This window comes from Buteo buteo, chromosome 5 (genome assembly GCF_964188355.1).
Source record: "Buteo buteo chromosome 5, bButBut1.hap1.1, whole genome shotgun sequence".
In the NCBI taxonomy this organism is placed as follows: Eukaryota; Metazoa; Chordata; class Aves; order Accipitriformes; family Accipitridae; genus Buteo; species Buteo buteo.
In genome coordinates, this window is record NC_134175.1 from 32,518,032 (window position 1) to 33,094,747 (window position 576,716).

The following is a 576,716-nucleotide window of genomic DNA, read 5'->3' on the forward strand; positions in this document are numbered from 1 at the left end:
TACCTATATGCTTCTTGAGTGGTAGCTTGTAAGAATCAAATTATTTGGTCTTCATAAGAGCTTAAGTATTGAACAACACCCCATATCCCATCTCTCAAGTTAGCACTGGATTTCTGGAAAATAGAGCAAGAAGGTGGTAATACCTGCCCCCTCTCCCAGCATACTCCCAGGCCTTTCACAGTTTATAGCTCGTGACCCAGCAATGGAAGCTTTGTCTCTAGTAGCCCTCAGTAATAAAAGTGGCTATAGCCAAAAGTTGGTTGTTTTTTTTTTTTTTTTTGAAAGCATTGTTTATTAAAGTACTGTGTAAATGTGTATTTTGAGGGCTTTAAAATACCAATGTGTGAAGTCTATGAAACTGGATGGGAAAAGATTGGCTGGCAAGTGAACCATTTACTAATGTGAGCAGCTTTGTCTTCTGTTTTGAGTTCAAGACTTTTTAAGTAGTTCGTAAATTTTACAGACTTGAATTTTAATAAGGTACTTAAATATTTATTTATTCACTTGATTATACCCTACAGTTATCTTCACTTTGCATAGCACTTTGGGCAACTGCTGAGATTCTAGGTCTGTGTTGTTCAAGTATTTTTTAGATCTTCTCATACTGTAAAGGAGTGGATGTCCAGATAACCAACTTTAATTTAAAATAATAATAACTAAAAAGTTGAAAGATAAAGTCTTATGAGCCATCTCAAATAAAGCTGTTGACTTTAGATTATTGCTTTCACACATAATGAAATCTATTCTCCCAGTAATCTGATAACATTCAAACAACAGCTTCATTTATCCCTTTCTAATTCAACATCAGGGCTTGGTTTCTTGACCTTTTCCTCCCTTTTGCTGTAGGCATCTTAATGAGTAAGGCTTTTAACTGTGCTGCTAGGGCATTCAGTGCTTGTGGGACTGAAGAAGTTCAGTGGCTGGACAGATATGTGGAATGTGTTTTTCTATGATGCGTTATTTCAATACCAGGTTATTTCCGATCTTCAGGTGAAAAGTGTGGCAGTGTCAAACTTGTTTCTTTGTTGGTGTGGGACTGTTCTGTTTGGGACAGCTGAACATTGCACATTAACTGAAAGACAATTTTGAATGTCAAAGAGGCTGAAATTCATCCTTTTTACATCTTTTTGCCTTGACAAAGTAAAGTCTCCTTTCATCTTCGGAGAACAGATACCTGATAATTTTCCTTCTTTTTATTTGCTAGAACTTAGATTCTTTTGACTGCTCGTTCTCCTGCACACCAAACTTCTATAATGAAAAGATGTATCCAAAGCACACACTGCTAATATATATGAGGTGTAATATTTGAAGACGCAGTTGTCCATTAGCATTTCTGGGTTCTAAGGGGCTATGGCTCACAATGAAGCTCAGGCCAATGTTCCTCTGACAAAAGATTTTGTGCAGATATAGAAGAGCATAGACTCTTCAAAGAATTGGGATAGCTCTACAGAGACCCCTGATTATGGACCTTGGAGCTTATGCATGGAGAATCTGTTCAGTCTTTGGTGGGAAAGAGGAAAATACACATCTTTTTGTTTTGTTTAAATTGGTAAGACTTATTTTTAAAGTACGAAATTTCTCTGTACAGAGCAGAGAACTTCTGACTGATTCACAAATACAACGTTAAATAGTCACTGCAGTTCCTCAGCTCCAACATTCTGCTTAAAACTATTGGGATTGTAACATAGAAACATAGAATAGAATCATAGAATCATTTAGGTTGGAAAAGACCTTCAAGATCGAGTCCAACCATCAACCATGCCCACTAAACCATGTTCTGGAGTGCCTTGTCTATGCGCTTTTTGAATACCTCCAGGGATGCTGACTCAACCACTTCCCTGGGCAGCCTGATCCAATACCTGACAACCCTTTCAGTAAAGAAATATTTCCTAATATCCAATCTAAATCTCCCCTGGCACAACTTGAGGCCATTTTCTCTCGTCCTATCACTAGTTACTTGATAGAAGAGACCAGTACCCACCTCACTGCAACCTCCTTTCAGGTAGTTGTAGGGAGCGATAAGGTCTCCCCTCAGCCTCCCTTTCTCCAGACTAAACAACCCCAGTTCCCTCAGCTGCTCCTCATCAGACTTGTGCTCCAGGCCCCTCACCAACTTGGTTGCCCTTCTCTGGACACACTCCAGCACCTCAATGTCTTTCCTGTAGTGAGGGGCCCAAAACTGAACACAGTACTCGAGGTGCGGCCTCACCAGTGTCGAGTACAGGGGAACAATCCCTTCCCTGCTCCTGCTGGCCACACTATTTCTGACACAGGCCAGGATGCCGTTGGCCTTCTTGGCCACCTGGGCACACTGCTGGCTCATATTCAGCCGGCTGTCAACCAGCACCCCCAGGTCCTTTTCTGCCAGGCAGCTTTCCAGCCACTCTTCCCCAAGCCTGTAGCTCTGCATGGGGTTGCTGTGACCCAAGTGCAGGACCCAGCACTTGGCCTTGTTGAACCTCATACGATTGGCCTCAGCCCATCGATCCAGCCTGTCCAGATCTCTCTGTAGGGCCTCCCTACCCTCAAGCAGATCGACCCTGCCTCCCAGCTTGGTGTCATCCACAAACTTACTGAGGGTGCACTTGATCCCCTCATCCAGATCATTGATAAAGATATTAAAGACAACTGGCCCCAATACTGAGCCCTGGGGAACACCATTTGTGACCTGCCGCCAACTGGATTTAACTCCATTCACCACAACCCTCTGGGCTCGTCCATCCAGCCAGTTTTTCACCCAGCAAAGAGCACACTTGTCTAAGCCATGAGACGCCAGCTTCTCAAGGAGTATGCCATGAGAGACAGTGTCAAAGGCCTTGCTGAAGTCCAGGTAGACAACATGCACAGCCTTTCCCTCATCCGCTAGGTGGGTCACCTGGTCATAGAAGGAGATCAGGTTGGTCAAGCAGTGTAGCGTTCGCTACATATCAAGGTGCCATGCTTAGATCGCTGGTCGGCCTGGACCAGGGAAAGAGACAGATAACACACACAGTGTGAGTGCCAACTTCCGCCTTTTATTGCGCAGTTAATTGCTTTTATACTAACAAAGGGAGGCGGGATTGCAGGTACATCACAAGGCTGCGACTAACCCTCTAACTTTCTGTGACATCGCGAGATCTTCCGAACGCCGAACCCTACAAAGCAGGACCTGCCTTTTGTAAACCCTATCTGACTGGGCCTGATCCCCTGTTTGCCCTGCACGTGCCATGTGAGCGCACTCAAGATGAACCGTTCCATAATCTTCCCCAGTACCGAGTTCAAGCTGACAGGCCTGTAGTTCCCCGGATCCTCCCTCCAACCCTTCTTGTAAATGGGCGTCACATTGGCAAGCCTCTAGTCCTCTGGGACAATCTGGTGCTTTGGGCAAACAGGGTGATTGGTATTTCAGACTTCTAAGTCTGAATTGCCTGGCAAAGGTGAGGTAAAGAGCATATAGCAAAGAGCAATAATACACAGAGTTTGGTGGAAGCATAGAAGGTATGGGCCGTATGATGTTTTTAGTCCATACGAGAAATGACAGTTTCAATAAAACTTGTCAGAAGAAGAATGTGTGTTTTGAGGCATCTAAGCAGAGGTCCTGCTCTTCATTTTTGTGCGTAGGTGGCTGTGTGAACTTACTCATTGCACCAGTGGTTCTCAGGGTGTTCGCTCCTGTGGTAATCTATACCTACAGAAACATTTGGAAAAGATCGGATTAAAAATAGGCAGAGCCTATGTCTTGGATACTCAAGCCAAATGGAAGAGAAAGATTTATCAGGGACAATTGTTTGGCAGCCCAAGCTTTCCTTGGCCAGCCCTGTTCTTACAGGAGCTTGATGCTTTATTTCTTTCCCAGGCTTAACTGTAATCCTACACATGGCCTTGGCTGAGCCCTAGGCTAAAGTCCACAGTCACTGTCAAGGTGAGAAAATTAGGGGAGAAATATTTTTGCAGCCTGTGCCTTCCTGCAGCAGCTGCTTTGCAGCTCTGCTGCCATGGAAGCAGTGGCTTTGTCTTCCTCCCAAGGCCGATCCTGACCCTGGAGCTTGGTTTTGGCTGAGGCTTGGCCAAGTGTCCAGCCCTGGCTGAGGTGAAAAAGCTGTCAGGTACAAAATGTTTTTGCAGCCTGTACTTTCCCTTAGTGGGCTTCTTGGAGGCCACAGGCTTCATCCCTCTCCCAACCTTACGCCTAACACTAACTCAGGATGTTGGCCTTGGCCAAGGCTTGGCCAAGTGCCCAGCCCTGACTGAGGTAAAAAAGATGTTAGGGAATAAAGGATTTGTAGGCTATGCTTATTTGGGCAGCTCTGTTTCCTTTAATTTCAGAATGCTTTACTAATACTGTTAAATCAGGGCTCTTCATTAAATTTGTTTTTTCTTTGGTATTAGCTGTGACTTTTAGCCTAACACTGTTGAATTGTTCAGCTCTTTCCTTGTAATATATTTCCTTTTCCTCTTCATGTAACTTGTTCTCAATAATACTTTGTCTCCTATGTGACAGGAAGCTTACCACTGTAGGTCATGTCTTTTCTTAAGTAACCTGTATTTGTGAAAGCTATGTCTGGAATGGGAAATTAAAGTCTTGTTTTTATTGAGTAGCTATCAAAGCATTCTTTCTGTCTGTAAACATACAAGTGTTTGACTAGTATACTAAAATGTTCACTTGACTTAATTAAATAATCATCACATCTTTCTCAGTGAGGTGTTGCAATATTTCATTTTGAAGCTTATGCAAGAAGAGATTTTACCTAGTTTTTGGGTTGGTTTTTTTTTTTCATTGTCCTCCCTCACCCATTTATATTTGTTGTATGTTGTCCTTTTCAAAATCAATGTTATATTAATAGGGAAAAACAGCAGTAGGGGAACAAAGGTTAAGTCAGGATTTTAGCTGTGTATCTCTGTTCCTGAAAGGACCTGTAAACAATTGTCCAATACAAACTATTTATCTTTGGTACTGAAATGACATCAGTTTTTTTTCTATATCTCTCCTTTATTTATACATTTATTTATTTTTGATTTCTGCCTATTTTACTTTTCCTTATATGCAGTAGTTCCTCTTCAGAAAACTGTCACTAATACCAGCATTGATATTTAGGGCATTAAAAACTTAAAGCAGGTGTTTCTAAGGCTGTTCATGCTTCTCAGAAATACAAACAAAACCTGTCTATTCTATAACTTACAGATTTGAGGGAGGAGGGGAAGGGTTTTTTTGTTCATCAGGCAAGCTGCAGGGAAGATAAAGAATATTGCTTGAAGCTTGCTTCTTGCTTGTCTACGGTATTTTTGTGTGTTTCAGTGGTGTAGAAGTGGTCTAGAATTTGAGTCTGTGATGGTTAACAGTTGTTTAGTGGAAAGTAATGATAAAACTACATTTTCTGTAGTTACTGATTTTTATTTTTTTATCCAACCTTAAAATCAGGGAACAATAGGAAAACAAAAATTGGTGTAGTCTATAGTAAACTACTTGATTTCAGTATAACTGGATTGTAAATAGCACAGTCTAAAATACTCTTCATATACCTCCGTTCAAAATGACACTATTTCTCCGTACATTGGCAACCTGTTCTTCTTTCCTCTATTTATCTCCTACCTCTCCCATATAGCTGTCACTGACACTGGATGGGGGGCAGTGAGTGAGCGGCTGCGTGGTGCTTAGTTGCTGGCTGGGGTTAAACCACGACAGTCGTAACAGCTTAACAGAACACAAAGGGTTTTTGCTATTTTGGGATTTGGAAAAAACTATTCATGGCATGGTCTACTGTTAAACATATGTTGTTGATTACTTTGCTGATTTTGTCAAATTTCCATAAGTATTTAAATTATGTGTAGTACTCCCTCTTGTTCAAATTGTATTCAAATTTAATGGCTATACAGAAGTACTGCCTTATCTTTGAACAATAGCAGATGCAAACCTTTCAAACCTTGGCTCAAAGTGCACATTTGAAAACCTTAAGTGACAGAGGTACTGGAGTCCTTTGTAAGCTTATTCAGGAAGACACATACTAGGAGGTTGAACTAGTGCAGATTTCCCACATAAAACTATACCATCCATTCTGTAGCATTTCAAGAACAGTGTGTCATGAAATAAAGGTAAGCTCTGCAATGGAGAGTTTCTGTAACTAGACGTTTATGAATTGACTTAATTTCTAAAGTGTAAAACTTTTGCTTTGTTACTGTAGTTTAACAGATTTTTACTTTTTTCCCCCTTTCCAGATTTTGGCGTTAGTGCATTTTTAGCAACAGGAGGTGATGTTACTCGTAACAAAGTAAGGAAAACATTTGTTGGTACTCCATGTTGGATGGCCCCTGAAGTAATGGAGCAGGTATTCCTAATGTTAAAAAAAGAAAAAAAAAAGAAAAAAAATTTTCAGTCTTCAGTTTTTGGAATTTAGACATCGCTACCCTGTTTTTCCTTTCTGGTTCTATTCCAGGTGCGAGGTTATGACTTCAAGGCTGATATGTGGAGTTTTGGGATAACAGCCATTGAGTTAGCAACAGGAGCAGCACCTTATCACAAATACCCTCCTATGAAAGTAACAATCACTTTGTATTACTTAATGCTGTTAGCTATATTGTTAATGCTGCTACATAGTTAGCACTACTTCATTTTTAATAGCAACTCAAGATATCTAAATATATGTATTCTGTTGGAATATTTATTCTCTTTTAATTTCTATGTGTTTTGAATTGATTTTGCTTACAGTACCTCTTTTTTGGGTTTACTGTAGGTGTTAATGCTGACGCTTCAAAATGACCCTCCCACTTTAGAGACAGGTGTAGAGGACAAGGAGATGATGAAAAAGTATGGCAAATCCTTTAGAAAACTAATTTCATTATGCCTTCAAAAAGATCCTTCCAAAAGGTAGGTCATTATTGCCACGTGCAGTGGAATTATTTTTCCTAATATACAGACTACTTAAAGTTCCAGTGTTTAAACATCATCTTTAAGTGTATGATTTGAATTTTGTAAATAGCAGCCTACAGTCATCTTCATCTGGGGAGAAGAAATTGCCTCTTAATTGTTGCTTAAGTTTTCTTCTTCTGAGTTGTTAACCTGATTTATTTATACTTAAACATACTGTTGGATTAAACTCTGATCAAACAAAAGTCCTTGCTCTACAGCTTAGTTTCTCATCTGAGGCAAGATACAAATCTTGATATTGTGCATAAGTCTAGCAAGACTGTTCAGATTATTAGATAGAACTGTTGGTAACCAAACATATCAGTCTCTTGGCCTTTAAATTAAATTAAAAATAATAATTTTATGTAGATTTTTCTCATTTTGTGCCATAACCTTAGTATTGCCTTTAACTTGGAAGAGGTATTTATTTTTTACTGTAAATTTAGGGGCTCCAAGCTCGTTTAGAGTTTTCCTCATGTTTATGTAGGCAATTGCATGTCATAGTATCTTAGTGATTTGTTCTTTCTTGCTATATTTTGTGAATGGGATAGCCAAGATGATGAAAATATTAAACATCTATTCCAAAACCATTGCTGAGGTCCTAAGTTCCCAGAATGATTAATCAATTTATCCTTTATTCATATTTATGCAGACCCATTTTTGTAGGTTTCTTTTGCTGAAGAGTTAGAGGAAGCACATTTGAATTAACATTATTTCCTAAGGGTATTTTATATATCACTTCTTTGAGATTCAGAGCTGATATTTCTGGGAAAAAAGATTGTTCTGTAAGAGCAATCCTGATTGAGTACTGTGTGGGTCTTTTATGGTGTGTACTTCTCTTCAGTGATGTTACGGTAGCTTAAGTCCAGGATATTGTTGTAGGGAGTCAAGTCAAAAAGGTGACAGCAGCAATACTAGAGAACAAGTATAATTAATAAAAAAGATTACGTGGCAACATTTTTATTCTTGAAATCCTTCAAATTCTTCTTTTCACTGAAGGATTATTTGTGTACTGTTTTCAGATTCCCAAATCCCTTACAATTGGTAGTCTTAGCACTGCAGTTCGGCTGCTTCCAAATAAGAATGAAATGTGTTCCGGATAATCAAGCTTTTTTTTAGTTTCCAGTGTCCAGCAATTTTCAGGGCAAGATTAAATTGGTATGAAAATATGAGAAGTAAATAATTAAAATGGTTTTCCTTCTGTCCTTGAATACATAATGCCGAGTAACCTGATCTGTAGTTATGACATCAGTGTTGAAACATGAGTGTTTAAACTAAATATGCTAATTTATTACACTGATATTTAAACATGTGCAATATCTTCATACTGGCAATTGCCTTGAATTGAACAATTAAACCAGCAGATAGGTGATTAGATCTGTGTGCTAGTTACTCTAACCAAGGAGCGAGTGTCCCTATATTGAGGGGTCATTGCTAGTTTTTGTTTCTCCCAAGCCAGGATTTAATTTTCCACAGAGATACCTCCATAGTCTTGTCAATTGTGGGAGAAGTGCCTCCTCTTTGTGGCAAATTCTAAGACTGGCACTGCACTGTTGTTGTCTCTGACCATGATGTTTTTCTTTTGGGGATCTGTGTGTGGGTGTTTCTCTCTCTCCCCAGTGCCAAGGATGGTGCTTACAGTCCTCAGCTGCAGTTCACTGCCACGGCCTGTGTGGAAAACAGGCCCAGAAAGCATGGTCAGACCAGTTCAGAAGTGTCTGGCATAGTTAATGGTAGAGGAATGGAGAACAGTAGTTTGGATAAAACTTTACTAAGAATCTAACTTTTAACTGTGCATATCCCTGTTATGAGATGCGATGGTACTGAATCACTGAAACTTGTCTTAAAGTTAAGAGTTCATCTGAGATAGAACTTTAAAACTTTGACACTAAAACTGATTTTTTTTTTTTTTAAAGTTCCCCTTCCTTTTTGCTCATTCAAGGTTTATGTGTGAATTACTGCCAAGCCTGGTGGTCTCCACAGTGCCACTAATAAGAACCTCTTTATTGTAGAGTTTGGTGCTTTGGAGGGGAAGAAAAATAAGTGCTCTATGCAACTACTGTCTGTGTCTAAATTGGATGCTTTTTGTTGATGTCAGGAGCTGTTTCATTATTTCTAGCACGAGTGAACTGATGTGTACATACGTACTACTTACTACTCCTCTTTTCTTCACTTACTCTTCAGATGTGTCCTCAGAGAAATAAACTAGTTCAGATTTTGGTTTTTTTTCTGAGACTGAAATTTTCCAAATGGAATCTTTCCATTGTCTTATCTAGTTTGTGCTATATCCAATCTCTTGCTTTAATTCAAATGGAAAACTATAGTAGATGCTGTTTCTGTTCATTTAGAAAAGATGAATCTTGGAGATTTTGGCTTCCCTAAATTTAACTGTGTCAAAATTAGTCTTGGATAGTGATATGGGCTCCTAATGGAAAGGATGGAAAGAACCTAGAGGATTTTATTTCATCCCAAGAGATACTTTGCTTTCTCTCCAGAGTCTGCTTCAGTACCAGAGTCTGGCTTAGGCTAGATAAGTAGCTTTTTAGATCCCTAAAGCTAGGGGAGACAAATCCTGCTGTTGGAATCACTTCAGTAGCTGTGAGATTGTGATTATCTGTTGAAAATGTCAAAAATATAAACTTGACAATGATGGGAGGAAAGAGACTTGAACAAAACTGCAAGTAAAGGTGAAATGTCTAGGTTTTGACCTTAGAACTGTTGCTTTGATTTTTATTTGTCAATTTCGTTGGAAGATGCCCCTGATGACTCTTTTTGGTTTATGCATCATGTTAATAGTGTCAGTGTAGTTTCTTGTGAATATGTGCTGACATCAATGAAGTAAAAGAATACTGGTAGCAGGTATTGATGCTACTGTTTGGAAAATGTAATTATTCTTTTATTGCTGTGGAGCAAAGTTCAATTGTGTTCATAGTTTCACTTGGGGAAGAACATGATAGCTAACTTTGTTTGTTTTAAGAGTAAAATGCATTTGTGTTGAAAGAAAAAGAGGGAAAATTTGGCAACTTAGAGACTGATTTTTTTTTTTTTTGTATTTTTGCCATAGAAGCTTAATTTTTTCATGTGTGGTAAGTGAGTACGTGTGAATTAATTCAGTAGCTATTATCATTCATTCCCCATTCATACAGTACTAATTCAAAAGTATTAGAGACGTACCATTTAACTAACGTCTTGTACTGTATTCACTGAGAGGGGTCTTTGTTTTCTGTTCTAATTTATTATTGATCTTTCAGGCCCACAGCAGCAGAACTTTTAAAATGCAAATTTTTCCAGAAAGCCAAGGTAAAACGTTTAACCCTATGAGTAAATTTTGCTCTGCCTTAAAATCTACATGAAATTTCTTCTTTCCTTGTATTGATTTTTAACTTACAAATGTTGGTTTTGCAGAATAGAGAATACCTGATTGAAAAACTTCTCACTAGAACGCCTAATATAGCACAAAGAGCGAAAAAGGTGAGTGTATTCATATCTTTTTCTTGACTGGTATGCAAGAGAAAGCAGGGATTGTTCAGTTGCCTTACATTTTAGTTGACTGACTGAGCCATTCTCTTGTGCAATCCTTCAAGGATAGTGACTGTTGAATGAATGTTTTCTGCAGCCTAGCTTTCTCCAGGAAGCCCTGGGGCATTTTGACTTCCTTTCTGGCCTTGACAAAATGATATATGGTATTTGTCATCATACATGATAACGATTTTTTTCCCACTCCCTTTTAGAAAGCTACAGGTGAAATGGTTGTGCAAATAAAAAGTGACTGCAAACGTGTAGGTTCATAAACTGTGGAATTCATATCTTCATTGATCACCTAGAAAAAGGGTGGAGATACTGTAAATGACATTCATTGAGGACTACCTGGTTCTTTGGATTGTTTCAAATGTGAGGCCCAAATGTATGGAAGTCAGGTTCAAACTCTGCAAGTGTGCTGCTAAGTTATTCAGACCAGTGGAGTCTTATCCCACAGGTGATGGAGTGTAAACCACAGCTATGGCATATGCTGGTATTTCTGTCATGCCTTTGGCACTTGTGTAAATGAGCGTACCAGGTCATGTGCAGCAGAACTAAAAAAAAATATAAATTCTTAACAGGTAAGTATTTTAAAACTTAAGTATGAAGCAAGCTACTGTTCATAAGAGCTAATAAACATGAATGAATGTAGACTCCTGCTTGGTGTGTGTGAGAAATTATGGAATTCCCTTTCTGTGGTGACTTAAGTCACCATGTCTCCTCATTATGAGGAACCTACTTGGAGATTGCTGAGCCTCTGCAGGTGACAGCGTAGTGTGCTGAGTCCAGCTTTCTGGGAGGATGTTTCACGGAGGGTGCTTCAGGAAAGGAACTATTTCAGCCTTTGTTGGTGCATCAGTTAGGCTTCAGTTACCTGGACTGGCACTTGCAAGGTTTTCTTTTGTCTTTGCGAATATCAGTTTGGTGTAATTCTTCAACACTGAAATGTTCCCACAGCCGGTGGCTCGTACTTGAAAGAGACTGTCAGCAAGATCTGAATGCTTTAAGTTCCTTCTAACTATCTTTTAGGTGGAAGTAATTTGGGAATTCAGTGGCAATGATGGGGCTTTGTGAGAGGCTGGAGTAGAAAGCTGGAATGAGAGGCGTGTAGAAGGGGGTAGTGTGCTGAGCAGGTTAGCATCTGCAAGGTGCAGAGGAAGGGTAGGCGTAGTTCTGCTGTTTGGCCATGTGGTGGCAGCAATGCCCACATAAAACATTACCTAACGGGGAAAAATAGTCGTTTGTTTTTCATTTTACATCTTGAGCCATACAGGAGTAATTTAGACATGTTCTAGTACCAGCTAGGTTTCTGATAGAGCATGTGCCTTGTGAGATTCGTCTCCCAGATGTGATCTCAGGTCAACTTTAGAGACTGCATATTAACTCATACATACATGCATGTATACTTACTTAGTTTAAATAATTTAGCATCTGGAATTGCAAAATGAATGCAGGGTAGCCTCCCATACACCACCAGAAATAGTTTCCTGAATGACTTTTTTGACAATTCTTTCTAATTTGGAAGAGGTGTGATTCTTAAGAACTCAAAGCTGTACAGTGCTAGAGACAAATTAATAGGTCTTTTAATTACAGCATAAATGGAAAAAATATTTAGGTTTTAGCTAGTGAAAATACTAAATTATTTATATTTTAAAAGGACACAATATTAAAATTCATCAGGGATTTAAAATTTAATTCACTTGTTACAACTTTGCATGTAGCTACTGTTTTAAGATACCATAAAATATAAATGTATTTTAATATTAAAACTGTGGGTTTTTATTTAAAAAAGCTTGTGTAAGTAGAGATTGATTGCTCAAACATTAACATGTAAAACGTCTAAGAGGTCACTCTTGGAAGAAGTAATCCCTGTAATGGAAAAAAGAATGTCACTAGGGCAAGAGATGGGAAGGAGCTGGTGTCAGCACTGCTTAAATTATCTTCTGTAGCTCTTGGTGTGAAATGCCTATAACTAATGATCTGTAGCACCGCTGCTAGCACAGGTGTCAGGTCTGCCCTGCAGTAATTTAATTTTTCTTGTATTTTCCACATGTATAGTTACTTTGCCTTGTTGGCCAGAACTCCAGCCTCAGTTTAGTTTTAACTTTAAATTCTTTTCTCGTGACATAGTGTTTTCATGTTTTGCTTCTGCCTTTAGAGGTTATACTTGGCAACTGTTTTGACTAAATATGAGTTCAGGTCTGTTTGTGAAATCCTGAAGACAGGTACTCATGCTCTTGTACGTGTGAGGAAAACATTTGATGCTGTAAAGATGTGTCTGGTTTTTGAAACCCAATTTGATAATTAAAACACCACCTATATTATGTGTTTTAAAATACTGTTTAACACCTTTGTGCACATATTCCCCCTGTCCCAGTGTTTCTTTATCTGCTTTTAATTCTGCTGATTTTGAAATGATGCCCTTCTTCCTGGCCCTATCCTAGTAATTAAGGATAACACTGAACCACTTCTGGAATTGACTTGCCTAGGAGGAAAGGAGGAACATGTCTTGCCTCCTTCCTGTGCAGAACCTGCATAAGTATATACTGGTACTGATCCAGAGAAATGAGTGTCACACCATGCACCCTCTTACTGGCAGTTCTGGGTTTCATTAATGTGACTACTCACTTGTGAGAGCATTGCTGGTGTCAAGAAGAACTGGAGGAAAGGTGGTGGTGAATGGTCTGAGCTGAGTGCGGTATGGTAAGTGGGGCCGTGCTCTGAGGCTGCACTTTTGTCATTGACAGAAATGTGGGAGCCCTGATTGCAACCTCTGCCTTGTTAGGTGGTGTGATGGTAGAGCAGCCCGCCCAGTCCTGCTTGGATCAGAGCTGTGCACATCCCTGTTATACAACAGCTTAGCAAGAGTTTAGATATGCTATTTATTAACACATGTTGAAGTAGTTTTAATTTTGAACTGAATGCTAAGTCGTTTCATTTGTGATTAGAATTGCTATATTGGAATAGTGGAAACTTTGAAACAGCTTCCAGAATTCCACAGTCATTTTTGAAATCTTGTCACACTAAAGAATTAATTATAACTGTTAGTACTCTGTATGCCCAAGGGCCCTGGGTCAATTTTGTGGTTTTATGATCCTGTTTCTTTAATTTTGAAAATCTCCTGCATGACTGCCACTTTTACAAAATGAAGAGGGAAAAACATATATCTGCATTTCATTTTATTGCTGTCTGAAGTGCTTCTAGCAAAAAAAAAAAATCTAAGTAATAATTGGGCTTGAATTCTATTTTTGGGAAGGTGGTATTGCTCTGCACTGTTAATAGAAACTCTTTAGAGCTCAGAGTTGTAAGTTACTGGGAAAAACCTGCGACAGCATAAAGAAATGATTAGTGTGAGTGATACCAGTTTTTATTAAAACTTCAGTAGCAATACCCTTACTGATGGGTTGGAATTCTAGCTCTGCAGTACAACTAATTTAGGGAAATGATCATATTACCTTATAGAAGAAATTAACAATCCTCTGCATTTAATGAGGAAAATATCATTAGATACCAGATTTCTTGGACAGCTCTAACAGCATGATTGCACCTCAGCAAGACATACGTATGCAACGTTTCATTGTTTCAGTAATGGATTCAATCTGATAGATACACCTCACCAATGATGGGTGTTAGTACAGCTGGACTCCAGACCTTTTGAAAAGCAGAGAGCAACATTAGTTTGAGCTTAGATTATTAATACACATGTATATTCATTGCTATGATTATTTACATTTTAAGAAATGCTTATTTCATTACTACTGATGTATAAAGAGAAGGCGCATGTGCTATACTGGAATACTTTTTCTGGAAAACAGCAGCTGAACTATAAGTATGTATTTGGCAAGGCTTTGTGTGGGGGAGGCCCCTCCACTGGAGAGGTTTAATTGTTCAGTTTACCCAGAACACTGCTACAAATGAAAAAAATAGTGCAACTGTTTTTATATTGTTAGATATGACTATTAAAAATAGAGGAGAAATTGGCATTCAGACTATATTGGGTTTTTTGTTTATTTTCAAGAAGTTGTTGGAAGTAAAACTTAATGGAAGCACTTTTCTCGTAAAATGCAAATTTGACAAAAATTCACATAATCAGAAAGCAGTGCCTTTGTTAGTGGGTAGTAGAAGTGGAAAGTGTTTTAAGGGGCAGACACATGCAGTTGCATCAGCTTTGTTTTAACAATTCAGATAAAGGAAAAAGACTGCTGTCAGTGTTTCTGCCAGGTATACTTAAATGCAGTTGTGCCATAAGATACAAGGAACTTCATACAGTATGTGGGTTTATCCATGCTTTCTTTCATCAGTGCTTTTACCATCTGTATAGAGTTTGTGAGATTGGATTTTGTGCCATTTCAAATGGAGCTAATCTAGTACAAAATAGACAAGCTTTAAAACAAACTATGGAATAGTTGGCTCAACTGAGTGCCTTTTGTACTTCAGATAACGGAAAGCATTTCTACAGTAACTTTTATTACTTGTTATGGCAGGGTTTAAAAGCTCAGCTCACACATGATTCATCTTAATCATTAAAAAGTAACCCTCTTTGGTATTGGATAGTATTTTCCAGTTCATGGGCTATCATGGTTCAACTTCAGAATGCATTCGTGTGGTGAGTCACTGTCTCTTGTGTAACAGCATTGATCTGCTCATTAGCTAATATTGTGTTCATGACCTGTTGACTTGTTCAAAAATGTCTAGAACATGGACTAACATGAGGCTGGTATATAATGAGAAGTTTTCTGATTAGACCAGTAGCTTTAAATATTTGGCATTTATCTAAGCTGTTGAAACTTTCAGTACTGGAGGGGGGTTTCATTACTGTGACATGCAAGTGTAGTGTATTCTTAAAGGTGCTGTTGACAGACTCCTGGTTAAAGAATCAAGACAGGATAAAGAAGTCCAGGTGTGCACGATGCTGGTGGTAGGTTCTTTGATCAGGAAGTAAGTCTTGTAACTAGCTAGAAGATAATCCTATTTTATTGTCCTGTTTTTTTAATGATTTGGTTTTCTGTCTGTTGCTGAGAATGTGGAGGAGGGTGCTGGTTTTACCTGTTTGCCTTCTGAGAAATGCAGCCTCAAACACTTCACTCGCATGACATCCAAAACCAGATTGCCTCTCTTGGATTTGAAACAGTGTCCTAAGTGAAAAGTGACTCAATGGAATTAGTTGCTGTTATATCTATTCCTAGTCTATAGGCCAAATCAGTATTTTGTCAGTGCAGGCAGCCACAGCTGGCTTGCTAGGGTCGCCTTAGTGTCATGAGGTTCCCCACTGTGCTGTCTTCAGCAAGGTGGTAAAAGAAGCCTTTCTGCCTGTCTTTGCTCATAAAAGTAATGAGGAGTTTTGGGAGGGTGTGGAAGTGTGTGTTACGTGTGATTTTGTATATTTTGGGGAAGTTTGTCAGGAAGGTCATGCAGGGAGATGAATTACAAAGAGGATTCTGTAAATGCAAGGTGGCTCAGAAGCAGCATTGCCATCTGTTACCATTTGCTGAAAGACTAATGGAATAGCTATGTGAGAATTTTTGCTTTCATATGGAGAAGTTAAATCTTTAGCCTTCCTAGTTTAAAAAAAAATGAATGGGGGGGGGGGGGGAGAGGAGCCCAGACCCAACACTCTGAAGAAAGTGAAAAGTAAATAAGTTTTCCTGGTTAGACCTTGTAAAGCTTTTAGAAGTACAGCACAAAAAAATAACATGCCATTTGTTTTGACACTCGCCCCCCCGTGCTTGTGCCTGATACTAGTGATATTCTTGAAGTTCCTGGGGAGAACTGCAAGGGAAGTACAGGTGAAGCAGGATATCCTTGAGATTGTGCTACCCAGTGGTATTGTGGGGGACTTAATTTAGCTGAAAAGTGCTCTTTGCTCAAGAAGTTAAAATTATGGCTGGAGCTGAAAACTTCAAGGTTTTAATCAGAACAGGTAGTTTAAGGCTAGCAGAGCAGAAAGATGGGCTGGAATAGTAATAGTTCGTATGCAGAGTCCAGTTTCTGTTTAGCACTGAAAAGCAGTTCCACAAGAAGATTATTCAAACTGTGCGTCTGCAGGTAAACGTAAAGTTATATGAAGCAAAAGGGGAAAAATGTCAACTGGGTGAACAAAGATGTGTGCATCCTAGCTGTGCTGTGTGGGAGTCACAGACAGCAGAGGGCAGCCACATATAAAGTGCAGCGCAGCGAGCAGGGTTCAGTCCTTCCTGAAAAGTCATGCAGGCTTGGGAGAACTCTGCTCAGTTAGGAGCGGCTCTGTGTCTGTTTCTGATTTGAAATGCTATAGCCTGGTTGAATGCATGCTGCTGCTTGATAGCTAACTAAAATATAAACGCTGGTGTTTTATAAAATTGGATTTTATAAAAATTGCACATTTATGTTCATTATTTTCATGTTCATTTATAACTTCTTGGAGAACTATACTCAAATTTTCATTTTGATTGCCTTATTTTTTTTTTAAAAATGTCTTGAATAAGTTTAGGTCTCTTTAAAATCTGTGTGGAATGTAGAATGTATGTTACAGTAATTTCTCTTACGTGCATAAGTAAATGGAAACCTTGTAGAAAATAGAAAAGGGAAGAAATCAGAATTTCACCTTGAAATGGTATTTTCAAGCCTTTGAGCTTGAAAGTAAGTGAAAATCATAGTAAATTCTTCTTTGAATTCTACAGTAGTAGACTATTTTCCTAAATATTCTTTAATGTGACCATACTGCTGGCAGTGAAACCCACCTTATAATGAGTCTACTACTACTGAGTAATGAAAGCTCTACGTGAGGCTGTATTTGTCTTCTTTCTTTTCGCCTCTGGTCATTTTAAGAAAGTAAACAGCTTGGATGATAGAAAAGGATGGTGGAACTGGAAAATGCTGATTATAAAAGGAGGATCCAGTGATCCCTTTAACAGAAAGCCTTATAGTAGTGATTCACCATCGTGATGCCCATTCATCTGAGCAGCCAGGAAGGATAACCACAAGCTCTAAAGATCTGGATCTTTATCTTTATACTTCATCCTTCAGAGTATCAAGTTACTTTGCCAATTTGCTGTATTTTTTTATTGGCTTCCTTTGATACCTTCAGGTACCTTCGTGGCCTTAACACCTTAATTTGATTGTGGGGGAGGAGCGGGGCAGACAGAGAAAAGAGAGGATATAAAAGAGCCTCTCTCTGCATGTATGAATTAGCCATCAGTTCATGCCTGAAAGCCCATTTGGGATTCCTTGTTTTTGAGGTGAAGTGTTACTTTTGAGAAACAATGCAACTCCTCTGCACAATTAACTGAAAACATCAGCTTCAGCACAGGTACACATTCATGCCTGAAAGGACTATTGCTGAAATGTGAATTAAAGAGTAATTTGCAGTTAATAACATTCAGTAATGAAATTTATGTAGTGGAACTAATAAATGGAGAAATAATGTCTGAAAACCAAAAATCATACTGAATTGCTAAAGTTGCACATTTGCTGTGTTACTGGGATTTCTGCAAAACACTGCAATTTCTCAAAAAAAAAAATCAGGTTCAAATTTTGGACTCAGGCTGAAACAGAGATAATAAGTATGTTGCAGTATTTATGTAAAACCTTATGGTTTTGGAAGGCAGAATTAGGAGTGCAGAAAATTACCTGCACTTGTTTACAAGATGTTTAGGTGACAAAATAGTGTTTCTAGTTCGATCTGCCACATTTTGCTGTCTCTAAGCAGCATTATCCCAGCAAGAGAAGACACAGTGAAAGAGTGAAAGCAGGAGGGCTTTGGACAGGGAATTAATCCCCCAGAGTGGGTAAGGAGTTGGTACAGTGAGCATCTGTACCCATTTTTCAGCATTTCCTCTAGAGATGCAGGAATGTGCTCCCTCCTCCCTTCTCCCTTCAGCTTTTAATGGCTTTGTTTCCCTCTCACTGATAGCTCCACTGTATTCCATTTCTAAACTGAGTGAGGTAAGATTTCAAGCCAGCCTTAATTGATGGCCCTGCGCTTGGGTGTCACACTTGTCATCATGTGAGCATGACGCTATTTGTGTTTGGCTATAAAAACAAACCAGCTTCAGATATATTTAAAGCAAATGGTCTTTTCTTTAAAAAACAAAACAAAAAACAGATTTCTGCTCTTTGTTGACTTGTCCTGTATTATCCCTTAAAGGGGTGCTCTTCAAGAACCAGTAGAGAGCGCTGAAGAAGTTCTATTCAATGTGGAATTATCAATCTCCTTTATGCAGTACTCTTTCATGAAAGAAACTGTAATGATCTTACATTTCTTGACTTTCAGTTGCCACTGTAATTGATTCCAGTAGTGAGTAGTAGTGGTAATTTACACAAAAATGGTGAATTCCTGTATTTCCAATTCTTACATGACTTAGGTGCCTTTTCAGTTTTTGCAATACTTCATGCTGCATTAAGGAAGAAACAAATATTTGCACAAATCAGTGACTCAGATTTTCCATATTGACTTATTTCATTGAAGGTAATTATAAATGTTCCATAAACATGACATTGTGCACTGTAGGGCAAACAACAAATAACTCCTTTGGAAGGGTGTGCTAGATAGCCGTGAATATATATTTTAATTCCAGCAGAGGTACAGTTTAAATTTTTGAAGAAAATGATTGTGAGATCAAAACATGATTTATGAAAGCTTGACCCGAAAGTAAATGAAATATTTTTGGCCATTATTATAGTGCGAAATTTTAAATTGATAACAGTTTCTCTCGGTGTTGACATGTTTTGTGGACACCAGTTGCATTTGACGTGGAATTGAAGGATTTGATGTTTCTATATCTTTCTAGTGAGATAACGTACATATGTGAGAATATTCTCTGCTCTTGCTTTTACTGACTCAGGACATACCACCTGCAGTGCTAATGGCACCTCATCTCCTCCCACGGTAAGGTCACCTTGGAATACTGAAATTCAAACCCTTCAGACTGAGACTTTAAGACATGGGAGATACGTACACCAAATAACATTGTCTTTTCCCAAGAGCTTCCCTATATTCTTGAGTCAAAAAGTTCTGTTGTTTTACATAGGGAATTATACATACCAGAAATGTCTAAAGCCATGTCTAAAGGAACTGCAAAGCCTTTAATCATCTGTGTCCTTTCAGTCAGCAGTTTGAACAAAACCTAAGCGTGGTTGTACAATGTAGAGAAGTAATAACAATTAATTTGATGTGGAGTATGAATGGTAACTTTGCAGATTTTCAGGGTTCATGACCAGCCTTACCTATCGTTTTCTGCATACATGATTTTTTTCCCCCAGGAAAGTTTCAGTGGCATGTGGTTGTGGGCAGTGAAGTAGAGGACTTGAATCTCATCATACCACAAAAGGTGTAATGCAACAAACCTCCATAGTTCTTGCAAAGGGAAGGGTCTTATGTAGTCTTGAGTCATGGCTTGCGCATCTCGATTTTTATTCTGAGACTTTAAGATTAGTGTCTGGTCCTGATAGGCTGGTTGCAGTTATCCCAGAACTAGTTTCTATGCCAGATTAAATTCTTGCTGTCAAAGCAGTGTCTTAGGCCTGTGTGCACTTCAAAAAAAACCAAACCAAAATCCAACCAAAAAACCAACCAACCAACCAAAAAACCCCCCTCAAAAAGCCAACACCACCCCCCCACCCCCCACCCTGGCTTCCTGCATATGAATATGAAACACTTAAAGTTCTGTCTAACTTCTTCAAGTAGGAGAAAAACAAAGAAAGACTAAGAGGAAGGGTTTTTTTCCCATGATTATATTTGCAGTATGCAGAGTGGCTTAAGAGGAGGGGACGCTGACACCAAATTACTGTGATATCTTAACACCTTTTGAGTACTACAAAGCAGAAGTGCCAGGGCATTGTTTCAGAAAGGTAGTGGTACATCCATTAATAACAATAGTCTGTGTTAAGTCCTGGTGAGAAAAACAAGGTTCCCGATTGCATAAAGCAAATGCAGGTTTGCAGAATTTTTGTGGCTTGAGCATCAGAATAAAAATGAGACCTCACATTATGATGAACTCAGGGGAATTTAAGAATAGCCAGTAGTGAAGGGATTAGGATGTTCTCATGACCTGTGAGACTGAGTTGGATGGGGACTAGCCTTCTCTTGAGGAAGTGGCTCAACTCTTGAACAAATGATGATGTGTACCTGTGGGAATTCATGCTTTGTCTTCGACCTCGGATCATGATATCTTTTTTTTTTTTTTTTTCTAAAATGTGGTTACAGTGTGAGTGTTCTTACTCAAAAAACCTGATGTTCTTTTGCATGAATATATATTGTAGAAAGTGACTTTTCCATGGTCTGCCTTTTACCTCCAAGTGCTAAGCTGTGATTAAATGTGTAACTGTTTCAAGCAGAAGGCTTGTGCCATGATTGGATAAATGTGATGTTATGTTGATTTCCTCCGTTGCATTGGAATGCAAATAAATGCATAGGGGTGGGGATTGAAATTTGCTTTTGTATCTTAGGAAACATTCAGGAAAGGTTTGCAAGATGGCTAAGGGTAAAAATTATAAAATCTGATTGCTCTACAGGTTTAAGAAGTGTATGGAAGGAACTGGTCTCAATTTTTTTTTTTTTTTTTTTTTTGAGAAAAATACACAGAGCACAATTTTGTGCTAGAACCAAAACTGTGTTCAGTAATGTCCTGTTTCTCATCATTGTTCTTCCTATAAAATAACTGCCATGGTAACTGGCATTGTAAATACTTCTCATGAAGTTGTATGAGAAGTGACACTCTGGGAACTTCTGATTTAAAAAAAAATAAATAAAGCGGGGGGGTGGGGGTGGCTTGGTTATGCAAAAAACTTCACCTTATCAATTACCAAGTAATATTGGCATTTTAAAGAGTAATTCAGCGTATCTTCCATGGGATCTGTGTAACACGGGAGTCCTGTCCTCTGTAAGAACCATTACTACAGTCTAAGGGAAAGGTGAAGATATACAGCATCAGTTGACTTGTCTTTCTCTTTTCTGCCTGAAAGTCAAATCTGGGCTTTTACTAGGATGGACTGCAGAAAATGGAAAACATGAGGTGTTTAAATAACCACCTTGTCATTCCTCCTCTCAGGGGCATGTGGGATTGTGTGTATCTTGAATACTGTACTAGCAGATGTAGCTGAAGGGCATCAGTGGTAAAATAAAAGACAATTTTATCTTCAGAAAAAGCTAAGCTAGTTGATTTGTTGGACTGCAGTACTTCCAGAAGGATGTGTGTTTAGAAAAAAAAAAAAAAAAAGAAAAAGAAAAAAAAGGTATGGGTTGCCTTCTGTAGATATCCAAGTACAAAAATTGGAGAACAGCACTGACTAGTCTCTAGTTAAAAATTAATAGGAAACAGTGTCAGGGTTCCACAAAGACTTTTGCAGATGTGTTTTAAATGGGTGGGGTCTACACATTTGCCTCTCTCCAGGAATGCAGGAACAAATTACATTTGGGCTCTAAGTTACCTATACATAGAGGGCGGCAAGGCACCTTCCTTGTTACTGAATTGTTTAATGCTTATTAATGCCATCAATTTTTCTTACACAAATGCATCTTATTTACCATACTTTCAGGTCACTGTACTCTTTTGTGGAGCAGAGTTAAAAATGTTTTCAATCTACCCAGGACTGCATCCCAAATACTCAGCTGCCAGAGACTTTTAATAGGAATAGCTTAAATAATTGAGGTAGTGGGAAAATCAAGATTACTAGTTCAGTCATCTTCTTGTAGAATGAGGACAAAGACAATAGATGCATAATATTACTCTTACTGAGAGAATGGATTTTTAATGTGGTCTAGATCATGGGCTGTACCATGTATGAATTGCAGTAATGTTTTATGCGTGTATGTGTTGGTATCCCGCAGTGTGTCCTTTTTATGTTTTTTTAAAATTAGACACTGAAATAAAATAGTAAATCTGTAAGTGGGCCCAGTTCTTTGCAGTTTTGAGTATTTGTCAATAAGGAGGATCTTAATATTCAGGAAATGTTCATTCCCTTCCTTGTCACCCTACAAAAATAAACTTGTAAAGAGATTGCAGAAGCAAAAGAATCCGTGATGAATAATAGATTCTTCTTTCCCCAGTCTCTAACATCTACATATAGCAAGCACGTCAGTGCCTAGAAGACAACAATTTATGTTTTTCTTCCTTGTGCTGTAGCCTGCTTTTCATCAAGCTTTGGGAAATGTGGGCAGCTTCTGCATTCTGATGCTGGAGTTCTCTGTCAGGCTGATTTGGGCTAACCTTCGATGGATGGGATTTACAGTTGCCCTGTTCATCTGGTTAAGCAGACATTCTCCTGGAAAGCTGATGCATGCTATTGTTGGCTGGGAATGTTATATTATCTGTATCCTAGTTTATAAAGGGTAAGGACAAATAGTTCTGTGAGCAACTTAATTTATTTGTAAATCTTTGTGACTGGTGTATACTAGAATGAGCTTTAACCAGCAACAACATATACAACAACAATAATAATATGATGCTTAATATTTTTGTGGTAGTCATGATTTTTTTCACTTGCTAAACTCTCCAAGCATTCTCTATTGTAGCTGATGTTCGTAATGTCTTTCTTCCACAGCTGCGGAAGAATGTTGGCAGTGGCTTGTTAAGTTTTAACTCATAAACTGCTTTTGGTTGTAGATTACAATGTTCTGACCTGCTTTTGTGTTGGGTGCAGTTTAAATTCCAGTCATTCAAATTCATTTTTTATTCCCTGGTGCTCTTCTGATTTATGTGAAATATGTTTTCTAATATGTGTTAATTTGTCTTTGTAAGGCTGCAGGCTTTCATTGTTTTCTTTATTAGCCAAAGTTATGATTCAATTTAGTTCCTTTTTTGGAAGGAGCATTTAGATATTTAAAACAATAAAACCCAAATTAGAATTGAGCATGTTTTAACTTGTTTCCCTTTCCCTTTGAAATACTTACAGAGAGAGATATAATCCTAGCATAAAGAACTATCGATGCTGTGTATTTTGACTAAAGCTGGTGGAAAAATTGCACTTGTATAGCTACTGCATGCAATGTAAAAGAACTTCCTCCTTATTTTTGTAGAGATGCAAGAAGTTTGTTTCAATTCCATGCTCTGTCTTGGATTTGCTTTGTGGCCTTGGATAAATCACTTCATTTGTCTGCTTCTTTATTTCCTTCTGTAAAATTTGAGGTCTGTAGCAGGGTATCAGGAGAAATCTATAGAATATTCTCAACTGCTGTGATGCTGTAATCATTGGGGTGAAGTGCAAGCATGCTGCCTTTGATATCAGTCTTCTAGTGGTATCTCAAATGATAACCAGTAATGAAATTCCAGGTATTCACAAAATTCCAAATACAACCCCTGTTGTATATTCTTGCTAGGAACAGCGTTAAACTGTTGTTCTTACCTTCCATTTGCCTTTTCTTCCCTGTTCATCCAGCACTTCAGAAATTAATTTTGGTCCTAGGCTAGAACTGCTCAAGATAACCCATCTTACGCTAGCTTGTAAGGAGACTAATGAAAGGTCCTTTACCATGTGGTCAGAACAAATTAATCTGGAGCAAACTGGATCTGAATGAGCATTGGGAATTCAAGCTACCTGTAGCACTAATTGCTAATGTCATTTGAGGATGAGCATCCGTTATGTTGCTGGACTTTTCTGCCAATTTCAGCATTGACACAAGAGAGATTGGGAAGTTGGACTGAAGTTCACTGGCAATTTTAGGCTTGCATATGAAGGTCTGCAGAGATGTCTTCTCTCCAGCAGGCTGAATTGTGAATTTGCAATCAATATGTCATTATGATAGAAAACATGGATACAGTTGCCAAATAATGTTTACGGTCTGTATTGGGTTTGTGTGGCAAGGTTTTGGTAGTGCAGGGGACTACAGGTGTGGCTTCTGTGAGAAGTTGCTAGAAGCTTCCCCTCTGTCCAATAAAGCCAATGCTAGCCAGCTCCAAGATGGACCTGCAGCTGGCCAAGGCTGAGCCCATCAGTGACAGTGGTAGCACTTCTGGGATAACATATTTAAGAAGGGGAAAAAGTTTCTGTGCAACTGCAGCTGGGAGAAAGGAGTGAGAATATGTAAAAGAAACAATCCTGCAGACCCCCAGGTCAGTGAAGAAGGAGGGGGAGGAGGTGCTCCAGGCGCCGGAGCAGAGATTCCCCTGCAGCCTGTGATGAAGACCATGGTGGGGCAGGCTGTCGCCCTGCAGTCCATGGAGGTCCACGGTGGAGCAGATATCCACCTGTATCTTGTAGAGGACCCCATGCCGGAGCAGGTGGATGCCCAAAGGAGGCTGTAACCCCGTGGGAAGCCCACGCTAGAGCAGGCTCCTGGCAGGACCTGTGGACCTCTGGAGAGAGAGGAGCCCATGCTGCAGCAGATTTTCTGGCAGGACTTGTGCCCTGTGGGAAGCCCACTCTGGAGCAGTGTACTCCTGAAGGACTGCACGCCATGGAAGGGACCCATGCTGGAACAGTTCATGAAGAACTGCAGCCTGTGGGAGGGACCCCGCACTGTAGCAGGGGAAGAGTGTGAGGAGTCCTCCCTGTGAGGAGGAAGGAGCAGCAGAGACAGCATGTGTATACGAACTGATTGCAACCCCCATTCACCATCCCCCTGCACTGCTGGTGGGGGAGGAGGTAGAGAACTCAGGAGTAAAGTTTAAGCCCAGGAAGGGGGGAAGGGTGGGGGGAGACTGTTTTAAGATTTAGGTCTTATTTCTTGTTATCCTACTCTGATTTGATTGGTAATAAAATAATAAAAAAAAGCAGCTGATTTCCCCAAGTCGAGTCTGTTTTGCCTGTGACAGTAATTGGTAAATGATCTCTCCCTGTCCTCCTCTCAACCCATGAGCCTTTCATTGTATTTTTCTTTCCCCTGTCCAGCTGAGGAGGGGGGAGTGATAGAGCAGCTTTGGTGGGCACCTGGTATCTAGCCAGGGTCAACCCATGACACAGTCTTAAAAATCCCCCCCTTGAAAGAAAAAGGGGACATAAAAAGATGATACTTTAAACTGTCTACATAAACAACAGGAGTTTGAGATAGCATGAATCAGGAAGAACATAGTGCATTCTTTGAAGGACAGGTCATATGAGGGAAATGCCATACTTGATTGTAAAATAAAATAAGAAAAGAGAGGTTTATCTGTTCTCTCAAGGGTAAAGTGTCATTGAATCTCATCGAACATTGATAAACAGGGCATGAAGTCTGGGCTTTCTTTGTTTCTTGATCACTGTATGGTGTCCTTTGAGAGCTATGCAGTACTCATTCCTAAGTTATGTCTTCAAATCTCCAAGATAAGCATGGTTTGAATTTCCTTCCTTCTTGTCTTCAGGTAATTCTTTTCCCTCCCAGAGTAATAGTAGAAGTTGGGATGAACAGTCTGTCTTGTGTACACTTGACATTGTTCATTCACATTAGTTTCCTTTAGCACTTTATTTTGAGGGTAGAAAAACTCTTAATGTCCATATTTGTGAAGTGTATCTTCAACTTACATTTCAAAAACACTTTTGTTGAGCAGAGCTGGGAGTCAGATTCTGTCAGAAATACAAGAGATTCTTTAAGTGGGACTTGAGATGCCCTCTGAGGCATTCCTCGTGTTGCATTGTCTCTCTGAACTTGGGTAGGAATATCTTTGCTGTTTGAAAGTATCTTGATGATGTTATTGCTGTCTGTGTGATCTCTTCAGATCTGCTGCTGTTTCTATCAGTTTTTCCATGGGTTCCTGCAGTGAGCCAGTGAGGCTGAGATTATTGGCAAAGCACAGATGAATACTTTGTGCAGTGGTGAACACAGCTTTCTATAGCCTTCCATCAGTAGCCTTCTAGTTTATTTTTTAGGTAACAGTTGAGTGTTATGTAAGCCATCAAGTCCCCATGAACTCTCCTCATCATTTCTATGTAGTGATTTTTGTGTTGGCCCATTTTGTGTTGGCATTTTCATTAACTTTTACAAGCTGCAGCATTTCAAAAAGTAGCTTAAGCTGCCCACCACCAAAGGAGAGAATTTTTAAGCTTTGCCATAGGAGACTATGATTTGATGGGAGAAAATGGGTTAATCATTTCCACCCCCCACCCCCCGCCCATGGACATACCTCATGTTTTGCTACAAATGCTTGATACCTGAGGCACAGATTCCTGTTGTTGTATTGTGCAATATGAGTGCTTAACAGGCTACAGTTCAGTACATGTATGTATGTAACTATTCTTCCGCAAAATACTTCCGTGTATTGCACACCTGTTCTTGTAAATTGAAAGGAAACAATCAAAACAGTAAAGTATGCGAGAATGTCATCTAGAGAAACACACTTTGTTTCCACCCTGATGAAGATGCATTTCTAACAGAACAACTTGCACCAGTGGTGCCGCTCAGTGATTGCTTATCTTTGTTTCTTTTTCTCCTTTTTTTTTTCCTTCATCTCCTCACAGGCCTGTTACAGTGGCTTTAGTATACTTGCTGGAAAAGGTTTTTCCTGTGTTGAAGGTTGTTTAGGCCTGTAAGGACAAAAGGGATATAGAACGTTGTCACACTCTGTGACGAACACTTCAAGAGTAATCCAAAAGGTCGGAAAGACCTGACTGTGGTTAAGTGAAAATCTTCTGAAGATTTTAGTATAGCAACTTGGCATACCTTTATAAAAATGAGCTCACTTTAATTCTGCGCTGTTTTGTGGGACAGGGAAAAAAAAAGTTAGAGCAGAAGATATATTGCATCCTAGCAAACTAGGACTTGGGGTAGCACAAAAGACAAGTGTTTGGTGGCCAAAGAAAAGTGTTTAAGAAGATTCTGTTTCTTTAAGGGACAGAATGGCTTTAATTTTATCCTATGGTTGTCAAAAGGTCTTAGGACTTTTAACATTATTTAGTGTCTTTGTCTTGATAAAGCAAACATAATATGAAAAAAAGAATTACTAGAAGTTGGGGGAATACATAAAGTGCTGAAGGCCTGCCTTCATGCTTACTTTTTCTTTTCTAAGCAAAGATACAAATGGTCAATGCTGGAACTTATTGGTTGGATTGATTATGACCATTCTTAAACTCTTACAGATGATCATAGTCAAATAAACTGTATGAACATTGCAGTGGGTGGTGACCCCTACAGCTGATTCATACCTAATGTGGTGCTACTGTGTGACTACTCTGCAGTTGTCATTACAATGCTTAAATGCTTATCCTAGATGCATCCCTTCTGAAAGTACAAATAATATGTTGATATGAGAAAATACCAATTAGTCTTTCCTGAAGTAAAATTGTCCTTTTTAGTGAAATATTTGATACCACTGAAGTTTGTATCCAAACTACAAAATGTTTTTCTATGCTACTGTTTCTGTTTCGGAAAATAAAATAACAGCATTATGCTATTCGTGGTTTTTTTTTTTTTTCATGAAGACGTATTTATATGAGAAAGTAGCATATGTAAAAAGGTACTGGAAGCAGGTTTTTTTACTTTGTCGTTCCCCCCCCAAGTGTGCTGGTGTGTAATGTTGATTGTATAAATTAATTCATGATGAAAAAGCTGCAAAGATATTTATGAAAAGGTTTTTTTAATACTGAAAAGCCAACGGTATGTTTATAGTGTTTGCACGTAGGAAGGGAAGAAAAAATACGGCGCCTAATACTGAAAGCCTAATATTTAGGCTGAATAAAACAAGAAGGAATGACAAAAGATTGTGTGACAGATTTAAAGAACTTAAGCTAGCATGCTCACAAAAGGGAATGGAGACAAATGTATGCTGTGTCTGGATATATTTGCTCCCTGTTCGTATTTATGTCTGTATCACTTCTTGGGCATTTATAATGCTTTCCTACCACAGATGATTGGGGCAACTACTGAAGATGATATTCCAGCTCTTCCTCTTGTGCAGGCTGTAGCAATTGTGCTAGCTCATGATCAGCTAAATTAAAAAGCTGATTTGGCTGCAAGCTAACTATGTTCCATGTTAATTTTTCAACTGGGTCATCTGCACAAGAGTAGGAACACAAATAAAAGCTTGAGGAGACTTGGTATGGCAGATTGTGCACTCCAGTCACGATGCTGCATTGTAAGGGTTTCAGAGTATGTGATTTTGAGGATCCTGAGGGATTGCTGCTGCCAAAACGAGATGATCCAACTTCCCATTCAGTGCCCCTTTTACTTCTGCCTCTTTGCTTACAGTCTTTGCTATTTGACATCAAGATGTGCTGATTTAACCTACAAATCCTGTAAAAAAAACTTGTTTAGAAAAGAAAAGAATAGACTAGTTTTTTCCCCAGGCTGGTGCGTTGAATCTGCTCACTGTACCACCAGGTAGGTCCCAGTGCAGCCCTGGTGGACATCTTGGGATTGTCTCTTCCCACAGTAGTAAACTAGTAGATTGTCCCAGTTTTCTTACCTTAGCCATTTAAAGTGGTTCTCTGGCTGTGCCAAACTCAAAGCCTAAAAAGCTTTAGCTGTATAATGTAGGTTTTATTAATTTACTTCTTCTGGTGTATTTTTACTTTTTATTAATATGAGCTGAATATGGTAAAATGCTAGCTGTCTCCTAAAGTACTTCACATGCGTTACTACCTATATGCATTTTAATGAATGTGCTCTGGAAAAGACTAGAAATCTGAAGAGAAGCAGTGCTATACTACTATCAAGTCTGTTATGATAAGTTGATAAGTTTCTATTAGAACAGAAATTTAAGCTAATATATTTCCATTTAATATGTGATATTAGAGTTATATAGGTTTATGATAACTGAAGAGACAATTAATTTATTTGCAGACATGGTACGCTGCTCTTGCTCTGTCCTGCACCCAGGGTACATGCCCTCCCTATGTGACTTGAGTCTTTGTGGCTTTAAGCAGAACTGAGCCTGAGCAAAGCCACTGTTAATCAAAAATTGTGTGAACTAATTTGTGAAGTAATGCAAGTGTTAAGCACACCCACCAATAAAAAAATGTCATAGACAACAACTTCACATTTTTGAAAGTTGAATAGGTTGGGTACTTTGCTCTAGCTGAAATTATTATTTCTTTCCTGTGATTATGTGTGCTGGTGGGAATCAGTCTGATTGAAACAGAGTACAAGTCTAAACTTTTGTTTTTCTGCCTTCAGACACCTTTCAAGAAAATCATTTAATTTAACAGGATGTTTTATTTTGCAGTAACTTGTTTTTTTTTCCTTGAGCCGTTTGTTTATTGCTTATTAAAAGGCAATCTACTTAAAAACTTGAAATGCACTCCATCTTCATCAGTAAAGCTTTCTCCCATAACTCTCTGCCAGCATCATTAAGCTTCATTAAAATCATTCTAGTTAGAATAAGTCTTCAGAACAACTGAAAATGGATGCAGAAGAGATTTTGATTAGTGCATGATGTAGTGTGTGAATGTGTCCATAAACCAGTCTATTCTATTCTGTTTGAAAAGTGTGCTTTTGGTTGTGGTTGATGTCTTCTCATAGGTTCATGTATAGCTGTTGGGAAAATGCTCGTGCTGTTAAACTAAAGCCTACATCAGGACTGTTCCTTGAAGGATAATAAATTATATCCACAAGCACCAGGCAAATTGGCTGCTAGATTACCGTGTATCTGTGCTAATCCCTGATGATGTATACAGTAAGAGCCCACTGATTGTGCCTGAGCTGATTGCAGCCGAGTAACAAATTGCTGTGCTACTGCTTCTGTTGGCTTTTGCTTGGTCCTCCCTCCCAAACACACACAAACTTCTTGTACCAAGCTTTTTGAGGCAGCTAGAGCTAAAATTGGTACATTAGGAGCCTAGTATGGGAAACAGGGAAAATAGTGCAGAATTTGTCCTTCAAGTGATGCAGTAGAATATTCCCCTGGTGTCCTGCATAGGTTTCCCCTCAGTTATAAAGGAGTACAAAATATGGAGAAACTGAGCAGGGCACTCTTACTTGGCTGTGCAGAGAAGAAATGTAAGGGAGGAATATCATAAGGACTAAAGAAAGTACAGAAATGTGCTGAGGTTCTGGAAACTTCACCCTTTCCTCTAGTTTAGTCTTATATATGCAAAAGGGAAGGGAGAGGAGCAGATGAGTGTTTGGGGAGTGAAGGAGGGAAGAGAGGTAAAGAGTGCAGACAGACACTGAGATACCTGCTTGTGTATGCCCAAGGTTTTGAAAGAAGGCTCCTAAATTCATACTCACTCTTGCTGTTCTGGTGTCAGGCTAGCCAGCTCCAAATTGTGGTTGGTCCAAATCCAGTAGAGAAATAGCATAAGTGCCTAGCTCTCTATGAAAAGCTGCTTTGGAAAAATTGTATTAATATCTGCATCACACAGTTCTCTAGAAGCTCATGAGCTCAGACTGCTAGTGTCCTATACTGTTTTCATGCCACACATCTTTTGCTGAAGTACTACCTGATGAGATTTAGAAGCAGCTGGAAGCTGTCACATGCTGCATCTCTCCTCACATTGTGGTTTGCAGCAACTGGAGGAGTTTAGAGCAAGGTTAATATCAGTTTAGACTTTAAGTAAGTTTCATTGTGTTGAAAAAAAAAGTTTTTCTAGTCAGAAATCAGATTTTATATTTCTTTAATTTTTGTTGTTGTTTTACTTCTTCCTGTTTTGTGAGGTAGGTGTGCTGGCAGAAGGGGTTTTCATCACCGCCACCAACCATCAGGATGGTAGAACCAATTTAATCAGTGCTCAGTATACTTCAGTACAAGACATCAAAACACCAGACAGGAATCTGTGAAACCAAAGTTGAACCAGGCTGTTGTATGTTACTGTGGATACTGCCAAACAGGATACACAATTTTGAGCTAACAACATCTAGTTCACATTTTTTTTTAAAGTTATTTTTATTAGATGTCTTCTTCAGCAGTTGTTCTTGGCCTGAAACTGCTTTTCTGCCAAGTTATTTCCCCCTTTTGTGTGCTGTGGACACTTAATGCTTTGTTCCTTTTGTTCTTTTACCAATGTATAGGCTGTTTTCCTGAATAACTTTTTTCCTTTTTTATAATTCAAAAGGATATGCTTTAAGCTTTAGAAATTTATAGTGCTGGGGAGCTTACCTGTATGAACATTTGAAGTTGTGCAGTGGGAACTGTGTGTTCAGTAATGTGAAATAATTAGAGAAACTGATTCTAATCCAAACACCAGTGGGGCTGCTACTTATTGTGCTGTGCTTCCAGCCATCTCATGGGTCTCATAAATGCATACCAAGGTGTGGGAAAAATTGTTGGATGTTCTTTTGTTTTGCTCAAATAGGCTAAACATGATCCAGGGGAAAACAAGTGTGTTGTCAGGCTCTGAAAAAGAGCAAGATGGCATCAGAAGAGTATTTGACTTTCAGATTTAGCTGCTGGATACTCCTATTAAGCCTTGTTAGACTGTTTGATCTACAGGAGTGATGCATGCCTGCCTACCTTCTCAGTCTGCATACAGCTTTCTTTTTTTTTTTTTGTAAACAAGGTTAACTTTACTTTTAAAGTATCCTTAATGCCTTTACACATTTTAAAGCTTTATAGCAGAACAATTAAAGTTTTTAAGACTTGTGTCCCAAGAACAACCTTGTCTGTAACTTCTTCCTTGAATAACATCCTTTCATTTCAAGGGTTTATTCATAGTAAGCAGTTGTCATCTACTTGAGCTTGTTCCTAAGCAGTTGTAAAATATATCCAAACCCCATTTCCCTATATGAATTTTGCATAGCTTAGCTGTTCCCACTGGCTCAAGGATTACCCCTGAGGTCAGATATTATTCCAGTATGCCAGTGAATCCTCCAGCAAACTAATGAAAGCATATAGAATAAAAATAATGAAGAATTACTGATTAACCAGAACTCGGATAAAGACTGAAGATGTTTGTGTAATGATGAACACTTAACATTTTGGTAGGTCAGACGAGTACCAGGTTCCAGTGGTCACCTCCATAAAACAGAAGATGGGGACTGGGAATGGAGTGATGATGAAATGGATGAGAAGAGCGAGGAAGGCAAAGCTGCTGTTTCTCAGGAAAAGGTAACTTTTGTGCCAAGACATTTACACTCTGCAAGATATTATGTCTTAATGTTAATTGTTAGTATTTCTGGATCTTTAATGCATAAAGCTGTATAGCTCATATCTCACTGCATTTGTTTTCCAGTCACGAAGAGTAAAAGAGGAGGAGAACATAGAGGTAAAAATGTCTTTATCAACTTTTTTTTTTTTTCTTCCAAGTGTTTGAGTGAAGGGATTTCTTTTTCATTTCTGTTGTTAAAAATGTGAGTTGAGGTGGGAGAGTTTTCTGCAGCCTTGTGTGGCAAGTACTTATGAGGAGAGAGCTGTATGCAGCTGGGCCTGTAACAATTAACTTGAGCACACAGTGGATAAAATGGATAGGAAATTTAAAGTCATGTTATGTTCATGCCTAGGAGAATTGGTTAAGATAGGTAATTTGGCTGTTTTTAATGAATATTCATAACTGGATCACACTAATTGCTGTCTTTTTGTCAGAGTCATGATGGCTGTTTCAGAGTAGCCAGAAGATCTCCAAATAATTTTTCTTTCTTAGGATTTGTATCATGACACGTAGCTTATAATTAAAATGCTTCATCCCATATACAGTAAAATAGTTCAGTACTGTGGCATAGTAGATTAATTCAGGGGAATAAAATACCATATTGAGTTTCATGGCCCTGTGCTGAGTGTGGGAAGCGTTGCTGCTATAAATAATTGCTAAATAGGATTACTGACTTACAGCCAAAATGCTCTTAAAGATGTTCCTTGGGTGGGTGACCCTTGCTACTTTACCTGCAATTTTAGATTCTCTGATTTTCATTGGTGCCATAGAAATCTTCTGAAAGACTAACAGCTTCCTGCCAGGTTTGGTCCTGTTAGCTCCTGTGATGACCCCAGTCTTTCCGTTGCAAAGCTAGTTTACATAATGCTTCAGCATCTGAGGTGTTTTATATAAGCTGAGTACGAAAAAAAAACCCAGGACTTTCACCAGACAGTCTTTTTATGTCTTAGAAATTGAGAGTTCTGCAGTTTGTGATTCAGTTTATACAGGTAACACTTTTATTATCAGTTGTTTAGTTTGAAGGAGAAAAAAGCCTCTGCTTGAAGTCTTTTGTTGATTTTGTTTTCCTAAATGCTCCAGAAGATGACTTGGATCAGAGACTAGTGCAGCTTGTCACTGTTGGTGTGCACCTGTTGGTCTTTGGGCTGCACATTCCTATACACTGAAATAACAGGTCTATTAAAGATGCAGAAATAATAGCAGTAGTTTATATGAATGGAAGGAACTTAATTGAGGTAGAAAAAAAATCAACTCCCCTTTTAGTGATTAAATAATTTTTCAAATATTCATTAACTTTTGTTTAAAATACACAGATAATAAAATACAGATCTTGTGTAACACTTTTTTTTTTTTTTTTTTTAAAGTAGCTTTAAGGTGGGAAACTGTTGGAAAACAATCAAATGAGATTTGTGATACAAGTCGTTATTTTGGGAGGACTTGACTGTAACCTTTGAATAGGCTTCTGTGAGTGGTGACAATATGCCAAGTTGGGTATGAAATCATAGTAGGGTAGAGGACCCTGAGGTACTCTGTAGGATACACTTTTTTGCTTGAGACTTCATATAGATGTTAGTTGAGGGCTGGGGAGGGTATCATAGTGTGATGGAGGAGTGATAGTGTGAAAGATATCTGTATTCCTGATTTTCCTCTGTGAAAGACATTCTCTGAGCTGTGATGCCTGCTTTGATATGCTACTAGTTCTTTGCAGATGGGTAGATGCAAGACTTCCTTAACAACCAAAACTGTTACACAAAAATAATGAGTAGTAACTTGGTATTCTCACTCTGTACATATTATTTAATAGGTAATTGGAGCTTTGATGCAACATGGATTAAAAGCTCTTACACTCAGTGCTTTAATACAGGCCTTATCATTTGTATCTCTGTAATTGAAATATAGCAGTTTTACTGGTATCAGCTATATTTTAGACTGTGTTACTGAAAGTGTTTAAAAGGTTTTTGAGAGTTAGAGGATGTGTAAAATGTTCTGTGCCGTCTTCAAACTGTTAGCATGGCAAGTATTTCAGGATTTTTTTTTTCCTTTGGCATCCTTTATAAGACTTTTTGATTTTTTTCTTCAATAGTCTCAGCCTGCTGTTAGTGACGAATATAGTGAAGTTCCATGTGCAGTGAATCTTGTCTTAAGATTAAGGTAAGAGATTCTTCTATTTATTTTAGCATTCCTTTTTAGTTGGCTGTATTATTCTTGATCTCCCTCATTACTTTCATAATATTAACATAAAATAAGTGTTAACCTCTTTAATCTCCCAGTATGACCAGTATGAATAGTGTTTCTGTGACTAATTGCTGTCTTTTAATTGCTTACTGAAATAGTGTAAAATGAAAAGCAGAATATGAATGTGGCTTCAGGCTAAGTGTACCCTTCATTAAGTATTTTCTTTCTTTTTTTTCCTTGCAATGCAGGATCACAGTGAGAGATTTTTAATGAGTTTCTTTCACACTTCAGCAGTCAGCCTCTGACAGAAATAAACCATAGCTGTATTACAAGTTGCCTACTCAAAACGTTTTTTACTCGCAAGTTGGATCAGCCACTGTGAAGTGACAGATATTTTAGAAAATGGATACAAATTTGTTGTCTGACTTTAAATTTATACATAGTTAAAATGAGTCAGATTACCTTGAATTAAAATCAGTTTGTAACTAAGATTTGAATTGTTTAATTATGTGGTCTAGTTCTTGGATAAAAGTGTTTTTTCATAAGAAGCTTTGATAGCTTTTTATGTATTTATGGTCATTTTCCTTAAATTGTTAACTTAGTTAAACTTATTGCCACTCATTTTAAAACTTATTTACGTCCAGTTTGTATTGACAGGATATCTTTGAGAGGTTGTAAACTCTTAGTTATTGCTATGGGGAAAAGTTAAATGTTATGGGTTTTTTATGCTAACGAAAAGGTAAAAAGTCAAATAGAGAAATATTTACAAAATTTCAATCAGTATGTTAGAAACAAATAGCAGATTTATGCATAACAAGTAGCTTTAAAACAGTAATATCAAAACCTGTTAATAATCAGAAGAAAAAATCTACACAGGATGAATGCCAAATTCCGAAATCTATTGTATTCCCTTTGACTACTTTTCTAGTGACAGCTGCAAAAAATTGCATGGCTGCCAAAGGTTGTTTACTGAAGGAAGGAGTAATAAATTTTATTGTGGGGAGAGAAAAGACTTAGAGATTATTTGGAATTGGTTTAGTTGTCCAATTTACATAACTGCCCAGTTATGCTATCAATATTCTTTTTTGTCTCTCTACTGACAGACAGGTAGATGAAACAATTTACAAAACAGACCAATTTATACTATGTGGATGTACTAGTGAGGTGCTTCGGGTATTTTTAAAATTATGATGAAACCTGTAGAATGATTAGCTTCTACCCAGTTACTTGCAGTGATGGCATATCCACAGGGCAAACATTTTAGTCCTGCAAGTACAGTGAAATGTCAGGGATTATGCTTTCAGTTTTCTGCAGCTCTTAAGCCAGAAGCGAATGAAGATTGATCTAGGAGACTTGAGTTTCCAAACTCTTATTTGCATGATGACCTTTTGTTCTTGTTAAGGATGCTTTTAATTAATGGGTGAAAAATTTCCCTCCCCCTCCCCTCCCTAAAAGCAAGTCTGTAATAACTAGATTAATGTGTTACAGTTATGAAGGTTTAGATGGTTATTGGTAGAGAAGGAAGAAACAAGAATTTCAATTTTAGGGACCAGAAAGTTTCATTTAAACAAAACAAAATAGCCTTGAACAACAGATATACTCTGGGGCCTGGGAGCACTGTTGGTACATTTGGGGGAAAAAAAAAATAATCTGATGCATAATTTTGCAGAGTGAATTATGTTAATTTAAGATGACCTACTTTCAGTGGAAGAATGCTTTGCGCTGCAAATTCCTGGCCCCGCCTGAGCTCTGGCTGTGTCCTGCCTTGGTGGTAGGAGGTGGGTTCAGTTATGCATCTTTGCACTGTGTGTCTGTGTTTCCTTCTGATGGAAACCTGAGCACGTGAGTAGAGTCAGAGCTAGCACATAATCAATGTGTGTGTGTGTATGGTTGGTGGGAATACAGGAGCACAGGGTATACCAAGCAGCACTCTTCTCCTTTAATTGGGACTTTGCAAAGTGCCTATGTGAGAATGAGGGCTACAGGCTCCCTATACCTCTGCCCAGTGGTGTAGATTCACAGTTAGTACTTGAGTATTTCTTTATATTTGCTACTTTAAAGGCAAGAGTTATTTTGTTTATGGAACATTCACAGAAATTCAGAGTAGCCACTGACTGGCTGCTATATATGTTGTGTTTAGCAAGGTACCTCTGGTGGTATTTGAATAGTTGTGCTTCCTCTTCACTGTTGACCCCAGGAAGGGAACAGCTGAGGCTGCTGTGAGCATGGCAGCGCTGTGCAGTTTGCTGAATACTAGTCACAAATAATATTAGAACGTCTTGTTCTTCAGTAAATTAACAGAAACCTTATCTGAGGAAAGGAGCTGATGATTATTTGTTAACTTTTAACAAAATACTTATGTTTCTTCCATTATTGGATTACCTGTAGGGCTTATCTCAGCTTATTTACCTGTCAGTGTCAAGTATCTGTCAGTATATTCTGTTAAAAGCTTTTAATCTTTGACCTTACTGTACTGTAGGCACACTAATAGTGGCCCTGGCCTTGGCAGTGAGTGGTTGCACCCGAGAGTAGAGGAGTCCTGGGTTCTGCATTTGTGGGTCTAGGTCTAGTTGCAGTAAGCAAATTCAGAAAAGCCAGCTCTGGGGAAATAGTGACTGTGGTAACAATATAGTGCTGCTTTATGGGCATAGGATTAGGAGTCTTCCTCCCTAGCCCCAAAGAGTCTCAATACTTGGACCTCACCACTCTGCTAAACAAAGGCCAGAGTAGGTTTGAGACTGGCATTCCAGTGAAGTATTGTACCACGCCAGATAATGTAAGCGACAAGCTACAGAGATGCTGTTTTGGGAAGACAGTACTGTTCAGAATATTAAAGTGTTAGTGCTTGAACTATTGCTGTAATCGGTTTTGCAGTAATTCAACTGTTCTTTCTGTTTTGTTAGCAGAAGGGCAGTTGTATGGGGTTCCTTCATAAAAGTCTGAAAAATAAATTTCCTGTATCATGGGATGTAAACCTGGAGGCTCGCAGTCACTCAGTCAGTCCTGGTTACAGAGGAAGCCACCCTCTGCATTCCAGTGGTATGCAGCTGTCCTTATGCTGGGATTGTTGCAGGGTGAATGAGCTTACATTTAGGGCAGCTGTATATGGAGAAAGATGCTCTGGCACCTAACTGCTTTGTTTTGTTGTAATTAACTTACTGAGTAAACATTTTTTGAGCATCTGAAAGTTAAAATACTACTAGTTTTGGCATTTGTAGTGAATAAAAGCGGTGTAGATGACTTGCTTTGTGTCACGCAGCATTCCCTTGGGATTGTGAGGTAGTAAACAGCTAATATCCTCACAGGGATTTCTGCATTTATCCACCTCCACTGCAGATTTTAAACTATTCTGTTGATGTCTTTCGGTGAATTGATCATTAAGTCATATAGCTGATAGAGACTTGAGCACATCAGAGGATTTTTATGGGATTTGTTAAAACGAACCACAAGTTGTGAACCATATTATTATGGAGCAAGTTAGCTACAGTATGAGTATAGAAACAATTTCCTGTGATGCTTCATCTACTACTATTATATAGCTTTTAAAGTACGGCTTGATACTCAGATAAACATTGTGAACATTAGATGCCAGACTTGAAGGCTCAAAGCTCAGTATATCATCCAAAATGCTGGAAGCTTTTTCTTTTAAAATAATTCACTTGAGGCAATCAAATTATATAAACTGCAGTAGCTTGATGAGTTCAGAGCACACTGGTTTTAGATGCTGACAATTACTGTTTAAAAAAATAAGTTCAGTACTGATGTGGGTAAAAATGTAAATACCGGCAAAATACAAGAGGAATGACTTGACTGATGGAGAGCATGAGAGGGAAAGGGAAGTAAACATGTCAAGACAAGGCTCAGGAAGGTCTCATCTCTTCATTGCTTTCTTTTGCTTCCCCAGAGATAGGCCAGGGGGTAAGGGGACAGCAAAAGGTGAGCATCTCAGATGGAAAGGAGCCCCTCCTGTGTGATGGAGGCTGCTGAGCTAGGACCTGAGGGAAGAAGGCATTTCCCCAGGGCCCTCAGGCAAGAAGGGACAGTGGAGAGAAAACCCTGATGGCACTTGCAGTACTGCTGAGTCTTTGGCCAGGGAACTACCTTGGTTGCAGACTTTGTCATGGAAGTTGATGCAAACATTTAGAGCCTGATGGGCTGAAACAACTTAACGTGAGGCTTGGGAGCGTGGGTGTCCTGGGTTCAGCTGGGATAGAGTTAATTTTTACAGGAACCTGGGAGGTGGGGGGGGCATAGCCGAGGCAGCTGACCTGAACTAGCCAAGGAGCTATTCCATACCATGTGCCATCATGCTCACTATATAAATGGGGAGCGGGCTGGGGGGAGCTCTCTTGGCTTTCGGTGGGGGAAGTGGCGGAGCGTCAGGTTCCGGGTGGTGAGCAGTGGCACTGTGCATCACTCCTTTTGTATACTCTTTCATTACTACCGTTGTTCTTGTTGTAACTTCTCTTTTTTGTTGTTGTTGTCCCAGTAAACTGCCCTTATCTCAACCCAAGAGGTTCCGGTTTTTGGGTTTTTTTTTTCCTTTTCTCTCATCCGGTTCTCCTCCCTATCCCACCGGAGGGGGGTGGGAGGAGTAAGCAAGTGGCTGCGTGGTCCTTTGTTACTGGCTGGGCTGAAACCACGACAGTGGGCCAAAGGGTTTGAAGAGTAGTCCCTGGAGAGGTAGGACAGGGCAAAGCACAGGGAGATGGGCAACCTTCAACAGGAGTGAGAGAACCACCCCCCCCCAGCCCCCCCCAAAAAAAACAAACCCAAAACAAACAAACCAGTAAGTGCTTCTCTGGCCTGTTTTTTTTTCCTTCCTCTTTTACAATGAGGCTATGCTACACCAAAATCCATCAAGTTTTAGGTGATAGTTTTGCATTTTTTTCCTAGTAGTATGTTCCAAAAAAGGTTAATAGTACCCATAAAAATTAAAAATTACCTTCCCAAAGGAGGAGTTCTGGTAGAAGAATCAATACATTTCAGTAATTCTTTTACTGGATGGTCAGGTTCTGTTATTTTTTCCCAAGCAGAGCGGGGTTGGACTCATTCTGTAGTTGAGCAGGGAATGCCAAATTAACACCAGCCTCTGTTTAGTGCAAATGCCTTGTTGTGGATGAGAAGCACAATTCACTTTCTGAAATAACCTTTAAAGAATCCCATGGCACTCTTTATACAAGTGCTGGTATTTAACTCTGCTAGTCTGGATGGTTTTCAACTTGAGTATCTGATTTTTCATCCTTAACTTATATTTAATACCTTTTTGTTTTAGTAGTTTTCTCAGTGGGACTAACTTGCAAAAATATTGTCAACTGTCAGAGTTGCTTCTTCAGTTGGAGACTGCAATTTTCAATTTATTTTCTAGCTTTTGCACTGTTGTGTCTTGGAGTATGTTGCTGCAGAAGTGAAATTAACACCAGTGTGTTTTAGAAAGGCTCAAGTATTAAATACTTAATACAGACCATTAGTATTTTAAAGCTCAAGTTTAATTGAGAGACTGTGCTTGAATTTTGCAACGAACTAAAAATACTGGTTCTCAGTTGTTGCTTGATCTGTTGCCATGGCATGGAACTATGACCCAGACTGAGCAATCGCTAGGTTGAAATGCTGATGCTTCTGTATCCTCAGCCTCACAGAAGAGGAGGAATTTTAGAGTGGGGAGGAATGAAATCTGTAATCCAAATTTTCTCCAGTGAGGCTGTGCACACTGTGTGTCTTGGCAGCAGACCCTGGCAGGAACTCTGCAAAGAGAGGTTTAAGGCAATTGTCTGGGATTTAGTCCTCTGACAGGACTGTTCATACCACTGGGGAAAGGGGTGGGGAGAATTATGGCCCTTGATTTGAAATTTCCAGTCTAACCACCAAGTTGTTACAGTTACAGATTTAGGAAGGTCACTGTGAGAGGGTTTGACTATTTAGATTAATAACAGAGATGTTTCAAGTTAAATTAGGAGACTTGTTAATGGTTAATAGTTAAGAATTGCAAATTATCTGAAGCAATCTAAGATGGTTAAATTAGCTCCTATGACAGGAAGATAATATACTGACGGTAATTTGGAATGTCCCAGGACCTAATTTAATACAATTCCTGCGCACTAGATTAATTAAGCCTGTGGAAGAACAAAAGGGGCGAATGGAAAATTTTTACTTGATGCACTGGCAAATGGTGTACTTCCGTTACATTATTGCGCATCTTATTTAAAATAGTGTGTAGAGAAAATGCTAAGGCAGAATTGTATGTAATGGCACTCTGATAGCATTATTTACAGATAAACATTTGTGCATGTCTTACAAAAACATTTCTTCAGCTAATATAGCTGGTTTATCACACTTTGAAACTGTGTGTCATTTGATCCTTTCTGAGGAATATATCTTCTGGGGAGCTGGACAGACAGATAGATACAATTCAGAATGACGGATCCAAGTGGTAGCTAGTAGGAGGCAGCTGCCTATGCTGCACTACAGCAGAAGAGTTGTTAGGACTTAAGTGAAATGTGATTTCCACTGCATGTCAGAACATAGATGATGAGATATCACTCAGTAGTCTGAGCTGAAGCTCAAGTGCTAATCTTCCAGTTTTCACGTAGGCCTGAGTTTTTTGACCTCTTTCTTACAAAATTCATTACATGTAAAGTTACAGAAAAAACATACTTGGCTGGAGGTATCTAGTAGAACTACTTTTATGTGTTAATGTTTAAGTTTGAGGCTTAGATTCTAGAAGAAAAAAAAACCCCAACCTATAAACAAGCAAACCCCCAAATAAATCTGTTCTGGCTAGAGATGCAATGAGTTTGATAATTGGCTGAGTACCATAACCCAGAATTCTCAGTTCTCTTTCTTTCTTTTTTTTTTCATAGTTATTTTTAATATCTTAGAAAACTTGTAGCATTCCAGTCTCTTTTGTAAGAAGTGGCGCTGATGTGTGTCCTTCACCCAGGGCAGTTATTTCTCATCATTTTTGCTATTTAGAATGGCTTCTGTTCTCCAGTGTATTTAATGACAAAATCCACAAACAAACTCCCAGCTGTGTGGTAGACTTACAACTGCAAAGTAACAGGCTTCTCGATAGGCTGGGAATTGATCCAGTAACAAACATCATAAACTAAACCATTTGTAGAACTCCTGAAATAAATGTACCTGTGATTACAGTACTGAGCACTGTCCTATATTTTATTTTGCCATCACCTCTAAGGTTTTGCCCTGGCAATTGGGGAGGTGTGGGGGCATGCTTACTGAACTGAATTTTATTTTCACAGCATGGAGACTTTGTTTAAATAACCTGTTTAATCATGATTAAATCATGACTGAAATCAGTAAGCAGGAACCCTTGATTAAACTATTGATTTTAATCCTGCTTTCCATTTGTACCTCTATTATTTCCTTCAAAGCTTACTCTTTAAAAATGGTAATTATGTATTTCTTATTCACTACTTAAGGATGTTTTTATGCCTTTCTGTATTTTTATTGAAAATAAATTAAATATTTAAAAATTTATTTTAATTATGACCTAAATAATCCTGTGTGCAATTGCTATACTATCACTTATTTAATAGATAACTGGTATATTTGTTTATCAAAACAACTTTTGTATGTAAAATTGATAATTATTGAACCAAGGAGTCAATATATTATTTCTGCTAATTAAATTTAGGTTATCAAGAAGATTTGCATGTCTAAATATTTAGATGACAAGGAATTAGGCATTTAACCTGCACAGCTGTGGGTATAAATTATGCAGGCAATTGCATTTGGGGATGTTGCTGATACTGAAATTTTAAAATCATTAGAGCTTTTTTTATTCCTTTCTGAATTTTTCTTGTATTATTTACAAAAGAAATAAAAGAAGGGGAACAAAAACCAACAAAGAAACCCAAACACCAGCCCCAACCTCCTTTATGTTAAAGGAAATAGTTTAAAGCTTGAATTAACCTCAGTGTTAAAAGTAATTTTATTTGTATTATTAATGGTATGTATGTTTATTGTCAACCGTAATATTGCTTACATTTTGATAATTCAAAATTTAATTCTAATTAGATATTTTTCTAATAGTTTTAAAGACATCACATTTACCTTGAGAGGCCACACTGTTTCATGTTCATCCATCTGCTCTAGAGTTGCCTGTGAATGTGGTGATGTAGTACATTTGGCGGGTTGAAACAATTCTAAAGAATTTTGTCTGTTTTGGCTGCTTGTTCCCACTTAGTATTGTGGTTCTCTGTCTTTCCACTTTGCGCTGGTAGGGGTGTTTCTGGGACTCTATTGGGTCACTATAAAGCAGTCAGATTTTGGTTGGCTGGTTTGTGACTTCTGATATTTTTGAGGGGAAGGCAAAATTTTAACTGAACTCATTTCATTGATCCTGTTTTGCTCTGCAAAGCAATTGTCATTGCTGCTGTAGTGGGGCCAGCGAATGGCCACAAGAAGTGCATTGGGACAGAGGTGGGACAAGAACTTAATGTCTGAGCAGGCTTTGCTGGTGAAGTCTATTTATTGTAAAGCTACTTTTGAGAAAGTTTGGCCCGTGACAGGAAAACTAGATGAAACCTTTGAATATTTTAAAACAAAGCTTAGACTTTTTGCCATGCTTCCCACTCTTCTTGATAAGCTAGTTGGGATCCATGAATTTTAGATGGATGATATGCAGATTGAAATAATTTTATGGTGGCTCAGATGTCTTTCTGGTTTACCTACAAGTCTCCTTTGACTGCGATGGTAATGTACTGGTAGATCATCAGGAGTGAAAAACTCTGAGCCAGTGGCATTGAAAGGATGCACCCATCCAGGGAGTTGTTGATTCAACATATTTAAAACATTCTTTGGTTTGGATAAGGCAGAAGGTTTCTCTGAGTCTTCCCTCAAAGCCTGTTTTGTGCACTGGGGACTTAAAAAAAAATTACATAAAAAAAAATAAAAATACATAATCCTGTAGAACTTGCTGCAAGTCTTTTGTCTTCATTTCATAAATGAAATCATTTTTCTAGAGCTCTATTCTGAAGTACCCCTAGCCTCCTGGCAATGATCTGCCTTTCACACTTTCTTGATTTAAAGAACTGAAATTTTGCTTCAAGCATTGTGGCCATTTTACAACGCTGTACTTGGAGAATTTGTTACTGGACTAACAGGTTATAATCTCTCTTCTTGTGCACCAGGCATGCAGAAGCATACAAAGTAAGCTTTTGTGTGTTTAGTCTGTTAGTTGCTCTGGTATCTCTTATCAGTCAGGCAGATGGTGTATCACTTCAGTCATGCAGCTAATACAGGTTTGACTTCCTTAAACTGCACTGATCAACAATGTTTGGTATCAAGAAATACAGAGATCTTTCAGAGATATACTTGGTGGGGCTAAGTTAAACTGTTGGCAAATCCAAGAAAGGCAGCTATAACCACAATGTGCTGTAATCTTTAACAAAGCGATCAAAGTATGTGCATGGCAGTTGTCCTCTCTGTTATTGAAATGTTCCTACTTGAATACTTCGGGTGATTGTTTTTTAACATTATTGATGTAATCTGTACTTAACTCAAGTTCTTTCTAGGAACAAGTCAGTTTTAGATCACTTCTGGTTTTGACCAAGCATTGAGATTTTACCACATTAATAAATTCTCAGTAGAACTGTGTGCTGCCCTTCATTGTATTTCAAGTACTTGTTAAAAATATTGATGCTTTTCACAAGTTAAATCTTTACCACTGCATTTTAAAAAACTTCTGTGCTAATTCAGGAGTAATTTTATGGAAAAAACTTATGATTAATATTGCCCTCTCTGCAGCAACAAAACTGATAGCTCTTTGCCTAAGTTGTTTCTGTGTGCTGATATATGAGAGCATGTTGGAAGTGTGAGCCTCAAAAAAGATGATGCAAGTGAATACTGCTTTTCACTGCCTATGTGGAGAGATGGGTCACTGAGAATTGAGGTAAAAAAAATATTGTTTGTTCCAGAGTTTGCTGTTTGACTTAGCTGGAATGAATATAAAAAGGAAAAAAATTGAAGGGCTTATAACATTATTTTAATTTAGCTTCTGGCATCAGCAGCTGCAGAAAGAGGGAAGACCGTATTTAAAAGCATGCTTAGGTATAGATACATCTAAAATATCTCTAGTTCTAACACTTCCATGTCAAGGAATGAGGAGAGGAAGGACTTAATGTTTGTATGTCACTTCTAAAATGATAAACACAGTTTTGCAGACTTGCCTGGTGGTACTTGTGTGTTTCAGCTAGTTTTCTTGTGTTTCTTTTATTGCGCAACTTGTTCATTTTCTTAGTTTTGTTATCATATCCTGTCCATTTTTTTTAGATTGAAAGCACTCTAATTCCTTTTAAGTCTTAAGCAACTTGAGACTGGTCTGTGGATACAACTGTTGTAAAGTCCTTTCTTGCTGGAGGAGCTGTCGACTACCCTGGAGCTGTGGACAGTGTTCTTAGCTGATGTAATTGTGACCAAAACAGTTCGCTTGGTGGCTGCTTTTTGTAATATACACTTGCCTTTTCTGTATGGTAGATGGCATACAGATGGTAAATCTTTAAGAGGTAACTGCTTTCTCATTCCAACAGCTTAACGGCCAAATGACAATGTTTCATTGTGTGACATCGGCTGTTTTCAGACGTGAAGGCATAATTTGGCTGCATTTTGCCATTAATATTGTTGCATCTTCTTGAAGTATAGTGATTAACAAGCGTGTTGCATCATTTCAGGGATCTGCTTTTTACTGAAGAACACGTGAAGATTAAATGGTAGTGGCAGTGTTTTGTATACTTAATTTTTGAGTCTTATAACTTGATCTTGAAGCATCATATGCTAAACATATTTCCTTTTTCCAGTAATGTATATGGAGGGGGATAAGTTGTAAATCCATGGAGTTTTTGCAGAACCACTGAAGTAAATGGTAAAGTTTTAATGAACTGTGTATTTCAGGACTACATTTTACTAATACAGAGAGATTTTACTCCCATTCTACTTGGTGGCAATCTGGAAGCAGGGCAGACTTCAAACATCTATTTTGCTCCTACCAAAAATTAACAGAAATGCCCTTCCATTTAATCTAGAATTGACCTGAAGTCATTAAAAATAAGTTGAGAAGAACCATTTCTCTCCACAATGCTGAACAGACATGATCTGCTCTTGATAGTACGGTAATGTGTAATGGATGAGCCTGGATATTGATTAGTAAATGACAACTGAGCATGGAAGTGTTGGAGAGAAAGGGATTTACATAAATTTGTGGTGAATCTTCAGGAGGCTAATGCTTTTTTACAGTAAATGCTCTCTTCTGTTGTGTTTATGTGATCCCACAGGAGCTTTAAAGTTCTGATTCACAAAATTACCTTAATAAACAGACTTCCTCTTATTACTGCTTTGGTTCTGCTGTGTGCAGGGTACCATGGCTTCAGAAGAAAAAGAAAAGGGCAGGGGTTGTGATTTTTGTAGGGGTAGGAGAGTGTTCTTGCTTTCTCTGCCCTAGCTGAATGGATAAATTCCCACAGCTCAAGCGTAAGAAAATTGCAAGGCAAGGAAAATAAAAGGGATAGAATACTTGGATGCCAGGCCAAACCTTGAATTTGGGACCAATGGATACATTCTCTTTCAAAGATTCTATTCCCGCATCCTCTTTGCAATGGTGAAAGTAAAGTGCCAGTTTGCATTTCACTGTTTTGTGTATATTAACTGTGTTCTATAAATACAGTTGAAGCAAAGTTGTAATTAATCAAAACTGAGATTAGAAACAGGTACTACATATCTTCAGTACAGGTATTTAATAGAGAATACTTAAAAAGGGGTACTGCATCACTTAATCAGGATTTTTCTTGAATCAAGCTCTATAGCTTGCCACAAAGTAAATTCTGCTGTTGAATTTTTTTTTTTCCTTAATAAGTTATTGCCCACTGAGAAAGTAAACTCATAGTTATTTTCATGGAGTGGTGCTGTCTCCATCTCTTTCGTTGCTACTGTGACCAGTTTTCTCCATGTGTAATACAGGACACTGACTGAAAAATACAACACTTGTGGAATAAACTAATGCTATAAAAGCTAGGTTACAAAAGGTACCATGTTTAACTTGCCCTAAGCATGTGAAAGTGAGAAATGGGTGACAAGTTATTGTGAGCAGGAAGATGACCATTTGAATTTCAATAACATTTGGTGTGGCCAAATAGCATTTGTGTCTCCAACATTTGAATAGCAAGGAAAAAAATGTAAGCAAAATTTCTTTAAATAAACCTACAAACCCTAGTCTTCTGTGTTTTTCCCTCAATTATATTTCTTGCATTCTACACAGAAAGATCTTGCCCCAGAGATGTAGAATGAAAATTGGATGAGTACAGCTCTAGGATGTACAATGTACCTATCGCTCTGATTAGTCCGCTCTATTTTGATGTGATCTTCTTTCTCTGCAGTCTAAATGAGCAAGTCATTTTAATGCTTTTGTGGTTTTAATTACACCAGCAACTGCAGTGAGGCAGTGCAAATACTGTACTGCTTGCCCTTGCTTCTTAAGCTATGCTGTCTTGTTTTCTAAATTCGTTTGCTTCTGTGGTAGTTTCAATGCAGTTCAGATTTTGGAGGGGAGGAGCATCTGTGAGACCTAAATTTTGTACAAATGTGATAAGTGTGATGTTTATTTTCAGTGTGTGTTTTTTGTTAAAGCACACTGACTTAGGCTTGGCCAGTGTCACTAGTCCCTGATGGTGGGGGGAAATTCTGTTCTGGTGGGAATAGCGCTTGTTAGGAGTATGGGAAGAGGAAAGGCTGGTTGGTGAAGGTGCCACTTGTAATAAAGTTTCTACAGTTGCAGTTGAAGACTAATTTACTTCTGGTTCCAGAGGAGAATATGCATTCTGCTCTTGTCTCTTCCACTAGCCAGACTTGTTAGAGTTTGACGAAACTAGCCATGGACAAACTTTTCAATTTTAGGGAGCACACACTTTATGCAGGGTTTTTTTTTTAACATGTAGTTCAGTTCTGTTGCTGAGTTATAACTAGTCATGACCTGAAAAGTGGGTGGAAGAAATAAGTGCTCTTCTGACTTTCTTCTGAGAATGCTTTCTTGCTTATGATCTGGCTAATTGGACCATGGCCCTCCTCAATGCTGGTCAGGCCCTGAAAGTGCACGGAGCGTCCCTTTTACAGGCAACAAATGGTGCAGGCGCTCTGGCCTCTTAACTACTTCCCACATGGGCAAACCAAGGACCCTTGCCTGGGCAAAGCTTGTATTTTGTTGACCATACCATAAAATATAGCTTTTGTTTTTTAATTGTGTTTTGTTTGTTTGTTTGAAATGTTTTCAGTTCTCCTTGACTGGTAATGTCCTCCGTGTTCAACTAGAGCTCAGGAAAAAGAGGATAGAAATAAGATATATATAGAGAGATATGGATATAGATATATAACTCTTCTTTCATATATATATGCACATATATAAAAATACATATATTTAATTGTAATCATGCAGAAATATGGGAAAATAAGTGAAAGAGAAGATAGAATGTGCCCCAGGCCAGAGCTGCAGCATCTGTATGTTGGAGTCTGTTAAAATAGGTTCAGTGGTGAGGAAATAGGCTAATAAGAGTGAATACTCGTTGCTCTAAGAGAGCACTGTCTTTCGCTGCTTCCACTCGTCAGTTCATAGAAATAGTAGAGAATATTTCTGTGCCTTGTTAAGACTGAATAGCCATAATACAGAAAAGTTATATACTAATGAAAAGGATGGTTAGCATCCAAGATGGATAATGTTGGTGTAGAGCAATGTACTTTTACATATGCAGGTGGACAAGAATGGGGATGATGAGAACTAAGATTTTGGATTGATTTTTCATTGGCGGGATGGGAAAGGATGATTAAACAGTTGAATTAAAAAGTAGTATTTGATTAAGAAAATAAATGAAGTTTCATGGAAGGGGATTTGTTTGTGAAATGCCAGCAGAAGTAAGTGACCATTGATTGAAAGCATGGATGTCTACAGTGCCTGTAGTGTAGTCTAGACAGTGCTTGCTGTCTGCGTGATGTAGTGATGGAACAGGTGGTGATGGGGAAGTGCCTGTGATTTATAGTTTCTAAATCCATCTGAATGAAGAGAATGAAAAAAATCAGGGAATCTTGCTTCTGCTGTAACTAATCAAAAGCCATAAATGATGTAGTTTCCATGTGATGTATATGTACTCCATACTGTTTCACAAGTCAGCTTTGTTGATTACCATTCTGTTATCACCTGTGTTCTTGGACATTCAGCTCCGTATATCAGTCTTTGTAAACCACGTGTGATGATTGACTATCTGAAGTCTGAAAATTCAGCAAGTGATGCAGAGACAAAACCTGTGTGTTCTTACACACGTGCACACACCCTTCTTTTGGCTTACCTTATTTGAGAATTTTTTTATTGTTTTGGGAAGGAAGTATATACAGTTACTTAGCTATGGTAAGATGCATCTCATCCAGGAATACAGACTCTCCCTAAGGGCTATATGGAGCTGAAGCTTGTGGGAAATAGAAGTTGATGTTTTGGATAACTCTGCATAAGAACTGGTGGATAAATCTGGGGGAGGCAGAGGGGGGGAAGTAGTAGTAAAAAAGAATTAAAATCTGCTGCTATCAAGCTATCCCAGCATGACTTAGACTTTAAGTTTCATTCTAAGATATCTAATTTTCTTGAGTCTCACTTACATGATAGACATTCTGTGTTTAAGGACAAAAGAAATAATGACATTTAATGTCTCCAATTTACGGTTGCGTCATTACATAAACATAATTTCCTATTTTAATTCAACAATGTAGATCTTTTGTCAAGTGTGTGGAACACAGTTAATTGACTCTAGCAGGAATTACGCTATCATTATGTAATTATTGGAAAGGCTGTGTCTTTAAATGCGAATGCCTGAAATCTCTTTCGTGTCTTAGGATTTTTTCAGTAGAACCATGTCAATCTGAACAGCTGCATAATTTGTTTATTCTCTAATCCTAATTTTTGTACATATCAGCATTGTTCTGCAAATCATTTCCTTCAAAACAGAGCATCTTTGTTTCATATTGTAATGACAGGCTGGTCTAAGTTTATAGGTGGGGGACTAAGTGATGAAGTTGGCCAATGTGCTTTTTCTGGTTCTTTGAGGAAGCATTATTCCCTAGAAAATCAGACCTAGCAATCTGAGTGTACACATCAAGTGGTCCTGATGAAAACAAAATAATAATGAAGATTTGCAAGATATGCCTTCATAAAGTGTAAAGTTTAAAATTCTGAAATTACTTTGCAAGAAAGATGGCTGCCAAAATGCATTAGCATGGTGTGCTTTGGTGTCACCCTTATTCAAAGCAGTTCTGTGGAATTCCTCCTGCTGGAGGTGACTGCATAATGAAAAGCAACCTGCAGCAAATTAATAAACTGCAGTGTGCTAGAATGCACAAAAGTATTTAAAATTTACTACTTTTTAAAAGATATAGGCTGTTTTTATCCATGATAATCAAGGTATATTAGTCTGTAATGGCACAGAGCAAGAAGCAAGTAAGAGGTATTATAAGAGATGGCAAAAAGGTCTGTGTTTGCATTTTAAAACAGAAATAACTTTTTCACAAATGCATTAGAGAAACTAGGGACCATTAAGAAATGATGAAGAAGATAAAATTATTAATCACAAAGATACTAAGTGCCTTTCTTCAAATCCTATTTCTATTTAGCAGAAATAAAGTCTGTGTGTGCTGCTGCATGATAAGAGTGTAATGGATGTAAGTAAAAAGAGAACTCCAATGGAACAAATGAAACGCTGCTTGGAAACTCTGCCTACAAATAAATCAACAAATCCAAACAGTTGTCACCAAAGTGTATCAAGGGAACTATCAAACTAATTTGCAGTAACAGTGACACTAACTAGAACCAGAGAAGTGTCTGAAGACTGGAGAAGAGCATGAGCAGCTTTTAGGGGAGAACTCGAGTGCATCTTCTGTTTGGTGGAATATATAATGGAATAAATAATTTATGGAAATCAATAAATGTCTGGAAGGTAATGGAACCGTAAGCAAAAGCACTTACAGGCTTCTAGCAAATTAATCTTGCCAAACTTCCTTTGTTTTGCTTTCCTGAATAGTAGTGTACCATTAAAAAGAAAGCAGCAGCATCCTAAGCTCTCAATAGTTCAGAGTGTAACAAGTCCAGAGAGCAAAGTTGGATCACTGAATACATATCACCCTTCCTTGAATTTTCACCTTCACTTAAATAAACAGATTTGACTCCTTAACTTTCCATTTGGGTCATTCTGCAATTTGGAGACAAACTAGAATACACTCCATTTGCATCCTGCTTGAGGAAAGAGTCTGTATTGGGAGCAGCTGGTCTTTCACATAGCTGTATCAGTCTGTTAGAAAGCTGGTAATTTTCATGAGAGTTCATAATTACTTAGTGCCTTTTTATATGGTGGATGCTCTACTTATGGGAGGTCTGTGGGAAGATATAATCTGAGAGCCTAATATATTAGTTTCTAGATAGATAACTGTAAGAGTGCAAAACCTTCAGAATTACTTCTCACCTGGTTTTAGTGTTTGACTCTATGTGGGAAAAGATATGCAGGCTGGAGCAATTAGCTATAGCTGCTAATAAGAAGCAAAACTTTCTGGTTTACCTCTGCAAAGGTGTGAGGGAAGGTTTTTATTCCCTTGATTTGCTTCTTCAAAAGCGTGTGCAGGAAATGAGTATCCAAGTCTGAGCTGCATCCCACATTCAGTCAAAACGTATCTTATTCAAGAAGAATGCTAAATTTCTATGCAAGTTCCCGTTGTTGGAAAGCAACAGTTTTAACAAGTTCATTGGATATAATAGATTTCAGCAAAGGGAAGTGGATTGTCAAAAGGGAGCCCAGAGATGGATCATGTGTTGATATATATATATATTTTTTTTTTAAAAAACCAGAAATCCATCCAGGATTTTCTAGGAGGGGGGAGAAAAAGAAAGAACTGAGATTCATACCAATTTTCTGTTTAATAAAAATTGACAGTGCAATATTCCATATAATGGCAGCAGATTTCTACAACAGAAGTAAATCAGCCTCATAACTGTACCTGGCTAGCTGCATTATCTGCAGCTTTGTATTGGTGATCTTAAATTCCCATAGTTCTTTATTTAGAGTAGAATTTTGGGAACCTGAAACTCCTTCAGCTTTGAAGTATTCAGTATATTCAGTAAATGAGTACTTTTCATTTTAAGCACTGCATGTGGCATACTTATTTTTCAAGATTTGCTATCTTGCTTTTGTCTGCGTTGCCAATCATTTTGGTTTTTGTATTCCTGCATGTTGCTGGTTTTTTGATTCTGTAATATTTTTGTAAGTATTTAGCAAGTGATAATAGCTATAAGTCACAGCTGACTATGCCTGCCTATATGAGCTTGCATAGTTTCCTTGCTGAGGAGAAGAATAATGGACTGCAAAACACATTTTGTTGCTATTAGCTTTTTCAAGTGGATTGAGCTATTCATTGGAAAAAGAGTGTGCTACAGCAATTAAGTTCATCCCCATGCTCGGTCAGCTTGCCATTTCCAAAAATGAGATGGACGTCTATTTTGCAAAGAGGCTGATGTTTTATTGATGGTAGAAATTATTAACTAAAACTGAAGCTGGAAACATGCAAGGAATGGAGGTTTGGAGCATACTATAAGACTGTAAAGGAATTCTTTAACATAGGTATTAAGTCTCTTATGACTGTGTCATCCACCAAACTGATTAAAGCACTGTTTATCGCAAATGGGAAGGCAGAAAACCTTTGGCTTTCACACTCTGCTGCTTATTTTATGTGTAGATAGAGCCTCACTGCTGAGACAGTGGTGGTCAGTGAAAGTTACTCATTTCAAAACAGCTTTATAAACACAGTGCATCAAACACTGCTTTTCAGCATTTAACCTTTGCTAGATACTTTGTCTCTTAAACAAGCATCTGTATACATGTGTTCTCAAATAGGGGGCTTTAAGTCCAAGTGAATATTTTGTTACTCTTGGAGGAGAAGAGGTAATGCATAGGATTCAGGCTTTGTTGAACTAGGAGAGCCAGTATGGCAGAATGTCTTTTGAAGATGAAAAGGAAAATATTTATCAGAGGACCTTATTTTATCCTTTAGGTTACTGAAGGCATTTTTCAGCTTAAGCATATCTTTCTGCTAGTTTTTCCCCAAATACTGACATGAAAATGCGGTGGAGTGTCTCCAGTCTGGGTGCTTTGGGAGAGCAGTCTCTTTCAAGTTGAGGAAATTCATGCTACAAAAATACGGTTGTCAATGCCATAGGTATTCTTTGGGTATAGGAACTGAATAGTTGTTCTGTTGTTCATTACATTTTAATGTATACACTGAATGTTTTTCAGGAACTCCAGGAAAGAACTTAATGACATACGATTTGAGTTTACTCCAGGCAGAGGTAAGGCTCCTTCAATTGAATTATTACCTTTTTGAGCAATAAGAGATTTCAGAAATTGATTACTGCTTATGGTTAATACAAATTACCTCTCTGGAATGTTTCCTACTGTGCAGAGCTTTATATTGAACTTCACTTGAACAAGAATAGCAGATATGTGTAATTCTAGTGGCAAGGTTGCATAGTATATAGTATATACTGGAAGACTTGATCCACAGTATACTTTACCAATTTCATGTCTTATTGAAATGATCTATGTGGTATATAAGATCTTGCATAGTAATATTCACAGCTTTGGAATTTCCTTTTTCACGTTTGGAAAACATTGTAGGAAATGGAATGTAGTAGCCATAAAAGCATATATGGTGATGGTGGTAATATTTGAGTTTCTTTCCCCTTTGTAATAAAAGAAGTTCTGTTAACAAGTATGAAGGACACACCATTTTTCTAATGCTGTCTTCAGCTGAAAGTTGAGTTGCACCTCTAGATTTGGTATTATCACCAGAAAAAAAATTCTGGCATTGAAACTCTAAACTCTACTGCATGCTTGTAGAACTGTATTGGCTTTCCAGTGCTAAGAGTTGTAAGAACTTTTAAAGTTACTTTTGTTTGAAGAAAACCAAGTATTACTGGGATAAAATACACAGGAGGCTGATATGTTGACTAAGAAGGTATTCTCCTTGTTAACTAGCAACCCTTTGAACTGTGAACGTGTTTCATATTTCTTAGAAGTCAGTATTTACTGTATTTAGAATAGCCTTCAAAGAGCTTCTGCTAAAAATGAATCCAGATTGGAAGAGGTGTCTCTCTTCCTATAAATCATACTATCTTTCATGTGCAGTAGTTCTGTGCATGGATATACTCTCTGTTGTGTACCTCCATTTCTCATTGATTTTGGCAATGGGTAATAATGAAAGAGATCTCTTACTTAACTGGGCACAGAGCATCCTGGTTTACTCACTTGTTGAAAGAATTACTCTAAGCACTTACATAAGCCCTTTCAGAATTCTTACTTGGTCAAAAAATAGAGGATACGACATACCAGGACTGTTCCCGTAGTCAGTCACTGAGGCAGCCAGAAGGCAGCTATGATTCTTATCTCCAGAGCTCTCCAGAAACTGCAGCTAGCTCAGCTATATTGTTTTTCACCTGTGCGTGTTTCTTGAGGAAATGATGCAATTTTGTGTAACTGCCTCAAAGCATGTGCTCCATGCAGATATTTGGTGTTGAGGCGATAGTACAGTTGAGACTTAGCTGGAATTTGGGCTTGTTCCTGCTATTTCTTCCTACTTACCTCTAAGCCTTCTAAAGACTTTATCCCGAAGCAAGTACTAGTTACATGAACTTAAGAATTAACACACTCGGGTACACCAATTGATGGAATATCGATCCAAAGCTCTTAATTTCCTGGGTCACAGTACTTAAAAGCTATTTTAAGCCTAAAGCTCAAAATAATGACTGTTCATGTAACTCCTTTGCCCCACTGGTAACAAACAAGAAAGCCTATATAGCATATCGCTGTCTAGATATGCAGGACAATGGAGGGGATAAAGAAAACAGTGAAAACCACACCAAAACATAGTTTATTTTCTTGGTTGTGAAGATACTGAACTTGTAAACTGTAGGAGTATGTAGTTAGATAATAGAGGAGAAATGCTAGTGGCCAGGAAAGGTCTGTAGGGGATTTGCAGTGAATCAAATCATCAGCTCATGTGATTTGCTGTGCAGAGGCCGATAAGATAATTATCTTTTTTCCTCCTAATTAAAGATAATTTTGAATTCAAGCCTGCCTCCATGGGTGTTTTGGAACTAAAATATATTTTTGTTAAATTGCATTGGATGACTGATACTTTTTGTTGTTTTTGTGGGCTCTCATACTTATTCATTTCACCTTTTGGACAGACACAGCAGATGGCGTTTCTCAGGAGCTGTTCTCTGCAGGCCTGGTTGATGGCCATGATGTAGTTATAGGTAAATTACATTTTTGTTTGCAATTACGCTCTTGTGACAAGTTTGTGTTAAATGGATGTGAAAAATGTTTTCTCTAATGCTGGTTTTCACAAAATCCTTTTTGTTCTAATTTTGCTTTCATATATGCATAGTTCAATCAACAAGCCAATTTTGATACCAGTCCAAGGATTGCTTTTGGAAGTCAGAACTCTTTAGTGGTTTGAGAGGGATGATATAATATAGATCTCCTTGAAGGATTATTTACAGTTCAAAGATTGATTATTTTTATGCTAACTTAATTTTTTTGTTTAACAATAAAATTATTTTTTTGGTAGGATTTTGCAAAGTGTGCTTTGGCAGCTCTGAAGTTAGTGTAAGTATTCTGCTCCTGTTCATGGAAGCAGAAGCAAGCCAGAGTTCAGGATCTATGGAAAGTGCACCTAGAGATATTATTTCTATGGCTGCTAAGAGGAAAGATGCTCCTCTATTTTTCTATTCTGTGCTTCAGTAATTATTTTTTTTTAATAAGAAATTCAGTGATTGGCAAAAATAATTAATTTGGAAGTGCTTATTTCCCTGCAGTTCCTTCTCTTCTTCTGGTTGCTCAAGACCAGTAGATACATAGTTACCAAAATCAGAGGGGAGCTAGTAGATGCTAAATGTGTGAGAACTGAAACCAGGAATACTAGCAAATCAATCTTTGTATTGCAGTCAAAGAAGTTCATATCAATTGGTTCAGATATCATTACCAAACTCCTCAATGATATGGACAGTGTTTTACAAATCCAAAAGTTCATGTGACTGGCCTGGAAGATTATCTAAGTACATTCTCAGTGCATTTGTAGGCTAGCTAAAGTGTTTCAGAGAGAACCCAGTACTTTTGCTTTCGTATGTTGAGAAGACAGGTTCATTCTAGCTGATCTAAGAAACAAAAGGCCTACCTATGCTTTTATTTTAATTTCTGAAGAAAAAGTATTTAGGGGAGGTTCTCAGATGGTACATACTACCAGGCACTCTTCTCTTAACAGCCCAGTAGAAGTGACTTTACTATATGGGTTCAGGGGAGAGGGATAGCTTGGTCTTAGTTTGCTGCCTTTTAAACATCCAGTATGAAAAATGTCATTACCGTACTGATGATGATGTTTTTGTTAGAATTTTCATTGTCAAAAGATACCTTACTTCATTTAGAAATAATAAATAGATAGGTTTGTTCTGGCTAAGAGAAGAGTTGTTATCTGTTGGCTATCCCACCTGCCTGGACAGTCAGCTGGCAGTCTGTGTTGCACAGAAGTCAGAGTCATGGCTGACGATGCTGCAGTGCAAGTCCTGCTGGGACCCAGTGAGTCCCCTTTTCCATTCTTCGCTCTTCCCTTTTCCCTTTGCTGCAAAGTCCTCTTCCAATGCAAATTGCCAGTACTTCTGTGGGAATGGCACCGTGAATGGGATTTGTTATCATCTTTCAGGGAGAGTGATGGGGGAAAGGCAAATGAAGATAGGTATCCCTCATGGCTTTAGTGATGTGACTTTGGTCCTTGAAGCAGCACAGATATTTAAATAAGTAAGGTTTTCCCTAGCAGGCTTGGTTAGAGACACTGTCTAGTTAACAATAAAAGTTTATTTCCTTGCTTAGTTCCTGCTTTGAATTGCATCAGACTTTGATTTTTAGCCCTATGATGATGGTCCTTTCTGTTCTTTCCTGTTTATCTTTTTATTGTAGTATTAAAAAAAAAAGTAAGGAAATCATATTTCTTGTATATAACGAAAGCATTCAACTTAAATTTAATTTTATTCATTATAATGAGTTTATATGTTCATTTTTCTGTGATGTTGTAACTTACCTCAAGTTCCACAGGCACAAATTCTTGCATGACTTTGTACTATAAGTTTCACTTGTGTCTGCTTCACCCGTGAAGTTGTTCAAGTTCTCAGATATGTTTGGACATGGTTATCTGCCTAGAAAATTACTTTAGATTTCATGTTTTACTGAAAGACAAGTCCTGCGAAATGCGATTTTACTTTTTATTAAAAAAATTTAAAGTTGGACTTAAGTTAGAATATGTTTGTGATTTGCTTTGGGAAAACTAGCTAAATGTTCTACAGGCATGGAATTAAACAACTTGCACGCAAGCAGATTATTGCAAATTTCAGAATTTCACTGTAGCAGTGCAGTCCCTAAGAAATATTACAGTCCCTTAGTTTAAAGCAGTAGGTCATATAAGAGAGCACATGGTGCTGAAAATGTAATCTGCTTACAAAACTAATTTTCTGTGTAAAATGATTTTGCCACCTTGTTCACTTGAAATTAAAGGGTTTAAAATCTTCCTATATAGGAAGAGGGGAATAGTATAGAAGAGCTTGGTTAACCTTCTTCACCAGAAGAACTGAATGCATTAGCTTCCAGATTGAAAGCAGCTGATAAATTACCTTTCACTTTTCAGCTGAAGCATGCAGAAATTCAGCCTCTATAACATGAATGAAAACAAAGTTCTGAGATAGTCTCATAAAAGTTGTTCTGTAGTTTCTTTTAATGGATATTGGAACATGTAGAGGCTGGGAGAGAAAAGAAAGGTGAAAATACCTGTGCTTATCTTGAACTCAACAATTTGTTGGCGTAACAGCTGATTTTCTGAAAGGACACTTGAATAGGAGTCAGTAAAAGCTGTTGCAGAACGTATGGCCATGGCATATGTGAGCTGAAGCTGTTAGTGGGGACTGGCTGACATGCAAGTTCTATAGAATTTGCTGCTAAGCATCAACACGCTTCACCTTTTGAGTGTTGCTGGATTTGCTTCACTTAACACAGGCTTCCCAGGAAGATTTCCATTCTGATAAGCAATAAGTTCAGCTACCTGTTCTGCAGAGAAGCAAAAATCCCATCTTGCATGTTCAGTTCTGGCTACGATTGACTGCTTTCTGTTCTTATTGAAAGTAACATTGTTTCACAGGAGTCCCTAGATCAAGGGAATCAGTGCAGAGAATTTTGTTTAAAAGCAGACTAGAGTTTGCATTTGCAGAGGGGAATGAATCTTGGAGCTTATATGTAGGTATCTAGCTGATGAGGTATTTTTATGCAGTACTGAAATAGCTATGTTAAATCATGTGAAAGATCTGGAGTATTTTTAAAATACATTTTGAGATGAAATATGTCTCTGTGTGTATATGCAATATATGTATATTAACTAGTAAACATTCACCTAGTAATGCTTTATTATATTTTTGGTACCATAAAGGAAACTCAAATCATATCAACAGTCAGTTCTGTTGAAAATCACATAGTTGCAATCTACTTCACCGGTGTATACAATGTGCGTATAATTCCAGCAAAGCCTTAGGCTGTAGTTAATCTTCTAGAGGTCTTGCTTAAATTTCAGAACCTAAAGGTGTATTTACAGTTACTAAATTGCAGTATATATGAATAAATACTTCCCTTCCTGGATACTGCTTAAATAAAAGCCTTGATATCCATGCCATCAAGAAATGTGCAGGTGCCCTTCACTATATTAATGTACCTTTGGTTTAGGTGTTTTTGTCAAAAAGTATCTTTGAATATCTTGAGCATCATGGAAGATGTATCTTCACTTTTAAATACACCAGACATTAACTACTGGTAAATGGGTATCTGTCTTTGGTGTTGGAGCCAGACCCAGGTATCCATTTAGTAACCAGAGGAACAGCTTTTAGTCAGTCAAAACAAAAGCTTCCTGCTGAAATGCCTAATGGGTTTAGAAGAACCAGCTGAAAACCCAATAGATCATATTTTGAAATGAGATCATATTTTGAAAGTAGCAAGCTTTTTCATCAACACTTTGAATATTTTCTTAGAAGTGTGACTACAATAGATGCCATAATAGTTTGACTAAGGGTTTGGGGGTTGTTGGTTTGGGGTTTTGGGGGTGGGGGGGGAGTGGCAGGTGCATGGGCAGAATAGCGTTTTTATTTGGTGCCGTTACTGTGGTAAGTAGACAGGAATTAAATTGGCATCTAGAATAAAAACAAACAAACAAAAAATCATGGCTGTGGATGGGTTATTTGGCCATGAGTGCAGAGAACATGTATCTGACCAAGTCCAGAATGACATTACTTCAAGGGATGTTAAACCGTAAGTAATATGTATGGTTCCCAATTAATCACAGTATTAAAGTATTTGAAATTGAAACAGCTGATTTACAATACCTAGTCTGCTGATGCTGAAGGTACTTTCATGCTAAAATGGAAAGATGAAAAAGCAGAAGCCCTGTTTGTTAGTATTACTATCTGTAACAACATCTTAACTCATAGTGTCACTGACAATCCAATTTATAGAAAAGCCTCAGAGTTACCCAGTGAATATCCTTTTGCTTTCCTCGGTTTTGCTCTGCATTTGCTTATATGTAGTTTTCTTTGCTGTCTTGTTAGATTAATCATGTTTGAAACTGAATGAAGTGATGCCTTTTGTTCAACTAGTTCCGGCTTATCTTACTGTAATCAGAAAATGGAATAGTGCTGCACAAGTAGAAAGCATATTCCATTCATTTATGTCCTCAAAGAGTGGTAGTGTTGCTGTGGGTAGGTGACTTGGATAGCACTTCCATTTGAAGGCAGCATAGGTTTGTCATTTGACATCAGTAATGTTTTGAGATGCACTGATTTTTGTAATCTTTGAGGGAATTTGTTAGGAGTTTTGTTTTTTTCTTGTGTCTGTTTATTCCTGTGGTTCAAACTGAGTGAAATAACTGAATTTTTAGTTAAGTGTATCATGTTTTTATTATTTCCAAAGCTCCCTGTACCCATAACTTTCTAGTGAAAAAATGCCTTTATAGACCCTAACAATTAATTTCAAGTGATAGACTAAATACTTTGTGTTTCCTTTCTGGATAATACATTAAAAAGTAAACTTAAGAGATTTAATGAAAACCTGACTGTATTTTAAGGCATTTTGTAGAAACTCTTGTGCCTTCAACGTGTGCACATAACTCTGTATCTCTTTAGCAAGATATGCAAATGCATTACAGCTAGGAGAATATCTCTGAAATCCCCAGGGTTTAACTAAGGACTTAAATATTTCAACACATCTGGCTCGTTTAGAGCTAATGCATTGAAGGGTGACTCATAATGACTAGACTGCTGGGAGTTCTGGAAGCTCGAGGTACACCCGCAGGTAATCAAGCTTTGCATCTAATTGCACCTTCAAAGTTATTTTAGGTATATGTTTTGTATGTAAAAGGTGCACTTGAGAAAGTATATTGTGTGAAACCAGCAGGTTTCACGCAGGTTCCCACCTTGCTGAATTTTCAGTGTGATGGAAACTTAGAGGTTCAAGGTGAAAAAACCAATATTGTGTTAGGTGAATAATCACCACCGCTGTAATGGCAGTTGTGGCAGAACTATAAATATGTGATGTAAGAAATTCTTCAAGTGCGTAAGTTGTTCTCTACACATATATGTGTTATTCATGTATCGTAGTAAATGTGCTTCTCTTATAGCCATGATCAAGTAAATAATTTTGAGTTAGTTTAAGAAGAAAAAAAAAAGGTGGAATTGGCAGTTGCCTTCAAAGAAAGTTCCTTTTTTCAGCATGCAGTCCACCAGTTCCTACTTAATTGTGTAACTGAAGAATAAATCCATCTGTTTGTTAGTGGGATTAATTTGGGGTTTGCCTGATACGGTAGGTGATAAACTCGTAGACCTGCAGTGTGTTCTCTGCCCTCATAGGTCTGAATTATGGTTTTGAGGTCTTTCCTTTCTAGTTTAAAAAAAATACCACTGTGAATTTGAATCAGAAATTGCAAAGACAGCAATGTAAGTAATGTTCTTCTTTTCAACAGTAATTTAGTTGCTGTTATTTGTTTCCTTGGCATTCACTTCTCTGCAAGTGGTTAGTATGTCAAAATAAGGATTTATTGAGGTTCTTCAAACTAGAGGTAGTCTATTTCAGAACCTAACTCCTGCACATCGGGGAGTCTTTTCTAAATATATTTTTCCTTGTTTCAAGTTTCAGATATAAAGTATTGAAGTAGCCTGGCTGCTATTTCATCTTCTTAATAGTTTTGTCAGAACAATATCTATAATTCATAGCAGAACTTGGGACAGGAGATGTGAAGATCTGATGAGGAGAGGAGATTACCATGTAATAATATGCATAGCAGAATGTGACCTCCTTATTTCTGCATAGACCTACATTTCAACTCTAATCCAGCATGATGAAGGTATTTGTTAGAGTGGTCTTCAATATCTTGATGACAATCAAACTGTTGTCAAAACCTTTGTCTGAAAGCTGGCACTGGCTTTCTACATTCAGTCACTGGCAAATGATTTTTTCAACCTTGTACTCTGACTCATTCTTTTGTGTAGAGAGTTTATGAGCACAATTTACTGTAATATCTCAGGCTTGTTAAATATCCCTACTAGCAATGTTGGGCAGCAGGTCTAAATTTTCATTTTTAATGTTCATTTGAGACTAGACTGAGGTTTAGAATGGCCAGGATCATAAAAATGCTTTTCTCAAAATGAAAGGGAAATTGTGAAATCTGTATACTCCTCCCTCATCTTCCTGGATAATCTACCCCATTAGACACATGCAGAATCAAGGTCTGAAATAGATAAGCATTTAAGTATCCAAATATATTCTACTTACCTTTTTATAACACTTTGTTTTAAATGTGCAGTGGTTTGCCTAAGTGCTTTTCACACACTCTGGGAGGGGGCCGGAAATCAATCTGAAATATCAACCTTCTATTTTTTTCAGAAGTTTCTGGGAAAAGGTACAATTTGCCAGTTATATTAATATTGTAATTCAATCAATAAAAACAGTTATCACAATTTCAGTCTTTTTTTTTCTCTCTCTCTCAGATTGTAGAATGTAAAACATTACCTTAAGATCGGATATCCATACTAAATAATTGAGAATTTCAGAGTTTAATAATGTGTTATTGGAATTGAAATAGGTAGATTTCTAGCACTAAGTTATTTCATTTTCCATTTTGAGACAGTGCTTCTGTTTCATAAAATATACTGCTTCTGTTAGCTGATGGAAAAATTCCCACCTACCCAAAGAAAAATGAAATCTTGTATATTAGTTTATCAATCCTCGGTTTTCCAATTTTTGTCTGGGACCCCTCATATTAATACCCCATGTTAATGGATCTTAATGTGAAGACATTTGAGGCCTACTTTTATTCCATAAACCCTTTTATTTTTTTCAGTTTGAGCAAGGATAAATATTTAAAGTCTTTATTTGTCTGTAGTTCAATCAGGAATATATGTCTCTGATGTGTCTTCCATGCCTTTGCCTGTTCCACTCTTGAATAACATAGCATAACTGGTTAGTTGTTAAAGCTTTGGTCCGACTTTTTTTCCCCTCCCTCTTTTTCTGGAACAAGATACCTTGATGCCAAACTACTAGTTAATGTCCTTAAAAATGTCTAAAAAGATGTGAACTAGGCTAAACCTTGGTTGTCTGTATAGAATAAATTAATTAATACCTAAGTTAAATCAGCACAGATTTTGGTATTCACTAGGGGTAGCACAACCTGCGCCTATGAGTGTTCTGTGCATAATTTGAGGTATTGCTTGCCCCCTTTCTTTACTATTGCTGTATGTTGGGCCATTCTTCGGGATGTGAGGATAGTTTTATTTGGTACAGTTCTTCCTCATGCCTGGTACTTTATACACACATGAAACAGCATACATTCCTGGGTTTACCATGTTTGCAGTATTGGGGCTCAGAACCCATATGAACCACAGAGCTCAAGTGGTTTTAATAATACTTTAAGCTGTGGGAATTGCCCTGTGAAATTGTAGTTCTGTTCATAAGGATGCCGTAGGAGACCTTTTTTGGTCTCTGTGTTCCTTTCAAGGGAGAACTCGCCTTCTGTTGTCCTGTAGCTGTCCTCTTTAAGCTGTGTTTTCTGATTGTGAGGCTGCAAATCAAGCTGTTAGATATTAAAGTATCAAATGTTGAAATGAAGATAGTTTCCACTGTCTTTATATCTACTGATTCAGCAATGTACTTTGAGAATTCAGACAGATTTGTGAGCCTTAATCTCCCTTTGATAAATTCCTAATGACAGCCTCTTCATAAATAATACATTTCTAAATGTTTTTAATGTTTCTGCCTTATCAATGTCCAATAACTTCTTCAGAAGAGAAGCCAGGCTTGCCGTTGATATTTCTATTTTCTTTTATTTCTTTCTTGTAAGAATCATGTCTAGCTCCTTGCAGTCCTGTAGCAATAAACACTTGCTAGTTAGCTGTCACAGATCTCAAAATGCTTTAATATTTCCCTTGCTACTGTTCTCAAGCAACATAAACAAAAGGGATTTTATGACTAGCATCCTGAATGGGTGAACTAATGGAATCACGCTGCACTTGAAAGACCTTTTTGACCTCTCTTTGAAAGTCTTTTAATCTTTTGTGCAGACAGTTCGTGAGCTATTAGATAATAATAAGAAAGTCAGAGATTGAGAGGAATTGTTACCAAAAGTACTAAAGGTTGATTGCTTTGATTGTTTGCATAATATACTATAATCCAGTGCTAGCTAGGCTTTAAAACTTAGTTTTGATTTTGTTATGAACTTGCAAATGCATGAAAACCATTGTATAGTATGAAATATAAATGAATGTATATATTGCAATGAACCTCTTGCAATATGTGAAACTGCCTCAAGAGCATGCATAATAAATTCAGCCCTTTGGAGGAAAGCCCTACCAGCAGCTGAATTTTCAGGAGTGGTAATTCCATTGAAAAGTACTCCCTGTCACTCAGGCATCTTGCTTCCTAAGACCCATACAGGAGAATACAGCATTAATCCTCAAATCAGCAGACTCCCAAGGCAGTTAATTATCTAGAATTCCATGTATCAGATGAAAATGGCAAAATAACTGCCTACAGTTGAGGAAGAGGTAATATTTGAAACAATCGGCAGGAAAGCCAGTAAATCTGTGGAGCTTTGAGTTTGGCCTCTAACAGCAATACCATTGATGAAGTAGGGAGCAGTTGAAGGTGGCTATTTCTTATAGACTGAGTTTTGGACTACATAACAATTATTCCACTTTTCACTTATTAAAAATATTTTTCATTTTCTCAGAGCTTATAATTTTTCAGGGTTTTTTTGTGACAATAATTTTGTGCCTGAATAAAGTTTTCCCTTTCCTCATATCTGATTTTCAGGATTACAATATGCAATAGCTTTGCAAACTGTTGAACCTAAGCATACTGTCGGAGGTTCCCCATCCACTCTTTTCAAAATGGAAAAGCAGATGAATCATTATTCTTTTGAGAGCACCCCAGAAATATCATCTCAAGCTTTAGATCCTGCTTGTGTCTGTGTTTATGCCAGATGGCTCCAGCTCAGTTGGCTGGGTCGGCATTGTACTGGAAATAGTTCTACTGTACTACTTATAGCTTTATTTACTGTCTCATTAATTTTAACTTTTCCAGAAGTTTTCCCTATTCAGAAGCCATTAGGGTTAGGTTTCATGCCATGTTAAGAATTTTAAATAACCAGGCAGAGTCCTATCACATTACAGGAGCAAAACAGCTATTTCAGTCTGCCCAAAGTATGGTTATTCTCGTATATTTATTTGTGATCTTAAAGACGTCCTTTTTTGTTCTGTTACCTCAGCTTATATTGATCACTAATTTTAAAAATTGTAACTGATATGGTTGGCCAAAATTGTCATATAGCAAAGAGTGATTTGTAGAATATTCTGTATAAATATCATGCTAGAGGACTATGTGGGTTTTTTTTGTTTATTCCATCTGCAATTAGCAGCCTGTGTTGTGTATATTTATATGCTGGGTTTGACCTTTTATCCTATTGCATGTTCTGCAAGTGCAGACACTTATTTTGACAGTCGCACAACCATTTGTCACTGAGCAAAACCTGCAAAAGAACCTGGAATGATTTGTGGAACATAGGTTGCTTATATGTCCCTCAGAAGCCTTCTGATGAAAGCAGAATGGCACCTCATTTATTGTTGTAAACAACAAAAGGCCTATTGTGCTAACTGCTGCTAACATTTGAAGAGGGCTTTTGCTCCAAGACATGATTTGAAGTATACTCTGTTTACTTGAGGTTACTCCTGGCAAAGGTTTTTCCATCACCACTTAATTTTTTCCTGCGGTTATCTTGTTCATGTTTCTTCTTCTGACTTTTATAGGAGCATGGCCATAACATCTTGACAAAACACTCTGCAAAATAAAGTTGAGCCTCGTATATCCAGGCCTTGTAGAAACAGTGAATTCCCAACAGGATTTGAAATTGTCAATTAGTGCTCCTTGCAGGCAAACTAATCTACTATGAATTTCAGAAGTTGAATGTCCGAGGCGTGACTTCAGAGTACTTCAAAGAAAAATGGCTTTGCCAATAGGAACTGTAGTATACTTAACTTAGACATAAGGTGTAAAGTAGAATCCAGAGACATATATTTTACAACGCTCTCCACTTTTCCAAATAATTTAAGTATCAGTGGAGAGAACGATTCCTACCTCTCTAGAAACTCCTAATGTGAAACTCCTTTTCACTTGAGGGAGAGCATTACTGTATGAAATTGACTTTCTTCACTGACATGCAGTAGAAGAATTGTTGGGAGTGTGGGGGCGGGAGAGGTGGTGAGAGTGGGCTGGTTATTTTCCTTGCTAGTGTTTGCAGATGTGCTTGGGTTCATCTGCATTTAGAAACTTCGGGCTCATTTTTTGTATTTAAGCCAAATTAAAACTTTGTACATGAACTGTACTAGGAGGGTTAGTGAGTCTTGACCTCGTAAATCATTTTTCTTGATAAAAAGAGGCTAAATTTAGTAGCTGGCGGAGATGTTCATCAGTAAAGCCTAATAGCAGTTCCACTTAATAGTAATTGTTCTTCTTTCTTGCCTGATATGATCAGTAATTCTGAATAGGGCTGAAAAATAGCAGCAACTGCTTGTCCAGGAGAACATTGTTTACTGTTGTGAGTATATGTCTGGCATGAATTTCTTGGTGTCTTTTGGGAGACTTTGCATACTTAGTGGTCCAAACTGTGTAGGTGTAATAATAGTCCTAAATTTTTAGGCATATATTTGTAAGAGTGGTAAATCAGTTATATTTAATGCAACTGATAGCTTAATTTAATTGCATTTAAAGTAGGGTGAGTATTCCATAATTTTGAGGATGTCTTTACTGTAGTTAAGATGGGATCCTGAAACTTTGTGGAGAAATAATTGGAAGGCACTACAGGCTGCCTTTCAGAACGGACTTTCGACTGCTTGTATGGCTTCTACTGCCTGTGCTGCAGGCCCTGTTTCTAAAGGAAGTTAACTAAAGTAGAGATGCCATGGACACCTGCAGTTCGTGGGTTACTGCTGTTTTTCCTAGCTGACTATATCAGGCCCCAAAAGATTCCAGTTACCAGCTGAACCCAGAACTTCAAGGTGTTCAGGTGCAGAGAGACATGCCCAGTGCTATGTACTTATTGAGGTCCTAGAACCTTTGGCTTGCACTAAAGTGGAAAGGATAATGATTGTCTCATCCCTAAAAAAAATTAACCATACTTCAAGTAGTTCCCTGAAATGCAGACGTAGGTATCCAAATTCAGAGTTGCCTCTAATTGTTGGTCTTGCAGTCTAAACAAGGACAAGACCTAGCAAAACAAAAGCAAGGAGTTAGAAAAATGAAATGGATACCGACAGGACTCTATGGTTTTGCTAGGTAATTACACGCACATATTTTTTCTTGTTGGATGTTAATTACATGTGTTTTCAAATACTGCAGAAAGAGCAGACCTTTCGGGGGATTTGCATTCATGGTGGCTTGACTGAATGGGATTAATGACATTATTTTGGCAAAATCATTTTTATTGCCATTCTGTGAAGACCAGAAAATGTAAAACACAGTACCAAAAGTCACAGGTGAAATGCTAGTTTTACTTGAAAAATGATGAATGCGTATAATTGAAATTGAAAAGATCTCTCTGTAGGAAACCAGGGCTGTGACTTTTTTATGTAAACTTGTATTCTAAAACTCTTTGCAGGTCTGCTTTCTCATTTTCAAGAGTAGCCTGAAAACATCTGGCATTACTCCCTTAAATCCTCCTAATTTTGTGTTTGATTAAACATGTCCCATTCTAGTTAAGGCCCATCAGAGAGGCAAAAATAAAGCGTATTTCATATGCTTGCTTCAGATGTTTCTCTAGCATTTTATATGTAAAAGTTTTTGGCTTGTGTTCATATTAAAAGTAAAGACAAGTGAACAAATAAAACTGTGTCCCTGTAGCATTTTAATGAGGACTGTTCTTTGAAAAGCAGTTTTCTTGAAGAATGATATCCACCTAAAATATCACTCCTTTCTTTTATGGTAGTTCATTAAAACACTTGCTGATAATGAGCTGCTGTTTGCAAGTCCAGTAATAATAACTTTGCCACTAAGTTTGCCTAAGGGCAGCTGGAAATTTTTGCATTCAGGCGAAATAGCCAAGCAGCATGCTGACTTGCCTTAGTTGTCTACTCAACATTAAATGAAAGGCCACCCCTCCTGAAGATGAGCGTGCATTTGAAGCTCATATTTTTGTAACATTTTATAATAGCTGAAGTTAAGAATCTTTGGATTTAGGACCCAACTCCTATCTGGTTTTGTAGCACTGTGTCTCCATTTCAGTGAAGCCAGCTAACACTAGCTGGAGAATTTGTTCTTTCTTTTTAATTTTTTTTTTAAGACATGTTTTATGGCAATTTGGATAAGCCAGAGCTGCTCTTGAGTGCATGATCCTATTTTATAGATTTTTTAAGACATAAAAAATTGAAGCTATTCTACCCTGGCTTCAGGAGCTGTGAGGCTGAACGCTCCTTTTTGCCTATGTATGAGGTTCTAAGTATTAATTGTAATGAAATGCATTATCTGTATTTGCGTGTATTTTATCAGGTAGGAGGTCTTGCAATAAAATTGACTTATTGATTGTGGAAGTGAATTGTGTGATTAAAATAAAAATTGTTTGTAATGACTAGAATAAAGAATATTATGAATAATGATGCTTTAAAAATGGAAAGACTTTCTGTTGTAGTGCCTGTAGTTGAGTTCATTTAACTGTGAAGATTAGGTTTTTTCTTTCCAAAAACTGTTCTCTACAAAATGTACCTTATTCTTGCTTTTAAGGCTTGTTTTTAGTTTCAGACACCCTTTCATCCCTGGTCAAACTTGTTACAGGTGTATAAACAATCCTTGGTGCCATTTCAGTGGTATAAAGAAAATAAGACCCCCCAAAATTTAATTTGCATTTAACAGTGGTAGATTGGCCTAATTGTTTACTTCTCTAAATTCCCTTGCCAATTACTATACTTCCCACTGAGGCCAATTTCTGCTACTACACAGTGAATCATATATGATCAGGCACAGTAGGAGTGAAAATTTTATCTTTGTGATGTTAGAAAATGGAGGAAGTAGGAACCTGAGTTTGTAGCAGTAGGACATTCAACATGCAAATGTTTGCTGTATGTCTTCCATGTTATGAAGTCTGTGGAAAGTATTATTTATGGAGAACATCTGGTTTCTTGCTTCTCTGCTTTATGGTACTTACCTACTCAGTGTACTAAGAAATGTCTACTACCATTTATTTCCTTTTCAAAATCTTGTCTAATCAGCTCTGCCAAGTGTGGATTCTTTATCTCATGCTGATGTCCTGTTGATGACACCTTGTGCTCATAAGTCAGTCTTGAACAAAGGCTCTCAATGGTTTGGTCTTGAGTTAGCTCAGGATCTATGACTGTGCAAAGCTGCGGAGCAAGTTTAGTAAATGTACAAAGCTGAAAGCAGCCAATTTTTTGGTCAAGATTAATGGTGGCAATATTGTAAAAAAATAAAAAGTGTGACTTAGGTGTTTTGATACAAAAAGGGTTTTTATCTTCCTGCCTCCTCCTCTGTTTTCAATTATTCCCTTCCTGCTACTTCTGTTACAGCATGTAACATCTTCTCTGGACACTCGGGCTCTGTAGATGTAGTTAAACTGTTTATTGCTGTTAAATCACAAGTCTTGGTCATGCTTGCTGAGAGAGTAGTTTGAAGATCAGCTCCGTTTGTACCACTCTCTTATTTTTATTCATTTTTCTTTTGGTACTGAGCTGTAACAGATCACCAAGAGTCTGTGTGGGTACTAATGCCAGCTCAAAGAAGGGACAGAAGCACACACATCAAGCCAGGAGAAATGGAAGTTAGAGGGGACAGTGAGCTCAGCCTTCTCCTAGAAACTTGTGCTGATGGTGGCCCTGGCTATAGTAGAAACATGATGTAAATCATGACAGCCATCAGCTTAGCCTTGGCTGCGTGATTCTCCCATTTTCCTTGCACTTGCATTTGTGTGATTGTTAATTGTTTTTGGAATAGACTAAGATGAAAATTAGTAGGTTTTTTTTCCTGTCATTTTGTTTTCAGGCAGATTTTTTCCCCTGAATCAGTTCACAGTCACAAAGTATCAGTGACTGCAAAAGAAAAGAGGCAGGTTTTATGGCAGCCTAACTGCCCTCTGACTTTCAAATGACAGCTAGAGTGTGATTAAATGATTCAAGTGGTAATTTACAGATATGTATGTGTGTAGAATTAAGTAGAAGATTCAATATGAGGCTTGATGTCGTGTTGCATGCAATTTTCTGTAAATCATATTTTTTTTAATACTTTATTTTACAGTTGCTGCTAACTTACAGAAGATAGTAGATGATCCAAAGGCCTTGAAAACATTGACTTTTAAGTTGGTAAGTAAAAGCATATAGGGAAGAAACAAACTAATTATCACAGTATTCATACAGAGTCTGGATTTTACCTTTTTTACAGCTATTTTGCTGAATAAATGTGTTGACAGGTAAGATGATTGAAATTGCCATGTGTGAGAGAAAAAACCTAAACCCTATTTTGACAGGACATTAGGGATATGTACAGTCATACAGCTCCATAACTGTTCAGGGGGAAGGAGGTTTATTCACATGAGTTCTGAGGAAGTCTGAGGTTTAGGTGAGAAACTGCAGGGAGAAAACCCCTGGAAAGAATTGCAGAAACAAGTAAAGCAGAGAAAACGGTAGTTGTTAGGTTAAGTCCTCTCCACTCCCACTCTCTCAGCTCTGACCTGGCTCTGGTAATGGACAATTTGTTCCAATCCCATTTTTCCAACATCTGCCCCCCTTTTTCTTGCATGCAGGTCTCTCTCTCCACTGCTTGCTTCTCTTTAGTTCTTCCCTTCAACCTTCTTCCAATTGACCATCCACACTTGCAAGTTGATCTTGCTCCTACTGTATTTCATTACTATTTCTCCCTTCCCACCTCTTTCTGTCTAGTCTATATACAACATTAGACCCTGGTTTTTGGCCTGGGACTGTTTTCTGTGCTGCATTTTGTGTCCTGGACCATGGGTCCTAATTTTGGTTGATTTTGATGCTATCATGATAGATCTAATTTAATATTAATAAATTTACATTGCAAAAACTCAATTAATAATTGATGTGCTGTGTTTTTACTTCTTGCTAAAATTAAGTTGAAAAATTTACATACCTAAAGCTATTGAATGATTAGCTACGTAAATACCAAACTCTTACCAATCAGCTTTCAGCACCCCTTGCTGAGAGTGACTCAGCCGCCTATGAAAGACTAGATTGAATGTCTGTTAGATAAGCAGGTCTCCAGAATCGGAGCTTTGTTTATAAAGGCAGCTGCTTCAGATGGGCTGTAGAGTGCCATTTTTAGAGAGTGACCTAGTTGATGATAATGTATTAGTTCAGGATTGTTCTTCCCTTGTCATTTTTTAAATACAGATTTGAGTAGTTTTAACTGACCAAATCATTTGGACTTATTTTTTTTCTACAGTCCAGTAAAATCTCCAGAACTCTACACATTTGTTTTGAGAAAGGGTTGGAGTGGGGGAATAAGGACATGTGACTCAAATTGTTTTGTTTCTGTGGCCCTTACTATCTAAATATAGCTTAAAGGCTGATGCTTCTCTTTTTGCAGCTGATCTGTGTTCTCGCTGTCTAAACATCTGACTTAGCTTTATTGTGTAGTCAATGGCATCTCACCATGAGCATTTAGATACATAGATACTCCAGAGGGTCTATAGAAATCTGAATTTCTAGGTCACACACTTAAAATAGAGGCTTGAGATTCCAAAATGTAATATCCCATAGTATCCAGTTAATGTTTATATATGTTGAAAACAAATCCACTTGAAAATTTAGGTTTGGGTATTTCTGTGATTCAGCTGGATTTATTGCTGAGGTGCAGTCAATGTCACGTGGTATTTCAGATTCTGGTGAGTGAATGCTTCTATAATACTACTCCTTACCATAATGAGAATTAATAGACAATCCAAAATCAAGGTCTTTGTCCCTTTTCAAGGTAAGTTCCATTGGCTAGGTAACAATTCCTGAGGTTAATCTTTAACCTAGGTTTCCTGCATTAGTTTCCTACTTCCCAGGTAAAGAACATAACCACAAGAAGTATCCTAACTTATTCTTACCCTTGAATTAATTTAATATATGTTCCGTTCCTGCCTGTTTCTATATTGTGTAGCGGAGTTGCTAAATGAATCGTTGCCTACGATAACTCTGTCATTTGTTTGTATGCCCTACTGCATCTTTGTTACTTCTTAGCAAGGTCTCACTGAATTTGAGAGCACTTGTATGCAACTTGATTAAAACATACTTTGTTGCTAAATATTTCATGGGGATTCAAAGTCTAAATGTAGTTAATCCAATATCCATTCAGAGAAATCAATTGAAATGTGCTCTTTAGTCTAGGATTAGTTACTACTATTTGTGGGTGAGGAATCTGGTTAGTATCTCACTGCTTGCAGATTGCTTTTGCTGGTATTTTGCTGGTATATAATATTTCTATTCAAACAGCAAGCATTTTCATCTCTGGGGAAAAAAGAAGAACTTGTGTCTTAACCGTTTTTGTCTTTAATTATTGCCAAAATGGTAAAGAAAGTTATTAAAGTGAGCTGCCTGGATGAATCTGTCTTTAAGGTTGTGTGGTGGATTAACCCTGGCTGAACGCCAGGTGCCCACCAAAGCCGTTCTATCACTCCCCCTCCTCAGCTGGACAGGGGAGAGAAAATATAACAAAGAGCTTGTGGGTCGAGATAAGGACAGGAGAGATCACTCACCAATTACCGTCATGGGCAAAACAGACTCAAATTGGGGAAAATTAACTCAATTTATTACAAATCAACCAGAGTAGGGTAATGAGAAATAAACCCAAATCTCAGAACACCTTCCCTCCACCCCTCTCTTCTTCCCAGGCACAACTTCACTCCCAGATTCTCTACCAAGCCCCCACAGCGGCACAGGGGGACGGGGAGTGGTGTTTACGGTCAGTTCATCACATTTTATTTTCTGCCGCTTCATCCTCCTCAGGGGGAGGACTCATCACACTCTTGCCCTGCTCCAGCGTGGGGTCCCTCCCATGGGAGACAGTCCTCCACAAACTTCTCCAATGTGGGTCCTTCCCATGGGCTGCAGTTCTTCATGACCTGCTCCAGCGTGGGTCCCTTCCACAGGCTGCAGTCCTTCAGGAGCAACTGCTCCAGCGTGGGTCCCCCACGGGGTCACAAGTCCTGCCAGAAAACCTGCTCCGTGGGCTCCTCTCTCCACAGATCCACAGGTCCTGCCAGGAGCCTGCTCCAGCACGGGCTTCCCATGGGGTCACAGCCTCCTTCGGAAACTCACCTGCTCCGGCGTGGGGTCCTCCCCAGGCTGCAGGTGGAGATCTGCTCCACCGCGGACCTCCATGGGCTGCAGGAGGACAGCCTGCCTCACCAGGGTCTTCCCCACGGGCTGCCGGGGAATCTCCTCCCCCTCCTTCTTCACTGACCTTGGGGTCCGCAGGGTTGTTTCTCTTACATGTTCTCACTCCTCTCTCCGGCAGCTGTTTTTGTCTATCCCAACTTCTTTTCCTTCTTGAAAATGTTATCACAGAGGCATTACCACTATCGCTGATGGGCTCAGCCTTGGCCAGCGGTGGGTCCGTCTTAGAGCCGGCTGGTATGGGCTCTCTCGAACACGGGAAGCTTCCAGCAGCTTCTTACAGAAGCCACCCCTGTAAACCCCCCCGCTACCAAAACCTTGCCACACAAAGCCAGTACAGGTTGGATCTCCCTCTTGCATATTTTTTTAACAATGCATCTTTGATCTTATAATGATGTCATTCTACAGAACATATAGAGTATTAAACCTCCCTTAGCTGACTTGGCTAACACAAAATGATGACTTCTCTGCAGTTATCCAGCTGTCCACACTTTGGGAAGCAGGCTGCTTTAATACACAAGTAATCTTGGCAACACTCAAGGAAACACAAAATTATTGCGCAGCATAATTTGCATTTTATGTAAGTTTTTTTCATATGAAAAAGGGAGGAAAAAAACATTAATGAAAGAATGCATTCAGTCACTGAACAGTGAATTGCAAATACTAAGAGCTTTTCTTGTATGTTGCAATTTGAGTATAGTAGTTGTACTTATGCTAAGCACAAAATATAAGCTAATAGGTTCCAGGTACATTAGATATTAGACAATATTTATTGAGAAGGAAGGCATTTAAAAATCTATATGCATCTAGATATGTTACTTAGCATAGCTTTGAGGAGATTGATAGCTAGCTAGAGTGTAGAATAATGTTAATAGTATTAGCTCTTTTTATCATGGTACTTTAAGTGCAAAATTCAAACTCTATTTATTTAGTAAATTCCTAATCCAAAAAACATTGAGATATCTTAATAGTAACTGATGGTGATGATCTCAGACCTTTAACTTGCAGCTTCAGTGGAATAAGACCTGTGAAATACTCTCTGAAGAGAGAACTGCTTTCTGTCTGATCAAAGTAAATTTGAAGGAGTAGCCTGACGTAATGCTTCCACAAGTACTGAGTGAGTTTATTTTTGGTCATGAAAGCTCAATGGATAATGTCAGTCAGTGCACTCGAAGCCTGAGAGCTCTTTTCCTTACATTGCATATACACAAACCAGTTCTACTAAAGGATTCAACTGCTACTAATGCATAAAAGGATCAAGAGCATTTTTTAGGGTGAACCCATTGTTCTGATGTTTTTTTGGGGGATATGCCAAAGGGTCTGAAGGCATCTGTCATAAATAATGTACCATTACATACTATTCATCCAATTGTATTACTATTTGATTTATCTATGACATAGGTGAAGAATGCGTAAAAAACTTTATTTAAAATGTAGTCACTTCTGTCCTACAGAAGCAAATTTTGTCTTTAAAAATCAAAATATAAAAATGTTTTGCCTAGAGCGTGTGTAATTTTTTAAAAGCAGACCTAGAGTAACAGTTCAGTCCCTGAGCAGGGTGGGTTTATATTCTTACTGTTATTTGTGAAAAATGAACTGATTACTTGTGCCAGTTTGTACCATGCCAGACTTTACTGAAGAAACTCAACTACACAATTTTAAGTACTAGATTGTACTGTCAGAAAGGAGCTGTCCTTTTGCAAATATTAGTATTTACTCTTCATAGACTGCTTCAATCTTTTGTTTAAAAATTCAGTAGATTGATATTCCAAACAGACTGGATAACTGGACTCATGAGACATTTGGTGTCTACAGCACAACGGTAAAAGTATATTCTATACATGTAGGTTATTTGTTCTTCATGAGTGAGAACCGTGTGCTTATATGAAAAAGCAAATTTGGCTCCAATGTGGAAAGGTTGGGTTAAAGAATTTGGGTCTTTAAGTGTTCATTTCCCAGTTTTTTTTTTCACAATTTTTAATATTGATTAAAAGTTTGCTAAAATTAAGGATGCAGTTGGCTAACACCAACAGAGGATACACCAAGCAGTCTGAAAGCTTTCCTTCAAGTAAGCTGTTTGCTGACTAGGTAATATGGGGAGAATTTATAGCCTGGCTGTCAAATCCTCCTTTGTAGCGTGATTACTAAACTTTTCTGTTTGTACTTGCAGGCCTCTGGCTGTGATGGCACTGAGATTCCTGATGAAGTGAAACTGATTGGGTTTGCTCAGTTAAGTGTCAGCTGATGTCTGTCGCTTGACCCCAAGCCGAATTGTGAGATTGCGAAGAGGCCAGCTTAGATGCAAAGGAAAATTAATGCACCATACACTGAGTTCTGCTTCATTCTCTAGCAATTCACAAATTCAGAACAAGCAAAGCCCACAGCTACACCGCTGCTGCTAACATTCAAAATGCTACTAAATGTCTCTTAGCAGTTGATTTGGATTCCCCCTAAAAAAGCCTGTGGAAATGCACTCAGGTGGCTGTATTTATTGGTTACAAAAGGAATTTTCTATCAAGCTTACTTCTTTCATAAACTTTGAGTGATACTATTTTACCTGTACTTGTGGTTGATAATACTGCCTCTGTTCTGTTACATTTAGAAATTAACATAAATATAAAAGTTAAGAATTATTAGCCAAACTTGAATTCTGGTTTTAAAACTTGACTGTGAATTTTATTTTTCATATATTTATGCATTACACATCCTAGTAATAAGAAAATGATTTGACTTGATCATGTGCTATTTGCAGTTAATCTCCCATTATTTAAAAAAGTTTCAGGTATATCTTTGAAGTATTTGGTAACTTCTAGGGGGTTTTTGAAATTAATTAATTAGGCATTAGCAAGCTTTTGTTGGTTGTGTGTCTGAAAATGAGTCCACAAACTGATTGTTAAGGGAGTAGGAGGTGCCTTGCAGACATTGTTTTAAGACTGTGCCTGAGGCTGCTTAAATAAATAATCTCCATTTTCTAGAAGTACCATACATATGGTACAATATATAAAAAATATATATAGTTATCTGAACAAGGAGGGGATATATGGTAGTAAAGGTGTTAGAGTATTTTGACTATGCTTTATCGGGGGGTCTATGAGCTAGAACTACTTTGAACTGTTGTCATTAAGGTAGACTGCTTACTGTCTCCATCTCTGATCCAACTTATCCTTAATGATAGAAACCGGTTTCATACATGTGATAAAAACTTGAAGAATGGAACTGAAGCTTTACTTGATGTTCTGCAAAATACCAAGGTGGAGTGAAAATAATAGGGCTTTGTGCAATGATCAAGTAAAACTCTGTTACAAAGAAAACACTTCTGACCTAAGTAGTCTTATGCTTAACCTGTGACATAGATGTTATGGAGCTAGTGAACCTTAGACAGACTTTCAAATTTGGAGACGTGTTTCTCAGAGGTTGCAATTTAAACTACTTCCTAGCTAATCCTAGATAAGCGGCAGCTCTTTAATGTACTGAAAATGGCAAATATATATTATTAAGAGAAGTTATTTATAATGCCTTGTCATAATCGTTGAGGTGTTCTTAGAGCCATTTGCATATGACTCAATGTAATCCCATCCCATCCTACTGTTTACATGATGATTACTCCAAGATGACTGCAAAGGTTAAAAAAATAAAATGAAAATAAAAGTGTATTGCACAGACATACTTGTATTTTGAATTTCCGTGCTCTGTGTGCATTTTGATGGCTGTGGGGCAGGGTGATGTTATAAATGTCTGCTACCCTTATTTAGTTTACGAGCAGCACCTGGGGGAGGAGGAGGGGAGAAAACAGTGCTTGCTTGCTCATGGCAGAGGGCTGCTCTTGACTTGCTTGCTATCCAGTTCTTTGCAAAAGCCATTTTTAAGACTCCTGAGGTGTTTGTACTTCAGGAAGTCATTCGGTTGTTCAGGGCAGGACCTGTGTGCCTGTGGGATAGTGCTTTGTGTGGGGAAGAGGGCGAGAGAGGCCCAGGGCAGGGCCAGGGCGGACACCTGCTGCCCCCAGCCCAGCTGCGGGGCTGGTGGCCACAGCTGAGGCTGGTTGGGGCAGTTCCGTCCCTCCTCGGGCCATGGGTGCCCTCGGGTCCCTCAGTGCGGGGAGCCCCAGCCCTCGGGGGGAGGGTTTTGCAGTGGGTGAGGGGCTGGGGGCTGGGGGCTGCACCGTGTGGTGAAAGGGCGCTGTGCTGCGGTGGGGCCGGGCACGGCCTGCAGCCAGCTGAAGGCAGCGAACAAAAATGGTAAGTGTGCCTTTCCTCGGTGACAGAAGTGGCGTGTCTTTCCTTAGCTTCGGGGTGTCTTTGCAGGCGCGGGTGTGGTATTATTGATAATGTGCTCTGTATCTCTTCCACGTCGAGGGTATCTTACCTCAGTGCCCTATAATGGGCTGTTTATCTCTTGCCTGACTTTGGTTAATGCTTTGTCTTGGCCAGCTTGCGCGTGCTTTGCTGCGGGCTCCCTGGGGCTGGCCGGCGAGGAGCCGGGCAGGGGACTTGTGGCAGCCACCAGCAGCAGCGCGGCGAGGCCGGGGAGCCTCTGGCTTGGCTGTGCTGGGCGAGAACAGAAGGCACTGCATCGCGTCTGATCTGGGGAGCGGGTTGCCATTTGGCGGCTAATTATTCCTTGGCAACCTTTGTGTTGGAGTAAGAGTAAATGAAAAGGTACCTTAAGCGTGCGTCTACCAGTGAAACAGTTGACAACCTGCAACAATGTGATGGCTACTTGAGCAGGACCTGAAGGAGTTAAGTTCAGAGCATTGCTGTAAGATTATTTTTGTTGCATACATTATGTATGCTTCTCAAAATGTTGCACCAGTATTGACTAATCCACCTGCAAAGTAGTTAGCTGGTTAGCTTTCTTTTCCAGGCGAAGAAATGAACGTTCGGGAAAGCTTGTTGTTTTCGCAGATCTATAAAAGAAGTGGGAATACATAGTTGGATGAAAATTGTGTTCCACTCGCTGTACGCCTCCCTGAAGGCTGGGGAAAAGGTGTCGGGGTATGAGTAGCAACTGTCAAAAGCACTCATCTGCTGTACTGGTTGGGGCTGCAGGAGGTACCTAAATAAGGAAGAACGTAATGCTTTAATTGAAGCAGTCTGCAGTATTGTACCAAGATAAAGCTGTAACAGTTGTTGCTCACTTACAGTCTGATGCAGAAACATGCCAATGCTTCATAGAGCTTCCATGGTTCAGTGAGACAGCAAATTCATACAGCAATGTTATCGCAGCTGTGTTGGTGCTGCTTTTTTAAATTTTTTTTGCTGCTGTTAAGGTATTGTGAATAAATACAATGTGAGCAAAATTAGTTCAGAAGGGCAATGACCTGAAAGAAAAGGTAGTTGCAGCTTTAGTGTCTGTTAAAATGAAGTTCATAAGTAGTTTATTGTCACAGCTATATACGGGTGAAAAAGAGGTAAAAATATACAGTAGGTTGCAGTAGAAAGCAGTGTGCAAGTGATGATAGAGTAGAAATAGCCACCAAATGTAATAGGCATTTGCTTCCTGAATACTATATTCACATCCTCTGTTGAATAACAAGGGAAAAGAGAAAACCAGCAAATATTCATTTATTTGTGTTTACATGAAAAGCATTTGGGAGATGGGTATTAAAGAAGTGGGGTTCGATCTGGGCGTGTGGTGTTAGTCACACCACAGTTCAAGCCCTAGGTTTCCTGAAGCAGAGTCTCAGGCATCGAGTCTCATAAAAATAAATAATTTAATAGAGTGGTACAGCGGCAGGATTTGCTCGAGCTGGGTGCCTCCAGGGCAGGACCCCAAACAAGGAAATCCCTGGGCAGCTATACCCTTACAGACTATACATCTGCCCTTCATGCGATCTCCACACGTCTTTCAAGCACCCTTTGGTCCAATAGCGATTCTGGTCTGAGATCTTCTGGCACCTTCTGTCTCCTTATTGGATTCCTTCACTGTCTCCAGACAAGCTGTTATCTTGACTAGTTGCAGCTGCTGTTGACCTTCCTTATCTTCTGGTTTGTGCTGGCTCTGAAGGCCTTGTCTTGCTTGAATAAGGTACAAGTTCAGTACAAGTTCAGCAAGTCTAGGGGAAAGTTTACAGCTTGCAGCCTAAGGCGTCAGCAAATCTAGCTACTCATGCTAAGTCAGTCAACAGCATACTAAATCACACAACATTACAGGTCTAAGCGATTCACTTATTTAAGCCGAACAACTAATATTACTTAACAATGGGTACAGTTCTCGCGTATGACATGACTTGTCCCAAAGCAGTTGTGGTGCTGCTGTTAGAAAGGTGTTGCTGGACAATACCCTGGGCCTGTTGCTGGCTGGAGCACCTGGCTGCGTTTGAAGGAAGAGGTCTCTAATTAACAAGGTGAAGCTGGAACTGGTGAGCTACCATATAGCTGTCTCTGAGGCCAGGAAAATAGGACTGAATTAGATGGTTCTAAAAATACAATCATCTGTAGTGATGATTATATGCCAGTGCTTGCAGCTGGGCACTTGCAGGCTCTGTGGGCTGATGAATGTCAATGTCCGTGGAGCCAGCCCTGCCAGTGTGCTCCTCTTTAGCGTGCCGAAAGTAGCTCTGTGCTGTGGACTGAGATGGAAGTCAGTCGGTGAAACACGGTTCTGTATTTATTATTTTCAAAGTGTTAAAAAGGCTGAATATAAACATAGAATTTAGCTCAGCACAAAACCAGGTCTGGAGAATAACTGGTTTGTGCATGTGTAAAGGAGTGGGAGAGGAGGGACATTTCTAGCCTTTTATCTCCTGGGGCTCCAGCGTGGGCTTCAGGTCGGGAAAGCTGCCTCCCACTCTGGCAACATACGCTTTGCATGCCAAGAGAACAGGAGTGCGTGTCTCCTTCCTCTGACAAGCGCTGACCTCGGATATTCCCACTGACACATAGAGAGAGTTGCATTCAAACTGCAATGCAGCTAGCTAGTTGTGATAAATATTTTTGCTTTCTAGAAATATTATCATATGTGCTACCAGAATTTCCTCTATAGACCTCCCTGCCCTAGAGCACAATTCTGCCTTGTGTGTGGAGGTGGAAGGGGGAGCAGGGAAATAAGCCAGGAAACATCATTGAATTTTCTCTCCCCCACATTCTCTCCTGAGATAAATATGAATGTGTGCCTTTTCAGCCAGCTTGGTCTAATTTAAAATCTGCAATTTGGGGGCTTCCAGAGCAGTCCTATAAAATTTGATTGTGGGGCATCCCTTCAGAATGTTTTTAAACACGATTATTTCTCTGCGAGGGAATGCTGTGTGCAGCTTGTAAATGGTGTGCCTCCCCCTCATGCTTTTCTTAATCAGAGATTTGTTTTCCTTTTCACCACCTACCTCTGCATAATGATGTTGGATGGTGAGATTGGCCTGTGCCTGAAATCAATTAGCTCTGATGATGAATCTGACACAGACCTAAAACACTGCTAATTGAGTGCATGGAAAATGCTGATTTCTATTTAGCAGGGAGCAGAGGATGCCCCCCCCCCCCAGTGCTTTTTCAAAGTAGAAAAAAAAAATGAGACCTTGTTGATAAAAAATAGCAGTTGGTATTTTCTTTCCTCTGGATCAATCATGATATAATTTTATTCAGTCAATTGCTGTGGGTTTTTCCCCTGCATCAAGTGGGCAGCCTTTCCACCCTCTTGCAATTTACTCATGCATGTGCATGCACTAAGAATGCTAATTACTTTAAAATGAGAAGTTGGGAAAGCAGCACAAGCCTACATCTTTGAGTTCCCTGTGCATGTGCTCTGCTAATGAGCTGATGGAGCAGCTGGATTTACTCAAACCACAAAAAACCCAACAAAGTCTGCTTTACTTGTGTTTTATTACATAATGGTCCAAATGATGGAATACCCAGCCATATTAGTTGAGCATTTGACATTTTAGTTATTCATTTTCCCTCGATGACTAAGAGTAACATTACAGTGCACATAAAAATGTGTTTTTATAGCTGCTTTATGATTGTTAGACTGATGCTCGTCAAACTGCTTGCATAGTCACTGTAGTCTGAGATTGAACCAAACTCTAGTTGCAAAGTTGTCTGCTTCTAATAATATTCAGAATATGGGCAATGGTGGATCAATGAGTGATTACAGGGACTTGGAAGAGTGTATGGTAAGAAGGAGAAATATTTAATTTTCACTGCATAAGCCAATAGGGAGGCAATCTTGTCCTTCTCAGGACATGAATATTTTGCCATCTAATTTTCAAATATGAATTTGAAAGGCTGTGCTTGTTTATTGTCTCAGTAGGGTGTAGAAAATCACTTACGCAAGTGGATGCATTTATGCAAAGGAAAAGCTATGAGAAATAGAATTGGATTAGATGGAAAATACATGCCTCTCCTTTTTTATTTTTTACCCATAAGTAAAAATTTTAAGAATTAATGAAAAACAGCTACCTTTCAACTATGGAACATGTATTTATTTATTTGTTCATTTATTCTGGAAAGAAACTAAATGGTTATTTGGTTCTTTTTCATCCATGTAATAATTCAGATTCATTAAGGAAAGATGCTGCTTATGCATAGGAGTGCTGGGTTTCTTTAGATTTACTTTGAGCAAAAGGCTTTTCTAGTTTTGTCATGTTTACTCTGCATCTGTAGACCCTATAGATCTACTTTGTTTCCTTTGAGGACAATTGAGGTGTGACATCTCAACATGTAAAGGAATTTAAGGTTATTTTGCTAACACAGCTGTCCCTTCACATAAAGGTAGTGTGTGTGGCTGTCATCAACAGGCAATTATAAATAATGAACCAGAACTACCAGAGTGTGTCTTATTGGTTTTGAGGAGGTGGACTCTGTGCGACTCATGTCATATAAAACCACATAAACAGGGAAAAAGATTATATATTTCCCAGTAGCGAAAATTCTGTGTTCTGGGAGATGGACTGTGTTGGATAGAGTGCTAAACTGGAAAGCCTCTTTAAGGGAGAGGCTTACGTTTCTGCCTGCATCTCTGTTTTTGAAAGCTTAGAATTGGTTTTATGAAGCATTCTGGGAAAAAAAAAGGGGGGGGGCAAAAAAACCCTGCTGAGGCTGATGTACTTTGATGTTAGAACCTGTACCTGTGCTTTTTCTTAATGTAAAGGGTAAGGAAAGTTTTTGAAGACTGTTACCAGGAAAGCTCCTTACGTCTCTAACAGTTACTATTCTTTCCAATACATCAAAGAAGGTAGAGGGACCCAAGTATGCCATTATTACGTTAACCTTAACCTGTTAGTATTTGTATTACTAAGGTTGCTGAAAGTTTGGTGGTTCTGTTCTGGCAAATGAGTATCTTTTGCTAATGCCCTGCGTTACGCTAGTATTCTATTATTGACCAAGAAAGAACAAAATGCTAAATTAAAGAACCAAGTATAAAATGGTCAGCAAACAAGAGCTTGTTCAGAACCAGAGAGGTGTGGATGACAATGCTCCCTCTTCTCCCAAGCTTCCCCACGGTTTAACCAGTCCCTTCCTAGGCTGTCCGGTGGGACGAGGCTCCCGTCTGATAGTGCAGCAGAGCGTCCTGGCCTCCGTGAGGCTGCTCATGGCTCTTGCAGCGAGCAGTGAGCTGTGCTTTTGGCCCTGAATATGCCCAAGCAAGAAGTTAGCAGTGCTCTATTCTGATGCAAAAGAGTGCCTTCTTAAAGGTAAACTTTCTCTGTCTCTCTTTGCAATAGAGATAAAGGACTTTGTACTTAAACCAAGAAATACATTTGATGGTTTTCTAGGTTGCTTTGTTGCAGTTTTTAGCCTAAGCTCAAAGCTGTATCTTTCTGACAGTGCAAGATGTGCAATTTGTGAAACTAAATAAAATTCCTAACTGTTTTTTTTCAGCTCTGTGGAAAGGTTGTTGTGGTTGTGGTATTGAGGAAAAGTGCAATAGATATGTGATGGGGGTTGTTAAACCTGGAACTATTCCCAGCATCTCAGAGACTCAGCTGAGAATCCTGTTGAATTTGGGATCTTTTTTGTTGTTGTTGTTGTTCTTGAAGCACCTATGATTAAAACAAACTTTAACTTCACTGGAGCATTTACTCTATATTATGAGAAATAAGAAGAGGGTGGAGAAAAACACCTTAAATTAGAACAGAGAATCCAGAGGGAAGGACCATTATTGAAATCTCGGCCCCATGAATTAATAACACTTTACAATAGCTTCAGTGGGACTAAAATTTCACTCCCTATCTGTGTTGATTATGAGCTCCTCGGTTTACTCCTGGGGCTATAAAATGGAAAAGGATCCAATCGTGATTAAAGAGTAGGTGTGATTTGAATGGAAGGTGATTACTAAAATCTCCCTGAAGTCTTCCGCCCTGCTTGTGCTGCAAGCTTTTCCTATTTATAATAGCATAGCAGAGCCATCCAAGCAGAAAATGACACCAGAGGGAAAGAGTTTTCTGATTGTTTCTGATTAGGTTCAGTGCTAACCTTGTAAATCTGTCTGTCAGATGGGGCACAGTCAAGTCATCTGTAAACCTGATGCTTCACAAAAGATTGAAAGGGTGAGGAAACTCCTGCACTTGTGTGTTGCTTGGTTTTGTTTTTTTTTTCCTCCAGAAGGATTTTCGCAAAGATAAATCTAGACTCTCAGATGAGAGCTATTGAGCTACATTTTAGCATTATATAAATTAGTATACTTACTTAAAACTACTTTGTATTCATGATTTATATGTATTGTATAACAGTGATTCCTTGTTGGATTTATAAGGCCAACAAAGGTCTGAATCTGAGGTCTGTCCTGTTTGAAGGCGGCATAGCTTGGATCGCTCTGCGGAAATCAAAGCAGGGCTGTGTCCAAGCAAGCGTTACCCTTTACCCTTTTTTTATCATTGTATTCCATTGTCAGCATAGTTGAGCAGGGTCTTTTTCATAGGCAAAGATTTTAATTTTTAATAAAGTAATTGCAGATAATATCTTATAGTAAGGCAACTGGGGCTGTTACATCTGCATGTGCCCTCTAAACTGTTTTAGGCAACATAAGAGTTTATGTAAGACTAATAGTACTGAAGTAAATTTAATATTCTCCCCCTTTTCTGGTATAAGCCAAAGGCCTAAAAATACCTTTTGGAAGAGTACTCCAGTGACCTTGTGGCAAGTCAGATTGATGTCAGTTTAAATGGAAGACAGCTGTTGGATGCAAAAAATTACTACAAAGTGAATTAAACATTCAGTTTCAGTCCAGGAGAGTAAACAGATTTGTTTTTCAATTTACAGTGTGTTAGATGTACGCTTTCAGTGTTACAGAAAAGTGACAGTGTTTTACTTGCTGTAAAATTGGCACCCTGAAACTGTTTAGTACTGTTTTGGTTTAATGAGGGATATACGTTGAAATACTGGAACATGCAGATGATACATTCTCAAATTCAGTTCAGGCACAAAGCATTCTTTTGCCTAAGATAAAATTTTGACTGGTTAATAATTGCAAAAGGCCTGTTTTGTTGCATATGCCAGGTATCTGTGGGGCTACCACTTATCAAATATACCTTTTTATGTATTTATTTATGCTAATTACTGCCAAGGCAATACATAGAAAAAATTATTTATACCATAACATTTTGTAACTCTGCATGTCCCCATATGTTTATCTTTCATAGTTGGCTTTTTGGTGGTGTTTTTTTTGTTTTGTTTTGTTTTGTTTTTTATGCTGAACCTTCATCATCGTTCATGTTCACCTGGAAGTAAACTTCTTTTAACCAGGTATTATGTTAACTTATATTAACTTGTATTTCCCAGAAAAATCTCATCTAAAACAGAGGCTCTAAATGCTATTAGAAGTCAGCATGGTTTTGTAGAAGCTTTATAGAGAATCAGCTTAGGATAGTGCTGTGATCCTTGCAAATGTGAAGCAGCTGTAACCCAGCTAGGTGGCTGGGATACGGACAAAGCTTCACAGAGCTCCTCCTGGTCTGGGGAGCTGACTGCTGGCGATGGCTGGGGACAGTCCCATGCTTCTCCCATGTTCAGCTCATGCTGCTGGAGCTGGAATTATGATGGTCCCCGTGCTGGCACGTTCCCCTTAGGTGTCACTGGAAGAATGAAGCAACTTCTGCAAAAAATAGTCTATGAAAACGATTTTTTTTTCCAAATATATATATTTTTTTAAGCCATACTGGAAGTTGGGAAGTGATGCTTCCCCTGCCTCGCTGTGTTTGGGATACAGTGCACTTTGCAGATTCCCCTTCCAAGGCAGCGTGCAGGCTACAGCCCTCGGACAGCAGGGTTGTTAGAGCAGGTGCCTGGAAATCACTACAGAGTGGTGCATAAAAGCCACGGACTAAGAGAGCAGTGATGTGAGAAGCAGTTCTCCTGCGGTGACACGTTGTCCTTGTGGCTGGAAATGTCTCTTCCAGTGGAGACTAGGTTGGTATTTGGTCACTGCACAGCACAGAGGGAGCGAGCCTGTGTGTACGTGGAGCGCAAGCAGGATGAGCACACGGACCTCCAGAACACTGCCTGTATATAGTCTCAGTGGTTAGTCTGTGCTTATTATTTATACTTACCACACAGTCAAAGAGAAGAGGAGAAAATTCTGTTGAGCAAGATGCTGAGTGCAGAATTGCCAGTACATACAGTGTATTTTATTATATCGTAGTGTATATGTAGATTGTAAGCGCCTGAAAGTAAGTACCTCAGCTCTGGTTCTCTTGCCCAGCACCAGTACGTATCTTTAGTAAATTCAGTTATTTTCACATGGTGATTTTAGTGCTCACTTTGTGCTGAGCTACATAACTATAAAAAAATCAGGATGAGGACAGAGTTCCTGATAAAGTATTTAATCGCTCCTGGAGGTGTACACATGCTTTTGTGCTGCTCTTCTTTGTTTATTTTCTGCCCTTGCTTTCCATCTGGAAAGTACATGGTAGCAATTTCTTAAACAAAACTCCACTACTGCACATACCACTTTAATTTTACTTGTGGCATTTGATTTTTTCCCAAAAATTGCATCAATAACTGTTTGGGTCTCCAAAGTATTTATTTTTCATTCCCAATTTATATACCCACACACATATATTTATATAAAACAGTCGTGAACCTTGCAGGAAATCTCTGGGACCCACAGATGTTGTGTTGTGGTTTGTGCAGATGTGTGCGCTGTTTGTGCGGACTCTGTTCAGAAGTTATAACTGCTGTTACTTGGGAGCTGCCCCTTCCAGGAAAGCATTTCAGAGCTTGCTCACAGCTTTCCGTGATTTAGTTCTTGACAGTCAGCACTGGAGACCGAGATGCAGCCGCACTAACTGTGGAGCAATTTCTAAATGTTCTGTAATATGAACTCCCCCAGGTTTGATTTACTCCGGCAGTCATTTGTGGTTTTAAAAGCTACCACTATAACTGCAGACAAAACCAAACCAGAGCCTTGATGTCTATGCAGTTGTGTGTAATGTGGGGGGGGAAAATCCAAACCTGTTTTGTAGCTGGTGCTTCAGATGTATACATACAACTGGTCATTTCTTACAACATTTGAGCTCTTGGTATGTACATACCATATTTTTCTTCGACTGTCACCTGTGAACTTGCGTTTTTCTGACTAGTCCTGGGTTCTGTTTGTATGTCAACACAAATTAAGCTAATGGAGCATTACTAATGCTTGATAAAATAAATCTGCGCACTTAAAAAAATTTGTTACTACTTTTAAAGGCATTTGAAAAAAAACCCAAACCAAAACCATTTCAACTGCTTACGTGCTCAGATTGTTGTCCCACAAGTGGGGTTCATTTACCCGGTGTGCAAGCCAACAGCATACAGAGTCAAGGTATTTTCAAACTAATTTCATTGATGCACATGAAATGGGTGCCTGTCTCAAGACAGCACACCCTTGTGTCAAAAATTCTCACATTTATACACTTAACTGATACATATTCATTGTTACTTTTCTTAATGATTGGTGCTTTCTTCTTCACCTCTTCAGGTAAATTAGTGTGCAGACTCTTCTTCCTTCATTGTCTTCTTTTGAGTAGGTGGTATCATTTGAGTAGGTGGCCAATGAGTTGGTGGTCCTGATCTCCCCTGTAGGAATTACCTTTTACCTATTTCTTCCCTAATCTTGGCAGTGCCAAGTGGTTCTTCAAGGTTTATTTACCAGACCACAATCTATTACCTTTTCTGACATAAACGTAAAACCCCATTGTCTAGTAGTTAGTTCCTAGAGCCTAAATCATGTCTAGTTATTGTTTCCCTATTTTAAATATTAACTGATGGGGCTGTACACAGGATTTTAGCAGCTCCCTGGTTATTTCAGTCATATTATACATATTAATTGATAACGAGATCTCAGTGAGAACCCTTTGAAAGCTTCTGTTGGAGAAAAATATGCATGCATGTTAACTCTATCTAATATAAATACATTACAAACAATGGAAATTTAATGCTTCTACTGCTTATCTAACAAAGATCGTAATCCTTGTCTTGGTCACAAAAGAAATCTTATCTGTGAAAATAATTTTTATAATTAAAGGCAAAATTATTGCCTTCTGGAAAGGATTTCAAAGATTAGCCGTTCTTGTAGAACTGAACTATATTAATGTCTGAATTTATGGTAAGTTAATATAAAGAAAGATTACTTGTATATAATGTTCTCTTAGTGCAGATATTGGCACATTTGGGAACAAGGATATAAATGCACTTACTTTGCAAGATACCAAATGATACCTATATAAATTCCATTTTAACAGTCAGGCAGGTGAAGCTAAGTTCTTGGTGTATATACCATTTAAGTTTGTATTATCAACTTCTTTCTGTTTTAGATATTCTTTCAAACTAGCATGGAAGAAATTTTTCCAGAAAAAAAAAATTTTAAGTTGAAGTAATTTTATCTATTGGTGACATATGTTAAGGAAATGGATTATGTGGTTTATAGTTAAATTAAGTCTATGTTGTAATTCAAATTTGATGTATCTAATACGTATTTTTGGCTTAAATGCACTGTTAGAACTGAATTTATTGGAAGGCGTGTTAGAATGAGTTGTGGGAAGACGACAGAGTATGTACTGCTGCTTTTCATCGTCATGTGGGTACTGATAGGATTAAAAGTGCAGTTTCACAAATATGTACTTTAAGAGCTGTTAAGATAAGTCTGTTGCCAATTGTCTGATGTGTTCCAGGCAGCTGCAAAAGCCACAGATGATGTTGCCTCACCCATTGTGAATTACTGATTAGAGGAAATATATGTTTTGGCATCACAGCAAACTGAGAATAAACTTGTGGATCAGAGACAGTGGTCTACATAAATTTCAGAACATGTATGTTTTTCTAAAGCTTTGTTATTATCTGACATAGGCTTCAAAGATACAAATAGTTTTGTCGCCTGTAGTGTATCACTTCCACTAAAATTTCTGCAGGTCCCAAGTTTTTTGTCTCCAGTCCTTACATGTAAGGCTCCTTTGTTCGTTCTCCTGTGCGGAGTTTCTTCACCTATGGGCAGTGATGTTGTTTTCGCATCCTTTCATAGAATCATAGAATGGTTTGGGTTGGAAGGGACCTTTAAAAGATCATCTAGTCCAACCCCCAATCTTCAGCTGGATTGGGTTTTCTTGCTCTCAAACAATAGCATGATTAGTAAAAGTAAAACCTGGGAAAGGACAGTCCTGTTTGCTCAAATCTCTCCTCCTGAGCTGTCACCCATCCTCAGGGCACCTGTCAAGGAACAACAAAGTGTTTCTCATTTCATTTCTGTTTCATGTGCATGTTGCCAGCCAGTGTGCACATGCAAGTACAACTTTCCAGGTGTAATTTTTTCTATTTTTCTTTAAAAATGTTTGCATTACATCAAGCATTTTTTTTTTCCTTAAACAAAATGCAGCCTTACTGAAATTGATGCATTAAAAAAAAAACACAAACCAAATCCCCAACCTGCTAGGTACTTTTGAAATGAAAGGCATGGAAAAGAAGAGAATGAAATATGATTGATGATCAGAGCTGGAAAGGGAAAACATGGGCAGGTGGTAGTATTAACACTGACAATCCATATGGTTTTTAGTTTACTTACTGATGTGGCTGTCCCAGCATTCAAATGAAATGTAATATACTCCTCTGAAGTGATATTTCTCTTGGGTTTAGCAGAAGATAAAAGTGCAAGCTTGTTTTCGATGACATTTCCAGCACAGCAATTTAAAAACCATAAAAAAAGTTAAAGCATTTCATCATCTAAAATGTCCAGGAAATAGATGATCTGTCACAAATGAGACAACTTTATCTGCTAAGGGTTCACTCTCCTTACAGACTAGAAATCCTAAAATGCAGTATTTGGGGGCACCATGATTTATTCTCCAAGGTAAAATGTGCTATTCCCCAGTGGAAGCTGTGCCAAGGTGTAACCAAGGATCCTGCAAGGTTTCTGGCTGGTGATGCTAGAAAGCACCCAAACTTGGGGCTGATGTGAGTCTTCAGGATGTAGGATCTGTAGGATCTCAATGGGTCAGGATACACTTCATTTGTGCTCTTTAGTAGCCATGCTATGCGGGCAGCCCTTTTTCTTAGAGGTGGGAAGGACCTGCCAGCCTCCTCAGTCAGGAAGGACCTTCCTTGCTAACCTCTGCTTTCCTAATATTGCAACCAAGGAGTTTATTAAACATTCTTGCCCTACAGATTTTGGTTATCTAATTGGAGTGTAGTCCTCTATGGTACTTAGTGTGTGAGACATTTTTCTATTTGTCTACTTAGACTTATTATTGGATGCATTCTTTTTGTTTGTAGTTTATTTTCATAGAGTTGGTGCTTCTTGGGCATGAAGGTTTTTGCTATAGGACGTCCCTAGAGTTCAAGACAAGAAGTAACATCTGAAGCTTAAACCTTCAAGTGAATAGAGTAGAGGTCTAGATATTTCATAGGCTAATACATGTTTAGATTAACCTGTGGACCTTCTTCCCTTGACTTACGTTTTAGGAAATGACTTTGCCCTGAACAAGGACAAGCAGTAGTAACCCCACACTCGCTACCTCAATTGCACACCTAACTACTGGTTTTTTGGGGGAGAATAAGAGTAGTGAGTTTACATTTACTTAGTCTGATCATTCTTCTAAGCATATGGATGGATATATTGTCTACATGATATCCCTGACATTCAACTATCTCTGACGTGCAAATGTACAGCAATATCTGTCATGTTAGGCACGTTTTTGTCTTGTGTGAATGGTGGGGGTTTTTGATCTTGTTTCTGTATTGATAAAACAAATGGCCAATAACTCTTTGTCAAGTACTGGCTTGCAAGGTTCAGTTTGTTTTCATGTAGATACTACATGTTCAAAACCCCTTTTAAAGGCATCTGTGAACCATTGTGTAATTTATTGCACCTAATTAACACAAGCAAATACTTTTACAAGTAATTAAATGAGTTTAAAAATGTTGCACGACTCACCCATCTGTTTGAAGTAACAGCTAAATTGCAGTATAATACAAATTAAAATATATACTTCCATAACCTGTACTTCTAAGTATATGCCAGCACTTGCATTGTGTGCATGTATGTTCGTCTATTAAAAAATGTAATTTTAATTACATGCTGTATATACTCTTTATTCTAGCCCATTAGTTTTATACCCATGTGTAGAAATGCTGAATCCAAGCAACAAGGCAGTAAATAATGCTAGCTTTTAATGACCAATTAAAGCAGCCTGTCATCAACCTTGGCATCAGCTGAGTTTGCAGTTCAATGTACTGATATGCTGTAATTTGTTAGAATAAAATGGTACTCGGGAAGTACCAAGTCAGCCTCATCAGTACAGGATACCACTCCCCAGAGGCAGCAATACTTCGTTTCATAAACCGTCCTGCAACCAAAACTTGGTAAAACTGGCAGGTAAAGGATTGGTTCCAAAGTGATGGCAAACATAATACAAAGCTTCAGTGCACCTCGATGACTTCATCCTGAATGATCTGAACCTTTCTGTGGCCTTCATGAGGGGAAATGGTGTTCTATATAAAGAAAGTTCATTAACTAGATACTTTTAAAAATAGCCTGGATATCTTGACACCTGCCATGTCTATAGCTACTCTAGCTCTGTAGACTTGCTGTCTGTTCCAGATGCTAGCACAAGTTAATTTTCTGCTTTAAATGTGATAATATAAGACAAGCTGTCCTATCTGGTGAAACTAATCCAATAACGCAGTCGTTGATACCTCAAAAACAGGGACAGAGAAAAGTACTGCTGTGCTCAGCCTTCATGCAAATACTCTTGTAATAGATTCAGTGCCAGATGTCTGACTATTAGAAAGATAGGAGGAAAGTGGAGGCAACACAGGGAGCAGAAGCAGATAAAAAGATTAAAACATTGAAATTATGGAATAAGGTATACTTGATTAAATGGAAGTTAAAATTAAATGTGAAAAAATGCTGGTTTGAGTTCTGGTGAACTATTCAAGGTTATGTGAGTGAAGGTAAAAGGAACAAGGAAAAAACATACAAACAAAGTGTGTGATACCAAGATCTGTTAGGCACGTTTTTGTTTTGTGTGAATTGTGCAATAATCTCTGCAGGCAGGGGCAAGATGAAAGATGATGGGCCTGTTTTTTCCATATACCTAAAACTAGACTAGGCAATACAAAGGAAAAGGTTCTTGAAGAAACTACTTCAAGGGCTGCTTGTCCTCTGAAACTCACTGAATTCACTTTACCAGGTATTGGACAGTGTAGGACTGTAAACCCTTCAAGTAGGGACCATCTCTTCATAAAACCCTGTGTTCTTATTTCTGTGGCTGGCTCGATTGGGTACATTGGATGGGAGGATGTTGAGCTACGTAAAAGCACGTTAGGAAAATGGAAAGAGTGATGGAAACAACAGGGAAACGTACCAGATTGAAGCAGATTAAAAGTGCAGAAGAATGCAGCGAGGTTAAAGAGATTTTTGCAAATCAAGCAAAAAGCTGAAGTGCAGAAAAGAGAGGGAGGAGAAGGATGTGGTGGAAAGTCAAGGTGTCCGTCCTATCTTATGGTAATGGCTTTAAGTTGAGACTGGCAAACCATGTGCAAGTCTCAGTTTTGTAAGAAACTAATAATGGAGAGAAGTAAACAGTCCTGCAAGGAGAAGAAAGAATAGGAGGAAAGCAGGCAGGTGACAGCTTTCCAGGGCTTGTTGGCAGAAGGAGAAGAGATAGGGAATAGAAATGTGTTGAGGGCTAAGCCACAGCTGAAGGACCTGCTGATGGCTGGAGTCCGCTGTGAGATGGGGCAGCTGTGGTGATGGCAAGGGCATGGGAATGGGGAGGGGGAGCTCTTTGGGTTTCATTTCACTAAATGAAGAGCTAGCTGAGCACAGGGAAAAGGCAGGAGGTTTAGTGTTGCTTAAAGATAAGAGACTAGAGCCAGAAGGGGTCCTCACCAAAGGTTTTTGAGCATAGTGGCTGGTCTGATGAATGGAGGAGAGGACTTGCCGTGACTGCAAAAATAAAAGCTGTGTAGGGAATGAAAAAGGAGCAATTGCAAGAAGTAGGTATGGCCCTGTGGGGCTGTTGCTCTCACCAGTGGCATGTATTTGTTAGCGCTGCCAAACAGACTTTTTATGAGCAGAATGTAACATGTTTGTGAACTGGCAGAGAGCCAGGTGATAGATAACTCAGCACAGAGCCCTCTCCTGTCAAGAGTTAGTGTTATATGCCTGCTTTCATTGCACACGTTACAAACCCGCAGGTCTCATGTTCTACTTTTTCTTCATAAGGAGTAGGCTTAATGGGAAATTGGAGAGATTGCTACTTGCTTTGTCTTCCTGCTTGCATTTGAGAAGAGTTGCAGTTTCTGGTGAGTGAAGTACTGCCTGGAATACAGTGTTCTTCCCCAGAAACCTTGATGATATCCCAGTTGATTTCACTGTGAGTAGGAGTAGGACCCAAGTTGGACACAGAGAATGAAATTCAGCCCTTTGTAAACAGGCATAAATCCCATTGAAACCGATGGGGCTTGTGACTTGAATCAAATCTGACTTGCCTCACACAGCTCAATTTAAATGCAGTCTGCAGTACAGCAGTTAATGGAGACCAGTGTTTTACTTCATTGTCCTTGAATATGTATGAGGATAAGATCTGATGGATAATGGATAACTGTTGAAACTTCTTGCAATAGAAGATTCTTTTTGAGGAAGGATTTTAATGAAGTTGAATAAATAATAAAAAATTTTAGAATGTTTCAAAATGTTTTATCCCTTTCTGCTCTTGCTACGCTTTGGCACTGCTTTTCTTTTAAGATGTTCCTATAAATGTCTCATGCTAAGCAAGAATTGATGCGTGATCTGAGCATGATGCACTTGGAGTCCAATGGCTGCTGTAGCAAGATGGATGAGTCCAGGCGCTGGTTGTGGCTTATCTTACTTACGTGGCTGCTATCTTTATTGCCAAAAGAGGGTGGATGTCGTGCTACATAATTTTGTACTCTGGAGCCGGTAGCACTTCCCTAATGATACTGTAGGGAGCTCTCTGCTTCCCCCTTGCTTTTACTGCTATACTAAGGTGTTTGAGACATCTGCTTTCTCTTTGAGGAAAGAGGTCATGCTAGAAAATAGGCCGGAGAAAGGAACTCCTAAAGAAAAAAGGGATGTAGGGATTGGAATTATTCTTGATAGTCTTGACTTAGGTTCAGATATAGTAGGCGTTACCCTGCACACCTCAAGTTTGCGATATTTGCTTCCTCCAAGTAAAAGTTGTCTGCATTACAAAACCATTGCACGTAATTCTACACAGCTTGATATGTAAGACTGCCTTTGCAGAATAAATGCTCAAAGATAAATCTTGCATGACGAATAAATCGCCTCTTGCTCTCCTTAGCTCTTTGAGGTGAGGCAGAGATATAATGTGGAGTCAGCTAACATGCAGACCTAGCAGAAAAATGGATCTTTTTTCCTGTGTTAGGCATGCCATCAGAGGAGATACTTGAGACAACTCTATTACAGGTGCAGTTGAATCAATAAGGCATATTCTCTCTTTTTTTCCCAGATGACTCCTTCCATTTCATAAGTTCCTATTTTTAACAAGAGAAAAGTAAGCAGATATTATTCAGTACAATGTTTCATGTCATATGGATCTCCTTTTCTGGCACATTGCTGCTTGAATAGGCCTGCTTCAGCAGTTTTAAGTTTTTTTTACATACTTTTTTCACTTAGGGCAGTGCAAATTTCTTTGGAAATCTATGACAATCAATTAAGTAAATGAGAAAATAGAATGCTTGTAATTAAGATAATCAAGCTACATGAAATCCACCCTACTAGTGCTAATATCTGTATATCTCCAAGCTGTATATTAATTAAACACCATGTAAGTGTTGCAATTAGACTCAGGCTGCTATGGTGAAAACAAGAGAAAAATGAAAATGATTGGAGGGGTTTTTACTATATGTGAAACTCTTAATTGTTTTAAAGCATCTTGTTACGATTTGTAAGGTTGCTGCATCACTGCAGATGCTCCTGGGATTCCTGAGGACTCTGCAGCAGGCTTCAGCTGCTTCTGAAATAGGTGACACAAAGAAAATACACTTTGGTTTGCAAAAGCTATGTTTCTTCTCAGGAGTGTGTGTTATTTTCCCCTGAATTTTATGAATGAGTTTGGGTTACTGAGCTCTGAAACCAGTAGTTGAAGAGATTAGATGTTTCGTTCTACGTAGGGAACTGCAAAGGGGAGAATGGAGAGAGAGGAATTATTCTGGCTACTTCTTACAATAAAAGGGACTTTGTCCTGCTTTTATGGTCTTTTGTTTTGTGGGTTTTTTTTTGATGTGAAGACCCTAAGGTCACCAAGGCCTTCCTACTGGACAAAACATCATCTTAATATATTTGTACTGGGAGACAAACACTACATGAGACTAACGGGATAATCTGGATGTATTCAGATTGTGCTGCTTCATTTATTTCCTGGTGCTTTTTGGTAGGCTTGGGGAAGCAAAAGCTCTGTCAGAGTCAGCATGTGGCTCTAAGAGGCCAGGAGAGGACCCCTTCCCTCTATATGGGCACCCTCCCAGCGGTCACACACCAACTTCAGGGTGAGTTTATTGTGGTTTTATGAGATGTGCGGTTTGGGACATTAGTGCTTTCTCTTTTTTTCCCTGTGTGTACCTTTTGATGGCTGCAACCATACTCATCAAGGTATCATGGAGGTAGCCGTAGAATCATGTTGCAGGCCAAGGGAGTCAAAGAGCTTCACCACCTTAGAACTGCCAGACTTCGGTCTTGTTAGCTGGGGAGGCCAAAGCAGCTGAATAGGGCAAAGCAGCTCATGAACCCATCTGCCAATTTGCCAGATATTGCTATGGCTGTTTTAAGATTAAGTCTTTGGTGTCAAATGTAGTAGTACACCTGATCAGTGTGGACAGCAGCTTGATGAAGTTGTTGCACAAATAATGAATAAAAGTAATATTTTTGTTGTGTTTATTTTTTCCGATTATTTTTTAAAATCTGCTTTTACAGCACAATATTCTTCCTTATGAGAAATGAGCCTATTCACTGGTATTGTATTTTCAGATAATACCATTTACATTTCTAGAAAGAAGTGAAGAAGAGAACTTACAGGACACCTTCAATTTTTCATATGATTTTGTTCTTGATTTTTTTTTATTATTTGACATTGATACAAAAAAATAGTATCTTGATTAGCAGCTTTGCTGGCAATCCCACAAAACTGTAAATAATACTTTAATCTAAAAGAATGCACTCCTACAGACACTATAGATAAAACAATATATACAATTTAGACAAATAAATACATAAGTACAGCCAGTCATATATAATGATACACCTAAAGTTCGGTTACTGTTGACAAGTTTTTCTAGTTAATTACACTCTTCATTTACAAATTGCCATTGCCATCTACATTATAAAGAAAAAAAAAAATTCCAATAAAGAGTCAAAACTGATACTTAACGTTATTATTAGGAAAGATGGAAGATGAACCTTGAGACTTCCATTTAAATACTCTTACAGTTTCAGCAAAAAAAAATACTTTCGTGAAAAACTCCTCCTAAAGAGAGGCATTTCCCCCCTAGCTTCTTCCCTCAATGTGCTGTGTTCATGTACATATTGGAATCAGAATGTGACTATAGTCACACTTTTGAAGCGACTAGAAGCCAGCACGTCTTAACCAAGTTGTCATTTGTCCCATGCCCAGTGAAACAAAATGACCTGTAAGTACCAGAAATATTTCTTTTGATTAAAGGAAGCTTAATGCAAACACTTTTTTGTTAACAGTACCCCATGTGGCACAAACACTACTGAGTGGAAAGGGCAGTAAGCTGTCCCTATGAGTAGACATATTGCTCCCTTTCTATCTCCAGGGTGCAATACGGCAATTACTGAGCAAAGAGAAAATAATAAATCTGTTACCTAGGTGTAACAAGCTAGTGAAGTCCAGTATCAGAAAATTAATAGAAGTAGAAAACTAGGCTTTTGTTGTGTTCTTTTAAATTTGCTTGACAGTAAAAGAAAAAAAGATCTTGTACATTCAAAAGTTAGGGCACACATGCTTAAGGCTCTTGAAACACTGAACAAATATAATGCCTAACTCAGCTCCATGCATAACAGAATACTACATAGCAAGCAGACTACACATATATACAGCTGAATACAGAAGAAAATGCCTTAGAAATATGTACATCAGTTTCAAGATGAACATTTACATTTCTGTTGAAGATCTATCTCTTTATAAATGGCAGGAAATATATTTTTTTCAGATACTATTTTCAAGGTGTACCTTCCAATCATTAATGCAGTCTACTTGTACTAGGAGAAATTCAAGGCTGCCATGCTACTTAAGCCCTGAGGTATCTGGATTGGGAGCCCTGCTGTCCTCTTGGTTACTAACCAAAGGCCCCAGAAGCATCAGCAGGAGAAGTAAGGCCACCAAATCCATTAGGCTGTGGATTCAGAAACCCCAAATTACTGCACAGTGTAGAGGGATAGTAGAGGTGATTGCAGCCTGTGGGTTGAAATTACTGCAAAGTGTGTTCCCAGTAGGATGGCATCCATGCTGCCTGATTTACCTGAGGGCTGGGGATGAACTTCACCCTTGTTTCCCTTCCTAAACAAGCATATTCTGGGGCTTGGGTAAGGAAAGCTGAACTTATCCCAGTCGGTGTGTTCGTGTTATATATTCATCTATGCAATTAGTTGGACCTTGTTTAGCTAGAGTTCTGAGTTTGGTAGGAAGCAAAAGTAATTTAATAAGGACTAGATCAACTAGGGAAGGATAAATCTTAATTATGCTGCAAGAGATTCTGTATTTTTATATAAAATTACTGTTTTTCATTTATGAAGGGTGCACAAGCTCCTGTTGATTAGCAGTAGCTCCTGGGCTATCTGTTGTGTAGCTTCACCTTTAGATCTGAAGTAGATTTGTTTCCGACAGCTACTGCTTGTGGCTTGAAGGCCAGGTACGCTTTACCTTACAAGTAGCTCCTTTCGAAACAGTAGCGCTACATCTGTGAATAAGACTAAAAATTTGTCATGAAACTACAAACCTTTTGGGGTAGCATCTTCATTCCTCTGTTAGCATCTGTAAAGTGCTCTGTACACCTATGGCAAAATCAGGTCAGAGTTTTCCTTTAAATTCTTATTCAGTAAATTTCTGATAACTTTAGACAACCTGAATAATGTACAGACTAAACAGTTTTTCATATGTTATACGTAACGCTGACTGAAATGAATGAGACTTTTGTGTGTGCTGTGGATGGTGTGAGTAATCTACGACCAATAATATATTTGGTGAGATTTGTGTCTTTGTAACTTGACTGTGAATTCTTCGTTCCAAGTTATTTGCTGAGCAACGTCATATTTTAGCGCTTTTTTAGAAGATGGTGCTGAATAGACATGGCTTGAATTTATCAAAGAATTTTCCAGGAAATAATTCTCTTGATATTTCATTAACATTCATATTCAAAACACATAAGCACATTATGAAACTTGAATAAAATCTTGTGTATTTGATTTCTGTCACGTGCTCTGGGGATCTCTTGAGTGGGACCTTAGTGAGTGTTGGCTCTGTGATGAGTAACCTGGGAGCTGCAGATCTGTAACAAAGGCTAGAATTTGTTTTTCTGTAATAGGTGATTCTTAAAAGCCCTCTATTTTGCTGTGAAAGTTGTACGTAACTGTTATGTACTCTGTTGCCCAATCAACAGAAAATTGATTGCATTCTTTTATTGGACAAAATTCTACTTTTCTACACCATTAAAAATCTGCTAGACTCTCATTCGTATATGTACTGTAGCAAAAACTAGAGCTTACCCTTAAAAAGCTGCTTCTGTGTTACTTTTTTTGTAGGTAAATAGTGCACTGATTGATGTTGAAGAAATATACTGCTTATTGACACTTTTATTATTCAATGTAATTATATATTGCTATGCAAGATGCTTAATGGAGAGATCCACTGATACTAATGAGAAACATTGTACTTGCTTTGAAATTAAAAGATATTAATACTTTTCTCATGTATTTTTAAGACAGTTTTTCATACATCTTCCCTGTCTTATTTCACCTACACATTCTACTTAATTATAAAATTGTGTTACATCTTTTAGGGGCTACTTTAGGCAGTGGAAAGAAATGGGGTATCTTCTGAAATAATTTAAAGGAATACCGTTTGGTAAATAAAACTATACTTCAGCGTGTTGGTTTGTTTCCTAAGGCCTGTGAGACTTTGATGTTCTTACCTGTCTAAATTCCGATATACCATCAGTAAGCTGTTTGGGAATAGCACACATTGTACTATAAAATATACATGTCAAGATAGGTGTAAGGTCAGTGCAAATGTATATTGCTCCATTTATTAACAAAGCTCTAAATAGAGATGGTTGTAGGGTGTCAAAAAAGGAATAAAAGTATGTTTGTAATTCTTCATTCTTAGGGCCCGAGTCTTATCTCAGAGGCTGGGGAATGAACTGTTAAGCAGCTCAAAATAGTTTATTACTGTCCTTTTACATACAGATGCAGGAGCTGATATGTGTGATAGAGGATAATATACAAAATCTGAGATTTGACTCTAGATCCTTTCGGTTGGTGTAATGTCCTTATGAAAAGAGCCTGAAGTCTGTAAACCAGTAGTCAAAATGAGAATGAAAAATCAGTCATTAAAAATCCTTTCACAGTTAATATCTCACAGTTTAACCTGTAAATCAGCAGATCGCTTTGTCAAAAAAATAACCAGACTAAACCAAAATTACTAAAAAAGGTATTTACATCTGTAAAAATCTTAACATCTAAGATGTTTCTTGCTGGACATGTCATTCCAAATTCTGTGCATTTCTTCTGGTGTTATCTGGTGCACTGTGATGACCCTGCGGTACCTGCACAAGCTGTAGGCCATTTTCCAGTGATTGAAGCCACTGTTTTGGAAGGGGTGAATGCCCAGCTTCCGAAGACAGAGTCCAACATACACGTCTTCAAGATGAAGAAGTCTGGTATGAAGGGAGGTTTTGTAAATCAGTTCCGCTACGTCAGCTGAAAAAATGTAGCCGGTGCCTGAACAGAAGGGTGGGTAATTGCTGTCGGGATACAAATCTCTTGGCATGTACCACTTACTGCGAACATCTCTTATTGGTCCTCCGTTTATAACGTAACCAGTGAAGTACCTTCTCCTTGGCTTGGTGTTAGGTTTGAGCAGCTTATAAATAAGATTATCCATATTTACAAAAATATCACTGTCTGTCTTCATAACATACTTTGCTTTTGAACAAAATGTTGCTACCCACCTCATCCCCATCAATGTTTTCAGAGTGAGGTTATGATAAGAGTCAATAAAATCTTCTACAATAATGTCATGAAAAATTTGGCTTTCTTGCTCTACCATTTGATTTAACACAGGATCTGCATTTTTGCCAAGAAGAAATAGCGTGGTGATTTTAATTCCTTTAAAGTTGTTTTCGTCGCCCCACGTTTCTCGAATGGCTTGCCTTGCATCAAACTCTTTGTGAGTTGTGCTGATAAGAATGACCAAAAAAGGGACGCTTTTCTCACATTTGTTGGGTTCATTGATAAGAAAGTCAAAGGAATGTGGATTTATAGGTCGAGTTCTTATGTTGCCAAAGGAAACATTTTTTCTGGCTATGGATATGCTACTGAGCTGTCTGTGGCCGGTGTAGGAAGAAGTAGGACGAGTTATACTTAAGTACCAAAGAGCGCTTGCCCAACAAACTACTGTCAAAATGTATAAGCATGAGACCTTTGAAGCCATTGTTCCTCTAGCTCTTCTATTCCATGTGATGAATAAATAGCCTTTGTACCATGAGCGCACCTATGTCCCAAAGAGGCAGCATATTATTAATGAAACGTGAAAGTTCGATATATAAAAGTAACTCTGTAATCATTCATGGATCTCACATAGGAGCTATTAACCCTGATGATACTCAGCTTTTCTTCTTTTACTAGCAGTGGCTTCCATTTCTTGGAATTTTCTGTTATTTCTGAAAAATATGAAGAAAAATTTTCCATTGCTTGATCATAAAAGCCTAGGGCAATAAAAACAAGCTTAAATATGACTGGCCTTTAATAAGCTAAGTGTCTTAATGCATTTCTCGGATATCCTTTTTTTTCTTATGAGATACCACAATGCAAGATAGTGTACTAGAATATCGCAGTATAACTGAAGTAATGCTTTTATGATTGATAATTTCTCATAGATGATAATATATAAAAAAAGTTAAGCATGCATAGCATGTTGGCTACTTAGGTAATTTTAAAGGTATATGAAAATAATTTTCTCATTTCTAGCATTTTCTTGCTTCCTAGCATTTTTTTTTCTGGTCAATCTTTCAAAATATGCTATGGAGCATTTGAAAATTATTTAAAGAATGAAAAATAATTTATCTTAGGATGAATAGCATTGGTGGCAGCTATGTACATGAATACCTACAAATCTCATTTGATCTAAATGTTGTTAATATCTGTCCTGCTACCAAGAGCATTCTTTGGTGGAAATCAGACAGAATGGCACTGATTGGTAAAGGTACAGGAGAGAGAGATACGTATGCTGTCTTACCCATGTAAAGATCAGCGCCTGAGTAGACTCCATAAAAGTCTAGAAATAAATTAACACAGTTCAGTTATTTTTGTTGGCTTCCTTCTCTTCTTCCCCCAACCAGTATTTACTTTTCATGAGCAAACATCATTTGTATACTATGTAAGATAAATCACGATGGCAGCCTATTAACGGTGTCACTTTGCTGGCCGGCATGCAGAGCGCTTGCCTACCCGGCTGCGGTTCCTGCACCGGCAGCCCTTCCCTGCTGTTGTGCCAGTCCTGCCTCTGGCACCGGGGAGCTTTGAGGCTTCCCTCGATCCGGGGAATGCGCCAGTCCTGAAGCTTCCTTTGCTTTTAGCACCTTTCCTGGGAATGCGTTCTGTTTATCATCATTTCATGGAAATGAGACAAGCTGCATTAAGCCTGCCAGATCCATGCTGACTCCTCCAAGGCACACCAGTAGCTGGAGAGTGCCTGCAGGCTCCGCGTTCCTGGGTTTTGTCATTGCATTGCTTCAGAGCTAAAGGATAGTAGAAGCATGCAACAAATGAGCTTTACACAAGAGTCCTCGAAATAGTTAATATTTACTTTGGGTAGAAAAAACCATATATGGATTCAGATAACAAGACAGAAGCCCTGTCTTAGAAATGTCCTTTCTGTTTCCACACTGCTTAATGCGTTGCTTGGATTACATCAAAATGCTTTTTAAGGAGCCCATGCCTCCCCTGCGTTGGGTATGTATGGTCTCCTTTTACTTTCTCCGAAAGCAGATGAGAGTGTGGCCCTGGAGGTGGCCCCGTGGCAGGGTCTCCTGCCAGATGATCTGTTGCTTAGGGTTTGTGCAGACAGAGTCCCCCTCTAGGCAGGCTATCGGAGTTAAAGGACTGTTATCCTGTGTCACTACTTCACACTGAGCTGTAAAAACAGCAGAGAAACAATCTGAACGTTTGCTAAATATGTACAGATCATAATCTCCTTGCACGTTCTTATAGGTAGTGCTGTCCTGCTTGTCTTCATTACGTGCACTTTTAGTTATTTAATGACCAGAACCCACATACCCCTCTCCCCTTCCACAAAACAGGAGAATGTGAATTTGTGACCTGTTTCAGAGCATCATCAGTTTCAATCGATTTTGCCCTATAGCTGGGGCAAGTTAATGAGGTAGAGGTTGACTCTGATCTCCTTCACTACTTATCACAAGGCTTGGGGTTTGTGATCTTTTCCCACCAAACAGTAGCAGTAAATGCTTGGGAGCATTATATTTAAGCGAGGCCTTTAATTGCACCATAGGGCTGCAGAACACAATGATCTTGGCACACACACATACATCCTTGTAAATAAATACATTTGTGATAAATCTATAGACAAATGTTACTGTAATGTCTGAAGAGGGGATCTGGCCTGCTGTAACAACCCACTGGGGTCACTGGGACGCAGTTCTGAGAAAGGCAAAACACATCCCTGATCTGTTAGGTTGGTTTTCTTTCTGGCTTTGTTGTGAATCTCTAATAACCGCCCCCACTGGAAATCCCAGTGGGGAAAAACACCAGGTGTGAAACACCATAGCGTAATGAAAACATAAGAGCGTAAAGTCTAGAAGACTGTGTTAATAAAGAAATACAGCAGTCATGGATTGGAGATGTAGAGTAAGAGCTATGTACGTCAGTGTATTTAATGGACTCCAGCATTAAGGTCTCACAAATACATCTAATATGCTGCATATGATGAGTTATTTTTAGGAAACTATGTATTGCATTCTCTAAACATGTATATTCTTCTACATCTTTTGTTTAATAAAGGCAGGTGCATTAGTTCCCATGAATACTGTGCAGATATCTGAGGGAAAGGAAAATTGTAACCAGTGCTTCTTACAAACTGCAAAATTACATGAAATAGCTTTTCAGTCCAGCAATGTCACAGCTGTGATGTCCAATCTTGTGTGCTCTGAAAGGATTAGAAGCAACAAAAGCCTTACACCATTTTGAAGAAAGATTCTAAGCTATGGTAGGGATTTTTTTTCTCAGTTATGAAATCTACAGATAACTGTCCAGGATGAATATTTCTTATATTGGCCCTTGGATTGCTGTCTCTTGAAATAAGTTTATGTTTTTCCTGTTGTGTGTTTGGTTTTTTTAGTTTGTTTGTTTTGCCTTTTTTTAAAGAAAAATAAGAGTTTAGATGGTGTTCTTTGGTTTGGAGTGTCTTACACCATCCCTGTGGTAATTTTTTAGCAAAGTGCAGGGGAAGTGGTTAAGAGTGAACTGGCTGTAGTTTTCTTGACAAATGAAATTTTAGATTGAATTAGTTTTGAGGAAGTTTGAGGGGAAAAACAAAAAGGGAGCTCCCTGCTTTCCTGTGATGGGGTCTCTGCTATTCCTAGTCTGCTGTGAGGTGAAGGTGTGAAGATTTAAGTTCATGTTCCTGTTTTACCTGAGCTTTTTGCTATATATGGGGAACAGATTTGAAATAAAATAGCACAAACAAAATTGGCAAATAGTGCAAATACAAAACAAAATTTGCTGAGTAGTCTTGGTCTGCTATTTTAGCTGATGATATTGTCACTTTCAGGAATGATCTCTCATTCTTTGTAGGATCGCAGAAGGGGTTAGATAAGTAGCTATGTCGTGTATTTTTTTGGCCATAGAGCAAATGCTCCTACAAGAAAAATTTTTTTCTTGTAATATTGTTCCTGCACAGTAATTCCAATAATGTTTAGCTTGCACAAGCAAGATAATACATAGCTTGATTAGGCAGGGAAACATGAACTAAGCAGCGAAATACATATTTTGTGATGATTTAGCAGTCAGGTATTTCAGAGGTTGCCAAATTCTGTTATAAAAGATGATGCTAATTCATCAAGGACCTAAACAAGTGCCTAGCTCAGGCTTTCCTAGAATTACTCCTGTGTTGAAGGTATCTTGCAAAATTATTCACAGTATCAAAGTCTGTGACAGCAAACCTTTTCCTTGTCATGTGTTGTGACCTGAAACTAAACTCTGCAGCCATGCAATATTTGGGAATTGTATATCAAAGATGTGAATTACAAGGAAGGAAATCAGAGTGTAAAATGAATGTGCTCAAATTATAGTGCATTAAAACTTTTGTGTTAGTTACTTATTTGGAAAAGGGGAGGAATGAAGCGTGTGAACTAAGGTCACTACTTTCATCTAAAGAGCAACTGAAAGCACTTCAATGCCCACATATTATCATGGTTCCTTTAGCAGTTTGCCCAGAACTTCTTCAGAACATTTTTAACTTAGTCAATAATACATATATCAAAAGCTGCCTTAAATATTAAAATGTGTGGCAAAATTATTACTTTATTCTGTTTCTAGTCCTGACGCTGGATTCACTATATCATCACTATAAGGATGACTTTTTTTTTTTTTTTTAGTTTTGCCATGATGTTCTTGAATTTGATGTTGAAATTTGAAGACCTTCTAACAGCAGGATATGGGTTGTCACAAGGAGAGCGGAAAGCTTTTATCAACTTTAGATTTTGTCTGTTGGGATAGGGTATGTCGCATTGGGGAACATTGGCACAGGCAAAGGGAAGTGTCACCTCCTTTCCTTTGTTCTGTGGGGCAAAAGAAAGCTTTTTAGCAGGGCAGCAGCAACGTTAAGCACTTGGATCCTTGACTTTAAACATGTTTTAATTCAATCTGTCCCTTATCCCAACCTGGCTGGCTTACTCAAAGGCTCAAGCTTTGCTAGGGTAGAAGATGGTAAAAAGCAAGTATTTAGCACTGTGTTTCCATATTGTGACTTGAAGTTGTGCATTTAATTGTGCTATTCACAGCTCATGCTGTGCAAGCCAGAGAAACCACCCAGTCGGAGCATGGAAAGCAGTACTGTGTAACTTCTCTAAGTAATTGACCTGAAGGAGACTGTATTTGCAGCACACACTTTACAAGCTGACTGCACATCAAGAATAATCCTCCAGATAATGAGCACATTTGAGAATCTTGCTAACTGTTCATGGGCAATTTTCAGGCAGACGTCAAATGAGTTCAGCAAATGTTACTTGCCAACTGCAATATTTTGCTAATATTTTGGAACGCTGCTGTCTCTGCTGAGAGGTTGTTGGTCTTTTTCTTTCAAGAAAGCCCATCCTATGTCAGTGCAGTTGCATTAATGTAACTAGATCATGGTGGATGCACATGATAGAAACCACAGCTTTTGAAGCCTGGCGTGTTGCCATAATTGCAATCCATACCATGTCGCTACCTACTGCTGAGGCATAACGTAGGTGCTGAGTGGAGGCAGTCAGGATGCTGAGCCCTGGGGATGACCCCGAGTGAGAAGCTGAGGGAGGCCGCAGCTGCTCATCCTGACACCCAGGAGCCTGTTAGGCAGAGCACCACCGAATCAAATTAACACTGTGCATCTCTGCCAAAATGTACCTTTTCCTTTCCCTGAAAAAAAAAGAGGGAATGCAGCTGCTCAATTATTTAGTAAATGTAGCAAACTCTTCTCATTTCCCCTGAAGAGAGATTTTTTTGTAAGAGTTTTCTATGATCGTGGCTTTCATCTGCATATAGACCAAGACATTGAAATGTCTTCATTGTTTATGAAGTCCTTAAATTACCTAAGGAAAAGTCTGTGATTATTACCAAATCTTGTTGAGAAGATAATTATCCTGAACATTAAGAACACATCTACAAAGAAATTTGGAGAGGATGTTATGTTCTTGGCTGTATGTTTTCATAGTAATTTCTTGAGGAAATTCTGGACAGATGGCATAGGTGATTTAACAGGAGATTGCAAGCTCCTCTCTGGCAACTTCATTTGAAGGTTTCTTAAATATTCCAAATGCTTTTGCTGTGCTTGGGTGTAATGGACCTGAAACCAAATCAGTGCTTCAAAGGAAGACCTTCCCCTCTAGAATATAAGTGGTAAGGGACTGTAACAGATGTAGGAGCCACAGTCTTGGGTTGAGGGGAGGAAAGTACAAGCATTCATTTCAGGTCTGTGTTTTTTAGAAAAATCAGTTCTTCCACTTCGGGGGGTCCCAGCTGTCATATGTTAACAGAGGCTGGCTTCCCTTCTCTTCCTTCAAAAGCAATAAGAACAAATATTTTCTGAAAATCAGGCTATGTTTTAAGATATGCTGTCTGTACATAGAGAGTCATTCCTTGTTCACAGAAATATTGATGATGGGCTTTACCCTAGGCAGTAACAGAATGTGAAAGCAAGTATTTGCACAAGTGATTCTTTCATACTAACTGTTCTCTTTTTATGAATGGTGATTTGCAGATGGTTTATGCTGTATTTTATCACTGAATTGAAGAACTGAATTCTGGAAATAAATTTGGGATTTATAAATTATTTTTCAATATTTACTACCTGCTTTTCATGTGAACAAAAGGTAAGAATGACTGTTCATTAGGGAATTTTATGAAAAGCTTTTAAGGCTTATATAGGGAAAATGCAAGTTTTAGAATTTCTTGTAAATGTGCCCATCCTGGCGAAACTTCCCTAAGCTTTAAAGAGCTACTGTGTAGTCTTGTAAGAGTTAATAGTTAACTCTACATGAAAGCAGATCTGCATATGAGTGACTTTTCTGTATTTTCGACTTTATATTTTTTCAGTGAATGTACCTCTATAAAAAAGGATTTTCTGTTCTTTTTCAAGAAGTGCCGAGACAGCCTACATAAAACAATTAAACTGTGTTTTCATTGCTTTTTTTCTCATGCCTAAGAATGAATTATGCACCTATTTTTTCTCAACAAAATAATTTGCAAGTTAAAAAGTAAACAGTTTCCACCGTGACTAAGCTGTGAAGTGCAATTTTCAATTGCAGAAGATCAAACAGTTGAAAGAAATATTTAGGAATATTTTGATCAACAAATGTCAGATTTACCATGACTGAGGGGAGTGGGATAAATTACTGGTTAGGAAACGTGAGCTTGGCATGAAGGACCATTCCTTGGCTGGCAACATATGGAGGTGGGATCTCAGTGTTGGTTTTAGCAGCTTTTCTCTCTGGCTTGGTTTGTACATCAGGAGCTTTGTAGCTATAAACTCCCATCCAAGTTTTGCAGCTCAGGATGTATTTTCTATGCAGAAAATAGTTCCCTGCTTTCTCTGAGCAGAGACTTGAGAGCTGCTAGGTTGGCCACACACTGTTCAGTGTTTTTCATACACACAGAGCACTCCTCAGGGAGTCAGCTGATAGCCATCAGCTTCAGAATGACTGGGGAGAAGCTGCTTTCTCCGGTGGTGACTAGGAGCCTGGTCTGCACTAGATGTGGCTGCATGGGGCTTCTGTAGCTCTATTTTCTTCATGGTAAATCTGCCTTTGAATAAAACTGGCCTTGGAGAATGCCCTGCAATGGTGGTGGAAGACAACATGGTGATAGATCAAGATTCAAGCTTGTCCAAACTAGACACTGTGCCTGTCTGGGTTTGGGTATTTCATAAAAGCAGAACATGCACAGTTGGTTTGCTAACCAGAAAAAAAGTACAATTTAATAAAATCTGCTATTTGTAGGAAATGGAAATTTTTTTTTTTCTCCCATCTGGCATGTCTCAACATTACATTTTCAGTAGCCCATTTAGTGTTTTGGTTGTTTTTTAAAAATGAGCCTCTTTGTCATAGTCATTGCATGTTTGTGACAACCTAGTCTTCTCCAAAGTCTCCAACAGTGGTATCACACAGCTGACTCCATGTGGAAAGAGATGATAGCACAGACTAGACCCTGAGGACCGTCTGTGCAATGGATGGGTTTCTAAAGTTTTAGCAAACCAGCTGTGCTTGGTCAGATACTAATCTAGAATGGTTAATAGCTAGATTTTACTCAACTCAAAATAATGTTAGAACTTGTGACATGCCAATCAGCAGTTCTGTCTTGCTATATTGCTGATTGCAAGTGATTTACCTGGAGCCAGTGCATGCTGCTGTTAATGGGAGTTTTGCTGCTGACTTTAGTAGCAGGCATTTTAGGTGTATAGCCTTTGCACTAACTAAAGGGGAGAGAAAAGAAATGAAGAACAAAATGAAAGAGTGGAATAATTTTAAGCAGAAATATTTTTCTTTTCATTTTCTTTTCTTTTTCTTTTTTTTTTTTCCTTTTAAAGTTGCCCAGGAGATGTCAAGTGTCAGATCTGTGCATTTTTTCCCATGAATGCTTTTCAGAAACAATTTTAAAAAACACTTTGTGACTTCATGTTGTGATAGGTCATTTGTGATTACATCAATCATGTCTTGTTATAGCAGCAACGTGTAAATTGCATCTCAGTATGGTTATAAACAGATGCAAATAACATATTTCACTTTGGGTTACCATAGCCACAACCATTATTTTCTTTAGCTATTGTGCTGCACTCTATTGTGAAATCTCACAGCAAGGTTCCTTAGCTCATGTCACCACCAAATTGGTTACAATATTTTGCATCGAATGAAAGTTTAGGACAAAAAAAAGAGGCTTTGAGTTCTTAAAAAAAAAAAAAAAATTCAAGGGGAAAACCTTTAGAACTGCTTTAACAAAATCTTTATTACTCATAAAACAATTTTACATAATTTATTACCAGAGCCAAAAGGTTAAATTACCTTCAAGTAATAGTGTTTGAAATCAAATATACTGCTGTTCTTGCCTTAACCTTCTTAAATTTCACTATTTCATTTCCTTTGTATTCACAGCGATGCCTGTGAAACGGTGGTCTGGGTTATGACACCAAGAATAGATGACAGTGGCCTTGATTCTATAGATGCCTACCTTAGCAGCACTGCCGTTCTCAATTAATCTTTGTCACAAAAAGGATAAGTAACAATTATGTGAAGACTGGAACACCTGAAATCACACTTACAGTCTCTGTGGTGATGATAACTCATTGAACTGGATAATGAATCTACTTCCCATAATTTACATGCTATCAGGGGCATTGGAGGAAAAGTACAAACAATTAAAACTTTTGGATTTACTGGGAAAAGTTCTAAAATAATTTTGAACCTGCCCATTAAGGTGTCAGTCATGATGCTTGGGGAACTTTGCTTATAACCACATCAAAACTGGGGGCACTTCAGGCCGGAAACATTGATTATTGCTATGTATAAATACATTTTTACAACCTTGGAGCACACCTTTTATAGACAGTTACTGGAGGGATTCCTCCATATCTCAGGTGTATCTGTATGATGCCTATATTTATTGTAATTGTTATATTTCTTTTACCTGTGAATGATGGAGAGATATTTTTTTAAAGGCTGAAAAATGCCTAGAGTTCACATTATTTTCTCATTTTCTTCCACAGCAAGGAGGCTAGAAAATTTTGTAAACAGTCAGTTTAGGTGATCATATAATAGCATAGCTCCAACATTTTGTGATTAAGAAAAAACATTAGATATCATTAGATGTCCAAGGAAATTGTTGGATGTTGTGACGCTGTGGCTACATGGGCTTTTTTTTTTTTCTTTTCCCTGGAAATAATCCCTGTGTTGAAGAGGTCCCAGAGCCTTGCTCTGTCCATCCAGGAATAGGTTGCAGTTCAGTTTTTTTCACGTTTGCATTACAGTAATTAATGTGAAGCTGTGTTGTGAAGCATTTGTCACCGTGAGCTATTTATATGTCAAGCTTCAAGTTTCTAATTCCCTTTGTGAAGTAGTTGTGATACGTTTAATGCAAGCTGTTGCTTTCAAAATTGCACCTGCCTCTTGCAGAACTGTAACATAAAAAAACCCCCAACCAAACAAATTACTTTTGTCTTCAACTTGGAAAACATGGCCCATACTTCAGCCAGATGACTTATTCTCAAATATACGGAAAACATTTCCTAGACATGCTTTTTTTTTTTTTGGCAAGTGGTTAGTCACGATTGAGGTTCCCCGGTTTGCAGGAACCTTTCTGGGCATGGTTTTCTGATAGCATGACCTTAAATCTGGCAGAGACAAACAACTGCAGCTCTAAGGCAGCCAGGCGGTGGCTGCCTGCAGCTGGCTGTGCCCCTGCCCTCCAGCGGGGAGGTGTTCCTGGGGTGCTCCCCCAGCACCTCTCCAGCTGCAGCACCGAGTGCCTGCAGTGCCGGCCCGGCTTTCCAAACAAGTTACTTTGCAGAGAAGGGGTAGTCCTCTTGGAAAAGTGGGATTTGCCTCCCCTTTGCACTGAAAGGAGCTGGAAAGACATTTTATTGGCTTGGCCGTTAGCCTTAAATACACGGAGTGGTGCTTTCCTGCTTAGGAGCTGGTGTAAGCATCAGCTGGTGTATGTGCTCACAGGCCCACTGACCTCAAGGCAGCTTAGTCCAGCTGAGGACCAGCGCTTCTGGCTGTCAGCTATTTATGATTGCCTTTGCAATGAAGACTGGAAACGTGTTTCTTTTTACTTTATCGTAACTAAATGGTAGATGGGGTTTTGCTCGAACTTAAGTGAAAACCTACTTTTACTGGGGATTGAACAAGAAAAATTTCAGCTGCAGAACAGGGCATTTTTTGCAAAGCTATTAACATTTGAGAGCAAGGTAATGTCAGGCCCTTTCAAATAGCACGTATGGAGCATTTCACAGACATGACCCCAGACAATTTGTCAGCATTTAGTTTTCTCAAGCTTGTGGTTGAAAGGACCGTTGCACTTACGCATTCATAGAACATGCACTCAACACGAGAGGCCGTATCTCTTGTGGCAAGGATTTAAAAATGGGCTCAGAGTAACTGGAGTTTTCTGGATGAATCCAATAAAGGAGTGCATGCTGCAGTATATTGGTAAATATATATCCTTGTGAATCCACAGGAGTAAATTTGTCCTCGTTCTTCTACAGTCTTTCAAAAGTGCAGCAAATTGTGTCCTCAGCTGGGACACAAGTTTGAAAAATACAGTTTGGGATCATAAATGGTCGCTGCCTCCTTAGCTAAACTGTAAATCCATTCTGGGTTATCAGCTATGCTGACATAGTCCACCCTCTTTCCCAAAAGAATGTTTCTTTATTTTTCCACTTTATTCCCTTTACAAAAATTGTGAACATTGTCTATCAGTCTCAGTGAAAGAAACCTGGGTGTCTCTGGAGAAAGCAGTCAGTTAACAGCTTTTCCATTTGTGCTCAGATTAGAGTTTAACTTGAGCCCTATGAGAGTTGTTGTAGGCAAAAACTGAGGAAGTTTTCCCCCAAACGGTTATTGATGAACAAGTCATGAGAATTTCTCAGTTAATAACTCTTATCTCCCAGGTGGGCAGAATATGGCGGATAATCTTGGGTATCTAATAAAGCTGCAGGAAGAACTGCATTCTGGTAAAGAGTAAATCTGAATTCCTGTTTCAACTCACTTTTATCACTTATGTCGTTAGAGATGTCCTTCATGTGTACTTTTAAAGTTTTCACTAGGGAGCATAAATTTCAAATCCTGAAGAACTGTGTGAGTAGTCAGGAATACTAACTCTGATTTCTCACATATTTTGTCTGTGAGCCTTCCTAATTAGGGGTATTTGCAGTGACTGGTAAGTAGGAAAATAGCTAAGCAAACTTCTTCCTAACGTGCGTGTGTGTTTGACGTTCTTTCCCTAAACATAACAGGGCCCATTTCTGTGGACTCATTATGCTGCCAGCACATTTTGCTTTCTCTTTTTCCTATTGTGACTAGGGAAGCGTAACCATTGCAATTGCAACTTCTCAGAATAATTGGAAACTCTCCAGCTGGCTTCTCCACCTGTAATTGTGTTGTCCCTAGTGGGTTGATGTAGGTGTAAATGTAGACTCATTGTCTATACTGAAGGATTTCTCCAAACATAGGCAAAGTAGTGTTATGTAAAGGATGGCCTCAAGTATATTCGGAGTTGAAAAGCAATGAAAGCAGTCTTTCTCCTCCTCCCAGCTTGACTTTTACTGAGACTCTACTGTGGCATGGGTAAAGCATGCGATTACAGTGCTGCTCCAGAGAAGATTATGCACCAACTTGTACACAGTGTTGCTCAGTGCTTTCTGTTGCTCTGCTTTGGTGCGTTGTGCCATTAGCCATCTTCGGTGTCAGTGATGCTGTCTGCCTTGATTCTGATGCAGCTCGACAGACAAAATTCTCTTTTTACCACCCACTTTTCTTTGGGATGTGTTGGCTTCTGCTCGGGTAGGAATATAATGCAATACTGATAGAAATCAACTTTGTGAAGCAATAAACAGTAAATATGTTCTGTCACTGTGCCCAAGGGGAATCATATCATACCTTAGTTATCCATGTATTCAAGGCCAAGCCTTAAGGAGAAAGAGGGTACGTGAATCTACAGTGTAAAAATATAGATTGCGTCTCTTAGCTCTCCATCTGGGAACCTTCAAGAGCTTTATAAACACAAGCTCACTGAGCAGCTGTATACCCCAAGGAAGCAGGTAATATGGTAATAAAATATGCCAAGCAAGTTAAGGGTCCAAATCTTAATACATACTTCAGGGTTGTAAGAATTAGAGCGGTTTCCCAGAGAGACATTCTTCTGGGAGACTCTTTCTCTTATAGAAGCAACATGAGATCAACCCCCTTTTTTGATCATTTTCCAAACTCTGGGGCTGCTTAGTCTTTGTGTAGAATGAGAAGAGATTGCTATATAAATAACATGAACTTAGACCTTCTCTGGAGGAAGGTGTTTGGCTCAGCGTGGCTGGAAACAACAGGGATTCTCCTGAGCATGTTTAAACTCTGTGCAGGTCTCCCTCAACATCCTAAATCCTTCTCTTGCTTTTGACGGTCTCCTTTCAACATTATTTTAATCTGAGAGATCTCTTGAACAAAAGAGATTTCAAAGCAGTCTGCAATCTGTTGTTCCGTTTATTTCCCAGCTATTCTGATATCAAAGGCAGTGCGAAGCAAAAACGGTATGAAATGCAGTAAAGCAGCTGCCGGGCCAACTGTTGTGGGATCACAGAGGCCATGGGAGGAACACTGCTTTGCTGTGTGACCGAATGCCTGACGTGGGAGTCCGTTAGATGACACAGCCAGTGTCTCCTCTGGCACTTTCTATCTAGGCAGGAAGAATGTGTACTCTGACTCACCCTCCTCATATAAAAAAAGCCAGAAAACATGAAGGTGGTGCAAACATCAGTAATGCTTTGTCCTGCAGCTTGGGAGAAAATAATTGATTTCCTGGCACTCTCATGCAAAGCAAGGGCAAGAGCTGCTGGAGAGGCGGGGGGTCTGGCTAAACCCTGCCGGTGCACAAAGGAGGACAGGCAATCCTGCCTGGGGCGTGTGGAGTGAAGCCTCCCCATGCTGTGTGGTTCAAGGTGAGGGGAAGACAATCTAAATGCAGAAAATTTCAAATTATTCTCTAAAAGTCTTTCTTGCTACTGATACAATGAAGAGTAATGCCCCAAAGGAAAGGGATGTAAATAATTTCTTGATCGTTTCTTTTGGCTACATGGTAACAACATAACTAAGAGTGGCCTCGGTTCTTTTAAAGAGAACTTCAACATCTTATTATTCTTTCTTGTGCAAAGAAAAGCTCTCTCTTTCTCTGTCTTTTTCTTTGAACAAATTAATTTGCCAGTCTGTATAGCTCAGAGTGCACATACTTTGCAAAGATGCTGCCATCTGCCATTTAATTCCCTTTCTAAGCTGTGATCTTAGACATATATTTCAGGGAAAAGGAAGGCAAGTGGTTGAGTTTATTTTCCTTTTGTGTGAACAACAATGGGAATAATTCCAGAGCCAGGCAGTAAGGCTGCCTGAAATGCCAACTGCAAATCACCTTTTCAGCGAGGCATTAATTCATTCTGTGAAAAATATGCACAAACTGGGTAAAAGAGCTCCATTCCAATTCCTCCCCCTATCTGCTGGCTGGATCAATTAAACTCCAAATAGCAAGTTTTTGAGATGATTTATGTCAAATTATTTTTTTACTTTTCCTAACCCTTATTCCTGATCGTCTTCCCTCCCTCTCAACTGCTTGCTACGCGTGCCTCCTGCAGAAGATGGGGGAGCAGTGGAGGGTGCTGCTGGGTGCATGGCAAGGCCAAAGCCGCCTGTCCACAGCCCTCCCAGCAGTCAGGAACCCCTTAACGGCTGAGGGAGATCAACAGTCCCTGCCCGAGGAGGAGGAGGAGAAAGGGGGTCTCTTTGCCCCTCCTCGTCTGTTTTGTGCCTTGTCTTTGAAGATGGGGGCTTCAGGAGCTGAGAAATACTATGTGAGATCAAGATGGAAAATGTTTCTTTGCATCTGCGCCTGGGAAATTAGAGCCACTGTGTGTGTAAGCCAGCACCGCCACAAAAAATATCCATGTGTTCATTAATACTTTATGATTATTTTTAGCCAGATCAGTTCCCTAATCAGATTTGCCTCATGGTCACACAAAAGCGTGGATCAGAACAGCTAAGGGACATCACCAGCCTGAAGTGAGAGGACGGGGCAAAACAGGGCAAACCTTTTTTCATGGCCCCACTCCTGCCTTAAAGGATGATGAGAGAGCTGAGGGCTCCCCTTTTTCCTCTGGGGACTGTAGCAGTAGCCCCAAGGTTTCCTTGTACAAGAATAAGACCAAGCAAACAGCTCCTTTCTTCCTCTTGCATTGATTGCAAACAAGTAATAAACCAAAAAGCCTTTGCTTGCCTATTAAATATTTAGGTTTAAATTTCAGTGATGACTGGAATGTTTGGAAATCAATTCAAGCACTTCTTGAGAATTAAAAAAATAACTCCCTTTTTTCATTTTTTTCATTTGTTTTCACACTACCTAATGATCCTTTGTATCCTTTGACTCTCCTGAGATCACTCTGAACTTAAACTAGAAACCTAATTGGATTTTAACAGAAAACTTGTTCGTGCATATAGCAGCTTAAAGGGCATGAATAGTATAGTGTTTGAGAAGATTGATGTGATTTTCTGATTTTGACGTAAAATGAAAACATAGTAAGGGGCTGTCACAAGCCTCTGAATCAGCCAGATTCTTTTTAGAAGCCAAAGACAGCTCTTGGCTCAGGTAGGCTATTCTCCCACACATGCCTTTGCCAAAACAGAGTGTGTGTGTCAGGGTTTTTTTGCTGTTGTTTTTTTCTCCAGATGGTGTAACGAGGGATAGACTGCTCATTGCTTGCCAAGGGTTGTATAATATTGTAGCAAAATGCAATCCCAAGCTGCAGTTTTGAAGATAGTGTATCAATCACTTATTCATCAGGTTCCTACACTTCTTGCGTGTAGGGTCAAACCTCTGTCATCAGGCCAAACCTATTAACAACTTTCATCCAAATGTTTTGAGAGTGATGAAATTTGGTATGTTTTTACTCCAAATACTGGTTAAAGTGTCCACCGTTAGGATGGTAAGAGCCAATATGCAGCTGATCCTTTTTTTCTTCTGTACCTCCAACCTAAGTCACTAAATCCCACAGGTCAGCTAAAAATAATGCTGCTTTGGGTTTGTCTGTGATTTTTCTGTATAGTTTATCTAAAATAAAAGCAATAAGTACTTGCTGTCACAAATTACTTACTTCCATGATTGTGATTAAGTCATTTATTAGCTTTTGAAACACACTTTGAGTTTGGGATTTCCCAGGAAACTTTAAAAAATAACTTCTTGCATCTAAATGAAATTATAATTATAAATATAGATAGAAATGAGATAGAATAGTTTTCCAACTAAAGGGTGCGTACTTTTTCACTGGATTGATATCTGAGTCTTCCTCCTGTTGACACTCATCTTCAAAATAAACCTGATATGAGTTGCACCTTCACTAGGTAACAAAATGGCAGAATGATCCACCTTCTGGCTCTCAAGTGTTTGGGAGAGATTAAACATATCTAGGAAAAAAGTCACCTCCTGAGAGTGGCACATACACAGAATTTAGTCACTGTAATCTAGAAAGCTTCCAATATAAAGAGGTTTAGAGACAAAAACAGTTGGGGAAGGCAATCATATCTGTCATCTTTCAGCTTTAACTTCTTTATTTGTCATAAACACTTTGTGTTATAAGGACTGTGTTCGTTCAATCTCACGGCAATCCAAGATAGCCAAAGTGGTGGTGACTTAAAATTAGTGCACTGACATTTATGGTAATAAAAGCAATTTTAATATGGTGATACACTGCCTTTCCAATAAACTACTGCAAATAGGCTCTGCCATGGAGCAGGAGGGAGCAGGATATTTTTTAAATACTTCAGAATGACAGCTTGTATGAAAAACACATGTAACAAGATTGCTTTGCCATGAGCTATAAAACATACGAAAAATCCTCCAAAAACAAAGAACTGTTTTTAAGAGTGATCTGACAAGCTAAATAAGAGTAGGCTTGCTAATTTAGGCTGTCTGGAAGGAGTGTAGATGAGATTGTCAACATCTTAGTGATACGACAACAGACAAAATCTACAAACATTCTTTAGCTGCCCCATACGCTGTATTTGGACGACCAGAAGGATTTTCTGCCTCACGTGATACCAGATTATTATCCTGGCTGGCAGGAAACAACCTGTAAATTATAGCTATATCTGGCACATATGGAAGAAAAGCCATCAGACAGTATCATACATGAAAGATGGTTTCTCAGTTGCCTTGGTCAAGTAACTAAAAGTTTAGATGTACCATCTTTTAATTTGAGGAATGATGAAACCAGCAGTGACAAGAACAAAACTGCAAGTTTCTAAAAGTAGATATATTGAATTGAGAGGTAGGTCATTTGTCAGCCACCCCTGTAGATAAAATAAAATGGAAGACAAAAAAGTTTGCTTTGTATCACAAAGCCAGAGACTGCAGCACAAGATTATGTATTCTAAGGCATCTACCTCTCTCTGTGTACACCTCTAGAGACACTGAAGAGGGTCTTAAATTTCAACATGTTCCAGCATCTCAAGTTCTGGAGGGAGAGAGAGACTGCGGAGAGTTGTCTTTATACAGCCGACATCTGTAGCCTCGAATGCCATCCAGAAATTAGGCACCTATCAAATAACAGCGCCCCTAGGCATCTGCCGTTTAAAAACTGCCCTTCAGAGGGAATGTGCAATCTTCTGTAGAATGGATTTTGCATTTTACAGTCCTCATAAGAAACCAATCTGAAAAATAGGTACCAAAACAATTAAATCATCTCTGTTGGCGGATCTCCTTTAAGTCTCTGAAAACCTGCTGAGAGAAGTGAAGTTATTTTTGCAGTACTTTTAAGACGTTGTTTAGCTGTAACTTTACCTGATACATGCAGAAAAGGAATATAGCAGGGCATTTCAATTCTGCCTTTCTTCTCCATTTGGCAGTTGATCTTGAGTGCCCACATAGCCTATTAAAGTCATTTCGCTATAGCGTTACTATTGACATTTGAGATTAAATGCCAGGGAATGAAAGAAATTTTTTTAAGGACTATGACTTTTCGTTTCAATACAACTTTGTCAGGACCACAAGACCATAACAGCCTGCTGTAGTATGTTATTTCAATCATTTCTTTCTACCTAGGAAAAATACCTCTGATTAGCACAGCTACTATCCCTTTGTTACAATGTTTATACAGAATTTGGCAGTGTTAATACAGCTGAACTTAATGGGAGTTGTGAATGCTTGGCATTATCTTGTTCCTGTTTGCAGTGCTCGCTTATCTCCTTTCATCCTATAAGCTACAAAGCAGGAAAATTCCTTTACGAAAGCAGTGGTGGATCTTGGCGCTACAGCACTACAGTAAAGGAATTTTTCAGTACTAAACCGATGCTTTATACGTGGCATTCTCACCCACCCTATCCTCATTCAGTCTCAAAAAGATGGAGGTCAGAGAGCTGGGATGCCTTAGAGGCTGGCCTGAGAGCACCCACCTGGACTGCCCTCCGCGTGGCCAGCAGTGGTGGGGAGCACAAACCCCTTGCGTGGGGAGGTCTGCTTCAGAGCCAGTGCCTAGGATTTTTGCTTCTCGTGTTGGCTCTGGGGCAGCATCCCAGCAGATCTGTGTTAAGGCCTGGGAACTTAGTTCCGTAACTTTCGACCAAAAATGCAGGATAGTCCGTGGAAAGCTCATACTGGATTTGGTAGCTATTTGCAAACTCGAGATGTCCCACACGGATCACTATTTTTCAATATTTTCAGCTGGCAGAAATGTAAAACCCTGTAAACTATTTTTAACTCTCTGTAGGCAGATTATTCTGATCCAGTGCATCCCAGAATTGCCTTTAAATACTTGGTACTTTCTCTGAAATTATGATAGTAAAGGACAGAGCTGAAGTAATTTACAGATATTATGGATTAAGTGAAGACTACAGAGTGATTTGCATGCCTAGTGTTATTCTAACTAATTTAGAGCTCATTTCATCTAGATGAAAGAATTTTCATCAGAACTATTCTGGAGAAGACAAGAATCACTTAATTTTGTATCTTAAAACTGCTGCTGCGTGATCAGATGCTTTTGCAGACTTAATCAAACAAAGCATTTACAGAAAACAGCTTCTTTCTATCATTATCCTCAGTGCTATCACATTTCTAATTGGACTTGAACGATTCTTACTTCAGAATAAACTACACCTTTTACTGTTACCTGCTGCATAATAGACCACTGCAACTTGCATCAGTTTCACAGAATATGTCAGTCTGCTTTGTTAGACTGAAGATATCAGAGAACAACATACATGGCACTATTTGTTTCAGGTGTGTCACTGCAATTCTTTCCTCCTTGCTCTTTTTTACCGTAACTTCTCCATTACTTCCAGACTGGTCATGTGAAACTATTCCTGATTGGTATCTTTAAAGGTCCCCGTGAATGGCCATGTGCTTAATCTGAGTGGTGGATGAAGTGTTTAAATAATGATGGAAGCAGTTGTAGCACAGTAATTGTGCTAAGATTTCAGAAGTCAATAATGATTTTAGTTGCTGCAAGTTTAGGGTAGGATGAATGTGAATACAGATAGCATTACATTTTGGTGTGCTTCATGAAATAAAATCTTCCAGTTCTATGTCTCACTTTTAGAAGTGCTAGGGCACACATATGTGTAAGTTTTCAGTAACTTTTTCAGTATTTTTTCATGGTCTGAAACAAACCCAAACTTTCAAGGGCAATGAGCAGTAGACGAGGTGCTTGTGAGGTGTTTATATTAATTGTGATTGTGTGCAGCCTAATAATACGCTTTCTGCTCTCCTGCTTGATGGAAACTTTTCCTTGATGTCCACTGGATATTAAGCAATTTAATGACTTGATGAGCAAGAGCAAGGTGATTGCAGAAGTACTCTCAGCCAGCTAAAACTGAGCATGCAGCTCATTTTGCTGCTCTGCATTCTGTCTAAATGGGGCATTCAATTATAGGCATCACATTTGGGAGGAGTTCTTTGGTTTATAGTGGATGCCTGATAATGTCATCTGCAGTTTTCTTCTTCCGCCCTGAACTGATGCATCTTGTATTGAATGTTATAGCAAAGACTTTGCCTGAGGGTTTGCCTGAACAATGTAGTTGGTTGTATCCCACTGCATAAGACAAGACCTTCAGGGAGCAAAGCTAGCCCAGGGATCTATTGCTGAAGTCAGCCAGAAGGACCCACAACCTGCACGCAACTTGGGAGTGCAGTGCTTTCTCAGTGGCTAATGAAAGGGGTTTTGGCCAAGGCTGTGGCTCTCTTTCCTCTTGCTTTTGTGAGGGTTATTACAGTCTGCCTGGGCCTCCCAGTGTAAATAGCATTTACACAACCAGTATAGTCAGAGGTTACTTGAGGAGAGATTCTTCCTTTCTGCTGCTCATACTTCTCTCCGCTCCAAGATGACGTGCACATGCGGATACAGTTTCCAGTTACAGTTTTGACATTTAAATTCTATAAATGAGTCTCAAGCGGCTTCTTGTGCTACTGTCATTGCTGTCATCTCTCCTCTACTGAGTTGGGTCTTGCGATGTTTGCAAGCTTTTTGCTGCTTAGTCCCTTCTTGAAGGGGACCCAAAATCATATGAAATACTTCTGAAATGGCTCCACAGTATGTTTCTAGTATGTTTTCAGGCCTGTTGTGATTTGTTTTTTTAAAGTATTTTGAATAGAGGCTAGACTGGTACACCAGATACAGTTCTAAGAAGTAGAGCTCTTTACTATGACCCCTGTGTTGCCTCATGGAAGGCTAGTTAACTCCTGAACATCTGCAGCTTCCTACCAGGGATGTATAGTAGCATCCGATCAGCAGCAACTGCACTGCTGTAGACTCCAAACATGAGAAATCCAGTATGTCTTCTGAGGAAAGGCTAATGTACCGAGGTCATTTGAAAGTCCTGCTGACGCCTGGTTTTCTGTCTCCTGTGCCTATGGTTGTCCTGGGCAATGCATGCCTGTTTATATCTCACAACATACAATGCTTGCTTTCTCTGCTAAAGGTTATGCTGTTTAACTGATTAATTGTTCAATGCTGACAGACTAGATTTAGTAGGGGCATCTCTTGGATTTTAAGAAAAAGCAGCACATTGACTTTGTAAATGTAACATCTGGCTTTTCCTATTTTAACATGTGATAACATTTAAAGAGCCAGTCAGGCTTCTGGGATTTTAAATACCAGATGGTAATTTTATATTCCCTGTATACCATATCATATCTAGTAAATACTGCAAGAAGCAGTGGCTAACTCAAAGAAGACCTGCACTTTTCAACTCACAACTGATTGTGCATTCATTTCTGTTGCTACTTTTAGAATTCTTGTTATCACCTCTGTCCTGTCACCACCCTAAGCCTCGACCATGTCCAGCATGTCTGCTTATCTATAATGCTTTTTTTAGGAGCAAGATGCTTCATTCTTCTTTTGTTGGCACTATCATAGGTGCTAAGCTTAACAGCAAATGGCAGTAAGGAACTGGGCTATGCCCAGATCAAGATTTTCGTGGCTCAAGCATTTTAATATAAACACCATTATTTTCAAAATAAATAAGGCCTTTGGAGTCTTTACTCTGCATTAGAAAAACAATATAAAAAACAAGCAGACTACAAGCCAAACAAAATTTTTTAAAATCCTGATGATGGACTTCTGATGCTCTCGCATACAAGTCCACTCTGTTTTGTGTTCTGTTATCTGTTATGCTTTACAAGCAGAACAGAAATGAACCTAAAGTAGTCAAGATAAAGTAACTCTCATATCCTCCTAAATGACAACTAAGCTGCAGCAGCCACTGCACATAGAGCTCCTATGTGTCAACTGCTATATCTAGCCTGCCGTGGGAAGAGAAATAATCTGTTTCTGATGAAACAACTCTTTAAGATGGATGGTGTCAGTAGCAGAGATGCTGAGACATGCGTAAAAGTAAACATGTACAGTCCAATATAGCAGTGCATGAGATAGTTGCAATAGTTGTTGATCAGTGCAACTTTCATATTTTCAGGCTTTAGCTAAAGATCTGCATCTCCTTTAATGAGGATATTGCTTAAAGTGGTGGGAAAATTAATGATAAGAATTTTGATATGGATGGAACCCCAAAAGTCATATTAATTTAGATTTGAACAGGGTTAGATGTGAAAATATTGTTTTAATTTTTAAAATCAAGCACTTTAAAAGCTCTGAAATACTTAAATATATCTTATTTTTGATTTCTTATCATGATTAGAAATGTAAACACTGAATGGCTGGAGAAAGAGTGCCTGTTCACTTGAGATTTGCAGCTCACTATTGCAGTCTCAGAAATTAAGATGCTCATCTGAGCTCCAAACCTTTAAATATTTGCTTTTGTCTTCTAATGTATAAGGACATTCCTTTGAAAATACCAGATCACATAAACTGCATAATTAGCATGGGATTCCCTGTATAAAGAACAGTAATCTAGAACTGGCAGACTATAATCTCTGTTCCTCATGATAAATCTGCTGCATAGCCGTTAAGTTATTATAGTTTCATACAGTTAAGTGATTAAAATAAAAAGGAAACTCGTGTTATCTGACATTTTCACATTGTGGTTTTGATGGACAATATGAAAACAGGAATAGTGAAATAAAAGTTTTATATTCCTCCCATTTCACTGACCTTCATCCTTATTTCTAGCTTTTCCGCTCAAATATCAAAAGATCTAGTGTAATAAAGGATGACAGGAAGTACATCTGACAAAACTATCTCTTAAGTCTTGTTGAATAAAACATTTGGTGGAAATGCTTTTTAGCACCAGCAGGTTAGCATTAAAAGTGTAATGGTTTTAAAGGAAGCCTAAACACCCCTCTGACAAACGACAGCTCCAGATTTTAAAATTAAGATTTGAGATAAAGATGCTGCTGAAGTTATCAAAAGAAACATACCCAGCAGTTGCCTAATGCACATGCTCATGATAATACTATTTGTCTGTCAAAAAATTGCCCGCATCGGTGATCTAATGCTGATGATGCTGGCACACATTGTGTAAAGTGGAAGCCCTGATCATATTGTCAGTCACACAGCCAGGGTTCTTGGCTTTCTCTTTTATACAAAAAGTTCCCCTTTCAAATTTCTCTAGCATAGTTGGAGGGACCAGTTTGTCTAAGCTCTGAATTAACAGTTGTTTCTATTTGCTTGAAAAATAAATCAGAAAAAACCAGCCTACAATAGCTGTTTTATTTTGCTTATTTGTTTTCAGTAATAACCATGCTAAATACTAAAAATACTGAAGGCTTATATTTTAGCTAAGCTATTCTGTACAAAATTCTCAAAACTACACATACATGCTGAAGCCTAATCTAAGAGTGTAAATTCCAGGCAATTATTTAGACATATCTGCACATGCTTCCCACACGGGGTTTTTGCATACCAGGTTTGAAAAACCACAGACAAGGTACAAGCTGAACTTGACTTTTGCTGTGAAATAGTCAGTGTGTTTGCACAACTTTTCTAGCATTTTCCAGCATCCCCAAAGCCACACCACCAGGGAACATTGTCTCCTTCAACCTCTGATGCCATCAGAAGAGCTTGTTCTTTATGGGCAATTATGAATGCAGAATCCTTTTTCTGTGTTTTATTTAATATGTTCAATTACTTTGGATTGGTATTAGTGTTTTTTTCCAAACTGAAATGAGGAATACAAACATTTTTGTGCTATATCTAGATACTTAAAATGCAAGACTACTAATATGGGCTCCTTGCCATTATTTATTGCTCAGGCAGCATTCAAGGAGGGTCAGGGTCACCGGAATGAGAATGAAGTTCTCATCACTTCACTCATTTTACATTTCTCTTGGAAAAGGTATCTTTCTGGGAATCATTTTTCCTCCACTTTTCAGAAAGGGATATCAGTAAAACTTGGAAATTTGAATGTAGAATTCAAAGATCTATGTTTAAAAATGTGAAATCAAGTTCAGTCATCAGGCAATGCTGACCAAAAGTGTCTTTTATTTGGTTTCTTGATAACAAAGCTTCAAGATAAAATAAACAGAACATTGCTTAAGTTGATAGGTACAGTTTTAGATTTAGAATTCTTTTAAGACTTCAGAAGAAAATGCCTCTTTTTACTCTTAAAAGCTCTGGTATCGGGTAATTATCTAAAAGTTGGGCTATTTCTTATTCAAAGACATTTCTGGTCTCATTATTGTTATGCAGACACAACTCCCATTGGAATCATCCTGAACTTTGCTTCTGTGACTAGTATGGGTTTGAATGAGACACTGAGATTTCCAGGAGGCTCACTGTTACACTTTTTATGCTTTGCTGTATCTTCCATTTCGCTCCTCCTTTATTGTGGCAAAACTACTGCCCAGTTTTCTTTTGTTCCAAAAATCTATTCATTCTTTTTTAAGAGGACAAAAATAGAGGTGGGGGAAAAAAAAAAATAATCTCTGTATCAAAGGAAATGAGTATTTGTGTCACAGGAAATACTTTCTTTTAAAAGTTCCTTGAAAAACTGCAATAACATAAAACCTGAGATATATTCTGGGTGGACTGCAGTATATAAATATCTGTATTTTGACCCAATCTGTTTTAAGCAAGTCCATTAACAAGAATGTAATTTGTTTGACTTTTACATTGGTATAAAACAGCAGGCAAATTAACTAGATGCTGAGTATATTTAAATTATAATTTCTCCTGGCAGTAGATCATATGGTGAAATAATTTTTCCAGAGATCCCTCTCCCTGCCTTCTAACAACCTGCTGTTTCTTGCTACTGTTGTCATCAGAAAGTTCTTACAGACTAAAATATACTAAATTAAGCAGACATTAGCCAAGAAATAGATGCAAAAGCTGCTACAATAAATGCTCCCTATCATGGAATGGCCCATACACATAGGATTTCCAAGGTTCAACAAACTTCATCCAGTGCATCGGGTGTCCCTGGGAAAACTCTTTAGAGAAAATGAAACAACCCCTATGCACTGAGTGAATTCATTCAAATATGTGAGAACAGAAAAAAGTGTATAGTTGGGAGAATACAGCTTCATCTGTAATGTCACCCTTTGCACAGAAGATGAACTTGGAAAAGAAATTTCTTAAGACTTTTGTGTACAAACCGTGTATTCAAAAGATATTGGTTTTTATAGCACATTGCAGTTTTCTGTGTAAGACACCCTTGGTGTTCCAAGGACAATAATTAATTGGTTATCTGTCGAGCTTATCCCCTAGGACCTAATCACCTCCCTTTTGCTAACATTCACTTCTTCTCTAAAGGTGCTTTTTCTTTCAAATTTTATAAATGATTACCATAATTAATTTAAACATGGAGATTTGTTTGCAAGCTGCCCTTAGGCTGAAGTCTGTGGTTTCTTTTTCAGGCCTTGCTGGTGTTGCATACTTAAAATCATGTCTGTTCTTTTGTCTGCTATATAATATTGTCTCACAAAAAGTGCTACTTCTCCCTACAAACTGAGTCTTACTTAGAAAATTCATTAATTAGTTCCCATTGTCCTTCCTATGTTGCATATTTTCCTCTCTACTTATAGTTTTATGTAATTTGCTTTGCTTGGCTTTGGGTTTTTTTATTAGACTGTGAGCTTTTAAGTTCAGGGATATAGCTTGATTTAATAGGATCTCATTTGATAAGATGCCGGCAGGTAGTACAGGACATAAATAGTAGAAGTAATTGTCCATAAATGCTTATTAATGCAAATAGAGCTCCAGTACTTATTTAGAGCATTTTATTTCAAGTTTTGTTTTGATCTAAAAGTTCTCTTTGTATTAGACTCTTGCTCATCCAGCCTGTGATGTTAAGCCCTGAAAGTTCTGCTGCTGCCAGGGGGTCAAGGGGAGATGTGTCACCAGCTAAAAGTCAAGCTGAGTGGTTTCAGTTGCTACGAGCTACTAATTTGATGAACCTCCATATAGGACAGGTGTAATACGATGCTTGTTTAATGTTCCCTAGCTTCCAGATGTCCTTGCCATTTCTGAACAGAACACTGACACTTCTGTCATCAAGTTTTAGTTTAAAATCTCAAAATTGAGGTAGTTTGAAAGAAATGATTTTGTGAACTTTATGACAACAATTAAAGAGAAAAGAAGTTCTACCCTCTCCAGAACAATAACGAGAGACCAGATGACACATCTTCCATACAAGAAATAAGATCAAGCACTTTGAAAGCCAAGGCATTTCAATAGAAGCTTTTCAGAGCAGACTATCCAATCACCTCACATAGCAAGAAAATCATAGAAGCATAGAATGGTTTGATTTGCAAAGGACCTTAAAGATCATCTAGTTCCCACCCTCCTGCCATGGGCAGGGACACCTCCCACTAGACCAGGTTGCTCAAAGCCCCATCCAACCTGGCCTTGAACACTTCCAGGGATGGGGCATCCACAACCTCTCTGGGCAACCTGTTCCAGTGCCTCACCACCTGCACAGTGAAGAACTGCTTCCTTACATCTGATCTAAATCTACCCTCTTTCAGTTTAAAGCCGTTACCCCTTGTCCTATCACTACATGCCCTTGTAAAAAGTCCCTTCCCATCTTTCCTGTAGGCCCCCTTCAGGTACTGGAAGGCTGCTATAGGGTGTCCCCAAAGCCTTCTCTTCTCCAGGGTGAATAACCCCAACTCTCTCAGCCTGTCTTCATAGGAGAGGTGCTCCAGCACTTGCTATAGAAATGACCCCATTAGGGACAGCTGTACAAGTGACAAATCTGCATATAGATTGCCAAATAAAGTAGTACAAATTCTGTGCAGTAGCTGTGCTTTTTAAACCTTTCAATTTTGTGAAATACACTTCTCTAATGATGCTTGTGTTGTTATTCCAATAATAGATTACATCCAATCACTTCAGGATTTTAAAGCTAGTCTGGAAAAACATCAGAAAATGTAATTTATCATGCAGTTGTACTCAGCTATAGTGAGTTGACAGACATTTCCTCCTACAATCTTTGGGATGACTTTTACCATTTGGTTATGAATTTGGGAAGAGAGATGCCAGGCCATTCTATACTCTTCCCATAGCTGTGCTGGCAATGTTTGCTATCTCTGTCAAAATGGGATAGAACAAGATTCATTTTCTCAATAATCAAAATTGGAGTCCTACTTTATCAAACTGCAACCTGTTTTCACACCTCAAACCCATCAGAACTGTGCTGGAGCAAAATTCAGTGAGTAACTCGTACCAAGTGTTCTTTCCAAGCCACTAAGCCACTGGGTACCTGTTTCTTTTAAAATTTCTGATAAGTAATGACATTTCAGCATACAACATTATTTAAAGTCTAGGCTTGAGATGTAACTTTTCATATTTTTAAAGTTTTCATATTTTTTAAATCTTTGTCTTCCTCTTCAGGGCCAGGCAATTCTGCAGGATGGAGAGAAAGGAGGGTATAGCGATGTAGTTAATTGTTTTTACTTTCTAACTTGCTAGTAAGAAAGTGTCATCACTTTTCAGAATATAAAACTATGCTTGTTTTTTGGTGAAGGCTGCAAAGTTGGAGACTTGTGGAAGCTGTGGAGTATGTTTATTTAGTGTTTCTCAGACAGACCTGGACTTCCTCTGTTTCCTTGTCATGGCCGGCCACAACCCTGTGGCTCCAACACAGAGGGTGGGCAGGGAAAGCTTAACATCTGCCAGCAAAATGCTCTTTTGCCCTAACCAGTTGATGTTGTGTCTGCCAGTTGTCTTGCATTTACTGTGACCTGCTTTATTCCTCTGATTCTGTCTGAGAAAAATGGGTCTAAATTCTGCATGTATAATCTAAAGCACTTTGAATGTTTGTTTCATGTTATCACTGGAGCCTTGCTTATCAGTTGTTTTTAATCCTCTGCAAACATGGTTTAACAGAAAGCATAGGGAAGAGAATGAAGTAATCTAAATCTCCATGTGGATTTGCATCGGTGATGTAGTATAGGCAAAGAACAAATCCCCCAAAGCTGTGGATTCCCAATTACAGGTCTTGCTTTGTGCATGCTGGAAGAGTAGGAGCTGTCAAGTCTGCAACTGTCCTCTGCACTGCTGCCATTGACTCACACAGCAGAAATTACCTTTGCTTTGAGCCCTTCCTAAAGTTTGGTTCCCAAAGTGGTTTTCACCCTGCAGTGACTGAGAAGCATGGTGGGTGGAACAGCTCGTTCCTTGCTTCTCCTCACTCTCAGGCTGTGCTCTCCTGTGCCATTGTTGGAAAGCACTAGCTGAGTAGATGTCTGCGTGGGGAAGGGAGAGGGATGTTCCCTGTGAGTGGCTTTTTTCAGATTTCTCATCACTGAAGCCTGACAGAGACTCCATTATTTACAATTACTGTAATTTTGTGTTGCCAAGTTGTGATGCAAAATGCCTATGCAGATATTTTTATATGTTTACAGTATTGTCTGGCAGTCAGGGACTTTGTAAAGATGGAACTTGTGAATTCTGGGTGATCTTATGAAACTGTTGTATCATGAATGCTTTGATATGGATGCGATCCATGATATGCTGTTAAGGCAGTGTCGTGCCTCTCTCAGAACAGGACTGAGGGCTGGGTGAGAAGGAGGTGAAATGGCTGCTGGGCATGCCCTTTAAAACATGGGTGCAGGGATGTGAAAATTTAACCTCTAAAGATTGCCTGAAGAGCTTGAAGCAGTTATATCCTTTCACTGGAGTCGCAGCAAGCCTAAATTTCACTCAATATTTAGTATTCTAACATTTGCTTTGAAATGCTGCTTTATTGGTTAATTATATAGCATGCCTTTATACGTTCTCTCTCTATAGAAAGTGTTTCCAAAAAAAGTTGTAAGATTTCCTTTTATATTACCTGATTTAAATTAAAAAGCAGAACAATAATATATTGTAGCCATCTTTTAACCTAAAGCACAGCCCTATGGTAGCATATTATTATTTTTCATTAACTTGATAATTTGGTAAGTACTGAATGGAAATGTTAACAAATTAAATACACTAAAGTAGAACTCAGATACCTGCAATATATTATTCCTGCTCCTTTGACTAAATTTATCTTTATGCTCTAATGTAATAGGATCAGCCTTGACCTCTCACTTCAAAATGTTGTCATTGTATCATAAATAGCAAATATAGTGTTCTATATACATACTATAATTGCAGTTAAGACTTGACTTTGTCTCATGCTGCCTTGTTTCACTGAAGTCAATGAGGTTACATAGTTAAGCGAGAGCAAAATGTACTCCTTCCATTTAGACTAAAATGGCACATTACAGCTCTGAGTGCTTCTGGGAACATAGTGAAAGTCGCAATAAAATTAAATTCTAATTTATGCATTGATCTGAAATAGGAAGCTTCGAGCGTTCAGGAATTTTACAGAAAATTGCAGCTACTAGTATTGAAATTTTGGTCTTGTTTCTTCATTGCATCTTCATCACCTTATTACAGCTCACTACAGAACTTGAGATCTGGTACTGCTTCTCACACAAAGGGAAAGCAGTTTTTGTCTAATGAACAAAGTAAAAGAGTGTCGGACTCATTTTTATCAGAGACAATTAAAAAAGAATAGTTGAAAGGAGCAAAATTATTTTGTAAGATTGTTTCTTTTTAAACATTTCATAATAAAATGCCAGAACAGTGACATTATCACCACCATCATCACCATCATTTTAACTCAGAGTGAAGAGGGTTGTGATTTACACAAGTCAGTGCATGTTCATCTGCATTAGATGAGCACACAAAACTTGTTTTTTTTCCCATCTCAGCTTTTTCTGTTCATACTATGGTACTCTCTGATGTCACACATTGAAAAAAATGAAAGATTATATCCTCAGATTCTAACACCCTATCCAAGTGTGAAAAATCACCCACATGTACATATTAAAGACCAGCTTCTAGGGTATTTACTAGCTTTTATTCCCAGAAGTACAGAACACCAGCAGCAGTTGTGATTTATCAGGCACTCCAAAGAAGGGACTAGTTTCTTAAACCCACTAGACCACTGTCCTGGGTCAGAACTGGATCTCGGCTATTGCTGAAGTTTTAATTTAGCGTGGTAGATGCTGCATCCTGCACTGCGGCAGTGAAGACTATATCCTTATGATAAAGTGAAGAAGGCTTAGACAGCTTCTACAAGGTGGTGCTTGGCAGTAGTATGGAGCTGGCAGCCTCCAAGGGACAGATAATGCTCTGGGGCATGCGTGAGGTATAGCAAGTGATCTCAGAAACTTGGAGAATTTGGTCTAAGGTATTACTTACAGTAAAATAAACTGAGATATGAAGATGGATTGGTGGCATGCCAAAAGTTACTGGCATAAATGTTAGTTCTTAATAGAAAGGCATGATTATCTCTTCTTCTTCATGAATTTATTTTTATGTAGGAAAAAAATTTCTAGTTTTAAATATCAGTGTAATATTTCTGCAGAAATGAATATTATGCATAGAAAGAACTTGGGCAGATCATCTGCACTGACTCACCCCTCCATAAGCAACTGCTACTAGTACCACACTGTGGGACCTTTTAAGTGAGCGGGTGGGTGTGTGGCATTGCCCCAGGTTTGGCATATACAAAAAGCGGAACATGGCGCCCTTTGGCTCCAATCATTTTCTCCTGCACTCTCAGAAGCTGCGTGGGCCTTTCTGAATGTATGCTAGAAAAATACAGTTTTATGCTGGCAACTTATTTTCTTTCAGAGACTCATAGAGCAAATAAATGCTCCCAGCTACGGCTCTGCTTTTCACCTCACGGAGAGCAAATGTAGGCTGGTTAAATGGATCAAAGGAAAAAAGTAGCTTGGCCGCAAGAAAAATAAGTTCTATAATTGATTGGGTCAAGAGGAGTGCAGGGACACCTGCTTGGATGAAAATGGAATGGCATTTACAGCAGAGACAGGAAATCTGACCTAACACAGCTAAAACAACTCGGGAGCCTCAGAGATGCAAGTTGAAACTAAAGCGAGAGGCAAATGTGAATAGCTTAAGCTGTGGAGGGCCAACCTTTGTATGTTTGGGGGCCATGTTCATTCCCAGGCAGGTAGATAGGCCAAACCACTATAGTTACATTTCCCATGAATAGCAGCTTTCCTAGGAAACCCTGCTCAATGCAACCAAATTCTCTGTTTCTCTGGCTGGCTTTCTTACCTGACCCCTCCACCCAGTAGCCAAATCTGGCAGGCTCATACGTCAGATCAGGCTCCTGGACTGATTTGTTGGCCATCATTAGTTGAAATGAATGTGAATTTGTGAGGACATGTGAAGCAACAACAGTAAAACCAGCCACATCCTCCTATACATTAGAAATGCAGAAAATCATGGGTTAAAGTTGCAGTTTTCAGGGAAAGCTCTTAATTCTTTTGGCTGCATTCTGCAAAGGTAACTGAACAATATATTCTTTACACACTAAGAGCAGCCCAGAGCGCTGTTGACAATATAAGGAAAAATCTAAACTCAGTTACTATGCCTATAATAACAAGCATGTCCTTCATGTCCCTCCTCCCCATAGTAATGTTTATATCTTTTCCTACAAGTGGTCAGATTCAAGTCCCCGGTAGAATTCGCCTGGCAGGCAGAAGTCAACGCAGCTGCCTCTTGCAGTTGCTAGTAAACCAGTTGTTTTGGTCATGGGACACCAGCAGGTGAGCAGGATAGTTATGTGTGTGGTCAGTTATAGTCCCTATTTCTGACCTTGTGGGAGGACCACAGCCACCTGGAACAAATTAGAGCAAATGGCTTTAATGTGTTCAAGAGATGGGTCAGAAAATGGGGGTCCACCCAATACTGGTGCAGCTGCAGGGAAACAGCAGTGATGTCAGCCGCCTCAGATTCCATCTAACAGGTAGCTGCTTTGCACAGCAATAAATTAGTAACGCAATGGAGGGAAGCTATGCCGACCCCAGCTTGTAAGTTGCACAAGTATAAAAGAGAGTAAAGGATTAGCCCATGCATGTTAATTACCTACATGTATGTGTGGGAGGACAACATGAGTCACTAAACCTATAGTTAATTACTTGTATAATGTATTTAAGTGTGAATGTGTACCTATGTACCTATATAGAGAACTTTGTACGTAAGTATATAAATATATATGGTTAGCTATGGCTCAATGTAACACTTTATTTTCAACTTTGAAATATTTTTTTTTTCCTAACTAGGATTTTAATGAGTCCGCAGAAAATGCTCACTTTTCTGAAAGTCTATGATTATTATAACAGTTTTCTCTGAATTAATCTGCAGAAATTGATCTTGACCTCATTTTCTAGACCTTGGACAAAATGAAACTGAGGCGGTTGATAGCTACATATTAAATGACAACTTTGCACAATAATTTGTTAGTTAATTTTGCCTACTTGGTGGCGGTTGTCCTTATACCTTAGGGTTATTTGTTTTTCTGTTATCTGCATTTTCCATATAATTGTTATAAACATGCTAATAGTGTTCTATACACTGCTCTAGTCATATAAAATTTAGACTTCATTTTATTTTTGTGAAGCTGTTAATTATTTTTCTATCCAGGTTTTTAGTGGGCCTTCAGGAAAGAATGGTTCTGATTTTGATTTATTTTGAAGTAAGATTCCTGAGGGCTGGATTCAAGAATACAATCCATTTGTCTTAAGCACTGCAAAGGCTCATGGCAAAGCCTTGAAAATCAATTTTTTGAGAGACAGAGAGAAGTTGTGTAGCTGTACTCAGGTTTTAGCAGTCCAGAACAGTGAGGATTTTTTTTTTCTTCAACCAGTCTTTAAATGATTATAGATTTGTTTGTTTTAACAGCATGATAATCAAGTATTTAAGGCTCTAAATATAGACCCTGTAGGTAGAAAAAAGGGGAAGATGTTTATAAGACCAAATAAGAATATACTCCTGAATTAAAAATAAAACCCCATCAAAGCAGATTGATTAGAATTTAAGGTCTCTCCGACAGAGCTGGAAATAAAACCAGAACTAGGCTGTGACATTAACTAGAAATCATTTAATGCTGTGCTTCTCTGCTGACTAAATGCAAAATATGAGTGGCACTGCTGTCAAAAAGTGAATCTGGAACTGAATTGAAGGATAATTTGAAAGGCTGATAGCACAGCACACACGCAAAGATGGGAGAGAAAAGAAAAAAGAAGATATTTGAGTCTTGATGGCATTGCCTTGAATTCAGGCAGCTCCCCAGTGGCCAGCTGCTCTCTGGAAAAGCTCAGCTAATGTTCCTCCGCAGGGGCCCTGCCGGGCGCGACCCTGCCAGCCGATCTGGTGGGAGCTTTGCCTCTACCCGTCAGCTGAAGAGCCAGTGGGAGTGCACCACTCGCCTCTCCGGGGGTCTGCATCAGGCCGTTGGCCCGTGAGGAGGAAGGCGCGCCCTGACGGGTGCTAGTGGCGGCAGCCATCTTGGGAGCCCAGCAAAGCGCTGATGCCTTGTGGTGTTGGGGCCGGGGCAGCCCTTGGTGCACAAGTGGCCTCGCTCGGTCCGACTCCCATCTCAACAGGTTTAATCAAATTACAAAGGTTTATAAAATTACTCCTGTGTGAAATTGTTTCCAGATTTGTAAGGCAAGTTTAGGAATGAAAATGAGGCTTGTGATCCTTTGAGTTATTCAGCCCTTTCCATCGCCAGGGAAATTGGTGTCCTGTGAGACACGTTGATTCTAGATTTGAGTGAGGCCTGACTGTAATAATATGAAAAGTAAACAGGGAAAGTGTTATGGATAATATTATGCAAAACACAATGAAGGCACTGAAGTATGTTTCTGATTTGCAATACAATGGGGAATATATCAAAGGATCCTGTTTCATTTTGCTTCTGTGGAACAAAGTCTGGGTGTTCAGTATGTGTGCTGTTTATATTCTAAATAAGTCCTTAAAATGTTAACATTGAAGTGGATTTGTTTGAACAGAATGGAGATACGTTCAGTTCATTGGAAGATTTCACAATATTCAGTGATAACAAAGCTGAAAAAGAATTTAAGTAGACTTTTATTAAACACGAGAGAACTAATCTGTGTTTTAAAATATATTAGTATGGGTTTGAGGGAACTTCTGTGATTGAAAGAACGTGAAAAAGAGGCTTAAAAGTAAAGAATTATACAGCAGTGAGACTTTAAAGAGACACTACGAATTTAATCTTGTAGGAGTTACAGGGCAGGACTTCAGCTGATAAAAAGTTTTTGTTTCCCTATTGAAGTAATTATCTTGTATTTACAGTGGAGGTCTGAAGATCTGTATTTTCAAATTGCATTCCTATATCAAAAAAATCATCTCTGAATGGAAGTCTGTGATCAGGGCCTCACATAAATGTAGGTTATATGACACTGCTGCCTCCCCCTACCCACCCAGTTCTTTGGTGTATCGCCCAGTGCCGAAGACAGGTGCTGTACAGAGCCAGTACTCGGGAGCAGGTGAGGTGATAGACCACAGTGCCATTTTAAGGCAAGGAAAACTTAGACTGCTCAGAAGAAATGGTGAAACACTTTCAAACCATAAATTTACATGCAAGAAAGCATGCTTCCCTATTTTCATCCCCCTGCTCAGCTTGTCAGCCCCGGCACAGCGAATCTGTTGCTGGACATGTGAGATGGAGGGAGAGATGTGAGCTGTGCCACCCTGCACATGGCGGTGTGCAGGGAGATCTGCCTGGCAGGTGTAGAAAGCCCTTTGTTGCCCACGCCCTCGCCCCCAACAATGATATATTGGACTTCCTACATACGTGTGTGTGTGGTGTGCACTTGCCTAAGGCCTCATAAAGCCTATGACAACCCTTCAGCTTGTTGAAAACTTAGTATTGTTGTGGCCTGTTTTTTCAAATGGATCTCTGTGACTGCCTTTCTTTTGTGAACCTGCTGACTGATATATATGAAACAACTTAAATGAACATTTAAGATCAAAAGTAAACCTATTTATTTAAACCTCTCTTGCTGCGAGGACTTTGTAACTAAGGTGAGACACTTCTTTTGCTTCCATGACACTTTTTTTAAGTGAGGTGGATAACATGTAAAAGTTGACATTTAGCAATATATTATTTGCTAAATTATAAGTTGGTTTCCTCCCTGTTCTCTTAATTTTGGGGTGCTAAATGCTAACAAATTCTCCTTTTTTAGTAGTGGTGACTGTACTTCTAATGTTATAAAGAGATGCGAGTTGTAGCATTACATGGAATTACACATAAATACTAAAACCTGACATTTTAGCTTGCCTAAAAAGTAGGCAAATTTAGAAAGTAAAATTCATCAATATATATCATCCTAGTTGTGCCTATAGCTTGTAGAATGAATAATTTATATGATTAATGTAGTCTTTTTCTGTTTGTGCAATATCAATAATTAGATCATGATTTCTTAACAGTGTTCATGTTTATTTGCCAAAATGTCTTCTGAGCTTTTATCTCAAAGAAGGACTGTGAAGTTTAAAAAATTATGCTGTGCTACTTGGTTGTTCCTGTTCAGATAAGAAAAACAGTAGAGCTTTACTTTCTTTATTCATTGGATAAGTTTGCAAGTGTTTCTAGAACAGGTTTGTGTGTGTGAATTTACTGTTTTATTTCTATGAATTCTCATACATTTGGTTTTGAAATTTGTTTTCTGCTTATGCCAACAAAACTCAAGTACCTGAGTATTCTAAAAAGAAAATGCTAACAAATTTGGAGAAAATCAAGTAGGTCATTTAGGATCTAAAACAAAGAACTGGTACTTTTTTGTGAAATTATGTCCAAAAAAGGCAGGGGGGGGCAATAAACATAATACTGGAGACTGAGCATTTATTTAGTCATCTCATAATTAGTATTAAAAGTAAAGACATTCTGGAGACATAATACATAAAATGTGAATTGAAAAAAGAATGAATTACTGTAACCCTTACAAATTTGACAGTGTACTGAATGCATTTTATAAATTGATTATAAATTCTCTGTTGGGTACAAGGGTGATTCTACTGCTCTTTCTTCCTTGTCTGGTGATTTTTCTTCTTTTTAGGAGAGGATGGTTTTGTCTTCTTCTTGTGTAATTTAGCAGTTGGGTGTCTGACACAACCCTGATAAACTTGAAGAACTTCACAATATGCTACCAATAATAATATATTTAAAAGTTGCAGAAATAGAATGAGGTTGGTGTTTGGTTTCGTTGTTGTTGTCGTTTGTTTTTTCTTGGTTTTGTTGTTGTTGTTCATTTTTTGTTTGTTTGTTTTTAATTAGGAATCCTTAACTAAATTAGAGATTAAAAGAAAAAAAAAGTCTATTACAACCTAGGCCCTGCAATACCTGTTATTACAGATAACAAGGTTAGGGGTTTTTTGCAGAGGGTCCACATTACAGTGAATCTTGCAGTGATGCTTGACAACAACTTAAAAATGGATCTGCTGGGACATTTTTGATCTGGAACTGTGCTGACTTATGGGTAAACCTACAGGTGGCTCTGCTTGTGGGATTTTACCCTGTGGTTTTAAGCCAAAACTCTTCTATCCATTTTAGAAATTTCTGATGCTTCTTGCATAAATATGTCATTAAAAATTTATTTGCCATGCAAAAATTCAAGGAATTTAACATTTTATTTTTCATTATCCACTCAGGTGTAATATGGATCAGCAATTCTGCATGTCCCGCATGGTGTCATGAGACACAATGATCATTGACCTCCTACTTTTCCTGTGAATGTCACTTAAAGGACATAGTGAAGGACACTTCACAGACAGGATGCCTTTAATTTCCTCAGGCCCTGCTTCATATGGGAAAATCTTAAGTATCAGGTGAGTCTGATTGACTATTATACTATCAGAGATATATATCACAATTAGGAAGCCCGGAACAAATGCAACTGTTCCCTGGTCAATGAAGCATGAGATTAAAGGCTGATGTCCAAATGTGCAAATCCAATTAGCAAGTGACTTATGTCTATGCTACAAAAGTAAAATACTGCTATTTATGTTATATAATCTACCACAGCCTGGTTCCTATCCATGTTCAATATGGAATAATTTATTATGAGTAATTAAATATGTATATGGAATAACAATATATGGTGTCATAAAGAAATGGCATATGAGAGATGCAGTATAGAAGTGGTGCTTTTTCTTCTGCTTCATGTTGTTTTCCACACTGAACAATATACACCAAGGCCTTTAGTGGTATAAGTTACTATGGATACTGACTGCAGTTTCCTAACTTCTGATAAGTTTGGGGATAAGCTGACTCAGTAGTTACACAATGAAAAAAGACAGAGAATAGAAAAGTCAATTTATGTAAAGAATATAGGGTAGGAGAAGTATGTTCTTGAGAATATGTTGGCAGTATCAGACTGCTGCATTTTGCAATGGTAACCAAGTGTCCACAGTCTAACGGTGCTTTGGACATTCCTGTGATATATTTTCTAGAACTAAGGCAAATAAAAGGGAAATTGTACCGTTTCTTTGTGATATGTTCCTTGAGGAATAAACCTATGAAGCTTAAAGGTTGCTTTATAAGTGAGATGTGGTCCTGTTAAACACTCAATAGATTTTGGTGGGGGAAAGACTTGAAGGTTATGGACTAATTTAGATTGAGGTTTATTTCACGGGTCATTTATTTGGATGACTGGGATTTTATAAGATGAGTCAGGGGAAATGCATTAATTTCATTAAAGTGACTAAATGTGTATGTTTTTACGATTGTTCTCACATTATTGGGTAATGCACCTTTCTGATTTCCTCTTGATGACTTCCCAGAATGTGTTTATAACTCATTAGGATCATGTCTAAGCTGCGCCGGTCAGTATCTGAACATGTGTGTCCATTGCCTGCATGTAATAATAAATGATAATGGAAGAAGAGGACTGTGCTGTTAGTTGTAGGGACTAGAGACCCCTTTTTGGCTGACCATGAAGAAATACAGCTGATGGAAAATAGTTGGATTCACTCATCTATCCATCTTAATAGAAACATGGGGCATACATTATGAGATGCACTTATGTGTAAAGAGGGGAGAATTGAGGGCCTATGCTGGCCTTTCAAACAATGTAGAGAAGGTGCATTTATATGTACTTATCTTTAGGTCTACAAAGTTGACCTAGACACCAAAAAAAAAAAAAATCAACCAGATGTGACCCAGAAGTCCTGTATGCCTAGTAAACCCTGCTGAATAATTGCTCTTATTATTTGGAACACAACGCCTTGCTAAATGTGATTACAGAGATCTTAAATCCACGTTGGTTCAGGGTAATGTGAAAAGAGGTCTGTCTAAAATGAGCAAGTAAAAATATCCTATGTTAGTAGTATCTACATCATCTAAGCTTGGCCTTGTAATTCCTTTTATCATGGTTGCCTTCATCTTACAATCATATAATTAAAATGTTCCTAATTACTAGCTTATTAGAAGGGCCTTTGAATGAAGCTGTTGAGAAATTTGGAAGAGGAAAGCATATAATTCTATGGTTTCATTGTTCTTTGTTCTTAGCAATGCTTGCTTCATCCTCACAATCTATCACTGTGCGGTCACTTCGCTTTGTTGCAAGACATTGTTCTCAGCTTGTCATGACATCTGCTCACAGTCTGTGTTATGGATGTCACTGCAGTGTCATTCTTCCAGATGCTGCCAAAGGCTATTATTCTGGGGGAAAAATCTCTCTTTAAAAATTCAATTCAGAAGGTGTAAATATGAAAGTGAGAGTTAGTGATCATAGTCTTTTTTTGTGAGTTCTGCTTTGCTAGACTCCCTGGTTTTATAGCATGAAACAAAACTTCATCAGAGAGCATGTGGTTACTGTTGACCTCTCCTCATTTGCTGTTTTCCAGTATTGCTGCAAAATTTTACAGTGAATGAGAACTTCCTGAAAGTATTCATAATGTCAGTACCAGTTGCCACAGTACTGTTGGCTCTATAAAGCTGGCAGAGACCAAGTTCCATTTCTTTCTCTTCTGTTCCTTTCCTGCTGCAATTGCATTTCTTGCAATTAAAAAGACAAAATGTTCTAGGGAAAATTTAAGATTTCATTTTAAGTTTTACACTACTTCCACTTTTCCTGTCATAACTTAGGAAAATATGCTCAAGGGAAGAGATTGAGAAAGTGATTCAGATAAGGTGTCGGATGGGAATAAAATACAAAAATTTTGGCTCCGAAGCCATCCATGGAGGAGAATGTCAACCTTTATAGATGGTCCCTTTTATATTGCTGGTACTACTTGTACTATTCACTATGGCTTATGAAAAAGCATAATACAGAGAATGACCTGATTTTTTTTTTTAACCCTGTCTGTCTTTCACTTCTTTATGCCTGGTACTTCATACTTTCAAAACCCGCCTGCTTAAAATTCAACTTCAGCTTTTAAAATTCCCTGTAGATATTTTTTTCTGCCAATTAATGCACCAAAAGCAGGTTGGTTTATGTCTTTGGATATAAGTTACATGGATACATGTCTATACAGAAAATTTCAGAAACTTCTTAAGACAAATTAAAAAAAAGACTGTGAAGGGAGTGCAAAACCACAGGGGACACAGAGGACAGACTTTCTTGAGTTAACCACCCAAAGTGTAGAAGTCTTTGCAATATAGATATTTTTTTTTTCCCCCGAGATTCAGTTTGTTGTTCCAAAATGCCTAGTGTTGTAATATCTATGGTGGCGTCCATTTTCTTAATTTCCTAAGATTGCTGCTATTTCTTGAGATGCAGAAAAAAATAGGTGCATTTTAAAATTTATATTCTCTCTTTTTATTGAATAAATCATCCTGACAGGAGAGGAAATAGCTGTCTCCCTGCTGTGGATATAAAAGATATACTCATCTTTGTGCTGAACCTTTAGATCTCATGCATGTTATTGTAATAGACTTTGTTACAACTGAGACATTGAATAAAGCTTTCAGCAAAGGTTTATTTTAAATGCAGTGGTTTTTGAAGCCTAAAGTGAGTGTTAAAGTAATGAAATGTTTTATATTCAGCTTTAACACTGGGCAATAATAACATAAAGGAATTATTGCTACATTCAACCAGGTATTTCGTATTTAGTATTATTTATGCTAGGCAGGGAGAACAAGAGATACAGAGGTAGCTTAGAGATAGCTATGATTTTTAGAATTTTGCTTTTTGGGGTTGTTTATAGAAGCTAATGTGATTTTAAGATTATTTTTTTTAAATATTTCAAACTGTCATTGTTCTGTAAAATATAAATTGTGAAGGTTCAACTCATTCCAGCTTCATTGTAACTTAGGGCCAGATTCCAAGCTCTGCATAAACTGAACATCCTTCTATCAGACCAGACCATATCAGCCTTGAAAAGTCCTTAACATAAAAGTAGCTTCTATAAATAGTAGCATAAGTACTTTGAACTGACAGAAAATGTCTGCTATTCCCTGGAAGTTCACAGTAATTTCTTTCATTTATTGAGATGTTTTACCACTTCTCTGTCCTCTAGGAAAAGTGTGCCTCTGTTCAGTCCACTTGACATCTAAAGGGTGTGATATTGGACAGCCATAAATGAACCTTTGGCTTAAGGGGAGACATTAGGCAGACTGAGAAGGTCAGTCCCATTGAACCATCTGCTACATAAAAACAGAGCTGAATTAATGTAGATTTGAGTAGCTGGACTTGTGGAAAGCATGATTTATGAAAACTAAAATATGAACATTTCATTTTATGGGGTTTTTACCCCTGGAAGCATGCAGAATACCAGGAAATGACAGTGCCCAGAGGGACTGGTACCCAGTAAGGGTTGGAGATTCAATGCATCTATCACTTGTGTAACTTAGATTTTATTAAAATCAACAGCCATTTTACCACTCATATCCACTACACTGATATCCACTGTTCTGTAAAAGCACTCAGACAAGTACAGAGCACTTGCAAATCTCACCATAAATTGCATATTTCTGTGAGCTTGTTGGGGTATGCAGTTTCTTCAAAATTTCAGTCATTCATAGCAAACCAAAGCATGTTATCAAGCTTGTTGTCAAATGAGTATGCAGTGATGCACAAAGTATGTATTTTAGATCCTGGATTGTTAGGAGATTATGTAGGCTTACATGGACTAATATGAAAGTAAGCTCTTTCGCATCTGTTCAGAAACTAATGTAATTTTAAAGTGACACTTCAGTATTCTTTTATGTTTTTTTGCCTAAGAACACGATAGCAGAGCCTTTCCTACTCTGGCAGGTATTTATAATGCGTTGTTTAGATGACTGCAGTCACGAACTACTGGAAAATCTGAAAAGAGATGTGTAAAAGAAATTAGGGTGTTTAGCTACAGTATAAAACCAGCACAGGTTAGAATATTCTAAGTGTTATATAAAAGGAAATAGAAGTTTAAAATTTCACGTGCCATTTTCCCTGAAAATGTTGCATTATAGACATAAATTGAAACGACATAAAAAGATCAGAAGTCCAGCAACAAAGCCAAGAAAGAGGAGTCCTAAATGTTTAGATCCTGTAAGAGGAAAGTTGATTTTTATGTTGCAGACTATGTCAAAATAGATTTTAAAATTCCTTGCTAAATTCTCCTTTTGTAAGAAGCTCAAGGGCTTCTTCAGACTCAGCTTTAGCTGCAGTCCTAACATTGACAAACAGGTAGATTCAGTGAAGGGGTTTAGGCAGCTACAAATAAAGAATGTCTCAGTCTATTGCTGTGCGGTCTGGCACCCCAAATCGCCATCACCTCCAGGCACATGCACTGAATTCAGTGCTTCCCAGTGGTGGTCAGGGGCCTGTCTCAAACTGGTGAAGTAGGAGACACTCACAACAGGAAAGCTGCAGATCTCATATCTGTTCTATGCTTGAGCCCTTCCAACTTAAGTTACTCATCTGATCCCTGCTATGCTGAATACAAAAGAAAGAAATGGTCCTGAGAGCAAAATTTAGAGCTCCCCATTCTTAGATGAGAGAGCTATTAGGCTGCAAAACTCCTCCTTGCCTTTTTCCAGATCCATAAATCTCTCCGGAGAGTGCAAGAGCTTTAACTGTCCAGATGGAGCTTAGTGCACCATGACCATGGGATATTGGGTACAGGTCTGGATTTAGGGTCCCTCCAACACATTTCACTATGGAAAATCACACTTCTGGACTTAATTCCCAGGCTGGTGGGCTGGAGAGAGCCATGGGGCCAGGGCAGAGCACTGATCAGGGAGTTCAGGAGGGCAGGCCCAGCAGCATGTGTGCCTGACAGATGCTGGCCGCACTGTGCTGGTGTGCCTACCTCTCTTCTGGCTTCTCTCAGGCACAGCACCTGGCCTTTCTCTGCTCTGAGGAGCGTGATCCTCACACTGCTAGTTAAGGTGAAAAACCTTAAAGCTGCATTTGTGATGTGATGAGCAATGAAGGTGCGGGAGTAGGAAGAGAAGAGACGAACTTGTGAGTCCCATTAAAGCTGAGCTGTCTGCCAGCCGGGTACCGGGTTCTTGGGCTCTGGGCTCAGTATCTGAAATGCCGTGTTGTTACTAGCCTGTTGTTACTAGCTATTGAAGATTTTCTCTTAGTGGTTGAACCAGAACCCTGCTCGTTAGCACACACCTGTACTGTGCGTTCTCGGGGCAGACACAGCTTTATTTACAGAGTCCAGATAGATATTGCTCCAGCTAGTCTCATCAAAGCTCTTATTAAATAGTAAAATGAACCCTTGGTAACCAGAGGTGCCAGTGTCTGTCAGAAATAAGGTTCACTTAAATTATTTAGAAAAAGGGAGGTAGTCGCTGCTTTAACAAATATTCTCCCCTGGTGAAACATTTCCTAGAAGTTAAAACAGGACTATATTTTAGGAGATATTAATTGTGCTGTAAGGTTTCCTGCTGATTTGGTCTATGATCTCTGCTGTTTAGCTGTTCTCTATCTACAAAACTTAGGTGATCCTATATCATTCAATGTTTCAGTGATGCTTATGTTATTAATAATTCTCAGATGCTCTTCTGGAAAGTTGCGCAGTGGGATAAATCTTGAATGTATTACTGTACAGTTTGTCAATAGATAAAGAATTTCAGGCTTTTAAAAAAAGTATTTCTCTATTAAAATGAAGTTTTAATCCATGCTGTGTCAGGAACACTGATTTTATGATGATGGATGCTGAATGAAAGTTTTAGAATAGATAAAAAAGAATGTAAGTTATGGGTTATTATCAGTTTTCGCTTGAGTTTTTTTTCCTCATAATTTCTGGATGGATCTCTTTCTTTGGCAGGCTCCCAGAACGGCAAGTAACCATACTAGGCTGTCGGACATATGCTATTAAAACTGATTGTCCGTGGCAGTGTTCAGACAATTTATACATTCCCTAAAACTTATTTTAAAAGGTCTTTTTTGTTCACCTTCTATCTTGAAAGCCAGTTTCAACAAGCAGTACTGAGAGATTTTGATTTACTGTTATGAGTGATGGTTTTAAATGTGCTGGCACTTTCAAAGGAGGATGAAAAATATACTCGTGTTATGTTTTTTTTGACCCTGCCTGGGATTTCAGGTACATAAGGCATATTGTGCTTTTGCTGTTCAAAGGCTTCTCTGACATTCCCAATGACATTTAGATATGGATTAATATTTTGTTGATTATTTTTGGGCTAAGCATTACTAAATACAAAGTCTGCGTATGTTGCAAATCTCTTAATAAGAATGAATAATTCTCTGAACATCTGTAAAAAAATCTGTCATTCCGTGATTTTATTACAATCAAGTAATCAGCAGTTATATACCTGACTGGGAGTATAAAATACTAAGAACCTATGAATGCTACAGCTTTGTTAGGAATAGGATTACTAAGATTTTGAGGATCCTGTCCATCAATTGTCCTACAGAAAACAGAAGAGGTGACAAATTTGGGGAATGATGAATCAGTGCTGAAATATTAGCACTAGGAAAATGGCAAACTAAGTGTACAAATATTCTGTATTCATTAAGACTAAGGATATGTGGGTATATATTAATACTGGATATATAGAAAGATAATACCATTAACTGGTCACCATGCAATACTACCTCTCCATCCTTTTATTCAGGAAGGACCATTGTATATGTCTCCCACAGATTTAATCACTTTTATCTCGCTGAAAATACTACAATCTGAAATAGATTTTTTTCTGAATAAATATTTCATTAAGAAGTTCTGTTTTATTTATGTATGGAACATGTATTTTTCTTAGAATGATTTGGCTTTGATTTAAAATTCTTCATATGTGATATTCTGGCTCCCAGGTTCAAAGTTGGATCTTTCTGGTAAAAAATGAGCTTTTTATTGATCTTTAAAATTCAGTCCTCAGCATGAAAAGAGTAAATGCTCAAACTAAATATGTGGAATAACTTGAATTTTGACTTTTTTGTTAGTAGAAATATGCTAGGTTGAATTTTACTTAGGACAAATTTTTCAATTTCTCAAAAATAAACAATAGTTTCCTACCCAGCTTTGTGCAAGTTCTATTTTACACTGAGCTGCTCCCAGCTATTCACAACCATTAGTGACATAGGCTTCTAGAAAATTAGAGTCTGACTTTTGGATGGCCTCATTTTGTGGTCACTATTATGAAAAACTTTAGAACAGCTTAATTGCAGAGTACCATGATTGTTACTATCTTCAGTTGAGTGAATGGTGCTCCAGGCATCTAAAAATTAGAACCTCAGTTTTGCTTTTTATTATCATCAGTGGTATTCTAAAATCTGAGTTTAATCATGCAATGAGTACTCTAGTTGCTCGAAGACTGGGATGTCGCAGAGGACATCTTTTTCTGGTTCAGTGATCCCAACAGATGTCCTTTACCTCTTCTTTTTCTACAAGTTGAAGTGAACTGAAAGATGCATTTGCTTTATTTCAAGCCTTAGTGCTGCTTATGTTTAAGGAGTAGCATTGGTTACAGAAGTATCTGCTTGTCAAATTTTACTTTGTGTATAGTTTGACTGATATGAGCTGTCTTTTCTTTCCACCCTACTAACATATATATGGTTATGTCACATGACAGAATTTCCCAGTTCCTTTTTAACTATATAGTGATTGTTTCAGATTACTGTCATAGGTGTGCTTGTGAGGTTTTTGGTGCTCTAGGATGGGGAGTTCTCTGCAGGAAGTAAAAAAATCTATTTCCATACCTTTTACCAGAGTCTTTCTATCTTTGCTGCAATTAGATGTTTATTAGCTTTTGAATGCTATGGTTACAGACAAATAGCTTCATACTTACGTGAACTATCAGGCAACCATTAACTTGGAACTACTCTAATATCTAACAGACCTTTCTACTTATCGAAGTTTTTCTGAGGTACTCATAATCTTCTACAAAATTGGACAGTTGGGTTACATTATGGTGATGTCCAGAAAACTCCATGTTTATCAGTTTCAGCATAGATATTTATATAAACATCTACCACATCTCTTATCTTGGCATGCATAATTCTTCATGGTACACTCTTCAGACCAGTGAGAAAAATTCTCATAGATGGAAAAGCACAATTTTAATGAAGCCATTTTATTCTTTGTGTGTTGTTAGAAACTTCCTGATGTTTTATTCTGTGAAGATTGAAGTCTGTATATACGTATTTGCAAGGATCTGAGAAATGTTTAGCCATACATTTTGAGCAGGAGAGAATAGATGAGTAGTGTTTGGGTTTTTTATTTTTAAATTCCAGGTAAATAAACAATTGTGTTTGTAAATATAGCAACAGTAGCACTCCAGTATCTTATGAGTGATGTCATAAAGACCATTTAAATGCTTGGACTTAATTAAGTAAATGGCTTTAAGTAAAAACCAAGAAGAGAAACAATAAAGGTAATTCAACATCTTACAGTGGATTGTAAAATGCTACAAAATTCCAGAAAGAATGTGGCCCAAACTGAAACCATTGAAGTCAGTAGGAATCTTGTACAATCTAGCGTGGCTTGGCAGTAGGAGGAAAAAGGAGGAAGCTGGGATACTTCTCGCTGTGTATACACTGACTATGTATGCTGTCACAGAAATCAGAATTTAGAAGAATAATCTGCTCTGTTGCTTGAGGTCTCTCAATGCTTCCTTGAAAAAGCAACATGCATCCTGGATGATCACCTACTACGGGTATGAAAGCCACACATGAAGAAAAGAAAGTGTGATGATAGTTTCATATTTCTTCTTGTACCCCAGAGTGTCCCAATATGCGTTTTTATTATGTTTATAGAGTGTCTTTTGGCTATGCAGTGTTAAAAATTGTCCATAGCCTTTTACTCCTCCTTCCTTTCTTATTTATGCACTATAAATCACATATGCCACTCATTCCTCTTGACAGTCTCAATTTATAGTTGAGCTGGAGTTTCCCAGATACAGCTAGTCATGGTTCTCAACTACAGCATGTGTGAGGCCAAATTGTACTTTTCATGGACTTCTTAAGGAGGTTAGACGCACCATTACTTTGTATTATGATCCATCCTGTTACATGGAGTTAAGACTGTCTTGACCAGCTACTGTGCAACCTCACTTTGCCTTTGCCATGTCTGCTAAGTCAACTAAAAGTCTCTTTCAAATACCTTCTGCGTTCTTTGACAATGAAGCAAGTGTCCTTGTGGTGCATTAGAGCAGATTTTTGTGTAATGAAATTTATAATCTGTGTGCATTTAGACAATCTTTATGATCTATAAGAGTAGAAAATACTACAAAATAAAAGCACATTGAATAGCCTAAACATCCAGTCACTTACATGTGGGTACCTCTTATCGTATTGTGTAATACTTTTGAACACTATGATCCTCCTGAAATATACACAGAACTCTGAAGTTCTGTGGTTTGCATTTTAATAGAATAGATGTATAATGACTGGTTCTTAGCACCCTGATTGACATAATCCTGACATGTAATGGGTGAAGTTTGATCGTTGGAATGATCTATCTGATTTGCATGACCTACTTATGCACAAATATGCAGCTAGAGGTATAATAAATGGGCTTTGTGATGACAATATAATACAGAGCTCCAGGTGGCCTCTTTAGACAAACGGAGCTTTCATATTAATACCTTGATGTTACATATGGAATGAAAAGAAAGACCTTTTCTCTAATAATATGTACAAAGACTTTCATGGATATTTTGTTATTTTAAATTGCACATGTGTGCAGTAAAATTGAAAACTAGTATTGACATAGCTCTGAAGTAAATGAAAAGATGATTATTATCACCAGAAGTATTGGCTAGTGTGTGTTTAAGTAACTTGCAGATTACACTGCTCCAAACATATAATTCTAGTTGGTTTATGTTCCTTTAGATTTATAAAGAATTTTCCCTCACCTCTTTTCCTAGTCTGTTTGTAAAAATCTAAATATATCTAAATATAAAAATTATAGGTTTTCCAATAAGCATGACCAAGTGTATGTCAGAAGCTACTTGCCCTGAGGTAGAGCATATAAATTATGGTTAACCACATCAAGCTATTTTTAATCAATACTTTCATTCTGAGTCACTTTTCCATTAGTGACTTGTGTAATACTAACCCAACTTTTTGGGTTAAGGAGCTTGTGCAGACCTTAAAGTTCCAAATACCTTTCTGAACAATTAATAATCTGTGCAAAACAGGAATAGTGGCTCTATGGAGACATGAAGTACCATTGCAAGTTTAAAATTACTAGAAAATACCGAACCAAAAAAAGAAATTATAACAAGGTAATCAGGCAGACCTTGGTGAATCCTTGTTAAAGTAGAGCATTAAAATACCTTTTGGTTAGTTTGGTTTTTCTTTTCATTCTTGTTCCACTAATCAGCAGTAGGACAGCTATTGCTTTTTCTGTCCGAAACATACTGGGCAAGGTGTACAGCTGGAATGCCAAGTGGAAATGAATTACAGCAGAACATGGAGGGGATAAAAAGAAAAATGTTCCTAACAGAAGTATGGCACCTTATATATGTGCAGTGTACGCTTTCTTGCAGTGACTGGCTGTTACTGGGGAAGAAAGATGAGAGATGTGTAATGCTTCCCATACCTAATCTCCCTCCTCACAAAGGTCAGTGTCTCAGCTGCACCCTCAGCATGCTCAGTCACTATAGTGGGAAATGTTTCCCTTCTTTGCCTGTCCTGCCCTGATGGAATTTTAATTCTACAGTTGTAGTCTGTCCCTTTAAAACTAATATGTCAGATTCTGTTTTCTTCTTCAGAAATATTCAGAACTGGGATATGAGCTTAAACCCTTTCCATATTTTGGCAAGAAGGGCTCATATGGTCCAATATATCTGCTTGGTAGCTTCAGTGCTTTGAATAGTGATTGCAACAACATAACTCTCATAGCAAACTGGGAATAGGCAAGGTTTGTGCTTTGAATGTTACTTAATCATTAATTAAAGGTAGCTTGAAACTGAGGGTATAATCGGTGAATGGTAGTACCCATCCTTGGCCACTGTATATATCAACTTCTTGCCTGGGTGGGAGTTTGAAGCAGGATTCTGCTTTGGCTGTTCAGTGAGTTTGTCATTGTTCTGCCCTTTGGTTAGTTCATCTAGAGATGCTATATATAGGTTATGCATTCAGAACGACACCAGATGCACAGAGCAGAAAAACAGAATTGCTAAACACTTTTCTTTTACAAGACACTTTTCATTTCCCAGAGCGTTTGATGATATTCTGGGGGAGGGGATATCTTTTTGTGGTATTTCACAGAGATTGTTGTGTAATTGGGCAGGTATTAATCCAAACTCAGTTTATTTTTATGTTTCAGGATCACTGTCTTGCACTGTCCAAAAAACTTAGGGTTCAGACTTCAGCTTTGAACTTACATAGTAGGAGACATTCAGAACACTGTGATTAAGGTTCATTCCATACCTTTCACCAGAATTCATAAGCAATGGTTTCACCCATTTACAATGCATAGAAAATTATAGAATAAACCAGAACATACTAGTGATAGTTTAGACCCTTTTTGTGCTAGCTTTGCAAGAATAAAAATAACCAACTGCATAGAATTAAAAATATTAAATTGCACTCTTGTCTATAAAACTGAAAAGCTTGAAGGGCATGCACTTATTACTGCATTTAAAATGTGCCTTTGTTTGTCAATGTTGAATTGGTTTAAATTTCCACTCTTTTTTCCTAGAATTTTTCTGTAAATAGGATTTTTGTCATGTATGTTAGGAAATAGTTGGTTTTTATGCAAAGTCCCTGTGTTTGGATTTGAGACTATTTAATGGCGGTCGTAGAAATGCTCACGCTTTGCTGAAAATTAATAGCAGAAGTAGTCCTATGCAATTTATTTCACCATAGTACTTTGTCCAAGATAAAGCTAAAGAAAAATTAGTCATGTGTCCAACTCTTCCTTCAATTACTTTTCTTCAGAGGCTTTTATCAGCTATTTCTGATGTATATTCTTCTAAGTGAAAACATTTAATAGGTCAACATATCTCAGCCTGAAAATATTCTACACGGAATGACAGATACACAAGACACCTGCAAGGAATGTCAGCTATTTTATATCTGAGCTGATGCATAGCTGATTTTAATTTTGGACCAGAATCTTTCTTTTGTGTCACTTTACTCTGGCCAAAATCACTTCTGTATGGAAATTGTTTTGCAGCTTGTGTGGAATGAGGTTGTGGTTTTCATTTGTTTCCTAATAAGATGGTCTAGCATAGTAACTGTGAAAACTGACTTTACCGGATGCCTTTTATGGTCCTTTTGTGAAGGTTAAAGAAATAAGAACAGCAAATCCTCAGGCAACTAAACATGTGGTGGTTTTTAGATTGCCTGTGAGAGAGAAAGTGGGTAAGTTTGATCCTCATGATGTAGTGTCTGTTCTGTGAGCAAATACAAAACCCTCATTCACAGATGTTTGTTTGGACACTTTCCCCAAAAGCTGTTTTCATATATGAAAACCCCAAAAGTCTGAATGTATTTTGTAGCTTGGCAACCAGAAGACATGCAGACACTGTCAGAGAAATGCTGATCCTACATTTCATTAACCTGTGTGTCCTCTTTAATGTAGAGGACACAGTTATGCTATGTAGTATCTTTTATAGAGATATAAGGATGCCCGTTATTACAATGTAGAAAGAAGAAATGGAAGATTCAGCAGGATAGGAACATTTCTATATTATAGCCAAAACAATAAAATCTGCCTTACAATTACTGCTTTCCAGCAGTGGTAATTCCAGCAAAGACATAAAAGTACTGTTGAGCAGCTTATACATGAATAGAAAGGAATAATCACTGGTACGTTACTAGGATTTTTTTTTTATTTCATCTGCTTCGTTAAGTTTGGTCTAAATGTGGAACTTTTTGAAAGCCACATATAAGTGGTGTATACACTAATCCTATTATTCATTAATAGGATTAATGAGTCTACCTCCTGTATAGAGCTTTGAAAATTTACCCTCTAGGTCCCAACCTTCCTTTTTTTTTTTCTTTTTTTTTTTTTTTTGTGTGTGTGTGTGTGAATTGATTGTCAAGATAATCCACACATATGCAAGAACTTTCTAACATATGAATTATATATCTCTTCATGGGTCTGAATTTTGGTCTGTGTTTATCACTACTAAGCATTGTTACTATACCTAGGGGCATTCTAGCAAAACAGTGAAAGTGAGTAATATGTTATACTGATGCTTTTAATGGTTATCAGTTCTGTTTAGGCAAGACATCTTAGATGAAAGAATTAAAGTTTTTTTTTAAAAAAAAAAATCATAAATTCATTCATCTGTAATTTCAAAAGCAAATAGACAAATTAATGTATTATAAAGTTCAAAGAAACTGGAATAGAAGTACTTGTGCATTATTAAAGATGCAAACAACTTTTGTAGCTCATGATGTCCTGGCTGCTGTTTTTTCCTAAGCTGAGTAGACACTGATCTGAAAGACAGACATCATGTGTCTCAGTTTAAAGATCCAAAGTTGTCTTGTAGGCAGGTACGTTTTCAGAAATATCACTGGTGTTCCTATAGAACTAAAGTTTTACAAAGGCAGGTTTTTCTGTCTATTTGAACACAAAAATCTGCTAGAATTGCTTATTAACAAAACTCAAGAGCTCTCTTATCAATTAAAAAACCCCAAGACGCTCCCTAGTATTATCATATGCTTTTCTTGTTGATATGTATTTGAAGCCACTTCATCATCTTCAGAGGCAAGGTGCTTATGTCTGCCATTCTGTGACTGAAAGCAGTTTTCAAGCTGGGATATAGCTTAATTGGTGAGTTTGAGTTGTTTTGGTTTTTTTTTTTTATTTCTTTTTCCCCAGAATGACTCTTGAGTCTTATCCACATCCCTATGCTATGATCAGTGAACAAAAAAAAGAGAAAGACAGTAAATGAAGTTCTTAGCTGATATGTGGTCTAGTAAGAAATTATAATAGCAGTATTATATATAGTGAGACCAAAAGCATACTGCTTTTGAACTCAGGAGCACCTTTTTTTCTTTGATACAAGAGATTCTGTTTTTGAATCTGATATCCTATCTATTGATCTGACATGACAACCTTAATTTGGCACAACTGAACCCCTTCTTAAATGTCTTTCATAAAAAAATTCTGAAGAGGAAGAACCTAAAGATGATTCAAGCTTCATCGTGAGATAACTTTGGTTCATCCCTATTTTGTAAAAAACCAACTTGACTGATTTTTGTCATTCTAAAAGCAATTATGAGCAAAACTTCTGCTAAATACCTGTTGGAGAATGAATTTAATGATTCTTTCTCATCCATATGCTGGAGGAAAGGGCTTTGTTTCAAATATTTTTGTTACACAATTTTTGTTTCTGTAAACAGACTTTTTTCCTACACAGAATTTAGTAAATTCAAATTCATCTGCATGATCATGTTAGAATTGTATTCAAGGTGGAAATGGAAATTTAAACTTCCTAAATATTGTTCTTCCCAAGATTTCCTTCAGGCTTTTCCACCCCTGGGTACTAAAATGTGCAGACATCTAGCTTGTTTTATATTGCTTAAAGCTGGAGCTGCTGCAAACTTTTTTCATCAAGAGCACAATGCTATAAGCTCTGCTTTATGAAAACTCATCAAATTCCTTGGGCTCTGGGTATACAAACATGTACAATGCTTAGTCCTGGTCCTTTGTTCAGACTAGTGTTAGAAAGAGGGTTAGAAGTTGTATACCACAAAAGACTTTTCTTATGTTTTGTTTTGTGTCTTCTAGCTGCGACAAGTATATTTGTATGCTTTAGCTTTCTATTTCTAAAACAAAAACCAGTGTAATCAATGCTCTTCAACAGAGTTATCCAGATGGAGAAAGTAGGAAACCAGATGTTTTTGAAGATATGAGATGGAATTCGGGGTGCTGTGTTTTAGTCCGTACTCTCTGGAATATATGCTTAAATATGACTAAGGGTAAGATTCCAAAACAATCTATTTTTGGGTGACAAGTGTAATGCTATGCTAGCCCTGTCTTGCAACACCCTGGGTAACTTGTCTGGGTACAAGTCAAAAATACTTCTTACAGAAGTCTCTGATGAAGAAGCTAGAGTTTTCAAGTGGAGATTTAAAGCCTGGAAGCTTACCAACTTTTGTCTTGTTAAGAAGAATATATTAATTAGTTACAAGATTAGTCCCATTAAAATCAGTGACAAAACTCATTCTGCTCACTGTGATATTCAGCACAATATGGAAATTAAAGGTTAAAATTTGTTATTGGCTGTTACTTTTTGAAGTACTTGGTGGAAAAAATGAGTTATGCTCCTATGACTACAAGTTCTCGGTTAAGACAATGATTATTCAGTAGCTGAAAATTTTTAGAGTTTACTACTAATTGGGAAGTTAGATAATAACAAGATGACTAGAGGTTAAGCAACAGGATTTGGAAAGATTTATGGACATATAAAAAATGGAGTTTAGAATGTCATGTTAAGGCAAATGGTGAGGATATGAGACTATCAGTGTGTGTGTATTAGTAGCAGAAAAATCATGGCGGTGAGAGAAACATCACTGGTATGTTGAATTTCCAGCATTAAAAATGTTCATTCTTGTTTTGGTGTTTATGAATGTTCAAACTGTTACCATGTGATGAGGAAAAGCAGCACTTTGTGTGTACAATGATGCCTCATAATATCATTGCTACCCAAATTCAATTAATGTTATAGGAACCCCGCAGTGCTTTCAGTGCAGAAGAACAACTAAGAGCCTGCTGAAGCAGAGAGTATGTTTTCATATCTGTCTGATGACCGGCCCTCTGGGCTCAGATAAGAGGAGGCTGAGAGAATGTTTTTTTGGTCCATAATAATATCTGAGTAGCAATGTCCACGTAGCTTTTAAATCAGCTATGATTACTAACTAAGAAAAGTTATATTCAGGCTGTGTGCTCTTTATAGGTAGCAGAAAGATGCATTTCCCAAATTGTTTTTGAAGGAGGGGCAAATGTTATTTTTGGCTGATAAATGGGATTAGTGTTCTTTGAGAGACAGTGGTATCAGGTAAAATCCACATCTGCTTTGCTGTAATAGTAATATATTTTCAAAATGTAACTTTGCTTTCTCTTACTTCTTTCCCCTGATATTCTATACTGACATTGTGCCAGATGTGTTATCCAGTCAGCTTGCCTGCTTTGCCTCTGAAGAAGTCATGGGTATATAATATTATTTTACATAGGGGAGATTGTTTTTACTAGCATATTTTACTCTTCAAAGATTTAAATTCCTTTTGTGAAGAGCTTTTTACTCCTGGAGGAGAATAAATTGACAGAAGCATAAAACATTTGCTACCTCTTTCTCAACCTCTCTTTGCTTCAGTATTTTAATCATTCATCAAATGATTCTTTTCTGCAAAATTATGTCATTATAGAAGACAGTCAGACCATCTACAAGATACATTCCGGAGTTCTTACATTGACTTAATGAAAATTCCAGTAGTAGACATATCTGTTAACTTTTTTTAATTTTGCAATCAATAATCTATTATTGATCTTTCCCTGAGCTTAACTCTTGATGTATGAGCAAAGTCTAAGATTACATCTCTAATGCATTTCTAACAGAAAAATGGTTTTCAGTCTACCTGAAATGTTTGTTATTCACTAATATGGCAGTTATTGCTAACAGAATAAGTTCAAGAACAGAATATATTTGGGTTTGCATGTATTTTCCTGATGTTCTAGAACAGTCTTTTAGAAAGAAAATTAGTATGATCTTATGTTAATAAAGTTAGGGAATCAAAAAACATTTTGCAAAATACTTTATTTCACAGATGTGTATTTTCAGAGAGAAGGCAAGTACAAAAACCCCACAACTTCATATGGAAGTCAGTGGGAGTTCTGACCTACTTAGGCTTATGCAATTTTAACCATTGTATTTCTGTGTCAAACTATGTAATGTAATTTATTTTTTTATTTGGGCTTGGTCTGCTTACGAAACACTATTCAAGAGGATTTTTATCGTATATGTGAATCTAAACCAATCTTGTTTTATCAGTGCAGTGGATTAGCTTACGTCTCTTGGGATAGGATTTAAAGTAAGAGTCATCTGCTTCTGTGCATGTCTTTTGTTAGTAACAGCTAAAATAAGCACGACTAATACTCCTGGCTACAGAACTGAATTTCAAACTTTTAAAACAAAGACTAATTAGATGACATGGTCTGTAGGAATCAAATAGAAGCAGAAGTGTAAATGAAATACTGATAAAATTAGACAATGCACTCTAGACCTCTTCCATTCATGGTACTTTTTCTCTACACAAACTTGCCAGTTAAACACAAGTATTTTGTGACCTTGTAAAAGCCTGACATTTGTATTCTTTTTGTTCTAGCTCTTAGTAAATGCATTCAGTTTTCTGTTAATAACTGAAGAAAAAAGAGGTGCAAAGAGGACAATTGAGGGATACATTGCTATTTTGCTACTAATTAAAATAACTGGGTATTTTGTGTCTATTGTGCGTTAACCCCAGTAGGCTGCTATTTATCCATTTCCAGGAAAGTAGGGCATCATTGTGCATAACAGTTACTTGGGAAGACAAATGCCATAACTCTGAATGTCCCCCCTTCCTCTTTCTTTCCCCCCAGCTTTGTGGCTGAGCATGACATAATATGGTATGGGATATCCCTCTGATCCTTTGGGGTCAGCTGTCTTGGCTGTGTCCCCTCCCAACTTCTTGTGCACCGCCAGCCTCCTTGCTGGTGGAGCAGCATGCGAAACAGAGAATGCCTTGATGCTGTGCAAGCACTGTTCAGCAATAGCTCAAACATTGGTGTGTTATCAACACTGTTCTGGTCACAAGTCCAAACATGGCACCATACGAACTGCTATGAAGAAAACTAGCTCTATCCCAGCCAAAACCTGTACAGTGTCTGAAAAGAAGGGACAAAGTGAACAGGCAAAGGATTAATGTGAGAAATAGAAAATAGGTGGAGGCAATAGCCTGACCAGTAGAGATCAAAAGTTCCTGTGTGAGCTACCAAGCAGTTGTGACCTGCCTATAAATGCTTGGCACAATAAAGCAAGTAATAGACTGGCCACTAGCATGGTGTGTTTTGGCATACCTTCAATGGTTATCATGGACAAATATGCAACCTTGATGTTATTGAGGACTGGGCCTATGTATAGTTGTGTCACACATTTCTTCTGCAGTTCTCCTGTAGCGCATAAAAGAACTACACTTGGTGCCCCTTCTTGTATGTATGTATGTATGTCAGTGTCCTCTAAACTTGTATAAATAAACCAAGCAAATGCTATTTTTTTCTATGAGATATGATGCTTGGTTCACCTCTTTGCTTTGCAACATAGATACCACCATTATGTTGAGCTGAACATCAGTGCAGTTTGTTCTTGTCTGCCTATCAAGATGACGAGCAATTTCATGCCAAGCCTAGGGCCCTCTACAGAGGACTAAACCCAGCATTATGCATACATAATTAACGGTAATTTTAGTATAGCTCATCAGGTTGCCATCATGACAACTGTTTTGGGTTTATTCTTTAATACATTGATTAGTGTAGATTATTCAGTAGCAGAGAGAACCAGGCACAACTTTTGCCATGCTCGTGGCATCAGGACTGCTGTTCATAACTTTATTTGAGAAGGTAAAAAATGTTGCACTGGTAATGCTAAACTTCATGATGCAGCACGTGGGAGGGGAGAAAAGAAAAAGCCATACCCCTCCAACGGTTGATAAATCCTATTTAATCTTTCCAATTTATTTCCCCCTTTCAAAAGGCTATGTGAACACATTGTCAACATTTTCCCTTTTTTTCTTTAAGTGAATGCAGATAGTTATTTTGTTGTATCTCTTGCCTTGAGGATTCTCTGCCTTTTTTTTTTTTTTTGCCAGGTTCGTCCAGTTACCATTCGCACAACTTGCTTTATGTCATCTGTGCTCTTTCTCACCTCCAAGATCCTATTCAGTTTGAGTTTGTGCAGGAAATTTTGCTTTCAGTAATACAAGCTAAGGTTGTTCCAGTGTGTTTCCTTCGCCGCCCCCCTTCTCCCCCTCCAAAGTTTGTATGTTTTTGAAGTCAGCCTTCTGGAAGGACATGAAAGACTACAGGCAATCATAATTTTGTGATGAAGTTATTTGTCAGTGAATTAAAATTCAGAAGTGAAGTTTTCAGTTAATTAAATATGAAAAATTACTAAAAAGTGCAACAGGCCCTGTTAGTTTGATAATAAATTCCATTTATTTGACACTGCACTGTCAGCTTTCAGTATTATGCAGATTTTCTGCATTAACAATAAAGTCTAAAAACCAAGAATGAATGAAAAGCATGTTCTGATCAGTTAACCATGGAAAGCTAAAATCCTGTAGTTTAGCACTTGTCTACAAACCAGAAGTCATTGACTAAATTTTCAGGTTATGGTCTCGTGGTCTCAAGTAGCTGGAAATGGAATAATTGCTGCTGTAAGTATTTAAATGCATTCCCTGTGATCTAATTGCTTTTGCTTTAAATGATTATGCCCGTTCCTCATTTAGCATGCCCATTGCATCCACTTAGACTTACATGATTCATTTTGTCCTCACTTTAGCATAGATTAAAATGTTGTTGCATTCTGAAACAGGAAGTTAGGACTAAGAATGTGTAATTTATTTGAAACTCAAGTAAATGCTGTTTAGATTAATGTCCAGCTGGTTTGAAATAAGTCTCTGAAGGCACAGACTAGGACTGGTCTAGGCTACATGTGCTGCCTCCTGCTGCTGTTGCGCGTTCCTTACATTTGTGCAAATATTCTGCACTTCAGGGTAGCAGTATAGAGCAAATAGAGAGCATGTGCACTGGGCTGTGTATTCCACCCTAGACTGTGCTTTTTTGCACACTGATACATATCCAGTTGCGTTGGTTTATTTCTTCACAGAAAATGCATATGCCACGACTGAAGGGATACAGAATAGTCCCTTTTAAGGTGAAGGGTGAGAGAAAGGAATAATGCTTAATGGCTGCTACAGGCTGGCAAAATGTTGTATGTAAATTAATGCATTTTGACTTTTTGTGTAGACAGATGGTAGGTTAAGGCAAACCTAAAGATATTTCCTCCCATGATGATTTTGTAAAGAGGCATAGCAGATTGCCAGTTTGTTCTAATGGGACAAATTTTTTGACTGCTGGGCTGTTGCGTGGCGCTAGAACTATGTGAATTGTAGCTCAGTGCTGTATCCTGGTGAATCAATGTTTGCAAGTATCTGCAATCATACAGATAGGATTCCTGAGTGACTCTGCCTGTGAAGGATAATAATTTCTGGCATCTTAATCTCCCTTCTCTTAGTGCAAATGTCTAAAGGCCATGGTTGTATTTAATTTTGTGAAATCCAGCATGCAACTTTTAACTTGGCTGAGGTCTGAGGCTCCATCCAGCCACCTCCTCCCCCCAGCTCCCAAGGAAGATAACTTTCCCCACTTGGTTCTATTTCAGTCCCTCTAATGGTGCCCTCTGAGTGGCTGAAGTGCCTTCTGTTTTGTCCTTTGCCAGCTTCCTTTTGCCAATATGTAAACAGGTTGCTATTTTGTCTAAGAAACAGCTTGATATGCAGTTCTGCAGTGAGTCTGGGAAATATTACTGTCCAAAGACAGCAGCTGAGGTACTCTTTCAAACTGAGAAGCCCTAACACCCACCTTGACAAGATTGACTCAGCATATTAATCTGAATTTCAACCTCACTGCTGACCCACATATTGTGTCAGCTTTTGGGTTTGGAATTTAGCCTTGGATCATACTTGTTTCTGAGGTTATATTTATAATCAGAGCAGGAGAATAAAGTTATTTTAAAAAAAATTATATCAAATTTCTGGGAAGGAATGGATTATTTTTACTAAGCACTCACCAAGCCTCTGGTTTTTGATTATGAGTAAGAAAGCAATATGAACAGCAGCTGACCTGCTGATCTCTGCCTTCACTTAAAAGTCAGAGCTCAGCCATTCAGAGGACTGAACACGTTTTTCACTAGAGCCTGTACAGTTCTTCTGACATTCACAGTTAATATTGATACTCTGTAGGCCAGAAAATATTACTAGAGAAAGAATGCATCAAGGCTGATTCTGCTTTGAATGGAGTTAGTGGAAGTTTAACCATTGCTTGTAAAAGGAGGAAGACTAGACTGAAAAAGATTTATAATTCAAGTGTGTTTAATGGTTGTGTATCTGTATGATACAGATTTACTCACACTATTTTGAGTCCATTTAAAACAGACAGTCTCTTTTATTTTCTAGGGCATTGTCTTGTTTTTAGTTTCTCCATAATTAGTTTCTATTTATAGAGCAGATCAAGAGAAGTAGCTCGCAGATGTCAAAAAGATGCATGTTTTCTCACATATAAGTGTTTACTTGCTTTAACTTTATGCAAATACTTTGTTATTAATGCTTTTTAAAAGACCAGAGGAGGTATATAGACTTTAATTTTTTTTCTGTATGATTAATACCAGCAATTTGTTTTTTGCTTTCATTTGTAAGTACTTCAAACTCTGCCATAGAAAGGAAAAATCGGCTATATGTATTTAAATGTACACATAAAGATAAAAAGAATTGTAATCCTCATTTTTTTTTTTTAGTCACCTACATCACTGTAATGGATCTCTAACGTGAAAGTTCTATTTTACAAAGTGTTATTACCAGCACTGGTTTCCATTTTTCATCTTGGAAAAACATGTAATTTCCAACTAAAGTTCTCACTACATATTTTTAAATACCCTTATATTATAAACTCTCCTTTTATGTCTCAAGAGGTTAGGTAATTTACTGCTTTTGACTCAATAAAATTCTTACAGGCAGTTATGCTACTGAAATTTTGGTAAAATAACATGTGGGATTAAAAAAAAAAGAAATGGTGAGTAGAGTTACTATCACCCTATTCACAGTTGTGTGTTTAAATGCATGTTCCTGTGAACTGTATGCTGGTATTCTTGTATGTTGTATTCTGTATAAATTCAGTATCAGTCAAAAGCCCTTTGTAGCTGCAAATAAAATGTAACTATCCCCTTTTAATATGATGTTAATAATGAAGTAGTAAATGCATAAAATAAAGTATTTAGGGCATGTAGGTATTCTAGATACTGTGTTAGTATAGAAAAGTAAGACACCATGAGTACTGAGAACCTTACATTTAAAGTGTGAGCCCTTTTATAGAGCAACAGCAACTCCCCCCTTCTTGACCTTCGAATGACCTCACTTACCACACTGCCTTAAAGATGAGTTAATAATGGAAGTATCCTTTGTTTATAGTATCCCATTGAACAAGTGTTTTTAGTAGTGGCTTTTGTACTATGCAAAATTTCTAAAAATCTAATTTCAGCCTTTATATTGTATCTTCCATCGTGGATTATAAAGGGGGGGGGGGCTTTCATAGGTTTTCTTTTCCTGTTAAACACATTGAGCGTCAAGAGTCAAATCAAAATCTTTAATGGTTAACAGGCCAAAGAACTGTTAAAGAATAAAAAAAGTCAGTCAACACAGTTTAATAAAAGCTATACTATCCAATGAAATCATATAATATTGTGCATTTATACTGTTGTATTAGCTATAAAAATCTAAACCAGTTTATAATATCATACAGTTATGTAGGTACTTACCACTTTAAAAGCAGCATCAAGTGGAATTGGTGGAAAGTCCCCAAAGGATAATCGGTAATTGATTAAAATGAGGAGCCTTTATGGTATTATTTTGAAGTGCACAATCTGAAATTAGAGGAAATTTACTGACAGTTGTATATTTTGTTGAAAGAAGGATTGCTCAGACATATTAACAACAAAATCAATGTCTGTTGCCTTCTACAGAGTACAAGGAGAGTGATTTATTTTGAAAATATCTTTCAGCTGGGTAACTAGGTAACTTACACTGTGCTACACGAAAGAGTTTGGATTCCATTTTGTGAAGCAGGATTCCAGTGCAATGAGTGAAAGAAACAGATGGAGTAAGAGGAGGACAGATGAGTACCAAAAAATTACAGCCACTGTTTTCAATACCTGTGCATTAACTGCCATAAATCAATATATGTTCATTTACTGAAACAGGAAAATCATAGATTATGAAGCCAAAGCATTACAGGGCCCAAAACCACTCCATGTTGAAAGCATATATTTGTAGTGGTTAATGAGAGTTCTAATGGGCTATATCTGGGAGTAAAATTTTCTGTGGGCAAGAACCTCGCCCCCAGTCCAGTGATTTCATTCTGTTAGGGAGATTTAAATATATCTCCTGTACAGTGGGGGGGAAGGTTAATTGGTTATCCTGCCATATTGGACAGCTGTAAAGCTTTCCTTGCAGACCAGAGGGGGGCTACTGGAGTGATGCAGTGAGTGCTAGGGGACTGCTCCACCAAGAAGGCTTCAAGCAGCGTGGGAAAGAGCTGAACCTGGAGAGCCCAAAATAAAGGTTGAGAGGGCAGGAGGGCACTTTCTCTCCTGCAGTATCCTTGAATTGCAAGACATGAATGGTGGATTAGAAAATCAAAACACATTTACTACATATATACCAGCAACCCTTATCTACTGCATGGCACAGCTGCTCTGTCACATACTTGACCTTGACTTAATTTGATCATTGCTGTGGTTAAATCAGAAGTTCAGCTGTGAGCCAAATAATTTCTTAACACCCCTCACCCCACCAATAACTGCCAGTTTGTTGCTGATACTGTTGAATTTTTATATGAACACCTGTCCATTAGAAACTGGATGGTGCCCATCCAGACAATCTACATTTATTTTAGAATGTCTTGCAGTTAGTGGATTTTTAAAATTATAGAATACAAATAGAAATCACCCTTGTATCAAAATATTTGAGAAATGAAGCAATATAGGTCAGAATATGTAAGTGCTCTTATTGTTGAATTTATATCAGGAAGTTTTCTTGCATAGAGGCACTGCATGAATAGCCACTATATTTTGGTGCAGCAAAGGCAAAAGTATGAAAAAGTCTGTAACTCAAGTATTTTGGAATTGGCTTTCTGTCAGATTTTATCCCAGTTTCTTTTAAATTTTCCTATGAATAGTTTGAATTAAAAATTCACAATTTTATTGAATTTTTCAAAGTAATTTTCTAATTAAAAATATTCATTTTAGTGGTTAGGCTCACTACTTTTGTAATAAAACATAAATTAAATAAGATGTTTTGTCTTCATATGAAGAAAGATTGGTTAGACTTTTTTACCTCAATCTATTAAATGCAATTTAGAGCTCAGTGTGGCAAAATCTGAATTTTTTAACTTTGTTAGCTGATTGTAGATTACCTTCCCTATGTTATCTCATTCAAGGTAAGCATTGCAGTACTGGCTATCATGAGTGCTAGAGGCTGGGTCACAATCTTCAGCCATAAACAAGTTCCGTTCAAAACTCATGATCTTCTCCCACCTTTAAACAAACCTCTGTTGGATTGGGATGTAGCCTGTGAATCAGGCAAATAGTTCAGAAGGGGTGTGGTGGGATAAATAGGAAGGAAGATGGTTTGACTTGGTTTCATAACTGAAGTGGAAAAAAAATCATTGTTGGGTTTCCTTCAATTAGAAAACATTAGCGATTTGAATCTGGTTTCAGAATGGGTCTATTTATGCAGATGCAAATATACTACTTTTTTTTTTTTAATAAATTTTTTGAGTTGCAGAAACCATTAATACAATTGCCATTTTTTTTTCTTCACTGGGACTTCTTACAAAATTCGATATCTTCATAGTCATTGAGCTTCTTCCCCTCCCCCACTAATTGTTCTTTTTCTAGTCTGAGTTTGGAATAAAATAGACAAGAAATAATGTTTTCTTTAAGCAGGTAGGAGATAAACTATGCTGCTTTCTTAAGCCATCTATCTGAAAGAGTTTAAAATCTTAACCAGGGTCAAAACCAATGAGGAACTCCATCAAATTTTGTAGTTTAAAGATGGAAAGGAATTATAACTTAATCATTTTGAAAGCATAGAATTGCTGTGGAAATTAAAATTAGACTGGAATTTACTATTTACTACTACAATTCTTTTGAAAACAAACAAGCTTGCAACACACAAAGTAGGCTCTTTTAAATCCTTATTAAAAGTAATCACCCCTAATTAGTCTGCCCTAAGAGATAACCCTTCAGCCCATTGAAATCTGGCAGCATGTAGTGTTGGGAACATCTTGATACTAGTATTAAAAAGCAGTATTGTCCTGGTTTCAGCTGGGATAGAGTTAACTGTCTTCCTAGTAGCTGGTACAGTGCTATGTTTTGAGTTCAGTATGTGAAGAATGTTGATAACTCAGTAGTGTTTAGACTATAGTCAAGGATTTTTCAGCTTCTCATGCCCAGCCAGGGCACAAGAAGTTGGCACAGGACACAACCAGGGCACCTGACCCAAACTGGCCAACAGGGTATTCCATACCATGGGACGTCCCATCCAGTTTAGGAACTGGGGAGTGGGGGCAGGGAATTGCCACTCGGGGACTGGCGGGGTGTCGGTCGGCGGGTGGTGAGCAATTGCCCTGCGCATCATTTGTACGTTCCAATCCTTTTATTACTACTGTTGTCATTTTATTAGTGTTATCATTATCATTATTAGTCTCTTCTTTTCTGTTCTATTAAACCGTTCTTATCTCAACCCAGGAGTTTTACTTCTTTTTTCCTGATTTTCTCCCCCATCCCACTGGATGGGAGGGAGTGAGTGAGCGGCTGCGTGGTGCTTAGTTGCTGGCTGGGGTTAAACCACGACAAGTATAATTATTCTAATTATATAAGCTAGACTTGAAGAGAAGATGGTCCAAGGAAAGAGAAAAGGCCATGCTGCTGTCAATACTTACTAGCAGTAAGTCTAAGCGATGTGCAACTTTGTATATTTGATTTGTATTCAGCCCAGACTGAGATTGCCCTTTCTCAAATTGCTTGATCACTTTTAAATCCCTAGAGGAGTGCTTTTAGGAAAGAGAGCAATGTTGTACAAGGCTCTTGCTGATCACTAAATTTGGGGCTTCTTGCCCCTATGTGGAGAGAGAAAGAACATGTGTGCACTGCAGAGAAGAGGGCTCTTTGTTAAAAATCAGTCCTCAGCTATTACACACTGAAGACTGTTACCCAAGTGCTAAGGCTAATCTTAAGTTGCAGCAAAGAGGAAATCTCTCCAAAGTGGTCAAAACTCAAGTGCTTGGTCTTGTTTCTACCCACTACAAAAGATGGTATACTAGTTTAAATGCTTCCTTGAGCTATCTTCCCTGTGGTTTTGGTTGACTGTTCTGCTTGGGGAAAGAGTCCCTACATATTCGCTTATTAAGGTAATATAAGATGACTGTGAAACAGCTGCGGGGCATACATGTCAAAAGAAAGGTCACAATCTTCTACACAAGAACAAATAGGAATAAATGCCCAGTATATTTGCTGCTTTTGGAGCCTCTGTTGAGAATTGAGTATCCAGCAAGATTCCCATATAGGAGATTACTCTTACCAAGGAATTGTTTCTTTCTGTATTTTTGTCAGCCAATCATTTGCAAATGAGTTGAGCTTCACTATCTAAGCTGCAAGCTGAAACAAGTGCATTCTGTTCTCCGTGTATATGCAATATGTATGAAATAGTCTAACAGATTAGTTCAGTTACTAAGATCAACCAAACAGCAGATTCCATTCTGTATATGAAATTAGAATCTTAAATTTAAGCTGTAGGTTTCATTATTTCAGGCAATGAAAAACTTTTCAATTAGTTACTTCAGTCTAGTTTCACTTCAACAATGTAGATTACTACAAATGAGAGAGTGGACTATGAAGACAATGGTATAAACTGTATAACTGGTAAAAGAATATGCCAGGAAGAGTTTGGGGGGCCTGGAAGTTCAGAATCCCCACCTCAACTTTGTGTGCCTCAATCCAGGTGTGTCTGGCTACAGGGAGAGCACTGTGTGTGTGTTTCAGCCATGCTCCCCACCAGAACCATGTTAGCCAGCAGTCAGAAAGCCCTAAAACTTTTACTGGTGAAAGTAATTACAGAATACTAGGTATTGTAGTACAAAAAAATGTTGTTATTTTTCTTTCCAGCACTGATGAATTGAATGGTCTGTAAATAACGCTTTCTTTTCACCTCACATGTGTCCTTGCACAAAAACGCTGCTACTGAATTGTTCTGAGTATGTCTTTGCTTGATTTCAAACCTCAAATTGTGATTAGTAAGAACCCTGGTCTCTGCTTTGCTTTTTCTTGGTTAAGTAGTAGATTAAAAAATGAAACTTACAGCTCAGTGTAACTGATAGTGGTTAACAGCATTTCTGCTTGTATCTCTGGGGATTCTCACCTACTATTCTTAGTTACTTATTCCAAAATCTTTTAAAAAAATAAAAAAGGCCCTGGGCAAGCACTTTTTCTACTGACACCGATTGTTCACATTGAAATTGCAACGTCTTCTTTGTGAGGGGGAAGAAGGAAGTATAAAGGCTTGAGGCAGGTTTTAACATTTTTAAGCCATGACTAAAGCCAGTTTAGATGAGTTGGCAAGGGCTTGAGCAAATGTAAGGATAAACTGAGAGGAGGTGGTTAGGACCATACAAAGAAAAATAAACAGACAAACAGGAAAAATATAGCAAGGAATATGATGAATAAAAGAGTGAATGAAGGTATGAAGGAACTTAAAGATTGAAGAAATAAAACTGCTTTTAGGATAGCAAAAAAACCAGAGGAGCACATAGCAAGAAAACAGAGAAAGTGCAAGTGTAAAAGGATTAGGACTAAGAAAGAGAAAGTTTTCTGAAGATAACACCTATCAGTTAATCTGTCTGACTTCTTTTGTTCCAGATTGATTGCATGATCTCCCACACCTCATATATCCTGTTGAGTTGTAGGCTTCTTTTCCCAAGCAAACCAGCTAGATGCCTTCAGGAGAAATTGTGGTAAAATCAATAAGATTACATGTTTTAAATTGCTATATGAGATGCAGAGGGTTTTGATCCATATGTCTGTGCAGTAAGAACATGGCAAATCTATTCCTGCTAGGTCTGAGCACTGTGGGTATGAGTGCTTGCTCACTAACTGCCATAGGTATCCATGCTGGTTTTTTCCATAGATCCCGAAACCAGTATTTATGTGGCTTTAGTTCTTCTAGTAGAGAGTTTATGTTACTGCATGTGTAACAAACTATGTATAGATGTCTGTAAAATGTTTAGACATGAACACAAATCTCATCTTCTATAAAGAAAATGGATGTTTTCAATATACTCGAAGGTCCTTATTTGCCCTTAATATTTAACTGTTCTTTCCACACTGGTAAATAAGCCTTTTTTTTTTTTTTTTTTTTTAACTAAAGTTGCATGAAAAATTGCTGTGATTAATCAGGAAACTTTCAGTAAAGTATGCCATGTCAAGCTTTTTAGGGGGAGAGGGGAAAGTGGGGGCAGCATCCAAAATGATTTCTAGAACACTGAAGAAGAAATAGGCTGGGGAGTCTGGAGACATTTTTTAGAATATTTAGCTCTAACAGTTGAGTATTAATAAATTCAGGTGATAGAAACAGGAATCAAAGCACGATAATACTTTCTTCTGACTCTTGACAGCCATTTTAGCACTATAATAATTATGTTGGTTTTCCTTGGATACTTTTAAAATTTTTATATATAAAACTTCCTCAGACAGGTACAAATACAAAATACAGGGTACATGCACAAATAAGAAGGTGTTAAGCAGGCAAGCTTGTGTAAGGAACCTGATTTTATGATGATGAATGTTCTGCAGAATGGCTATAATGATATATTCTCCTACTTAGCAATAGGAGGGGGATGTGTAACTAAACTCACTAAAATGATGAAGATTATGTTTAAGGCATGTTCATTTTCTTAGCACTCTTTTTTCTCTCAGACATCTAGCTCGCTAAAGAATTTATCACTGCAGAGGGTGATGTCTGGTGACTTTTTTCATGCCAGCTGTCTTTTACAGGCATTTGTGCTACCTTATTCCTCTGACTTGATCTGAAAGGAAAGGTGTAGGATCATATGTCATTGTATGCCCTTGCGTGGGAAAACAGGCATTCCAATGCTTGACTTTTGCCATACCATCAAGCCAGAGTAGTTCAGTAAGCTTCACTACTAATATTTTTAAGCAAACAGAAAACAATTATGACCACTATCATGCTTGCTGTACTTTAAGCTAAATACTGGTGAATTGTTGATGAAGAACTAGAAACCCTTGGCTATTCTCAAAACTTTCAATTTTTAGAATAAAATGTTTTGTCATTCCTATTTCCTACGCTGCTTTTGTAAACCTAGAATTGGGTCTTAAGAGTTGATTTGTTCTGATGGTATTTCCATTTGGAAATGTCAGATATTTCAGGAGAAATTTTATTCATGGAAGATCTTGAATTGCAGCTCTATTATGCAAATTTTATCCTTGCAAAGCTGAATGGAATTTACCCAATCGTAAACCTTAAACTTTTTGTGAAATGCCTCTATTAAAATATGGCCTCAGAGTTAGGGGAAAAAAATACCTGAAGCTAATCTAAACTAATCTAATAAAGAGTATTGTGTCTGTCTGTGTGTATACAACAATGTAAAGATGATAAATTCAATTATAATTATCCATTTCTTTTGTAATGACTGCTATATATTGTAAGTAGGGCATCTGTATGCTGCCTGAGACTAAGTGGTTGCTTCTTTAGTTAGTAGCAGCAGCAGCATTTTGACCTCATTGTTAAATAGCTGTTCATTGCAAAGTTCGTGCTACCCTGACAAAACTGAAGCTCTACTGTGTTTAGATTAAATAATGACCAAGGTCCAGTACTGCAGCCTACAATTATTTGAGTTATTTTTTCTTAGTGCTGAAGTCAGCAGCACTTCTCATCGCAGGCCAGGTGCTCAGAACTGGCTCCTTGTGGTTGTTGAGCACCATAATTCCACGCCAGTTTGACTTCTAATTATGTTCCCTGACATCTTGCTAAGTTTTTATCTGCTTTATACCGCAGTGACAAAGGCCGAGTATATTTTAAACACAGGCTTATCATAATATTTTACAGTCTCATTAAAACTTCCGGCCAGTCCAGTCTAGAATTTCATCTTTTTTAATGCATTTCCATTTTCTCTATATTGCTTACACATACTGAATCTAGAGGAGACTTTACTTCATAAAGCATCTGCTTTGGTTACAGTCATTTTACTTATTTCATCATTATTGCATGAGATTTGTATCGAGTATATAATTTAGCTTGCTGCTTGGTCTGTGTTCAACAAAAACATGAATACTCTGCCATAGCTCTTTCATTAAAAGAAAAAAAGAAAGCACTTAAACATAAGAAGAAAGGTAAAAATAATGCCTTGTCCTTTAGGAAAATGCTTTTTATTCTTTCTCTCAGCTGAAACAGTTCCTATTAGAACTATTCTCAAGTTGTCTGTTTTCCAGCAAGTTCTCATTCTCTCATGCATCCAATCTAAAATATTTTGCTGCTTTGTGAAATTGAATCAAAAATTTTCAAAATTCAAAATCATTTAGCATTGTAAATAACACTCATCCTCTTATCAAGTACTAAGTAATAAACCATTACTGTTTCATAGTGCTGGAAATAAAAATAAGTACTGCTATGTGTTACAAAAAAGAAAGTTCTTAAGTCTCCATTTAAAAAAATTTAGAAAAGTAATTAAAAACAGTTTGGGGAGTTTTTGAAGAGTTAGTGTTTGCTGTCTATCTTTATACATCTCAGATATATGAAAACAAATCACTGTTGCTGCTTCTGCAGTACCAGAAATTAAACTCAGAAGTTTACATGACTGATAGTTCATTCATTTCATATTAAAGGTAGAAACACAGTATTTTTATCTGTAATGAACTGAGAGAGCTCGTTAACTTCAAAGCATTGCAACAGTGACTTATCTCATATGAATGGGAGTTTATACATACAATACAATACATGTATCCATTACCCTTATACAAGCCTTTTGCTCTTTTTACAGAAAAACAAAGTAAACAAGTAATGGTGCTATAATTAACTTTACAGAAAACTAATCAGATTCCTTCTGGTGCTTCAACCTTCACAGAACTCACTTTCTCCAAAGATCATAGGTGGTGGCACCCCAAATGGCCCTTGCTGGTGGGTAATAATAACTATTACAATGCACTCGCATTTTTGGGTCTGAATGTAAGAAACTGGTGCTAGCTAAGCATTATTCTAGATTTAGCTCTCAATCAGTCCCTTCAATTGCTCTTGAATCTTTGAATCCTCCCATTCACTTCCCTTCTAGAATTCAGGTATTAATGAAGTAAATAAGAAAGTCTTGCATCAAACAGAACAATTAAGTGTGTACAAATATGAAAGATGTATCCTGAGACTATATTTATGGACTCTAATACCTTTATTGTGTATTTTGGGAGCAGAAATTAACTGGTGCTTCTTCTGGACTTCACAAGCAGTTCTGTTTGTGTTGTATCTTTTCTGTAGTTTGTAGAAAAGGTTGGTCTTTGAGGGGTTATTCAGGAATTATTCAGGAAAGAATTTCTGCTTAGGATATCAGACCTCTTTGGATATGTCTGTGTGTGGTGCTTTTGCTATTATGTATTTTGTAGTCCTACACCTTTTTTTTACCAAAGGCTTACCTGCTTATCACTAGTTCCTGTCTGAGCACCCAACATTCTATGAAGACACCCTAGGCCTCATTAGCAAGATAGTTACTATTTCTTCAGAATAATTCATTGTGTATTTATTGCAATGACCAGAGGATAAAGTGGTTCCTATTCCCCGATAATTTAGTTCATTCTAATATTCTCTTCATACCAGTTCTGATTTCACATCTCTATTCCTGAGCTATCTGCATCAATTTAATTTTGGTATGACAAAGCACTATACACATCTGTGCAGGTCTATAAATAAAAAGCAATAAACTGACATCTTTCACCTGTATCAAATGTATTTCATACCTTTTCTTCTGGTATACTTGCTATTAAACTTCTGTCTCTTTATGTCTATTGTCTGTCTGTATTCCCATGTCCCTCTTCCCCTTTTCTGGCAATTGACACGAGTTTTCAGCCGCACATGAACCGTAATACACCATTACTCTTTTCACTATGTCTATCTCTGTACTGATGGGTTCACAGAGGCATTGCAGATACTTTTTCTACTGTGGCATATAAAAAAACTGTCTACAGCCCTGTACATTTGCTTTCACACATATAAAGTACTGCTTATTTCCAGCTATATATCTACCTATAAGGAGAAAGTTGTGGATCTCATTAAAATCTGTCTCTGAAATGAAGGCAAGGCTGAAAAACAGAAAGCAGCAATGGGCTGAGATTATTGGCAACTCAAAGCTCTCAATGGTCTAATCAGGCCACTTATGACATACTGTCTGTAGCAGTATCTAACATATTTTAAGTGTTCGTGTTATACCTGTGCATGGAAATTGTTCTGTTTATAAAATTCAGCTAGAAATCTCTGTTGTCTTTTTTTCAAGACTCAACTGTAGCCAGCCACCTGGCTGTAACTGGCCTACCAGGATTGAAGACTGGTCTCTTAGCCTGACCCATAGCTGCCTAACCATCTGGCATGGGAGCGAATTGCACTAATTGCTCTAGGACACTCAGCAGGTTGCTTTTGTTTTTACTCATGCTGCATATTACTGTACCTCATCCTCGTCTTGTGGCTTGCTCATCAGCCCTGCTCTTTAGCCTTTGATTCCTGCTCTTATTCCTGGATCTCCCACTTGCAGTATAATCCCCCTTTGGGTTTTGTTTACTTAGCTTCCTTACTGGCAATACTTGCATTTCTCAAGCTCTTGCATTCCATGATTTCTCCAGTTCTTGACTTAGGATCATCTTAACTAGATCTTTCATCTATTAAACAAAATGGGAAGTTGAGCAGAGACTTTGATGACAACTTCAATATGAGGCTAGACTTAACACTTAGGTTACTTTTGTCAAGTAGATTGTCAATCTCTGATGCTCCCTGTTAATGTTGTTTATTCATGCAGGGTTTTTTTGTAATTTTAGGTATTTGAGGCTTTAAAAAAATAATCTTTAAGGCCTGTAACACCTAAAAGTGCAGTCTTAATTGACAACAAAAAGAAATTAAGACTTCCTTGTAAACACTTTTGATTGAAGGACCTGAAAACCTAAGAAAAATACCTCATAAAATATTGTGAGATTTTTAAAAGAATCCCAAATTATGGTGACAACACAGTCTGTTACACGAAACAAACTATATGATTTATAAATCCAAGTAAAGAGTTATGGAGAAGTCAGGGAAAGGAATAGATAGATACCTTGGGTGTCAGCAGAAATAGTTGATGCGTTTCAGTTTGAATTTTGTTCACATTTAGCAAGATATACAAGTAAAGCTGGGTCTCTGGGTTATCTTAAAATGTAAATGCACCAACATTAAAAATAGATGGTGTCATATGAGAGGATGGAGAAAAAGCCAACAAACAAATCCCCATGAGCAAGGTAAATCAGCATGTCCTTAAGTGGTGACAATCAGATCTTTAGGGGCGCTAGATCACTTCTTGCGTATTCATCCTTTATAATTTCCTTTTCTGGAATATTAGGCAAAATCCTATGGAATTTTGTCTTACAACAATATCACTGATATATCTTGTAGTTATGATCTGTTCACAGAACCAATGAAATGACACAGGGCTTTTAATTGAACTGCAGTGCTCACTGATTTTCTGGATGTAAATTAATAAAATAGTCAATGGATAACTAAATTAAAACCCAAAATTCTGACTCAGAAGCCCTGAATAGGAAAATGTCCTATGTAAAGAACAGCTCAGTCTAATCTCGTATTCACTTCTAACACACAGGAGCATAATCCTGTCAGCAAAGGGAGTTATTTAGATAGATGAAAATAAAAGGCCTTTGTATACATAGGCTAAGTCAAGATTTTCGTATTACTGAGCTGTGCTGTGATTTTAGTGCTAGAGTTGCATGTGAAGAGGTTAGCTTTTGGCTGTTTAAGTCCATAAGCTGAACTAATTTTCCACCTTTGTTTAATCTTCCCACCTGTCCCTATAAATCCTTTTCACATTGTTCCATATATGCAGCAGTAACCTTAGTCCCATTAAAAAGCTGAAACCTGTCTGGAACATATAATTTCACATATATTTTACTCCAGAACATGGTTTAGTGGGCATGGATGATGGTTGGACTCGATGATCTTGAAGGTCTTTTCCAACCTACATGATTCTATGATTTCAGTATAAGGCTTTCGTACTCATGTGCATTTGTCACTTACCTTTTTACACTCGCTTTTGAAACTACACCAGGTTTAGCAGCTGATGCTTTTAGAACTAGGAAGTGCTGGTCAACAGAAGGACCCTTGCCAATGTGTTTATTTCTGTGCATTATGATTGTTTATAATACACTTTAATAAGTTAATATAACATCCTTCCCTACCAAACTGCCATTTGGCAACCTGTACCTCTGTCTCACTCTATAATTGTTTTTGTTGCTTACAGAACTGATCCCATAGTTTTTCCTCAAATTCCTTCACAATGATTATGCACAACAGCAGAATTCAGCCTTCAGTTTTTATATAACCTTTCAAAGAAATGAGTCTTACCCAATCACGTCACCTATCTCTTTTTAACTTTTAATTGCATGCTTAAAAAATATTTAACCATGGTTTTTGGCTAGTAAATTCAGCCAAACTTGAAAGAATGATATATTTCCTAAAGATGCCCTGCACACTTTGTGAAAATCATCAGCATGAATAGAGGAGAGAGACCAAAATTACTTTCCCTGCTAAGAGAATGAGAAGAACAACTCAGTGTCAGTTTGTTAGCAGCTAGCTGGTCAATTTTAATATATATACTGAACACTGCAGTGGCATAGATGGGGAGAGTCTCTTGGGGCAGTGGGACAGCTAAGGATGTTGCTTTTGAAGATATTTCTGTGATATTCCTGTGGGGTGCAGGAGCACTACCTATTATATCGGTGTATCTCTGGGGATGTTGGCCTTTCTTTTTAGTTATCTTTACTACAATGTGGTTCAAGTTATTATTTCAGTTAACAAACTATATTTCAAAAGAAATTTAGCTTAAAGCAGAATTTTAAATGAGAAGAAATCGAGCAGGCTTTACTATGCATTATTCATACTTCTTTTTTTTTTTTTTTTCTTTTACTGGTCCTTGTGTGGACAAAACAAACTATTTGGAGGAACTGGGGAAAGATTTTTGAAATCTGGAAAAATATATGTTTGTTATGTTGGAGGTAGGAATAACTCAACTGCAGTATTGCTTTTTAATTGCAAACATCACTGTCCCTGTCTTTAATACCAGTTGAATCCATGGTATTCTTCAATTTTACAAATGGAGGCAATAACACCATAGTATCACAAAGCCTGACAACGTACAGTATAGTGTATAGCAGTATATAGCGTACAGCATCAGTATGGATGCAGTGCTCAGTTTATCCTTAGGATATATATCCAAAGGTTCTGATTCTTTCGATTTATTTGTGATATTAGGGTCTCCACCTAATTAGGGCACCACCACACAAGTTTGTAATCTATATGACTGAAATGTAAGATCGGAATCTAAACAAAGAGAAAACACAAAACACCACTGGAGAAAGAAGAGAAAACCTTAGTTTAGGGCCTTCTTTTGCTTTAATACTTCGATAATGATTTGGTGATTAATTTTTTTTTTTTTTGTATGTGATCTAGGATTTATTGTTTTGTGTAACAGGATGCTGTATTGCTGTTTGTTATTCATATTAGGTTTTTCACTTCCTATTTTTTGGAAGCTGTTTGAATCCCAAATAGTAGCAATCATCAGTCAGATAATAGATAGGAATCTGGGATTATAATTAAATGTAGCTACAGCACATGTACTTAAATACTAATTAAATGGTACTAACTCTTGAGATCATAATCTGAGTGATTATAACTAGACTCAATCCATGAACAGATTCTGTCCAAATAAGATTTTGTTGCATTCCTAATTCTTGTCTTGCATAAAAATAGCTAAGAAACTCATTCCTTCCAAAGAGAATTTCTGTCTTAAAGTTCTTAAAACAAAACCTTTTGAAAGATTTGATCTTCCAGCATTGGAATGCTATTCCAAATTGTTCTTGTGTTAGTTTGCCAAGTGTTTCATTAGTTTCATGAGGACTTTGCTAATAAGTGTATGTCAGATGTGACACAAGAAACAGGACTATATTTAAGCTTCCCAGAACTTCTCATTATAACAGTTTGCATTCAGTTGCTAGGATCTTAGCCAAACTTCTAAAGTATTTGGGCTGAAATGTGGGTTCGCATTATGATAGAGCCTTTAATTACGTGAGAGCACACTATTCTCCAACTCATTCCCTGCCTGCCTCATTCAGGTCACAAGATGGATAGTACTTGTAACGGGCAGTATTCCAATACGTCATTTTAAAACGTGCTTCATTCAGTTTGCGGCCCCCTTGCCTGCTGCAACATTCAAATCTTTCTTTGAATACAACACTATTGATTTCCTCATAAGAGTGATGGGCTCCATTGAAACTACAATATCTCAGAGTTCCCAAACGTTAGTGTTTCCATTTTATAATACTCTTGTGAAACGAGTGGTTATTATTATCTCCATTTTACAAAGTGGTACTATGGCACACTAATATACTCTCAAAGCACAGACCAGTTTGGGTGTCTAAAGTGAAATGATTGTTACCTTATTTCTCAAAGTACATTTTTTTAAATATTTGTCCACAGCTGGAGTTTTTAAAACTAGCAAGTCAATTTATTTCACTTGTAGCTATGAATTCTTAAAACTTCTGCAAGTTTAATCCTTTGTGTGTCAGACTGAGTGCTCAGAATACACAGCAGCTGCTTGTGAAAGTTTTGACTGAAGCAATTTGCCTGGGATCACGCAGGAATCAGTGGCAGAACTAAGAAGAAAATTCAGTTCTCCACTCTACTTTCTTTAGTATAAGACCTGGGCCTCCTTTCAATTTCTGTAACAAAGGAAAGTGGGTTTACAAACATCAAGGTCATTCTCTACACAGCTGTCTCATCCTCTGAATGTCATCTTTCCTGCACACTGCAGTGACAAGATTTTCTTTTTAAATTAAAAAAAATGCTGATGCTTAATATTTCACAGATAAGTAGGAGTTAGCAGGACATATGTTAAATTATGTTTCATTTTCCCTCTTGTGCCCATAAAAGAAGTCATCTTATTTAAGTAATATTTAAATCTCTCTCACAATCTTTGTTCTTGAGCTTAGCTTAAAACCCCCATTGGCATTTTTACTCCTGTCACTTGCAAAATGCACATGCTTGGGATCTACATGATGCAGCCCATGCCATTGTTTATTTTAAAATTATATCAGTATTTCAGGTTCACAGTGAGATACACTGGATTGACCTAATGACACATTTCAGAATTCTTCTCCGGCAATATCTTCAACACATCTTTTCTGAAAAAGTGGTTTGATAGTAGAAGCTGGGGATTCCTGAGTAAATTGACCTTTTTGTGCTATTCTTTTAAGGCCAGATTTTCAAATGCACATCTTCTTTAATGTCATTATATTAGAAGTTGTTTTCAGAGATAACAACCTACAGAGATAGCTGGGAAGAGGGTGGAGATTGTAAATAGATCTGTTGTGAAAAAAAAAAAAACAACTAATGAGAGAAGCCCACTTTTGAAAATTTGGAAATACAGAGCCAAGAGCTTCTCTTGCAAGGTAGACAAGCCTGCTCTGGGGGCTGAAAGTCAGGACAAAGGTGGCTTGGGTGCTGTGGCTAGTTTAACCACCCCTAACCATGTGGTCTCGCCCTCATGTGGTGAAAGATAGCTCTCTCAACTGTATTGGTTGAAGTATATATTATTATGGCATAGGCATACTAACTTGGGAAAAGTCTTTCCTGGAGAGTTATTTTTAACCCATATCAGTTCATGGCATTTATAGCAGAATTTCACAAGAAGTAATGGTGCTAGAAAGGAAAGTAAGGAACTTCTTAAGCCTGCTTTTCACTGAAGTCCATTGATTGTGGAATTTTGAGTTAAAGCATTGCAGTATGACACCTAATTAACATCCTAAATCCTGTCTACCTGTGTGGTTAGTGATAAATGCTGTCAGTTCAGGTAAGGATTAACACTTTGTCTTATCCAAATCCACTTAGATGGAATCTGTGTTTATGGCAGAAAAACTGAGCTATCTTGCTCAACTTTTATGTATAGAATGGAAGAAGATGGAGATCAGGCATTGAATAAATTCACAGGCAGTATGCTGCTGGTTTGTTTTTGGTTTTGGTTTTTTTTTTTTCCAGCTGAACAGTGTATTAGATTAAGGACATGTAAATTTAGGGACATAAAACCATATACCCAAGATATTACATTAACCTAAACTAAGCTCCAGAAGAATGAGTGTGAAGATCAGAATGAAGAATTTTTTATATACTGTCATCGAGACCATATAGAGATGTGGTCAGCTGTGATCAAACTGAAGAGAAATCTCATCTAGGAGATAGAAGTGAGCAAACTAGTTTGTGCATGCTTTGTTTTTTTAGAAATCTCCGTAATGTACATCTAATTCATCTTTGAAAGTGCCCCATAAGAGTCAGGAATATAAGGCTGCATCCTACACTTGCTTCATTATGAACCACAATACCACAGGGAGGCACGACCATGGTCATGAACAGATTGTTCATTCAGTACTCTGGATAAATTGAGCCATATCTCCTTAGAACCTGACATTTCATTATTAATAGGTGGGCACAGTGGATGGATGGAAACACTTCAGAGTTACCTTTTTTTTTAGAAAAAAAAAAAATCAATTATTTTGGGGAATCTCAGCAGGTAATTTGTTTTGTTCATTTGTACCTCATGTGGCCTTTCCCATCTTCTAGGCCTGATTCATTCACCTCTAGGTTACTGGGGGAAGGGAGCACATGAAATAAATACAAAGAATGTTCTAAACATTAATATCAGTAGGAAGCAATGATTGGAGAAACCTCAACTGCTAGGCAGAATTAACAGTTTTCCCTTATTCTTTAAACTGCAGAATTATAATTTGTGGTTTATTACAGCTAAATGGAGACAGTGCTATAGAAAATAAATCAGAAGATCATATCAAATTGCACCCTCAAGCAACTATTTTACTAACATTGTCTTTCAGTCCATCATTCAAAATTTCTACTATTTTTCAATTTTATGCAACTCCTTAGTTTTGTAAAACTTTGCCTTTTTGTTTTGTATTCATCCTTAGTTAGCTTTTACATGAATATAACCACACTCTCAATAAATATATATGTAAATTAAAAAAAAAATAAAAGGAAATCTACTTGCACATTTAGATATACCCATAACTGAAGGTGAAAAAGAGGAAGAACTCTAATGACTTTCTCAGTAACAACCTTCATGAGAGTGCCTCAAGAGTCTAATCAAATGAAGAGATTTTGTCCTGCTGAGCAGCTGTCAGAAAGAGGGTTCTAAATTAATATTAAATGTCTTTCAGCAAATGTTGTCTACATCTGAATAAGATATTTTATTTTCTGTATGATATTTCAATAAGAAATATTTGTGTAGAAGTAATCCTTCATCAGCAGTGTTTGGAATTATTCAGTAGATTGCCGAAAGGAAAAAGAAATAATTTAGACAATGTACTGTTGCAAGGTGACATGCAATCACAGACCTGCAGCAATGTCAGCTAGCTAGATATTATTAAATTTTGTTAAGTTCATGGAAGCTTGTTTTAATGTTGAGGAAAGAAGACTGCAAAATTGAAAACATATAACCGGTTGCAAAATTATTCTGTATTTTGATAACCCAAGGAAAAATAACTCTGGTAAGATTAAAATCCCAAATTGTCTTTGAGATTCTTAATAAATAAAATATAATTCTTCTTTCTTCCAGTGAAGCATGCACATGCATTCTGTGTGTATTCTTCACCAGCAATTAGAAGTAAGCTCAGTAGAATTTTCTTTCTATAATCAGTGTCACTTATCTACGTCTCTATGGCAGTGTTATTGTAGGCTTGTTAAACGGTTTTTGAAGGACTACTGACAGATTTAGATTGTCTTGAACCTATCCTGGCAACACAAAGAAAAAGGCACCTCAAGGAGGTTCAATTCACAGGACCTCTAGAATTTATTTTGAAGATATTAGTGTCAGTTTTCACACTAAATCCTATATTTCTAAAGGGAACCATAAATGGAAACAAAGGGAAGAATCCCAGAGTATGTATTTAGTTTTTAGTATGCTTTTATCTCCAGTGCCTGATGACATGAAGTGGCCAGCAAATGCACCTGAAGAAATCTGGGGTAGTAGGCCATCAGGTACACATAGTGTATAATTTATTTGGGAAGGAGATGCAAATTCTGACATCTTGTGACCAAACAACTATATTTACCCTAGAAGTCTGGTTTTGTTTTTTTTTTTTTCTTTTACTTTAAAGGGTAACCACACTAGAGTACTTTAAGAAAAAATTTCTTGACCTTACACAGGAACTCACTAAACCTTTTTTTTGCTTAAATAATGAAACAGTGATGTGCCTCTTCAAAGCATTTCAGAAATTTCTTCCAGAATTCATTAGCATTCAGTGTCTTAAAAAATATGGTACGAACACTAAAACCGATGGCGGTAGAATCTAGAGCTCATTTGCTGTGGCCAGTTCTAGCTGTGGTACCTTGCTATGACTTGGGAGCTAACATTAAAGCTGAGGTAAACACACTCATGTTAGACAAGCAAGCTTCCTTGATGGGGCTGTAAAAATTTTGAATTTTCAGAAAATGCAGCAACTAATGCCTGGAATGGTTTATAATGTAGCTGGTAGCATATAGTTTAACTGTGGCTGGTCCTGAGACCTGAAATGTATTACACTTCCCTATAGGGAGTGCTGTATGTGGTATTGTCTGTGGATCCATTCACACCAAGACACTTCGTAATAAAGGGAAAATCTCAGCTCCTAACCTGGAAGGAGAAAGACCCACAATTGTCTACATGCAGTATACCTCCGAAGAGATAATCGGCAATGTAACAGTGAAAAGATTTCCAGCTGGAAAAAGGCATTAACCTTTAGGAGACTGGTGAGGAGTGATGATCCTAGAATAATTATCCATATTATTGGGGGCAATAAATTGGAGAGATAATAGCTAAAGAATATGTAAAATTTCTAAAAAGAATATAAAAAGATCTAAAAAAAGTTTTGACAAGTCAAGAAAAAAAATCCAACCCTTCCCTTCTGATATTTTTTCTGATTAAAATACATCCTAATTACTGTATTATTCTACTATTCTGGATCAGTCTTGTGCTCCAAATGCTTTCCCATTCTAAAGCACTCTTCCCATTGCACCATACCCATTTTGTAAACAAAAGCGGCATCATCACAAAGATCAAAGCACACTGGTAAGAGAATGTAAGTAGCAATTCCACGAATTAAATGTGAGATCTTTCTTTGAAAGAAAGATATGCCTGAGTTGTCTTAATATCTACTAGTGGAAATGGAGCAGAATTTTTAAAATTGTTTTGCAGTTGTACCATTTTCTAGAGTTGTTTCCCAAAGAGTCAAATTCTAAATGATTTAATTAGAATCCAGTGGAACTATTAATTCTAGCAATCACTGAATGTTGAATCAAATCGTTGCTAGTATTAATAGTATTAAAGCCTCTGAGTTCAGATGAAATGAATAACTATTGATGAGTAAGTTAGTGTAAAATTCATCCCTCTGCAGAAAGGCCTTTGTGAATTTGTGTGTCATTTAAATTTTATTTCAGTTCTAATTCTTAATGCTACCGTGTTGAGCAGTAGTTTGATATGTGTTACTGAGTAGCTGTGTGAATTCGGGCAAGTATTTTATCTCTCTAAAATTTGTAAAGGTGCTCTGCAATGCTAGTGCCTTTCAACAATGCCAGGTCTCTCAGATTTATTATGTATCTTACAATAGTTGGTGTTTTCCTTAAAGTCCCAGCTGTTAAATCAGAGTCTCAAAAAACTGTTTGGGTCCTAATGGTTATTGAAAGAAGTCTGACAACATGAGCAAATGTATGCCAAGTCTCAAAAATCTGAAATCAAATAAAACCAGAAAAACAAAGCAAAACAAGCTTTAAGTTCTTGGTATGTGAGGGGGATCTCTACAAACACTTGGAGGTCAGTTATGTGAATTTTTGGGGGCTACAGGAGAGGTGTGTGCACTTTCATTTTGTGTATTTCCCTTTTACTCTTCTCCTTCCCAGTAAAACCCTAGCAGTTTTAGATTTGCCCTGCAATGATGTAGCTCTTAGATCATTACTATATTGCTTTAAGTAATGCTTGGAATACTTGGAAAAACTAGGTACAAGAAACGTGCAAACAAAAAGGGATCTACTTTTGATGCTAAAATGTTCCTTGTTTTCATTATGAGGAGAAGAATGGGATCTTCATGTTTGGTCATTTGAGTAACAGCTCAATAACTGAGATTGTACTATCTTTTATTGGTAGACTTAGTTGGTCCTGAAGAAAAAATGTTCCCCAATATTTGTACAGATTTTAAAATTCAATTGTTTCATGGTGTTTGCTTTTTATGAACATCCTGGCAAATAAACTTTACAGAAGGAGTGTTCACAGAAGAATAGAATTTAAGTTTATACTGGAGGAGAGGGTATTTGGAAAACACATACTGGTTATAAGAACAATGTTCAGGCAAACACTGAACTAAATCTAATATATGGCTTAGATAATTAGTTTCACAGACTAAATTTGAATAATAAACATTCACAATGGGAGTGAGCTACAAAAGAGGAACTGTTTGCAGAAATTATTCAGCAAATAGTTGTAATGAATAATAAATATGAGAAAATTGTGATCCACTCATAGGCATTTCATTAGTAAGTAAAAAAGGCAAAAATTGTCAACTAAATTATGAATGGCAAGTAAATTATTAATAATTTCCACTGCTGAGAGATCATGTGCTGACTTTGAAAAGACTCAGAGTAGGTATGTGATTTCTTCTCACTGGTTTTGTGTTATTTTAACATGACAGGTTCTGAGTTCAAAATACAGATACCACTCACAAGAGTAATAAACTCTAGTAAATCATAAATCCTAAACACCATATTGCTCTACTAAAGGCAACTATATGTAAAGGCATTTATCTAATATAAATGAATGGGCATATTTGCCTTCAAGTCTATAAAAGTGCTGGTTGACTGTGCTGGACTATTTATGTATCTGAAGGTAAGCATATCACCATGTGTTTGCTGGATCCTAAGTTAGACCATAGATATGTAGTTGGGACAGGCTGGCTAGTCACAGCTAATGAATGGGAAGAGCATGCCCTGAGTGCTTATTTTTGAACTACCACATAGCATGATATATTAATTTCTGGTAATAATAGTCTGTGTAGCTGCATATTTCAGTGTGCTTTAACAACATGGGCTTACAGCTCCCATTTTCACAAAGTCACAGAATGGTTGAGGTTGGAAGGGACCTCTGGAGGTCATCTGGTCCAACCTACTTTCTCAAGCAGGGCCAGCTAGAGCTGCTTGCCCAGGACCATATCCAGATGGTTTTTAGGTATCTCCAAGGATGGAGATTCTACTTCAAAAGCAGTTGGGCTTTCATGCTAGAGGGATAAATGCTGCTGCTGGATCATCATGCTGATAATAGGGATCCTTGGTGGATCCCTAACCATCCTAGGTGGTTATATCCTATTTACATGCTACAGACTAAATATGGTGATATTTATTGGTTGAAGGTCATGAGCAATCAGAACTTTTGTGTTATAAGGAAATTGCTTTAGGCCTTCTGGGCTTTTACTTAGATATCTGTAAATGCAGTGAGTACGTATCTGTGTTGTAATGATTTCTCGTTGTTTATAAAGTTTTTGTGAGAAATCATTCTGGAAATTAGGAAGATATGTATTAGTATTTATTACACAAAACCACACTTTTATTATTTGAGTCACACATAATGAATGTAAGCTTACTGAGGCAGAAATCCCGTCTACCTGATTGCAATTTTTCCAGTATCTTACATAGCATCCTGATCAGGGTACCAGACCCAAGTTAGGGTTTGAAAACCACTGCACATACATAACTAAAAATGCTGGTTTTTCCATTACCATGTTTATCAGTAGAAAATTTTTGCAAAATTTCTTATTGGAATAAACTATCCAGGAACTGGAGCTTTAAAAAAATGAGTAAATAGTAAAATAACATACCTTTGGAAAATTACAGAATATTTAGTTTGTACAAGAGTGCATAAATTTGTCCATGCTTATCAACAACTGGCAGATTTTAGGGGTTTTCTCACAGTCTTATATCCAATAAAGCAAAAATGCAGTTTTGAGAGGATATTCCTTCCCGCATATCACAAGAACATATGCTGGTTTTACAAATTACTATATTACTTTCAGACCTTAGTTCATACACTATTGAGAGTAAAATGTGAGCATCATTAACGGTACATCTGTATCACACATTTAGAGAGAGTGATAAATGATAGTTTACCACATGTCCTTGAGAACTATTTTTTTCTCAACTTCCAGAAGCATTTATTATATTTCAGTCCCCAAAAGGCTTTTTGGAAAGGTTTCCTTTCTTATGCTTTTTATTTTTATATCTTCCCATTTTTAAGATACAAATACTTTTGCTTCCTAGATGAATGTGTTCCATGCCTAATGCTTTAGGTTTCATGTCTCTACACTGTTTAAGAAGGAAATAGCAGTATTCCTTGAGATCTTACTGTACATTCTTCCTGTGGTTATGCCAGGGAGTGTTAGATTAGGGCTGGTAGAATTTGGTGTTTAATAGGAAGGATACATGTTATTATTAGCAAACTAAAATTCTATCCCTGAAAAACTGTTCAATTATTTTTCACCTGTTGCAACAGACTGTGATCAAAATTCCTTTCTTCTAATGGAAAAGCTTGTGCATGAGAACATAGTACATGTAATTTTCATTACAAGCACAGTTTCTGCAATATACATAGAATATATGAATGGGCAACTCTAAACTCTTTGCTTTTAAATATGTATGGCCAGGAAAAAAAGGGCTTCAATTTAATGTATTTTTAACTAATTCCTGGAGCCACTGCAAAGTTAGTGAACAAGAGAAGCAACCACCTCTTTGACTGCAACACAGAATGAGATAAAACTTTGCAGCTCTGTGTAACAGCAACTGATGTCTGGAGTACCTGGCAAGTTTTCACTTCTTATCTGATAATTCCCAAATGCTGATCTTTTCATTGTTGAACCATAACATTCCTACACCGAACAGAAAGAAGGCAGTTGAACTTTGCACCTTTTTTGCCTCAGTCACCAAACAAACATTAGATGTAGTTAAATACATATCTGTTGGTGGTTTGTCAGAAAATCTTGAGACAACATCTTACATTTCTGGTACTGATCTTGGCAGTTAGAGAACTGTTTCAATTCCTGCTTTGAGACAGTCATCCTTGCTTTTGAATAAATTGAACAGTTTACCCACCTTTGCAGATAATAGTAAGCATCATTTTAGACCAGGAGTAACACAATTTCCAATATGGAAGCTCAAAATGCCAGGTTACATTGAATTGTAAAGTTATAGAAAACTATATGATCTCTTCATTCTGGATATTGGTAATTACCTAGTTTCCATTATTATGTCTCTGTACATAAGGCCCAGCTACCTAATTAGCAGTTACTTGCCAAGTGATGCCACCCCCAATGTTACCACTGACGTTTAGCCGTTGTACCCAATGAAACTGTAAGAATGTATGATGATTTTAATTTTGGAAATGGGTTTCTAGTAGCCTAACTCAACTTAAATCTAGCCTGATGAACAATGTGAGAAATCTGACGAACTTCTTTCATTTTGGAAATATTATACTTTGGGCATTTTTAATCGCAATACTGTGAGAATTAAGTTATTTGGGCTTATGCTTGATAAACTGTGTGAAGAGATGGTAAATGTAACACCTGCATGTTTCAGACTGTGCTAGTTTCTACATTTTAGCCCTCAGCAAGTTGCCGGCTAAGTAGATAAATGTGCTGACAGAAAACCAGGCAGACTTCCTTTTGAGAGGCTGGTTTTCTTAGCTTCCACTGGAGATCTTTTGAAAGCATTCAGTTCTCTAAATAATGGTTTGATTTTGACAAATTGGCAAATTCTTATGAAAAAAATTATTAAAATTATTTTCAGTGCTCTTTCTCTTTGCTTTCTTCGATGCACTTTTATGGGACAGCATGGTTGTGGCATTCTGCAGTTGTGCATCCCACTGCCTCTACTGTATGCAGGAGTAAATATACAGGTGGTACTTGTTTTCATCAGTGCACAATTGACAAGACCTTTTTTTTTTTTAAAAAAAAAAATTATCAGAAATGGGTTATGAATATTTCCAGGTTTACAGTTTCTGTCTGAAAAGTATAAAATCACCAGCCAGCCAAGGTGTCAATTGGATGAATAAGATATGGGGATATAATTGACACGTTTTCAAGATTCCATTAAGAGGAAAATGCTGTGACTTGACTTTATAGGATGTGGTATTTAATGTTATAGCTATGTCCTTATATATTTAATCTAATAATTTAATAACATATCTAATGGAAGTCCTCATGAATGTTTTTCTATTCTAACATAATCACTTTCCAGTCTAGCTCTTCATGTTCATAAATGACTGCATTAGATTCCTGCCGTTCAGACTATGAGAACAGCCAGAGAAGGGATTGTCTCAATATCTAGCCTTTAATTCTGAATGCTGTACACAGGACGAGACAGGAGGATGAGGGTTTACTTATCCTTTGTGAATAGTTTTGCAATGCAGACATGATCTCAAAAGGTTAGTGTTATGAGATCTCACTGTTGCATCTCTCTGTTTTAATTTAAGGCATTTCCACTGGGAATGCAGCAGTCAGCTTTTCTCTTTTGATATTTACTTTATTTCCTCTGTGATTTAAACCTGCTAATATGTCATTTTCCTCACCTCTTTAGAAACTTCAGTGATGGCTTTTCCCCTTCCACTAAAACTTCTTGTTTCTAGGATTTTTTTTTTCTCTTGTATAAGTTGGCATGTTTCTAGTGAACTTCTTGGAAGATTCATTGCTTCTTTACTCATTAAAATCTCCTCAAAGTTTAAGTGCAAGACTGACTTGTCACAGTTCTTGTGTGCTGAAAGAATCATCAATGCTGGAACGATATTCACTCTCAACTCCCAGATTTCTTTGTTAATACATGTCTTGAGAATGTTAGATGAATGAGAGACATTATTGTTGCAGTACATAATACAGCAGCAACAAAATAACTTAAAATGACATATAGCCCTCTTCTGTACGGGAAGGTCAGGCTACAATATTATCCTTCCGGCTTGCTGTAAGAGACATTATGAGCTATTCTAAGCTTCCTATAAAACGGTTAAAATAATAATGTTGTTAATCAAAAGGTGTATTTTGAATACTGTACTTTCTTAAACAGAGCTACATGCACTGGTTGTGGTTTTAAATGAGTTTTGCTGTTGCCTTCAGGGTTGCTGCATTGCAGTTGCTGACAGTTACTCAATGTCTAGGAGATGGCTTATGATACTTTTTTTTTTCTTGCTTTGCTTAAGTTGTCTAATTTGCATTCTTTTCAAACTGACATCTCTCCATTTTGCTGTTTCAAATGGCATAAAAAATTTCCAGTTGATAAAGAAGTGCTGAAAGAAGTGTAGGTAACCAAACTGCTGAGTTCTGGATGCTTTTGCCTTCTGGCCTTTACATTTATCAATGCACCTAAGTGACTTTTAAGACCTTAGGTTGATTGCACACTGGTTGGTATTGAGAAGGAAAATAGGTTAAAAAGTACTGCCATGGCTAGTGGAGCTTAATATAAGTACTAGTTTTGTTTTGCTGCTGCTGTTATGCTCTTCAACTGGCAGCACGTGATAATTTCACATCCGATTTTTATATTTCCTTCCTCTCCCATTATGGGTATGTTTCATACATGGGATTTGGGCAGATCTGTGTTCTGACTTTCTCAACCTTCTGGACTGGACATTTTCTCTCTGAAATGGTGTTATGAACTTAGAACCTCTGCACTCAGAGAGAAGGGCATGTAGGAAAACCATTCTGGACATGCACAACTGCCCAAGAGATCACTTGGGCTGTAAAGTCACTTTGCTGACCAAAATGTACTGTTACCAATGCTTTAACTAGTAGGCTGCTGATCAAGTTCAACAGGTTAATTATTATCAGTGGAAGAGACAGGTTACTGGTAAGCCTTATCAGTAACCAAACTTGGAAGGAGTTTGGGGATATGATGCTGTAACATGACTGTTGATAACATTTTACTTTTAGGCAATGCAAGTACCCTTTTATTATGAATAGTATCGAGGTGAGTATCCCTCTTCTACCTTAGACCTGTGGGATTTAACGGGATGCAGACCATTCCCCTCCTGTCACAGCTGAAGTGAAGGCTCCAAGGCTGTGGAGATGAGGCTTTCTTCTCTGCTTCTTGCCAAAGGATAAGCCATAACAAGCATCAGGGGTTTTTTAGGGGCGAGGGTTTGTTTTTGGTTTTGTTTGTTTGTTTGTTTGTTTTTGTTTTGTTTTTTTTTTGTTAACCTCAACACCTGTCTATCCATCAAAACAGTTTTATGTATTAAGATGGTCATAAAAAAAATTCATGCCAATTCTCTGTGGGCTTCTGCCCTCCTGTAGTTTTTGCCTCCCCCACATCTAGGTCCTTGCCTTATTTATTATTGCCTAAATAATTAAAACTACCTTTACTTCAGTTGTACATCAATACTTCATTGTTGCAAACTGCTACGTCATAGTGATGGATTGGCAAACAAATGTTTTCAATCATGTAGCAATAATTTAAAAAAATACAAATGGGCATTAAATGAATACCTAGCAAAGTTAAAGGATCGTACAGTCAAAGGTCAGAATAATTGTGGTGCTGTTGAGTACTTCTCAAAAGGTTAACTCATCCATTTTAACTTCAGTGGCATTTTGGTGGCCTTTTAGAGAAGCAAGCAAGTCATACTGGTGCAACATTAAAATACACTTGACTTGGATTTTAGAATACTTTGGAAGAAGGTGATGAAGGAGTTTGTATATTCAGACTTTCATGTAATTTAACAGCAGCGTCTCTACATATTTCTGAAATTCATTGGACTTTTTTGGCAAGCTTTTTGTAGAAAAAGGAGAAATTATAATTTTCATGATTGCAACTTGAGATTTATTTTCCAGTCAGGGTCAGGCCTTATGTTCTTTGGGAAACAGGTTTTGGTCCAGCAGACACTAAATCCTTTAAAACTATGAAAAATCATTAACTGGTTACTCAACCAGGCCCCAAGATCCTTAAGAAAACTACTGAAATTTATTTTTTAAAATAAAGTCACATGCATAACTGTAGGTCATTTCAAGCTGGATCATTGTAAGTGATTGTAGATGCTTCTGTTTTGGGCTTTTCAGAAGAAAAGCATCAATTAAATTATAAGCAAATGATCCTATTAAAAAATTTATTCATCCTAAGAGATCTTAAAAAGTGTACATGTATAACTGTTTATAAAGAACAAATGAAGCAACAGGACCAAGAAAGGTCAAAAAGTCCTTTAAAAATATTTATGTTCTCCTTTCTGGCAGAACAATTGAATTAGGTTTTTACAGTCACACAAGTCCTGGTCTGGACTGTAGGCAGGGATAAAGAATCTTTATTGTTAAGATTTGAAGAATTATAGAAGTTGTGTTGACACAAATTTCCCCATATTGACATTTTGTTAAAAGAAACATATACTGCACCAAGCTGCAGAGATCTCAATTAGGCCTGAAGGAGAACAAGACAGAAAAGAAGTAAGACTGACAGTTTTCTGAGGTCACAGAATTTCTTGTAATCTTACTGTTGTCTTGAATGATATTTAGAGGACCTTTCTAAACTCTTTTTCTGAGCTGTCCTCATTATTTGTGTAATTCCAGTTGTGGTCTGCCTTAAATGTTGCTGATATTGCAAGGCTTGGAATGGATTAGCACTGATTACACATTAAATCCAGTATGCATGTCATAATACCAGTGGCAAACAAATTTCAATGCTTGCTGAGACATTTTAATTAGAATTTTGTGTATCATTAAGACCATCTTTGCTTTTGCTCCTTTTTTTTCCTAGCTGATATTATCTCTGCCTCACATGTCACTAGGGACCCAAAATTTGAATCATTTTCCTGGATAAATGTTGCACGTATATTTTTTTTTTTATGGCACTTTTTGAAAGGCTGTTGATTCTCATTCCTTGGATGAATGCTGTAGCTACACTCACTGCATGACAGAAAAAGGCAGTGAGTACCTGCAGCCTGTATAAATCTGCAGTGTTAGGTGCTCTCTGATCTTATTGGGCCCCCTTCCCAGCCTGATGATGGGTGCGGTTACAGACCACTGGGAAGCTGAGAATGATATAAGCTCTTCTATGTGTCTGATGGCCTCCCCCCACATTTAGCTAGGGTTTCAGGGAGTTGAGTTTGCCTGGGGTAGAAGCACGAGTGCAGCATACGGAGGCACAGAAGCCTGCGTGCAACCTCAGCGAACAGAAAAAAGTAAATTTTCCTGCTAAACTAACAGATAAATGAAAAGCCTGTATAAGCACCAGGGAAAAGAAGTGGGAGAAGCCTCTTGACTTAGGGTGTCTTGGTCTTCCTAGCTGGGAGGGATCTCTTCTATCTAAGTAGCTGTAGTTTACCAAGTTCATTCACATGAGATTATGCTGATGGTGTCCAAATCAGCAAATGGAGAGGCAAGTCTGTTTATCCTGCGCAGGAACAAACTGCAAGAAATCTAATTCTTGAATTTCATATGGTAATGGGGAACCCTCTCTGCACTTGTCAGCAAGCAAAGTCTAGTTTGAATGTGAAGCTTATTTGCTGTCTTTTCTGTCTTGTACTTCATATTCAATTAGTGTGTTCCTGAGTTTAACCTAATGTTGAACTCAGATCATCCATTAAAATGCATGTCCAAATAGACATGGCTACCTATAGCGTAATTCAGCTTTCCTGTGAATCGCAGTTATGGTAACAGAACAAGAGATGACTTGTTGAAGGACACCAGTTGACTGAGAAACGGGATTTGAGAGGGGGGACTATCAGAAGTGACTAGGATTACAAGAACAGTTCCTTCAGTAAATGAAAGATATTAATTGCATGGCGTGCAGTAGGTTCTATTTGTGTGGTGTACAGTGCAAAGCATCCGCACAACCCTGGCAGGATATCATGTCCAGCTCAGCTTTAGAAAACACTGCCTCATCCCACATGAGATTGACATCTTAGTTACAATGTTGCAATGAAGAGTGATAACATTGGGCTCCCCAACTCTTCATCATTCATCCCTCACTTAGGTTCAGTATCCAGTTATTTTCCCTGCACGTTTTTCCTCGATGTCCTACCATCATCACAAAACCAGCATATTGCAAAGCAAACTTCATTTTCCCTTCCTCATGCTTCACTGCCAGTTCTTATTTCCAGGTCTGCTGCTGGCTGTCCTGTCCTTTCTTCTGACCTGTCATGACAGGGCAGTTTCCATAATGTTTACTTTTTTTTTTCCTATTACTGAAACTTCCTTTTCTTATTGTTCCCACTTATGTCCTCTCTGACTTCTTGAAGACCAAGCTGTATTCTAACTCCCTCCTGTCACCACGTCATACCTGTGTTGAACAGTTTTATTTGCCTTAGTTTTCCTCTCCTGCCCTTCTCACTGCTTGTCAGTCCTCCCTCCTTCCTGCTTCCTTGATTTTTCTATTTTCTTTCACTTTAGACTAGACTAGACTATTTCAGTTGGAAGGGACCTACAACAATCATCTAGTCCAACTGCCTGACCAATTCAGGGCTGACCAAAAGTTAAAGCATGTTATGAAGGGCATTGTACAAATGCCTCTTAAACATTGACAGGCTTGGGGCATCAACCACCTCTCTAGGAAGCCTGTTCCAGTGTTTGACCACCCTCTCGGTAAAGAAATGCTTCCTAATGTCCAGTCTAAACCTCCCCCGGCACAGCTGTGAACCATTCCCACGTGTCCTATCACTGGATACCAGGGAGAAGAGAACAGCATCTCCCTCTCCACTTCCCCTCCTCAGTTAGCTGTAGAGAGCAATGAGGTCACCCCTCAGCTTCCTTTTCTCCAAACCAGACAAATTATGTCTTCATTAATGCTTCTCCTTACAATTTGTCAGAATTAAATTTCCTGTCTACTAACTACACATACTTATCTCTTGTGCCCCTTTTTTCTTTCTATCCTAAAATATTCTTCTGTGAGTTCTTCCTCTGTTCCCCTCTCAATATTTTCTTTTTTTGCCTTGTTCTTTTTCTATTTCATTAGACTGTGAGATATTGTTTCTCTTACATTTTTTAAAGTCTTTGTTACTCAACACCAGAATATACAAAAAACTTTTGCTATTACAATTAAATAAAAATGCCTTGTAGTAGTTAGTATCAACACAGAAATGCAACATTTTGGTGATAAAGCTGTATTTCTCATGTATGTAGCTACTATTTATTTAGAAAACACTTGCAAAAAGGTTGCTGGATAATAGATTTTTTTTTTTTTCTTCTCCAAGAGTACAATTTTGGAACCCTCAATATTATCATAAAAGCATATTTATATAAAATATTTTAGATTTTGTTTATCCTGCATCATTTTAGAATCTAAATGTAGAATTTATATACTACACCTTTAAATACTATTAAAATGTCTTCCCATCAGCTAAAATAAATCATGTTTTAAAAGTATCGCCGCAAAAGAAGACAACATAAGTATTCCTCTTTACATTTCTGGGGGAAATTTAGATATCGCTGTGTGCTGTTTGCACTCCATTTGTATATGCATCGTAAAGTACTGTATAGCAAGTGCTAACATAACCCACAGAGGCCTGTAATTAATATTTTAGTCGGGACAGTAAAATTTGCCTCTCGTGAGGTACAACAATGCATTATAACACCCCAGTCCAGTGCAACAAAAACCAACACAATACCAAGAAAAGACGCTGGAGATGGTGGGATGCAGTGCCTTGCACAACCTGTTGCAGTGTAGCTTGGACTAAGCCTCATGGTAGCATGGCTAATTTACCCTGTTACTCTTGTATTTGCTCAGAAAAGGCTGGCTCATGGAACAGCCACAACTTTCAAAGTGTTCCTCAATATAGGGCAAAAAAATTTTCCATGCATTCAAATGACTTTTCAGTCTCTTAAAACAGACATTCCTGGATCACGGGGGGAGTGGAATTAGTTGATGCTAACCTGAAGGGCCTGTGCTCAAGCTAATAGCAAGGTGTGGCAAGAGCAGAGTGTTGCCTAAGCAAGGTAGACTTACATCCAGCTAGCTTAGAGCACAGGCAGAATGAGCCCAAGGCTGCCTGTGGGAGACCCAGCCATCTGATTCTGTGTATTACCTTCACTTCATAACTATACCTCAGGTCAGATGGGCCTCAGCAGGAGGGAGAAAAGGGAAAAGCAAGTTTCTTAATTAGTGTCTTGGATGCATGGCCACACTGATACAACTGTAATGCTTCTGGTCTCTGGCAGTGACAATTACTTTGCATCTTTCTGCAACAGCACTATGCTATATAAAGACACCCGCATTCCACACAGCATTCAGCCTGATTTGGTACTTGGCGTACTAGGTACCTGCTAGCTCAAGGTAGTGACCAGCTGTGACACATCTATTTTGTATCTTGTTAGGGGTCATGGGTTATCATATTGGAACATAATTTCACCTCACAGTGCAAATTAGTCTGTGATAGAAGTAGTAGTGTCATTGCCCTTTCTCAAATGGCAGTTATGAACATTTTCTATGTCATTCTAGTACAAGTCACTTTTTACATTAGCGGTCTCAGCTACCTCACAGTAGTACTTTTCTATTTGATAATTTTTCATTTTTTTCAAAGAGATAATGGAAAGGGTGGTTCTGTGACAATGTGATTCTTGACATGCTTTGAAGGGAGGAATGGAAATGTTAATGTTTACTGTAGGTGAAGATGTGCCTGAGTCTTAGTCTCTTAGTGCAAGACAAAGAGTTTTGTGTTTGCCACAGAATACTTGGATATAGCATGCCCTGGCAATTGCTTCATTGAAAGATCATCTCTAAAGAAACTAATATAAAACAAAGAATGGGTCAGGTTCTTTACCTGATAAACTTATGCCTCATTCTGTGTATTTGAAATGCAGAGGACAAATGGATACACCCTTTTTTGTTGTGAGCTAAAAAAACCCACCCAGTGAAATATTTGAAAACTAAAGCTATGTGAAAAATTAATTTTTCACAGCTGTAAGTGGAGATCTGAAGGAGAGAACAACTTGGTTTAGATTAAATGCTTTTATTCCCAACAAAATAGAAAGCAAAACTTTTGATACAAAACTGGTATTTATTAGAAAATTGTAGACATGACAGACTGCATTTTAATGATACTTGCAATAAGATTTTGGAAGGGAGGGAGCAGCAGAGATCATTTCAACCCCTCTTTTACCATTTTACTTTGTTTGAAATACTTGCACAGTCACAGAGGGCAGGAGACAGGATGACTGCCAAACCTGGGAACTGGAATAGGGAGTGGGCATGAAATTACCTGTTCAAAGTGAAATGAGTATTAACAGACAAAAAAGAGAGATACTGCTTTAAAATAGCCAGTAGCATGGTGGCTAAGGTGATGTCTGGGAGGGAAAGAGAGGAGGTCAAATTAAGGTAGTGGAGAGAACTGAACATTTTTTTCTATAGTTTGGCTGACATCTAACTAATGAGTTGCCTAGTTCAAAGACATACAGGTGTTTCTTCGGGGGAGGCTGGGCCAGCAGGTTGACAATCATGAAGCTGACATGTCAGTAGTTCTGTTTTCCTTGCAGAAACAATGAGATGATTTTTAGGTTGCAATTCAGATGTGGTCAGAGAGACTAGAATGAAGTTTCTAATTTGTCTGAAACTTCTTACCCAGCTTTACTGAGGATCATGGAATATGCATCACGTCAGTGTTTTTTATAGCTTGTCTGTATAGATCCTTTCAAAATTTTCCTCTTCACATTGATGTGGTTTTTTTTGACTTTTTTTTTAATGAACTAATCCATCAGCTATATGCCATGTTTTTCCTTTCTGAATGTAAATATTCTTCCCCCATATTAATAATGTGTTTCAGCCTTGGCTCCCTGGTTAAATCTGTTTGTTGAAAAAGCACTAGCATTAAATCTTATTAGAGCATATTATTAAACTGGAGATTAGCAAAGTTAGACAGTGTTTTGAATGTGTTAACATCTTTTCAGAAATCCTTTCTAGTTGGCCTAACAGCATATGTTATGCTACCGATTAATTATAGTCATGGAACTGACGCCACAGTTATCATTGAGAAGGTATTTTGTGTTAAAAGATCTTCTCCTTTCAGGCACTTAAAATCTTTCTCTCTCTAAAATGTCACTCTGAAATTTTTAATTTTACCTCTTTCAGATCACAAGCAGGGTTCTTTATGTTTTTGGGTGGCTTAAGGCTTCTGAACTCCATCTCTTCCCCTCAGATAGCATAGGAATAGCCCAAATCCATTTCTCCTCATTCTGTTCACTACATACACTTCCGGATATTTTAATTGGTATTCAGATAAAAGAAAACAGATTTTACAGAAGAACAAGGGTTTTTTTTATGAGTCTGAAGAAATGTATTTTAGAATAAAACCTGCAAAATTCAGCATGGCACTTGGAGAGGTAAGTTAGGCCAATTACTCAATGGATAGACAGTCATAGTGACAGAATGGGCTTTCTGTAATCTTGTGGCTCTGTTAAATTGAATGTTTGGAATATAGCTTCACATAAATATGTACCTGCTACAGGCTGATTTAGGAGATGTAAAAAGTCATACATCTTGAGCTTAATGCAGGTTTCCAGGAAATGAGCAAATGGAGATGATTTATAGAGACAAATTATTTCTCCAGCTCCCAACTCCTAACTGTCTGGTTAGAAAAGCCAAGATATTGCTACAGCTGCATCCTGAAAAAGGTTTATTCTTGAGATATTCTGCAGGGCCAGCCTGTTCAGTCTTTCCTCTGGAGGACGCTTGAGTGCAAAGGAATCCTAAGATAGTTATTTTTAGTCAGTACAAGGTCTTACTTACTCTGCTGGAGCACATAAAGGAGGCCAACATGTCATTAGCTACTGACTTATTTATGATCTACAAAGTAGCTTCTATAGGTGTACTGCTACATTTCTCTAAAGTCTTATTGATTTAGTTCTCGTCAAGTTCTGTCAGGATCTTCCAGCTGACTGAGTTGTTGGATTTTTAGGAGTTGGAGTTGTTAATTGTATCTTTGTAGAGACAAAAATTTAATCCTTTTCTAAAGTATAGAACTGCTCGATGATTACCATTTTCATACTGAAGTAGTTAGCCTGCATCTCTTGCCTCCCTTCTTCCCAGATCCAGCTAATCAGTCCCATACAACTTACAGTTCACTGGTCCTTCCATTCCTCTACCCATTAAGCACAAGAAACTCTTGTAAAGATGAAGAGTCCTTGTGCTTCATTTGCACAAATTACCTGCAGTGATGTTAAACGGACAATGTGGGCATTTAGGAGCTCAGCAGAGTCAGCCCCTCTGGGCTGAAGGATGTACATGCCTGTTGAGAGACCCTCTCATCACATGAGAGGCTGCTGGGAGGGATATGATTCACCCTCAGAAGTGGTGGCAGTTTTTGAGGTTAATTGTGTTTAATTGAATCTGACTCTGCATTTTCAGATAAACCATGTAGTATGCTCATTTGAATTTGCTATCAAACTTATAATTCTAGGTTTTAAAAAGCCAGAGAAATTGCATGAGAGAAAGTCCTGCATTGTTATTACTGCTGGCATTTAAATAGAGTAAGGAAATTCAAATCCTATTTCAAAGATAAGGGGTTTTTTTTAACAGAAACTTGCCCATAATGTATATATATAAATTTAACCCATAGCAGAAATAGAAGAGCTTGAAGATATTATTACTAGTGTGTTTTTAGACATAAAAGAAAGCTTATGGGAAACATCAAGACACAATACTAAAATATATCATAAGAATGTAAGAACATAAAATTAGACAAGGGACAGAGCTGAGGGTTTTTTTTCCAAGTACCTTGACTTTGAAAAAGAGGAATGTACTGAGCTATAATATCTGTATGCATATGTATAAGTATTCATGCAGTCATACTTATGAATTACTTCTGCCTTCCCCAGTAAATGCATTTTTATGAACTGCTACCATGGAAGCTAGGGGTAAAATTCCCATCAATTTTAATGGCAGTGGAATCAGACCTTCCTGTACTTTGTCATAAATACTTTCCAACTTCAGGCATTAAGATCAGGGATTTATGTTTATAGTGAATTATTTCTGCATTGTCATAGGCTCAGAACTCTGTTTAGCATTATCTTGAAGCATTTGATAATTATTATCACTGTTGCTTCTTTTGAAGCTTTAAGGAACATGTTTTCAAAGGATAGTCAGTGTGATTCCAAACACTTGCAGCTGCCTGCCTGTTCCACACCAACAGGTCCTCCTGCATGTGACAAATAACTGTTTGCTTGCACAGCTGAAGGCTATTGAAAAGGAATCACTTGCACTTTCCTTTGTATATGAAAAGAAAACACTTATCAATGGAAGCAGTAAGCCTATGGCAAGTTCTACTGATGTAGGAAGGGAGACGGTAAACCTACAGGAAAGGGCTATGGAAAGTTGTACTGCAGTACTTTCGGGAGTGTATCTTACTGTCTAGGAAATAAAGCTACTCAAAGGAAACTATCAATTAAAATAAAGGCTCAAAATGTATACCCTTTCTATTATTCTAGTTGCTATATACTAGTCTAGCCATTTAAAGTCCATTTCCTTGTATTCTTCACATCACCTCCACAGAGGGAAGTCTCATACTATGTTCATCACCTAGGACTAGAGTAGTTCAATGGGGGCAAAGTGGGTTTGTTTTCTATAAGCACTTGACAGCACTTAGTGTACCTTGTTTCCTAATTTTCCTGTATGCTGAATAAAATCTAATTTTCCTTGTGTTAAACAAGAGAGAGAACTTCAATTAAAATTTTTAAATATAAAATTATAAAATTTTAAAAGGGGGGGACTTGAGCAGGGGACTAGTATTTGCAGGAACTGTTTTTCTTGTGGAATACTCTCTCTTAACCCTCCCAGTAGATGTATGTTGCCTCAATACAGGCAAAAAATAATATTTATGCATGTTACCATGGCATCATCATTACTTGAAAATGTTTGTAGTAGTTGTGTTTTATCTGTGACAATCCAACAAGGCAAGGTTGTGGGAAGAGAGAGTGTATTTTGCTAAAACCAGCTGATATTGGCTGGGTAAAATAGATGTGCTTTTGGGAACAGAAAATTTTCTAGGTTTGTTGATTTTTTTTTTTTTTCCCCCCAGCTATGTCAGTTGGTGCAATAAAATAAATTCTCTCCACCTACAAACTTTGCCTTACTTGTAACAATTATGTCACTCGCAACTCAGTGTTTGATAAGGGGAAGTCCCAGCGGTGTACATTAATTTATAGCAAAGGGTAGTGTTTTGACTCTCCGAGCACGCCTTATGTCATGTTATTAGATTGATAATAATAGGGATATATTAAAAGGTACTGTGCTAGATATCAAGAGGAAAATTTTCTAGGGATTAGAATTTAAATGAAAGCTGACAAGCTGCCATAGACTTTGTAAGAAGCAAAATCAGACCCATAATGTCCATTAAAGTAATTCAGCTACAATGAGGAGAAAATGGACTTACTTCAAGTTATTTATCAGTAATTAGGTTTTAGTGAACAGAAGAGTAATGCAAGGCTACTCAAAATAATTACAATTATTTTCTTATCAAGACCTGTAATTTTACTTTACAATATGCACACCAGAATTATGGGGGTTTTTTGAGTTTTTATGGCACCCACCTCAAAGGTACCATTCTTCAGCTCCAGCACAAACTACAAAAAAATTTACATTTGCAGTTTGGTGCATGGTAGAGATGGAATTTCTTTTTTATCCACAGGTAATCATCATCCCCTTCAAAAATTGCATTGTTGATGGTGACATATTGAGAAAGTTTTATTACTATCTCCCAGTCATGTTCATAGTTAAAGCAATTCATTAACACTGTGTTTATTCACTCTTTCAAATTAAAAAATCTGTTACATTAATTTCCATGCAGAACAGGAAAAATGACAGATTTTATTTTCTGGATTTGCAAATGATTCTATAATGCTGGTGTAAAAAACATTTATGATCACAGTGGAAGAATAGCTTTTCAAAAGAAAGCAGAATTTAACAAAATGCTGCATCTGGAGAGTTCTGTTATAATTCTGGAATATAATTCATGAACCAGTTTGGACATGTAGAAGCCAAAATAGAAATCAGAGCTATATTTGCAAAACATAAAAATTGTAGGGAAATTTCCCAGGGGCTTGTGTAAAGGTAGAATCAAATCTTGAATTCTCATCTTAATTGAATACTTGCTCAATACGCATTCAAAAATCAAAATATTTTTCTGCCCTTGTTCAAAGGCCACAGCAACAACAGCCCACAAACTGAAGCCCTTCGATGTGAGCACTGGTATTTCTCAAAAAAGGTTGCTGTTATCTGGCAGAGACTCAAATATGCTATGCCAAGGCTCCAAACTATTTCTACTTATTTTCTGAATTGAAATGATAAAAAACTTTTCAGGGTGGAGATTCTGTTGCACCTCTAGATGCATAAACAAGAAGTAGCTAATCCTTATGCCCTATGTAACCGGAGAAAGGTTGGTGATGAAAAGTGGTGTCTACATGATTTTTTTATCATCTCTAACTTCTAGTGTAATTACTGAAGGAGCAACAGTGCACAAGAAGAAAAAAAAAAAACCAAACCAAAACCAACTGGTCTTCATTTGTAGCTGATGCAGTTCTAAGAATAGTTTTCTAATGTGCACATATGGTTAGAAAATGATGGAGAAATACAGCTAAAACCAACCTGAGGCCCTTCAGCAATGGAGAAAAACAGTCTGCTGTCTTGGAATGGCAAAGGTCAGTTTTGCAACACTGCAAGTCAGTCAGTGAGGAGAGAGGGGGAGGCTTGGAAGGGACGCAAAGATTTGGGGAATTGGCTAGAAGAGGTCAGTGCATGTCAGGACAAGTGAAAGGGGCTCATCGGTATGGCTTCCCCTTCTCCCTTTCTCTATACAGGGACTGCAGCCTGCCCAGTTTCTGAGAACCTCTTCTTCCTTCGTCCCAGGCAGGCTGGATCTCACCCTGCAGCAGTTAGCATGAGTCAGGCTTAGTAACTGCAACTGTTAGCATGAACCCAAGAACTTTAATCAGCTTTCTGCTGTAGCAGAAGATGATGAAATGCCAAGATGAAATCCATTGCTATGGACTCCATTTTCTGTGTCCAGGCTGCCCCTGTGGGGTGCAGGGATGAAAGGACCACAGAACATGGTGAGAAGGCCCCAGGAAGCTGGGCTTTCTGCTTCCGCCACCAACCCCAAAAGGAGAGGGAGGTAGGGACAGTACCTGTGTGCCACCACCACGGGTGACTCTGGCTCCTCCTTGCTGAAAGCACACAAGGGCCCAGAATGTCAGTAGAGGAGGGTGGTGGAAGTAGGGAGCAAGTGTTCAAAGTCAGCATCCATTTCACCCAGTACATGCAAAGGCAACAGGCTTTCCAGCGAGCAGCTGACTGCTCTGTGCCAACAGCTAGCCCAGTCCCTGTGGCTTTTTTACACTGGGAAAGTTTGTAAATCTATTCATCCTGCCATTAAATGCTCACAAGTGTTAGCTATGTATTCGGTTTCTAAAGAAATTAGAGCTGTGCCAAAGAAATTTTGGTGGCATTTAGCTTCAGTACTCTACGTGCAGTAAAATCTGACTCTTCCTATAAACATAAATTTATCTCGAAGAAATGGAAATGAAAAGAGAAAAATGGGCTTGGGGTTTGGAATATTTCTCTTTCTTCTTTCTTGTCCTTAGAACTACCACAATTAAGAAGCAGACCTTAGTTTAATTGTTTTGGTCCTGTGTCGTGTCCGTCCGTCCCCCCCCCCCCCCCCCCCCCCGTTTTTATTTGGTTAGTGTGTTTTGCTGGCTGTATCTACTCCTGCCACAAATGTAAACACTTTGGCTTCTTTGCATTAGGTGTGAATGCTTCATGGAGATACTACGTGAAAAGGTGCATGAAATCTGATACTGGCATGAAGTCCTTGCCAGGGGCATCTTCAGTGAAAGCACTGTGTTTTCTGTAATGCATATTTTCAGAGGATTTTGTACAGTGCTTACTCCTGCACAGGCATTTTCTAAAAAACCAAAACGAAACCAACAAACTTTTTATAACTTTGTACCAAAAATAACTATGATTTTCAAAGAAGGATGAATATCATGGCTCAATGATTCATTCATTTACCCATCCTGCACAGCAGTTTGTGGCATGCCCCGAAGTTGGAGCAGCTGGATTAACTTTTGCCAATAACATGAAAGCACACACTGTTCTCTCCACCCACAAATGTGTAAAAACATGTTATTTTCATAGTACAGAGTAGTTAAAATTTAGCTGCTCTTTTGTTATCCTTTGAAAAGATCGACAAGATTAAGTTTTTAATTTTGCTGTTTGTTATTTGATTTTCCTATACTTTATGTTGTCGTAACATCACAGAAAAACTGCAAAATAGCTATTGCTGGGCAGAATAGAGCCACAGAAAAAAAATAACATTTCCACCATGAGCATGAACCTGAATTAGTTTACCCAGTCTTAATCAAGCAGGATGCAATCCTTTAGTCCTTGTGACTTTCACAGAGGTTTTACCTGCAGCAAACAGCCTGCTCTTCAGTGCTTGGATATTTGATTTGAAACACCTGTCCTACCTAAACAATAGACCAGATGTCCCATGTCACCATAGAATTCTATTTCATAATGGAGTAAAATAAATTGCTGTCAGTACTCGGATTCTTTTTGAAAGCCAAGCCATTTACGGAAGTGTGTGACTCCATAGTTATCTGAAAAGATGAAAATGATGGTCTTAAATATATCTGACTTAATATACTTGTAACTTTTAGAGATAGAAGTTAGTTGAAATGGTTTGATCATTGTTTTACACCACCACACAGTGCGACTTGCTGCAAAAATCCTCAAGATAACTACAGAGCCAGCTGATCCACTCATATATTGTTGCTTGGTGCTGCATGGAGATTCAGCTCAAATCCTGAAGCCAGTTGCCTATCAGCAAGGCTAGTTATTTCAGATGCAGACCAAGCTATACATCTTCTGGTTTTGGAGCCAGATGAGTAGCTAGCTGAGATTTCTTTGCTTGTAATCTATGATAAGGGGTGTGTATGCTTGTTGTCCTGGAAAGAATCTTGAGCTGGTCCTAAAGGTTGTCACTCAGTTCTGCCTTGAGGAAGACAACACTACGTTTACTCCAGTGGCTTATTTAATGGTGTCATTAAAAGTTTTGTTTAACAGCAGTTTTTTAATAAAAAATTGAAGTTATTTAAATTGGTGAATTCATATTCACAAATGTGAAACACTTTAAAGAAATGAGAGATATCCACATGTAAATACTTTGTTATTTTGTACCCTTGTTCGTTCTTATTTTAGTCCATCAATACTACTGCAATTGCAAAAAGAATTTATGCCAGCGTGGTTAATTCCTCTTTCTGTAATCAAAGGCATCAGGTAATTGAAAGACGAACAGTTATATATTTTGCTGCATCCTATTTAATTTACGTGGGCAGTTAGACATATCAGCATGTGAGAAAGCTGCCTTCTTTTAGAATAGTTTCTTAGAAGGGAACACTGTTGCATAAATTGTCAGCAGTTGAGGCAGCCATGGGTGAAATGGCCTTTCTTATTAAATGTCACAAGAGTTAATGTCACAGTATAATTGGGATGGAAGGATAATTGAGCTAAGCTCAACATGTCTTTTTCTGCTAACACATTATTAATCTACAGGAGTGTTAAAATACGTTTTATAAAGGCCCTATTCACTTGAAAATTGTTGGCTCGTACAAACCCCCCCCTATTTTATTGTAGAGCTCATGAACAACAATTTTGGATTTCCTTCACAGAGAATTTAACTTGTAAGTACAGTATACAGCAGAATGGAGCACAAGAAGGAATTCGTGAAACACAGCTTTAAAGATTTATTTTTTTTAAATTGGCAAAACCCTACATATATAGCACCCAAACAGCATGACATTGGTAGTAACTGAGAACTAATTTCTGTTTGAAGGCCCAGCATTTAGCCTTCATTTGAAAATTTTCTTTCATTAATTTGATTTAATTTAACAAATAATTTATTGATATACTAATTTCATATAGAGTTACTAAATACAACTAACCAAGTTGTTGAAGAAGGCCTTTCTGTCTTAGTAAAAGACCAGTGTAGGACATTAAATATACTGTTGTATCTTGAATTTTTAGATTTTTTCCATTACATTTCAAGTAAAATACAATAGCAGTAGAGAAGCCTTTTGCAGACATCATCACATTTCTGACGGTTTCTTTTTGAAATATGAAAGCATTTTTTTATGGCAAAGGTTATATCGTAGAATCATAGAATCATTTAGGTTGGAAAAGCTGAGTCCAACTGTAAACTGAACACTGCCAAGTCCACCATTAAAACCATGTCCTGAAGTGCTGCATCTGCACGTTTTTTGAACACCTCCAGGGATGGTGACTCTACTGCTTCCCTGGGCAGCCTGTTTCAATGCTTGACAGCCCTTTCAGTAAAGAAATTTTTCCTAATATCCAATCTAAACCTCCCCTGGTGCAACTGAGGCCATTTCCTCTCATCCTATTGCTTGTTACTTGGGAGAAGAGACTGACACCCACCTCACTACCACCTCCCTTCAGGTAGTTGTAGGGAGCGATAAGGTCTCCCCTCGGCCTCCTTTTCTCCAGGCTAAACAACCCCAGTTCCTTCAGCCACTCCTCACAGGACTTGTTCTCTAGACCCTTCACCAGCTTCGTTGCCCTTCTCTGGACATGCTCCAGCACCTCAATGACTTTCCTGTAGTGAGAGGCCCAAAACTGAACACAGGACTCGAGGTGCAGCCTCACCAGTGCCGAGTACAGGGGGACAATCACCTCCCTGCTCCTGCTGGCCATGAATCTCATACAATTGGCCTTGGCCCATTGATCCAGACTGTCCAGATCCTTCTGCAGAGCCTTTCTACCCCCAAGCAGATCAACACTCCTGCCCAGCTTGGGGTCATCTGCAATATATTCATGTCATTTTTGGTAAGGAGGGGATTCACATGAGAAGGGTGACCAGAAGTCTGAATTAGTGTTCCAAATGTATCTATTTTGAAATTATATTTTTCATTGGTTTTTTTTCCAAATATTTTTAACTGTTTTTCCAGCTGGAAGATGTAAAATGAGTAAGTGAGGCTATAATACACACACACACAAAATATACTCTAAGCATTCAGCTCCACCTTGACATTTTCTGTGGAAGCATTCTGTCTTTCATCACACAGGTTGTCTACCAGCTTTTGCCAGTAAGAATCAATTAGAAAGAAAGGTGAAAAAAAATACCCATAGCTCTTTGTTACTGTTTCTCTTTTGAAAAAAATGTTGGGAAACAGTTAAAACACATTTTTCTTGTACTTTATGTCAGCTTACTTATTTCCAAATGGAAAACAATTACTGTATTTGTCATCTTTTAAAGTGATGGTGTCTTTTTGCTCAGGAAGCATTCTTACCAAAGAATGACTTCCAACACAAATGCTACAGCTTCTACACTTAAAAAGTCAGAAATATTTCTAACCAGAAGTATTTTCTAATGAAATTATACTCTCAAAACAAAAACCCTACTTTCACTGAAAATTTAAGATGAGTGCCACTTTGCTGTGATTCACAGGGTTACAAAGTCTGCATGAGTTGGGCCCCAGAGTTGTGACTGTTTTCTTCATCAGTATGAATATATGAAGTTTTTTATAGCAAATAACTTGAAGTACTTAGGAAGATAAATCTTTATAAATGTTCTAGAAAATGAAGTCTTACAATTTAAGAGTACTGACTTTAAATGTAAAATAAGGTTATCCAAGCAATATATGCTCTGTCTTCTTCCCTCTTAAAGAAACAAAATAAACAAAAGGTGCTTATCTAATTAATCAAAATAACAATAGACAGCGGAAATGTTTAGAATGTGGTGCAAAATCACTCAGTTTCCAGATCTTCTTGCCCATTTAACCATTCCTTCATCAATTGTGTTCTGCATAATTTATCACATTACCTTAATCTATATTCAAGCTCTGAGTTTACAAAATATCTTAGTAGTGCAGAATGGCTGAAATAAATTGCAAAGAACTTCAGAATACTGCCCCTTCTAAAGCCGCCACAGTAGAAAAATATGAAAAAATATGTCTATCTGATAGTATTTGCAGGAGAGGTTTTGCATGAAGAAATTCGTCTTTCAAAGTAAAAAGTTAGTATTAAGGTTAAAGGGTTTATTTTCTGATTCTTGCTTCCAAGAAGAGGTAATCAAAGACAATCAGCCAGTTTGACAGCACTTAATTCTACGCTTTTTTTATACAGTATCAGTTCAAATGCGTTCAGGCCCCCAAGGAAGTGGGATGCCACTCTGAGCAGGTAGTTAGGAGAATTGTACAACAAAAAGCCAAGTGTTATTCTGTTGAACTGTAGTGCAGCCTCCCCATCTGTCAGCGGAGTAAGCTCAGCTCAGTTGTTTATAGGCTGAAAGAACTGAATGCAGCCAACCTTATTCTCAAATTACTAATTTAAGGGTGATGATTCTGAGAAATGCACATTTAAGAGGAATTTGCTCTTTCTTGTTGAGCTGCCAGACCATAGCCCAAAGTTTACACATACTTTGTCTAGGATGCCTAGTGCTACTAAAATGAGCTGAGGGTAAATCTCAGATAGCACTGTAATGTAAATTGATGTAGTTCACTCTGAAATGTTGCATAGCTGAAACTCAGAACTGTAACTGTCTACAGAAGAACCATATGGCAAACTCAGGTCTTTCCAGGCACTGATAAATTACTATGTAGTTCTCTTCCTGGTACTTGCAACCTAGCATTAGAGAACATAAAGAACTTTGCTTCAAAGAAATGGAAAAATATTAGAAGTCAGCTCCTTTACTACAGCTGGCTAAAAAATTCCTTTAAAAATTTCAGAACTTGTCTATTTCCCTCAAACATATTCCTCTTCTTAATTGGAAAAAAAAAAAAAAGTCCTTTGATTCCCACCCCCATCTTTGAGGGTTGCTGTTTGCTTGCTTTTATAAGGGAAGTAAGTTTTGGGCCAGCTTGTATCCTTGTGAATTCAAGAGGAAGAGCTCTCATCAAAGTCAAATCCAAATGAATTATAGACAAGGGATTTTGATTTGGTTTTTTTGTTTTGTTTTGTTTTTAACCTCAGAATTATATAAATACTTCATTCAAATTATTTGTACTGAAAAAGAGAGGAGGAAGAGGTCAAGGTGCATTTGTCCTATAGGAAGGAAAAAGATGGCAAAATATCTCAGCAATAGCTCTTCTATGAAATAAGGGAGACGAAGTGAGAGTTGCTCTCAGAATTAAATTAATGCTAATTAAGCTCCCTATCTAGCATGAGAAAAAAAGCCTTTTATTCTGCTGGTTTTTATCATTACTGATAGTCATACAAATCATAAGATAAAGCCCACTCTCTAGTAGAAACAATTTGTAACTGACATAGGCATATCAGGTAAACTTACCAAAGCAGACAAAAAACTGGCAAAAATTATTTCTTGAAACTCACACTAGTTCTGTATCTGAAAAAGCATCTGGGACTTCTTTTGTTTGGGGTTTGGGGTTTTTTTTGTTTGGTTTTTTTTGGGGGGGGGCTGTATGCTGACATAACTGCAGTTGCCTGCAGTATTATAAAGGCTTTAAGTAGCCATCATCAGTTTCCGAAATGTAAAGTACCTCTTAGGGGTCATTCTCTAAGTTACTTTGGGAACCAGATATGAAAAGAGAAGACAATATGCCTTAAAAAGCTTATTAAAAGAGGATTTCCATTTCGCAAGAATTGATGCCAGTTTTTCCCAGAACATTATATTTGCTCAGAACTAAAAAAATCCAAAACATTTCTGGATCTCTTGGGACAACTTGTCAGGAGTCCAGACAAGGGGATCCTATGAATCTGATTTCCATTCAGTGATAATTCAGAAAATCCAAAATGCTGCAGGAAAATACTTCTGGTTTATGAAAACAGATCTTCTTGAGAAAACTGTTTCACTGGAATATTTCCAAACAGTTCTGTTAATCATGTTTTCCAAGATATCTGGGCATAATTTACACAATGCATATAGGGATCAGCAATATTTCTAGTAAAAATGGGCAAACCGCAATTGTTCTCTTCAGTGCATGCACTTAAATACTAGCTATCCAATTAAGTTTGGGCAAAAGATGACAATGCACTCCTTAAATTCCCAGGATGAATGAATTCAAGTGTTACATTCCTAGCACTGACAGTGCTCCAAGGCTGGTTAGTTGTCTCTTGCCAAGACCATTAGTTTCCGGCAAATGTAAGCAAAATTCAGATAGAATGAATATTTCTTGAGTTACCAAATCATTTAGTTACAGTGGTATGTACAGCCTCTTGCAGGAGTGGATAAAAACAGTCTTTCATTGAGAGAAAAGGGTGTCCTCATCAGTGGTATGTGCAAAGAAGTAGTTCTGGCCATTGGAGCGATCAATGAACATCAAGTCAAGTGCCACCTGGAATAAAAGTCAGGCCTGCAACTTCCTGTCCTGTGTGCCAAGGAACTGCTTTGACTAGTGTTCAGAAAAACTTTTAAGTGTGTGTGTTTTGAGTCTATGTTCTCCTAGGCTAAAACCACAAAATTTAATTTCACTCCTCAGGAGACTGAACTGCAAGTGCACAAAGTAATTAACCATTAGCAACTGATGTATGTTATAGTGTTGGAGAGGAAACTGCAGAGAGTATAGAACAATTATCTCCTGCTAGTAAAGCTCAGAGGAGCTTTTGCCTGCTTATTAAACATAAGTTATAGAAGGTAAGAAGGACGAGTCAGAGAAGGCAAATGCCTGAAATCCATGCACCTGATAAGCATAACAATGACACGAATATAGAAGCTGATATAGACCTCTGTAGGAAACTTCTTAGTATAATTGTGTGGTCTTTCCTGATGTGAAATTATAGCAAATACTGATAAGCCTCCTATTGAAAATTGTAGCCAAATTCTTCTCTGAGTTTATTTTTTTGTGTATAAGGCAGGAGTAGAAGAGAGAGAATTTTTAACAAAGGCAGTGTAGACTAAAACAATTCTGCTTCTCCTGAAGTTCAGGAATGAAGTCACAAAGTGCAAGAGTAAACACAGCAGTAGTAAAATGTTAAGGTTTTTATTTCCTCTATTAATCAGATTAAAGTCTCCAGCACTACAGTCATAACATACACATATAGTTAGTAAATAAGCAGAAAATCCCCAAACTCTGAAAAGCCATAGCTTTTAGAGTAAAGGTAAAAGATGATCTTCATCTCTGATGTTAAATATAGTCTTCCTGACCACAGTACAGCATGTTGGGGGAGATTATTCCCACATCACTCTGTAATAATACAAGTAGTTTTCTGGACAGAGATACTGGAATACATAACATCCCCTGAAAAGATGGAGTAGCTAATGCTTCAGTGAGAGCTTGTCCGGCAGAAGTTTTGGCTGAGTTTAGAAAACATACTCAGACAACCTCAGTTTCATTCTAACAAAAGAGTATTTGTGTCGCCTATTCCTCCTCTCTGCTTATAGCTTATGATCTGCTTGGCTTTGCTGTTCTCAATACTTGCAGGTGCTACTCATAGTAAAAAGAGAAGAAACAATTCTTCAAAGCAATAAACAGCTGGGTCTCGGCTTCTAAATTTTTGCATGCGTGTTCTGATGAGTTTTATGCTATTGAATGTATGGATATTTTAATTATCTGATGAACCATGGCACACTAAAACTGCTGGGTACTTGAGAACTAGAAAGGCATGCAGAAGCTGGAATCTGCACCCAAAAGACAGGTAATGAGGCTCTGACATTCCCTGTTCTGCCAGATGTACTGGCTTTCCCATTCCCTTGGAGTTTTCTTACAGGAAATGTCTAGTTCCCCTAAGTGTTTTGTAAAATACTGTATTTTGAAAACAGTAACTGAATTACCAATGTGGATTTTGCAGCACACTGTTAAAAAACATTTGTACCTAAAACATATGAACTAATTAAGAAAGTGTTCCTATGCATCATCATTCAGAAACTCTAAGTCTTTGAAATGGCTCTGTATCCAACATTTGAGGCTCTATGAGAAAAGGATGACAATGAAAAAGTAACTTCTGCTCACAACAATTTTAAGACTATCAGAAGGTGAGGATGGAGTATTTCAAAAGACTCCTGTCCAACAACAGAATTATTTAACAATAATTTAAAACTTTGATGACTCACTAACATAGGTTTTCCAGTATTTCCCCCTGCACCCCAAACACATACATTAAATACCATAATTGCAGCTAGGAGAAAAAGTCCAAATTTAATATGGAAGATGAAATATAATCCCAGTTTCACATCACACCACCACATGCACAACCTTACTATGGTTAACAGCTAGACAGAATACAAAGTCTGAACTTCAGTCCATATATACTGATTTTAAATGAGCACGCAAAACTGAATTTTCAAGGTGAAACTTTCACTAGTAATGAAAAGTACCCTTCTAATGCACCAAGTTGTAGTAATAACATCTCTTTTAAAGAGACGCCTTTAAATTCACACAACTATAAGGGTGTCTTCCATGCCACTGAATACCCATTAACATACTGTCTCAGACACTGAAAGCAAACTGACATTGTCATTTGGAAACCAAGGTGTGCTCAGGTGGAGATCACAGCTCTGAAGCAGTATTAAGCAAGAAGATCTGCAGTTATATGTTTCCAGAAAACTCTGGATAAATTTCTTTACCAGTTGCATTTAACCGCAAATGATTGCAATGAATGTAGTTGAAATAACACTGCACAAAACTGCGATACTAAACTCTAGTAAAATTATTATTGCAGGTTTATCATGTATAAAAGTAGGGGGTTGGTAAGGAATCCTCAACTGAAATAGGCTGCACTTCTTAAGGAAGAACAGTTTTAGGACCATGGCAGAAGTTCCGGCCTCATTTACATCAATGGGAAAATTTCAGTTGACTTCAAGGCACTGGATTTTACTCAGGATACTTATTTCAAGTCCCTCTTTACTGTGTGGGTTCATTATCAGATGCACTGAATGGCTGGAAGAAGCATAAAATAAGAGGAAGTACCATTTAATAAAATCACCTGGATTTCTACCCAGCGGCCAGGAGACTATAGTGTGTGTGATATGGAAGCATGCATGTGTGTGCTGGGAGGCCAGCTTCCTCACTGGAACAACTCAGGGAGGTGGTGTATGGCCCAAACCATTCCTTAAGCATGGCTTCATATCCATCCTTTTGACATGGGATGGGTAGAAGGACCAGAGACCTGGAGGTAGGATGGCATGCAATCATAGAGCACGCCTAGCTATCCTGCAGCAATTGCTTATCTAGTGGCACTACTCATTGTTCATCACTTTGTAAAAGAGAAGGAATGCACCTTTCATTTATGGTGGGGCAGTTACCAGGGAGGAGAGGTTCCCTCTGGTCCTTGTTTGCGTCCCTGTCCTACATAGCACACTGCTGTGGCACCAAAGCAGAGCAGACTCTGCATGTCCACTGCATTTCTCTTTCTGTGCAGGTGGCCATGAGGATGTAGGAAGCAGCAAGAACAAGACTACCAGCATCAGGTTTGTGGAAATTGTGAATGAATCACTTCCTCCACAAAACAATATGCTGCCCCTTGCTGATTGCAGAGCATAAATTTTACAGTCTACCTTCATCTATTAAGGAAGAACACTGTAATGAAAGGTTATTCATGTTGCTCTTTTTTGGGCCAAACACTTACAAGTTTAGTCAGAGCCCTGAAGTGGCTATGGCCGGTGTGTGCGTCGCATAAGAAATATCCCTTTGTTTATCACTCAGAATTGACTGAGTTAAGAAACATGCTTGTATAACCTGAAGCAAATAGAATATAAGCTTTCTCCCATTAGAGAAACTCAAAGCTGACATTTTTGTTCTTGGAGCTCTTTCTTGCTATACATTTTTTGAGGGTCGCCATTCAGAAGTGACTGAACTTATTAAGAAGCTTATAAATACTTCATACACTCATAATGGTAATACTATGCTGAGAAAATGAGGATACAGCCATTTCTTAGGACCTTAACTTATATTTAACTGACCTTGAGATCTTTGGCTGGAGAATCTTGGCAATATCTAGTCTTCTCAGGTGCCAAGTAACCACTGCCCTTACTGAATTCAAGTAATGTTACCTTTACATACATATAGAAAGAGAAGCCTATTCTTGACTTTATGGTTTATTGCTTAATTGTCCTGTACTGTAGCTGAACAGAATTAAAAACAGAGTGAAAGTGAAAAGGTCTCTCTTCCAGGGAAGCCTGAATATCATTGTGGCTTCAAGACACTGAGCAGCATAATGTATTTTACCACTGCTTTTAAAAAATTACTAAGAATGTCACAGAAGGAATCAGAAGTATATATTTTTGGGAAAAGGAATAAAAGTTCAATGTTTAAGCATTCAGAAAATAAAGAAGAAAATTTTTCATTTTTCTTTTGCAAAAGAAATTCTTCAATCATAAAATAAGTAACCCCCAACCGATGAATTCAGTGCTGGATATGGAACATACATTGTGGGACTCTTTTTGTTGGTATCATCAAACCTGAGAGTTACTGAGGAGTGAAGAGGATTTGTCTGAATAAGAGATTAGAACTGGATCTACAGGCATTGCAATGCCTGAATTTGTGTTCGACAATAGAAGGATTAAAGGTTTATTAGATTAGATCAAAGAATAGAACTGAATTCATTTTTGAACTCTGTTGTCCTTTTGTATCAGATTCCTGACACACATACTGTATACTTTGTTCTCTTTAATCATGATGTTTTACAACATAATTGTGAATTTATTCAATGGCTTTTTTTGGGTGGTGTTGGTTTTTTTTTTATTTTCCAAATAAACATTGGGAATTGAAAAGAAATTATAAGAAAAATAATTGTTCTAAAATAACACCTAACCCAGTCTTAGTCAAAATTTACTTTGGGAATTGCAAAGCTAGTTATTTTTTGTACTTAGTCCCATTTTATTCTGCATGTGGTTTCACCATGGTCTATACAGCACCTGCCACAGTAGAACAAATACTAATTAGGGCCATTAGGTGCTAATATACAACAAATAACTAATAGTAGTATCATGAAACTGCAAGAAAAAATATTTCTGAACAGATGGTCTGGAGGACAGGATTAAAATAAATCAAAAAGGTTTACATATCTCTGTATAATCATCCAAACTTCCGCATTATGATTTTTCCAATGAAATGAACAAGTACATCTTTTGAGGTTCCCCTATCACCAGCAGTAATTTTCTGCTTTTGCAAACTTGCAGAAACTAATCAAATGGTAATAAGAAAGGTCCTGTTCCTGTTCTCACTGACTTCAATCAGAGTTTGGCATTAACTTGGAAATTATCATTACTGGGTGGAGAATTATTATATTAAATAGAATGTGCAATGGGCTGCAGTTTTCACTTGGAATTTCATTAGAATTATCAGTCATTTTTATTGTTGACTTTTTCCTTAACGTAGTTTTCTAAAATAATTCAGTGCTTCACAGGACATATTCTTATCTTACCTTGTTTTACACTAGGATAACTTCATTGTCTGGAAGGATATCACAATATCATTAGATAATTTGTGTAAGCAAGATTAAATTAGAACAATAATCAAAATTATGAGTAAATTTTAAGAGCATATTAAAATGAAAGACAAAGCAGAAGAAGCATTTATTTAGAGTATTCTCATAGAAATTGTATTCTCTGCATCAAAAAACTGAAGTCAGGGAGAGTCCCAGGCAAAAGCACTTATGCAAGTGAAATTAGCATGTGCCTTGCTAATTAAGAAGTTAACTTTATAAAGCTTTCTTCACATTGTTCCCTTTTCCACTTTGTTGAACTTTATTAAATGTTCTATGACTCAGATTCTGATAATATAGATGTCAATGTTAGAAATGCACTGAATTCCTGAGAGCCAGAATTTTTATTAGTATACTTAGATTTTGAAGATTTATCTTACAAGCATGTTAAACTTCAGAGCCTGCTGGTTTCTTAGTTAAGAAACTTAAAAATTTGCTCTAAGTTTAATGCTGTCACAGAAAAGAACTATACCCTTTCCAGGCTCTCACATCAAACTATGCACTGTTTTGTCCTGATTCAGATTATGTTTTCAATCAGCTTCTTTCCTGTGTTTTTTTGTTAGTTTGTTTGTTTTTTTTTTTTTCCTTCTGACTGCAGGAGATTATTTACTGGAGAAAATGCTAAAGGTGAGGATGCTTCTCAGTGACTCTTCAAAATCAGTATCTTTCCCTTTATTGAATATTTCCCCTCATCTCTTCCTACAGTTCTGGAAATGATCAGATGAGACAGTTACTGTCTTATATCTACAGCCCAGCCAACTGTAGGCAGGAGACTTGCAACTGGGTGGCTGTGCCACATGCCATACCAGCTGTGCTTGATGCTGAGGAACTTACACTTTTTTTGCATCCCTTAACCATTGCATCTTCCCTATCAAATACTGGGACAAAACCTATGTAACTGACATTCAAAATCAGCTTTACTGATAAAGACCAAAACACTTTATACTTTTAAAGAAACAGTAACATGCAATTGACTTTTTTTAATACGACAACTATAAAAATTGTAATTCTCCAGATAAACATACGTGTAATGAGAGTGATTACCATACAACAATAAACCATCACTGCTATTATAAAACCATAAACTGTTATTCAATATACTATATAATTCAAAATCTAATTGAAAGTGCTAGTTTATCATAATTCCCACAAGCCATCATTCTTTAATATTGTGAAATGAATGGGGTTTTTGTGGAGCTATTAATTGTTACTGACAAGCAATAACCACTGGAATGAAACTCCAATTACCCACAGCCATTAATCACATTTACTGTCATCTGTAATGTCAAAAAAAAATTCAATAATATTCTAAACAGCAAAAAGGAATTTACACCTCTTATGTTTTAACTCACTTCATAGAAATCAGATGGTCCTTTGGTGGGGTAACCAAGGAATTACAAAAGGCTGTTTTCATTCTAAGCACAATGTTCAGTCTTGTATTTTCCAGCTTTTAAAAGGCTCTCCCACTTTATTCAGTTTTGATGGAGACTTATATACCTTGCAGTTTTATTTCTATACAGTTACATACAATTCATAATGTAATTTGTTGCTAGCATGATGTTATTGCAGTCATATGGCTTTAAAAATAAGAAATTATAGAGATCGTCTGAGCATGTAGTTCACTAGTCAGTTCCAGGAAAGCACTTAATGTTACTTTTAGGATGCAGGCTTGAGCAGGAGATTAAGTGTTCTTGGAGATGAGGGTGTAAATAAGGGTGGCAGAGCTTTTACTGTGGTACCTGAGCATTCAAATAAAATGAACTCACTTGGAACATGTTCTTCTATACTTTTAATCTTGTTAATTTTTCAGATTCTGTTGTTCACTTGAAATAATTAGTTTGTTGGGGTTTTTTTGTGAACCTACACAGTGTTTAAAAAACATACATGTACATCTTTGGGAACAAAAGGATAGGAAACTGTTCAGTACTTTACTAGTGACTGACTGGATTGGCCAAAAGTGCAATGAGGGCATCACAGTTAAAAAGCCATGCTTGCAAAATGGGATCTGCTTACTATACCCCTGAAAATTCCTGATATTACAAATAACATTGTTGGACTATTACGGACTGTGGTGGGTTGATCCTGGCTGGGCGCCCGGTGCCCACCAAAGCCACTCTATCACTCGCCCTCGTCAGCTGGACGGGGGGAGAAAATATACAAAAGGCTCATGGGTCAAGATAAGGACAGTTTAATAAAGTGAAAGCAAAGAAAAAACAAATGATGTTATTCTCTAATTCCCATCAGCAGGCGACGTCTAGCCACTTCCTGGGAAGCAGGGCTTTAGTACGTGGAGTGGTTGCTCTGGAAGATGAAAATGCCCCCCCTTCCGTCTCCCTTTACTTAGCTTTTATATCCGAGCTGATGTCATATGGTATGGAATATCTGTTTGGTTAGTTTAGGTCAGCTGTCCTGGTTATGTCCCCTCCCAAGATCTTGCCCAGCCCCAGCCTGCTGTTGAGGGGGGTGAAAATGTTGGAGAGACAGCCTCGATGCTGTGCCAGCACTGCTCAGCAGTAGCCAAAACACCGGTGTGTTATCAACAGGTTTCTAGCTACCGATGCAGCGCACAGCACTACGAGGGCTGCTATGGGGAGAATTAACTCCATCTCAGCCAGACCCAATACGCGGACATGTTGTGGTCCTTACTCTCAAATGATGTTGATGTTTCTTCTGGACTACAGCAAACACAGATCATGCTGGGTGATCAGGATGTGAGACTTTGCCATTCGTTTACCTTGAGAGTCTGTCAGCTTTTGATGGCATAACAAGACTTAGATTTAGAACAGTGTGGAAGCACTGGTCTATAATCTGCTGTGAATAACTTCATTTAAAAAAAGCAGTGAAATCCTAAATATTTTGTTTACTATACTGTGTTGTTCACTTATGGTTTCATCCACTCTTCATAATCCATCAAAGATACAAGCCCTCTAACGTGAATCAGCAGAGCAGGAATAACATCTGTTCTTCATATACTGCAAATATACAGCAGAGTATCTTTTTGGAAGAAGCATATGAGAATTGACAGTTGAATACATACCAAAAGAAGCCTTAAAATAGATACAGAAATTGTATTTAGCTAAGTCTTAGGCACCTCTAAAGCACAGGGCAGTTGCTTGTTTTTCAAGTTTTCAAGTAGAGGTGTATTTATAAAATTGAATATATTAGTGCCTCTGGAAGTGAAATTCAGAGGTTGACCATACTAACAATTTTATTTTTCCAGTTTATATAACCAGTGTTCCAGATTTTTAAATACTGCATTTTGACTAAAATCGGGGTACGTAGCTGACAGTATGGTTTTATATTGAACAATGTACTACTTAAATAGATCATGTCTTTAAGATTCTGTCCCCTCTGAAATTCTTTTAAGATATTGTCACCGTTCACCACTTGGTTACTTAAAAACTGCATTTAGACAAAAAAACTTTACTTGTGATTTTCCTGCAAAATGTAATTGAACATTCTTCCTCTGAAGCACAGAAAATTTTTGGCCTATCTGCTTTTTCTTAAACTAATTGAAGACTTTGAAAGTGTACACATCTAATATAGTCAATATTATGCTATAATGCTGTCATGATCAATTAATCAAAAAAATTAACTGCCTAAATGAATTGAACTAGCAGAAAAAACTTTGTCTGTCATGAGAAAACTTTGGAACATGATTCTTTCCTGGAGTTCAATTCCTGAACTCTTCCATGTGTTATTTTCTTGGTGTTTTTCTGAGTTGTTCAATGTGAAACTTGAATAGTTTGTAAATTTATTAAAAAATAATAGTAGTAATAATTACCATGTTATGATAAGATTTTAGGTTGAAAAATTCATACTGACACTCCATTTCTGAGATGTAGTTAAACATTTTTATCTTTTCAGAAGAAATTATTAAGTATTTAAAAAAAGGTAATTTCCATTACCCATTTAAAACTGCTGCACTGAAAATTTATCATGAAATAATGCATTCTTTATTCTTGTTGTCAAGGTAACAGAGTTTATCAGAATAACAGAAATCAAAGTATTTAAAAGTGTCCTGGTTTCAGCTGGGATAGAGTTCATTTTCTTCCTAATATAGCTGGTATAGTGTTATGTTTTGGATTCGGTTGTTGATAACACACTGATGTTTTCAGTTCAGTTGTTGCTAAGTAGTGTTTATACTAAGTCAAGGATTTTTCAGCATCTCATGCCCAGCCAGCGAGAAAGCTGGAGAGGCACAAGAAGTTGGGAGGGGACACAGCCGGGACAGCTGACCCAAACTGGCCAAAGAAATATTCCATACCATGTGACGTCATGCCCAGTATATAAACTGGGGGGAATTGGGCAGGGAGGGATCCCTGCTCGGGAACCAACTGAGCATTGGTCACTGAGTGGTGAGCAATTGCATTGTACATCACTTGTTTTGTATATTCCAATCCTTTTTTTATTATTGTCATTTTATTATTGTTATTATTATCATTATTAGCTGCTTCTTTTCTGTTCTATTAAACTGTTCTTATCTCGACCCACGAATTTTACTTTTTTTTCCTGATTCTCTCCCCCATCCCACTGGGTGGCGGGGGGGAGTGAGAGAGTGGCTGCATGGTGCTTAGTGGCCAGCTGGGGTTAAACCATGACAAAAACATAGTTGTAAATTCTCAATTTATTCGGGTAAGGTAAACACTAATTCTGTCAGACACTAGTTATCTTTCATTAGTATGGAACTGAATACATTCTTAGAAGGAAAAAATAATCAAATATTACTCTCTTGTAATAATACATAGCTTTCCTTTGAAGAAGATAATAATAGACAAATATTTGCTAATTCAGCAAGTATGTTTACAACATGGAGTCTTTAAACTTGAGCTGTCAGTTAACACATACTCAAGATTCCCACTAACTTTAAAGGGAAGAACACCCTTGAGTACAATAGCGAGAACTGGCTTTTTCCCTCCCTCCCTGCCTGTTCTTATCTCTCGCTGAATAATAACCCTCATTTAGTGACATCAGTCATTTTTGCATCAGCCTTTTTTATGGCTGGAACAGAAGATTACGTGTGGAATAAGCATGAGCAGCATTCAGACTGAAATGTGTGAAAACTTCGTAGATTTTGATAATACAGGAGAAAACTTGTCATGAGTTGGTGTTAACATTAGCTGAGAAATGGAAATAGATGCAGTAATTTGCACAGCAATTGCAGTTAAGCCCCTCCTGCTGTCACTGGGCTGCAAGTATTTACAAATGCAAACCAGTGCAGTGTCAAAACTTGAGACTGGTAAACTGTACCCAGTGGGTTTTGGTAGTGAGTGCAAGGAGAGCAAAGCTTACAAGGGCCATACAGCCATGATCCTCTATTCATTTTACTGTGAGGTTCTGTTATCTTTAATTGGCATTGAGTCACTTGGATGACTTACAAAAAAAAAAAAATTATCTTCCTAATAGCTGGTAAAAACTAACAGGAAAGCAAAATGCATAACCCATAATAGGAAATATTGAGAGTTACTAGAATTTCTCTGATTTATTCCTGGTACAGATCTGGCTAAAGGGAACTTTTTGGCTGCTCAAACTGAACACTTGAATAGATGATAGTTTTGAAGATGTCATCTGAAGTATTGCACAATTAGCATGAATAATTTTAAAATATTCTGTTCCTGTAACAGATCTTGAAATGCTTCATCTAATGGACTATGGTGTTTAGAGCCAAACTATTCCAAAAACTAGCAAGCCTGTACATTTCCATTATTTAGTATCACAAAATTTGTCATTTAAAATTTAAGTGGTGACTGAATAATAGCTCCCAAAGAATGATCTAACCTTGGCTGGATTTTGCTTCAGAGTCAGACTACACCTCCAAAGATGACACTGCAGAATAGGAGGGGTGAAGCTCAATTTACTGGCATGGGAAGAATTTCATTTGCAGGCAGAAACTGCCACATGAAATATAAAGTATTTTTTCATTGCACCTACTTTCCCGAAATCTTGGCTAACTTTCAGCCACATTAATAGCAATCTGCTTGTGAATTCTGATACATTGTAAAAGGGAAGCCTTTTTAAATTTGGAGATGTTGATTTGTTGTTGATTAATTTAGGATTCTTTCATTTTAATTGCTTTCAGCAAATAATCCCCCCCCGCTTTATTGTTTTAATCATTCATTTGATGATTTTATTATAGCTGTGCATATGGACTCTCATTTTTAGAGACTACTGGTTTAATATTTTCTCCAGACTGCCCCATGTAAAACTCTATTTTTGATGTAAAACCATACTATGGTAATGTGTGTAGTATTGCACATAGCATTTGCTGAGTTTTGAGTCAACCTGCCTTGAGGTTGTCTGTAGGCTTTTGCATATGGTGGCTGGCAATTTCTTCCAGTTTAAATATTCCTGATAGGAGTTTATTACTTTTCAGTAGCTGGAGAGTAGTATACCAGACATTCGACTCTCATATTTAGTTCCATCTCCATTTCAGTTATAGATCTTATTGCTATAATTAAGAACTATATAATTTGTGCTTATTATTCTATATACCTTGAGTGTGTTCTATTCTCCTTTTGCTTTTAGCACGCTCCCCAAAGTAATACAAAATAATAACATGCCATATGGCAAATGGAATCAGCTGTAACACCACACAGCATCTTTTATCACATAGCTTTTACAATATGACATTCCCAAGTTTGTAACTGATGAATATTGCATGTCCTAGAGAAACTCTAGCTGTATTATGCTGCTTCTCCCATTAGAGGCATCCTTGCTGATAATTGTGAGCCTTTTTTTAACATAAATGCAGCAGCTGTCATTTTACAAGAATCAAAAATGTACAAAGTAACAGGCAGAATGTCTCAATGTGTGGTAATCTTACCAGGTTGCAAAAAGTTAGCATGAATTGCATGCATAATATTGCATTATCACAAATTGTGCAACATATAATTGATATGATGTAATAGTAATAATGAGTTTTACATAGTTTGGGAGGCTTGACTGGGGATTTTGGTTTGTTTTTAATGTCTGCAGAGCTCCTGGGAATTCACAGAATGTGCTTTTTCGATACTGAATTTCCATAGGTATGTAGTCAGTCATCTGAAACATGCTGTCTGGAAGACTTAGATGCCATTCTATGAAAGTTAAATATAAGCATAACATAGGCATTTTGTTGAAGGATTAAAGCACTTCTACAAGGCCAAACTTTAAGGGGAATTCTATTTTGTGGATATATTAAATGGATGCAATAAGCTGATGAAGTTACTCAGGAATGCAAAACCCTGTAAGTAACCATTTCTTAATAGTTGATGTGTGTTGGTATACCAGCATCTCACGTTAGCTTTAGTTTTGTGAGTGGAAGGGAGAGGTGAGGATTAAGCAGATATATAAGCAAATGATGGATATGTAAAGTTGAGTTATGAGTATTTCTTTGCATCTTCTGCTTGTGGCAAAAATGTAATTCCAATCTATTCTAAAAGTAAGTATATCTAAGAAATTAAAAGAATGTTTCTGTCACAAACAATTGCATCATGTAACATACAGTTAGCTTAGCTTCCCAGCTTGTTTTAGGCTGTAGAGAGCGTACAGTCTCCACCACATTTACTGCTCCCACTGTGATACTACGAGTAGCACAGCAACTTTTCTCCAAAGCAGGCAACCAGAGGAGCAAAGGATGAATTGTTGCTCACTGTTCCTCCAGCTTTGCTCTCTGGTAAATATATTTTTACTCCTCTCTAGTCAGGTTTAGGAAATAGAAGTGTGTTCAAGCTCTAAATGAACTTCCCACCTGTCACCAGTGTAAGAAGGGAGAGGTAGGTCATAACATGTTGCTTTTCTGCAGTGCGAATGTAATGGCCCAAGAGATCAGTACTAGGATAGGATAATGTAAGGTTTGAGAACTTTGAATTGATTTGTTGAGAAAGAACAGTAACACACATAGCACAACTCTTGTTTACTCCTTTGTAAAAATATTACTATTTTGGCTTTCTGTAGGAAATAGTACAATGTTTTATTTAAACAAAATGAAATATAGAAAATGGATTTCATTAAAAGAAATGTCAAATACCAGTATAGTAAATATTTGCACTGAGGGTAATGGCAATTTTGCTCAAAAAGGAAACTTGTTGTGTGAGTGGGTGTAAGTAGGGTGTATGTGTGTGTGGGTACATATGTCCATAGACACATATAGCAGTAATTCTCAGAAATACTAGGAAGGGCAAGATAAGCACAAACTATTTTATATGATTCCTTGTACAATTTACACTTTATACAGAATCACCTGAATTCCTTACCTGAGTTTTTAGAAACTGCACTGTCTTTTTGTCCTTAATTTTTCATTCCTGCTTATCTGCATCGTATCTACTGCCGTTCTCCACTGTTTGCTTGCTTCCTTGTCACATATGGAACGAGAGTGGACTGTATATTGATAAACCTGCATTGACAAATATCCATGAGTTACATATGGTAAATGAAAGACTTTTTTTTATTACTCTCTTTTTCTGTCTTTCATGAAAACAGAGATAGAATGATGAGAGACTTGAGGTCAAGTTCTGATCTAGTAAGGTTGCACATGTGAATACTGCCATATTTTTATATTGCTAACCACTTAAATCCACGCACAAAACCTACTTATATAATTATTTTTGTCTGAAAAAAAAATGTGGCAATACAAACACATAGAAATAATATAAGTGTCTTACAGCACGAAACGTGTGGACATATGAGAAACAGAATCTACTACTGTTTGGCAAGTTGCCCTTTGGGAGCCTAAGCAACACCTTCAGAGTGACCATCGTATTTCGAAGTGCCACAGACAAGTTTAGTTGCACCATTCTTCTGTTTTCTTTTAGGCCTTGAAGTTCACAACAAGGTGTCTATCCCAGACACCTCTGCAGGGTTCAGTGATTTTCACAGAATTCTGATCAGGCTTGCAAGAATTATCCTTATATTGTAAATGGCAATTTTCTAAATTGCAATTCAAAGGAGGTTTGTCTGTTTCCTTTTCTGTTTTATCACTCTCTGGTGGGTTTTTTTTGCCAGAACTTATTTCCTGGCTTTCTCCCAATTCCTAACAACCCCTCCTCCATGTCTTCTGCCTCTTTTCCCCACCTTTGCTTTTGAGCAGTCATGCCTTTAGGCAAGAGTTTGTAAATTAAAATTGTATTGTCCTGTTTTATGAACTTAGCTATTCCCAGCATTCTCATTTCTAATCTTCTGACTTCCTTAATTTAGTGCAAGATAGTTATAAATGCTTGTGTGGGGAATTTGATCATGATTATTTGAAATGACATATTTTTGTCATACAAGCAGGTATGAAAAATAATTAAAGTTTGGGAACACATAATGGTGCAAAGGAATTTTAATCGAATTAAACTGTAGACTCTTGGGACATCTTTTCTAAAATAAAAAGCCTATCTTTAAAATATTTTCTACATTCATGGGGAACTTATTTTCTTGAGGACAACAGCCATATTTGTTGGCCCTTTTCCAGTAGGATTTATGTCAGAATGAAGACAAAAAGCATAGAAATACTTTAAATGGCTTCTTTTAAATGACAAAAATGGTTCAACCCTTTAATGCATGGAGTCCTTGTGTGTTCAGTCTCAAGGACTGCACAAGCCTCTGCATAAGTCTGCCTGTCACTGAGCCTAGACTGGCAGCCTTCTGTGGCTCACAGACACACAACTACAATACGGTGGACAGAGCCCTAAATCAAAGATGAACTTAGCCTAAAAAGAGCAGAATTTGGCTCCATGTTTCCCCTTTTCTCACTGCCAAAAAGCTTTACATATAATAAACACAGTCATCAAAATTCACTTATGACAAGTAACAGCTTGCGCATCATTTATCGCAGAGTTTTGATACTTTAACATATAATACGTGTATCCTTAGAGCATGCCACATTTTATTAAGGTGTCCAGCTTTTCACAGGGAAGATATTAAATGAAAAGCAATCTTATTTGCCTGGAAATTCATGCCATACACCAAATACCATGTTTTCTGTGATTAGTTAGCAGAAACCATCTGTCATGTCCCCACCCCCACAGTGCTGAGGAAGGCAGAGACTGAAGGTGAGAAGTGTATTTACTTTTGACAACAAAACCAGCTGTTGCCATTACTTTTAGCTGTAAGGCAAACATGCTGGAAAAGGTGACTATCTATTGTGATTCTAGTGCACTGGGACCAACTACGACTGTTGATGACAGCTAACCTCTTAAAATCTGGATGAAAATTGCTTTATGGCTTATGTCAGGAGGGCATGTACAAACACACCTCCAGCTGAGAGCTGGAACCAAGAAGCAGAAACTTCAGGCTAGAAAAGTAAGAATCTCCCGCTTCTCACGCCTTTCTTTTGGTAGAAAATTATATTGGAAAAGAGAACTATTTTTCTCTAATGATAATACAAGATCTGAAATTAAGCACAGCAGGTAGAAACATCCGGCACAGATTTAAAAAGGTATTGCATATTCATATGCTGAAATGTTTTCCAGTGCTGACAGCTAACTATTCCAAGTGGAAAAGGTACATGCTCTGCTGTTGTTCATTCTCTGCCAATTTCGCTTCTTAAAACTCTGGCACCGTATTTTGGTGGCTGTGTACTCTAATCCCTGTTATTCTTACCATCATCCATCAGACTAAGAAGGATATTTTGAGAGCCAAATCCTTTTTACTTTGAATATGATTGCAGCAAATAGGTATATTTTTAAAAATTTTGAGAAAGGGAAAAGGGGTATTTCTTCACTAAGAACACTTTATTCCCTTGTTACCTTCTTTCATATTGTACAAGGAGAGCACTGTGCTATGGTGTGAACGTACCTAGAGCATATTTCAGGAGCAAAACATAAACATTGGCAGCAAAGGGCACTTTATGCAAATGCATTTCCTGAGTGATGCCTCTTCCTCCCTGATGATTCTGGCAAGACATAATAATTTGGGAAAATAAGTGGAGTGCCCTGCCCTTCAGCTCTTTTCTCCAGAGCACGTACATCCCCTTGCAAATAGGATTATGACAAAATAAAAGGTTCATTTGGGTGGGAGCTTCTTTTAAAATATGTTCAATATATCACTGTAGAAAATAGTAGAGATAAAGCAGAGCTATAAAAGACACACTTTTAGGAAGAGAAAACAGACCATCATGCCTAACTCTATATTGCACTCATTTTCCTTTTACAGCCCACCTGTCAGTCCTGTTATCCTTGTCTAGAAAAAAATTTGCAGTAAGTCTCTGCTTCAATCAGTTTCCATGGTAACTTGGTTCTGTTTTAAAACCTTTATATAAAAATGGCTTGGTTAAAATGATAATGAGCTGGAGTGCTTGCCCATACCTGAACTACACCCTTCCCATTGCTCAGAAATAATCAGATAGGGGCGTCACTCAGGGGTGTCACTCCATCTGCTCTAGTGCCTTTAGCTTCCACAACACTGTCTCACTAACCAAGTCACATCAGTTTCTCTGCCATCTGGAAATCTCATTTTTCAAAGACATATAGGGTTCAGGATACTGACTAGTGTTTACATATTATGTGCTGTGGAGTAAAGCATGTTAGGGTCTGGAGTCTTGAGTTCACTGGGGAAGGATCCTTCTGTGTGTACAGTACCTACAGTGGGGCTGAAAGCTCCCAGGACATTAGCATATTTTAAGAAATGAACCAGAAGAGGCAGACTGTCTCCCTTCTAGAAAACCCTTTTCACAAAGGTAGGAAAAAAATTTCCTTTCAGGCTAGATCAAGGGGAAATAAAAGTTCAGAAAAAAACAAATGCAAGTTTTAATTGATTCTAAGGATCTTGTGATACTGTCCCATCACAGTGTATATGTATGTTTTATCCAACCGTTAGTTACCCTTTATGCTAGTTTCAAGCTCACCTCTTGCACTCCTAATTTCTGATTCTCTGGCCCAGTTTGACTTTGTCTTTGACAGTCTTTTTCATAATTCTGATTAATTCTTTATACTGTCTGAAATCTCTTCTAGGAAAAAATCAATATTCTTTTTTATGTAACTTAAATACTTCAGTGATAACACAAGTTTCAGTTACAGGGAAATCTTAAAAGAACTTCTAATGTGGATCTGATAGAGCTCTTCAATTACTCTGAAAACTTGCTGCATTTTATAGAAGATGACACCTTCCCTGTGATATCAAAAACTCTTAAAATTCTGTACTGGATCTGCTCTTCTTAGTTGTATTGGGTAGGTTAATATTTGTATAGGAAGTTTTTTGTTCCATAGAAGGCACTAATAGAATTTATGAAAAATAATTTTACAGTGCTAAATCTTCCAAAAGCTGCTGAATGTAGGTATATACCAGTTAATTTACAACTATGTTTGTCCAAACAAAGACTTGGTAAAGATCTCATGTTTCGGCGTGGGAGAAAGCAATATTATTTTCCCATGATAAGTGGTTGCCCAGCTGGTCTCTATTACGTGTCTAAAATATCAGAAACAAGTCCATGTTTGCATTGTGTTTCATAGTTTGGATAGTATGAGATACTTAGCAATAGAAAGAAGGGCACTGCTCAGGGATTTTTCACACCACCTCATTTCTGAATGGCACTACTATGTAAGGTATATGCATGCTATATCCTTTATATGGATTTACTTTTGTGTAGGCTAAACTTTTGTCATCTACTGATTCATCTAGATAATATGTTCACCTTGAAATTCAGTTGCAATTTAAAAGGAAAGAATCAGTATCCTTGTCCCAAACCAAATAATATGGGTGTACCAGAAGTTCAGTTTAGACCCACATAATTCCTCCCAAAACCACATGAAAAAACAAGCTTTCAAATGCATTTTTTCCACCTCTTATTTTTAACTAGCAGTTTCATTTACCCCCTATGTCCTAACACTGTCCTATAGACATTAATTTCTGAGGACAGGGCGTTGTCAAATCAGGGTATCATAAATCTACTGAATTCCTTTCATCAGTCACAGCAATAACATCTTCACAGTACTCCTGCATGTCAGTAAAGTATGACCTTCTCTGACTGATCTGTGCAGACTATGCTTAATTGAACTATGCTTTTCCAGTGGGCATTTTAACTTTCACACAATGATTTTTTCAATAGCTGACGTCCAACCAACTGGTCTCAAGTTTCCAGATGAAAGAATAAATAACATCTGATGCTTTGTTGATTGAAAAAAGATAGTTATTTATTTTTAATCCTTTTAACCTCTTTTAACCAAATTGAACAGTTAAATATGCTTACACTTTCCATGGTTTTTTATTCCTTTCATAATACTTTATATAAAAAGGGCGACTGATTCTGTGCCTCTTTTTACCATTGTAGCATTATTGATTCCATCCTGATGCTAATCTGCTCTCCAGAAATCTGTGCTCCAGTAGTTTGATGTGAAAACTTATCATACCAGTTGTCCGCTTGAGATAGGAAATTTCTTGTTAAGTACGGTCTTTAATACAGTTCTTCTTGTATTTAATCAATCTGCTAATTACAGTGTAGTGCCAACAGACTATTGTTCATATGTACGGCAGATCAATTGTTAGCTGCAAAACTCTCTCAAATGTATCATTTGATATTTCTGCCTCTTTTAAAGTAGATTAAAAATTACTGCTAAATTAAGAGGGTCTTATTTCTTAATTTTTAGCTCATTATGCTAACTTACACTTTTTTAAAAAGTACTTTCTTGATTCCTTTTTATTTTGAAATGTCTTTTATCATTTTCTATTAATTATTATCAAGTATTTGAGAAACACCAGTATCTATTACCAATTTAGTTGCTTGCTGGTAGGAATTCCAAATAGTTGATTTCTGTGCCTTAAATCATTTTGTGGGGTTTTTTCCCCTTTATAACTATGACTACCCTCACGTGCTGCTCTATATGAATTTTTTTCATTTTGCATACAATTAATAAGATTTTATTTAGTACCTATTTTACTCCCTCACTGTGCTTGCTGAAGACAAATATATTTTGAAAGCTAGTTATATTGTGATTAAAGTAGAACAAACCTGTTTGGATAAAATAATAAAAGCTCCAATGTTCATGCATCCGTGAACCTTCACATTGCAAAACTCAGACACCTCTGCTGATGAAGGCTGAATGGGCAATGTATAAACAAGTATGTAAAATGAGAATCAATAGCTTGTAAGAAGTTAACTGTGCCTGCATTACCAGTGTGCTGCCATCTGTGGTATACGTTTTTGAGTTGGATAAACTTTGCAACGGTAACCTCAACTTCAACCTCCCTCTTTCCTGGTCCCTCTGGTCCTGGTATCTCCTACATGATGCATCCTCCAAATTTCACATTATGTCCTAAACTTACTTTCAAGATATCTCTCTCTTTATGCAAAGTATTCCCTTACCCTGGTTACATGCAATAAACCATGTTTCGAAGTGTGCTACATAGAAAGAGATTAACAGAGGGATACCATTGTGGAAATTACAGGAGAGGAACTGAAGCTGCAAACAGAGAGAGTCTGGAAAGTGGGGAGGAAGGAAAGAGCAGTGCTTTGTTTCTTCTCTCTGCCTGCTCCTCCTGTGAGTAGCACAGCCAAGATAGGAGTTTGAAAGCAAGTTTATCAGGATCATTAAGTTGCCTGCTGACCAAATTAACAAGGTAGAAAGGCTCAGAAAACTGAATCAGACATTTTTTCTCTGGCATATGTGGTTTGTTTGAGTCAGAACCACAGCACGTGAATAGTGAATAGCCTTACACTCTTTCACTTCTGATGTTCTTTTGCCTCCAGCCCTCCTCCTGACAGGGGCACTGGCCTATCTGGCAGTAAAACGTCGCACTAAACATTCCCGATCTTTATTGTGGTGAGTAGTAAATGAGAATTATTTTATAATGGTGCAGGATAGGAAAGAGCAAAGAGATGCAACGGGCAGCAGAGTTAAGAGCTCAAACCAAGCCTTCAGGCACGCTTCAGAGACCACCAAACTCTGTTCTGTTATCGAAGGCCAAAAGGTTGTGAAGCAGTTAATTTCAAACTAAGGTCATACCCACTCAATTTAATTAAGAGATTATTTTCTCTAGAAACTCTTGTGATCACATTTGACACATGGGACTAATCTGATCAATAAAGTTTTTTTAGCAGAACTGTTTTTAAAAACACACACATTCAGGTCACACTGAAATGAATTTTAAAAGTTCCACCTTACTGGGAAGATAACCAGTATCAGTGAAAATAATAAGCAGAAACATAATGTTTTCATGTCACCTAGTAGCACTGAATAAGTAGGTACGTGTATTTTCAAAATGAGTTTGCTGTTTCAAAGTGACAAAGACATGGTTAGCCATTAGGTCTGGATTATAACAGAGTTAGGCTAGTGAGTAGGACTCAAAGAAATTCAGGTTCCTTGCATGGCTTCTGGGCCATGGAGACCAGGAGACTTACTTAATTTGTGCAATATTAAGAAATACATTCCAGGCTCTGTGATTTCCAACTATTATAAGGAAGAATGAGAGAGTTGCAATGTATGTAAGTACCTAAACAGAAAACAGAAAATAAATCATGTCTATTTTCTGGTTAACAGTCATAATTTTACCTTGATTTACTCAAAGATTTGCATCTTCCAATGTGAAGCTTTTCAATGACATTATATAAATGAATCTAGCTCAATGTATAATTCTTAGAAAATTTATATCAGTTCCCTGATCACTCCATTTCTAGAAAGAAATGGAAGCTTCCTGTATTACTTTTAGAAGTATTGTATAAACAATTCATCTTTATCTGTGTGCTTAGAATCTGGGGTTTGAGCATTTATTCATAAAATCCAAACTAGCTTGTTTGATTTTTCCACCTTACTTTCCTTCTTTAAAAAAAGTACAATTTGAAGGAAGCATAAAATCAGATGGAAGAACTCAATTTGAGCTCTTGAGAATATATGGCAATTACATTTCCTTTTACAAAGGGAAAAGAGTTAATCTTTTCTAAATTACAGGTGTAAAAAGAATCAGCTATGGAGGTGTATGTCTTAAATAAGCTTTATATATACATCTGCTTTTGATTTCTAAAGATAATGCAAGGAATAGGGTATTTATAACAACAAAAAGTAGGGTCAATCAACAAGGTAACATCATCAGTCTGGGTCTGGCATTGTTCTATAAAATGGGGCAAATATTAATCTAACATAGACAATATTGTGAATTCCAAGATTACGCATGCCACAAATACGCGGCTGATTCACCAGCTTTGAAGTCCAGAATGCCTTATATATTAATGTGCTTTTAAACTAGAACTAAAGCTGAATGGGAAATGGGTTGGTTAATTTGTGCCAAGATGTCAGTTTAGTCAGTCAGAACATTTCTTAGAAAAACAGTATTAGGATGAAACACAAAGATTTTCACAAATCTTCCAAGAAAAACTTGCAAGCTTCCCTAGTCACCTGTATTTCCTCCCGCCACCCCAAATGCACAAGTGTAAAATCAAGACATATTTAAGACCGTGTAACCTGTAACATTTAAAGCTGTCCAGCTTTAAAAAGTAGAAAAAGAAAAAAATGAAATAAATGCCTGTAAGGAAGTTATGGTAAGGCTCTCCAGAAAACACATGCTGAAGAGGCTGATCTGATCTGAGTCTAGTAAAAACACTAAAAAAAGGGGAAAAACCTCTAAAGCAAATAACAGTCATTTGTATAGGTGATGTTCTCATCTTCGTGATGTTCAGGTGTTTTCCTATCAGAATTTTTCAACCCTCCCCGCCCCAAATCTCAAACACTGCCTTTAGTATGTATAATAGTATCTTTCTAGCATCTCTTTTATACTGTTAAGCTGCCCAGTCCTTTATTCTCCATATTCAGAAGCTTCAACAGCTAAGTAACTTCTTTATGTGTGATTTTCATTAGGAAGACACTCTAGTTAGTAGATCAAAAGCCCCCTGAATTTCTACCCCAACTTAATTGTTTTGATGGAGCAATTTAAGTCTGTGGCTTTTTTTATTTATTTTTTTTAGCAAATTTCTTTCAATATTGGCATAGTAGTGGGACTCTTTGTTCAATTATGATTCCATTTTTTTGTCATTTTTGTTGAGTTTGATTTTGAGGAACAGAAGTTGCAAGACATGTTTTGGCTCAAGGAGCTTAGTCACTCATGTGAATTCAGTACATTCTTTACTACTATAAAATTTATAAAACCAGTCATTTTTGAAGCCATGAAAATTAAGCAAAATCAGCCATGCTGGACTTACAAGCAACTAAAACAATATTTTTTTTATAAATAGGCTCTTTTTCCTTTCGAAATGAAGGATGTAACATTCTCAGCAATGCAAAAGTTAAATTTTTAAACTAAAGAGTGCTGGGGAGGGGGAGTTGAGAGAGAACATTCACCCATCCTACAAATGTAATGCAAAGGCTCAGTATTTTTAAGGTCACTTCTCATTGTTATGAATATCCCTGATGGCTGCCTAATATCAATTAGATTTAATGTAGTCTATTATTCCTCACTAAACTTCAGCTCCTCAGTCCTACAATACTACATCTTATGAACAATTGTGAGAGGAAAAACTGAGGTTTGGAATTTTTAAAATCTAGAAGCAAAAAGAAAAAACATGAAAACAAACACTGCTATTCTAGACACATGGTCATGGGTTGAATTACAGGGGTTTTTTCTTCTTAGGTTTGCTTTTCATGTCTATGAATATTACATTGGGAAGTAATTTGTAGCTCTTTTTGTGTCAGATGCCCAGATGGTATAAATTAGCTACATTGTAGTATGGATTTGTATCCCCATGGAATGGAGAGCATATATATCTGTAACATAGCATAACATAAAAGCTTTCTCATTTAGCAAAGGTTGTCTATCTGCATAAGAATTTCAAAGTACTTAGTATCTTGGACCAAGGACTCAGAATTTGGTGGCACTTTTCCATTGCCTTCTCTGGAGCTAATGGGGAATATTCACACTAACCAGTTTTAGGCTACTAGCTCAGATCAGATGATTACACAGAAATTTAGAAAAGGTAAAGTTGATTTCTTTATGGTCCAAATCCTTATTTAACAGAAAAGAAAGAACTATGTTCTGTTAAGCTCTTTTTTGAAATTCAAATTGTGTTTATACCTTAGGGAAAAGACTAACTGAGGCTAACATGGCTTGCATGAGCTTCAGATGATTAACCTACTTTCTATTGCTCTCACCACACTGCATTGCTTAATCATTATTTTTTAGCAGTGTCTTTAACAATTAGATAAAACAGCATTTATCTCTTTTCTATATTTAGAAGACCTTACACAAACTAATCTTATTTTTTCTTTATTTTCCATTATACTTGCCATATGGAAAGTGTATAGTAGAATTAACGTAAGAAAAAATGCAATCTCTATCCTTTACTAGATTCAGATGAGTTAATTCTTTCTTATCTTTATTCTCCCTCTAGGCTCAGTGTCCATTACTGTTGATGAGCTACTATGGGGTTCTCACTGGCAATGAACAGACTTTAACATTCAGTCAGGCGTTTTCCCACTCAGAATCTGTTTTCCTGAAGCATTAGACAACTGAATGGGAAGTCCAGTAAAGAGAAGACACTCTTGAATATTCTGTCCAGAATGAAACAGTTATTATGGTAGTTTTGTGAGACAATCCTGAGTACGTATGTACGATGATTGTGTTTCAGCTCATAAAACTATTATACTAAGGTGGGAGAACTACTGGTTCATCGGTTATTATACATTGGCTTTCTAATGGTGGATATTTTGGGGGAAAAAAATAAGAGTGTTTCAGGTTCATTTCCAGGCCTACAAGCTGCAACCCTGCAGCCACAGCACAATTAGAAGTATTTAACCTATCTACTCTTCCCTTCATGTATTTCAGGGACATAAACTTTAGTCTTCAGCTTTTCAAGATAATATTTCAGAGATGTTTTTAATAACTGGTGTTAGAACGATTTTTCAAATGACATGGGAATTTGCAATGGCCGGTTCTGCTATATGGGCAATATATCTGCAATTAACAGAGTAATCTCACAGAGGGACTTTTAGTGTTTCCCTATAAGGTCTTCTTTCGTATCCTCAAATTGTCTTATAAAGCTTCTAGTATATTTCTAAGAAAAATACACTAGCTGATTCTCACAACACAGTGCACACTTGAACTGTAATGTCGTAAGTGCTATTTTTCTTTTTTTATTTTATAAGATGCTAAACTAAGAGAGAATTCAAAAGTCTGTTCTTCAATACTTATGCAAAAAGGCTATATGCAAGAAAGGAACATACAGCTGTGCTTATTAGTATGTCTCACTGTACCAAGTTTTTCTGGTAGAAACCTAAGTTGACTTATTATTAAGTAAAAAATATTATTAAGTGGAAATACATTTAGACATCCCTGAGAAAACATTTTGGAGCAAAATAAATATAAGCAACTTATAAAATTGTTTATATATAACTCAAAAATTGCAAAGAAGTTTTTTTCTCAAGGAATGCCATCACAATACCAGTCCATGTCATTTCCTTTGAGAGAAGGTACTTATCTATGCACAATATTGGGGCAGAGTCAGCCTTTAGTGCCTCAGATTAAGGAACCAATGATAACTGAATACAAAAAATGGAATAGCAAAGAAAAAAATTAGGTTTAGGCCCATGTACAATGCTAGTTCAAACAGTAGCTCTGACTTCCATTCAACTGTGTGCTGAATTCTACAAGAATACCTAATTATTGTAATTCATGGGACCATCAGGGTAAAGAAAATAATTTTCCCTGGACTTCAGGCAATTACCTAATGACATTGTCAAGAGTAATCCACAGGAATAGTTGCTCTTTGTTTAGCATCTTCCTGTACACCATTACACAAAATTTTCTCTCTCTCCCTAGAGAGACTTAGTTACTCACAAACTTAAATACTTACTGAAAACACGCAAATCCTTGAAAACTGTTATGTGGCACAGGAAGAGAGCAAAAGGCATTGTGCGACATCAACATGTCCTACATCTAGAATAGAAGGAAGGTTACCTGGTAAAAGTGCTCAAGTGACTAAGAGACTGTACCACATGCTATATAAGGAGGGACATGAAAATCAAGAGCTCCTGCCTGTCTGATTCTGTGGCAACAACTTCTTCACTTAACTGATTATTGATTAACCTTGAGCATGTAACCACGATGCTCTCATTGCAGGCCATAAGGTGCCTCTTAACCACTCCAAGCATCACTACACTGCACTCAGCTTCCTGCCTGTGCATTTCAGCCATGCACATAGGCCAATCAGACCTATCTGTGCTTGAATATCTGCTTTATTTACACTGCCTCTAGATGTCCAGTGCTAGAAGAAGTAGAAATATCAACTGAATAACTAAGACAAGGACATATCTGTGATGGCAAAGACTGGCTAGTTTTGGAGAGCTTTTTGCTTATGAGAATCCCACCGCATCTAAGAAATGAATTATATCTTGGGAGCATTTAGGAAAAAAAAAAAAATCCCACATGCAGAATTCATATGTAATATTCTTTTTTAATACTGCTTCTCCAAATTCAAAGAATTCAGTGCCACCTTTTTAACATTTCCCAAGGCCATACATTTCAGAAACTTTGTATTTAAATATCTCTTTCCCAGAACTGTAATAATAGAGGATTTCATTAGCAACATTTAGGAGTTTTAAATTACTGCTGCAGAAACAGATATATTATCGTGCACAAAGGAAAAGTGAGAATAGTTTTCCCCCCCAGCAGATTCTCAGCGTATATTATATGATTCATAGGGAGAACGGTCATGTAAATGCACTGTGTTTTTCTGTTTGAAAAGATTTAAAGCTAGATTTATTTCCAAATTAAGAAAGTGTTATCAAAGAAAAAATTCTCACCAGCAAAACCCCTACATGAATACTAAGCACATACTGTATATTATGCAGGTAAGCAACTTGCATTTGAAAAGGTAAAAAAGTGGGTTTTTTTAGAAAGAAATTGTGAGGAGTTGCTGTAAATTCTTGAAGAGACAAGAATGGTCTTCTAATGTGACATAATAAATACCTAATGATCCTATGGGGTTTTTTTTATTATTTCTACACAAACTATGTACTAAGAAAAACTATCTATCAACTTTCTTTTTAATCCATCCATTCTACTCCATTTTACTTTGATTCAATTTCACATGCCTGCTAGGTCTCATTCATTTAGTACAGACTCACTCTTCCACCTCCCACCCAGTTTCATGCTCTTTGGCCATGGTGGTAGCATGTCATGTATTTGCTGGGCAGCTCCTCTCCTGATCCTAGACCACACGTGCTGGAGGTAGCAGATCAGCAGATGTGTCAACTAGTTTTGCCTGCAGTGTATCCTCCTGGAACAGGAGAGAGGCACCAACATTGCGTTTCAATGGGAAAAATGTTGCTAGCTGTGGAGAGGTTTGTTTGTGCCACCTCCCATCTAGCTGTGGATCTTCTCCACGCAGAGGGATGTTACTCCCCTGCCGTCACTAACTTCACTGGTCAGATTTGTGAAACAAAGGAGATCGCTGTGCTGGATTTGAGTCTAGGCTTTTAAGCTGTGCCAATATTACTTTAAAATTACGAGCTTACTATTTAACAGTGAAAATAATGTAAAGCAATCCACTCACTAGCTACTCCGTTTTTATCCTGCCCATGATCTCTCATGTCCTCCTGTGTACTGTGATTGCAGCTGGAGTAACTTTGTTTGACAACTCAAACACTGACTGTGCATCTGCTGCAGAAAAGAACTTTATGTGGGATGCACAGTTGATGTGGGAGGCCATAATGCAGGTGGTCAGCTCACACTGAACTCTGTGTGACCTTGCCTAAACTACTGCCTATGCCTTGGCAAACTGATGCTTTGCTTGGGTATGTTTATGCAAGCTGCAAGCCTACTTTTAACCACCTGGTAGACATGGCCTCAATAGTAAACCTTTCATAACAAAACAACTCAAAATTTCAAAATCTGAATAGTAATGTTTCTGTTGTGCCTCAGATGCTACCATGACTTTATCCTATAGGGATAAAAAGTACATTCACTGGTAAAGTAGTTTTCAGCTGTAAAATGTGGTAGTAATGCCTTTTGGAAGAAACTACATTTCAGGTCAGTACTAGTCCACAGAATCCTGCATATTTTTTTGTCTTTACATACAGTGTGTAATGTAGCTTGCTCTCTCAGTACTTTTGATGTATTTATCATATGTGATTGATGACTAGAAAAGTTTCCAGCTCAGTTTCTCAGGTGGAAGAGACAACCCAAATGAGCATACTCTAAAGCTGGAAGTGGCCACAGTATAAATCTCTATTGGCAAAAGTGAAGTATTTTTAGCTAGCTAAGATGGTGTACTGAAGTTGCAATTATGTTTGGTTTAGTCCTCCTTGTTGAAGAACAGTCAGAAATTCTCTCTTCCATTGAGAAGCATCTAGTTTCTGTGTCCCACTGCCAGGCGCCTGTTGATCAGATCCAGTGGAAAGTACATGTTGACTTTTTGATACTTCATTCCTTTCTATGAAACAAAGATACCATTTTACAAAGGTAAGAGATTTTAGCAGTGAATCCAGAGTATGCTGTATGGGTTCTGTAGGCATTATGTGTAAAAAGCCAAAGGTTAGTAAATGCTCGTTGTAATTATCAGTTAGTGTAGTATGTGACCCAATACTCTAGGTGTGATCTGTTGAGAGTAACCAGTCCTTCAAGCCAAAGAAGTTAAAAAGAAGTTAATATCACATTTGGGAGACCTAACTCTTGGCTTGGCCATACCCTTATACTCTCTAATCATACAGTAGTTTTCCCACCATTTCAAGCCAAAAGACAAGTTCTATAGGGAATTTTCAATCTCTTAATATTTTTCTTTTGAATTTTATGACAATATAATATCATCATGGTGAAATTGAGCTGTGACATTCCCCAGAATGGCCTGACTCTGTCAAACCTTGCCCTCCCTGAACTTGTCTGTACTGAGAATGAGACACAAGGTATATATTGCCAGAATCTGAGAACTGCTTGTACGGCATCTGCTTCCACCTGATATCATTTCATCTCTTGCAAGTATTTGGGTATCACCATGCTACAATCGCGGAATTTAAGCTTACATGGTCTGGGAAGGCTTCTGCATGCTCTTTTTCCCCTAACTTCCCCGGCACAGTTCTCTGCTGGTGTGTATCTTTATGTTCTCCCAAGTGCAAGTTTATTAGTGAACTTCAAGATTTCACATCCTGTCCATAAAATTATTGCAGCAGCAAGGTAACAACAGTGTATACAGCTTGTCAGCTCTTTGTTACTACAAATGTTTAATTGGCTTGATATAAAAATATTTTTAAAACAAATAGAAAAAGCAAAGCAAGAATTTGACTTAAAACATAAACTTATTATTGGACTGATTCTGACATGGTTTAGTATTGAGAAAGAAATGTAAACAGACATATTTACTCTGTATTACTAAATATTCAAATAGAGAACATGCTGTAGCATCATTCTTAATGTACTGCATAATGAGTGGAAGGAGTAATTGGCACTGGCTCTGACTTCAGTTCATTGCTAGCCTCAGCCGTTACTGTCTGAAGTTGCATTTTAGGCTGAAAGGCGAGTCTTCTGTCTGTGGAGAAACTTTCTGTTCATTCTAATTAAACTGGATAATGCAATTCATGAACTGTTTCTGGATCAGTGCTCTTCTTACTTTAATGGAAATCAATGAAAAATAAGTAGGCTTCCACAGGAGGAAATAAAAGTACAAACTCAATCTCAGAAAAACAGCCCATGAAGATTTGTCAAAAGTAGAGCACGCTGGTGACCTGCAGCCTTTCCTGGGACTAATGCACAATACTTGCCTTGGAAATGCTAATGGCCAGATGGTACTATTTCATGCTTCTCTGAAATGAGTTACCAAATCCTGCTGCTAGTACACAGCCAAATAAGCCAGAGTTTTAAAAGAAGTTATCAAATCTTAGCACCAGCGTACCGCCCAACAACCAGAGGTTTTACGATAGAGCACTGTGGAATGACCAAAACAAATGTCAGTAGAAAGGGAAACCAGAACAGTTCCATGACTGCAATTACAACAAAAAAGGCTGCAGCTTGCCCACTGCAACAAATTCACTGTCTCTAGCAACCTCTTTTCCGATGTGTTTTGCTATTTAAACTTCCCTTGCAAACTGGAAGATAAAAAAGTCCCTACTGAGACACAGAAATGCAGCACCAACTTACAGTTCTCCTAGCCCTTCTCCAGTGTCTTTGCCTTTACCTGTGCAGAGGGACCTTTAAATGATTTGTGTTTCTTCTGTGGCCTAAAGCATTCTTCCTTTAACACTGTGAATAGCTCCCTGTATTAATCTGGAGAAGCATCACTTGGGTAGTAGTGCATGATGTGTTGCTGCTAGAGGAAACCAAGTGGGATTTTGGACCATAAAGCAGAAATTGGGTTGCTTTCCTAGTTTTAATTATGTTCCTGTTTAGACGTAAGGCCATTTCTTATTTGGTGGCCGAGGGTCTGTACATTTTTTTAACTATTGTTATATGATGCAATAAAGGTCGTTTCCACTTTCCAACATGTGATGTAATTTGGAGTAAAATATTAATAGGTTTTATTTGAACTAACATTTCCACAACCCTGTAGTTGCTATGATAAGACAATTTTGTTGTCTGGAAAGCTAGTAGAGCCCAAACTTTGTGACTGCATTCCAAATCTGTACTGAAAAAACTCTGTCCAAATTCTAGTCTTAAAATTCTGCAAGAATCTTTCATAAACAGACTCTGAGTATTTCTATCTCTGTGACTCATTTAATGTGTGCACTTCGTAACTCTCTAGAATGTTTAATGATAATGCTTAGGTTTATATGGAGACCAGCAAATTGTAGACCAGCAGCAAAATCCTTTCAGTCCTGCAGGGGCAGCAAGGTGGATAATGACAACAGTCGTGTCAACTGCACAAGAACTATATGCATCATTGTAAGAGGCTGGCAGGGAAGAAGGGCAGGCCCCTATCTTTAGCTGCAAAGCTCAAGCAGAAGACATCTTTAAAAAAACTACTAATCACCAGGTCTCAGATTCTCAATTCAAACTCTCCCTTGCTGCCTTTGTCAGTTCCAACTGTTTTCCCCAAACTATTTCTCCTCTGTGCACTTCTTCCTGCCTCCAAAGTCTCAATGAAATTAAAATGTTTCAAGCCATTAATTGCAAAGGCATCATTGGTCTTCCATGATGTGAAATGAATTCTACAAAAACATGAAATGTTTAGAGGACAAAAAAACCAGTCAAAATTACCTGTTAAGACATTAAAAACAGTAAGTTGATCTTAATATTTTATAACACATGCTTCCTCAATAGTTTTGAAATTTTCATTTCTTAATAACTGAGATTTCATCAGCTTGAGTTAGCTCGTATCTCTTCTGATGGTAGTATTATTTATTGCCATCTTAGACCCCCCCCGACAAGAGGAAGGAACTACTGTTTAGTATTGAGTAATGGGGAATTAATAGTGGGGAATTCAGAAATTCCCATGAAAAGCTTTTTTAATTATGATGACAGCATGCAGGTGAAACAATGACAAAAGAATTTATTTTATGAGGATAAGACTTGCCTTGCATGAAGAACTGCATTGGAGTATGCCCAAAATAGATGTCTATGATTCTGTATCTGCCTGAGGTTACCAGCAGTTCACCTGAAATAAGAGGCTTCCTGGCATTTCTTTTAGCATGTATCTAACAATTTAGTCAGTCTCTACTTTAGTTGTGTCACCTACAAATGATCCTTTAAATATTTATAACGTAAAACGTTTTAACATGACAAATGCAAGCAAAATCCTGTGAAATTAAAAAAAAAAAAAAAAAAAAGATGTTAGAGCTAGACTACAGATTCCTTAACCATGTGTTACTGATTTTCCCAAGATGAAGTGTGGGAGTACTTAGTATACCTAAACATCAGACTCGAGATAAAGTTTCCTTTAGTTATTCACCTTTGAGTGGAAAAAAAATGGCATTTGAATTCTGAAGTAGCTGCTCCTTAAAAATTTGACTTTAATCCATTGCAATAAATTCCATAAGTCATGCAGAATATAGATCCCTGAACTCTTACGTATCTCTGTCCTTATATTTGTCACCTTCCTACCACAAATAATTAGAGCAATCTCAAATTCTGCATCTTAATCTGACTAAATAATTTCCATGTAGGTTTTACCTCCCAGAATTCTGTTTATGATCTTCAAAGCTATTTCAGCTTGTCTTAAGAAATCCTGTATCATTGACCATATTGTTTCAAAATATATCCTATTGTAGCAGTAAAAGGAAAATAACATTTAGAGGACACATTCAGATAATTCAGAATCCTAAAACAATATAAGCATAATTACTTGGAGAAATACAGATCAAAACAGGGAGCCAGACCTCTCGTTTCTCTATCAAGGGAAGATTTGCAAAGGAAAGAGCCCTTTGTGACATTTCACTTGTATCAATTAACCATGTGGTGTCATCTTTCTGTGCTGCCACACAGAGACTGTAGATTTTGGAGAATCAGAGATAAATCAAGGACACTCTTGCAGAGATTCTAAGCTCAAGTTTCAGAAGTTTCTAAGTTTCTAAATTCAAGTCCCAGAATATCTTGAGTTTGGTCTAGAAGTCATCCTGCCAAAGGCTATTTCTTCTTTGTGCAATATCAGTAACTGATTCCTCTGGTACCTTCTAACATTAAAAATATGAGACACTTCTGAAATATATTCAAACTTGATGCCTAAGTGATTTATGCAATTATTCTGATATAAGCAAGTACTAAAAAAAGCTCTGGTTTGCAATGTTGATTCCTGGGGATGCTAAAAAGTTCCATCTCTTTCTAAACTCAGTTAATCAAAATTATACTATCTATATATACATCTAGATAGGAATGAAAGGAATGGGAGGAATACCTTGTCTCTTCACTCCTTTACTGCTGGACAGTACGAATTCTACAGTTCTACATTGATGCTAGCAAAGGCAAAGAGACTTGAAGTACTCTTTTGCAAATCAAATTTATTTCTCCCTACCTTAACATTTGAACCTGTACATTTTTATCTCAACTATTCATTTTGTTTCTATGATACGCTGAAAACAAAGACTCAATTTTAACCAGTAACAAAGTTTTTGTGTGAACTAAAACCAAATGCTACAACTATTTTTACAAAATCAGGTGATAGGAAAGGACATCAACATGTAGAAAGGAGTAGTGGAAGGTCTTTCAGATAAGATTCTAAATTGAAATGACTCCCGATGGAATGACTATTCATAGATAAATAATGAGTATCCACATAGTTCTTTGTAGGATTTCAAAAATATTTCATGCCTTTTGGTGAGTAAAAAATAATTCAAAGAAAACAAACAGTCAGATAGCTTGTTTTTCATGCATACTTTTTGGATAAGGAATTCTAAGGATACTACTTTTTAAAATACTATATGCATGTGCCAAAGAATCCATTTGACAGCACGGCTCCTAGTGATTTTACACCTCCAGTAAGACAGCAATTTAAACTCTCTCACTCTGTTAAATATGCCAGTTGTCTCACAGAGATTACACAGCACTGCCTTTTAAGCCTGTTAGTACTAAGTATCTTTCAGCAGCTTGGGGATGGTATTTAGCACTTTCCCTTTTACCATGAATGAAAACCAATGGGGATTCTTTCATCACCAGCAAACCTCCACCACTGCCTGAAAAGGGAATCACTTTGTCACAGATAATTCATAATAGGTCCACATACCTTAATTTAAAAATATGGTAATTTGCAGCACAGAATAATCAGTACCATCAAATTTTTCCTGGAAGGATAACTATGATGTTTGACTTAAGATTGTATATTTGCTAACAACTCAACAAACTTATATTTGGAAGTAAAGATTAATTAGAAGAAGCTATCCTTTTATCATGGTTCAATGAGAAGAATAAGAAATTTCCTTTAATGTACAATAAGAAATGAAAATCAAATGTGAAAGTGCAACTGTGAAGTCTGTAAACAAGCACTGCTAGAAAGGTATTTCTAGATTATTTCCAGCAACTCATCTCATCTCCTTTCCCAAACTTGGCAATGAATCGCTTTGATAGACATTATTTTTTAATTTTTTCTTTGTCAAAGACTCCCAAAATCTACTTTGAATTTTCTCTTAAAATGAAAGAAAAAACCCCCACTTCCTTTTCCTGATACAAACAGTACAAAAAAAAGTATACTTGACAAATATTATAAGTTTTAGACTTAGAATTTCTTCAGCTTTGTCACTTGACAGTGAATCCTACCCTTAGAAGCAGCTGCTGAGCAGAACACAGTTGCATGCGCAAGGAGTAGAGTCTGAGAAATAAAGTGCCTCCCAAAAAACTGGCTAAGAGTTGTCCATCTCAGCACATATACTAGTGTTGCACAGATACTCACCGAGTATTTATTAACAGACAATAGCTAATTTATTGCAGTCTTTTGAATAGGGTCCTAGGTGACCATTTCAGCCTACCCATATGTTTCCATCAATTATCTTAAACTGTGTACAAACCATCTCCTAATAGCTTAATTACATGCAAAAGACTGTCTTATGTTACCATTCCTGCAGCTGCAGGAAAATGCTGCAGAAATTGTTTTGGGGACTCCTTCGGACTGACAGATTCTCTATCCAGGGTGTTAATTAGCAAATTTAAGCATTAATACAGTGTCTATCAAGTGCCTTATGCACAGCAGAGGCTGCTTTTGGTAGTCTCCAGGACAATCTGAAATTCCCACCTGTAGGCCTCCTGCAACAATTAGTCAAATGCTTTACTGTGAAGACTGTCAGATGTTCAGTCAATTACCTTGTCTTTCACTGGGCTCATCTCTACAGAGACTAGCTGGGAAGTTCCTGGACCAATGCTGGAATTTGGTGACTGTGTGCTAAGTTGTCATGCAGGCATGGCCCTGATACACAGCTACACAACTATAACCACAGTACAAACTTTAATTTCACTCTTGTACCACAATTATAACTTAAATTCTATATATCTTGCCCTACAAGACAGTATGCAAAAAAACTTTTGGAAAAAAGTTTTGGCAAATACACACAGTGAGAAAAACATATGATAGATACTCCATCAAACAGTCAGAATTCTAATTCAGGTGTCTGACCTGGACATACTTACTGAACATTAGGGATGATAGGGTTGCATGTACACTAGGATTTTGGTAATATAAATCAAGTACAGGGCTTAAAAAGGGCCAGAATGTTTGCTGCCCCTATAGGAAAGAAAGGCAAACAGAGAACTGATGTTTTCTACTGAGAGGCTGCCATGAAACTGGCCAAGAATTTGTCCATGGTAGTTATTTCAGGTATCTAAGTCATCTTGCTGTGGCTTTCCTGATTCATGTGGTAGCACAGTTTAATACCCTTTGAAAGCCTTACCTCTGTATTCTGTCTTGGGAGCACACAGTACAGTCTGCAGTTAATGCTGATAAGGATTCTATTAGAGGGGTCTGCCAGTTCACAAAACTAATAATATAGCAAGGAAGACAATGAACTCTTTTTTTTCCCCCCAGCACATTTGGTAGCTTATACTCCACAGAACACACACAGAGAATATTTTTATTCCCCATCTCATGTTGATAAATGTAGGAAAAAACTTAAGAGCTTGATTCAGTATCAGATGAAATCGAGGGTGTCCTTTGTGGTCTTCCTTTTTATTTTACTCTGTATTCTCAAATAGGCAAAATGCTTGCAACCAAAAATCAAATTGGAACTGTGAAATGTAGCTTTATAGTGAATCATATTAGAAAGATAAAGGTTATGAACAGGTCATTGTAATTTTGTTATCCAGGCACTTATTTCCTTACTCTTTGGTCCCAAGTATTTGATGTAGCTATCTTGTCTACTTTTTTCACAGTTTTTCCTTTTGTCTGTTTACCTGCAATAGTGAGAATAATCATTGTCTTTTGTTCAGAATGCATTTTTGGTGAGGTAATTCTGTTTAGTCTTGCTAGATATGAGTTGTTTTTCTTCATGCCTTTGATGGGCAAATGTTTCTGTTTGACATTCTTATTAATTCAACACTGTCTTCTCGAGATGAAATGATGCCTATCAACAGTAGCTTGCCTGCTCGTCCTGTACTGCAGTATACCCTTCAGGCATATTAGCAGCCTAGTACATGCTAGGTTCTCTTATGTGCTCTCCTTACCAGTTTGCTCCTCTGCTACATTGGTACATTAACTTATGAGTAAGTCTTGGTCTTTAGTTGTCTCTACCCATTTTTTTTTAATGCATACTACTGCTTTAAGGGCTGCAGGTCTGTTAGAATACTAACTTGAGCCCCCGTCAAAATGAAATGGGCCAAAAATTTCTCTAAAATATCTTCCTGTTGGTGAAAGTTAAAGGCATTATCTTTTAAACCTAGCAAGGAAAATTGGCTCTTTCTGGGAACAAACCATAGCTTTCTATAATGCACTGACTGAATCAATTTTCACAGGCCTTAGCAGAGCATTATCTTTTCTAAGATTTCTTGCATCTCAGCATGTTTTTCTATTAAGAAAAAACCCATCACCAAAGCAACTAAATTCCAAATACTAACATTTTAGCTAAGAGGTTTTTTATTGCTCTGAGTTCCAATTGTGTTGTATTCTATTTTTATTGGACAGGAAGGAGAATGACTAGATGATAATTACATCCTTCTCTTTTGACACACCATCCCTATTGTTTTCAAAATTTGCGGGCAAGTTAAATAGCAGAGAAGTGGACATATCCTATGGAAGAAAAAAATTAAAAGGTTGAAGGGACACCCCCCCCCCCCCAATTAAAAAAGGAGTGAAAGAATAAAGAAAATCAAGTACAGGAAAATAGCAGTACTGCTCTTTTCTTGAGACTTTTATATGAAATCTCATAGACTGAGCATGAGCATCTCCCCTTCCCATATCACACCTTCTGCAGTGAGTTACGAATACCATACATTTGTAGCACAGCTTGAGTCCTGCATCAGGAGCCCATATGCCTGAGCCAGCAGTTTTACCTGTGATCTGTCAACCACACCAGCTTCCAGGCTGAAAGAGCCAGTGCAACTCTGCAGCCACGGATACTCCTCCAAACATTGCCCTGCTGAAAGGCACACTCCTAATGATGCTAGCACTTCTTCCTCACATGACAAGGCAGATTCACAGTACTTCTGATTCACATGATCGAATGCCTGCATCCAACATGTGGTGAAAGCTAACAGATAACCCACTCTGTTGTGAGAGCCAGTGTTGAAGGTCAATGCATTGAAGAAAGCTGAGAATTTCTTTAACTTTTTTGTAAGGTCACAAAATCCCCAAGTAGGGATTTTGCCTCGCTGCATGTTTGGGGCAGGAGTTTCACAGGCACTATTGGTTCAATGTCATTACCATATGGGGTCAGCCTCCTCCTGCTTTCATTTGCAGCAGAACATGTCTGATATCGAACATTTTAGGAATCTGACTGGAAAAAATGTCCTCATATTCATTCTAACATATGAAATGAAATGCAGGCAGCATTGCATGCTTCTAAAGATGACTGTGCTGGCTGAAATGCAGAGCATTTCACCTCCTGGTAATTAGACTTCGAGTGCATTGAGAAGAGAAGAATAGCTAGGCAGCTAATAGTACTTTTTTTCACTGCGTTGCTTATCTTTGCCACATTCCTAGCTCAGCAAGGACTTCAGTATTCAGGAAAACCGAACTACCCTTATTTGCATTAGAACCGATTCCTCCAGCTCAAGATTTTAGGCATGCTGGTAGAGTGTGAGGGTGCATTCAGTGTATAAACAGCATAATGCTATCAGATTAGTGCCTTCTCAAGAACATAAAATTCACTAAGGAGAAAAAGAAAACATTGATGTTTTTAAGTTTCCACAGACACTCAGCTCATAATTCCCATAGATTTGGGGGACTTTTAAAATTACAAAATACAGTAATTTCTGTGTTCTGCAAATGGCCATGGGAGACATGTTATGGAATGCTTGAAACTTCTTCAAACGATACGAACAAATTCTGAGGCTTTGCTTCTGTAGTGAAGTCAAACCTGTTTGTATATTCCAGCATTTTGAATCTTTCTGCAGATTCTTTGCATAATTTGTTTTCCGCCATTATACTGGTGTGATACTTAGCTCTCTGTTCACTTTCATTTCTTCAGTTGTACATGTAGCTCAGCGTGCTGCCTCTCTTTTCTTTGGTATTTCGTATTTATTTTCTGTCTTGTGATTTATGTTGCACAGTATTCTGGTAGAGATATGAATTTCCATTTGTTCTGTCATGTGAAGACTGACTGTACTACCTTTCTTTGTTCAGTCCTCCTACTGATTCATCCCCAAATTGCAGAAACAGTGGGTTTGATATGTATTCAGATATCTTCTTGTCTAAAGTATCAATACAAATGCATTATATTTAGCTGATAAAGACAGTAATTAATTCTAGTTTGAACTGCAACTTAACTACATTTAACACTGAGCTAAATTTTAAATAAAGAGCAACCAGATTTTCTGTTTCATTAGAAATCCTCCTACTTCAGTTTTTCAGGTACAAAATGGAAAACAAAGCATTCTGAAATTTTTGATGGAATGAATCCTTATCCCTACCAAAATCAGTTGGGTTTAATCAAAGCATTTTCTATCAGTAAAGTCAAAAGGATTTTTGACTCTCTTTATGACTTATTTAATTTACAAATTTCATTCTAAAAAGAATACACAGTATTTTTTTTGTCCTTTTTTAAAATGTCAAACTAGGACATATTCCTAACTGAAGTAGTTAAATCCTAAACTGAAATTTCAAGAAGCATCAGGGTTTTTTAATAAACAATATTTGCAAGTATTATTATTTGAGATTTTGATAATGATGAGCATATAATTTCTTCCTGAAAGAACATTTTGACAAAAAGCTTTAATCAGCTCTGTTGAAAGCCCAAATGATTAAGATGTTGCTTAACACACAGCTAAAGCTAGACGAGCACTCACAGGTTCATAGTCTGTATCAAGAGGACAGAAAACATCCTTACTGAGACAAGGACAATTTCTTTAGCACTCTCATTTATTTTTCTCTAGCATTCAGGCTATGCAAGTAACTGTGCCAAAAAGAAACTTCAGAAATATTTTTTGGAATTACACTGTAGAAGAGGTGATAGTCACACCGTGCCACGACCTTGTAACCAGGTTGCCTTTCTGGCTGCTCACATCAGGCTGTCAGCTGACAGAAGCTGTTTTTCTCCTGTTGCCTCCAGGAAACAAAAATTGGAACAGGTTTTTTTTCTTTCCTAATTAATAATTTTACAAAAAATGAAGGCTCTTGAATCCCATGCAGAGATATATATATATATAGTTTTTAAGTTATTACTTGATAGTTTTCCTTTTATGATGTTTTTCAATTTTATACTGTAAATAAATCCACCTCTATCATGATTAAGTAAATTATAGTGTTCGGGTACTTTTGGAACAAGTTATAAATTGTGTAAGAGCTGTGTATACTGTTGATGCTTATTTCAAGTACTGAATTGGCAGAAGGGTTGTGTTTTACCATTGGACTTATATTTTCAGGAGACGCTACCATAGCAAGAAATGTCACCATAGTCTTAATGTTATGGTACTCTTATTTACTTAGTAGTATTGTGAACTCTGTAAAGGAATTGAGTATGTATGTGACTTTACAATGCCAGGTCATGGCTTCACCAAGACAATGTAGCATTGAACTGTATTCTCAGCTACCTCTTCAAAATTTGACATTTCCTTCAACAGAGTATAGCTCAGCTAAGGGGAAAAGAAGCTCATCCGTAGTATATCAGGAAGCTTAGACACAATCATAATGATGCCAGCAGAGATATTTGTATCTGCCCATTTTCTGTCCTTACAGTCATAGTTTAAATCTAGTTTGAATCAAACCATAACAGCACACTACTGTGACTAGTGCCTTGAAATTATTTTGATATGAAGACAGAATAAGCCACCTATTAGAATTTACTCTTCCTTAAAAAAGTAGGAAGTATTTTCATGTTGGACTGCTTGGCAAGCGAGGACCCATGTTTCAGTGAATGGCTGTACCCTCTACAGCCTCTCATCACAGAATCATAAAAAAATGATGACAATTGTGTTCCAAGTTATAAGCTCACAGTATTTTAAACTCCGCACAGCATGTTTTAAAGTTTTCTCTTTCATCCAGTCCTCCAGGTTTTGATATATTATTTATTGAGAAAATTCTCATTTCAGTAATGTTGGAATTCAGAGTGTGTTTTCTACCCGGTTCTTGCAGCTGCAGCATCATAATAAAAGAGGGACTCAAGCTTTTAAGGAAGTTGAACTGAAATTGTAGAGTTAATAGACATAAGTTCTGCACAAGTAGCAAATAGTCTCCCATAAATAAAAGGATTCTGCTACTGCTTCAGATTTTGTCTCTCACCTCCAAGTGGTCAGGTTATGGAAAAAATGGAAGTTTGTATGTCACAGCCAAGTTTTGCAACTTTTCTAAATATTAATAGCCTTACTCTTTTGGTCGTGTTATTCATCTACCAATCTTGCGAACGTTGTCTCCATTTGTGGACGGGTTAAGAAACGTCACCCTAGTATTTATCTGTAGTATGGGGAAAGGCCAACAGCAGGAGTTCTGCAAAGGCATACTGGGTCACAGGTGTGAAGAAGAGCACCAGGGTTAGGAGTTGGCTAAAAAAGGAACAAAAGCAGGAGGCTTATTGGTGTCTCACTTTTGCTCATCTCTACTGGAGTACTCTATCAAGTTACATAGGCTGTGTTCACAAGCACCTGTACCTTACAAAAGATAAATGTTACCAAAACAATGACAAAAGGCCAGCACTTCTGCAAATCATGTTGGATATATGCTGTACATATGAAATCAATTACTGAAACACTCATATTACAAAACAGTCATAGAATCCTAGAATGGGTTGAGTTGGAAGGGACCTTAAAGATCATCTAGGTCCAAGCCACCTGCCATGGGCAGGGACACCTTCCACTAGACCAGGCTGCTCAAAGCCCCATCCAACCTGGCCTTGAACACTGCCAGGGATGGGGCATCCACAACTTCTCTGGGCAACCTGTTCCAGTGCCGCACCACCCTCACAGTGAAGAACTTCTTCCTTACATCTTATCTAAATCTACCCATTTTTCAGTTTAAAGCCATTACCCCTTGTGCTATCATATTTATGTATTATCTACCTTTAAAATATCATTTACTCTAGCATTTTTCTAATGCTCTGAATATTTTTAAGGCCTTTTGGAATAGTTAATAGATAACAGAAATAGATGATACAATCGTGGTGGATTTAAAACATAGATGCTTGCAGAATGTAATAAGTCATTAGTTTAAAAAAATAAATTGACAAACGTTCGTATCTTTGTCTCAGTGGCTGCTACAGTAGTATTTTTAATGTGCCCTGTTTGTTCTTTAGCTTTTAGTAGTGGCATTATACTCTATAACTTACTCTAGTAATTTACAACAGAGATTAACCCACAACAATACATATTATGGATTTACTTTGGGACTATTCCCCATGTGATTACTTTAATGCTCTTTTGCCCATGCCTGATTGTATTCTTTTTTTTCTCAGTTTGTTGTTCTTTTCCACCATCCCTTTTGATTTCTGTATTCCTTTTGATGCTTTTTTTGTGCACTTAAAAAGTTCATAAAGAGACAGATTATAAGAACTCTATCACCTGCAGTTTACTAGAAAGCCTGACCTGAAATACTGAGTATCTGTTAGCTGAGTACTTGTTCTGCCTAGAGGATACATTAGGACCTCTGAATGAATAAAAATGTTTTCATCTGATCCATATACCGCATACTCATTTGGAAGTTATTTATAGACATGCTGTGCTGTTTCCATTTTCTACCCCTTTATATATATTTCCCTCTCTCTCAATATTAGAATTGCTTTCTGACTCTTTCTGAATGTGAGCATTTCTGTCATTGTAATCCTTTGTTCTACCTCCTTCATTTAACAAAAGTCATTAATTAAACTTCACACATTTGGGCAAAAGGGAAAAACGTGACACAAATGGATTCAGTTGCTGTCACATCAGAAACAGGACAGATAGCGTGTTACAGTTCTACCCAGGCCAGTAAGAAGTTGAATTTGTTGCACACTTCCCATGTGTTTGGTGAAAATGTGGGATAGCTTTCAGGGTCAGTTAACAGCAGATCATCACATCCTCCCTTCTTCCTTTTCTTTGTCAAGACAAGATGCTGTAATTCAGCTGTAGCTGTACAATCACCTTTATATCATTTGAGGGCAGCCCCTCACTGGAGGTGTGCTTCCCATTGCTCCTTCCACTCACGGCCAACCCTGCATCACCAGGCTAGTGCTTGCACAGCCAGGCAATGAATTGGATCATGGGCTAATCTGGCTAAAAACTAATCTAGCAAAAAAAAAAAAGATTAGTTTTCAGTTGGCTCAGTCAGACTCACTGCACTGCCATGCAAATCGGGGAAGAGAAGGTGCAATCACCCTTTCCGCAGCTGCCCGTACAAATCTTGCATTAAAGCAGCCATGGAGTTGTTGTGTCAATCAGGCAGTAGCCCTGCTCAACCTGGAAGCCAATGGGAGGAAAAAAAAAAAAACTGTTGAGTGTTTGAACTAGAGGATCAGGGCCCCCCCTTTTCTCAAGTTGAGGTGTCTCCATGTTAACTCAGGATGGCACCAAGAAACATGTGACTTGCATGAAAGATATTTGGATTACACTCATCAAAAACCAATTTCCAACACAACACTGCAAAGATCCCAATTTTTTTTCACTTAGGGAAAAGTCATCAGTACCCCTTACTCAGGTCAACAGGGAAATAAATACCAGCATAAGATAAAAGAAAATCTGTCCCAAAGGATTTAATATGTAAGAGAAAGGGGAGAGACATACTACTAAGTTCATCTTAGTTTACAATAACACAAATGGTTTCAGCAATACTACATGGGGGAAGGAATTTGGTTCCGAGTTCTTGAAACAGTGGGAGGGGAAATGAGCTGCTGGAGGTTGAAACAAATTGGGTTCTGGAGCTCTCGAGATGTCATGCCAGCCCTGTGAGCAGTACGCTGTGCATTGCTTTTGATACTAGATAGTCTGTTTTTAAAGTGAATAAAACACCCACTGACTGCATCTACTCATTTCCTTCCTAACAATAAATAATCCTTGCTAGACCCCAAATTTTCCATAGGGCTTGAAAGTGATGACAATATGCAGTGCATTAGTTTAATCAAATAATCATAAATAAAACATTTTATGATTTGCAGCTGTATGCTTTCAAAAAAAGCTGTACACAACTTTTCCAATACTCTGTTTTCAGAAATAAAAAGAAACTCACTTGAACTTGGCCAGTTCAAAAAGTACTGTTGGCAATGGAAACTTTGAAAGATGCGGCATACTTGGCATCATTTGTATCTGTTGGCTTATGGAACGTTTATGTAGGTATAACATAAGCATTTCAAACAAAGACAGTATGTTTTCTTAGCTCTCTTGGAATGTTGATGTTAAATCATCCGTACTACAAGGATCCTTGCCTAAGGATTGCACAGCCTGTTATGCACTTCTTTTGGAGAAAGAACAAAGACAACACTAAATCTCGTGGTAAAACAGTGTAACTTAGGAGCAGCAGCACCAGACTAATTCTCTTCTTTGGAACCAAGAAGCAATTGGTAGTCAGAACAAAAGATTAATATCTAGGTAACTAGAAGGGAAAAAGGACCTGGACAAATAAGGAATATTAAGGAATGGTAATGCATTATTACCCTTGCGGGAATGACTTCCGAATGGGATTCTATGGAATATTTCTGGATATCAATCTGATTAGCAGGAATAGAAACATGCAAATTTTTAACCTTGTGAAATATTTGAGCATTTTAGTTCATTATTTACATTTTATAGTATTATTTTCTAGTTATGTATATAAGCCAAGCCCATACCATGAATCTTAAAAACTTTGATTAATAATGTTTTTATTTGATTAATAGTATTTTTTAAATTCTTGTGTGCATTGAAATGCTTCATTAATTACACTAATGTTCACAGAAGCACAAGTGCCAGATTTTGCTATCAGTCATGCTGGAATCGTGCAGTTCACTTGATGGAGTTATTCTAGTTGCAACAGGGTTGCTAAAAGTAAAGCTACATCATGCTTTCTTACCATATTAAAAATTAATTCAAATATTACATAGACAGTGTGGATTCTTTTTCACCACAACAAAGATTAAGATTTCATGCAAGTACTTAGGTTCCAGGGCAGAAAAACATTCAAAATCATGTAAAATTTTCATTAAGGAGAAAAATTACATAAACATTCCCTACCATAGATAACTTTTTTTTCCCCACTATTTATACATTATTCATCAATAACTTAGCCATGCTAGAATTCTACAATTAAAGAAATTTCAGGATTTGCTCATACATGTTTTGAAATTAATTAGTTATTCTATTCTTTTTAGCACACGTTGTCAAAATTATTTACAGAAACTGCATTAACAAGAACTATGTATCAAAATTCACAGGAGCGACTAAAGGATTTCCCAGGCTAGTGTCTTAAATACCATATTAGCACGTTATTTATAAATAAAAATTATTTTTTCTTTAATACTGGAATATATGCAGTTTGTATCAATTAGAGGGCTGATTCAGTCCCAAATTACTGACTATTCTGAAGCACAGAAAAATTAACTGTTGTAGCCCTTTTCACGATGTTGCATTCTTCAGCTTGGATTCCTAAGACGTCCTACAAGGATTTCTTCATGGATTTCCTGGCCCAATGAACGTTAATAGGTGTTGTCATTTTGGGGGGAGAAGAGGGGAAAAAAGCCTTGATAGCATAGAAATTGTAGGAAGATTTATAGTAGAAAATTTAAGACTCTGTCATCTACCCCATTGAAAAGAGGAAGAGACAAATGCAGACAATGACAACCAGCAGAAACCCACACTGATATTCTAAGCTGCTATATACTAATAAGCTTTTTACACGAGCAGATGTAGACATGCCAGCTAGACACAGATGGCAGGCTACCTTAATTTGCATAATATCTAGCTAAAATATATAGATAGAGAGGAAGGAAGACAGGGTAAAGCTGAACCATAACAAGCCAGAGGTCAGGACAGTGAGAATAACAGACTTAAAAGGAAACAAAAATCCACAATATCTTAATTAGCGAATGCAGTTGTGTGGGGCTTAGGTGAATTTTGTAGCCTTGAAACTGTCTATGATTCTTCACACTCAAACCTAAAACCAGGTTATGAAATGTGCTCAGCTGCAGCTGCCCAGAAGAATGTATGACATCATATGAGACTTAGACCTACATTTATCCAGACAGACTTGGATAATTCCCCTTGCAACATGGAATAAAGCAATCTGGAAAAAAAAAAAGCTATCACAAAATGTAGCATCATTTAAAAACACTGAAGGATTTGTGCAAGATACAGGCATTTGAAAAAAGTCCCACCTCTGTTCTTGGTGTGATTTACTTAGATTGAAATGTCAGGTTAAAACTTCACAAAAGAAAAAACAAGCAACGGCTATATAAGCAGGAAGAGGCAGGGCCTGCTTCACACCTCTAGCTAGCAGCCTCATTCTCAAGATAAATGGGGAGAAAGTAACCTAAAGCTAACACTTCCACAGGAATCTCCTACATTTTTTGCTCTACATGCTTTTGCACAGGTTTTCATACTCAGAAATGCAAATTTCTGTTCAGAGTATGTTTAAGCACCTTTAATGATGGTACTTTTGGTTTTGATCCATGCACAGTTTCCATTATTGAAATAATTTGAAATGGTTTTCAAATTACAAGCTTGTAGTGTTATATATTTCTTAACAACATAACTGGAAGATTATAGAACTGTAGAGGGCTCTTTCCAGTGTGACAGAATATGGGTGGACTTCTTCAGTTAATGTTTACAAGAATCCCTTGTTTCCTAATACATTTATGCATATATTTATATTTTTAAAATTATTACTGTATTTTGTTTTGACATAATGAATAATTTTCTCTATAAACACATTACTTAGGATGAAACAGTGCATCCAACTCATTTTTGCTCTTTGTCTTTTTTCAGTATTTTGGTAACATGTCTAGGATTGTTCTCACAGTTTTCCTAGAAGTATTGCATTCTGGTCATTTTAATAATGATTTAAGAGGAGCCTTGAGTGAAATCCATAGAGTAAGAATGTTTTGAGAGTAGGCAATATTCTGTCTTCCTGTGTGAAGAGTTTTGGGATTCCTTGTCTTATCATTTATCTCCCAAACCTAAAATATTAGTTTTCATGGGCTAAGACTTGTTGTTTCCTCAGCTTTGTCAATAATATCCTGTGAAAAACACAATTTTACTTCTAACTGTTGCTTTCCATTCACCAAAGGAAAAAATATTCCCTACCTTTATACAGTGGCACAACAATTACAGTAATTTCCAGTAGCTTGCATACTAACAAGATTGTCCATAAACGGCACAAAACCACATTTCTGTAATATCTGGAAAAATGGAGTAGTAGTAGACTTTATCCCTAAGTTTACTTCCTCCGGTGTTTCTGCGTTTGCTCTGTAAAGCTGATTTACTGATCTGTTTTCTGCTGATGATGCTAATGTTTCAAGATGTCTAGCAAAAGGAGCAAAAGAGAAAACTTAGAAAGACAGAGAATCTACAACCAAACTTCGATAAATCCGCTAGTCTGACCCTAAATATAAGGGGGTTTACACATTGAGCCTATGTAGAAAAGTTAAATTGTGTTACAGCACCTTGATTTTGTAAGTCATCCTGTGTTGTGTCTGTGCACTTGCATTTAAATTTGAGAACCTTTGCATAACTTACTGCAATAATTTGCTGCCTATTAAAAAAAAAAGCTCCATCTGTAAATGTTTCCCAAGTAACACTACCCTTCCCAGCCTCTATATGTATGGAACTGGCATAAACTTTTCCAGAAAGAAAGTAGTCATGACATGAAAAATTAACATTTGTCTTAAAAAAATCATATTGGAATGTCTGTTCACTTAAAATGTTCCTCTGTGAGTTCATCCTGTGAGTTCATCATCCTCCTTTTCCTTTTTCTTCTTTTCTCTAAAATCTCTCTATTGAAACTGAAAGCAGTGCATTTATCATTTTGAAAGATCAGTAGCATGAATGAGTTTTCAAAAAGATATTTTTTCATACACCTTATACCTGTAAGCTTTCCTGTATAACTTTGAACAGACCGGCATAATCTGGGATTACTGTTGTCCAGAAAACATCCTTGTGGCTTTCCATTTTAGTTTTGCCTGGAGTGGCCTTGGCCACAGATTTGATCAGACTTAACATACAATTTGCTTCACACTAACACACTGCCTTTACAGTCACAGAAATATTGTAACTGTAGTTTTAATCTCCTTCCACTTGAAGTTAATTTTAAAAAAGAAAATATAAATAATTCAATGTATGATGGAGTTAGTAATTTCCTTAAGAGACCTTAATGTTGTCATTGTTTTCTGAAAGTGGCACCTCATTTGTTCATAGACACCTATAAGAAAACAAATGTTTTAGTACTAAATATGGGTTTAGACACACTTTGCATATTAAAAGAATTTTTTTTCCAAAGTGTGGCTATTATTCTTCTCTATTTTTTATCCTTATTTTAATATCAAGCTATCATGCAAACATCATTAAATCTATCATTGCACCACCCTTCAGAGGATATTTGCTGCATCAGGTCTTTGCTATTCAGGATGTCTCTGGCAAAGCAAATCTGAAATCTATTCAGTTTTTCTCTATACTTGGGTTCCTTCAGTAATAACTGATCAAATACAGAATGAAGTTTGCAGGTGCATCATTGCCTTCTCCTAATGGTAAATGAATAGATGCTGTGTTTGCCTTAGCTATTGCAGATGATTTCTAGTATCCCATTTCCCTCTTGAAAATATGTTGCCTCATGCTTCACCTTTTTTATCATCATTTACATTACAAAAGCTATAGTGGTTGAAGATCTTGCTGCCAATACAGGACCTCTGTCCCTCATCTGAGCAAGCCTGGAGATACCTGAACAGCAGCTCAGGCACCCAAAAGTACTCTGTGCCAGTTTCTGTTTCCGTGTAAAGATATAGAAGCCTGGAAAGCTAAAATCTTCTGGTTTTCCCTTACTGTCTACATCCTAATGAATGGGGGGAGCAGATTCTAGAATTCATTCTAAACATAACATCTCAAAGAACAATTACTGTTGGGAGGAAATATCTTTTATCTCCTCTTTTCCCACATGCTACTGAACCCTCCTGCAAGTAACTGATGAGCAGAGAACTTACTTGCTCGTCAGAGAGTGTGTTCTGGCTGTATCTGTCAAACTGTGATTATAGGACTGCTCTCCAAAACGTGTCATCAAAATTGACTTTGGAGTCCAAGGCATCTTTGTGTACAAAAATTGTTCTCCTTCTGGATTCCTCACATATTCTGATCAAACCTTCTGCTTTTACTGGGTCTTGCAGTGTCACCTGGTAGAAAAGACTACACAAAGTCACCCCAAAGCTTACGAGGCCTCTTCTAACAGAGTGTACTCTAGATATCACATCTGCTAGACAGCTGACATTTAAATGACTGCAGTATTACCATAGAGTCTTAGGGGAGTAAAGTTCTCTTTTCAGTTGCTAATAATTCAATATTCGTGCTATTTTTTACTTCTTTTGGAATGTCAGGTGCTTGAAGCGACACAACAGGCCTCCAGTGCTAATACAGGATACGAGGCTGCTCCCTCCTTCAGAGGTTCTGCTGTCCATGCGTCCTGCCTCCTGATGCAAGGGAGGACCCAAATGTTTTTTCTCTGGAGACTTGCTGTTAGCTCCTTCCTTTCAAGAATTATCTGGAATTATGTTTGGAGATGTGTCTATATTCTGTGTAGTTCTTTTTCTTAGTATTGATCTTCAGGATCAAACTTGTCAGTGCTGGGGTCAGTGTGAGGTGGCTGCTGCTGCCTTTTTCCATCGTCTTTTCACTCTTGGGTCCTGGCTGTGTATGTTTACCTGAGAAAACTTTGTCCAAATGTCATCACACAGAGCGATGGCACAGTACAATTTGAGAGATCTCTGGACATAGGATTGAGAAAAAATTGAGCATCTATATGAAAGGAGTCTATTCCAACCTGAATAAGTGACAAAAATAACTGTTTGTTTACAAGATAGGCATAGATCAAATCTAAACTGTTCAGCATTACTTGCAGCAGTCAGAGCATACTAACTGCTTTATTGTATTTCACGTCTTCTGTTAGTGCAGGTCATTTTATAACTAGTATTACTGCATAAGTTTTAATTGTCAGCAAGATTAGACACGCATTCAGTGGAGTTGTGGGTTACATATTAGAATCATAGAATCATTTAGGTTGGAAAAGACCTTCAAGATCATCGAGTCCAACCATCAACCATGCCCACTAAACCATGTTCTGGAGTGCCTTGTCTACATGCTTTTTGAATACCTCCAGGGATGGTGACTCCACCACTTCCCTGGGCAGCCTGTTCCAATACCTGACAACCCTTTCAGTAAAGAAATTTTTCCTAATGTCCAATCTAAACCTCCCCTGCCGCAACTTGAGGCCATTTCCTCTTGTCCTCTCTCCAGCCTCCTGACAGAAGAGACCAGCACCCACCTCGTTACAACCTCCTTTCAGGTAGTTGTAGGGAGCAATAAGGTCTCCCCTCAGCCTCCCTTTCTCCAGACTAACAAACCCAGTTCCCTCAGCCGCTCCTCATCAGACTTGTGCTCCAGGCCCCTCACCAACTTGGTTGCCCTTCTCTGGACACGCTCCAGCACCTCAATGTCTTTCCTGTAGTGAGGGGCCCAAAACTGAACACAGGACTCGAGGTGCGGCCTCACCAGTGCCGAGTACAGGGGAACGATCACCTCCCTGCTCCTGCTGGCCACACTATTTCTGACACAGGCCAGGATGCCGTTGGCCTTCTTGGCCACCTGGGCACACTGCTGGCTCATATTCAGCCGGCTGTCAACCAGCACCCCCAGGTCCTTTTCTGCCAGGCAGCTTTCCAGCCACTCTTCCCCAAGCCTGTAGCTCTGCATGGGGTTGTTGTGACCCAAGTGCAGGACCCGGCACTTGGCCTTGTTGAACCTCATACGATTGGCCTCAGATCATCGATCCAGCCTGTCCAGATCCCTCTGTAGAGCCTTCCCACCCTTGACCAGATCAACCCTGCCTCCCAGCTTGGTGTCATCCGCAGACTTACTGAGGGTGCACTTGATCGCCTCATCCAGATCATTGATAAAGATATTATATATTACTGGGTTCCATCAAACTACGTTTGGTGGTAGACAATTTACTTAAAATATTGTGACCTTGTATTCATGAAAACCACTAACATCATCATCGCCAGACTGATGCATGACCTCGGAGCTAATTTTATTTGGTATTAGATGTGCCCTGAATGACCAAAAAATGTGTATGTACAAATATCTCAGCTCTTGTATTTCTGGCATTTGTAACTGCTAAACCCTGTTCTGATTCTAGTCAATCGACCACAATAATCTCTGATTTTATCCTCAACTAGCACCTCAGATGAACAGGCGTATAGGAAAAATATGCTTCCAGAGATCATAGATCCTTGGTATATCATATGACTAGTTTATATTCTATTTCTCTATCCCAGAAATGATTCCTTCAGCCACAAAAAAAATGTACGTCCATACATCTGTCATATTTGATTCTCAGTTTTGAGCTGCATTGATCTGATAACTCAGTTTTGTGCAACTGATGTTTTCATATTTCTTACTGGCATGTTTCAAATACACACTTTGAATCTGATATATAGCAGCTGTAAACCTTTTCATGTTTTACTTCATTGTTTTAGCACTCTAGTAATTTTCAGGTTTAGAAATCACCCCTGCCAAAGCTATGCCATATTGCTGTATTTGGCACAGGTCAAAACTACAGTTTGTGTCACTTCTGAAGATTTCTTCCCCACACCCAAAGCTATCCTATTAAGTGGGCAAGAAAATAGTAAGGATTAAGGTGAAGACTTAACAGAAGACTGTAAATCTTAAACCACCCGCCTTTCTTTAATTCCCACCCTCTGTTGCCCTGACATTACTGATATGCTCTGTGGAACACTGCCCTCTTCCTGGGTCTTCCGATGAGCCACAGCATTGCAGTGGGAATGTGAATGTCCCTTAGTGGGAGCAGCAAATGGAAATGGATGGTGGAGCTTAAGCCTCTTCGCACCAAAATCCTTGTACCTACAGACTATGCCCTGCCTATGTGAGGGTGTAGGAAACCATATGTGCGTGCCCATTAGCTTGGGTAAACAAAGCCATTTGTTTACCATCCTGATGTATGCCAGGAATTGTGGGACAGCTGACCCCCATCTTGCTTCTCTCTAAAGCCAACTTTGCCCAATCCAGCAGTCGATAAGTAACAAACTGATTCAGTGTGTAGGAGCATGTAAACTTAAAGATATGCCATTGCCAGTGACTATCAGGCTCCTTTTGTTTGACAGCTTTCTTCATCAAGGTTCCAGGCATTTTGAAGAAGGCTAGGCCTCATTATATTAAATACTGTGCTAATGTACTTAAATTTGCATTAATAATCTGAAGCTAATGGTATGCTGGGCCAGCAACTTAATTCTACAAGATAAAGACTTCACTATTCTAAAACACTGAAGTCATTCACTGGATATGGAACTAATCTAATTCTCTTAGATCAGAATTTACATGATATTAAATATATTCTGACAGCACGATGATAAAGAAGATTAAAGGAAAATAGCGGACAGAACTGTACAGGTTGCATCCATCTTCATACTACTTCGGGAGGGTTTTTTCTTTCCCCACTGAAGCCTTGAGTTTAAAGACCCTCCCACAAAATCCAAGTGGAGGACAGGGGTTCAAATCTAATAGCTGATGTTTGTTACTATTAAGAAGGCCCTGATGTCATCAGTCATAACAAATGGGTTGGATCTGTTAATGCATCATCAGTTAAGAATGTGGGCAGATTATATCAAAGAAACAGCCGCTAAATTAGTAGCTGGAATGATATTAACCACAATATGGTTTTAAATTTTTTTGGTACAGTAGATCTCCATACAGCATAATCTTGGCTCATTAATATGAATAAAATACCTGCTATGATCCCAAAAATGTACAGCAAGTTTAGCCAAGTGCCCTTACGAACAGCAGAGATGTCAAATGCTAGTGTAAATAGCACTGCCCAGTCCCTGGGTTTCTTGTATCTTTGACTGGTTTTTGACTGTGCGCTGTTATTGCACAGGCCAAGGACAGATAGCTGTGATTTGTGCTTCTTCACAGCTACCCACAGCTTCCTGGACTGGAAAACTGCTGACTGGACGGCATCCAGCAGCTGCCCAGGGCAGTGTTAGAATGGCCAGAAACTGGACAAGGTAATCATTAATCTGTGCCCGTGCTGCTTGGGCAGCTATCAGACTCGCTCATGACCTGCCTAGGGCATTGAAGAAGCAGGATTTCTGACAGAGAGGCTCAGTGTTGCTCCCTCACAGGTTTGGATGTGCTGGCAGGGCTTATGCCAAGCACTCAGCCATCAGTAAGGAGCATGGTAAGGAAACCTGAATAGAAGTGAATATACGAACACAAGAAAAAAGTTGGCAGGAGTCATTGTTTAGGCCTGATAGGTTTGTTTCTCTGCCCCAGCTGCCGACGTACAATACTTTCTTTTAACCCGTAGCATGGTTCTGAATGCTTTTACTGTGTATATTGTCAGTGTTACAAGGGTTCCTTTTATGTATTGTTGTTCCTGTTCCAGCCTACTACAGGGAACACTGAGATTTCTTCCTAAAGTCTTTGGGCTAGAGAAGGCTGCAGATGCCTCAAATGCAGTGTCCTCAGCCCTCCTAGTAAGTACACTCTTGTGCTTCTCTGTAGCAGCCAGGTAAGAGCAGATCAAGGGATTTAGGCCAAGTGAAAAGGCACAGTGAGCTGAAACTCAAAGATATCTTTTGAGGCTGAACCACTGTCACCTCATCAACTTGTACTGAGGCTTGTATTATACCTTGAAACATGTACGAGCATGCACTAGTATGCTGCATCTGACCAACTGATTAAATGGATTCCAAAGAGAAAATCTGGAGATTCAGGCGCTCTGTGCTTGAAGCAATCTTATGTGTACAGCAAGAATTGTAATTCCTTTTCTTGGGTCAAAGTTTTGAAAATAACTTTTCACAAAATGGAGCATACAAAGGGGAACTCAGGCTTTTTTTTCTTGAATGAATTAAATTTTTTTTTTAAAAGCAGCTGTAGTAATAAAGGATCTCCGGAGACATTCACTGTCTCTAAATGTTTGTCTTTAGGAAACTGTTCAGCTGATCTTTTAAAATATTAATGATTACTTGTGATCATTGATCACTATTTTTTAATAAAGCAGCTCAACCCTTCTTTCCTCTCTCCCCCACTCCCCCGCCCCTGGAATTGTTTCTTAGTTCACCTTCTCTTCTAGTAATACATTCTTTATATAAATAATTTACATTGTCCAAGTTCATGGAGTTTTGTCATCCAGTTTGACTTTCTCAGGAAATTACATTCCATAATGTAATTTGGAATAAACTATGGAATAAACTCGGAATAAACTTTATATGTTTATATGGAATAAAGTCGGTTCATTCAACAATCTCAATATGGCAGAATATGTAAAAGTGCAGCCAGGCTAAAGTCTTCCTGATATTATCTCTCCAAGTAAAGTTGTACTTTACAACTGAGTTGCAGTGTTTGATTCTTAACACATGGGTCCTTGCCTGCACACAGACCCTCACAGTAAGGACTAAGCTTTCCCTAGAAAACTTGGGTTAATATAAAACCTATATGTGTTTGACCATGAGATAAACGTGAGTTCAAACTCAAGTAAAATTTTTTTTCACAATCCTCTAATAAACAATTTAAATTGATTTAAATCAAATTTAATTAGATTAATTTTTAACTGTAAACTCTGATTCCTGTTCCTGACTTTTCCCCTTGCAAAAAGGTATACACATGAACAAATCTGGCAGATTTTTTCCGTTCTATCAATTCAGAAATTAGGCTTTACTTTCAAGATTTATACACTGAGCATTACTAGCAATAAGATACAGTTCCTTATTTATACAAAAAAATTACTGCAAAAAATTTGCTTTTTATAAATTTTATTTTAGCTTTCCTAGTGTAGTTAATTGTGAGTAAATTTATCTTTAAAAGTATCATTTGAGCTGATACTGTTATATTCATACGGTGTAGCAGTAGTGTTTAGACAATTGTATGATACAAACCAGTATAATAAAGTAAACCCTGTAGGGTAGATTATTCTATTGGAAGTACTCAGAACCCTGAGTTCAACATGCATGAAAAGATGAACGCCTCCATTTTTAAAAATTATCTTATTGCTTCAGAAAAAGTATTGCATTAAGTCACAGTTAAGGCTTCTGAGGCAAGTCCCGTGAAAAATAATGTTTAAAAACAAACACAGCCCCAAACTTACAAGCATCAGTAAATCTATGTTAAAAAAAAGCACTTATATACACTATCCTGACAATGGCATGGAGTACTTTCAGAATCCTTTAATACATGAAGACCAGTAAGTGGAAAATTTAATTATATGATTACGTATATTTAATCACTTTATGCAGCAAAATGACAGAAGTTTACTGAACTATTATTACAGCTTTTAATTTTAAATTGCTTATTGAACGGACTAATTTTGACCTTTAGCCAAAGATAAAATTATCCATAAAAGCAAAGGGATAAGATCTTCAGGTACAGCAATTTGTGATAGCTACTACAAGGTCAGCAGAGCTTTGAAAGTTTATCACTCCTGTCCACTCAAATTAATTCAAGATATCTGTTTGGATTCTAGATGCTCCAAGAGACATAGTGTAAATAAAGTAATAATTTTACAGATTTATCTGTAAAATTTATCATTTTTCTAAACACTGAAGTTAATCCTGAGTTTTGTGTTACAAATACATTATCTGCTATTCTTAAATTTTGTCTATACAGTAAACCAATTATAAGCTAAATTTTTTATTATATTTTGCATATATCACTTCACTAGAAACAATGTACAGAGAACTGCAAAATATTCTTACTTTATCATTTTAAAATATCCTGCCAGAACGGCCAATAGGCCATTTTGTTTCTGTTTTTTTTGTTTTAGAAAAGCTATCTCAGGACTCAGTTTTGTGGGGGTTCAGTATCATTCAGTAAATGCAGTTAATAAAGGTAATAGTGCTATGAAACTATAGATATTATTAGCCATAACAAGTCAGTTATGTTGGTGATAGTGTCCTTTAGATGTGCATGTTAATCCTTTGAGATTTACAGCTGAGACTTAGTACAGAAGAGGACCAGTTCTTTGTTAATCAGCAAATTTAAGAGCATGTAACACACAAACATGAGAAGCATACTCTGTCTCTTCTAAGTGGAGGTGCACCCAATTTGATTTACGCTTGCTACCCAAGAGAATGACTTAACATAACATTTCTCTTCATGCTTTAATTTTGTAGTGACTTTGTGATGATACCAGGTACCTGTGATGGCTATTTTTCTCAATTTATTCACACAATAAACACAAAATAGCCACAGCACAGCGGTTTTCACTAAATGATCTAAACTCCATGCCTAATCTCTAGGATTAAAACCTGTTCCATTCCCTGTAATTTCCAAAGTCTGCTGTTGAGGCTGAAACTCCCAATGATGGTCCCAGTCTGTGCAAATCCAGATAATTTTCCTGAAGGACTGCCCAGCTGATGATTACATATTCCTGCCTTTTATAGTTTATAAGAAACTATTAGATAAACCCATAGATGCCATTTTCTTTATAATTTTTCATACAGTGAAGAACAGCCTGCTTGGTTCTGTCCATTTGTTCTTCAGAATTATGGTTCTTTAATCATATCTGTGCTTCTAATGAAGCACGTTTCACTACAAAGACGAAAAACTGTGTTCCATGTATGGAATAACACAATTAATTTCATTTTTACAATTTCTACTTAATAGTTATTTTGTATACAGAAAAACTTGACAAAATGCCTACCTATAAATGCTTAGTTAGGCAGGTGATACCTGCTTATAAAACAGTATTACTTGCGCATAATATCTCTATATTTAGTCCTATGAAGTCTTTCATCAATGCTAACCTAATCAGTTTAAAAATGAATAGCTGTGTCTCACTGCAGACCATAATGAATTTCATATCTAAGCACCATTTCTGTATTTCAAAGAAAGGTCAAAAATACATAGGTATTCTTAACTATATCAAACTCTCATCTATATATAATGAGTCTCAAAAAGTTACATCTTTACATTTATTATGCTGTCATTACAATCTGTATATTCTTCCTCTAGCTCCCAAGACCTATACATTCTCCTGAGGCAGTCAGTATACATTTATTAGTTAGAAAATAATTTAAATTCCTCCCATGTTTAACAAATAATACAACCCATAGGGGTTAAAAACCCACTGTCTTTTGCCTCTCAGTTACATTTGTCTGTAGTATACAGGCAGTATGCACAGGTACTCTGTTCATAGTAGAGGAAAACATTCCTAGATTTAGAAACCATCAATATGAAATTCTGAGATGAGGATGCACCTTTATGCTCCTATTCATTTATCACCTTTGTCACCTAAATAATATTCAATGGCAAATTCAGATTTATTTCTAGTTCTAAACATAACTTCTGTCATAGTTCAGAGACAAGCTGCACTTGTGATCTCTTTACCTTTCAAGCTTCCCTCTCCAGTAAAATTTACACTCTCTGATCCAGCTGAAATTCATAATTTGTGAGGTATCCTATCCTCGCTGTACTGTTGTGCTGACAGAGACTTCTTATTGCAATCTCGTTGGAGTGCATATCATTCTTGTAATAGTACTTTTTACCTTCCCTCTATATGCTAAGATAGACTGTATTGACCAGCCTACGTACCTGAGCTAGATCTTCTGTGTTACCTAGCTCTCACAAGAGACAGATCTTGTAGCTTGCTCTAGGACATTTGTTTTCCCTGTGTTTATGTGAATCCTGCATTACCGTGCAACCTCTGTACAATTAGGATAGCTCTTTTCACATGTACTATTTTTTGCCCTGCCAACTCAAGTATCTGCATGCTGGCTAGTCAGGCTGTAAGTAGATGTTCACTAAAATTAATGTTTATTTCCAATTCTTGATATTTTCCTTCTACCTGCCCAGTCATTATTTTCTTAATATCACAAAGTCACAAAACATTTTCCTGCCTCCCAACCACTGATTTGTTTCCAGATTACTTTTCCTAACACCCTCTTTTTTAATTTAGCTCTGCATAGTCAAACAGAGTAATGTCAAGCAGATAAATCAATGTAAATATACTTTAGTTACATCTTATACTACATTGTATAGCTGTATCTTTGCACGAAAAATGAATAAAAACTGTATTTTGAGGAAAGTAATATATTCACAGACAATTGTGAGCAAAGAGATTAAAAGCTATTAAATTATTCACTTTTGTGAAGTATTTGCTCAGCTGTGCTAAACGTCTACAAGAAATATTTCTAGTTTTGTACTTAGCAATTTCACATAACGGATATTAGAAGGTGACGAACAGACACAAGGAAAATCTGGCAAGCAAAATATCCTTTGAAAAATGCAGAGAAATTAAATATAGACTTTTTTTGGTATTACTAAAACATAAACTGAATTGCAAGGAGCACATATTCATTAGTTCCCTGATCCCTAGTGGAAATCACAGTCCTGAAATAGGTACCAAATTTTTTCTGTGGTATCCACAGAGATTGCAAGATATGCTTACTTGCTACAGTAACCAGTCTGTAGGTAGTCACTTGCATTAACAGGATGGAAATGGAGGCCTAAACCCATCCTGTCTTAGACATGTTGATACTTAATTCTGGGCTGAAGAAAGGTACTCATTTTCACAGAGGATTCAGTGATAAGCATTCACCCCAAGCTGAGTCTAAGCCAGATATTGTACGCACTCATAAAACACCTGAGAAGCTTCATATCGATTAATCCAATGATCAGAACCATTAAAGAGTTAGCAAAAAATAAGTCCAAGTTTAGGATTTAGCTCCCTGTCTAATCTTGAGGAGGCTTGAAATGTGTATTTTGTATCTACCAGAATATCAGATTGTTACCAGGGTACTGCAGCATTAGTATTCTGAAACAGACCTGCGGAAGCTGGTGGACTATGCGTTAATAATGAAATATCAACTGAAGCCAGAGTTAGAACTTGGTTGTTTCCATGTGAATCCCCCAAACTTCAGGGTATTTAGTATTCTCATCTTCCCTCTGAAAAATACTCAAGCACTTAAGGATTTTATTAGTAGACAGTAGGGCAGAGAAACATTTTAAATGTCAGCCTAGCAGGGACACTAGTGAATCCAACACCTCTCTGAGTCCAATGCTGAGGCTGTGATATGTACCCACAACTGCAGACTTCAGTACTATTCGGAACTGTCATTTGCTCTCGAATAGCTTCCTCTGCCATTGAAAAGCCACCTTGTATCAAACTGCCTTGGTGATGCATATTCAAGCAATGTACAACTGTGGATGATTTTGGTACTTAAACAAACCTGACACACAATTTACATCCATGGACCCCATCATGAAATTGTAGCCTAAATCGGTAACATTTTTGGTGTCTCTTGTAACACATCTCTAAACATGAAAATCCACTGAACTTTGCTTATTTTAAAAGAACATCAAAATTTGGGTTTAGAATTAGGACTGGTGCAATGGTTAAAGTAACAGTTAAAACTCAGGGTGGAAGCAATGAAGACTTTGGATAATTTCTCTTGAGAGGTAAAAGTACAATAACGGCTAGTAAAAAGAAACAGGAGAAGGCATATAGTTATAAAGACAGAGCTTAACAGGTAGATGTTTGGGGATTTTGGTCTTGTTTTTCAGCTAGCACCATGGAGTATTTCTATATGGGAAATACACTGCAGTCTATTTTTTGGATGGAAGATGTTGAAAGTAGACTAGTAGCAAAGCTGCCAGTATTATTTCTGCAGGTGAATCTTGAGGTTGCAGGCTTTCTAAAGTGACATTTGCTCATTCTTTTTCATTCCAAAGACAAAGCATCCCTGTGCTAAATGAAATAAGGTATAATTACATGAAAAATTAAAATGTATCAGGATACTCTGACATACACATGCTACAAAATGTGGGTATTATCAGAAAATTACCACTTAACTAAAGAAAACCTTTATGGATTCTGTGCATGAGTTCTTATTTTACTGGCAAAGATTCTTTTGGCATTCTCACTACTTTTAAATCTAATGCTTATTACAAAATATGTAGTCACCAGGTTAATATAAGGGATTACAGTAATCAGTTATATTTAACTAGCACATTAGTGTTCTAAGTAGCAGTTTATCGTGAATTACTTTTAGAAAATGTGATTTAAATAAGTAATCTCTCTCTTTTATGTCAAAAAGGAATTCAGACTGATTCCATTTTTGCCATTTATATTCTTCTGATTACTAATTTTGTGAAGAAAACCTCAGCCCCCTACAACCCAGTTATCAAAAGCCAGCATTTATTGTTTAGATCTTCATGTACATTGTCTAATACTTGAGCGTTAGCAAAATGTCTAAAAATAGTAGATTTTATCTCCTATATCCCAAGATGAATAAAACAGGCAAATATTTCAGACTTTAGACTGGCCAGTAAGAAGTTACTTGCAACTATTACTAACTCTTCTGCCTGAGGTTAATCTTCCCTCTATGGCCTTATTGAACTGTTCTGTTCCAAAATGCTCCAGCTTATTTCCTAATAATACTCTTGTTACGCATTTATTGAATGAAATCATGACACACTGATGCCTGCAACGGTTTTGCTAGATGAGCCAAGTTTAAATCAAGACATCTGGGCAACTACCATGATTTTTTCTTCACTGCTATCTTGAAATCCACGTATCAGAGTTCTCAAACCAGTTTTCATTTTTCAAGCAACTAAATTCATACCACACTACGTAGCTTATCATCTAGCTTTCTTGCTGCAGAACAAGCAGTTCTCCAGAGTTAGCAACAATCTTGTACCTAGCTGGCATATATGGTGCTGTATTATGTCTGGCTAGCCAACGCTATCTCAGTTGAGAAACAGGAAAAAAGTCTTCACAGCTTCTATACTCCATCAGTTTTTCCAGTGACTTTAAATTATTCTCTTTTAATTAAGTAAATTTCCATCCTGATATGAATGTGTATCATTATCTCATGTTCAGTGCTACATGCATCACTACTTTTTATACAACATTTGACAAAATCACTGCCAAGTGTATCATAGGATTCCTCTTCCTCTAACGAACCTGCCAGCCAGTTCTAACTTTCCATTGTCACCCTCAACAGCTTTATGTGCTAGTGCAATGAAAATGAACGAAACTGTTCACCATCAGAGTCCTGATGAGTCTCTACATAGGTAGGAACCTTTCATTTTTAGGCTCTGTTTTAGAATAAATGAATGACACAAAAGTAATTGTCAATAGTGTAAAGGCAGACCCCAAAACAATCCACAGGAAGGCCTCTGAAGAGAGACAGTTTGGGTCATATACAACGTTAGACAAGAAAGAGGGGAGATATTTGGATTCCAAGAATCATGCTCACATGAAACCAACATAATTACAGAGCCCAATTTCCCAATAGGCCAAGCTCAGCTAGATCTAGAAATTCTAAAGAGTAGATGCAAAGATTACTAAGGCATTTTTGGAGTCTGAGAAGTATTACAAGCTCTAGTGGTAGACGTAGCCATTGGACAGCACTGCAAACTTCCAACAGTAAGCAGAGAAAGCTAGAATTACCTTTCCTTCTGGTAGAGGCTGATGAATGTCAGCTTGAGGCTTCTGTATTAAGCCACTTTGTCTAATGCTGTTTGTTTTCTAAAAATAACTTTTTTCTAAAAACAACTTATTTTAGACCGGTGGATATAAATAAGATATAAAAAATTGCTTTACCTCTTGTCTCCTGGTATTATATAATGCAGTAGCATTTGCCACATGCTAGAAAAAAATGTGAAACCTGAATCAATACCTTTTGTTGTTAGCAATTCTCCAGTATTTTGGTTGCTTACTGTGAGACACAGGAGGAGTATGAAAAATTAAATCTTGCTTTTAATTAAGTGATATTTGATGCTAAATGCTTTCATATTGTTGCAGTATCAGTCATAGGAATATTTTAATATTTAATTAACTAAATTAGGTAAATGAGGAATGTAATTAAAACGCTATTCTCAAACTCTAAAATAATTTAAGAAATTAGGCGAGTGATGGATTGGTTCACATACTTTACAGGAAACATTGAGAAAAATAACGTTCCTATCTTCCACTTGAATAGTAAGTCAGCTGATTTCAACATGATTTAACCCTCTATAGTTGTTGTGAGTACAGCACTTCTTTCTTGGGGGGGGGCATTGTAGGTTAATGTTTAGTGTCTTTAAACCAAGCTAAAACAAGACAGTGTTTCAATCAGTTCAAATGACATACAGCTGAAGTTCTCAACTTTGTCTCTACTGAGACCTCCTTTTTCAGGTTGAGAGGTCTTGTCTCACCAGTCAAGCAAAGAACTCCACTCTCCTTTGAAATATGGAAAGTATAAAATCACCCTAATGCCCTGACACTCATTTACCACTCCATCGAGCATTATGACTCTTGGGACTAAAAGCCTTTGAGACATGATGGGGTTTTTTTGTTGTTTCCAGTTAGCCAATTAGCCTCTAGTGTAGATTAAAACACAGTTGAGTGCACACCCAACAACTAGAGTGAGCTCAACTCTTTCAAATACCTCTTCTTTCAGCCTGACTTACAGCCGTTCAAGAATTCAGTTTTGCTGATTATTAGGTGGAGTCATAAAATCCACAGTAAACAGAATTGTTAAACTTAGTGCCAAACAGAGGACATAGAAGTGTAAGTTATTTTTTCATTTCCCTGCTAATTTACCTTAAGAAATAATTCTGATAACCAGGAGCTGGCAGTGTTACACTCAGTAGGCACTCTCAGAGCTACATACTACCTTGGAAATGTATGTAGAAAAGTGATATACCCACCATAGCGGTCCACTCTGTTATAAAATAAAGTAACATGTAATAGACTTTTTCTTTTAAATTGACATTATTTTGTTAGTTTGCAGAAATCGCGGTCTCTTTCAAGCTTGTAAAATATATCACCTCTGTAGTATTCAAAATTGCTATTATGAGAACATATGAATCATAAAGAACATAATATAAATAACAATCACATTAAATATATACTAATGTATTATAACATAAAATAGTGTATAATTAGTATGTCAATTCCAGCAATATGTTTTAGACTTGTATTTGCATTGTTTTCAGAATAACATTTACAAAGTACAAACTTTTATTTAGCTCTACGTTACCCTAAAACTGCCAGCATACATACATAGAAGTTGCTACCTGTTATTTGTTATCTAGACATTGTCTTAAAAAATAGGCCCTGAAACAGGGCAATAGTCCCAGGCAACAATTCAGCATTCTAAAACGGCATAAGTTAATAAAAGTGAGAATATTGGTGGTTTTTATACATATATGCATATACCCATACAAAATACATTACATATACTTATATAAATTATATACATGTATACATATATATGCAAGTCTTATGAAGAGTGGCTGAGGGAACTGGGGTTGTTTAGCCTGGAGAAAAGGAGGCTGAGGGGAGACCTTATCGCTCCCTACAACTACCTGAAAGGAGGTTGTAGCGAGGTGGGTGTCAGTCTCTTCTCCCAAGTAACAAGCAATAGGACAAGAGGAAATGGCCTCAAGTTGCGGCAGGGGAGGTTTACATTGGATATTAGGAAAAATTTCTTCACCAAAAGGGTTATCAAGCACTGGAACAGGCTGCCCAGGGAAGTGGTTGAGTCACCATCCCTGGGGGTATTGAAAAGACATGTAGATGTGGTGCTTAGGGACATGGTTTAGTGGTGGACTTGGCAGTGCCAGGTTTGCGGCTGGACTTGATTATCTTAAGGTCTTTTCCAAACAAAATGATTCTATGATTCTATACACATATACATATAGTATATATGTGTATATATATATGCATACATATATGTACTATATAAAAAATTACAAAAAATACACTATTTAAATATTCTCTTTAATGGAAAACTTAGCTACTTCCTGCAAAAACTTCTCTATCCTACTCATAGGGAAGGTAGAGCAGCATAGGATGTGACCTATATGAATAGACAGGAATAAAAGGATAACCTCTATAGCAGGTATCTACATTTCATTGAAAATTGAGAATGTCAGTCATTACCACCTTGTTACCTCGCTATTTCTTCTTGAGTCTTCCCATTGACCATGCTTTACTTGAGAGCTCTTTATTGCTTCCCCTCATTCTCCTTCCTCCTTTTTTCCCCCTTTGAATTTTTCTGTCTGCTTCTTCTCTTTGACTTCAGTTTTCCTTAAAGGGTTCAGAACAGTAGCAGTGAACTTTTAACCACTGACATTCAAATAGGATCAGAATGATGTCAAAGCAGTTCACACCTCCCTACCAGTATGTGTCTGTAGAAAATGACTTGACTTCTGGCTTCTCAAAATGTAAATGCTTGCTACAGAGGGAGAAACATGTCATAAAAAGGAGATACTAAAGAAAACAAGCAGCTTTATCCCCCCCCCCCCCCTTACTTCTCATGCAGTTCACAGAAGGTGCACTTCATGACACTAAAACCTGCTCAGACTTTGGTTCAAAAAGATCTGGAATATGAAATCTGGTGTGTCCTGTCCTCTTTGGGTCATTCAGGAGTGATGTGGGATTTTCACATATGTTATCTGTGGAATAACTAAGGAACACTGAGCATGGTATATTAAATGAGTATTAGTGTCAAAATAAGAAAAAAGAAAAAAACAAAATAAAAAACCACCAGATTCCCCCCTTCCCCAATTGTTCTATCAAGTCAAAAGCAATGATTGCCTGCTTGGTAATGCATCTTATGTCATTCATTATCGGTTGTCAGACCTTTCCAAATGAATTAAATAGGACCTTGAGAAGCAAACCATAAAAACTGTGTACATATGTAACTTTACTATTCATACAAAGGCCTTAAGGAACAAAAGAGAAAAAAAATCACATTTCTCTGTGCAAAATGATGATGAAGTTATCCAACACAAGAAAGTTCCTAAAGAGTCAAAGGGCGTACATGATGAGGCTTCCTTCTGACATTTTAACAGGTGATGTTTCCGTAATCAACCAATTCCAAGGCATCTGAGCTCCTCATATACTACCCTAGGCTGTTGGTGTGTGGATTTAAGATAGCATTGTTGTCAGCATTGTATTCAGGTACCATTAACAACCACATTTTCAGGCAACTGTGAGATTTTTAAAGAAATGCCAATAAAAAGATAAACAAAATCTTTCCTTCTTGTCAGGATGTGAGAATGACCAAATTTCATTTCATTTGCCCTCTCAGAGGTTTTGATTGCCTTTTCCACAGCTTGACCTCACTTTGCTCTTTTCCTCACAAATATATTTTCTCACATAGACACTATAAAACATAGCCATATTGGTAACATTACCCCAAATTTATATTTAGTTAATTTGCATGTAACAGAATATCTGTGAATATTCAGTCAGACCACTTATTTCACTAATTAATGAATTATTTATCCATTCACAAACATGACGTTGCATTAATCATGGCTGGACCTATTTTTGCAGTGTATGAGTGATTTTTTTTCAACTCTTACATGTTTCTTAAATTAAAATATATTTAATTGCTATAATTTAATTCAGGTAGTTACAACTTATAAACACAGAACTCGAGATCTGCTTCAATAATTATGGAACAGCAGGTAGACCACTTCCGATCTTTTTATGATATAAGTGTCATGTACTCATCATTCAGCCAAAACTATTCAAATGAGGGATATTCTTTTTCTGTTGTTGACCTGAACAGATTTAAAGCATTTTCTAGTAAGACCTTAAAGGATGAAAACAAAGAAAAAAAAAGACTAAAACAAAAAAAGGAGCCAAAATGACAAATGTTCTTGTCTACTGACATGATGCCCACGAACTGGACTCTTAGGAGATGATAACTAGTAAAGAACAATGAGTAGAAATACAATGAATAATAAACACAGGAGACGGGGGTACACAGATGTGAAGAACTTCCCAACCAAGCACTCTAAGTAACTTTCTTGTAAATCACAATTTAAAAGTTCCAAAGTTGCCAGCACTTTCTGCCTTTGTGTATGTAGCAGACACTTGTGGAAATAACACTGTTCTAATTCAACACAGAAAAAAAATCATCTATTTGCTCAATTGACACCCCTGGCATAACACAGAGTTAACTGATTACATATGCCATCCTTCCCCTAGATTCGTAGTGGGAAACTACAAGAGAAGTAACAATCTCTTTGACATGCACAGTTTTTGAGTGTGCTCTGTGTATGAATCATAGCGGAAGTCTGAACAATACCGCCAGCTGGTGCAAATGTATGGACAACGGCAGGTAGCATTAAATTGTTCAGGTTTAAAATTTAGAAGAAAGATTGATGATGCTGCTTTCATATTCTCTTTACTCTCATTTTTCAGAGCTTTCACAGAATTATGTTCATGCCTTTACAAAACTAATTCTCAGAAGTTCAGGAATTTCATTAATGATTTATTTTGGCATCTTAAAATGAGCGCAAATGTTGACAATATATTGAATATTAAAATTTCTCAAGCATTTCTTTATTTGTATTATTTCAATCGCTGTTTTACAGGTTCTACATTATATTCTGATCCTTCTATCTTTTGGAAGACAGCATGTTTTCTTAAACAAGTATATTCAGCATGTCAACTATTTTAAAATTGATTAATTTAATCCACTCTTCATTAATTTGTATAACTATTTTCTCCTTGTATTTCTTTCCCCCTGCAATCCATTTATAAGAGCTTTTATTCCCATACTGCCAACTAGGAAAACCTTTAATGAGTTGAAAGCTGTAGTAAGAGGTTTCCTGTTTTGTATCAATATCTGCTAGAATGTTCTTTGATGAGTACAAGGACAGACCTAAAGAACAGCGACCTAAGTCTCTGGCACTAAACTTCCAGGATTTACAACTGGTTTCTACAAAATCCAGTACCACCTACTAGCCTTGAATGATGCTGCAGCTTTCTCTCTGAGAAATACAGAGTTGATACATAGGATTTTAGATAATAAAGATCAGACACATATTCTCCAAATATTTGTAAGTAATAACTGTAACTCAGTAACCTTCAAGAGTTACCACTGGATTTCCAGATGCTACTGGTCTCTGGTCTAGAGTCTAGCGCAGTACTACAGCACCACAAAATCAAATTGAAGGAAGAATTTATCTGAGAGGACTAGCCTGCATAAGGGAATTCAGCACTTTTTCTTAGTAAGTCTAACAATTTGTTCTACCTGACCTTTGCCTTTTGTTGCTTAGTTTCTCTTTCACGTGCCTTCCCCCATCACCAAGTCTTCTGCAACCTGAAATAACAAACAGCTTAAATTAATCTAGAGTTGAAAAAGTTATATGAAACAGAAATTACCTAAGGAGGGCATTTCTTTTCACTTTATAAATTACTTCCCATAGTTTTCTAGTAGCAGAAGAATCTTTATTTTCTAGTAGTGTCTACTTCTCCATGGAGGAATTTGATAGCTCAAACTCCAGCAGAGTCAAACCATCTCTGCTCTGATGGTACCAGTTTTACACCTGAATTCTTATCAATCATCCTAAGAGCCATCCTGCAATTATCTCATAAAGATTAAATTACTAACTCCAATGAAAGACTAATTAAAATCACTTCTGTTACACTTGAAGACAGAGGAAAAACCCCTGTGGATGGCAAAGAAAATGCCAGCTGGTCAATGAAGTCTTGTAAACCCTATTTTAAATATTATCCCACCAGAAGAAAATCAATCTAACACTGGTTACATATTACAAATGAGGGTTGGGTTTTTTTAAACATAATTTTTGTGTTTAGCATGAACAGTGATTATGATCACAAAGCTGCTACATACAGTTCATTTGCACTGAAATCTTCATAGCATAATGGTCAAATAATGAGGGACTTTTATTATTTCTTTTATAGAAAAATAAGTTTGTTGAACAATTTTTGCAAGGTATGTGCAATAGTAGGAGAAATTATGGCTAGATACACCATACAAACTCTTCAGGACTGAAATGAAAATTAAAACTGATAGGAAACTAACATTTTGAAAAAAATATCTTGTTCCTTCTCTTTTTGGAGCCTTGGCTATTCAAAGACAGAAAAAGGCCATTTTCAGTACTGAAACTAGAAAATATATTGTGCCTAATATGACCTACTCTTTGCACTAAAAAAATCAATAAAATTGAGAAGCAACATAAATCTCATTATTGATTTTTAAATAATTTTATTAATGGCTCTATAAAATGCATAGTGAAACTTTCCTTTAAATCACACAGTTTAGTCAGAGGACTCACTTTTATCTTTACCTGAAACACAGGACCAGTATTTCATTTATACTACAGTAGTTTTAAATAGAGGCAAACAGGAATGATGAAATATTTAACCTGAATGTTATTAAAATGAATTATTACTAGTGAATGATAACAGTTATGTTCTTTCTAGAGATATGAGGCTGAAACTTTCATGCCTGACCTAATTTAGTAGTATTTCATGAAATGAATTTAAAAAAAGAAACCATTTTTGTAAATTCACTGCTCATGTTAGAAATCTCAGGAGTTCTCATTAACAGAAAATTACATTCATGCGATCAAGAAAGCTTTTGTCATCCTGCAGATGAAATAAGTCAGTGTGGAGTCATGAACTAATTTGAAACTATTTGAAAAAGCAGCTAAAACAAAAAGGGGCTTTCTTCTGATGAGTTCTTACTTAAAAAAAGGAATATCACTAAGGAAACTGATTATTCACGTGAACAGATAGTTTCTGTGAAAAAACTGCAGCTATCAAAAAGTTCCAGACTTGTCACTGAATGTGACACATTCTGACACAACCTGAATGTGGTTCACAGGTGCCTGAAGCAGAACTAGTCCCCTTGCAGCATGGTATTCATTTGACACACTTGCAACTAGCTGTCATAGCAGTCACCTGAATGCTTCCAGATGCAGTAAAGTCCCCTTAATTTGTACACCTCAGTGGAAATCTGCATTTTTTTTTCTATTATTAAAAGCAGGTTGGAATATCGTGAGGTTCTGTACAGTCAAGTTGATCTCCTAAACTGCTTAAAAGTTAACTACTATTAGTAATATATACAGATGTATATAATTGTTCATATATTGTTTGTTTATGTATATACCTTTGGAAATACATACTTTTTATATAAACACATTGTTTATGTATCTATAAAAAATAGACAAGACAGACTTCTGCATAAGGGTAACACATTCTCCATAGTTATGTCTGGCATACACAGCCATAACTGTATCTACCCGTTGAGAAAGTGGTTAAGACTGTAAACTGCTGCTGAAGTCTGTTACACACTTGTTATTTCAAGTTAAAAGAAGGGCAGGGAGAGGGAGAGGAGATGTTTTTGTGGCTGATTGGTTTTAATTTTGTGATGTTTCTAAAAAGTAAATCCTTCCAACTGTATCACAAGCTACTACTTGTCAGCAAAAAATAGTTTTAAACGGTACATCAACCCCCAAACTGCTATCTTCTCTAACAAGTAATATTTTTATATAATGAAGAAATATCAGTCAATTCACTTCCCATCAACTTATTTGCACAAAGAATAGATTAGTTATTGTCTCCCTTATGGACACTTGCTGCAAAAATATGTCCAGTACATCCTAAATCAGTGGTATTACTGCTACCTTCCCAGCAGGCTTTGCACAAATTTATTCTACCATAATCTGTTAAATGTTAAGCATTCCTTCAGCATGTGTATTTTACTGATACTGTTAAATCTGCTTGTTACGGAAAGCTGCATATTGGCATCAGCCATTTAATTATTTTACTTTTTCAGATCATTCTGTTCATCTATTCTTCTAAGATATTCAAGACAAATCCTGTTGTAACTTTTAAGGAAAAACATCTATAGTCTTTATTCAGTTAAGAACTGCAGAGTCAAACCTTGTATTTGATTAACCTTAATGCTTCCAAAACTGGAAGCACTTTGGCATGCCCACTGTGCTGAACATCCCTGTCCAAATTATACATTTGTAAATATTTCATTATTGCTTACCATTGTGTCTAATGTCCCTCCTACAGTTGATGCCAGTTGATTTCAAGAACAACAAAATGCCCCAGGGTTGCAGGGAGTAATAGCGGTGGTTCAGGAGGTGGTATTCCTCACTGGCTCCGTGCTCAGCTAAGGTCTTTGCTCAGCAGGGGACACTGGGTTCTTACAGGTGCATGCTCCTAGATACAAAATTAGTGTCCTATCTACTTCACACAAAATATGCAGCTGCTGTAACAGATGGTGACCTAGTAAAAAGGTTAGAAGAAAAAATCCAAAATAATTATGTTGGTTGCAAAATACACTACTCAAGTCAGGAGAAGGTGGACCTGCCTTGCAAGGGCAGTTCTGAGTTTCTGAGTAACTACTGATCATCAGAAAGACCAGCAGAACTCGAGGCAAAAGCCTAATGTTTCTAAGTACAGCCAAATTAAAATCTGTGTATTTACGAAGTTTATTTTTAGAAAACATTGGTGCTAGTCTAGCCTAATCTAGATTGTGATGTAGCCAGTTTACATCCATCTAACAAGGATGTCATGAAGAAAACGTATTTTCCTCCCCTTTCTTTTTTCTCCAGTACATGGTATCTGCTGATTCATTACAGGTAGATGAGGTCCCCATCACTGCAGTGACTGGAGGCAGCAGACGTGCCCAATAAATAGATGTAAACTAATATGCTCTCTCTGACAGAAAACAAAGCAGTTCTGCAACCTGCAAATCTTATATTTGCCCTACTATATTCTGGGTTTTCATTTATAGTATCTTTCCCCTGCATGGACTCCCTGGCAATATAGTTAAATTCATACTGCATCTTTCCACTCAGTGGTGATCCTTTACCAAAATGCGTCTTTCCCTGAAATTTGAGGTCTGTAGTCATGTAGTCATGTGCTATGCTTCTCTCATCCTACCTTTAGGTTTAGCTGAAATTGAAGGGATCAAAAGGCAAGGTCAACTGAAGACAAATTCTCCTTTTACTACCACAATTTTTAATGACATAGCAATTAACAATACTCTTATGTACAAAAAGACAGGCAATACTATCTATGTGTGCCTTGTGATGTCAGCAAATGATAAAGCTAACAAAAACAGAATTAAGAGTTGACTTAAGAAATTTTTGCTTCTATCTATATGTTTAGTTTTTGTAAAGTTTTCTTTTTCACATGCCTCATTGAAAACAGCTGGAGAAAAGTATTATGCCTTACTTCCTAAGCCTGTTCTGCTTGTCACTTAAGACTAATACATTGGCACAAAGGAACTAAACCTTTGAGACAAGATTCCAGCTACTCTGACATGCAATGGTTGTCCAGTGGTTATTCTCAGGTGTTGCTTCCTGGCATAATTCCCTTTTCTGTTTATGCAGAACAGGACTTTTTTCTTTTTGCAAGTTCTGAAGCTTACTTCAATGATAAATGAATAAGCTCCTCCTTATTTCAGAGAACTAAATACTTTAGACAATACTCCTGAAGTCACTTCCTAAAAATTTCTGTAAGTAAGAAAGAATTGTGCATGCATGGTGTGCAGCCTGGTTTTGTATGTAAGTGCCTGGGTTATGGGTACCATGAGCAGAGAAAAAAAAAACCTGGTATAGACCAGACCAGCTCAGGTCCTGCAAGGTGATACCAGCTCTGGAGTGCTGCCAGAATGTGGTTTCTGGAGAAGTCAAACAGGACATAATTTGTCTGGCAACGTGCTGAAGTGAAGCCAGTTTGAGCATGCCTGCCATGCCCTGCTGGCACTTCTGGTTCAAAAATGTCTTACAGGGTCAGGTGGACCCAGATGCAGCACCTGAACTGGCTCCATGTGTTTGCGCAGTGTGCGCATTGAGCAGTTCTGGGGAAGTCGGTCACAGGTGGCACACCGAGGTTCAGAAGCAGTGGAATTAAATTATTCCTCAGTCTGGGAAAGTGAGCTTCTTCCAGTCTGTTTTCAATGCAGATAACGGAGCGTTGACTTGATTTTAATTCTTCAGAAAATCCTTTTCCCTGTTACTGGAAACACTATAAATGATATTATATTGTACAGTGTTTGGCATTCTTGGATTTACAAACCCTGCCAGTTCCAAAATGAGAATAGCTAGCACACAATGAACATCAAGGACTCTTCCAAAAGTTTCCACAACAGGCAATTTAATAATGTAGACATCTGTGACTTTCTTTGAGAAATAGGTTTATCTTTCAAAATGATACTGTACTACTTAATGTCTGTCTCTGTGCAACTGAGAAGCACTTTAGACAAATGTTCTCTTCTATTCTTTCTTTAGATTGACATGGGCTTTACAGGAACAATGTTTGTTTTATAAGACTGATGTGAAACTCTGAAAGGCCTCCTGATTTGCCTGTACTACATTTAACCTCATAGTGAATGAATACTCATGGTTTTAGCTTTTAACATTTTCTTTCCCTCACCTGCATTAAAAATACTTGTTATTTCTATTAGGTATAAAAAATACTTGGCTACATCACCTTCACACTTGTGTTTCTTAAAGACAAAAGACTTACAGTCTCTTTCTACATTTTGTTGTGTTTATTTTGAGAGACAACATGATTTATCTTTAAATGGGGGTTGACTCCAGGTTACTGAAAGCTCTGTATGGGCACTATGGAAAAGATGTGTCCCTCATGTTTAGAAAACCCCCACATATTCCATATGCATAGTTTACATTCTTACTCAGCTGTTCCTCTTCACTGTCATTCATTCTTCCTGTGTTAAAGATCTGATGATCTCACTCCTTAGTCTTCCAACTTGTCTTTTAAAATAATCTTTTATTAACTTTAGCATCAGTGACAGACATGTATTTCTTGTCTTGTGCACTTACTTGAATTTATTCAGCTTTTTACCTACTTATTCATGTTTTTCTCTTCAGAAAATGCCATCGATTATCCAAAAAATGAAATTACATTAATTACACATTCTGTTTCTAGAAATATGTAGGTATCACAGAGTAATTAACATGTAGCTATTCTAGCCTGTAAAACTTTTTCATACTATAAAAAGTCCAGGTGCTACAGAAATCAGTGGGGAAATTCACATTAACAAGCTAGGATTTCACTGTTACCTTGTTCTAAAAGAGAAATGCCAGTTTAGCAGTTCACTGATGATGGGCTACTGTATGCTGCAGTGACCAAAGATCAATATGTCAAGCTACTAGAAGAAAAAGTCATTGTAAATCTATGTGGTGCATTGCTGAGATAATGGTTTTTATAGAACAAACAAGTTTTCCCACACTTTCTCTCAAAAGTGAATTCAGTGTTTATGAAGAATGAATTGTAGTGGTTCAAAATGTCTGCAGGCTGTCCTGATCAGCCTTGTCAAGTTCGGACTTCCAGATTTCATCAGTCTTTATTGCTACAAATTTTGCCCATACATTGAAACACTTCATATTGAGTACAGCTCTCCTGTACGACATAAAGACATATCAAACTCTTCTGTTAGAAAAAATGCAATCAAATGGAGTCAGTGCATTGGTCCAGCTAAATTGAGTGTTCATTTAAAACTCCAAAGAGTCAAATTTTCTCAAGATTTTATTAAAAGCATGTCCCTGAAAGTCTTTCCCCCCTATAGTTTTTATTTTCACCCAAAGCACAGTGAGTTACAGCTTTATAGATCTCCTCTAATGCACTTTGGTCTATGCCCGAGTAGTAATATCCTTCTATACTGCCACTGTGGGTGGTCTTTTAACAAGTAGGCAGAACAAAGTATAATAAAGAATGTTTCATACAAAAGAAGATAGAGTCATTTATTTGTAAATTTTTATAAAACCTTAATCAGACTAGCTAATTAATGCTTCTAGAGCATGTCACTTCTGCATTTCTCAAGCAGAAGAAATCAGAGATCCTCTCGGTCACTTTGAAAATCTTGGCCATTACTCAAATTACTTTAATTCCAATGAGATTTCAGCTTGAAATCACACAGATTCCCCCCACCCCCGCCCACAAATCCTGCAGTGAGGCCCATAAGGTAGGTACACAGAATAATACAAAAACATTTAAACAAACTAGCTTTGATTTTTCAGTGCTCAGCACCCAGAAAGACAGTCAAGGTTAAATGGAGATGCAGATATTGTACAGTTCTCAGTATCAAGCTATTTCACTGTGGCACCGTAGCTGACCCGTTTTGAAATATTATCTAGCATTCTTGCATTTGCAAGAAATGGGGGTGCGTGTGTTTGTCTTTGAGCATTTATTTTCTATATAGGTTTGCTAATCTACAGAAAAACACATGTACATTAGTCTTCACTACAGCTAGTAAAACAAATAAAACTTCTGGACACAGGTTATGGAACATGCAAATAAACTGTTCTGAGATTTCTGCAATTGTGTGTTTATATAGTGAGTAAAAAAGTAGTAAACAAGGAAGCTTGTTTCCAGTAGGGGCTGTATGACCAATTCTATACAATTCTAGCATTTTAAAGGCAACTGCAATATAGAAAATGAACAAATGTAGGGTTGTGGAAGGAGTCTACCTGTTTCATCTGTTGAGTGCCATTTCAAAAAGGCAGGTTTCTACCTTTCTTTCAGTAGGTGGGAAGAGTGTTTTCATGCCAACAGTAGACTTGCAAGTTTCAGTGCCAAAAAACTTTAGTAAAATATCAGCCTTTGCTACAAACAATATGCAAGCAAAATACACTTTCCTTTTATAGATTAAATTGCCCATCAAATACAAAGGAAAACCAAAACGACCTAGTCTTGTAACAGATGCAAAAGGCTGCTAGGTAGACTTCATACAATTTTTACAAGCATGAAGAATGAATGGCTATCCACATATAACCAAGTATTTGTAAGAAAACTTTCTGAAATAAAGCCTTTACTAAAAACTAAAAATATTATACAAATCAGCTGTGAAGAAATTCAGAAGGGGGTTCTGTGGATGAAAGCATAATGGTTTATTTTCAGACTATCATCTTCCATAAATTTAAGTGCTCAATACTGTACCAGCCAGGTGTCAGAAATGAATAGTGAACCTGCCAGGAGAGATGTTTTCCATTTCTTAACCACCATCCTGGTCCATGACAGAATTGATTGGCTTTTTCACGTATACTGCTACTACTGGCAGAGATAAAATATGATCTCTCTTTAAATAACTATCTTTACACCAAATTTGTTCACTTCAAGTGAGTTTAGTATGATATTTTGATTTTTAAAAAGATAAATGAAATAATCTAAATCCACAGTACTGTTAAATTCTTATTGTTTGAGAATATTAGAGTACACTTTTGACAAAGGGCTTGCTTTATAATTTAAGCAAAATTTAAGCGCAATGTGCAGTAGATTTTTCTCTTGTCTCAGTGGTGCTTGACCTTTACTTCATTGAATGGGTATCTTAATCTACTAGGTACTCTATGCTGTTTCCTATGATAAGAATTTGAGTTCTCAGTCTGGCATGATTGCCTTCCACTATGGTTTAAGGTGTGAGCAGACTCAACAAGATTGTTCCGCTGTCAAAACACTGATATAAAAAGAACTCATCAGTGACTGGTCATTCTTTAGTAGTCTGCTGTATAGTGTAGCATTTCCTATGATCTGTGAATTATGAGATCAATTTGCATCAGAAAAGTATAACAGAGTTACAGGAAAGTATTGTTACCAAAACTGATTTTTTGCATCCCCTTCTTAAAACTTTAAATACCATCAACTATTGCAAAGGAAGGCAAAAGTTTTGCTTTGAATCACATTCCAGTTATTTTTTTCTTTTGTTGTGTTACTCCCTGCTGGCCAGCCCATGCTGATCCCAGAATGAGACTCTCATACAAAGGTCAGAATTGCAAGGTGAGGGATCTGCCATTAGGCAGATGAAGACTTAATTGAACAATCATCCAGGTCAAAGGGAGTATTTTTTCATTATTTTAATAGATCTTAGGTAAGGTCCTTAATTGGGAATAGGTTGCCTCGAGTTCTCAGAAGTGAACTTGTTAAAATCTTCAGAAGACAAACTTCTCAAATCTCCTTTGTCATGTGTTCTGTTTTTTAATTAATTCATTTCGAATGTGTCTGCATAATTTGGTCATATGTTGGCACTGAGAGGTTGTGATTTTCCTCCTGCTCTATCACTAAAACAATAATATACAAAAAGTGTATCACTGATCCAAAGTCATCCATCTCTGTGTCTTTAGCCTTGCAATGAGTAGGCAATTTTGCAGCTTCCATTGCAAAAAGCCACATTTTGATAAGGAAGCCTTTGGAAATCCTTCCGAACTCAAGTTCATAAAATGCATGTTCTTAACACTGCATGTTGCATTTGAACCCAAGATAACTCAGTGAATAATAGAGGAAAACACTGCTACTATGATACCCAAGTTTGCTATGGTTGTGTTTCCTTCTTTCATGACCTCAGTGTTCTTTTAAGGTAATAATTGTACATGAACATGAAAGAAGTGTTATCCTGATTGTAATAAAATTAAAATGACAAGTTACAAGAGGATTTTTCTATATGTCTTGACAGACATTTTAAAACAATAGCAGAGGGCTACCAATGATTTTTCTGGATAAAAAGACTTCCATCACCCTTAAAACATTTTCTCATCTTCCATTATGATGCTTTCCACAGTAAGCTGGCAAGATGAAGGTATAATTATGCAAATTTGTCAGAGAAGGGGAAGAGCATCTTCAGTCATAGGCTTGCCAAGCTGGTGAAGAGGGCTTTAAATTAAAGTTGCCGGGGGGAGGGGAACCTCAATCCATCCCACTCCTAACAGTTTGATGCCAGTGCCAGCAATAGATGCCCAGAGCCTGGAGAGAGATCACAGGTCAGCAGGAGAGCACCTGAAGAGCAGCACAAACAAATTCCAGCCACTCCAGCCAGAAAGTCAGCTTCATTGGGGGCCCAACTTAAATGCCTCTGTGCAAACACATGTAGCATGGGGAATAAACAAGAAGAGTTAGAGACGTCTGCACGCCTGCAGGGCTGTGATCTTATTGGCATCACGGAGACATGGTGGGATGGCTCCTATGACTGCAGTGTTGGAATGGAAGGATACAGGCTCTTTAGGAAGGACAGGCAGGGGAAACAAGGAGGGGGTGTTGCTCTCTATGTCAATGACGAGCTGGAGGGCATGGAGCTCCACCTGGGGATGGATGAGAAGCCGACAAAGAGCTTATGGATCAGGATTAAAGGGAGAGCAGGGGCAGGTGATATTATACTGGGGGTCTGCTACAGGCCACCTGACCAGGAAGAGCAAGATGATGAGGCCTTCTATAGACAGATGGAAGCAGCCTCATGTTCACAAACCCTCATCCTCACGGGGGACTTCAACCACCCTGTTATCTGTTGGAGGGACAACACAGCAGGGCATAAGCAGTCCAGGAGGTTCCTGGAATGCATCCTTGTCCAAGTGATGGAGGAGCCAACGAAGAGAGGTGCTATGCTGGACCTTGTTCTCACCAACAAGGAGGGGCTGGTGGGGAGTGTGAAGCTCGAGGGCAGCCTTGGCTGCAGTGACCACGAAATGGTGGAGTTCAAGATCCTTAGGGCAGCAAGGAGGGCACACAGCAAGCTCACTACCCTGGACTTCAGGAGAGCAGACTTTGGCCTCTTCAGGGATCTGCCTGGCAGAGTACCATGGGATAAAGGTGTGGAGGGAAGAGGGGCCCAAGAAAGCTGGTTAATATTCAGGGATCACCTCCTCCAAGCTCAGGACCGATGCATCCCATCAAAGAAGAAGTCAGGCAAAAATGCCAGGAGCATGGATGCACAAGGAGCTCCTGGACAAACTCAAACGCAAAACAGAAGCCTACGGAGGGTGGAAGCAAGGACAGGTAGCCTGAGAGGAATACAGAGAAATTGTCCAAGCAGCCAGGAATAAGGTTAGGAAAGCCAAAGTCCTGATAGAATAAAATCTGCCCAGGGACGTCAAGGGCAACAAGAAAAGCTTCTGTAGGTACGTTGGTGATATAAGGAAGACTAGGGAAAATGTGGGCCCTTTCTGGAAGGAAATGAGAGACCTGGTTACCTGGGATATGGGGAAGGTTGAGGTACTCAATGACTTTTCTGCCTCAGTCTTCACCAGCAAGTGCTCCAGCCACACTGCCCAAGTCGCAGAAGGCAAAGGCAGGGACTGGGAGAACGAAGAACCGCCCACTGTAGAAGATCAGGTTTGAGACCATCTAAGGAACCTGAAGGTGCACGAGTCCATAGAACCTGATGAGATGCATCTGTGGGTCCTGAGGGAACTGGCGGATGAAGTAGCTAAGTCACTATCCATCATATTTGAGAAGTCGTGGCAGTCTGGGGAAGTTCCCACTGACTGGAAAAGGGGAAACATAACCCCCATTTTTAAAAAGGGAAAAAAGGAAGACCCAGGGAACTACAGGCCAGTCAGTCTCACCTCTGTGCCCGGCAAGATCATGGAGCGGATCCTCCTGGAAACTATGCTAGGGCACACAGAAAATAAGGAGGTGATTGGTGACAGCCAACACAGCTTACTAAAGGCAAATTGTGCCTGAAAAATTTGGTGGCCTTCTACAACGGGGTTACAGCATTAGTGGGTAAGGGAAGAGCTACAGACATCATCTACCTGGACTTGTGCAAAGCATTTGACACTGTCTCGCACAACATCCTTGTCTCTAAACTGGAGAGACATGGATTTGATGGCAGTCTTCCAGTACCTAAAGGGGGCCTGCAGGAAAGATTGGAAGGGACTTTTTACAAGGGCATGTAGTGATAGGACAAGGGGTGATGGCTTTAAACTGAAAGAGGATTAGATGTAAGGAAGAAGTTCTTCACTGTGCGGGTGGTGAGGCACTGGAACAGGTTGCCCAGGGAGGTTGTGGATGCCCCATCCCTGGAAGTGTTCAAGGCCAGGTTGGATGGGGCTTTGAGCAGCCTGGTCTAGTGGAAGGTGTCCCTGCACATGGCAGGGGGGTTGGAACTAGATGATCTTTAAGGTCCCTTCCAACCCAAAACATTCTATGATTCTATGAAACCTGAGAAACTGTATGGTTCTGTTTAAACAGTACTTATCTTCTTCATAACAAAAAGGATTCAAAATCTGATTCCAAAAGCATATCACTCCTGGGGAAAACTGTATTTCCATAATTACTCTCAACAGCTCCTTCTCAGGATTTTCAGCACATAAAATAGTTTATATTTGGAGTTTACCTATGAAAAGCCAGCTGCAATTCTACAAATGTTGCATTTTGTCAGATTACATAAATTTAACTCTGTAAGTTCTCCTGACACATACAGAAATACATGGGTTCTGTATGTCTTCAAATTCACAGATGAGGATTTAGTGATACACTCATTTGTTTTAATACACTGCTGTGTGATCTTTACATTCCGTACACCTTCAATTATTTCTATGGGTTTCATACAGTCCTGATGCAAGTAACAGTCCAACCCCAGAATGAGAAGTGAAAGGCACAAATGTGGCTGGCACAGAGCCAGCTCAGGTTTGGTGGCAATACAGCAGTGGTAGCACAAGGCAGCCGAGATGGGTGATGACTCAGAGTCCTGCGCTGCACTCCCTGTCACGGGATGCTTTGGGGTCCCATCACTCCCTCTAGCAGTGCACATGCACAGTGTCCTACATCAGCCTGTGCTCAGTTTCTGTGTTACTGAACTGGTTATTTAGTCTGCCTAAAAAATAATAAATTGTGTTTTTATGTCGTGGTGCAAAGCAAGCCATCAAAAGGGGTGAGTGGCCATTTTCAAATTATTTCTCTGGCAAACGTGCTATAGACTTCATCCTTAGCAGGTTTTACTATACTGTTACTAAAGAAACAAAACCTAAAAAGTACAGAATATGTCGTCAGTGTTTGGATCAGTTCTAGCTAACAAAACTACTATCCAGAAGCATATGTCTACTATGAATAGTGTTAAGACCATAAAGAGTGATTAATAATAGCATGCAAGTATAAAATGTTTGTATTGTGAAAGCCAAATGAATTGCTTACATGTCTGTTGGATCCACTTGGCTTAGCTGAAATGTTGATTATAAAATAAACCTTTAAAAGTTTGAGTTATTGCTTATATTGATATAACAGGAAAGTTAAAACCTTAATGTCAGGTTCCAAGGAGCTTTAAGAGCATATATTTAGGTAAGGGATAATGCTGACTCAGCTCGCAAATCTGACTTTTGTCCTTTTCAAAAGTAACCCACTTTTGTGGGCTATCTGCCTACTTCTGCTTTGTTTCCTCCTTTGTCTCACTCCCATCTTTTCATTGCAGTCGCACAGCTCTCACCTGCACAGTAGCAGCAGTCTGCTTAGGAAACATCCCAACACCTCCAAGTTTCATTCTTAACCTCCTTGCTGAGTTATTCTTAATTCTATTTTCTAGACACTTGTTCTCCATCAGTCTTTTAATAAGCTCTTGCCACCCTCTCCTGTTTCATTTCTGTCCTCCCTTCAGAGTATGTGCATGCACACACACACACACACACATTTCATTTCCTGGAGTTGTCAACCTCCTGTGTACCCTCCTGCCCTCCACTCCTCTGGCTCCAGCCTTCTTTACCAGGATCCTCATTTTTATTGCTTTTTACTTATCATTATGAAGGGAAGATGATCTGGCTCTCTACTAATAATGAAACATGTATTAAAGAAAAGTTGAAAAATAGAAGAATTTAATTTTCCTTTTGTACTTTTATTTCCATGTGTTTTGATTTTACATTATGCAAAATTCAGTTGATACTCAGACATAACTCAGAATGAGCTTAGAGGTTCCATTTCCAGCTATGTCAATTTATGTTTAATAATTTTCCCATTCTTTCTAGTAATCTATTCCCTATTTTAAAAGATTAGAAGCCTGAAAGTATGCTGTCCTTTCCACCAAAATTCATCATAGCCTCATGGAAGTCAACTTGATAAGAATAAATAAGTTAAGTAGAAGGAGAAAGAGCACAACAAACAATGAAAACTGAAAATGAATTTATTTTAATTCACTATTATAGCAGGTATGACACAGATGAGGGTTGAGTGCCAGGAGAGTGCACTGGAAAATCACTGAGCTTTCCTTTTGTTTCATAGTGCACTATGTTATATAGTTATTACAATATGATATACAATTTTTAATATTTTTTTTTTTATGGATTGATTTCTTCTTTAGTGTCTCCTACTTTCTATTCAGGCGTTTTATTCAAACTCTGCTTGACAAAGGTACAGCAGGGATGCTTTGACAAAAACTCAAAATCCTAGATTAGTGTAGAAACTGAATTGTGTTAAAAGTGCGTGGTTAGATTAGTTCCCATAAAATGAATGGATATGAAGTTATTTTTAAAAGAACGTATTAAATACATTCTTACTCCTATCCCTAAAAACTCTGCTTTCATTGTTATCATTTGAGGCGTATGGTAAGAGCACCTGGATTGAAGCTCATTCTTTCACATATATTATTAATAAGAAAAGGATTCTTCTAGTAGCTTAAAGGTACAGTAAGAACTTGCACTGTCTCCCTGCATTCTCTCCATGCTCACTACTGCTTTCAGAGAGAAAAAAAATGTGACACTGAATTAAACCTCTGCCACGCTTCATTCTTCAGAGTATAATTGGAATTAAAAGGTGTAAAAATATTTCTTTCACATGAGTATCAGGGGATAGGTTTGGTAAGAGTGGAGTAAAAAGGCACCACTCTTATGTAATTAATATAGAGAGTTGGGTTGTTACATACCCAAAGAAGTTATGACATTTCACTACAGATCTGGTGTGGATCACCTCAAGTGATTTTGGAGAGGGTTCAAACAGCACCACGCTTCTTTAGCTAGCCAATTCAAGGCTGAAAAGGATCATCAAAACTTCACATCTTTGTTAGAAATTAATGCCAAGAAATCCATGAGCCTCTTCCATGCCTCCTCTGAGAGGGATTATCCTTGGGGTGTGCATAACAGAAGCAGTTGTCTTCCCTACTCCATGTAACACAGCCTTTCCCCTGGGGATCAATGACCTTTGGTACATCCGTGCATGTGTACATGCAGACCACAGAGGGGATGATTCAGGAATAGCACAAAGGTAAAACCAAGAATAAATATTGGAGGGTGAGATACTTATACAAGTCTTTTATATCTTAATGTAGAACCTTCCTTGGCAAAACGGCTATGAATACAGTCAAGAATAAGGTATTTACTTACCAGAATATCTTATGGAACAAACTAAGGAACTGGCTCCTTTGTTTAGGTATTTAAATGTTTGTTTAGATAATGGAAGCTCACATTTCTTCCCTTTACCTTCTTCGCCCAGGATGCACATGTGTATAGTTAGCATACAGGTTTCAAGAATAAAAAGGTCAGGTTTGTATCAGGGAAAAATAGTAAAGGCAGGTGTGGATGACAAGGTCGATTGCCTAGGGGTGACGTAGCAACATTTTTTGTGGCTGATAATGACTTGGATAGGAAACATCCTCTGTCTGACCTTATCTGCTAACTGCAAGTCATTCCCACTGCAAAGAAGGATTTGCCGCGTCAGACTGTCAATGCCATCTCTCTCATTGTTATTACAAATTCCCCGTTTTTTCACATTTGTGCTGGTTTTGGTTGGGACTCTCACACCTCATTGTAAGAAGGTAGCTGAATGCTGGGCTCTGTGTTTCCAATTCTAAACGTCAGCAGGCCTGGGGTGGGGGCTGATGAGGAAGATGATATAACAGATGTTGACTGTCCCTGTTCCACCCATAAATAATGTTAGGAAGGTTGCTGTGGCAATGTTTTCTGTCACACCTGGTTCCAAGCTCAGTAAGTTGAACCTTCCGTCCACATTGGGTTTTTAGGATATGTAAAAAGCACGAGCCTCATGACAGATTGACTCTCAGCTGAGTGAGAGGGAAAAAAGAGATCTTGTTAGAAGATGCTGTAGATTTTCTAATGGTAGAAGGGTCCCGATTTTTCTGTTTATTGTTAACACACAAGTAATTCCATTTACATGGGAACTACAATAGAATGAAGCAAATGTGGTATTGGGGAACGCATGTGCAATACAGCTTTCCTCAATTCTCTGCACCAATATTATCATTTGGTGAAGAATGAAGTATGATTATTTTTTAAAAATATATTACAGTATTTATTTTATCATCCAGATGACAAAGCAAAAAAAATTGTTTCACTTTTTCCATAGGCTTTCAAAACAGAAAGCTGTATATGTTTTCCTGGTAGCTTTTCCTTTTTCCAATATAGGCAAATCATTTTTCAGAAAGCTAAAGAACTAGGGAATCTTTATCCTCAGAAGCTAGCTAGAACCAGACAAAGCCTCAGCTTGGTGTCCTGAATTTACCCAAACACACCACAATGTTACATGGTATTATTTCCAGAGGTGCTGGCACGCTATTTGTTCCCAACAGTAAGTTCATTGCCATAACAATTAGCTACCGTCAATAAAAGTCAAAGACTTCCAGTGACAAAAATGGCTTTCAAATGAAAACAACTATTTACAGAAAAGATACATTCTGAACACAGACTGGTAATTTGCAGGTGTGTGTGAGGACAGGAGTCACTTCTGCTGCTATGTAAGGCAGGGACAGTGATTCAGTCATAGACTGCAGGGAGGCTTGACCACATGCTAGCAGGTAAGCAAGCCAAAACCAAGTAAGCTTCAGCTTGAGTGGAAAAAAAGGCCAGTGATGGACTCTCTTAGCACACTGAAACTGGTTTTCTGAGTGGAACCACAAAAAATGCTGTACTTTATTCCCAGTGCCCATAAAATCTCACTCAGTAGAGGAAAATAAATCCTACTGCCAGACAAGCAAAAACAACTGGGAAAAAAGTTCTCAGGACTTTCAGGTTCTTCCTTTTATTTCTGTATTTCCCTTAGTGAAAACTATTTTTCATCTATAGCATAAAGAGAGAGCTGACACAAAGCAAACCCCCAAACAGCCTGTTCCACACACTGGGCAGAATTTTTAGCAGTTATCTCCTTGTTAATGCTACTTAGAAATATAAGCTTCAATATACTTCTAGTTATTGAATAAGATGTTACTAAATATATCAGAATATAATGTCCTTCTTGATGTTCAGCTATAAGATAAGAAAATGTAACTGTCAGAAATACATGAATGTTATACCAATTTTTTTAATTTAGTGAATGGGCTCAATTCTAACACATAGACCTGAGATTACTTCTGGGTCTTATCTGATTATGATTTCTTTGAATTTCATCTTCTCTTGGAGATATTTTATATCTCTTTTTTGATCCAAGTAAATTTAACCATGTGATTTATCTTTAAGATAGGGGGATGATAATTTTTTCCCATTGAAAATGTGCCCCATAACCCTTTAAAGTATTAGGAGTACTAGTATTCCAATCCAGAAACTTATGAGCACTCAAGCAGCCCAGTTTAAACAAAACAAAAACGCCCAACAAAAAAAAGCAAATTCAAGCATGTTTTTTAGTTGCATAAACATGAATACACTCTTTCCTTCCTATTTTACATTTTTTTGAGCAAAAACATGTGCTAGTGAACATGAGCTCTCCAACATATCAATTTGTTAAAATTCCATATGGATATTTTTCTGTTTTTTGTAATACTTTGATTACGTTCGAGATTCATCTCAAAGTGTGGTGGTTCATCTCAGAGGAGGGTTGAAGCAATAGGGTCTGAATGGATACTTCCTCAGAGATCTGCACAGGCTTCTCTGAAGAGGAGGATGGGATCAGAAAGTGATACAATTCACTCTGTACACAGAATACAGAGCAAATGGACAATTAATCATATAGCGTCAATCTATGAAAGGTCCCAGAATCTTTTTAAGGATGTTTACAATAAAGTTATCAAGACTCCATTGATTCCATGAAGAGCTGAATGCTTCAGTTTGCACCAACAGCAAGCTGTAGGAACCTCTTTGAGGTAGAGAGCTCTAGAGGCCACTGGAAAAGATCAGAAAGAAGGGGAATGTATCAAATGATTAATATCCTAAAAGTGAACAGAAAGCAGCCTGACTACTTCAGTAATTTTCAGACCAGAACTGCAATACTGTAGACTACAGATGTCACTGACCAGAAATAGTGACACAAAGAATTCCAGGAGGTTTAATTTTATACAACCACGACACCAGTAAAGTTTATGTAATCTGTTAAAGAATTTTCAGCTTTGATACACTGGATCTTCTTAGATTTCTTAGATGGAAAAGCAAGAGCTTTTCATTAGAAGACTTAGCTTGAACATAACCATTTAAACGAGAGCCCAAAGACATAAAAGTCTTCAAAAGTTTAGTTGTTCAGAGACCAATTGAATTTTTCTCTGCTATAAGATAGCAGAATGGGGTTTCAATTTGTTCCAGATAAGTATTTGGATAACTAAACTGAGCTTATCAAGAAAATATTTCAGAACAAGAGAAGGTGCTGGAAGGAGGTAGAAAAGACATTTGCGCTGCCTGGCAGCTTACGTGGACTTCAGATTATTTGCACACAGAACTCTTTGCCTCCATGACTGGACTGCTCATACTCCTGCTCTACCATCTGAACGACACTGCATCAAAGTATTTAAGATGTAAATACTAATGAAGGTTATCTTGGGTTTTCTTAATTCTTTACAGTTTGATACTTCAAACTAAACCACAGCTGGGTACTAACTGACAAAGACAACATTATTAGGTGTATTATGATACACCTTAATGCAGCAAAATCCTATAGAATATAGTAACTGGTCTTGTGATGTTTACTTGTGAACTGCAGCTTCAGAAATTGAGAATAAGGTTTTACTATAACTATTCAAAACTCAAAACATGGTTTTAGTTTTTAAGGACTTATATAATGAATCTTTGCATCCCTACTAATTCTAGATGAGTTTACTTGTTAACCCCAATGAAAAAAACAGTTTAATGTCTATGAAAATTAAAAGCAGATTTACAGTTTATAGCCCTATAGTTTCCATAACTTTTAATTTGGTTTTAGTTTTTATCTGTGTTTTTAAGAAATGTGAGGAAAAAAGTGCTGTATTTAAAAACTTAATGTTCATAAGAAATGCTTTAGCTGGAAGAGAAGCTTTATTGATTTTTAGGGCTGGGCTTTGGGAATTGAATTTTTCTGGAGCATAACATTTTATTTACTGGTGGTTGATAAACTGCAGTGTCACCTGTCAGCTGGCTTCAGTTAAAGAAAGCTAATTGATAGGCCAGGACATACAAATGAAGAATAAAATTATAAAAATGGCAGAAACTTTTTGTTTTCCCCTGGAATTAGTCAGGCTAATACCTAGCTTGAACAGGATCATTCTTATTATTTGCTGCCTGCGTTATTCTACCTCCTATAGGTACCAATCATCATTACAGTTTCTGTCTACTAGGCTCTTAACATTCTGTATGAAAAAATGGTTTGGGCATACTACACAGTCTCCGAATGCTTATCATCATACAGCATAATTTAGACATTTATCCATGTGTCAACTGCAATTTCATCTCCTCTGTATGAAGATGTCTATGCTAAACAAAGTACTCCAGTGTTCAGGAATAAATAAAAAGAATTACATTAAAATAATTCACATGTTAAATGCAGAGGTAGAAAGCAATAGGTTTTCCAAGGGGTTTTTTGGAGGTTTCCAAAATAATCTAATGACTAGTCCTTCAGCTTTCTATATAGGACAATTAGTTTTAGGTGCAGTTATTAGTAAACAAATAGCGGCTGCATCACTGTTTCTTCATTTCTTCCTTTCTCTGCCTTACTGCTTGTCTTGCCTTAACCTTTTTTCTTGCTGGTTATGGTCTGGAGGCAACTGCTTTTCACACCCCTGTTTCTTGACTTGTGGTTTGAAACAGCTTGGTCAAAGGGAGATGTCCTTCTCAAAGGGTCAGAAGGCCAACTGCAAGGTTTTGCACCTCAGTTGATAAAGGATTGGTAGCAAGGCCAAGGAATCCTGTACCATACCATTATTTCATAACCGTCTTTTCTGTCATCAAATGTGTAACAAAGACTGTGAATGGAAGAGCAGCAATCCTAATTTTACTTGGTATTAACAGTGATTTAGAATTTAAATTAGAAGTAATTATCTGGAGGACCACTGATTTTGGTGAACAACAATGCAAGATTAAACTGCTATTATCAGAGTGGAGTATCTTTATTAGATACACTTTTTTTTTAATTCTAGGGGGCTCTGAATCCAAACAGATTCATGAAGACTATAGAATATATATTTAGTACAGTTCTTCTGTTATGTTGTAAATGTCTAGAACATACCAGATTAGACCACAGAAACTCCTTGTAATGTTTGGGAAGAATCACCTCCTAAGAAGGCTACTATCTGCTTGTCAGGTGTAGCCAAAAAAAATATTAGGGCATTAAATTCATGCATGTAGGTGGTCTACAGGCTGTACACTAACCAGACACATGGGCATAAAGGATACGGTATGGACAAATGCATATGCAAGTTTGTTGCTTTAGAGGCCTCTCTTGACTACAAGCTCTCACCATTTTAATCAACATATCATGCCAATCTTCTGTCCTAGGAAAGGGAAGCAGGAACTCTGTCATTTTCCCTTCTGCTTCTCTGATGCAGGCATAGAAGGGATCCCCTATACAGTGCTATTGAAAAATCCTTGTACTGCATCACATTCTATTTAGAAAACAGGTGAACAAAAACCCCTTTCCTATTCATCAAGGTCTTGGAATGATTAATTTTGGTGTTCCATCTTGACCCCATATCTTATGATACCAAACACAGCAGCAGTAGAGTAGGAAAGTGCAAATGTCTGTGCTGTTTTGTGGATGCTATCAATCTGACTGGTCCCATACTTCAGAAGAGAAGACAAAGAGCTCTTAGTTGTTTACCTGCTTCATTTATCATCAAGGAAATGCTGATCACTACTGTCCTTAAAATTAGTTGGCAGTTAAAAAAAAAACCCAAAACCCAAGTCTGCATTAAACAAGCATAACCCACATGAAGGACGTGACACCTGTTCAGCATCCTCAGAATCTGCAAGAATAACAAATGATGCCATTGCTGACTGGGCATTCTTACTTTCCTTTTAAAACCAACTGTTAAATTAAGAAGACAGTAATTGTTACTGATTTAGGTACCTTCATCAGTTAAAAAAACCCCACAGCTTCATTCCCAGAACGTAGAACATCTACCAAAGGGCACTATCATAACAAAACTAGCTTGCAGTGCAACTCCTGCAACTTCATTTACATTTGAACAGTTGCATTAAGGACAACTTGGCAACATCACTTAATTCATGCCTCACTGACTGTCCTTATAGCTGGTAAGTGGAGTCAACCATGCTTCAAAACTTGATGCCACAGTGCAGCAAGCTGAAGGAAGCTGCCCATTAGTCAGTCTCCGCTCAGACTTACTATAATTGTCACTGAAAGATTTTCTTACATAGGTCTGTGGCTCTAAAAAGAGCAGCTAATATGTGGGTAGAGAGGAACACGTGGTAACTCCCTGGGTAGACTGATACTAGTCAGCTTTAACACAATTCAGCTTAAATTCTTCTTCATTGACTGGAATGCAGCTACCTGCTTTGGCCGACCTCACTTTGATCCTCACACAGTTGGAGACAACCTGTAGCTCCTACAGCCACGCTCACCAGCTGGCTCTAGTCAGGACAGATTGATAACAAAGACCTTTTGCCAGTCACGTGCAAAGTTACTGTGGTCTGTAACAAGTTCATAGGTGATTCCCTGAGAACCCTTGATGGAAAGCAATCTCAGTGTACATCTCAAGGTCCAGTATGTTAACCATTGAATTCCTAGTATTTAAAAGTTAGAATGATACCACATTAAATACATCACATTTTAGACATACTACAATAGAAGCATTTTTTACATTATGTTCAGCTATGCCAAACGTTTTATTCTAAGTAATATTCCCCATTCTGTTATACAGTTGATCTTGGCTAAGCTGAATGATCCAGAAAAATCTCTCTACTAATGTAATATGAAACCATCCACAAACATAAAAGAGATGTCTAGTGACAATAGCACTTGGGTCTTTCTTGCACAATCCAACTGTTTGCTAGGATTATCTAACTTAAACGAACTACACTGTAGAAGCACCTTTTCTGTCAGAAAATAGAGCTCTGAGAGGGACCAAGGGATTTTAATGAGTCAAAACTAATGTTTGAAATTTAACATTTGCTTGTGGAGCAATAGTGGGATCTTTACTAGGTGCAGGACCGTTGGACCTCGGCTATGATCCACTGGAATTTCTATTTTGTCTCACTCCTATAGATCCTTTTCTTTGTCTTACAACTTGCATAACCAATTTATAGCTGTCCCAAAGTTGGGTGGAAATGCTGGGATAAACACTGCAGTGAAAATTAAGGGTGGAATGGCAGAATAAGATGATTCACTACTGTTCAGAATCTCTGGATCACTCCTGCACAGCAAGGCCAAACTGTTTAATATATATCTAAACACACATACTACATAAACTACAGTGTAAAGGTACACTGCCTTAGGCTACATCCTCACGTAGCTACAGTGCTGCCTGCTTCAAACAGCTTCTAGCCTTAGCCCATGGCTGCAACACAGCAGAGAAGAATCCTCCCTCCCCCAGCCCATGTCCCCGAGCAGACCATAGCTCATTCAGCCTTTTGCAAACATACAGGTGTTATCTGGGTTTAGTGCACCCCAAACTATTCCAAGCAGGAGAGAGAACAAATGCATGACTGGGAAGGAGAAAGCTTGTTTGCAGATTAAACTCTAATTACATCACAGTTCTTCCAATGAACATTGATTGTACCACTTTCACTAATATGGCTTCTGTCTGCATAAACATAACTCATAAATGGACAATACATGTTTTCGAATTAGTCTTCCCTGTTACGAATTTTTTTTTAATATAATATTTATCTTTCAAAGGGACTAAAGCTAGCTATCCACTATGGCTACAAAAATCCCTTTGAGGACTAAGACTTGAAATACAGAAGTCAGTGATCTTGCAATATGACCGAAGATACAAATAGGCATTTTATGATCATATTTCAGGGAAAGGCACTTCAACAGAGGTTGTGAGAGACTTAGCACAAATTTTTCATTCCCGCTAATTGAGCCTTTATTTCTGTTTCTTTAAATCCCAGAAATCCATTTCTTGCTCTTTTACTTTCCTTAGAAGTGACTCTGAAAAAAAAAAAACCAACAACAAACCCCAAAAAACCAACCAACACAAAACTATTTTATTCTGAAAAACTTCTTCTTAATAACTGGCATTATCAGAATTCCTCATATCCTGCTTCGGTTGCAATACTTAAGTTTTGATACTTCACATACTTAAATCATACAGAAATTATGAGGACTTTATCATCTAATAAAAACATTTTAAACGTACTGAGATAAGAAAAACGTCTTTAGTAAAACACTGACAAAGCAAGTAAATTTGTATGTGTGGCTAGCCCATGAGAAAAGAGATTACATCCTGATTATGAGCATATTACAAAAATAAAATGACCACTTGAAGATCTATTTTGTTTTCATCAACTTGATGCCCAGGGTGAATGATGAAATGTACTGTCAGCTTGAAAGCCAGTGCTTCTAAAAAGTTAACCTTATCCCACCTGCACACACAGACAAAACCAAACTTGTGCAATTTTTTATTTTTTTTAAATTTTTTAAAAATATTTTAAATACTGCCCAGCAGTACACTCATACAAACTTGTGTGATTTTGTTTGCAGTTTGGCTGCTATCTGCACTAAGAATATACTTTGACTGCAAACTTTGTAGGTTCATCAGGAAGAGTGTAGCATTAAGAACACAGAATATAAGGCATTAAAGGCAAGGAGTCAGAATTTAACCTTGAAGTTACAGCTTTGAATTACTCCACTAGTCACAAAATTGCTCTCTCTGGACATTTAAGAATTGTATGTATGTGGTGTAAACCAACCAAATTAACTGAACGCTAGCCCTTGCTTAGACACTTGAGTTAACACCAGTGGCATAATCACACTATAGCAACTCTTGACTGTTATTCCCTACAGGACTATAACTGTTGATCCAAGCTTTATCAGCCCAACATTGTTCAATTTACCCTTGCAGCCAAACAAGCTACATATTTGTATTTGTAGATATTTATAACGATGAAGAGAGCAGAAGCAGTATTCCAGTATTGTTGCCCAGGCCACACCTCAAATTCCTGAACATTTCCCTAGGAGGGCTCAGGATTTGCATATGAGAGCCTACACTTTGGGTGACTGCTGCTCTGGAAGTAGAGATTCACAGATGTTCATTTTGCCTCCTGTAAATATCTGAGTTTTAACAGCTCACCAAAGCCTACTTGATTTTGTTGGAAAGAAAAGTGCAGTGAATGATAAAATTAAAACGCACTACTATTACTATGGACTTTTCCTCTGTAGGGCCTCAAAAACCCCAACCTTGTGCAAAATGTAATTCTTCTAAAAAAAAAATACTTCCTTCCCCCCACCCCAGACTTACACAAGCAAGCTTGATAAAAAGATGAGGCTTTTCACACTCCACAAAATATAAATACATTTCACTAGCACATACAAATATCAATTTAATAGGTAGCTACTGTATAAAACAGGTTACTGCTATGTGCTTATTTGTTACATCCTTTTCCCACTAGTAATGTTTTAGAATATTTCTTCTCAATCAACTTGAAGTTGTATTTAAGAATAAAAAATACTGGAAGCACAAAGACAATTTGCAGATGGTCTGCAAGACATCACTAATCATGTTGAGTTTACAAATTTTGTATCCGTGATGAAAACTTGAATTCTCAGTTGACCTAAGAGATCTTCCAAGGTAAGAGAAATCAGTGATTGTGAACAAGCCCATCATATATGAAGCTAAGGTCTGTAAAAATACAGCTTACTAGAAGATATTTCCTTTCCTTTAAACATGTTTTTTCTTGACAGCAAAAATTACAAATTCAGAGATACCCTATAATTCATATATCTAATGAGGATTGAATCATTTAACAGCAAACTTCAAGAGCTTTGGAGAAGGGGTTGTTGTCCTATTTTACGTTTACACTGCCTCACGCAAAGGCATCCAAGTTACATACATGCAAGGAAGAATACTACAATAGTAACAACCCAATATGTAATACCGTTATATATAATACTACCAAGAATAATAGAGTGGCTCTAAAATGAAATGTGACTCACTAAAAGATGTTCCGTTTTGAAATGTTATATGGCTATCTCAGAAATTAAACTATGTTGCTATAACAGACTTCTGTGAATATAACTACCAGGACTAACTCCAGCAGAGAATCAATTGACTGCGATCTGCTACAAATGCCCCTTATGAAGAGATATTTACCTAAAAATCACATCTTCCTTCACAGACATAAAAGAAAATTTATATTTTTCAGTTTATATTAAAGTTTCAGTTTATATATAAAGTTTATATTTCATTATAAACAACTGAGTATCATCTCTGGGAACATCTGACAACTCACCTGACATTTGCAGATTGAAATGTTTGGGGTTTTTTTAAACAACATATAACAAAATTTTTTCTAGTTTCACAAAAAGATGCTAAGAAATTAGAGCTGAATTTCAGCAAAAAATAGCCATTTTAAATGACTAAAAGATCCAGATGGGATGTGCTTTGCCTACTCTAAATACCAACACCATTTAAATATTCATAATTCAGTTCTAGATTTATTTTCCAAGTTTCGCCCCTTCTTCCCCTAAGATGTTGGATATTTGGACCCAGTACTTTGCACCAAATCTTCTGCTTCAGGTTTGTAAAAACAAATTGTAACTGTTTCCACAGAGTTAGGGTAGTTGGAGAGCACACTAAATCTAACACAAAAAGGTTGCAGCAGAAACACAAAACTTCTCTTCCTATCTTATTTTAAACAAAACAGGCATTATCCAGGGCAGGAAAGAAGATTTAAAAATGCCAAACTACAAAATCAACTACCATTAATGGTTTTCTTACTGCTCCAGCAGTTCTAACACTTCAGAAAGAATGCATAATAAGCTTTTAGTCCTAGCTAGCTTTTATACAGACTTTTCAAGGATTTTAAGTAAGAGTTTATATGAGTATTAGGATCATTACTGGTAATAAAACAACAATCATATTGTAAGTACCAACCATTTCAACTGAAAGAAATTACCTTAGGAAGATCTGCAACAGTAGATATTTTAAAAAACATACAGAGATTTTCACTGTACCAAGGAAAGCAAAAGTATTTAACTCTGCCTTGGTGTTTCCCATGCTCATTATACAGGTCTGAACAGTTAAATTGACTGGGAGGAAAGGAGGAATAGAAATAACGTACTTCATATTTTAAGAGGCAGACCCAAAAAGAGTTTCCAGATGTTAGATTGTTTTTTAATAAAACATTCTTCTTTGTATTAATACAGGAAATGTTATTATGCTATTTCAGAAGTAAAGCAGAATGAAGGTGGGATATTAGAGAACTATATACAACAGCAACTACAGTGTCTAGTCCTTTTTTCTTTTGAATGATTAGTTTCACATGCATCGTTCATAGAAGCAAACCCAAACACCTAAATGAAAAACATGTAAATGTATATAACAATAATTAAAACTTATAACATAAGCCACATAGAAATCAATTATGTAAAAATATAAAAAGTTAGAGAAGAAGGCTTCTGCATTTTATTTAATATGAAGCATTTCTGAAATCAACTGTTTCTCAGTACAATGTGTGTGGAACAAATCTATTCAAAAGAAGGCATGACACAAGTTTGAACAGTGAACAGAGCCTTTGGAATCAATTTGAGATGTTGCTTCAATACCAGCAGATCTCTTTGGGAAAAAATGTTGGACCTTTATGAAAAAATCACGGAAGTATAACTGTTGGAAGAAGGCTAAAAGGAAGAGTCAAATACCTAAAGGTTGATTAGAGAAGAAAAAAAGACCTTTAACATTTAGAAAAGGTTGGAGAAGTTTGTAATCTGCAAAAGCGGGTTATGAAGTTTTGGGGGGGGAATCTTTGGCTATTATACACAGTCTTAACTTCATTAACTTCAGATGTATTTTGATAGTATGTATTAGCCAAGAATCTGCTTACAAAGTTTTGTGAAGGCCAAGTCCAGTGGGCTTCTAATTGCTGTTAGAAATAACATCATGTTTTCAGACAGCTTACAGTAAGATTGCCTATTGAAAGCATCCTTCAAGGTGAGGCGGCTAAGCCTGGAAAGATCAAGTTGGTTGAGAACTATAAACGTATGCCATACCACTTCAAGAGGCTGCAAACACTTTTGTGGCAGTTTAACTGCACAGCACAACTAGCGTCCTGTCTGAATTCTAGCATGGTCTAAAAATGCTAAGAAATACCTTTCATTTTCATCTGAACATCACACTGCTTGCTGAGTTCTTTAATCATCTAATTAAAGAGAGTTCCTAACATTTTTGATTTTCTAATTCACTTTGAACAAATGCAGTAATTGCTGAGGAAAACACACTCGATCTTCGTGTACAGTATGTGAGAAAAACTTGCACCAGTGCTCAAAGGAGTGAAGCAATTAATTTAAGCTTCAAGGCAGTATCATTGTATTGATTCAATAAGGAAAAAATATTTGTGAAATTTTAAATATGATATTAAAATGGAAACCTTAAGCAATATTTGGATAATTTCTGGAAATGCTTAATGTTACAAAAATAAGAAATTAGTGTTATGGTTGTATAATTTATTACATTTACATTTTTAATAATAGCTAACTGTTACGGCTATGTTTTCAACAAAAATAATTCCAGCCTGACAGATTCTGAAAGAAAATAATGAAGTTCTATAACCAAGTAATTATAAAGGTTTCTATTAAAGATGTTGACATGTCATAGCTAAGCAGCTCTTTTTCCAAATGCAGTGGCAACTTCACTTTGGAGCGGGGTTAGTCAGATCCCCCTACAATTCACCCATCCTCATTTTGTTAAACAACATTACTGGCAACACAGACTCCCAGTCAATGAGCTTGTCTTAAAAAGAGTACATGTCCTGGGATTCCCAGGACCTTGTTCATTCCCAGATCTCTCAAACAGATCAAAATACAGGTTTTCCTTCTTCTCATGTGGTCTGTTCTTTCCTCCCATCTAGCCAATGTATTAATTTTCTGCTCACCTAATCATAGCCCCAGATATGAATCATGTAGGAATGACATGCTCTTGACAGCTTACTGACACATGTACTGTACCTTGTATACCACAGTGGCTCTGTCGCCTAACATTACTAACAGCATCCATCTCATCTTCTTATTTTGTACAAGGAGATGTGGTCTGTGAACGTAATATTCAGCTCTAACCACTTTGAGATAAATTATCAGCATAGTGCATTTCACACATGACTCCCATTATATCCCACAGATACAGTATAAGCCGCTCCCTAGCAACTGCAGCAGAAATGTACCCGTTCAGGTATTTTTCCTAGCTAAAGAAACCAACTTGCTATTTTATGAACTTCATATATAAAACAATCTTGGCTACTGTCAGCTCAAATTATTCTGACTAATCGTCCTTAAGATGCATTTTTAGCCCTTTGCCTGGTTTGGGTTCTGATACTGAAGTTTCTCTCTTGCAAACCTCCCACCTCAATAATTTTAGCACCAAGGAAAAAAAAATATTTTTCCAAACCAAGAAATATCTTCCCAATAAAAACTAACCATTTATACAAGAATTATAATCATGTCATGAGCTAGAAATCCATTTTATATGGGAAATGAAACTCCTAGCATGTTGGCAAGAGTGGAGACACTGGATTTATTTTGTGGAAAGCCAGAAAGAGTCTTTTGATTGGACTTCATTCACATACTGAATGGGATTGCAAATATTTTCAAAGAACTATAAGCTTGTAACTAGACCATTGTTTCCTATGTTACCCCAAATATATTTAAATGAACTTAGTTAATATCTGGGGAAAGCCAGAAATTACTATGCCTTGTTTAAAAACACTAGCCTCATGCTTACGTCACACCTAGTGAATAAGATCTGGCTGTTTTGAGATTGGTATTCATTTAACACCCCATAAAATATCTTAAAGGAAATAACTGAATAACAACAGCTAATTAATACTTGACATATGAACAGAACATTCCACCAAACAGCATCAAAATTTAGGAATTTCCCCTCTCTGCCAGGGGAAAGGGTGCGACGGCAGACAGTAACTTCCCTACATAAATAAAGTCAAGCCTTCAAGTCTGATGTTATCCAGGTTGGTTAGATTAGCACATTTAGGCAATGGCTAGTTTGGTATTGTTGTTGTGCTGCTCTGTAGGGCTCTACTGGTGAACCAAAACCACTACCAAAAATATGAGGAGAAAATGAGGAGGGAATTGCTAAAAAGGGGAAGACTGGAACAGATGATGAATTGTTGATACCTGCTGGTACCAATTTGTTTGAACCTGGACCATTTATTTGGTGTCACATAAAATGTCATGCTAACTTTAATAACTGTAAGTCTAGCTCTACGGTTGATTAGATTAGGTTCCATGACTAGATGAGACTGTTGTACTTAACATGGTAGTAGTCACTGCAGACAAGGATAGCCAGAGTATAACACAGTACTAATTTTACATTATGCAAAGCATATTTCCTCATGATTGAATCCCTTGGCATCTCAAAACCCAAGGACCTGTGATGACGAGACAGGCTCTGTACAACAGTTTTGTAAACTCACTGTCTTTTCTCTGGCATTCCAGCATGGCTAAATGGTGAAACTGTAGGAGTTCTCTTACAGATAACCCACCAGTGATAATTATACTACCAGAGTTTAGCATCTGCAATGATTAGATTTTGGCGTCTGTCTAGAGTCATGCCTAAAGTTCAGCTTTTTTAACAGGGTAATAATAATATTGTAAGATATATACATATATGTAAAATATACATTATAGTTTTAGACAACCTCTTGAGCTTTAAAGGAAAGTTCTATCGCTGCCAAACAGAATTATATCAAGTTCATGCTACAGTGGTACATACAGAATCTATTAAATTCTATGTGTTCAAGGAGTAACTTCTACAGAACCATTGTACATTTGTATATAACCGCACTGGTTTCCAACTTTTAAATAAAAGATGCTTGTAGAATGAAGAAAGAATGAAGAAAGAAATCCCTGGCTAAAAGATGGTATATACACGTAAAGCGCTGCATACCATCAACTGCCAAGAGGTGGTAGGTTTTTTGAAACAAAGTACAGGGTTCACAACATGAGAAGAGCGAGTGAATACATCACTGATTCCTTTGTGCAGCTGAAATGACATTAGTGAACATTAGAACAAATAACTTAATCTGGACAGTAAAAAACTGAAACCAATCAACCAAAAAAAATCCCTCCCACCCCCCCAAACCCTACCAAATCACAATAGCCTCTTTTAATGATGTATAAGGTGAATTTCTGACTTTTCCAAAAAGATAGAGAATGGTCCAAAACTAACTTCTGTCTTCTTTATTAGATTACAGCTCCTTTCTCTCTAATTTTTTCTTCTGAACAGCAAATATTTTAAGGAACATTAGAGAAACTTTTGTTCCAAATAACATTTATTTATGCATTTTCTCTATTGCTGTCTTTATATAATACTGGTATACAAGAAAGCAATGGACACCAAAGAAATCTAATTAAGATTTTATAGGCAGTCCTGCTACCAGAACTGTTCTTTTCTACTTCAACATAAAAATTACAAGATCCTTAAACGTCTCATGATTGACTCTGGGTTCAGTGAAGAGGTAGTCAGCTCAATTTAGGTGTTATACTATTCTTACACAGTTGTATTTTCTCAGCTGAGTCAATTAACATATAAGGAGCTTCATGCTATTGTGATTATATTGCTTCTAGTACAGGAGTCATTTGGGTATCTTTGTTCAGCACACAGAGAGACAGTAGTTTCAGTGTAGTTGTGTTCATTTAGAGTAGTTTACTGCATATTTTGTCCACATCAAAAATAAAAGCACTGCTACTGCCACACTTGTTGGCAATTAAAAATCAACCCTGAAAAACCTTTAAGGCAGTAACTAAGCAAAAAATAAAGCGTGTATAAATTTGCTCACTGGGCATTGATACTAAATTATAAAAGACAAATAAAAAACATTGGCACAGAGAAGATTAATTTAAGTTGCTGCTGCTTGTGTTGTGTTTGTTTTGTGGATAGAGAGATGAGCTTATGTTTTACAGATGTCAACACTTGTCACCACTACCAAATTCAACTGGAAAACCCCTACTGCACACTTTCAAAGACATCTCTTCTGCAACATTATTTTCCAAAAGGCACACCGCCCTTAAGCTTCCAAAATCGCTAACCATGCCTAACCAGTTCTCCTGCACCCTTTCTATCATGCTGTGAAACATACGTGCTTCAGTTGCAAATGGTCTAAAAATAAGTTTTAGTTTTATCAATTCAGAAAAGAAATCCTATCAAGGCTTAAGAATTTAGGATCTACATCAGCTTCCACTGGCAGGCAGCCTTGTGGAAGGTCAGAGACAGCAATTCCAGGACAGAAGAGAAAACAGCACCTGTTAGCTAGCCACAGACAATAGCAATTCAAACAGCAAATAGCAAAAGCAGAGCAGACTTATCCTTTCCCTTTAGGAAATTCTCTCTCTCCCCAACTATTACAGAGCTCTAGAGGGAATGAAATCTATCTTTTCAGTACAACAGGAAAAGACAATAAACACCTGTTGACTGATACCTCTCTCATAAAAAGCAGAGCATGTGTTGCATGTGGCTACCCTTTAAGCATCTTCCCTGATACCCTTTAGTGAAACTGACCCTAGAAAAAAAAGTGCAAATGAAATTCACATACAAGTTTATGCCAAGTTTTGACGTGACCCTAGAACAGCACCCTGGAGACCATCCGACTTCGTGAAGCAGACATGGACTTTCTAAGAAGTCATATGTCACTACCACCAGAAGTCAAACACTACACAGAAATTGGCATATTTAATAAAATGCCATTGAAATGAATCCTAGCTAGAACACTGCTAAATGACACACTCAATTCCTGAACCAAATAATCATCTTCAGTGTCACTGCGCAACTAGCTGGCACAAAAAAATAGCATTTCCATTAGAGCCATGTAGTCATCGCTTGTATATTGGGTAAACATTGGAGTTCAAACTGCATTTCCATGAAGAGTTCAATATGGTGTAGCTGGTATGGTATTATGAATTTAAGCTTGATGCAAAGTTTTATTAGTAGTAGCACAGTCTTTAGTTCAGCGAGATTCTCATTTCATGAACAAACATCCTGTTGACTTTTCTGTCAGCTTTACGTACTTAAGGTCTGCAAGGTCAGGTCTTCTATCTGTTAATCAAAAGAACAATTTTTATATGAATACACAAGGTATAATACAGCAAGAAGAGAGGGAAAGCCATTTCCCTTTTAAGCTAACAACAGGCACAAAAATTTCTATGTAACACCTTCAGGATTTCCTCATAACAAGAAATAACTGGGTTATATTACTCCCCAAATGATGAAAGAGTTGTATATTTGAAAGGAACAAAGCACCATATGCATATGGCATGTCTTCCTATGTATGAAAGTAAAGTTGCATCAGAAGTAGAAAAACTGAAAACTAGTTTTTCATAGTTTACAGAGAAAAACAAAAAATCATACAGAAGCTTCCTAGGAATGCTCATACCATCCTTGTAAAACAGAGCATATGTTTTTTTTATTCGACTTTTTTTTTTTTTAACTGCAAATTTGTTTACCTTTTGTTAAATAAAGCATAGTAAAATAAATAAACAAAAGAAAAGCAGCCTGGAAAAGAGAGGTTTAACTGGTTCAAAAAGCCAAGTGCAGTATACATGTCACTGTGCAAAAGAGGAAAAAAAAAATCTTTGAAGATTTAAAGACGAAGATACCAGTGTCACAGTTTTACCGCTTATATAAAGCCAGAAAAATTTTCACATAGGTTGAGAAAAATATTATTCATCTTGTCTTTGCCATAATTTTTACTTTCTTGAATATCAAATTGTGCTGTCTTTTGGATATACAGTCAAAACTCCCATTAATACCAATGAAAATTAAATATCTGAAACACTAAATGGAGAAGAGACTACTCTTGTTTTGCTTAGAAGGCACCGCTTTCAGAAAAAAAACTGACTGAATGAGCTAAATAACAAAGTTCCCTTTCCTCTGAGAATTCAAAACTCCTCTAAAACCTTAAAATGCATGTCAGCTTTAATACTAACTATGCCGCCAACTTAAATTTCTAGCCCAAACTTACACAGTTTTCACGGTTTTATCTATTTCCAGAATACGTACAGTACAAAAATTGAGCAAGGTGTTCCTGACAGTAAACAAGTACTAAGAAAGCAAAGTTCTCCTAAGCCCTGATAAAACAAATATTATGAAATAGTACCGATACTATCCTGATGAACCCACAGGCTGCAGCTTTTGGGGAAAAGGAAACTATAAATCTTTGCAACACTGTGTGTTGCATGCAAGAAAGAGAAAGCTGCTAAATGCACTGAAGGTATATTAACTACCTAAATCCTGAAAACTGGATTCACTGAAATTCAGCGAAGCCCTGGCTTTTCACTCTCATGAGAGAGGGGAAAGGACTCAAGGTTGACTGAAATTAACTGAGGTCTTAGAGATCACTTTTAGTTAGTCCAGTGGGCTTTGGATAAGGACATTAATGTGAAACTCAGTTTGCAATCAACTATTTTTACTTTTTTAAAAAATAATTTATTTCTATCTACATACTTGTATTATTAGCCTGCCTTCTATGCATTTGTTAACATTGACTATGGTAATTTCATTCTTATGGTTCTGTTTATTGTAACTGTTCTTTCCATAAAAATTATTTATGCAGAATAATAATACTGTTTGAAGAATAACTCTAGAGAGCTAAAGTTGAGGTTCTTCTCTAGAGGTGTGCAAGGTTATTACAATATTTCATTACCACAAAACAATACATCTTCAGATAGAGGCAGTATTAGCTTGTAATATTCCTTGCTACCATGGTACCAACTTTTCCTTGTAAAGCAATTTAATCACTTCCATATTGGTTATACATGAAATATTAGTGCTATGCTTCACAGGAAGCACCTCCTGAATTTTCATTACAATATATTGTTATATTACTTACACAGTTAAAAAATCTATTTGTCGTTAAGCATGTCACTGCATCTCATTGAAAAATGTCTAGCCTAACTAAGTTTTACTAGTAAAAAAAAAAAAAAAAAAAAGTGTTTTTCCAGTTTTAAGTCCTCAATTCAACTAGCCTGGGCTTCATTACAGATTTTCTAAACCCCACATCATGTCCATAGTTCTTTAATTATTTGTCATAATACCACCAATCAGAACTGTTCAAAGACTATAAATCTTTGTCTTTTGAGACAGAGAAGATCACATAAACTTTAATATCCCATGAGATAACCTGGTACTGTAACTGTATTCTTATCTAGCTACTATATAGAAAAAGAAACTAAGACTACAACAATTTCTATTGTTTTACATATGAAAGACATGGTCATCACCTTCAAAAGCTTAACATGATTTTATTTTTCAACAATGAAAATATATGAAAGTTAAACAAATTATTTTCTTTTTCTCCATGGAAATAGTCAATCAGATAACAAAGTAGAACTACCTTTATTAATACTATGCCCTTCTTGGCAAATCAGGCAAAAAAGTCATCCAGTGAGTTATGAAATCCTGGCATATAAGAAAAACATGTACAAAACTGAAGCAATTACAGAATTTACGGGTAGTACACAAGACAACATAATAGATTAATAATTTAGGCATGCATAAATAAATATGTACATACTGCATATTTAGAAGGCTTTTGAATTGAGAAAGGATGAAACTAAAGTTCTGATCAGCATTTTTATCATCACTGTGGAAATGCTAGGCCAGGCCAGGCCCTCAAGTGCATGAAGTTTCCACTCTGCAAGAGAAGCAAGCTGCCACAAAGCCAGTTAACAGCTACTTGATTCTGTAGCGTCCTCAGCACCAACACAGATTTGGCTTATGCCACCTGGCTAAGGCTCCTAGGGGACCAAACTGTAGTGTCCTTGAGCTTCACCACATGTACGTCCGTGTGTCTGAGAGCACTTTCAGACCCAGCAGATCTAATCTGGCTCTCCCAGGGTGCTCTGTAGCAGTTGGGACCAATTAGTTACAGCATGCAGTGGACAGAATGTGACTTGGAAACTGATCCACCACATCCAGCCAGGACTGCTGCTCTTGATCTGGCCTAAGCAAATCTGCTCTGGTGTTCAGAGCAATGGGGAATCAGGGAGCCAAAGCTGACAGCATGTCTCTGTTGCACTGTGTAGAAACTTCATAGCTTTTTCTACAGATAATTCAGTCTCAAAGACTGTAAAGAAACAAGAACTACTAAAAGCACTTGTAATGTAACTAATACTAAAACTGATTTCTGGTATTAATCACTGTACTTTTTATTCAGAGGATGTTTTAACATACAGGATAGTAGACGCTTCATTCTGTCTGCGCGCACATGCTTTGTCTTAAAGAGAGTTACAAAACACGTTTTAAAACATAAAAACATGTAATATTTTTAATACAACTGCTTGAAGCCACATTGTTAAAACTACGATTAAAAATTACTTTCAAACGAGTCCGTGTTGTATAAGTGTAACCTTGCTTATAAGTCATATTGGCCCAATAACATAAAAATGGATAGAGTTTGGAAGACGGGCAGAACATTTTTTTTAAAAGTTTGGGTAGATCTATAAAAATTGGAAAAACCATGCAGAACCCTTATTGGTATTTTGCTAGAAAAAAATGCATTAACAATAATTCTGGATAGTACAGACTCTAGGTTAGTTCCCAAATACGAGGTAACACGCAGTCAAAGTCAAAACCACCTGAGCCCAAAAGGTCTTACACAGAAATTACAACAGGTCTGAGCCTTCATTTCACTGACAACTGTACAAAGCGCATAGGACTTGCTCAGATGTAATTGACCTGTTTGCTCATGTCAGAAGTCTCACTACAGGGCAATCACCTCAAACAAGTTATCTAACAGTGAAATGAAAGCGCATAGTAACTTGGCTGAGTGACCACACAGAAAATAGGGACATACTTTACAAAAAACTAAGTTCCATTAGCACTTTTATGTTGCTTACTTTTACCAGGTTATAAAGAAATTTTCCTTTCTCAGAGTTTTCAAATTACAAAGGAGATTATTTCCAGGTGACCTCAGCTATGACACATTAACCAATACATGGCTTCCACAGACTTTGTGGTTAATAGTGCATTACGTTTGTGTGGTGGGGTTTTGGTAGGAGAGGAGGGGGCGGCAGGGGTGGCTCCTCTGAGAAGCTGCTAGCAGCATACCCAGCTCCAAGTCGGACCCCCCTCTGGCCAAGGTAGTGCCTCTGGGATAACATGTTTAAGAAGGGAAAACCTGCAGCGGTGAGGGGAGTTGGGATGTGAGGGAAACCCCTCTGCAGGCAGCAAGGTCAGTGAGGAAGGAGGGGGAGGAGGAGCAGGGGAGGAGGGGATGCCCCTGCAGCCCCTGGTGAGATGGCAGGCTGTCCCCCCGCAGCCCGTGGAGGGGAGCGGGGAAGCAGATGCCCACCTGCAGCCCGGGAGGAGCCCATGGTGGAGCAGGTGGATGCCCGAAGGAGGCTGAGACCCCGTGGGAAGCCCATGCTGGAGCAGTCTGTCAAGAACTGCAGCTGACGGAAAGGGCCCATGCTGGAGCAGTTCACAAAGGACTGTCTCCCATGGGAGGGACCCCACACTGGAGCAGAGGAAGAGTGAGGAGTGCTCCCCTGAGGAGTAAGGAGCAGCAGAGACAGTGTGTGATGAACTGACCACAACCCCCATTCCCTGTCCCCCTGTGCCGCTGCGGGGGAGGAGGTAGAGAAAATCAGTAGTGGAGTTGAGCCGGGAGGGGTGGTGGGAAGGTGTTTTAAGATTTGGTCTTACTTCTCATTATCCCGTTTTGATTTGATTGGTAACAAATTTAATTAGTTTTGTTTTTTTCCCCCCAAGTTGAGTCTGGTTTTTGCCCATGACCATAATTGGTGAGTGATCCCTCCCTGTCCTTGTCTCAATCCACAAGCTTTTCGTTATATTTTCTCCTCCTCATCCCACTGAGGGGGAGGAGTGAGCAGAGTGGCCTCGTGGTGCTTCGTTGCCAGCTGGGCTTAAACCACGACATATAGTAATATATAGTTTAAAATTATATAAAATGGGTTTGGTCTGGCCCAGGCTCAAACTCCTATGCTCTGGCGCTTACCTCTAAGTGGACCTGCAATCCCATGACAGCCAGCCAGAGCGATCTGCAATAACCCAACCAGCAACAGTCAGCTGCCTCAGTCAAAAGCCAGTAATGAAATGCAGCAACAGGCAGAGCATCAGGGAAGTTGTCTACCTCCAGGTGGGGTGTCTTTGTTCCAAGAAGTCCTTGCAGGGCAAACAAAACCTAGCAGAAACCTACTGTGTCGATCTCCCTGTTACATGATCCACCGCTTCTGCTGCATCATCCACGTTCATTCACACATTTTACTATGACTCGATGCATAGTCTGATACCTAGTACAAGTGTAACATCTTCAGAAGAAAACCTATTACTTATGACTCAGTTATTTTCTGTGCAATTTTTATTGAGCCATTTTGCAGGGTGTCATTTTATGTTTTACTTTCTAAAAATAATTATTTTGTTTCAGAAAACTGAAATGACAAAACGTCTGAAAGTGGACAGCTGATGCTATGGCATGACTTTCCTCTCCAAAAACCTGCAGGTGAGCTTTTTGCTTTTACTAGCAAAGTCTCTTGCCAGTTACTTTTGACACAGTTAGTGCTGTAATCTCAGGAATGATCATGACCATTTTAAGAGCAATTTTACAATGTGAGGTGCAGTAATAAATTCACTTTGCAGAAGACTTCAGGTGATATCAATACCAAATCTTAAAGAGGAATAATTACTGTTTCTTCTCTACAAACGAGAAACAATTAACAGCAAACATTTTAGTTTGGAACTTTTCAACAGAGTTGTCCATGTTTGGAATTTGTGCCAGTAACAATAGCATTTCATTTCCCTTTTAAGCAAGGATATTACTGAATAAACAGTATAGAACTTCTATAAGTTAGTTCTTGGTTTAACTAGTTTGGTTTATGTCTCTATGCATACTTCTTCTGTTCATACCTATACCTATCAAGATTTTGTATTTCTGCAGAGAAATATTCAGGTTAAGATATCCATAAATACAGTATTTCAATATCTCCTTCTCACTTGTAACTAGGACATATATGTTGAATTCTACTCCCCTTGAGTTCTAATTGCATAAACTAGACAGAATATATGGTTAAAACAATTTTATCTCAGTAGCAGTATATTTTCTATGTGAAACGTTTAATATGATCCAACTTGCAACATCAGTAGCAGAACGGATGCTCAGATGCTATTCCAGACTTTTATAGTCTATTTCAACCCCTGATTTATCAATGGAAATGTTTAACTTCGTACAGTAATCTGAAATGTGCACGTAAGAATTTCCAGCAAGTAGGCTAGCCTCTTCAGAGTTTGCAAAACATTTTTTCACCTGAGCTGCAACAGCAAAATATTTGTGTACAGACCAGAAGTAGTAATGTGCTCTTTAACAAACTGATAGGGTACAGGTGAATCCCAACCAAGTATATGCAGACTTGAGACATCAGACTCAACCTCACCTAGCTGCCACTAACTTGGTGAGAAACTTTCGTATGAGGCTTAATTCATGTGATGAAAACCTGCAGTATGATCAGCTATGCTCATACTTTTGAGTCTTTCACCCAACTTTTAGCAAAGCTGTTAATTCCTAGCTTCTTTTAAGCAAATATAGTAGCAAACTACATATAGCAGAATTCAGTTTATGATTACATTTGAGATAAGATGCATTTTCTGAGGCCTTTTAACAAACACCTAGCATACTCAAAACCTTGGCAAAAAGAAAGACTAGTGGGTTTACTACAAAGTCTGGAATCCAAGCAAAATGTATTATTTTTCTACATGGAAAAATCTTGCAAATTCTGAAAGCTTTAAGTAAACTCTTATAAATTTTTACAGTACAATGCCATGAATGTACTAATGCCATTCTTCCTAGCTGCCTAACAGACCAAATGATTTCTTGAGATTTAAAGTGTTGTCTTAGAAAATGTACATAGAAGAAATTAATTGGTTTAGAGTATTTTGTGGATGCCCACAGCAGTGTGGCTTCCTTTACATGTACCATCCTACCTACATGAAAGTATTTTTTCTAGTGAAGAATATAGTAAAATTTGGCTGATGATTCTGAAGTATCTTATAAAAATGTTAGATGAATGATTGCATACATCTTAACACAAGAAGATATTGTCATAATTAAACAATGGAAGACAAGTTCCACTTTTTATGATGATAGTCTGTTTAAGGCAGATAAGCAGTGCAAGTGGCACTGCTCTATCAGTATGCTGCTAAATGTATGCAGCACAGATTCATCAATTACCACTACCATGGCCTATAAGTACTGGGGGAAAAAAAAGACAGTGCAGACTACATACTAACTGTGTTCATGTCCTTCCATTACATCCTTGCAGGCTACCATGAACTCACTGTTATACATTAAACTAATCTTGAGCTGCATCAGCCAACAAGAAAGCTGACCATGACTTTGCATGTGTGTCATGAAGTAGCACTGGGCAAGTTTCAAGCATACCATGCAAAAGGGATACACCAAATCCTTTTCCTGTGGCAAAAAAACCTGCCTTGTCTTGGCTGCTACAGATTCTAGCAAACAGCACCAATTAAATAGATCAGGAAGCTGACTTTAAACTGCCTATTACTGAATTCAAATAGTAGAAATATTATGTTTGTTACATACTTGAATCCATGCTAATTTGAAAAACCTGTTTTGGTGAACTGTGTTATGGTGCAAAACAAAACAAAAGAAGAATCCTATTGCTGCAAATAACTACAGTTGGTATCACAGTCTTTTAGACAGCCAGATTTACACAGCAGATGACCTCATCAATGGATAGTGAAACAGCTGGGGCCTTCCTTAAAAGGATGTAAAATATAATTCTTTAAGCTAAATGTTTAAATTAACAAAGCAATAGGTTGACTACTAAAATAGTCCTGTACTTCTGCCAAGTACTTTAACAACAATAGATCAAGAAACAGAACAGCACTTCAGGCTAGCATTTGACAAGCACATAAAGCAATTTAACTGCTGCCTGTCAACCATCTTGCTCTCCTCTTGCCTTTACCTTCATAGTTCTAAGTCCTCCCTTGCATCAGCCTTCATAAGGTCCTCTGTGAAGCAGATTCAAGCTGGCAGAAAATGGTTTTCTGCTTTGTTTTGTTGTTTGTTTTTTTTTTTTTAAACCAGTAGGGAGGAGTTGTCTTCTGCCAGACTAATGTGCTGAAGTGGTTCCGCAAAGGCTTAGGAAAGATGGAGTCATTGTGACTGGGAGAAGGGAAGACAGGATCATCACAGACATGCTGCTGGAGTCACTTATGCTGCTGTGAAACCACATTTATTACTAAGTAACACCAAGTAATAATGCAGCACACTGATAATACATTTCTAATGTTTCTTTAAACCTCACTCTCAATGTTGTTTATAATGCAGTAGCTCTTTTAAGCAACATGCTCTGAATATCAAATGACTAGCCTGCTTTTGAACAAGGAACATGAAGAGATCCTTTCTATATGGTGGGCTTCCAGCCTAACCTCTAATAAAACTGGGAGGGAGGAGGGGAGAAGCTTTGCTTATTTTCATGTTACTATGAAATGTAGTTCACAAGTGGAAGGTGATTAATTAGATGGTATTGGAATTAAGACTGCTGTGTAGTGAATCTGTAGAGAGGCTAGGAAAGCATTAAACTTATTTGAGTAAACATCACTTTGCACTCCAATACTTTTAAAAGCTTCTTTGGTTTTAATTAAGCATAATTTTAACAGCAATCAATGTGCATCAAATACCATATACTACCATTCTCATTTCCCCATTCAGTGCAGTTGGATTAAGTGCTATGAATGGCATCTTTCACAGTTTTCTTCCTTTTTTTATCTGGTCTGGGTTTCTGGACACAGCCTTAACCTGTTATTCTTCTGAGTTCATGTTTACTGAGGTTCAAAGAAAAAAAACAAAAACAAAACAACAAAAAGCAAAGCCTGTGTTACGTACAAGCCATTTTTAAGATCTATGAACACCTTGACTGATTTGCCACAACACTTTTATCTCTCTCAGACATCAGACATACACACAAAAAAACTCGTAAGGAATGATACTGTTGGCAAAATTTGGACAGACACAAAGTTTCCTTCAAGCACAGAACTTAATGCCATACTGATGACAAAGAACTCCAGGAGCACCTCAGAGTGGACAAGAAAATGACAAATGAGCTTCAGTATAGATACATGGAAGCCAATACATCTAATGACAAATAATCTAAATCACATACACACCATGCTGACAAATGACTTGGAGAAGAAATCTAGGAGTCATTATTGACAGATCCCTGGAATTAACAGTTTTATGTTCAACAGCAACCAAAAAACCTAGCAAAACACTGGGTGTCATGAGGAAAGGGTCTGACAACAAGACAGAGCACATTTATACAACCTTAGTCCACCCACATCTCAAGTAGTGTGTGCAGTTCTGGTCTCTGCATCTCAAGGAAAGACTGTAGTCAGAGAAGGGCAAACAAAACATCACAAAGATGCCTTAGAAAAAGATACTAAAGAGGCTTTTCAGTTGGAGGGAAGTCTGAAGCAAGATATGATCGAACCAACCACGAAGGTGGTAAATAAACTAACGTAAAACTTCTGCTTGCTAAATCCTCCAGTAATAGAATTAAGGAACATTTAATGAAGCTAGTAAGACATTATGCAAACTAAGTATACGGGGGCAGTACAAGGGAACCAATACATAAAGTGGCTAGGTACAGCCCCTAAACAGCATCCCTTAACATCACTGTTGGAGACTGAACCCTGAATATGAAGGCCCACTGATCTGACCCAATACAGCTTTTCTGATATTCTTAACTTCAATTTCCTCTAAAATCTTCTATTAAGCTCTGAAAAAAATACACACACAAAAAAGATTACACTCCTGCTTCTTATCCACTATAAAAGATACAGGTCATATTTGAATAACAGCAGACCTTCAGTATAAATTCTAACATATAATATCCTATGTTAAGCAATAACTTAGCACTATATCTTTAAACAAAAATAAGGGTCAGACCCAGGAGGAAATATTTGAATTACTCCAGCCAATGTGACCCCCACAAAGCCACAGATGTTGTTCCACAGCAGGATCAGCTATTTCAGTGAAAATGTAGCCACCTGCTGAGGGACAAAAGAAACAAACATCAGCCCCTCAAACAGCAGAGCTGCAGAACAGCTCAAAGGGAAGCAAGGTTTGGCACGTAAGTCATTCACATTTTTACTACAGCAAGTCTCAAAAGATAGTGAGAGTTAAAGCTCACTGGTACTCAGACAGCAGTCTTAAAAAACCGAGTGCAAAAGCCAGTATCTATAGGGTATTTTCTGCCCTTTTCTACAGAAAGTATTTATAGATGAAATAGGCATATTATAACTGAAATATTTTGAGGCTACTGATAATACAGAACACCTTCTGCAAAGGGAGAGAGTATGCTGGCAACACTCCATAGAAATGAATAAATATAGCTCCACAGAATTCTCACTTGGTTTCAGTTCTATAGCGTATTCTTCATTCAATTCACTCTTAACCCTTAGCTCTCTTGCCAGTATTTGGTAACTTGTTATTCAGAAGGAAACAATGTATAGTTATGTATTTCATAAATCTACATAGTGACACATTATGTTATACATTGAATTATGCATTTAATTATGCATTAAATAATAGGTTTCAATTCTTAAAGGAATAATAAAGTACAGTTTTGATGAGTAACTATTGCAGATATTTAGATTACTCCCATTAGTTTGGGAGGTTAAATTGAGAACTACAAAAATCAGAATGCATAAGGGTTAAAAAAAGAGTGTCCACCACCCACTACATCCGCAGAATACCTAGCAATTTTACATTTTAGGTAGCGATACAAGAAGAGGGTTGTGCTCGTAAATGAGATTTGTAATTCATTATCACACCTTGATTAATCTCTGTATTAATACTACTCACAAGCAGGCCCAAGGCTCAGAGAGACTCTTGTACACCTTTCTTTCTCCTGGATGGACTCTAGAAAGCTAATCTCAGGCACCAATACATCTGCAGTCTGCACGGCTCTGCCGAAATTTACGCCTGCCTGCTTACCAGTCAAAGAACAACTTGCCCATCTTCACCTCTCTCCCTCTGTCACTCTGTTTAAAAGCTGTGTCCTCAGCATCAGGAGCTGAATTCCCATGTCCTGTTTAAGACTATCTTTTGTTAACTTCCTTGGAAAGCATTCACAGGAGATACAGGAGCTGAAGAGCAATTTTGGTCATTCACATACACCTATGGCAGTGTTAGGCAGCAGCAGGTACTATCGCCATTTGGAAACATCTAAAGCCTGTAAGTGACCAAGGGAACACTTGGATGTGGAGGCATTTTATACTTCTGTTTATCTGGAATTCTGCAGAGCTTCCATACATCGGTGTTTACAGTCACTGTGTGTGTTGGAGACAGTGCTAACAGCTACAAGCCAGTATTTTAACTGCAGTTCAAAACCAGCATTAGCTCTTCCAAAAAGATCAGTGTACCGTTTGTATGATCCAATACAACTAGGAGATAGATAATTAATTCATCTTTTCTATCATCTTCTGCAACTCTTCAGTAGTTCAACTAAATGTACATATGTACTTATTTCTAAAAGAGCATGCCACTTGTTTTCCTTAGCTGTATCAAAAGAAATAATTTTCCTACTACTCATGGCAAATTACACCAAGAATATTTTAGTATCCATCTTTATCTAAGCAACGAAATAGGCAGCAGGTTGGAGAATGTGACATGATTGACTGCTTCAGTTCCAAATTTCTTATTATATTGCATATAGCAATACTTCCCTTTAAAAATTACTAGTACAAAAGCAGCTTAGGAAAATCAATATTTTTTTTTTGTTATTTTAATGTGTGTCCTTTTAGTTGGGAGGCATACAGGTGGACTCATTTTCTTTTATATGGAAGAAATTATGAAAAGCAAGTTAAAAATGTCTGAAACTTCTGCATTCTCCTCTAGTTTTAACTAGGTATAAGCATTATATAATAATAATGATAATTATGAATATTAGTAAGTATATGGTTGATGAGTATTTTTTAACAAGTAAATAGTTAATACATTTGTACTCACTATAGTGGTGGGACGATCCCTGCTCCATAGTTCATTACTTACTAACAGACAAGAGAAATCAACAATGAATTGAGTACTCTTCTGAAGATATACAATTGAAATATTTTGATCTTTTAGAAAAGGTTTCCTAATAACTCTGAGGAAAAAAACCAGTTAAGACAAAGATAGGCTATGTAGGAAATAGCGGCATACATTCTCCTGCATGCATGTCCTCCTCATAACTATCCCAGTGAAATGAGTATGACGAATAAAGACTACTCATGTGCTGAAGGTTCTATAGTTTACCCATTCATAAACTAGATTTTTAGATTAAAATTTGGTGTCAGTCACAAGGGAAAAAAAGGGCTTGGTGTTTTCAGCCTGCAAGCTTTGCAAAAATTCTACTGGTCTCTGCCACAAAACCACCGCAAAAATTTGGGGTTGTCTTTCCTAAGAAAGCACATAAGGAAAACAGACGTGAGGTATGAGGCAGACTGCACAACTGAGCGCATCTCAGACATTGCATCATGGCAATGTGCAACGTATTTGGATCAGGGTTGCTCTCCAAATTAACCTAAAATACTCTGAAGACATTGATTCAAGTTAACGAAATGAGGTTTCTGAAAAACTGGTTTGCCAATATGACATTTGCTGGATCTATCTGGATCTATCCAGAATCAGTGATGTACAAGAAACTGAAATTTCACTAGCAATTTATGTTCTGTCAAAAACATTTAGTGGATAAGTAGGCAGGGAGGGAACAATATTAACCTGTATCAGTAATAAATTCCACACGTCTAATCTTTTACACTTACTAGTGCCTTCCCCTCAGCTGTAAAACTGGGCTTCAGCTCTCCGAAGCAGAGCATGTATTTGTAACAACGGTGCTTACACTGGTTATTCATCCTTGCCATCTATCACATGATTTTAAAAAATTCTGAAAGCTTGTTATGCATCATGTGATGGAATGCGTCCTTCTAACTGAATTAATTTATCAGAATATTCTGTATCAAGAAAGAGAGAACCAAATCAATACACTCCTAGAAAGTAGGGAAGGAAGCTTACAGCTACAAAAGAACCAAATCAAATTAAACGCTCTTTATGTTTTCTGCAGAAAATGTTTCTTAATGTTTAAAATGCCCAACCTATCACATCCAAAATAATCAAGAGATAACAGAAACTATTTTCTCTTCAACTGTTAATTGTGAATGCTATCTTGCTTCCTACTGAATCAGTGTCAAAACTCTATTTCCACGATTGAAGGATCATGTCCATCATCGCAAAGTCTGGCAGCATCCTAACGATTCCTTAAAATGTTATACAATCAAGAATCTGAATGTTTACATTAACGTTTATAAAGAGCATCTACAGGCCGTTTTTTTCTAAATTAACAAGACTTGACAGTACTTCAAAGCCTTCCAATGCTACCTTCCGTCCCTAAAAGTACAGCAGGCTGAAGAACAATGAGGAAGAGCGCACACGGATAAAGGGGATTTCATCTTTGGAATCGCTCCGTCTCCAGAGCCAGCGGTCATATATCAACCCTCACCCTTACTTTAAAATAACTTTTCTTTGAGCTAACTGTTTTAATAACTTTAAGACGCCGTCTGCGGCCACAACGAGACCACCCCCTTCGTTAGTGCCCCCCGCCCCTGTGAATCGCCCAGCTGAGCGTCCGGCACCGCGTCCGACCAAAACCCTTCCTTGGAAGGGAAGTTCAAGCCGCCGCCGCCCCAGACGAGCCCCGCCGAGCCGCTCACCCCCACCGCCGCCGCCGGGCCGGGGCCGGGGCCGCGCGCACGCCCGCGCTGGCCGTTGCCGCGCTCCCCACCCGCGCGCGAGCTCCCCGCGCAGAGCAGCAGCCGCCCGCCCCGCGCGAGCCGGGCCGCCGGGCAGTCTCGCCCGCACCCCCACACCGCATCCCCCCCCCCCAGCTCCCTCTGCGGAGAGCGGGACCCGCAGCACCCCGCCCGATGGGTGCGGGGACGCGGCGCGGTCCGCCTTTCCCAGCCACCATCCCCACCTCCCCGGCAGCCCCTCACCCGCAGCGCCGGGGCCACCGGCGGCACCGTTCGGCGGCACCGTTCGTCGCCCCCCTTCCCCCCCCCCAGCCCTCCCGAGGCGACGGAGGAGCGGCGGGGCCAGCACCGCAGCCCCTCCGCCAGACCCGACTAGCGGGCTAGTGTCGCCCCCCGCCGCGGCACTCGCGGGCACCGCCGGCCGCCGCCAATCGGGCGGCGGCACCGAAGTTCCCGCCGCGCCGCCGGTCCCGCCCGGGGACCGGGACGGGGCACGGCCGGGACCGCCGCGCCGAAGGGCACGGCAAGGGACGGCGGGGGACCCCTGCCCGCCGCGGCCCACCGCCGCCCAGCGCTGCCGCTCGCCTCAGGCATCCTGCCCGCCCGCCGCTCCACCCGCGCCGGCACCGCTGCCCGGCGCTGCCGCCGGCCCCTTCGGCTCGAGGACGCGCACGGAGACAGGCATCCGCCTTCCCCGCGGCCAGACCTTACCGGCCGCGCTCGCCGCCCTCGCCCGCCTGGGCGCACGCCGCTCCGTGCCGGGCTCCCGCTGCCATACGCCGCCCCGCAGCCGGCATCACTGCTCCGCCCGCAGCCGCACCAGCCGCCGCGGAGCCCGGCAGCAGCGCCCGCCTCACGAGAGCGCAGCCCGGGCACCGGCGGGGCTCGCCCTCTCCGACTGACAACGGCCAGTAGCCAATCGCCGCCCGCGCTGCGCCGGGGAGGCGGGAAGGTGTGACGGAAAAGGACCAATGGGAGCTCGCCCCTGCGGCAGCCGTGTTTCCGGGAGGGGGGAGCGGCGCCAGGCGGCGGGGGTCGCCGCGGGTGTGAGGCGGAGGGGCCGTGCGAATTACCGTGCCGAGTCGGGCCGGGCCCGAGCGGGGCTGAGGCAGGGCCTCGGCTTCACCGGGACTCGCTCCATCCCGGTGGTGGCTGCCGGCAGCGGTAACTCTGCGCGGCGGGGCCGGTCTCGCCCTTCCCCAGCCGCTCTGGACACGGGAGCGGGGTTGAGGGCCGGCCTTTCAGGTGGGAAACGTGCGTCGCCCTTCCCCCGCTTGCGCAGGAGCACCAAACTTCACGCCGAGGCGCTCTGTTTAAAAAAAAAAAAAAAAAAAAAGGGCGGAGGTCGTGGTGAGGATGCATCTTTTTCGGCGGAATCCCGCTAAGCTGAATGAAACCGTGTCCGCCGGCACCATCCCCGCGGCGGGCGGCTGCCGCCGACCTTGGCGTCGGGGACGGCGTCCCGGAGGGCTGCCGCGCTGGGTGTGCCGTGGCGTGGCGCCTGGCGCCGGACCCTCGAATACCCTCTGTGGCCGTGGCTGGCCGTGAGGTTCGTACCGAGTTTGCAAGGCCTCAGAACCGAGGCTTGTCCCACCGGCTGCGCCTGACCTGCCTGCACCTGTGTTTCGCTTGGTTCAGCTGTAGCAGCGGTTTTGCCGATGGACCAGGTGTCTCTGGTTAACTTTTGTTTATGGGGTACAACCATAGTTTTGCATCGCTGTTATTCTATGTGGAATGAGGTCTTTTGTGAGGTATACCGGCCCGGTAGGGTCACAGAGGCCCTGGAGAAGTGAGGGCCCAGGATGCACCATAGAGGGGTATTGGCATAGGATGATAAGGGAAGGGGCACAGGCTTGGTACTGGAGACCTTAACGGCCATAAACGGCTTACCCATGGTCAGTTAAGGAAATGCAGGCCTGGAGCTGGACGAAACTGGTTTTGAGGTTAACGAAGAAATAGTATCTGACATATCTAAAGAGTAACGTACATAGTAAATTGGAGCTGCAGATCAGTGAAGAAAGAGAAAAGTAGAAAAAAATGTTAGCAAAGATAAAAATGACCTCAAGTGGATCCTAGAGGTGGAAGAAGAAATCATAAACGTGAACAATCCTTCTGGCCAAGGACTCCAGATGCTCACAAAACACTGTTTTCACCCCCTCACCCCCTCACGCTCCTAACCTAGAATGAAACTGATCAGTGGGGGGATCCAGAGGAGCAGTGGAAGGGTGGATGTAACAGCAGGAGAGGGACACAACTGTAACTGCATTATTATCACTTTTTTTCTGTAACTAATAATTATTAGAGTCTCTTAAGTTTTCGGTTATACTTACAATAAATGTCTCTTCCCTCTTTTCCAATCTCTTTCTCTAAAAAGCCAGGTGAATAATACTTGAAAACATTTCAGAAAGATGGTTCACTGCTTGATTCTTTTCGGTGGTGTTGGTCTTTATCCACTGTTTTGGCATTTGCTTGTCAAGAAAGGCCCCTTACCCAGTTTTGTACTTTATCAGCTGATTCAAAAGGGTGCGGAGATTTATTTAATTTGTAATGGCTTACCATCATATTTCATGCTTTTTTAGAAATGTTTCTAAAATGAAATAACCTCTCAAGTTAATCTGGTCATAAGTAAATGTTTGTTAGGTCTTACTGAAGGAATTTATTGTTAATACTAATATTGGATACTATTTATGGGCAGAATTCCTTGTTTGGTTGTACCAGATGCAGGTACCCTTATTTGTGCTGAGTTCAGAACTGCTACTATTGTTAAGCAACCTGAAGGTCATGCCCTTTCTTTTCATAGCAACCTTTTAATGCAAATTTTATTCTGGTGAGACTGATCCACTGCAGTGGTAAATTTCTTTTCCCACTCTTCAACTGTTTACCTTTTTTTTTTTTTTTTTTTTTTTTTTTTTGGTGGCAATGATACATTTGAGTTTACTGTGTCCAGTGTGAACACTGAATACACCCGCTTCTGTTTGGAAGGAAGTAGAAATGTTTTAAATATTTATTGGTTTAGACACTGTGCAATAGCTCAGAGATGTTTTTCTTCTAGAAAATTGCTTTTATTAGTTCAGGAGCCACCTCAAGCCTTGAGAAAGTACAGTGTTAATAATAGGATTTTATACTCACCAAAAGTATGATATTTGTTACTCTTTGTTAAAGCAGGACGTGTTTTTTTGACATTTAATGTCAGCTATATCTTTATCTTGGAAAAAAACCCCAACAACAAACATTATTTACTGTTGAGTTTTACAGATGTTGCAGAACTAAAGCATTGCACGAAGGAGGAGAAAATATGAAAAATAATCCTTATAAGTGAAGCTCTTTCATGATAACTAGAACATAAATGCCATTATTTTTATTATTTTAAACTTAATGTAAAAATGTAAACAGAAATTCAGATATCCTGTTTGAATATTATTTTCATGTTAAAAGAGTAGCCTTTAAGGTTCAACATCAGCTTTTTGCAAGCATATACACAGCTCAGTGTGTAAAGTAACTAAATCATTACTTGCCAGCATAAACCTGTAGTTTAGCTACAAAAAAGAGAGTAATATAATTTTTCAAAAGTGATTAAGATCTCTAAGCAGAATTTGTTCCGAATAGAAAGAGGATATACCACATAACAGCTAAATATCCTGTTTGAGACAAAACTTTTCAGAGGGAAGGTGGTTGTTACAGGCATAGGAGCACCAAATAATTTAAAGTGGAAAACATGTGACAAAGTGGAAAGCAGCACACCTGATATACGGGCCTGTTCATTAAAGTGCTTTACAGTACATGTAACATTTTCTAAAATTTAGCAGAGCTCTTAGTACCTTGGTAAACTGTTTGTGGGGGTTTTTTTTGTATCACAGTAAAATTGCATAGATTAGTTTAGCCCACAAAACTGTAATTTAGCCTTCAGTCCCATAAGGCAGAAGAGTTTGACAGTTCTTTCTGAAAAACAATATAGTACTCTTGAAAAGCACTAACAGGGCGTACAGGAGCTGAACTACTCTTACTCACAGCAGAAGCAGTATAAGAAATACAATCCCCATATAGCTTTGTCAGCAGGAGTCGGTTCTGTCCTGGATCAACAGACTTGTAGGGGTGATGGAGGAAGTCAGGAATCACACCTACTTAATCACTGGTTCAGCTGTTAAGACTGCCAACAAGGTGCGAACTGTGGTCTAAGTGCTGGTATTGGGGACCTTGGCAAACAGTAGGAACTGTGCTTAAATTCAACTCCAAAAAAAGAAACACAGTTGCTGTATATCATTTGGTCTTTAACCTCAGGTTTTAGGACAGGTTCTGCTTTTTACTAACAATGTGTACGCTTTGAAAAATTACTCCATCTCCATGCAGAAAATCTTTGTGGCCCCAGGTGGCTCCCCAATTAAAGAAAGTGGTTTAGGCTCCCAGTTACAAGATGTTTCCACCTGTTCTGTTCATGACTTCATGCAGGCATTTTACTTTTTGTCTCTCTGCTATTTTTTTATATGTAAGAAATTCATTGGTTTTGGAGAGAATCACCTCACAGGGAGTTAATATTTTGCTAATGTAGGTAGCAGTAAGTGTAGGCCTAGTATTATGTTTTTATATTAACTGTGCATCCAGCTGAAGACTGATTATACTAAACATCAAATCTTCAGATTTTCCATGCTTCATCTAGTCTTTTCTCCACTGATTGATCTGTTGTCTTTGTCTCTTGGTGCCCTGCCCCGCTTTTATCGGATGAAAGCTCTACCTATAGACATACATAAATTGCATCATTATCTGCTACTGTTTTCTGATATGAGTCATATTTTCTATTACTAGGAAATAACTGTATGGGCACTGAATAGGTGAGTCTAACCCAGGCCAACTTTCAAAGAGGAATAACTGCAGTATGGGTTTGATATCCAGGAGAAGTACCAGAAAACACAAAACCATTTCCAGGATGGTGATAGGCTGACAAAACTTCCAAATTATAAAATACTGTGGATATTCCCTGCTGTGGTGGGTTGGCCTTGGCCAGCTGCCAGATGCCCACCCAGTTGCTCTCCACTCTGCCTCCTCAACAGGACGGGCAGAAAATAAGATGGACAAGCTTGAGGTTTGAGATAAAGGCAATTTAATAAAGCAAAGCCCATGCGCATAAGCAAAGTAAAAGAGGGAATTCATTCACTACTTCCCATCAGCAGGCAATGTCCAGCCACTTCTGAGAAGCAGGACCTCAGTACACCAGTGATTGTTTCAGTAGACAAACTTTGTAACCACCAATGTCAGCCTGCTGCTCCTTTTACCTAGCTTTTATTGCTGAGCACGACGTCATGTGGTGTAGAATATCCCTTTGGTCTGGTGGGGTCATCAGTCCTGGCTGTGTATTGGCAGTTAGTGTTAGAAAGCAAACTGTTAGTTGAGCCCTTCTGTGAGGCACAGTTATCAGCAGATCTTTTACATCAAACTGTAAAATAACCTTTTAGAGATAAACGTTATTTCACTCCTCCCTTTTGGTAGGGTTTGAATATTTAACTGATGCATAGATGCAGCATTGCCTTTACAGATCTGTGGGAGGAATATTTGATTATTTATTTTTAAATGCATTACAATTTGGTAGTGTTATTCAGCCTCATTTGGTAACCCATTTGTTAATATTATGTAGATGTGTGTTGTGAGATGCAAATCACAGTTCTGCGCTAGGTGCTACGTAAACAAGTAAGGAAACAGAGCTCTTGCCCCAGAGAGTTTGCTCACATGATCTCTTCTGGATGTGCATTATGATCTTATTTCAGACTGCATGAAGAAGTATTTCCTTTCGTTATTTTATCTACCATATATTACGTCAGTTGGAGAGAGCTAATCTCCCCATGAACAAGGCAAGGCAACTTCCTTTGTGTGCTGGGTGAGTCCTTCAAGATGTTTGTTTATCTGAAGTGATCAGTTGCAAGCACAGCTTCCATTTATATAGTGTCCTTCATAGCAATGTCACTATGAACATAGTGAATATACTTAGAAGTATTTAAAGACTCCATAAATATATATTTCTTTGTGATTGCCTTGAACAGTGATATAAGATAGGCCTTTTGTGTTGAGGAAGGGATGGGTGGTGGGGCATTTTTTTCAGATGTAAGCAATTCTGCTTTGCGTGAGTGACCAGGACATAGAAAGAACGTGGGGGGTTTTTTCTCCATTGGTCCAATCAATTTATGGTTTTTTATCTTTGTTTTCAATATATTAGAGATTTTATTGTTCCCCACCCCATATTTAATTTTGTGGTGGATCATCTGTTTTGATAAACATTTGCACTATTACCTACAAAATTAATTATAAAAAAATTAATCCAGCTCTCAACTGGGTTAACCAACAGAGAAGAGCCTTCACATCACAGTCAGTGGCTGAATCCAGCTGGCAAAAATCAATGTGGTTCTGTTTAATCATGATTAATGTTTTCACTTATTTTATGATTTTGCATGCAATTTGCTTTTTAAGGCTCTTGCAGGATGATTTGGCAATTGCTATTCATAAACCAGAGAGCTTGGTTCTGTGTCATCTGATAAAGATGTCATCTGATTTTCTTACCAGCAAGGGGATATGACCAGTAGAGGGATGTGACTTGACATTAAATTCCATTTTCTCAAAGGACACATCTACCAAAATGCAGGATTCATATCCCCTGGTACTAGCACTGCAAAGGTTGGAATTGTCATCACTGGTACTAATTTTATGACTGACACGCCAGCCTGATTCTGTCACCCTTATTTTCATGGAAGAGCATCTTAAGAAAAATTACACATTTATGTAGTGGCATCCATGTAGATGGGGATGTCTGCCTGGGAAGGGGCTTGAGGACATTGCTGCCAAAATTTATTCAAAGTAAAGACAGAAGACCTACATTAGGAATATTTGGCCATGTGCTTTTGCTTATCATCTGGAAGAAAAAGTAGCCCATAGTCTCAGCCCCCAAAAGCTTATAATGCAAGTAGAGGAATGATAAAAGAAAAAATGGAGTATAAGGATAGAAAGAATGAGGGGAAAAAAAGTGAAGCCACCACATTATGAAGCAATTTAGTGGCACTGAGCTTGCTAATTCTATATATACACAGCTGGTGTCACAGTAATTTGCTGATTGGTTGTGGTTCTACTTATGTATACATGAGTATCTATCTATTTATATACATACAGACACATGATATTCATATATTACATTAAAAGAACATTAAGTTTGAAAGTGAGAATGCCTGAACTCAAAAGCTGTCATATAGTCTTTAATTTTGTGATCGCGTGGTGTTTTTCGTAGGACTCTTACCTTATTCAGAGCGTAGAAAGGATGAATCCTGCTACTTGCACAATTATTTAATATTTTGATTTAGTGAATTATTAAAAATATGACCTCAGGCCTTATTGATTACAATCTCCTATGTATCTTCTAGCTGCTGCAGCAAATCAGAAGGAAGTCCTAATAAAAACATTCTCCTGGCTATATATCACCAGGACATGATCTATACCATAAAAAAAAATAATGTGTGATGTTGAAATTGAAAACTATATTGCAAATATAGTCAAAATAGAACCATATCAAAATTGAGGGACCAGATTGATTTAAGTTTATTCAGCTGAAAGATATTTTTTAGCATGGGCAAAATTCTGTACTCTTACCAGATGTTTTTCCTGGAAATGGAGGAAGCCTTTTTGGTAAAGCTTGAAAAAGAAATCAGTCTGTCTGTCATTTCATGCTTCAACTGAAATAGGTAGCATTAGACAAAATGATAAGCAATTGAAAACAGCATTTTTTAAATGGCAAGTATGCAAAATTATTACTAGAATGGTATTACCTTTTCCTACAATTAAGACACATACATGTCTGTGTGGGATAGAATAAAACATAGATTTTAGCATCACAGCTTAGCAGGATGATATTACTCAAGTAGGAGTGTATCATTTACAGAAGTCACCCCAGACAGGTATTGGTGTATTTTTTTCTGCTCCACCAAAACGTTGAATGGGTGTTAAAGAAGAATCATTCTAGAAAATTCTTGAAAATTCTAGAGTTTTTTCATCATTCCAAGACTTGAACTGGGGAGGAATTATGCCTAGTATTATAAAACTTAAAAGTCCAGCAGTCCACAAAGCATGATATTTTGGTGCTGGGCTTTAACAGCTTTCAGAACTTTCAAGTGGATCCAGATTTTGAATTTCCAGAACTCAGCCATTGTAATTGTTTTGGCACATATGTATGTTTGTCTTCAGCAAATACATTAAAGGAACATTAAAGTTTCAAAATCAGGCACTCAGATGTTAGCAAATGGTAAAATTAAGGTTGTCCATTTGACCTTATTTCATGACCCTGTGAATGATGATTAATTTTTAAAAGTTATGGTCGCATAATAATGAATAATATAGTAGGTCTTAGTAAATATAGTAACACATGTACATACAAGTGGAACAAACTCAGTAAAGGTACAGGAGGTGCAGAGTTTCATCCATTAGCCACCTTTTCTGTTTAACCAAGTCTTCATTTGAAAAAAAGCATTCCTAGGAAGTTCTCAATGAATGTTAATTTGAAACTACTAAAGAGGATCGTGGTAATTCCACTCTGACACAGAGTGCAGGTTTCTTCCATTCACATACAGGTTGTTTTATCAGTTCAGAAGGCCTTTTCTAGACAGGACACAATACTCTTAGTGTCAACAAAGAAATTCTCCATGGTTAATTATATTTTCTGCCTTCCTATTTCTGAGTTTCTAGTCGGAACATATTCCAGACTGACACTGGTTAGTGTCTTAACAGGGGCAATGTGAGCACCTGAACTTCAGCTACAAACAAATGCATACAAGGCTCCATGTTACTGAATGTCCCTTTGTCCAGATACAGGAATAGTTTGATGACATTGAACATCTCTAGTGAGACAGCAGTTCATTAGTGTGATACAAGAAGTTTACTGGACAGACATGAAGTTACCACAGGAAATTTTCCCTAAGAAGGCAAAAACTAACTGAGGTTAGTCTTTACAGTGGTTACTATAGAAATTAAAAAATATGTTTTGATCAGGGTGGCCATATGTACTTAAGGAATTTGTTTTGATTCATGTATTATTTATCTTAGGTATTTGGGAGATGGCATTGATAAAGTCCTTCACTTTGGATAACTTGGTGCAGAACTTAAGAGTGACCGTGTAAATAAGTGTATGTTTCTCCTTGGTTTTGGGGCTGGCAGAGGACTGGCAAATACTGATTGTCCTCATGGCTCCTTTCACCTTCCCTCTACAACATTTGACCATAATAATCTACTTTATCAAATGGAAATAGCCAGAGCACAGAAACATAATGCTCTTTATTGCTATGTCATCTCTGTCTCTCAGAGGTGGTGTTGAAATTTGTAGCTGGTTAAAGAAAATGGTTTGTTTTCTGGAGTGGTGCAGTAGTGTTGAAATGTCATCACAGAACATAAATGTCTGGAGACCTAATCCCAGCCTCACCGAATTTGTTGGAAGCTATTCAGAAGAATTTTATAAAGCTGAGTTTTCTTACACAGGCTTTCTCAAATAAGGTATATTATCCCTATTCATTTTTTTTCCTCATTTTCCTGTCTTGCTGTCTATAGTGCACGTACACTTTCATTAACAAAAAAAATTAAGATACTGGAGCACTCTGCAGCATGTTAGTTTATAGCATTAGTATGTTCAAATATAGTTTGCTGTATATTATTAGCCAGGTGTTCAGATCATGATGCCTCCAGGAACATATAAAGGTATTCTTGTTTGTTGTCATAATACTTTGTTTTGAAGAAAACGATTTAGGCTTCACATTCTGGCCCAAGAAGCTGAGTCCATGCTGTTTCTGTTTTATGGCATGCTGTCAGCATGGATAACTGCCAGAGCCTGTTAAAGCAACTTTTCATTACCTTCTCTCCAGGCACATAAAAACCACTGCCTACTTTGGCAAAATAGTTTCCTCAGTCAAAGCCACCGACTCAATCTGTAGCCTTCAACGCAAGAGTATCATCCCAACAAATTAGAACAGCAGCTTATAGGAGACAATAAAGAAAAAGGGATTCTAAACAGTATCTGACACTGTGTACATGCTATTTCCACTCTAATATTGCTTTATGAAAAGCTGTACAAAACCTCTTAAGGTTGGAACTGCAAAATTAGTTTTTGTGTCCAGCTATACATGCTGAATTCATAGCTTTCTATTTCTTCCTTTTTATCTAATATCCTGTAGAGCTCTTAACAGTGATCACAGAATCTGGAACCATATTCTAAGTGGTAAGAGACTATTATAGATTAGTTATTCTTATTGTTATAATATGTGCACCAGTATTACAATTAAGATGACATAATCTAATTTACCAAACAGTATATTGAAGTACTTTCTTTACCGTTCCATCCCCTCTTAGTAGAGCTATACCTCCATTCACCTGTAAGTTTTTAACTATTTCACCTTTTGTACTGAAAAGTCATCTTCCTTTTTGTTGAGAGGTGACTTTCTTTATCATGAAATGAAGTATTCCGTCTATTTTTTTCTACAGTAAGGGTGACTGGAAGAACAGCCGCCTTTTCAGTTTGGAATATGCAGTTTCTGTGAGGAAAGAATGGCTCTTTCATAGGTACCTGTTGTGATAGAACATTACTTCTTGTCAGCATCATTATGTCAGTCTAAAAGTAATTTTAAATGGATACTGATAGTGATGGTTACAGGGTTAAGAGCCAAAAGTTAAAGTGGGTTTGAAATTAGCTGTTGTCATGTAGATGTCCCTTTGAGGTTCTTCTAGGAGGTGGGGTTTTTTTATTATTTAACCAGATTATGAGATTTTGAAAATCACCTGCTGCAAATGTGTAGTAGATTTTTCTTGCCTGTTTTCAATAAAATTGTAATGTGCTCAGTTAATGAAAAACACATTCAAAATACATGTGAATACTTTATTCTCTCTTACTCTCTCCCACACCCTACCCTACGAGAGGGGAGGAGGGTATAGGAAATAGGTCCACGGAGAGGTAAGACTCTGAATTTGTCACTTCTTTTCCTGAAGCGGTACACAGCTGCCTTATTTTTTGCTTAAGGACCATACTGAAAATTCAGATCTTTCATGGTTAAATTGTCATTTAATGTTTTAGAAAGCCCCAAAGTAAGGTCAGTCCGATTATGTTCCTAAGCCCATTTTAACACAGTTCCTCTCTTTAAAACATTTAAAAATGCTTTTCATGTCAAAATCATCAAATGTAACCCACATACAAGGTGAAATGCTGCTTGTGAAAGTCAGTAAAGTTCACCCAAAGGATTTAACTTAGGTGCCTCTTAATGGATGAAAGCATAAAAAGAGACAAAGGTTTTAATCTGTCTCTTTATGACTTCATGTTTTCCTGTTTTTGTGAGTGTACCCAGGGTAGCTAATGTTTTTGCAATTATACCTAACAGTTGGAGGTGTACTTGACTGAAGTGACCCAAATCTTATATAAGTAATTCTGATAATTATCCTGCACTTTGAAAATAAGGCCTGAACTATAATTATGTATGGGAGGGATATTGCAAGAAATGTTCTGCGTTAGAATAAGGCAGATCCTTGGCATGGTTTTAATGTCCATGCTAGGCACTGTCTTTTAACATACTAGTGTAGGTATGCCTATTAACATGTGTGAAGGAGATAAATGCTTAACAAAGGACAGACAAGATAAGTATACTTTTTGCAGTAATCAAGCATTTGCTTTCAGCAAGCCTTCACCTAGGAGAAGTCCACTTCGGCAGTATAGTAAAAGTGTTATTTAGGTCCCTTTATAGTTTTGAGGATGCCCATGACTCTATAAAGACTCCAAAGGGATCAGTTGATCTGCTGCATCTATAAAAACAATTTAAGTAGCTCTAAGTAAGTCTTCGTGCCAATTATGTTAATGAAGCTGCAAAGGGACTGCAAATTTAGAAGTCCTCTAAAGTCCAGTGCTGGCCCAGCAATTCAAAAGCTCCTTTAACAAGACATTAAATCAGGCTCTTTAATCTCTCTAATTGGTGCTTTTGAGTATAGAAGAATACATGAACCCTGCTGTGTTTTAAAAGCAGTAGAACATCTTCACTAGCCAGTAATACCTAGTGAAAATAGACTTCTCAGACTGCAAGTCCCCTGTACTAAATAATGGTGCGGAGAAATTTCATTTCATTGCTACTTGTCAGTGCAGTTTTGCTGTTGAACAGTGCTTGGCTGCAGCTGTGCTGGAAATGGATCAGCTCTGCCCTCCATGACTGTAAGATCCCATCCTAGGCACCGCTAAAAATCCTGTCCATGAGCTAAGGGGTGAAACCTAGGAGTAGCCTGAGGAAGTTCTTCTGAGAGAATGGGCCTTTCGGTACCATGATTCCTCTCAGAAGCCATCGAGCCTCTCCTCACAGAATGGGACTTTTACAAAATGATGACCAGTTATTTAAACTTGGGTACTAAAACTTAGAAAGCCTAGAGGTTAACTTAAAGATACTTAAACTCAGAATAACCACATTCTCTCACAAAAGTACAGCTCTAATGGATGTTAGTTCTTTTAAAACCATAAAGACCAGCTCCTTGGCTGCAGTAAATCCATATGGTTTTGCCAAAATGCATGAGGCTTTTTGGCAGCTAAGGAGTTACTATTCATTTAGCATTTAATTTAAAGAAAATCTGTAAGGTTGCTACTTTCTAGCTGTAGCTTTTATCCCAATCTCACTTTCAGCTGCTATATGCATTCTCTCCAGAGTGTGACTTCTGTGGTTGTATGTATAGATTAGGGTGACTCAGGCATACACCATCTCCCATCTCTTTTGCCTTCTATGGAAAAGGAAGTAAGACAAACACACAATCTTGGTGAGTTCCAGCCTTATCTTGTCTCTGATTACTCCTGCTCTAAGCTTTTGGCTGAAATTCTGAAGAACTCTTCTACTTCAATTTTTTTTTCAGAAAATTTACATTCTGTTATGTAGGGTTCGGCGTTCAGAAGATCTCGCGATGTCACGGAAAGTTAGAGGGTTAGTCGCAGCCTTGTGATGTACCTGTAATCCCGCCTCCCCTTGTTAGTATAAAAGGAATTAACTGCACAATAAAAGGGGGAAGTTGGCGCTCACACTGTGTGTGTTATCTGTATCTTTCCCTGGTCCGGGCCGACCAGTGATCTAAGCGTGGCACCTTGATATGTAGCGAACGCTACACTATTACCCATGGCTATTAGCTTTCTAGAACAGGTTTACAGGGTGTCATCCTTATAATTTGTATAAGAACTCCAAGACAGTATGATGGGACACCTGGCTTGTGTTTCAAAGAAATAATTATGCAATATCGTTTAATTTCTCCTTAACATTCATCCTCATGACTGGAGGAAGAAAAAAGGCCACCCACTGACAGAAGAGAATGCAAAGCTAATGAATCCACCACTAGAGGAAGACTCTGCAATTCTGTCTGTCCCATGCTAAGCAGAATCCTGATGATGGAATATCCAAGGAGATTTGCCCCATACAGTATGTCATTTATGTATGTTGTCTTTATATATTATTCCCTCTGGGAATAAAAATTTCCCTGTAGTCCTGCTTTTTTTTCTACTATTTCATCAAAGCCTTTATTTCCATCATCTCTAGCTGGCCAAAGGGAACACGCTTTTATTGTGACTCATTTTTGGTGGTGTTTTTATTTTGTTTAGGGGAAGCAAAAAGGTCTGTATTTTGTAAGGATATTTTCAGAGGCATTAATTTCTTGGTGTAAATGAGTTTTTATTATCATAACTGATATCTGTCACTCCTCTAAATTGTAGGATACATGTTTAAATTCATCAGAATATGCAGGAGAATGAAAATTGGCACAGGACTGTACTTTGGGTACAAATGTTGCAACCATATTAGCTTTTCACTTGAATTATTAACTTGCATATGATCACACCTATGTATGTGCACATAAACAAACACCCACCATTTCACCCTCAAGATCATTCCTCTTTCCTAGCTAATACAGTCAAAACTGATCTTATACCTAGTAAGAAATTTTGGGGAATGGGGGAGATTTAAAAGTTTAGTCCATGTAGAGCTCTAAATATTTTAGACAAATTCCATTTATTTTCTTCAGGCTTGCATTTTCTGAGATTTTTTTTGTTGTCTCAGCAGGAATTTTGTTGATGTTATTTTTAGTTGTGTTATCTACTCAAGTGAGCAAAGTCATTTAGATCTATTTACTAATCTTTTGGGGTTTAAAAAATAATTTATCATAGTTACAGCCAAATGGGGAGAGGGGGAAGAATAAGAGAGAGAGATTGTGATGGGTTGACCCTGGCTGGACGCCAGGTGCCCACCAAAGCCGTTCTATCACTCCCCCATCCTCAGCTGGACAGGGGAGAGAAATATATAACATAAAGCTTGCGGGTCGAGATAAGGACAGGAGAGATCATTCACTAATTACCGTCACGGGCAAAACAGACTCAGCTTAGGGAAAATTAGCTCAATTTATTACAAATCAGCCAGAGTAAGGTAATGAGAAATAAAACAAAATCTCAGAACACCTTCCCACCACCCCTCCCTTCTTCCCGGGCACAATTTCACTCCCAGATTTCTCCACCAAGCCCCCCCAGTGGCACAAGGGGGACAGGGATGGGGTTTACGGTCATCACACGTTATTTTCTGCCGCTGCACCTCCTCAGGGTGAGGGCTGATCACGCTCTTCCCCTGCTCCAGCGTGGGGTCCCACCCACGGGGTCAGTCCTCCACGAACGTCTCCAACGTGGGCCATTCCCACGGGCTGCAGCTCTTCACGACCTGCTCCAGCATGGGTCCTTTCCACGGTGTGCAGTCCTTCAGGAGCACACTGCTCCAGCGTGGGTCCCCCATGGGGTCACAAGTCCTGCCAGAAAACCTGCTCCGTGGGCTCCTCTCTCCGAGATCCGCAGGTCCTGCCAGGAACCTGCTCCAGCGCAGGGTTCCCACGGGGTCACAGCCTCCTTCGGGAACCCACCTGCTCCGGCGTGGGGTCCTCCACGGGCTGCAGGTGGAGATCTGCTCCACCGTGGACCTCCCTGGACTGCAGGGGGACAGCCTGCCTCACCAGGGTCTTCACCGCGGGCTGCAGGGGAATCTTCGCTCCGGCGCCTGGAGCATCTCCTCCCCCTCCTTCTTCACTGACCTTGGTGTCCGCAGGCTTGTTTCTCTTACGTGTTCTCAATCCTCTCTCCGGCGGCTGTTTCCCACTCTCCCAACTTTTTTTCCTTCTTAAAAATGTTATCACAGAGGCGTTACCACTATCGCTGATTAGCTCGGCCTTGGCCGGCGGCGGGTCCGTCTTAGAGCCGGCTGGTATGGGCTCGCTCTCTTTCGAACACAGGGGAAGCTTCCAGCAGCTTCTTACAGAAGCCACCCCTGTAACCCCCCCCCCCTCCCGCTACCAAAACCTTGCCACATAAAACCAATACAGAGATCTTGTCAAAATAATTTTAAAATGTTCACAATTGTCTAGAGGCTAATGCTTTTTAACAAAGTTATCAAATACAATGGTATCCGAGTGCCTTGTGTGAAGGCTAATTAATCTCCTAAGAACATTCATTTTAAGGGGTCTTTTCAATATTTTTGCATTTTGTGAGAATACTTCAGAGGAGTGAAGCATGATGCATAAAGAGGAGGCTTCACTCTCTTGAAGTATTCTTGTGGAAGAAATATTACGTATAACTTTTCTCATGTGTGTATACTTTATAGTTGTTTCTGTGTAGGTGTAGAAGAAGAGTCACATGTGAATATTCCACTTACCCACAATCCCATTGCTTTGGGCAATGAGTTGTAGTGCAGCAGATATTTTGTTCTAGGACTATGCACGATAATTTCTGAAATGTTTTAACATCAACCTGTCTTTCCTGTAAATTACTCCAAACACCTGTCTCTGTCAGATACTTCAGAAATTATTTTGAAAACTGTATTTTGATTATACTTCCCTTTCACTCTGACAAACACTTTAGATTAAAGTAATTATCACATGAAGAATTTCACAAACTGTTTAAGGAAAATCATATGTATAAATTCATATTAAAAAAACTTCACAAAATACTTTTTTGTAAAGTGCTTTTTTATTATGCATTGTCAACAGTTAAACGGTATGTTGCTGTTTCATGCAAACTGGTATAGTGTTAAGAGAGCAAATGTTAATCCATAAACATGTTAAGGAAAAAAGTGCTAAATCTGCATAAGTTTGTACAGTTTTAAATATGAAACTGGAGAGCTGCTTCAGTTAAAATAACTTTGAATTAGTTACTGAAACAACCACTAGTCTTAATTGCCCAGTGTTCCCAAACTTTGTTCCCGTTCTGCCTAGGATGTTTGTTTTTATCCTGTGTTAAAATTGACACACTTTTTTTTTTTCTGTCATACAATATATTGCCACAGTAGCAGCTCTAGGAATATAGCAAAACAGTACTATTCACCAACCAGTTGTGGTTACTATTCAATAATGAGTCCATTTCAGACTAACTACTGCATGATATTGTACCCCCCAAAAAAACCCCAAAAAACAAAAAAAACAAAACAAAACCCCCAACTCCCCCCAAACCCAACCAAAACCCAGATCTTCTAGTATGAGCTAACACAACAAATGTACATAATATGTCATGGAGCAACAGCTCAGTTACCATAATAATAATAATACATAAGAAAAAACCTATGGTAATATTTTTTCTTGTTTTGTGTACACCAGGTGTTTCACATCTGGATTTGTTACAAATGCTAAACTGTAAAAGTGAATTATTATGTTTCTGCAGGACAGTTATGTAGTAAAATATTTCTTGCAATGTTCAGGAACATAGAGAAGCTGTTTTAATTACAGACTGAAAAAATTCTATTTTGCATCTTCATTGCCTTAAATATAAACTAAGTAAATAAAGTCTGAGTAAATGACAGTATATAATACAAATTTTCATATCTAATCTCTGGATATTAAATTCTTCAAGAAGGACTAAAATAACTAGACTGAAGAAATACCTATTTATGACATACTTTATAATGAGTGACAGATGTAGCTGGTCATTTAGCTGTTTTATTCATTTTCATCATAGAATCTATTTCTTTTAATTTGTTCTTCTACAGTGAGCTGTTTGAACTTGACTTTCTTGCCTTGGAATGATGGAACAGCTTTATATCTTGAGCTCGGTAAATCTAAGCTTGTGTTTATGTCATTCTTTGACACTTTGATTATTTCACTTCCTTGACAGGCATTAATACCATTCAGTTCTGTATCATAATTCCCATGTTCTTTTGAATATGGGCTGCTGGAATTTTTAGGTATACCTACAGAGTCTATTAGACCACAGTTTAAAACCAGGTTGTCTTCTTTTAAGAAAAGATGTTTTCAGAGTGTCAGATAAAATAGTATTTAAGTTTTTTGTCATATTTTGATTCTTCTCTAATGCATACCAAATCAGTATCAACGGGGAACATTGTATTAGTTGCCTCCTTTAAAACTAATGTGCTATTAGTACAAGACTTCTGACAAGTGGCATCTTTATTAAATTGAGCAAGACTATTAGAGGTAACAGCATCTTCATCTTTTGAGTTCTGTTCATCCCGTGAAACAGTTACACAAATATCATGACAGCTATTCTAGTGATACTGTTTCTCAAATATTTCTTCATTTCCAGACCGATTTTCCAGCTTTGCAAAGGCATGCTGCGATACAGTGCAAATTGCATGACTTAATGCCGTCATTGGGTTAGACGTAGCTGAGAGAGTTGTTTCCTGCCTACAAATGTTTAGATGTGGAAAAAGTGGCGTTATTGTTATTCAAGCAGAATTCTTTGTGATTCTTTTGTACTGTTACATCATCAATGTTAGTAACCTGTACAACTTCTGAATCATCGGTTTCACTAATTTTTTTCTCTTGCTCTTTCCCGGCACTATGTGCAATTACATTATCACCTTCATTAGTATCCTTTCCACTTTCCTCCCTTTTCTGTGATCCTCCTGTTTCATTCAGCTTATCTTGCACGTTCCCAGCTTCCTCATCTTTTCCCTTATTTCCTTCTTCATTTTTCTTTGCTTTACAGATATTTGTAGCTTCTTTTTCAGACAGAGAGCTAAAGGATGAGTGTTGATTTTGTTGTGTATTTGCAGTGTTATTTTTATTTTGCTCTCTCTCAGCATTTTTTTTCTGAGGATCCTTTTTATTGCCCAGAGATTTATTTGTATGTAAACTAGAACCTTCTTGAGCAAAACCTTCTGGGGGCCACTTTGGCTTATTTACTTTAGCCACTTCTTCAATAGAAAATGTTTTCTTAGGTGTTGTATTGTCTGTTGAAGGAGGCCATGTCATCTTTAATTTACCTCTTTCTGTGGATTTTTTCAGATTATTATCCAAAATATCAGGATGAGTACCTTCAGTACCTGAGTACAAGTCTTGATCAATTTCTGTAATTGGTTTAGGATCAACAGGTAAACTATTAATGGGATTTGTTTCTTCAGCATGAATATTACCAACTGAGCTACATTGATCTTTCAATTTCCATAATTCTTTATGCTGCTTGTGTCCAAAACCTTCATCATAATTTCCTTTTGATTTGAAAAGTTGTTTAAAATGGGGTTTACAATATATTTTTCCATGGAGAGATGCGTAATTTCCCAAGCTGTGGAATGGAAGAAAATTTGTTTTTACTTTTACATATCATAAACCTACTGTGAATTTTACACTTGACTTGGTATGCCAAGTACCCTTACATGACAGTATGTATAAAGAAAGCAAGAGCAAAAAGAGAGCAAATTCAATGTATTGGCCAATTCTGACATCCACCCCCCTCCCAGAAAAAAAGTATCTAAAACCTTTAATTGCAAATTCCTATACAATTTCAAAGTCAAAATGAAGGAGAAGAGTCATGCTTTGCAATTTAAGAAAGAACATAAACTTATTCAGTTGCTGCACAGCATAGGCTTCAGACAGGAATGTTCTACAGCACTTCAGGGTTGTTGGGACCTTTTTCTTCATCACAGTAAAGACCCAATCCTCTATTTTTCTACAAAATAGGTGGAGAAAATACAGTGCCAGTTTTCTTTGGCCTTTTTGCGAATTATAGAAATTTGCATTTATATTTGGATTCTGCTCCTAAATGAAGTAAAGGAGATGCGTGTAACTAACCTCAAAGGTGTTAAAATCAGTACTGTTAGCCTTTGCAGTCTGTTAGAGCAATAAATACTTCATTTCATATAAAGGTTGCAAGAGTGGTTTGCTAATGCAGAGAACCATCATCATTCATTTTATGGATGAGGAAAAGTGAGAGAAAATTTGATCTGCATTCAGATGTCTTAAATTCCACCAAAGTTTCTGTATCTACTGCTTGTGGTTCATGAGCTCTACTGAAGGTCTGGAACAGTGAGTAGGAAGTAATATGCGGGAGAATTTGGAAGGTAGTGTGATGAAGCAGTTCTTTAGAGAATTTAAAGGACTTGTTCCATGTCATGGTAGAGATGTCAGTAGCGGAGAAGAAATGGGAGAGCCAGGTTACCTCCCTGTCAACCAAACATCCTACAGGCTGAATAGCCCAGTTGAAAATAATTTCACCAGCTGTATTTATATTCAGTTGCAGAGTTCTATGAGTGAACATGCAGTTACTTCTTACCTTAATTGACTGCCGCAGTGGTGACATCGGAAACACGATTTATGAAAATTCTGCTGGTCGGCAACTAGGCATTCCATTGGGTAAACCCTCTGTTGACAGAGTCTGCACGTTTCATTTTCCTGAATCTGCAGTTTCTAGAACCACATATTAAAAAGTTACAAGTTAGTTTAAGCCACATATTATGATTTATTTTTAACAGTCCATATGTTTTGTTAAAACTGTAGTTTTCTTTATTCATTAACTGCTATCTCAGCTGTCAATTTTAGGGCTTCATTTTTGTTCAACTAACAGTAATGCTTTGAAAGTGAAAAACTACTCACCTTTCCCTTTTCAGAAATCCATATATTTGAAAGGACTACTCACTCCACTGCACCAGGTACAATATTTCCCATTTATTTGTAATAACTATTTATTTTGTGAAATGAGATAGGATAGTAAAAGGTTTACTGGTATAAGTGGAATTGAATATAATGTATGTATAATCTTTGAGTCTACGATGTGATTTAGAGATCAGTAAACAAGGGCAGATGTTTGAAATTCTGATGAGGAAGTTTTGCTTAATCATGCCAGAAGCACATCAGGGAGTTCCACTTTTGTGGTAACCTGCAGACTGTACACTCATATGGTCCAGCTATGCTATGGACATAATTATTTGTGATTTTTACAATTTTCATTTTCAGACCTGATACTTTCTTCAGTTAATTTTTAAGACTGAGTTAGCTACAATTATATTAGTGATCTATATCAAATCCTTTCTTTTATGAAGTATAATTAATTATAAAGTAAACTAGTTCCCTGCAAAGTACAAAGCATGAATAGAAGGTTTATTTCATACCAGTAAGGGGCAGAAGGAAATAATGGACAATCTGTTGGGCTTGGAAAAATGCATGCTGCTCTTCTGTGTTGATTTCTGAATTGCTATGAAAACCGTACCAGCAGACAAAGACAAATAGGGTGGACCAAATAATTGCTTGTATAATATCTCCATTGACAATAGTAATGCCCCTTGACATCAGCTGAAAATTTGGCCCCTTTCAGCATTCTGTCTGTTTCTGATTTGCCTGCTGGTACTGACTTTATAGCAATTCACAAATCAAGACAGAAAGTGATGTAGATTTTATAACTACAGCTTTAGTTGCCACATATCTCTAGTGCCCATAATGACAGGTGTGAAGAATGCTGAAAATTAAATATCTTCAAAATAATGTAGAACTTGCAAAAAGAATAAACTACCAGTAAAAACAAACAAGCAAAAAAATCCCACAAAGAATTGTTGGTCATGAATAGAAAGCATCACATGTAGCCTCAGCTTAGTCTCCGGACAGGCTGACAAAGAGAGGGGCTGGGCAGGTGTGGAGTGCGGTGTTGCGGACATGCCTCCCGCCTCGCTAGGCACGGGCTGCTTGTTGTTGCCGGTGGGAGCCAAACATAAGGAATCGGCGTAATATTCTTAGGTATGCAAGTATTCTGAACGCAAAGAGGGAGGAGAGGAAAGGCATGAGCTTTGTGATACAGAAAGCGATAAGGTAATTGGGAGGGGAAAAAAAGGTGATGTCTCCTGGAAAACTTGTCTCGCTGGATGCTTATGCTTCATTTAGTGGGATAGTCGATAGTGTGCCTCAGAAGGCAACAGTCAAGAGAGGAGAAAAACAAAGAGAAAGAGGGAATTTAAGGGAAGTTTATCCCAAAGTAACTTCCAGGACTGAATAGTGGAGCCAGTATTCATCTTCATGAAAATTAATGATGTATTGGGTGTCAGTGGCAAGGTTCTGGCAGCAGGGGGGCTGCAGGGGCAGCCTCTGTGAGGAGAGGCCGGGGCTGCCCTGTGCTGGACGCAGCCGGTTCTAGCTGGCTCCAGCGGACCCACCTCAGGGCACGGCTGAGCCCCTCAGCCAAGATGGTGGTGCCTCCGGGAAAAGGTATTCAGGAAGGGGCAAAATGGTGCACGTGCAGTGAGGACTGAGGGGAAAAAGTGTGAGAACAACCCCGTGAACACCAAGGTCAGAGAAGATGGAGGGGAGGAGGCACCACAGCAAAGATTCCCCTGCAGCCTGTTGAGGAGATGAGCAGAGCAGGTATTTCCCTGCAGCCTGTGGAGAGGACCACGCCGGAGCAGATATCCACACTGCAGCTTATGGAGGACACCACAGTGGAGCAGGTGGGTATTCCCAGAAAGAACTACAGCCTGTGGAGGGCCCACGCTGGAGCAGGGGAAAAGCGCGAGGAGGAAGGAGCAGCAGAGAGGAACTGGTATGGACTGACCCCAGCCCCCCCATTCACCATTCCCCATCCCCTCTGTGCTGCTGGGGGCAGGGGGAGGAGGTAGAAGAATCAGGAGTGAAGGGGTAAAGTTGAGCCTGGGAAAAAGGGGGCAGGAGGGGAGGTGTTTTAGTGTTTGTCTCTCGCCATCTAAATTTATTTTAATTGGTAATAAATTAAATTAATTTTACCCAAGTCAAGTCTATTTTGCCTGTGAAGGTAATTGGTAAGTGATCTCCCTGTCTTTATTTTGTCCCATGAGCTTTTTCATCCTATTTTCTCTCCCTGCCTTGTTGAGGAGGGCGAATGAGAGAGTGGCTGGTTGGGGGTCTGGCAGGTCAACCCACCACACATGAATGGTCCTACAAAATCAGTGAGGGAAAGACTGGCTTACTATTTGAAATCATAAATATTTACCAGACAGAAGAGATCCAAAATGAAATCCAGAGGCTTGACCATATAGAGAATTCAGTGTTCTACTGGTACTGGTAACATGCTTACGTATACCAAGACCGTCTAGGATGTTTTTCTTCACAGCAGCTCATATGGTGCTACGTTTTGGATTTGTGGCTAAAGTGTTGATAACACACCAATGTTTTAGCTATTGCTGAACAGCACAGTGTCAAGGCCTTTTCTCCCTCCCACTCTGACCCCGCATCTTGCCCCAAGCGAGTAGGCTGGGGATGTGCAAGAAGTCGAGAGAGGACACAACCAAGACAGCTGATCCCAACTGACCAGAGGGATATTACATACCATGTGACATCACACTCATCAATAAAAGCTGAGGGAAAGGAGGAGGAAGAGGGGACGTTCAGAGCTATGGCATCTGTCTTCCTAAGTAACAGTTGTGCATGTTGAGGCCTTGCTTTCCAGGGAGTGGTTAAACATCTGCCTGCTGATGGGCAGTAGTGAATCAATTCTTTACTTTGCTTTGCTTGTGCCCCAGCTTTGCTTCACCTGTTAAACTGTCTGTACCTCCGCCCACAGGTTTTCTTGCTTTTTGCTCTTCTGATTCTTCCTCCCATCCCACTGTGGGGGAGTGAGTGAGCAAGCGAGCGACTGGGTGTGGACTTAGATGGCAGCCAACCCACCACATTAAGTATTTTGTTGGACTACCACCAGACTGTGCCTCATTTTACAGGCTCACAAGACACTCATGTTTAATTCTGCTTCTAGCATGAACAGAGGTAGCTCCCTTCTCTTCTTAGTGCACAGAGCTGGGAAACCAAAAGCAGAGCTTTCTGTTTAGGAGTTATGCAGGTACAGGAGCGTTCAGCTTTGTTCTGCCATTTTCCTTGCCATTCAAGCATCAGTATTCTGTTCATGTATTTCAAATGGCTAAAGCTATGGTAACATCTGGTTTTCCTACAGGATCCCATCCATATTCAGTGCTCAAAATAGATGCACAAAAGGAGAACATTGATGTCCATCATGCAATAGCATATGTAATATTTTCTAAGTTTCAAATGCATAACTTTGCAATCTAAATACTAATTTAATATATTTTTTTAAGTAACACATACACCATGAGAAAGAAGGCATGTTTTATTTTCAATGTTTACTTCATATTCATATATAAATATTCATATATATATTCACATACTTCATATATTTAAAAAGTTTACTTCAATATGAAACAAATAACAGGCTTAGCTTTTTGCGGGACACTGAGTGGCTCTACTCCTTAGTGATGTGAAACCTGGACGCTGAATCAGGTAAATGGGTTTGCTGCCTTAATTCAAACTAGGGCTGTATCAACTGTTAAAATCACCCAGCAGGAAATAGCAGAAAAAAATTTAAAATTGCATGTTAATTTGTAAACTGTCTTAGTAATTTTACTAAGGAAAACAGGAAACCCTTCAAAATGTAGTTCACTTTGTCTTAAGTCACATCTTGTGCTTTAATAATCTAAAAACAGATGAGCATAAAACATGACTATTATTTTATCTCTAGAGCTATTTTATACAGGCAACATTTTACCTCAGTTAAGAGGATGTTGCATTAATTTTAAGCATGAGAAGTCAGGTGTATTCTGTGCACATTTTCTAGCATGTTAATATTTCTCAAATACAGCAGTAATGCTATTTTAATTTTAATACCTATTTTTAGTATCTTTTTATTTTGCTCTATATAATTCTTCAGGATAGCTCTTGTAGCGTTAATGCTCATAATGGTGGAAGAGATAGTAGCTAGAGGCTTTCACAACTGTTCCTGTGTCTTCAGCTTCTCAGCCTTCTGGTCTTCATGGACTTCTATTTAAATTCCTACGAAGTATTTTTGTACTACTTGTGTATCATTGCCATCAAATTTGGAATCAGAAAGTGTGCTTTGCTGTGGTGTTACAGGGGCTGCTGCATCTTGTGCAGGACCTTGATCTTGCTGGTTTGATTTTTGTGATGATGTTTCAGCTGGACTTAGTTCCCCTGACTCCTCTGTGTGCCAAGGCTGTGTTTCAACTGTTTTGCCTTGTGCACAGCACTGCTTGTGTTTTCCTCCACTGAGATTCCATGTACCACTTTAATTTCCACCAGGTCGTTGCTGGTCACAGGTTTCAAATGCAGCTGCTATTCTGCCATGCCTCTTTTCAGCATCTTCTCTATGGACAGCTTCATTCTCCAGTCTTTGACCAAAGTTGTCTCTGGTAACAGACAATGACTGGGTTCAAAATTTATGCTTCTCTTCACGCTTCCTTTAAGCTCTTTCAGCTCAGACCTCAGCTGCAACAAGTTAAGGACATCCACTGAGTTGAGCTGCCCAAGTTTATCCAGGTTCTGTGCTTCCAGCATGTGCCTCAGAGTCTTTACAGCACCACTAGAACCTTCTCGGATGTGAGTTTCATCTGATATTTGTTCCTCATTGTGATAATTTTTATTCATAGAGTCTAGTGGCTGCATGTCAAACATCCACGTGACTGCACAAATACCTCCTCTAACTAATGCAAGAGCCTTGCCCATAGTTCCTGTGGAGACTGGAGCACGTGCACGCGGTGCATCAAGAGGCTGGGTCTGAAACATCCAGGCTATGTATTTAGCATTTCCAGCTGCAGTGGTTTCCTGGTCTGCAATGCTTCTAGCTTTGTCTGGGTCTGGAAGGTCATCTTTAATTGGAATGAAAGGCTGGTTCTCAAAGACCCATCTTGTAGAGAGGACCTCTCCTCTCCAGATTTCATGCCATTCTAAGCATTGTTTTTCTGGTCTTGTGAACATCTGAATAATGAAGGCAAAGCCATATCTAGCCTGCTGCACATCTGACATCATGCTCTGTGTTTCAGATTCACCAGATAAAATATTGAAGTTTCATTCAGATAATGTTTCTCTAAGCATTTTCTTAATTGTGAGTGGAAACGTGTGCATAAACATCTTGGTTCACATAAATTGCTTTGCTTTGAGTATAGATCTGGGGAGACAGTGGGCTGTGTCGGAGAGCTGGACAATTCAGTGGACTGGGAAGTTGCTGTCAAGGAAAACTTTTCTGTGCTTCCATATTCATGGGATCTGGAGCAAACCATTGCAGATGTAGCAGTTCCTTCCTGGTTTTCCCTTGGTGTAGAAGTTTCCTGTAGTCTGCTTTCTGAAGTAGTAGCAGTAGAAGATGAACTAACTGTTGAAGGCAATGTAATTTCCTGGTATGTATTTTCCATTTTTAGGGAAAAAAAGGTTTTGTTTTGTCTTTTTTGAAAGTAGGGTAACATAAAACAATTTTTCTATTCTTCACAAAAGCTAGTTCTGCAAGGATCCAAGCAATAGGATTATAATAAGATCTGGAAAGACACAATCCATCAGCTATTGCTCAGAATGCATAAACCCAATCTTTTGAACTAAGAGCTGTGCTATTTGCACCATAGAATATATGTGAAAAGAAATGCAGAATTCATACAAAATGCAAAATGATGATTGAACAGTCTTGGAGGTTTTGCTGCAACAAATGCAGACTTTGCATTATAAGCATAATGTGAAGTTATGCAGTAGCTTATGCTCATTTTCATTTCTTCTGAAAGTGACATTTTCTATGCTTCTGAGAATCTGTGGTGACAGAAATTATACATATTTACAGATTCAAAACAGGGAAAAAGGAGACTATTCAGCAGAGGAGGACAGGACTGCAAAAATTTTTATAAAGGTCTGCTTTTAATTGTGTTTGTCACTTACTGTAAGTACTTGTTGAGCCTTCTAACGTACTTCATATTATGTTATGTGCACTTAATTCCTAAAGTCCATATATTCCCACCACTTTCGTAGGTTACATTTTTAATCACAATTAGTCAAAATGGAAATTCAGACTGCATGATGGACCAATGTCTTAACTTCATCACTTCTAATTTGCATAAAGAAAGATCCCTCATATTAAAAACACAGACCTTTACTTCTTTTGCAGGTGTTGCAGTCTCTCTGTCAGTGTGAACAGCCTTTTCCTGAGCTGTCCTTTCAATCTGCTGTTTTAAAATCTGTGTTACAGTCTTTGGGAGCTCTTCGTTCTGAGCTGCATTGATTACTGCAATGGGAAGAAGAATAACAAAGATAATTTTTCTTCCACCCAACATTTTATGAAATTTGCTTTATCAGTGAATTATAAAATATTATTACATTAGAAAAATTGTAGTTAGCCTTGCAGAAATTTAGAGACTCACTTGATCGTAAACAGAAATCCATGGAGAGAATGACAGAATAGTTGTTGAGGGACACATTATCACCTACTGTTTTGCCATACCTGAGTGGTGTGGCAGGGCTAAAGGTTGACTGGGGTCTGTGGGAGAATATAATGCGTGAATTCTACTACCAGTACTAAACTGCAGCAGCATCAGTGTCTTAGCACTGTGGTCGTATTCTGCAAGGCTATTCAGTTCAGCTATAAATTAAACCTTTCTCATCCACAATTTTGTATATATGGGCTAGTGTTTGCCTATGTTTTCAGACAATTCTTCAGGTCCCCAGTTCTTTCAAGCAACCGAGTGCATATTTTAAACCACCTCCTTTTGCAAAAGCCATCTCTCCATACTGAATTCTAAACTTGTTTTTTAAGTCCCATTGAATTCAATGAATGTGCTTTGCTTAGAATTCGGAGTGATGTGCATTTTCATGTTCGTATGCTAAGAGTGGTACATTTGTGTGAGTAAAGACATCTGCCATTGCTCCTTTGTGAGCCTTTATTCTCATGCCACTTCTTACCTGTTTCATCAGTGTGCTGAGTGAACGTAGAAGGCAGTTTTATCTCATGAGTAACTTGCTCGTGATGAGAAACCTGTGCACAAAACCTTCACTTTACTACAGGATTTAGTGCAATATGTTAAGAATTTCCCATACTTCTGCAAGTGTATTTAAAATGTTACATCAAAGAAAAATATGAATGGAAACGTAATTAATTACCATGTTAAAACAATAATAAATTAAAAACATTTAATAAAACACCTTTAAAAAAATTGTTATGCACTGCCTAATGAGGGAGGCTATCAGCAGAACATCCAAATCTTGGTGTACCAAGTGGTAAAGGAGGAAGAAGCAAAGCAGATAGATATGTATCAGCATCAGTATAATTGTCCAATGACATGATTATTAGTTGATACAGTTACCTCTTGTGTTTGAGAGGTTTCTGTCTGACTTTCTTTGGAGGTCATTTTATTGTACTCAGCTTCCCTGATGCTGCTTGATACCGCGTGCTGACTGCCACTTGATGTTTCCTAAAGACAAATAAAAATAATTGCACATTGACAGCTAATAGTAAATTGGATTTTTCTTTTTTTTTTCCCCTCTGAAGGGCTTTCACAAATAAATTCTAATGTAAGTGGTGTAACTAGAACAGTCATTTCACAGCAGAGTACTGTTATTATTATGATTGATATTTGTTGCCATAAAAATTGGAACAGGCTTTTTTATAACCCAGAAGATGTCAAGTCATTTCTGTTACTGCAGCCAGACTTTGACCAGCAGATATGGAAAGCTGCATGAATAGGTACAATGTATAATTAGACTGGAAGGGGACGAAGGTGACTAGGAAGACTGGTTCTGGCTTTACGTGCTATGCCATCAACTTGTTACCTATCAGTGGGCATGAGGCTAATGCAACTTTGTGAAAGGAAGTATAATAATATGTCTACATAAGAGATGCTGACTTCCTGCATATGCTTTATACAGCTTTTCCAATGCAAAAATCATGCTGAATTGCAGTTGTGAAAAATATGACCTATGGGCTAATCAGAAAATCCTATAAAATATACAGGCTAGCATTGTATCTCCAAGTCTGACAACTGCAGTGTAATAAACAGAGCACATTGTTGAGAGTTTAAAGCACTGTCCAAGATACTCATATAAACTAATTTCTGAGGTTATCTATGTTTAGTTTGACTCCAGATTCTGGTGGTGATTTGTTCTCTTATTTAAAGCCTGTCACAGAACCCATGTTACCTCACATTACCTGTGTCCGTGGAGTACTTTGAGATTTAGTGATTAGAAGAAATAAATCCTAAGGATTGATATTATTAAGATAGCAGTTCTGTGCTTCCTCTGTCTTGCACACTAGTATGCTCACAGAGACATCTAACAAATAATTTCACTCATGTCAAATTAAATTTTCATCTTCCTTTGTGAGAAGGAAGCTTGCCTATTAGTTTCTACTGATAATAAGCTTTAAAATGGAAGGATCTTCTGGTCCCTCCAGCAAGAGCTTCCCAAGTGTTCAATGTAATGTGAATGGAGGCAGCACTGTGTTTCTGAGACTGCTACTATACATATAGTGCAACAGAGAGCTTCCTGCATCTCAAATCCTGGCACCTCCTTGAAATCCAGCTAATTGTGGGGCAAGAAATTAGCTCTCTCCCTTAGTCATCCCATGACAAAGCGTATATTTATGGGATTTATTCCACCTTCAATCTAAGGATGTGTACTTTGCTTGCATCTCCACTAACATTTCTGCTGAATGGGGAGCATCGACTGCCTGGCCCATAATTTCTACCATATAGTAGGCAGCAAGGGCTCAGGTTCTATGGCAGAGAAACAATAAGCATCCCCTTGGTGGGCTTTAAGAATTCTCTTCCACCTCTGTGCTGCCATATCATGTTTCAACTATAAGATGAATTAAAATCGTAAGAACAAAAGGTAGAATAAATTTTCTGGTTACCGGCCCAGTAACAATTTAGTGTGTTACCAGTATTATCAAAATTAATCCTATCTACTGCAAAGTTTGAACTGTCAAAGTGAGGTGAGGCTTGAGGAGAGCAAGTCAGAGCATGGTTTACTCTTGCACGTTCTGTACATGTAACAGCTGTGAGGGAGCCACACAACATGAGGTGACGTAGAGCTAACCCTGTACCAAGTTGAAAAGAGGCAGTTCAAACAAAATGAAGTGCAAATTTTTTGCATCTTTTCTCTGTTTAATGACTGTGTAGGTGTATGTATAATATGCCTTTTCATTTTATATGGATATGCTTTTCAATATATTTATGCATATATATGCTTTTTTCATTTAAGACATGCTTTTCTGTTCTAATGTGCATGTTTTAGATATGTAAGTCAAGCTCTCACTACTGGAAAAGCTCATTCATGAGACACAAAATATGTTCATGATAGTCATTATGTGTCCTTTGAATGGTGTGGGGCATTAAAAAGGAATATAATTAGGCTTAATGTAGTCATGAAGCAAATCTAATGTGAATGTCACTACTGCTTTATTGCTGTAACTTTGGTACTGCTTATGAAGTAGTTGCCATATTGCAAAAGATTATAATTGTTTAATGCGACAGCTATGGCTGTCTAAAATGCAGCTTAAATGTTATGGGCCAGATTTTGACAATATAATTACATGGCCTTGCTCTGGGCGTGCAGGGAGGAAGAGAGACTTGGAGGTTCTCATTATTTTGTGTGTCTGTCAAGATGGCTAATGGAAATTCCAGTGACAGAGGGTGAAATGCTGCTTGTTTATTATTCCAAACAAATGGACAGCAGGAAGACCTGTGGTTTCATCCCTCCTCTGTAATAACCAACTGTTGCATATAGAATAGGATGTCCTGTAGGTAGGTTTAAGTTAGTCTACCCAATTAGAGTTTGTGGCATGTTTTGTAGACCCCATAGGTTTTGGAGAATATTCTGCAGAATTATTTGATGGTCTGCATGGGATAAGGTTGCTCTTATCTTATTAAGCAAGGTAAGTCATGCCTCTAATGCGGGACTGTAGCTGAAGATCATGATCTAGATTTACTACTAGTGAAGAGTTATGCTTGTGGGAACTTGATGCCTTTATTTGTTTCTGTGGAATACACAATTCCTGCCGTACTGTACGTTATTAAATCAAGCAAGGTTATTTCATCAACCAGTTCCCACATTGTGGTGTCAGGAAGAAACAGCTCCCCTCCAGCTGTGCAGGGCAGGAGGACAGACAGTGAACTCAAAGTCATTTTTGGCAGCAGGAGTGCAAAGACAACTATTATGGTTGCTTTTCCCATGGCCCAAGAATCACCCTTCAATTACTTTTTGTTTATTCTATTCTATTCTATCATGAGTGAACTTCAGAAAACACTGTCAGCTGGATGATTGTTGGCATGCTGCTATCTCACAAACGGTTTCTTACTGTCATTTTATTTCAGAATTTCATCACCTTCCATTCTCTTCCATTTGTTTCAAGTCACCCTTTATGGAGTCTGCTGGCCTTCCCGTGCATATCTGTATGGTAGTTAATACAGAGGGTATAGTGTCCTGTTGTGTCTCTGGATAATAAGTCATTTTAATCTAAAACAATACTATTTAAAAAATAAAGATGTAGATCTGAGAGTAAGTCTGTATATGTTTTGTTAGAGGAGTGCATTTTTATGTAGGCATTCAGATTCTGTTACTGAAGAACTGTAATTGCTACATGCATTTTATATGTTAGTGGCCCATACATCAATTTTAGTGCCTCTGCGCTGCAATAATTTAGATAGAATTCTTGTTGCAAAATGTGCCAAGATTTGAATTTTCAGTAACTGGTTCTGTGTATTTTAGACCAAGTTTTGCTTTTTTGTGTTGACATTTTTGCAGTTTCCTTCTGTTCTGACAACAGACAAAACATACTTTCCCTTTCAAAAATAAAATTGCTTTGAGGCTCAGAATATATATGCTATGTTATATGCATATGTACATTATGTATACCATTCTATATATGTATATATTGTTCAAGGGGATCAAATGGGCCAAAAGCTTGTCCAAGCACAAGAAAGCCTTTTACTCACTCACACTTGAAGAATATTGCTTTTAGTTGAAAGGTACATTATGGTCATCATATAAGCTCTGCAGGAAGTTGGCTAATATAATATCATTTATGTATTGGCAGGTTTAGAACTTGCTGTTCTAAATGATCAGTATGTAGAAACTTGCAGTTCCCTCTAGGCAGCAGTGGAAGTAGATTGTGAGCCTAAAGTTTCAGTTACGAAATTAGTAACAATAGAATGACTCATGATTTACTTGGTGTGGATCTTAATTTCTTCTTCCAAGCTATGCTTTTTTACCTATTTATGTTCTTATCATGGTATCATCTGTGCATCAGCACTGTGAGAGTCTTCCAGAAATTTCTTCTAAGAACTTCACTTATTTGCACTTCATCTCTATGATTTGTCAGCCTTGCTTAGTTGTATGTATATACTTAGGGTGTTTTGGGCAGTATATGGAAGGTTTTCATAAAAAGGTAAGTTTTTCATCATTCACTAACATTGTCCCATTATTCAATCTTATTCTCTGTGATCACTAGAAAATTGGTAATTGCTACACTAGCAATCATAGAAAATTTGTCTGGAATGACCCTCAATGAAGGAGGTGTAGCTATACCTGTGTGATTCCTGACACACAATACTATATGGTTGAGTGAATATCGGATACTTTCACTATATTCCACTCATCCTTCCTATGCAGGAGGTTCAGCTCACTTGCCAGAAATGGCTTGTTTCTGACACTGGGTAGTGAGACTTTGTCTGAGCAGCTAGCTAGCTGAGCTGATGTAGCAAACCACTCCAGGCCGGCATTTGCAGAATGATAACACCGAAGCTCATGACCTCTTCTCAGTTTGGTGGCTGACGATAGAAGGTGCTCATGATGCCAGTGGTCAAATTAAAGACCAGGTCTCTAAACAAACTCTGTTTGAGTTTGTGAGCACGTGGCAATTCTGTGATCAGTTTTCATTGCTGCTCACCATTCTGGACAAGAGTTTAGTGCACCCTACTGGTAATATGGCACCTTTCACAAGGAACCACTCCCTTACTGTGAAGAAAGCTATGAGTGATGGCTGCTGCCTGAGAAAAACAGAAAGATAAATAGTTATTATTTGCATATTTGATGTCAGTATTTTGAATGAAAAGCCATGCACTCCTTATGCAAAAATTGAATATGTAGTAAAGTGTTCAGCTATTTAGATTACTGTTTAAAAACCAAATTGCTTCTTTATTTTAGCTTGGATTAATAGTTTGCATTTATCCAGATCTGGATATCTGTCTTCAAACTACATGATTTCTCTGGTTTGCCCCAGGATTGATTCAGTGACCTTGAATAATCTTTCAACTACCTAAGTGTATAATCCCATTTTCCATGAGAGTGCAGTTATGTTAGATAGAAATGGGATTTTATGGTCTTGCAGTAAGTTATTTAACCTAAATTTAAAGATTGTTCCATATAGTCTGAGTGATTCTATTTCTTGTGAATGTGACTTATTTCTGCTGATGATTTGAGAGAGCCTCCTCAACTAGCCACAGAGGGCAAACACATGGACAAGTATGCTTAGAGGTCGCATCTTTGTTGAAGAAATGGAACCATCATAGTGGCTTTGTGGAGAACTAGACATCACTGTTAGGACAGGGAAAATGCATCTTCACATCACAGAAATAAAATTATTTGGTTCTGAGTAAAAGAAAGTCACATAATTTCTGTACACAGTTCTGCATTTCTTCATCCAGATAAATGGCAGCTAAGTTGGACCACATCATCAGAAAAGTACGTGCATAACACTTCCTATTACCAAGGATTATGCTCCGCTATGATTACGTCCAACTCTGGGATTTTTCTGCTTAGTTAGAAATTCTTAAATACATCTGCAGCAAACTGTGTCTTCTCCCATACAAACTGGAGTTTTGCTTGTTGTCTGTGCAAACTGTTGATATTGGTATTGATGTGTAAGAAATGAGAGATGACTGGTAGATATGATGACACTTATTTAACATGAAAATGAACATGAAAATGAACCTATGGCAGAATGTTGACGTGTCCTGTTCTACAAAGTTGGAGAGCAATATTGCTTAAAAATCTCTCCAAGAAGTGCAGGATGGTAAAGCAATTTACTGTGCCATTACTGGTTTTCAGAGTGCACAGGACAGATTGTGCAATGTGTTTTATTATAGGGGATTTCACATAGTCCAAAATCATTATCTCCTACAACAATTTTTCATGGTATATGCTAATGAAGTAATAAAATGTAAAGACCTTTTATCTAAAATAACACTTAGCTTCTGCTTTGTTCTACTTTTATGTAGCATCTGGGTTCTTCTGTGCAATTTTTTATCTGTTTAGGGAGTTTATTAGATTTAATTCAATGGAAGAAGGAAACTACTTTTGAAAGAGAATGGCTTAACATCATGTCAAGTGCAATAAATGCAAAATATCACCATGATACCTGATAATGAATTACAGTCTTGTAGACAAGGTTCTGTATAAAATACTGCTAGTGATCTGCAGTAGTAATCTGCTTTACTCATCTATTTGCTATAAGTCTACTATTGCCTATATTGAGTGTTCATCTGCATAAAAAAGTATATGATTCCTGTAGTATATCTCAAAATTCTATAAGTATGAACATGAGGGAAATGTTGTCTTAGTCATAATGAAAAGTCTTCAGTACAGCAAACAGTCATATTTTTTCCTCAAGCTATCTAGTGGGGCATACCTCATTTGTTAGTATTAAAAATGTTAGTTACCTGTATAGATTTGTGCTGGTACTGAGCAAAGGTCTTTTGTGAAGAGGTCATCCGCACTTTCTCAAATTGTTTCCTCACTGCTGCCAGGCCACCAGGCACAGTACAGAACTTGGTTTTCTCTGAAGTCTAGAGTGATAAAATAAGGCCAGTTGTTTTCCATTTGCACTAAGAACGTACTTCCACAAGTTGATTTTTTTTTTAAAGTAGTTAATAACAGTATGCTATAATGCTTATAAATTTCAAATGGAAAATCTGGAAACACTTGGTTATGTCTGTAGCCTCTTATAGGCAACTTCCACTGACATCATCTGTAAATCCTACTTATTTTGACAGTACACATGAATTAATATTAGCGTACAGAATAGATACAGTAATAAGACAGTTATTTTTCAGGTGTTGTCACCAAAATACAAAACATATACATACTGTTAACATTAACTGTTTAATCTCATTGGCCCATTTTAGGACTTTTGCTTGTCAACCAAAAATTAGGACCTGCAAATTATGAAGTTCTTTTGGAATTTTGCAGTCTAGAATTTATTTAACACTAGCTGCTAAATGCTCCTTTGTTAAATAGATCCTGCTGGTGTAGCTGCATATTCATCTCTGCCTAAACTAGTGTCTGAGGCCTCAGTGGTTTCCTCTGTAGTTTCAGGGATCAGCCATGTATTTTCAGCCACGTAATACTCTGTCTTTGCAGGAATGACTCGGACAATTGTAAATATTGTTTCTGGCAAGTTCATAGACCACTGCACAGGAGCCATACATTGTGATTTGGAGGCCTAAAGGCCAATGTGTATTTGAAAAATGTGCATGTTTGGCCTGAATCTTTAGCACCAAAAGGAGTAGGTCCCATCTACTTGATTGTCAGTAGCAATTGCTTTCCAGAACAATCCTTCTCTGCTCTTCCTCTTCTACTTGTCTGAGTTTTGTTGCATTCAGAGTTGCCACCTGGCCCTCTCTGTATTTTTTCAATAGGTATTCTTGAAAAACATACAGAGAGCTTCAAGCAGTCCTTTGTGAGATGATCTTTCTTCACTAACAACAGTGCCAAAGGTCACAAGAGTGTCCTTACACCTTCAGGCTCCCTGTTCTAGTTCTGTTCCTTATGTGTTACCTCTTAGATGGTACTAGAGCAAAGCTTTCAGCATTTGAGCTTTTTAATCAGTATGCACAAAATAAACCACCTAATAATTAGAAATAGCCTTGTAATGAAAGTTACTAAGTAAACTTAGGTTTAGTGCTTACACCTGATGAGTAAGCAAGCAGATCATAAAAAACAGATTTTTTTTTTTATCCCTGTGATGAAGGTGTCACGATTCTATATGTACATGGATGTGTGAATGTGAAAAGTAATTATTTTAGTGTATGAACATTTCAGGCACACCGTGCCAGCCATTTGGAGATATTTAGAGGGGGTAGATGCTGTTACGGGTCCTTTAAGGAAACGTATTAATTCTCTTTAAAGGAAATGAATATACAATTCCTTTTTCAGGCAACCATCAATTTCAGCAAGAAACTGTGAGGAGTTCCAAAGTGTAAATGAAGTACTCAACACAGTTAGGTTGGGTTAGGCTTCACGCAGTTCTTTATGAGAGAAAGCAATAACTTCAGCAATGTTTCCAATTGCAGGAGTAGGGAATTGGAACCTTCTCAGCTGAGTGAACTGCGGGAATCTGCTCCAAATACACACAGGCAATTAGGAAATTAGGAAGTCAGCAGGCAGGAATTTGGTGGTTGGAAAACACCTGGACTCTGGTGAGTATGGCTGGTGGCTGTTTTCACTACGTGGGTTCTGGGCTATCCAAGCACCCAGAAGGTCCCTTCAGCTGCTGCAGACCACTTCTCCCAAGACCAAAGTGCACTTAAGACTGGGAATCCTACAGCTCTTCTTGCATATATGGACAAAGATGCTGGTTGGTGAGAGCTGAATTATAGTCCTTCTTTTGCCAGATACACTCTCTGATTTACAGACATTACTGTGGCCTAGTTTACAGCAAGAAAAAGGTGTTCTTCTCATGTGCTGAAAGTTTAGCATAAACAAAGACCATTGTCATTCTAACATTGTAGCAAGCCAGCATAATGCCTCCATTTCCTGATACAATGGGGTTGAGTTACAACTTCTAGGTAGGATTTGAAGATATGATAAAAATACACTTTTTACCCCTTAGTATTTTTGCAGAACTGGGGCAGATTTTCCTAGCTGAGATCTGAAGACCCGATTTTCAGGTATTCCTGACTGATAATTAAATGTGTGGTGATGTGGTCTTGCTCTATTTTAATAGATTATAAATTCTGTTAGCCAAATGCGCTACTTGGTATTAATATTAAACTTTGCTGTAAAATACCTAATCCCTATTGATAGACATGTAGAGACATGAGTAAATAAATATTTTGTAAATATTTTTTCATATAATGCCCATTTTTTAACAATTTTATTATAAACCAATACTTTTTCATACACCTTGTCTCATAGAGCTGCTCTTTTAAAATGCAGCAATTTCGAATTCTTTAGTTTGAACAGCAAGAGGTCTAAACTTAATGTGCTTTTGAATATGATTTTATTATTTGGTAATATTTTTAGTAATGCAGAAACTGCTGGGTTTTGTCATTATGACCTGAAAGAATAACTGTGTTGCTAATCTGTCTCAAGCCTATGGTCCTAATAAATTCGGTGCATGCAACAGCGGAATAAAAGGAACAGTCCTTCCAATCAATTAAAGGGAATTGTCCAAATGACCAAAGGTATATAGCATTAAAATTCTCATTCAGTAGAGAGAGAGACTGATGCATCAATATGTTTGCTAAGCTGATTTGGTAATTTAGGTTTCAGATTTTGATCCCCATAGTGGTCCATCAGTCAGCTTAAGTAAATAAATAAATAAATAAATAAGAGCACAGAGCTAAGAGGATAAGGAACCATTGATATCTTACATGAGCAAAGGAGTTGCTGCTGTCTCTCTCGGACACAGCAGCCTTGTACATAGCCATTCTTTCTTTCAAAGAGACAGTCTCCTGGAAATCCAGCGGTGTGTTATCAGCCCTGGGAGTGTTCTCTTTAGGTAGTCCTCTTACAGGTTTGCGAGAACCCACTGTAAGTACAAACAGACATCATTTTCTAAGAAGGAAACAGGTAACCTTTTCCAAATCTTGAAAGAAAAGCAGTAGTAGAAAGGAGCAGTATTATAAACTTTTTAGCAACTGTATCTTATTTTCAATTTAGAACTTACTGAGTACAGAAAAATTTAATTCAATGAAGTTTTTTAAACTGGTGGAAATTCCTTGGGGAAATAACAAAAAGCTTTTTAAAAAAACCACCCAAACATACAATTTTAACAGCAAGCATAGTATATTTTTCTTGATAGTGTTACATTTGCATTATTTTATACTGTAAAAAGTAATTTTAAGTACTAAAAATAACCTATTATAGATATGTTCTAATTAGCTTTATACATTATAGTATTCATTTGCTTAACAGAGTATGTTCCGCATTGATTGTAGATTTCATTTGTTTACTGATATCGCATTAGAGTATGTTTTAGTTGGTTTAGTACTACTAAAACCTTATTGAAAATTATCTAAATTACTAACAACATTTTAAACTTATTCCAAGGTGAGAAGGTTATAGACTTATCTATAAGCATCTGCAATTCAGCCATAGTGAATCTGGAGACAACAGTCCAGAGTACTCCTGAAAGAGCAGCACTGAGTTACTAGCACTAGGAATTCTTTTTGCTGCTGCTTTCTACATTCATGTGACTATATTAGAAGAATTCCATATACCCAGAAAAATGCCTTACATTTAGCAGAAAGCTATTCTTCCTTCTTGTTTCAGACAAAGGGGAAAAAAGTATGTTCTGAGCATCTCTCTTATCTGCGATCAGAGGCAGAAGAGATTTCATATAATCCCACAGGCTGGAAATTCCTCTTGTCCTGCCAAGGTTTTTCTACAGTGCATGGAAAATTGGGTTGAATGACATTGGATTTCTGTAACCAGTACACCCTCTTCCTTTTTGGGAGGAGAGGGAATTTTAAGACTTCAATAAGATATATATTTTAGTAAAGCCACCAGAATCTAATTTTTTAATCCTTGTGCTTGTGCTGCACATATCAGAGCACCCTGATTTTCCCTAAATCCATCTGTATTTCTCCTTGTCCTTGCAAAATAGGACAGAATAAATTTGTTGCAACCTGCATTGCTTTTTTTTAAACAATTGTATTTTCTGAAAGTACAGAAACAGACTGTAGCTGAACAAAATTATCTCAAAAAACCCCACCAAAACCTACCCTGTCCCCCCGACCCAAGCATGATATATCTTGGCATTTCTCAAAGTTGTGGAAATTACTGACTTAAAAAAGAAGGGGGCAGGAAGAAACAGTATAGATACATCCTCCTGTTCTATGTATTTAATTCAAGCCTGTAGGTACCCAAACTAAAACCTTAAAATCCATTTCCAAAAAAGAAAGGAAAGTCAAAAAAGAAGCTTCATATGTGTGCTTACTGCCAGCCATTGGAAATTTACTTGTATTCTTATATATTCTGGCACTGCTGACAGCTTGTCTTCCTCATTCTGAGTGTGTTTTGTCACTTTTTCACAGCACAGGGCTGGGCTGGTTTTTTTTAAATAACATATTTATGTTTACTGTCTACAATTCATTTATGCTTTTTCATCTTGCTCATGATTTGAAGACTTATTAAATTAAGGAAATCAACTCGCTTGCCATAATTTTGCTAAGAAATGAGTAACTTCTTTTAGTACAGTGTTGGCTGTCTCATAATGTGCGTATAAAACACCAAGGACATACTAGAGTGCACTTGCCTTTTCTACTAATCAGTGCAAACCAACACCATTTACGGAATTAGATTTCCTTTAGAAAGAAAAGAAAATTTTCAAAATCCTCTCCTAGGCATTTTTTGTTGTTGTTGATTTTTAAGACAAAATTCCCAGTGTCCTGAAATGCACCACCCAGTGAAGACCAGCTCCACTGAAGCCCTTCCTGGAGCAAGTAGAGGGGCACAACTGATTTTGGTTTATTGCCATGCATATAGGGTGGAACTTGGTGGCTGGTTTTAGGGCCCGAGGCCTGTATAGCATTTGTGAGAGTCAACTCCTTGTTCTGGAAGCCTCACTGTAATACATACTGTTATAGATAGTGAGGGGAGACCTTATCACTCTCTACAACCACCTGAAAGGAGGTTGTAGTGAGGTGGGTACTGGTCTATTCTATCAAGTAACTAGTGATAGGATGAGAGGAAATGGCCTCAAGTTGCACCAGGGGAGGTTTAGATTGGATATTAGAAAAAAAATTCTTTACTGAAAGGGTTGTCAGGTGTTGGAACAGGCTGCTCAGGGAAGTGGTTGAGTCACAGTCCCTGGAGGTGTTCAAAAAACACGCAGATGTGGCACTTCAGGACATGGTATAGTGGGCACAGTGGTGTTGGGTTGACGGATGGACTTGATGATCTTAAAGGTCTTTTCCAACCTAAATGATTCTATGATTCTATATCCATTACAAAAACACGTGCCAGGTCAATCACATTTATTCTTACCTAAGTTGGTTCACTTTTGATTATTGTATTGTTTTACTAAGGCAGTGGCTGAGAACAGAACAGATACAAATAAAAAATTTCCCCATTTTCTTTTGAAGTACCCGCTCTTTCCCTTTTAACACTGTGAAATGCAGCAACAAAAGAGACTTTCTGAAAAGCTATCTGTTCACCTCCACAGAACAGAGTGCCAGGGAAGGGGTATCCCACCAAACAGGGAAGAATTCCAAAGGACATCTGGCCTTTCTGCCTGTTCACTGTAAAACTGTTTGGCTGGCATAGGTGTTCAAGGTCCAGATATAGCAAGCAAATATAACAAACAACTCTGATCTACAGTAAAATCAGACATAGATGCAGACATGCGTAGAAGAATGGTCTCAGTGTAAACATACTCAGTTTCTTAGTATTTTTACCTGACCCTACTCATAACTTACATGAGGATAATTTTCTTTTTTATTACGCTTATCCCATGCAGTACATTTGCATATTGCATACAATCGTGATAGGCAAAAGAATTGCTACAGCTCAAGAAAGAATAATAGCAGCAGTAAGAATCAGTGAAAGTCATCTGGAAGGAAAAAAAAAGGTTTTCAGAGAAAGCAGAAATCAGAAGAGAGAGAAAATTGCTGGTTTTCAAGTAAGAAGTCTGTACATTAAACCAAATCTAACCAAAACAAGGGAAAGGTTGAAAGTATGTTTTGGCAACACAGAGGGATAGTCCACCATAGCCAAACAGTGTCAGTTTGTTTTTAAAGGCAGATTGAATTATGTAACAGACTACTACCAGCATGATATTTATAACCCATTGCTTTAATTCTCAAGTGTGTTTAGGAGTTTAAAAACTTTATTGGTATTGTTCTGATTCAACAAGGAATTCGTGGATTCTACCTAATCGTAAGCATGTGAATAGTTTCATTAAATGCAATGGGAATACTCATGTGCTTAAAGTTAGACATATGATTTAATTCCTTGCTGATTTGGGGCCAATGAATTTAATGGACTGTTTTAAAAAACATTTTAATAGATACATATTATTAGCCACCTGGGGAGTGAAGGTAATAGCAACTATTCTTTTAGCTTTAAAACAGGAAATGCCCTCTCTTTAGAAGCTAGGTGTTTTATAGTATAATGTGAAACTCTTTGTGATGGTATGAGAGATTATATGATCTAAGCTTTTGCTCATTCATTTTGCTCTAAGTTTTTGCTCATTCAGGAGAACTTAAAGGTGTAATATCTTCTGAGTCTTTCAGGGATAAATGTGTGCTTGTGATGAAATAGTTTGTAAGAAGAGCCTTATGTTTACAAAGGTGAGGTATGCCAACAAAAAGCTGTTTGCCTTTGTCATATGGGACTCATACAATAGTATCTATTTCAGAGAATTTAATTCTTTTATTAATGATGTTACATCAATTCTTTAAAGTAAAGAGCTTCACAAATCTTCTGTGCATAATAGGACTGGAGAATTCTGGCTTTCTGCCATTTTTTCCAATCATATGACTACATTAGCTATCCGTAATGGGCTTCTCCATTTTTTCACAATAGGTTGAACAGCAGTATGAGCATTGCCTTCATTGTTTCTCAGTGGAGACAACAGAACTTGTTGTTACCCAGTCACAGAGCTTGTTGTAAATGTTGCTCGATACCTCTTCTAGGAAAATAAGATTTTGGCATAACTGAAACATTTAGCAAAAAGTTCCATAGCACTTTAGTGGTTTGAGGATATTGTTCTTGCTGAAAAATTGAAGCAAGTTGACATATATTGTCATTGGTTATAGAAAACTCAAATCTCATGGTGATGGGAGAAATAATCTATGGATCAGCATTATCTTATATTTTTCAGGACTGGAATATTTATTCAAGTGCAGAGTTGCAGATTTCAGTGCCTAACTTCAGCTATTAGAAGTTTAAGAGTTTTCACCAGTGCTTTCAAACACTCAAATGAGTCTACAGGGAATTTACTTCTCATAAGACTGTCTGAATGCAAAATGGGGTATTATGGCTCTCACAGGAGCATAGAAAAACATTATCCCCTAGGGGTCTGTCACATTTTTAGAAAAAGCTTCATTTGTAAGAGGCATGAATTGTTGACTGTGCATTTTTACATAGTTCATATTCTTTGTTATTCCTGGTGGACCTAAAAATGCTTCTGAAACATACTGTGCCCAATTTAGACTCAGAGGCAAAGCGGGTATGGAATGCAGGATTACATTTTCTTGTTAGAGAAGAAAAAGAAAGGCTTTGAACGAGGAGACTCTAAAAGGAGAAGAAAAAAAAAAGGGGGGGTCCTTACAACCATATTATAAAAAAGATACCTAAAAAACTTGAGAAGATGTAGAGAAGAGCCACAAAAAAATACTCCTGCATGGAGAACTGCAGCTGTATCTAGTTGATGGAGAAGAAGGATATGGGGTGATATGGTCATAATGTATAATCGTCCTTCCAAGAAGAAATGAGCAGGTGCTAAAAATCTCTTTAATTTGGTAGGAAAAAAAGGAAAAAAGGATAACCAATGGCTGAAAGTTAAACCTGATAAAAGATCAGGTATTTAGTTTGAACAATGAGCATAATAAACTTAGCAACATTAGCTAGAAAAGGTCTTGTGCACTGAAATTTCCTTCTCCCTTTGATCTGCTAGAGTCTGGAATTGCTAAACATGCAGGCTAAACATTTTCTGATCAAAAAAAGAGCAGAGTCAGTAATTGGTTGATACTGTGTAGATGGCTTATTAATTTTATTGGCAGAGTGGACAAGTCTTTTTGTGCTATTTATTTGGGTAATCTGTTGTTTTACATAAAGTCAAGTCCTAGACACTCAGAAGTCAATATGTGATTTTCTGTCAGAAAATGTTATCATCCATGTTCTTTCTCTGTTAAAACAAACCATAACACAGATACATACACTCTTTGATACCATCAAGCAGCAGTCTCCAAAGTGGGATGTACGCACCCCGGGGCCTGTGCAAGACAGTCCATTGGGGTGCAGGAAAAAAATATTTTTTGTAAATAAACACTTTTTAAAGGAAAGTGGTTTGTTTTTTTTTTTTTTTATTTCATCCATCATCCTTCTTTAATACCTATTTGTGTGTATGTTGCCTAACATACATAATGTATTAGTAGAGCAGTACAAGTATACAATTTGTAAATAAATACATCTATAAACATTGGGAGTGCATGCTCAAAAATGTTTTAGTGATGGGGTGCACCATCAAAAAGGTTTGGAGACCACTGCCTTAAGAGTAAAGCAAGACATCAGATCAACATGGTAATGCTAACCTTCAGAGCTGTTGCTGTGGCCATTTTGTGATGACATCTTTTCAAAGATTGCTCTCCCTCTTTTCACGCTAGACTCTTTCGGAGAAACGACAGAATGGCCTCCAGGCTGACTCTTTGCTGTTGATGAAAGTGAACTTCTCTCACTTTCTGTTTCCTGTTAGAAGACATCAAGAGGATGCGTGTTAAAAGCTATTGGTAGGAAACAGATGTTGGTTTTGGGGGGAGGAGAGCGTATGAAGAGGCAGCAGATTAGAAGAGGCTGGTATGTAGGGGCAGATGTTCTCCAGAATACCATAGGGTAAATTTCTGTAGCGCTGCAGGTTGTGGATTCGTGTGTGCTGCCCAGTTTATGCTTCAACAGACAGTGATGCTTGGAAGTTTTCTTTTGCCATTTCTTGCATGTGGTTTCTTCCACAAGAGTGGTGGTGGTGGTAAGGATCACAATAAAGACATCAGTTGCTCATTTAAACATTATTTGTACATAGAAAAGTTGACAGAGGGTATTTTATTAATTTCATTTATTGGTATGTAAGAATATGTAAAACCAACAAATGATGGCTTGAAGACCAGATGTACACGGGCATTTGTATTTCAGAAATTTGATTTTCAATTCTGCTGTGACCTATCAATTGAATTTAGCTTATCAAAATAGTGGGTCAATGTTCTATACAGATAGTTTACACAATATCATTAGTATCTCACCATCACACTATGGCCTCAGCCCTTTGAGGCAAAATGAGTGAATTATTGCTAAGCAAGACTTTAATGTGTCAAAGCTGGTATTCTGGGGTGCTTCTCCTTCCTTCCATGCAATATGCTACTCAGTATGGAGTTGGACACAACGGCTATAAAATCTCAACTACAGCTCTTATATTAAGTAAATAACTGAAACAGCTGGAGTAGCAAAAATATGCTTTTTTTTTTTGCAAGGGAATAACATGAAAGGTCCACTGCATGTCCACTTCTGCTGTCCCTGTAAAAGAGGTGGTGATATCCAAAAAGAAAGTGGATAGGTGGTTGGTCTGGTGACTGCATAAATCCCTTCAGCAAGATTTTGCAGCACTTATTTGCCAGAGCCCTAAATTGCTTAAATGGCATATATTTTCAAAATATGCTGCCTTCATTAGACTACTTCCTTTTTATTGTTTGTAGACAGCTTTATTACTGTATACCAATTTAATACCACCCTTGTATATGATCTCACTGAAGTCACTTCTAACTGGTTTTAGATTTAGATATTATGCATGGTGTGAAAGAAGCAGCAAAATTTGACCCCTGAATTGATTATCCTAGATTGGAGAGTATTTTCCAGTAACTATTTCAAAAAAGAAAAAGAAAAAAAAATAATGCAATGCAACTTAATGAATACTCAAATAGAACTCTTACAAAGAAAATAATATAAAATAAATTGTAAAAGCCATTTTCACAGTAACATATAATCAATTAATACCTTCACCTTGAATTTTATGAAACTAACAGTGAACAAGCATTGGAAATATACTTTTAAAATGAGTACATCATTAGCACTCAAGGACAATTGTGCTTCACCCATCTTTAATAAATCTACACTTCTCTCATAGCTGCTGATAGCTTTTATCTTAAATATGTGTTGTACTTCATTTCTTGACCTGTAGTCATTCTTTGCAAGAATATTGCTTCCAGTACATGTACAATAGGTTATGTCTTGTGGAAACTCATAATTTTATAACAATCTGTCTACTTCTGTGACTTACAGTAGCTTTTACTTGAGATTAGCTGAAAGATTTTTGCATGATGTGTCAGTATTGAAACAAATGACTGATTAGACCATAGAGGCTAAAGATGTTTTATTACCATGAGTACTGTAAGCCCCTTTTTTTCAGACAAAATGCCTATGCTATCACCAATCATCAGTTATCTTGTCACATCAGTCTCTCCGCATCCCCCCATCCCCCAAAAGAGCACTGCTGCTACTGCTTATATGGAATTGAACTTGAAAGCTAATCTTGAATACAGTGGATAATTTTAGCAGATAGGCCAGGAGGTACAATCAACACAGTGGATAAACCTAAACGTGGATAGATTTAAAGGTGGTATAGGGGATCCTAACCAATACTGTGGGGTTTGTTGCCTTTTATTCACCAGGTTTACGGGAGATAGTTGGTTTAAAACTAATTTGAATTATTCTCTAATTGCTTTTACAGTTAGCAACATATTTTCCTTGGCTATTATGGAAAGTATTTTTGGAGGGTAATAGGAAGAGAAAGATTTCTGGAGTGCAGAAGGTAGCTGTCTTTCTGCTCCATGACACTTCCTTGTACCCTTCCTCACCAGTCTGTCGGATACTTTCAGGTTGTACGTCCCACTCAGAAATGACGGGCACAGTGCCAGTAAGATAAACTGTGTCCAGGCTGGGTTACAGTGCAGGCATGACAGTGCAGGTGGGAAGTTGCAGCACAGGTAGGATAGAGAGCTTGGCCAGGACATAGGTATGCTGAGAGCAATGAGATACTTACTTATGTGTCAAGGGTATCAGGAGACAGCAGGTGGCTGAAATGAATAGGGTATTTTGTGCAGGAAGGGCTATAGCTTCAAACTGCTATTCATTTTGTACCCTTTTTCAGAGTTGGTTGTCAGTTACAATTATAACCCAGTATTAATTATGGTATTTTGGTTTAAAACAGCTGAAGAGCTGACCATTATGTGTGAAATCCTGTATGAACAATCTGTGATGCAGAAATGGCTATGCAGAGGAGAAACGGAGGATGGGGGAGGGAGAGGAGAAATAAAAAAAATGCAGCTGTGCATGTTGTTAGATCAGCCTGAACATGTCTGTCTCCTACTTCTCCAGTTCTGCAACCAGCCAGTACCTGGCATAAATGAGAACAGCCTCACATCATATTGCCACAGCATTGTGTGTGCTTTCAGTAGTCAACAGCAGAGAATCACTTTAATGATGTTCTAACTTCCACAGTATTAGAACAAAATAGAAAACTCAAAATATACTGCATTTTCAACTACCGTTGGCATCTTTGAGAACAAACTCATCTAGATTATTTTTTTTTTATTCCTACTACATTTTTCTGTAGTTACCAGTAACAGCTAAAAAACTTCAGAATTTACTGTTTCTTGTTCTTATTCTTATTCTTGCAAGCTAGGGACAAATATAAATTTGATTTGTATTTTTCTTAGCTCTATTATTTTTATTAACTTGTAGCATATTTCTATAATGTTTCTTCAAATTTTCATCTCTGCAGTAGCAATTCCATTACCTACAAAATTTATATAAGTTAGTATTTTGGACATTTATTTTAATAGGATTTTTTTAAAAAAATAATGTATCTTTTTTGACCATTTTTAATATTAGTTACAGGAATATTGGCCCTACTTAAGAGATTTTCATGTAAATTCTTTTATGGACAGATTTCTGAGATGTTGGCGACTCTGGCAGAAAGTATTTTCATACAGCTTATTTTCCTGTGTTCAAAAAAGCATATGTCAAATAAAACTGGAAATCTGGGATAGCACTTACAAATTGCTTAGATAAAAAATATTACCATTTGTCTTTAGCGTTCGATTTTTCCACCTGCAGATTTGTCTAAATCTCAGGTTTTGTTTTGTAGTAAGCATTATTCCCATAATGACTGCAGTGTGGTTTTTATTTGGTATTATTGTAATTTGGAGGTTTCAATAAACAGTGTCAATTACCAATTCTATGAATTCTCTTTTCAGCTTTATGCCATGATAGTAATTTGTCATCCTAGTCCTGTGAAGCATTTTGTTATAGGCGACTGAATGCAATTTACCGTTGCTTCATATTAAGTAGTTTGAGACTGGTGTTTATTGTTCCAAAACTTTGTTAATTTGTCTTTTGATTTCTATGTACTGCTGCCTGTAATAATGTACCCAAAAAAGAATAACTATATTTTCCTCTATAATTACACTGACATTTTTGGGGACTGCTAATATATTTGTCCACAAAATATACTTACACTGTAGTGAATCTTAATTTTAAATACATTAAATCTCTTTTAGCTGTTTCTAATTAAGTTCTCCTTATTTTCAAAGCTAGTTTTAGCTTTTACCATAATGTTCCACAGCAATCCATATTCCTTAAATCCCTGATATGGTGAATCCCTATACAGGTGAATGGTCCATTTAATGGTGTCAGTGAGGATGGTGCTGGTCTGATATATAGTGATGATGGTCTGGGGCAGAAGAACTGCATGCTTAGCACCGTGCAGAACTTTTTGCTCTAAACAAACCAATTCTATGACCATGTGCATTCTCTTCTGTTCCTTCCTTTCATTGTCACAGTCCCCCTTGCATGACAGTCTCCAACTGCCCTTGCCCCATTTTGCAGACAGCATCCCTGCCTTAGTGGGGCTTCTGAATGATGATTTTCTAGCACTATTGCTCCAGCTGAAGTGCTAGAGCTCAGATTTATTCTCAGAAAATGGTATTTCCTACTGTGAAAAAGTTATTGGAAGGTGTTATGATTACCATAAACTCCTTTTAATTGGGTGAAATTTAATTTGCATACTGTTTTATTGGGGTATCTACCCAGATAACCTAATGACAGTGAATGGCAAAGACATCTGCTTAATAAGGATAGAATTAACATAAATGCCACTTATCGAAAAAGCACTGAGGTAGTGCCAAGAAGTGCTTAATTAGAGGCTAATGTATGCAACTCTTGCAAAAGTTGCCAAATGAAAACTAAAAGAAGAATGTTCTTTTTCTTTCTGATTAATGCAGGGTTCAATTCATGTCAAGCTTTTGTAACTATATGTGTGTTGGTGAGAGCAGGTATTCAGCTGGGACATAGAATGTTGTGTGGAGCACCCTGTTTTTGAAACCTGTCTATATTTAAGTAACTTTTATGTGATAACTTCAGTTTTACGTACTGGCTCCAATACTCTGTTTTTGAATGGGCTTCTGAGAAAAAGGTGATGCAAGAAGCTATTTTTATCTTCTGATCTCATACTCTAGACATGATGAAAAGAATAAAGCACTAGAGTGCCAAATTTAAAGGAATATGCATGCAGTCATTACATTTAGAAATGCCAATGATAAAGATTCCAATTTCAGTGGCCTGCTGAGTGACTATGCTTCATTTAGATAGTGGATTTTCCACTTGCTATCCAGTCCTGCACTAATCTAAAAGTCAGTAAGCCAGAACACATAAAGTTTTAAATAGAGGAAAACTATTTACCAAATTACTACTACCTTTTCTACATACATTGAACTACCTTGGATTGGAAGAGGAATTTACAGTCAGTATATTGAATAGATTACCAAAAGCTACTATTAATGTTCAAAGTATTTAATCTTTTTTTTAAAGGACATCTTTAAGTGTATTCAAAAAATGCACTCATCCCCATCCCATCATGTCTTGATTACTTTTGTTACGTGTGCTACCTAAAGGAAAGCTAGCTACCACCTAACTTTCATGTTATATATGGTCTCCACTAAAAGAATGCATGTGTCAGAAGTGACGGAGGGGTAGAAGGAATAGGCCCAAAGAGAAAGGGTAAAAGCATAAGTTGAAAGGAAGATAATAAATCCATAAATGGATGATGAGGTAGGAAACAAGTGGAGCAGTAGGAAAAGTGTTTAGAAATCAAATCTGTTGCTTTAAAAATTGTCACATAAAATCTTGATCCATCAATGCATTTTATTGTGATTGTAACTTTAAATACTTGAGGGTTGTTGTTCAAATAATTGTTCTCAGTAGCAATTCAAGTTATACTTAATGTCTAAGCGCTTTGCTGGACTGGCTCCTAACTTTTACTATTATTGCCTACAAAAAGCTGGCATCTCAAATTCCAATTCAAAACAAGAGACTGCTTCACAAAGAGTACACAGGAATGATTTGAGGTTAATTCTAGTCCTGAACAAGCTGATAATCTCTCCTGTGAATCACTCAATCTCAGTGAAATAAAAAAACATAAAAGATGAAGCAACATACTCCTGGCCTGTCTGGAAAAAGCCTTTGGAAATGCTAGCATGAGACAAGTCTGTTTCTGATATATTTCTCATTTGTAATTAAAAATATGATGGAAATCCATTCTGGTGCAATTTAGAAGCAGGGAGTGCATGGAATCATGTCCACCATCTGCTGGAATGCTGATGGCATTATTAAGATTGATGACAAACCCCCTAAAGTGAGTATTACAGAGGAGTGCTAATAACACCTGCTGAATAAACTCTATGAAGCCAGTAAGCAAACTGTTGAGACAAAGCCACGATTCTCAGTTGATTCTCTGCAATGCACCACTTCACTAAGACAGAATTTCTCAAGAGGCCTTAAAAACCCCCTATGGCTGCCTGGAACCTGCTCATTCATTTTATTCCCAGACCAGCTCCAGAGATGCTTATCCTTTTCAGCTGTTACAGACAGTTATAAAATAAGACAGTATTTTCATTTGGAAGAAGGGTATAAAATAACTCCGCTGTATACACGGAACAGAGGCCCTGAAAAGAGTTTGTTGTCAACCTGAGGAAAAAGATCTCTTTGCAGAATTGCCATTTATGCTGGTTTTGGCTGGGATAGAGTTAATTTTCTTCATAGTAGCTGGTATGAGGCTGTGTTTTGGATTTGTGCTGGAAACAGTGTTGATAATGCCAAGTTGTTGTCATTATTGCTGAGCAGTGCTTACACAGACTCAAGGCCCTTTCTGCTTCTCACCCCACCCCACCAGCGAGGAGGCTGGGGGGGCACAAGAAGTTGGGAGGGGACCCAGCTGGGACAGCTGACCCCAACTGACCAAAGGGATATTCCAGACCATATGATGTCATGCTCAGCATGTAAAGCTGGGGGAAGAAGGAAGGTGGGGGGGGGGATGTTTGGAGTGATGGCATTTGTCTTCCCAAGTAACCGTTATGCGTGATGGAGCCCTGCTTTCCTGGAAATGGCTGAACACCTGGCTGCCCATGGGAAGTGGTGAATGAATTCCTTGGTTTGCTTTGCTTGTGTGTGTGGCCTTGGCTTTACCTATTAAACTGTCTTTATCTCAACCCATGTGTTTTCTCACTTTTACTGTTCCGGTTCTCTCCCCCGTCCCATGGGGGGGGAGTGAGCGAGCAGCTGTGTACCGCTTAGCTGCTGGCTGGGCTTAAACCATGACACCATCTGAGAACAGGGCTCTACACTAAGAAAAAACTTTGAGGGGCTAAATTCTGCCTTGAAATGCCTATAGATTTCACTCTTAATTACCAAAACTCCCACTGATTTGCTGTTTATCACCATAGCAAAATTGATATAGGGTCCCTGGTCTTACTACTTAAAAAGCAATGGCCTAGTCCTTTGAGCTAAAAAGGGTTTGGCATACATTAAATTATTGAGCTGTTCAGACTCTATCCTATGGAAGGAATATCAGTTATATGCAGCTAATTGTATTATGTTGATTTGAAATGTTATAGCAGTTTTCACAGTATGATAATGAATATTTGTGCAAAATTAGCAACTTGACAATAGATTAAATAGACAACTATAGGACATACAGAAGCTACAGAAACTTCTCTTCCTAAACAAATATTGTGCAATGGTCCATCTCTACTGGTGTTTTTGGAGGACAAAATAGTTGTGTGTTTTAGAAACACATAAGGAAACTGAAGACACAGTTAAGTAATTTGACAGTGACCAAACATGTTTTAATGAGCTTTTTTCAAGCATGTGATACTATAGTGCTTGAGTAACATTGTTTAAAGTAGGCCAGCTACAGTATCTGTAAAAAACTAAATCAAGATAAAATTTATGAAAACTGCAAAATAAAAAACTTGTTAGAAGTAAATCTTACTACAGCTTTTTAAAGCAAATTGAAATAAAATCAGATACAAATCAAACAGAATTTATACTAAGTTGGTACTAGAAGTCTATATAAATCACTGGCAATACATTACCAGCAAACCATGTGGAGTAAGAAGTCCAGATCTGACAGCTGTGTTTAATATAAAATATATTAGAAAGAACAGCAACAAAATACTGGAGAGTATACAGGCAGCATAGCTTTGTAACCAGCGTTAACAGGCTACAGTTTGGTTCAAGTCATGGAAACTGTTTTCTAAACCAGTGTGATTAGTAAGCAGGAATAATGTCAGAGTTCTTTTTCCAAAATCATGACCTGTGGCAGCATAAAATGCTATCACACCACATAGGAGGCACAAATTAAGATTTGAAACAGAGCAAAAATTAAAAACAGTAGCTTTCCTCTTTTATGTCCTCTTGCTTTTTTCATTTTTTTATTTACATACATGTATGAAACATTTCAAACATGATAACTTGTCCTTTCTATTTATATAATAATTCCAAAGTAAATGGAAAAGTTTTACCACAACATTTAAAAAAAACCCAAACCACTTTTGTAAATAATCCTACTCTGTTTTAGCACAATAAAGTTTTATTTAAAGCTTTCACAATAAACTTAGTACATTCTTTGCACTGCAATTGTAAAAGGAACGCTGCTGTATACTAAATTTCCATGTCAGCTCTAAGTTTATACATTTGTTCTTATCTTTTTTTTTCTCTTACAATGTATATTTAGGGATGTAATTTTATAACTCTCAGTGTTTTCACCCTTACAGTGGAAATTCAAGAACCATTATTTTATCAGTGCTACTGTTAATTGCAGATATGGGACTGCAAAAAAAAAAGTTATTTATTTGGGGTTTCATGAGAGCAAGTGTGGGCTTGGTTGGTTTTTTTTTGTTTGTTTGTTTCTTGTAAATTCACTGACAATATATACTTTTCTTTGCATGCTCTCTTGCTGAAATTTACTCAGATTCAGAGGCGTATCAGTTTAGACCTCTTAACGTTCTTAAAGTATCTCAGTGTGTGTCTCTGCCTTTAAGCAAAACAAAATAATGATTTTGAAAGCGGTGTTTTCTAACATGATCATTTTGTGTCTAGTATTGCTGCAGACATTTACATTCCTTCTGTTGTGATTTTCCACAGTCATTTGCTATTTAATGATTTTTGTAATTATTTTAAATAGCTGGAAATTATTAGAAGTATATTGTGGTGTGAAACAGAAAACAAAAATAACAAAGCAGAAACAAAAGCACTAGCAGAGTGGGGAAGCAAATTATTTTAGAAAATGACTAATATTTCTAGTTCTTCGTAGGCACTCTATTTTAGCTGCACATTCGCACATACACCAATTTTCTCCCTTGACCCTCTGCTTTGTTTCCTTCCAAAATATTGCCTGGCTTCTAAGATTTGATAATTTTCCAGTAATACTGAGCATGCCAGTTCCCAGAGTCCACTGATACCACTTTTAGAAGCAGGACAGAAGCATTTTCCTTCAGTTGTTCAAGCAACTGAGGCAGATCCCTCTGTTGTAAGCAAGAGCAAAAAGAAAAATGCACGGGCTTAGTCTAACGGAAGACAATTTCTCCCTTAGTAAAAGCTCCAACTAGTTGATGCATTTTAAAGTCTTAAATGTGTTTATTTCCATTAAACATATACTACTTTTAAAAACTTAAACATATGATGTACTCTCTGATATTGCTTCCAAAACTACAGTAAGCAATATGTGTTCAAGTGCCCATAATTTTTCATTTATTCAGTAATAATGCAGGGTACATCAACTGAACCTTCTAAGTCATTTGCTCTGCACATCACCAGGGAGATAGATGCTGGGAAGTTTTGGTGAAGTCTACAGCACTCCTGAATTAAAAATTCCTTGTAAACTTTTCTCAGTGTGCTAAATTAAGATTCCCTCCACTGCTTTTGGTTTGTTTTTTTTGTTTTGTTTTGTTTTTAATACAATGCTAATATGGCCTCGACTAATTATCTTAAGCAAAGGCTTTTGTATCTAATAGTCATTACATGTTTTTAAATTAGTTTTTTCCCCACAATATTACTATCTATAAAAGCTAGTAAAATTATGTATTATCAACATTCCACATATTTTTAAGAAATAGCATTTTCTTTGGTCAGATACTGGAAATGAGTAATATAAGAAAATGAAACAGATATTCTACAATGGAAGATCAACAATGAGCCTATAAAGAGGGTATTATGTAAGAGATGTAGCTACAGAGAATTCAAGATGAGCTATAAATTAAGGCAAATGATGGTGACTCTGAGACAGTGGGCATAACTAGGGAGATTTTCAAAACTAGCATTACTAGACCATTTTCATACACATACTCCAGCAATGATATTTATTATCTGTGACAGAACTTCATATAAACACCTTCAGAGAAAGGCAATGCATAGCTTGAACACTCCTGGGTATACAAAGTTCATGACCTGCTTAAACCTGAGTAACATCTACATCCACATACCATCACACCATGACACAGAAGACAAAAAAGATACAGTGTTAAAGTACAGCAATGGTATTTTCTTTTCCTTTTTCTTTCCCATTTGCTAAATGCCTAGAGATTGCTCAGCTTTAAGATAACATGCCATGTAACTGTAAATCTAGGCAGCAAACATCTAAAAAAGGGTCCCATCTTTAAAGAACTTTTTGTGAGAGACAACAGAGCAAAACAAAGAGCTGACAAAAGGGAGAAGATGCGGAGCTAAAGGAACAGAAACAGAAGCACACATGAGAGAGCTTGTCTGTGAAAAGGATCCCTGAAGGATCTCTTCTATTAAGACAGCTGATGTGGTAAACTGTATTTAGCGGGTCATTTGTACCTTCTGTGCTGTAATGACCCATGTTGGCATCTACCCATATAGTGGTACTACCTGTGCCTTGGACATACAAAGATGGAAAGTATTCTATGCTGTACTTCTTTTTGAAAACCCAGGAACTGTTCTGCTTTCATGAAGATTCAGAACAGTAGCACGAAACTCCTGAGTATGGTTATTTTGGACCCATTTGCTTCAACCTCATGACAACAACTTCAGAAATCATGGTGAGTCCATTTCTCTTTCTACTGGATACTGTCAGAGAATAACAGACTTGTTAACAGTTTTTTTCTCAGAAACGTTATACAGATCGGAGGAAAGATAACAGGAATAGACATATTAGGGATTTTATTTTAAATATTTAATAGCCTATTGAAATAGTCAATAATTGTATGTTTTGGTGCAGGTTCTTATTTGATTGTTAAGCTGAAATTGTTCTTTGACATATTACACACTGTACTCTGCAACAGCAAGTAATGTCTCTTTTACTCCTGTTTAATGTATGGATCTGCTCTCCCCTGCATATTACCACCTGTGGATTTCTCAGACTTTGTCACAAGCTTATTTCCTACTAATTCACTTAACTCAGATATTATGTTTCCCTCCAAGTGCTGTTTCCCAAGACACGCTAGTAATGGACGTATTTACCTCCCATCTTTCCACATCACTTTCATGCTTCAAGAACTGATTAAGATACCACAGGCTGGAAAATTTTTCCAAGTACCAGCAGACAGAATGATAGTGAAAATGTTTTAAGATTTGTTGCTTTATGCCACAAGTGACAAATACTTAAGAAGTTACTTAGGATAAGAAGTATTGTCTATAAAATATTGCAAACTAAAATTAAACTAAATGTGGAGATGAAGTTAAAGAACATTATAAAAGAAACATACTTTTCCAAATGTCATTTTCTGGCCACTGACTGTGGAAAGGAGCTGTGCCTTTCCAGGTGCTTTATGGTCAGTTTCCCACAGAAGTTATCAAGCTCTGATGCCGCTGGCTAATAGGTTGGAAACCATACAACAAAAATAAACTTGGATAAAGTGAGGTATTTACTGGCTTATGTGTCTGGAAAGAGAAAAGGTAATTTTTTTGATGACCCAGAAAGCACAATTCTTCACCCTCAAGACCAAACTGTACAAAACTCAATGGACATCACATACAACTTCTCTCTAAGTTAAAAGTTTTTAACTTTATTGATCTCTGCAAATTTTAAAATGTTAAAGATTATTTCTACAACACGCAATTTCTGGGTCATTTCTAAGTGATCATATCTTTAAAGAAGAACCCTTTCATGACTTTTTTTTGTGTGTGTGTGCATATGTGCCTTTCCTAAGAAGCCCAAAGGGTCGTTTTCCTCATTTCTCCATTCTCTTGGTGTGCTTGCTTAATAGCATACAGTCAGATTAGAGATAGCATCCACATATGGAAGGCAGAGCTTCTCTGCTTTTCTCTGCCTTCTGGAGACTTGAACCAAAGACTAGTCAGTCTGCTATAATCCTGAACTTACAAGAAGGTAATTTCTGCTAAATAAGGCCCTAAAGAAATATTAAAAATATCAAATCTCCTATCTGTTCAGAAAAATTAACAGCTTAAAAAAATGAAGTTAGTCAGGTTCTTTCAAAATCTAATTTCTTCTTGTAACCACTGCAGCTTACAGTCTACTATGAAGAGCAAAATAAGACATTTTATTTCTTTCCATACACCTTAGTGTTCTTTCATCAGTGCCGTTTTCATAGAAACATACCTAGACACTTCTACTCTAGTACTATGAATAGCCTTATTAGTATTAGCACTTTGAAAGAAAAACCCAACCTGATTCTGTTAGTTCTTTTGGTGTTCCTGAAGCAAAAGAGATTCTCCTCTGTTTATTCCATTTCCAAATTACAGGCTCAGCTGCAGAACTTTAGTTAGCATGAAAAAAAAATTTATTTCTCTTTAGCTTCACTGGTCTTTACTGAAAGAACTAAAGGCAAAACAATGTTGTATCTGCAGTGATACAGGTAGAAGTCCTGAAAATACCTCAGAAACTGTCAGAAGCCCACTATTACTAAAAAGTCTTTTTGGCTAAGCACTTTTCTCACGTTCGCGATTTTTACAATACCTGTTAAGCTGCTGTGTATATATGCAACTTTTTAGGGATATCTGTTACCGTGTAATGATGGAAGTATGATTGTATTCAACAGTATAAGAAAAAATTTGGACTTAATCTTGTAGAGAAAATGTGCTTTGTGTTTTTTAAATGCTTCTATTTAAATGCTTCCCTGTTCAGAAAGAACTTTAAGATTCTTAGACTGCCTTCCTAGGAAAGTCAGTCATCCTAGGAAGTAGTGTTTGATGCACTGTCAAAATTGTTTTTTTGATTAGCTGGCTGTACTCCACAAAAGACTCAACTCATCATAACAGATGAAAAGTGCCTCTTTAAATTAAAAATACGACAGCCAAAAAACCAGGCAAGAAGTCTTTTTAACAGTGGGACAGAAAGAACGTAGGGAATAGAGCCAGACAATAATCAGACAAAAATGAGACCCACACCTGAGATCATTGCAATTTGTTGAGGACAAGTGATCCTAAAAATAAGCCACCCTCATCCGCAGCACATGATACATGATGAATCTTCGTGGATTCTGAATAAGCAGTAAGCAACAAGAACATTGAGAAGCAACAAACGTATCTATTAAATCTTGGCACAAAGGAGACTTCCTTTGGAAAGTTTAGTTCAGGGCATATGACCGTAGTCCATCCCATCTTGTTCCTTATAAAAATGCAGCCTACTCAACAGTACTTTATATGTAAATGAGATTAAACCCAGATTTAATTTCTTATAAGGAACTGGTGACACACCAGTTTCAATCTTCTGACTGATCTGTCCTACTTTTTTTCTAGCAAGCTTCCTTGTTGCTGCAGCTCAAATGCATCTCTCACTGTGAGGAAAAGTGGATGATTCTACCCTTTTAAAGTGAGATCCTATTACAGATTGTTTCCTCTGCTGTACACACCCCCAAATAAAGCACAAAAAATGGTAAAGCTGAATTGAGGGCAGAAGAATAAAAGAGTTCTCAAGGGTCTGTTAAAGGAAAATATTATAACTTGTTATTTGGAAAACATTCAAGTATTTGGCCTAAGCATAGTTACTTAATAATTAGGCAACTAGCAAAACTAGTGGCACAGGCCACTAGAGAAACTAGTTAACAGGGGCATGGTGAAGAATGTCTGAAATTGTCACAAGTGTGAAACATTTGTGCTGATTTCAAATCCAGTTTTGTGTAACACCTTGACGAAGGCAGGTACAGTCTCCAGAAAATAGTTACTTCTGGGTATATATACAATGAAAGTATAACGGTGTAAATAACACAGAGAAAATAGCTCAGAAGAACTGAAGAACTGCAGGTGGTACACTGGGATGGAATGTGAATCACTGCCAATTCACTCATTAAACAGGAAGGAACAGCAGTAATTTATAGAAGACCTTTATATATATATGTACATGTGTGTGTGTGTATACACACATACCGTACTGCAATAATTTGTGGGACTGCTTGTGAACAAAGGAACTTCAGAAAGTTCCATTCCCACCATTGGAAAAACTGCTTTCCCTGGCGTAAAACATTGTAGAGATCAGTGAGAACTCTGTCAATGTGCAGTTTCTAGAAAGGCAAAAAAATTCAATATATCTTCCAAACTGTGAAAAGCCAGTCCAGTTCAGAGGTGAGTTAAATAAGAATAACCAAAGTGGGAGGAGGATTTTTTCTTCAGATGATTTGTAAGGTACCTGTAAAGAGCTGATATGTTTACCGAGAAAGTAAAAGCACAGAAGAAAAGTTTTCCTTTAAGGAAAAAAAGAATGTGAATTTTTACCAAAACCTGTTCTTCACGATCTACAATTCAAGTCCCATAGGCAATATGGCCTTTCCTTGTTGTGGAATCTTCTGGCCTTAGAAAAAAGTTCATGAAAACAAAGGGGAGGAATGCATTGTGTCACAAAAAGAATGAGCCAAGAAAGAGATGAAGCCAAAATCCAGAAGGCTGACCGTACAGCACTCCCTTCAGTATCAAGCTTTTCAGCAAGGGTAATCATTTGGCCATCCCATGCACTCCTCACTATTCGCTTTCAAGCATCTATAATAAAAATACAAATGATGCAAGTGCTAACAGGGTACAAAACTGACCTACAGTTGTTGTGGGCTTTCCATTCTTTTCTGCATTACATGGCTTTGCTAAATTAATATAAATGTTTCTTAGAGTGTTAAGGGAAAAAAAGATGCTGCTTGTTTAAACAATTTTAGTGAAGGTCTAACCTTTTACATTAAACATCTGTTCCCTTCATTTACTTTCTGGCAGCAGTTCATGTGTTTTCTGCAAAGGACACAGTTTAATGAACATATACCAGATTATTTAAATGAATGATTTTAATGAGATCTTTGAATAGGTTTCTCTAAAAAGTAAGCATGAAATTACTTTTTCAGTTGGGATGCTTTAACATATTTTAAGAAAAACATACATAATCACTTTCCAGCAAACAGAGGCCTTGGTTGCTTTAACATTCCAATGCATTTGAGTGCTAATAAACTAAAGTACTTGTTTCATGGGAGTGATAAGTCAGTACAGTAAATTGATGTTTTAATACATTATTACTTCCTAAGAAAAAGTTTTTTCCTGTAGGAAAGGGGGAAATACTTTTCGTTTTATCAGAATGGGACATCAGTTTATTTCTATGTAATGGAAAGGTATGGACAGGCCCGATACTATAGGCTTTCATTAAAAGGCTCCAGCAACAGACTTAATTAATTATTAACTTAGTAATACTCCTAAGAAGGATATACATCCAAGTTCTACTTGGATAAACTCAGGCAAAAGTAATTTGACTTCACCAAGTGATTCAGCTTCAAAATTATTAAACCTAGTCCCTGTCTCTTTTTATTCTTTTTTGTATTCTCCTATTGCAATATGAAGTGTTAATTCCATTCAAATAATTAGGATTGGGCATAGTTCACCATATAGCCACCAGGAAGAAAAATGCCAAAAGTCTAAATATCTTTGCAGCTACCTATAATAATGTCTTTCACTTTTGAACCAGCAGAGAGTTCTTTATATAATTGATATAATTGTTTAGAAGTCACTTCATGGTTTAACATTATTTAATTGCCCTGATTTTTCTCTATTGATTTTGTACATATACAAATAACAGCACTGCAATGGAAATGGAACCTGAATGACAGGTTTTAGAAATTTTAATCAGCAGGATTTTGCTGCCTTAGAATAAAATCTATTTTTCCTATGGATAATGTAATAAGATGGGCCCTGGTGTTGAAAGTCTGATTAGTCAAGAGATAGTCCATTTAAGCAGGGTTACAACAGTTGGCAGTCTTTTTCTGAGCATAAGGCTAATGAGCATGTTCACTTATGCATAAGGTAACTGTAATATAGTTAGCTGGCACTGAGCCTTAAAAGACATTTTGTTTAAATTTTAAAAATTCCACTGTGATTTCTATGGCTTCGACTTAGTTTTGCATACAACCATTTCTAACTTTGTTCTAACCTCCTCTATCACTTCTGGGTGAAACCACTACAACAATTCAAGGAAAATGCATCAGTTCATTCCCCATCTCTCACTCTTCCTGCCCATGGAAATGTACTATGGCTGAAAGAGATTGAATCTTAAGCAATTAGTTTGCTAAAACCTTTGCACAGCCTTGCATTTTCTTGCAGTGTAGGTATTTTCTTGTATCACTGATGACTTGATAGAACTATAGTCAAAAGGTATCTTCTGAAGGTGTACTAAATTGCTATTGTTTTTCATTACAAGTATCTTATCTCATGGTGTAATATTTAACTACTAAAATACTTAACATTCATTAATATTAATAAATGCCTTTGTCACCTCTAACATCTAGGGTCCTTATCATTAACCAGATACACATCAAATACTTAACATGCACCTTTAAAAACCTTCAGTATATTAATTTAAAATATGATACAAAGTCCAGGCTTTATGCATGCAAAGCCTGAGATTGCTGTGGTTCATGGAGGAATCAGTAATTTCTACACATTTTTTGTGCCATTGGATCTTGGACATAGGTGTTGCCGTTGTTAGCACCAGCATCAGTTTAGCTCCAACTTTTCATATTACTGAAATAATCTAACCTGTCACAGAACTCCTATGCCTGTAGAGTTCACACATTTTTTTTTAAAACCCTGTCAGTCTTGCTTTGGGTACGTGTTGCCCAGATTTGTGAGGGCATGACCCAAGTTTAAGTATCCATAATTCTTCAGCATCAGAAACCGTTGGTATGAATGCCTACATTTTTTGTAGGCTCACTTTCAAATTTTTCTTTTTAAGTAAAAATATTGACGCAATGCTTACATTGTCAAAGTCTTCTGTGATGCAGATTCCATTTTTCTACATTTCACATTGATTGTATCTTGGAAACCTCAAGATGTTTTACTATGCTGGGGAAATAAATCCTCAGAGGCAATATAAATCTTATTGCCTAAGACAGCTACCTGAACAGGATAACAGAATTCAAGCTCTTCCACTTGAATTCTGAAAAAAGGGCCTGTTCCTCACTATTTTCCACCCCTTGTCACTTCCCAGTTTATAAGCACCATCTGCTTTTCAATATTCTTTGCAAGATACTGATCTTAACAGTTGCAATTCCTCCATGAGTTTCAGTAACATAGCAAGAAGGCATGCTCTGTAGAGAGTACACCTCTTTATTCACTTCTGGGTGGCCAGAGAATAAAATTGATTTTAACTAGAGCTCTACTCAAATACATTTCATATGCAGCATTCTTGGCAAACAAATTGTAAGAAAGAGGAAAGTAACACTTCCTTGACCCTTTCCCCCCTACCTCCTACACTTTTTACTGAGCCTTTGCTCCTCTTTTGTATCAGAAATGATAAATTTTCACTTGAAGGAACACCTAGCAGAGAGATATACTTGGAAATAATTGTTATAAAGTATATCAGTGAAATAATAATACTAATAGTCAGATTCTAAGCTGCACATGAATTCAATGCATTTGCAGATGGAGCAGTAGCAAATTTTGCAAAGAAACCCTAACAAAGTAATATTTAATTGGTGTAACAGTTCTGAGACTGGGAGTGAGGAGTTCTTTTACTTTCTTGGTAATTATTGTTTAAATAAAGGTCAGCAATCCTGTCAAGTGAAGAATGCTGCTTAAGTCCAAAAAATTATTCTTTCTCATTCAATAAGGAGCTCTTTGTACCAATAAGATTAAAAAAGAACCAATTTGCTCCAACAAGAATGGTCATGTCTGCAATACTGAATGCACTGCTTCATAGGAAAAAAAATTATTTTGGTATATTAAAAAATGACTAAGTTAGATCAACCAAAAAGGTCTCCGCCTTAAAATCATTTGAGTATGCCACTTTGCAGCAGTCTATGACTATTTTATGTGGTCTTTAAAGTGCTCAATAATCCCATAAAGTTTTAACCTTTATTTTATTGGTACCTGCTACTTTTTGTGTTACGTGTCTAAAGCCAATGAAAAGATTTTTCATGAATCACATGAATTTTTATTTTACTGTTGACATAAAAAAGCTTTCTAATATCTTTTAATAGCAGGATTTTGTGTATGAATTATATCATGGTCAGCATGCATTATTCTGAACTCTAGTTTCTGGACCAGAAAACCATGTTTAAATCACTCTGGGCATTAAAATTAAATGGGTAAATGACTGAGTACATGGCCTGGCAGGGTTATCCTGCAGTAGCTAGAAGGTGGTAGAACACAGTGACATCAGTATAGTTTTAGTATATCTTTGAGAAATGGGGTAAAAAGGGGAGGTTTTATTTATTTATGGTTTTTTTTCTTTTAACCTGGTAACTGAACAAGAAGTGAGAATTTACAATGTGAAAGGTATAAAATATTCCATCAGCAACCAAAACCTGCAGGGACATTTTAGTTTTCATGCAGAAGAGGTAAAGCATGGTGAAAGACTTTTTAGCCACAAAAACAAATGAAGTTGCCCTAATTAAGTACACTAATAACCTTTTCAGTATCCTATACTTCTCTGAAGCATTTTTTAAGCTTCAAAAAGCCTAGTTTCTGTCTAGATAGTTCAAAGAAATCACAGACATGTCTCAGACAAAAATCTGATGACAAATAAAGGTTGCAATTTGTCCCAGCCTGTCATGTTATGCCAGTGAAAACCAATGGGTGAAGTGACAGCAGGTTTCTCAGTTGAAAGGGAGTCAATACTGTTCTACAAATAAGAAGCAATTGCTTCAGAAAGTTTTAGAGTGTTTGTAAACAGTTTCATTGGGGAATTCTGCTCTCGGACCATAATACCTTGTTTTTCTTCCCCCGCTAAAAAGCACCGGCCAAGCACAATTGCGCACCAACTTACCTGACAGGCTGGCAGATAGCGCCAGTCAGCAACCATTAAAATGATCCAGACCAATAACATTATGGAATAAGGAAAGCTAGAGAACACTTAGTATTATCACGCTGATCCAAATTGTCCACAGGACATCCACGGGAGCTGTGGGCGGCGCTGCCCATCCCCGGTGGGGCACAGGAGAAGGGGCTGTGTGAGGCTGGGGAACCCGCCCTGGGGCCCATTTCCATTCCCTCGCGGTGTCCGCCCATCCCAGGCACCTACCTTCTTGCCCCCCAGGGCCTCGAAGTGGCTCCGCAGCTCCTCCACAGTGATGGGGAAGTGCTCGGTCTGCTGAGGGCCGCCTGAGGTCTCCTCCTTGAACAGGTCCGCCCTCCTGCTGTCTGCCGGTACTTTCTCCATGGTGCTGCTGCAGATGATCTTATCCGGCACCAGGGACCGTGGGGCTGGAGAGCACCGGAGCGTCGGGCCAGGTCGTGTAGCATCGGTGGACTCCCATCTCTGCTTGAGGAGCTCCACGGAGCCCTTCTGCAGGGGCAAGTCTGCCAGCTCCAGCGTGCCCTGCCAACGCAACACGTACCTGGGGTCAGAGGCAGGCGGCACCGTGCCAGCGAAGGCCGCGGCAGGGCGGCTCCAGAGCCCTTGCGGGTTGTGGGACACAGGCCGGGGCGCAGACCGGCGGCTGGGACAGAAGCCACTTCCCCGTGGAAAGTGAGATCCGGTAAGAGTCAGTGAAAGGGTTCTCTGTATTCATACAGCAGCAATATGTTAATTGAAAGTGAATTAAGAGTGGCTTTCAGATATTTTATTCTTAAGCTTGCCAGCAGAATTGCTGTCTATTGTGAATGGAGAAGCGGCAAGCACACAATTAAGGAGACTTTCAAACAAAGTGGGGCTAATGAGTGCCTGGTAATCAGTGTGTGCTGCACTGAAAGGTGTTGTGACAGGTGACTGCTGGTATCTTTTAGATTTGATACAGCTGTCAGTATTGTAGAGTGAGACACAGCATTTTAATGCAGCCAGGAGACAGAAGGGCTACTGAATTAGCTGTGAGAGTACTTGGGTAGTCTGGAAATACATCCTGGTACAGTGCTCCTAATTGCACTGTAACTCTTCTGACAGGTAAATTACTAAGTGTTGGTATTGCATCTTTCTGATCAGTTGACTGTGTTCTCACAAAGGCTTATTTCATCTTTCTTACAATATGCTTGGGAAGGAAAATTGCCATTCTATCATTTTGTGCCAGTTGCTGAAATCTGTTACCCATTTCCTGAAATCAGCTCCCAAGAGGCTTGAGTTGAGGTTTTTCTGCCCTGCAGCAAATACTCAAATGTAAGTTTTCATCTCTCATTCAAAATGAGCTTGAGTAGAAAGAACATGCATTTAAAACAGTAAAGAGAAATGTTAACAAGAACAAGAGACCCAACTACTGGCTAAAATCAATTCATTAGCCACTCCCTTCTTGGCAAGAGAATTTGTTATATGTTTGACTGTCCTTTAACATGCTTACATTTGACTGAGTTTAAATCTGCATTGTTGGGAGTTGGGCCTGGGGTTTTTTTGAGTCAATTTTCAACCAGAATTAGTGTGGTCTGTAGTATTTTGCTTAGGAGGAAAAACACAGGTGAGACACTGGGTATTTGATGCACTCCAAGAATATTTTTCAAAGGATACTCAAGGTCCACCTCCCTTGAACAAAACAGGAAAGAGTTTCTTGGCTCACAGCTTTCACCTTCTTTCCAACCAGAAATTGGCCCAAGACATGCCTCTCCTTTAGCTTTTTGGCAGTACTAGGTTGTGACTATGGCTAACATCCTGCTAGTTCCCCTTGAACTGATGCAAGTTGCCTCCCATGCTCTCCTTTTCCTGCAAGCAAGAGTAAAACCCTTCCTTCCCCTACCACATGTACCTGTTGTTCTAAGCTGTCTGGTTTCATCAAAGATCCTAAATGGGTCTGACTTTTAACCCAAAATGAAGAACAGCTGTTAAACTCACCAGTCGCAAGAATCTTCCACCTAACTCATAGCTGAGTGATACTCCTGATTTACACTACATCTAAGGATTGACTTTAGACTGTGAAGCAGGCTTCTTCATTGCTAGTGGGTCCTTTTGTTGGCTTCAGTGGTTTTCAGGGTAGGTGTTATGCCGTCATTCAAAAGTAGTCTGGAGGTCACCTCCTTCTCCCTCACAGCTCTCAAAATAGATTTAAGTAAGAGTGGTAGCTTCTTTTACCCTTGTCTAGTGTGGGACCTGTGGCTGCTAGATGACAGATAAAACAGACACATTTGCTTTGTTTGCATGCATGAATTGGCTTGTATGAGGTGAAATTGTGTGGAGATTCAACGGTTTATAAAGTTGGTGATTTGCTGTACTTCCTGCCCTGCCCCCTAAAAAGAGAGATTTCATTGTAAAATCTGCATTTGTGTCAGGAATAAATTTGAATGTAGGCCTAAACCTGACTTTAAGCCACTTCCTGAAGATGTATTTTAATGAAAGTGTCTCTCTGAAACTTGGAGGGAAAAAAACCCCAACAAAACCCCCAAACCAGAATCTCGTGTGTCCTAGAGGTCATTTGAGGTTTTCACATTTTATTTCTGCTGTCTCTGAAACTGGTCTCTGATCTAATTTCCTTCCTTACCTGCTCATGGTAGTTTAAATCACTGAAGAATACTAATGGGAATTTATTTCAAGTAAAATATTTGATGAATAGTGAATATGTAAAATTGTCGGTTATTTTAATTGTTTCCTGAGCTTTGTAGAGCCTTAGCCTTCATGAAAATGTAGGAAGAAAGTAGAGGAAATAAGAAAAGCACAGATTTGTACTTTGACCTAAATCACTATTATAATTTCATACTGGCTCTGCCAACTGTAGTTTTCAACTTTTACTGGCCATCTGTAAAATTATCTTATTTAAGTGAAGGGGAGAAGAGATATTGTTGCTTTTATCAAGTATCTTTTTTTTTCTTTCTTCTGTGTCCGCTATTTTTAATTCTCAGCAATATGGCTGTATTTGTCCTCTGACCTATTCACTCCCCCCAAACTTATCTTGATTTATTCTCTCACAGAGACAATAAACTTATTACACTATCCAATTTGTTGAAATTGGCAGGCAAATTCACATCTGTGGGTCTGTGACTATCCTCTTCCCAAGCGCTGCAGAATAGGAGCATGCCCATGTATGGGACTTGGGGCAAGACAAAATTTAATCTGTTACATTCATGTTTTCAGTCCCATTGCACCAAACCCCTGCTCATAACGGTCAAATAACAGCCCATAATAAGGAACAATATATCAAAAAAAATAAATTATCAATGTGATAAGATAAAGGTTTCAGCCAGGTTAAAACTCTGCAGGGAGCATTGCCCTCTCATTTTCCTTGGTTTGGGAGACTCAAGGGTGTTGCTGTGGCCAAAAAAAGGATGTGTTGGAAAGAGGAAGATTGCAGTACCAAACAAATTAAGTTAGCTAGTGAGCAGTCATTCTGGCAGAAATTGACGGTGGAATTTTTGTGAAGGAACTACCTAAAATGCTATATATCCTTCAAAAGTAGGTCTTTGTGAATGCTACCTATAAAGCTTTTGCATGAATGTGTTTGTTTTATGAGACCAGTGATAGTACAGCATTCAAACACTGCAATCAAACTGTAGGGTTTACTTTTTTTGTGCTGCTTCTCTGGGAACTTTTGGATCTCTCTCCCACCGATTTTATGAGGCCTACGGTAATTCTTCATTGCATGTAATAAATCCGATAAATGTATATTTTTCCTGAGCAAAAAGCTATAGGAAGGCCTGTAGATTTTGTAGACTCATGAAGCAGATATCCAGTAAATTTCAGTTTTTTTTTTTTAAACCTGAAGTTGTTGATAAATCTGTCTTCACAGTAGGATCACTGAAATAGTATTTTTCTTCTTGCACTATAAATGAGATAAACCCTCTTCTACTGTTTGCAGAGTATTTATTCAATTGGTAGGTGAATGTATTCATGCAGGTAATTAAAAGAGCTGTTGAGAACAACTGTATCAGTTCTGCTGTGTATTCCTTTGCCAAAATGGCTACCTGCATTTTCATCATATTCTTGCTATTTTAAATGTTTCTTACATGTAAACTAACATTTGTTCACTAGCAAACAAGTAAATAGAAATTGTAAAAATAGTAAAGCGATACAGTTTATTTGTAGAACTATTTGTGAATACTGTTGCTATGTTCATTTAGCTGTATCACTGTGGGATGATATAATCATGCATATTGTACTGGTGAGTCCTCTCCTGATAGTAGAAAACAGTCTGTTGTCAAACAGATGCCATTTACCATTGCATATGGAGTTGGATTTCCTTCTCAATTTAAAAAAAACCAAACCAAACCCCAAAACAAACCAAACCCCAAAACAAAAATCTTTTGAGGACAAGATTTGAGAAGTCCGTTCAATGATCTCCGATACTACTTCATCCAGCTTTTGCTTCTGACAGCCCACCCTAGACATCTGGTTCCACGTAATCTGCACTGTCAGGAACCCCTGGCATGAGGATCCATAGGCCATCTTGGGATAAATCATGAGAGAAGGACCAACACCTTGCAAATGAAGACTGTATTTCATTCAACCCAATGCGTTTTCCAAACCACTGAAGAACAACCCAGAGGATTCAGAGGAGGCTACAGAACAAAAAGCAGCTGATCTTTTTTAGTTTATGGCAATGCTGGGAAGGGAGGCAGGGGGATGAAAGAGAGGACCAGTAGCTGACTAAGTTCTCCCCTAAATCTAGTCAATAATAGAATAAAATACTTCAGTTGGAAGGGAACTACAACAATCATCTAGTCCAACTGCAATATTCACTGGCCACTTTACTAAATAATCTCTTCTCCCGTAAGGACTCTTTAAATGTGCACATGATAGCTAGGCACACACTTCTGTTGCTTGAAAAGCTTGCAGTTTCTCCTGCAGGTAAGCAGAGTCTCAAGTATCTGTAACATTTCTTCATTTACATTTCAGACACTTCTTAACAAAAGCAGCTCAGACAAGTTTATGAAAAGAGCTAAAATAGTTCTTGATTACTACAAAATGTAAAGCATTTCCAAATTCCTAGTCATATTTTGAGAAAATAGATTAAATTGGGCTCTTATTTGACATGCCAACCTTTATCCTGATACAAATATGCGTACCTAAATAATACCACTTTAAGAAATGTTGTTTCAACTCTAAATTATGGCAGACCCCTACTCTAGCAAATGTAACAAGGTTCCCCTATTTTGAGGTAAATTACACTGGAACACTAATTCTCATATCTTACCAGCAAATCAACATGTTTTCTCATCTAATAAGAGAGGAAAGTGCATTATTCATATTCATGGGACTTGAGGAAAGACATGCTTATTTTTTTTTTCCTTTTATCCCCTTATTTATTACCTGAGCAGTATCAGGCCCCACACTAGACATCCTATTTTAAAAAAAATAGAAGCATTAAATTGTGTATTTGTACTGAGCTTATCTTACCGCTGTGTTCTTCTCAGTCAAGTTTTCCGGTTGTGACTCTGCTGCACTTATTGTGTGCCTGTTTAAAGGAAGACAAATTTAAACGTTCTCTAATTCATTGGTCTCATTTGACTAACGAACATGAAGCTTGATAGACACACATCTGATAGTAGTTACAAGACACCAAATCTCTTATGTGCTTGGCTTGCCAATGTATTATTTAGTGAGGCATGGAAGTAAAGTATGCTTTCCGCCATACCTCTGGCTGTGCTGCGTGTGCTCACCTTACACTGCTTAGCAGTGGCAAAGGCTAGAGGCAACAGCTTTTGTTTCAGTGCTCTTTGGCAGGAAACAAAGCACCTTCCAGTAAGGAATAGTTGGTTCTTAAGTACGTAGGTTTGGAGAAAAAGTACAATTGATAAGTCATAAGTCAAACGGATAAGAAAGTACTATGTACATTCAGTATCATTCAGACCACGTAATGATACCACATTCCAATGCAACTGGTTTTCTAAATAATAAACATAATTGCTTTTCAAGGGTTTCATTGTGGACCAAAAGTGCATATTATATATAAATCAAACAGGAAAAAAAGGTAGGATTTTCAAAGATCTGCCTCTCCCCTTCGTTCTGTTTTCGTCTGCTATGTTACAGGGCTGTTACTTTTTCTTTTTTCTCCTCCAATCCCCCCTCTCCCCCTGCCCCTAATCTGTAATCAAATTGTTTAGATAATCTCTAGATGCTTTTGACCTTTCTAGCTATTTTTACCATCAAGGGAATTACTGTAGCATGGGTGCTAGCATTCCAATCTATACTGCTTATTGGCTAGAACAAATTAATTCAAAGAAGGAAATACATATATAATAAATAATTTTAAATCTTAAAACTTGTTAAATGCAGGTAATTTGGCAATTGAGGAAGATACTCCTACTCAGTTTAAAAAAACCCCTCAAACCTTAGAATCTGATGCGTGAGCCAAGCATCTTACAAAGACAACGCTGACATCTCTTTACCTTTTAATAGAGAATGGTAATTGTATGACAAATGCTGAGAAGCATCATTTTCCACTAATGGCAAGCTGTGCATTTCCATCCCTTGTTACGTGTTTGCAGAAAGTCAGACACAAATACTTACAGGCATGTAACTTCCACTTAAAAAGTTCTCTTTCAGCTAATCTTAAGTGCTAGGAAAGTTGTATGGTTATGACATGCCAGCATTTATATTACAAACCATAAATAAATTAAAATGTACTCCTAGTATTTAGCCCTTTATTCAATTCTGACTGTTGCTTCAAAATCCCTTTAAGCAACATGCAGCGCTTCTGACACCAGGTATATGAACAGCAACAGTGAATGTTTACAAATGCTTTTCATGGCCCAGTTTAGAGTTGCAGAATACTTTCAGTTGGCAGGGACCTCTGTAGGTCCTCTAGTCCTACCTCCTTTTTTTTTTTTTTTTCCCTCATATACAGCTGTGTCAACTCCCAATTTACGTGTTTTTTCATTATCTTTGAGAGTCCTCGGTCCACATCTGTCATGATCACACATCGGCAGGTGCCGACTGCAGTAAAGAGGCGCTGCCTTCTGACCTGCCCATCACCACTGTGGGCAAACACAGCTGAATTCCAGGGCTGCTGGGCCACCATCTCCATGGGTGGGCATATGCAAGTCAGCTCAACCAACCTGGCCTCCCAGAACTCCTTTTCCAAAGAGACCAGCCAAGAGCAGGGACAGAACCTGTTCTGTAACCTCTCCCAGAATGACTTGGTGTCCTTAGGGGCACATTTTGGGGTGGACTATTCAGAAGATTAAAAAAAATACCCAAACACAGGCAGCACCTGTTTTTCATTGTTACTCTCAACTACTTGGCTAACTTCAGGTTCTCTCTTATAGACAACTGGGCAGAAGTGTTCAACTAGCTCTGGCATGCCACTCTTGGTTTTCTTTAATTGACACCTCTTTTTTCTTTCTCTCTTTCTGTAGTATAATGGAGACTTCTCTGACTTTCAGGCTAAACCTCCTTGTCCAATAGAATTTTAAAGGACTCTTCCGCTAAGTACAGGGTACACTAAGGGTACCCTCCTGCATCCACTCTTGTGCCATATGTTTTGTAACTCATAAAATTGACATGAAATTTTAATTTGAAAACTGCAGGCTATGAAATGTACAAAATAACAAAGTCATTTAAAATGCCTACAAAATACTGGTTCCTTCCCCCCCATCTTTGAAATAGTAACAGAGCTTATACTGGAACAAAACTTAATGTGCTGCAAGTTGATTATGCATGACCCATGCTTCAGTCTAGTGTTTAATAAAAGGCTGTTAAATCTGTGTGCAGAATGTCCTCTATCCTGCCCTTGACAGTTATTTGTATTTCTATCTAGTGGCACATGGGATTGCCAAATTGCCATGCAGGGGTTTTTTCCCCTCTCAAGTTTGATCATGGCTAAAATGACTACAAGGCAACAGAGAATTAGGCCCTTTGTTTCATGGTGTGTTTTAAACTGAAGGTTCAGAATGCTCATGGTGAATATTGCTGAGCATGAAATCCCTGTCCTGAGGCTCATCCATCTCATTTCTACACCTCCATAATTCTCACCAAATCCCCCAGTTCTGTCCTTGTGAATTAGTATAATGCTCATATATACTTGCAAAGTGTCTCTCATAACTGAACAGTCTAACTGCTGTAACTATAGAGGAATTTATTGCTTTTAGTTTTTGCTTTAGAAAATCTGTTTAAACTTTTTTTTTATTAGAACTATGTTTTAAAATGAGAATTTGCTTGCTTACTATCTGCTTATCATCATTGCTGATAACTCTTACTTAAAGAACAGTGATTGTGAGGCTATTTGATGTACACTACAGTCCTCTAGAAGTGACTTTTTTTGGTTAACCTATTCTTTGTAAATGGGAAATTTGGAGAGAAATTCTATGTAGACCTCTTTGCTCCTATAGAGAGAGAATCGGGTAAAGAAGTCAGAAGTTTGTAATTACAATGACATAACTGGAATTAATAAAGCATGTCCATATCCAGTGCTCATTGGTACATTAAAAGGTGATCCAGAGATGCACACAACCTGTCTACATTAGGGTACCATCTCTCCTATATTTCTATAGAGCTGACAGCTATTAAATGTCCTTGGGAATGCATTGTAGGGGGAGGGCACAGAAAAAAAGGGTTTAGTGTTGAGTTTTAACCAAAGACCTGTTGCTTGAGTTTAATTATTACTGAGTTAGGTGATGTATTTCAGAATAGGATTCTGCTTTTTTCCTACACAGGTAGAGCCAGTGAAATGGAAATAACGATTTTATAACTTTGCACTTCAGCCAGTGTTCTGGGAGCTCTGAATTGCAGCCACATGTAACTGTTACAGCCCCATCTTGGCAGGAATATATGAACCAGCCCAGAAAGCAGTATCATTTTGTGAATGTGTGAACAGAGCAAGCCTTGGCAACATGCGTTAAATGTCTGGGTGAAATTCCCATGATCATGGTGTGATTCACTCAGATTGGATAACTCTTTAATTGGTCAGTTATTTTCAAATGAAAAAATTGCAGCTGGCTAGCTTGTTGGTAAGAATGCGTTATCAGTGTGTTAATAATCATTCCATTATTATAATTCACCTAAAAGAACCCTTATGTGATTTCAAGGGACAGTGGCATCCATTAAAAACACAGCTGATGACAGGGGATGGTCACCCCTCTAACTCTACAGAACAAAGTTCACTGTGCTTAATCACTCACCTTCCATTGTAGAGACAAATATTTAGGATGCCTTAATCATGCTCTTTACGTCTCTCAAGAATGACTGGTGACATGCCATATGACACTCTTTTCAGCATGATGGATTTTTGCATTATACTGCTGTATCTAAGCCAGCGAGGAGCTTCATACTGAGGGATCATGAAACAAGAATATTTCAGTTATGTGTACCATCTTTCTGAGACTATCACGAGAAGGACTTCTGGTCAAGTTCAATACTTGCTTTCTGGGCAATATTAAATTTACCTTTCTTTCTTTTACTTTGATGTGGTACAAAGGGCCATTCTTTTCTTGTACTGTTGTAAATATTATTTTCTTGCTTTGTGGCCTATGTGCATACAGGCAGGGAAAAGCATTTGGGAGGGCGACAGCATGTGGGAGCTTCAGTGTGTTACAGAGTCCTGCATGCTGGAATCAGTCAAGACAGTTGGCATATATAGCCTTGGATGTCCATTTTGACAGTATTAAACAATTTTAAAATGATTGGGTGATTTCAAATTTGATACTATTATGAAACGGAGGTGAGAAAGGTCCCACTTTGCTGAGGGAAGCAGAGATCATACCAAGTGCATGGACAGGCCCTGAGATGACCTAAGCAACTCACAAAAGCTGTGTACAAAGACTAAGACAGGCTAGTCCAAGGTGTACAGGACAACACCTAAGCAATAGAAAAATGAACTGAATGAAGTATTAGTATCAAGACAGACCTTAAAGACAAAGTCAGGAAAGAAGGCAAGTGCTGAAAGGCTGAAGCAGTACTTTGAGATACTCAGTGCACAGACAAAAGGTATATAACCTGACTAGTGTAGTGAGTACACATGGCAAAAGGTACCTGAAACTCATGTTAAGCAAAAAATTAATGATACGAAGAGGGCATATGCATTGTTGACCATGCTTATATTCACAGTCAGATATTTATATCTTAGTTTTGACTAATGTAAAAGGTACATAAGCTGATCCACTTCTGCTGCCACTATGCTTAAACATAGGGAAATATCTTCTGACTTATGAAAAGAATGTAAAATCTTGGTATGGATCACTTCAGAATGGTATCTTCTGAAATAAGACACGCAAGGTTTTTAATTTTTCCTCTCTTTTACACCTAATTAATTTTTTGATCTCTCCAGTAGGGATTTAAGGTGAGAATGAGAAGGCTTGAGAGTGTCCATAGCAGTGATTGGGGTCTTCCTTTGCTCTCTCCTAAGTACAGGAATTTCCCACTGGGAATACTATGAGGGGGAGGGGACTTTTTTTTTTTTTTTTTTTGCTTTTTTTCCTTCACAAAACAGCAGGAGCACTGGAGTAAGATGTATCTTATTTTCAGTGAAGTCTTATGCTCAAGAGGCACAAATAGCTTCTGTGACATTATTATTTCAGTGTGTAAGCAACAGGCCTTACAAAACCACTAAAATAGGGAAGTAAATAAAATGTGAGACATATACGCCTGAACCTGTGCTGTTAGATATACTTACTATGGGACCTCATAGAATAGGATATTGCTGTAAATGTCTGCACACCTCTGTTTAGAAGTGATTGCAAAAGGAGAAAGACAAACAGAAGTAAGCTAAGAAAGATAGAAATACTCTTCTCTGACACATTCTTGCTTATGTACCTCAAAGATTCACTAGTTCATACACTGGAGGATCTAACAAATTATGAAAGTATATAGAAGTGGACCCGAGATGACATTTATACTGAAAAACACTTCTGTCAAAGTTGGCATTCTCCTGGTTGCACCGTAATTTTCCAGACATCTTCAACATCTATTTTTTGAGGGTTCATATAAGATTCTTGCACCTTCTGTGCATTGTGATCAGTACATCTTCATAATTCAGAATGGTTGAACCCTGATTTACAGGTGCTAGATGATTAATTGGGGAGCAGGCATCTTAATAAGAAAGCATAATAAATAAGTTGTTATGGTTTTGAAAATACTGATACTACACTAAGTAGAATGAATAAAAATCCTGTATCTGACATGTGAGGACAGTCTGATATTAGTACACTCAACTATAAATGATATTACAGAAAGATGTAATTTTGCTACTGTGAAGAACAGTAAGGCAAAAACCACTCACATCCACCCTCCACACAAAGAGACTTAAGGAAAATCTCTCTTCTTTCTTTTAGAGAAGAAAAATAGCCGTGGGAGTGGGACCTTTGGGTAGAGTTTTTAGGTTTCAGGTTTGGATAATTTTTTTTTTAAATCTTTAAAACTTAAGAACAAGATCAAATGAAAGCATGCTCTGAGGTTAAAACAGACAGTTGCATGCTCTAAAACCTCCTGAACTCCAAATGCTCATTACACATCCATATATTCTCTGAAGTGCAGTGATTCTTCTGGGTACGCAGAGAATTGAGGAGAATATATGAAGTGTTGTGATGTTTTTCTTTTCCTCTTTTACTCCATTCAAATGCACATCAACTTACACAGTTTTCAGATTGAGTAAATTATGTGTTCTTGTTTTCTAAACCTTTGAAATAATTATTATTTTCAACATATAACTGCAGAGCAAGTCCAGTTGTTTTGTACTAGCAATGGTTTTTCTGAATAAAATTTACTTTAAAGAGTATGATATTAAAGGGCATTCTGAAAGAGAAGCTTCTGAGAAAGTTCAGATAACTCTCATCTGCTCTTCTACTAGATGTGTCAGAAAACTGCAGTCCTATTCCAAAGTAATAAGCTTAACAAAGATAAGCCTTACCATGGAGACTAGAGGCAAGAATTAGGATACTTCAGTCAAGGGACAGGTTTGTAGCCTCAGGATTGGCAAACGCTGACTTGGAAAAACAGCTGTTATTTAAAAGATTTAAGTATTCAGGCTTGCTGACAGCTTTTAGGTTTTAAAGTAGCCTAGAACAGCTTTGGTCTACCGCTTTACCTCTTTTTCAGTCTTACAAATGCAGTTTCTATGGTCTACTTGAAACAGCACTGCAGGCTGCCTTTACCTGCTGCCAGGGTGTTCTGCAAGGAACCTCTGTCTTTGTTCTTCATCTCCATTGGAATTGCAAGAGCACTATCAGAAGGAGATGACAGCATTTAGTATCTCATATAAATAAATCTCTTTTCCTCTACATCAGGAACTGAGCTTGACTGCTTGTTTCTGTCATCTTCTTGTCTTTGGGCTACACTTCTCACCCTGACAGTGGAATAGATTTCATTACTAATAGTAGTAGAAATAAATTGTTTTTCTCCAGGAAAGAGATAGTGCTAATACTGTCTAAACCTCTGAAGACAGAACGAAGCATTTCTTGATACTTTCTCAGATGTACTGCTGAGTAAGCAGGAAAAAAAAAAGAGGAGACATCATCTTTCCAGATTGTTTTTATGAAGCACCTGAAGTCAAAGTTAAGGCAGAGTGAAATACAATATTCTTTTTCAGCTTGTTGTATTTGCATTCAGATGCATTCATATTGTACTGTTCAGTTTTCAGTTATGCGCACAGAGTCAGTAGGTTGTAGGAAATTACTGACTCATGTGAAGGAAACTTGGCAAAATGTTTTCAGGGAGTAATTATGACAAGTTCTATGGGTCAGAGTAACAAGCACATGTAACAGGGCTTTTAGAAGGAAAAATTGAAGGAATGAAGACATTTAAAATACCATTATCAATGAAGATAACAAAAATATGAGTAATTTTTAACCTGGAGGAGTTCTGCTAAGGACTGAACATGACATTACATAACTGAACAGAAAAAGCCATAGCTAAATCAACTCTGAAGAATCCTTGTTCAGTAGGACTTTATAATCCTACAGTGATGAGCTGCTTGGAACAGAGTTAAAATCCTAACATTTAGAGTCAATGAAAAGCATACATCAAGCAATGCTGAGTAAAATACATGCAAATAATTAATTTGTTCTGTTGTTGTTGCTGATCAGTTTTATTTAGCTTTCTCTCTCTCTTCCCATAATATTTCCACTTTCATGGATGAGATATAGGTAAATGGTAAAGAGTAGCACTAGGAAATAAAATATAACTTGCATTTTTATTTATACCTCTTTCTTAATCTATGTTGTGCCCAGAAACATAAGCTTACAAATCCAACAATAAAAAGAGGAAATTAAGTATTCTCAGCTTTCTTTGAACAGTTTGTGGAGCCCTTCTAGTGCATTGTTTTCATTTCTTGTCCCAGCAGAGAGGGGGATTAGACCTTAAAAATAAGGATAGAGTGGTTGAAGAGATTGTCCTTTTTATTGGCTTGCTCTGATTGTTAAATGTGACAATGAGAACTGTAAAATCAATGAAATCCTTTCTTTTATGTCTATCTGAAGAAAACTGTTCCTTCGTTTTATTTAGACATTGGGTAGTCACATTGCTCATGCTGCAACTGCAACTTAGGAATGCACATCTAACATCTCAGGTTGATTCGGTATGAATACTTGTTAAGATGATCTTTCATATCGAAGGACAATGCTTCTTACTGAAAATGTCATTTAAAAGCAGGTTGACTTTTTTGTGCAACTTGAAATACCAACATGAGTAAGAAGTTTTAACAAGGGTTGGGATTTTTGTTTGGTTTTGTTTCGCCTGGAGACTACTCTTGTGAGCCTTGAACTCGCCCACATCCTTGTGGCTAAATGTGTGTGCTACTAACCTGTCTTCACTTTGTCTCTATCCCTGAATTTTTATGCCAAATGAAATTACAAAATTTACCATATCCATGTGATATCTTAGTGCTTCTTCCAACAAGGTTTAATGGTAACTGGCTTTTCTCTAGAACCAGAACAACCCCCCCATCATACCCCTTAAGAGGAATGTTTCCTTGAGCACAAAGGCATCTAGTTTAATTTGTTTCATTACTGAGGCTGCCTGACTGGAAGAGACAAGGTTTGTGGTGTGCACCTTCTAGATGGTGGTGGTGAGATTATTATTTGTTCACTCTCTTCTAGGTCTTTCCATTAAACTTGCTGTGGGAAGAGATTTAAAGATTGAAATGCCACTGCAGTTTCACTTCCCTGCCTCAGTGAAGCATTTTCCCTCCTTTCACCTTCTTCATCATTGAATAGTCTCATCATAAGTGACAGTATATTAGTTATACTGCCTTTGCTGCAATGGAGGACCTGTTTTCCAGTATATGCAGTGATGTAGCATATTGTTTCTGAATGAGTTTAATTTATAAGTTAAGTAGCTGCTTACACTCCTTTCTCAGTTAAGCCTGGTGTTTTCTTATTGTCAAGAAAGGCAATCATAAATTTTGTATTCTGTCTTACAGCAGGACAAAGACTTCCTACCTCTTGACTTAAGAAGAGACATTCTTTTGCGATTACTAATAAAAATGATGGTCAATTGACTTTTGTTAGCTCACCAGAGAAACTTTCATTCTGTATAACCACAAGATAAGTAAGGTGCTGGGAAGAGAGAAGAAGCATGTGCTGTGTGAGCCCTTACAGAGCAGCCTCCCCAGCCTCTGCAAGAAAAGGACAGTGGTAGCAGGAAATGGTAGATCTAGGGCATGACATATGGCTAGGGCCTGCATTAGAAGACATGAGTGCTCTCTGGTCTGCTTACACAGAATGAATATTTCCTTGGGGACTGGGGGCAGAGGCAATAGTGGCCCTATCCTTTCAGCAGCACTTTGGTTTTATGCTTGTTTAACCTGGTCTTGAAATAATATCATAGAATCATAGAATCATTTAGGTTGGAAAAGACCTTTAAGATCATCAAGTCCAACCATCAACCCAACACCACCATGCCCACTAAACCATGTCCTGAAGCGCCTTGTCTACACGTTTTTTGAATACCTCCATGGATGGTGACACTACCACTTCCCTGGCCAGCCTGTTCCAATGCCTATCCACAGTCTTATTGATTTTCCATAAGACCTCCCACCTCACAGTTATGTATCCAATTTACATCTTAATTTTTTTCAGCTGTATTTTCTTACTTCTTGTAATACAGCTTCTAAATATATTATCATTGTTACTTAAATCTGTTTCGTACATGTTGACTGTCAGTTATATATCTTCTCATTCATCCTTTAGCAAGACTACAAGCTGCTAGATATTTTACATTTTTCTCACAAATTAGTTCCTTTCTAAGTCTTCAATGATTTTTCATGTTCCTTTTTGAAATCTCTCCAATATGCTGGTTTCCCCTGTTGGTTTTTTTTTTGGGGGGGAGGGGGGAGGAGAGAGAGAAGAGAAGAGCCTACATTACTCTTTGATACTTTGTATCCATTTCTGAATAGAAAAATTGTCTGATGCATGACTCAGTGCAGTGACTATATAGGCTTGAGTTTAAATTGCTTGGATGACTGAACTCATTGCTGTGTGCAGAGGTTCACAATCTGCTTATTGGCATTTTTACTGCCAGTCCATGGGATTTTTGCTTTCAAGTCCTGCTCTGCATTTGCTTTCACAGAGGAAAAATATTTTACAAGAAAGTGATAAGTTTTCTGCAGTGTGTTAATAACCACAGTGGAGCCAGTGGTCCTGCCAGGATTCAGAATTCTTTTAAAATTCAAGGACTGTTGTTTAGGGTGCATAGGGACATCATTTCAGACATTGGCATTACTTTTGGTATTCAAAAGAAACCTTAAAAATCATCCAAGAATTGTTTAATATCAGGATTGGGATTTTTAGTGTGCATCTGATTAATTTATCTCAGAGCTTCTCTTCTGGCCCTTCCTTGTCTTCCCAAGCCATACGGAGCAGCATTATATAACAGTATCGTTCTGGGGCAGCTGTACTTGGAGTGTGTCTCCTAAACCTTGTCCCTACCACAGTGCCTATTTTATATATTTATTGCTACATAGCTATTACTATGAAAAATAAAATATTGTTGGGATTCACACAAACCTATTACAGAATACTTACAAATTGTTTCATTGTTTTCTCTAACAAAGTTTAAGTTCAGAATGCTTTTCCAACAAGGGGACTAAGAGGAAAAATACTAATAAGGAAAGACTAATAATTCTGTAAGTATGTCTTTCCTTTTAGCTCAAGGCATCTTGTTACCCATCTAAGTCATTCACAGGCTGGGATGTGTAGCTACCTGAGGATTGTGGCAGGGAGAATACACCAGAGCATTTCTCTTAAGAACTTTTAAATAGAAGTCTGGCTTATGTAACAGAATAGAGCTTTTAAAAGAGAAAAAAAGCTAAGGCATCAGTATGCAATATTTTCAGGTGAATTTGGAAATTTTTGTTATGTACTCCTACTCCTGTATTTGTGTGACCAACATTTGCCCTATAAGGGGCATAGTCCAAACTGGCAATGAAGGAAGTGCAGATTTTATATGAAAGAACCCTACCAGCTTACCCAGAGTATACTAGATCTGGAAGGCCCTTCCCCTGCTTACACAGGGCTCCACCATTTTATGGCAGGGGGCCACCTTTTTGTTCCGCCTCATAAGCCACGTCTCTACCGGTGACTGGCTGGCAAGAGCGGCTGCCCCTACCCACCCAGGCATCAGCGTGTCAGGAGAGGCAGCCCCAGTCCCAGCGAACCGGGAGGCTGCCACTTTTGGCAGCGTCATTCCCCACGTGGCTTTGAGCGGTGCAGAAGGCTTTTTCTTTAAGGACTGTTTGGTTTTTAATGTACACTATCCAGTCAGACTGGGACGGAGACTGATTTGGCTAAGGGTTTTGGTATAAATGACATATCCTGCCTTTAAGAACTAAACCATGAAGGCCCTGGGAACAGAGCACCTCGTCCCCTCCCATGCATCCAGGCCCCAGCGCCTCAGGCTAAAGCCATCTGTTACCTACGTCTCCCAAAACATCCACATCTGCAAAGCTGCTGGGAAGCTGGGATTCTTGTCAGCCCAGAACTTCTCTGCTTTTAAATGCAGAGAGTTTGAGTCGTTTAAAATTAGTTCAGTGAAACTGCAATCAAATCCATTTATATCTGTCTGAATAAGTATTTTGTTTGCCAGGCTTGACAGCAGTTGGGCCACTTACAGTGTATGTGCCCAAATCCTCTAGGAGCAGAGTGTTTGATTATAAGCTCTCTGTCCTGGAGACTGTGTTTCTGTAATGTTTGTAAAGAGCCTGATGCAAAAGTGCTGTAAGTCTCCTTGGAGCTTCTGGAATTTGCTGTTGCTTTTTTTTTTTTAAATTAAATCATAAAATGCGACTGATGAAATGTGAAATCCAGGGACCTGTCTTTTTACAGGCATTGTTATTCAACTTATTATTCATGATGTAAACATGACATTAGCATGTGGCTGCTAAAGAAAATTCTGGTTAGTTTCATATGAGGGAGATGCACAAACCGAAAAAAATTGCCTGGAGTATCTGTTTTCCATTTTATCAATGGATAGGTAGTGTCCATGTTTTTCATATTTGTCACATTAGGGAAATTCTTACATAAAAGAAAAAAACTGAAAACTGGTCATGTGTAGAGTCTTTTCAAGGAAAAAAGAATTCTCAATTTGAGCTCCTGTATTTAGATAGTTTAGTGGGAGGGAAGGACAGCATAGAATAAATCCAAAATTTGACTTTAATATGCCTTAAGGGAAAAAACACTGAGGAAAAGAGGGGGGGTTTAGTTAAAAAATAGGAATCATAAGATTCTGTGTGCCACAGCAACATTTTTTAATAATGCTGCTGTTATTGACATTAGTAACTGCCATACAGTGATAAGAAATAGAATGTTATACTGGTCTGGTAGAGTTGTGTATATCATACATTATGCTCTGTGCATAAGCCCCTCTTCTTCTTGTGTGCTCATTGTGCACTGGACTTAACATTCTCAGCAACAGGTTTATGTTAATCACATGAGGTGTAACAGGTGCTTTTTAAAGTAAAACTTTATAAAATTATATTTCTAAATTACAGTGCTTTAATTTTTGTGACATGTCTCATTTTTCAGAGACTCCAGGAATTCTCTGAAATAGCTCCCAGAGTTGTTAAAGGTGAGAGACATCCTTCAGGCAACTGTATTGTAATACAGATTTCTGATGGTGTCCTTCAGCTCTAACATCAGCAGATCACTTGAGATGTCAGCAATATGTATGTTTTCTGTGTGAGACCGCAAAATCTCAGGACTTTGAGGCTCCTTAAATGCTTGAAATTTAACTCCATCAGTAAAATGTTGATCCAGTTATGTATGCAATAGTAGTATTGCTAGAATCTACTTATTTACAGCTCTGTGCTGTTGTTCTCTTCACTTGCTAATCCTTCAGTGGTGAAGATGCAGCCTTCTTGCTAAAGAACATTCATGTTTCAGCCTGATTAAAATTTTTAAAATATTCGTGAAAGAGACACAGAAATTTTGCTGACACTGTTTTTAGAAGAACTAAATGCTCTGAAGCACATATTGAATTGTACGTGATTGCTGTGGTAGAAAAAAGCCACCTGGAGACTTCTTTTTTTCTGGGCTCCATGACAAATTTTACGTCCATCTGCACTTTAGTCTCACAAGAACATAAATATCAAACTATTCTAACTTTCACCTAGCTGGAAAATGTGTACTTTATGAGAAGAATGACATTATTTAACAGTACTGTATTCATAGGTTATGGATCTCATGTGGATAATAAGCTTGAACCCTACACTGTATCCCGTATTACATTATTGAAAAACTTGTCTTCTAGAAAAGTTTTTAGATTGTGTCCTTGCTTGATGAAGAACTCAAAAAAAGGAAAAGTTTCACTTCACATATGCATGTAGGTAATACTTAAGAGTCACCTGGATTTAGAAATTATGGGTTTGTTTCTATTGGAATATTAATTACCTATTTATCCACATAGAGCTCAATATAATTTCAGGGTAGTGAGAAGAAAACATTCTGTCTTCTGGTCAGCATTATTCATCCTTACTTCACCAACAGAGTCATTAGCTCTGGGGGTTGTATCGGTGTCAACAAGGAAAGTGTTTCTTTGTAATACAAAAAGCAAAGCCAAACCATCTTGTCTGGCAAAATGATACTAGCTGGAGAAAAATAAGTAATTTAGGAAAATACAGTTTAACAAGGAGGGGAACAAAAAGTGAAAAGGACAATAGGAACTGTTCATATATGGAAAATAGGGACCAAGAAGAGAAAGTCAATTAATGAGTTAAAAGACAGGCAGCTGTCAGTCCTGTGAGATTCTATGTTTTCTCTTACATGCTAGCTTCTTGTGAACAGCAAAGAATGGTAGGGCTAAAGTATATGCCTGTTTAGAAAGTTGAATGCATTTTCAGTGCAGAGATAAAATATGTTGTTGTCTCCCCCACTTCCCCCCGAAGCAAAACAAACACTAAATTACAGAAATGCGTCAGCAAAATCTTACTGTCAGCATTCTAGGAGTCATGACTTTCTGCTCCTCTTGCTGCAGTTCAGACCTTTTACTCATTGCCTAGGAAAAATAATGTGTGGCAATCTCATTAGTTCTTGTGTTATCTTTTCTCCTTCCAGATGTTCCTATCTACCTACAAGTTCAACGTAAAATCCTCCTGTCCAGCTCTAGTTGCATTTTACCTTTGCTGATATCAAGCTGAGTGGTTCTTCTCCAGTCTCTGCTTCTATAATAATGACTCTCCTGAGTTTACTTTGAGTGTATTTTAACTGTCCTTTAAAAACAGAAATCATGTAAAAGCCTGAAACAAAAGCTCCCCCTCTCAGGATATTTTGTCTCTTCAAAAGTAGGTCAAGATATTTTCCTTCATTCTGGTCTAAAGAAGATAATAATTAAAGGAGTCTAAATACTGTATTAATGCAATGGTAAGAACTCAGATTGCCTTTGAAAGCCAGAAAGTTCAAAATGTATGATTCTTAGGATAGTAATGTTATTATATACGTAAAGGTAGAGTTGTATCACACAGCAGAAAGTAATGTCACGTCAAGGTCATTGGAGTGTATATTTGAGAAATAAGTATTTCTGATTTATTTCATATAACTCTGCAGTCTTAATGTATCATTAATACAGATTTTCACCTTTAAGCTCTCCAGTTTTTAATAAATTGAATAGGAAAGGGCTAAAAGACGCCATTATGTTTCATGAAGGGCTTAGGGCAGCCTTAAATGCGTGTATGGAATTAAGTGTAGAAGAAACTCATTTTATCTATCCTTATTAAGTATTTCTAATGGATTTGTCGGTCTAATATAAGTCAGTGTGATTAAGTAGCATTAATAATGTCTTAAAGGGTCTTTTTTCTTTTTTTTGCTAGTCTTTGATTTCAGTTCATCTGTACAGTAAGAATGCTGCTTGGGTAGGTATTTCAAATACTGCCTCTTTTACATCCTTTATTCTTTCTTAATTGTCCTTCATGTCAGCAAATAAAAATTCTAATAACTTGATTTATTTTTTTTTACATTATCCCTGTTTAATTTAACCCTCTTGTAACGGTTTCAGGATGAGATCTTGGACTTTACTTTGGCTTCTCCATCCACATAACTTTTTCTGGATAATAACTATCTTACATAAGTTTTGAAACAAGACCCTGAAAATTCTGGCTCTTGAAAATTCAGGATTTTTATTAAAAAGAAAGGATGTTGAGGCTGACTCCAGAGACAGGAAACCAGAATCATGTGAAAGTGATAGCCCAGATCTTCCTGTGCTTGATATGTGGATTTTCATCTGTTGTAGGAACTGCATTTTCCCTGCAATGTTAGCGTTGCCCTCAGTGTGATAGCAGTGTTTTGCTTTGTGCATCACGGCAGCGTGTGTTAGAGTGGCCAGTCTCTAAGGTAAAGAAGTTCTGTCTTCTGGTCAGCAGAAGGGGAAATGCATTTCTTGTTGTTTCATAAGCAGATCATCTAGGGTAGATTCAGAACAGTTTTAGTTTTCTGGCAAGGAACAATCCTGTCTAATCACTACAGACTTGCTGGGTGATTGGGACTGTGCCTGACCCTGACCATCATCTCTGGCCCTGACCTGGACTTGCTACTTTACATCCTGGCTCTCGTTGCTGAAGTTGCTCGTGCCAGCCTTATTACTGCATTTGTTCCCAGCTCGCCTTCCCTTGCTGAGCAGCTGCACCTCGATGCTCCCTGACATACTCTGTGCATGTTTTTCACTCTTTTCTCCTTCCCTTCTCTAATTATTGCCCTTTTTGTCATACTGCTTCATAACTCCTTCACTTTCTCTTCTACTTGCCAGGGAAGGATATTAAGCTCCTTCAAAGGAAAAGGGAGTCTGTTGGTGGAATGTAGTACCTGAGACTGCTACTTGCCCCATGAGGAGGATACAGCATAGTGTATGTTTCAGCTTAAAAGAACAGAAGTGGACTGTATTTCCTAAGAATTTCTTCTGCCTGCTTTCTTTCTGTGTGTGCATGTTCTTGATAAGCATCTTATCTAAAGAGAACTATGGAGCATGGCAGACACTTTATGTTTTTTTGTCATGTGGCAGAGGTATATAAGCAACAAAATAGAGCATGTTTACAAGTGGATCTTGACCTGAAACAGCAGAGTTTTCCAGGGAACCAGTCTAGGTGAGGGCTGATTCTTCACGTACACTTGGAAAACACCGAACTCTCAGTTCTTATTGCTGTAGTTATGAAGTACACCAGTGGGTACCCAACCGAAGAGTGTGCAGAACTGGAGAAGACTAATTCAAGCTTTGCTTATGAAGGTGTATTAGTAATAGTTTTAGGCAAGCAATTTATGAACACTTACTCAGAAATTAAATCAATATCTAAATAAGTCTTGCTGAAATGAGCATTTGCTTAAATGGTGTGATTACCTTGCAGATAATGGAAGGCACCAGCACGCTCTATCTACATAGGAATAATTGTTGCTATATTTCTTTTTCTATGTGCAATTATTAAACTCAGAAAGCATTGGTCTTTTTGCCTCTTAGCCTGTGCTGACAGTGAAGATGTTCTAGACATCTGTGAGATGATTCTCTTAAAGCTAGCTTAGCAACCAGCACGGTGAGTGTAGTCTGCGTGAAGTGCTTTGCTGCCACAAACAGATCATATCTTCTAATGTAGCATGCTTTAGAAGAAACATGGCTTCAATTCTTCCCCTGTAGAACAGGAATAATGTTCATTCCCAATCACATGTTGGAAGTGGCACTGTGAGGATTAACCAGTTAATGTTTCTACAATACTCTGGTGTTGAAGGGGATAACACCTGTACATAATGTTATTGATTGATAGGTGTGGTTCCAAGCTACAACTAATGGCAAAGGACAGTTGTTATTCCCACATTGCCATTAGGGATGAATATATTATTTTAACATGTCCTCCACCCACAGAAATTTTTCAGTCTCTTTTAATTTTCATGGAGACCGGCGTTTTACTAACAGCTTTTTAGGAAAATTGAGAGCATTGAGTAAAAAGAAGCTTGGTGCAAAGAATCATATTGCATTGCCAGCCACGTAGCATCAATATTGCAAGTTAGAAAACAATCTAGCTGTTAAGGGGTTAAAAAAGAAAGTAAGCATCTATTTGAAGGATGCAGTATGTACCATAATTATTATACATAACTGCCAGTCTCCAAGCCAAGAAGTGTCCCTACCACCTACTCAAAAGAAGACAATGAAGGAAGAAGACAGAGTCTGCACGCTAATTTACATGAGGGGGAAAGAAGAAAGAACCAATCATTAAGGAAAATAACAATGAATATGTATTAGTTAAGTGTATAAATGTGAGAATTTTTGAGACAAGGGTGTGCTATCTTGAGACAGGCACCCATTCATGTGCATCAATGAAATTAGTTTGAAAATACCTCGACTCTGTGTGTTATTGGCTTGCACACCAGGCAAAAGAACCCCGTTTGTGGAACAAGAGTTTGAGTAAGCTTAAAGCTCAAACATGGTGATTTAGGGGGCCACCTAATCTTTTCCTTATTAATATTTGTCCTTTGAATGAAGATAACTTGAAAATTCACAGTAATGAAGATCACCTGTATTAATTCCAATATCAAATTCCCATATTCTCAAAAAGCAAAGGGCTTGGAAAATCTTGGAAACTGCAGCAGGAAAAGAGATTGAATGAGCAAAAAGTAGAATACATGATAACTAATGGGGCAAGACTGAGCAAAAAAAAGAGAACATTTCAGCTTTGCAGTCCCATTTTATTCTCAGACTAGTTTAATGCCAAACCACTATAGTTTAGAGCAGTCTTGGAGATATTCTAAAGTCTTCCAACTGGCCTCTAAATAGCTGCCTGCCAACAGAGAAGAGAGAAAGCCCAGCAGTGCCCCTTGTGCTTCCTGTAGTGGGGCAGGGAACTGGAGTAAAAGTGCCAGCTTTGTGTTTGCCAGAGGGGCTCTGTACCAGTTCTGCAGTCATAAGGAAGTTCTCAGCTGGGGAAATTGAGTTGGTTTCTGGTCTCAATGTGGCCAGAGCAACACAAAGAGATCCAGACAAACTGAAGAGAGTGAGCTTTTTATTCTTGTATATAAATATATTTGATGCATTTTGTGCTATCTTGTTGGGAAGTAAATCCAGGCATGTGCAGAAAGGAGCTGGTCCAATACAACTTTATTGCCAGAGCTCCAGCAGCTTGCTTAATTCTGTGTAATATTTTATGAGTTACTGACAAATTCATTGGTGGGGTTGTCAGGCTAACCATATGGTTGCTTTATAGGAATGTACCAGTTTATTTGTTGGACTGAATTTTTGATTGATTAAGACATTATCAGTTAGCTGAGCTTTGAGTTTAGTTATCTCAGAAACTGCTCTTTACTAGAGCAGCCTCCAGGTTTGCAGTGACAAAGACATGAAATGAACTTAAGCTCAGGAATTTACCTTAAAAGTATCAAGTGAACAGCTGTGCTAGATCACTGTGGAGATTTCACTCATCTCCCTGGTGAATATGCCAAGTGGGACGATGTTGCAGGGTACTCCAGAGATATTAGAGACTTGGCTTCAGGTTTAATGTGTTTTGCTTTATCCTCCTTCTGTAGTAGTACATAGAAGACATCATTTATGCAGTCTGTCAAAAAAACATAGTGGATTTATTTTGATTGTCTGATGTGATGCCTCTATAGTTCCTCCAACTTAGCAGCATTACTGTTCTGGCTACCAATTTAGATTCCTTGTAGGAAAGGAGGATCAAAGACTTTTATACCACAGCTTTTCCTCTTGGTCCCTACCCATTCTGGCACTCAGGCTATAGAGCAAAAACAGAAGTGATGAAGACCTTGTGCTTGTTCTGTGGCTGCAAGGGATTGCCTTTTGCCCTTCTTCTTCTCTCCTCTCTGGTGTGTTTTGTAGGCATTTGAGGGCTGCTGCAAGTTATATTATTTTTCCCTATCCGTTTGGACCCTAAGAGAGAGAGAGAGGACCATCTGCATGGTAGTTACCAAGAATAATTTTTATGTGATTTGAGACCCCCGTGCCCTCTGATATCTATGGCGTTTGTGAACCTGGGCAAGCCATCTGGGCAAGGCTTTATATTTAACTATTTCATGAGCAGCAACAGCTTTTCCATCAGTTATGGTGTTCTGTAAACTCAGTGCCTATTGCCTTTTTGTCATCTGAGTAAATATGCACATGGCATTGGATTCTACTGTATTTAAGGATGTTTTGAGCTCCAGTGTTGATTAATTGTAGGCAGGTACTACTTCAATATCATAATGAAAATGAAAGTTATTTTTACAAGATACAGTGGAAATCTTGGACAGCTGAGGTGTATTTAAGATAAAAGGTGGTTTGAGTTAGCTATACTAGAAGTACTGTAAGAATCTACTAAAGTAGAAAATACTGTTTATATGAGTGAACTATTGCCTGGCTTTGGCAATGCAAAAACATCAGTAAGATGTATACTGTGAAGTTAGATAGTATGTCACTTGCCAAATGTCACTTGGCACTCTTGAAAATGCTTGAAGATCTGCTGATTTATTAATATATTGTCTGCTGCTGTTTATATGATCAGTTGCCTGCTCTCCTTGAATGTCTAACAGCCCTCTGGGAATTAATGCTATATTTTTACTCATGCTAATCAAAAGTTGGTATACAAAGTATTTCTGCTGTCAAGGGAGCTATATCAAACAAGAAACACTGCACATGATGACCTGTCTGTGAATCAGCTTCGGTGTGACATCTCTCTTTTTGCTTGTTCCTCTTATTTTTCTCTTTCTATAACAGTAAACATCACAAAGCAATTCTTCAATTAATTATTATTTTAAAGCTGAAACAGGAAGTAAATGTGCATTCTGAAAGCAAGGACAAGAGGCACCTTTCTGTAATTCCTCATCTGAAATTTTGACACTTTTCTGGTTAGGATACTTTTTTATAGGCACGCAACAGACTGCAGTTATTTTGTGTATGGAAAATTAATTGTTAATTCCCTGCTTCATGGTGCTAATTATTAAAGCCCAAGTACTGCTTTTTAGCATGTTGTTTGTCCTCCAATTACTGCTCAGAAGCTGAAGTGTCTTGGATAATTAGCTTAATTCTTCTTTGATTGTTGGGTCAAGACAATTAAAATCTTTAAAAAAAAAAATTAAGTATATGTAGCTCTGTCTCTCATAAGATGTCCCAATATAGTAAATTTTTCACTTATTTTTCTATCCTTATAAGATGATAAAGTGAGCAATCCATTGTACATAAAAATGTCAATCTACCAGCTAAATAAAAGAATGTATATTTTAACAATGTGGTGATTTTGAATGAGAAATGGCATTAAAAAGAAGATTAAAATACCTCTAGAAACACAGAACGATTTTGTTCTCTGGTAAATAAAATTGCCAATTTTCTAATTGCAAAAAAACCCCAAGCACCCATCAACAAAACAACCAAAAACCCAAACCAAAACAAAGCCCCCAAAACCCCAAACCCAAAAAAGCCCCAAGCCCCAAACTACTAGAAATGTGAACAGAAATATTTCTTTTTAAATAGCTCCAAGATAATTGTGTCCCAAGAGAAATAAAGTTGCACGTGACACTGGAAAACCTTGTGGTCTGAGCTAAAAACCATGAAGGAGAGAGTCAATGGAGATCTATAGAAAAATGCCACTTCTTGTACATGACCTATTGGCCCGGGCCAAGAAGCCTTACTGGAAAACTCTTCTTCTTCTGTAGAAAAAAAAGGAAGATGGAAGCTCAGTATGACCTCTGCAAGAACAAGGTATGGCTTCTAACAAGATGTATCTGACAAAACAAAGTGGTAAACATTTAATACTATGCATGCATCTGGGTGTGTGAGAGAAACTCGCACAAATATTCACATAAATAAAATGAATATTTGATATGCATGTACATGTATGTTTGTATATGCATGTGTGCCTGTATGTTTTGTGTATAAAAGCAGATCGTTTTAGGCAATTGGAAAAAATGAAAAATAATAGATGATCTGATGTATCTGTAGGAAATGTATAGGGAAATTAATGGAAGAGGAAGTAAAAGTTTAGATCTATTCCACTTATCTGCTTAAAATTCACCAAGATACGAAGTTATTATTTGGCAAATTTAAAAAAGAGTCACTACAAGCAGGGTAGCTGATAATTTAGGTATCCGATAAATTATGAGAGATTTGTTACAGTTGTGCTGATCTCTAGGCTGATTTCCTGCTTCTGTGTGAATCTATCAGGAGGGTAAAAAAGCTATTTAGGTAGGTAGAGGAGATACAGATGGAAAATGGGATTAGGGAGCAATGAAGGTATCATGACTCACCCATTCTCAATGAGGTCTTACAGCAGGAGTTATATGCTAGGGGCACATCACATTGGAACTCACCTGTAAAGAACAAAGACATTTATCAGAAAGAAAAACTGAGTCTAGAATGCAGTTTCTAAAACTGTTGTTGAAACATTTTAATGTGTGGGATTCCCAAAGTCTTTCATATTCATTAATAATAGAAGCTGGGGCACACTAAGAGGCAGCTTGAAACTACCATGCATAAAAATCTTGGGATTGTTAGCTTTTCTATTTACATCTTCTATAAAAATGAAATGTGCAAGATGTTTGCTTATGCATTCAACCTAAAATTGGCTCTTGTTTGTAGGTGCTTTCCATCTCTTACTACCAAAATATAAGTTCATCTCATCTTCCATATTATATCAACAACTTAAATATTTCTTGCAGTTACTGAATAGACTTGTGTTCAATTTGTCTTATACTGTTGATGTATGATGTGATTAATGGTGATCCTGAGAGCAGCATTATGAGGTTAAATTCAGGTTTAAATATATTTGCTTCTTTTTTGTTCTGTTTTTGAATCACAAGTATGTCCAACAGTTTGGGTTTAAGTCTCTGAAAGGAAGGGAAGGGAAGGGCAGGACCTTTGGAACACTTCTTTGGGACCCAGCTAAGTTGTTTAGCAATGAAATTTGACTTTAGAGACAGAAGGCGAGTTATAGGAACTTGTCATTGTAGCACTATGTGGAATAAAAATTTACTTTCTCATACAGAAGTTATCAGTTTATAGCCTGAAATATATTTTCCCTTCATATGTGGCTATATTCAAGCAACCAGTGTTTGTGTAGCTTAGCAATTTGGTAAACTCCAGTGAAAAGAGAAGCACTTTAAAGTGCCGCATGAAACAATGCATTGGAAGACATGTTATTTAGCTCAGTGACTCAGCTTTGGTAGGATTTGGTAAGATGGCAACTCATTTTATATATAATTCATTTTGTACCTCAGGTGGCTGAACTGTCTTGTCCCACTAATGGTACCTTAATTAGACATTTCCATTACAAAAAATCTACCTATAGTTTTACAAGCATTGTGTTTTAATTTGTCTTTGAAGACAAATACACATCCCGATTATTACATCAAATAAGGACCGGCTGAGTGACTCATACGAAAAATAAAATGCTGTAACTTGAATCTTAACACTCACTTCTAAAAATCTTCCTTTTGAAATATACCGCAGATTAGGTGGGTGTTGTATTAATCTCTGGTAATCAGCTTGCTTTTTAATATGTAGTTTTGCTAATGTGTTATATTTGTAAATATAAATTATTTCATTTGAGCCAAGGTTTATTTTAGATTATATATCCAATTTTTCGTTCTGAGGCAAGCCACACTTTGGGTTTCTGGTTTCCTTTCTTTTTAAAGGCATGGTGCTTAAAGGTATGTGATCATTAGATATAATATCTGTTAATTCAGAAACAAACCTCAAGGATTCCAGATGGTCAGCACACTCCCTGACACCAGAAAATATGAAGAAATATAGTTCGTATGGTTTTTTTAATCACTAAGCTTAAAAAGAAGAGAGGTATTTTCTTAGATTTTTCTACTGAAGAAGCAAAGCTCAATGATTTTGCAAATAATTATAAAGCAAATACTACAATTAAACTATGGAAATTTAGAATGCACACTTTGATTTGAAATGCAAGATAGTAAAATTACACCACTTGCATGCAGACACCTGCATAATATGAATAACTTATATTGCCATAAACAGATGTTGGATGTGTTGATGGAATCATGCCTTCAGAAAAACTCATAACCAGATAATGAAGGATATCTTTACTTTCTGCTTTCCCAGAGTTATATCATAAACATCCAGGAAGATGTTTCAAATCCAGAAAAATTTGCTTTGAAAATGAAGTTACTTTTTTTTTTTTTTTTTTTTTAATAATATATTAGTTCCTTTTATCATCATTGTGCGCCTGGCCTGAAAGGGGAAATGCAGGGTAACAAATGTGCCACGTCCATGTGTAGCTTGCAGTCATGTACAAGTACAAATCTTGAGCTCTCTGGAGCACAGGAATTTCTTTTACAACGTGTAGTATCAGGCCATTTCCATATGCCTCTTTGGTCTTGTGCTCAAAAGAATTTCAGAATAGTTTTCAAAATAATTTTTTCTTTTGAGCACAAGAAGACCAAAGGGGCACATGGAAATGGCCTTACACTACGTGTTGAGGTGGGCTATGCGCAATGCATTTCTAGAGGTGTAGCAGCATTGATACACTTTTGATGACAGTTTAGTGTGCATGTGGAAATAGGAAGTGAAATAATACTGCATGTTGCCTCATAAGGCAGAGATAACAGTTACAGGGAGCAGGTGCAGGACAGAAGAAGCTGTCCATCACTATGCTGTCCTGTTTATTTCTGAATGAACTTGTGAATATACTATCATGACCACATCTTCAGTGTTGCTATAGACTGCACAGGGAGAAAAAAATCACGGTTTAGTTAATTCATTAGACCCAGTTGTCCATGGTTTGGGAGATAGAGAAGCTATTAGAGGTTGAAAAAACTTATTTCCTGGTATATGTAGCTTTCTTAGAGTGGGACAAATTACTTGATTCATTATGGCTCCTAGTAGTTCATTTTCTTCAAAAGGGGTCATTATATGGTTATCCATGAGTCAGGCCATGTGTTCTTTAATGGGTCAGACATGCTCATGATCTCCAAAATTTCTGCTTTGTTGATCAGGCTGAACTCTTCTGAAGGCAAAAGTGCAAGGATGTTGCTCCAACATTCAAGGCAGCTTATCTAGCTTCTGTGAGGCTCACTTGCAGATCTAAAGGGCTCACTGCACTTACCTTCCAGTGCAGTATCAATACTGGCACAACAGAGGCTAGAGAAGTGTCAGTCATTATAAAGAACATTTTGTCCATGCAGTAGTTTGTGTGTACGTTCTGAAATAGTGATAATTTTCTAGTGCTACTATTTTTGCCTACAGTGCACTATTGTACACAAACAATTTTAGTCACTCTCACAGTCTGTAACTATTCAAAATACTGGTTTTGTTCCTACTTTGGTGCTGTCTTAGTGGCATTAGCTTTTCTCTGCTGTAGCAGAATGAAAGGATTCATTAAAAATTTGCTATTTTATTCTGATCAAAACTGGTATAGCAGTAGACATATAATTTCTTTTAATACTAAAATAGTCAAATAGTTAAATTACTGTGAAAATATTAGGTTTTTTAATGTTAATTATGCAGAAACAGGTTCAGCATAACATAGATCATGTCTGTTGTTTCTCTTGTATTTTAAGACCAGTTCTTAAAGCCTTATGCTCCCTTTAACTAGACAATACTTTTTTTTCTAGCACTATTCAGTGTTTGGTGTTGGCTCAGTGATAAACCTATCACTTATGTATGTAGTAACTTGGCTGTTACTACCTACATTTATAAACACTGCTCTACCACAACACAGTCCTACCAGGTGTTTTGTATTTTGGAGTTATTTTGCTACACCTACGGAATATTTAAAATCTTAGTCCCCTACATGATGGTGCAATTAAAAAAACAACTAACAAAATTTACTATTTTACCCTCTTCGTCTTGTATTTTTTGAGTTGTTGCTGGTCACTGCACAAAAAAAAAGTTCTGTCTAAAGCTCCAGCCTAAAGTTTGACATTGGCTACAGATTGCCCTCAGATTCCAGTGTTAAATTTTTATCCATATATTATGACATATGACTTATAAAATTATTTAAAACTGTAGTTAAGCAGTTGAATAAATCCTTAGTCAAACAGGTTCAGTTCTTGCTAAAAATTTTTTTTTTAAATATCTTTAAAGACCATTTCCTTTCCTTCTCTCCAGTCTTCCTTGGTCATCTTTTGGCCACTGTGTGAAGCAGAAAAATAAACTTGACATACCTTTCATTTGATCCAGGGCAGTTCTAGGATTTGTCAGTATTCTGGATCTCTCCTGCTCTTTTCGTTTGGCAAATGGTAGGTTTTCAAGGCTTTTTTTCAGTATTTACTCATTGGATGTCAGGAATACATGTAACGCATGTTGTGCATGAAGTGAGAACGGGTTCAATGATCATCTTGTCCAACTTTTTTAATACCCATTTTCTATCTCAAGGGCTGAACTTAGAACACTTCTGGCTTGGCCTGATGATACTTACAAGTTACAAGTAAATAGCATGTAACTGGCCTTTGAAAGTATGGTTGTTTTTGTATTTATGCCATCCAGTCAGTATTTTTGGTTCAGTAACAGTGCAGTCAAATTTAAGTTAAAAACAAATGAGTTCACAAATTTAAAAGGCAGAAAAAAGTCATCAGCTTTTAACAAGAATCAGAAAGTAGAAACCCTGCACTGTAACAAAAGAGATGGGTATAAATGTTTAAACAGAACCATTACAAAGAAATGAAACATTGTTTACATTATGAAGGAGAAGTAGTTCTGTGATTAATGGAGTTTACAGCACATACCTTTGTAACAGAAGACCTGCACTGACATCATACTCATTGACACAATAGTCGTTACATAATGAAACAACATAAAATGATACCAGAAAAAGGTTTACACCAAAAATATACAAAATTCAGTTACAATTTATTTTAGATCATATACAACATATATTCTTATGGAAAAACCCTTTAGTTATTTTGTCTGCACAGCAACTGTAAAATGGGAAGCATCAGAAGATAATACAGTTTTCTTATCTAATTAATCTAGAAATCAGAGAGTCCTTCAAACTAAATTTTCAAGGGACCACGAGCTCCCAACAAGAAGACAAGATGAGAAAGTAATTGTTTGTAATTGCTGCTTCATTTGAATCTCTAGGAATAATTTTTACCTTCTTGAGATATACTTTTGTATGCCAGTGTTCAGAAAGCTTGGTACATCAGAAAATATGTATTGTATCCAAAAATGTACATGCTCTACTGGAAAGAGTCTACCCTGCAATTTCTCTCTTGTTGAACAAATTCCTGCTCTTTTCTACTTAAATAATATGGTATTGGAAGCTGACTTTCATTTCAATGTAATTTTTATTCATAACAAAGAAGGTGTTCAAGGTTCTTTTTCTTTCAGTAAAAGAATCATCATTTTCTTTTAAAGTTCTTCATTTTCTTCCTTTTTTTCAGAGAGAACTGAGATATAAAAATAGAAATATATTTAATGGTGCAAAGTGCCTAGAGGCTTACAGCCTCCAATTTAATCTTTTATTCATAGTTTTCCTCAATAATTATAGTTATTTATTGATCTTCATACAATTCTTCTCAATATTGCTTTGAATTTAAAATTAATGACATGACATTTTTTTTCTGGAGTTTCGAGATCAGTTTTCCAGTCATAAAACCAGATATCCATATGTAATTCACAGTGAGCATTTTTTTGCAAAGTGCTCAGCTATATGAATTATTTAATACTTTCCTTCTTCTGTTTCTGTTTGCGAGGACTGTTTCCTTTCTGTAGATACAGTAATGCCCTTGATTTGCTTTTCATACATATTTAGTCTAACTTAGTGTTTTTGTCAGCTACCTTAGGTTGAATGACGAACAAAATATTTGTGAAGGTTATAAAGCAGAATTTGCCTTTGCAACTTAAACTGCTCCGTTATACTTAATTTCCATTGGATTTTCCATTGGACAAACCAAACAGTGTTCTGGTGCAGATGATGAACCAGTGACTTCTCATGTTCACATGGCACTGTTGTTGTCTGTGCATCTCCTAAGTGCTCTTATGCTATACTTGCCAGCAAAACTCGCAAGGCATTTTAGTCAACTGAATTCTTCCTTGAATCTACAGAAATGTAACTGTCTCATTTTTGTCTGTTTCTGTCAGAGACCACAACATACAAATCTGATCACTACAGTTAATTTCTTAAGGTACATCAGTTTATATCAACTTGATCTCTGTATACATTTCCTGATAGAATTTATTTCCTTTTTTTGTATTGCAGACTGAAATCAATCTGTCTCATCTGCAGATGGTGTGTTTCTGTATAGCTTTTCTTACATTATATCTTTGTAATATTCCTTCTGCTTATATTGCTTTTTTACAAGTATTTTCCTGCTGTGTATCTTCTTTTTAAATATTCTATTAATTTCTTCAGTCTGTCCAATTTGAAATATTTCTAAAAGTTTAATGTACCACTTGGGCCATGCAATTATTTGGGAGTTTCCATTTACAGCTGGGCAGTAATATACTTTCTCCTAGACCCTCTAGTTAGGGGTATGCTTCTCTGATCTTTGGTTATCCTTGAGCAGTACCTGAATTCTGCCATGGGATCTTGCTAGTACATGTCTGTTCTTCAGTGAAGACAGTAGTCAAACCACCTTACCAAGCAAGGTGAAATATTCTCTTTTACTTAAGTATAACACATATTTTATGCTGCAAGCATACCACTTAATTAATCAATTGCACTTAATACATATTTAATTGTGCATCTTTACATTTGGTGAACAGTCATGAACTGTCATGTTTAGTTCAGCAGGAGTGCTGGGTTCAGCAACTTGTTCCAGTTTGTTGAAGGGCATCACAATTTCAATATTAATATAGTCTTTAAGTGCATACGGTTGTAAGTGCAACACCAGTAACAGAATAGTCACTCAGATGTGCCACTGAGTCAGAGTCCAAATATAGGTGTGCATGTAAGTTTGCAGCTGAGGACCAGGAAGCCCTCCTGTTAACTTTAGTAAGTTTTGGATCATCACCCAGAAGATTTTTCATGCACTGTTACTGATTCTGCAGTACATCTCACCTCTTATGTTTAAATTGGAGCAATAACAAACTCTCGTACTTATTGAAAAGAAAAAAGATAACATTTTTAAAACAAAATTGAAGAATTTGTTGCGGAAGTTTGTTCTAGTTGCTAATAAGCAGCACTGAAGTCACCTGTTGCATCTTTTAGAACATTCAGCTACTTAAAAGCAATGAACTGAATTGTTGAGACACACCAAATAAGGTGTACAACCTGCCTAAGAAATGCATTTTCCTTGTCAGATATAAGTGCATATTTGATTACAACGCAACTACCTTAGCATCCAAACACAGTTACTTTGATGGTAAAAGCAAAATGATTTTCAAAAAGAATGCTTTCAAAAGCATCTGTGTTTCCATTCAGGACTGGTCAATCTTAGCACCATGCCCATGAGATCTGTGGCTGTTTCTGCCCTGATCTAGCCTTGCTAATGTCTGCAGATACACTCATTTTTGCAGTCACTTGCCATCCATCCTATTTCTGTTTGTCTATTTAGCCATCCTTTTCATCTGGTCAGAATTGTAGACAAGCATCTCTGGTGGGCAGGTTGGCTTACCTGCCATTTCTCTAGTACCCAGCATGTCCTAGGCAGCCTAGGACCAAGAATCCTAACTAAAGTTGTGAAGCATAATTGTAAGGTATTCTGTGTAACTGTCAGAAATCATATTTTACAACTATTAGTTCTTAAAATATAACTTTCATTTTAACTGAATATCTGAATATGCTGGAATAACAATATAAAAGGAAAGTATGAAGTATTGAATAATGATACTAAAACATCCATATAAATTTTTTTGTCAGTCTTAGTAGCCATGTTCTTTTGGTTGGGTTGGGTGATATGCTTTCAAGAACACCAAAACCAAGAATACATCTCTTTGCTGTAGGCAAGACTGCATATGTACAATGAAAGAACGTCCAGATTTGGTCTCCTCCTAGAGCCACAACTGAGTGAGGATTCAGGGAGGGGACTTCTGAATGATGGCATAAAAATTCATTCACACCACAGAAAGACTGGGATGCAAAGAACTTATTTAGCTCTATCTTAAGAGTGTTATATTTGGGAGGGTGGGGGAATTGGGATATTAACTCTCCCTTTCCATGCTTTTAAATGTTTGGTTAAGCAGAATACATCATTAGCAGTTAGCCTTGATCAACTTTTGCAAGCAAGTTTTGTGATTGAAATTCTAGCTGTTTTTTATGGCTGCACATTTGAGCATCTTCACTGAACTGTTCTTAGAGTTCTTAGAAGATTTTAAGGAGACACCATGATGGTCATTTTCTGTGATGTCTTGTATAACACCAGGCATACTTCGTACATGAACACCATTAAACTGTAGTCAAAAAAAGCTGTGCCATTAGTTAGAACAGTTCCATTTATCTTAACATTGGCATGAAATTGGCTTATTTCCATCCCTATGAACATTTTTTTGTTTCTTTAATGTATGAATTATTAATAACTGTACAGAGAACTTGTCAAACAGATGCTTTGGCACAATTTACCCCAAAGAACTAAATTATCTGGACCATATCATTTGGAGGTGAACTGCAATGGCAGAAGGAACTGTCAAGGATAAGAAGAATTTGGTACAATATCATATGTGAGATCTTTCATCAAGTAAAGATGGGATTATTGTTATTATTTATTATACAGGTGTTTGGGGTTTTTTTCTCTTCCTCCCTTCCGCCCCTTCCCCCCTCTTTTCCAAATGTGATAACAATGAAGTTTCTCATTATTGAGATGTTCATAGAATCATAGAATCATTTAGGTTGGAAAAGACCTTTAAGATCATCGAGTCCAACCATCAACCATGCCCACTAAACCATGTCCTGAAGTGCCTTGTCTATGCGCTTTTTGAATACCTCCAGGAATGGTGACTCAACCACTTCCCTGGGCAGCCTGTTCCAATACCTGACAACCCTTTCAGTAAAGAAATTTTTCTAATATCCAGCCTAAACCTCCCCTGCTGCAACTTGAGGCCATTTCCTCTCATAGTAACAAGCTACTTGACAGAAGAGACCAGCACCCACCTCACTGCAACCTCCCTTCAGGTAGTTGTAGGGAGTGATAAGGTCTCCGCTCAGCCTCCTTTTCTCCAGACTAAACCACCTGAGTTCCCTCAGCCGCTCCTCATCAGACTTGTGCTCCAGGCCCCTCACCAACTTGGTTGCCCTTCTCTGGACACACTCCAGCACCTCAATGTCTTTCCTGTAGTGAGGGGCCCAAAACTGAACATAGTACTCGAGGTGCAGCCTCACCAGTGCCGAGTACAGGGGAGAATGCTACAGCTGAGGTGGCTCAGGAAATTTAGGTTACATGCAGATTATGATTTCAGTGAGTTGAGCCTGACTTTTTTCACTGTTATGTTTATGGAATTATTTTAGCTCTGTGCTAAGTATATAGTTCTTATATTTCTGCCATTCCTGAATGGAGAAAATTAGGACAGAAGAATAATCTGTCATTCTGCCTCATGCAGTGAAGTGTATCCTGGATTTGGGGGTTTCAATTAAATAGTTGGGTGTTAATCCTGTTTTGTCATATCCTGTTTCTGGTTCATAACTTAAAGTCAGAAAGTGACTTTAAAGGTCTTCCCTGACAGGAAAACACATTAGTTAAGCTAATGAGCCTTCTACATACAAATACTTTGTCTGTACAAAACCACTTATGACATCTAAGACTAAACTGAGCCATATAATATGTATACAGTGTGGAAAGTAATCTAATCAATGTTCTATTCTTTCCCTGAGAAAATGATCAGGGAACATTTCAACATACAACTTCTTCCTGGTTTAGCCGCTCAGTCATAGAATGCATTTCAAAGTACCTTTAACAATTGAGTAATAGTGAACATATGGTAAAAAGAGAAAATAATCATAACAAGAGTAACTACTGAGAATATAAAGTGGCAGATAATTTGAAAATGTAAATACTATGGCACTCAAGCAAAACCGGAAAATATATCTTAAAGCATCAGCAAGAGAACTTCAGTGGATGTACAATGCAATTTGCTCCATTTTCCCTAGAGAACCATAAAAATATACTTGAAATCTGTGAGATGTTTTATTAAAATGCAGCATATCCCTCTTAAATTAAATTTTGGTATAGGAAAAATGTCATTGTGAGCTTTATATGTGAAATTTTACTCTAACTCATTCCTAACAGCAGAGCTATAAAGCATTCTAATAACAGATTCTTCATCTTAGTAGTACAGCTTTCAAAATGGACAAAACATACAATACTGCCTAATTTTGTAATTAATGCAAGGTCTTTGTGTTGTCTTTTGCACAAATACTTCCAGAAAATGAAGTCATTACGTAAAATAAGATGGCGTGCAAAGACTTTACAGGGGATGTGTGTTTACATGGTAAAGCAGTATCAATTTCTGCCCATACTCCAGATTCTTTCTGATAAAGCACCAAGTGCTAAGACAGATGTGTGAGGGCTGTTTACTCTCATATGTTATATTTGTACCATGACTGTATTGAATATGTGTGTGATTTGTTACTGCCTGTTTTATAGGGGAGGGACAGAGCAGTAACTATAAAATGTAAGATAGAATCCGGTTATCTTTCCACTCGGGAGAGAAACTTTCCCTGCCCATGTGAAACTGCAGTTGCCAAGGCAGCTTCTGTTTGCATTCCTGGCAAAATCTGTAAATTCTCACATCTGCAATGAAAGTGCATTTTGATAACCAGAGGAGGTGCTCTAACTTTCCGGTTCTACTCAGATTCCTAAAGAATAGTATTTTTTTACATCCTGTCCCCCTCCCCCCCTCCAGATTTTATGTCACTCACAGCTTGCAAAGGTCAATATTTTGGATGTTTTGGGATTAATTCAGTTTGTATCTCAGCTAGAAAGTAAAATGTTTATCATTAGCTGATTTTTTGGCTTCTTCTCATGGAGGCTGCTATTAGTGAAAACACTGTGTAGCTGCAGTGTCCCTGTACTTCTGTGAAATATATTGAACAATCTAAAAAGCATGAAAATAACTTGTGGCCTTAAGGATGTGTGCAGAAAGAAGCCTATCTAAAGGTCTGTACTGCACACTGGTTTTGGTTTTTTTTGTCATTAAAAAAATCATTTTAAGAATCAGTTGCTTTTCACTAGAGATCATAAATTGTCATTGAAATGATTGGTTTCAAAAGCAAATGACTTGCAAAGGTGTAGCATTTTATGTAGAATATTTGCAACCGTTCATAATGTGGTAACAAGATAATGTTGTTCAGACCGTAATCTTTTATGTTCCTAGAAGCATGGATAGAAATTCAACATTATATTTCTTTTGGGCTTCCCTATATTTCTTTTGGGCTTGACCTTGAAGCTTCTGTCCTTTCTGCTTGTGGCAGTACACGTATGCGAATGGAACTGATGTATTGATGACAACAGCAGTCAACCTGTGTTTTTAGGTTGTTTTATCAGTAGTAAGGAATGTAATTGAAAAGAATCTGTTCCCATTGTTAGGGATTAATTGCTAAAAATTACTAATGGCAAAGCAGCATTAGGAAATGTTAAACATACATATCATAAGTGGTTTTCTGAAGTGCTTTATTTTCAGCCACAAACTGCACTAGCATCAGGTCAGGTGTGTATTTCCTCTCTCCACCTTAGTGGGAAGCTTTGAAGCCAAACTATCATGTACAAGGGACTGTAATATTCATAGAAACATGAACGGAATAATAGACTCCGACTTAGCTGAGCACTAGAATTTGAATTAGGCACTTTGGTGGAAAAGCTTAGATGACTCTTGTGACCCTTCCACTGATGCTTTGACAAGTCTGATATCATACTCAACCTCATCCTTACCCTGTGCTGCATCTCTCTTAAACTCTCAATTTTGCATTTATCCTAAGGATGCAGAAAGGAAAAACCAGAAAAAATCATGTGTTTTCTCTTGTAATAAGAAAACTGTTCTGATACATTTTGCATGATATAAGCTGTCAAATAGAGTTATCAAGCAGCAAGTACACATTCATTTAGCTGAAATCTCTATAGATTTGAAATTAATAGTGAAAAATGTAATAGTTAAAAAGTATAAAACTAGCAACTTCTTTACTTTGTATTTAATTAATTCTGTTATTAATTACAAATCTTTAGTATGTGTTTTAAACTTCTGCTACTAATACTATTCAGAATTAATGAATTCTTTGAATTTTTTTGCAAATTATCCTGTGTGTAATAAAAGTTAAGGATTTTATAAATTATTTTGTTAAAGAATTCTATGTACCTAATAAGAATCATTTACAATACAGCAAAGAGGCAGTTATTTGCAAGGCTTGTAGTACTTAAGTATACAGATCTGAGATAACTGATGCTGGCAAGAGCATGCTCAAGTCATCTTTTCAGTTTGGCAAAAAGGGATTAGGTGTCAGACACTGAATTCTCAAGGTCCTTATCTTCATGGATACTGTAATACAGAGGACACAATGAATACTGTTTGTAATTATCCGGAGAGACAGACACAGCTGGAGTAAGGATACTTATTTTTTATTGGATGGTAGGAAATAGCCTTTGAGTGAACTGTTTGAAGTCCTCAAGCCTCCCCACTTTGTTTTCTTCCCAAGCAAGTGGCCCAGGGAGGTATAATACAGAAAAGCATTTCCCATCCTATAGCCCCCCCCCCCCCCCCCCAAAATCAGCATGTATAAAATACATACTACTAGATATAAGAGATATGTTTGAAACACAACCGATGCAGAAGGGCTAATCAGTCCTTTGTAGCATTTGCTGGGCACTTCTTGTGAAAGGAAGAAATTCCTACGTGGATTATACAAATCCTATGGTATATAATCCAACTTAATTGTCTACCGTGCATCAGCGCAAGTCTGGCATTTCATTTCTTTCACAGCCATATTTGATAATTCATTCAACATACATTGTGACATAGGTAACTGTAAGCAGAGTTAAAGTTAGGACAAGATTGCTGGTTTTGTAGTGAATAAGAAATATTTAAGGGTTTTATGACAGGATATAGTATATTCAGAGAACAACAGCTTATTTAGGAGGAACCAAGTGATTGCTAGATCTCAATTATAATTGGAGCTGAGGAGTGTTAGAACAAGGTGCATAAAACTGATGCTGTCGCCCTTTCACTTTCACCTTTCTGGGTTTGGTCTGTGTCGTCTTCCACGTTACAGCATGAATTGGAGCCACTGCAAGGCAGCTAAATTACATGTTTTGTGGCCTGTGCAAAAGATTCAAGATCACTGTAGAGACTGATCAGGCCTAAAAACCTCTCCAGGTCCCCCATAAGTTGTTCAGCAATTAGTTGCCACTGACATTTGCAGACTCTGTAGTTACCAAGGATTATCATTGTAATGGTGACCTTTTCATGTTAGACAGAACAAATATTTTGCCTCTGATGGAACATAACATCTGTAATATATGTACAAATGTGTCACATTTTTGTTTGGGCTTCTATGGGTTTTGTTCCTTTTTCTTTTCTTGAATAATACAGCTATTTGATGAAGCTTATTGTTGGGAGTCAGCGTGGACTTCTTAGAGGACTTAGTAACAGTTTTTAATAGTACCTACATGTTTTTCATAACTTAGGAAATAGTAAACCCATGAAACTACAATTTCAGTAAAGGGTTGTTTGTTAGAAAATACTGTTTTCACTACATTTTGCCTACAAAGCAGAAAAAGAAACAAATTTTTGAAATCCTAAGAGATTTGTAACTGAATGACAATAATGTATAGAATAAACCTCTATGTGTACTTTGGGCTTAGTTTATCAAATCACAGCATACCTTTACATGGAAATAAAGAGGTCTCATTTATTTCACTGGCAGGTAACACATAACTACTTACGATAATCTGTGTCAGAACAATTACTAAAAATTAAGTGGGTTCAACTGGAAAGCAAGCTAGTGATGCACGGATAAAGCACCTGTTTAGCCCTAGTTAAAATAACAGCTTAACAGTTGTGGCTGTTACAGATATATCTTTTTCCATCTTCATGCACAATGTAAGCCATGGTATTCATAGGCTTTAGAAGGTTGAACTTAATAGTAAGGCTAGATCCTCATATATGGGAAGAACAAATGTTATACTCCTTTGGAGGATGTTAATATACTATGCAGAAGTAGTTCAGCAAGTCTATTTGCCTTTTAAGTTCAGTAGATAGTCATAAAAACCTTTCTGTGGGTTTTTGTTAAAAAGTGTATTTTTTCAGGGACACTTGAATAGATGATATATACTGATATAGTTACAGTTGAGTATAATCAAAGTTTGCTAAGGGCAGGTGGCCTCAGGAATCCAGGCATGGCTCTTGTTTGAAACCCACTGATTATGAGGCAGCACATTAATTGTTATGACAACCACAGCTTGCACGACAATCAAATCTAACTGCTCTTTCTGTTACTATTTCTCAAAAGAACTGAGCCAGCCAATTTAGAAGCTCAGCTGTAAGTATTATCTGCTAGTTTTTCTGCTTTCTGTGAGAATGTGAGGGTAGATTAGTCTTCTCCATAAAACCTAACTTATGATAGATGCAGTCTTCTCCCCACATGCTCTCTCTTCTTCCTGCTCTGGTAAGCTTGACTAGCAGCTGATCTGCATTGTAGCTAATCAAGATGCTTCGCTTCACCTCCCTTTTGTCAGCGTACAAAAGCTCATGTCAGGAAAGCTTTCAGAGGTAATCAATCCAGAAAAATAGATCAGCAAAAGGAAAACATGGTGAATTAATATTTTATTGCACTGTGTAAGCCTGTTGTTTTAAATAGCAAAACAAACAGCTTAGTCTGTTTTCTTTACATATTTTAATTATTCATTTATTTTGTATACAGACAATATGTATGTGTTTATATGCAAGTATCATCCCAACATTTGGGATGATTTGTGCAGTATCTGGGAGCATACAAGTTCCTTGACCATATAATGTTTTGGTAACTGCTTCCCAGAATGGAGTGATATGTCATCTCAATGTATTAATGTACTCTCACTAGGGCATCCTTTTCCATTAAGGATTATTACAGCTACAGCAATTTGTCTCACTTTATTGAATTTAGATGTGGCCATGGGCTTGGCAATGGTGTGACTCCCCGGGGTTATACAGTCCTGACATCCTAGATACTATGGTAGATGTTTGAAACAGCTTTTCCCCTGGTTTACACTACTAGGAATATCACTCTCAAACTGGGAATAATCGTTACAGGGCAGGGTTATATTGACAAAGGCAAACAGTAAACACACACACACAGCCTGCCTGCCTGCCTGATGTTTAGCGTAGATGTTTCTATGGCCTGTGGGAGATTATCATGTGGGTCTGCAACTAAGTGGAACATACACTTCCCAAGAATTTAAAAGCAAAGTGTCACGCAGTGAGTGATCTCACAACAGTGTAATCTGCATGTGACAGTAGCAACTATGTGAAAGTAAAAATGGAATAAAAGTGATTATTGATGCCTGTGGAATAGTGGCTTGTGGTTATCAGCTACCTGTTCAATGAGAGGGGAATCAGATCTTCTAACTGTATAAAGACAGAAGTTCTGAGTTGAGACTGCCCTTTTTTTTTCCCTACAGGAAAATACGAGGTAGATGCACACACATTCTCCTTTCCCACATTTTTATCAGATGTGATGAACATTTTTATGATGTTCCTACGAGCAAGCCACTAAGCATAAATAAATTTGCAGTGAACGGCAGGCCTTGTCCTCATGAATCTGGAGTAAGAATAATTAAAATGAGTAGCCCTGTACCCACACAATGTTGAGTTAGATCCCTGCAGGCAGCATTTGTGACTGCATAGCTGCACAATTGTATACACTGTGATCGTATACTGTGAGAGTTTTGTCTTGTCTTACCCACTGAGTAGAACTGGAGCCATGACTCCTTTCAAAGGTTACAACAATATTTTAAATGATAAACATTAGATTTTAGTGTAAATATTCTGGTGGTTTTAAAATATTTTGCTATTTTCTAAAGGCATTTTCTGTTTTGTATGTTGTATTTCTATTTTAAACTAGTATTTTTTACCTTTTGCATAAAATTCTAATGAAATAATGAGACTAACTTTTTTAATTGAGTTGGATCTTGAGCAATTACTTGCTTTCACTTCTATTCAGTGATCATGATTTTAAGATTTCTTCCCGTGCTCTTTCTCAACCTTCTTGTGACTTATTTTAGGTTATTACTGAATGAAGGGGAGGTATTTCTAATTTTGGTTTTCAGAAAGAGATTCAACCACTTGAGCTTCTGTCTCAATGTTCATTTCATGTCTCTTTTGATCATTTTATAAAATGTACAGCAAAATGTGATGTAGTTTGTACAAACTCATTTGAATTTCAAAATTGACTCCAACTGTACAACTGTACTTGTTTAAACATACATAAATTAGAGACTGACAGTTTTTTCTGGAGGTACATTTCCATTAATGTTGCTTTGTTGCTAACAGAACCCTTGTAGAAACTCCTATAGAATACCCATTCAAGTGTGAAAGCTGCAGTTCCTTTCTAAACATGAAAAGTCACTAAATTTAGTTGCTTATTTGGAAAGCCTGTCTGTATCTAGAAATCATCAGGAATATGTTTTAATTGAAAGGGGAGGATGATAGAAAGAAAAATATCTCCATTCTACATTCCTAGAAAAAGATGAGATGGCTCTCACATCCACGCCAGCTGACCCAACAAAATTTTAACTAAATGATCAAAACTTTAATTGATGCTTGTATTTTGGCAAGAGGTAGAGGTAATCTTCTATGCAAAGAGAAAGTAAATTTTGTCTACTGAAATTAAAGGTTATTGTGTTTATATTTTCAGTGACTTTGAAAGACTCAGCTTTTGCTTTGCAGTGTTCCAGTCCAGCTGTTTTTATGTTTGTTTTAGGATTCCTGATCAAAGGATAATATTAACCTTGGGTCAGGACAAAGGTGGTATATGATGTTGTTTATGTAACTGTAGCATTTTACTTAAAGGTGAAGGGTTTTACCTTCTTTAAATGTCTGTGATAAAAAAATACAGGATTTTCTTGTTGCCTACCAGTGGAAGTTGGCACTTGTATTCTTGTCATGTATTACAAGTATGTCCTTCAGGCCACTTTAGAAACATTTGCTTGCTTGCTTGCTGAGTGGGTGGAAATAGGATTTTATGGTCATTTGAGAAGTTCTCCAAATACTTTAATTTTCATGTGACTTAGTCACCCAAGAAGTGATAAGAGCCATTCTGTTCAATAACACTGTATTTCTGGCTTCATCTGCTTTCATTTTACTAAATCTTGTTGTAATGTGAATTGTAATGTACATCCAGTGGTTCTAAGAAAATGTTTTCCTCCTTTTACAGTATAAGAAGTTTTAGGTGCTACATATGACTTGATTCCTTACAGAGAGTCAGCAGATTTTACTTTGGCAGAAGGTATCAGAGCAGATAGTTTCAGCATGGTTTGAATTTCAGCAAGGACAAATTCTCTGCACATAAAACAGTCTAAATACACAGCGTTCATTTATATTATTCCAAATTCCCAGTGTTTTACTACAGTTCAGTTTTAACAGGTCTGATGGGATTTGACTATTGAGAATACCGAGGGACCAACTTGATGATTAATTTCTGAAATTTCCCCCAGATCAAAAAAATCCAGCACCTTAATTGACTTCCACAAACATACTTTTTCCAAGCTATATTGCTAAATATACATGCAGCTTAAGTATGCATTCCAGCAAAATATCAAATTCTTTCACATTTGAAACATATTATATTCTCTTTGACATTTTACCATCCAGTTTGAATGAACTTCCTATCAATATGTCTGACTGCCTTTCCAGAGTCAGAAACTATTTCTGAAATTCTTCAAACCATCTTCTACTACATCCTCTTATTTTGCCTTGCCTTATGAACAATATATGATACCATAAATTCAATTTTTAGCTACTACCTCTACAGCTTGCTTCTGTTGTGATACTGAGGGACATCATATTTTTATGTACAACCTATTTTTTGAGCCAGTGACTATTCAGGGACAGTTTCTACTCCCACTAACTGTCCCGTTGCATTGTGCAAGAATTTGTGACAAATACTGCTATGTTAGCAGCATGCCTAAAAATGACTGAAAGATATCCAGCAGTGGAAATCTTCCTTTCCCCCCCCTTTTTAATATCTTCCTAAGATTTTACTGCAATAATATATGCATGTGTGTTGAAAAGCCTGGGAATAGAATGCACTCTTTTCTACCATTACTCCTAACAGGAAACTATTTCTTTTCCCCTATTCACAGTGTAGTATGTTGTTGATGGTAGACACTCATGAGGAGATTGGTGAGCTTGCAATGTTGTAAATAGTACTGGATGCTTATGAGTACACAGTGGGTGTTTTAGGGCCCACACCTGTACTCCACTGCCATAACTCATGAAACCATTATCAAGAATACTTGACAATTAGGTTTAGTTAGGGGGAAATCAGACTGTGATCTCAAGAGCAGTTGAAGGCCAAGGATTCTGTCTGTGAAGCTGTTGGAAAACCAGCCTGGCTGGTGCTTTGCACTTGGGGATTCTTTCATGACTTCTGCAAGGACAACGGTGAGACTTCATATGTAATCAGAAGCCAGAGATTTTTAGTGAACAGAGTAGCTTACACTTAGCCTCCATGAGGTGGAACTGAGAGCTTAAAGATTTCATATCCCCTATTCCTTTACCCATTACTATCTGTTAGTTCCCAAACAGCTTTACGCTGTGCCTGAGGACTTTGATCTATGCTGATGTGGACCTTGCGTGTTATTTCAGGGGTAAAAGGGCACTCTGTTTGGCACCATTCTTGGAAAGCACCCAGTGCATCAACACACACAGCGTATTTGTCCAGTGGAGTTACCCATCCTGAGCTTTTCATATCAATAGCTCTAGTTTCTATCCTCTGCTCTTCTCATCCTCCTCCCTTTTACTTCCAGGTGTAGTCCAGTGCGTTGCTACATAGAAAGTCTTTTGATTAAAGCAGCTAAGATATCCTGCACAAGCTGTCACACTTGTCCTGGAGATAAACTTATACATTATTCCCACTAGAAAAAAATTGTCTCTGTGAATTACTCCCTCTTCTGGACCTTAAGTTCTAGAGCTTGGCAGACTTAAGATCAGAGTATAACTCCTATCTACTATGATCTAATCTTAGATTGATTTTAAATCATTTAACCAGGAAGGGTTAAGGAAGGTGAAAGAGTCTTATTGTCAGTGGATTTTCCAAATGCTGTAAGGTGATCATGGGCTTCAGTGATCTGCACTAATTAGAATCTTTATGTGAGTAAACAATAAAATGAAAATGTTTCTGAACTCCCAATTATTTATACAAAGAAACTGCATTCTGTTTTCTCTTAGAATATGTCTAGCCTTAGCATGACAAATGATTCTGCTCACATTTTTCTTATGACGCTGTCTGATCCAGTTACAGTCTCTTCAGAGAACATTAATACATTTATCCTTTAGCAATACTGAGGGGAAAAAAGGAATGAAGAAACCTCAACCAGAAATTGATATCCATAGTTAAATGATGGCATTTATTCTGGTACCCAAAGGGCAAATATCCATTCAAAATTCTCTACTTAGTGACCATGGGAGGTAGAGAGGAAGGAAACCTTCAGAAGACCTATGGATGGCTAACTGTGCCCTAAATCACAGCAACTCAAATTCTGTCAGTTACTGAAAGTGAACTGTCCCCAGGCGTGAGGAGGTGTTGACTTAACTTTCTGATTCAGTTGCTGAGGTGTGATGATCAATTTGAGTCTTAGATAAGGTATTGTCTTAACAAGGACTTTACACTATTTATCATTTGTGTGCAGGCCACATTTGAGATCAGGTCTCCAATTCAAAGTCAAGACAATATAATTGCCTAGTGTAGTTAAGTGTTTTCAAAACCTTAGCAGTCACCTCTCTGCATCTTCAAATATCTAAATACCTTTGCAGTGTTGACTAAAGGACTGTATGTGGCTCTAGGTGAAGTTGAGGGCAGTGCTGGGGAGGGATCCAAAATCATTCAAGGCCCAATACAGTGCATCAGCACAAGTCATCCTTCCTCCTGAAATTTATCTCAACTGTGCCACAATTCTATGCTCAATTCATTCATTTTTTAAAACAGGTCCTATCTACCTTAGAGTGAATTTAAGATTTAATATATTACTATTTATTGATCACATTGAGATCTTAATTAAAAAACACTATATTGCCCTGAGTGTGCCCTTAAATGTATACATTCTTATGACTTGGCATAGTTACTCCATTTTCTCCAGTGAGAGAGCAATTTCATATCCAGTAGGTCTACAGTATTATTCAAACAGCTATGCACTCCGTTGACAAAATTTGTAAGCAAAAAAGTACAGAAGAGAGCATTTCTTCAGACAAGACAGTCTAGTGACACCAGTAATAATATTCAACCAATGCACATTCTAAGGCAGAGCAGACTTCCACAGAGGACATCCAAGTTTTAAAAAAAAAGGCTGACTACATCCTATTTTTACAAGTGATTCAAAGTGTTTCACCTCTCATTTTCATGCTTTCAGGGTTATTTAGAATTTCCCCGATAGTCCTCTCTGTATTTAAAATGTCCTCCAAAAAAATCTAAGTATATGAAACACGGGCATAGTTTATATTACTATGGTTTTCTCAGGAAAAGCCTCTTGTTTACAGAAAATTAGACATAATCAGGTACTGACTGTAGGCAATCCATAATAAGTGTTACTGAAACTGCAATATGCATTGGAGAATCATTCATTGTGATACTACCAATCTGAAAGCTAGATACAAAATGAAAAATTTCTGTTGCCAGGGTCAAGTGATAGTCCAGATTCTATTTTTTATTAATTGGTCAGTCTGAATGTCTAGAGCAAGAATAAAGAAATTGTTTCCCTGCAGAATTAAAAATTCCAGGTCTCCAGGGCAATGTTTCAGTCCTGTTGCTCCAGGGATAGGGAAAGTTTTATAGGTGGGACTTCTCTGGTTCTCAAGAGAAAACATGGTAATTCCACAGCATTGGAATTACCTTCTTAACAAGTGTTAATAAATGCCTTAACTAGACTCATGAAATTGTTGAAGGACTCATGTAAAGTTCTTCACAACAGGACATTAAAAGATACCAGAGAGCAAGAAAAATCTCCTTTTAAAAAAGACAAATATTGCAAAGGCATCAAATATTGATTTGAGTAGGTTTGTAATGAAAACCACAGCTTAATAAAGATGAAACATCGAACCAATTATGTATCATGGCTTTATTTGACATAACATCCATTTGTATAATAGATATTTTATTATATTTTATTAAGTCTATATAAGCTATATATGATATTGTTATATTTGAAGTCTGAAAGAGCAGTACTGTAAAATGTTACATATGTACATTTGGGGAGAAATTATTTTTTTGTTAATAGACTAAGTTGTAGAGGATTTCCTTCAGCATTAAAAGAAATTGTGATTTCTCTGTTGATCTCAGATGGAATTGGATCAAGACTGCATTTGCCATAAATGGCCCACCATTCCCTGCTCTCAGGTTCCCGGATGCTTCTGTGACACAGGAGGTTATTGCCTGATGACTGCAGAGTTTGAGGCTACTAGCACCATGTGGAGCTATTTTTTCAACCTGGACAAAACCTGCTCAGCTTGCTAATGCTTTGGTTTTTTTCCCAGATCGTTGCCTGATTAAGAGGGTGGGTTTATCACGTAAGATTTTGGGGTTAGGTGGAATTGGGAAGTTCACTTCTGGAGAATGTGAATATCTGATCCTTGTTTCATGCAAAACACTCCTTTAAATTTCTTTTGTAGTATAGCTGAACATTAATATTGATTTGAAAGTGTGTGTGTTTTTTTTTAAAATAATATTTCCTTTCTCCCCCTTCCTGTTTTCAGATACATTCAAAACCTGAGAACAAGGAAGCTGGATATTTTTAGAGCCAAATTTACATGTTTGGGGGTTTGTTTTAATCAAAAATAGGATGTTTTGGAATTTCAGTGCACTCTAAGGAATTGCAGAAGCATAGACTGAGCAGTGGTGAATTCAAGTGTCAGCTCTATTGTCTTCTGATCAATCAGATCCACTAAAGAGTCCAGAAAGACTGACAAAAAAAGAAAAGTCAGTCATCTAGAGAGCAACACTGTAGATATAGTAGTCATAATGCTTTGAGTACAAAGCCTGTAAATAAAGCTGCAGAAAAGGAAATGGAGGCAAACACAGCCCATAAGGAAGTAAAATACCCAGAAATGGTATTTTTCTATTGACTGTGCCATATGCCATACCAATGAGCAATAAATTATTTTTTCAAGGAATACTGAGTATGATATAAACCAGAAAGTAGTACTGAATGGCTTGATAGATGTGAAACAAATGTTTAGTGAGACAAGGGATAGTAATGAAGGGTAGTATATGGTGCTGCTGTTTTAATAGCCTATCATTGATGGGATATACTAAGGCCATAGCATATATTTGCTGGTGGATGCTTCATCTTTTTCTTTTATAGGGAAGAGAATACAGCTGGATGACTCCTGACTGTACTCGTCAGTACTTAACTGTAAACCTCTTCTAAGAATCAGTAACAAAACTGTCTGTCCTTGACCTTTCTGTATGTTTTTCATTTAATCCTTTTGCAGGAGAAAGGGGTGGGAGGGAGTGAGAGGAGAGAACAGAAATGGAAGGGAAGGATAACAGAAAAGGAGATGGTATATTTCACAGATATTGAGAAACCAGATTTTTTTCCTGTTTCTGCCACTAAATTGAAGCATGACTGGGCAAGTCAGCTAATGTTTTGGGCTCCAGTGTGCTGTATCTTGAGGATCATTTGCCTCTAGGTACGAGAAGTACAGAAGGGATGTAAATACGTTAAAATTCTTATTTGTGAGTGGTTTAAACTAGAATCTCTCTAACAGCTGTGCTTGTAGATTGAAATGAACAGCTTTTGGGTTCTCATCCAGCAAGGTCCTGAATTACATCGCTGTTTTCAAGCAAGAGTTGAGTTCAATGGGTCCATGTCTAAAATTAGAGGTATGTCCAAGCGAATGGCTGAATGACATCATCACTAAGGGTAGTAGCCTGGACACCCATTCTTTCAGTTAGCATATTACCGCTAAGGTAAATAACAAATAATTTTTGACTCCCATAATTTCTAATGTCCAAATTGGTATATGAGCTAATTTTGAAGTGCTTAAGGGCTTCAGGATTTAGTGAGTCACATTTTTACTAGTTAATTTTTTAGAATTAAAGCATTTGGTTCCACTTTGCATGTAAAAAAATAAAACCAAAACCCCAATATTATGCAAACACACTTTATGATTCATATTTGCAACAGTACCAGCAAGGAGAAAAAGACTGTAAAAAATGAAAGACACAACGAGATACATTGGATAAGATTTTAAAGGCTTTGCCAGTGAGGAAGCACTGAAAATCCTGCACTTGATAATGATATAGTATTGGCTCAAGTTTTGGAATTACTTTTGCTATATATTTGTGATATTGTTAGTAGAAAAAGATGGCTGTTCTTCTTCCCAGGATCTGCATTACCATGGTAGCTTTCTCTGTTATGCATATAGGACTGTTATGAATTTTAAGAGATCCGAATTTGGCTGAGGATGAATGAGCAGATGTAGTCTGCAAACACTCTGCTTGTGACTTCTACAGGAGGTCACAGCAAAAGAGAATATCTGATCAATCACCTTGTCCCAAACCAGCCACACAAAATCATTGCTTCTGATATGTCTGGGCTTGACAGATGTCTATCTGATCATTGTGTATTACTATTCAAACGTCTTGGAAATTTTCAAGATACAGACATAAGAATCAACACAAAATGTTTGACAAAGTGACACTGGTTTGTAAGATACAGAATAACTGAGAAAGTGACATGAGACAAGAGCCTTCAATATGCTTCATTTTTTCTGGAAGCCTTGACTTTTCCACATGTTAATTCTTCAACCTGTTACTCGCAAACCAATAGAATGAGGCACTGCTTGATGTTGGCTACAGAGGACAAACTTGGAAAGCAAAGCACAGCAGCAAAGATCCATATCTGACTTTACAGGACACAAGCCTCATTTTTAAGGAACTGGCTCTGTAGTCTATCTACATCTAGACAAATGATCGCAATGGAGCAGCTGCTGGTTTTAGATACCTCTTTCCATCCTCTAATAAATTGTGTGGCAGCTGTTCAGAACCTCTATGCAATGAAATGTAATTTTCTAAGTCTAGGTAGAAGACTGGTCTTGATGTGCAGCATGGTTCTGACTTTTGTAATAACAGTAACTATGGTGTCAGAGTGACTGTATTATGCAACAGGCTTCATGACCTTAAAGGCCCTGGATTTGCTGTTTTGCCACTTAGCATCCCAAGATGCCTTTACAACAGTAGGTATTAATCTCGATTTTGCACCCTAGAAAACTCAATACACAGGAGGTCTAAGAAAATGTCCTAGTATTGTCTGTTGACAGTGGAAAACCAAGATACTTTTTTTTCCTACATTAAACAGTTTACTGTTTAAACTCAAAATACAAATACCTGTTAATGACTGTGAAGGAAACACTATAACTCAAAGATTAAATTTCTGTAACTTGAAAGATAACCATTGGGGCCACCAGAAGCTATGAAGCTGGTTATTTGTGTGCTTACCCTTGCCGTCACTCCTTATGGTGTTTATTTAGCTAAATTCATAAAGGATAAATTTGATTCAGGATATATTTCTTCTAAATACCAAGGAACAACTGTGAGTTCACATGTAGTTTTAGTAGTCTTTCTGTCCTGTTGGACACTGTGCTAAAAATGGGTCAGACAGGAAGAAATAACTGTATTTTTTCTTTTATAGCCTCCACTGTGAATCTTTTTGCAGAGTAAAGCAGAAGAGTAATTTTAATCTACATAGCAAGGCCTTTATTAAAAAATTATCTTACTTTTGCTGTTGGTAGGATTAATGTGCATGGATAATTTTTCTCCTTAATGTATATTCTTAGAGACATTTGATCCCTCCTTTCCCAGTCTCCCCTCTTAGATACCACTGGGAACAGATTACAGCTAGAATAAGAATTTGAATGAATTCTTGTTTGCCTTCACTAAAAGCCCTACAGATTTTTCCATTAGTTCTCTTTCCTTTTTCTACTTGCACTGAATGTTGGTTTGTAGAGAACCTTCCTAGCATGCATGATCAATTCTGCTAATGATTGAATTTGTTAGGTAGGATATAATTTTAAGTAAAGGATTCCTGAGCAATGCTTGCTTTGTGAGATCCCTAGAGGTTTGGGGAAAGAATATGGCCTGAACTGTTCAAACATGAGTATCAAAGCAAACAGTGAGAACTCAGATCCAGCACACTTTGCACAGTTTGAACTTCGTTAAATACTGAAACAACAACAAAAAGAAGCAGAGGTTTGAAAGACTACTGGCTTTCCTGGCTTAGTAGAAAACCTTCCCAATAGAGGCAAAGTATCATTGATACAGTGGTGGCTATCTGAAAAAAATTATTATGGCAAATCTGAACTTCTGGTGAACCCTTTATTAACAAGGCGTTTAATGCCTTTGTTTAAAATCATAAACTCCACAGAATCTATGTAGCTATAGCTGTACATTTTTTAATCTGGAAAAAAGGCTTATCCACTACCATACAATGGTAACATGGCAATGTATAAACTTTATTTCCAGATGTTCAGACATCTAAGTATTTTTCCAAAGCACTTTCAAACACCTGCATAGTAGAATTAAATGAGTATAATAGAGGAGAAAGAGTCACTTAAATTCAGAGATTGAGATTGTAATTTTATGGAAAAAATCCATTTGAAAGGGGAGAGCTATTCCCTGCCTCTATTAGAGAACAATTACTGAGAGGACACCCTGTGGCAGTCGGTGGTTGAGTAAGTGCACATGCCTGTAAAAAGAGTGTATGTAGCTGCTGCTTTGTAATAAAAGTATTAAGAACCCTGTGGTGCTCTTCTCTGAAAAGATCAGATTGCAGTTTGGTAAAGTCAATTTGTAAATAAAATATAAATTATCACTAGACAACTTGCCACTGTTTTCTATTTGGGCTTGTTTTTCTAAAATTAAACTTTCTTTTCAGTATTTGGTTCTTAAAATAATTGTCATAAAATTTAAAGTCCTTTTTGCAAGCTCAGGAACAATTCCTTTTTGAGCAAGAATTCACAAGAATGGTTTTGATGTTGTTCAGCTTTTTCAGGAAACGTTACATTTTGTTATCCAAACATCCTTTGTTTATATTTTCTGTGCTTTTTTTTTTTTTTTTTCATTTCAACACAGAAATACCTATGTTCAAGGTAAGTAACATTTGAATGGTGACTGTTGTTTTGAGAGTCCTTCGGAGTGACTGCCTGGTAAGATCATGGCTAGTTCAGACTGGGAAGGTGCTGTTTTCCTAACAGGTTTTCAAGTTGAGCATTTAAGATCATAAGACATTGAGGTACATGAGGTTCTCCTTAAGGTGCTCCTTCACCCAGGCATGTGGTATTTCAAACCTATACATGCAGTACTGAATCCTGAGGAGCCTAGGATTCACGTCTGGTTTTGTAGATGGGTCTGAGGCCACCTATAATATTTAATTTCATTTTAATGTCAGTCGGTATTCTGAATCAAGACAAATTTAAGCAGAAGATCTCAAAAGGATGGGAGAAGGTTGTCCTATGATCAGTTTTACTCATATTTTGACTAAAAAAAAATAAATCACTGACATAATTTGTGATGCAGATACATATTCCCTGTGTATTTATAAAGGAAAGTCCTATTAGCTTCAGCTGCAAAAGAAATGCTGAAGGGTGAGAATCTTCATGTGAATACAGAAATACAGGAAAAGACTGCTTCTGGGAGTCTTGAGGATTTTCACAAACAACGTACAGAAGAAAAACAAAATTGAGGAGTTCATATTGTAAATGTGTTCTTTTGAGAATTGGATCATGGCAGGAATGTTTGCTGGGAGGCTCTAAATCTCAGTCTTACTCATCAGCTTATGAAAAATGATGGTATTTAAAAAGCACAACTGGTTTTTAAAGATATGTAAGGGCAGAAAATCAATTTGCAAATCATGATAAGTAATGGTAAGTACCATCAGCCTGGCACTTTGTTGTAACTTCGTATTTTTTTATACCTATGTTAACAGCAGGGACAGTAATCGCAGGTTTACACTTTTGATTCAGAACTAGATTTCCTCAAGTTATATATCTATAAAACCCAGAAAGAGTACTTCTTCCCAGGTTGTTTGACTGTGGGAAATTGATCCAAACAAACAGATTAGCGTTACACTCCCATTGCAGTGAATGTAGTTAATGAATATGACAATAAGCTGAAGCACATCAAATTGAAATGAAATTATTATTACCAAGTGATAGTGTATATCACCAATTTTTAAATGGAATGACATCAAATATTAATTTAACATAAATGCAGGGGGTTTCTCTTGGAGCATGGTCAAAGATGAAGGTTTTCTGTTTTATTATTCAGTCTCACAAGAACAGTGTCAAAATTCAATCACCCTTTTGTTTTATTGATAGCCAGAATTCCATTAGACCTGGTCAGGTTGGAGGGAAGATGAAACATGCCAGGTTTTTATCTCTGTGTTCATACTTCTTGCAAGTAAAAGCATAAAATGGGATTCTGCAAACCTCCTTGGATATCTTCTCTAAGACTGCTGTCAGGGTTCTAGTATGCCTTTTTACAATTTCAGCTGCTAATCTACTCTATGTGATAGTTACAGTTACAAATTATTGTTTATATGTTTTGCTATTCTAGGTTGACTGCATGGATACCTATACACATTTCTGCCTGTCATTTGGTATGGTTCTCTCCTGACAAATCAAGCATTTCATTCAAAGAACAGGCATTCAAATCCTGATATAATCAGGCTGTTCAGGTAAAAATCTTTTTTGCAGCTCTGGTACCTTTCTTCTGATGACAGCACTGAACCAACCCTTACTGATGTACTAAGGACGGAATAGATACGTTAGGCAATGCTGTTGGGGTTCAGTGTAGTCAAACAGCAGAAATTTATTGTTGCTGTGATGCTACTGAGCACTTGTTTTACAGTATAGTATAATTTAGGATCAGTCAGTCTCTTCTCTATGGCATCAAAGTTTCATCTAATTGCTCATGTTTAATTTTTCCTTAGATGGTTAAAACATAACCTAATACAGCTTTACAGTTTGGACATTATTACCAGTGTAGTACCTTAAATAGCTGTATTAATATTATCTTATGATAATTTTATATCCCCTTCCACCCAAGATATTGAGACACTGAGTCTCACAAAAGGTCTTTATACTAAGTTTACATGTAAATGCCGGTTTTACGTACAGGAAAGGGAAGCCACAGAGCTCATTTTAAACATAAACCCTGTCTCTTGGTGTCTTAGAGGTTGTATTTTTTTTTCTTTTTGTTTTTTCATGTTTGGCATTCTTTTTGTAACTAGGCATTTTAGTTACTAGGACACACACTGCCGCATTAAGTGGATCACTCTGAAACCCAGTACAGTTAATGAAGGCAAATATAAGGATTCAATAGTGCAGAAACATGTGAAGACAAAAGACTTTAGTGGATACAGAATATCAGGTAGTAATGTTGAATCAAGTTGGGGTTGGTATTTATTTTTATAATTTGTGTATTTGGTGCCCATGGTGTCATAGACAGTGAACAATACAACCCTGCTGACAGGGAAGAGGGGGACACTACTGCCGGAGAAAGCAGCTCTGTCCACACAGCCCTGCTTCTGGCTCTGCAGCACTGACACCACACAAGGGACCAAAGCAAAGAACATGCTGAAAAGCCTTTTCCGTGCCCTTTATATCTCTTAGCCCTTTTAGTATTACTTAGTATTAGATTTACTTTTACTTAGTCTTAGACTTCCATATTTACTATATGTGGAAAAGTGATTGAACCATTATTTATTTAAGAATTGAAAACTATTTTTGATCTGTGAGGTCTAGTAGGGTCTTTAAAGAATTTTCAGGCTTAGAAAAAATTAAACTTCTGATCGTCAGGTCATGGCACAATCAAATATTCAAAATGCATTTTTATGTTTAAATATATGAATACATAATTACTGAAACTTGTATATACATTTATTTGCTTATGTACCTAAAGTATTACAAGAGAAGTATCAACTCAGTGTGTTGTTTTCACATGATTTTGTCAGAGATATCTGAAATCCAGATTTCTTTGTGCATAGCAAGAACACTTATGTATGTTCAAGAAACAATAGCTGTTTGCAACTTACCTAAAAGAATATGAATAGATAAAAATACATATTTTTCATTTCACATATAATCTCCTGAATACTCAAACGAATGATCAGGAACAATGTGAAATCAAAGGACAGTGGATGAAATTCTGAAACTTCTTACGTCAATGGGAATTGTGTTACTGACTTCAATGAGGCCAATATTTTACCTGATACATTGACGTTCCAACCCTTATGAAAATGCAATAGGTAGGTCATTAATCATAACCATATAGGGTTACACTAGTACAAAGTTGTACATTAAATTCTGATATGAAAAGTTATTGTTTTCTCTGTACCCAGGGGAGGGTGTTGGTGATAGTACTCACACAAAAATGAAATTCAAATGGGGCATCTTATTCAAGATGGAAAATATATGCTGATTACAGCAAGAAGTACTTGTTTTTTCCTTTTTTGAGAGAAATACAGTTATGAAGCACAGCCTAAGCCTGAGCCTAAAAACATTTCCTGGATGGCTTTATGTTTTCTTCAGATGTCCTACAGCTCCTCTATCAACAGCCATTACTTCAAGGTTAAGACACATGTGACACTAGATATGAAATTAATATGGATGATTTGAAACAGAAAGGTTATTTTAAATTACCACTGTTCACAAATATATTGAATCTTTAAAATCGAAAGTGTGCACTTTTGCAAAAGAACTATGAAATGCCCTTAGTAATTTGGAAACATTTCCTGCTGATAGCCAAAATATCACAAGCGAATATTAAATAACTTCTGAATCATTGGGTTCATTCTTCACCTTCCTTTGCAAATTTTTGAGGTACAAACTAGGTGATTTTCAGTTTCAAGGAAGTACTTAAAAATGCTTTATTGGATGCTGACAGTAATACAATATTTCTGTAACTACCAAACTATAAAGCTAGGGGAATAATAATTAAAAAAATAAATCCTTGGGAAATTAAGAGAGTTTGTATCTCACTAGTTTTTCTAACTGCATTTTCAATATACTATTTTTCAAATGAGTAGTCTATAATTGCTTTTACTATTAAACAGATTCTTAGATAGTATGATAATCAGAATGATATAATTATCCAGGATGATAGACTGAATTTTGAAAGATGAGGATGGCTTACATAGTATTATTTGTTTCCAAACATAAAATAAGAGAAAATATCAAATATGGTTATACTTTGCAGGCTAAAAAGTTATATCCTGGAGAAAATATTTCTCCTGTTAAAATGGGATGGGGTAAGTATACTGGGAATTTAAAAGGAAGTTCTTCTCCACACCGTTGTAACTATTAACAGCATTCTAAATTTTTTATAACATTCATATATAATAATCTCACTTACTGAAAAAATATTCAAGAAACGTACAAAATGTGAATTGTATTTTTTCATGTATCTTGAAAATGTTAGGTCACTTTTGAACTGTTGCCAAAACCATGAGGAGACTGTGTCAACTTACTCTAAGAAAGCAGCCAGAAAAAAAAATTTAATCCAGTCTAGCTATATGAAACTCTTTAAGGGGATATAAAATAAAATACAACCAAATACTATAGGTCAATACTCGGGAAAAAACCATGTGGCTGTTAGCCTGTCTTCAGATTCATCTACAGTCTTCATCACTCAGCCTCTTCACTTAAACACATTGTAAAAATAGTTTTCACACTGAAGCACTGAAAAAGCTGACACAGCTAGAAGAACAATGCTGAGTGATTCTACCATTTTAAAACGATATTATGTATAATTCCCCAAATCAAAGGAAGGGGAGCAGTCTTCTTCATTCTACCCCACTTCCTTAGGGCAGTAATATGTGCTGTAACTATCCAAATAATTCAGTCCCTTGTTTTCATTTTAATTTTATCTCTCTGTCCTGTAGTTTACATACGAGCATTTCTGCTACAAACAAAATGGTTGCACAGATATTATACCATCATGCCTTCATTCATAAGTATAGATGTTAAGACTCATACTACTGTCTCAAGTACAAAATGCTTTGGCCATGAACCCTTGGATGGGTTCAGTATGGCCAGACAGATAATGAGATGCCATCAAGTAAGAATAGTAAGAAGCAAATAAGGTATATTAAAGTACCCAAAATAACCTGTGGGACAAAAGTTCTTTTCTATATATGTGAATATGTATGTTGCTTCTCTCAAAAAATGTTACTCCTTTAAAAAAATGCATATTATCATGATGATGGCCACAGGGACAAAAACTTGGCAGAAAGCACCATTTTAGTTTTTGTGCGGGTGACCCAGTCCCTCCAGGATGTGTTTCTGCTCCAGTCCAGTTCAACTCCCTCTTTGTCATGCTGCTGAGACAGCTTGTGTATCCTGCCACTGCAGCCGCGCTCATCAATCAAACTCAAGGAAAAGGCCTGGGAGATTTGAAAGTCTGCTGGCTTATGTGCGGAGCCAGCTTCAGGGATTTGGTACAGTTCTTAGGCAATGTTATCCTCCTCTGACACATCAGCACAATTACTTTAAAATATGCTTTATTATTTAAACATTTTTATGGATGACCATAAGAAGTTAAGCAAAGATATTGCAGTGTTATCATTCTAAACCATGGCATTGCCCTCCTAGAAGAATTAGCATAGTTCACGTAACAGTGCACATAGAGGCTGCTTCAGTCTTCAATTCACGCAGGAATTACAGCATGATAGCTACACCATGAAAAAAATCGCTTTTGTATTTTTTCACTAATATGTTTCAAAGTAGTCTCTTGTGAAATGCTCTTTCTGTACTGTTGCTTCCTTGATGGTTCTTTTTTGGATTGCTCTCTTAAATACAAAATAGGCATCTGCGAGATATGCAATTAAAATGAGGACATAAATGGGGATTAATTTAAAGGAGGATTATGAGGGGGACTCTAAATCTAACTATATAAATAAGGACTACAAATGTAACCCACTGCATTCATTAGTCTGATTGGCAGAAATAATTTAGCAGCCAGCTGAGAAATGACATTGAACTTGTTTTCTTATACTATGCACTTTATCAGATGTATGCTAAAGAATTCCAGCTCTATCCAAAGCATCACCTTGACCAATTCCATATTCCACTTACTGCAAAGGAAAGCAAAGTCCCTCCCCGTGCCATGTTGGTGTAACTGGCCTGAAGAAAGGATAGTTGGGAAGTGAAGGTACAAGCTTTGTTATAAAAAATCTGACCATCTTTCTACCCCTCATTTACACAGATATGCTGATAGAAATAGGACAGACTATGAATAATTTTAATGACTAATCCAACTAATGCTCTAATAGCTTTGGATTTCTTTCTGTTCTGCCACATTATTTCACCTCTGTGTATGTCCATGCCATCTCCTCTGCAATTCTGGAGATACAGGCAGCTTCCCTACCTGTCTATTTTGCCTGCTTTATCTCCCTGAAGTCACGCCATTAGTAAAAGGCAAGAATCCACAAGGATGCAATTACTACTACTACTGTAGAAATGGACATAGGTGACACCAATCTGTGTAACAGGTTTTGAGTATATGCTGCTATGAGACAAATGCCTACGCATTTAAGTAACACTGGAGAAGCCTCAGCTGAATTCTTCCTACCATCTAAACCCGTTTCACTGTGCATTTGCATTGCCCATCCTGCAGTTCAGAGTTTATGTCTATTTAAAAGATGAGGAAAGAGGAGTCACATTGATTCCAGAGGTGTACTTGAGCAGAACTGGCCACCCATGTCCAATCTGGAAATCAGGGTAGCCACAAAGACTGATTTCTTCCAAGCATGTTCCTGTCAGTAGGAGAGGGCAGCCAGAGCAACACTACACTGCCATCTATGAAGAGCTTTCAGAACCCCATGCTCAGCTGGAAAGGCTTTGAAAAGCAAACTAGCCATGCTACATGTCTGTGGGAGGCAGAAGGCAACAGCAGTTACCTTTGAAAAACCTGACTTAGGAAGGGCAACTTGAGTAGCAGACCTTGGAAGCAAAGTACTTCATGAAATGTCTTTTGATTCCTATAATGTAAATGATGAGATAAAAAAATGAGCTTAAAAATATAACCAACCCATCAGCTAAGGAGATACAGGAATCCAGCTGCTGACATTGCTACCTGTGTTTTGCCTGCATTCTGGCAAACAGATTTGCAGAGTCTTTAGTTAGCATTAAATTCAACTGGATAGTTTAAATGACACCATGATGATCAATTAGCTAAGGACTCATTCCAAGCCTGATGCAAGCATGAAATAGTTGCACAATGTCTAAGGATGACATTCCCAAAGCAATAAAAGTAATTTAATCTTGACATCCAAAAACATGGAACAGGTCTGTTCCCAAAGACAATCTCCTAAACAGCACAGTAGCTGTAAACCACTGTAGTCTGTGGAATTGAAACCCAATTTTCTTCCTCTTAATTGTTACACAGCTGTAGCAACAGGTCATGTAGTCTTTCTTCTCTTTTCTTCCATGCCCAATAAGTCAGAATATATTTACAGTGATGACTTAAGTGCCTGAAGAGACAGCCAGGTCACTGGGCTGAAACCAGAACTGATGGAAGATGTAACAGAAAATAGTATTTCTAGTTGTCTTTCTTTTTGTGAAGATTCCTCTCAGAAGAGGAATCTCAGGCTATCTGTTTCATCTTCCACTCCATGTGGGCAAATCTGAACTACCTGAAAAATTATCATATGTTTATTTTATGTGAATACTTACATACCTATTGCCATGGAAACCCTGTTCAATATATGAAAAAGCTGTATAATGTCAAAAGGACATTTCCAGTAGGGTTTTTTTTTAATACTGGAAATAATGGAGCTTGACTTATTAAGGCTTTCTATATTATTTTTGCCTTTGAAAGAGATACAAACTTTAACTAAATATTTGTAACAGTTCTGTCCCATATGGATGCTCTGGTGTCTAGTAACTCTCGTACCCAGGCTCCAGTCTTTTTCTTACTGAGGACACTAATAACATCTAGCCCTTCTGCATACCTGATAGTTGCCTGAAACTTTCAGAGTCTTAATAGCTAACAGGTTTACTTTTATCAAATCTGGCTGAGATTAGCCAATGGGTTTAAAAAATCACTGGCAGGAAGGCAGGGAAGCAAAAACTCTAGTGAATAGTATTTCTTAATATCCTTAAGAAATAAGCCTAAAACCAAAGGTACTAGCAATATGCTTTCACCCACATTTCCATAGTCTATCCCTTACTGTGGGGGGTTGACCCTGGCTGGATGCCAGGTGCCCAGCAAAGCCGTTCTATCACTCCCCCTCCTCAGCTGGACAGGGGAGAGAAAATACAACAAAGGGCTTGTGGGTCGAGATAATGACAGGAGAGATCACTCACCAATTACCGTCATGGGCAAAACAGACTCAGCTTGGGGAAAATTAACTCAATTTATTGCAAATCAACCAGAGTAGGGTAATGAGAAATAAAACCAAATCTCAGAACACCTTCCCTCCACCCCGCCTTTCTTCCCGGGCACAACTTCACTCCCAGATTCTCTACCAAGCCCCCACAGCGGCACAGGAGGATGGGGATGGGGTTTACGGTCATCACACGTTATTTTCTGCTGCTTCATCCTCCTCAGGGACAGGACTCCTCACACTCTTCCCCTGCTCCAGCGTGGGGTCCCTCCCACGGGAGACAGTCCTCCACAAACTTCTCCAATGTGGGTCCTTCCCATGGGCTGCAGTTCTTCACGACCTGCTCCAGCGTGGGTCCTTTCCACGGTGTGCAGTCCTTCAGGAGCAACTGCTCCAGCGTGGGTCCCCCACGGGGTCACAAGTCCTGCCAGAAAACCTGCTCCACGGGCTCCTCTCTCCGCAGATCCTGCTCCAGCGCGGGCTTCCCACGGGGTCACAGCCTCCTTCAGAAACCCACCTGCTCCAGTGTGGGGTCCTCCCTGGGCTGCAGGTGGAGATCTGCTCCACCGTGGACCTCCATGGGCTGCAGGGGGACAGCCTGCCTCACCATGGTCTTCCCCACGGGCTGCCAGGGAATCTCTGCTCCGGCACCTGGAGCATCTCCTCCCCCTCCTTCACTGACCTTGGGGTCCGCAGGGTTGTTTTTCTTACACGTTCTCACTCCTCTCTCTGGCGGCTGTTTTTGTGTGTCCCAACTTTTTTTCCTTCTTAAAAATGTTATCCCAGAGGCGTTACCACTATCGCTGATGGGCTCGGCCTTGGCTGGCGGCGGGTCCGTCTTAGAGCCGGCTGGTATGGGCTCTGTCGGACACAGGGGAAGCTTCCAGCAGCTTCTTAGAGAAGCCACCCCTGTAACCCCCCCACTACCAAAACCTTGCCACACAAAGCCAATACACTTCTGTGTGATGATTGACTCATAGACTCCCTTCTTTGTGGAAACTTTGTTCTTGGTGTCTTTCAAAACTTTTCACATTTTCATCCGCTGGTGACCACAGGAATCTTTTCTTATTGGCTTGCTTGCTTGCTCAGCAAGCATTGAATTCTAACGCATGAAGCCGTGCGTGCAAGACTTGGGAAATGCAGGTTTGAGAATTCTTTTTCCCCCACCCCATCTCTTCCCCAGTAGGGCAAGGACTACTCTTTGAGAAGGATGCTTTTGGGGGAGCCTGTGACTCTGTCTTTTTTTCAGATTTTTTTTTAAACGTTGAAGGTTTAAAAGGTTTTCTTTTTTAATTTTTTTTTGTTTTTAAAATAATGCTATGCATTTAAAATAATATGCGTCTTAATTTTTTTACTTTGTTTTCTCTGGGTGGCACAGCCTTTATGCAATAAAACTTTCTTGCATCAATATACTCTAACATGGAGGCTAATACCCTATGTTTTATGATGCTGGAGGCCTCACTAATCTTGCTAACAGCTGCAGGAGAAAGGATGTGATGCTTTCAAACATTTGTTGTTGATTGCTATGAAAATATCTGATTTACTTTGTGGTCTTTCAAGATTTAGTCAAGTTGAGCGAATTCTTCATGCTACTTGTCCTACTGAAGACAAAGACTCCCTTGAAGAAGGGAGATGGAACTCCTTTTTCCAGGTATTCCCAGACTAAACTGGAGAAGAGACTGAGTGCTGGGTTAGATGGTGACAAAAAAGGGGAATACAATATGAAACTCCCTGATAACTAGTGATCTTAGAGGAACAACTTCTGCATATATGTTCACTGAAGCAAACATTACATTGGTCTGCAGTTTACAGGATACTTTCCTATACCAGATAGAAATAATATCCTTGGGTCTGTGAAACTCAGTCATTTAGAACTAAAGTAATCTGGGCATATGAAGGAAACTTTCTGTGCAAAATAAACAACATTTGCACAGACAACTGAATTTTATCCTTTTCTTCTACCTTCCTGCATGGATTTTGTGTGACTGGACTTAGGTATTAACAGAGAGAAAAGAACCCAGCAATGCTCTCCCTACTTCTCCAGTCAGATGATAGTCTTTTGACAACACAGGATAACTATTTCCACTTCAGCCTGTAGATTTTTAGAACTATAGCCCCCTCCTTACTCCTCCTATACCTTACCGCTTCTGCTGGGAAATCCTTACTTCACAGATCCTTCCCATCTAGTTATACCAGCATGAACTTTCCATGGAGGAATCTTCCAGTAAGTGGTGATGTATTTCTTGAAGTGATATTTTTCTTTGGTAGATGAGGACAATGACCTAAATTTTGTCATTTTAATTTTTTTACTGTTCATCTGCTTTGCACTATGAACCTTATGTGGATTCAAGTAATTTCTAAACAATGTGGGTTCTGCTGTCAGAATGAAAGGGCCGGGGGGGGGGGGGGGGTGCCATAAAGTATTGTTTCTGCTCATATAGGAGTTATCAATAGTTTCTGTGGCAAGTTCTTGCCAAAATTCTACTGGAGACTGACAGTCTTGTGTGATGTTCCTGAACATCTTTGCACATGTCCTGCCTGTTTGGAAAGTCACCAGCATGAATATAATTCCTGGTTTAGATGTGTGATGTGCTGAAGTTACTGGAAATCTGCATGTGTATGAGTATCAACACTCAAAAGTTTTAAAATAAAACAACCCTTTAAAAGTATGAATTAAAAACTGAAACTGTATGTTAGTCTATATTTGTAACTGTTTTTCATAAGCCCATATGCAGACACACATTCCCCTTAAAAAAAATATAGTAACAAATATATTTTTGAGCTTATGTAATTGGGGTATTACAAACAGCATTTTTTTTTAATGTCAGGTTTATCATTCATTCTTGCAATCTGTTCTCCAGTTACCTATATTTTTATTCTCAAAAGGTACCAGTAAAGACAGTGAACAGCTTTTTTTTTTTTGCTTTTTTTTTTTTCCACCTGTAAGTAGGCCATGAAGCCACGGTGAGACACCCTGTCAAACTTGTATGGAATTTCTGTGACCCCCTGGGATCCTGGTTCAGAAGGTGAGTGCTGAAATTCTACTTCATTTCACAAATGTATGGCCGTATGCTGCCATCTGTCTGCTCTGCAGCTGCGAGTCAACAGTGCACCATTAGTTTTATGTACTAAATTGCAGCTGGTCTGTGTGTTTCTGAAAAGCTGTTAAGACTTCTGCTGTACTATTTACCTCATTTCAAAGCAGTTTCTCTTGGTCTGCTTTGGCTCTTTATGGGAAAGCAGACTGCAAGGCTGAAAGGTTTGACTTCTATAAACAGGTTCTTTTTTCTTTGTCCCCCAAAATCATGCCGTTCTTATCATCTTTATAGAATGCAGGAAGAACCAAATCAGTGTTTTCTGTGATATCTGTCATTCTCACAACTATCATTGTGACAAGGTACCACCATATTCCAACATACTATATGAGATCTCAAAATGCTAATTCAAGACAAGCCTATGATGGGCTTTTTCTGACCTCATTATTCATAAAAGCCGAGACCTAATTGGGGCTGACTAGGATCCTACCAATTCTGTATATTAAAGACTATTACACCTCATTATTGTGACAAAGATTGTATGGGGAGAAAGAAATGGCACAATATTAATTTATTTTTTTCTCATAATATGATGAGACTGACATTGTAAGTTTTATAAATTTATTCCATTTTCATTGCAGATCTTAATATTTCAGTCTTCCCGAGGTGCCATTTTGTCCATTTGAAGTTATGGTGCAGGACCAAGTACACGATGAATACAAAGTACTTTGTATATCTCACATCACATCCATTTGAACATGCCACCAATAAGAAACAATTTGACAATATCTAATTAGACAAACTTGAAATTGTCAATATTATCTTTAATATTCATTACTTATAATTTTACTGTATTTTATTGAATTTAAATTTTAAAAAAATAAGAAATGAGGATATGTATTTTGTAGGCAAGAGTACTAGTTTCTATGCAGATGCTATATTAGAGATTTTCATCTATAGTCCAAACTATTTAATCTAAAAAAGGTGTTATTCAAACACTGAACATTTACAAAGCTGCTCCAGAAAGTTGATTTCTACATGCCTATTTATTGTCCTTATAGCTAAACCCTAGATAACCCCGTCTGATTAAAAGCAAAGATATTTGTTATTGCAATAATCAGAAAGAATAACAGTTACATTCTTTAAAATAGGAAAGTAATTTGATGAACTGTGCATGTATTTTCCATGCAGTCAGCCATTTCATGACAGTAAAACAAATCAGGAGAATATATCTTTTATAAAATGCTGTTTCATTATTATTTAAACTATAATTTTCCCAGAGAAACAGCATTGTGCACTTCACCCATATGCAAAAACACTTGTAAAACTGAGTGATTAATGGAGGGTCATCATTTATATCAGAAAGTAGGGCAATGAATTCTGTATCATTATATTCCTGTGAGGAATATGAAGGTAATAAACCCAGCATTTTTTCTGAGTTGTTTTCAAGAATATGTGCTGTTAACAGTACTGCTAAACTTAATATACAGACTGTTTCCTTTGCTGGCTGTGAGTTTAGTCCTGACCTCAAAGGAGAAGACTGGTCCTCCTAGTTTCTTCCTTCTCTTAGAAGATTCCCTTTTCAGGTTATTTCACTACATGTCAAGTGACATGACAGAAGGAGCTCTGCTATGTAAGGCATAATGGAAGAATTATTGTGGGAGAAAGGAGGGTAAAAGCTACTTTAGCAGCCTTCCTCCACAAGACATTTGAACATAATCACCAGGTAATGCAACCTGAAGTCAGGAGTTGGCTTTAAAAAAAAAAAAAAAAGAATGAAAAAGGAAAGATCAGACATGACATCTAGAATTTCCAGGGTGAAGTTCAAAACTTTAGGAATGCTGAGAAGTTTCTGCTGAAATTTTTCGTAATTCTGTTCCTTATGCACTAAGCAAATTAAACAGAGTTTTAAACTTTGTTTTTTTTCATGAGAAATATCAACCAACATGAATGCTTTTTAATGAAGACTGGTTTTGCTTCAAAATAGTTCTGCTTTCTGCAAATAACACAATGAAATTGTCAAAGCACCTTACCCATTACTGTTTTAGAGGAATGTCACATCATAAGCAGGGTAAATTCTAGTGGTTTTGTTGTTGTTGCTTAATTTACCTTTTTTTTTTTTTCCAAGTAGATCATATTCCTTAAATTCCCAATATGGGCATTATGAAAAATTCACAACAGAGACCTGGAAACCCTGGAGAAAATGTTATCCAAAAGACACTTAAAATGTAAAATTTTTAAATAATTTTTCTACAAACCATATTTATAGAGGTACCCACCCTGTAACTCTGTCTCAGTGTGTATGTTTCATGAAAATCATGTGAAAGACACAACTTCTTTCCTAGTTAGGGTTTGATTCAAATGCATTACCTCTAGCAATAATGGCTTAAGCAGTCGCTTGAGTGCCTTCAGTGTTTAAACAGCTGCACAGCCAATTTAACTCGGTTTCAAAGTATCCATCATCAGAAAGTCCATTTTGGTTAAAGGGACAGTGGATGTTATGCAGCCTGAATTGCTGGGGGGGTTGGGGGTTGTGAAATCTCACAATCAATATGTGATGCTAAATAATATGGCTTGTAAGAAACTGGTTGATCTGATCTGAGGCCATTGTGACAAAACTGATGATTATATTCTGTTTATCGGAGCCATTGAGAGTGAATTAAGTTGTACTATTTTCTGCAAAGACTGGGGGCTTTTCCTTTGTTCCAGGTCTTATTTGGTAAATCTGTCTGCTCAGTAGATTCTGCATGTACCACTGCTTAACTTTTCCAGCATAGAAGCTTGAACCCGAACTTCTAGTGCTTGGAAGATTCCTGCTGCCATGATCTTAGAGTGAAGACTCTTGCATCCTTAGCCTTGTCTTAATCTTTTGTTCTCCGTTTCCAGGCTGCCTTCTTCACAGTAGGTGTCTTAGCACTCTTTTTTGTGATGTGATTGTTGTTGTAGATGCAATGTTCTGCAGATTAGGGATCACAGCCATACTAAGAGCTCAATAGTGTGTTTTTTCCAGGATCAGAAACTCTGCTAGTAGATTTTCATGGGTGCCAGGAATCAAATCTGTAGAAGGAGCTCCAAAGATGGGATGGGATAGGATGAAATGAAATGAAATGAAATGAAATGAAATGAAATGAGACAGCTTGGATTTCCTACCCATTGGAAGCTTCACAATTTCTAGGTTTTCCCTTTGAATCAGAATGAAATATTTCCCAGCAGAATGAAATTTGAAAAGTCTGACCAGATCTATTTTGATCCCTTCATCAAGGGTGCTCTCAAAAAGGGTCCCATTTACATGGATTTTTTTCATTTCTCATCGCTTCTATTTCCTACAAAAAAAATTCTTGTGTATTACTCTTTCCCATTCCTTCCAGTCTTCCTCCTGGTTTGTCCCCTCAAACTTGTTCCATACAATTTGCCTTCTGCCAAAGTACTGCAACTTGTTCTTTCTTTCATGATGTAATCAACTTTTCATACTGTATTGAAAGCATGGTAAGTGATATTGTTTAATTTTATGTTCTTATAAATGTGTCTACTTCTGTCTGCAAAAATAATACAGTTTCACTGATCAGAGGAATTTATCATCTAGTACCTATAAGGGAGCTCTCTGATTTGTGTGTGACAGAAGTCCACAAAACAGATCAAAGATTATTACTGTTCTGTTCAGAATGCTTGAATGCACCTTTCTGCAGAAGAAAACAAAACGAAAGATCTGGTTTCAGCTAATTGTGTCTCAGCAATCATAATCCTTTGATATTAATCTGGATGCTCAGGTAAAAGGCTCTCCAGCAACACAGCAATCCCCTTTGAAGATGTGATTGTCCTTATATTCATAGTGCAAATGCTCCATTTTTTTTCTGTTTAGTTTCAGCCTCTGAAACAAAAGCTAGACTAGAAAGCCCTTGCTGAAAAGAAAATTCCTACTGGAGAATGACTGCTAAGAAATAGTGTCTCATTAAGTTTCCACAAGACTTTCATCTTGCAGTTACTATCAAAAAACTGAAAACAGCTCACAACTCTCCTACACTTACGCCTTTAAAAGCATAATCCTTTTATGAAACAGACTTGGTTGCTCTTGGTTCCTTTAATGTGGAGACCCTCTTTGTCTCATGGCCTGCGAGTCTGCTTTTCATCTATTTGTACGCTCCTCTCTGACAGTGTAAGACCAGGTTAATAGTAAATGAGTGTACTTGTCAGGATTTCCAGTTGCTGAGAATCCCTAAAAGCAAGGAGGTATGCTGTACAGATGAAAGCTTAGTTCTGTTATACGAAGGTGAATACTCTATCTTGATAATATTGAATGGGCTGGAATAATTAGTGCAACAAACAAAAATATCACAGTTGTACTTTAACCATGTTAGAACCAGAATGGTTGTGCCATCAACATGTGTATCTAGTGGTGTGTTAAGAAAAATTAGTCTTGTCAATATGTAATCTAGTATACCTGACAGGCACATAAGGGAAGGTAAAGTTCACACTTGGCAGATGCTATTGGTCAGTAAAGCCTCACAGGCACTATTTAGCCAATCACCCTGCCATATGGCTTCCTGTCCTGCTGCCTGAATCTAGTGGAACAAAGTGAGAATTTTGAATGTTCAGTGCTGGGGAGAGGAAAGTCATAAGCCAAGGGAGGGGCTACCTCTTCCCTGTCTTCATTCTCTCACCCTCCTCCAAATTCAAATTTTATAGCAGTCCTTTCAGCTCACCTATCAAGTTCCTGTTATTTTTATTTGTCTTGCTTATTTAGATAAGGCGTGCCATCCATTTTTGCTGCTTGAAAATAGGATGCTACTCATCTCTGGGTAAGTAGGTCAAATTTGGCTTTTTATGATTATTGACATTCTCCTTATGGCCCTGCTGTTGTACTCTTGTCAGCTGTAATGCATACGTGGAAGCACTCAAGGTAACATTCAAGATAGATGGGATAATCATTGCAACCTGCTGCTGCATTGAGAAATGTAGTGCCACTACTTTTTCAATGTAGGTCAGCTTGCAGTGGACACGAAAAGCACCATCACCATTTATATCTTTGATCTCTGGTTAGAATGAGTGAGTACTGAGACTGAACTATATGCCTCCCCAAGGTTCCCCCTTATCCCGGAGATAAGGAAAGCTTGCTTTGCTGTAAATCAGAGTTTTCTATCTCCAGGAAAATCAGTTCAATGCCTTCCATGACTACTAAAAGCTCTGTGGAGATAAAAGTAAATGAAGTAGATTACCAGTTGCTGTCTGTTGGGTAACTTGAGCGTTTTGCATGTTCTTCTGAATTCTTTCTTCTTGAGTGAAACAAAAAAACCTGTGTGACAAATAAATTGTTTCATATCGATAGTACTAGTAGTGGTAAGTTTGTTAGACTATTGGTATTTATGTTCTGCTATTGTAAATACTGTATTACACATGTGGTTGTCTACCAGGTGTTAATAGTCATATTTTTTCATAAAGGTGTAACAAGGGAAATTATGGAAATAAAATACACAGAAGGGAACAAAATACAGTATGTCAGCTACTGCTGATTATCCAGTCTCAGCTGTTAATTGCTGCTGGCCTTATTCTTGCATTGTATGCATTTTTTCATAGCTTAAATACTCCTTAAAAACTCAAAGTTCCCTAAAACTTACTTATTTTTGATGCTGAGAGGACAGCCTTAGCTTGTATATTATGTATGCATATGGCAAAGAAAGAAAACTTGTCAACCAGTCTAGAAAGGTGATAGTCTCAGAATCAAGGGAACAAACACACACACATAAGCATTACTGCCAGTTTTCTCTACCAAACAGAGTTGTGAGTTGAATGGTTCCAGTTCTCACTTCTGTTGGATTTGGGCCATATAAAATAACTGATGTGCATCTTGGTCTAATGAGAGTAGAATGTGAAAAAGAAATCAGGCCAAGTAAAGTTTGAGGCAGAAAAAAAGGAGTTAACAGTACTCTGATTTAAAAAAAAAACCAAAAAAAACCACAAAACAAAACAGTGAAAAAAGGTAAAACAGGTATCTAAAGAAACTGTTGCTCAGCTTAACACAGCAGGGACATGAAGTTCCTTTCATTTGTTAGATTTCCTGGCAGTAAATTGCAGCTATTGGAATTAATAATCCTTCAGTAAGATATTAGCTTGAATGAAAATGGTTTTCCTTTGGAAATTGGTAGTTTTATTCCTACAATTCAGCAGTGTCAACCTGCATCTTCTGAAAATAAATACAAAATAATCTGTGATACTAAAAATTATTATTAAAATTAATTTACAATGCAAGGTCAAGTCATCCAACTTTACCCTCATTCTCATTCAAAAACAATTTTCAATACATTCACCATTCTATTTACATAGGGTGTTTAAAGTTTCCTCTCTTGTGAATTATGTCTGTGGGCATAAGTCATGGAAATGACTGTCATTTTTTTTCATTTTATTCTTCTTAAATCAGAGATGTTTTTCTTTGAACTACTGCTATTCAACAAAAGTGGTTCAGGGAGTGATTCAGATTCAAAGAGGTTCCCCTTGGTATTTCATAGGAATGGCTGAAGTCTCTTCTTAAAAGTTAGCTACGCTACATAAATCAGGAGTAATAATGTACTCTTCAGTGCAGCTACATCTGTAACTAAGATCAGAATCTGAGTGTACAGGGAGATAGACAAGACAATGGCTACAGATCAGACTTCATTTTAAGGAAAGAAACAGAAATGCAGTGAGCACAGAACAAAGCATATGTAACTGTAGATTTGCAAAAATCAGAACCCCCCCCGTATGTTTGTACATAATACTGGATATGACCCAATACACAGTGGGTTTGGCAATGTGTTTACTGGTTTGGTAAGAACGGAATGGTACAACTTTTCTTGCCTTCAGTGTTATGTATAGGAAACACTGGTAAATACTTTTCATCATTCGGTAGAAATTTGTGCCAATTTCCCATGCCAGAACGGGGCATGTCTTACACTCTTGGGATGGATGTTGGGGACATTTCTACCTAGCCTCCTACCGTTCTTTCTGAAAGGGTAGCCAACATATGTCTTTTTCTCTAATTGTCTTTGTCCTCTAAAAATAGATGAGAGGGGAGAGATTTTTTACCAGTGTAGTGAGCCAAAACACTGCATCAGAGTTGTTTTGCTTTGTGTGTTTCTGCACATGTGATATAAGACAGGTCCCAAACAAGGAGTAGGGCTCCTCAGAGGAGTATGACTTCAGACTCAAGGAGTAATCCTGAGATCATCACCAGGAAAGTGGAAGAAAAACCCGTCTGGCTAGAAGGAACAGCACTAGTCAGAAGGGAGCTGTAGCTAATCTTCTCCTTTTAGCAATTCATGTTATCTTGGTGCTAAGCTTGTGCCTGTCTCATTATTCCAGGGAACTGGATTTTTCTGTCTGCAGCTGGCACAAATTTCTAGTGCAATGCTTGGCAAATTGCTAAGACTCCCATTTTCAGAGAGCAACTTGCTTTGCTTTTTTTTCAGTGTCTGAGTGGATGAAATGAGCCCTACAGTCTGCTTTGAAAAAACGCAGAGCAGTTACAGCTACAAATTTTCAGTAGCCATATACAAAGCATGCAAAGCTGCTGCTTAAAAAAGCTGCTGTTCATCTAATTTGAGTGGATCTTCAGAGACAAAGTCTGCCCTGCCTAAAATTCAATTTCCTGTTCCAAACCATGGTTTTCCAGAAAGAGACTCAGCCAGACTGCTTTAACATTTAAAAACACGAACAGTCTTCCTCCTGGCTAAGACACAGTCAAAAGTGGTATCTTAAAAATGCTTTTGAAACAAGTATCCTACTACCAGTCCAGTCCAGGGTATCCAAACTCTATCTTAAGTATCCTGATAACAAAAGCGAAACCTAGAATATGTAAAGGTCAACAGAGGAAGTTAGAACCACTGCCAATTTCTTGTAAATGGAAATTGTTTTGTTGTCAGTAGTAGTAGAGCAGATGAGTGAAAACATTGTAATTTCTTGGCAGAGCAATAGTTTTTTGCAACAGATGCACACGTATTTTAAGTACATTTCTGACACTTTTAAATGGCATTCCTTCCTTCTGGACACCTAGCAAATGGATAGGCATCTTCATGGCAATTTAAAGATGACAATTTATAAATTAAATGATTTTATCCACTGTTTACAGACTTTTTACCATGTAAATGTTATCACTGACATCAGCACAGACATATCAGTAGTAATTGAAATAGACATAGTAGCTAACACTCTTGTCAATATTAATTCCAAAAATTAGAAAACCTGACCTTAATGTGGTAAGATAGAAGATAAAACAAACCGGGGAGGGGAATGTTCTTGCTTGAGGATGTGTTAGCTAGAGTCTATTGCTCCTGCTAACAAGTCTGTCTTGGTTAAATAAACCTATTTTACTAGACAGTACTAAAAAAAGCTTTGTAATTCTGGTGACCTAATTACATTATTTTAACTTTCAGACTATAAGGAAATGTCAAAAACCTGAGTTGTTTTAGGAAAACATCAATATAGAGTTAATGCATGCTTTAAGTTAGACTTCCCTTTCCAGCACTAAAATGACAATTAAGATAATTTAATAGCTTTGTCTTATACTGAACTCTCCATAGGGTTTTCTCCCCTCCTAAAGCTTCTAGAAAGGCCTTTTTATTTTTGCTTTTTTTTTTGTTTTTTTTTTGGTTTTTTTGTATAGAATTCAGCTGTTAGATAAGGGTGCCCTCTTATGGAGATTGTGGGCACAAAGTCTTGTTAAAATTTTCAAGATTTTTTTATGGGTTTAGTAGACATGGTTTTCTTACAAATCAACCTATGAACAGTCAATAAACTATAGTAGTTGGACAAGTACTAAAACATGTAATTTAGAAAGTAGAGACTTCCTTTGAAATGAGCACTTAGTTTCTTCGCAGTACGCTCCTACGAAAATCTCTCTTTAGGTCAGTTTTACCTTCAATTTCAACAACAATTGGATTTCTTTTTCAATCGCAGATAGAAATTGTGAAAGAATTGTAAAACTGATGGAGAGAAAAATTAGTCAAGCTGCTGGAGAAAAAGACTTAAGAAATGTGACTAGCTGGGGAAAGGCTTGATTTAAATGAAGAAATTTTTTAAAGCACATAATCTGTGGCCACATTCATTTTCAATATTAATTTAATAACAATTACTTAGGGCTTAAGTCAGAATACAGGTATACATTTCATATATGTAAAGTAGATCCAACTTTATCTGTATTACTGTGTGTGGTTTTGTGTTGGGAACTGAGACAAATGCTTACGTTGATGTGGTTGTGAAAGGGAGATTTAGGCAAAACATTTTATGAGTAGAAATATTTTCTTCATTTCCTACTAAAAACTTATTTATTCTTAAAAATATATTTCTTTATTTTCTTCCTACTTAAAAGTGCTTTTTAAATGGCAATTAAAATACTATTAATATATTTCAGCTATCCACAACTTTCCAGTCTTTTCATGTTCCATTATCACAGGTATGATGGCATATGCAGCAATGCAGAAGTTTTTTCATGTGGACATGTCAATACAATGTGACTTGAAAGACACATGCAAAATCCAAGTCATATTCAGGTGAGAGCTGCCGCTATAACGCAGGCCAAACTAATCAGTTATGACACAGAAATACTGTATTAATATTTATATTATTATTCAAAATAAGCAGAATGGTTTAGATGTTAACGTGCTAATAAATTGCTTAACCAAGGTTTAAACATCTTTAAACATCTGTATTCAACTGGTAACATTTAAAGTAATTAACACTGAAAGTAAGCATATATCTTTTTTAATACCTAAAGATCTAAATAGCTTGTGTCCAAGAGTAAATGAATTGCCTGAGGAGCTCTTTGAATCACTGACGTTGTATTTTTTGTTACTTACCGCTGTATAGCACATTTTATCTTTTGCTTTATAAGAAGGGAAACAGAAAGCTGCAGTTGGAGTTACTGCAACAAATGCAGTTTTAGTGAGACCATTTGTAGAAAATGGTTCTACTGCCCCCATAGCTGAAAGAGTTAACAAACTGGAAGGGGTAAGAAAATAATAGAACAAATAATTTGAAATCTGGAAAATATGTGTGCTGGTAAGTGGCTAAAGAACTGTCAGCTGAGCTTGTCTAAAAGGACTGACTGGTCTACAGGTATTTAAGATTACTCATGATAATGGCTCTACTCCAAACAGACAGAATGGGATCCAGTCTTCAAACACCTGGCTGAGTGCAAGTTATGACACTTCTACAAAATACATTTTTCCATCCACTTCACCTGTTTTGGTATTTATAATGAAGTGAGAAAAGAATGTGTTTGCAGTGAAAAACTGATAATCAGATGTTGCAAGAGTCAAGCAATCCAATGAGATTCTGCACTAAATCCTTAGTTTGATCTCTCTACAGTGTTGGCTCAGTCACTCATATCAAGACAAAAAAAGCAATACAAAAGGTGTTTTAGAAATACTAATTTTCTTTAAAACTTCTTATAGTCAACAAGAAGTTGAATGCAACCTTTTGTAAATGAGTTGTATTTGTGGATGACAATTCCACTAAAAGAAGAGGAAAAAACCAATATGCAAGTCTTCAGCAAGAGGTAGGAGACCACTGTTGGTGGACTGTTGAAAGAGGGTGAAAGAGTAAAAGCAGTACATTAATTCCCTTAATTCAACTCACTGTCTTGAAGCAGTGTTTTCTGTATAGCCACTGCAGCTTAGTGAGACCTTTCAGATACTGCTTCTAGGTTGCTTTGCATAACAAGAAATTATTTTTGCTTAAACTGAAATGGATGTACTATAGGAAAAGTTTTAACTGCAAATTTTGACTGCTGTTCACTTTTCCAGTATTTTTTTAAGTTAGATAATTTCATAGCCATATTCTAGTTCATTAGCAGCTTTTGAAATATCTTAATACCTCAGTGATAACAGTCCACTAGTTCTGTGGCACAAGCCAATGGCAGATACACTGTGGAAGAGCAGAGGAATCACATAGCCAGCAATGCATTAGCTTCTACAATTAGCAAGCAATTTGATGCAACAGCACTTTAGAATCAGCTGAAGCTAGACCTGTAGTTCATGGGGCTGCTGCAGCAGTGCCTCGTGACACTTTTGGCTTTACTATTTATTTACATACTGCGTATTTTGGCATGTATATTTTCTATGCTAATATTGACTTATACCATCAAAAACCATCTTGCATTGAAGTTGATGTTGAATTCTTAGAATACTGTCATGGCAGAATGAGTTCACACACATGACAATTCTCCTGTGGGGTGCCATCTGAATAGCTTATCTTAAAATACAGGAGAAGCTACAGTAAAGAAAAGCCAGGAGAAGGTAGACGATATAATGCCAGAAAGAGACACCTAACTGGACAGTGTAAGTTGTGAAGTCTGATGGTACAATTTTATAAGAAAAATGACAACTATTGACCAAGAGGAAGGGAAGATTAATATAAGGACATGTTAAAAAAAAATCCAGTGAAAAATGGTTTCTGACTGTTGACAGGCATTGAGGAAGTTGCTGATCTTGGCTTATTGTAGAGACACCAGGGAAACAGCTCCTGGGATAGCAATATTTCACGACTGACAGAAACAAGGATTGCTGGAGAAGAAAATAGGATCATTTTAATTTCACATATATCCAGTCCTTGTGAGGAAACCATCCCATTAATATAAGCATCGTGACTTTAACACGGCCCAATGCCAAGCTGCAAATATGATGCAAGAGGCTAGACTTTCTGAAGCCAATTATCAACCATCTCCTTGCTAATCATGTTCATGAATGAAAAGGTAGCACAGTAATGCATTATATGGTATAATGTTATTTGGCAGGAAGCGTGGGCAGAGGGTAAGTCTGTTCTGTTCTCCAGGATGATTTATTGTAAGTAGTAAAGTAGATAAGGAACTAAAGGAGTAAACGGGTCAAAATTTCTTTCTTAGCTTTTGGAGAAAAGATGCTGGTAACAAACTGTAATGATTTCCATTCCATTAATACTTCTATTTGGCTCATATCAAGATAAGTACTAGACATTTTTCTTCCAGTATGTTTATATTCAGCACAGGTTTGTATCCATGCTTTACTGCTCTCATGGTATACAATAAGTAAGCTGCACATTGCCATATGTATAGGATTATTGAGATTATAAATAGCACAATCACTGTGTTTCTTCAGGTGGCAACGCATCTGTTAAGAAATGTACTGATTAGGAAGCTATATCCAGTTTGAACACTGAGTGGTGCTACTGTATTAACTATTGCAATTCACTCGATCTTCTCCCTTGGAAACAGGTTGTACCATCTGATAAACCCCATCACTTTTCACTTATTAATTAGCAATTACAGTTATGATCCTATTACTTGTATTAGAAAGTAATAATGGCTTTATTATTATTATTATTATTATTATGGGGCGTGACTAAGACTTTGCATGAAAACAGGGACCAAATAAGTAAATTATCTGTAGTCTGTACTCATTGTCTGTGCAACTCCAGCACTGAGTAATTGCAGCCTAGTAATGAATCCAGATCCCACTGCAGTAGATGTTGTTACATAAACAGATGAAAAATGCCACAGCTGTGTGGGGATGCTTTTGAATGACTTATTTCAATTTAATGTAACAAATTACTTACTGAATATTAATTTAGCAGTCTGTGTCATAAGGAAATCTATTGGTTGTATAATGCACGGTAATTTTTAAAAGCATTGTCATTGTTAGCCAACTACATATTCATCATTATCTGGAATACCGCAGGCCTGTCTTGTCCCTAAGACAACATGACATTTCATCCAATAACATTGGATACTGAAATATTTCAGATTTCAACACAGACAAGGCATTCGGAAGGAAAATGTACATCAGTACTAAAATGTCAAAATGATAAGAAAAAGAAAAAAATTGGAAACAACTTAAAAAAACCAGAGTACCAAGGGGAAAACACCCCTTTATTTGGGTTGTGTTTTGAGAGAGAAGGAGAAAAAAAAAAATTCTCCCTCTGCATGTGATCTCTTCCAGTTTAACATTCAGCTTCAAATGCATACAGAAATCTAAAGGGTTTAATTTGTAGTCGCCAAAGTCAGGGAACACTGTTTCCTGTGCTAAATTACAGCTTCTTAGAAAATATGTTGTTCGGAGCAACCAGACTGAAGCTATCAAATACTGTTACTACACTGCAGAGAAGACGTGCCATTTTTATTTTTTTTAAACTCATTTAAAATTAAGAGAAAACTAGATACAATCAAGAGGCTGGTTTCTGGCAGTCAGACAGGACAATATGGGTACTGTTTCGTGCAGGCTCCACGCACCTGGGGGCTGGTACGGAATCTGACACAACTTGGGGAAAGGACTAAGTCTGCTACAGACACACGTGACCTGCTACCTGTGCTAAAATGATAGAAGTGAAGAGGAAAACACCCTCTTGGCACCTCTTTCTCCCTGCCATGGAATGCTGGTGCTGCATCAGGAAAAGTGACAGATTTTGGGCAAGCAAATGGGAGTACAGAAGACAGATCACATAAGAACACCTTCAAATTTATGCTTGTGAATTTTGTTAATGTATTTTTCGTAGTTCAAAAGAAGGCGAAGATTTATTTCTAAAGATGGAAGAAAACAAGTGCTATTCCTTATTGTTTTGTTGTAACAGGTATATGGTGAATTGTCATACTCTGACATCAAAACTATCCTATGTTGCCTTTCCCTGCTCTGCAGCAGCAGGGAATTCAAGGTATTTCCAGTGACTTTTCACGGTCTCATGCTATGACCACAGACAAAAAACTACAGATGTGACTAATTTATACAGCCGTCTAGAGCCACTGAGGTTCTAAGAACATCAGGACGGGGAGGTGGTGCAGGCGACAGCAGGTGGCCTTCGGGAATATGAAGAACTGGTGGTGGAAGTGCTGGGGAGCCTAGGTGGGCTGGCATTTTAACTTGGGGGCTAGGCACTTTAACTTACGCTTAGCTGTGGTTTTGCTTGCGGCTAGCTATCCATAATGGTTTCCCATACACATCGTAAGAAACGAGGCTCTACAGCTCTAATGCTCAGTGCTCTTCAGGTGCCTACATTCCTCCAAAGCCTGTATCGAATTACTGTCTGTCTTCTGCGCCCAAGAGCACGGAGGGCATTTTTATTGTCTAAGCAAGACACAACAACTCTGAGGCACTTCCTTTAGTAAAATAACACGTAAACACTTCTTCTTGCCCTGAGCTGCAGACTAGCTTATTTTTTCATTGCTTGCTTTCCAGGAGATCTTCAAAAGGTACTACAGTTGGCCATCGGTAGGAGAAGCACACCGAAGTATTTCTACAAGCTCGCTGGGCAAACGTGTCACCTCCCTGCCTCGGATCGCGGCCCACGGCCACCGAGGAGCGGCGTCCACCCGGCAGCCCCGTTAGCGGCCCTCGCGGACGAAGAACGGCGAAAGCGAACGGCTGCCAACAACCCCTTCGGCTCGGCGGCGGCAGGGGACGACCCACGCAGGCCAAGGGAGGGAAGAGGCGCCCCCGCCGCCCAAGACAGAGCGGCGGGCCGGCGAGGCGCCCATCGCCCCGCCTGCACCCCCCGCCCCGCGTCCCCGCTGCCCGCGCCCCTCGGGGCCGCCGTCTCCACCCGCCCCCGCTCCGGCTCCCCGTGGGACTCCCAGGAGCGGCGGTCGCGGGCGGGCGGCAGCGGGAGGGCTGCCCGGAGGAAAGGCGCTCTCCGGCCGGGGAGCTTCTGCGCGACCCCCTCCCGCGGGGAGCGCTCCGCGCCCCCTCCGCTCCGCGCCCCCTCCGCTCCGCGCCCCCTCCGCTCCGCGCCCCCTCCGCTCCGCGCCCCCTCCGCTCCGCGCCCCCTCCGCTCCGCGCTCCCGGCCGGGCGGCCCCGCCCCCGGGCACCCACCCTCTCCCCGCCGCCGCGCCGCGGCCCGGCCGCGCCCTCCGGCCCCGCCCGGCCCGCGGCCTTCCGCCAGGGGGCGCTGCGGCGCCGGGCGGGGCCGGGCGGGGCTCCGGGGAGGCGGCGGTGGCGGCGGGGCGGGGCGGGGCGCGGCGCGGGGGAGACGGCCCCGGCGGCCGGGAGGAGGAGGAGGAGGCGGAGGAGGCAGCGGCCGCTCTGCAGCGCGGAGACAACACCTACCTGTGGCATGGGAGAAGTGAGTATTTTTTTTCCTCCGTCTCGCGTGCGGGGTTTTGCCCCGGCTTTGCTCTTAGCTGCCGCTCGCGAGTCCCTCGGCCCCCTCCTCGCCTGGCCTCGCCCCGGGGGAGGGCTGGGGCACTGAGTAAAAGTAGGCAGTGTATTCGGTTGATCCCCTTGTCTTTCTGTTGCTTTTCTCTTCCCCATCACCGTGGCATCTGGCTTTTTCTTCCCCACCCCTTTTTTCTTTTTCCCTTATTTTTTTTTTTTTTTTTTTTAAGCGGCAGTAGAATTTGGGGAGTTGTTTTACTGGCAGGTCTCAGGTTCTCCGAGTCTACAGCTTGCTAAATTCTCCCCCGTACACCTACCAAGGAAAGAAAATTCAGCTCACACCAAGCTGCGTCTGAGGTCCCACTTGGTATCTCTGAGGCAACAAAGAAAACGTATTCTTCTTCATTTGCCGTGAAAGATAGTTCACAGCCGTGGAGGTGGAGCCGGGTGAGCCCTAGATGGAGGTTTTCCCTCTGTGCCATCACGTCCCCTTGGTTGCTAAGCAGTGGTGACCACATCTGTAGGAAGATGGAAGAAGCACACAGAGGAGAGAGAGCAACAGGGAAAGCTGGGGAGAACAACATGTTCTCATGTCGGGCAGCCTTATCTGCTGCGTACTTGTGTAGAAATTAAAAACCCGACATATTAATCGTTCTTATGCGCCTTGTTACCTCAACTCTAAACTTGCATCGCAACTTGTACTCCGGGTAAAGCAAAGTTATTTTGTTTATCCAAATTGGTTTCTCGTGACTTTTATACAAAGAGTAGTAATTTAGAAAAGCGCTCATCGTGCTTTCCACAAGTGGTATTGCTTCAGGCTGAAAAAAATCTTGGTAGGAAAATGAATGATGGGAACAACCCTTATGCAAAACTACATGGTTGATTTATGAAAAGTCATGTAGTGGGAAGTTTTCCATCAAGAAAATGAATTTCAGTGCACTTTTCCCCTACTATGTAAATTCAGATTTTGCCATTTAACTTGAGGACTCCAATCTGCATAATGTTTCTTTGTTACCAGATATCTCATTGTTTCTGGAATATATTAAAAAGACTTCTAGTTTGAGCGGGATGCAAAAAGCAAAATTAAGTAGTGGAAAGGAAAATCTGATTTTTTTTTTTTTCCTAGTTGAACTTGGTTGTTAGCAAATATATGTGTGGGAGTTAGCAACAAAAAGCCCCCCAAACCTTAGTATTTTGTAAGATGAATTACTGTAATGACATGTTTACCATTTGATGCATAGCACTACAGCACTATAAGGTGTGAATTTTCATATGGAATGAAAGGCAGCTCTGACACTGCCATTTTCATGTTAATAGTGTGTGTGTGTGTGTGTGAAACATCTTCTAGCTTCCAAGTTGACTGAAAATCTACTTTTTATTAGAAACTGATCAGTTGCTGCGTCGTCGTCGTTGTTTGCCAAATGCAGCTGCTGCAGGCAAATAGGAAGAATCCATCCTATATGTTGGCTCTGATCGCTCTGCGAGAAACACAGTGGCTCTTTGGCCGGTCCTGATGGAAAAGGGTGTGTCAGGGTGGGAAGGCAGAGCTGTGTCGTGTGCATCGCACACAGGTCCAAGGCGGTCAGAGGCGTGCACAGGGTGCTCCCAGATTTGCCAAGGGCCGGGTTGGCCATCAGCCAGTCCAAGGGGTTTGATGTCCTCTTCACCCACATTCCATCCCTGTCACCTGTCTGTGTTAGGGATTCAAGAGGATAGTTTCATCTAGGCTCTTGGTTTTTTCTTCTTTCTTACATATTTTTAAATGGTCTTCTAAAGGTGTATTTTGCTGAAGTTTATATCAACAGAGATTTGGTGAAAGTGCAAGATTTGTGTAAATCTTAGGCATTGATGGATACTTTTATATTATTCCTAAGAGACACAAAAGCAAACGTTGCCCCTTTCATATTTAAAACATTATTCAGTGTTTGCAGCTGAAGTTCAACAGAGAGAAATCGAAATGAGTGAAACAGATTGTTGATTTTAAAATTACACACATTAAAAGAAATGCAAAGTGCAGATAAATAGTATGAGACGTGAACAAATTCCCGGGCTTTTAAGTAGATTTTGCTAATGTCAGGTTTAATTATCAGTAGCACAATACTGATATGGACAGTTTTTGCCTTCAATTTTTTATTTTAAAACTCATTTCTTTTGTTTGAGGCAAAGATGAAGCTTTGAGGTAATGCTGAAAAGATAAATACTTTGTTTTTCTTCATATAAACAAATCTAATTTATTATTAATACATACTTAGTACTAATAAGCAGTCATAGCATGTAGAAGACATTCCACCTTATTCCAGTCCAAGGAAACATACTATTCCTGGATTCAATCCTTTAAGCACATATGTCCTCATTTAATTTTTTTATAGGGACGTTAAGTTGGATGCCTTCTGCAGTATGTCCTTTGGGACTGCGTATGTGCATACAAATCCAGAACACATGGAGAGAAAACTGGTATAATTTAATCTTTGAAAAGCTTTTTTCCTCCTGTTAAATAAATTGTAAACTCAACCCAGGATAAGGATGTATTTATCAATAATAATCACAGATGTCACGCTCCTTAGAGAGAATTAAATCTTCTCAACGTTGAATGGTTGTGCTGGTTGAAGCACTTGTGTCCAAAGTACATTGGTCTGTCACCAGGGAAGATTTCCCATTAATTGTCTTGTTCCTCTTGTTAAGGTTTTTGTCACTGTTAACTAATTGATTTCCAGATAGGAGATAAACCCTTTCTCACATTTCTAAGTACAGGTTGTATTTTTCCATGCAATGTAATAAGTTCAGTATAAATAGTTTTCTTAAAATCTTGGAAGAAATGCACTGTAGAAATTCAGTAGCAAAGCAGAAGCTTAAAAGAAAAATTAAACCATCTTGCATGCAGTTGTTGCATTCTGGGGAAAAAAAAACCCCAAACAAACCCACAATGGAAATTTGAATATATTTTCTTATGTGAGCAGCTAAGTTTAATACAGTTATTTCCATAGTTCTGTCAAGTTCTCTGTCAAGATTGGACTCTTTCTTTGAAAGTCACACCATGCAATTTTCTTGCCTGGAGTTCAACAGGTTAAGGGAAAACAATAACAATGCTCCAGTAAGCCTCCTTGAGAATATGCACTTTTGTGACAGATAGTAAATGGGAGTCCCTCCTGTATCTACACGTTTAGTTGATCTTCTTGGGTTATTATTCTGTTGATGAGATTATTGACGTATAGCTCTAGTTCATTTTTCTTCTAGCCTGAAATGGTATCTTTCTCAGATGTTGCATTTGCGGAATCATTATCCAATGTTATCCTGAACTTTTGGACATAACATGCTTGTTTAAAATTGCCATATCTTAGACAGAGTGGCCTGAGTAGCCGAGAGACATAAGGAGTCCCTTTGTGCCCTTGCAGCATTACCTGCTTCTGCAGATGGGCTGGAGCACGTATTCTCTAGCGGCTGTTCCTTGTATCTGTGGGCTGGCAGCGCTGGGGTGACATAGGGACTGGTACTGTGCCTCGCGTACTTGCCAGGGTATAGAAATCTGATGCCATTTATGCTGCACCCAAAGCAGCAGCTGCAGCAGGCGGGTTGTCCCTAGTTTTGGTCTGTCTTGTGGGTACTCCTGAGAGACCGCCAAGTCTTGCTGCCTGAGTTTCTGGAAAAAGCTAGGCAAGCCCTTTGCATTTGACTCACTGTTTGGCTTTGTGTCTGGACAAGTATGATTTACTGTACAGATTATCCTGCTGTGAAAATGAGTAGGTAATACAGCGAGAAGATACTATGGAGGAAAATTAACCAAATAGCAAACACAATCTTGAAACCCACTTTGATCTCCTTTTAAGGTGCATATAACTTTACAATACTTGTATAGATACCTATTTACCTTGCTACAATGTCATTGATGAGGGTTCTTTTGCACCTTAAGTGTGCAATTTGAAATCCTACTGTGTTCATTAATACATCTCCAGGTTTCCTGAATGTATAAGGTATATCTTGGAATGTTTACAACATCCCTGAGAAGTGTTCTGCCCAAATATTTTTACTGTGTATAAATAACTTCTAGATCAGTGGATAGCCTATTACAGATTGTATAAAGGCTGCATCCTCCCCTTCCTACTGCATTTGCTGCATTTCTCTTCCTTCTGTTAGTAATTCTCGACTGTTTCACACCTCGTCTTTCTTACCATGGCCACCTGGTGTCTCTACCCTTCCCTTCTGACTTACTCTCATGTTGCTGCCTCCACGCACTGTGATGTTTGCCCTCCCAGCTTAGACACAGTTGTGCAGCAATCATGCTGGCAGTTTAGCTGCACGTGTAGATGAAATGTTTGATATTTGATCGGATAGCAGCCGGGAAGGAGCTTTTTGTTTCTAGTACCCAAATGCTTAATTAATATGTGTATACTTCTTGGCCATCTGGCTTGATCAACTAGCATGCAAATAATTTATAAAGTGAGAAATGTGCCTTCTGAGCAGCTGGCCAGCCAGTGAGGAAATGTTTGGTTTGGAGGTCTGCCTCCTAGTAGGGACTTCTCCTTCTTTGCCCTAAATCCATCAGTGGCTTCTCTCGTACCTGCTGCCTGGGAGCTGCACATTTCCTCAGCATTGGGATCGTGGTTGGCCAGCAAGTGGTGTGGTTTTGTGCTTGCTCGGCTCTCGTATCTCCATCCTGATTCTATCTGGGAACCTTCTTCTACAGCAAGGTTTATATTCATGCAGAAAACCTCAAAGGAATTGAAATAAATGTAATGCTTTGAAGCTAGGCAGTACCTTCAGAGTTTTTAATACATATAGCCAGGTTAATTGGTACAGTCAGAGGCAGAGGAAAGCAGTTACAATATACTGTGTAACTACAATGTGTTTATAAAGGCTTTGTAGTGTTTTGTTGATAAAACTTCTGATTTGTTGGAAGTTTTACTGGATTTATTTATCTGTTTCACAGGATGTTTTAATTTTTTTTTTTTTTTTCCCTAACTACATCGTAGGTAGGGCAAGGGTGGGGTCATTATTCAGGAGCTGAAATCACTGAGTAGAGTACTTCTAGTGTTGGTTATCTTTGAATACATACAGGCCAACCGAGGCACGAGGAAGGAGAGAGTGGGGCTCTAAAAACAGTCACAGTGAAGTGATACTTATTGAGGAAAATAATATGTGGAGGCACTGCTTAGGTAACATGTCTATAGAAAGAGCAGTGGGGATGAAGAAACTTCATATTTGGAGTCATCTCATGTTAAGGATGCCATGAAGGTGACTGCCTTTCTTACCAATCCATCAAAACCTGAAAGATCTTTATTTAAAATAGAGACTTCAGGTTCAGCACAGTCAGAGGGATCTCGTCCAGGAACAGAGCCACTTATTGGGTAGGAGACACCAATTTTCATGGTGTAGTCTATTTTTTCTTCTCTCCTATCCCAGTAAAAATACAATTCTTTTTCTGTTACAGTACGTCTGTCTCGGGACTTGGACTCCAGCTTTTGTGTAGAGCAGTGGTGGTGATGGGTTGTGTTGAACTTCTGTTGATCTCACGGCCTGTCTTAGAGGATATAAGGTAGTAGCTTGCTTGACCTCTGTGTGCTGTCAGTCCTGTCACTGTCAGATTCAAAACTCTTGATCAACACATCCTGTATTTCTTCTGTAGCCTGTGCATGAGATTTCAAAGGACATAACTACATGACGTAGTGGACCACTGTGTTAGATAATTTTGAACTCTGTATTTTATACCATGTTTATTAGAGAAAAATATGTTAATTAACTTACATTTGGATTCAATAATAGACCCTAATTCTTGGAAGCTTATTTTTCTGTTTGCAGGCTAACTCATGTATTTTTAAGAAGGATTTACTATATTTTCCCATGTTAAAAAGAGTATACAGCTCTTTTTACAAAAAGAGATCTCAACTTACTCTCAAGTTACTCACTTCATTAACATGACCTTCAGTTTTAGGAGAAAAAAGATATTTCAGAGCTAGAGTGACACCTTGGAGGACTTTTAAAGAATATATAGATAAGTAAAACCAGTGGGAATTGTTATGTTTATTTACCTTTATAATCTTAAAGCTTAATCTTAAAGCTCTTTAAATCTGTTGTATGTCAGTCAAGTGATGTATCAATTTTCAGTTCTTTTTTGTAAGACAAAGACTGTTACAGAGAAGACGTGATTTAAAGCTTTCAGGGTCTAGATACTTGTGGTTAATACTTGATGATTTTCAGAGATGATATTTAATGATACTTTGTAGCAGTTTCTGTGGCTTAAAAAAGTTTATTTTGTTAATTAGATTTAATAAATTGAATGAAAGAAGAGTCCATTTGTCTGGAGCACCAAATAGCCATGATCACTTATTTTGTCTTTCTTTCCTTCACCCCTCTTCCGTCTCTTGATCCCTAGAGGCTTATTTTATTTTCATCTTGCTGCGTCTTTGTCCTTTTACTGAATTCAAGCAGAGTTTTTCCTTCCATGTAGTGATGATGTACTACTTCGTGGATGATGAAAAGGAATAAAATCATGACTTCCATAGGCTTTGCTGCACTGAGTAAACAGAGATTGGATTTGTGATGATCTACACTTATGAGCAAAAGTATCTGCATTTATTTTATTTCTAAATAATCACAGTGGTTTTATATTTAGGGGTAAGACACATACTGTTATTATGAAACATGTGCATCAATACATCTGAGATGATAATTTAGAGAAGTCCAGAAGCTTGAAATGGATTTTGGTGAGGCACTACGAAACTAAGAGTGTCTCTCTTTTTCTGCTGTAGAAAGTTAAATTAATTCTTGACAAAGTCTTCAGACACTCGCTTTTCGAGAAGGTTTATCTATTGTGAAAAGAGAGTACAGAAATTACCGTAGCCTTGTGCTTTCCCACCTTTTTGTTTTGTGGATTCAAAAAATTTTCCAGAGCCTTTCAGAAATACTGCTTTTCTAGATTCTTGTATGCACTTTCTGCTGCATAATGCTTTACTTACTTTTTGTGGATTTCTTTGAGTTGGACACAGGGCCAAATGGACTAGTGGCCCACAAGATTCAAACAATTACCTAATAATTTAAAGGCATGCAGAGGGTGAGAGAGTGTTTCTATTAATCTAAAAAAAAATGATTTGACAACTCTAAAACAACAAACTATAGGTTACTTTAAAATTAAATAGTACTGCATGGATATGCTGAAAAATTACCTCATAATTTTGCTGAGGGACATAGATGTAGAAGTAGGGTGTTCTGCACTGAACCAAAGTCACTCTATTCTAGAAATGAATCTCAAGTTCTTATACTGTAAAGTGTTTTTTAGGGTTTGTGTTTTGGGGGTGTGGGGATTTTGTCGTTTGGGTTTTTTTTTTTGTGGGTTTGTGGGGGTTTTTTACAGCCTTCATACTGTACCATTAGCTTTCACTGTAGGAAAAAAGTAAATTTCTAGTTCTTGGGGGAGCGATGACTGTTTATTTTTGGTTTTTAGAGAAATGGTTGACTGTGGCAACTGAATCACAGAAGCAGATAAACCAGAAGGCAAATGGCATCAAGCATTTATAAGCCTCAGAACAGCAACTCCCATTCTTTTAAGCAAGTGCCATCATTTCTACGGCCAAACGAAGGTCTATTGTATGTTTTAGAGCAGTACTGATACCTTTTACTTTTTCTCAAGGTTTTACATTGTTAAAACATTTATGTTAAAACTCTAGAAGCAGGACAAGGGTGTCTGACAAGGACACTAGTTGCTACTCCATTTGTATTTGTTGTTTATAAGGATTCTAGTCGAGCTCAAATGGAAATAATAAATGACGATCTTTAAGTTTTGCTGTTTAGAATCTGCCCCTGGTCAGTCAGGTTGACAACAATGTTCCTCCCATCTTTGGACTAATGTGTCAAATCACAGTAGTTTGGTACTTTGTAAGTAATTTAAGAAATGTAAATGTGTTTACCAGCAAATGAGCTAGCCACAAAACCCACTGCCTTTTTCATGGTTTTGCATTACGGGGATGTGTGCTCATAGGAATCTTTTAGAAGGAGATGGGTGTTTAATTTTGGGGATTGAAGAAGTCTCTGGTAACATTTTCTAAAAGTGGTATTGTTTTAGTGCCATTCTTCTAGTTTCTTATGCAGTGTCAATTTTCTAGTTATTTTAAAAAAATTGTAACATTTCGTTTATACGGGTTCTTTACTCACTTTTAGTTTTAGAAAGCCGTGCGTGAATTTGAAGATACTCAAAAGTTTCTTATTTTCTTAAGCTCATAGAACTGTTTTTTGGCTAAGCTGTAAAATGCACAGATAAAAAGACGTACACTTCCACCTGGTCTGCAATTCTAAGACATGCAAGGAAGTGCGGGGGAAGGAACGCAGGCACAGACTAATAGGCTATTCCTCTGTCCTGATGAATACTTGATTAAATTATTTATTCCTACTGTATGACTGGGAAGGAAGGAACATGGAAGATTTTGAAGCTGAGTGTCATTCCACAGTGCTGATAAAGTACAGTGGCTCTGGTGGTCTGGTCTGAAACAGCTGCTTTCTTTTTTCCTGAAAAAGAAAATGGTTGTAAAGTAAGTAAAACCAGGAAATTACTTTTTTAAACCAACTACTGCACTTTATGTAGTATTTTTTTAATAAATGTTTTTTGTGAATGTCGTGCAATTCTGTTTTAGTTATATTGCGGTTGTGCGATACAATCAATGCTTTCTGCAGCAAGGTAGCATTTTGGGGCAAAGACTCCCTTGTTTCTAGGGAACTATGTACTACTACTGCACATGTATTAAGAAAAGTTGTGTGCCTACATCAAGGAACAATAGATTAGTCTGTATACCAAATAACACTTTTATTTTTTCATTGGGTGGTTTTGGTTTATTTTTTTTTCTTTCTCTCTCTCTCTCTCTTTTTTTTTTTTTTTTTTTTTTTTTTTTACATGGCCACCTAAAAAGATGTCTTCAATCCACTGGGGCAGCAGAGAAATGTGTGGTTGAGTTTTGGCACTTCACATTCTGAATTCAACACCATTTATTTTCTTCTGTGCACAAAAGTTACAAACGTGCATATGAGTTAAGCAGTGGTAGTCAATACAGGAAGCTTTAGCCAATAATACAATGCTTTGATGTCAAGATGCATGATGGCAAATGCTATGTTGCTGAGCCTTCTGAAGTGTATGTTTGAAATCTTCACAATGAGTTTGTAAAAGCTGTTTAAAATACAAGTATTTAATTTTAAGAATATTTTCACAGGAAGAAAGCATATTATGACGATTTCTAATATTTTCCTTTAAATTTCATGTTGCAATCCACCCAAGAGCTTTTGTTTATATGCAGTTTGCCCTCTGCTCTCTCAGCTTTGATGTAGGGGTTGGGGAGGAGATACAGCCTCTCAAGCCCTTCTCACTCCTTCAAATGTTGCAAAAAAAGCCCTCAAATTGCTTACTTTACTCCACCTTTAGTCCAGATTTTATAGCAAGACCCTTTAATTCAATTGCATATTTGCCTTAGGGTGATTCCAGAGCCTCCCTTAAAATGACAAAATTGCATGAAGAATGAATTTGATCTGGTATTATGGAATGAGCTACCTGTTATCTTACCAGTGATCCTTTATGTGGAATATTGTTAATGTTCCTCTAAATCATCAGTTTTTAAAGCCACATTGTGATATAGCCTTCTTTTTCAGTTGCAAATCTGAGCTGGAAGAATTGGAGAAATGTCTGTCCCCTGTATGCTTATGACTACTTTTAGTTACTGTTGCTGTAGGCATATTTTCAAAGATCTGCCTGTAGGTTGCCCATATTCATCTGGTGCTTTGTGCTGCAAAGTAAACGATTAACAGGTGTTGTTTCTGGAAGTATTACTAATGGCTCTAGATTTGATGATGGACAAACACTGATAACTATCAGGGAAATCAATTTGGATATTTCCTGTGCTGAGCATACCATATTAATAAAAGTGGGACTCTGTGAAGTGCTTTCGTGTGTGTGAGGTGGGGCCCGTAATGATGAAAAGGGTATTGTCCCTGTCTCCGGTACAGACAGGTAATCGTTCGGGCAGGGACAAGCAGACAGGCCTGTCCTCGTAGGCAGGGACACCTTTCGCTGGATCAGGGTGCTCAAAGCCCTGTCCAGCCTGACTTGTTGAACCACACCAGGTGCCCACGTGGGCTTGTTCAGAAGGGTTGTGAATTGATAGGTTCAAGGCAGGGGAAATTGGTGATTCCAAGCCAGTAGATGGTTCTGTGACTTCGGCATTGGTATTATTGGCAGACACGTTTCTGTGGCTTTTTTTTTTTTCCTTCTACCAAGTGGCATACCCTGCTAATACAGTGTGAACTTGGCAGATTTTTTTTTTTTATGTAGTCAGGCAGCTCATACAATGATTGCAAACATTTTGAATACTTCAGAATTTATCAAAAGCTAGGTCAATAAAACTATCAACTTTGTCTCCTTAGTCTTAATCATTGAATTTTGGAGCATGTTTGGGAAAATATGGATATCTATGATACTAGTATGAGGTGAAAAAAAAAAAATTTCTTTTGAATTCCTTATATGTTGTCAATGACCAGAAGAGTGGATTGCACCAGAACACTACATTTATCTTTGTCTACAGATTAGCATGAAATAGCTCATAGAAGATGATCCTTTTCTTGCCGATCTTCAAGAATCTTTTATACTTAATTGCTGAAAGTTGTTTCTCATTGCACATAGCAGTGACATCCTTTAGATGGGACTCTGAATCAGGTAAATTGGTTGCAGAATGTATTTCACTGGTTTGATTTTAATATTATCAATAGTAATACTTCATTAGTAATGATAAATTTTTCAATATTTTTCAACAATCCAATGTGGTGTAGTGTTTTACTGCTGCCTCTCATTCATGTATCAGCTGGCAATCGATATCAGCCAGTGCAACCTTGATTTTGAAACTCTAAATGTGGAGGACAAAACATTTTGAATGGAAAGAAAATAATTACAAAATTAAATTACTACTTCAGATTTGCATTTCCTTTTTCATTCAGCAGATTTTGTTTTCTTTTAGAGGATACTGTCATATCTGTTTATTTGTTCAACATTTCCCCTGCAGGTACAAGGGTAGCATTAACTTTGGGGTTTTGTTTTAAAATAACTTAATCTAATCCAGTTAATTTTTTGTTGCCCATAATCATTGTTTACACAATCTAGAACAGGAGTAATTTTTCAAAAGTGAGTACGTAAGAAAAGTAAATGAAAACATGAGTGGTGTGTTTCCAGATGTCCTTTAGAGTCTTCGGTAGTGTGGGTTTTGTATGGTTTTGTGCAAGTTGAGAAAGCTTTCTTGTATTTTTGCCAACTGGATGTACTGTCAGATAATTTTTAATGCAGACCTGTCTCACAATATAGAGCCAAGTAAAACAGAAAGCCAAGAAGAAAAAGGGATGAGGGAGGACAAATACTTCAGAAAATAGAAAGACTTTTGGATTCAAGTCCCAGAGAAAAGTACTGCCAAAGCTGCCTTTAAGTTCAATTGTTCTGGTTTATGATCACATGAATGTCTGAAAATGACTGATAACGACTAAGAGAATTAACATTGTTTACAGAAAAGACTCAGTGGTCATAGGGAAAAATTTTCTTTCAAAAAGAATTATATCCCTGAACAAAACTGAGCAAAACAGATGGAGTGTAACAAATGCAGGGCTTATTTGATTGTGAAAGAAACTTGTGATTATCATCCTAGTCTCACTATGGCATTTTCTAACACTTCAAATTCAAGCAACCTGACTTCCAAGTTTCTTTCAAAATCTTTTTTCCCTTTGTCTTGTGATAGAAAGCAATTCTGTAGTGAAATAGGTCTGACTGCTAGAAAGTGTAGGAAAACCAAAGGAAATGCTTCCTATATCTTTACTTCAGCCACTGGCATAATAGTGGGAATAGTTTGGTTAATATTTGGGTTAAAAACAGTGATGATGGGAGTGCCTGTTTTTGTGATAAATTTGGCATGAGGAGAAGGCCATCAGTGCTTCCTCTCATTCCATTATGTCCACTCTAACTGTTACACGGTTTGTAATCTGTGACCATATTCTGCATGCTCCTACATTGCTGTTTAGCTAGCATGTATATATTTCCTGTATATATTTTCTGCTTCAGCCAGAAAAGTTTCTTTGAAACTCTAACACATGTTGATTTGTCTATAGCCTCCTGGCACCTTTGCTTGATGGGCATTCGTGTGGATATTACATAGCTACAGTGTCAAAGGGAAGGCACAATCTTACATTAGTGTTTGTATTGACAAAAAGTAGTGGGTTTTGTGAACTCACAGAAATATAGGCAAATGTAAGTGAATCTTTAATATTACTGTGCTGTATTAATTGAATTGGTCAGGACAGAATATGCAGATGACAGGATTCATTCCCTTATATTTACTATATTTTTGTTTGTAGATCATATTGCTTTTTGGCAGTAAGGCTGGAGTTGAATGTAACTGTGATTTGTTTTTTTTAATATGTATATCATCAATAATAGTAAAATACTGTAGAAAGAGGAGGAAATAATCTAAATCCGAGTTTAATCAACAGTTCCAGCTTGATATAAAATTTTATTAAAGTCAAAGGCTGTGTTCAATAGGTTTTGATTCAAAATACTGATTTAAATTCAAACTAAAAAAATGTTACAATATATACAAATAGTTATTCCATGTATCCCATTTTGTCTTATATTTTAGGCTTTTAAAAAAGTTACTTGGCTCATAGACCTGCTAATTCAGAGTTGGTAATTAGTTTCCAGGCTTGGTCTGTTGCAAATTCCTGCCTCTTGAATGTCAACTCATGTTCCTATACATCTGGGAATATCTGTTTTCTTGCTCAAGTATGGAAGCACTTTCATTATCTGTTTCAAAAATTACATAATTGATGAATTACTAAATTGTAACTGAGGCCAGGTTGCAGTTTCTGGAGAAAAAGCTAGCTATCATTTTTATCTTGGAATAAACTATCTAAATAGATCACCGAGGACTAAATGTCAGATAATGTTCCTTTCAGATCCCAGAAACTTCAAAGCCTCGGTATGTTAAAGCTTAAATGTGATTTTAAATATCTTAACTGTGGCCAAAAGAAGATCTTTTTACTAACAGATTAGCAAGCACTTCTGTGTTTGTCTACTATTCTTACTATTTGGCAGGTTTTGTATGGACTGCTTTACAAGCTTAGGAAATCAATAATACTTGTATTTCCTTATTTCATAAATACATCTACTCATGCATGTTGTATTTAGGGGTGCAGTTTATATAAACAGGCTGCATACTACCTTAGTGGGTGAGGGGAAAGAAAAAGGTAACTGAGATTGCCAAGGGACCTCTTCTTTCATTCCAGCCCTTTCTAAGACCCTGCATTGTCAAGATTCTGCAGGTTTTGGTGGCAATCGCTGTTCTGTTCCCATAACTGCGTTACTTCCAGGCGGGACATTGGGAAAACCAGCATCTTTGATAAACATCCATCCAGCTCCTGTGTTCTGGCTTTACTTAGGGGGATACAGCTATTCTTAGAGCGCTACTCTGTGAAGAACTGAATATGAAACTCTTAAAGTATGCTAGTATTTTCTTGCTGCTTGTTTATTAAAAAATGGCACTAAAAACTGCAGTTGTTAGGGGTTTTGTTTTGGTTTTAGTGCAGATTCAAACATTTAGAAAGTAAAGCTGTCTATGTATGGATTGGATGCAGTATAAACAGTGGCATCAGTATTGCTCCAAAATGTCTCATTATTGTGGACAGAACTTTTAGCTGGAAGCTGTTAGCAAGGCTTTGTCATGAGAATTAAGTTTCTCTTACATGTCTGCTTTGGTGTTTATCTCCTGTGACTTCCCATCGTGGTGGCAGGTATTCTAGCGTATTTTCTCGCTCCTTCTCATGCTCTCATGTTTGTTGGGAAGCAGACAGTGAACTTTGCCAATGTCGTTGACAGCCTCAAAATCTCTTGTAGCAACATAGCACTGCATTTTAGGCTGTTGAACTGAAAAGAATAATTGGTATCGAACTCTCATCTCAATTTTACAGGCTTATTCTGCTTCTGTGGCTTTTTAATGGATGTCATGAGTAAACAGTTTTTTTCTGATAGGTATAAAAATTCAATAATACACTGGCAGTGCTAAATCCTTTTTAAACCTGACAGGTGAACCTTTTCAAGAACATCCTGCCATACGTTTCTGCAATGATGTATGCTGATGCAATTTTCCTTTTTCAGAGTGTTTGCACAAAGATATAGAATGGATTTGGGAATTTTGCTTCCCTATCGCTATAACCCGAGCCAGGTTTTACCAATCACCCCCAGCCTGCATCCATTTGCTGAACAGCAGCTGAGCCTCACTAGGAAATTAGACAGGCATAAAAAGTAGACTCAGATTACACTAATGAGCCCATTAAATGAAGTATAGGGAGCCTGTCTGGCCAGAATGAGGAACTGGAATTGGTCTGGCTGTACTCCTTGCTTTGTCTTTTACATTCTGTAGCCAGTTTTCACCTTCTGTATATCTACTTGGCACGGGGGGGGGGGAGGAAGAGTTGCTTTTTTCTCCCCCTCCTTCTCTCCTGTATTCTCTTATTTGCAAAAAGAAAAAAAAAATCTTACTCTTTTCCAACATTTGAGGGAGAAAACCTGACGCTATTGGTGTTTGCAGGCTATAAAGCTTGCAACAAAGCACTAACAAAGCACATTTGCTTTCTAAAAATCTTTCAAATGATATGTCTGTTCAGTTATGCTTTCTGACCATTTTACAGAACTCCTTATTTACTACATGGAAAACTAAAGTGCAACAAAATTACTGATTTTTAAAATAATCATTAGGAACACCTGATAAAAATCCTATCATGTTTATTATGTCATAACAATGTTATCCATAACAGCAAATAAACTTAGTTTGCTTCAGAATTTTGGCGGTTTTCCATTTGATAACAGACCAGCAAAAACCTGCAGCAAATATTCCAGAGCTCCACCTGGTAGAATGCAAGCCAGAAAGCTGGAAGGGCAGATGATGCCGAGGGCTAATAGAGAGCTGGTAAAAGCCGCCTGGGCTTGCACAAGGAGCAGGTTGGAATATGGTGGGTGGAGGATTTACTAGAGCACCTTGGGAGATCCTGAGAGACCCAGTGGAGGGGCATGGGGAAGCAACCTGGAACGGACCCCTTGAACCTACTGAGTTCTTAGTGTAGGTGATAGAAGGTAGGTAACCGTAGCCTCATTCTGAGCTGGAGTTTGGACTATCTGACTTGTGTAATCTTATTTTACATAACTGATTATAAATACAATACCAAAAATTTGATTAGAAATTGTCATTTTTTTTTGTCTAGCTGCAGTTGAAATAAACTAAATCTTCTACTTCAGACATGGCATACATGTTCCCTGTGTGGAACAACCAAATCCAATGTTGTCTTCTAACTTTCATGAAATCAGTCATAATTCACGTAATAATACTTTCTGCATTAATGAAAGTTTCATTGATGTAAAGATGGTGTTGGTACAGTCAGTTAGGGGGATGTCAATACGTTGTCTTTAATCTGACAGAGGTAAGGCATTCAAGATAATTTTATTTTAAAATCAATTTTACAGTAAAGTTATCGGAATGATGACAACAAAACTGAACCATATAACAGTCTAAAGTCTAAAAAATTTATAGCAAGTGCTACACCTGCATCATTTGGAATAAATCACTTGGAGATTTTTCTGCAGTGTCTGAGTATCATGTATACAAAGTCTGAGTAATTTACATGGAACATTCTGATGTACGTGGCTCAACAGATGACTTCTTGATTCCATGCTTATAACAGCCAAGCTAATAAAGAATCCCATGTACATGGATGCGTGCAGTTTCTTTGCTGTGCATAGTGCTTATGTACTTTGTAATATTGTGTGCATGTAATTTATTTATTACTGTATTAATAATTCATTAATACTAGATTATGAGGTCTGAACAAATTGTGGATCAGTTCTGATTTGCTGCTGAGGCAGTCTCTCTGGATAGTAAATGAACTTTGGGAGGATATATTTTAATGGACCAGCAATGGATTCACTGTGAAAATTCCAGCACCTAGCTATAAAAAGGCAAAAGAAACTCTCAATTTCTTTCCTTCCTCTCAGCCTTAAATCCTTTAACTTGCAGTGAAAGCATCTTTAAAGGGAGGTTTATCTACTTATTTTTATGAGAGAGAGAACTGAATCTGAAATTTTTCTTGGTTTGTCTAATTTTTCTGTCAAAAGCTTGGTATAAGTTATTTCTCTAGTAAATGTTTTGTGTCTTTTGTAGCTATGACTGATTCCAAGAATTATCCTCCTTCCTAAAAACTGATGAATTTCACAAAATCCAGTGAGTTGCCCTCAAAAAACCAGAGGTACATCTTGGTGTATCCTAGTAACTACTGACAGCAGTTCTATTGGACGTGGGGTTTTCCCCAGGTGCCAATGCAGAGGCTCAGCCATATGCCTTCAAGGATTCTTTCTCAAGTAGCACCCTTAAGGGAGTAATTTATCTGAGGCATTTTGCCACTATTCCAGCTCCTCCTGTGTAACATTGTGTTATCTAATCATTGGTAAGAATGACCAATCAGTAAATTTAGATTGTCTTCCATGGTCACAGGCAGAGCTCTGTAGATATCAGGATGATGATAATACATTGCTAACAATGTGAGGAGTGTGTCTTTTATAAACAAAACCAAGAAAAGCCATATTGTTTTAGTTGGCTTTGTGGACCACACCAAATTTTTTATGATTAATGGAAAATGTATTTGATCATAAAAGGACGTGGCCATTAGCAGTACCACTGTATAACAAGGAAAAAAAAGGTTAACCAGCAAAATAGGTTATTGAAAACTCATACTATGTTTGATGTAACAGTCTTGCCAGGCTTTAGTTAGACCAGTGTATCATATGGATTAACTTGAAATGGCCTTTTGTTTAAGAAGTGAATGCAGATAGTTAAGATAGGCTCACCTCCTTTCATTTGCTGCAACGTGTTTGCTGACATAGTGTGCAGTATGACCTAACTCCTCCTCCTAAATTTACTTAATGTTGGGTTCTTCTCTTTCAGGGGAGACTCATTTAGAAGTTCAAGTCATTTAAAATTTCAGCTAGATTATATATTTGTTTAGAAAGAGAATGAATTCCTTGCTTGCATTATATAGACATGAAGTTCCAACTGCTGGAGCAAGAAATTTTGTGTTTGTCTCTCTGAAGGAAAGCAGAATATGGGTAATTTAAAGAAGTGACTATTTCAGGGGAAACAATATCCTGAAGTGGGAAGTCGTAAACCTCTTGAGTAATAATAATTGTTTGGATGCAGAGATCATTAGATTTGTTATTACTGGTACTGCTGCTTTTTGCTATGAGACCAGAAAATTCTTATCTGTGGAATTGTATCGAAATTTCTATATGCAAGAAGAGATGCATGTTCCTTTTGTCTCAGCTGTTTAAAATAATCTGATTGCCATTGTTTGTAGATACACTTCCCCAGAATTAAAGCTCTCAATGAAGTGGAGATATTTCAGAACTTCTTTAGTTTGATTGACTGGGTGTCTTTGGTTGCAGTATAACACTGGCATTCTCTTGTGTGAGTTTGTTAAAGGTGGTATTTTACTGTAAGGTTGACTGATGCCTAGAGATTTCTGATGCTCAGCTTTTTTCAGAGAGTTCTTGGGAAGAGCCTCTGACTTATTAATGTTTCAGTCTTAGAGTGTTTTCAGTCCATCGCCTTTATTCACAGCCCTGAGTTTTGGGAGACTTAACTGAGACTTTCTCCTATAATGTAGTGCTGGACATAGGACTGGTAGAGTAGCTGTGTATTTTGGTTTTTTTTTTTCCTTTGGTTTTCATTTTACAAAACAATAGTGAAAAAGATCTCTGACAACACTACAGTTTACGCACAAGCTTAAAACTATCTTGGATTTTGAACTCAACATGAATATATTTAACATAGAGAAGTGTCATGGCTGTGGTTTTGCAATAAGGCTTCTCACAACAGAATGTAGATGTTAGGCCAATTGTTATGTATCTTGTCTCCACGTCCATTTTATTTTGCAGGAAGTTTGCATTTTATGCATGGAAAGATGCCTCTGCTTTTCATTTAACGTGTCCTTCTCCAAGCATATCACTTAATATGTTAAAATACATTATCCTGGTTTTATATGCAACTCTAATACAATGCAAATTCACTTCTCGTGAAAGTTATCATTCTCCCATTAATTGAGAAAAGAAATGTTGCTTATTGTCTCCAAGTTTATAATTTCCAAATGTAGTTTTTTCATAAATGTTCTCTCTTGATAACAAAGACTGTTTGTGAGACCTTAACCTTTAAACATAATTGAGGTGTTTTTTTTTTAATCTCCTTCATATGTTAATGGAAGTTGAGAGTGGCTTTGGATAAAACTAATTTAACATTAGTCATGTAACATAATGTTGTATACAATTAGGCTTATTCTTCTGCTGTGCAAGAAAGCAGAGTAGCTGAGTGTCTTCCAATAAATAGTCCATTACACAAGGAGGATCTGCATCTCAGTTTTAGATATTATGTTATAAGCTTCAATTCTCATGTATATGCTAAATCAAATAAGAATTCTTGACTTAAGAACTTGGACCAAATTCTGGGTCTTAAGTTTGTTGTAACGTAGCATTGACAGATAAAAAATGAGCTTGTGAACTTGAAAGAAACATTTTTCCAATCTTTAATAGTGCAATTCCTGGATTTCTTTGTATATGTATGTGAATATTAAACTCTTATTCTGTGGACAGAGTCCTGCTAAGGACCACATAGCTTTCTCAGGATCCCATTTGAAAAAAAAAACCAAAAACCCAACAAACAAAAAACCCCCACCTCATTTTTATTTATTTCTTTCTACTTCACAAAAAAAGAAAGATTAGTCCTCAAAAAATATTATTTTTCAAGCAAAAAGTTTTTTTTTTTTTTTTACTCATTTTGAAAATTGCATTCTCCAAGAAAATGTTAAGTGAGCACATGTGCTGGTAATAATACGATGACTGCAGTCTGTAAGAATTTCGTAAATGTCTGGATTTTATGTAGGCAGAACATTTTAAAGCAAAACTTCTGCCTATTGTGGCAATTATTTTCTTCACAATTTCATTTGAAGGATGTGTGCTTTTCTTTTTCAGCTGGCATTCATTCAGTGAAGGTGAAATCTGAGCCAGAGAGCTTCTGAAAATTTAATCTAGAAGTACTGTAGTACTTCTTTTCTGAAAGTATTATTTATTGACTTCTTGGAATCACTGCAGAAAATCTGTAATGTAAAAGAAATCTAACTCTGAAAAGTAACTTGCAATGTTGTCATTGCATTCTTGTTTTTCTTGTAACTTTGAGGTCTTACTCTGGTCTTATTTGAGGTAAGTAAGGCCAGAGTAAGTAATTCTGAAAAATCTTTTTTATTATTATTTATTGGAGTTTTGTCTTTTTTTAAAACATTTTTATTCCTTCCTTTAAATTTCAATGCTTAAGGAAAAAGACACCCTCCTGGAGAACTGTTTTCAACTTACTTTTAAACATCCTGCTAAGCTGCCTTTCCTGAAACTCTATTTTCCCTGTTGTACAAAAATAAAATTTCTTTTTCACTGTGTTTTCATTAACTTCTCTTGGTGCAAAAACTTATAGGATTTAAATGATAAAAGATCAAGTTCATACGATTCTGGATAAAATAAACTTTGGATTATCATTTGGGGAATCTGGCAGTTACATCCTAAAGAGTTCATATAGGTAAAGCAAGTTTAAGTGGTGTATTCAGTTTTGTAACTGAACACAATTATTGGGTAATAAGTCCTCTGTGTGAAGAAAATAAATCTATCCTGTATGATGGTTGCTCTTCCTTCATATTCTCTTTCAGCTAATGAATACAAGGAAACTAAACACTGTGCAAGTACCGTGATTAGTTGAAAATACATATAGACAGTATTGTTTCATAGCTTAATCTTTAAGCAGCTATGGTATGTTATTAAGTGGTATCCATGGAGGTATTTAATTTTTCTATTTGGATTTTAAGCATCAAAACAAGGAGTTAGTTGCATGCTCATTTAAAGCCATAGGTAGAAATAGTATTTAAAAGCTTTGCTATGAATTTATACAGAAAAAATATCCAAATTTACACAAATAAAGATCATAATGTAGTTAACTTGATGTCATCATCTTTGGTTTCATAAGAGAGAAGTGGTTTGGTGCAAAGGTCACCCAGCACACATTATCAGTGCTTTGCGTTGGAAACTACATAAAGTCTTATTTTGTCATAATCTGGATTAATGACACAGAAATACAGCAGCAAACTGAGGGAGGAATCTGGAGAATGAAGGAGAAAAAAAGCCCAACACATTGATAGTGAAACTTTGCAAGACTGAACACCAGGATTTACAAAAGCAAACCTGCTCCACAAAGTAACATAAACACAAAAATGTAAAAATAACTTTCAGTGACTGGTATAATTTATTTGACTCAAAGAAAAGGGTCACTGAACTCATATCACTAGATGAAAATTTCAGAGATGAGAATTTTTACTGTAAATACATGAAAGTAGCAAGCACCAGTGGCTGACGGGCTATTGAAGTGAAGAATACCCTTAGTGTAAGAGTAAATCTGATGTAAACTTGTCTTCATTTTGTAAAAGGAATTAACAGTTTGAGGAAGCTTTAAATTAGGATTACTATCCAGGGACTTTACTACATGATTTGTTTGGACCTAATTAGAAGCAGGGTCTTCAAATTTCAAGAAGTATTTCTGTGGTCTGGAAAAATGTCATAGTAGTCACTCATACATAAATATCATACTTGCTAGAATAAAAATATGTGCATGTCACATTTCTGACAATGTAAATCATGTTTTTCACTGGTTTTCATTGTGTTGGCAACAATAAAAAACTTTCAAAGTTTTGTACTTGCTATGTGTTGGCTCTATTCCAGATTTTCTCTTTGATACATCAGTGATTGGATTGCTTGTTTGTGAGGACTGAATTTCCTGGATCTGCACTTGATGAATACATTTTCTGACATAAAGGAAAGAGGCAGGTCAGTTTGCCTAAGTGGTTGCAGATTCTAAAAATGGGCTTATATTACAGAAATTTTCTTTTTTTAAGATGAGCTGTAGCATCCTCTACCTTTTAAACATTTTTCTTTCCTGCAATATTAATATTTTTCAGGTGTCTTCTGAGTATTACTAGAAATTCATATGTTGAAATCAGAGGTTATTGAATTGAAAATAGCTAGTTTAGAGTAACTTTGGAAAAGATACAGGTCGTGTAAGTTGAGTTGCATACAAGAAGTTGAATCCCTAGAACCAAACAAATTCAGTCTGTCTTCCACAGGCATTTGTTTTAGTCTTTAAAATATTTTCAATAAAAAGCTATAGAGAAAGAAACAACTTATAAATGAAGGACATGGCAAAATCTTTTGTTTAAAATGAGTTGTCTCACTTAGTGCTACTGTATTGCCACAGTCTCCTGCCGAGAAGTATCAGGGGTGAAATGTACCTTAGGTCTAATTTATTCAGTCTCAGAGCAATTAATAATTCAGAAATGTTTTAGTTCTTATTGATGTTTAGCATTGTAAGTGGACACATAGTGTATGTACTGTTAGCATCTACACAGGAAACTATTTGAAAGAAGAAGGAAGACTACTGGATTTTTAATTGTTGATTAGAGAAGACGCTTTCTAGATTAACCCATTTTCCTAAGAACTTTCTGGATTTGTATTATCACAGAATAGTAATATTGACGTAGCAGGGATAAAACCAGCTTATTTTCTGTAGAAACTGTAACAGTCTGAAGGCTGCATCATTGAATAATGACAATATAGTAGTTAATAATGTAAGTCTTAATTTATATAGTAAAATTCAGTATCCCTGGGAAAAAAGCCATATTCTTTTATATACACACATGCACAAAACAGAGTGTAGCAAAGAAAATATACGTAGGTTTGCTTATGACACATCAAATTTGATCATTTGCCTAATTGAATTTCACTGTACATCTTCACCTGACTGTTATGGTAATAGCTTCTTATTTTTAATTAATCTTCATACATGTGAGACGTATGGTTATTGAGACTTAGTAATTTCACCTGGCTTCTTTAGTATGCTGAAAGCTTTATTCATGTTATTCAAATAGCACTATGAAATGCACCATCGTACAGAGAACACTGAAAATAATACTGTAAAAATTCATTGTTATGTTATGGAATATAGAGTAGTAAGAGCACATGTGTTGTTTCTAACTCTGAAAAATACGAAGATAAATATACTGTGTCTGTATGGGAAACATGTTTTCTCAATAGAGAGGGTTTGTTGCTGTATGGTTTGGGCCTAAGCTTGACCATTATTTTTGTAAATGTTAAAATAAACATTTTGTAGTTTCCTATAGAAAATATAAACAATGTGTTTGTGCTTTTCTTTTTAGCCCAGTGGACTCAAGCTCAAAACCTCAAACTTCTACCTGTAAAATAATATAGGGCTAGATTTAATACAACTTGGTAGAAAATCTATTGGAGCAGTAATCTGTTTACATGTCAGATATAGAAAATGGAGTAATAAGAGATGTACTGTTTCTAAAATGCCATAAATATGACCCTGATGCTTTTCTTTATATATATATTAAAAATATATTTTTAAAGGCCATTTAAAAATTATTCTTGCTCATTCAACCATATTCTATGAGAATATATTAATGTTTACATTAGTATCATGTTGTTATTGGCTTGTTCCTGGACCCAGGAGTTTCCTTCTAGTGCTGTGCTACTAGATAGTGGTATGCAGCAGTTGCCTCTAATCTTCCATTTATAACTTGCTTTTTCTGTCCTGCTTGATGAAGAGAGTCTCTGTTCAGACTTACATGCAAAATATAGCCATGTTGGATCACAAGCCTATTTCTTGATAGTAAGCTGAGAAAACAGGTTTTTTTATCTGTTGTTTTTTGGTTTTTACTGTTGGTGGATTTTTGAATGTTGGGGCATTTTGTGTGTGTGTGTGTGTGTGTGTGTAAGCTTTCAGAAGGACTTTTGTGGTTTTGGGGGGGGGGGGTTCAGTTTTAGTTTCTTCACGATTCATATTCTTTCTTGTCTTCTGATTTGATTTGTTATTACCTTTTAGTTCATAATACAGAAGCCATCAAGACTGCAGAAGAGAGGGATAACATTTAAGTCATTAAACCAATCCATCCATCTTCATAATTTTTTTTCACTCCACTTCTTTCTTAGATAAACTGATTTCCATGAGGTAATGATATAAGTGGCATCAGTTTGCTCCACAATGCTACAGAGTTTATATATTTGCAGTACTTTAAAAAAATCATGACAAGAAAATATGGTTACTGAACTGTAACTTAAGATGTGTTTAATAGGTGTGGGTTTTTTTCCAAGCACGGTTGTGATTAGGCTGCTAGGGTAAATCATTAATAGAAGAGAATTCCTGCTATGTATTGGAAAATAACCTTTTTCTGTTTTATGTTAACACTGAGAGATGTGCTGCAGTCATTGGCTATGCTGTCTCTAGAGAGATACACTGGAGTTCATCTCAGCCCTAAGGTTACCACTTAAGCCTTGCTGAATAAACCAGTGGAATATGAACATGCAAGCGGAAAGATTAGTTTTCATTCTGATGACATTTGTAACAACTCAGAAAAACTGCTATAAGGCCGTAGTGGTATTTGGTAAGATGAACAGTCATGAACTTTTCGTTTCACGTATTACAGAATTCTAAAGAGTAAATTTAGCCTAAATGCATAGACAGACATAACAGTGACATTTTTCAAGTACATGTTTGCTAACAAGTTGTTTCTCTAGGTATCGTATTCATCACCTTCTGAGTCTACATTCATAAAGTTGACTAGAAAACTATTTTCAAAGTTTTGTAAAGTCTTTCGCCGAGTAATGAGAACATCCTCCAAAAGACCAGCTGAATATTATAGTATATATTTGTCTTACTCTCTGCGGGTGTCTCCCCTTTCTTTTTGTTGACATGTTTGTTTCTGCCTGTTTTGTTTCTGAGGATAGTAATCAAAACACAAAGTTGCCTAAGTATTTCTTAGACTGCCAAGTATGCCCCTGCTTGTTTGTAGGCATGGTGGATTGGTCAGTGGTGTGTAGACGTGCTGAAAAACCTGTATCATATTTAGCCCATAAAAGGGCCGTATGACTGTAACAGGGCAGCACCGTGTGTACAGGTCCTGTTTTATTTGGTTTTAAGATGTTCTAATGGCTGTAGGTCTTGCTGTCTTGTCTCATCAGATGCTAAAAGACTTGGTGGAACCATCTAACCATTTTGGATAATAACTGTGTGTAGACTGATTACATGTAGCTGCATATATATTAACTGTAGTTTGCATCACTCAATACAGAAAAGGCAAATTTTATGTAAGTGCAGTCCTCAGAATCTGTTACAACACATACAGTATTGGTTAATATACCATATAGGAATAGGGTTTGGGGGGAAAACCTACTATTTGATTTAATACTGCCACCACCTTGGTGTAGGAAAAAGCCCCTGCTAGTAAGAACTTTCCTTGACTTAAAAAAAAATTAAATTGACATGGCTGCTCACAGTAGGGAAATCCTTGTGAATTTTCAGCTTACAAATAAAGAAGCAGATAATACTCCCCCACCCCCCTTATTTCTGAAAAAGAGTTGTAAGCAAAGTAAATGACCTAAGGGTAACAAATAAGACTTGTATGACTCTTAGGTAAAACTTAAGCTTATGGAAAAGGATCCTGGCGTCCTTCCTTTTAAGACAGTTCTTTCTCCCTTTTTGCTGGTGCGTGTTCCCTGGGTATTTAGAGCCACAGATGTCATCCAGCTTCTGAAGAAAAAGTACCTTTTCAGACACAGCTGCTTCTCAGCCCAAGCATGGCTGGGCAGACCTTCAGGATTACTGGTGCTATGGATTTGAGAAGGGTGGCCAGAGAAGGCTAAACAACAATCAGACATTTCATTTGAGAATGGTGAATCACTTCGAGATGGCATGGATGCAATTATTCATTTTTTAATAAATGAGGGAAGACTTGACATTCTTGGGCTTTCTGTTCCAGAGAAAAACATTTCTGTGTTTTCCTAAAGTGCTTTGTGGCTGACATGAAAAATGGCTGATTTCTATAGCTATTTATTAGGAAATTTCTCATCTCTGTACTAGCCTGTGCAAAGACCCCTTTTATGTGTCTTTTATCATGATAAAGAGTATTTGCTAAGGACTCGGAAGCTGTTGTAGCTCAGCTGAATAAGCAGGGCTTTGAAGTCTGTGCATACCTTTGAGTGGCTAATTTTGAGGAAGAGGTGGCTTGTGTAACATTAGGTTGCGTGTCCATGAGAATTTAGTTTCTGCTGGAAAATTGCTACAAAAATAGAAAAATTTCCAAAACTAAAGTTAAGTTGACCTAAAAGTTGACCTAGAAGAGGCAGATTTCTGGGATTCATGGTGTTATGTGTTAATTGACTTCGGAGCTGTTATACTTCATGAAAAAGTATGTCATCAATGTTTTTCCTTCCCAGCACACCCCTACTATTGAGCTTACACTGTGATCAAAACCAAAAGTTATGTCTTTAGCCAGCTCTCACCTCCTGGGTAGAACAGGCTCAGTCTGTGACATTTTTGGTGACAGAAGCCTATAACAAATGGAGCAACTCATCTAAATCCGCTTCAAGTTTTTTCCTCTTGGGAATCAGGCCTCACAGCACCCTGACCAGTATTCACAGTATTTCTGGAGTAGGTGTCTGTGGCACCACCCGTTTTGGGGGGGGGGGGGGGGGGCTGCAGGGGCAGCCTCTGTGAGGAGAGCCCGGGGCTGCCCCGTGCTGGACGCAGCCGGTTCCAGCGGACCCACCGCACGGCACGGCTGAGCTCCTCAGCCAAGATGGTGGTGCCTGTGGGAAAACAGATCTGAGAAAGGGCAAAGCACCACATGTCAGCGTGAGGAAAAAAGTGTGAGAAGCAGCCCGGCAGACACCAAGGTCAGTGAAGAAGGAGGGGGAGGAGGGGCTCCAGGTGCTGGAGCAGAGATTCCCTCGAAGCCTGTGGGACAGGCTGTGGTGAAGCAGATATCCACACTGCAGCCTGTGGAGGAGCATACTGGAGCAGATATCCACACTGCAGCCTGTGGAGGACACCATGCTGGAGCAGGTGGGTATCTTTTGAAGGAACTGTGGCACGTGGAGAGCCCATGTTGGAGCAGTCTTATCCTGAAGTCCTGCAGCCTGTGGGAAGGGCCCACGCTGGCACAGGGGAAAAGCGCGAGGAGGAAGGAGCAGCAAAGAGGAGCTGGTATGGACTGACCCCAGCCCCCCATTCCCTGTCTTTCCTGTGCCATTTGGGGAGGGAGGAGGTATAGAAGTTAAGAATAAAGGAGTGAAGTTCAGCCTGGAAAAAAGACGCGATGGGGGGGAAGCTCTTTGAGGTTTTGTCTTTGTTTCTCACCATCCAGATCTGTTTTAATTGGCAATAAATGTTTTTTCCGTAAGTCGAGAGTCTGTTTGGCCGGTGACAGTAATTGGTAAGTGATCTCCCCGTCTCCATCTCGAGGCATGTGCTTTTTTAGTTGGTTCTCCCTGCCCTTCCTTTTGAGGAGTGGGAGGGAGAGAGCAGCTGGCTGGCAGTCTGGCAGCCAGCCAAGGTCAACCCACTGCAGTCTTGTGTTGGCAAAGGCTGCAACACTTACCAATGCCAGCAAGCGGGACTGGATTTCGTTTTGTCTCTGTCCATAAAATTGGCTTATTCTGAAGATATTGCGCCCATGTGTGTTAACTGTGCTCTCACTGTAGAAAATGGAAAGCTAGAAAGAAGTGATCTATTATTGTTTGTTGGAATTTAATCAATTTATTCTCTTTAGATCTTTTGAGAATATAGCTGGCCTCAGAGAAAGTGCTGTAACTTTGGGGAGAGTATGCTGTATTTTTTTGTATAAATCTAAAATCCATCATCATTTCCTTAATTATGGACAATAGCACCACCAAAGTTACAATTAAAGATCAGGAAGATGCAAGTCAGGAAACCCAAAAAGGGAAAGACTAAATAAACTTCAGCCCAGTTGCTTTCTGCTTGTTCATATGGCTTTAAATATAGAATGTGTTCATGTAGTACCTGTCTAATAGTATAGTATAAACATTAATTTAGCAAGCATAGTATAAGCCACCAGATGGAGTAGTGTTGCTATCAGAAATGAAAAGAGAAATAGAAAGGGCTTGGTTTTTCTTTCTACTTTTGTATATAAGTTGCAAGTTTTTTTAAGGTACTGTGCCAACTTGATGCATGAATCTGTATGTTAGAAGTTGTAACCCTTGACTGCAGTACATAGCTGTGTTAACACATTTCTTACTTTTTCACAATAAGGTGTGTTTTAACTTAATGTTTATGCTAGGGAAAGAGGGAATGTTTTTCCTTTTTTTCTTGCTGTGAGGTTTGCATTAACCTGAGTTGACAAACTGCATGCAAATTTAATTTTTTTTTCTTCCTCCTTTCATTTTTTTCTTTACCTCATAACTTGTATCCGTTTGCCATGTCGTTACTGGTAGCTAATTTTCTATTAAGTATCTGACAGTTAATTCAAATACTTCTTGCTACAGTGCTTTAGAATTAGAAAAGAGGCAGAAGATGATTATGCCAAAAGCTTTTATTTGGGGATTTTTGTTGCTTTTGCCCTCTATTTTCTGTTACTTTTTTTTCTCTTGTTCTCCTAGGATCTTCTTGCACAAGAGCCTAAAAGCATTTAAAGTTTGCAGAATGAAAAGATGGCACAGGCAATGCTATTACCACCAGGATCTGACAGCTTCTTCTATTTCACCAAAGAATCTCTTGCAGCTATTGAAAAACGTATTGCTGATGAAAAATCTCATTGTGGCAAAGATGAACATAAAGATGATGGCAGTCATGAAGAAAATCACCCAAAGCCAAGCAGTGACTTGGAGGCAGGAAAAACACTGCCATTTATTTATGGCGATATTCCTCCGGGAATGGTATCTGAGCCCCTGGAGGACCTGGATCCATATTATATCAATAAAAAAGTAAGTGTTTTATATTAAGAGTGTAATTAGAACACACCTCTTGAGCTATGAAGCGATAAATGCTCTGGTATGGAGGTAATCAGAAGCCCTGGTTGAAAGTATTATGCAGTATGTGATATCATGTTAATTATTTTGAATACGTAAGAAATATGACTGTAGCTCTTCTGCTTAGGTTGCTTTTTTTTTTTTTTAAAGAGCTTTTCTTTTGATATCTAAGGTTTCCTTATGAAGATATTTTGAATTAGTAGACTTTGCATTAGATGTCCTTTAATCTTTTCAAATCTGATTGAATGCTGAAGCATTTGAAAACTTTCTGTCTGGCTGGCTACTCTGTTCCTGGGGTTTCTAGGAAACACAGACAGTACCCGAGATCTAGTTGAGTAGGGTAGTCTTTGGACAAAGTGCTCGTTCAGTCATCTGCCAAAACAATCGACTGTCAAACATTCCTTGAAATCTCATAGAAATATTTGTTTTACAAAAAGATAAATGTTAAAATCTATTTGACTAGGGAGGGACATAAGTAAAAAAAAAAAAAAAAAAGAAAAAATATTATTATCACATATTGCCAGCTTCATGTGATGTGATTTCTATGGATTGGTAACAGCTTGTGTCAGTTACAGATGTGGGTTTGTTATGCTAGAGTTTGCTTCAGGACCACTGCAACTGTTCTGAGTCTAATGGGGAGGATTTGATTTTTCTGACCTGTTATGTTTTCCTGATGATTTTAATACCAATTCCCCAGCAAGTAGTCGCTCCCTGCACTGCCCCATGAAGAACATGAAGACAGTACACTGATAGGACAATTTGAGGTCATATGCCCTCCATAATAGTATGTTACAGAGCAAAGAAGTTCTTGAAAGTCTTTGCGTCATTCCTCTTAGAATCACTTTACATCTGCATGGATGCAAAGTTTTCCCAGAAAGTTTATAAAAATGCTTTGGTTTTGTTTAATGTGAAAGAGGATTTGTGGCTCAGTATCAGTTCAGCAAAACAGTATAAAAATAACATTCATGTGAGTAGCCCCACATTCACTTCTCGGACAGGACTAAGTGTAAAGGCTAAAACTGTACTTTGTGTTTCAATATTGGGTCTATGTTATAGGACCAATATTGATGTGAAGACAAAATCTAAATTTATATACATGTACTGTAATGTGACTCAGTTTCTTCTATAGATATAATGATAACAAAAGAAGAAAAGAGCGAGGGTGATGACTTTAGCAAGTACAGATGAAGATGTTTTTATGTAGGTGTGAAGTGGAATGCTGTTCAGAATGAAAGCAAAATTGAGTTTACATTCAAAAGGCAGTACAAAATAAGCAGTGAATGGTTATTTTATTGTGCAAATCAATAAAATGCTTGTTGAATTAAAAACATAGAACAGGTTCTTGAAATTAAGTAGTGCATAATCAACAGATTGGTATCTTGCATGTAAGTGACCAAAGAGCTATATTACCTCTGTAAGAAGCAACTAAGTTAAAGCAGTGTTTTTTCTAGTACAGAACGTTGATGACTAATAATCAGATGTAGGTTTTTTAGTTTAGTTTTTGTTGTTTCAACTTCACGAATGCTACTGTCAAATGATCTATTTCTTTTACAGTGCAATATCATTAGAAAACAGAAAGATTCCATGTTAAAACCTGCTTATTTCCACATAGTAGCCTTTTGGGAGAATGATCATAAGATGTAGATTGAATTAAGATTTCATTAGATGACATTTTCATTGTTTCTCCTAGTCAAAATAAAAAAAGGTTGCATAAATGGTACCAGTGATGACTGCACAGGCAATAAAGGCAGTAAAGTCTTTAAAAGCCGAGGGTGTCTCACCTCAGAAGCAGTTTTGAAGTGCTGAAATGGTTAAATAGTTGCTCATAAATGCCCAAAAATGGTTAGTTAGGTGCTTTGTTTTGCATTGCCAGCTTTGATCTGAAGTGCAGGTAATACAGCTGGATTAATTTTAAATGTTAAAAATGACACATTTTTAATTATATTTTTAATGTAATTACATAATCCTGGAAAATGCTGAAAGGAAGATTTTGTTTAAGAGGACAGAGTCAAAGAATATATGGTGTTCAGTTTTCATTGCTCGTGAAAATTTAGAATCTGTTATTTGCTTGTATAATTCTACTGAAAAGAAATTTGGCTACTTATGTCTGTGTAAGTACAGCCTCTATTTATGGCAAGGTTGCTAACATGTATCCTTAATTTCCTATTTTCTATCTTTCCCCTGCTCCTTTTATGTTTGGGGTTTTGTTTGTTTGTTTGTTTGTTTTGTTTTGTTTTGTTTTAAAGACATTTATAGTATTGAATAAAGGGAAGACAATCTTCAGGTTCAGTGCCACACCTGCCTTGTACCTTTTATCTCCTTTCAATATTATTAGAAGAACAGCTATTAAGATTTTGGTTCATTCATATCCTTTTCAAGTGGTTTCTTGAAAATTATTACTGGTCTTTTTAAATATTTAATACCACTGGGTTTTCTTGTTTAGTGTTTAAATATGTTCCTGCCCTTAATTTTTTCTCTCAAAGTGAATCAGCGCTAAGATTTGTCACTTTAACCCTCTGATTAAATTCAGAGGAAGAGATGCACAGCACGTATACCTAGATTACAGAGTTAGTGGTATAGCCATTGTTATTGTGAAACATCTTTGCATTATTTATGACATTGCTAGTGATAGTAAACTGATTTGTATCATATATGTTGTCAATATTCTATAGCCTGGTCAATTCTTCATGTTTTGTATGATGCAAATTCAGCATTAGAAAAGAATATGTTCCTTAACTACAGTCAACGTTGTTCAGCATGCTCATTATGCTCACTATTTTGACAAACTGTGTATTTATGACATGGAATAACCCTCCAGACTGGGCAAAGAATGTAGAGTAAGTATACTTAAATTAGCTAATAATTTTTGAAGTGGTTTAAAAATGAAAAGCTAAATTAGGAGCTAGACCATGTAGTTTTACTTACCCTTGTGTGTAACACTAGTATTCTCCTTTCTCTAGGCTAGAGTTTGGTCCTAGCTGCAACTCAAAGCAGCATAGACCTGCAAGCTCTAGGAAGGAAAGAAGCTGTGATATTGTTAACCTTTTTCTCTGAACAAAATTGATTAATACTCTTGTTCAGAATGTTTGTACAAGTAATGTTTTTATGCATTCTCCCTCTTGAGCTGTTCCTTTAGCATTTTTATTAAAAAAAGAAGGGGGGGGAGGCAGGGAGAAAATAGCCATTCAACATGAAACTGCTGCTTTTCAGTGCGGAAGATGCTTTCTGTAGCCCCTATGAAGCACCTTAATTTTGTGTAACAAAATCTAAAAATGGGACGCACACCCTCCTTAAAGAAAATACCTCTGCTGATGATTATTGTTTGACATTCTCAAGTCTACCTGGTCAGCCATCAAGTACCTTTAGTAAACACTAGGTTTCACTTACCCATGGATTTTATTTCTGACATAGCAACCATGCTGAAATTTTTATTTTAGCAAAAACATTTTCTTTATGTTAGTCATGATTATTATTATTCGTGCTGAAATTTCAGAACTTTATATGACAGAAACTACAAAAATATGTTTCAGATAAAATAAATAAACAAAACCAATTACCTTGAAGAAGAATGGTGGGAAAACAGTGATAGTTTATGTGAGTTTGTAACTGCTCTTACAGTGCATGCACTAATCACTGTTTTTTGAGTGATTTTCCTTTATGCCTGTGATGATGTATCACTGAACAACAATCTTTAACTTTTGGATGTTTTCTCATAGGTACACTTTCACTGGAATTTATACTTTTGAATTTCTGGTAAAAATCCTTGCAAGAGGCCTCTGTATAAATGATTTTACTTGCCTTCGTGACCCCTGGAACTGGCTTGATTTTGTTGTCATTTCCTTTGCGTAAGTATATGATTTTTTTAAAGTAAAATACCATTTAGAACTTTTTTTGAACCTGTAATAATTTGTTTGGGTTATCTTAGCTCATTTAAAATGAATTGTAGTTGAATTGTGTTTCAACTTATTCCATTTTATTATTTTACAGTAATGTAGCACACAGCAGAATTAGTGGACCATCCCACAGTACAAAAGAGAAGTTACCACTGAACAATTTTAAATAGTATTTAAATAATAAATCAGGGAAATACATTTCATTTTTAATTTGCATTCAATGGAAATATTCAAGGGTGTGTTTCTTAGGGAAAACTTAATTGAAACAGGAAAATATGAATGCAAGTCTTTCACTTAAAGTTGCCCCTTCCAAAAAGAAATAGTCTGGATTACAGGTCCAGGTCAGTAGTATACACTCTACCTTAATTCTGAATAACTGTGATTTAATCCTACAGGTATATAACAGAATTTGTAAACCTAGGCAATGTTTCAGCTCTTCGAACTTTCAGAGTATTGAGAGCTTTGAAAACTATTTCTGTAATCCCAGGTAAGAAGTAACTGTGTAAAATGGTAGGCACTCTGCATCACTTGTGTTTAATTTTTGTGTGCTGTCATTGTGTTTGTGTGTGGAATCCCTCACTACAGATATGTGACAGAGTTTGTGGACCTGGGCAATGTCTCAGCGTTGAGAACATTCAGAGTTCTCCGAGCTTTGAAAACAATATCAGTCATTCCAGGTGAGAGCGAGGTTAAACACTGAGGCTGACTGAAATTCCACAGAAGCTGAACTCATATTTTAACAGAAGCATCCAGGTTTTAGTCTTAACTTCAATTTGATTCTCTTTTCTAATTCTCTAAAACACTCAGCCTCAGAGTTTAATACATTCTTGCATGAGAAATTGAATTACATAGCCTGTGTATATTTCCATTTCATGATGTCAAGTTTTCTTTCCCACATTAAGGATCAAAATTAACTCTTTTTATTTTTCTCTTACTAATATGAATGTTACTATTTATCAAAAACATTTGGGATTGAAAATATAAGTCTGTTGTAAAAGTTGAATCACTGACAAAGGAATAAGTTAATCAAGAGTAGCATGGGAATTGCATGATGTGTTTATTACCTTAAGATGCCTGTCTTCACCAAACCCCACCTCCAGTTGAATAGGATGCAATGGAATGCAATCATTAACATTTCTACTACAATGCAATTGTGTTCTGGTTTTGTTTGCTGTTATAGAACCAATATATTATGTGTTGGAATAGAACACTGGCAAAGGTTTGGAGCAAGAGGCATCAAGAAGAAAATAAAATGAACAATCTTCTTTACATGTATTTTACATATATAGAGAGCATGAATAAAAATTTACTTCTTCATTGGAAGAGCAGGTGCTTTGGAATGTGTACCATTCAATCCCATTCATATTTTCAGATTAATTTGTCAGGAACAATGAGACTTACTGGTACCTTTTTCCTTTGGAAAATATTTTAAGGCTATTTTTGTGAAGCTGTGCATGGTATTTAATAGTGTGTTGGAGTAGTTCACATTGCATTTTAGCTTGGGTAAATATTTAATATTATAATAAAAATCTGCCTCTGTTTGCAGGCTTGAAGACTATTGTTGGAGCCTTAATTCAGTCTGTGAAGAAGCTCTCAGATGTAATGATTTTGACTGTGTTTTGCCTGAGTGTGTTTGCACTAATAGGACTGCAGCTGTTCATGGGCAATTTGAAGAATAAATGCTTGTTATGGCCATCAAAAAATTCAACATCTTTTGAAAAACACCTAGCTCCATACTTTAATGGTACAGTGTTTGATTGGACGGCATACATTGAGAATGAAAGTAAGAAATACTGTTGTAACTTGCTAAAATTTTTTGTGTATAAACACACACAGGCACACATAAGATCACCATTTCATACTATAGGCTAAAGATAAAAATCAATTAAATAGGATCACAAAGAGTAGGGATTTTTGTGTGTTGCATCTCAAACTCATACAGACATGATTGTTCTTTCCATTAACTGCACTTAGAAACGTATTTATTAGGTTAGTTTGGTTTTAGAATCACAGAATTGTGCAGGTTGGGTTGTCTGGATGACTGTGGAGATCCTAACTGCTGCTCAGCTGCAGGTCCACTTAGAGCAGACTGCTCAATGCCATGTCCAGTCAAGTTTTTAATATCTCCAAGGTTTGAGATACCACAGCCTCTCTGCACAGCCTGTTCCAGTGTTTGACAAGTCTCACGGTAACTTTTTTTAATATCAGTTCAGAATTTCCCATGCTCAAGTTTTGGCTAGTCACCTCTTATCCTTCCAGTGTGCACCTCTGAGAAGAGTCAGGCTCCATCTTCATTACAGCCTTTCATGTTATACTTGCAGGTAGCATGAAGATCCCCCCCCCCCGCCTTAGCCTTCTCAAGGCTGAACAAAACCAATTCTCTTAGCCTCTCCTTGTATCTTTAGGTTTTATATAAGACAGAGAAGCACTAGATAAATAACACAGATTTCCTAGTTAAGATGTACTTTTATTATTAGGCAGAGGTAAGAAAAGAAACCAGTTGTTCTCTGTGAAATAAAGAACTCACTAGGCAAGTAGAGATTCTGGTAGGGAAGGAGATGGTATTCATCTGTAGGTCCTATTGTTGTTACTAAGGAAGCTGACAAATACATCTTTACCCAGATATTTTTCAACATTCTTAATCTCTGCAGACTGCAGTGACAACATTCAGGCTGGTTCAGAAACACACAGATACTTATTTTTTGTATTTGTCATTTTAAGTGATAGCACCAGTGAAGTTGTAATACATAATGAACCACGAGATGTAGTATAACAACTTCTCATTGCCAAAAATTTGATTCATTTTTACGTGTGCGTTTGTGCTGGAAGTGGATTTACAGGATATTGTTCAGTAATTAATTGTAAAAGTAGTGTATTTAAGTAAAAAGAAATTGGTAGAATAATGGATGCTAGCTTTCCTCCTCACTGACTCAAAAGTAAAAGAAAATACAGTTGTTACATGCTAAGTTTTGATGAGTCATATTTCCTTCCTTACTTAAAAAAGGACATTAAAGTTCTGTGCTGTTTTCTGTATTTTCAGATTTTCTTTCTATGCTTCTGAAGTTCTGGAAATTCTGTGACTGTATTTACATTTTCTGTGCAATCTATCAATTTAGCTAGTTTATTTGGCCTAAGAAGGAATGTGAAAATGGAGTGATGATAGTGCTTTGTGGGCAATTCTGGCTGATAGTTTATATGCTGTAGAACATTTGTGAATTCTCTCTTCAAATACAGTATGTAGATCCTCTATTTCCATTTTTCACTAAGTAGCAATCTAAAACTAAAAGACAGAACTAAAATCTTTCAGAATGTCAGTTGCTTTCTATGCTACAACTGTTGACTTTGCTGGGAGACTCTAAGGAGTGCTGATGCAGGCAAGGCAGTTCCATCTAGTTGTGTTTGTGTTCCTCCTTTCTTGTATAACCTCTTCTTAATCATTTATATGTCAGTTGCATTATAATTTCACTGGCCTCAGGTGTGGATCCTCCTAATATATTTTTCAGCATATCATATGCTGGTCAGCTGTGACTGAGCGTGATACCTTCTAGTGACTTTTCTTCACATCTGTGCATTTTCATTTATTAAGGAACAAGGCCAGATTCACTTTTTGAAAATATATGCGCAGATCTTGGATCCACATGTCAAAGTATTGGCACTGGCATTTAGATCAGTATCCGAACATTTCGAGTTTTGGCCAGCTCTAAAGATATTATAGAAGTAATAGGATTATAATTTTTCTGACATTGTATAAGTACTGTTCTTGAATGGTAGGATTTGGGCATCACTAGATCTGATTTAAGTGTTTGTTTTAGAATCCTCCTATCTTCATATATTCTTCATCCTGTGGGTTGTTTCTGATTATTTAAATACTACAATAGCTTTTTACTCTGTGAAAACCAAAGCTTTTTGTCAGCTTGAAAGGTACATTGAGGATATGAACTGAGGATGACGGAAGATTAGTTTAGTTTGAATAAGAGTTTTTTCCAGAACTGTCTCTGTTTTCTAGATCTCAGTGCCTGGCTATCCTCATGGTGAGAAGTTTCCCCTTATATCCAGTCAGAAACTCTCTTGTTTCAAATTATGCCCATTTTCTGTCATTCTCCTGCCACACACCAGTGAGAAGAACTTGGCTCTGTCCCCTTGATAACCTCCTTGTAGTTGCTGGGTGCTTTCTACCCACTCCCCCCACAGCCTCCCTTTCTCCAGGCTGAGCAAGGTCAGGTCCCTCAGCCTCTCCTCACAGGGTCAGCGTTCTAGTCACCTCATGACCTTGGTGACTCTCTGATGAGCTTGCTCCACTTTATCAATGTCGGTCTTGCATTGGGGGGGCCAAACGTGGACACAATATTCCAGGTACAGTCTAAAGAGTGCTGAGCTGAGGGGGACGGTCGCTTCCCTTGCACTGCTAGCTGTGCTGCTGTTCATGCGGCCCAGGAGGCTGTTGCCCTTCTTGGCTGCCAGGGCACACTGCTGGCTCACCTTCACCTTTCTCGCTGTCCGCCAAGACCACCAGTGCCTTTTCTGCAGAGCTGCTCCCCAGCTGGTCGGCTCCCAGCCTGTACCACTGCAAGGGGCTCTTCCTTCCCACGTACACAACTCTGCGTTTGTCTCTGCCAAATATTATGTGTCTCCTGTCAGGCCGTTCCTTCAGCCTGCCTAGGTCCCTCTGAATGGGGCCTGCCCTCACTCATATCAACATCTTCCCCAATTTGTTATCATCTTTCTTGCTGTATTATTTTTTCTTTTTTTTTTAAAGACAGCACAGGTGTTAATCATTAATAACAAAAGATATTCCTTTATTTCTGAAGTCTACCACCTTATAATTAAAAGAAAAATTCTGTGAAGTTGTTTGTAGGACAGCAGCTGTTATAACACTGCCATTGGAACATCCATCTACCTGTAAATGCTACCTTCGTATTTTCAGTCACAGGATGTGCCAGTTAATGTTTCTCTGACTTCAAAACTGTGAGCCAGCCATTGTAAATAGTTCCATTTTTAGTAAGATAGGCTTTAATTGTCTGATTACAATCTACCTACTGAATAAGAGAAGGAATTTTAAGCTTTGTACTTTCTTTCTCTCATTTACTGAACATCAGATTTTGGAAGGATATTCAGTGTTTGCTATGACTCAAGAAGAGAATATGCAATTTATGGTGTTCTAATCATTGTTCTAGGATTTTATTTTTACATTGTGTTTTTATTTTATTCTTTAGTTTTGCAACTTTACTTACCAGTATGGATGTGCCAGTATTTGAACCCATTATTGGAAAAATATGAATGGGAGATTATGAACATTCAAACCATGATAACTTGAATGTAGGTTCATCCTCACAAAAAAAAAGAAAAAACCCCCACTCCTTTGGTTTATAATCATGTTGCTTCCTATTTTTTCTTTAGATCATTTCTATCGCATAGAAGGACAAAAGGATTATCTACTTTGTGGCAATAGCTCAGATGCAGGGTAAGGTACACTGAAAATTACATACTACCTGTCTAAACAAAATGTGAAAAACATCACTCTAAACTTAAAATGCTAATTTAGCTGCCTAACTTCACAATCAATAACATGTGGTCACAGTTCATAGTAAGTAAACACTTGAATGAGTAAAATGTTGAATGAGAAAATATTTTATTGTAAATTTCTTTTAAAAACTCTTAGGTAACTAGAAAATTCCATTTCAGCACATAGATATTGCATTACCAATGTCAAGAACATACTTCTTTATCGTGGATTTCATGCCATTTCTCATCTCTAAAATAGGCATGAGGCACTGGCACTTAGGACTGCCTTTTGGGAAGACATCTTCAGGATTCTTCTGTTTGTGGACTGCATGCATGGCACTGTCTTGCTCTCTCTTTGTGACAATTCTTTGTAAAAAAAAATAATCACATAATTCTATATTCTGATGATACATCAGTCCATCACTTGGTTTTTGTTGGTTATGTCTTTAAAACAGATGTACTTAAATCTTTTTGTAAACATTTTGTGTATATATGTGCCTAACTATAAGATAATTTTATGTGTGTGTGTAAATATGCATCAAATGTACATGCACATATAAGAAAAGAAATCTTTATAGTGTTTTTCTGTAGAGGTTTTGGAGGCAAGAACCTCCTCTATCCTTCAAGAATGCAATAACTGAAACAGTGTGCCTACAGTTGATATCAGGATTGGATCACCTGCTATCAAAACTGATTTGTACAGTTTCAGGAGATAAAAGTATCACTATGATGGTTATTTGCTGTTGAGGAATTGGTGGAATTTGTTAATTTGACTTGACTAATTCACAGACCTGAAGAAACCAAGAAATCTGGTATGCCAACCCTGCTGACAGACAAAATTCAGCATAAAATATGTATACTGACTTTCTTTTGCATGGAAGTACTGACTTTATGGAATCTCTGTGTTAAGTAAATATATTGTTTCCATAGAAGAGGTATCTCTAGAGGTATTAACAAATTGTTGGGAATAAGCTTTATTTTGTGTATAATGGTGGAAAAGGTAGGAAGAAAGATTTTCATTTACTTGTTTGCTCTTTTCTGGCTTTTTTTAAAGAACGCTCTTTTCATTTCCTCACTGATTTTTAAAATGTTGTAAGCCACAAATAGCAGCCCCCTTCACAGATTAGATCTAGTGAACCCTCATTAGAAGCTCAAGGTACAGTAATTTAAAAACATTTTAGTGTTAGATGATTTTTTTTATATACATTGCTTTACTTTTTTTTTTTACTTTTTTTTTCCTCCTAGTAAATGTCCAGAAGGGTTTATTTGTGTGAAAGCTGGTAAAAACCCCAACTATGGATATACGAGCTTTGACACATTCGGTTGGGCGTTCTTGTCACTGTTTCGACTGATGACACAGGACTACTGGGAAAATCTTTATCAGCTGGTGAGTGTATAGTAAAAATTGTGGTTAATATCTTATTGGCCCCAAATCAAACATGGAAAGGCTATTCATATTTATATTACATACCATTGCTATTGTTAGCAATTGAAAATGAACAGTGTTTATGAAAGGAAGCAAATTCAGTTGCAGAATTAAGCAGACATGGGCACTTACTACAGAATGTCACATGACTTCTGAAGATGCACATGAGGGTTTTTTGATCCTTTATTTAATTTTTACAGCGTGTATTTCATTTTGTGCCTCATTATAAGATCTTATTTTCAAAAACTTTAATATTGAGTTTAAACTGTAAAAATACTCTGACAGCAAAATATGAATCTTAATTTCTGTACTTTGAAGCCTGTTTTTGATAACTAGGAATGCATGGCTTGATATAAATTACTTTTCTTACCATAGCTTTTCACTGTATTGTGTGATAATCTGTAAATTATAATAAATATTATCTTTTAATTATGTAATCAGTTGTGCCATCTTTAATTCTTTTGGTTATTTCAACAGGAAAGCATGCTAATACATGCTAAGCATCCAACCTGTGATGTGTGATTTACATTAATTACTCTGATCCCACATCCTTTGCAAGATTATTAGGCATTAAAAGAGGTTTGTCTCAAAGCAGCATGATCCTTAAACGTGTTTTTCACATACATGAATGCTCCCTTTATTTTGATTACTTTGTAATTCAGAAAGCTTGTATGGTCTTATTACAGAGGGAAGAAAACTCAATAATAGCTTTGTGCTTTTCAAATTCAGTAAATGCTTATGAACTGCAGAACTGATGCATGTCTTCACCAGATGGATCGTTTCTCTTTTTCTCCTATAGACGCTACGAGCTGTTGGCAAAACATACATGATATTTTTTGTTCTGGTCATTTTTCTGGGTTCCTTCTATTTGATTAACTTGATTTTGGCTGTCGTTGCCATGGCCTATGAAGAACAAAATCAAGCAACTATGGTTGAAGCAGAACAGAGGGAGGCAGACTTGCAGCACATGCTTGAACAGCTGAGGAAGCAGCAAGAAGAAGCTCAGGTATTTTCTAACAAATGTTTGAGCTTTAGTATATTCCTTTGCATGCTATTGGTTCAAAACAAAACCAATAATTAAATTAACATATTAAAAAAAAGGCATGCTTTTACATACCTCACAAGTGCTTCAGACTACATTCTCTGTGGCTTTTTATTGCTGTTTAGATGTATAATGTTTAAAGCATTACTGGATTTCTGAACTGAGAACAAAAAGTACTCCCCAAATCAGAATAATAGTTTAAAAATAGATATTTCTTATCTAAGGGTAGTATCTAGTAACCTGTCGTGATGATTTTCCAACTTCTCAGCTTAGAAATATTTACAGTGCTTGTGAAATACTTGTCAAGCCTTGATTAGAGTTTAAAATACTTTTACCCATAAATTTCTGACTAATTTTTGCTACTTGTGTTACCACCAGTGAATGGAAGACTGGAAGTAGTACCCCAAAGTTTTTTCCTAACAGCAACTTAAGGAAGCTGTAACTTACAATAACAGTTAAAATTAGTTTACTAAATTGATACAGACTGAAGTATGACTCTGTTTAGCTCTTTTGTTTGCAATTACATTTACTGTAATTAATAAATTTTATTAATTTTCAAGTATTTTCTAATGTACTTTGTGACAGAATGCTGTAAGCAATGTGGGCTGACTCCATGATATGGATGCAAAGTAGAACTCTGTTCAAACAGTGACTTTCATAACTGCCCTTCTATTTTAATTCATATTACAGAATTCCATTTGAAGTTTTGCACAGGTCCATCTAGGTTTTTGTCACACATCTGGAAGTAATTTGATATAAATCTTAGGAACAAGGATTATAGCTTTCTTTAAAAAATGGTGTGATTTGTAAAGCATCACATTAAATAATTGCTGTGGCAGGCAATAGCAGCAGCTGCAGCAGAGATGACCGAGTACAGCGGTGAAAGTGGGATTGATGGACCCTCAGATAGTTCTTCAGATGCATCCAAGCTTAGCTCAAAAAGTGCCAAAGAAAGGAGAAATAGAAGGAAGAAAAGAAGGCAGAGGGAGCTCTCTGGAGAAGAGGATGACATGAAGGATGAAAAGCTTCCAAAATCTGAATCAGATGGCAGTATCAGAAGGAAAGGTTTCCGTTTTTCTTTTGATGGGAACAGACTTGCTTATGGGAAGCCGTTCACATCACCCCACCAGGTACTGTGAATAATGCAGTTGTTATTTTGGGGGTTTGTGAGACAACTGTAATATCCAACAAACTAATGTTGCATTGTTTTAAATACTGACTTACTGTTGGTATTATTTTCTAGAGTGTACCTAAACAAACGTTTTGGTCTCATTTTATTGTTTAGGATCTGGTGGGTCTTAACATGTACAGCAGCATTGCATTTTCCCCAGAAGTCTGAGAAATCTACCTAAGGCACTGTATTAAAAATAACAGTGACAGATTTCTGGGGAATATGAGTTGTTATTTTTTTAATACATAGACATAGATTTTGTATATTTAAAATCTTCAGCCGGTCGTTTTTTTGTTTCCTTTGCAGTCTTTACTGAGTGTTCGTGGCTCCCTGTTTTCTCCCAGACGTAGCAGCAGAACAAGTCTTTTCAGTTTTAGAGAATATGGAAGAGAGAGAGGATCTGAAAATGACTTTGCCGATGATGAGCACAGCACGTTTGAGGATAATGGGAGCAGAAGAGGTTCTCTCTTTTTGCCGCACAGACATGGTGAACGCCGCAGTAGTAACATTAGTCAGGCTAGTAGATCATCAAGAAAGCTGACAGTGTTTCCAGTGAATGGGAAGATGCACAGCACTGTGGATTGCAATGGGGTGGTTTCCTTAGTGGATGGACCACCACGTCTGTTGTCGCCTACTGGACAGCTTCTGCCAGAGGTGATAATAGATAAACCAACAACCGATGACTATGTAAGAAAGTTTTAAATTACTCAAGATTTCATGACTTTTCTTCGTTGCACCAGGCAATGTTTTAATGGAATGAAATGCTTCAAAAATGCTTGAGAAGTTGTGAATGCTTTTGCATATCTTACTGTAATGAAATGGGTTTACGGTGATTCACTCAAAAGTGAGAGGCTGAAGCATGAAAATGGAAAGAGAACAAAGTAGCACATTTTTATATACCTGCAGAGCAAGGATATGCATGCACCTGCATAGTGAATCAAATCAGTAATGTTCCATTGCTAAATCTGTTTTAGAACCCAAGCCAGGGTGCTCAGCTTTCTAAACATTCTGCATATTATTATTTTGGTTTGATTTTTTTTCTTTCTTTATGGTTTTAGCCTCCCTTTAAATGTATTTCCTAATTGTCTGTCAATAATCTTCTGGTTCTACTTTTTTCCCTCGTCCGTATATTTGGTATTGTGCAAATGTAGCATAGCCTTTGAGATTATGTTGATGTTTTAGAAACTCTGAAACCTTTCTTTTTCTCCTGACTCTCAGAGATGATCTGAGTTTTTCACTTCCTAAGATCAGGGTATAATTAAAAAAAAAGGAGTACATGCAAATCCATCCATTTCTCCCTCTGATCAGTTTTCCCTTTTCCCTCAGTCTGCTTCAGGAATGGAGGAGAGGGATCTATTGCATGTTTTTTTCTAGAAACCTTCTTTTATTGAAACAAAAATTTTTACACAGGTCACAGCATCTGAAAGTACATCAACCAGATTCCTTACAGTTTATAATCTTCTTGCAGTTAATTATACTTCCATTTTCATGCATTTATTTAATTTACTGGAAGAAAATCTACTCATACTCATACATTCAAAACTTTTTTATAATTGAGGTGTATTCAATGATATAACTATAACACAGCTTTCAATTTTTTAATAAAACACTTTCAATTATTGGTTAGTTAAATCAGACTTCTTTTGTTTCTTCAGTTGAAATTAATAAAATGAATCAGACATTATAGCTATTCAATGTAAAAGATACCCATTCAAAACTAATTTAAAGGATATAGAGATCAAGACTGATCTATAAAAATTACTTTTAGAGTAATTGTTATTGCAGAAAACTTCCTAGCATGAATCACGTATTTATAATATCTTGTGATTGAACTAGTTTAAAAGTGAAATATTGGTAGAGAAAGCATGAAACTAGGAATTTTTCCGATTCCAGTGCTACAACAGTCTTGGTTTGTTTCTTTGATTATGGCCTCCTCCAAAATTTCTTTGTGTCTAATGTGGAGTTAATGGTAGTTAACTGTAATACAATGGTAATCTGGGAACTAAATATCAAAATCTTTTTTTAGTATTTTGTAAGTATTAACAGTATTCAGAAGTATAAGGAGAAAATAGCCATTTAAAAAAAAATTAGGCTTATGTTATATGTATAATGGAAAAAAATCTGATGTAACAGCACTAAAATATAAAGCTTTATATATTATGAATTCATTGAAACTGAAGAGTCTTTCTGATACCTGTTTTGCAGTATTTCTAAAGCTGAGTTTAATTTATGCCCCCCCTTTATTTTTATAGAGCACTACTACAGAAATAGAAATAAAAAAGAGGCGTGCAAGTTCATATCAAATACCAGTGGAGTTGCTGGAGGATCCCAGTTTAAGGGAGAGAGCCATGAGTATAGCTGGCATTATCACAAATACAATGGAAGGTGTGTTATAGCTACAGATGCGTGAACTTTCTTGACATAGTCTTAGACTTGCTTGAAGGTATTATATCATAGTGCAAATACAGAAGACAAAAAATATGTAGCCTTTGCAAATACATAAGCTGAATAATAGAACAAAAATGCATGTACTTAGTGAAAAAAGAATTGAAGGAATCTGATAAGAAGGCTAAACAAAGAAACATGTTCTGTTTAAAATAGATAATCTGTATGTGTTTTATACAAGTTATTCATGTTTAACAGTACAGTTATTGGAAGATATGCCTTGTGATAAATTTTCCACTAACTGTACTGTAAAAATGTTACAGAAGACTAAAGACCAGGCCTTAGTTAATACAGAGAAGGAAATTTGTAGTAGGATTCTTTGGAACTGTGAAATTATTACTAGTGAAATTCTTGAAAAAGCTTGAATAGTTTTCAGAAATGTGTTCATGGTGAAATTAATCTTATTTTTGCTGAAAATAAATAATTGAACATTTGAGAGGACTGTGAAATTGGAAGTTTTACTGAGAAAACTATCCCTAAATGTAAGCATAAATAGGTTTGGGTTTTTTTTAAACAAGATCATATGATATTAAAAACAGACAACTTTTTCAATTATTAGCTAAAAACTCCTGAGGTTTTTCTTCTAGTCTTCTAAAAATGTTTTCAGTCAGCAGCAATAAGTTAAGTTCCTGGAAATCTGAGGAGGTTCCTCCAAACATCCTTAATGGTTCCAGGGATAAAGATTAAAACTTGAAAAAGCAGGTAACCAAAAATTTATCTTCCAAAACTTGTTCACTATATATTTCTTTTTTTTTTGCCAGAACTTGAAGAATCCAGACAAAAATGTCCACCTTGCTGGTATAAGTTTGCCCACACTTTCTTAATTTGGAATTGTTGGGAGCCCTGGTTGAGAGTAAAGAATGTAGTTGAATCTATTGTAATGGATCCACTTGTTGATCTAGCTATCACTGTTTGCATAATTTTAAACACACTGTTTATGGCCATGGAACATTATCCAATGACTGACGAATTCAGTAATGTACTTAAAATAGGAAATCAGGTAAGTCCATCCAACTATATCCTTTGATGCAGTTGGAACCTGGTGTCTCCTTGAAATAGAATTACTTCTATTATTTTTATTATCATCCCATAAAATAAAGGTTTAATTGTACTAAAAATAGTCTAAAAATACCATTTGAGATATGTTGTATATAAGAGGTTGATTTCTATATTAAAAATTCTGCAAATAGAGTTTTCAACCACCAGAGTTTGAATGACACGAAACCAAAAGAAATCTGACTTGATTTTGTTTAGTATTGCAAAAAACATTGGAGCCAAATTAGATCCCTTCCTACTGTAAGTATCGTTGATAACACAAGAAGAATTGGATATTATTTTGGATTATGATTTTACACTGTTATTTTTTTCGTAATTTTTGTATTTCCATGAAGAATGTTGCTTTGATTGGTCCATAACAATTTGGAAGCTGAAGAATGTGTGACTTAATCCAAGAGTGTCTGTTGATATAGACTGTTTGTTCCCTAGTGGGCACGGTCTGTAAGTTGGGTTTGGGGTGGTTGGTTGGTTTGTTTTATAATGGCAATAATACAGATAATGTTATGTGCTGTACTTCTTAACCTATGTTTATTACAAGTGGTAGTTCTGGTGGTTATGATATAGCAGAATAATAAAAAAATTTGGTTATTAGAATATATGAAATTCTAGTACATGTTGGGAACATGTTCAGGTTTAAGTCCCGAGTTGTTAATGTGTCAACATTTAAATTGTATGCTGATGTTTTTAGCCATTACAGACATAGTTCAAAGTTTTCACCTTAACCTGGAGTCAGAGATCATTATCGGTGGAATATAATCATGTCACGTTGCTGTTTATAAATAGATTCAGGAAGTATTTGAGGAGAAAGACAGGGAGGACGAATGGGTGAGGATCAATAGCTGTTGCAGAGGGCTGTCTTGTGATCATGCCTGTGTGTTTTACCCAGGAAACGCAACCATTTTTTCCTTTCATATGTGATGAAGTAGCTTAATATTCATCTAATTTTGAGCTGTGTGAGTATAAGTGTTCCTTCGTAATGATAAGAATATGTGTTTACTCCCAGACAGCTAAAATGCCTCTATTATACAGGTGTAGTCTCAGCAGTTGATTTCTTGTTTTTTGAACTGTGTAGCACTATCTTTTAAAGACTGTCAAATGATCCTGCCTTTTTTAAAGTCTGTTCATCTTTCTAGTAAAAGATAATAATTTATGCAGTTCTGTAGATACTGGTAGTCATACATCTACAGGAAACACAATAAATTTATTTCAGAGGTGGTTTTTGCCTTCTGCTTCAGAAGACCTCAGAGGCATTCGGAGGCAGAAAGGAGTTTTACTTCAAACATGAGCCTTGGTGTAACTGGCCTTTTTTTGGCAGCTAGAGAGAGAAGATATACTTACTGTATCTGTGAGTTCTCATGAAGACTTCATTTAATAGCACATCACTCTCCAGTTTATGACTAATTCATATTTTTCCACACACCTTTGTTAAAGCAGCTTCCATTGTGGCAAGAGCAACTGTTACTATCTCGCTGAGGAAAGTTCCTTTAATTAGATGGATGGCAGATGTGAGGAGCAAACAGGAGGTCTGTTAAGAATAGTTTATTCTTCACTAGTCACTAAATGTATCTTGGGTTTAAAAGTTAACAGTTATGATACAGCTCATTTTGATGTTGCCACTTACCTTCTCGGTGAGGTTCAGCTTGTGATAATTTTCCTTTCTGACATCCTGCTGTAAGAGGGTTGTTACTTCTTAAGTTGTTCTTTATCTGCTGGTTCAACTTATTCATACTCATCTATAAAGTAACAATAAACATTCTTCCTTCAGGTTTTTACTGGAATTTTTGCAGCAGAAATGGTTCTCAAGATAATTGCCATGCATCCTTTTTATTATTTCCAAGTTGGCTGGAATATTTTCGATAGTTTTATAGTTATCCTTAGTTTGGTGGAGCTTTTTCTGTCAAATGTGGATGGATTATCCGTTCTCCGATCGTTCAGATTGGTAAATAAATCAGTGATAATAATATATCTGCATTAATTAATGCATTATATTTGTATTTTAACTGTACTCATGTAAATAAGACTTCTTAGTAATATGTATATTTTTTGTTAAGCATCACAGAGTATCTCTGCAAGCATGTTTTACAAGATTATTTATGTTATCACTGAACAGTGTGTGCCATTTTATGGTTCAGAAGCAACTAAGCATTTTTTCAAGGGAAAGAGCTGTAATTTTATTGTAATTGTTTTAACATGGGTGGGTAAAGCACAGTGAAGTGTGCAATTTATTTAGTGCATATTGAGAGATATAAATAAATAAAACATTTGTAGTCTTCTGTCTACTTCCATATCTGGAAATTGCAAAAAGACTAGAAGTGTTCTTTTAAAATGTAGAGTTACAAAATTCATATTTAAAAAAAATAAAAAATATTTTTCTTTCCCACCTTGGCAAAAAAGGAATACTTTATTTTATTAGAAAAATATTTTTATTTTAAAAATGAGAAATGAACTATGAGACATTCCTTCCCTGTGGTGTCTTTCCATTTTCATTTCCATTTTGCTTTTATCTGAAAACAAAATATAGTTAATACCTTTTTTATTTTGGGTGGGTTACGGGTGAGAAAGAGTATGAATTATACTTTTTCCCCTTCATAAGCTGAAATGTTTGACTTACAGCTTGTGTTTGGCTTTTATTTCCAGAATGTGTGTCTGTCTGATCCTTTTTAAAATTTGTTGGAGGCAGTATTCTTTTGAAAAACCTCATTCTTCAAGGATTTCAGAATCCTTTATTTTCCTTCAGTAGAATCCTGTTGAGCTTTATTGGTTTTTTTAATTTGTTTCTGCACATAATGGTTGAGACATATGCCATGTTTAGAATTCACTATCTGAACAAATTCAACCAGTGTGCTTTTTCTTTCATGTAGAAAAGAATACAGGTATGCTACACAGAAAAAGAGCAGTCTAACATTTATTATGCTTTAAAAGTGTGGATTTTATGAAACTCCTGTTTCTGTGTAAGTTATGGTTGTTGGAATCAAGTTGAAGTTTCTTCTTTTTGTTATGGCTGAGAGGCACTAGTTCATAATCTGTTTATTTCTATATTGTTTTTATAACTACTCCAAATAATGTCTTTGTATTTTTGTTTTTCAGTTGCGAGTTTTCAAATTGGCAAAATCTTGGCCAACTCTAAATATGCTGATAAAAATTATTGGTAACTCAGTGGGGGCTCTGGGGAATTTGACCCTGGTGCTGGCCATCATCGTGTTCATTTTCGCTGTGGTTGGAATGCAGCTGTTTGGCAAAAGCTACAAGGATTGTGTCTGCAAGATCTCTGAGAACTGTGAACTTCCACGCTGGCACATGCATGACTTTTTCCACTCTTTCTTGATTGTATTCCGAGTGCTGTGTGGAGAATGGATAGAAACGATGTGGGACTGCATGCAGGTTGCAGGCCAACCCATGTGCCTTACTGTCTTCATGCTGGTCATGGTGATTGGAAACCTAGTGGTACGTAGCCAAAATAATTTGAGAATTCATTTAGAGAAGGAATGGTAATGGACCGGTAATGAAGTTTTCGGCATTATTGGATGTGTTATTTAAATATGTATTTTATGATTTTGAATTTGTTACGAGTATGGGTTCTGAAATAGAGTTTTCTGTTTGTTAGATTTCTGATCCTATATAGAATCCTCAGCTTGGAGGATGGGCCCCCTCAGGGGTCTGGAGTGCAATTCAGAGGATATGGGTGAGAGAGAGAAGCATCTTGTGTTCAGGTTTTTGTGGACTACTCCTGGTTACCTAGAGAGAGAAGAGCAAGCAAAGGCTCCCCAGGTGTTGTGCTCCCAGGATGGGAATTTGCTGTTTGCAGAAGAGGACATAGCAGGCACTTTTCTCCCTAACTGATGAGGCATCACTTCCAATCACATGTAGCTAGGTTTTTTACTTTTTCTGCTCTCTCCTGTCTAGAAAACTGCTTTAACATTCTTAGACTCTGAAATCTAAGCCATTTTAAGGTCTGCTTGCTGCACAGCCAACTTTTTACATAAATGGGGTAAGGAAACTTGAATTGGAAGGCAGCAGTTCTGTGGAAAAAAGAGGTTCAAATACTTCATGTTTTCTTTTACCTCTTCAGCTTTTTGCTTCCTATTTCTTAAGTGGTTTTTACAGACACTTTTAAAGCTGTCTGTATTATATCTTCTTTTTCTCTTTGAAAGGAAAGCATCAGATCTGTACCAGTTTGTCCATTACCATGTATAAATTTATCTTTTTAAATATGTTTTGTATTTATTAACTCACCAGTATTTGAGGCCTTCATTGCTCCACCTTTTGCTCTGCTTTTCTCATTGCCTATTGAGTCTTCCTGTATTATTCTACATCTTTTCTTTAAGGCAACTGTCAGTAGCAAAAGAGATTTTAAATTAGCCATCCTGGAGTCATTCTTTAGGAATAAAATTTCTAACAACAGAAATAAGCTAATTATCTTTAAATCAGTCGTGCATTACTACTAGTAGCACAGCCATTTGCTCCAGGATTTTCTACAATTCTGTTGTTTTATAATGAAGAGAACTGTGAAATTGGTTGACAAAACAAAACGTCCTCCTTAAATAGTTTTCTAAACCTGAAGATACAACTTTGTGGAATGAAGTAGTAATCTCTGAATTTTTCCACAGTATTTACTGTATTCTGATTTTATACCATAGCTCTAGTTGAATTTCTTACAGTAGACAATCCTGGCTGTATGTTCAGGGCTCTGTCTTTCTGTGTTCCCAACACATAGTTTTACTCTGTTGTCTTTAAAGCTGCATAGAAGAGCTGATCTGAAGACTTTAGGAGCTGGTACTCTGCTGCTTTGGCTATCCTAGTACCATTTCAGCTCCTGGTAAATTATGGGCTTGTATAACTGATATCTATTCTATGTTTTGTCTTGGCATAAGAGGATGGCTTGGGGGCTAGAAGATGGGGTGTGCGTCACATTTTTTTAAGTTGCATACAGCAACTTTTGTGTGAGTTTGGACCAGCATTTAAGCAAGCTGTTTTCTGCACAGATCAGCTATGTCTTCTGTTGCAGAGTGCTTCTCTGTGCTGGAGAAGTAAACATTTTGGATCTGTGCAGTCAGTACCAAAGAATCATTCATTTCTGACCTTTCACAAACACGAGCAGAAAAAGAATTTATGAGTGTCTTCATAGTCATACAGCAATGCAAAACCACAAAAACCCCTGCATTGGGATATAGGGCAGGTGTTGTATTTAAATTGCATTTACATTTTATTTACTGTGTAATTTCCAGAATCGTATACAGCGAAGGAAGACATGAAGCCTAAGTTCATAATGGGTGATCAAAGAAGCATGTGAATGAAAAATTGAGTGAGAAAAATTCATCTGTATTGTCTTTTTTTTTTTTTTATTTTAAGGTATTGAACCTTTTTCTGGCCTTGCTGCTGAGTTCGTTTAGTTCAGACAGCCTTTCTCCTACAGAGGATGATAATGAAATGAACAACTTACAGATTGCTGTTGCAAGAATTCAGAACGGAATAGATTACGTGAAGAAAAAAGCAAGTGAATGTGTCCAAAAGTCTTGTTGTAGGAAACAAGCTGTTGTAAATCAACGAACAGCAACAGATCAGTTGAATGATGAGAGAGACCATTGCATTTCCAACTGTACCATCGCTGACATAAGGATAGATACGAATTATCACAAAAATGAGAATGGAATGGCCACTGTTATAGGTGGCAGTGATTATACATCATTCATAAACAACCCAAGCCTTACTGTTACAGTACCAATAGCTGTTGGAGAATCTGATTTTGAACATCTAAATACAGAAGAGCTTAGCAGTGACTCAGATTTGGAGGAAAGCAAGGAGGTAAAATTTAAATATTTTATATTTTATATGATTGAATTATACAAGTTGTATTCTATCATAATGTGGCTCTGCCTGCTTAGAAATTGAAAGCGATTCCGATTTGATATTGTTGGACTGTACTGAGAGTGAATAAACTGAAGTGGGGAAAGTGGAGCTAAAGAGAGTAGGAAATTCAGGCAGACCTGTATAAACATATATGAACCCATTTATAAAAGGGTTTTGAAAAACAAGCTTTTCCAAGTTTTTAGTTGGATAGACAAACTAGTATATATGTACAGAATAAACAGAGACAAAAGACTTTTTTTTTTTTAATATATGTAATCATAATGTTTCCATGAAGTAAGGATGAAAGTAAATTGCTATTAAAAAAGATTAGAGGAGATATTAATAAAGAATATTAATACCCTTTCCATCTGATTTTTAAAGCTCACTGAATTCTACAGAAATCAGCATTATTTGTACTGGATAATCTAACAGAGGTGCTAACTCAGGCTAATGAAAGTAATAACAACAGGTGCCAAGTTCTGAAGTTAAAATGATGGGGGAAAGCCAAGGGAACAATGCCAGTATTATAAACTGAATATGTCAAGTAAAAATGATGAGGAAAAACTAGAATTACGGAATGAAAAAATATTAATTTCTTGCTTGTTTGTGGGAATTTTGAACCCATCACTTCAAATACAACTGCCTGACCTTAAAATGGGTGAGCTTTAGGAAAGCAGTCATTTGTCAGCAGCTGCAGACTGAGGGGGAAGGAAAATCATGGATTTCGGCAGGATCCTGAGAGACACTTTTGAGAATTCAGATTGCTGTGCTGTGGGTCCTGTGCAGACTGTGTCTGGTATCAGCTCCCCTGGCACCTGAAGACACAAGAACATTAATGGAGTGTCAATGCTTGTGCAGACAGGTGTACTCCAGCCTGGATTGCTTTGTCTGGATTGTTTTGTTTTCTTGTGGCGTTTGAGGGTTTTTTTATTTGATTGGTCGTGGGCTTTTTAGGTTTTTGCTTGTTTTGTTTTGAACTGGCAATGAATTTGCCCATTATTCTTTCTTAATTTTAGAAAAGAAGTTTGGTCTAGCAAAATGTAGTTAAATTAAATTTAAAAGGTGTAATAAGATGACTCTTCTAGGTATTTATTTTATTGTAGAGTGCAGTGTTCAATAGTATTACACTTATTTTTTTATTTCAGCAGCTCGTTTCCTGACACTTGATTTCTTCCATTTGCTTTTTGGAGGTTCTGTTATTGCATATATTATGTTGACCTCTCAGTTGAGAAGACCTTAGATTACGAAGAGGCCTCTTAAAAGCAAAGCAAACAATATTCATAATTTGTTTTAAAGTATTAACTGCACTTTGTATGGAAGCTATAATGTCTGCTGAACAGCTGCTACATATTTACATATTATTAATCTGAATTAAGGATACTGGCCTTCTTAGTGTGTTTTAATAAAGTTAGTTTTGTGGAAGGAATATCTGATGAATCCAGGTAATTTGCTCTTACTCTTTCTCTGATAACTGTTAAATCTCTTACCTGGAAATTATCCAGCAATTGACAACACCCATTTTCACTATTTTATATTTAAAAGTGGGGTAACAAAATCTATGCCTTCTCACCTCTGATATTCAAGATTAAACATAAGCATTAGCTGTTTATAAGATACTATTATCTAGTATTAATTTTAACCCACTCAAATTTGGAAAAGTAGCTAAGGATTGCCATGGTTAAAAGACAACCATAGGAGATACGTAAATTAACAACAAAAAAGCATTTCATGTACAGTAGTTCATAGTCAGTAAAGTAATTGCTTTTCATTTTGTAGATTATTTCAGCCCTTTCTTTCAGACTTTCCCTTTAAATGCAAGCAGTTTATATTGGAGTTGTTAGATAGCTACATTATTTGATGAGCCTTTGAGAAGTCATTGGTGAGAAGTGAGATTAGATCTATACCAGAAGACTGACAAAAGATAGATGTGAGGTACCTGAGGAAATGCAGGTTTATTGCTAAGCATGGGTTTTTGTTCTTACATTGCTGTATTTGCATTACAGTCCATAATGCACCTTAAACTATTTGAAACTTTTTTTTTTTTTTTTTTTTTTTTAAGTCATGCAGTTAAAAAAAACTAACAATGCTGGGAAAAATTGCTTACCCAGAAGTTTTCGTGTTTGACCTGGTATGATGGGTTTGTTTCATTTTGTTTTGCCTGTGGCTTCTTTCTGAAAGCGTATCCTAGATACATATTTAGCATCTAGTGAAGACCAGGAATAACCTTGAAAATGAAATGCAAGGAAAAATATATTTCTGTTATTTTAAAGGTCTAATTACTACCATTTGGGGGATGCGTAAGGCTGTAATATACATAGTGTGGATGAATTTGTCTGTCATTTTGGTTTGGGTTTTTTGGGGGGATGGAGGTGGAGGGGTTTGGGCATTTGTTTTATTTGTTTGAGGGTTGGCGTTTTGTTTTTTTTTAAGTTCAGGTCCAAGTCCAATATACATCTGTGAGCTTCAGATATTCTGCTAATTTCACCTCTTTCAGTATGTCTTTGGATATGCTTAAAGCTCTAATCAACAGCTATAAATGTTATGTTTTGCAAATGTGTGACACATCTAGAAAACACATTTTTAAATAAGTAAGAATCCATACTTCTGCTGTTTCCAGAACTCAAACACCTAAAGGGTACCGTGTTTTAACTTCATTGCGTACCATTCTTACTTCTCGCAGGAGTAGAATCAAGCTGGATCAGTCAAGAATGCAGATCTGGTGCTTTTTAACCAGGCAGAGCAACGTGTCAGCATGTTTACACAGGTTACCTAAACAAATCATACGTATATGATCACTTTTGAGATTGATTGACCTGCATGCTACTCCGCTACAATATATTTTTCCTCATCCATTGCAATGTAGTGGAAACATGCTCAGCTGCTCTGTAAGCTGAGTCCCATGACTCACGTCACGGCATGGTTGAGGGCAACCCCAACATATTCCTCTCTCCTTGTTACGTCTTTGGTATTTTCTGTACTACTTCTGTGGCATAACCTGCATGCTTTGTAGGTTTTTATATTGTTAACTGAATTATTAAGTATCAAGACTGTTCAAGCTTAAAAGAGGTTAACAGCCTATGATTTTATGAAAATGGAAAGGTAATCTTCATTTGACTTTTTCTGTTCATCTGTTGAACCATGTTTTTAGCTGTCATGTAATTACGAACATTCTCTGATCATGTTCATTTGACCAATGCCTTTGTAATACTACATATATACAATTACTTGTGTGCTAAAATGTTTATATCCTTTGATATAAATTGTTTCATGATTGTTCACAATGTTTTTATAATTTGCATTCCAGTTTTCTCATATAAGAGAAGCTAAAATATAGGATCAAAGACACGCTCCTCGGAACAATCAAAAATATTTTTTTTTATACATATGCATAGTCCTTTTGAACGTGGATGTAATAATTTAGTTATATTCTACTCATGAAGTTTGTGTATGTCTAAGATTCAAAGTTAGGGAATCATTTATATCAGTTTTGCTCTTCATCATCTATAATTGTCTCTTTGTGAACTTAATCCAGTTGCTTTATTTTTAGAAAGACAGAATAAATAATTCAAGCAAAAATTCTGTGTAGGATTCTACATAGGTGTCTAAACAAATCAGGGTGTTTTAAAACGATATAAATAAGGAAGTTCAAGCAAGAAAAAATATAAAAATTAGGAACATCGAGGATAAGGCTAAAATTAAGACAATTGTTAAACAGACAAAATAAGAACTAGTACCCTCCCAGACCCCTAAACTCAGGAACTCCAGAACTGTAAAACAAACCTTAATTATACCAAGCTGTGTTTCTTATTCCTGATGATCTGTTTTGAATAGTTGGGCAGTTCTGCTCCTTGCCATTTACAGGTCATTGAGATATTCCTTTTCCAAATACAAATTTTGTTCACTTAGTTTTGTTGTGGAATCCTCAATTATCTTTCATATATTCTTTTGCACTCTATTATATATTGGAAATATTTCAGGTCTCACTTTTGTGCCAGGGGAACCTGTAAGTTATTCAGGAAGATGGAGTGGAAAAATGTCTTTCTAAGGATTTTTCCAAACGATTTCAGAAAAGGCACTTAAGTAGGGGAGAGTAGAATGTGGTAGTATCCCATCCTACTGGTGCTAAGTATGGGGGGATGATTCTGATTTGATGGATGTGGTTTATGTGACACTGCTACTGCTTCAAGCTTCTGCTGTCGTGAATCTGAACAGGTGTAGAACAGCATGCAAAATAGTAAAGCAGGGGTTTGTAATCATTTGACTGAAAAATACTTGAATCTTGTTCATTTGGATGTCATATTGTCTTACTGTAACCTTCCTTGCATAATAAGGTGATACTCTTTTTATTTTTAATAGATATGCATGCTTTTTTTTTTTCTTTTTTCCTAAATTACATAGACTAGGAGAGGTAGGTTTTGGTTTTAGTTTGGTGAAAAAACACCAATGGACAATACTTTGGGTTCCTTTAAAAGGTAAATGATTTGCAAGCTTTATTTACAGACATACTTACTTTTATTCTTTCAGAAAAAGATAAATAAAAAGATCCTAATAAAAGTGACTTTACCAACTGTGCTTATGCTGAAGAGTACCATACTCAGTGATATGTCAAGCTGATGTAGTGAAGATGATGATTACAAAAAATGTGCTTTCTGTCCTTTTGCTGTTGAGACTAAAAGGAAAAATGAGATTATTTTTATTGAAGAAGTATTTCCTGCTGAAAATAGATCTGATTAAGCAGGAAAATATTCAATTGCTGGAATATAAGCAGCATAACACAGGTGTGCTAAGGTTTTCTGTTGCATTTCTATGTAGTAATATTTTTGGATCCTCTTTTCTAAGAGGTTCCTGCACGTACTCTCCAAAGTGCTGTTATCAACAATTGTCTTTTACATTTTATTGCAGTTCTTTATCTCCTTCTCCAGCAAAAAGAGACTCAGTCTACTTAAATTAAAAAGCAAAAAGAGAGATCCTTAGTAAGTGAAAAGATGAGAATATGTAGCGCAGTCTTCCTGTGGGTTTGTTTTGTTTTATCAAAATTACACAAGACAATGTTTCCCTTTTATTCCTTGTATTAACAGCTGTATTGCTGGTACGTTTGTTCTTTGTTTTGGAGGTTGGGAAACATGTCAGATTTTCCCTTACTATTTGAATATCAAAATGTGAGTGACTTACAAGTTGAATGCACGGTAGGTTGCACCATGTGAATAATCAGTAGCCTACTTATTATTAGCTCTTGTTATGGAGTTTTCTTTGCAGTCATTATCTGCAATTTTTTGTACATTTTCAATTATTGTTTTTAAGATGATGCTCACTAAAGATTGACTCTTTACTAGTTACCTTAAGCAATCCTAAGTGGCTTCAGTGGGACAATTTGTAGTAGTAACATTAGTCTTGCAGGTATTTGTGCCATCATACCTTGACTCCTTCAGGAAAAAAGGAAGTCATGAGCTCCAAATTTTGACCTTGTAACAGTACAGTAGATATTTGTATTGAAAAAATTAATGTATTCAAAATCTCTGTAGCTTTTCACTGCCAACAGTGAAAAAGAAAAAAAGGTATTATGTTGAGGGAATTTTCTCTAACAATGTTTTAGCTGCTGATTTGCAAACATCAAGGCAGCTAATCAACTTCTGAGTACGTGAGTTGACCCATTCAGTCCAGTGCTTACTGTATATACAAGGAGGCCTTTTTATCTTAGTTTGGTAAACTTTGAAAAGCAGCTAAGTGCCGTGGAAGGTGAAGGATGAACATTTCTGTCTTTCCTAAAAGTCCTGTTCCTGGTGTGATTCACAAAATCAGTTAGATCTCTGTGAACTTTCTACATAGCAAAGGAACTAACTGGATTTTTATTTAGAACAGGAAACTCTTCTATGCATATTGCTTTTTACCATCTGGGTTTTTTGTTGTTTGATACCTTCATCTTAGTGAAAAATATGAGCACCTCACTTTAAAAAGAGAACCATTGTTTATTTAAATCTGTAACTCTTCAAGCAAAGGATTATATCCTACATTGTCCTTAGAAGAAAGAGGGAACCAGGCTACCTGTCCTTTATATCAAAATAGTTCATTAAGCCTCTAATTTGATTTCTAGAGTGAAGAAAATTGCCTTTCTTGATTAAAAATAAAAAAAATTCTCTAATCTCTGATTCTTCTACCATGTATTAAATGAGATATATAGCCTCATGTTCTAAACGCATTGATTCTTTTAAGTTTCTTCTCCGTTTATGGTTGTTCATCTTTTAATATTGTTAATTCATAAAAATCTGTATTCTTTCAGTTAAATTCATGTCATCTGCTCAAACAGTGTACTAAGTAGCTTACACTTCAAATGACCCAGGGTACTTCATGTTTTTAATTTTTATTGGCAGTATGACACAAAACTTCCTTACTCTTAAAAATATATATATATTTAAAATTAGTAATTTGATTTATAATTCAATTCATTGTTTCAGTTTACCCACCACTGCTGCAACATTTTGCAATATATACGTGTTATGTCATGGAATGATGAAAGCAGCATATTAATAAAATGATGGTGGTATATAGTGCTATCCTCAGGTTCAGTAGAATTAGTGATAGGAGAAGATGTTTGCTGTGAATATTGTTTTTTTAAAATTAATGCTATGAAAAATGAAAAAGAGGTGTTTGCATTAAATATGAGTAATTTGGGGGTTGTATTCCAGATAATCATTTTTTAAAGTAACAGCAAAGTAGGCAGTATTACTGAATCATTTTTAATAAAAGTTAATGCAGAACACTGGGTTACTTTTTCTTACTAAATTGTCTCTGTCTTCTTTCAAAAACATAGCAAAAAAAATTAATTATTTAATACCTAAAATAATTTTGCCCCTTCACATTTTGCAATTGAGGTGTAAACATAGCTTGATTGCATAGTGCCTGTAACTTGTCTGCTTTTATATATTAAATGTCTCTTAATCATGCAAGTCTAGCTAAATTAAGGAAAATGGTGTTAATTCTGCAAAACTGAGGCTGTTTTACAAAGTGTGCTTACATCATTCCCTACAGACATTTAGTTGTGTGAATTCATTACTGATATTACATACTTCTTGGTAACATTGTAAAATGTCAGAGAATGCTGTGACCAAAACTACTTCGACTTACTTTGGTACTCCTACTCTGATTAAGTGTACAGGAAACCGTATCTTCCTTTAAGATCTCCAGTCTATGGATTTTTGCAATACACATGCAGATTACAAAAGAAAAAACAAATTAAGGCTTACTCTTTTATTAGTAATTTTTTTAGTACTAATGTCACTTATGTAATTTTGATTATTAAAACAAACAAAAAAATCGTTTCTTTCAGGTGTTAACTGTGTACCAGAGTAATGAGTAGTTTCGGAATGCACAATGTAATACATATGTGCATTGGCAAAAAAGAATGCAAATTAATGCCAGTTGAAATGTATTTATCATACTTTTTCCTTTTTGAAACTTAACAGTATTTATGAAAAAACATAAAGGGTGTTCATATGGTAGTGATAATTATGGGTTAAGATAGGGCAGGTTTAATTTGTTTTATGAATGTGTTGAGGGTAATGTTCAAATTCACATCTGAGACAAGGTTTCCTATTAATCCTGATTTTACTTTAGCATTTTCCAATCTAGATCATAAGAATGATCTTAAAATGAAAAATAACTAAATTATCTGTGGTCAAAGGCAACCAAATTTTATTATAAATTGTCCTATATGCCAGAAGTTGTTAGCTTGCATCATACTGATGTTTAAGATGTCAGTGAAAAAGAACTGATAATTAATTTCTTTTATTTTTATATTATGAATAACAGGCACTGAATTAAAATCAATCCTTAAAATTCTGCTACATTTTCTCCCTTGGACAGTTTACCCTGACAGTTCACAATTTAAAGTTTTTTGCTGTCAGAATTTACTGTCTTCAAGTTGAAGAGACTGCTCTAATGAAAGTAGCTATCAATATGCATCATCTTAAAGCATACAGTGTAACGTATTGGTTTAAAATGTAGCAAGAGAAATTATAGTAAGAAAATAAGAGTAGAAAACAAAAAAAATAGAATATGTATCAGAAAATCTACTTGGTAGTAGTTAATTTTGATGAATGATAATGCTGTACTATATTTAGACCAGAAATTCTGAAAATCCTTGAAAGGTTACATGATATGCCTTGCAATCTCTAGGTAGAAAGTGGATGATTTATGCACATTTCAACAGCATTGACTGCTATATGTGGATGTTTGTGTGTATTTCTGGTGACAAATATTGTTCTTATTATTACTTGCACACAGTGTTGCATGCTTAAAGTTATGTTACAGTTCTAAAATTGTAAATATTAGTAAAGTTACTGAATTTTATTTTCAGAAGCTAAATTTTTCCAGCTCATCTGAAGGAAGTACAGTTAATTTAGCTCTCTTTGGAGAAGAAAAAGCTGAAACTGAACCAGAAAAAGCATCAGAGCTACAGGCATGCTTTACAGAAGGTATGGAAATAAAATTTGGGGTTAGCAATTACATTTTGGTTGTTTGCAACAAGCATTGGCAGTTCAAGGAAGCTATTTGCTACAGCAGTCCTGGAGCCTAGTTTGCAAGTCTTATGATATGATTTATTTTGCCTGTTGTAGATAGCTGTACGGAAGTCGGTGGAATCATTTGTGTGATGCAAAGTTAAATATGTGTGTATGCAATCATTTATAATATTTTAAAATAAACACTGATGCAATTCTATAAACTGATTCTCAGCAGTCAGTAATGCTGTTGGTTTAAATGACATTCTCAGTGGTGAAATCTGCAAGACCAAACCCTACACCAGGTTCACTCCACTGGGATTTAAACCAGAATCATGCGATTACCCACAGTCCCTTCATAGTGCTAGAAAGCAATCCAGTGGATGATTCAGATCTTGGAAGGTTTGACTCAAACAGTAGAGTTATTATCTTGATATTACAGCATTAATGGAGGGAGGGGATGTATAAATATAATGTGGGATGCAACAGGTGAATGAGATCCTATGTTTTTATTCAAGTAAAGAAGTCTTAACAGCATATTTGCATGTCCTTAGAAGTTTTGATTTATTTTAGTTCTGTATAGCTATATTCTTTAGAGGACTAGTGAAAATTACTGTATAGGAATGTATTTCCCATTTTTGTGGTATTACAGGTCTTACTTTCCTTTTAAGTCATGATTAAAGTAATTCAAAGCAAAATATGTTCCAGGATTAACTCTCCTATGTTATCCATGCTTTTTGATTTACTATTATGAAGACACCTTTGACTTAGGCTAGGTTGCTTGTCCTTTGAAATGTTATTTCACCCATCTTTAAAAAAACAAAATTGTTTTGGAACGTGTGGCTATATTGATAAAGCAAGCTCTTGATTAAAAAAAAAAAAGTACACTTCACAAATAATTTCATGTTATGTTACAGTTCTTCCTTATCCTTATATTATGTGATGTCTATCAATCCTTGAGCATAAGATTAATTTTTCCATAATGTAGGCATTTTAAGTAGTTGAAGGTAAGATAAATCTTGCTCTTCACAGTGGTAGCTGTTTTATCTGAGCTGATGACATATAGTGTAACCTACTTGTAACATATGAACTTAATGACACTCACAGGAAAACTGGAATGCTGCCTTTGGGACCCATTACAATCATTTAAACTTGGTTATGTTTCTACGTGATTAGTCATTTTTAAAGACATAAGGAGACTACTATTGGCCAGGCAGATATTGAGGTTCACTGAAAACGGTGCCTTGAGGCCCTATGATAAGGTAGGGAGCTCTCCACGGTGAGGCACAATTCTGTGGATGGTTGCCACAAATCTGTGCTACGTGGAAAAGCTCTCACAATCTCCAGTTAAATCAGTTGTTTGTGTCATGAAAGAGGTATCCTTAGTCAGCCCTTGAAGCAGAGGTCATTCCTCAGTATAATATAATAAAATAAAGGGTGTTTACATCTGCATGATTTATTTGAACCTTAGCTGAGAGACAAAAGTAATTTTAAAAGAAGCTGCTGTACTCTTGAATTAGGTCATGTGACAGTTGCTATGTGTTTATGCTCTTTGTTTCTAGTCCCTGACACTTCTCATATGTTCTTTGATTATCTGTCTATAAATGAAAAATAGTTCTTTAAAATGTGTTTGTAAATGAAAATTAGCTCAATTAGATGACTTTTTTTAAATTTTATTTATTCTAAGCTTGATGTAGTGTCAGGGTAGTAGAAAAATTGTGTACATGCAAGTTTTCCTACACCCAAAGTATCAAATCAAGAAGGTAAGGATGCTTTAAGTAGCATGCAGTAATTTGAAGCATAAATTGAAGTAATTTGAACCTTGTGAAACAGTAGCTAGTTAAGAGTGATTTTGCTTTTTCAGGATAATGAAAATTCTACTGTATAACAATTTGTCATTGTATTATTAGGCTGTACACAGAAGTTTAAATGCTGTAAAGGCAGTATGGAAAGCACAAAAGGAAGAATCTGGTGGAACCTTCGAAAAACCTGCTACAAGATAGTAGAACACAACTGGTTTGAAACATTCATTGTCTTCATGATTCTTCTCAGCAGTGGTGCTCTGGTAAGTAGAGCTTGCACCCATAGAAACAGTACCTACAAAAAATGTTTTATCAGAGATAGGATTAATAACATATCTGTGTTCGTTAAGAATAAAATACAAAGTTGGTTTGAAAGAGAGCTTGGAACTAAATTCCCAGAATATTTTGAGTAGTGCATATAAAATAAGTCGTTAAAATTCTGCTGTCAAATAACATTCTGCAGGTGAATTTTTGATGAATACAAGGTGATATGTGTGTGTGAGAGTGCTTATGAAAAGGATTACACTACAAATCTTGGTTAAGACATTATAAAAATAATACAAAATGAATTGTACGCAATAACTGGAACAATTCTACTTTAAGTTAAAATTGTCTCCAAAAGCAGTACAGATACTGAATTCATTATGTTCTCAGTTAATTTTTTGCTTTAGTTTTAGTTTCAGTATTTTGAGACTGTTACATAGGAATCCTGTAATTCCTTTATACTATATTTAGTGACATTTAGTCCTTCAAACAGCTACTAAGTATTGTGTTGGTTTTAGTTGGTGATTGATGTAGGATTTGATATATACTGTTATTATCTGTGCTCCGGCACCTGAAGCACCATGTCCCTTCCTTCTTCTCTGACCTTGGTGTTTGCAGGGTAGTTTCTCTAACTTTTTTTCTTCGGTCCTCATACTGCCATGTGGTGTTTTGCCCTTTCTTAAATATCAGAGGCACCACCAGCTTCACTGATGGGCTCAGCTGCTTTGTGTGGTGGGTCCATTGTGGAGCCAGCACAAGACAGCCCCTGGCCTCTTACCACAGTGGCCACCCCTGTAGCCTTCTGCTACTAAAACCTTGCCAGCAACACTTGATATAGGAATTCAGACAAGATCAGCAGCAATATAATGTTAGGTTACTGTAGCTCATTATTCTCTTTTGTTAGTTGAATTTATTATAATCGAGAGACTGCCTTCTGACTGAGCCTGACTGGCTTTTCAGGGTGACAAATTATAATTCTGTGTTGACTATTACTGAAATTTCTAAAACCCCTGTTTGGCAACTTCAGTTATTACATTGTAATACCATTATCAGGCAATGATAAAATCTAAAACTCAGAAAGAATGCAGTTGTAATCTCTGCTCATGCTGGCTTTTCAAGGTAAAACAGCTGAAGTTGAAAGTGATTTTACTTTGCTGTTTTTAATTCAGCTCTTTTGGCTTAATTTGTAATTTGCAAAGAGCTATGAATATCTGACTTATATGTAACCCATTCTTCACAGGCTTTTGAAGATATATATATTGAACAGCGCAAGACTATAAAAATCATACTGGAATATGCTGATAAAATCTTCACTTATATCTTTATTCTGGAAATGGTGCTAAAATGGGTGGCCTACGGTTTTCAAACTTACTTCACTAATGCTTGGTGCTGGCTGGACTTCCTGATTGTTGGTGTAGGTACTATACTTTCTAAGTAACCTATTTCTGTTGTTTAGGCAGGTTCTTTTATGTAACTCTAATCTGATACATATATATACAGTAAAGAATATAAATTGGGTTTAAAAGAACAGAAAATGACATACTGGTGAATAAGATTCCATTGTAATTATTCAGTGAGTAACTAAATCTGCCTTTATATTTATGCTATCATTGATTCCATGTGTTCTGTGTTTTACTGCACTGCGTCCCAGTGAGTGAGTGAGGACTATCAGCTGATTGGGCTTCAATCTTCTGGATTTGGTGACAGAGAACGAGGAAGTAGACACAGAAGGGAAGGGAAATACAAGTGAGCACATGGGGTTGGGGTGGGACAGTTAATCCTGGGCTTAATGAATCACTGGCAAAGAGCTGCAGGTGTGAATCTTATCAGGAAATCAAGACAGCAAAAGAAGAGGGGTGGGGGCAAGGAGGCAGCAATTGGAGTAAAGAAGAAAGATTGAAGAAAATGAAAAGCGGTGGCCTATGGATCGATATAAAAAAAGTGGGAATCACTCATTCGCAATCCTCATCTTGATTGTTATGGGGCTCACTGTGTACTAGGCTGCAAGGCTAATTTCACTGCAACCCTTGCACTTTTCATTGACACATGACTTTCTAAAGATACTTTTTGGAAGCTGAAATTATTTTTATTTTATTTGGCTCTGTCTCTGATCATGGAGAATGCCACTCGTTGCCTGTCTGAATTCTGAATTCTTATAATAGAAAAAAGCGCCATGTTTTAGGTGGCAGAGTTAATGTTTTTCAACAATTATGATAAAATTACTGTTGAAATTGCACTCCAAAGAAATTAATGAAATTAGTGACATTGTATGATATGTTCTTATAAAGGAGTTCTTTTTCTTTGTGTAGACGCTTGAGTGGAAATTCAGCAAATGGACAGGGGAAAACTCTATTAATCAGATGGAATCAGGAATCTAGGACAGAAATTTTGTTCTCTACCAACAGAATAGAAACTTAGCTAATGCTCTTTTTTAAATAGGTTATTTTGGAGGGAAAGGCACAAGTGGTATTTGTTATCAGTCTTCCTCACTTAACTATGATTCTCTTTTTAGCATCAGTTATAGGGTGGGGACACAGAATTCCCATTCTGAGCAAATGGGCTAACTCAATGACATGAAATAACATATGTTCTGTCTGGGAAATTCAATTTTCCGCTTTTTCTTTTCATATCTTCTCCATTTCTTGTGTTATGAAGACCCAATATATACTTATACAAAGCATAAAGTCAGCATATATTCCCAGAACAGATGTATTGATCTTTAAGAAACTTAGTAAGTATAAGAGTTCTCCCCTTTGAATTGTGTTTAAGATGAATTCTTCTTAGTAAAGCATACCATATCTCCATATGGATAGTATGGGCTATTCCTTTTCCCAGTGATTTCAGTGCTTTCCTGTAGCCATCTTCATCTCTTGCTTGGAATGCCTACATCTTATGACCCTATAGCAGCAGATCATAGACAAATTTAGTTGGAAGGCACCTTTGGAGGTGGTCTAGCTTTCTGGTCTAGCTCCTTGCCTTGAAAGCAGGCTCAGCTAAGAAATTAGTTCTAACCTCAAGGTCAGATTAGGCTGCTCAGGGTGACACCCAGTTTTGAATAGAGATTCTGCTACCCTACTTGGCAATCTGTTTCCAGTGTTTGACCACCTGTATTGTAAACCCACTCCTCCCACCACACCCATCCCCCTGAAAAAGTCAGTGGTGGTCTGCTTAGCTTTTTCAGACTTTATTGCCAGATTTACTTGTTATTGTTTTCAGCTAGTAGCAAGCAACTTTAATTCTTTCTCTTATTGCTGGCATTTTACGTGTTGGTTAGGTAGCAGGCAGTGTGCTGCCCTCAACTGTTCGAATCTATCTTTGCTTTATCTTCCTGTCCTGTGCCTTTACCCAGCTAAACATTGAACAAATTTGCCATACCAGTACCAGTCTAATTAAATGTTTCACAGTGAGGCAACATTTTACAGGATCTTTTTAGGCAAACCGTTCTGTACCTATTGGTCTAAACTCTTCAGCTGTCCCCTACTTGGGAAAGAGCTACTAACAGAAATTCTTACCCGTTGTGATGTTCACAGTGTTTCCAGAAAAGGATAATTAACCCCAAAACAAATACAAATGCTGGTTTTGCTCAGCTTTCCATGTGCAAGTTAAAAGGGTATAATAAAAAAGATAAGACATGGGGTTGTGTAGTGTGTGACAGCTTGCTTGAACTACCCTTAGAGGAAAGAAATCTGCATAAGGCTTCCTCGTGTAAATGCAACAGGAGACAGCCATCTGGACTGGAAGATTCAGTGAGGACAAGAGTCATTGACTCTCACCAGAAAACAGCAGGACAATCGGCTTTTGAGCTGTTAATCCAGTTGTACTGAAGGTTTCAAAAATTCTTGTGGATTAGACCCTCTCTTCCACAAAAGTAACAGTCTTAAAAGAGGAAGTAAATCTCAAGGCACATTAATTGTCCAAAACACAAGCAGTTTAACAAATCCAAAGAAAGGTGTTTCCACCTTACGTTAACAATGTGCTTTTCTGCAAATGCCCCATTTGGTAGTTATAAGAACAGAAAGTTCAAGTGAAGGTGAGGATGGATTCTGTCTCACATGTATCATTACAGTGTATTTTTTACATTTCCTTTTCTTTTTGTTACAATATACCTTTTGAATTTACTGTATTTGTGATAGTATACAATATTATTTTCTAATTTTACATCATAGAAGTGTTACAATTAGCACTTTTGTATGTGGAAGAAAGTTCAGAGCCTGGTATCAGGAGTTGTCCAAACCATGATCATAAATAAGGAAGAGGAGGAAATTATTTATTAAAAAAAAAAAAAAAAAAAAAAGAAGCTTGTTTGCATATGCACACACATCCACAGATGGTACCAGTAGAGATGTGCGAGTCTTGCAGGAAGAGGATTTCTTGCAATGCAAATATGAAAATATAATAACTGCATTATGTAAGAAAATATGGTTATCTGACAGGAATACTTGAAACAGATTTTCTCTACGTCTTCACTAAAATTATAAAAGTAAGGCCTAATGATCTTAAGGTCTTGATGGATTCATATGGATTAATGCTTTCTGTGCTAAATGTTTGTCTAGCATTTGAATTTAAAGAAGGCACAGTCTTCTGAAATTGAGTATTATAGTTGAGTTTGTATAGGAATTCAGATTGGTGGCATAAACGGACATTCCACTCAGTGAATGTGTTCTTTTTCTGAATCTTGTCCTAGTTCTCTTTTTTCCTTTTTTTAATGAAAATTTCTTCTCTTGAACTATGTGGCCTAATTATAATTACTTCAGCAGCTGAATTATCTAAAGTTTTCGATGGGTTATTTTATAAGTACAGGTATATAGTCACCATGATAAGGTATTGTAGTGATCACTGGCTTGTATTTCACATATTGCACAGATGTTGAGTTCCTTGAGTTAATTTGGTTTTAACTAGTTTGTGCGATTTACAAAAAACATTGCATCCTGATTTTTTAAAAGCACCCTTGATTTTATGAAAACTATGATTTTATGCTATGTTTAAAAGACATAAAAAATTAGCCAGTTTCTCCTCATTGTCTATGTATTTTATAAAGTGCCATTGTTTAACCCATTTCAATACTCTAAGGCAGATAACTCCTAAAAACGTATCTACCAGCTTCTTGATCATTCTTGGACTTAGAATTTTTAACGTCAGTTTTGAACTTGAAGCTGGAAACAGTGTTTTTTGCCAAATGGAGGTAAACACAGATTTTCTTCTGGTACTTGATATTATGATTTTGAAATATCCAGATTGCAGTAGTCTGAAAAGCCAACAAGCCATAGCTCACAATTAAATTATTAACTCTGTGATAACTCCACTTCCCAGGAAAGTGCTGTCTACTGTTCTATGCATTTGAGTGCATTGCTTTTAGGTAATTGTATTGACATTGGTATTTCTTTGTGTTTATCATACAGTTAGGAGTCACACATGTCAGATTCCTGTCTGACTGAGTATATACTACTTCCAAGCCTGTTGTCATCTGCAGGCAATATGAATTACTGGTTATTTATATATCTGCTGTTATGTGAATTACTCTAAGTGCAAATTAGCAGAAGCAAATGCTGCTGGCTCACATTTTATCATGACTATAATAATGCATCTGTAGTAGAGCACTGTTTAGTATTGTAACATGTCACGTAGAATGGGATTGGGTTTTCAGTACATTTCAGGCTTTGGCTGAGTTTATTGGGAAGATAAGCTTTTATTCAAATTCTTTTTGTCCAAATTGCCCTTCATTTTGCACAGATATGATGTGTATTCTTCTAACTAGCACTCTCTGATGAAAATTGCAGAGATTAAGGTCTCTGTTTAAAATGTTCTGAAATTTACACGCAATGTTCTATTAATTTTTTAAATTTTTTGTTCTTTTTTATTTGTTCTTACTAGAAGTTTAGGGTCCTAATGAACTTTTTTCTGATATCCAGATCAAAGTTTTCTTCCTTGAGGCATTACATTTGTATTGTGAGGCTATTAAAAAAAAAAAAAAATTCTTTTGTTTTGCTTTGTTTCCTCTAGGTCTCCGTGGTTAGCTTAGTAGCTAATGCCCTTGGTTTCTCAGAACTCAGTGCAATTAAATCCCTCCGAACATTAAGAGCTTTGAGACCTTTAAGAGCTTTGTCACGCTTTGAAGGCATGAGGGTAAGAAAAAAAGAAATAGTGTGTAAAACAAATCCATAAAAATATGCCTAATTATAAAATCACAGAGGAGCACTGAACTGCATGTCTGTTTTCAAGGCCAACAGTAGCATGTTTGATTGTATTATATGTGTTATTCCTTTTCTGTTAGGATTACTTCAAAGTATTTTAATGTTTTACATTAAATTTTTTGCTACATTTGAAATACAAAGTGATCTTTTTACTTCTTTACATACTGTTTTTAAAAAGTTTTTTTCTCTCTGTTTATTTACTAGGTGGTTGTGAATGCTCTTACTGGAGCAATCCCATCCATTATGAATGTACTTCTGGTTTGTCTTACATTCTGGCTAATTTTCAGCATCATGGGAGTAAATTTGTTTGCTGGCAAGTTCTATCACTGTGTTAACACCACAACAGGTGTGAATTTCCCACCAGAGAAAGTCAGTAATGCAACTGTGTGTAAAAATCTTATGATGACTTCTGTGGATGTTCAGTGGAAAAATGTGAAAGTAAACTTTGATAATGTTGGAGCTGGTTATCTTTCTCTGCTTCAAGTAGTAAGTGTATAAATTTTGATAAATTAATTTTCCAGCTTTAACTTTTGTAGCAGTAACCCTTAGTTCCATAATTTTCCGTGTTATTTTACAATATACGAACAGATGCAGGATTTGATTTTATAATTGTGTTCTATGAAGCTAATTAATATTGCTTATGGTAAAAATCTGATACATTCTGTGGCCATTTTGGAAGAGGAGGAATATCTAATATGTACCGGAGGGATATAAAGTTCCTTGGCACCCAACTACTAGCACCTTTTCAAGTTCTACAGAAATACATTATCTAGTTAAAATTAAAAAAAAAAAAAAAAAAGGCAGCTAGGATGAATTTTCTTTTATTTGCTTGATCTGTTAAGGCATGTTGACTTAAATTTTTACCATGGTAGTCAAATAGATATATTCTAGGGCTCATCTGATCTTCAAACAAGAAGAGAGCCAACTATTGATTTAGAAAAAGGTTTTAAATTCACTTTTCCCTTTCTCTTCTTTCCCTTTTTACTGTTCTTACTAGTCCTACTCTAGTCATTGTCTATTATTATCAAGTGGGTTTTTTAGAGATAGTTTTTAGCTTGTTTTTAAACTGTGGATGGGCATTTGCAGAATTTGCTAGTGCTAGATTTCAAATCACAAGCCTTTTTTAGAGGCAGCGTCTAAATTAGAGCCAATAGGACAGAAGCCTACATTCGTATTTGGGTTTGCTTGACAAACTGCTTCTGGGAAAATATTTGTGCTCATAAGTACTTGGTAATTATTCTGTCTTTAAAAATCTCCAACTGGTAGTATTTAGTAGTTAGTATTGTGCCAGCAGGCTACCATCTGATTGCTCCAGGGAATAACACTAGCTATTGCTAAATAGCACTAGGCAGTTGCATAAATTACCAGTGTAGAGGACAGCAGTGCTGTTAGCTCTTGTAACATATGTTGTATAGAATGGTTCAGCTATGTAATGTTTCCAGTAAACATACCATTCATACCTTGTTTTTACTTAATATCATAGCTCACAGGAGTAGGCTTGATGGAAGGCCCTCTAGATGGATAAAGAATTGGCTGGACGGCTGTGTCCGAAGACTTACAGTCAGCGGCTTAATGTCCAAGTGGAAACCAGTAACAAGTGGTGTCTCTCAAGGGTCTACACTGGGACCACTACTATTTAATAGCTTCATCAGTGACATAGATAGTGGGATTGAGTGCACCCTCAGCAGTTTGCAAATGACACCAAGCTGAGCGGTGCAGTTGATATGCTTAGAGGGATGGGATGCCATTGTGAGGGACCTTGGCAGGCTTGAGGAGTGAGCCCCTGTGAACCTCATGAAGTTCAACAAGGCCACGTGCAAGGTCCTGCACCTGGGTCAGGGCAATCCCCAGTGTCAGTACAGACTGGAGGGTGAATGGATTGAGAGCAGCCCTGCAGAGAAGGACTTCGGGATTCTGGTGGACAAAAAATTGGACGTGAGCTGGCAGTGTGCACTTGCAGCCCAGAAAGCCAATCATATCCTGGGCTGTATAATAAGAAGCGTAGCCAACAGATCTAGGGAGGTTATCCTCCCCATCCACCCCACTCTCATGAGACCCCATCAGTACAAGAAAGACATGGACCTCTTCAAGTGAGTCCAGAGGAGGGCCAAGTAAAAGATCAGAGGGCTGGAAGAAAGGCTGAGAGAGTTGGGGGTGTTCAGCCTGGAGAAGAGAAGGCTCCAGGGGGACCTTATTGTGGCCTTTCAGTATATAAAGGGGGCTTATAAGAAACACGGAGAGAAAATTTTTCCCAAGTCCTGTAGTGACAGGACAAGGGGCAACAGTTTTAAACAGAAAGAGGGTAGATTTAGTTTATATATAAGGAGAAATTTTTTTATTTTAATGATAAAGTGGTGAGAACAGCTTGCCCAGAGAAGTTGTGGATGCCCCGTTATTGTAAGTATGTCATGTAGTTGAAAGATATCCCTGCCCATGGCAGAGAGTTTGGACTAGATAATCTCTGAAGGTCCCTTCTAAGCCAAACCATGCTATGATTCTGTTATTTTCTTAAGATTTGTTGGGACTACTTGTCTTCTGGAGTTTCTTCTAGGACTATTTGCATATTCTGTCTGAAAAATGCCAACCCATGGTGGCTGATTTTTGGAGTCCTCCTCCAGTTTTTTGTTAGTCAGAAAGTTAGAACCGAGTGCCTTCTTAAAATTTGCAGTCTTCCTGTTATTCTCAGATATTGATTGTAACTCATCCCACATAGAGTTTATATGAATTTACATGAAGATTAGAATTTATTCAGTGTTTATGTATTAGGGTAAAGTATTCCACAGTAAATTACTTCCTGTGAATAATTCACGCATGTCTTACCAGACATTTAATATTCTTCTTTATTTTTGTGGGTGCAAATACATTGCAGAAGACAGTGTTTTATTTAGAATGTTTACAAAATTGGAGCTTTGATAGAAAATATTAACAAACTTTGTTTTTAGGCAACATTTAAAGGATGGATGAACATCATGTATGCTGCGGTTGATTCTAGAGAAGTAAGTGCAATATAAAATTTACCGAGTGAAAACAAATATAAGATTAATGTAATGCTTCTTGGATGGCAGTTGAAATAAATTAAAATATAAAGAATAAAAAGATAACACCTTGACAAATTTTCTGTATAAAGCTATGCACTATAAAGTAGTTAAGTGCATATACTTTTAATAGGTAAAAAAAAAATTATAGCGGTAGATCTATATAAAGTGTTACTAATTTAATAAGTAATCTGTAAATAAACTAATAAAATCTGGTTTCCTATTAATTTATGTCACTGTGATTGTACAGATTAGGAAACAAGTTTTTCCTGTGTCTCCAGAAATAACCCAAATAATCAAGTGACATCACCTGCAATAGCTAATCCAGAGCTGCAGACTCTGGCGATCTCAAAAAATAAAATGGCTGAATTTTGCCTGGTTTTCTGTTAATGCTGGTATTTGTTTGCATCTCTCCTCTATCTAGCTCCTGATTTGCATAAAGTCCATAGGAACTGAATTGCTTTTGAGATTTGCACACTTCTGTCAAATTTAGTAGAAATTACATGAAACATCAAATGTCATTAGAGAGGAACTGGCAGAGAGAAGGGGATTGTGATGCAATTATAGACACATTATTAAATAGATTTTCAAGTTCAAAGATAAGGGAAGTGTAGGGTGTGGTCCAAAACAGCTGTTTTTCCCACCTTGTCAAGGAGTTACTGTCCAGCTGGATGCAACTTCTGTTCCTGCTTGGTATACTGTAATTTGTCTTAACTGCTATTTGTGATGTATTCCTGTTTTTCTGTGTTACATAGACAGAGAAACAGCCCAAGTATGAGGACAACCTGTACATGTATATTTACTTTGTTGCCTTTATCATCTTTGGATCGTTTTTCACCCTAAACTTATTCATTGGTGTCATCATAGATAACTTCAACCAACAAAAAAAGAAGATAAGTATCACGTGTTTCATTTTCACTATACTTCATTGTTATTGAGCATTCAGCAAATGTATGCAAGGATAAATATGAGTGTCTGAAATTTCTCATAGTAATAGAAAGAAAAAAAAGAAATCACCTATTAAGATTTCCTTTTATTCTATTCAAAATAATGAAATAATAGTCTTTGCTTTTTAAGGCATTTGAAGTAATTTAAACTTACGCTGAATGTCCAAGTGTTCTCCACATCCCTGTACAGCCCAATGATATGTCATACATCAGAAAGTTATGTATTGTTTTTTGCTGAATGTCTGAGTGTTCTCCACATCCCTGTACAGCCCAATGATATGTCATACATCAGAAAGTTATGTATTGTGTTTCACTCACCCTTACAGTGCTGTGACAAAGCTATGTGAAAATGGAGATGACTTAATTCAAGCAAATAGATGACAGGGAAGAAGAGAATATGCAAAACTACAAATATCAAAATTGATACACAGATAACATATAGCAGTACTGTGAAGGCCTTCTCAATTATAAAGAGACTAATACAGACAGGCTGAATGCTGGAACTGAATGCTGTACTGTAAGATTAGAGAGGGTTGGGAAACTGTCTCATGAGTTAGTAGTGAATTCGCAAGAGAAAGAAAATTGTTGACATTTGAAAACATGTAGTTTTTCTTTTCAACTGAAATTGTTTCTATTATTTAAATGAGCACAAGATTGTGCCTAGAACTCCAGTAGCATTTAAATCGATTAAAATTCAGACTATGATAGCAAATTAAATTCTACTTATTATTTAAACTATAAATGCTGTCTAAGGTCTACAATAGTCTTATTTTCCTGTACACATTTGGAGCAGAATCATACTGGAATATTGATTTTGGCAGTACATAATTTCTTCATTTGTGATTCTAGATGTTTTGTCAAGTTTGATTCATTGTACTGAAAAAAAGATATTGCTAGACTTACTGCAGTGGAAACTTCCAGTAAATCTTTCCAGTTGAGATTGAAGTCTGCAGCTTCGTATGTTGCTTCTTCAGATCCTTTGAGTCTCTTATCTGCAGACCCACATAATAGAAAAGATGAGTTTGTGGTTCCAAACCTGATGACATCTTCATCCTTCAAGATGTTTGCACCTCCCTTGGAATAAACATTGGGGGCTTCCAGTACTTAAAAGGAAGGTGGTTCAGTTTCTTATCCTTGGAGAGGAAGACTAAGGTTATATACATGCTATTGGCATTTTGCCAGTCTGTATGTAACAAGGTGACCTTACTTGGTAATGAGGTGATTATAAATTCTATTAAGTTCACTTGGCAGACACCGTCTACTGTAGTCATTATAACTCAGAAGCCAGAGAAGGGTTCCTGCTGAAGGGCTTTTTCTGGCAGCGTGGTATACACCCCTTGTACATTTGTAGCTGTTGTAACTGTCACCAAGGAAGTCAAATACCACAGATATCACAAAGAACAACAATTAGGTTGGGGGAAACTCTATCTACGTGCTATTCTTCAGTTTCATGTAGCAAATTAGCAAACATTAGTCGCTTGTCTTTTGAATTTATAGATGAACCCATGCTCATAGAAATGTGCAGATCATGCAGCGCACAGCCACCCAGCAGTATTTTTCTTGCCTTTGTTCTGCCTTCACATCACTGAGATCTCTTCATTTTGGGCAACGTTGGAATATGAATGGGAAAGACCTCATGTTCCAATATACTGTCCCTGTGTAGTTAAACTGCGTGCATTTCTTTGGTCCCTGTGTGCATCCTACTTTCATTACATTAGTTCCCCTGGGGAAAAAAGTGTTCCACTAGCTGTCAAATTCTTAACCATTACAGTCCTCAAAGGGATATAATGTGTCTTGAGACCACTATTCTCCCTATGGACAGCACACTGAGACAATGATGACTTATTCACTCTTGATAGCCATTACATCAATAAGGCAGCAGAAGAAATCCTCAGTTCAATGCCAGTTCCTTTATAGCTTGCTTTTTTGTTGTTTTGTTTTTATTTCCCACTGGGTTAAATCTCCTGACAGAGTCACATCACATTTCCACCATAATCAGCAAATTAATTTCTTGTTTTTCTTCCAAAACCCTTACTCTCTAAGAACTGAATTTTACTTGAATATTTGGCTTATTATGAGAGCATGATAAATAGGATTTCTTTTGACTTCTAAATGTTCATGTCTATGTGTAGCCACTGCTGAAAGACTCAAGCACGTCTTCATCTGGATTCATCATTACTTTCTCAATAAGATTGACACTTCATTTGACAAGTCACAGAATCACCTGTGACTCTGAAAGCTGTTTCCAAGTGCCACTGCTTTGGTATAATGCATACCTGGAATGTACTTACAAACAAATGCATTAAAGAAATAAAGGAAGTTACTTGTCAACAGAAATTGTCTTCCTGACAAGTGTTTCCATACATGTATTACACATCCTGGTCTAGATACTCTTTACTCAGACTGCTGTCCTCTTATTCAGGCAAGAAACCCCAGAGTAAGCCCACGCTTCTGATGATCTCTGTACAATGTAGGGGGATCAACCCTCACATACACTGTGGAAATACTACTGTGGCAAAAAAACATCTGAACTGAGATATCCATGCTGAAATGATAAAATGTGCATCCTGAAAAGTCACAGCAGTAATTTCTTTTTCCTCATACAGTTTCCCTGAAGGCGTATCAGCTCTTGGTGAATCTTTCTACCTTTGAAGCTTTTCTATTTCTGGTCAATTGATTTACAGTGTGGAGTTTATGATGTTAGATTTATAAATATCTATGGAATGTATATTTTTACAAGGGGTTTTTTGTATGTATTTAATTGAATTAATCAGGTATGTATTTTTTTTTTAATAACAAATAGATAGAAGTCCTGGAGGTTTTTTCCGTTCCTTAATTTGTTTTATTTTTCCATCAAGAATTGCCAGATATTTTAACAATCTTTGATATAATTACTATATTTTGGTTTTGGTAACAATGTATAAGAATGAATACGTGGTTCATAAAAACCATGTTCTGCAGTGCTGTGAATTAATGGATTATAAGGCTTGGCTGTAATCTGTTCTGGTTTTATTATTTTACCTTGGAGGTCAAGACATTTTCATGACAGAAGAACAAAAGAAATATTACAATGCAATGAAGAAGCTGGGATCCAAGAAACCACAAAAACCTATACCTAGACCAGCGGTAAGAATGTGTCCTATTCTTGTATCATATACATTTGGGAAGAAATTGCAGCAGTACATTAACTATCAAAAAATTTCTCTCAACTCTAAAATGGTTTAGGCCGAAGTCAAATTAGCCCTTCATTCTGAATTGAAACATGTACATATTTCTGTTCTGCAGGAGAAAATCTCTCACATTTTTTATGCCTGAGGAAGTAGCAAATCAAAGAATCTGAAGAAATAGAAGCCTGTTGGGTTTTGAGGGGAAAACTTAGAGCTGTCAAATAAAGAAGTTACTGAACAGTGCTTTTAGATTTCTCAGCCTTTTGCTTGGTTGTATATTTTGGGGGAGGAAGAAGGAAATGAAGGGAGGAAAAGGATGTTCATTATGTGCAAGATAATACCACCTTTTCTTTTTTCTCCCCTCAGAACAAACTGCAAGGTCTGGTATTTGATATTGTAACAAAGCAAGCATTTGACATCACCATTATGGTTCTCATCTGTCTTAACATGGTCACCATGATGATAGAAACAGATGGCCAGGGTGAACTGATGCAAAATATTTTATACTGGATTAACTTGGTCTTTATTGTTCTTTTCACTGGAGAATGTGTCCTCAAACTGTTCTCACTCCGTTATTATTACTTCACCGTTGGCTGGAATATTTTTGATTTTGTGGTTGTTATTCTTTCAATAGTAGGTAAGAAATTCTTATATTCAAAATGAAATATAGTAAGACATGTATTAAATGCTTTATCTCTGTCAAGTTTTACAGATCAGTGGAAATACTGAAAGTCTCCTGATTATTTAGGAAATGAAAAGCATACTTTAGAATAGTAACTTCCTTAATAATTCTATATTAATTTTAATATTCTTTCTAAGAGTGCTGGAAAAAAAAGTTTAAATTACCCATAGCAGATAAATTTTATCTCCAATTATAATTTCCACTAATTCCACAGGTAGAGATGTTCTTGATTTATACTTTGTTGTAGAAAATCTAATCTATGATAAAATGTTACCCTTTTATTTTTATGTTTCACAGGTATGTTTCTAGCTAAGGTGATTGAAAAGTACTTTGTGTCCCCCACTTTGTTCAGAGTTGTACGACTTGCCAGAATCGGTCGAATCCTGCGTCTCATTAAAGGCGCTAAGGGAATCCGCACTCTGCTTTTTGCTTTGATGATGTCTCTTCCTGCTTTGTTCAACATTGGTCTGCTGCTGTTCCTGGTCATGTTTATCTATGCGATATTTGGCATGTCCAACTTTGCCTATGTTAAGCGGGAAGCTGGTATAGATGACATGTTCAACTTTGAAACGTTTGGCAACAGCATGATCTGCCTATTTCAAATTACCACATCTGCTGGCTGGGATGGTTTGCTAGACCCAATTCTTAACAGTGGGGAGCCAGACTGTGACCCTAACAAAGATCATCCGGGGAGCTCCGTTAAAGGCGACTGCGGCAACCCTTCCGTTGGGATTTTCTTCTTTGTCAGCTACATTATCATATCATTTCTGGTGGTGGTGAACATGTACATTGCTGTGATTTTGGAGAACTTCGGTGTTGCTACTGAAGAAAGTGCTGAACCCTTGAGTGAGGATGACTTTGAGATGTTCTATGAAGTCTGGGAAAAGTATGATCCAGATGCAACACAATTCATAGAATATAGCAAATTGTCTGATTTTGCAGCTTCTCTGGATCCTCCTCTTAATATACCAAAACCAAACACAATTCAACTTATTGCAATGGATCTACCCATGGTAAGCGGTGACAGAATTCACTGCCTTGACATCTTGTTTGCTTTCACAAAGCGTGTTTTGGGGGAAAGTGACGAGATGGATGCCCTCAGAATACAAATGGAAGAACGTTTTATGGCAGCCAATCCTTCAAAAGTCTCCTATGAACCAATTACAACTACGTTAAAACGGAAGCAGGAGGAAGTGTCCGCTACTATCATTCAGCGTGCTTATAGACGTTATCTTTTAAGACAGTCAGTAAAGAAACTTTCGTTTATGTATCGGAAAGATGGGGTTGATCTACTTTTCAAAAAAGATACGATTATTGGTAAGCTAATTGAAAACTCACCTCCAGAGAAAATGGATATGTCTGCATCCACCACATATCCACCTTCTTATGACAGTGTAACAAAACAAGAAAAAGAAAAATATGATGATGATAAATCAGAAAAACAAGGGGAAAGACAGAAAAGGAAATAAAAAGTAAAAGATAAAGAGGTTGTCCATGATGAATGTTCACAAGCCTGAGAAGATGACGTTTCTATCAATAGCACTCTTATTGGTAGACTACACCAAAATGACAAGTTTTTACATATTTACCCACTGCTACAGTCAGTGCCTATACCAAGATAATGACCCTTCACTAGCAAACTCTCAGTCTGTAACAGGGAAGCAACCTTGCAGAAGCATAGTTTTTATCATCAGCTGGCACTAATGGAGAGGAGACACAAGATTTCTACTTGGACTGTAGGAACCCTTAACGGAGTGCAAAATTACCGGTCGTAGTAAGTCTGTATTTTTGTGGAATAAGTGTATGCACTGTGTACATTTCATCTCCTGTGTATGTTCGATGTGTGTCAATTTTTTTCATGATCTCATTTGCTTTAATTCACATACTGCTACAAATGCCAAATTGTGCCTACAGGGAATTACTGAAATAAAAAAAAGTGGTAGTCTTTTTTCTTTTTTTTAACTGTAGACCCTGTAATTTCATGAGTAGCTTCCATACTTCATTACAAAGTCTGTTTCTAGACTTCTTATTTCATATGGATATATCCCACTTAAGACAATAATCAAAGCTACAGGTATAAATTGATAGCAAAATACCTTTGGGGACAAATACTACCTTAATGTATACCTCAGATTTAAGTTTCCATACTGTGGAAGGATGGGTCATGCCAGCGACACAAAATACATACATCAGAGGTGGTTTTGACCCCCCCCATGGTACTTTAGTCAGGTTTCCACTGTATGTAATGCAATCTTCTGCAGAAAACTGAGATGACTAAAAGGATATACTTAAATCACCTTTATCCTGCATTGTGATTTAGATTACTTTTTTTATCATCAAGGCTGACACTATATATGTAAGTAAAATATCCTCTGGTATTTAACCAATTGTTTTACACAGTGATACCTGTTTGAACAAAGAGACAGTGACCTAAGTACTGTATTTATTGCATCACATATGTACCCTAGTAAGTGTAGCTTATAACATTTCAGCACATAATATGATATATTCTGTAATACTGCAAATAATTGGGAAGCTTTAACTGATGCATGCTTGCTGCTATTATCCTACAGCTATTAAAATCTAAGATGGGAAGGCATGTGAGTGGTAAAAAGAAAAAAAACTATTCAATGAGACCATCATTCCTCATACCAGTAAGCAATAGTTTGCTGCCATTATAGATTTTATTTTGTTTGAGTTTTGTAATCAGCAGATATGCAGTAAATAACCAGACTACACAGGACAAATATATTGGGGCTAGAAAAAAACTTTTATAATATATATCTATTGATCTATTCTTGTTATTTTGAAAATAGTTTTATTTTATAACATTTTACACTTATTACAAGAAACTACACATATCTTCATGTTGCTAGTAATTTTTACTGCTGTCTATCTGTGACACTTTACTGTTGGGAAACCTAAGATACAATGTGAATTGGTAATTGCATATTTTAATAAGGAATAATTTTAAAAGAAATGGACAGTACAGTTCTCTTATGGATCAGTAGGTAGGTCTTTGTATGTGAAACAAGATAGAAGGGTTTCTTTTGAAATTATAATCCTGTCTGTCAATTTTCAGGGTGATCTTAGTCATAGGAACATTGCTTTTCCCCAGTGTTAGTCTCGCACTGTCTGCTTTTCTTGTTGATTCATACCGCAGTAGAAGCGCTTTAAATATAATTTGTTGTTCAATATCTTTCTTCATGAGAATGAATAGTGAACTTGTGCAACGGACAGTGGAATACCTTGCATTTCTTACACAAGAACTAGGATATAGATGGGCTCCTGCTTTTATAGAAACTATTGACTCATAGCGTACTGATGAACTGCATGCAGGAAGTTGTTTTACCAAAAATAACTACATTGCTAACAACCCAAAACAATAAAGATGACCTTTTTATGTACTTGTTTTAGTCTTTGTGTTTTTATTGTGTGAAGTTTATACATGTTAACAAGTAATAGTTGGTGAAATTAAGGGGGAACCACTTTAGCAATGAGGCAATGTGTTTTAGACATCTAGATCACATGTTGTTTTATGACTTAGATCAGTACCAACTTGTCACCATCTAGATGAAATGCCTATGTTGTCCTGACCAGAGAAGTTTTTCTAGAATTCAGAAAAGAATCCCATTCCAACAATGTGGCTTTTTGTCAGATTTTTACAGCTCCAGTGGTGTCCTCTGGTGGCCAAGTCCAGTGGAGGATGTCTCCACATTCTTGCTGAGCAGCAGATCCAGCAGACACTGCTCACCCTGGGGTGGGTGGTCTGAGATCTGTCACCGAAATAGCCCCACAGGGGGATAACAGAGTCACTTCAATCCCATTCCCCCTCGAGAAATCCGCGCTTGCCAAGAAAAGGGAAAAAGACCTGTTAGAGCTGTTGATGGCTGTCCCACTGCTGTCTTCAGGTAACTGATGCCTTTACAGAGCCTAACAGGTGCGGTCCCTGGCAAGAGGTTACTACATACAGGTGGCAGGATGTGGGGCAGGGTGTGTGCAGGTGAACCTGTGCATGGGGTAATTAATGCATTTTTTCCCATTCTCATTTCTGTTGTGAAGAGTAGCTGCTGTATAGCTAATACAGCTAATAGGAAAAAACCCTCAACTATGCTGTGCTTTGAAGGACAACATGTATGTTTTTAGTAACTGTATCTGATTTGAATTAAAATTTCTTTTTTTTTAATCCAGAGTAGTTATTGTTTTACTGTCTTAGTTGCTAACAGTTATTACACAAAGTAATAATGTAAGTGCTTTAAAAAATCTTGGTCATACTCTTGAATTGCTGTTTAAAGAACAAAATTGTTTTAAGTCAGTGCTGGACAGGTACATAGTTAACTTAAAAATTCTATGTGGTATAAGCATGAAATGTGTATGTAATAATTTTCTACAAATTTTGTAGTGTGCAGAGGTACGTGAGGTAATTTATAAAATCATTTTACCCTATAAAATTTCTATCATTGTTAAAGTTATGTTTATTGAAACTTAATCCAACTGAAGTCACTCTCCATTTTTGTTGACTCAAATTCTAAACTTTTTGGTCCTTTGCAAAGAGTAGTACATTTGCACATTACAAGTGTATGTATTTGAATAAACTTGTATCATTTTATATATCTTTGAAACTATTCCAGTACCCCCAGAAGTTATTTGCCTTGATGGAAGACGGTTGACTTGCAGTCTTCCTCCTTAACCTGCAGGTATAAAATATATTTATGTTTTATGTTGATGTAAGACAGATGTTTCAGCGTAATGGGTCAGTCATATATCAGTATGAAAAGCATTACGCAAAATTCCTACAACAGGAGGACACTGCACTCTCTTACTGTCCTAGTTCACAGAGAATGAAAAATTAATAAGAAAGGCTCCTTTAAAATATTCTCAGAAATGAGATTTCTTTACTCTCTCTTACCCACCCAGGAATGTAAGTGTATTTTATTTTATGAAGGTGCCATCAACCCCCCACCCCTGTCCCCAAAAAAACAACCAACCAACACCTATATTAGGACATAAAAGGGAAAAAGTTCTGAGGTTTTTTAAATCTTGGCCTTGCTCGACTCCATAGCAAAACTCTGTTTAAGTTCTATGGAGAAGATTTGTCCAGTATCCAGCGTAAAAAATTACTGGTATTGTAAAAATATAAAAGGGAAAGATGGCAGGGGGAAGAGGTAGGATATTGCTCATTTGCTTTTTGTTTGTAAAGAGACCTAAAATATGTTCTGGGGGTTCTCTGTATTATTTTTAAGCAGAAATGTATGTTGCCGAGTACCATAAATAGATCAGATTCAGTAAAAGAGTATCTCTCCTCTGGCTGTCAGCAGCACAGGATTGATAATAGATCGCTAAGCCTGACTGCATCCAGAAGAGGGCACAACCGCCTGCAGGTGACCGTGGTGCTGCACCTGGGTCTTCAGCAGCAGAAGGGATCAAGAAAATACAAATTGCAGTCACAGGCAGAGGGGACAGCCTATAGTTTTGCAGAGAATTTATAGATTTTATACTTGTTTTGTTCTACAAATGAACTACTAATGAAGCTACAATATGATAATTCGGCTTGTTGTATAAAGATAGCTTTGTTGGTAATGCTTCTGTGACTGGACCAGCAGGTTTTGGATTTAGGTTCTGTTCCCTGTAGGGCACGTGGCCCTGTATCCAGACCTGACACCACATTGGTTAAGAACAGCCACATTTATCTGAGCTTACTAAAATATAGTTGAAGGGTGTTGATGCACTGGGGAATTCCACAGATAGCTTTAGCTTTACTTTTATTAATAGGCATTATTCATTTAATCCCATGGTGCATGATGAAAGACCCCCAACCTTCTAAAAGAATCACATATGAAAGTATCTGTCTGATTTTCATGGCAAACAGTCATATATAACATGAAGTAATATTAAAATGCAATGGTTTTTTTGGACATAGAAAATTCTTACGATACTTGTTCTTACAGTATGTATTCAGAAAGGCTTATCTAGCTTTATAATGCATTAGGAGAAATAATCTGAAATATCTGCAGTGTAGGAATATTTAATGGCTCACAAACCTCTGCATTAGCAACATCATTTTCAGTGGGGGATGGTACCCGTCTCTTCCTCTGAGCACAGCTAGGTTTTGTCTGTGATACAGCATGCAGTCTCTGTTACTTAGCATATTTTATTTTTCCTTGCTGATCAGTGGGAGCTGTTGCACAGTGAAACAGACATATCCTAGTGCTTGCCTTTAAAAAAAAAAAAAAAAACCACAAAAAAAACCCCAAAAAACCACCCCCCAAAAAAGATGATACTGCAGGGACTGCAGTGTAACCCAAGCAAAGTAAACTGCGGCACATTGTCATCCCTCCAGAAGGGGAAAATTGCATGCTGAAGCACACATGATCTCTGCTGCAAGAAAAGCTTTTGATGAAAATAAGGAATGACACTTCATAAACAATTTACAACAATCAAAACCAGCAGTGCCAGACATGCTCTGCACTTGGATTTTCTATTGTCTTAAAAGCATGTTATGTTAACAGCAATCTTGATAATAATCTTTGTAGAATCTGACAGCTGATTAAAAAACCCCACAATGTTTTTCAGAAAGTGTATATCTGAAACAGAATGTAATAAGCTGTTTTCATTTTCAAAGTAGTAAGTATCTGTAACATTCATGTTCAAAAATGGTCAGAGAATTACATGCTGTATCGCTTTATAAAAATGTCATGCTTGCAGATACCATAGCAACCCATCATGCGGTACTTTTTGATTGCCAAACTATACAGTAGCTTTATGCCCATATTCTGCAGCAATACTTGCATAAATATCTGTATATAATGTTCAGTAAAAACTGCATCTGTATCCACTACATAAGGCAAACTGGACTATGCCAGCGATGTTCATGGTCTCAGGCAGGCAAAAAGGTAAAATGCTCTCTCTAATAATAGGCATTGTGAATCCCTGTAATCTTTCTCGTCTTAACTTCTTGGTGGCCGTTAAATGTGATGTATAAAGGTTCATGCAGGATTGCTGCAAATACTAGTATATTTATTTATATAGATGGAAAGCAGCTGCTCACACTTTAACTGTGTAAGTTTGGAAACTGGATGTGATTTATGTGGTGACAAATAGGTGGGCAGATAAATGCAGGCTCCTGGTAGCCTCTGTCTGGAGGTGCATGTACATCCAAGAAAACAAAATATTTTGGGAGTGATGCTCAAGAGCGCTGTGAACTCACCAGCTTTACTGCTCTCTCATTTATTTGAAAAGCAGTTACTTGAAATTTCATTTACCTGCCGTGTTGCAACAATCTTTCAGAATTTCATTACTTTTGTATGAAAACTAAAAGAACATGGAAGTGAGAATGTTTGTGTTGGAAGGATGGTAACCAGTGGCAGATACGGAGAAAACATAATAAAATGTTAACGTGACTTTTCTACTTGTGTTTTAGGATTAAAACCTTTATTTCACAATTGAATTCTACCCCATATAAGGAGAGCTTCAAACACAGGGAATTTCAAAAGGTACATAGAAGAACTGATGACAGGAAAGGAAATTACAGTGCAGATATTACTGAAAGGTTATTAATATAAAATCTTTTGCAGAAATTAATTGGAAGTTGATGCACTCTAAAACTAAAATATTGTACCAAAGAACATGAAAGTGAGAAAAATTTGCAGCAGGGTACGATTAGAAACGGTTGTCTTGGCACAAGTGAATCTGTTTTGCTTCTGTAATCAGAGAGAAAACCATACTAAAACCTAGGATCCAAAAATACTTTACACATCCGTTAATATCCAAAACGTATTTATGTGTATGTACCCTATTTATTCATGTCTATTATTATATAAACTTCTTTAATAATTTTAGAGTCTAAAGATCTCCTTATTTTTCTTAAGAAAAAGAAAAGGGGAAAGGGTGTAATAGGAGGGCATGCAGGCTCAACTTTTCCATATTACGTGGTACCTACTTGCACGCCAGCTTTCTTTCCCTGTTCTACTATCAGTTCCTTTGCGTGACATGAAGATTTCACGTGACAGTTCAGACTGAAGTGGTATGAATGAACTTCTTTCAAAAATTCATCATGAAGTAAAACAAAAAAGTTTTTCCTCTCTGAAGGACAGGGAAAGGTTGAGTTTGCAGGCCTTCCTAGCCTTGTCAATAGTAATGTCCAAAAAACTCTGTTGTGCAATTTCTTAGCTTTTAAAAATTTCTGGGCTGTTAAGTCAAAGAAACAGAATCTGAAAGGTTTCCTCAGTATCCCCCCATGTAGACAGTGAAAAAAACCCCACATTCTTCAGAGCTGCATTTAGTCTACAAGCTCTGACTCCATTTTTGCCATTGTTCTTATGGAAGTATATTTGTGGAAGTCTCAAGGAAGAACAGGTAAGTAGTACCCATAGTATGCCATGTTGGCCACAGCAATAGCCGTATCTTTTCAATTACACCTAGAAAAGAAAACTAATTTCTCAGTATATCCACTTCTAACATTGGATCCAGATTGAAAACTACTGAAAACAATAGGCCTTGTACAACCGCCTTCCGTAGAATTTAAATCAAACCCATTCTGACTTAACCGTTTTCCAGTTACAGACTTCCTAAAAGAGAAATATTTCTACTTTCTCTCTTCTAGCTATGTAGTCTAAATAAAATGACTCTCAGTCTTTACCTTATGGTAAAAGGGTTGCTTCCTTATTGCCTTGTCTAAGGAAGAGTACAAGACATGCCTTCAAAAGTACAATATTGGGGAAGGACGTTAATTTTTCTCAAGACGGCTGTGCCAGACTTGCAACATACGCCATTACTGCTCATCTTTGAGGTAAAACATATAGAAGAGGTTACAGATTTAGCATTATTACTTCACTAAAGATAAGTAAGATTTATAAGCTCAAGGTAAATCTTGGAGGGAGAAGACTTTAAAAAATGAATTTAAGAGGATCTCATTCGATGTGTATGCAAGAGCATACAGAAGTCTCTGAAATGTTATTTATATATAAAAGTGTTGTATTGTGTAACCCCTGGGGTTCAAGGCCCTGGAAGGAAGCCATGCATGTAGAGGGATGGACAGGAAGGACTTCAGAGTCAAATAATGAATATAAATGTCTCTCTAATTACAAAAAGTTAATCTCAAACCCCTTTTTGTGGCATTTTTTTCTGCACCTAAGGTTAAACATAAGTCACTGGCGTGGTTTAAGCCCAGCCAGCAACTAGGCACCATGCGGGTGCTTGCTTACAGGGGGGCAGGAGAGAAACTGCCCCCCTGCCACCAGGGCAGTTATGTTTAACCTTGGGTGCAGAAAAAAGATATATATCTCGCTATAGTGATAATATATATCACTATAATTCGTTTGTTTAATATTATGTGTGATTATTAATGTCATAGATTATCAATATATTGCTTTTTCTGTTCATAGTTGGAATTGTTGGAAGACAGCAATTGGCATATTAGAAAAGCCAGCTATTGGAAATGGCATAATTGTAGTGCAATAGCATTAATAATATTTAATGGATCTTTCTGTATGAAAAGAATGTAAATAAGCCCTTCTAACTGCTATCAAGTCCCTTGGCAATTAGTCAAGAATAAATTAGACTACACCTGGACTATCAAGGTTAGATTGCCATGTCATTGGCATGATAACCCAGATTAATTAACAATAATACTATGCCTATTCTGTGAGTAACTAATAGAAATTTAAAAACAAATTTCATTGAGAACTGCCAAATATTGGGAGTATGTATTGGTTTTAGCTTACCAACATTACTGTAAAGTAAAAATATAACCCCACTTGAAAGCTTTCTGTTTGTGTATATAAAGTGTGGATTTCTGCAAGATTGTAAATCATTAAAATCTATAGGTTTACTGCATAAAATACAGCATCTCTAATGGCTTGATTTCAGTGTACTTTCTTGATTTATTGTCAATTCTCTGACAATATAAGAGAAGAAATGAAAGCAATTACTTTAAGTACATGAGAACCAGCTTTCCAAGGCAGTATTTTAGAACTGCCTCTTACTAAAATAAATAGACAGGTAAAGTGTACAGAAGCTGTACTGTGCTTTTTCTAATATCTACAGTTGTCACTGTTATTGTTTCAACAACTGATGACTGGGACTCTTTCAAAATTAAGATTTCTTAGATAATGAATTTCATTTTTTTAATCAATGGCTCTTTTCAAAATCTTTACCAGTAACTTTTCAGGGGATAGAATTATATGCCACATACTGGGAAGAGGTGTTTATTGCTTTTAGATATCATTGTCATTTTGCTAATATTTGTTTTGATAATGTTTCTTTAATATTAAAGTATGTCAGCTTGCACCAGTAGTTGATTTTGACATGTGCTGTCCGTGATGGTCAAGACTAAGACAAATTGTGTGTTGTCATCCCATTAGTTAGATACTAGATTATGCATACAGCCTGGTTCTACTGTCTTGCCTAGTTTCCTGGCTTTTACGTTTTATCATTGACAGTGATTTCATAGGTACTGGAAATGTCTGAATGTTTCAAAAAGTTTCCCCTGAAGCCTGGGAAGACAGGTCTAAGGTTTGATTAGTTAGAGAGCTCAAATAGCAACTATATTGAGATATTTTTGAGGACCTGATCTCTATGCATTCATAATAAATCTAGAGAAAGAATATGTAAAAACTTGGGTTTTTCTAAAAAGGAAAAAAAGTAAAAACTGGAAAAATGTTAAAATACAATCTGTTGACTTCTTATTTCTCTCCCTTATCTCAGAGTATAGAATTTTTCGGAGGACAACCACCTGATTAAAGCCCAGGAGAAATGGAGATGCTTGAACCCAAGGGAATATTAAAACTACTTACGAGGCTCAGGTCTACTCATATAACAAGGTTTAAAAGTTCAGAATTCATATTCGCTTTTATGGAAGTGCTTTCTCTACAAAGGCAAGGGCAGCAGATGTGCATAGGTGGTGTAAGGTTCAAAAGAACAGTAAAAGAAATATTTTAAGGTATTTTAACACCCCAAAACAAAAAACAAAAGCAGTCATCAGGTCCTGTGTAAGAATTTGATCTGAAGTGTGTCATTCTCAGTATGAATTTTCTCACAGAATTCTCTTCTTATGTTTCTATTTGTGTAGGTGAGATGCATTTGACATGCATATACCTTTGGTTGAACAAGTAATTCAAACAGGGTATAGCACTATTTGTTCAAATGCCCAATAAGTAGTCTGGTTTTGGAGAAGGTGAGAGTTGGTATACCATAGCATGCTGCATCTCAAATCCTATTGCAGATGCCCAAATTCCTTCTTCATCCCCAAGTTTTCGTTTTAGGTTATCAAGTCCAGTGAAAAGATATATTAGAAGGCCGACTGTAATTGAACCAAACAATGGATTAAATTATATAAGTTCTCTCTATTCCTCAATTCTGATACTACTCCTCTCCACAGGTAAAGAATTACTGAACTTTTGAGTTGCATGTCTAACAGTTGAAAAAAATTTTAACAGCTTCAAAATTCATGTAGCACTCATTTGACATGAAGGGCTCAATACATTTACCTATAATACCACATCTGAGAGCCTACACCTGTTTCTCTAGACATAGGTTCTTTTCCCTTCTGAATTTAAGGCAGATCTAGTAGAGTATAATGCAGTCTCCATCTCTTTTCCTTCTTCTTCCTGCTCTATTCTCAGTCTGGAAGAGAGAAGAGTTGCCTTTCAAGCAGGAAGACCACAAATCAATCTGTTGCAGCACATGGTTCAAACAGTGGAGCTGAAGAGTAATTGGATCAGCTGTAGCAGTTATTTCACATATGACAGCACCAGCAAATGGTGGTAGGTAACCTCATTAGCAAATAGACTTCAGCAGCAATTAGAGTAAATGTTAAAGCATGAAGAAAAAAGACATTGCTTTTTAGAAAAATAAATTAGAGACAAGTTGAAGTCTTTTAGGTTTTATAGGTAATTGTATTCCACATAAAACTATAGATTTGTGTATGTATGCTTTGAAAAGCAGATGCACAGTACTCAGCCGTCCCTCATGGGGACAGAAGACACTCCAGAAGTTATATTAAAAAACTTTGAAATATGGCAAAAATGCTACCTTAAAATGTCCTGATTAACTGTAAGCAGAAGCAGATAGTAGTTCATACTTAGAGACTGATAACTTATTTTCTGCTTGTACCTATTTTTTTTTCATATAGATAAGTTGGTTCTATCCTTTTAAAACATGTCCCATCTGATGAAAGTGGTAAGCACTTTTGGAAAATATCTGGTTTATTCATAAACTTGTGAGAGTTTCTTTAGGTTTGACTGCATTTTCTTAACAGTTTCAAGAGTATAGTTAAATGTCAGGGTCATTTCAGCTATGAGTTTCTCTAACACTTTAAAAGTTTTCTTATGGTGCCTAATGACTTTTCTAAAATCTTGCTAACCTATACAGCACTAAGTATATTAAAAAAATAATTTAAAAATAGAATCTGGCAGAGCCCAATCTAAATTTCTAGTCTTTCTGAGCACAGCTGAGATACTGCTCTGGAAAACCTTCCTTGGAGATCACCAGCTGCTGGCCATTAGGGTGGTGAAAAACCTTGAGGCACCTTTAATGCCAAAAAGCTACCAAATGTGTTAGCAAGCTAATCTAAGGTTTAGCTGATTCCCTGGATGAGAGACTGACCAACCTATTGCTTTCTGATTCTTCCTAGCCTGTTCATTGCAAAGGCACTGGATAAGTCACGGTAATTACTGGGCAGGTAGAAAATTCTGTCTTTCAGCACACCACAAACAAGAGCAGAGCATCTTAACCCTTCAATAGATCCGTCTGTGAAAGCACGACACTTAACAAGTCATTCCTCCACCCTGCACACTGTGGTGAAAGCCTTGAGTGCAGAGCTGGCAAACTCTGTTGTGGATGAGGCGGGGTTTCTCCATCACAGTTCTCTGCTCTTTACTGTTTATCAGGGTGTGAGGTGAGGGGAAAAAAGGCAAGAGATGGAAAGGAAGAGGAGAAGTAACTGTTCAGAAAGCTCACAGGGAGGTGGGCAGAGTAGGGATAAACACAAAGGAAAGGAACAAAATGAAGCTGGGCAGTAACTTCTGTTCCAGACTGTCAAAGACTGAATCAGCTGAACTGGTTTATGACTAGTATTACAGGCAATCCACTCTTTAGTTTAGCATTAAGAAAAATGATGTAATAAAATCATAAGTCCACTGAAAACATGAAAATTTTTCAACTTGATTTCAGTGAGGGGATTCTTTAGGTTAAGGGGTATTGAGCAGTTGCACAGCTTTCTTTGTATTTATAAAACATATATGTTCAAGAGTTTCTGGCTGCAGCTGCTCAGTTTGTGTATTAAGGGATAAGTGTGAATTTGTCTAAAATAATCTAGATCTATTACTGTCAATTACACTGACACATCATGATTAAACATTACTATCACAGATAGTGCAGTGTACTTCAGTTAGCATCCCATATCACTGCCTTTTCCTAATCTTAGTTGTTCTTACCTAGGAGAGGAGTTGGGCCACCTCATTGGTTTTATCAGCGCTAAATACCCTAGTACTTTTAGAAACTCCAGAATTGTTCTGGCCTTTCAAAGCAGATTAAAAACATGGGGACATTTATATTCCAATATAATTGAAGAATATTGTAAGTGGCTGAGAAATCTGCTAGGATACACTGTCAGTTTATCAGTTCCTTCACAACGTGGGTGTGAAAGGCATTCCGGGAAAGTCTTGTCAAAGTGTTTTTGGAAAGAGTTTGTTATAGTGCTGTTAGGTACTTTTCATGTTCAGTGTTTATATAAGAGACTTATTAACACAGCTGCTAGACAGTGAATGGAACACAGAGAAGTTCGGGTCAAATCTTAGCAAATAAGTGAATTTTCCTGAAGTTGAGTGATTTAGGAAGAAAATATTCTTTGCATATTATCAGTGCAAAATTATTCTCTTATTTTATAGACTTACATCAAATTATTTTCCAGTATTCCAGTTTCCTTCCTTGAAATGTAATGCATTAATCTTGAATCTCCTGATTCAGTGTGAATATAGTATGAGTAATACTGACAGTCATAACTTTTATAAACCTGGTTATCATACAATCATCATTTCATTTAAATGGGTATATTTTATGTATCTGTGGCTTTCTCTTTCCCTCCTTAAAATTCTTGAGAACTCTTTGGTGAGTAAGATCTGGTGCTGGTGACTCACTGTGATTTTTGTTTCAGTAGCACTTCTGACAGCTGACAGCTCTGAAAGTGTCTCATCCTTACTAATTGTCAAGTAGAAGGTCTAAATTAGGCCATAGTTCCACAAACATATTTAACTGCCATAAGCTGGCAATGTAAATGAAAGAGGCCGTGCCCTTCCCTTTCCCCTAGGTTAGCACAACCATTTGTGTTGCCCTATAACAGACTAGATTGGAGAACTAAAAACTCAGATAATTTTCCTATTCAATTCACTATATGGCCATAGAAATGCTTATGGTAGACAGAAGGGAGGTGAACAGCAGCAAGCAATGCCCTTTTGTACAGATTTGGTATCTGTGAAATTATGGCTCTGGATATCTCTTGGTGGTCCCTCAAGCCAAAGCCTTAATGTTTTCCTTCCATCGTAGAAAAGAAAGAAAATTACAAAGTAATCAGGAAAGCATCTATATTAAGAGAATTAAAAACCAGGATTCAGACTCCTTCTTTTGTCAAAATGGCAATGTAGGTCAAACCCAAACCTGTGTATGTTCATTTTACAATACTCCATACCCTTGACATAGTCTGTTCTTAAACCCAAGAAATTTGTTAATTAAAATGGGTAGCTTTTCACTTTTGTAATACAGATGAAAATTCCATTTTTATCTCCATTGAACTTCACTTCGTGTATTAAACTCATTTTGCTGAAATAGACATTTTTCATATCAACAAAGATAATACTCATCAAAATTCTCAAAATGCTAGTTGGTTTGAAATTGGTATATGATTAATTTATTCTGAGCTCTTTTATTTTAAATGGTGCCCAGTTGCCAGTTAAATCCACTAGGAGAAACTCAGTGGGCTCCAGAAGGTGCTGCCTCTGAAAGCAGTGAGGTGCTGCTCATCAACAGGATTTTGCCAAGATGTGAAGCAGCAGCTCCCACTGAGTCCACAGCTCAGCAGAGGCCAGAAGTTAGGTGTCACTAGTTAACCTGTCTCACCTTCCTCTGATGATCCTGTGATTCCCAGGAGCATGACTGCTGCGTACTACTCAAAATCCAGCCCCATGCTACCTTTGCCTCTATGCAAATGCTTGCTGACTTGTAGATTAAACATCTACAAGTAGATTAAGCATCAACTAATATGGTGTGTTGTTATATTTTTCTGAATTATTTATCTCTACCATAATTTCTACATTATAAATTGATGCTCATTAAAAAAAAAAAAAAAAAAGAAAAAAGAAACAACACCAAAACAAAAACCAAAACCAAACCACAAAAAACCAACCAAACAAAAACCCAAGAAGATATTTACAGAAACTTGGAAACTCAACACCATTGTTTCAGAACTTTCGTGCTTTATGACTAATGAACAGCTTGTCTGTGGACACCTAATATTTCAAGTTTCAGTTTATTATGTAACTTTCTGTTCTCTTAAGATTATTTAAAAACCACTGTTGTCTGGTACTGTATTGCTATAAGCTATGTCACCAGTATAGATATGTCCTCTCACAGCAACTCTGATGTTCTTCTCTAAGTTTAATCACAATAATTACAAATAAACTCGGGAGCAGCTTTTGCTTAGTAGCTTTATTTTCCATGCCTTCTGCTCCAGCTAGTTTTATAGCCTCAAATGCATGATGCAAAATTTCTTAATTGTGTCTTTCAAACATTTTGTGTTCAGTACAGGAATTATTTTCTTCAAAGTTTTGTCTAGCCAGAAGACTGCTTTCTTGTTCTTTTAGCATCTTAGTAACAGTAATCCCTATATTTGTCACCTCCAAAGCAGACTACTGCATGTGTAGCTACTGATTTATCAGCCAGTCATTTCGTCTACCTGTAAGAGAAATAAAAGGTGTGTAGCCAATCAACTTCACTTACTTCTGAGTGATGATTTTTAAACCTGGATACTTTATAGCCCTTCTGGGGAGTTACCTCTCCTTACCAATCTTGCCACAATAATTAGACAAAAGTATGACTACAGTGCAGACCATAAATAATATACAGTGCCACCTGTTAAGATGTGCTCATTCTGGTTATTCCCATTTCCAAAACCACAGTTTTTTGACATTGAATGTTTAGATGGGCATAGAGCTAGGGAAAGCCAACACAGACTAGTTCCATTTTAGAAGGCGACGACTTTGCTCCAGTTCCAGGCAGAGGGATTTCATCTATTACTCAGTTGTAGTATATACAACTCTATTTTTGGCTGACATGACAAGGTGCCTTGGCAGGGGGGCAGCGAGATGGCAGCAGGGTGTGTAGGTTAAGGCAGAGGCAGTGACCTGGTGAGGTAGGAGGAGAACCGATCATTGCGGCTCACCTACAAAATGTCTGGGAGAAACTACCATGAGACAACTGATGTGACAACTTTGGTACGTGGTTGTTGTATAAAATCCAGGGTCAGGGGTGAGATGTCATCCATTCAGTGAATTTACTTTCATTTTCAAGTTGACTTTCATCTTTTGGTTACATCTCCCTGTATTATTTATTCCATGAAGACCTGTGAATTTTTAGACTCATGTAAAAAAAATGTGTTAGGTTGGGTTTCTTTCTGAATTTTGAGTGTGCATAAGAAATGATTAGAGAAGAATATGCAGAATCTGGGGATTAATATTATTTCCTCTTTAGGATTTGCATAACTTCGAAGTGCGTCACACATAACTATCTTTGCCATAGCCATGTTTTCCAGGATCAGAAGAGATTTTTTTAAGGAGTTTTTATTCAATTAAAGATAAGTCTTTGAATTCCAGAGATCTTTTTATGAAGCAAAATGTCTCCATGACTTTTTTATTAAATAGGTTGTGTACATGTTTATTATCATGCAGTCTATTTTTTAAACTTTTTTTTTGTTTTTAAATTTCTATGCTAATTGTTCTTAAGGTATTTAGAGTCAAAATTAGGGATTTGTATTTTTTTAATCACTTCTTAATGTCTGACAGGACAGATAATAATATTAAGATGTAATGTCCCATGAGGCATTTTTCTTTTTAGCATCTTGCTACCCCACCTTTAATGGCTTTTTATCACTTTTGGCTGCCTCAACCTACCAACCTGAGTCATGCCATCAGGAAGCAGATTGTACCTAAGCTGAATGCAAGGATTTCCAGATGGTGATTTTTTAAGTCAACTTGATAGACTTACCTCACGTTTGTGAGCAACTGTGAGAAATTCTCCCCCCCTCCAAATCTTTATCCATCATTAAATTGAAGAAATTCAGCTTTTACCAGCAATAAACCTTCTGATAAAGAACATGCATAAATTTGCTTCTTTGAATAAGCATTGTTTCCGATACGACTATCTAAGCTGTACACCTGAAAATAACTGATTAGTCTAATTCATACATATATCTAGTAATTACATATGCCTCTTAAACTAATAAGAGAATAAAAATATATTTTCTCAGCTTTAAAGGATTTCATCAAAGTGGTACTCCCCTACAAATGAATAGAATCATCCTCTCTCATCTTTGGGCTCTCTGCCAAGATTCCTGAGTATGGCAAAAAAACTAGACTGAAGACTTTAAAATTAGATCTTACCTGTCTCTCCACAATGCTAATAAAATGGAAAAAAATAACTCACTTGGATGCCAGGCACAGTAAATGTACCAAGATTTGGGGAGCTAAAATAGAGAGAGATTGGATTAATTCTGCAGCATGCTTGCTGAGTAGGGGGTTAAATTTCCAGAGCAGGCAGCCATGCTCTGCAGCAGTTTGCAGGTGTTGTCAGGCCAGCAGCCTTTTGCAGCTGATGCTCGCAGAAATCCACTGATCGTGCTGATGCCTTTTAAGAGAATATTGAGAAATTCAATAAACTCCTGTTTCCTTAGAGGCTCATGAGCATAAATTAACACTATGATGTCCAGAGGTATGAACTGGCTAAAATGATGTCTTCTTCACTCTACGGATTCAGGAAAGTGTCTATGTTATTGTAAGAAATAACAAAAAACCTGCTAGTGCTGTTGACTGCATTTGTAGGAACAGAGATTGGTAGTGACTCTTTAGATTTTGCAGGTTTTGTTCCAAGTGTGGAATGTAAACTGATCAAATAATGAACTTCAATATTAAAAAAAAAAAAAAAGATAATATTCACTGTCACAATATTTTTGGGAGTAAAGGGGAGCACGACAAAAACAGAATAGTGCCTGTGAATTTATTATTTCGAGGTGAATGGAAGACACGTGCTTATTAGTTGCATTCTGATGACATTTTTCAGAGCAAAATTAGAGGACTGATTACACATACCATCAAATGAAATGTTAGCGCATAGTAACTTGAGGAATAGCCAAGAATGGCAGCAAAAAAACCTGCAGGCTGATGACTGGTGTAGTGGGTGAATTCATTCAGTACTGCGATTGCTATGTGATTATTGAGCAAAGCGTGAAGTTATCAGCATGTAAACAAAGCAGACAGACATTATTTGAGCCTTATTTTATTGACAATTGAAAACCAACATAGCAAATCAACTGTAGAGGAGTTCATTTCTACCTGCCATATGAGGAGGGAGGCATGCAGGGTTCAGAGAGCCTGAGTCAAAGACTTCTGTGTTATAAAAAAGGGCTTGTGCTCCAGAAGTCACAGCTGGGGAGGGGGGGTAGCAAGAAGATCAACATCTTTTCCTAAAAGCCAGTGTCTAGACAAGCCAAGTGCCTTCAACGTTTGGTGACGCAGTTAGACCTAAATGCCTTTGTGCCATTCTGTGCCCGAACCCATTACACTCAGAGTATACAGACATGTGGGAGCAGGTCTGCAGGAGTGCGGTTCAGTCAGATTGATGTTATTTACCGTGCCTCAACACCAGCCCTGTCCTAGGTTCAGTGCAAAAACAGATGGGTACCTTTACAGAATGCTACCCTACTACTCCCATTTTTTCCATTATTTGGTTAATGAGAAAGACAGTGTTTTGATTTTGGTGGCTATAATAGAGATAAGCCTGATCTGCTGCTGCTTTAATAATTACAAAGCAGCTGATGTGAAGGTGAACCTGTTGTTCTGTGGAATGATGTAGACACGGGGAAGTAATTTCAGGTGAAATCTTCTTTTTTTCTTTCCTTTTTTTTTTCCAATTCTGCAGAGCATGAAGAAGTTCCTTCTGTCTCCTGACTCTGCCATCCAAAGAATTACTGGTAAGTCTAATACTGAATGAAGTATTCTACTTTGTTCAGGTTTTCTTTAAAATGCTTTTCATACTGGTGTTTTAAAAGGGAAATTCAGAGAGGATGATTAGCTATTACCTAAGAATTTTACCTACTGCCAGTTATACTATGCCTGTGTTCTTCAGCATTGCAGAAAATGACAAGACATGCTAAATAAAATAAAATTATACAGCTAAAATGCAAACAAGTTACTTTTAACTCACTTCTTATGGCACATAAACAAATATCTGGCAAATAGTGGTTCCTCTAATCCTACTTGCAATGTTTTTTGGTGTACCTAACAAAACTTTTTTTTACTGGAGTAGTGTTATTCCAATTAAAAATAAAGGATGCTGCTTCATTCTGATGATTGATAGTGAGATACAACCCCTACTTCTAGCTTTAGAATATGAAGCCAGCAGTCTAAATGTCTCCAGGATTTTAGTGATTGTGAGCAGTCACCATTTGACAGTTGTTCAGCAGCCTATGTGAAATGCATTAGTGATTTGTGGGGCGGTGTAAACAAGCCTGCATTGCTGCTCTGCCTGTTCTCTATATAAATAGACAGGAGAACTCTCCAGAGATGTCCGTCTGGCACCTCTCACAAGTTTTGCATTTACTTACTATTCATTATTAATTGTTAAGTGCTTGCAGCACACTTGATATTGTAAAAAGTACAGAGATACAGTCCCTGCCCGGAGGAGCTTACTTTAGAAGATAAGCAGAACCAACTCATTCTTTTCCTATGCAACAAATACAGTTTTCTTTGTGTTTTGTTCAAATTCTCTGAAACTCAGATAATATGGGCTTCAAGGCAGGTTATGTAACATTTCTTTACCAACTCTCGCATTACCCAGTTCAGAGTGAAACAACTGTCAGAGCATACTGGGCTATATGCAGTGTGACACATTTCACTGTTCTCAACAATTGGTCCCAACTGCTCTTATTTCTTATCTGAGGTTTCAAACCGTTTTTGGAAGCTATCAAATTTCATGTTAATCTCCTCAGGAGGAGAAAGAATGAATCTCTGGATGGGAAGACAAGCCAGAGTTGATGCATACTGAATAGCAGGAGAGGCAAAATATTACTTGGAAAGGCCTCCGACTAGTCTGTGTTCCCTTCTCCATAAGGCAGAAAGTTTTATGGTTTTGCAGGGGGGAGGGAAGGGGGGAATTAATAGGTTAAGCAAAGGTGGCATTCTCTTGAAGAAAGAAAATATATACACTACCCTGCATATTATAAATAGAACATATATGATTTTATTTGTATGTGTTTTCCTCTCAGGTAAGAATTAGTACATGACACATTTGAGTTTTTTCTGTCCACAGTTATACTTGCTCCATCCCATTCATTCTGGAATCCCAAGCATAGTCACTAGTTTTTTGAAGGCTTCATAACTAGTAACAAAGTGCTAAATGTTAAGATGTGGGTGGATGAGGGGGAATTTTGTAACTGAAAAGAAAGGATAAAATGGAAGAAAAAAAGAGGTGAGAGGAAGTGGATGATCTGAAGCATGCACAGAAAGAGAGAAATAAAAATATTCTGGAAAAAGTAGAGATAGAAGAAAAAATGCGATCCAATCATGACAAACACAAAGCATCTCTACAATAGTTTCTGAATACTGTATGTTTTACTTGTAGTAGGCTGGTCTATGAATGAGCCGGTTGTTTTAATTAGACAGCAGATTATAATGAGGAAAAAAAAGGGGGGGGATTGGAAGTGGTCAGTGTAGGGGCTCCTAACTGGATGGCAGCTGTGGTACCAGGTCAGAACAAATGAGTCTGAAGTCTCATGGACTGACTGCCTACAGGTCCCACCAAAGTTAACCCAGTGAGCTGTTCCTGGAGCTTGTCAGGACTATGGGAGCGCTGGCTGCAAAAAAGGGGGACTGTCTTCTAAGTTGGGTGGTAGGTTTTGGAACTGCTCAACTTCCTCCTGTTCATTATATAGGAACTTAGAGCATCTTGAGACAATAAATTTTAGCCAAACAGGTACTCCACGTATACTGTTCTAAATCTTTTCCCTGTTGGTACCTTATTGCTTCTGTTAAATGAGAGCTGCCTAGTCACCATCCACTCATCAAATTCCCAAATGGAAGACCTACAGATGCCAGTCTCGGTAGGAATTGGGTAGGCACAGTTCAGAAAAATTAAGACACAGCCACTCAGCTCACTATGATTTCACTTTTCAGTTCAGGATACCAGATACTCCTCACTGACATTACAACCCTTTCTGTAGCATTCAGACCCTTCTACAGAGAGGTATTCGAGTCTATGTATCAATAATCTATTCTAAATAGCCTAAAAGCATCACAAATATGAACATATACTTTGCAATAAGTGTGATCAACCCTAGACCTCGTATTTGCTTCTGTGGCCTATTCAATGCACTTTCAGCGTTCAGTTGGGGTTTTTTTTTCTTCAGTTGATCACCTCCCATTAGTCACATTTTGAAAGAAGCCATACTTGGAGCAGTTTGGAATTCCTCCTGACCTATTCCTTAACACAAATGTGAATTTGTCAAGATCCCTTTCAGACACTTATCAGCAAATTTAAGCAAAACTAGCTTAGAATCTGAGTACTAAAGACAACTTGAATGCAATGATGGAAACATAGATAACTGAAAGTATTCTCCGTGTTTGAAGCTCTTGACTGCATAGTCAATTTTAAAATTAAGCATTCTGGATAGCATCTGAGCACCATAAATGGAAAGTGAGGGGAATGAATCTTATTTAGTTGTAACCATTTAGACAGAGGACTGAAAGGCAATCAACATCTACAGAGTGCTGGAAAAAAAGAGTTTTGAATTCTTTAAAAGGTGGCAATTTGTAAAATAAGGCCTGGGCTTCATTCCAACACGCAAATACATTTTTTAAATTCCACTGATATTTATACATCAAAATGGTTAGAGAAAACAACTTTGGGCAAGATGGTCCATCAACCCAGTTACTTTGTATTTGCTGACTGAGATTTTGAATAACAATAGGCTAAGATCTGAAACTTCCTTTGCTTTGATTTTCAAATTACTGGAATATATAATGCTTCAATATTCTTTAAAATAGAAATATAGATACCAGGCACATTTGAAGGATGAAGAGGTTATTATGGTAAATAATACAGCATGCATACATGCTTTTCTCTAGAATCGCTTCTTTACAGAAGCACACACATAGGCCTTTATTGCAGCTGCACAAAATTTCTGTGTTTCTCATCAGTTCTTATTTCTCATGATCAAAAGTGTTCCCATTCCCAGAGTATCTCCTGTGTTATCGGGATATAGCTTAGACAGGTTTTATCTCCAAATCAGCTGGGTACAGGCAAGGAAACTCCAAGAGGTAAGGTTGTAGAAATGTTTCCTCAGTTCTTGTGTTCCTATACTGCAGCATCTGCAGGGAAATCAGGCTTTGTAATTCTGAACTGTAACGTGTAAGCATAGAGTGACAGAGAAATACCTATCTGGATATGAATACCTATCACATGAAGAAGAAAAGAAAGAAAAAATAATTGCAGAAGCTTATTATTTGGTAATGCCTTGTAGAAAAGGAAAAATTTGCTCAGTTTGGAATGTCTGCTCCCAAACATCATAGATGCCCACCTGTACTGTTTAAAAGAATTGTTGATGTAAGCAAGTAAGCATATTTCATTCACTTTCATCACTGAAAATCATTGTGCTCTTTTCTGCCAAATAAATAAATAAATAAATAAATAAATCATGCTTGTTATGGCTTCAGACTTCAGCCTGCAAATGCAACCCAGAAAGCTAAATGCATCAGTAACAGTAGGCAGCTTCACCCAGGTGCACACTAGGAATACCTCAAGAAGCAGTTAACATGTCAATAGTAAAGCCTTCAAAACACATATGAAAAGTGAGCCACACGCATACAGAAAAAGTCATACATAGTTTTATGCAATGCTATTTTTTAATAATAAACTCAGGAATTTTAATTTACCAAACCCAATACAGCTCTAAGGTTTAAATGCTAAATTTTTCTACTATATTATAGATTGCATTTTATTCAGCTATTTATTCTGTTTTTCAAAAAACCTGTTTTATTTGGGGAATATAATTTTTCCCCATTGGTGTTTCAATAGGCCCAATAATGTTTTAGACTAAAGGTTTTATTATCTTTCTAAAGATCTTTATTTTGTTTTCTTGCACAAATTTATTCATTTGTTCTGCAATTTTCTTGCAGGATTTTGGTTGAAAATTATCTAAACCATCTTTGGTAATTATTTTTCTAGTTATTTTTACAGGCTTAAGATCCTTTGGGAGATTGTCACATTATATATATATATCTATAATTATTCCAACTCCCTCCTGTTTCTGTTCAATACAAAATTAAGATCAATAGCTCTTGGCAAACAATAGCTATGCAGAACTTCTTGTCTCTGTACGCAAGAGATCCCAACCTATATAAATGATGAATTTTCAGTGCCACAAAAACATGCATTAAGTTGTCTATTATTCACCGTTCATCCAGAGATTGTGTGAATCCTCTTTCTCTAATAGTTATATATTTATATCAGATAGCCTGCAAAAATGTTTGGGAATAAGAGGAGACTATTCTCAGGAGCATGCTGAAGGAATCTTGGAAATGTTCCATAAGCTTAATGTATTCTAGTGGCTATTCCTAGCCAAAGAAACTAGTGATTCTAAGACTTCAGGCTCCTGTTGAATACAAAGCATGCAAAGTACCCCCTGGTATGTGTGTTGGACTTGAGGAAATAAAAAAAAACAAACTTGGTGCTTTTCTGCAGCTCCTGAGATGCACCAAAAAACGCTTCAATTATAATTCAATTGCATTGACAAACTTTACCATCTACTGCTTATGGTGGCAATGTCCAAAACATTTAGCTTTCAAGGGTTTGTAATGTTTCCAGAATAATACCTTTGCATATTTTTTTCTCAAAGTTAGACAGATAAGAAAAGAATCCTTCTGTTCAAAAATTATTTGTAATGAAAATTTTAAAAATTCAAAATATTAACAAAATAGCAACACAAATACAGTGGGGAGAGTAGAGAATCATTTAACTCCAAATGATCAAGTCATGTCTTAGCCATGTTATGACTTGCATAGGCCTGCTGCTGCTCCTTATTTCCTGTTTCAAATCTCAGTTAAAAATTGCTAAAAGTACAGAAAACACTTTCCTACTATTGTCATCTTAAGAAACATTTCACTTAAGGCAGTTATACGATTCCTAATGGAGTGGCATGCAGTGAGCATAGGCACTGATGTGACCCCCCAAAGTTTGTCTCTACAAAGATATATGCTCAAATTATATTAAAAAAAAAAAAAAAAAAAGTTTTGAGACCCTCAAAGTATTTTGTGAGAATTTTCAGTGTGGTCCAACATGTAATGGTATGGTATGGTAAACATGTGAATACACAATCGGTATTCACAGCACTAACAGTAGTCCTCGTGACTGTTAAGGGTAGATTGCATTTTAATGGAATAGCAGAAGAAAGAAAGATAAGCAACACATTGTTAGCATGAGTGAGAAGAAAAGGAGAGAAAAAATACATAGTTTTAACTTTGGTATTCTAAATGCTCTCTGTTGACCATTGACCTATAAGGCATGGACTCCATTTTAATACTGTATATCAAAAGTTGAAATAAATGAGATTAATCAGTGAAGGCTTGATGAACAACGGTAATATCCCTTATTGTTAGCACAACTAGCAGTAAGCCTCAGAAAATGTGACATTCAGAACACTGGAGGACTGCCAATCTTACTCCAAATGTATAAACACTAGAAATGACATTTTGAAGAACTATTGATTAGTTACACGGATGACAATTCCAAGTAAAATAGTGAAGATTTTTGGACTTGAGCAACAAAAAAATTAGAGGCTAAAGTGGTAGTCATGGTAATCAGCACAAAGATACATCTTGTCAAATTATTCCTTTTTTGACAAGGTCATAGATGGATTTAAAAAGGCAAATGTAGAAGCATAGTTGGGGGGGGGGTTAAGGCACTAAATGTCATGCATTCATTAAACACTTACTTTATTTGGAAGTAATAGAGAATATATTAGGTGGGCTACAACCTGGTCTGATAGATTTTAAAATACTACTAATGGGGAGAAGTAGCTGAGTGGTATTATTTCTAGCAAGGACCCTCTATGAATAAGTTATTTATTTGGTGTAGTAAGTATTTTTGTCAGTTATGCAAACAATACTGTAAGGTGTTTGGTAGTAAAGTTTGGAGATGACATAAAAAAAGAACAAGGTTAACAAGGTTGCTATTTCAAGGCAAGCTGGGTAGTCTGGTTTAAAAATTCGAGTTGAAAGCACTATATTTGAATGTAGTCAAATGCAAGATACAACAGTTGGGACTTCAGAATATAGGATAAGAAAGTTCATTTTCAAATGAAACAAGAATGAAAGCTTTAAAAGCCAAAACCACCTCAAAGTGAGCGATCTGGGAAGGAAGGCTAATGTGAGCCTGTGATGACTGGAATGGGGAGCAGCGAGCAGAAGCAGGGAGATGAGCGTGGTGTGAGTTGGGACGTGTTGCACTGATGAGGTCTCTTTAGGATATTCTGCCTCTTGTTCAAGAAAGATTTTGAAGTTCTATTCACAGATTGTGGGAGAGCCACAAAAGTGTTTTGAAGGACCGGCAATGAGATTTAAACCAGGCTTAAAGAACTCATTTTATGGATTTGCTGAAGAGAAAATTAAGCAGCACATGTAACTGCTGGACAAGATATTACACTGGGACTCCCCAGCACATCTGACAATGGAATAGTAGATGATGATGATAGCAGTTGATAGTAGATGAGTTCACCTTGTAAAATGCAATTTATTGTACATAAGTGTTGGAACAGCTAATACAAAAGGCAGTGGACATAGAACTCATCTGGGCCTTTAATTCAGATTCAGAGCAAATCAAATTTAAACTGTTCACTTCCACCTTGGAATTTGTTAACTTAGTAATTCCTCTTTTCCCTTCATCTTAAAAGAGTATTTTCCTATGACTAATAGGAACAGTTCTGCTTTAAGATTATTATAATCAAATTATGTCCTTTAGAGGTCATGAAACAACTTCTCTCTGATGCATAAATTAGTCAGATGTATTCTGTTTATTCTTTTTTCTCTGAATTGCTTTGAAGCAGTATGAATTAGCCACTGGAGATTAGATAGTTTTTGCAATATACCTGTAGTCTGAAGGACTAGTGGGAATGAGCAAGCTGTGTCTTCCCCATGAACTCGGCTTTAAAGTGGTTGTCGAGCTTGGGGTTAGAGTTCAGATCAGCAGAGAAAGGTTTTTAGGGGCTTTTCCCTTGCTCTCTGCTGTAGCGCAGCACATCTCAATACATTTCACCTAGCACTCACTTGCCCGCGGAGGCATTTGCAGCATTTCTTTCTCTTCATTCTGTGCCCTTTGTCACCCAATTATTTAATCTCCTCCTGATTTCAGTCAAAACAAATAAATTGTGGTTTCATTAGAGGAATAACTGAGCTAAATCTAGTGGAATGAAGCTCAGACTAAGCATTCTAGCCTGTGAGGCTCAAAGTTCTGTGAAACACTGTTGCTTATATTTTCCAACTTTTTTTGCTTAAAATCACTTCCCTATCTGAAAATGGCTGGAATGGAGTAAACTCATCAGGGACTAGCATTCATTTCTATATTGCTACTGCAAATGCTCGAGATTGGCTCTTCAGCAATGGCAGATTGTAATACACTGTTCCAATTCTAGACTGACATGAGTACTCCAGCGGACTTAGAGTAATAAAAAGTGGGGTAGAGGGTGTAGAAGGAAAATATCAACATAGCCCTACGACCAATATCAGAGTAACCCTGCTTAGCCTAAGGTTAGGGGAGCAGCAATTATATAATTAGTGTCCTCACAGAAGTCCTATGTTAAAAAGGGAAAAATAAGAAATTACTCCATCCTGCTCTCTCAGTCTTGAAGGAGTGGGCATGGAAAGCTCAGTGGAAAACCCTCTGTTTCCAGGAAGCCAGTGAATCAAAATAGAAATCCTGGAGGAAAGTTGAAGACCACAGATCTCTGGTTATAGGCAGAAAGTCCTATTCATGTTTCTATTTGAGTACCACAGGAATCTTCACATGCCTTGTGAGAGAGAGCTCAACCTCTTTCCCAAATGACTCTATTTAGACCTGGAGCTTTCAGGTGGCTTCAGCCAGTTGACATTAGGCAAGAGAACAGATAGATTTGCATTGCTTGATTTCCTTTGCAAGTACACCTTTAGACACAAGGAGACCAAAATCTACGTTTTGCAAGGCAATGATTCAAAGTTGACGTAAATTGAGCTATTGGGTCTAGGAGGACCATGGTCTCTGACAGGACTGTTATAGGCATGCCAATACTGCACTGTAAGTGACTGAAGAATGAAGACTAGAGAGATTTCTTTCTCAAGGTCACATTGCCACAGCTTCCAATAAAAATGAAAAACTGTTGAAGAAGTAAATAGGCTGAACTAAAGAATTTTGCTTTGTTGAAGTGTCATAAAGAATAGAATTTGCTGAATTCATCTGACATGACCTGGAAAAAATAGGAAAAATATTTTCTCTTGTTGACTTCTAAAAACTTGGTGATTTGACTATGGCTATAGCTGAATCTTGAAGAATGACCCACTAGGAATGACTGAGGAAAGAGAAACTTCTGCAATAGATTTCTGTGAGATCTCATTGTTTTACACTGTGGGATCAGTCCAAAAGAAATTAACATAAAGAGCTGATATCTTTAAAAGACAAGGCATTTTCTGCACTGCTTTGATCAGTTTATGGTTCTCTCTTTTTCACTCTGCCTGACAGCAAGCCACAGTGGCTTACAAGGACATTCAGTTTACTTTCTCACATAAGGGAATGAAAAAGAGAAAGCTGCGTCAAAAAGATGAGCAAGATAAGCAAAAAATTTATCCTTTAAAAAATAACACAGAGTTTTATGTCACTTTGTCCTGTAAGCTTAAAAATACTACTGCTGATTATACAATTATTGTGTTAATTGGTTTTAGTCGAGAGTTTACTTAAATTAAAGGTCAATTAGTAGTGGCCAAATAAATACTTATTCTGACAGGTAAAACAAATGTGGTTTGTTTTTTTTTAAAAAAGGCATTCTAGGAGTTACTGAATTTTTTTCAGATGAGATAGTGTTCAAATCTTTTTTAAGGCTTGTATGTAGTGCTTCTAAGCTCAACGTTAGACATGGGAACATTTAAACTAGAAGTGAAATGTGTATGCATACCTAAGTATATAAAGAGTGTTGGCATGGATGTATCTTGCTATATAAATCAATAATATACTCTGTATCAGTCAGCTAAGGACTGAACTGGAGAACCTCAGAATCTGGGAGCTACAGAGTGTAACTGACAGCACCCTGAATCCTCCTGCTCTGCAAAGGACTGCCCTCAATTTACAAAGAAGATTTGGAAGTCTGGCATGTTGGACCATTGTGTCTCTCAGCACTGAATGCAGGTTCCATGTTTAGGTCAAAGGTATTGACCTGGAAGGCTTGTCTCATTCGTACTGGTCTTTATCTTTGGGTTGGTGGAGGAGAACTGAAGACAGAAGTGTGCTCTAACCTAGCCACCCGTGCATCATCTGCATTTAACTCTCTGGACGGTGTGAAGGCTGTACAGTCTTTTGCCTTTGAGTGCTTGTAGTGTGCAAGTCCAAAGTTTGGATGTGGAATACATAGCCTGAGAAGCTTTGATTACTGCTCAGTAAGTCTTCTATGGAAAACAGCTACAGATGCTAGAGACCTGAAAACTTGCCAGAGATACAGGCTTCTTTTTTAGGCAATTGTGAGCTCTTATATTGTAAACTATGCCCAAGTGACTAGGAACCTCTTGGGAGAAAAGCAAGAGACCAAAGAGAATCTGTGTTATTTCCTGGAAGCATCCAAACAATGGAAATAAGAGGAACGGAATCCAGGAGCTGGAACATTGTCTTTTATGGGAACCAAATAGATCTTCTGAAAGCATTTAACAGGTCACCCGCACCTTTGGTACCCTATAGTTATTAAACGTATTTCTAAAATTTCTGGCACAACAAAATACAGTAAGTATCACTTTTCTATGAAGAATCAAATGTGAATTCTTTTTTTTTTTTTCTAGAAGTACAGACATTTCAAAGAATTGAAGAGAGATTTAAACATAATGAAGGCTAAATATGGTTTGTTTGACAGGTCCAGGTCCCATGTCAACTGAACAAAGACAAAAAAAAAGCTACTTGGATTCAGAATGAAATTTAAGTGACAAATTTATGCCTTTTAGCTAGAAGTCAGTGCTGATTATATCTTCACGTGTTGCTAGAGGGGATGATGAATCTCATGAACTTGTTCATTGCAGTAGGTCTTTCAAGATTTTGTGTTAGGCAGTTCTGTGTCTGTGTTGAATCAATATAAAAAGTGATGCATGCTGTGGGCTATTTAGGAGGGTTTGGGGAAAAAGGAAAAAAAAAAGAAAGAAAGAAAAAATAAAGGTGCCTTACTGCTTTTAGTGCTAATGGTACATTTATTATTATGCTGAACCATAAATCTGTTTTTCCTGACATTGTTCTTAGGCATGAATAACTCATGGCTTGGAGTTCAAGGTACTACTACTACAATTTCTAGAAATGTTTTCATGGATGACTTACAGCCTAAACAACTTAGTCTCCAAAACTAATTGTGTATTGGTTGTTGCTCTTCAGCTCATAAGAACTAGTTTAGGGAGATACTAAAAAAAAATTAAAATCTAAATTCAACATCCTGGAATAATTGACAGAACAAAATTCAGCAAAAAAGCCTGCCAGTACTGGTTATTTTCAGTTGATAAAGATCATTCACTTACTCAAAATAAATAGGCATATTTATCAAATGCTTAATTAATTGCTTTTTAATTTTAACTTCTTTCTTTCCTTCTATTTTTGTCATTCTCTTTTAGCATTAATATGCAAAACAGCAGATGGGGTTTTTTTATGAGATAAGTACAAAAATAGTGGCTTGGGAAATCGGTTTATAGGCACTCTCAGAGGTATAATAGACAGCCCTATAAATCTTACCAAAAAATCTGAGAAATGAATTAAAAAGGCTGTCGTAGCTACTTTTATTGAAGAGGAAAAGTTGTCAAAAAGAAATCAAAGAACAGTCCATGAATATTAAGATTACTGTGACCTTGACCTAGTCAGTGTTCATAGTTTAATTGTAGAAAGTTTTTACACTTATTTGGGTTATAATTTTTCAATTATTTTCTAGGATAATGTATGATGTTAAATATCAGAAACTGCATGTGTGTACAAAACTACAAAATCAGTGATACCTATCATCTGAGGAGTTTGCACTGAATTTGAGAATTCGGTGTTCACTTATCATTGCTGGGGTACTTGATTGTTCACACGAAAACCAGGGACCTTCTTGTAAATATGCAGAATACTAAATATTGTAGAATACTAAGGAAAGGAGACTTGAAAGCATTGACACATCTTACATCTAAAACATACAATTTAAGATGTTTGGAGATATTACTAGTTTTTAAAATGCTCTTTAATGCAGTTGCAAAATTGGTAAGGTATCATCTAAGAATAAAACAATATTTAGAGTTGTACTTCTGCCTGTTTGAATATTGGCATCAGTCAGACACTACAGGAAGTCCAGTCAACTAAAGGAGAAAAATCTTCCTCTTTCACTAGTCGTCCAATGATCTTCATTGTGAAACGACAGGGTCAAATAATAAAAAGTACATGTAGAGTACATAAATTTAGGTCTTGCACTGTTAGATAATACTTAAAGAAACAAATCAAAAGATTTTGCTACCTGTTTCAAAAAGGAGATATGAGGTATGCCTTTATTGTTTTTGCTAACAGAAGTAGCACATACATAGAAATGGCCAAAATATTCAGAGAGACTTGGGTAAAGGACTCATATGTGGGGACCCCCCCCCCCCCATTTATGAGTGTGTGATATCAGATCTAAATACAGGATGTTATTTGGTGTTGGGTTTTTTGTTGTTTGGGGTTTTTTTTAAGACTTTGACCCACTGTTTACACATTTCAGCATGAATCACTTGTGAAAGTTGTTCAGGAACACAAGGGAGAAATTATTTTGAGAAAAGAATGCAAGGTCAGAGAAGGATGGAAAAAAACAAAAACCTGCACCTCAAGATATTGTAGACATCTCTCCAGGCAGTGATACTGGAGCATTTTAGCGTTTCATCAGATCCCAAATGGAATCTATCTTAGTATGAGCAAACCTCAAGTAATGATTTATTTATGTGCAAAGCATCTTAAGAGCAAGGTGTCTAAAAAAAAATCGTCCTGTTTACTCAAGGTTGTTGGCAGAAGCAATGTCTATGAGATGCTGCTTCCTTCATTTCAGCATGGAATAGAAAGAAACTTGTGGGCATAAACTCAGCCAGTAAGGATAATTTAGTGATAAGCATTGTTAACTTCTACTACCAAATTTTCCATAAAAGAAAAATTCCAGATCTTGTTTTATAGGTTTAGTCTTCTGTAAAACATCACTAGCATTATCTTCATAAGACAGGTATAGCAAAAGAGTCTAGATTGTTTTGTACTCCTCACATTAAACTCTCAAACATTCATCTTTTCATCTTTGTCCTTATGTGAGGGGTAGTCTAGCCCATTCTTCTCTTCCAATGAGTAGCTTTGCTCTACAGTCATTTGCAAAAGAGTATGGGTTTTAAAAGATTTTTTTAAAAACTGCTTTTACTTTATTTACTTTGACAGAAACCTTTCTAACTGCTGAGGCATCAGAATAATTAATGTGGTAGTTGAGTGATATAAACTTGACTTATTTTTCTTACCACTGTCAAGCATTAGACTCTTCTACTCACATTATCAGTGCAGCTGGCTCAGAAAGTCTTTCATTAAGAGTCCTATGTCAGCAGTTTCTGTATCAATTTGTGTTAAGATAGTCTTGACTTGCCAGCAGATCAGACCAAGTTCATCTAGAGCAAAAATGCTTATAAGAACTATTGTATACCAAAAAGTTTTGTGGCTCAATGGAAGAACAAGTTGGCTAATTCCTGAGAGAAGTAAACTGTTTTTACACTCCAGACAAGAACTATGCCTTGCAGGCATATCCTGAGTGACAATAACTTAATGTTTACAAATGATTACTTTGTATTTACTTATCCTCATGACAAAAGAGTATAACAAGGCAGTCATTGTTCTGCAGTTGAACATACATTTTATAGGCAGTATCACAGAAAAGAAGGCTGGAAAAGCTTTGGAGGAATATCTAGTTCATCATTAGACATCAAATCAGCTGTATCAAACTTAAACAAGTTTTCCTGAACTGTAACATCAAGCAAACTACATATTGCCTTTGCAATGCTGACAGTCAAGTTTGCTATTCTGTTCATTTAGGTAGCATTTTCTACTCAGTTTCTGTGTATTGGTTTGGTTTACCTATAAACTTTATTTATTTTTCTACCCAATGCAGTCAATTTTTGGTTATCTGTAGGCAGATTATCCTGGTGATGTACTAGCTGTGCCATGACTGTGGAGGCATCTGAGCTGGCTATAGATGAGTAGTTTGACTGCTTTGCTGTTTTGAGTGCTGTGATCAACAGAATTGCCAACCTTTTGCACCTTAATTAAACTATCATTGTATGCTCTCATAGCTTAATACGGGTCATGGTATTTTCAGCTCTTGATTAACCAGGGTCCAGTATGTAAATAGTTTTCTTGTAAGCAAGTATTCTTATTTAACACTTGAAACACCAAAAGTATAAGTTGGTACATATAAATTATATAAAGTTTTAATAAGGACTCCTCATTAACAGTCAACACCAATGTGTGAAAGAATAAATGCACCAAGATTTTTTTTAATATTATTTGCTGATGTGGTATAAATAAATTGCGCTGATTGGATGAAAAGTTACTGATTTTAAGTACAGCAATAATTGTTTAAAAAATAATTCTCAGATGATATTTCCCTTGCATTTTTGGGGGTTCCCACATTATACTATAGACTTATGGCTAGTGTATCCTGAGTTATTAGTGATCTACCTTTTCTAGCAAATACTTCTGATCTTTTCTTTTCTTTTTTTTTTTCTTTCTCAAGAAAACAAAAAGAAAATCATTCAACAAGGGACCAGGAAAACATATTTAAAAAACCAGTAACACTCAAGCATATTTTTTTTAACCTAATCAGATTTGTTAGAAAAGTCATTGTATGCTTATTTATAAAAGAGAAATAATAATTTAAATAGATTTTGTAAACAAAAATTGGATTATTTTTATCCCTTTTACCTTCATCTTGATTTTCCCATTTGAGATCAGAGCTCCAAATCATGTTTACTCTAAGGGCATAACTAAGTATAATAGTCCCTGTACCTAAGCTGTCTTCTGTAAAACCCAGCCAATGTTCCACATTGATACTAAAACTTTCAGTGAGTTTAGTGACCTGTCTTTGATGTTGCCGCAATGTTGTTGCCGAGTTCCCATTTTCTCTCATATTTACTACAGCCCAGGATTTTAACTTGGCAAGTTTCAGAGCTGTGTTGAAAATTATGTCCATTATTTCACTCACTCACAAAAACCCATTTAATTTAAACAACAAGGACCATCAAATATAGCAGTACCTGCATAGAATAAAGCATTAAATATTATTAAATGATACTTTCTTTATATCTCAGTTACTCAGTATACTCAGTTATATTTGTTATCAAGTGATTTTGATCTGTGACATTAGGAATTTGTGTCCAGCTGCAATTACTCTTGATCATGCCTAATCAAGCTGTCTCAAATATAACTAGAAAACTTAAGATACCTCCTCTTAGTGAAACCTTTGCCTTCTTTTGTAAGGAGAAACTGTACCACTCAAAATATTCATTCAAGAATAATTGGTATATGCATTATTGGTATTTAAGGCTCTTTACTTACTATTCAAGTATTCAGATGAGATAAGATATGGAATACAAGTTATATGCAGGGATTTTAATTAATATAAACCCGATTTTTGTAAACAACAAGGTTGTGTACGTTTCTAACTGCTGGCTAAGCCTGGATACTTGTTTCTCCTCTTGTGCCCTCCACAGAGGAAGTACTGACCCAAACAGTAATAAACTAAGAAATATCCCAAAGCTTCTCTCCAATAAATAACAAAGAAATACCAGAAATAACTATAAACAACTTCACAACCAGGAATGTATCTTACCCATCATTTTCTTGAAAATATCAAAATCTCTGTAACGCATGCAATTGAAGCTCTGTAACACCAAGTAAAACAGGTAACAAATGTTTGTTTGTTTGTTTGTTTGTTTTCCCAGCAACTAACTTGCATGCAGTAAGATTTATTTAAGAGAATAGCACTTCCCTTTGGAATTTAATCCCAGTATTTTATCTTCTACCATTGCTTTGCTTCTACTCACCACCATGAGTAACATATAGACAAATGTATGCAGCAGCAGCCTGTGTCTCTCCTCCTTTACTTTGCCGTGCTGTTGCTCTCCCATCAGCTGTAGCTATGCAGTCCTCTAGACACAGCGTGACAGGAACTCTCTTACCTTGATAGTAGGTACCGATGCAGCTTTAGCACTTGCTGTCTGCCTCACGGTCGTAACACCCTCGCTCCTTCCGGTCATTCCTTCCAGGGGAGGAATGACACCAGCATTTCTGAGCTGTTCTTGTGTTTTCTCCCAGAACACTCAGAGAAAGCAGACTTCGTGATCTCCATGCTAACTACCAGCCTGCCTGCTGCCAATTCTCCCTACTTCTGCCAGTGATGACATTCAGCTTGCTCCTCCACGCAGGATACAGCACTGATTCCTCATTATGTAAGGCAGTCTAGGTCAAGTGTAGGAGAGAGACTGCTGGCCTGAGCAAGCTGGTGGATTGCTCCCTCAGCTTCGTGCTTCATGGGGTCTGGAAGCTGGATCCTGATCTTTGCTACATCTTCTCGGGTAAACGCTTTTGCATGATTTAAATGGGTACTGTGCTGTTTTTCTATGCAGATAGCTGTCAGCCATGCTGTGAATTGCAGAGAGAATTTGCTAGGTGAAACCAGCTCTGTCAGCACCATTGAATTAACATAGTAGTTCTTCTAGGCATCTCAGCTTTAAGACACTTTACAAATAAATAAATCATAAACTGGGTTTGTTTAACAAACATCCTTTCTAACCATATGGGGATTATTGTTAATTTGACTGACTAAGCAGTGAATGAAATCCATTTGCTTGAAGGTGATGTGGGAAAGCATTATTGAATATAGCTATTAGCTCTGAGAGGTTTACTGCAGTTCCTGGCTGTTGCATTGTTTTAGCCTTGCAAATTACAAATATGCTTCCTCTATTATAAAACAAAACAAAACAAAACATTTATTTGATTTTCTTGCACTCTTTGGTTATTTTTTTGAAGTAGCAATTAAATCCAGGATGCTATTTGCTGTTTACTGCATGCATGCATGAATCTATATGCTTCTGAAATATGTAAGGTGAATACTGCAGATAGAATTACATTTAGTGACTGCTCTGCAGAATGCCAGAACAGTATGTTAGCTAGATTTATATTAGAGGGTAGCTTTTTTTCATGCACCATATAGAATTCAAAGACTTTTTTGTATTTACACCCTGCTGAAAATCAGTCTGTAACAAAACATAGAACAGGTTTGTCCTTAAACAAATTACACATACTGAGTATTGTCAGGCGCTGGAACGTCTTAGTATACTGGAATGCAGCAGAAGAGGCCCTGGAAAGTAACAGCATAACACTGATACTGCAGTATCATGTAGGGAATTTCAACAAGGCTAGCTTGCTTGCTAGGTACAATTACTATATAATAAATTTGAAAATACTTTTAATGGATTTGAGACATTAATTAGAAAACTCGTGTTTATCTACAGTACCTTGGACAGCAACTTTTTCTTTCATGGTACTAGAGAGTCTGCTTCAGGGGAGTTAGCAATTTGTAAAGATTAAATAATACTAATTTAAGATACATTCATGAATTCCAAAATATGGGGGAATTTATAGTAAAAATACCTGAGAGAAACTTTGGTCAGCATTGTATCAACGAGTTATATTTAACAGCTTACTTCCAGGATTTCATTTAAGATATTAATTTAAAAACAGTGAGGTTTGTATTGAATTATGTTAATGAGTGTCAAAAGAGAAAATTAAAAATTCAAAATTATTGTCTATTGACAATACGGCATTTACAGAATTTTCACATTTAATGGGTAACTGCTCACTCTAAGAATAAATACCAAGGTCCCTTTCTTTCTAAGTCAAAATGATTGAATATTAATATAAGATTATGTATTAATATCAGATTAAAACTAATTTTGATGGGAAGAGTGGGAGTCCTTTACATGTGTTTTTTCTTCCCACTAGAAACTGGTGGTTCTTCACACTGTTCTAGAAATAACTGATGGAATTAAATTTCAACACTTGTTTGTAAGTGAGGTAAATTGTTTTATCATTTTCTTATCATCTTTAAAAGCTCTATTTCTCTGGAAAAGAACTGCCAAGCAGTCAGTTGTTTCTTCATCATGGTCTTAGCTTACCAGTTATTTTTTTCTTTTTTTCTTTTTTTTAAATGGCAGTCAGGTAGATCTATTCTGTGATTTAGTAGAGATGCCAGGCTGGTGACTTCATTAATTACATTGTGAAAGAAGTTAGGTTCAAGAAAATGTAACTCCTTTTTGGTAGCTTGAAAACGCCTCTGTTGCAATGCAGTATATTACATTGTATAATATTTTACAGATACCATTTTATACTTCAAAATGCAGAAGTATGTCTTGCAAACAAACTCTTAAAATAATAGCATAGTACAGGAACTTAGAACAAAACTGCTAGGTACTACGCATTATTATAATGATGTACTTTAGATTCTTTGTTTCTTGCTGCCTGAAGTGTTCTAAAATAGTTATGCTATTATATATGAGTACACTGTGTTCCATCTCATTTCAGTGTGGGTGCTTGAGGTATTTTCTTACAGGCTTAAGGAGTATTAATAACCTATCTATTCAATTAGAAAAAAAAAAAAAAGACTTATTGTCTTTAAATCTATGGTGGTTTTCTGGAGGTGTTTATTTTTTGCATCATGGTTCATAGCAGGGCACACACAGTACTTCTCAGCATAGCAAGCTGCAGATGCTTCATGAGGATACAAAGTGTTAGAAAATAGTGTTTCCAATGTGTATTTATATATCCTATATTCTGGTATATCACTTTAGGTCTGGGAAACTGAATCCAAGCTGTAAGGTATGTTTTGAACCCACTACAATGCAGGATATTGACCATTAGCTGTCAGTGCCTCCTCTTGGTATTTTCCTGTGGTTTACTGGAATTGTCCAGTGCATGGCAACATCAGTAGCTTGTTTCCAATAGTCTGTATATTCCCATACATCACAATATGCAGCTTGAGTTTCTGTCAAACTTTTCACTTTTCCTCACAGTACTAGAGTTTTCTGTCCTGCAAATGAGTTTCTGTACTCTCTTTGTAGCCATGGAGATGTTGCTAAAACTGAGGGGCGTGGAAACAATATTAAAGTCTGTGAATTCAATTATTTTAGAATAATGTGTTTGGCATAAATGATGGTGAGACCAGTTTTTGTAATCCATAACATAAGAAAGTATAGGAGTATACATTAGACTATTAGTTTCTATAGAGATATTTATATCTCAGATTTTATCTGCCCATTTTAATTGATTAGCTGAGATATATATTGTGATGACAATCATATGCTAAGTTAGTCCTAAACTGAAAAAGACAGACTACAAACATCTGCGGTTTAGTTTATCTCATGTAACATCTAAATGTAAGACTGTAATAGTATAATTCACAAGGTTTCCAGGTAAGTTTGGGCTCACAAATACACATCTTTCACTGTCCAGAAATGCCAGCTTTTATTTGCATTTAGTACACAAAAACATTCCAAATGTGACAAAAATCTATTGCTGTAGAAATGGACTATATCTGTTCTGAAGATGCCTGTTTAGAGGCTGGCAGAAGTGCTCTGTTCCTTGTGCAAAAAGTTACTCCCTTTATTCAGAGGTTTTCCTCATTTTTCATTGAAATTGGTTGGATGCAATCTTCTGTTCTGTGTTGCTACAGTCCATGTCATTTTTCCAGGTCCTGGTTCTCCATTATGATGTTTTTCCATCCTTAACTGCTTGTACAGCTCTTCCGTGACTGCAATACAATTGGTTCACAAGTTTAGAAAGAGAAAAAGCCCCCTGGATTATCATGTCCACCTGCTTGTCCATGGAGGACCTTGGATGGCTCATTCTTTACATATTGGATGAAGTAGTCCATTACCTGTTTTCCACACCCACTGCAATTCACAGAATTCATTCCTAGAACACTAGAAAGACTGTAAAGAATCAAGGGAGATTTCTTAATGTTTTGATGAATAATATGTACCTCATACACTGTCCTTAAAAAAAAATAAATATATATATTGCTCTTAACACTCTATTCATTGTGTATGTAGAACACGCTCTTCTGCATTGTTGCTTGCAGAGTTTACTGCTGTGGCTGAACATCTAAGCTTCTAAGGTTAATTTTAAATGTTTCTCTAGATTGTACAGAACTATAATTTTTGCAGCACAAATGCTGAAACAGGATAGTGACAAGAAGAAATACATTCTCTTTTTGTTCAGCTGGAGTTCATTATAGGTCCCTTTCAGAAAGTGAACTGTGCTGCAGAGGATCACCTGAGAAGGACTTCCAGATGAATCCTTTCGTGTGCTGAAGAAAACCAGAATCTCCCAGTGCCTGGTGATCACTAAGGGTGGGCAGTTTTTGGCATTAGAGCCAAAAACTTCCTGGGCTGTTCTTCACCAGTGCTCTTAAATGTTTGCACAGTATTCCTGAGGCAGAGCCATGAGTAGGACTGGTCAAAATTTGTATGAGGGCAAGTGAACCACAAATCTCCATTAATGCAAAGTTACTAGGTCTGCAGAATCTGAAATCTGCAAGATTGCAAGCTCAAGGCTGCCAAGGAAGTTTGCCTGGCCACTGTGACCCTGCTGTGCAGGGCAGGGAGGTGCTCTCCTTTGGGCCTGTTGGATGGTTGCTTCAGCCCATACCCATTAAGATGATTGCTCCTCAGGCACTCGGGATAGCAGAAGTTGTCACCATACTTGCAGGAAGAAGTGGTCAAAAATTTCCCCAGTAAATGCAACGAGTATCCTAGACTGGCTTGGTTTTGAAAATTATTTTACTAGCTATTAGCAGTTTCCTGCTTGTTTGGAGACAGTAAAAAAGGCAAGTTGTATTTCGGGGAGAGAGGGAAGGGAGACCATATTTTATTTACTAACTTTCCACTTATCTTAGAGTTGGAGCAGCTGTGACTTGAGAAATCTATACATTTTTGTTTTCTGCAATTGGGGTGCAATGTAGAAGTTTAAAACATTTAAAAAGTAAGAATTCAGGGGATTTAGCTCTTTTGCAGTTGGAAAGAAGTTGCTGTTGTGTTGATAAAGTCTTCTCTCTCAGACCCCATATCAGATGACAGTCTGGTTCAAGGAGCCATCAAAGGAGCTTGTTAAGATAACCACAAACCATACCAATTTTCCTGACACTGTAAGCTGGTGGAGCTGAACTTGAGCACCTGGTTATACCAGCGTGGCCAGTGAAATCTGAGCCATGAGAAATACTGCTTTAAAAGAAAAGCTTTCAGTATTCTGTTACTGATACTTGGACATTTCTTAAAGTCAGTAGTCATATTAAGCATCCTATGATGAACCTTTACTAATGCTTAAAGAAGGACAGTTTAGGACTATTGAAAACTGTATGCTTTCACAGCACAATAAAATCATGTTTAAGCTGGGGGGAAATTTTGTGTGTTCAGTGTTATGTTCAGGACTAAAACTGTAGGCATCTGAGGTATCTCAAAGATTTTTAGTACCTGGTGTTTATTGTTCAAGTGATCCAGATTCTTGGTTTATTGTTTTCTTTTGTGGCGTTTATTTCATTTCAAAATGCAACATTTTAAAGGAGCTATGCCTGTAAAATGTCAAATGTGTCCAGACTAGCAAAGACTGGAGGAACTCATATTAACAAGCTGAGGAGTAAATATTCTGCCTCTTAACCTGATAAATCTGTATCTATAAACACCAGGCAATTAATCATTTCCAGAAATATCCTCCAAGAATGGAAAGATTTCTGGGAATGATCAATTGGCATCAGCAATAGTGTCTGAACATCTGTTTAGTATTTAAAATTTTCAGGATGATTCTGAGTCAGGGCTGGTACTAGCACCACAAAGTAATTTGTCACCTGCAAATGCTCTTCATGACCCTGAAGAACTTTGCAATTGTATGAAAAATGACTCAGCTTTTACAATTATACCTAAATAAGAATCAAACAGTTGATGAGTATGTTACTAGCTGATACTAATAAGATAATAGTTTATAGATCTTGCTACCTCAAGGTCACAGAATTGAACTGCATTTGGGTGGTGGGGACCTGTCTGAACTATTTAGCAGCCTACCAGTAGTGCCAGCAGAAAAGCTAAATTCAAAACTGGTGATCATGGCAGCAGCGAAATGTGAAAGCAAGTGAAGTCTTTCTAAATCAGTGCTCCGGCACATTCAAAGGAGGCAGGTTGCATGGTTGTATCCAGCTTGGTCTTGGCCTTTGTATGTCAGCATTTGAGTATTAGTATTTGGATATATTATGGTGTGTTTTAACTAAATAGTGTCATAAGGTTGCTTGCTGTGTTCTTTTAACCACTGTAGTATTTGCTGAGAAAATATTTAAAGATCTATGAGATTAGATTCCGTTGTTAGAACAATTGTTCATAACATTCTGTTATAAATTGATATGAAATGATTTTCAAGCATTGATAAATGCTTGAAAATTAGGTATTATACTGAGAGATTCCAAGTGCTTGTTGTGAAGGGCCAAGCATGTCAGGCCACTACTGGGAGGTGGAGAAATGCAGCTTCACATAGCTTGGATTCAAGCAAAATTTAAGCAGTCAAAACCTCATGATGTAAAAATATTAAAAAAGAACATATCAGAACAATACTGGAACTGACTCCAGGGGATCAAATTCATTATAGCTGCCTCGGGTCACTGAATCACAGGTTAACATGTTAACTATCTGTTATATCATAGATGACAGCCTTATTGCATACAGGTATGATTAGGTTTATTTTCTTCTATATTTACATGCCAAAATTGTATTACACAATGAAAGTTATGCAGTATTTTTGGCTTTTCTTTTGTGCACCTCTCACCTTCCTAGTCACTGTCCCCTCCCTTTCCTACCGTACTGCACCCACCCCCCTCCAGCATGGCTGAAACGAGGGGTTTCAAAAGTGTTTGCTGATGGCCATCCCAATTCCATGGGCATTTTCCATTTTCTTTTTTTGTCAAGAAAGCAAAATGAGAAATATATAATGCTGCCTGATTTAGCTCAAACTGAGGCTGATCCAATGCAGCTGGCATTTGTTGTATTGGCAGTTACTGTTACTTAGCAGTCAGAATTTTAAAAAGGAGCATTTTTTGTCTAGGTGCCAGATTTGACTGCGCAGCTGTCATCTGAATGCACGGGAACGTATAGATCTGACGTGGCGGCCGTGTCCCAGGCTGCGTGATTGGCAATGCAGTCCGTAATAGACGGACATGTCATATGACTCTGGCACAGGAACCTTTTTTGTGTTTTGGGTTTTTTTTTCTGAGATTGTACCCATGACTGAAGACGTTGAATCCCCCCCACTGCTCAGCAGGGAGGTGTAAAACGAGACAGAGGACAGGTAGCATTTGGTCGTGCCGTGCCAGGGGCTGACCTGGAAAGGTTTGTGGTGCTTTCATAACAGACCACCCTTACCAAAACTATTTCCTTCTCGTGTTTCAGACACAAATAATTAACAGAAGACATGAAAATTAATGAAAACTTTTACTTGTTTAACACTGAATAAAGAAATCTACTTCTCAGCGCAGCCCCTGTCCTTTGTTCCCTGCTGAAAGAAAATGGGGGCGTAGATTTCCAGACTCGTTTAAGTCAGAAAATCTTTTTAAAAAGCAATCTTTTACAGCCGGTTCATTTCTTTTGCCGGTAGATGGGGCTCTCCTTTAAGGTGATGGCTTGGTATTTTTTCCCCTTTTTTCTTTCTTCACCCTCCTCTCTGTCTCTCTTCGTTGCTTCCCCCCCCCCCCCCCCAGCCCCCTCCCTTTTTTTTTTTTTTTTGCCTGCTATTTGCTGATTTGTATTAGGTACCATAGAGTGAGCCTCAGAACAGGAAGCCAAGAATGAAGCGGAGAGGGTACTGCAGAGGTCTTTTTTTTTTTTTTTCCTTCCCAATGAGAATGCAGCAATTTATAAATGCTTGGTGATCTTTTGGAACTGGGAATCTGAACAAATTTATTAGAGAGCATTTCAAGCATTTCATCATCACTATCTCTTTGGTTTTTTATTTTTGTTTTCCTCATAATGCATTTGAAATTCGTGTTTTATCAGGTAAGCTGGTAGGAAGTTAAATCCTAGACCTTAGTTCATTTATGTGAGCTGTCCCCCTCCTCGTTTGTTTTTTTTTTTTAATCATTTCTGAATGCTTGCTTTCTAGTTGTTGTTAAGCATATAATTAAGGAGAAAATCCAATTTTGCTGTTTTTAAAAATGTTTCAAAAGCTGCAGTCAGGTCTTTTTGGCAGCACAGCATTTTGTTATAAGATGGATTTCACTGGCCTTATATTTTTGGGTGTTTGCCAGCTGAGGCGGTGGGGGTGGGGCGTGTTTAAATGATTATTTAAGATTTTTCCCCTGAACTGTTTAGAAGTTAACAGAGGTCGTGTTGTTCCTTCACATGGAAAACATATTCAGGGCTAAAGCAAGCAATGGTGTAGTCAAAATCCTTGCACTGCAGGAGTGTATGGTTTTCCTTCCCATAGAGACACTCTGCTTTAAGGCTAAATGCTTCACACAAACGTTTGAGGTTTACTGAAGGAAGAAAGAACTCCCTCCACTTTTTTTTTTTCTCTCTCTATCTCCCTCTGCCCTTAGTCTTTCTGATCAGGTATACTGCTAGAAGCTCTTACTTTCATTTACACAACGATCAGGACTGGTTGCAATGCTGTAGATATAACTCGGTTCATAGTCTGAACCGTCTTGCTTTTTCAAACAGCACAAGAAATTTGCCAGGTGGACATCAAGCTCTTTCAGCATCTTTTCTAAAATGGATTTCTTCTCTGCTGCTTGTCTGAGGTATGTGCTTAAAAGACTCCCACTAAACTTATTTACCTGGGACTGGGCTCTTCGTTCAACCCACCCACCCTTCATCCCCACTTTGAAAAAGCTGTTGCTTGTTCTGCAGTATTTGAAAATGGATTGGGGCTTTCTAGCACTGTTGAAAACCTGTTCAGTTGTACTTATTGCAGAAATGCTTATTTCGTGGTTATGGTGTCAAACTCCTGAGCTATATTGGCTGATATTAGTGTTGCATTCCTGAAGTGCATCTACTTTTCTATTGTGTTTTTCAGGCTTGATAGATGTGTTAATATAAAGTACAAAGGAAAAAAGACTGTGCTAAAAATGACTCTGAGAATCTAATGTGAAACAATAATGGGATGATTGCTGTCAAGACTGTCACCTTGTTAGTTTATTCTGTTGAGCCTGGTTTGTGTGATCTTGAATGTTTGCTGAAGTATTTAGACACAGGAATGCAAGTTAGAGCCAGGCAGCCTTAAATTGATTGTCCTCAGTCACAGGTAGTGATTGCCAGGTAGTCACAGAAAGTTTTCATTATTTTAAAGAAAGTATCAATGATGGGAGGTGGGGAAAGTAAGAGCTTTAGCCTGCCTCAAGGGATGTCAAGTTTTTGTTGCATAAGGCATAGTATAATCAGTACAATTCTAAGGAAATTTTAGGAAAACAACAGCAATTTGCATAGTATCTTGTACCATAAATAAATAATTTTAAAAGTCTGACTATAATATCTCACAGGAAAATTGTATAGATGAATGTATGTCATGGAATCATATATACTATCAGCTGTTTGAAACAATATGTCAGGGGCAAGGGCAGTTTATTATTGATCACTGAAATCTACAATTGTCATATTATAACCTAAACTTGCTTTGAAGTTTGAGAAGTTGTAAATGTCAACAACTGTGATAGCTGAGAAGCTAAAATAAATGTCAGATTATTTCATTCTTAAAATGAAGGTGGCCTTGAACTAGAAAACCTTCAGAATGTCTACAAATATGACTCTTCTCTTCAATGTACTATCCCAATGCCGAGCACTTTAAAGGACAGCTGGCTGTTGACTTTTAAGGATGGCATCACTGCTGCTAGCCATGTTGCACTACATCCTTCTGACATGTAAATTCTACTGGAAGAGATTTGTGCATTAATGACAGAGGCAGATAAATTCAGGGGACAAACCCACAAAGCTTAGCATTGGATTTTGTCCCTTAAATGGTATTTTACTGATCCTTCTCTATAATTTTTGGCTACCTTAAAGTGAAGAACTGAGTTAAAAGAGGTGTGAAGGTTTTCCTGCTCTTGGTTGTGAGAAATATTCTGGCAGTAATCAAGAGAAGTGGGTACTTCTTTGCAAATATCTTTTGAAAAGGGGCAGAAAGCTTGCTCTGATTTGTGTGTGTGTGTGAATTTAGAACTGTGATGCTCTTCTGGATTAATGTCTTTTCTTTCATTTATTAATTTTCTGAACTCCAATACCGACTCACTTGTGGGAAAACATATTTGGTCTTTTGGGCTAAACCTCATGAAGAGATTTGTTGATTCTCTTCCAATAACAGGAACATATTCTACCTTCTTTTTCTCCATTGAAGGTAGCTGATATATATAGGAGGCAGTGGGATTTCACAAGAGACCTGTATTTGACCTGTAGACTTTCTGTTGATGCCAAAATGAATACAGCAGAAGACAAACTAAATTAAAAATTGAATAATATATATTCACACTTGTAAACTGAGAAAAAAATGTTATGCCGTCAGTAAGACAAGCTAGATAAGGAATACCATTAGGCTTTTTTTAGCATAATGTTTTAGAGCACTTAAGAGATCAAATTGCTCAAAAAGGAAAAAAATCATAAAACTGAAATACGCTAAAATGGAAAAAAAAAAAAGGAACCTTTGAGTAAATTTTAAGCATTAAAAGCTACAACTGATGTTTCTGACTGAACCTAATGCGTAAGGAGATGGGGAGTATCATGCAAGTGCTCCAAGTGTTTTTCCCGAAGCTCAGTAGTTCTGGCACATGTTACTTCCATTTTTCTAGTTGTAGGTTTATTCTTTATAGATTCCTACCCATGAAAACGTATAAAAGTTGGATGGAAACAACTGAAAGTTTGGTATGGGTGAAGTAATTAGTTAAATGACAAATGTAGACTTGGAAATCATTGCCCTTCCTATAGTGGGGTTAGTCCAATTTCTGTAAAATGTACTGATCTCTTTTTATTCAATATTAGTAATATTAATTTAAAGAATCACTGTGATATCTTACTGAATATATGGGTGTTCTGTGTTTTCAGGCTTCCTGTCTTTTACTGATTATTATGTCATCATTTCTGTCTCTTCCATTTCCACCAGTGTGTGTGGTTCCAGGCCCCTTTTCACGCTCTTCTAACATGCTATTTAGCTCTGACAAAAATAACTTATTTTATTCTGCACTTATTACCAAAATTCTGGGTAGCACCCTTCCCTGCCATATTAAAATTCACTTGAAAAAAACACATTTCTGATTCAGCCACCATGCTATTTATTGTTTGCTTTTATCAGCCCCAGAAACTCTCTCTCTCCTTCCTCTTTGTGCTTGGAAATTCTCATTACGCTGCTTTTTCTGAACACCAGTTTCCATCACTTTCTGTCTCAGCAGTATCCAGCGCATCTCTGACCATCTTTCCAGTGCTCTATTTTAAAGTGTTTCCATTCTTCTTTTTATTAATTTCCTCTTTTTCTCACAAGTTTCTGAGAAAAAAAGAACATAACCCCTCTATTTTTGGTCTCAGAAACATTGAGCTCAGTTTGTGCTTTCAAGCTTTAATCCATCTCATGCACTCTATCTTGGTAATTTATTTCAGTACCTTGTAAACATGCAGATCAATCTTTTTCATCTTTCTCCTACTCCTTAAGCAGATTCTCTAATTTGCTTCCAGCATTGGCTTTTAAAAATTATTTCATAATACAATTTAAAACACTGAAGATCATCCTCCTGGTAAAACAAAACAAAACCCAACAAACCCCCAAATCCTGTCAAGGTCAGAAAGAAAAATCTAGGAATAAATTTAGAGGCTTATGTGACTCAAATAGTCTTTATTTAATAGTGGTGTTGATCAAAGATGACAAAACTAAACAGCAACTACAGTGCTTCTTAACTGAAGTAATGTATCTGAAGGAAGCTTTCAAATGCTTGGTTATTTAAGTGCATTTTACGCCAACAACTTGACTGGGTTCCAGATGTATTTGCCTGCAATGCTTCCATCCTCTCATACCTCCCTGGACTCCATTTTCTACTTACTCTTTAATGGTGTTTCCTTCAGAGTAAGATCTTTCATTTTCTTTAGTGATTTAAAGCGTCTAACAGTTTTGTTTCAAATTACGGTTGAATTTATTTGCCAAAAGGAAATTGTGACTGAAATATTTCTGAGGCAGGTGATAGGTGCTCCTCCTAGGAACATCTCAGCAGGGCTCTTTCAGTAGCTTTGCAGGATTCCTGGAGTAGGTCTACAGATGAAAACAGAAGGAAAGAAGCTGCTGGATCATTAAAAGCTGAGTACTGAAGATGAATTCTGTTCTTTATGTTGATAGAGGGTGGGACAGGAAGTGAAGAATGAAGAAATGGGCTCATCCAGATGAGATACAGGGAGGAACTTTCTAATGGAGAAGATAGTGAAGATCTGCAATGTGTCAGAGGGATCTGTGAAATTTGTCGTGAAGGTCTGTAGGAAGAGGTTAGATGAAATATCTGTTGGGATATAGGTATAGCAATCTTGCCTTGGGCAGGGAGATGAACTAGGTGGCCTTTGATCATTGTTTCCAACCCAATTTTTCTGTGAGGCTACAAAAAGAAGTAGATATCTAAGGTACAACAGACTTAAAGATAAGTATATAATAAATTATATAGGGTCCAAAACAGACCTCCTAAAAGCTATCTTCATTA

General features: G+C 37.4%; 3 protein-coding genes across 5 annotated transcripts in view; 2 read left to right on the forward strand and 1 right to left on the reverse strand.

The window, feature by feature from the left end:
- The window catches only part of STK39 (serine/threonine kinase 39), a 109,044-nt gene extending 32,847 nt beyond the window's left edge, over window positions 1-76,197 (forward strand). Inside the window, exons 6-17 of the mRNA XM_075028530.1 lie at window positions 6,193-6,302; window positions 6,411-6,512; window positions 6,708-6,841; window positions 10,132-10,180; window positions 10,286-10,351; window positions 32,146-32,268; window positions 32,393-32,425; window positions 34,392-34,459; window positions 52,807-52,859; window positions 54,759-54,827; window positions 69,436-69,500; window positions 74,710-76,197. Of these exons, the coding sequence (XP_074884631.1) occupies window positions 6,193-6,302; window positions 6,411-6,512; window positions 6,708-6,841; window positions 10,132-10,180; window positions 10,286-10,351; window positions 32,146-32,268; window positions 32,393-32,425; window positions 34,392-34,459; window positions 52,807-52,859; window positions 54,759-54,827; window positions 69,436-69,500; window positions 74,710-74,784 (947 nt within the window). The 3' untranslated portion in view covers window positions 74,785-76,197. The remainder of the gene's footprint in view (window positions 1-6,192; window positions 6,303-6,410; window positions 6,513-6,707; window positions 6,842-10,131; window positions 10,181-10,285; window positions 10,352-32,145; window positions 32,269-32,392; window positions 32,426-34,391; window positions 34,460-52,806; window positions 52,860-54,758; window positions 54,828-69,435; window positions 69,501-74,709) is intronic.
- A 19,786-nt stretch (window positions 76,198-95,983) lies between these two features.
- B3GALT1 (beta-1,3-galactosyltransferase 1) lies at window positions 95,984-314,841 on the reverse strand. 3 transcript variants are annotated; one of them, XM_075028533.1, is made up of 6 exons: window positions 271,166-271,291; window positions 268,399-268,462; window positions 216,560-216,699; window positions 158,354-158,458; window positions 100,456-100,494; window positions 95,984-99,880 (listed from the first exon to the last, which is right to left on the reverse strand). In XM_075028533.1, exon 6 carries the CDS (start codon window positions 99,649-99,651, stop codon window positions 98,671-98,673), a length of 981 nt encoding a protein of 326 aa, XP_074884634.1. In that variant the 5' UTR covers window positions 99,652-99,880; window positions 100,456-100,494; window positions 158,354-158,458; window positions 216,560-216,699; window positions 268,399-268,462; window positions 271,166-271,291; the 3' UTR covers window positions 95,984-98,670. The 3 variants fall into 3 exon arrangements, with proteins under 3 accessions (XP_074884634.1, XP_074884635.1, XP_074884636.1); XM_075028534.1 differs by lacking the exons at window positions 268,399-268,462; window positions 271,166-271,291 and adding an exon at window positions 314,687-314,841; XM_075028535.1 differs by lacking the exons at window positions 216,560-216,699; window positions 268,399-268,462; window positions 271,166-271,291 and having other exon boundaries at window positions 158,354-158,491.
- A 170,374-nt stretch (window positions 314,842-485,215) lies between these two features.
- On the forward strand, window positions 485,216-532,817 carry LOC142031310 (sodium channel protein type 2 subunit alpha-like). Its single transcript, XM_075028536.1, is given in 25 exon segments — window positions 485,216-485,298; window positions 486,178-486,306; window positions 486,750-486,841; window positions 487,901-488,137; window positions 491,752-491,815; window positions 493,102-493,243; window positions 494,082-494,288; window positions 495,164-495,454; window positions 495,802-496,182; window positions 497,748-497,880; window positions 498,702-498,940; window positions 500,762-500,935; window positions 502,084-502,440; window positions 504,346-504,798; window positions 513,197-513,314; window positions 515,249-515,403; window positions 516,645-516,818; window positions 521,405-521,527; window positions 521,800-522,081; window positions 524,538-524,591; window positions 525,386-525,523; window positions 528,599-528,703; window positions 529,111-529,381; window positions 529,724-530,867; window positions 530,869-532,817. Coding segments are annotated over 25 exon segments (5,577 nt in total). The 5' UTR covers window positions 485,216-485,218; the 3' UTR covers window positions 530,903-532,817.
- The last annotated feature ends 43,899 nt before the right edge of the window (window positions 532,818-576,716 follow it).

Bases quoted from the DNA above. Each gene is read 5' to 3' on its own strand.
- B3GALT1 (XM_075028534.1), bottom strand. From the start codon at position 99,651: ATGGCTTCAAAGGTCTCATGCTTATACATTTTGACAGTAGTTTGTTGG.